The sequence below is a fragment of the Rhamphochromis sp. 'chilingali' genome (assembly GCF_963969265.1).
Source record: "Rhamphochromis sp. 'chilingali' genome assembly, chromosome: 10".
Taxonomy (NCBI): Eukaryota; Metazoa; Chordata; class Actinopteri; order Cichliformes; family Cichlidae; genus Rhamphochromis; species Rhamphochromis sp. 'chilingali'.
In genome coordinates, this window is record NC_137937.1 from 22,599,617 (window position 1) to 23,026,545 (window position 426,929).

Below are 426,929 nucleotides of genomic sequence, written 5' to 3' on the forward strand. Positions count from 1 at the left end.
GCCGTCTTTAATACTTTTTAACGAAATAAAAATCTGCGAATCATAGAACTTTTTTTTTTTATTGGCACTTCTTAGCAGGCTGTGTCAAAGCTTTTTGGTTCGGTTATAAAATTCCTCACAGTGTGGATTCTGCAATCAAGCTGGACCACCTACTGATCCATGCTAGGGGAGTACATTCAGATCTGAGAGTAGATGCAGATGGTGACAAACTGGCATCATCTTGCATGAAAGAGCTGGATCTGTCAAATGGTTGAGGTGTGATGGAAAACATTGTTTGGCTATGATTCCATTGTGTCTTCTAATGAGATTTCAAAAACTTCCAAGCACAAACAGAATCCCTTTTTTGCTTCGTCTTCTTGTTTCTTTTGATAAAGGAAACCAAAGGAACAAGATCAAGCCTTTGGTGGTACTGATGTTACTAAGGAGTTGATTTGTATATCAAAACTGCCAATTTGGCTGATCCTTGAAGTATTCCTTAAGCTGAAATGGGTTTTTTTTAATTTCTCAAAGATTTTGCAGCTTGGTAAATGCACTTTAGTTAGTATGTATCATTTTTCCACTACAACTGAGCACTCAAAGCACCACAAGCCTCATTTATCCATTCACACACATTCAATTCCCACTTAGTAGGAAAACATGCTCTGCCTGCACAACCACCCAAATATGTAATGATGATATCAAAATACATGAGGAAAATATACACATATATAAACATGCAAGCTCATATTCCCAGATCCACTGGGAAATTGATGCTTTCTGCGCCACTTGTTTTGTGGGGCGTTTAAAGTCTTTGTTCTCAGCTTTGAAGCAACCACTGTAAATGACTTTGAGATTTAAAATGTGTTTGTGGAGTTAATCAGTGTATCAGCCCTCATTTAAGCCTAAACAACACTCACTATCTATACACAAACGTTTAAGTAAAGTAGTAATCAAATCCAGCACGGACTACCAACATTGTAGCTTCTCGCAAACAAAACTGGCATCTCCCATTGTTCCATTAGTAATTGCAGTATGGGCAATTTAATTTCAGTCTGAATTATATACGGCTAAAGATATTGGAAACAAAATTCCTAAGCACAAAATATTTTTGTGTAGTAGCTGGCACATTGTTCATAGAGGAAATCTGTGATCTTGTCCGTGTCCTTGGTAGCTTCCCCATTCTATTCAGCTGTGAAGAAGGATTTTCTTATTTTTATTTATTCTTATTTCTTTATTTTTTGCTTTCACAATTTGTTACTTTAAGAAAGTCCATGAATACTGTGTGTACACATGAGCCTGAAATAAAATTCACACACCAATGAATGTCCAGTTAGATTACACACTAAAGGGATGTTTATACATGTTCATTTGTACATTAATGAAATCAGCAGCAGTTACCTACACTGCTACGCACGTGCATTCCTGTGTGTTCATGCTACACATATATGGTCAATTATTCCTAGTATTACTGCTGGTCAAAAACTTGGATAAAGCAGTAAATAATCAATTTGGACATACAACTCAATAATATCCATCTAAATTCCTTCTGCGTCATCTTAATCAACGTGTAGATGTGTCGTAATCCAGCAGAAGCCAAGTGTAGGGCACAGAGATAATATTTTAAAAAAGAATTACAAAAGTGCACATAACCGCCAAACAAAGTAGTTAAAAAAAATCAGGCACAAGAAGCGCGCCACGAGAACACAGGGGATGTAAGCACTGTCTGGCAAAGGCAAGGGGGAACGTAGGATTAGATATAGCTTGCTAGGATTGGGTTGTACTTCTCTTTGCCTTCAGAACTGCCTTGAGGCTTCATGGCATAGATTCAACAACATTCTGCAAACATTCCTCAGAGATTTTAGTCCATATTGACGTATTGATAGCATCACACAGTTGCTGCAGATTTGTTGGCTGCACATCCATGATGCGACTCTTCTGTTCTTCCACATCCCAAAGGTGCTCTATTGGATAAAGATCCGATGACTGTAGGGACTGTTTAAGTATAGTGAGCTTATTGTCATGTTCAAAAAGAACAGTTTGAGATGGTCTGAGTTTTGTGACATGGGACACTATCCTGCTGGAAGCAGCCATCAGAAGATGGGTACACTGTGTTTATAAAGGCATGAGCATGGACACCAACAATATTCAGGTAGACTGTGGTGCTTAAATGATGCTTGGTTAGGGGCACACAGTGTTCTAAGAAAATATCCCCTACATCATTACACCACCACTATCAGCCTGAACTGATGGCAGGCAGAATGCATCTATGCTGCCATGTTGTTTGTGCCAGATTCAGCAGCCTTGCCATCCTACTCTGACATTTGGCATCAACAAGGCATTATCACCCAGAGAACTGCTGCTCACTGGATATTTACTTTTCTAGACCATTATCTATAAACCCTAGACATGGTTGTGTAGGGAAACCCCAGCAGATCAGCAGTTTCTGAAACACTCAGACCGAACTGTGTACTTTGAATCATGCCACGTTCAAAGTCACTTCGTCACTTCTCTTTCCTATTCTGATGCTCGGTTTGAGCTTCAACATTTGAAAAATGCCACGAAAAAGCAAAACGAATAAGTGGACCATGACCCGATGCGTAGACTATAAAGTCTAAAAAAGTCTAAACAAAAGACATGCATTAACATTACTACACAAACTTTGCCTTTTCTTTCTTTCCTGTCTTTTCCAGCATTACTTTCTTTCCCATTTAATAAAACATTTTTTCCTTCTTAGCGCTCTCTTTCTTTCATATACAAGCCTGCTTTCAAAGTGGATCGACCCTTTGACTTCCTCTTGCTGAGCTGGAAGACTTGTATTGGCCATCGTGTTTAATTACAACAAAAGAAATAAGATGCATTGGGCTCATGTCACAGCATGATGAAGATGAAAAGAACATGACTTTCAATCAGGAAATGAACATCGCATTGGCTTTCTCGCCGTGCTTTGTTCAGTAATGACTCTTCTTTGAGATTGCGGCCATGTAAACAAACATAACTACAAACAGCAGCATTTACATGATAAATGTGTTATACACCGTTTACTGCCTATGAGGTCACATGCCGAATGGGATTTTCAATTTCATTTATTGTAGCCACAGTATCTGGTATTTTGGGACTGATGCACTGTCTGTGTATCTAACCATCTGTCTGTCTGGAAGGACTTCTTCATTCACTTTTGTAAATTCCTACGGTGATGTTGCACCCAGTGTTTGGGGCACACAGAGCCATCTAGGCGATGAGACTGTCAGTACGCATCACCAAGCAACCTGCCAAAAAACAACTGAAATCAAAAGCGATCCGAAAGGTCTGATATTACGGTCACTGTGTTTTGCTAGTGACAGTTGGAGAATACACATAAGCAATTTCTCAATCTAATTTTCTCTTTATCCAAATAACACAAAACATAAATCCTCCTGCAAACACTCACATCTAGGTGTGCCACCTGCACTCCTCCTTTCCCTTGCCGCTCTTCTCTAATCCACTTGAATTTAGCTGGATATTAGATTAGAAAGTTATAGATGTGATTATTCATCCCTGGGCGCAGCCATCTATTCGCTGATTAAAACATGAACTGGGGGCCATTATGTAACTGCTTAAAGAGATTATACAGAGTCACCCTCATGGGGGCTTGCTCTCAATTGTAACATACAATTGAAACAGCACAGGCTACGGCACTCATGAGAGCATGTTTGCTATACCTCTATAGCTATAGAGATGAAGTGCAAGAGTCGCACGGAGCTTATTGCAATTTTAAGTTTTTTCAAGGAATTGAGTTTCTCCTCCAGTGTCTTCAATTAATGAGGTAGAAACTGTCAAGCAGTTGCCATGGGTTGGTTTTTGGAAAAGGATTTTTATAAAAGACACCCCCTTGTTTTCTGTAGCCTATTATATTATGACAGAAAACAAGTGAACACCATGCTCTACCTGGGAAAAACTAGACTGGTTGAAAGATGAAAGTCCACAGTCAATATTACCACTCAAACTGAAATGTTCACAAGCTGCATGCTGGCTGTTGGCTGCTCATCACGAAACCTTTGCACCTGGTGAAAAGAGAAGAACCTCAAATTTTATTTTTCTAAATCCCAACCATCACTTTCTGTTTGCACATTTACCATGAATACAAATTTACCATAAACCTTCATGCAAACACTCTCACGCACACGATATGTAAACCGGCACAGAGGATCAAAGATTGGGCTCTTATTCTGCATGTATATGGAGTAAAAACTTTTGCATGCTACTTCATGCTCATTAATAGCATGAAGCATGAAGTGAGCTCAAAGAATTGTCAATTTCATAAATTTTCAAAAGACCAAGACAGAGATAAAGAATCTCATCACCTCTACCCCAATTCAAATGTCAGGAAAGTTTTGGGGGAGGGATTTTGAATGTTAAGCCACAAGATGTCTGTGAAGGTTCTCAGTCATCCAGGTCATCGTAGTCAAAGGAGCTTGCAAAGAAAAGCGTCTGGACTTCTTTAAGTTGCTTGAAGACGTTTCACTTCTCATCCGAGAAGCTTCTTCAGTTCTAAGGTCAAATGGCAGAGAGTCCCAGATTTAAACCCAGTGGGAGTTTCCCCCCACAGAGGGACAAAAGGACCCCCTGATGATCCTCTAATCACATGAGCCAAGGTGTGAAAACGGGTGTGGGTCCCAATCAGCCAGGGTTTCGGGTGAGCTCATTGTGAAATCTGGCCCCACCTTATCATGCGATTTCCAGAGGTCAGATGGTCCTCCTTCGAGGATGCCAATGTTCACATTTTGGACAGAGAGGACAGATGGTTTCAAAGAGGAGTGAAAGAAGCCATCTATGTCCACTGTGAGCGACCATCTTTGAACAGAGGCGGTGGTTTACGACACCAACTGTCTGCAGTCAATCCAGTTTTGAGTTCCCTCCCCAGACGCCTTAACGTACACTCACATCCTGGGCCATCTGACCTCTGGAAATCGCATGATAAGGTGGGGCCAGATTTCACAATGAGCTCACCCGAAACCCTGGCTGATTGGGACCCACACCCGTTTTCACACCTTGGCTCATGTGATTAGAGGATCATCAGGGGGTCCTTTTCTCCCTCTGTGGGGGGATATTCCCACTGGGTTTAAATCTGGGACTCTCCGCCATTTGACCTCAGAACTGAAAAAGCTTCTCAGATGAGAGGTGAAACGTCTTCAAGCAACTTAAAGAAGTCCAGACGCTTTTCTTTGCAAGCTCCATTAAGCCACAAGACGACCAATCACTTTCACTCTACATGAAACTGCAGCCAGTAGCTCGCAATGGAGACTAGAAACCACCTACTATGAAAAAGTAACACTGACTAAACACCAGTAGCATTTGTTGATTGTTTTCTCTGTGCACAAATATAAAGACCTCAAGTTGTTGTTTTACAGGGACCATTTTGTAGTCTTCTTTAGTTGCCAGGCAACCTTTATAGGGACAACAAGACACTAAGGAGTTACTGCATTTGGCCAGATATGAGTCTTATCAATCTGTTCATCTAACTCTCAGCAGCAAAAGCAATTAAGTAGCCGCTAAAAGGGGAACCTTTCTTCTTTAAGAACCATGAAAAAATATAGACTGAAAATGCCTGGTACTAATTAGAAAGTCGCACATATCAGTATACAACACTAAAAGCAGTACTGATGTTAAAAACAGATTGTTTTTTAAGGCTCTACGTGGTAAAGCACCTTTCTTTGAGCCTCTTCTCTGGATTATCAAGATATCATCTCCAGTCTTCCTCAGCGCTGTCTCCCGCTCTCATTATCGGAGCCGCTTTGATGCTGTGGGTTACAGGCGCAGGCAACCAATGGGAAATGTCTTCAACTTTCTAGACACAGTGTCGTTAGTTCAGTAATGATGAAAAACATGAATATAGTGATGTTGGATTGTCTTTGATGATCCTCTCATTCAAAGAAAAAAAAAAGAGACAGGGACAATGCGACAAAGTCCTGTAGGAGCTACAGATTTAGGCCCTGAGGTTGACAGGGCGTGCACGCACACACACACACACACACACACACACACACACACACACACACACACACACACACACACACACACACACACACACACACGCACACATGCATGCACACATACAGTCTTAATTCTTACATCTTAAGTGGAAGAGTTATTCACAAAGTGAAATAACAGTCACAAAATTTAGTACAAGCAGCAATCTGGGACATTTGTTATATCAGTTGCATCTAATTAAGTTAAAAGTAAAAGTGGCTGCAACAAATTAAATCAGGTTTTTCATTTAAAAAAACTGAAACCTTCAGTATGGTCCAAATATTCACAGCCTGTAAGACAAGCTGACATGATTGAGCCTTGTTTAAATCAAACACGGTTGTTGCTGCGCCCCCTATTGGAGAAATACTAACTGCAAATTATAATTATTATTATTTGTTTGTGCTTCCTGAAAATGGGGTCCTGAGTCAATTTGTCTTGTCTGTGACAGACTAAAACTTAAAATCAGAAATCCATATGAGTTTGAGAAAACCTCATCTCAATAGGATTATATTTGTTTTTTGGTTTTTTTGGAAAGTATGGGGAAAAAAGAGGGCTGTATCAATTCTTAAACTTTGTCGTTAAAGCCAAAATGATTAAATATCCAGTATGGGCAAGGCTGACATCACAATGCTTTCAACTTGACTTGAAGGAATCCAATAATACCTCTTTTTTTTAAAAACAAAAACCACTTGGATTTATGGTACACGCACCTTCATCTTCACGCAGTGGTGGCACTAGAGGGGCAGAAATGTGGTCAAAAGAATGAGGGAAATCAAAACATATACTGCTGGTGGCCTCCATGTTTTCATGAATAAATCTGAGAGAACGTAGCTCCAAAGGAAATTTTGAGGAAGAGGCAAATGTTACCAGATTTACTGAGATGCTGCCAAAACTGCCGTAATACTCTCCTTACACATTTAAGCCACTGGCAGACTATGAGTATACAAAATATGAATGTGTTGTACGGCCACATGGAACTGTGAGAATCCCTTTCCCATTGACTGTTGCTGGGGTAAGTCCCGATCCATATCTAAGTGTGCCATATGTTTCTTGGGTAACTTATTGCTTTCCCATTCCCAATAAAGTGGCAGAATAAAAAGGCTTTTACAGGTCCCTGTGGGTAGCAGCTACTTCCACTGGTAGTCACTGAGCTGCAGGGCTGCTGTGGTGACAAATGGCACCAAGCGCATATTTTACTATTGCCATTTACAATGCATGATCCAGGCTGTGCTGCTCAAATGACTGCACAGCAACACTGTCGAGAGTTATGGTAGCTGTAAGTGTGTGTGTGTGTGCGTGCTGGAAACACACATACTGATATGTGTGTAGAGTTTATTTTGAGTCTGTTAGTGACTTAAGCATTTTTCCTCCTTATTATTCAGCTACTTTAAGGTGACACTGGTTACATATAGTGCTTAAAGATGCACATGATACCTGGTTGTACTTTTGACAAAATGGAATAAGAATCTAGATGTAGCCTTGTAAAAAGTTTTGACACTTAAGTCCGCAAATGTAGAACTATTAAAGGATTGCAGTGCAAAATTCAAGTGGTTATTGCTACTGCATAATTTTATTTGAAAGTTCATTATTCTCTAGCACATCTATGGGAAGTGGCACTGAAGGAGTTCTCCTTTTAAGGTGAACGGTCTCTCATTTTGCTTTTAATAAAATCTTACATTCAGGCATTCATTTTTGAATAAATTCCTGTGCTCGTCTCTATGGCAAGTGATCACTTATTTCTAGTAGTCTGCTTTAAGATGATGCACATCACGAAGAAGTGGATGTCCAGTAGTTCAAAGAGCAACTGAGTCCGAGGGTCACAACAACACTTGGATTTATGGTACACGCACCTGGCACTAGAGGGGCAGAAATGTGGTCAAAAGAATGAGGGAAAAGCGAACAGTCACAGGCACAATCAGTTATTCCTTGCGAATATCAAATAATCCATCTATTCTGTTTAACCCAATAGCAATAAAAGAAGCTGTTGTTGAATTATACCTCTCACTGATATGTCTTCATGCAGGTCCAACGGACGTGGCCGTCAGGGGGCAGGCATTAGTCGGTAAACTAAGCTCTCGAGAAACCCTATCCTTGCTTTGCTCCACACTGAGAGATTTTGAAGGCGCACAAACTCGTACACGTGCAATCATTAGATGGTCAATAAAAAAATCCAAGAAAGTAAAGAAAAAAGTTAAACTACTCCCTCTCTCCTAAATTTTAGCATCTAGGAGGAAATACAAGGTTCTTTAAAGTCTGTTCACTGTCTTTAGAGTGAAAGAACGCACCTGCCACGAGCACAACGCTGTTCAGACGTGTCATTAAAAGTGAAACGCGTGAGCTGAGATTTTATCTGCATTTCGTATTTTCGTGTGTACGTTCACGAAAGACAGGGAAAGGGAAGCAAAGAAGAGAAGAGAGGGAGAAACATGGTCTCGCATGGTAGCCAGAGGGCGGTGGCATTTCTCTCTGCGTAAACAGAGACGGTGGAGAAGGAGAGAACGCACGGAGAGAGCTTAGTGGCAAGGCAGCAGTGCCGCTGACACGAGTGAAGGGAGCCCGTGGCTGTTTCCACCTCTGCTATCACAGCTCGCCCCGCGCCTTTTGAGACGGACTTAGACATCGGGACTAGAAGTTACACACCAGCCGCTTTGGTCTTGGACACGTCTGATCAACCAGCAGATCCTGTTGTGGAGGACGTGTTGGGGGGTGGGTTCTCGTTTCACCCACCGTGGACGGAGGAGTTTATGTGTATTACGCGTTGCCTGTAATGGGTAAAAGTGGACAGAGAAGTGGAATAGTACTCGGGAGCTCCAGCCTGGTGAGAATGAGCGCCACGCCGAGGATCCTGATTGTCCTGGTGCTAATACACGTAGGAGTCGCTCAAGGTAAGGCGTGAGAGCGCGTCTTCTGTCAAGCGCTTTAATTACACCTTGCACGTTTGAAAGTGATGGGTCTTCTCCTTCACTGCCGAGGTGCGTTTAAGTGGTATGGGCGGCATGTCAATTAGTAGACCCAGAGAAGTATCCCCTCAACAAGGAGATATACTTTTTTTTGGCCATATTTCCATTTAAATTGACTTAGAGTAGAAGACTAGCTTAGTATATGGTCAGCATCTTAATGTGTAAACTGTGTATGCGCATTTTCTTGGCCGCTTGAAGTGTGCTGAAAAGCAGCTAAACTCACAGCCCACTTTTTTTTCTTCCCAGGGAAATACGACTAATAGGCTAATTAATCCGGGAAGACCGAAAACGATAGCCTGCTGTGTAGAAAAACGACTTAAAATTAGACTTAATACACAGAGAAACGTGCACTTGACCCACTATTGAGAACCAGATAAATAGGAATATAATTGCAAAACTCGCGAGCAGTATCGTGGGACCTCGCGGGCAGAACAGAATATTGCGGGGATTTTCTGCCAGTTCTGTTTCAGTTCTGAGCGGACAAATGAACTATGCGCAGATGCAGTTACATTAATGTGAAAACACCGTGAAGGGCAGGCAGGGCTGGAGAATCTCTGATTGGGCGACTAGTGCATTAATTGCGCAGTACTTCGTTAAAATTAACGAAGGTCCATTGCTCCGATTGAAAGACCGATCAGAAGTCACGAACACTGCGCCGCCAGAAGGTTAAAGGCAATTACAGTCTTATGGATCTCATAACGCAATCGGAAGGAGGCAGAAGGAATGGGCTGAAAGTGAGGACTGTAATACAGCCCAGCAGGATTAAGCAGAATCCAAAGATAGCGCAAACACATAATGTAAAGATGTTTCGGTGCTGAGTATTAGAGCCGTTACTTACTATACGCCCTAGTGAAGCATAACGGGGATATTAAAGTGATATTTCTGAAGAGTGAGAAGCAACCACCCACTATGGCCGGTGTTTGTGGGGAATGTCGCGGGTCATACACTGCAAGCAGCCCAACTTTTAACCGGATGCTCTCCTGGATAGGATTTTTTTTTTAAATTTATCATGAACCATGTGGGATTCGTGAAAATGCTGAAACCAGACGCATCTTTCCAGCTTTCACATTCTTATTGACCTTCTCAGGGAGAACTTGTGCCCTGTTAATGTTCCTCCAAAAGAATTAATGCCCAGCCCCGGTGCTGTTTTACGACACAGCTTTATTCACCACCACCTTTTTAAAAGCTGACCTTCTTAAAGCCACTCTTGCTCGATGTTTGTCTTCTATTTAGCTATGACCCTATAGTTTCTTATAAAGAATTCACGCAAAGCTTCAGCCTCTGCCATAAAACTAATAATTCCACTTGAAAAACTTCTAGAGTATTCCCTAGAGTAACTGTCATATGCTACACAAGGATGTAGTGCATACATTAGTATTGACATTACAGATTAGCCTCAGGTTTTTGTGCCGAATCTGGGTAGTAATTGGACATGATGTTGCTGCCGCCTTTCTCTCATTGCCCTGGGGAACAGCTTTTCAGTAACTGCCGCTAACATTCATTATAACCGTTCTCCATTGGTTTACTGTTAAATCGATACATTTCAATTTAGGGGACACGATTTGAGCAGGGTTTCACCAACCTTTGATAAATTGCACATCGGTGCCAATACGCGGCTCAATTTAACTTTCATTGTAAAATCTGATAATTGGAAGCTTAAACTGTTGATGCGTTTTAAGGGAGAAGAAACTTGTATATTTTCACAGTCCTGAAAAGTGTCGTTTTTCTCGCATTCTGCCCTCATTTAAAAGAAAAAAATCTTTTGAATCCTCTGCTTCTCCTCTTCCGCATCCATTTGGCGTAGCTGTTATGTGTGTGTTTTTTCTGTCACTGTTCACAACCAACTTGGCTCGTGTCTCTGAAGTCGTTTCCTTGTGTGAGAGGAGTCACTTCATTAGCTGTTCTATTGAATGGGGTAAAACACACAAACACAACTTAACTGAAGGGGGGGGGGGGGGTCTTTGTGTACCTAGCTGATCCTGTCTGTGGATCAGTGGGAGAGAACCTCCTTCAAATCCCAAAGATCGTTCCGTGTACATGGAACACGAAAATACATCCAGTTGTTCTAACCAGATTATTCTTCCGTCCATTGCAGCTCATGCATCATTGAATGTCTTAGGGCCAGCTGTTGGCCTCTAGTTTGTACTCCACAGTGGAATATGTGGTTTTTGGCGAGTTTAATAGCAGTTTGTTTTTGAAGTCATGACTAACGATGTTCAGGATGATGGTGTTTGTGGGAATGATGCTGGCGCTGCTTTTGATTCAAATCTGATCGTAATGAATCACAAAGGTTTCTCAAATAGAGGGAAGCTGTTTTGTTTTCTTTTTTCTTTTTTTAAATCCATTTTGAGTACACTTATTTCACACAAAGGGTTCAAGCCAAGTTATTTTACTTCACATTTAGTTCTCCCTTAAGCTTTTAATTATGAACCTTTGATTTATTCATTCATTTTTTAGCTCTCAGTCATTTAATCTGGCCTGCAGACGTCTCTCCTAGCTGTGCAGCACGGTAGAAAGTGTATTGGGCTGTGGAGAAGTCTCTCATACACAAAGGCGCTTGTGCACACACTGACATGTGCACATACAGTACAATCAGAGGAGAGTGTTAGTTGAAATCCTCTCATGCCAGCTTGAGTGCAAGTAGTTGTGCCTTTTAAAGCCATTAGCTAAGCCCCCTTACATTTTGATCTGGAATGAATGGATGTCAAGATTGCTGCACAAAGTCTCAGAAGTCCACTTTTAAAAAAAACCCACGATGACTCAGGTGCTGTGTAGCTAGGTTCTACAATTCAACTTTTCGTGCATTTGTGTGGCAGCTTGTTGTGTTACAGCTTACACGTTTCTTTAAACTGAACATTCAGATCTATTTCAGGATGCTTTCTCACTTCGTTTAAAGCTGTGCTCTATAGCTACAGAGAACTGTTGGTGTGTAGTTGCATATGTATGTGAATGTGTTGGTACAGAACTGTAAAGTTGTGCATTCATAAACTTGGCAGGTTGGGGACGGTTTCAGAGAACTCCTGTGGAGTGTGTGTGTGTTTGCGCGTTTGTGCGAACTTGGCACTGTCATAGAGTTCCGAGCTCATGTGGCGTTTCATTGCATGTGTGTGTGCACATTCGGCATTATAATATTGCCAGGGCTCCCATGCTGTCTCCCATTATGCTATGTCCCTGTCCTATGGTGTAGTGCCGCCATCCAGGGTTCAGTGCTTGTAGGGGGGCAGCTGGGAATTATTGGAACTAAATAGGCCACTTTGATTGGCTGTGCTGCTCAAGCCAGCGCTGTGCAATTGGTTGAGCAGATTCTGCGTGGTAAATATGATGGCGTTTCTGCATCAGAGGGTGTGAGAGAGAGATGGAGGGAGATAAAGTGAGAAAGCGAAAGGATGAATGGATGAGGAAGGGAGATCTCTCTGGGTGGTTTGTACTAGCTTTGATCACTCCACTAGGACTGGACAAGCTCACTGACTGTCACACTTACTGCCATATGCACACACACACACACACACACACACACAGAGAAAGATTTTTTTTTTCAGTCAGACAGTGCAGCATTCTGTTTGCTTTCTGTGTGTGTTGTGTGTGTGAGCATACTCTATGTGCATGGCTTGTGTGCGCGGACAGGCGTTCATGGGAGTGTGTGAAAGGAAGTCTTTGACTGTGTCTGGGGTTGTTTTGTATCGAAGACCCTCCTGCTGCTAGCAGTAGCCTAGTGATGGCAGATTTCCCTTGCTCTCTCTGCCTTTTTCTTTAAAAAAAAAAAAAAAAAATCTTATCCTTGCTTACTCATCCGTGTGTTTCATAGACTCTCTCTTTAAGTGTGACCAGTGATGAGACTTTTTTTTTTTTTTACCACCCACCTTTTCTCTATCTCTATCCTTTCAGTCAGTGTCTTCTGTTAGTTGCTGAATGGGTTTTCCTCACCTTTTTTTCCCTGCTTGCCTGTGGGCCATGGCTGCTCATCTATTCACTGAGTACATTTTATGTTGCACTGTGAAAATGCCGTCCACCTTCAGTACATCAACACATAGCAATTACAGCTCAACCTATTTCGAGAATCAAGAGCCCGAACTCGAGTTGTTTGCGTAGCAGCAGAGAACTTTGCAGGCGTGTTTTTCTTTGAGGAAAGAAGACAAGAAATCCTTCTTTGTGCGGTTTTCAAAAGGCTGTGTCGACAAACTGCGTCACGCCAGACACCACTTGCACCATTTAGTATCTTACTCTCCGCAGGGGAAAACCCAGGATGGAACATAAGAATGCATCCCTGTGTGTGCGCGCTTGTGTTCTGCTGTGTGCATTTGTGTCTCTGTGAACGTGCATGTTTACTAGCGAGAGAGAGAGCCTGAGCTAGAGAAAAGACGAAAAAGAGAAAGCAAAATATTCTGAAACCGATTCCCAGCGTCTCCCGCTGTTAGGCCTAATTCCTTCTAGAGTTTCATGTAAAGATCTGGAATTATGAATTTTTCATGGTCTGAGAAACCTAAGGCCTCATTTGGTGCTCTCATTTCCAGGCTTTTTGTTTTTGTTAGCTGCGTCTGTGCCCGTGTGCGTGTCTCTGTGTGTAGGGTGGTTGTACTGAGAAAACGCCGTTTGTTCTCAATCAATGGCCTACTATATAGTTCCCGTTGGTCCCATGGAATCCTGCACTCAGGAAAATGATAACCCTGTTTGACTGTTTTATCTTTAAAATTTGTTAATTATGCTCCACCAGCAAGGGAAAAAATGCATTCAGAAACGGTATGAAAATTAGCTGCACATGGGCAGATCGGGTTGAGTTGTAAAAAAACAACAAAAAAGCGAATGACCTTTTGTAAAGAAACATCCAATAGAATTTGTTTTCTAAGGCTAAAAAAAGGTCATTTGTGATTAAGTTGCTGCTTATGAAACTCTGCATTTCTGATCCCAGTAGTAAACAGTTGGACTTGGTGAATCCCTGCCACTCAGTGCCGGGCCACAGATTTTTGTGCTGTTGTCCATGTCTCGGCTCTTCCCTCTTGTCATATGTCCCCATTTCTCCTATTCTCTGTCCTGTTTTTCTTCTTTCCCATCTGCTACCTCTGACATGCTGTTTGCCTTGTAAATCTTTGTCATTTTTTATTATTTTGTTCCCCTGCTGCTGCCGTCTCTCACCACTCAGCGTCTTTCTCTACTTAGATTTACGCTGTTTAATTAGAGTGTAGCCAAAACACTGGACATATTGTTGTGCTTCCGAACGGGGCCCACAAGCAGCAGGACATTTTGTATTTTTTGTGTGTGTGTGGTCACAGAAACTCATCTATCTGGCAGAGAGAGGGAGAGAGAGTTTGCCTACACATTGAGACACACACACACACACACACACACACACACACACACACACACACACACACACACACACACACACACACACACACACACACACACAAACGCCTTCTCCTACGGGTCCAGTACAGATAAATGGAATTGAAAGGAAGGAACGAGACAGGTAGAGAAATGGAGCTCCACACTATGCCAGCTGCTCTTCATTGAAATCTCACCCTGAATCTCTTTGTTTTAAGGCCTTGCCTGTGTCTGCAGCCGCCAGCCGAGGCTTTTCATGGTCTATATATTCTTTTTATTTGATACTGTAAAACCTCCAGTAAATAGCACGGGTTGGTTTATTTGCTTCAGAAACAACAAGCAGCAAGCTTCACTTATTGGAGACAAGCGATTATAGGACACCTTTGTTTCATCTTCCTGTGGGGGGGCTGGACCCAACAACTTCTGCCTCTTCAGCTTAATCCCTCGCCCCCTCCCGTGTCTGTCTTTGACACTTTGTTTGGATTCATGCCAAAGCTACAGTCTGCTCCGTCTCCAGATTTTATTTTTTATTTTTTGCTTGCTTGGTGCACATATTAAAGACAGGCTGCACATTTAAAATGTGTGTATCTTATTATTATTATTTTTTTGAACAATATCACAGATGTTTGCAGCGCTTAAACTTTTGTGTGGCTGCATTACACAAGTGTCCCTCCTTCAAACAGGCGAATATGAGGCGAGACACTTCCACATATGTGTTGCTCTCTTTTGGAAGAACAGTTTCTCGAGGGCAGACACACGACCAGCAGATGGATGTTGGGTGTTTTGGCCGAGTGGCGTGTTTGTGTGTTGGAGCAAGAGTGTCTTATTTGTGTTTCCATGAATATGTAATTAAGCTGCCATTGAGAAAAGACGACATGCCGCGACAGGGGGTCCACGAGGCTGGGTCCCGGGTCCTTTTTGTCTCTGCTGAAAGCTTGTTATGAGCTTTGCCCTATACTGAGAGCGTGAGAGTGAGGGAGCAGAGAAGAAAGGACAAACATAGGGAAACACAGGGAAATGGAGGCACGATGAAAGAGAGTGTGTTGGATTAGAGAAGGGAAGTGAAAGAACAGCATAAGAAGGTGTTCTCTTTCTTTCTTTCTTTCTTTCTTTCTTTCTTTTCTTTTTTGAGAATTTGACATTCATGCTCCTTTTTGACGGGAAACAAAGCTGCACTGTAAAAGTCCATTCAACTCTTGGTCGAGAGCGGAGAGGGAGATGGGGGGAGGAGAACAGGGAGGAGGAGGGAGCGAGTGAGCAGGCTGAGTAGTGTTTGGAAGCTGCCTGAAGGATTAGTCTCTCTCGTCTTCCTATCTTTCGCCACTACATTCTCTCTTCTCCCTTTTTGTTGCTCTCTCTCCTTCTTTCTTGCGCTCCTTCTCCCTGTCTTCTGAAAGTTTTCCTCTCTCCCTTGCTCCCTCAGTCCACCCCTTCCCCAACAGTAACTCTTTTCTTTTCCCCACTCTCCCTCTTTCTTTGCCAAAACTGCCTGGTAATCTAGTGGTCCATCTAAAGGAATATCCAAAAAACCTGAAACCATAATTACTATAATCGCCACTGCAAATTTTTACCTCCTAGGCTTACGCTTGCATTTTGCACATATCCGTGTACACAAACAAACGCGCATAGAAGCCTTTCTTGAAAGCGTACATTGTAATTCAGTAGGATGCAGTGAAAAAAAGAAAAAAGGATTTAGTGTGTGTTGTAAAACCCCCCCAAAAACCACCACTTTTGGTCGGCCATTGCTCGCTATAGATATGATGTAATTCACTGTGTTATTCCCCTTGTAGGCTTATGAAAAACAAATACATAACACACATGCACAGATAATAATGTGCACAAATGACAGCAGCTTATTCTGTTAGCATTTATTGCAGTAGGTAGAAACTTGTACACACACAAATATACTCTGTACACTAGACACCCATATGGTACTGCAAGGCCATTGACTCATTTTGGCTCCACACCAATGTAATAACAGACGTGGTATATTTTACTCTGCGGGTGACAAGATTACGTGTAAGCAGTTTACTTTGATTCATTTGAACACAGCATTCTAAGTGGCTAATGAATATGGGCAGTACTTCGCTGACAAGGCACGTTTTCTGTGTCCGGCGAGTGTGTTTGTGTGCGCGTGCAGATGAAATATCACATTGTTATATTCCAGAATTATCCATGCACACAGCATTTTTTTTCCCACCAACACCTCCCCCAGAGGAACACAGGTAGGAAGGTACTTGTAGGTGGAGAGTGGAGACAAAGGAGAGAGAATAATGACTTTACATTGTGGAAAAAAAAGAAAGTCTTGCTTTGTGAAATCTTTTGTTCATCAGGGAAAAAGGTGATCATAGAAGAGTGAGACGGGCTAGGGATTGAGGGGGGTGGGGGGGAGGCGATAGAAGGGATCACCTTTCTGACAGTTCTCTGAGAGAAACGTAATTTGATTTAACAAAACACTAAAAGTTGAAGGTCACTCTATGAAGTCTGCGTTACTTGGCTTGTTTTGAGGTTATGACTGGAGCGGCAGCTGCCACTTGGGGCTGTAGCCAATGTGGAAATAAAGTCTAGTGCCAAAATATACTGAAACATTCAAGTCTGATGACAAATATCCTAGAACAGTGCGTTGCACTTTAGCTGTTTTTAAAGTAACACAAAGAAAGGCCTTATGTCTCATATGAATAGTTTGGAAAGCCTAACTCACAGCTGAGGCCGTTAAAGATGAACAAAAATAGCCTCATTTGTATTTAATCAAATATGGAGTCAGTTGACTTTTTTGTTTGTTTGTTTGTTTGTTTGTTCATAGGTAAATTTGTGTAGTTATGAAAATTATTTAATAAAGGATAAAAGCTTTGATGTCTTTCACGTGACTGTTGATTGACAGCTGTCAGTTGCATCTCCTCATGGCTCCTAGACTAACCACATCTTGGACTTGGAGCTTCTGAATTGGAGACATGTATTCGTGCAGTGTTTAAAAAGTTAATGTTTTCACTTGATTATACAAGACTACCAGTTACCATGTAGTTAAAGTACCCTATTCACCAGTCTATTTGTAGATTGTCACTGATTAATGTTTCTAGTGAGCTAATGTTTGATTTGGTCTGAGGAAGATGGGAGTCTGAAAAGCAACAACCCTTGGTTGTTCCTGGCTCCAAACAGAAAAGGCAGCACTGATTTGTATCAAAATTAGCTGCAGTTTAGACCAGTCAGTGATTCACTAGCTTTATGTGCAGGCTAAAGATATCAGAAATTAAGATGTAACCTACTCAGGTAGTCTAAAGAACATCTAGAGCAGGAAAATTAGAGCAAGATCAAGCAACGTCTCAGATAATGAGGCAAAATGTAACTGAAAGTTATGCTAAAGTAAGGCAACACTTCAAAGGACATAAGTGGGTGGTTTACAGTGCTGGTCTAAAATATTCCATCTTTGTGTGCCTTTTATTTCGCAATGTTAAAACTGAACAGCTAACAGTCAAACAAAATTCTGTTACCCTGCAACAGTAAATATAGTTTTTTGTTAACCAGTCTGCAATGGAACCAGCAAAGGACACACGGGTACAGGCGTGCTAGTCAAAAAGTGGCTTTTATTTTACTTTAAAAATAGATTAAAAATATATCAAAAGTTAAAAACCCAACAAAAAAAGCTACTTTAAGAAATAGGTGGGCCTGTGAAGGAAGGCATTCAAACACAACACTACTCAAAAATACTTCTGACAAATCACGACTCTAGCTTAGCAAACTCACCTTTCTGAATGAAGAGTAGGATTTTAAATTTGTTGACTTTATCAAAGTTATTTCTGTTTATTTTTTCACTTTTACTTATCGCACCAATAGCCTTTATGCTTAAAAAGCTTAAAAAAGATTCAAGGGTCAACCGTTTGCTGCCAGCCATTGAGTCAGCAGCTGGCGGAGATAATCAGATATTACTTTTTAGGAAAGGCTCTTTCCAAAGAGGCTTAAAATTAAGTGGGGTGCTGATGAGGTCAATGGGTGACGGCTTTAGTTGTTTTGAATGACTGAGAGATTAAAGATGGTGTCTCGTACAGTGTCTCAGCAACCTCAGTTGGTTTTTATTGTGGGTGCTTCACATTGTGACTCAGCAGTGCAGCTATAAAAGTAAAGACCTACTGACTTGCTTTTTGCTGTTGTTTATAGCACATTTCAGCAATGCTTTGTTTTCATTGATTTCTTCCCACACAGGCTTTGAGTGTATGTGTTCATGCATGTGTGTATGTGTCATAACTTGATGCTTGTCTACTTGTTTTTTTTAAACTCTCAGGCTTGCTGGGGTCCATTACAAGATTTAGTGATTTTTATTAACAACACAACAATCCTCTCCTTGGGTTGACCTTGAAATGTCTCATTCTCTCAATTTTATGCCCACACCCTGTGCTTAATATCGTATGCACTTTACTTGATGGCATTTCATAATTTTTATCCTCAAGTATTTCTGTAGTTCTATGATACAATTTCTGAAAAATACCCTTAAGACACACATTGTGCTGTCACTTACTGTCTTGAAATTTCAGTTCTAATATGAGGACACAAAACTGGCAACTCAAAGTGATGATATAACACAATTCTGGTCCTGACTAAATATTAATATTTAACTAATTTTGACAGGCTTTTTGGAGATACTGCACTGTATATTTCTGAAACTGGACAACATTTAAAAAGTCAGTGTTTTATTGTTTTAGTCAAAGATTCAGTGTTTTATTTTTTAATTGTCATTTTAGATGCTTAAAAATAATCAAAACATACGTTTTAATTAAAGGTGGGGAACATTTGGTCATGAAACAGTGCAGTGTCGCATCATTATCTGTGATCTGCGTCAAGTAGGATGAACACTGGGGCTCTCTGCCGTCATCTGACAGCTGATGTAATCTAGATGTAATTGTACACGGTCGCAGCCACCTACGCATGCTTTAGTTGAGAAAAGCTAAAATAGCTCCGCATGGAAAAAAGTCAAAAACAAATTGAACATCAGTCAATTATTTCAGTATTAAATAACACTGACGTTTACTATAGAAAGTTGCCTTTCTATAGTAAATAACTCAGTCTGAACTCTAGTTCTTCAGAACTACTTTTAACCACAAATCTATAAAAGAAATCTAATAAAAAAGTTTGTGGATTTAATGAATGACTACTGATTAATCATAAAAGGATCCAACAGCCACGATAAAGGTTTCTATTAAAATTAAAAGTATTGTTTTGAGCTGCACATCTTTTCAGTAGGCTCTTGATTTTATAATTGCTATCTTTTTTCCTTTTTCACCACTTACCAGCTCCAGTTCTTTGCTTTTATATTTGGACATTTTAGGTCAAGGAGCTGTTTATTTTTCATGCGTGGCAGATTGTTACTGTGGCTTTAGAGTCTTCATGAAGTTTGGGGGGGGCCCACACAGTCTTTGTTTCATTCTGAGCTTGCAACAAAGGCACAGATTAGCTCTCTTTTCACAGTGATAGTAGAATGGACTCTTTGGAGAACTGGCTCATATGAGCAGAAGCCACGATTTTATGAAGACTATTAAAAGGCCACAATGCGAGACAGGTGTTTCAAATCAAAGACTGCGATCCAACAAATTTGATTTGAGATAGTCCCATCCAGTCACCTCAGGCATATTTCTGCTTTTTCTTTTTTCTTTGCTCTTTTTCTTTTTCGGTTGCCATCATCATCTCATCCCCGAGGCACAGCTGGTGTAGTTGTGCAGTAACGGTTTTTCCGAACACAAACTGGCTCAGTGTCCAATGACATGTGGCTAAATCAGAGCGCCAATAATAGGAGAAAGACACAGACACAGTACACTAAGGGACAAGTGTCTCTACCCTGTTCAACACTAGCATACAAGGGGGTGTGAATGCAGGGCAGCCAACACACACACACACACACACACTCACAGGCTCTGAACGGTTAATTTGGCAGTTAAAGTAGGAGCGTGGATAGAAACTGTGTCTCCATATGCAGTAGCAGTTGTGCTTCTGGCAGTTTTTTTACTTCCCATCACTGTCTTGGACCATGTCTGATATTTTGGCAGTTGGAGTTTGAGGAAGGCGGGAAAAGCCACCTGTACAGTTGTAACAATTCATTATATCCCCATTATCCTCACAAAATGCTCATCTCTCAGCCTAATCATCTTTGTACCAAATTGGTTGTAACTCAATGAGTTGGCTGGGGATGTATTTGGAAAACGATTTAATGTTTTGTATTTTTGTTCTCAGAATATGGCTATGCATTTTAAAAGCGCTCTTTTCTGAGTTATTGCATTAATTGCACAGTAAAAACCAAAACACGGGAGCACACATGATTATATGATGCCACAATTATTGTTGTTTCTATGTGCATCTTTTTTTTTTTTCAAGTTTTGCTGTTTTATTGCCATCAGTTACACCATCATCGCCTGCTGTTGAAATATACTGTGCATTATGGTATGTTCTGTAATCTATATATGTTGCATTTGTGCCAAAAGCGTGCATATGGGTTACTTTATCTGAGTGCATGAATGAATGTGAGGCTTATGTCATAGTGTCACAGCAGGGTTATTTCACCACATGAAAAGAACCTCCTTTTTCCTCAGCGCTCTCGTGTGTCCGTGCGTGTTCTTCTTTTACGTTGTCTTGCATCTGTCACTTCCTCACCCTCTCTCATCTTTCTCCTCTTTGGTCTGAGCCTTTTCCCTCCTCTCCTTTCTTTCTTCCTTCCTTCCTTCCTTCCTTCCTTCCTTCCTTCCTTCCTTCCTTCCTTCCTTCCTTCTTTTCTTCCTTCCTTCCTAGGGGAAGAGGAGATTTAAACTTTGAACAAAAGGCAGAAGAAGGAAAACTTTGTGGAAACATTTGAAGTGTTTTTCCCCCTTCTCTGTTCTGAGAAATGTCATCCACACCCAAGGAACAGTTTCAAAAGAAGCAGAAAGTAGCTGACTAAAGCCAGACAATGCCCACGGCTCCCTCTAGCTCATCCAAATCCTTGTATTGTAACTGTAGTTATTTGTGTTGCTTCCTCCTCTGGGTCCCTCCAGGGTTTTGGTTTATCTCCGCTCAGTGCTGAGGTCTTGTCAGAAAATGAGGACAGGGCTGCCGTTTTGGCCTCAGGTCAACTTGCAACTCGCGAAAGTTTAATTTTAGTTTGGAAATGAACTGAAACTTGCAGCTAATGACAAACTTGCCTGTTCTGAGTTGACATTTTCTTTTTCTGACTTTGTGCTGCTACCTGCAGTATTTTACAGAACTGGCTCACTAGGTTGAACAGGAAGCAGTACATGGTACAGCTCAACAGGCAGAAAGTCTTCACCTGCACTTCACAAAACACAGAACCCACAGTAGGCAGTTATGTATGTGATTATGAATAAAATGATGCTCATTTAAGTTTAATTTTCTTTAAGCAAGCACACTAGTGACTGAGGACACAGACCTTTGAGGTTTTAGATTTTTTTTGCTGTGATATTTGCCATTCAATTCTCAGCTGACAGACATTTCTGTTCCAGGATTAAAGGGGATGAGATGTACCCGCCTTCCAAAAATAGTTTCTTCCTCATGATGCTCTGCTACCATTTAGCCCTTTTAAGGTTTTAGTTTTAACGCTTTTTGTGTTCAAGAGGGGGTGTGTGTCTGATGAATTATTTAATGAGCACAGAGTTAAGATCACAAAATGCTGCTGAGTTTCAGACAGACTGGTGCCGTCAGGGTTTTGCAGACTATGTAGTGACCTGAGCATCAGAGAACTAGAGTTAGAATAACCTGATGCCCTAAATTAGGCCTTATTAGAGCGTGTTATATGAAATGATGTTAAGTTTCTCATGCTGTCATGCAGACATTTCCCACTTAATTAAGATAGAGCAATAGCATCAGAAGCATTAACGAGCCAACATTTATTGTTCTGAAAAAACTCCAAACTTTAACAGTGTCTGGCTGAGGTCAGCACTCTAAACCTTAGACTCTCTAATCTGTGGAAATAAACAGGTTATATTCAGCCTTTGTAGACCAAATGTTGTAACCATTTTGCCTATAGATAATCAATCAAGGCAGATTTACCATCTCCCCTTTGTCGAATCTTTTAGAATACGTTAACGCACACATGCACAAGCACACATCTCCACATTTGCGAAGACTGCTTAAGTGGACGTTTAATCATCAAAGACCTTTTCCTGTCGCTGATCCATTGAGTGGATTAAACACACACACACATCGTTCCTTGGTGTTATAAAACACACACTCTGTTGCGTGGTAGGGTATTGATTCTCAGTGTTGTTCTTGTGCTGTTGGTTAAACAAGACAGTAATAATTGAGCAACACTGTTTAGTCTGCTTATTGAACTGTGACGCGCTGACATTGATTGTTGTTTTCTACTTTAGGAATGCATTTGTGTCTCTGAGTGTTTGTATATGTGATTGTGACTTTGTGACAAGTGTAGCTGTGGATGTTAAGGTGTGTGTTTGTAGTTGGCCTAGACAAAGGGAAGGATGAACTGTTTCTTTCTGAAGACTTAATGTTTAAATTTCCTTCACTAATTAGTTTTTTCTCAGTAGGTGAAAGGAAAGAGGAGGCTCGGTAAGGAGTTCAAAACAGGACAGCACAATGAATCATTTTGGCTTCACACAATTAACTGAACATGATATTGGAAATACATCCTCTGCCAATAGAATACAAAGCATATCATCACCTGTGTGTGCTGATCACGTAATCTGGATGAGTATTAATATGTTGAAAGATAAATATGCAACAGATAACAGACCATTACAGCAAAAATAAAACGCCAGGCACAGCAGAGGGCGAAGAGCTTGTCTCTGAAAGCAGATCAACTTCATCTGCTGGTTGGAAATTCTGTGGAAATACTTCATATTTAGTAATAACTAGGTATTATCTAAGAGCAAATGGGACTGAATCATATGCAAAGAGTTTATGTGGAATTGTCTCCACCGCAAAGAAACTCAAGTAACTTATTCAACAGTCTGAAAACGCACCACAAACTGCAGTACACTGAGTGCACGAAGGCCAAGAAATACAATGCAGTTGCTCACGTGAGTTGTCCGACAGCACGTCAGTGTATCCATCCTGTTGGCCAAGAGGCAGTGAAATCACCAGTCACATTCCAGTTGACCAAAGAATAATGAAGTAATGAATGCTTCAGGACAAAAACTGGACAAAAGATATTTTATCCTCTCACTGTTTTTCTTCCCCAAAGTGGGAATACTGCACTGTATGTAAAATGTCGCAGGGGAAGTAGAGGAGTATCTCCCTCTACTTAATATTTTGCCTCTAGGAGCACTTAGATTAGTTGAATAAACATATTCCTGTTTTAATTAACAGCAGTGTAGCACAATGCAAAGTGTCCTGTTGATTTTAGTTTTGTGTTAAGTGTTGGTACTTTTTTTTTTTAAATTTGAATGAATGTAAATTGAATTGTCCAATTTTGTCACTAATATCGACAATAATTCTCTTATTATTTTGATCAGTACTGAGATCAGAATAATGCGAAAATGCAGTGGGTAAAACAAGTAATAAAATGTAAATAGTTACTGAAGGCACCGACTGGATTTAGGACTAAAAAGACTGACGATGGTAAGAGAAAAGCAACAAAATCCAGAGACACACATGATAGGTTAACTGGTGTTTCCAAACTGGCCAAAGGTGTGTGCCTGTCTGGGTTAGCCTGCGATAGCTTGCCGACCTGTCCAGCGTGTACCCCGCCTCTCACCCTATGACACGTGGGACCAACCACAACTCTGAATTGAATAAGTGAAAGCAGGTGGAGGGATGGATCGCTGTTTTCACTGCTGTTGTATCGTGTTGTGGCTTACGGCAGAACAACATGTAGCGCTGATGAAAAGTACCTGAATGAAGCTTAAATCTTGTCATGTGATTAATTTTAAGTTCTATCCTTTAGGCTTCAAAAGAATTAATTGAGGTCTGTGCATTTCTGTTTATCACGAGAGGTTTTGATATTACACAAGGTAATGCTCTCAAATTTCAATGCCTAAAGGCCCACAATCATCCATGAATAATTCATGACAGTTCAATATTGAAATTGGTCATTTGTTTCCATGCCAAAGCTCTTTTGAAAGGCGAATTACAGAATTCTTTGGCACTCAATAATGAATCATCAAGATATTTTGATTTGACACTGAGAGCATCTAGTATTTGGTGTGTTTATCATAATGAACTGAGGCTCCGCAGCACCTCAGACATTTCAGCGCTTTCCACATCTCGGGTTCAGTAGCTGAATTGGTCCCTCTCTGAGACTCACAAAGGGAGATGCTTGGTCTGCATTTTCTGGTCTATCATTAAAGCTCTTCCTGGTTTTCTGAAAACACACATACACAGTCACATACATGCACATACACATTCAGGAGACTAATCCAACAATGTATGCTGCGTGTTTGCACACACTTTATCTGTCGAAGATTACGAACATACGTCTTAAATCACTGATAAGTCAATTGTTATCTTTTAAAATGAAATCCAAAATGCAAAGGATTGAAAATAAGTCGCTGTATGAAAGCTACGACTTATAAGTCCCACATGAGCATCGCACTCGTACATAATCTGGGAACGCCTTAATGTTTCAGATTTTAAATCTTAAAATCAGATCCACAGTAGCCAAAGTTAACTTTGTGGCTTGAAGCTGTAACTGGTTAACTGTGAACTGTTTGGGATGCTGCTCCAGTCTCTCGCTTCCTCATTCTCCGTCTCGTTTTCACTTTCTTTATTTCCACCATTTCAGCATTTTTTTTTCCCCTTCTCTTGCCGTAAAGGCCAGAGGCAGTGTCCCAAGGGGGAGCAGAGTATGTTTGTGCATGTGTGTGTGAGACAGCGTTCAAGAGATAGTGAATATGCAGAAGTGTCTGAGAGAGAAAGATAGTGAGACGTAGAGATGAGAAAGGGATTGTGGACCCTCTTGTCTGTGCGTGTGTGCTTGTGCGTGTACTGCCATTCCTCAGGCTCGCTAATTGGGACATCGGCCCTGTCTGTGCTTTGCACCAGCCATTTTGATATAAGTCCCACATGAGCATCGCTGTAAATCTTGATAATGGTATTAAGCTTGTCGAGCTGTTCTGGGACTCTGGCCTGCAGTGCGTGCATGCATGCATACACACACTCAAAGCCACATACACTAGCAGAGGGTGGTGTGGGCACTGCTTATTTATGTAGGGAAAACCCACATGTGCATATACGCTGTAGCTGAAGCTCTGCCCGTTACTGTAGCAAAGACAGACCTCTGTGGCACTTAAAACTGCTTATTACCCCTCCCATAAATATATTTCAGAGATCTTTGGGGAGACAAAGGCTCTATGCACAATCAAAGTGACAGTGCTTTATGCTATAGTGCTGGTTAGACACGTTACTTTGTGAAATGTGTCACAGCTGTAGCTATCATCTTGTCAGGATACATAGAGGGCAGCGTAGAGAAATTACTGCATGGCGTGTTTTGTGTTATTGTAAATATACAGTGGGAACACTGAAATGTCAGCTGGTTTCTGATATATTAAGGCTATCTATAGATATATCTAAGCTACTGCCTTCCTCCTTGTTTGTAATCTTTTGGGAGACATTTGGTCTGTAATATCTTAATAACACTTCTGTTCCGAGTAGTGTCCGAATAGTGTCCATAAGTCCTAAAAAACACGAGATGTTGCCATGAAATACAGTGAAATTATTCCAGTTATTTTAGGCATTTGATGATTTTATGATATCAGAGCATTACATATAGTTAAACTATCTAAATTAAGCTTGCACTAGTAAGCAAATTGGTTGGTGCAGTACTTTGAAGTTAATGCTAATGTTTCTATCTTGGTCACTTTAAGGCGATGAAAATATGACAAAATCCGTGATTTGATTTGAAACAAACCAAGCAGTAATAGGTGATTTCAGCAATATTGTGCTCCACCACAGCAGCATAATTTGCTTTGATATTGTGAGCTACGCATCATTAGCCTGTGCAAACCACATAAACAAACCTTATTTTGCTGTGCATTTCAAAAAGCATGTTGACTGTATTGCTAAAACTGTACCAGCAGTCCATCCACTTGTCTCCCTGCAAATGCAAATGCTCTACTAGCCAAGTGCTGTAAAAGCTAATGAGAGTAATGAGGTCTAGTGTACTCGGTGATAGGCTCGACATAAAGGGTTAGGCGCACTGTGATATATGGATGGCTGCAGCTGTTCCTGGTGGTTCGGGCTCAGTTTATGTTTTCATCTCACAAAGCAGCTGGAAAATATTATGATGCTGATGATGCGACAGAGGCATAAGCGACACATGCATAAAAAGACAGAGTGTTCGATTAAGAGACTTTTAAAGGAGTCAATATTTTGCATGACTTTCAGGGATAATCTCTAAAGTCATTGTAAAAAGCCCTTTTTATTTGTAGTTTCAAAAGTAATGAATTCTCTCCTTGGGATTTTTAAAGGATCATGGCAATAACAGTGCCTTTTTAGTGTTGTGAACATTTTTGATAAAATATGGGAGGTTTTCCTACAATTATACCCACCGACAAATCCACACAAGAGCACGGTGCTCTTGCAGTTCTATGTAATCCCTCTCTTTAGAAAACTGTCAGAGAGTTTAGAGTTTGTTAGGGGAAACAAGGGGGAATTTAATCGGCATGACACCAGCAGGGGAATCTAATAAGGGAGACACCAGTGGGACTTGTTTAATGATTTTCTCCTTTCGCCTTTTTCAATTAGAGTACCTTGCTGTGATCTCTGCTGAGTCTGTCATTTTTTTGTAGCTCTTTCCATTTCAGACCATTTTTAAGTCTTTTTACCTGTCTGGCTCCCTGCACGGCTGCTCACTCCCTGGTTTTTCCCGGGTTTCTCATTCTCTTGGTGCAGAAAACCTATAATAAGAGATTACAATCGGTGTACTATAGTCCCATTGTATAAAGAGAATGTTGAATTACTCTAATACATTACTGAGTTTGTAAACTCCTACAATGAGGTTAACGTCAGCACAGTGAACTGCTGACTAGGTTGAAATGTACCTTTGCTTGTATTCACACCAAAAGTAATAGGAGGTGCACTGACATAGGCGTTCACATGAATTCCTTAGATAAAATACAACTCAGCAAGGCCAGTCGTGATCATTACACATGACACTGAAGGTTTCCTTTTTTGATTCCATGAGACATGGTGGACCGGATCAGTTGTATCCGATTGTTTTTTGTGTCTGATTCTGATTAAATCCTATGTAATTATGACACAAAGCCTTCTCAGTAACAGTTTATTAATTGTTATTATGTTATATAACTAAAATCTTACTTAATTCTGATCATTTAATTGCTATACAGATTCTAAATGAAGGAAAGATTACCCTAGGAGAGAAAACCCCAAACTTCTGCGTCTCTTTTTGATAAATGTTTGATATATTTTTCTCCTCTCATCATCTTCATCATGAAGGACGAATGTGCATTTGTTTGAATTTTTTCAATTAGTCAAAGGAGTATTTCTGGAAAAAGTTGAAGAGGGTTAAACTTTTATTGCAAGAGAACCCTGAATGTCTGAAAAGACTAATTAGAGGCTAAACAAAGATTTTTTTATTTTTTATTATTTTTCCCCCCGGTGACCAAGGTCTTGGGAGTGGGATGGACTACAAAGGACGAAGAAAGTGAGCGGAGACCTGCTATAGTTACCAGCTGTAACCATGGCTGTAATAGTGCCTCTCCTCTTGCCTTTGTAGATTCATAGCTTTATCAGTCATCATAAGACAATGCTAGTTCTATCTGTTAAGTACAATTACACGTTTATTGTGCCACTGACCTGAATGTTCATTAGTAAACTACATTAACAATTGGCAGTTTTTTAAAGAACTGTTATACAGAGTCTGCGCAACAACGTTTCTTTTTTAAATCTAATCCATCCCTATTAGATATACCTATACATAACATGTTTTGGGTTAACAGCAGATTAGGGGTTATGGAGAGAGATACGGGGCCATGCTGTATACCTCCATGAATATGTTCGGATATTAGAAGTGCCCAATCAGCTATTGGAAGCTGTGCTTACATCCTGGATCACTGTGTCCCTCAACATTTCTGCTTATGTTTACTTTGGCTTTGGAGTTTTTCAGGCTAATGTAAGCACAATGCTGATCTGTGATAAGAGAGAAAGATTGTGAGAGAATGAGTAGGAGTATGAAGTTCCTTCACCCCTATATATGTTATGCTGTACATGCATTTTGTTTAGACACATTTACAGATACAGTGCCCCAGAAGAAGAGCATACTTCTCTTATAGTACTTTGACTTGCATAGCTAATTGTGTTACAGCAATGTGACAGTAATTAAAAGAGAAACATGAATTTAGGTTGAGCTTTTCTGACCTTATGAGAGTCAGTAGGTCACATTACTTCTGAGCCATTAGTCAACTGGTTCTCCTTCTCTGATCTACCCTAGAAACATGCTCCCCCACCCCCTCTTACCCGTCCACAATCTCTTTCTGTCACTTTCTTTATACCTCGCTCTCCATATGTACCTCATGTCCTGAAGATGCATCATACCTCCATGTCCGGACTGTCTGGGAGGTTTATGTCTTCATTCTGTTGATTTGGGTGACAAGGCAGTCCATTACCTCCGGTGACAGAACATTCCCTTGCCCACAGTGACAGGACTGGGAATCATCAGGCTTCAAGCAGGAGCGTAGAGCTACTGTGGAAGAGAGGAGACACTGGAATGCCAGGGGTGACTTTCAATGTGTGTTCGTGTGCGATAACGCTTGTATGCTACTGGGCGTAAGTGGGTGAAATGTGTGACTGCGTTAAATTTGAAATGCCGGAGGTCCTAACTAGTGTGTACAAAAAGTCCAAAAAGTTTGGCAGCAAGAGTAAAGGTTAAATCAAAAGGCACAAAATTAATACAAGTTACCCAGTGTGTGCTTTTGAATGTGTGCTTGTGTTTTAAGAAAAGCAGGGAGTAAAGGGCAACCGGGAAGAGTAGCTCTGGGGAAAAAAAGAGTAAAAGGGCAGTGAAGGGTGAAGAAGGATGCACTTCGCAGAGGAGACCAGCGCAGCATGACTGTGCACTGCCTTAAATCTCAAACCATTTCCCTAATTTATTCCCTTTACCAGCTGTTTTTTGTCTTGTCTTGACACAAAAATGTCAGGCAGAAAAGAAGCAAAGTTCTTCAGTTCTGCTAAATTAGCTTACAATAGGTAGTTGGATTCAAATAGATATGGACAAACAGGGAAAAAGAGTGACACATTTAAAACTGCAAAGCTTTAAAACAATTGCTGGTAGAGATGACAGGGAGTTTGTTCCAGAGTTTGCAGATAGCTGTACGCTGTTGCCTGGCTCGCAGTGGGAGAGAAGCTATAAATCAGAAATTAGATCCTGGGACCCTAGCTAGCATAGATTCACACACGTCCCATTTCTACCATCCTCCTCTTCAACTAACAAGTCACTCCTGAACATGAACATCAACAGACAGGTTGCTTCCTATTATACTATTTAATTATTCATTTATCTTTACATTTATGGCCACAATTTTTTTTCAGGGCTGTAAAACAGGTATGGCATCAGAACTAATACTTATGATACTTTTTACTGAACTTCTGAAAATGTGAATGCACCTTTTTAGTTATTGGAGTTTTTAATTTTTTTTTAACCATTTTCTACTACTGTAATCAGTGTACATCCTGATGCTGCAATTCTTTTTTTTTTAATTAACATATATTTATCCTGAAATGCATGTTTTTGTTTTTTCTTTTCTTTTATTCTTTAAGACATTGAGACAGCTAGCTTTGCCGTTGTAAAATCATGGCTAATGTTATATAAATGCTTAAATTAGCATGACACAGCTAACAGTAAGAAACGTAGTAACGTTGTAAAAACATTAGCAGGATAGTCTGCAACCATCTTAACCTTACACTCAGAGTCCTGTCAACAAAATGTTTACATTTTAAGTAAACTATCTCACCACTGTGTCAGTATTTAAAAATAACTTTTTAATAAAGGAATTTATGTTTCAAGTACATTGGTATCAAATTCAGTACTGAGAATTGTGTAATTCTACTGGTATTCCTGACATCCCTTATGTGTAATGTTCCAACTATTATTGTAAAATAATTTTCTAATGCTTTGACTGCTGGTTCAGATGTAAAACTCACTATACATTCTCCACTTCTTGTATTCTGCTTGAAAAATTATGTTATTATTACTCCCTGCCTTCATGAGACAGGTCCTAAGAATTAATTTCACTCTCGATCATTTCCAATGTGTTTTTTCCCCCTTATTGATTTCCTAAATGTAATTTTATGAGATCACATCGCTTTGTATAATCCACAGGCTTTTCACATGTGGTCTCTGGCTGTATTTGTGTCACTGTTCATATTTATAAAATTGAAGCATATGCTTTATTTCTTAACACATGCATATTGTGCACATGAGTATGCATAGGCATGCAGTATTATGAGTTTGTTTCAAGTTAATCATATTTCTCCATGATCTGGTTTATCTACACACTAGATTTGGATTTACAAACTACTGTTAATTAGTCTTGCACGTCTTGCTTATAAGACACAAAAAATGAAAGGCCGACAGAGGCATAGAGCAAAGAAGCCAGTCAGAGCTCATCATACAGAAAGACAGATTGAAAAATGTACTAAGAACCTGCTCACTGCATCCTACATTTTCAGAGGAAGGCAATAAAACTAGAAACCATTAGGTTGGTGTCAGTCAGCAGCAGAATAACAACCGAGCAGTTAGCAGGCAAATGGTCTGGATGGTTGAAAGAAATGTAACTTTCAGCTGACTGAGGTACAATCCCCCAAAGTATACCCCCCCCCCCCCCCCCCCAAAAAAAAAAACAACAACAAAAAAACGAAAAACAAAAACAAAACAAAAAGAAAAACGGTGCACATTCTACAAATTTTATTTGTGTCTGTTTTCTTCACTTCACTGTTTTCTGCACTTATAGGAACTCTGGCCTGTGTTGGATACATTCAGCAAATTCTTATTTTAGCTTTAACAGTTAAGCAGGAATAAAACTGATCCATTCTACCAGATGTAGATTACCTTCATCTTGTTATTACAAGAGGAAGCAATTTGTGTGTATTAAAATATACACACTCACTGACATATGAACACACAAACAGAAATGAGATTCATTTCATTTTGTGTTATAGCAAAAAAAAAAAAAAGCTCAATTTGTTTCCTGGGCATAAGTCATGCATTCAGCAATGGAGGAAGAGGTATCATTTTACAGGAGACATGGTCACAGATGCTTAAACACATGTACACACACGTATACACACAGACACACACACGCACAGTTTTACTGTCAATCCTCTGGTTAGAATTACTGGCTTTAGAAATGGATTCCCTCTGTGTTCCCATATACCGAGTATTTAGTTTTAAGTACAGTCTTAACATGTAATTCATTTTCCACGTAGAACAAAAGGTCCCATTCATTTGTGTGTCTGTAAGGGATTCTTTGGGAAAATGACACCTCATCTGAGAGGGTAGTAATTTTGGCAGTATTAATCAATCTGACGGCTCACCCTCTATAGCTTACTTTGTCCGGCCCTTACGCCTCATCTGCTTCCCAAAAAGTAAAACAGTTTGGTAAAACAAGTCAATCTGCAGCCTTTTCTTCATCTTTTTCCCCCTCTATCCCGCTCCCTCTACCGTTTCCCCTCCCTGCTTCCCTCCATGTAAAGGAAACAGTTTAGGGAACAGTTAGTCAATCGGACCGCTCCGTCCCGCAGAGGGAGTGCAGAATAACGAGCACTGCCGGTGGATAATGGTCATGATTTAGCTCCCTAGTCAAAAGGTTACACTGCTCTTGCTCCAGAATGAATGGACGTAATAAGATATCCCTTGGATAAGTAAGTCTCACATGAACTGCAGTGCTGTAGAACCCCCAAAGCCTACTTGTTACAGTTATTTTCAGTTTTAAAGGGGAAGTTCAGTTCTTTCTGGTAAAGAATATGTTTTATTGAAAGAAATTCACTTATTGAGAGATGGTACAAGGAGTACGATAGGGTGATGGATGCAGAAATTAAAGGGAAAATCACAGGTGCTATTCCCATTATCTTGACGCACATTGGAGATAGGGAACCATTGGCCTGATATAATGTCCGCCCCGGGAAGCATAGAGGAGGTCAGGGGAAGAAAATGGATTGATTTCTATCTCACAGCTGCTGTTAAAAATTCTGCACATGAAGCCATTTCTTTAGTCATCGAGTCAGTCAGTAAGTCTTACAAGTACCATGTGGAAGAAAGTTCTTATGTGAAACATCCTCGCACTTAAACACACAATTATAAACATGAATACATGCACGCACACGTCAGTGCAGTAAATAGGAGCAGCAGTAATCAAGGATTCATTCCACAACTGCCAAACTCTTAGCTGCATTTTGCAAGTATTTGCAAGTTTGTACTCTACAATTTGATTTGATTACTTGCGTGTGTTCCTGCTTGTGTATTTTACTTGTAGTGTCTTTTCATGCACTGTGTGTGTTTGTGTAGCTGCTGACATGCGGTAGTGATTACATGTGCATTTCCAGTGCTTGAGTGCTGGAGTTGGCTATTTGAAACACATGTTTTCTTTGTTTCTCTGTTGGCTACTGTGGAAGCTGAGAGGGTGGTATACACCCACACACAAACACTAAGGCAGGGTGGTAACTTGCTACTGAGTCAACACTAATTAATGCCATATTGTATGTTTACAAGACAACTTTTTCCATTCTGTTTTTTTTTTCCCTCTAGTAGTCATGAAGCAGCTACCTGACTAGATGTCACTGATTCTTAGAAAAACACAGACAAAATGTAATGAGACAGAAAAGGTCAATCTTTCATTTGGATAATAATTCACAATTTAGCAGAAAACAAGACAGTTGAATAGTTGTTGTTGTATATATCTGCGAGTTGTTTACTTGCAGATATTTGCAGTGTCACTTGTTATTTAGCCAATAATTTTAATGCCAAAATTCTGAAAATGCAAAGTGTAAAAAAATATGTATTTATTTATTTATTTCAATCCTGTAGGTACCATATTGGAATAGGGTTGCCAAAAAATATAGGCTGGTGCTAATGCATCCCAAAAACTATTAAAGGATTACATATTAACTTGCAAAAGTGCCATCTTCACCTGCTCCAGATGACACACAACTTTACAAATGCATACAGCCCCCCCCCCCCCACTAGCAGCTGAATGCATGAACAGTAGCAAATGTCGCAAAGGATCTTAACGACTGACATAACAGCTTTTTATGAAGAATTTCTTGAGGTTAGAAAAGCTACCATTTCAGCAACATTGACACCATGACAGTCATCATTAACGTTTACCGTGCCAGTGCACTATTTAACATTAGCCATGTAACTAATTACACACATTAGCTGCTGTTAAGTTATCATGAAGATAGTGGCTTACTTGGGGTCAGAATTAAAAATAGTTGTTAAGCAGAAATAATGTTCTGTCCGTGTTTTACAATTTTATGTCATGTTTTTGGAGTAATGCATTTGCTGCATTAATATGCACTATATGTTGGATTTTACAGCATATAGCGGAAGTTTATGGTTGATTTGATTTCAATTATTTTAAATTGTTGGATAGGTCAGTGTACACAAATTAATCAGTTTGTTTGAGATCATATGCATCAGTAAAACATCACATTTCATTTCAGCTTTGTCATCACAGACACAACATCTTGCTGTTTTTTGTGGGTTTTTTTTTTTTTTTTTTTTTACCAAAGCTGAGCTTGAAATGAAAGAGCTACACAGATTGACTTGTGTGCTGTGATTCTGTTGGAATTACCCACTTTTGCCACAAAAAGTTGTTTTAAGTGCGTGTTTGACTGCTTTAACAAGCAGTTAGATTGTGCTTTTTCACCCACTTGTCACTCTCTCTTTTTTTTTCTTTAGCATTAATATTTCTACCATTTGCTATAGTTACATCTTTGTGAGTGTCTTTTATTTTATTTGAGAATCTGAGTGGATAATTGTTTGTAAGATGGAAGCAAAGAGTGCCTAGAGTTTGACTGTTTCCACAGCATGGAAGCAATTATGACTCCTCTTTCCTTACATCTCTATGTCTCGCCTTTATTTGTTGCACTTCATTTTGTCTCTTGGCCTTTCTATGTCTCTCTCTCATGTGTTCTTTCGCCCCCACACTGTGACGGGAAGAGACCTTCCTCGTCTTTTCCTTTATGCTGACAAAATGAGATGGCCACCATTTGGAAAAAAAAAATACGCCTACTCTCATAAAGTGATTCATAACAAAGGGAACTCAAATGGTACTTCTGAGGAACAGAAGCCCTTCAGAATCCATAGTTGACCAAATGACAGCACTTGTTGAGAAGAGTTCCTCTATATTTTGTACATCCTAATTCATGAACTTCATGCATTGATTTTTTTTCTTTTTCTTTTTGAGTGGAATTGGATGTTTTCCGTATGTCAAGGTTCACCTTTTCTTTGTTTTGTGTGTATTATAAAGCCATGAAGTAAAAAAAAAAAAAGTCATATATAATAGACAGAATATATAAGGGGCTGCTTACAGGTGTTTCTGTGTGCACGTGACATTGCCAAATCAATGTCTGGTTTAGCAGTAGGAGGTAGGTCAAACTGTGCAAAGAGACACTGTATTATTTTTGTTTTTTTTACTTTTGTTTTTGCATCCAGTTAAACATTTCCTTTTGTCATATTAAAGAATTCATGTGTTGTATGTACATCCATTTGATTTTTAGGTGTTTGTTCAAAGTCAGCACCTTGAATTTGCATCTAAACACAACAATACCCACTCACAGACACTTACTGTGTTATCTATTTTATACCCTCTTCATCAAATGTTAATACGTCTCTGACATCCAGCTGGCACCACATGTTTGACTGACATGCGAGACAGCCAATTATAAAAGTCGTGGAAATGAACGAAACATATAGCTGTGGGATGCCCCTGTTGGCTCATGAATAAAACATAAAACCGGCTTATGGTTTGATTTGGATTCTGTTTCTCAGTTGTTTGTTGTTGCATGTTGTTGGCTGGGTGACAGTATTGAAGGAAAGTGTCAGGTAATGGTGTGTTTTTTGTGTGTTTACAGGAAATGCCACAGATTGACACATGGTAAAAACCAATGTCAGAATGTCACAATAATTCTCCTTACAAAACTCCTGAAGGGTTCTTTTTTTTTTTTTTCATGATTCTGACATTTTTGTTTTCAAAATTACAAAAAGTTTAATCTATGTGTTGTTGTCACAAATTTGGCTACCTGCAGGCTGTGTTAGGATCAATTTTGAACAAGCTGTTTTTGCTAATTATTGAGCTCTGATGACACGATCAATCTGGGAAAGTCGAACCACTGTTGGGGCATTTGAAGCAAGAAGAAATAATGTGGTGTAGGAATGTAAGTCAGCCTGGGAGCGCTGAGCCACAAACCACACGGTGACCAAAGGATGGCAAACTCTCTCTCTCTTTCTCTCTCCCACGACCTTCTCAGCTTCCCTAACTACTGAAAGATGGAACTCAGGACACACACCAGTGCTCAGATGGCAGCACTTAGTCGATGGTTGCCCATTTGAAAGTGTAACTCCACCCTACAGGCAGATCCAGAGTGGAGTGCCCACACAGAATGGACTTTAACAATTTTATGTAAAGTTTTTGCCCTCGAGGTGCTTTTAAAAAGGACAAATCCTGCTGTCTGAGACCCATATAATTCATGGTCAACCTTTACAGAGGACAAAGACTCAGGCATAGGCAGGCTTGAATAGATACTCCTACGTATGTGCTAGGACGGAAGCCTGCTTAATTTGGGGCAACAGAAGCCTCAAGGGCTTTTATTTTTTATGTGGAAAAGCACTGATTGAACCGATATGTATGTGTGCTTGTGCACAAGATGCAGGGCAAAGACATTTCTCGTAAGTAGTCTTTTAATAGAAAGTTGCTAATATAGTTTTTTGTTTTTAATCAGACATCAAATGTTGTCAGTAACAGCTCAGCAACTATAGAACATGATTGGGTTCATGGGGGGGTTAGACTGATTCAGAAACACTGGAGTCATAGTAAGTCATATAATAGCAAGTCAGTAAACAACATGCTATTGAACCTGTTCTCCTCCACCAAATATGATGCAGCAAAGCCAGAGAAATACAGTATTTTAACTCAAACAAGAATGGTGTACTAAAAATGTTGTCAACATGTAACGACATCACATGACGGCAGTCCATGGATGGTCTCATTGGTGTCATTATGGCTGGTCACACATTTCTCAGTTTTTGTAATTTGCCAGATGTGGAGCCTCTTTGCCATCAGATGCTTTTTCATAACAGTCTCAAAACTATTTCTCTTTCGATCAACAGCTTGTAAGGTTAAATAAAGCTGGATTGTAAAACACGGCAAGCTAATGGACAATGATAGCTTCTTCTGCTGTGGACGTTAAATATCATGGCTTCCTCAGAAGTCATCACTTTTGTGTCAACTTCCTGTTGGTCACCATTTCAGATTGATAGGTTGTTTTTTTTGGTGTGTCAGACCAGTAAAGCAACAGAGAAATCATTTGTGGCTTCAGGCTATTGGCAATAATGTGGTACGTTGTCATTAGACTTCTTATATTCCCCTCATACAGTAAAGGAAGAACGTCCCCCACTCTGTTTTGCACTCTGCTTCTTTTTGAATGCATTTATTATTTTTTTCATTGGCTCGACTTCTTGTCTCGTCCCCATTTACTCCCCTTCCTGCTCCTGCTGGGCTTGAATTCTCTCAGTCTGTCTTTTAGCTATATTTCCAGGGCATTGTGTCATTTTGACTTTGCTGTAGTCTAAACAGCGACTTTCCAATGCACCATGGGAGATAAAAGCAATAAGTGGGTGGCTTATCTGTATTTTATTAGTTTCTGTCATTGCTACATCTCCTGCATTTTTGTGCATCACTCATGGCAATGACAGCGTGGCAGGTGTGATTGTCTGTCCTGTGCTGGCTGTCATTCCTCAGACTTGTGTTTTCCTTAATGCCATTTTAAAATTGTGCATATTATTTTAAAATGATGAAACAAAAAAACAGCATATGCACACTGCAAATGCACTGTATGTAATCGAATATGCAAATATGTGTTCATGTTGTTCATTGACATAGTTTAATCATTAACACAGAAGTTTTAGTTGCAAGTACAGAATCATCACACATACACATGCAGACTTGTGGCTTTCGTAAGCTGAAAGCAGGTTTTTTTTCTCAAGCACCTCTGGAATTGTGTCACATTAGTAAGTCATTGTAAATGCCTAAGCATGTGTTGATGTCCACATGTATGTGTTAATACTTTCCTGTGTGCATGCAAATTTTTGCCAGTTGATTGGTTTTCAGTGCCAGTGGCAGCTTGGTTGCGTTTGCTGTCCTCTCACATTGCCACAGCTGTTTTTAGTGTGCCAGTGGTGGGGTGAAGGGTAAGGGGGTTTGCTACAACATTGCAAATGTCTGATTTTATTCATGCCTTAGTGTACGAGTGCCCTAAGCACTCATTATGTGCTCTGACGCTGTAAATGTCTCTCCAGTGGACACTTACCAAATGGGGGGGAAAAAGACACGGAGAATGCAGGAAAAAGAGGTCAAGAAAAGAACGCAGAAGGGAGAAAGAGTGTTAAAAGAAATGGCAATTAAAAGAAAAAAAGAGTGGTGGGGGGAAAAAGAGAGAAATTTGGTATGATTGTACAAGAATACATGAAAAACAGAGGACCGGAAGAGTGAAATAAAAAGGCACGCTGATTTAAAATCCCTTCTTCAATAGGGTTTTTAATCCTGATGGGCAATTTATTACAACACACAAACACACATGTTTGTACAGTACACTATTAATGACTGAAATTACTTTTCAGTCCATGTGAGGTACATAGGCCTCACAAACAGTTTGCTCTCTGGGCCCTTGACTGTGGAGCCATAGAGAACACTCCTTCTTTGTGTGTGTGCAAGTGTGCATGTGTGTGTTTGGGGAAATTATAAATTCTCTCCCACATAAATTAAACAAGGCTCAGACAGAGAAGCAAATGGATGCCTTCCCTTTTGATTTCCCTTCTGGAGCTCAGCTTTCACCACTCTCTCTCTCTTTCTGTCTTGCTTTCTCCCTAACAAACATTCACAAACACAGAATTTTTATGCGGCTCTGTGGTTCTTCCTAGTTCTCGCAGGAAAGCCACTCAGGAGACCAATAATAATCTGTCTACTGATCAGCACTAACAATTTCCAACCAATCAGAGTGATAGGTCACTAAATATTGTTGATTTAATTTTTTTTCCTCCTCTCTGGCTTTCTGCAGGACTTCAGGGTCTTATGGAGCAACTGAGATTTTGAAGGTTTTTGACATTTTCCCACATATTGGCTGCTTCCTCTCTCTCCCGTTCTTCTTTCTCTCTCTGTCACATATCCACACAGGCACTTAAAAATGAGGACACACATGGGGATTTTGGAAAGTGGTTTAGGACATTTGCTCTCCTTCAAAGCACTTAAAGGGGATTTCAACAGGAGAAAATAGGTGGAAAGAAATGGTGTGAGGGATGGAGGAGCAAAGGAGGGAGGAAGGGAAGTGTAAACAGGATAAGGGAAGAGTGGTTCCTTCTTTAGAGCTACCTATAGCTTGGTTTGCTGTGGTCAGCTGTGCTTTCATTGCTTCTTGACTTGTCAAATATTTTCCTTCTTGATCTACTCTTAATTTAGTCTGTTATTAGGAAACAAATGCTTACTTATTTACCACATTGCATCTCATTTGGCTTAATGACTTCAAGACTTTTGTAAACATTTTTTTTCAGCATTACTAATAACAGACCAGCAATGGCGGACACCGCTGGCTAAGCACACAGACATAAGCCAGTAAATGAGCTCGTCTTAAAGCCATTTTCTCCTCAATTTCCCCCCCTTACTTACTTCACACTGTGACCCACTCCAAATATTATGGCCTTACACTCTAAAGGAAATTAAGAAAAAAACACAACATGGAGAACTGGTAAATGGGATTGGGAGAGGTTAATGTGACATCTGTATGGCCTTAAGTGCACATAATCGGCCTTTTCAAGCCCTGTGCATACCTAATCGGGAAAGGGAGATTTCTGCTGTTTGATGGGCTTTTCTGGAAGCTTCTCTTTCCATATGTCCATATTAATTGTCACGTCAGTCTTTAAACATCTACATTTCCAGAAATTTGAAATATCTCGCTTGGTTTTAGCATGAAATCTCCCCACCAGTCAGCCAGTTCTCCCTATACCACATTTCCCCCTCCTCTAGTCTTACAAAGGTATTTTTTTGCTCTTTATCGCTATGCTTTCACTGTCTTTTGTCTCTTTCAAAGTCTTCTCTCTGTTGCTCTCACGCTGTCTGCCCTCTTCCTTTAGGCAGATGACACCAACTACTTATTGTGTGTAAGCAAAAAATCCTTCTATCGCCTTATCCCATTTATCTTTTTTTCTCTTCCTACACACTTAACCCTATTAGTTACCCTCCGGTTAACTTGTCATTTCAAGTTAGTGTGCCTGCACATCCACACACACGCACACACACACACACACACACACACACACACACACACACACACACACACACACACACACACACACACACAGACAACACCAGTTTCATTTTGCAGGTTTGTGTGCCTGCATATACATGCTACCTACCTAGTGCAACAGTGTACACGTGAGCTGCAGAATAACTGAAAACGAGAGAAAAGGAGATGGTGACAGTTTGTTTATCTCACTAAATCAAGTGGTGTGTATAGTGTTGCACAGCAGACTGGTCTTTTTACAGCCCTTAGGTAAGTGAGATCATCCTAATTTCAAAAGCAAAGTTACATAAAGTATTATAATATTTTTTATTTATTTTTTGGTTGCATGTTTATGTTTTTCTGTTTCCACTTACTTGTTGCAGTTGTTGTATGTAGGCGCACATTATTACTTCATGGTAACAGTGTCCAGAAGCTCTTAATGAGCATCTCTAACAGGGGAAGTTTTTCACATTCTGTTTTTCTTTCGGTTGACCATTATTCTTTGAACCGTTGCTGACAGGTTCATATTTTCATTTGATGTGGAATACAGCAGAAAGGATACTGACAGCAGCACAAACAAATCTCTGAAAGAAGATGGAGAATTAAAAATTGCCAGCAGAAGTACATCACAGGCCTCTTTATCTTGCACCTTCATCAATTTATGTATATATATATATATATATATATATATATATATATATATATATATAATCTCGTCATTAAACGCAATCATTACACTCGTACTGTATCATTTATAATTATGCAGATAAGTGCTGATCGTACTTAAGGGGTTAGCAGAAACATTACATTCCTGAGTATCTTGATTTGTAAGAATTTCAAATCATTATTCATACTTGTGCGTTTTTATTTGTTTATTTAGTTTTAAAAGCAAATTCAGAGGCACGGTCATGTAAAATTGATCTGCTTGAGGTAAGGTGGTTTGTTGCTTGCAATAAAAGAGAGTGGTAGTTTGCAGCTATGTGATATCTAGAGGCCAGAAAATGATATGCTGAGTGCGATATGTATGTATTTCTCACTGTGCTTCCCGTAAGTATCTAAATTGCCTCAGTGTAGACATAACTCCGGTGCTCCATCTCCAAACTGTTTTATTGACAATGACTGCTTGCCTTAAATATGATATATATACATTTATTGCACAGACCCCATTACAGGTTGAAATGATAACCAGTTCAGTAGACCAAACTATGGTGAGAATGCGCACAAGGCTATAAAAGTGTAGTGAGGATTTAATATGTACCACACTGAAGAGGAAAACAAACACACACACAGAGTCCCTCACTCACACACAAGCACGCATTTACACACCCAGTCATAGCCTTGGACACACATCAGAATTGACAGGGTAATGGATTCTTATATTTAGTGACCAAGAAATGCATTTTGACCTCAGTAAACCTCCTACCACTGGCTCCAAGTGATGCCAAAATATCGTGGACAGAGACACAAACCCATAAAACGCTTGGCCGTGGTAGCCCCTTCAAAGCACATTCTCACCCACCGTTACTGCCTTTCCATAAAATCTGAACATGGGGGAGAGCTTTAAAACGTCTTCATAGAGAAATCGCCAAATACAGATGCTGTTTTGTGAGGGGGGGGGAACCCAATGTTTGTCATTTCTCAGCCATTCTTCTGGCTAAACAGTGAGCTGACAAACATACAGAACAAATGTGGGTATGAGTTAACCAGATGACATATTTGTGGTATTACGTTTTATGGGGTTGTTTAGCTTAGTTAGATATTTTCCAGTCTTGAGTTAAAACCTCACTGGGTATTTGAATTAAGACTGTTCATTTCTCTTTATGAGCTAAGCAATTTAGTGTTTTACACACCTACTTGGAATGCAGGAAAGTAAAAAGGTAATATGCAGTTAACTAAGAGGGAGAGCGAGAAGAATGAGTTTATTGTCTTCTTATTTCCAGCATGTTTGGAGCACTGAAGTATGCATCTTAATTTTAGTTTGACATTGCGGTTTGAGGCTACAGTTTAGCAGAGTCCTCATATTTTCCTTGTTAAATTTGCTCTTGGTATGCGCAGTAAGTTACTTTAACGTTGAAGACTAAAGCCATCACTGTCTGTGCAACATACCAAAAACTCTACAGTCACTTCAAGTTCATTTGAATCATTATGTGTTATGCTCGTATGCACAAGCAAGAATTGGCTTCTGATTTTAAATATAACTTAACCAGAAATTGATGTATCAATGTTCACGTTATTGTTTTCAGATTTAAAGCCATTTTTGTCATTTGAAAGCACAACAAAATTTGACTCGTGTCACCAGGGTGCCGACCAAACACACACACGTGTCTCACATGTTAGCAATGTGAACAAATAAATAAATAAAGTGTAATAAAGGGATGCATTGAAGTGTACACTGTAATAAATACTATATAAATATAAATAAAACTAGAAATAGTTTTAAAAATCTGACAATCTGATGAAAAATCTGATGACACAGTGAAGTAATTACACGTTGCAGTAAACTTTGCTGTTAGGTCTTGCAAACCTAAAAACGGTGAGCACAGGGAGAGCATGCAAATTTCACACAGAAAAACTCCAGCTGACAGCTTTGCTGTAAGGGGACAGTGCTTAGCATTGTGACACCATGCCATGTGGGCAGATAGGTGTCTCTTGAAGCAGAAGACCACCTGCTGGTATATGTTTTTTGTCATATGGCCAAAACTTAAATCCTATCATTGCATACTTCCCTTTTTGTATATGCCTGCATCTTAACTGGTCTGAGCTCCTCACTGTTTCCGTGTATGGTGTCAGAGAAGCCCTCATTAATGCAGAGCTGAGTTTCAGACGTCGATGTTTGTTGTGCATAATCACTTATTGATCTTCGGGTTTCAGTAGTATGACAGTTGGAGGATAAGAGCTGGAGTTGTTCTTGATCTATGGGCTGGTTCTGTCAGCTGGTTCCACTTGTACAGTCAGTGAGTGCAAGGAGAATGTATCAACTATTGCTTGGTCTATTCTTGGATCTCCCTTTCCTTGAGAGGTATTGCAATGATGAGAACATTGTAAACCCAATCCAGGCAGACAAATGGTCAAGTTTGCTATTTGGTTTTTCATAATGGCAGGGCCATTGTCTGTAGTATCCAAGTAAATCCAAGTATATTATACTTGGATTTGCTGTCCTAGCAGCTGCACATCACACACACTTATGAGATCTCCTGCAGACTTTTCTTGTGTCTTGCTTTTTGTGTATCTTACCACATTTATGTTTTCCAGATGCTTCCAATGCAAACTTGAGTACAGCATTTGAGGCACCGCAGTAAACAACTGCAAATGTTTTGCAGTTGTTACTTTGGACAACATTTTAGGTCACTGTATTATTTTGGCAGTATCAGACATTGGGGCAGGTATGTCAGAATTATATATTTTGGTGCAGCATTAACTCAGTGCTTATATTCACAGTTCCGCTTCTGGGGCTTCACATTTACTCTCTATATATCTTAACACAGACACGCACATACATATACTTAGCCCTGCCTCAGGACTGAGGGCTGCCAAAGCAGCTGGCCAAATTGATAAGGCAATTCATCAGACTGAGTTACACACAGAAACACACACTCGCACATATGCACTGACTTTATAGAGGAAAGGATTAAGACAGAAACAGGTTAAAGACTCGACACCGACGGAAATTATGCTGAAGGAATTTTGGATAGAATGTTACATTTCTGTAAAAGTAAATACCGGTAAATGAGAAAATTATAGAAGGGATAAAAGAGGATATAAGAGACTACAGCTTGATAGAGTTCTCATCATAAAAATAACTTTTTCCTCTACCTATTCTTTCTGCACATAAAAGTAAGAAATACACATGCAGACACACACAGGCTTTGATGCCATATCTTCATGTTTGTTTCTTGTTATCTCGTCATGATTTTAATCTCCATTTGTGTCCTTTATTCTCCATTACATGGCTCATTACAAATGGCTTTGTTAACGGTGCTTTGTCTGTAACTACACCTTATTGCTTTGACAGTGTAGCTGTGTGAGTTTCAAAATCACTCTAGATAGAAGACAGGGAGGTTAATTTTGGTCTAATGAGGATTTTGACTGGTCTTGACCTCAATTTAAGTGCCTTGTTCGATTTTGGAGGATCCTGCTCGTTGAAGTGTTCTTGGTAGAAACTACTGAACTTGAATGTTTTTTTCTGTGACTCCACCATTGATTAGATTAAAGAGTAATAGGCCGTATAATCCTTGCTATATGCCTATCACCCCCTTCATTGGCTGGTATGAGTTCTGCTTAGTGGATCGTGAATCATATCAGACAACCTCAGGCAACTTCGCTGCTGAATCATCTGAAAACGTTGGAGAATTGATGCGTTATTTTTTCTTCTGGGCAGCACGGTGTTTAGCACTGTTGCCGCACAGCAAGAAGGTCCTGAGTTCAATTCCACCATCAGGCCGGGGTCTTTCTGTGTGGAGTTTGCATGTTCACCCTGTGTTTGTGTGGGCTCCCTCCGGGTACTCCGGCTTCCTCCCACCGTCCAGAGACATGCAACTTGTGGGGATAGGTTAATTGGATAATCCAAATTGCCACTAGGTGTGAATGTGAGTGCGAATGGTTGTCTGTCCCTGTGTGTTGGCCCTGCGACAGACTGGCGACCTGTCCAGGGTGTACCCCGCCTATCGCCCTATGACAGCTCGGATAGGCTCCAGCACCCCCCGCGACCCTGAAAAGGATAAGTGGAAGTGAATGGATGGATGGATAATTTGCATTTGCATTTGAAATAATAGCGTTACCCTTTATTTTGCTACCGAAACTTTTTCTTTTTCCTGAGTAAAAGTTAAAGTTGCATGTAGAGTGAATTGAATTGAGCCGTGCCCTCTGTGACCTGTGACTACCACACTGCTAAATCCTTTGCAATGGTTAGAAATGGAATGAAATTTCTCTTGTAACACAGAATTAGGTTTTCGGGCCTCTCTTCACTCACACTGGGAAATGTGTTGGATTCTTAATAGAGTTCAGAGTAGACCTCCACAGTGTGGAAATCTGCACATTATCCAGTCCTTGCCATTTAAATTAATATTGGAACAGAATTTTTATTTTCATTGTGATTTAACGGAACATTCATTTTTACATGTTACAGCTTTTAGCACCTCTAATGGTATAAACTCATCCTGACCATATTTGATTGATTGAATGATTGTGAGTTCTTATATTCTCATTAACACCACATATTTTTAAACTGTATTTTTACACCTACTTTGGGTTGGGTGTGAAAATATTCATTTATAGTTGGATTCAGATGAACTAGAGAGTCAGGTTTTTTGTCATTTATAATGTTTTGTAATGAATAAAATCCAAGGTCCAAGACAGCCAGCAGTATACAAGCCACTTTAGTTACCACTGCATGTTAAATTCTGTTTCCAGGAAATCATGTGCCGATGCCTGTTTCCCAGTGATACATATGTTAAGTTTGCAAGTGAATCTGTATATAGTGTCAAAAAGCAATATTTTAAAACTCCTAATTGCCTAATCCAATGAAATGAACATCATAATAGATAAAAATGCCACGTAAACTGAACCTGACATAAATGATTCAAGTTAAAGGTACACTTAATAGCATGTCATTGTGCTTTAAATAAATGTATAAGTGTTAAGTTTTGGTCAAAATGTTTGATGGATGAAAACATAAACGCATTGCTTGTTAATAGAAATTTCCATGGCAACTGAATAATCTCAGTCTGTTTCTCGTCACTGTTTGATAACCGAGTGCTCAGAAAAAAACAAGACAGACTTCACAGCAACTCTGGGAATTTTATCTGAATAAGTTAGGGGTATGTAGGTTTTATTAGTTTTTAAATATTAATACTCTGATATTAATCTGTACTAAAGATTACTATCAGTAGATACTCATTTATAACAGAATCAATACCAACAGTGCCGTCTTTGCCTTCTCCAGCTGTCACTCAGCTTCACACAGCACAGCTACAGACAGGCAAGCCAAAGAGCCCCGACCTCACTAGCAGCTGAAATAGCTGACATTTATAACTCTGAAAAAACTTTGAGGAATTTTGAGAGGTCAGTAAAGCTTCACAAGTTAAGCATTAAACAGTTTTCATAAGTGTTAATCTGACCTTTGTATTTGTTAACTGTATATATGTTTAACTATTAGCAAGTGCCCAATAGGTACATTAGCCATCTGTTATCATTAAAGTAGCAGCTAGCGGTTATGGCTAACAAAAACATCGCTAAAATTAACATTGGAGCTAGGCAGCAAGTGTTGTCATTCCTGCGTTTGATGTTAGCACAGTGTTAATTTAACTACACAGCAAATCCAGCATGTCCAAATTAACACTGTCGGATTTGATTTCAACACTATTAAAGTGTCTATATGGGTCCACACCAGAGTGTTAATTTAACTCTTTTTGGAGAGTTGGTACGTTAACTCTGATTTAGTGTTAAACACCAAATCTGTCTGGAGTTGATAATTTAACACTTGGTGTTAAGAGTTTATATATTAACTCTCAAAGAGTATTTTAGTTTAACTACGTAAGAGTTATCTTCTAATTAATTCTAAAAAGCGGGAATTTTACTGTTCTGAACTTCTAGAAATTTCTTTTGGAAATAAACATTTACTAAAAAGATGCAATGGTTTTTGAAAAACATTTATTCTGAACTGTGCACCACAATTTCAAAACATTTTCTGAAAGATGTAACAGTATACATGTTCTCACTTTCATTAGAGTTTTGTTTATCAAAAGGTCTGACATAGTAAATGCAAATAACAGCATTCTCAACACTTATTTCTTCAATACAATATGCATGTCCTTCATTCATCACTTTGTGGAACTGCAACGGACTTCTGCTCTCCCCCATATTCCATCTTCACAAGCATATCCTGTGCGGAGATTGAATAAAAATTAGTTGACACTAATTAATGGCACAAATAATCCAGTAAACAATTGCAGCACAGTAAAAAAAAAAAGGAATCCTCTTTGAGCCATTACTTGTGTAAAGTATTTTCCCAAAAGACAAAGACACAGGCAACAGGTAATACTGAACTAAATGTAAAACCTCAACCGTTTTAATTTTTACCTAAACCGTGTGCACAAAACTCTGGAGGGATCTATGCTAACGTAGAATCCAGTCAGGACGTCTGCTACTGCTGTTTGCTCGTTTTTTTTATGGGCGATCGTTTTCAGGCTTCAAGTAGCACCATTATACCAACATTTCACATTCTAGACATTGTTTTAGGTGTATTTGACCAAAAGTTTGACTGAAAATTCACATGCAAGCTTTTTTTCAAGGCTGTGGTATTTGCCCGCAAACAATACCTTTCAGCTAGCTAAAACAGAATATTATGCTATCACTGAGCAACATGGCTAATGCCTTTCACACAGCTTTGTCTCAACTCCAAAGAGCCACAGAAGTAAAAGCTAATAATAATTGAAACAATCTTTGAAAAAATGACTTACCAAGCATGGCAAACAACTCAAATATGTAGAGCAAAATGTTCTGAAACGGCTTCACTTCAGCTTCGATTGGAGCCGTGCTGGGGGCGGAGTCTGTGAATTTACTCTGTTGGTGTCATAGCCCCTGTAGGAGTTCAGAGTTAAGAGGTCAAGAGTTAATGTTTCCATTGTAACACCTCCAGATTTGACAGAGAAACACTAATTTTTAACACTCGATTTTAACTACTATCATTTTACACCTCAGAGTTACATTAAAAGAATGTGACTCTGCTTAGAGTAAAATTAACTCTACTTTTGCAAGAAGACTATTAACACCAAAACATTTAACACTTTTGAATTTGCTGTGTAGAAAGGCAACTATTTGTGATAGTTTTTTTTAATTTTTGAATTGAGGAAACGTGCACTACCAATAAGTTAGAAACAGTGACAGCCTACCTTGTCAGGTCTATTTGATTAGCAACAAAAACGGAGCAGTTGTCAGCCACCTCCTGTACATGGATGACATCAAGCTGTATGCCAAGAGTGAATGAGAGATCGATTCACTGATCCACACTACCAGGCTATACAGCAATGACATTGGAATGTCATTCGGACTGGAGAAGTGTAGTCGGATGGTAACAAAGAGAGGGAAGGTAGTCAGAACTGAGGGGATTGAACTACCAGAAGGCAACATTGCAGACATAGAGGACAGTTACAAGTACCTGGGGATCCCGCAGGCGAATGGGAACCATGAAGAGGCCGCTAGAAAAGCTGCAACCACCAAGTACCTGCAGAGGGTCAGGCAAGTCCTGAGGAGTCAGCTGAATGGTAAGAACAAGATCTGGGCCGTCAACACGTACGCCCTGCCCGTGATCAGGTACCCTGCTGGGGTAATAGGCTGGCCAAAGGAGGCGATAGAAGCCACTGACATAAAGACAAGAAAGCTCCTTACCATGCATGGAGGGTTTCACCCCAAGTCCAGCACCCTGAGGCTGTACGCTAAGCGGAAGGAAGGGGGCCGGAGACTGGTGAGTGTCAGCACCACAGTCCAGGATGAGACAACAAACATCCAAGAATACATTGGGAAGATGGCCCCAACTGACCAAGTGCTCAGTGAATACCTCAGGCAGCAGAAACTCAAGAAAGAGGAGGAAGACGAGGAACCATCATGGAAGGACAGGCCCCTGCACGGTATGTACCACCGGCAGATAGAGGGGGTGGCTGATATCCAGAAATCCTACCAGTGGCTGGACAAAGCTGGACTGAAAGACAGCACAGAGGCACTAATCATGGCAGCACAAGAACAAGCTCTGAGCACAAGATCCATAGAGGCTGGGGTCTATCACACCAGGCAAGACCCCAGGTGCAGGCTGTGTAAAGATGCCCCAGAGACAATCCAGCACATAACAGCAGGGTGCAAAATGCTAGCAGGCAAGGCATACATGGAACGCCATAACCAAGTGGCCGGCATAGTGTACAGGAACATCTGTGCCGAGTATAATCTGGAAGTCCCGAGGTCAAAATGGGAGATGCCCCCAAGGGTGGCGGAGAATGACCGAGCTAAGATCCTGTGGGACTTCCAGATACAGACGGACAAAATGGTGGTGGCTAACCAACCGGACATAGTGGTGGTAGACAAACAGAAGAAGACGGCCGTAGTGATCGATGTAGCGGTTCCGAATGACAGCAGTATCAGGAAGAAGGAACACGAGAAGCTGGAGAAATACCAAGGGCTCAGAGAAGAGCTCGAGAGGATGTGGAGGGCGAAGGTAATAAATATATATATATATATATATATATATATATATATATAAAGTATTTCGTGACCACGTTATACCCATTTTGTGCCCACGACGTAGTATTTTGTGGCCACAATTGATTTATTTTTTGGACCATGTCATCAGAGGGGCTCCGTATAATAGTATGCCCCCCACAACAGATATAATACCAGCATGAAGTATCTCAGACAACTATTCCACTTTTTTCACTCACTGAGTTTATGCTACAGTATTATCGTTTGGTATTACATGACTGAGACACTTGGGAAACAATAGGAATGAAGGGAAAACAGAAACTACTACTACTGTATTTTAGGAGTGTCGTGGGAATACAGACAGCCTGAGCAATACAGCAGGAGACGGAGTACAGCAGAACAAACGAACGAGTGAGTGAATAATAGAACAAGAGGACAAGCAAAAAAGAAAAGAGTGCTCTTTTGAGTTTGTTTAAAAAATAAAAAACCTACCGTGCCTTCGGAAAATGCAGCAGATCTTTTCTTTTTTTTCCAACAGCAAATCAAGTACTTTTTTTCTTTGGCTTGTTTCCAACAATGGAGTAACTCTCCCTTTCTTCTCTTGCTGAGATTTACATCACCCATAAGATGTTCGGTGATGGAGAGACAGAGGCTGCTTAAATGTTGATTCATACGGATTAATTAGCAGTTTCAAATTTTTTTGTTTTGTTTAAATTTTCTTACTTCCTTGGTGGATAACACTTTCATAATGAGATAAAAGCCACCTGTAATTTTAACATTTGCAGTGGTTACAGATTACTTAATTGTAAAATTATTTATTAACTCATTCACTGCCAGCCATTGGCAGTGAATGAGTTAAACCCATTGACTCATTCACTGCCATTGACGGCTATAGACGTCAATGGCAGTGAATGAGTTAACTATTGTATTTAAAGATGTTTTATTTTTCAGTCTTGTTTTTGTTTTGCTTAAAATAAGAAAGAAAAGGCAACATTCACTGCTGAACGTTCGTCAAAAATCTAATATTTCCCTGTGGTATTTATAACTTTTTTCTTATTCTCATCTTCATCCCCCCCCCCCCCCCCCCCCCCCCCCCATTTTCTTCCCTCTCTTTCCCACTCCACACTCTTGGGAGTCAAGAAATAATTCTCAGTAAATTACTTTGTATTTTTTTTTTTTTGGTCTAGTGGTTTGAGGTTTCCCTGTATTCTCCCAGAGACAAACATCAAAGATATTCCAAGCCACTTTACAATTAGAAACGAGAAAAGAAGCTTAAAACAAAGATCCATGATTCCACTTTGAAGACAGTAGTGTGTTCCATAAAAACTCCGACAGAAAAACAGAGCTTTTCAGAAAATTGTGGCGTTTTTCTTTTGAAGAAGTTAATTATGTGTTATTACTTATTACCTGAGTATTTAATTTGGATAGCATTTGGGAATAATTGAATCACTGGTCTGTTTTCATTCGATAATGTGTAGGTTTTCTAGGTGATTTTTCTAGTTTCTGAACACTCCGAGGTTGAAATTCCCTAGAGATGTCATCTGTTGAGAAGGAAAGTCTAAATGGCAGCATCTAAAATGGACACACACAAAAAGTCATCTAATAGAAAATAATAATACTGGCAAGAATAGTGCTATGATTTTACAAAATAAAGTGTTGAAATAATTGAAATTAGATAAAGTCTTCAACACAAACCTCTCTGATGAATTCCATCATAGTTTTGGCTAACCAACTTACCAGCTGTCATTGTGATCGCAGACTAAGAATGCATTTTCCTACTACTTTATTATGGAATACTTGTCTATTAACCTCTTAAGCCCCAACGCCCCCTGATACGGGGGCAAAAGGCAGGAGATCAGTTAGGCTTGGGGCTTAAGAGGTTAAAGTTATGCCATGAAGACTACTTTTAGAAACTTTTTCACTATTTTTAGCATCAAAAATACGATACATGTATGTATTTATTTTTAATGGAGGTCTCACATCCATATTATAGTTGATCAACTGCTTGAAGTTAGTTTTTCAGTAAGTTAAACTCTCCTAGATATGTATTCAATTCTATGATGATTCTTGTTATCTTTTGGTGCATTTGCCATGTAAACCCTGTGTCCACGCCAGTCTGTTGCAAATCAGTCTTTTATGGCAGATGGAAATGTTGGACATCCTGGTACCCGCGAAGAACTATGAAATGCAGACAAGAGGAAAATTGGGAAAGACAATTGTGAAGAGAGAAGGACGATTTGTAAAGGTCCAGCCACACTAACGGTATAAAAGGCTGGCAGATTTAGAGTGACCGTAAACCCATTTACTATAATCCATGAGATAGCTCCACAAACTGTAACTTTACAATTTCATTTTATTCAACGATACATTGTTTGACAAATGTACGTTTTATCACCATGGATTAGACAGTTACACCCATACAATACAAAGCAATGCATTGGGTGTATCATGCCATTAATTACAGTTTTTCTTATCCATTCATCAGAGTCAAAGCTGTAACCAAACTGGCAGATTAACTGCAGAGATAAGCACTGTCATGGGCATGCTGGTGCCTGCTTAAATGTAATGATAGCTGTGTTGTTGATTGCTCTGAAGCCAATTATGGTGCTAGGTAATTGGGGTTGATTGCTTTGAGGCCAATTACGTACGTTTGCAAACCCGGTGACTTTATTATTTGGTGGTGGCACATGAGGTGCCATTATTCTGTGTGGTCAAACCCAGTGTGGTCTTTAAATGATAACATCAAGTGCCTGTTGTATAGAGACCTTTTACTTCAGTTTTATTTTTGTAAAGCCTCTGACTGCTTTTTAACTTGAACTACAAATTTTAGTGCTTTCTTTGCACACTGACTTGTGTTGCAGTCTCCCACTGAAAGCCCAATTAGAGCACTGTTCTTTCAGCGTTCGCAGTAGTTGTATATAAATGTGCTCATTATCTTGCGTGTTCATACAGGAGGCGTCATTACCATCCATTCTCACTGAGCTGAAGGGACGGCAGTGGGTTTGCAGACTTGGGGCCGGGTGGCTCAATTGAGATTCTGTTCAGTTTGCACTGGAAAGAGTTGTAGCTGAACAGAGTAGTTTTGAACTTGAAACTGACGGAGTCTCTCTTAGACTTGTAGCAGTCCAAATCGAGCTTTGAAGTCAGTATGTTTTTTTGTTTTGTTTTTTTTACTGAAACACTATTAATTAAAAAAAAAAAAGTGGCTAAAGCCAGGTCTCTGTTCTGAAATTGCCATGAAAGAACACACTTTTTACTTATATTAATGCAGCCTTCACCACGTGTGAGATTGCACAACAGCTGCTTTCAGCTGAACTGAAGAGCTTTGTGGAATTATTTACCAAATGCAATGCAGGTCCTGCAAATGTGAAAATAGTCTCTGAATACTAATAGTTACAGGTTAAATGTTAACTTTGCTTCATGCCTCAACTACTCAGATTTTATCTGGTTAAGTTTGTTGTGGATGAAAATGCTCCAAAGTGAGACGGCGTTTCTGAGAGTGCTTTCAGGATGCTTCAAAGCATTTAGCGTACAGTCACTGCTTTGATCTGCTTGCCAAAACAAGATGACATATTGGCAACATAGTTACCAACTGTTTCCAGTAATTCAAAGAGGATGATGGTAAAATTTATTTAATTTTCAGGTACTTCCAATATATTCAACACTTTTTCCTTTTTTTTGTTTAAAAAAACTTCAACTAACTGGATGCGATGTTTCTAGTTACCTGTGGGAACGGTCATGTGGGAGGTTTTGATGATTAAAAAAATACATTGCAAAGATAGTCGGGAGAGTGATGAGTTAATGCAGAGGGATAAATAGAATATGCCCGAGAGAAAGCAGCAAGAGGGAAGAAAGTAAGACATAAATAGCACTGCTAAAGCACTCTCAAAGATGTTTCCCACAGGCATGAGGCTGATGTAATATTTAGAGGTACAAGGGGCAGTGGTGTCACCTCTACTAGCTTTTAGACCTCTCTGAATAGCAGTCAAACACTGCCAACTCCCTTGGTGCAAAATGGCTGCACACAAGTGAAGTGACATCTAACAAAACCAAAGCATAGGTTACAGACTGTTTTCTACATACATGCAGCCTCTTAGCTAGTGTACGTTTAGCTCTACAACAGCACATCCACCTGTTCAGAAATGCCTGTGTGCTTCAGTGGTACCTGATCACCTTCAGCGTCCACTTAAGCAAAATGCTCAATTTAACACATCAAAACTTGTTTGTGAGTGGGTTTTATGTACCTCTCCAGAGCACAGTTTTAATATATCCTGCCATGTTTAGTCAATTCTGTGTATATATGGACATGTATTTTCAGCGCTATTTTTGTAGTTGGTTCACATTTTCCATTTTAAAACTTTGATTCTGTCTGACGCACTAACAGTATGTTCACCTGACTGTGTTGTTCCGTTTAAGATCTGTTGTTTGTTGGAAGAAGTCAGCCTTTTAAAGAGGCTTACTTCTGACTAATATTTTATGAGAAAAACATCTAGTGTGAGACGGTTATGTAAAGTAAGAGTTTCTGCTGTGAATGCTGCTGAATGAATCAAGGAATTGTCTTTATGTGCTTTTTGCTTCTTTATAAACTGAAGTTTTAAACACATGCACACTTTGCCAAAAGCTACAAAACTGTCTCAGTTCCACAAGAGATGATTTTAAACTGAAACTCTTAAATTTGCTCTGAATGACTTTACACTCAAGCTAATTCACATAAAATTGTGCTTTTTGTGTCACCCGTGTAAAGTTGGGTTTGCAGTCTGGTGCAAGACACTTTGAATTATTGATACGGCAGTTGAACTGGAGTATTAGAAATACACGCACACACGCAGAGGCACACACAAATATACCAAGACAGATTACATGAACTTTCAAGCCCCTGGCCCTTGGGACCTTTCAGCACCTCCCTCTAATGTCTAAAAAGTTCAGTGTGTGTCTGTATGTGTGCGCATGTGCGTGCATGAGCATGACAACAGGCCCTTTCATAAAGGTCTTGGCCCTTCATCGACCTTGAGGCACAGAACGCGTGCTGGTTGCCCCTGGAAAGAACTACTGACTCTTTCCCCTTTTTTTCACCCTCTTTAAATCTCTCTCATTTCTCTTTCCCAGTCTCTGTAGTCCTTTGCTGTCAGCACAATTAATTTCAACAGACTTTATTGGCATATTTTGACCTACATCTCCTACCGTTTGTTGGCCTTGTCCTTGCTGATTTGGTCTTTTTCATTCTACAAAGCTACTCTTCATGTAAAATTTTTACCTGAAAAACAAAAAAACCCCATGTTTTCATTTCCCTATTGTCTCCCTTTGCAGTCCCTCACATGAATCACATATGAATCACGCTAACCTTGTCCTTATGTCTTTCTCATTGCTTTTCATGATTTCATTCATAGACACACTCATACATATTCTCTCTCTAAAATGATCTCCTTCACACTTCCACCCATAAAATGCACTTGCTCTCACAACCGTGCACACAATCTGGCCCCTTGTAAAATCTTTCAGCAATTATTTACATCTCATGTTAAATGGATGAGCTGAGGGAAGGTGTCCTGTTTTGCCTCTAGCGTTGGTTGTCATGAGATAGAGGACAGCTTTTGAGACTACTTCTCTATCAAATCCCTGTCTTGTATTTGCAGCTGTTCATGTGACATATTGCATCATAAGCATGTTGTTGTACTGACTTTGTCAAAGTGATTTTACATTACCGCCTGGGTAGTTTGGCAACTGCATAGTGCGATTTAAACACTTCTGAACGCAGTTAAAATTCCTTAGGAAAAATATCCTTTTGAGCAGTATGTAAGCTGAATGTACAAATGGACCTTTACTATGCACACTCATTTTCAGCAGCAAAAAATGACTGATTTGTCCCTTGAGGCATACAAACACAAATCACATATGTTGTGTGTGTCTCCAGGAGAAAACCCTTTCTGTATTTCTTTCACCCCCTTACCTCTTAGTGATACGTATTTTGCGAATGCGGTGGTAACAGTGTGCCCTTCCATGACATGGAAAATTGCACACGATCTGTCAAGTCGGCCTGAAATTATGAAGATGATGTTTTGAAATAGACAGCCATTTATAGACATTTCTTTTGCAGCTTCTGTGGATAAACAAGGTGAAAGTCTGGAAAGTAGGTTAGAGAATGTCAAAGTGATGTCAAATGTGTACTCAAAGTGCTGTTTGAAGTGACCTGAATCTTTTGGGGGGGGAAGTAAGCTGCAAATCACATCATGACGAAATGGGTTCGGACTAATTTCAGCGAAGACTGTCATGTCCCAACTCAGGTCACTTTTGCCATTTTTAAAAACAGGTTATTTCATTAAACCTACTGAAAATCCAGTGAGAGTGTAAATACTGGTGAAAAAGCCACAATGTAAATATAGATGTGTACATCTACAATAACATATATTGATATTCTGCTCATATTTATGTTAATAGGTCTATGTTCCATAACATAGAGACAGAAAGTCAAAATTTGTGCTTGTGCTTTGAAATGGGCTCTTGTAGAGAATGAGGTTCATGTTTTAAAGCATTTGTAGCTAAACTGGGAGAGTTCTTAGAAGCAGTGACTCATTGACTGTAACTCTCACCTAACTTTAAGGTGTTGTTGTGTACTTATCGTAGTGGGTTTAATGGAGGCAGCTGTAACTGCACTGGAGAACTGTTGTAGGGCATGGGTAGTGATCATGCATGAAGGGGAGTCCGACTGAACCATACAGTAACCATGCCAGGACACAACATGCACTGATCACACTTGTCAGACAAATTGGTCTTCTCAGGTAGGGAGGTGCCTCCATGCAAATAAGTGCAACTCGACAGGAAAACATTATATGATATTGTTATATATAACTTATTAAGAGCCTTGAATTAATTATCACATCACTGATTATAAAGTTATTTTAAAAAAAAATCATTTAAAAACTTAAAATGACCTCTTGACCTCTGTTTAATTTCAGAAAATGTATTTATCTTAGCATCTTTGTTTCTTTAAAAGATAAAATACCATTACCATAATTTATTCAAAGACTTGAAAGCAAGTAGGCATGCTCCTAGTTAAGAAGATAATAAAGGCTCTAGTGATAAACAAAAGGCAGTCGACATCCAAAGAAGAGCTTTGAATGCTCTTCAAGAAGTCTGGAGAACTAATCATGAAGACTTCAAAATGACCAGAAATCTTACCTAACAGTGTTCAGTCTTTTTTGAAGAGTAAAGTATGACTTTCAAGCCTTCTGGAATTGTAAAAGCTTTGTTTTTGCTTCATATATTGTATATTTATATATTGCTTTATATACTATATTTCAGTTTATATTTGCACATGGTCTTGGCCTCTGTCTTAACCTTTTTCCTCCACATTAAATCTTCTGCGATTGCTCAGCAGTATACATTTCTGTCAAAACATGTCTGTTATTTAGACGCATGTAACGGTCCTGTATCAGGACCGTCAAAAACTCACTTTGTTAGTCAGAGCCGAACACGGACTATAGATTTAAATGAATGAATGTGAACTGTTGATTCTCAATTGATTCTTGGTATATAGATTAATTCATGTGAAAATATCTCTAAATGAAACTGAGTGTGAATGCGGTAGCAACATGATCCTACTTTATTGAACTTTTAGTTCAACTTTTAGTTTAAGTACTTAAACGCCACAGTGAGTCACGGCAACAGTGGAAGCTGACATGATAATTATAGGATGGAAATGCACTTTTCCAGTTAGATGTTCGAGTTGTGTGCATTATTTAGGGTGCTCAGTTAATCTTTCTTTCTCTTTTTCTCTCCCCGTCTCTCTCTCTGGCTTTCTTCAAACATCCATCCCTCTCTGTTTATGTCTGCCTGGTTGTTGACTTCTCCATCTTTGCTATATTTCTCTGTTGCTCCGACTCCTTGTCTCTCTTGGTCACCTTGAGATTCTGAGTGCCCATTAAGGCTTTCAACTTCTTCGATGCACAGTGCTTTCAAAGCTTTTCTGGGTTTACATTCTTTTCACCCTTGACTGGATAACAGCATCCCTACATAAAAACACATCAGCAAATATGTACACGAGGCTGCCAGTGATAAGTTTCAAACTGAAAGGGTAATATTACTGTCTTTTGTATGTCCACTTTGAGTGATTGAATGTTGCCTTTTTGTTTTTACTTCTGCTTTTTTGTGCTTTTGGTTAGTTTTTCTTTCTTAGATATGCCATCAGTCATCCTTTAGGTCCAATAGATTTACCCTGGGAGTGAGTTCTATCATTGATCACTGTATGCCATCGTGCATCAAAGTGTGAATAAAAAATTCTTCTTGAAATTGAGTTCTTTCAAAGCCATGCTTTGTGTAGGGACAGCATGGGTATGCATTCATAACCACAAACAGATCAGGAACAATGGAAAGTCAAAAGTGTGTGTGTGTGTGTGTGTGTGTGTGTGTGTGTGTGTGTGTGTGTGTGTGTGGTCCTGTCAGCTTTTCAAAGCAGCACCAGTAGATTGGTTTGTCATGTTGCTGACTGGGTACTTCAGTTTTTATCCAGGCCAAAGCCCTTTTTGTTTGAAACACACACTCACAATAACAGTGGGTTTGTCTATGTTCTGGCTCAAGCTGCTGTCCTGGTTTTGCCATTTGTCAAAGTCACCATCTTTATGTGTTGGAAAGTTGTGTATTTTGTTTTTTGGGGGTTTTTGCTGAATATTTTAGTGTTTGTTTGTGTGTCTGCCTTTCAAATGTCTCTTGATGTTGTTTTCCCAGGCAGCTCTCTTATTATACTTGTGTGAGGATTTTATATGTTAACCAACAAGATTACAACGACTATGTTTTCATTAGCATAAGAATACATTTGCATAATCAGAGGTGGAACTGTTGCTGTTTAACATGGCAGAGGTACAGCTTCAGGTCAATGAACTGACCTCATCATGAAATGCTACTATAACACTCAGTAAAGTTTTCTCTTAGCTGGCCATGCATCATTAAAGGTGCATAAGACCTGAGCTCTTTTTGTCTTTGTGGAGATGATTTAAATGCCACTGTAAAACATAGCCGAGTGTGTAGAGAAGAGCAATTTCTTTTTTTCCTTTTTCTGAGGTGTTCATTTTTTTTGAATATATGAATTTATTCACTTATGTGTGTCTATGTGTGGGTGTGCAAAACCACAGAATTAACATAATCTTAGTATATTTTAACTTTATGAAATGAGAGCCAAAGAGTCTTGCATAGCTGTGAGTATTTCAGTTTTAAGAGCTACAGCCATGTTTACTGAGGATAAAGGTGAGATGAAGAGTGAAAACAACTATGTAGAGAGAGTAAAATGCAGCTATAAGGAAATAAATGTATTCTATTACCTCTATAGATAATCATGTTATTCTGTGGGGCAGTATTAAGTCTCTTTTAATCATTGTTAGTGCTTCATTAGCAAGAACAGTGCAGAGATTTGCATGAAGACTCATCAAGCAAAGTAGTTTTTTTTTTTTTTAAAGAAATTGAATGAAGAGTGATACACATACTATATGGAGACAGAAAAGCAGATGAGCTTACTGCTGCCATAACGGCTCCTCTGCTATTATTTTACTGTCAGTAGTGAGCAATATAAGGACACAGTGTGTCCACATAGTATAGCTGTCAGCCAGCTGCTCACCAATTATACAAATGAAGCTCTGAACAGGTGGAGGATGGAGGAGGATTTTAATCGAGCATGTATGCCTTACACAAACATACAAAGGGTATATTCAGTATATGCTCTATACAGTACACAGTAAACAGACAGTACCACCCAGAAAGTGCAGTATCCATGTGTGTGTTTGTGCATTATGCATTCATTTGTACTTTCAAAGATATTTGCAGCCTAGATACATATCATTTGATTATATTTGCAGCCCACATGCAGATTTCACATAAAAACTCGAAGTCTAGATGTCAACTTGTTTATATTTTAGTTATTGATGTTATTTTATATTATCTTTTGATTTTTGAGCACACCTTGCTGTGAAGGCTCCTTTGGGTGTATCTGCCTAAGAATTTGCTGGTGTGCGTTTTGGCAGAGTTCAATTGCTGTGCACAAACAACCCTCTGTGTAAATAGCTCATTAGTGGTGGGAGGGATATACCCCTGTGTGCGTTTCTATGTATGTGTTGATTGATGGGGTCACAGCAGGGTGCCGGGCCTTCTTACAACCTCCTGCTTCCCTCTCCCCTCTGCTCCCGTTCCATCCTCCCATTGCTCTATGCCAGCCTCGTTTAATCTGGCAGTAAAGGCGAAGGAGAACAGGAGCAAGAGTCACCAAGGGACACTGCTCTTCTTCAAAGATCACGCTTATGCCCCCCCCAATCCCCCGTCACCTCGTGTCTTTACTTTGCCCTCACCCTTCTCCCCTCCCTGTCTTGCAATTCTTCCTCCCTGCAGCCTTCATTTTAACTTCTCCTGTATCCCTCGCCGTGCTCACGCTCTGAACTGAAAGCAATGAAAGACAGAAAAGAACGGTGATGATGCAAAACACCTTGTATTGTTGTATTGTATTGTATCTTTATTTGTTTCAGACATATAAAACAAAAAACAATATATACACACTACATATATTTTCATTTACAGATACGAATATATATGTAGATATACACACACACACGTATGTGTTCAGATAAACAAAAAATATATAATGAAATAAAACAAAATCGTCTGACATAATGTAACAATGTTTGGTCTGAAAAGGAGTAGGAAGAAGTATGAACATACTTATTAATTCCTACCCCTGCTCAACATCTTATTGATCCCACATAATTCACCTAATTCCCATCATCACATACTCCACACGATACACGAGGAGAACCTATATAAACTTGGCTACCGTGACTGATATAATTTGGATATAATTTGATATTTTTATACATACAATGGGTGATCATCTTTATCGGTATCATATTCTTCCAAAATCAGTTTTCGAAGTTTTTTCATGAACTTACTAATTCCTGAGCATTGCTGTAGATCTATAGTAAAACTATTCCACAGTTTTACCCCATAAATAGTGACACAAAAGGTTTTAACCTTTGACCGTGCTTTAAGAATCCTTAGATTCAATTTCCCCCTCAATTCATAGTCTCCTTCTCTGTCATAGAACATCCTCTGTATATTTCCTGGTAACGTATTGTATCTGGCCTTGTACATAATTTTTGCAGTTTTATATTTTATAAGATCCATAAACTTCAGTATTTTTAATTTCAAAAACATGATGTTAGTATGGTCTCTAAATCCTGCTTTATTAATCATCCTGATTGCTTTTTTTTGAATTTTACATATTGGTTGAAGTGCAGTTTTATATGTGTTTCCCCAAATTTCCACACAGTATTCCAAATATGGCAATATAAGTGAACAATAAAGTACCCGGAGTGATTTGGAAGGCAAAAAATATTTAACTTTACTTAGTACGGAGATGCTTCTTGACAGTTTGGCTTGTATATGCTTTATGTGAGGTTTCCAGCAGATTTTGTTATCTATTATCACACCCAGAAATTTTGTATCCGAAACTTGCTCTATTTCAACATTGTTTACTAATAATTTTGCTCCTGCATCTTTTTTACAATTTCCGAATAACATAAATGTAGTTTTTTCCAAATTTAATGATAGCTTATTTCTATCAAACCATGTTTTCAGTTTAATCATTTCTTGTGTGACAATTTCCAAAAGCTGATGTAAGTTCTCTCCAGCACAAAAAATATTTGTATCATCTGCAAATAGAATAAACTGTAGTATATCTGATGTTCTGCATATATCATTGATATAGAGGATAAACAGCTTTGGTCCCAATACTGACCCCTGCGGAACTCCACAAACAATGTCCATACACTCTGATTGATATTCCCCAATTTTCACAAATTGCTGCCTGTCTCTCAAATAACTCTTTACCCATTCTAACACCACTCCTCTAATGCCGTAGTACTCCAGTTTATCAAGTAATATGTCATGATTAATTGTGTCAAAAGCTTTTTTTAGGTCAATGAATACACTAACTATACATTGTCTTTTATCTATATTGTTGGTGATATTTTCGATCAGTTCCATTAATGCCAATGATGTTGATCTATTTGATCTGAAACCATACTGACTATCCGTTATTATTTTGTGTTTATCTATAAATTTGTCAAGTCTATTACTAAAGACTTTTTCCAGTATTTTTGAAAATTGAGAAAGTAGAGAGACAGGTCTATAATTTGTGAATTGGTGTCTGTCACCATTTTTAAACAGTGGTGTTACTTTAGCTGTTTTCATTTGTTTTGGGAATGTACCAGTTTGTAAGGACAAATTGCAAATGTGTGTTAAGGGTTTGGAAATGCCCTCTATCACTCTCTTAACGATTTCCATATCAATGTCGTCAGAGTCTGTAGAGTTTTTTGTTTGTGATTTCCCAACAATATCAATGATTTCCATTTCTTCCACCACCGTTAAGAACATTGAATGAGGATTGCGGTCAATGAGTCTAGTTTCTTTCTCTACAGAATCTGTTATATCAGGAATTGTTTCAGCCAAGTCTGGCCCAACACTTACAAAGAATTTATTGAACTCATTTACCACATCTCTCATATTAGTAATATTTCTATCATTATTTGCGAAATACGAAGGATAGTCTGCCTGCCCCGAGCCCTTTTTGATGATGGTATTTAATGTTTTCCAGATCCCTTTAATATTATTTTTATTCATAATCAGTAATTTTTCATAGTATTCCTTTTTACATGACCTTAAAATACTCGTTAATTTATTTTTATATTTCTTGTATTTATTTTCAGCTTCTGTGCTTCTGTTCATTATAAATTCTCTGTATAAGGTATTTTTCTTCTTACATGCATTTTGCAATCCTTTTGTAATCCATGGGCACTCTGCATATTTTTGTTTTTTACTATATTTCTTTACTGGGCAATGACTATTATATAACAGTTTAAATTTTCCTAAAAAAATCTCATAAGCTTTATCAATATTTTTTTCCTTATACAGCATCTCCCATTCTTGCTTGAGTAAATCACTTTTGAATGCGTTTATTGACTCTTCTGTTCTCACTCGTTTGTATTTTATTGTGTTTTGCTGTTTAACCTTCCTGTAATTGCTGTTATACACTATAAAAACAGGTAGATGATCACTGATGTCATTAATTAGGAGACCACTTATGGTTCTATTTTCTATTTCATTAGTAAATATATTGTCTATTAGGGTTGCCGACTGTGCTGTAATCCTGCTGGGCTTAGTGATCACTGGAAAAAGTCCCAAGCTATACATTGTATTAATAAATTCCTCTGTCGCTCTCTGCTTGTTTGGATTTAGTAGATCTATGTTAAAATCCCCACAAATGAACATGACTTTTTGATTTGTCCTAATGAATGTTTTATCTACCCACTCCTTAAAAATTTCAATATTAGAACCTGGTGTTCTATATATACAGCTTACAATGACATTTTTCTCTTTTCCCATACTAATTTCTATTGTTACACACTCTAATATATTATCTACCGCCACCGTCATTTTTTCTACCATCTTGTATTTTAAATTTTTATCCACAAACAAGGCCACACCACCGCCATTCTTATTCTTTCTATTTGTAAGATTTAATTCATATCCATCTATTACAAAGTCCTCTCCTTTCTGTTTATTAATCCATGTTTCAGATACTGCAATCACACTGAATGGATGTGTAAATTTGCTTAAATATTCCCTTATTTTGTGAAAATTTGCATATAAACTTCTACTATTAAAGTGGATTATAGATATTTTGCCGTCGACCTTGACAGTTTTGTTGAATTGTTCTTCAGTATGATAGTAGCAGGTATTTTTGATGTTAAAAAAGTTCAGTTCTGGATCAATGTCCTGCTCTGTGAAGTGTGTTTTGTATTCCGTGTTTACTGGTGAATTTATCTCCTGATTAGCAATCCTTTGTGGTAGCAATGTATAATTCCCAGATAATGAATTAATTGATTGTCATTTTATTTGTGCTACCCAGTTTTTCGTCTGGATCGAATTGAAACAGTTTTTTTTTTCTCTTTCTCTTTTGCAGCATTTGAACTTATTTGAAATTTTAAATACTATTGGGAATACTCCCAAGACAAACCAAGCTTATGGGTGTCTGTTATTCGACTTATATTCTTTTTCTTTTGTCTGGATATCCCCCCTGATGTTTAATACCCTTCAACCTCTTCCACTCTCGTATTCTCGTTTCGGTTGTGTTTCAAGTCTTCTTACACCTGAACTTGTCAACTCCCGTTTTCCTAAAGTCTGACAGGGAAGAGAAAATAACTAGAAATCTAAAAACTGTATCTTTGAATACCAGGAAAGTGGGTTAGTGTTTAAAAACAAAGAAGAAAACTAAACTGCACAACTGTATAACGCTGAAAGAAAATCATAAAAATACAGTGCAATGTGCTGTTTTTGTATTCACTTTTTATGGGTGAGTGGAACGGTGGTGCGATGATTAGCGCTGTCACATCACAGCAAGAAGGTCCAATGTTTGAATCTAACCTAAAGGCCTTTCTGTGTGAAACTGGCATGTTCTCCCTGTGTCCATGTGGCTATTCCAGCTTCCTCCTACAGTCCAAATACATGCATGAGGTTAGGTTACCTGGTGAATTTAAATTGACCTTAGCTGTGAGTGTGAATGGTTGTCTGTCTGTCGACAGGTCAGCTGCCTCTTGCCCTATGGGACAGGCTCCAACCACTCATTGAATTTGACCATTTATCATTAAACAGGAACACAGAAATATTGATGGGAGAGAAGAAAATATGAACTAAAAACACATTGCTTTTGTAACTTTAGAAAGTGTGATTACATGTGCAACTGAATTTTTTAAATTAAAAGAAAACAGCTATTAAAAGTCATTTTAATAACAGTTAACGTTATTTTTATGTTCCATTTTATACTTGTGACCTGGTTTTGTTTTGTTTTTTGCACTTGTTCACTTTGTATTACATACAACTGCCTGCAATTTTCACTAGATAGCTATTCATTCGGCTTACTCATATCTGTGCAATGTTTTTTAATCAGCTGTGTGGCTGAAAGGTAATTTTACTCTTCAGTTGTTTTCTTTCCTAAAAGATTAGAAAAACAATTTCCCGCTTACTGTATTAGCTTAAAGGGATAGTTGGATGCTTTATTGTGGTATTGTGAGAGGTTCCATTGGTGGTGTATTACCAACATTAGACCCCACTGCACACTCCAAAGTGTGAAAGTTGAACAATTTACTGCAATTTACTGAAAGAGTAACATTTATATTAACGGTCTTGAAATAGGCCCAACTCAACATATTCTTATTGGTTTAATTGTGTGGGTTATTTAGAATATTTTCACAACTTTAAATTTGCCAAAATTGCTGCCGATGCCTAAAATATAACTGTGCATCCCATTTGAACAATAATGTATTCAAGAATTCACTTTTTTAATTTCAGTCTATTTGCTTTGCTTCATAATAATCGCTCCAGGCTTTATAGATGGCATTCATTTGATTAGTGTGTATCTTCTCTCTGTGTGAATGGATGAGCTTTACTGTGCAGAACATTTCTTGTGGGTCGAGTGGCTTCCGTGGAGCATTTGAGCCAATCCGTCTTATTTATTGCATGGCTAATTTCTGCAATAGCTCTTAAAAATATTTTTGTTTACTTTAAATTTTATAGCTCCTTGCAGTTTTTTAGACATGCAGCCTTGGTCTTGAGAGCAGCCCGAGAGAGCACTTGGGAGATGGCGGTAGCGAGTAAAGAAGAGAAAGCAGTGATTCGGTGGAATAAAGCCTCATTTTCTCATCGTTTCACAGCTGTTATATTCTGCATGTGTGTATATTCCACAAATGAAAATGAATGAGGCCTGCTGAAAGGTATTATGTAGAGTGAATGACTACTTAAAGACCACCACCACAGCTGACGGACACTCGCATATACACATCAGACACTCTCTCTCTGAAAAACCACTGAAACACTTGACCTTTCACCCCACCTCCTCTGGAGCCAAGTCATTTTATTGACTCTCCATCTTTTTGCCCCGGCCAGTCCAAACAAACGGGCTCTTTGTTTATGAACTCTGGCTTTGTTACTATGTCCATCTACTGCTGGCTGGCATGACTGCAAGTGTGCGTGAACACACATCCTGGTATGCATGTTTTTGTGGGACTTTATGTGTGTTTATGTTGGTTTCATGACAAAGAGAAAGTGGTTTTTGATTGTCTTCCTGTGCTAATGTTAAACAAAAGCTTAACTAAAGCCAGCAGTAGCAAGACAGCGTCTGACTCAGAGACATTGTAAACAGCAGTTGGGAGGGGGACAGGTGGACTGTGAGGCCAGCAGACAGACAGGCAGGCAACAGTCAAACATCCAGACAGTCAAGGAAGCAGAGAAGCAGGGGAGTAAACATGATAAGAATGTGTGTTTGTGGAGGAGATTTACAATCAAATAGTGCTAGTTAAACACTCTTCTTTCTTTGGAGGAATATAGAGAGTAAAATAAGTAAGACATGTATCTCAGAGACACAGAGGCACAAATAGGAGTTGTGGGAGGAATGGATGAACAATAATGAAAGATGAACAGGGGCGTATTGGAAATAATCAAACTTTATATTGTTTCTATGGGAACAATAGCAATGATGGAGCTTGTAGGAGAAAAGGTACGGTAGACTTGGGTAATTACAGTGTGTACTTGCACCCACATGAGCGCATGTGAGAACAGATTTTGCCTGAATTAATTTCTTTTTTGTGCTTATGTGGAATGTGGTGATTCTGTCTATATATCTGCACTCATGTATAGGAATTGAAGTGTGTGGTATGTCAAATAATTATGGAAGTTTGACTTTGAATATGCATGTTTGTCTGTAAGAAACCAGATCTGTGTTCGTGTGAGTGTGTGCGTAGTCATCTTCCTACCTCCAGCCCAAGCACCATCTCCTCAGGTGATTATTCTAATAAAAAATGGAAAAGGTAATTTGATGAATGAGAGAAAATGAGCAAGGGAGTCTCTCTTATCAGAAGGATGAAAGGGAAGGGAAAGCTGAGATCTATATTTAGCCAATCATTGTTAAGAGAACAATGCGTAAACAGATTGTAGTTCAAGGATACCTTTTCACACTTGGGACTCCATGCTTTTTTTCTTCCAAATTAAATGAGAATGGAAAGACAGGCTATCAGGGAAATAATTTCAGTGCTGTGCTGATAAAATTCAGAATCAAAACAATTTAAACAATTCTACTGCAGTGCCGGTTCTCTCTGTTTTGTCTATTTATTGTTTAAAAAAAAGTCGTTTTCTTTTGCCTTTCCTATTTTAAAGGAAAAGTTTTGGCATTCAATTAATAATCACAACCTTATCACGAACATAAGGGAGCTAAATTGCTTAAATGTGTTTATTTTCCATGTAAATAGTGTTTGAGGAATAAAGTCATATTTCTAACCTCTAATGAGGAAATATAAAGTAAATAAAAGAAAATCTGTAGGTGGGAGCAGATCCTGTATAAGTCAGTAACTTATAACACATTTTTATCCGACCTCATCGCAGTTTAATTTGGATTGCAAGTGTAAGTGGCATTTGAAAGGATGAAATGGTCCCTGCAGCTCATTTCTGCTATTTTTTCTTTATTTCTTTAAACTTTATATTTGCTGTGGAACAAAAGAACTGTGTCATCACTATTTACATTGCTTCTTTTACATCTTTCCATTTCCTTTGTTTCCCCCTTTTTGGCCTCCGCCTCTTAACAGTTGCATTTCTGTGGATGATTTGTTATAGCTCTGACAGCCTGAAAATTGATTGGAATGGAAAGCAACATTTGAAAGGCTTCATAGATGGAGATGGCGTGTGAGTGTGGGGAGGGGGGAATGGCATGTTTTTGTTCTTTTTCAAACCACTTGTCACTCAGCGTACAGTGCGCACATTTGTATTCCTTTGTTGGCATATGAAACATTTCCATAGTACTTATATTGCATCGTATTAGAAAGCAATGCACTGGGCACAACAATGAATTACCATTTAAAGATTAACTTTGTTCTTTGCCGGAAGAGGACATTACAACGACAGAGTGCTCTGTAGCAGCAGCACATGATTGTTTCTGCATTGGAAAAAAACGTGGAGTATTTATAATTTTATAGAGTATAGCCCAACTGTTGTATCAGCAGGGTCGATATGATCAATAGATATTAGCTATTTGCCGCAATAACCACAGAACTATCGTTGATGTTTTGTAGTTTTTCTGCCAAAGGGCACTCAGTGACTTCCCTATTGGCAACACATGTTTGAAGTTCCACAAACACAAAGACAAGCTGATCAGAGCAGAGTCAGGCTGAGCGTAAATGAGTAATCTATGCCACTTAAACAAGACTATTTTTAAACTAAATTAGAGCTTATCTTAGCAAAGACTCATAAATAACTCCATAACAAATGTTAGGGATATCTGTTTACCTTTCGTGTGTCTGGGGGGAAATCATATGTTGGATTTTTGGGCTCTGTATCTATTGGGCTCTATCGTAAACCTTCCCTGGCAATTTGAAAACACTTGCACAAAGTCTTTAATGCAAAATGCTGAAAAACCTCTTACAGGACCCCGTTTCTGTCAAATATTTGTAAAGCAGATAAACATGTTTTCTGTGCAGTTAGAATTTAGAAGACAGATATTTGTTTGCTCTTGTGGGTATAAAGAAAACTTCATCTTTGCCACAGTGGGGGGGGAAAGGAAACAAATCTTCCCTCTGTGATTAAATTATAATTTGTGGTAACCTGTGGCTTACTTTCATGAATTAGTTGGCGTTCACGTCAAACGATTTATACACCAAAAAATGTTGTAAAAGTACAACAAAAACCTGCTGCTTTTTGTGTTGAATTGGTAATTTTTTTTTGTTCATCATTCCACCCAGCTAGGGATTTATTCATTTATTCAGTCATTCCTCAGTACGATAAGTCAGTCAGCAAACCATGCTCCAAATTGTCTGCTGTGTAGTGAATACCTCACAGACAATCAATAAGGCCTCAATTCATCGCTCAAGATAATTTCATGCTCTCAGAAGCCCATTGGTTATATTAATACATCTATTAAGGCACTGGGCTATGAACTTAATATTACTCTCCCTCAGAGGGAGTGGAAGGAGGAGAGTGAGAGCAAAGTGAAGAGAGTGCCATGACCAGGGCTATCTCTGTGTGTTAAATGAGAGTTTAAACTGTTAATCATCTTGGTTAGCTTCCCGCTCAGATGAAGTCCAGCACTCTAATGGCTAATAAGACTCTCAAACACTCTCCGCACTGCTAGAGGAAAGCAGCCGACCTGAGTGCAGGCAGCGCTTCCTTTTGAAGTTTTAGCTGCAAGTAAAGCACAGCAACAATTTGTGCACTGTTGCTCGTGGCAGGATACTACAAATACTGAAACTTGCCTACTCAGTTATTTGGAGAAAAATGTAGGTTGTTTATTTCAACAATCAAACAATCATTCTAAAGCCACCCAGACTGTTTAACCATGCCTGACCAAAAATGAACAAAAGAAGTAGAAAAAGAATGCATAATGCAGGGAAAGTGAGAGATTGCTGTGCCTCACTTTCTGTTGCAGTAAGCAGTGGCTCCATGTCTGATTACAATGCCATTCTTAGAAGAGACAGATACAAATTGTGGTATAAACATAAATGTGAACAAAGAAAAAAATAAATAAAATAAAAAAAAGCTTTATCAGAGACAAAAAGAGCTTGATGAAAAGAGATGTGGGAGGAACAAGCATGAACAATAATAAATGATGAAAATCTTGATGATTGATGCGTCATCTCCCGCAGCAGATAATGACAGCTATCACTCTTTTGACTTGCGCTTCCAGGCACATTTTTTTCTTCTATGTCTGTATTTTGGTGTTTAAATCAAGTCTCTGTAAAAAAAAAAATGCTCTGGCAAACATCTGTTTGGGAAATGGCTTAACTGAAGGATCTGTGATGTATTTTTGCTGGCTTCTATCACTATAGGATTTTGATATTGAGTTGTGGTAGCTACATGATGTTGCTCAGGTTACAGTTTTGTGTTCATTTTTCTGGTGAAAAATGGGATTAACTTTTTCGGTATATGAACTTTATTTCCATGTTTCATTTGATATAAAGGTTTATATAAAGATTATGTGTTGTTTGAAAGGTTGTGTGGTCCTTTTGTCTGAGGTCTTCAAACGGTTTTTGTGAGGGTTAGCTGAGTTACACTGAAAGTGGGGGAAAAAAATGGGCCACCTTGTGTGTTCGTGCGTGCTTCTATGTATGTCCTGACCTGTTAGAGACAGAACAAAGTTCTGGCAACAGGGGGCCTTCCTCACTATTACAAAGCCCCACACCTGGCTTCCATTACACACAATCGCACTGTCACACACTCTCACAGGCAGTCACAGTAGCTGTCTCTCTCTCTCTCAACCCATCATGCCCTGTAGAGTGCAGTTGGAGCTATCAGACACCTTAATGGAAGCACTTTCCCATTCACTTTAAGGCATTGTTGACCACTTACAAGCACACACATACACACAAAGAAACACACAATAAAAGAGGAAGCACATACACACAGCGCCAGGATATTAAATCTAGACATTTATGAAATTACAGGCATTTTAACTCTTTTGTTTTTTTGTTTTTTGGAGTGACAATGGGCTGTGTGCTGTAATAAGTGAGCTTTTCTAACGTCATGTTACACACACACACAGACACAAATCTGATCAGTGTTTGCCTTTTAGCTTTCTAGTAAAGTCTTAGCGGAAACAGTCATTGAGGAATACACACACACACACACACAGACACACACCATGCTACTGTATAAAAAAAAAAGTTGGTGAGGGAGGCTTCATAAATATGTAATATGCTCAGGCAGTAGAGGCAGGCAGGTCTAGACAGAGAGATAAGTGAGTAAAAACGGGAGGCATACAGATCCCTGTGTAAAGGTATACCTTAGATGGCCGTGAACAGCAGGTGATGTTGACACAGATCCTGACCCACTGCCTGCTGCACACAGAAAACACATGCTTTCACACAGTGGCAGCAACACCCAAGATTCCTTACAGATCAGTTACCCACACACACACAGGCATAGATAGGTATGTGTCAAAGGCATGCATTCATCCTACCGGACTGTGCAGAGCAGAGCATGGTGGTTTCTATCAGAGTTAAATTCACCACACGCACACAGGCTCGCACACTGATGGAGGAACACACAAGGGGGCATACCAGTGCACTTTGTGATTGGGCGTAATTACCATAGGAACAACAAAAGAGCTTTTGGGTTTCTTGTTTAGCTGTCATTTACTGCATTGCTCATTAACTCCCACAGGAAGTCGTTAAAGGCAAAAATCTTTTCTGATAGGTCAACAGCAGCTGAAAAGGTTTCCAAAGCCAGGAAGCAATCAGTTTTTGATTATCAACATGATGCCAAGTGTAATTATGTTTTGTGTGTGTGTTTTACTGTGTTAGTGATTTTTACCTTGCTTTTTGCAGTTGTGCAAAGAATGAGAACACTGTGCACAAAAGAAACATTTTAATTAGTGATGTGACTGTTTTTAACTTTATATGTTTGTTTGAAGCCGGAGCTTCGAACAACAAAAATCAAAACAGCATTACATTAGAAGAAAAAAAGACACATGCTTTTTTTTTCTTCTAATATAATGCTTTTCTTTTCTTTTTCTTTTTTTCTTTTTTTTTTTTGAGCCAGCGTATTCCTGTACACACACAGTTTGTACATCTGCACTCGTTTTTGGGATTCAGGCTGCAATGGAACTTTGCACGAATGAAATTTTAAAGCAGTGGGTTAGAAAGAAAAAAAATGGTTTTATAGCATTTTAGATTTTCTTCGCAAACCTGTCCTTCCAGCAAAAGATAAGGTGAACCCGCTAAATCCTTTTCACACTTCTAAACATATGTTGCAAAACACTGCAAACACTTGCAGACCTGTCTGCAAACAGGTTTGACCACCAACCAGTAATCAAACTGAAATGATGCCCACAGTAAAGGGAAAATGTTTGCCTTCCGAGTAAAAGTTGTGCCTTACTGCTGAAACCAACACATTTCAAAAGGGTTTGCTTTGAAGTCAAGCAGTCTTTGTTTCTGGTTTGCATCGCACAGTTTCACTCCCGCTTAGTGAGTATTTAGCACATGTTTTCAGACAAGTCGGCATCTTCCATGCAAACTGTGGGCAACTTGCAGTAATTGGGTAATAATCAAAGCAAAGAGGTTTTTTGCACAGCACAAAATACCTCTCTTGTGACTAGTTTCACCTAGCAACAATACGAAACCTCAATTAGCCATTCGCCAACCAGATGTGGAATACATATTTTTCCCTAGTAACCGGTGGTTACCAGGGTATCATTCACTACTTTAGGCCTCCATGAATGGGGCTTTGAAAATCAATTTCACAGCTATTGCCAGTAACTTCCAGCAGCGACTCACTATCGGTGGAGAAATACTTATTTTTCGCTTAGCGACCGGTGGTTGCCAGGCAATTGCCAGTAGGTCTCTAGGCCTGTGAGACTGGAGTCTTAGTGACTCTCTGATTACAGCCAATTTTTCTGTTTCTCAGCTAAGTTTGGACACCAGTGTTGATCAAGTGTTTTCAGTAGTATGTTTAACCCAGACACTGACAACAGTAAGCACATACACAGTACACAGCAATCCTGACATGCACAAGAAATCATAAAGACAGGCAAAAACTAAAATATAGAAGCTGATTTTCGATGCTAAGAAAAAAAACTGTATAATTCCCAGCATCTTAGAACTGTGCTCATAAAGAACATAGTAAGTACTTAGATGCCATTAAATACACTATTTTTCACTGGCCTGATCGGCTCAAACAAGCACAGGGTTGTTAAAATTTCTGGACTGCAGAGACCCATGAGAGATGATAGTGATAAGGCATCCACAACACATACACACACAAGCTTGGCGGAATGATAAGGCATCTTGCACATGCACACACACACTCACGTTCTCACATGCACACAAGTACACATAAAAGACTGTAATGATAAGGCTTTGCAAGACTTTTTGAACAAACTCAAGCAGGGCCAGAATCGATAAGCGGTGCTATCCTGGGGGAAATGTAAATAATTCTATGCTGCACTTGGAGCTACCACAAGTTTTTAGGAATGTAGATTACTATTTGAATGAGTACCTAAAAGACACAGACAGTGAGTCACAGAGAGAAGTGAGCGTTGTAGTAAACTGAGAGACGAAGAATAAGCTGAAACAAAAGCGGGACTGAAAGTGAATGCCAAGAGAGGTATGAAGAGTGGGAGAGGGCGCAATGACATTAAGTGTGAAATATTTTGAAAAGATGGAAAAAGTAAATATTCAGGATGAGGGAAGGCAAGTACATTTCTCAGTCCACTGTGAGTTTCTGGTTTGGATATATAACCCATTTGTCTCACTTCAGACACTAAAAAAAATCTCTTTGTGTGTGTTTCTTTGTCACTTCAGTCCTCCACATTTCTCTTTGTCACTTTGCTTTTTAACATTGTGTTTTTCAATGCATTTATCTCTCACTCCTTTATCATTTCCTTCCATACAGCACTCTTATCTCACATGCAGACAAGCAGAAACAAATGCACACACAAACATGTTTCAGTCTGACACAAGCCAGACGGAGCAATTATGGTCTATTCTAGTGCTCCTGTGTCTCATCACCCCTGATTGGTTCAAACAAGAAATTGCCTCATAGGGTCATTCCCCATCATGGTGAACATAAAACAGTGAGCAAATTTAGCCTTTGCTTCCAGGTCATACCTATAAATGTAGCTATCTTTGAATTTCCAATTTCGTCTATACAGTACATATTCTTGGTATACAGCAGTATTTTGCAAATCCAGAAATCGTAATGTCCTGAGAAATAAAATATATAACGAATAAGGAAATAAAATCAACCTGTATGGAATACAGTATTTGATACATGTAATCTAACAAAATGCCATCTTGTCTCTCTCTCTCTGTTCTTCTCCTGCACTTGCTGGTTCCGGATTTGCCTCGCGTTTCTTCCTCCACTCCTGAAATCATCCTCAGGTGAGAGAATTTTCTGTTGTCAGTTGTCACGTCACTGTAGTCTCATTTTGGAATCTCCCACTTTGCAAAAGACACTGCACAGGTGCTGCTTTATAGATCTCAAAATTGAGATGGATTTTATTTAGAAATCTAGCAGCACTGTTAAAGCACAGACTTATTCTGGGTAGCCTCTACAGAGCTGCAGGTCTTTAATGCAATATTTCATCGTTATACTTCTTATAGGTGTCGAGGTATAGTTCTTCAGGTATAGCTCCTCATCCAAAGCACATGGCTCTGTATGCAGAATCAGCAGCATGGCTGATTCTGCATCGGCTCAAATTGCTAAAGTGCTTCGCAAGGTTAATTGAAGTCAGGATTGTTTTTCTTCATAATTAAGATAAGATAAGATAAGATAAGATAACCTTTATTAGTCCCACATGTGGGAAATTTGTTTTGTCACAGCAGGAAGTGGACAGTGCAAAAGTTATGAGGCAAAATTATCATATTATGTAGTGCATGTGTGTATATATAGCATAATCTATGAGACTACATGACCTGAACACATAAAAGTTATTTCCACCCATGACTTTTTTTTCCATCTACTATAAGAAAATAAAAGTGAAACAGAATCTATAGCAGTGAATGTTATGAACATGATTTAAGCAGATTTAAGCCACTGAACAATTAATGTTTGTATGGAATTACATATTCTGGTTATTTGATCATGCAAAATAGATCTTTGAAAATTAATTTAGGATACATTGTGAGGAAGAGGGTCTTATTACTTTAGTGAAAGATATTCATGCATACCGAATTGATGAAATGCACGTAGCAAACACTGGAAACACCTGACTGTGCACATCTTTACTGTGTAATATTTCCATTTTTATTGAACACCATAGGATTCCTTTTAAAGAAAAACTTTACAGTGTACCATGCACGGTATAGGCCACTATGTGATTTTGCTGAACTTTGTCCTTCATGTCTCAAGCCTCAGGAAATCCAAAGTCCTATTAACTCTGGGTGATATAGTAGCACAGTACTGAATCTTGTTAGATGACAGCAACTGCGAGATACAGTTTTCTGATTCTCAGAGAAATGGCTTCGGACAGGAACAGTGGTTCTCGATCTCCAATTCCCCTCAGGGTGCGTTAAGTTTTTGTTCCAGCTTATCCCTCCATCTAGTCGACTCAATTGTGCTGTTCAGTGAACAGTGAAATGGACTTAGCAGCTTCTCAGTACTGTCAGGTGTGTTTGTTCTCTGAAATAAATGAACAGATGGCTCACAAACCAGCAACGGGTCGAGGAAGCTTGGGGTGTGTGTGTATGTGTTTGTGTCTGTTTGCTCATATGCATGAAAATCTGTGAACCTGCTTGTGTATGTATGTGTGTGCCCACGCATGTTAGGGGTGTGTACATTTATGTGTATGTAGATTTGTTTGTATTTAGGCCAGTGCAGTAGGTATTTTGGCAGATCGGTCCTTGGCTAAACTTTCAGTTTTGGACTATGAGGTCTGGCAAAGACGAGGAAAATGGAGAGGATGATGAAACGGGGGATGAAGGGAAAGAATGAAAAGACACTCTGGGGATACTGTAGCTGAAAAAAAATGGGATAATTAAAAGAAAAAGCAGAGGAGAGAAATTAAATGAAAAGTTGGAAGGGATGTAGGCAATGTAAGCTGAAGGCAGAGAATTGGAAGAAAATGGGTGGAATTCATTGAGGTGATGATAAAGAAAAAGCACACAAGGACAGGAAAAACACAGGCTGTCGATATGACAGCCAAACAAAGAGGTGAATGGTTACATAATCAAGAGAAAACAAATTAAAAAGAGCGAGGAGAGAAATGAACATGAACCAAGAAGCAAACATAGCATGGTGATGCTTGTAGAAAATGAATAAAAACCAGATGGATGTGGATATAAGATGAAAGTTGCGTAGACGTGAGAGTATTACAGAATGGAACACAGCCATTTGAGGACACGAAGAATGAAAAAAGAGAGAAGAAAGTGAGGCACAAAATGGTAATCGTAGATAAACGATGAAATTGGGGGATAGATGAGGAAGTTAAGGCGGATAATAAAGAATGGCAGCATTAGAATCAGACGCACAGTAGGGGGACGATGATTATAGGAAAGGAGAGACCGAGAGAAGCACGCGAGGGTTACTTCAAACAAAAAAAGAATTATAGGACACATTTCCTACTCTGACAACAGCGTGTGAGCTTAGAGGATAAAAGGCTGAACCGTGGAAGGATGGATAGATGCAGAAAGCGGTTTTTTGGTCCTACAGAAGGTGTTGAGGGACCCCTGACATAAAGATCATGTGACCTAAACTGAAGTTTAATTAGCATATGTAAATTACAGCTGCTTCTCATGCGCCAGCTCTCTGGTTTCTCCAGCTTCCTCAAGCTCTGTCTCTCACCTTTTTTTTTCCATTATTTTTTCTTTCATCACCTACTTGTCTGCTTTTTTTTACTCTGTCCTATTCACTCCGTCACTTTTTTCCCCTCACATAGTCCATTTTATTTACTATTTTCTTTTTTTGTGACTGTCACCTTTTGATTCAGTTCCCCAAACCTTTTATTCCCCCACATCTCAACTCTCTGCACACCTCCTCACTCCCTCTTCTTTATGCATCTCTCTCTTCCTTCTTCTCCTGGTTGCTTGGCAGATAATGTTGGCATTTCGCTAAGCAATTGTTGACAGTATTATGGCACAATTTCACTGGGATATTTATGTGCTCTCTTATCTAAGTCTGTGAATAAACCAGCCAAACGGTGAGCTAGCAGCATGATAGCCAGCCAAACAGAGCAGTCAGCTTTGCAGCCGCTCCACTGAACTACAGGGAAAACCTGATCACCTTGAGCTCATCAAATGTAACCCACACATACACACTGGAGTACACACACAGTGCACATCTGACTCTGTACTGATACAATGACCCTTGTAATTATGCTGAACCATCTCTCTTTTTCTTTCACTCTTTTTTTTTTTTATTATTTCTCCCTCCCTCTCCCGTCTCCAGTGTTCACACCATGTGCGACACTCACAAACACATCCATCTGCAGTCTTCAGATCCTGTTTCCTTCCTTCCTAACTACTTGGCTCACTGCCTGAACACACCTCTCTTCTTCAATTTGAATTGATTTTGTTGCTGTGTCTGAATCACAGTAACATTTAGGTTACTGTCAGCCTTGCCTCGTCTCGGTCATTCTTAAATTGCTGCTGTCCACAATGCGTTGAGGTTTGCAATAAAGAACTGTTTTCATAGATTTATAACAAGCAGATTTAAAATGCGATGAGATGAGAGCTAACTGAAGCAATCCTAGGGATCCTGAAGCGATCCCTATTATTTTATTAGAGGGAGCAAATATGGACTTGCTGACCCAATTTTTGTATTGAAATGTTTCATTGTACCGTCTATGCAGTCACGTGATCGTATTTCAACAGCCTGCTTCAATGAGCATTTCACTGCTTTCAGTAACTGATAAAAGCAAAACAAAAATGCGCACACACACACACACAAACACTTGTCAAGTTTGACACACTTGACTCTGGCTACACTGTTGCCAAAATGCTGTGCTGATTTGTGAGTCAGAGCTATCGTAAGCTTTGACAGCTCACCCAGTAAATGTGAAGATGGAACGTTTCACATGTACCGCGCCTTTTACAGGGCTGCCAAGTCTCATGCACAGAACCTAAACCTCACACAACTAAAACTTTCCATATGCCGTCACACCAAATGTCCACATGCAGCAAGAAGCCATATTCATAACCAGTGATGTCACCGAAAGAAAGGCCCACGAGTCATCCTATCTTAGCTCACAGAAACCTTAGAAGCAACTTCCTGCCTTAATAGGTCACCAGCCTATTACAGACTGATGGACATTTGTTAATAAACAGTTAAGCCGACCCCAGCATTTCTTTGGGAAAGCTGGAATACCTTGAGATAACCAAGACAAACATGGGGAGAATACGGAAACCCGACACAGAAAGCCTCCAGCATGGATTTAAACCCATGAGTTTCTTGTTGTAAGGCAACAGTGTCAACCACTGCACCACCATGCTGGCCTTACTATTCAAAATCATAAGGCATTTTACCTAAATAAATTGTTTTCTAAAACCCAGGACACTGTAACGGAGAACCATTTCAGATGTTTTTTTTTTTTTTAAATACATATCATATAAAATCAATCTGCATGTCGAGAAAATATAACTTTTTGGTTTTCAACCACTGAGGACTGCTGCCGTAGCAGCTTCTTTCACCCTATGCCTGAAAAATATTTTTCTTTAGGCACAGGACGTGCATCTCTGTACCATCTCCCACAATTGCGTCTCACTTAATGTTTACAGTTTTTCTCGATTGCTAAAACACATTTCTTGAAACTACGCCTCATATCCTCACAACAGTAAACACAAATCCATAACATCTCACTCAATTTCCCAAACATCCTATTTCCAGGTCAAAATGAAGCTCCACACCCAAAACTATTCACTCCTGCTGAAAAACCAAACTTTGCCCTCAGACATCAAACACAAGCCCTCAAAAACACACACACTACAACAGAGTTTTGCACACTGGTACAATTAATTCAAAACAATAGTTCCAAAACAAATAGGTTGCTTATGGTTCTCCCCTTCAAAACCCTTGTCACATGATAAACACAAAAGACGCAACCAATGTATGTACAGTGGCACATTGTCATTCATGTACTATACAGTACAACACACACCAGAAACATTATCCCACCTCAGCATCTTGTCTTTGGTCTGGGTCAGGCCAGAGAATCTCATCCACATTCACTTTTTACTCTTCAAAAGAAAGCAATTCGAATCATCCACAATGCAGGTTATAGGGAACATACAAACTCACTATTTTTGCAGTCTGAAATATTGAAAATTGACGATATAGTGAAATTCCAAACAGCACAAATTCTATTCAAAGCAAAAAATAAAGAACTGCCAGGTAATATTCAGAGTATGTTTTTTTTTGAAAGAAGGAAGTTATAATTTAAGGGGTTTTTGTAACTTCAAAACAATGAAGGTACGTACTACAAGAAAAGGCTTTTGTGTTTCTGTTCAAGGAGTGAAACTATGGAACAAACTGAATATGGAATTAAAGCAATGTCCAAACATAAAACTGTTCAAAAAGAGTTATAAAAATATGATCTTCTCGATCTATAAAGAAAAGGAAAATATTTAAATTAAGTGAATGTCTCTATTTAAAAACAAACAAACAAAAAATTCATGATGTGATATTATAGTATATAGTATATCAGAAATCTGTTCACTATTTTTATTACAAATTATATCAGTAAGGAAGCTGACTAAATATTCACTGATAATTTATGGGACAGGGGTGGGATTACAGTTTTTCTCAAATGTTAAAACACAAAAGCCAATCCTGTAACCCAAATGACCAGTAGTCTAAACACATTTACTAAATGTAGCCACCATATTCCAGTACCATAAACACATGTCACATGAAGACACAATTCACAAAACACAACCCTCTGTACTCATAAATCTAAACACATTTTTCCTTGCTAAAACACATGTTGCAAAACAACTCTGCTCATATCCTCAAATGAAAGCCCATGTGATGCAAAATGCTTGCCACAGTCACCAATCTTTGAACACAGGGAACACACCTGGCGTCATTCACTACACACAATGACTCAAAATTGAAGACACTTGTTGCTAATGCTGTACCCACATGTAAAAGCAAGTTCAGAGTGCACAGTATGCTGAAGGTTCCAAACAAACACAATGGATGAAGGCAGAGTCAGGGGAAGAGGAATTTGATGCAGAGGAGGGAGAAGAGCTGGCCCTGGAAGAAGAGGAGCAGGCCAATGAGGAAGAGGAGTTCAAATGAGAGGAGGAAGAGGAGCGACCAACGAGGAAGAGGAGAAGGCCAACATGGGAGAGGAGAAGGTCCAGGAGGGAGAGCAAGACAACCTCGTACCATCATTACGGACGAGATGCGAGCAACAGCTCAGCGACATGATGCCGCACAGTGATTGTGGTGTGTGTGTGGTGTGAATAACGTAAATAAAAAAACTTCACACCCTGTTCATGTTTTCAAGATTACTGTTGTGTGCAATAGATTCTGTTTTTGCATTGAGTTGTGTTACAGTAGTGTACGTACATGCAGGATTTTCTATAGATTTATACTACTCATATGAAACTCACAAATCTAAATGCCTAATCCTCTGCAGGGATCTACGACGATCCGTTACTGTATAGTTTCTAAAATATGCATTGGCAGTTATGAAACAAAGAACCTTCTCACAAATTGAGCATTGTGTTTTCAATTGTTTTGCTGTAGTGTGTAATGCTGTGTATAGTGTTTATAGTTTTGACAGCTTCGAGCTGCTCTCTTGGTGTGGGAGTTTGAGTTTTGCAGTGGGAAGGTGTGGTTGTGTTTATGTAGCTTTAGAGAAGGGTGTTGTGTTTGGACATTGGGGGACCTGGTGGTAACGTTTGTGACATGTGTTTTAGCATTTGAGAAAAACTGTAAATAAGTGTATACTTCTTCCCACTCCCTTTCAACATGTAAATCAATCAGAATGTTTTTTTGTATGTAATTTGTATAGTATATTTTTTTTCTCTCATTTCTTTTCTAAATGTACTTGTATATTGTTCACATGTTGAAATAAATTACCAATCAATCAATCAATCAATCCACATCACAGGCTATATTGGCCCCAGCCAGGCAGTGGGGGTAAAATCCTCTTGCATGCCTGATCCACCCCTGGCATGCATCTACTGATATGTCTAGGCAGGCCTCTTCCATGGCCTGAAGGAGGTGAACACGGACATAAGGTTCTCGGTCATACACTTTCCACCGCCATGCCGAAAATAACTCCTCTATCGGGTTTAGAAAGGGAGAGTATGCAGGCAGAAAGATATTAGAAAACCTTGGGTTATTGGTAAACCAGTCACGAACCAGAGCAGCGCGATGGAAGCTGACGTTATCCCACACAACAACGTAGTGAGGCTGCTCTGGCTGTGCTGGTTCCCTGTAGTCCAGCTGGAACATATGTTGTCTTAAACCATCAAGAAAAGCAAGGAGAAGCATAGTGTTATAGGGTCCTAGTACGGCATGGCGGTGGAGTACCCCTCGTTGGCTGATGGCTGCGCACATAGTGACATTCCCCCCACGCTGACCAGGGACATTTACAATAGCCCGATGGCCAATTATGTTCCTCCCCCTTTTCCTTCTTTTGGTCAGGTTAAAACTTGCCTCATCCACAAAGATTATTTCATGGGGAACAGGCCGTCCTTCAATCTCAAAGATCCTCTGCAAAACACATAACACAGTAGAGTCAATCGGTACCCTGAACCACAGTTCAAGAGTGCTGAAATGGCAGCATAAACTGCCATGCTGTGATGGTACACAATACTTTATACAGTATCAAAACTCATACCTGAACATATTCCACACGTTGGTTTTTCACTCTGTCAGAGTTTCGTTCGAAAGGGACTCGGTATGCCTGTTTCATCCGGAATTGATTCTTTCGGAGGATGCGGTCAATTGTGGAGAGGCTGATGGCATTTATGCCTCGAAAAAGATGATCATCCTCAATCACTCTCCTTTGCATCTCTTTGGATCCATTGTTTCAAACCTGAATGAGCTGACTTTGGCCCTTTTATCTATCCATCGCAGGTTCTGATTGGTGTGTGCTAAATTTTGACTCCTAGTGTTTCCACCTGGTTAATTGTGTGCTAATTGAGCTCAAGCTATGCTGACTTAAGTTAACATTATTGCATGCTAGTGCTTTCTAAATGACTACATGGTGTACGCACTGTAAAATGTAGGGATTTGTGTGTAGAGTTTTGCAGTAACAGTTCACCAAATTTGAGTCATGTGTCAAAGCAGGGAATAGTGTTTATAGTTCAGGGAAATGGGTGAGCTTTTTGAACAATAGCGTTACGGTTTTGAAATTTTAGTTTAGAGGCCTGGTTATAGTGTTTAAGCAATCGAGAAAAACTGTAATGTACTTTTTTTGTTCAATAAACACTTGCTTATTCCAGGCTATTTGTTAAAAAGCATCTCTTTTTCCATCTCATCGCAGACATCAAACGTCTGTGGAAACCCTTGGGTTCTTTGCATGCTAAAAACCTTAACAAGGTATAAAGCCAAGGGAGGGGTCTTGATAAACACCCCTTTGATGTCTGTGTGCTTAAGTTCACTAAGGCAGCATTATAACGTTCTACATTTTTATGAGATTTGTTGTGTGAAAATGAATACAGCTTGTGCGTTTCGCTGAACTCGCACACTTGAGCTTGCTTTTCCCTCACCATTATGCTTTGTTCTCTTAACTTCTCATTACGATCTACAATCAAAGAACGACAGACGTAAGAGTGCTTTGATTTACCATAAACAGTGTGTTTTACTGCTGCTGAACTGAACGGACCAAAGATCAGAGATCTTCTGGTTTCATGCTGCTGTGTGCTTTATTGTAGACTGAAGCACAGAATCTCGCTGCTTTTATGTGCACTGTTTAGCATGTATTTCGAATCCAATAAAGAGAATACTTTTTCAATCAAATGGTTATTAACAAAATAACATTATTTCTTTAATTAATTTAATGACTTTTTAATTGAAAGTTTGCTATTTAACATGTATTTTTTTAATTTTCTGTCTATTCAACTCTTCTCCTTCAGTCAGTTGAGTAGATGTCAGCTAAAACTGACGTATGCTTTAATGGCACGGCACAAGTGCAGCATCTTTTTTAAGGCTTCTGTAAAAAGAAGTCAAAATCAAAATGCTGAAAATTAAGGTATTTGTTTTGCTTTTGCTTTCTTAATTGCATTTTGAGTTTCCAAACAAATGCTTTCTTTTTAAAATGAGGGGATGTTTTGCTGTCTTTCTTTCTTTTCTTTTTTTTTTTTTGTGCCAAATACTGTATTGCTTTGCCGTCTTCTCTGTACATCAGTGCTTTGCTTAAATATTCATAAAATTGCAGCAGCGACTTTGTCACAGCTGATTTATGCCGACGGTCTGAATTCACAACATGCAGATATTTATTTATCCTTTAAATGTCTTCATTTGTTTTTGTACTTCTGAATGCGCACAATCACTTGAAATATTTCCCATCTGTTGGAAAATCGTCCCCTTAAAGGATAATAGAATTTCAAAGATGCAACATAAATCAGGGCAAGCAGTTGAGCCCGTCTATATCTTTCCAAAGTACTTTGAGTTCTAAATAAATAATTTTAAACTGTAATTTGTAATATATAAGCATCCACCTGAAATGGCCATTTTAGGTATCGGCATCTATATATGGGCAGAGACAACATACCCGCAGGTCAAAATAACTGATATGACACCGCTCTGAATCATTACAAATATGGCTAACTATTCAGCATAGATGTGGTCTTTTCTCTCAGCTGTGTTGTCATTTCAGCATTATGAGTAAATCACAATAGACATGTTTGTGGAAAATACCAGTGCTCACATATTATGAAGCACAGGGAAAAGGGAAAACTTTTCCCTGTCCTTCATACTTTGAGTTCTAAAAGTATGTGATTCATTTCCACAGTGCTTTAAAAGGCTTGTATTTGTAAATAGAATATGAGAAGGGACTGTGTACCATAGCTGTTTACTCTTCTTATGTTTCTTTGTTTTTTTATTTGCGGTTGCTTCATTCTTTTACCTCTCAGTTCCTCTCCAATAACTCAGAACTCTAAATCTTAGTCTATTTCCCTTGTTCCTCATTCAGCAATCTTTCTTTTTCTTTTTTTTCCCCGTTTCCTCTGTTATGGTCCCTGCTGTCTGTTCCTCTCTCATCTGTGCCTCCCTTTCTCCTCCCCTATGTTCTGCTCTGCAGGGCCCCGAGGGCGGATTTAGTTAGAAATAGTGTGAGGATGACAGAGAGCATGAAGAGGAGAAAGGCAAGAGGAAGAGATCAACAGATAGCCATAACTTAGTGTCTTGTCAAGCTTGTGACGCTGATCCAGTACAGAATCTGATCCAGTGTCATCCATTATTCTGCACCATGAGAGACCAGAATAATAAGATGGCTTGCAATGGAAATATTCTCTGCATCCCACAGGACTCTGGTTGCAGGACCCCAGGGTCATTATTCTTCAGTCTTACCATAAGTAAAGAGTCAATTCCACAATTTCATTGCACATGTACAATGACAATAAATGGCTATTCTATTCTATTTCATCAACCCAGTAGAGTATTTTGTTTAAGTTTAGGAAAATATTGTCTTACTGATGAATTTATACATTTATGACTTGTCAAAAAAAATTGAGCACAGTTGCAATCTTGGCATATAATTCTATTCCAGACTCAGTCCACATAACAGCTCAGCTGATACCCTATAAAAGTGAAATTTAGACAGGGCGCTTTTTTCATTGTTATTTATATTGTGGCACATTCATCGTGAACTTTTTCTGGATTTTGAACTGAGACATGTCCCCAAAATTTGACAACCACTTGGTTTTTGAATCCCGATCATGATATAGGATAAGGACCATGTGTATGTTTTTAATGATATGATGTGTGGAATTTTATTGTTCTTCTCGTAACCATGTTTCAAGAGACCTTGTGTTCTCAGCTGGTCAGAGAAGACTGATACACAGAGCACATATACAGATACCCATGTGTGCACACATTCTGCACACTAATTATCATATATAATATGGTCATTATCATATTCCTAATTTCCACCGAAATGGTGAAAGACCACAAAAGGGACGTCAGGGACACAAAACAACATTCCATAGCAGGGTCATAAATCTCCTGTCCTTATTGCCCCCCACCACTCATCCCCTTTCCCAACACACACATACACAGAGCGGCCTGCACGCACACGTCTGTCAGATGTGCACTGCGGTAATTAGGTCTTTCAGGTTATGATAATGTTTGTACTATTTTCTGGTTCATCTCCTCACTGGTGCACAGAATGCCATTAATCACACCAGTCCAAATCACATGCTGAATCCAGAGCAGACTTCCAGTGTGTATATGAGTTTGTGCATGCCTCATTTGATAGTGTGTGTTTCTGTGTCTATACTGACGGAGGTGTGATATATGACGAGACAGGGAAAGAGCCCAAAAACGTATAAGGGGGGTGAAAAATTGAGAAGTAATGAAGGCGTTTTAATAATGTGCAACAGACAGACTTCCGCCCAGCTCCGTCTTTAATCTGATTTTCTTTTCTCTTGCTGCTCTCCTCCTGTTTAACTTTCCATTGATCTCTCATTGTTTTGTTGGTACCTTACAGAGGATTTATACTTCTGTGTTAAATCTATGGTATAGGTACTTTGTAACAAAAAGACCCGTCTGAAAAACTACGACGTAACCCATCGAACCCAAGTATCCTTGATGTGTCCTTGAGCAAAAGCCAAAATCCAACTCTGTCACTCTAGGAAGGCTCATCCCAGACTTGTCTACAGAGGCATGTGAAAATAGAGATTTCCCTCAAAGTGTCAAAGTAAAATTTCTTGAAATTTTTACCACAGTGCTAACTCTGGCTAACCCTTCATTATCACCCAAGACCAAAATCAGATATCATCATGGAATAAACCAGTTAAATCCCAAATCTCACATACATGCAAATACAGTAATACAAAGTGTTACTGATTAAATCTATTCACACTTTCTTAGTTTCTTAGTTTTAGTAGCACATCATGTAACTGGTTAGTCAGAGCAACCTTTCAAGCATAACACAAACACACACAGTTTTTATGTAGGATGAAGAGTGTTACATAAAACACCTTTTAAAGCCCCAAGGACTCAGAGACGCACAATAAAACTTCCAAATTTAAAAATGATATGTATATTTATCTGTCTGCACTTAGCTCCGTAAGTATTTTTTTACAGTAGTCTATTGTGTCTTTTCAATGACACAGTCAAGACAACTGAAGTGCATGCATTCAGCTTTACTTCAAGAGGTTGAACAAAAGTATTGGATTAACTGTTACTATTTATTGAAATCTCAGCATTTTTCACATTCATTACATAGTGTTGAGGATATTGTTCATCATACAAACAACATAATAGCAGTGCTCATTATTTTAATTTCTTGTTTAGTCTCTAGTGTACTCATTTGTATAAAGAATGGGGAGAGTAAAGCAGGAATACAGCAAGTATGTGTACAGAGATCAATAACCAAAGTGGAAACAAAACAAAAAGAGCATCTTCAAGGACACAAGATCACAACCGGTCACTTTTTTCTCTCTTTTGGTTCTCTAACATCGGATGGCTCTGCCACCTTTCGTTTCTTATTTTCATCCTCCTACTCCAACTTTCCTCCTTTGCTCTTTAGCTCTGTTAGCTTGCACCCCCACACATCACAAAGGCACAGTGCATACAAACTGATGACATGTAGACATGATGTTGCATGTTGTGAAATATGCCTGGTGTTTCAAAGGAAACATTAAAAAAAACCCATTGATTTTCTGTGTATTCCTGGTGTGTGTGTGTGTGTGTGTGTGTGTGTGTGTGTGTGTGTGTGTGTGTGTGTGTGTGTGTGTGTGTGTGTGTGTGTGTGTGTGTGTGTGAGAAAGAAAGAGAAGGAGAGAAGAGGTAAAGGAGGAATAAAATGAAATATCTTCTTGTTAAACTGACTTCAGACTGTGGCTGATAAAATGTCACCATATCTCTGCTTTCTACACAATGCACTGTGGCCTTGTGAGACACCTGTTATAACAAGAATGCATCTTTGTGGTTTTGCTTTTAAAAGTAATTAAACTGATACAAAATTACCCCCAAAAGGAAAATACAAACTAACAAATTCAGACTGAGTGTAGCAATTTGCTGTAATGTAAGGTAATGAAGGTCAATATTTGGTATTACCATGTTTATTCTTCACCACAGTCAGAACTCTTAGGCTTTCTTTTCATTTTTTACTTTAAGCTGTCTTCAGGACTAGGTCTTTAGGCTTCTTGAATGACATTCAAAGCTCTTCTTTGGATGTTAGCTGCCTTTTGTTATGGTCTCTGTTAAGAATCCTACATTGCTTCAATAATGTTGATGCCCGGGCTCTGGGGAGGCCAATCCACGACTAATAATGTTCCATTGTGTGTGTTTTCTGTCCATATATGCTTTTACTACTGTAGCATACAAAGTACACGATGCACACGGTGTTGCAAGACCAAATGATGCTTACTGGCAATTGTTCAAACACCTTTGCTTTGCACAGCTATTCAGCTGCCTCCTTCAGATTTACACACCACACAGGTCTCCCGTCAGCTCCCAGCATCCTACTAAAATAAGGAAGGCATGACCAGGTGATGGAGAACAGCGTTGTGAGTCAGCCTCCCCTGACACCACACCCTGAGCCCACTGCTCCACCACTCCCCTGCAACTGAGCCACAAACCACAACGCCGCCACAGCTGCACTGAGAGTGTATTTCATGCTGGAAACTGAAGTAGATGCCATTCAGATGCTTTTCAGATGATCAAAATCTGCCTGTGCATTTCTATATTCATAATTCCATCAACTTCCATCAAATGCAGCCTTAAACCATGACACGGCCTCCACTGTGTTTTAGAGATGGTAGCAGAAGACACACTGCTGCTTCTCTCCTGATCCCTTCTCTACATACCGACGGTGATTTGAACCACAAATTTACGTTTGGATTCATCACTCCACAAGACCTCCTGTCACTAATTTTCAGTCCGGGTCTTGTGTCATTTATACTACATACCTCAGCCTCTTCTTGTTGATTCCTTTCCTGTCAAGAATGGCTTCTTGACAGCCATTCATCCACTGAGACCAGGCTTCTGCAGAGAGTAGATGGCTCAACTGAGAGGTTGATCTTGCCTTAAAGGAGAAACCCTTCAAGAAACCTTTTGCTGCATTTGTGTCCTGATAACGCAGAAAAGCATTTTAGGCTAAAATACTGTTCCAAAGCTTTAGGGGAACTTAATTATGATATACACCTTTGAACATGCACACTGTCAAAACAGCAATAATAAAAGTCCAAAGCATTTCTGCACATTTGATGGATTAATATTTGTTTGACAGCACACCATATAGCAGAATATAGTTTTCACCTGCCAGCTCTCTGAAAACATTAGTATTGGCTCACTCAGCTGTAGTTCATTACCTTTGAGCTTACAAGGCTGAAACACTTAAAACCCATTCATCAGCTTTCTGACAGGGCAAACTGCTGCAAACAGATTCAGTCATGCATTGAATCCTCTCCGTTAGCCCCGCACAACATTTCAACTTCTGACCTCAACGTCCACCTGCACAGAGGCTCTTTCATCATACAACACATCTTCTTTATGACTCACTTACTCGCCCGCTTTCTCTCCCATGCACACATTGCATGTGTGCGTGGGCGCACGCATATACACGCACAAGCACAAAAAATGTACCAACAGTTGAAAGCTTCATCCCCTTTGGCCTTTTGACCCCAGTTAACTAACTAACCTCTTGTTATTTCCCCTGTTCATTTCACCTCTTTGTGTGGGGCCTCGTTTAAGAGGCCCACTCATGCAGTGCTCATAGCCCCCGGGCAACTTCAGCTTTCAGTCTATCAACATATCTATCTTTCTAGTAGATCGATTCACATAAATAGAGTGACTCGGTCACTTGTTCAATTGAAGATTTGAACTTCTAACCCTTGCCTTGCTTAGGCATGACCAGTGTCTTGGAACTAGTATTTCAGGTGCTCTTTGTACGACTGCTTTTTATGCTAATGTGAAGCAGAAACAGAAGGTGCTGAAGCAACAAGCAGAGCACTTAGCATTTTTCCATTTTGACCTTGGTCTTGCTGTTTACATGCAGATGTGTTATGTATAATAAAATCAGCATATGCAGAAGTTGGCAGAAGCAGTATCAAAACAGCACAGACCATATCCTCTAATACAAAATGTTCCAGAATAATATGTCATTGCTCTTGTCTTGTGCCTCTGTGATATCTTAATAAAATGTATTCTACTGTTTCCACATTTGAACTCTTAATCTTCTTACTTATATGTGGCCGTGTGTTGTAATTACAGAGCATCCTTTAACACCATGACTGGACTGGAAGTTCCGAAAGTGGTCAAGTAAAAGTTAATGATGCATACAGGCAATTCCTTCTCCATATGAACTGAATATGAACCTTATACTTTCCTGTGTAACGCTGTCATGCATTTTCTAACCAGCAAATTTGTGAATACATAATTAACCGCAGAGTGACTCTGTGTTTAATGGAATTAAATTATGTTTTGAAATGGAAATGAACATTAAAATTGAATCACCTGTGGCATAAAACCCACAAACCTTTACCCATGTTTCCACACAGCCATTTTCCTAATGTTCAGTCCCCTATTAAAACCCTTTCCTTAAAATCCTACTTTAATAGTATTTTGATTGACAATCGTTTAATTGGTTTATCTGCAATAAGTGAAATAAACCTTTTTCCAGATTAATATTATCTTTTGATCTGCACCATACTAGCGGGAAATCACAAAGGATAATCTGCTTAAGAGTAGTGTTTGAGCTAGAATGCACAATCTTTCTGAGAATTTAGACAGTAAATACACAGAGCCATGAAGCTTTAACTTTTCTTCGTCTTAAAGATGATGTGCTGACTCGTGACACTCTTCTGCTGCCTTAAGCTCTTAGAAAAGGGTGAAGAAAAGAAATATTTCAGTATAAAGTAAAGACATCTTTTCAAGGTAGGAAGACTTTACTGGCAGAAGGTACTTTTTATTCCACTTGCCCCTTTTAAAACATTTTGTAGTTTTACTGCCTGCTGCCATTTGAGCTTGTGAAGTTTCTCACAGCTTTGAACTGTTTAACCCATGCCTTCGGTCTTCACTATTTCTGTGCTCACCAGCATGGGTTACATCTGGGCCACATGTCAGAATGGTTAGCAATCAAGTGCTTCTCAACAAACTGATGACACAACAGAGCAACTCTGGCATTCCTATAGCCAGCACCATCTAAGCACCAAGCCACTGTTGGGTGAAATGCTCCATGTTTATTCTCACCAGTAGTATTTTTAACACCAATGACAGAAAGAGGGCATGATGGAGTTAGTTAAAAATGAATTTTTAGTACTTTTAGTACTTGTCATAGCTGTGTGAAGGTAGGCAGGAATGGTGGATCCAAGAGCTGGACTCGTGGAGGCAAAGTTAACTCGAAATAAACGGCTTGTGGGTTTGCAGACAGAACCGAAAACTAGCTAAACTGGGAAAGCAAAACTAACAGGCAGGCAAGTTGGCAAACAGAACACACAGTGAAGAATGTGGGACGACACAACGACGAGCGGGGGAAGACGCAGACACTAAATACAAGAGGTGAACAAGACTGAGAGGAAACAGCTGGGAGACACGGCTGACATTGATTACACTGACGAGACAGGGAGAGCACAAAACTGAACACACTGACATAAGACACAGACCTTCAAAGTAAAACAGGAAATGCACAGACTGGATTCAGAGACACGGTACAGACGGAGAACAGAGGGAACACATGGGCGGACACTAAAAAGAGGGAGCACGGAACCCTAAAAAGTATAAACACAACATCAGAATAAACTGGTACACAAGATTATCATCATGATAATAATAATAAACTCAAAACGCTGGGTCAAGCAACCCAGGACCATGACAGTACTAGTAAACACAGAGATCTTTTGTTGAGTCATGTATGTTGTGTGGTACACAGTAAATCTTATTCATCCATCCATGATATAATCATCATGTCATCTATTAGTGGGTGGGCTATATTAGGAAGCAAGTGAACATTTGGTCCTCGGAGTTGTGTTTATATCATGCGGATAGCTTACCTCTGAAACCCCCTGCACCAGGATGCATGGTGGGAAGAAAGCATCCAGCAGAGGAAACACAATGCTTTTACCAATACAATGAAGCCATTGTGTTCATTTACACTGAAATGGTTATTAATAGCTTATTTCATTGTAACATTCAACAAATCTTGGTAGTATTTACAGTATGTTCTAGCTCTGACCTTGCCCCAAATATGTCAATTACTTCAGGTCTCTCAGCTCAGAACTAGATGTCTAGAGTATATGTCTTTTTATAGGTTTCATTCAGGCCCACTATGAATTTTCTTTTCCTTCTGGTCACTTGAATTTATCTGCGATTCAGCCTTGTATGGGTTGGCAATGTTCTTCGCCCCAGGGGCTGATGAAACCCATTCAAAAACCCATTGTGTAATTTTAAAAGTCTTCGGATTTCACCAAAATAGAGCTGAAAATAGAATAAGCCTGTTTCTTTCCTGCTCCTCCTCCAGTTTTCTCCATCTCGCTCACACAACACGCTCACAGAGGCTTACTGTTTAGATGCCCGTGCTTGTGTGCTGTAACCATTGCTTTACTTCCAATAAGCTCAAGTGAACCTTGATCCAGAAAGTAGTGCTGTACGAAATAAAAGGTAATTAGGACACTTCCTAATCTTTTCTTCCTCATCTTGCTCTCACCATAATGGAACAAAATTCCTTGGCGCTTTTTATGGCACATTAGTAATCCTGCCATTTATTTTTATAGCTATAAGGTGTGAGCTCTAACCCAAAGATGTTGCTTTCAAAGAAATCTTAATTTGATGCATTTTAAAACAGTGTAAACAATCCCAGACAAAAAGAAAAAATACAAATCAAAGACAATTTAAAAAAAAGATTAAACCTAAAGGAGAGGAAAAACTAATGAGAAGGATAATAAATAGGGAAAAAGTGTTGATGAAGAAATAGCTTTACCATCTTTAGTCAGGCCAGTGACCTAGTTTAAAAGTCAGAGAAGGTGTATGCATTACTGAGCTAAAATAGAGACGAGAGAAACTGTTGTTTACTGTGTGTGCATGACAAAAGAAAGCAAGAGCGAAAAGTATGGTCAGTAATGTCTCTGTAATAGGGTCAGATACAGGAGTCCATTATGAAACCCCCTGGAGGCTCTATTTATAGTGGCTCTATTTATAGTGACCAAACCGGGGGGAGGGTAGGTAGGATATATAGAGTAAGAGAGGTTGTGAAAAATGTGGAGAGTTTGAGATGAAGTGGTAACGGAGAAAGAGAAGAATGAGCGAAGGAGGATGGAAGGAGGTGGTGTGTGGAAAGATGCCAGAGAGCAAAGCAAGGAGATGAAGCATTGGGGAAGTGTGTGTGTAGATGGATAAAGGCGTGAAATGGGGATTGAAGATGAGAGCAGGAAGTGCGGAAATATGCCAGAAAGAAAAAGGAAAGGATGGAGGGAAGATTGAGAAGGAGGAGAGAGACACAGCGGGTGGGGGGCTGGGGGGGAGACGAGCGATTGTGGCTAGGCGTGAGAGAGACCAAGTGTTGAAGTTGGGAGAGAGATGAGGGCGGCAGAGAGAGAGAAAAGGGATAAGAAGGGAAGAGAGAAGTGGTGAGCCTGCAGATGGTGAAAGGCATGAGCAGTGAAATGACGGATCCAATTTTATCTACAGCTCTGAATAAGATCACCAAAATATGGGGAAATCTTCAAATGAAATAAGCCTGTAAGCTGTTTTTATCATTTGATTTTATTATTCCTGTGTGTTTGTGTCTGTGTGTATGTTTGCGTGTGTGTGTGTGTGTGTGTATGTTTGTGTGTGTGAACATATTGTGCTGCTTTGTCCTCAATAAATCTTCAAAACTGGGAAAAGCATTGAGTTTTAATTCCTTTTTAAGGCAAATGAGTAGAGCAGTATGAAGCAATTTGGATAAGGAGACAGGATGGAAGACACGGAAACACTAATGCATCTGAAGAACAGAAAGAAAAGAGTGGGGGGAAAAAAAAGAGTATGAAAAAGCCACAAGGCACAGGAGATCGGGTCCTGCACAAAGTGGCTGGGTGGGTAGAGTACTGTGTGAAATGTGCCTCTGGGGAACTGACCTAAGAAAGACGGATGGCTAAATCTATGTCATTACTCCACTGCAAAAGGAGAACGAGGCTGCAAGCAATAAGAAGAAAAGAAGGGTAAGGTATGCATTATATGTGAATATGCATAGGTTGTCTAAGGAAACCAGGGAAGACATCACAAACCGAGATGAAAAGGAAGAGAGAGACTCAAACAGATAGGAGGAGGGGAAAAAATCATAAAGACACATAAGCCTGCACGGAAAGATTCTGACAGGTGGAAAATTATGCAAGTGCACATGATGAACAGAGTGAAACCTATTTGGAGAATGAGATGTTGATCATACAGCCCAGACATGCACACCACCAGTTGGCCATTCTATTAGTTGTCTGCCTCACAGAAAAAACATTACCCTATCTCCCTGAAAATAGAAGTCCTTCCCCAGCCAGTGTTTTGATATTCTAATGCACTGCCCTGTGCTGGCTGCTTGTATTAATAGCGATACTGAGCTGTGATAGTATAACATGAATGAAAGCAAAGCCTCGCTTTTCCCTCAGGCCTGGGATAAGGGAGACAGAATCCATCTGGAAGATAACATTACACAGCAACTCACACAAGTTTGTACCCCCACAAGCTTACATAAGACTATGCATATAAATGAGGTATTCCGTCTGCATGTGGCTGTCTGTGATGTGAGTACAGTTGAGCCTGTGCGTAATGCCAAATTAAAGTTGTGCATTACAGAGCTGATAACTGTCCATGATTGTGAAATTACTATAATTATTCTTCTTCTGACTGTCCATGTGCTTCCCTGTTTCTCCTTGTGCACTGCTCTGTTTTTTTCTGCTTAAACGTTTGGTTTCTTACTACAGTATTACTGCATTATTCAATTTCTGAGAGACCCTGTGATTAATCAGTTTTGCAAATTACTCTTTTGGTGATTTGTAAGCTCCAGTTCTTTACACTTTGCCAGAAAACTGCATCATATTGTGAATCTGGGCAAAACAGATATATGTGAGAAAATATAAATGAAAATGATGTGTTGGTTGCATGACATCCATAGCTAGAGAGGAGGAGTAGAGAGATGAGAGACTTGCAGAAAATGGCCTGTCCTTACTGGTTCTCACACCTGACCTAGATCAGAAAGAAGACTCACATTATGGCCAAAGACTCGAACAGGTCTCCTCACCATGATCGTGTCAGCTGATAGTGTGCTTTCAGGAGTCACAAAGATGTACACAAAAAAACTACAACCAAAGCCTCATTGCTTGTTACCTACCTAGAAAGAGGAGAATTGGATGTAAGCACCCTCTACAGACCAGCCTGTGCTGTCCACTGAGGTGTATCAGTACACCTAAGCTGACTTGCACTGCAGAAACTGGAGATAAGCCCTGGCTTATGAGACATTTAAAGAGAAATGAGGCGTGCTTGATCACAGGTTCTTCATATGTGGCAGAATACTCTATACTTTCCCCTTTTTTTTTCTTTTTGCCCCTCCATGGCTGAGCCAGATTACTTTACAGGAAATAGCTGAAGACGTGATCAGTAGAGAAATGGAATGACAGCCACAAAGTAAAGGAAAGGCAATAATGTGAGAACAAAAGATGCACCATGATAAGAAAAGTAACACCCAAGTCCTGTGAAGTATCTTTCTGTGTGTGTCTCATGTACATGTAATGCTTGGCAAAGACAGCTATATATAAAAAAAAAAAAAAATGGATGCAGAATTTTTTCACACTGCCTACCTGCAAACACCCACGCATCAGCTGCTCCTGTGCGGCATGTGTCCCTGTTTAAAATGCGCCTGTGCCCAATTTTATATATGTGTGATGTATGTCCAACTGTGACTGTGCGAGTCATTTTCTCAATGTGACTTTTTACCAAACATGACTCAGGCGACACCTGAAGGGATTTCTATATCTCTGTTATTTTCCCTTTCATTACCTCCCTTCTTGTATTAATCACTTTGCTTTTATCTTAATTTTTTTGACCTCAATATAGCAGTGGTATCAGCGATCTTTGCAGTTTAAATTTGCTTTGGGATGAAAGCTTCTGTTGACTTTTCATTTTATTAAATTGTTGAAGAAACTGATCTTATTGAATTTTTTAAAAATATTTGGCGAAGTATCCTGGCAAGTAATTTGTATGCTAAATTGGAATTTGTTCTAAAAACTGGTAAAAAAGTCAGGTCTGAAAAGTTGGCAGGCACACCCTGTGTGAATGTGACTTTCATGGTCAAATTCCTTCAGTGGTTGTTGGCATATGTAAGTCAAATGATAGCTAACCAACTCTATAGTTATTGTACTAGTGCCGCAGATGACTGAAATAAACTGTATTAAATAAATGCTAACTGAACAATTTAGAGCATTTAGTATCTGCTTTTATTCATACTTCTTTAAATGTGCAAGCACAGTATAATAACATTCATCTCAACACACATCATCCACATAAATACAGATGCAAACACAAATGCATGCACATGTATGACTGCATAATATTAGCACATATTGCAGCATGTGCATTGATTTTTAAAATGCACATGCTGCAATATGTGCTTACTATTCTCCGAACTGATTACTAATAATATGGAACTAAATAAAATGAACATGATCTGTTTGTGGAGATTTGGAGTCAAGTATGTGAGTTTGTATCTGGAGCTGTAAAATAGATATTTAAGCTGTGAATTTTGTAGACTATGTGAAGGTGTGCATGTGCTTTTAACACAGAGTGACACTTCTAACAAAGGAAAACATCAGAAAGTTAAAAAAGCATATTGCATAAGTTATTGACAAAAAGCATTTAGCTCCTTCATGTTTTTACATTTTTTTTGTTTTCCATTGCTAACTTGAATGAATTCTTCAGACCGCGTAGGCTCTATTACAGTATATGCTATAGGTTTCAACAAAAAGGCTGCAGGATACGTTAGATTTATACTTTTTTTAATCCTTCAGACAGGGGCTCTCTTTTTGGGTCTCTCAAATGAGGCAAGTTGTAGCCTGACTTGAGTCAGCCCTCTTCAGGCAGAACTGTAAATCTAATTCCAGGCTTAGCTGGGGCCTTACATGTCATACACTAAAAGCTGGAGGACGCCAGCCAGCTGTCACTGTCTGCTCCATTCCTAAACAGTCTAACGTTCACCTATCCCCTGCCTTTATGCATCACCTGGCATGGCTCTTGGCTATAACAAAAAGTGTCTTGTGTATATTATATCCATCAGGTAGACATGATTCATCAACCAGTCTCGCAGCACTTTTTGCCACACAAAATAACACAGTAGGTTTTTTTTTCTTGTTTGAGATTCCATGTAAAACTGCAACCAGCAATCAAGAGTCCTCATACTGATAATGATATAATCCTGTGTGTTTTCACGGATTTACACTGGTATATACTTCTCCTAAAGTTTATAATTAAAATATAGTTATGTTTAATTGAACAAAGTTAGTAGAATGCTGATGTGTCTACCCATAATTTACATAATCTTTCTGCTTGGAGAGTTCAGACTGAGGATAAAATTAAGTTTCAAACAGATGCAGAAAAAAATGTGAGATCACTTACTGCGTTGTTTACAAAGCAATGGGACATTCATGTCAAGTAGTTCAACAAACTTAGTCACTTGATCCCCTTTTTATAACAGATTTTTCTGTAAGAACAGCTCACACTGTTACACTTGCACACAGATAGTGTTGTTTTATCATGACATTTGTGAACCACCATAGCTTTTCTGGTATTTGGTCATTCTGCCTCTCACGAGAACCACTTACAACCTGAAAATAACTCTCATAAATGTGATTAAAAAAATCTAAAATACTTGACATTCAAAAGATAATATGTCAAGATTTTAACTGTGTGATTCCTAGAATACCATGACTACTTTTTCAATGTTGTGTCCACTAGTAAAGGCATCGTGAATAGCCTTTACCCATCAGACTGTGTAAGGAGTGCTTCGGTTTGTGAGTAAAAACAGGTTTTGACCACCAAGCTTTTTGTTTGTTTTGTTTTTTTAAAGGAAGCTAGAATGAAAATCTGTCTTAATGACACTTTTTAACAAAAGATGAAATTAGTTGGAGAAACATACCCTACTATAATAACAATATACAGTATATAAATCTTTAATAATGGTTTTATTAATAATGAAATTGCTCTGTTATTCTGCTCAGTTGTCCTGGCTTACAGGTATACCTTCAGGCAAAAGTGGGTAAATGGATCCTTACCCACACATATAGCTATTTCAAAGGATGAATAATTTAACAGGAGATGGGTAAACACTTAAGAAATTTGAGTACTGAATACGCAGTGGGAGATTGAAAAGAAAAAAAAATTCAAAAGAGAATATTAAAATCTGTCTGCAATGACAGCAAATCCTGAAAGCAGCTGAACGAGAGAAAGAGAAGGAAGACACAGGAAATCAGAAATGCTCAACTGCTGCTCTATAGACATGGCTGATATTATTATGTTCTTTAGAGCAGAGGTCCCCAACCTTTTTTGCGCCACGGACCGGTTTATGCCCGACCTTTACGGCTTTTAAGGTGTCTCGGATAAATACAACAAAATAAAACTAGTACCGGTACCGAAAAAAGATTTATTCATAACACACGTGAAAAGACCCAGGAAAACCAAGTTAACGATAAAAACGATAACAAAATAACCCTGAAAACTGATAAAAACCCTGAAAACCATACATTTCACACCTGAGCCTCAACTCTTGCAGCCCGGTATCAAACAACTCACGGACCGGTACCGGTCCGAGGCCCGGGGGTTCGGACCGCTGCTTTAGAGTACTGTCTATCTGTGCGTGTGTGTGCGCACGAGCTTGCATGAACAGATGCTTTGGGCGGGTGTGGTTGCATGTTTGTGGACCTGCTGCTTGTCTTTTTGTTTTGCGTGTGTGTGTGTGTGTGTGTGTGTGTGTGTGTGTGTGTGTGTGTGTGTGTGTGTGTGAGAGAGAGAGAGAGAGCGAGCAAGAGAGAGAATGGTTGACATCATATATCCAATACCACGGCAATGATACATTAGCCCTCTGCTGGGCCATCATCTCTCAGTCTTCTCAGTTTTCATCTTTCTCTTCACCTCCCTATACTCCCTGAATCACCTCCCTAAACCTTTCAAGATTCAAATAGGTCATTTTAAGTTGAATCTGTTAAAGTGTAAAGGATGTGTTTTTGTCCATATGTGTGTGCAGGAAAAAATGAGTGTAAGTAATGGGAAAATTGTATTTGTTGTGTTCATAAAACAATGTGTGTTTGTGAGAGACACAACCAGAGAGGAAGAGCGAGAGCTAGAGAACAGAGAAATATGGGAATCCTTTGGTGCATAAAAACACTTTTGCACCTTTACGTTTGTGCAAGTGTGTGCATTTTCCTTTGTTTTTGTATGTGTGAGTTGTGTAATTTGGCTGTAAAGATATGGATTGTTTTAGGTTTGTTTGGTTGTCTGTGGTTGTGTGTATGCTGTCAGTAGTGGTTGGATTAGGGGTAAAGGGGTGGGGGTGGGTGGCTACCATTTTATGTCTATTTACGGTGTGTGTGTGTGTGTGTGTGTGTGTGTGTGTGTGTGTGTGTGTGTGTGTGTGTGAGTTAGAGCATAGCCGTTTCTCAGAAAGTGAATGTTTTTGCAGCTGCTACAGATTGAAACTAACCGATAAGACATTAAGAAGTATGATTTCATGATTTCCACGGCTACTGCACTGATAGGCATCGCATGCTACTTGCAGCGCCAACAAAACAAGACCCAGGCACACATACATGCTCCTACTCAAGAGGCATTTTGACCTTATATGGCACTAAGTTTGGCTTTGTTTGGCATTAGGTTGGAGGAATGAATGCATTTTTTTTGCACTCTCCAGCATCAGCTTTTCAAATTGTTTACATATTTGTTTGTTACTCCTGTAACTAACAGGAAGATTTAAAAAGTATCAAATACTGCTCATATTGCACTTTTTCATGTAAAATTAACCTTGTTTTATGGAAACCATTCAAACCCAAAAATGTATTACTGACGCAAACCATTAAGTCATGCAAAGTCTGTGAGTAGCCTGTTGTTTTTACTGTACAAATATTGTAGTATTTGTCTTGTCAACAGGGGGTTGCTGCATACCATGTTAAATTATTTCAGCATTGTTTGCTTTTTTTTTGCTCAATCTGTCAGTAACCTATTGACTTCTATACTGATTCCAGTGGTCATAATATTGTCTGACGTTCAGAGATGATTAGTTGCCTCTGATGATATATGTTTTTAGCAGATTTACAGATATTTATTGGTTTGGTTTGTAGGTATTCTAAGGTGGGCTTCCCTACTGACTTCAAGGAGGGAATAAATGGGGTTTTAGCCAGTGGCACATATTTACAACATACTGTAAATCGCACCTGGACATTGTTCTGCTACAGCCATCCATTAGTGGTGACAGCATTCAGGCAAGACGTTTATGAGCTGGGCTGTTAGGATCTTTAAGTCACCCTGTCAGGAGATCGGGGGGAGAGGGGTAGGTGGGTGTGTAAGGAGGTGGTGAAACAAGAAAGAGGGATAAGGTTTAGAAGAGGAAAACAGATGGAAAAGGCAAAAGTGATGCGCTGTGAGAGGAGACGAAGGCACAGGGAAGATGCAGAAGTGGAAGGAAACAGTAAGCATTTGGGAAACAAAGCTTTTATTCATAGAGATTTTTCCCCCCTCCATCCTTCCCATTTTCTCATTCCACCAACACTCTTTTCTAGCTATCATGTTTCTTGTGCCAATCAATAATTTATAGCTGTCACTCCAGAGCCATGAACCCCTTCAGCTCTCTGAATGACAGATGAGGGTGAGAATGATTATTGGGGCGAAGTGAAAAGCAGTAGGGGCGTAAAAGCAAAAGCAGGTTCATGAAGGGGGAAAAAGGAGCAAAAAATAGCTATACAGAGAAGGCGGTGCAGCAAGTGAGAAACTAACAGAGAAATGGCTGAATATGACACTGGATAAATAACCAAGTGTTGGAGAAAATTTCCCACAGATAATGAAATTATACAGTGAAAATGTCTACCAATTTCCATACTCTCAGAGAACTAATTACAGAACTAAGAGAGAAAATGTCAGCTTCGTGACATCAAAGTGGGGACGCTGCCTACTCATTTTCCCCCTATTTGTGTCTTGATGTTTTACCTAAGCTGCTTTTAGCTTCTAGCCCCACAGCACATTTCTATTCTCCAAGATAAGGGCCACAATTACACATGCGCACAAATGGATATGGTTGAGGAATGGAAGATTGTGTATGCATGTGCATAAGCACATAAACACATTTATGTGTCGTTTTTTTGGATGCTGCTTTTGTGTGTATTCACAGCACAGTTTATGTGCAATTGGAGAATTGAAAAATTTGGCCTGAAAAACCATGACGTTGTGTCAGTAGCATTCTGTATTTAAATTTTCCGATGAGTCACAGATCTCCAGGTGAGGCAGTCACACACAGAGGCGCACACATACATACAGAGGTCTAGACAGTCCACAAGGTCCAAATGAAACTGGAAGGTGATGGAGTGGAGGAAACTTATACGTTAAAAACATTTGTTTGTGTGCGAGAGCAAGTGTGTGTTTGTATGAACTTTCGGAAAATAAGTGTATTGTGTCTGCCTCTGTGTGTGTATGTGTCTGTGAGAGAGAGAGAGAATGAGACCCTAGCTCTTCTCCCTCCCACCGGCTCTTGTAATCCTCTGTGTTTTGGCGACCTTGGCAACCTGGTGACAAAACATTCCAGGTGTCGCTTTGATTGAGGTCATGGGTGGGCGAGAAGTGAAAAGATGTTGGAGGTAAGGGAGCAGGATGGACTGAGAGGAGGATAAAGTTCCTGATGGCCTCGGGGTCAGCCATTCAGTTTATTCAGTCATTTCCTGCCTGTGTGTATATATTTTCCCTGCCCATTTCTTTATTTGCTCTTCTTCATGTTTTCCAAAAACATATAAAGGAAAAGTTGTAGATTTAAAATCTGAATAAAATGGATGGAGGTTATAATTATGTTATTGATAATTAGTTTTTTGTTTGTTTGTTTAGAAAATTTATGGTTTTGGCTCACTGTTGTGTACATTGATTCATATTTTGTTTACATTTACTCTCAATCAGGGGTAAATATGGCTGCTGAAGGTGGGATATGGCAAGTCAAACTAAAGAGCATTATTAGTTTAAATTTAAACTTATGACTGACCCAATGTAATGGTGACACTAAAGGCTACACCAGTCCAATAAGGTCCATTACCTTAAACCTTACCACACTGTCTAGCGTGGTAATACATTCCCCTTTTTAAATTCATAACATATTACCATTTTGTTAATTTCTGGGCGATAAAGCCTCTGTGTCTTTGACTGACATACAGAATCAGGCACACAACCTCTTTTGTACATCTGAAATTAAATGCCACTTTAAAAAAAAGTTTTTGATTGCTCACTTCTGTTGTGTACAACTGGCCAGATGCTGTGCCATGATCACAACTTTATTGATATCTATAACATGAACACATTATAGCAATGAGAAGGGAAAAAAGGAGGCATAAGTGTGACCATCTGCTTTAAGTGAGCAACTCCATGGCATTAACTGGTAGCAATACCAGACTTCCGCACAAAAAAATATAAACTGACTTTATATTATAAAATCTTCACCTGAATATGATTTGGTTTCTGTAAATTGGAGATGCCAGTATGCTGCTCCAGATTATTCCATGCATTTTAAACCCTGGTGTTGACCCTACCTGTACAGCTTTGACTCTGCATGAGAGAGGTAGTGCTGTAAGTTACAGGCATGTAAATGTATATTTGATTAGTTTGTGATTTAAGATGGACAAATACTGCAGGTTTTTTTTTTTCTGACAGCAACTCACACTGCAAATCTTCATGGGTATTTCTCCAAATCCAGAACTTGTATGTGCTCCCACTGAAAATGAACAAAAGCCCCTGATTAGTCTTGTCAACTGGCAACCAATTCAGGCTAAATCAGTGTACTTTGTCTACTTGGCTTACTGCTGTGAGTAATCTCATAAAGAATAGCTCCAGTGACTAGCTCCCAAGTTTTTGTTGTATGCTTGTTCAGGAGCTTTACTCTTTTTGCCCTCTTTCAATCAGTTTTCCTTCATTGTACAGTCTTAATTTTATTAACTTATAAAGTTAAGACACATACAAAGCCAAGAACGTCTTTTTCTTATGGCTCTAATGGCTAACAGAGTGCTATAACTGGACTCCATAAGCAGGTGTACTGTATAATGATGAGGGGGGGAAAGCATAGTAGTTTGGATAAAACAGATATTACTGATGAAATCAAAGCAATTGAATGAATACAAGATTCACAGTTCCGGCTTCTCTCTTAAAACAGACTAATGAACAGGGGAAATACATTTGAACACTTAAATTTTCCTTCTCTTTGCAGTGAGAGATGACGAAGATTTCCTGAGTCTGAGTGAGCTCCCAGAAACCTTCCCTTCTGACCCACCGGAACCCTTACCTCACTTCCTGTTTGAACCTGAGGAAGGCTACATTGTCAAGAATAAGCCCGTCAATCTCTACTGCAAAGCAACGCCTGCCACACAGATTTACTTCAAGTGCAACAGCGAGTGGGTCCATCAGAAAGACCACACTGTGGAGGAAAGGGTTGACGAAAACTCAGGTAAGCAAAAGCTAGCACACACATCTAAATAGAGATTTACTTGGACTTTAGCAGAAAGTGGCTGTAAGGCAACTGTCAAACTTTTTGAGAGAGATTTTTTTGGATGAAAAAACAAAACCCAACTGTACTTTTACGTCGAAACAGCTGGAAAATAAATTGCTTTTTAAAAAACAAACAAACTAGAAAATAGCAAAAATGCTCAACATATTTAGACTTAACTCATTAAAATCTAAGAATTATGTATTGGTGGAGGAGCTTTCTGGTGTATGTGTACGATTTTGCAAAATCTGTTTCTAACTGGCTTGTAGTGACTAAGGTAGGCAAGGCATTATAAGTGTAGAATCTGTCCATCTTAGTCCTGTAACCACAACATAGACTTCATAGAATACATAGTTAAAATTTTTCTGCCACTCTATTCATAGAAAAACTCATCTTCAATTAATTGTGATCTCGATGTTTTGTTTTGTTTTTTGTTTTTTTATTTAATTGTAAGTGTGTGAAAGTGTAGTTCATGATTATAGTTATAAACAGTATCCTTCAAAATATGGGGCAAATGACATGTCTTTTGATTCAGTGATTCAGTTTTGGGGGTCATGACTATCCTTATAATGACAGGTGACAAAAATGTAATGTATTTAAATTAATTCATTTACTGATACCAAAACAAAATAATAATAATTTTTAAACACTGTGAAAACAGAAAATGAGCTGTAAGCATGCAGCTTTGAACAAGAGGTGTATTCATCATTTACACATATATTTGACACAGATGTTACTTGCCATACATCATACAGAGGTTGTTTGTATTACATGTTATTTAAAATCAGACCATTAAAATGGGCTTTTAACATGCCTACACTGCATAGTCAATTAAGTCCCCCTTTCCCTTTTGATTTATCTGGGCATTTGTCAGTGTCTGGCCCTGTTGATATTTTGCTCTTTGTGATGTGTCCAAATTTTTTGTCTCACTGGTACACTGGAAGCTCACAGGTTAAATCCATTATTCAGATGTTTTATTTGTCCAGAAAGGTAGGTCACATGTCAGATGTGTGTACACAGCTGTCCCACTGCCAGTGCTGTACTGCGATGTTCAGAGGACAGTTTAATGGGATCCACAACGATGTACTGGATCGCAGCCAAAGTTCCACACTTGTCGCTTGACAGCACATGGTATTACTCTGCAGGCTAGGTAATGATGAATCATGCTGTTGCTTTGGCAGGAATACAAAGATATACACAACCTGGTTTCTTAGACTTAAGGTTGACGTGAGCTCAGCTTATGGGTTTCCACCTGCTTGATAATAAGCTTCGGTCCCCAGAGCAAGCAAAACTGAAACACATGCTTGGCTGGAAAAAACAATTGGGTCAACAACCAGCAGCATAAATCAGAATTGTTATTTTGGCTTATGCATATCTCTCTCTCTCTCTCCCCATATATATATATATATATATTAGGGGTGCAACAATACACAAAATTCACGGTTCGGTTTGATACTTTGGTGTCACGGTTCGATATTTTTTCGATACAAACAAATGTTCATGTTTTTTTAATTTGTCATTTATTAAAATTATAAATATATATTTTAACTAAAAAGTACAGTTTTTAAATTTAATGTCGCTGAAACAACAAAGTAATAAAAAAATAAATCTATCTGATCAAGAAATCACTCATCTTTGGAAAAGAGAGTTTATTACAGAGAAATGTCTCTTTCCAAAATAAAAGCTATACTATACCCTTCTTCTGGGCTGTATTCTCAGCAGCATATTAAACATATCAGGTCCCCATAAGGCGAACAATGTGCTAACGGCTGTCTAAATGACTCGGGTAAAGTTTGTAGCATGCATGCTTGTTGCTTTTGTCTGCTTCCACTTGTCTTTGCACTAGGATGATGTCGGCATAAATGTGCAGTCATATTCGTTGTGTTCCCACTAGTGCTGTCAGCGTTAATCTGAAATGACCTTAACGCCACAACACGGCAAATCTCCGTTAACGAGCTACCGCGGATCGCCCCGTGCATGGGGCTAGACAGCCAACACGTTAACGAGCTAACTGCGCTAACGCACTAGTTCCCACCAATGTAACTGAGCATTGCGTGGCACATCCGACACACTGTTTTACTTTTGTTCCATGACGTGCTTACCTTCAGGGTCATACGTCACATGAAAACCAAAATAATTCCAAACGCCAGATCTGAATGAGGGTGGGGGAGGTTCAATTTGCCATGTTGCAACGAGAGCTTAACTTCTGTCTCGCTAGCTTGCCCTGCGCTCAGTGGATCTGCGTTCGACTACTCCGCCTAAGCTGCACTGTCGAGCGCAGATCCACTGAGCGCTCCACACAGACAGCATCGTCAGAAGGAAAGTTGATAAAATAAATTAAAAATTTTGTATTGTTCGATACATATGCGTACCGAACCGAAAGCACTGTATCGAACGGTTCAATATCGATACGAGTATCGTTGCACCCCTAATAAATAAATATATTTTGTTGCAAAGAACATCCCGGAAGCAGAAATTGTGCTGTATGTATACGTTCTTTCTTTGATGTTCTAGTTGGTGTCTGCTTCAGTTCTTAACCAAATCAGACACAGAAACAAAGGTTCGTATGCATATAGTGTTAAATACTATTTTCATAGAAGGTAAATTAAAATAGTAGTAATTTCTCTTCAACTATAGCATCATATCCCCATTGTGTTGCTTGTATTTGATTTCTTAAACATACTTTAAAAAAATGTTTTCCCTTTTCATCTGTCTTACTGCTTTCTAATATTTGAGTACTAACTTTTTTGCTGAGAGCACAAACACAAAACAAAACTGTTAATAAGATGGTAAGTTGGCGTGCTGTCATCAGTTTTGTTTATTCATGAGTTTATGCTCACAGTCTTGCCCTCAGATCTTCCCTCTTTCTTTCCTCCTCTGTCTCTCAGTGCTCAGTACTGACTTCATGTGCAGCTGCTAGTCATTTATTAGTCTTCCATCAGCTGTTTGCTAGCTGCTGAGTTTTGAGTTATATGTTACTGAGAGGATTTTTCTGTTTAATTAATGAACCATGGCTTTAAACTGTCCTCTTGTCTAGTAATTGACACTTAGTTATTAACATAATTTCGATCACCCAGTCTAAGATAACCCCCCCACATACATCAAGTTCTTTTTATTATGTTTCTACAGTAGATTTGTAATTGTGTATAAAGCTCATTTTATATATTAATATCAAATATCATATTTCCGAGTTCTACTGTCTGTCCTGTCTGTTGAAATTGTCCTCTCTTCCTCCCCTCACATCCAACCTGTCGACCAGATGGCCGCCCCTCCCTCAGGCTGTCTCTGTCAGAGGTTTCTTTCTGTTAAAAGCGAGTTTTTCCTTCCCACTGTCACCAAAGTGCTTGCTCATAGGTGTTCATGTGGTTGTTGGGGTTTTCTTTGTATTATTGTAGGGCCTTTACCTTACAATATCAAGTGCTTCGAGGAATCTGTTATTATGATTTGGTGTTATATAAATAGAAAAGAGTAATCCTCGGGTCTTGGTCAAACATGGATTAAGTTTTGGAAGTTTTGGATTTTGGAACTGCTCAAGATGTGTTTTAGTTTGCATAATTTGCTGCTCTAGGAAATTTCATCTCAAGCACACAATAATCAGTATACACATACAAAATATGGCAACTGAATAATTAAATAGAGCTGGTGATATCGAAGATTGCGTTAAGTCATTGTTGTTGTTGTTGTTGTTTGATAACAGCAATTTGATTACAATAATGGGCAATAATTTCTCTGCTCTAAATAAACAGATGAAAAGTGCAAACAACACAGTCGAAATGATGAGAGAACGCCTTTTTTGGTGTCAGACAAAGCTTTTAGTTCACTTTGAAAATATAGGCAATGAAATTAGAAAACTAATTACAAATGCTAGATATATGTATATATCTGTATAGATAGATACAGTATTATAGTACACAGTTTTAGTTAATCGCTTAGAAATCTATTGTAGGGTCTCTGAATTTACTGTGTGTGCACTGTTTATCTGTTTGTCTTTGGTAAAACCTATACTCTGTAAGCTGTTTACTTCTCTTTGTTTCCTGCTGTTTCAGCAGCACAGCTAGAAGCTTTGACCCCCATACTGCTTTTATTATCTGTTTTCTTTCTCCCTCTCTTCCCCACTGTCCCATCTCCTTACTTGCCGTTCTCCTTTCTTTTCTTTTCCTTTCTCTCTGCCTCATGCTGTTTTGTGCTCTACTCTAATTTCCACTGCCTGAAACTGGAGTGAGCAAAGTCAGATAAAAACCTGAGCTTGAGGAAACAGGGGAGAGAAGTAGGGGCTGAAGGAGAGATGTTGATGGAGGGTATCTTTAAGAGGACTGAAAAGGCCAACAGCTATCAGGGAGTCACACTGAGGAGAAAGACGATATGGATCCTGTTGTGCCTCCTGTCCACCTCTCTCTGCCTGTCTTGTCATATTTTAGCAGAAAATGTAAAGTCAGCTTAAGTGTTGAAACACAGAGAAATTTGATTCTGGGGATAGAATGAAATAGATAAACAAACACAGCAAATGTAAAACAACCAAAAGTTGTGTTAAAAAGCTCTGTGTGCCCTGTTTCATTTTACTGCTCGTATAAGTAGAGTAACAGAAATGCAGACATTAAGTGTGGAAAATCAGAGAAAAAACAAAACAAAATCGTAATCAGTGATGATTTACTGTCTTGAAAGATTAAATATTGAGGACTGAATAATGGAGCAATGTTGAATTTTTAAAAAAAGTATGTTTATTGCAATTTTTGTGATTACATAAAGCTCAGTAATAGAAATCAAGCTTTTTTTTATATAACAAAGTTTAAAAAGATAAGTAAAATATGAATGCATGCTTAGTGATGCACTGATTTTACAATGGACTGCCTGCTTCCACAGTGTCTTCTGTCAGTGCAGAAGCTACTGTCGCCAGCTCCCTTATTCACCAGGGGTTGCCACAGTGGGTAGCTTCACGTGTTTGACTTGGCAGAGTTTTGATGCTAGATGCCCTTCCTGATGCAACCCCCAAAGGGATTTGTGTGTCCTATAGAGACGCTGTCTGTTGCATGGGCTTGCATACATTTCCCAAGGTGAAATCTGTATATTTTTTAAATTTCAATAAAAAGTCCTTAGAAGGTGTTGTAAACTTTACTTTCTGGATAAGTTGCAATTATGCAGAAAATTATTTATTTATATATATATATAAAGCTAGCTAACTTGATACTGTTGGGCTTTCAGTCAAAGCCGCACATAAAAGAAACAAAAAGTTACCCGTTATTGCGAAGGGCATTTCTCCAGTGTTTGCTTAAGCCATATGCGTACAACCACAGTATATCTCCATTAGCCTTGAAGTGTGCTAATGACATGTTGTGTACCAGGTTACTTACTTTGTCTCCATTAGCCAAAGTGTGAGTGGTTATTAGTCTGGTAGCAATGACCCGTGACTCCACATCTACACATGCACAAACACGCACACATACATTATTGGCACACAAAGTATTGGCTCTGGTGATTTGTGACCTCTTTCCCTCCATTGCTGCCATCTCACTTGTATTGATTTTTTTCTCGTCTTTGTCTCTCCCTCTTTCTGTTTCTCCTAATGTTTCTCCTTTCCTCTGTCTTTTTTGCCCTCTTTCTGGCTTCACTCCCATTTTTCTCTGTGGCCATTTGTTTAGTTCTTTTTTTAAATGTTGCTACAATGTCTGCAAATGTACAATATCTCTCCTTCTTGAATACAGAAAAGGTACATACCTGTGTCTATCTGTGCGTCTGTCTGTCTGTCACAAGAGAGAGAGAAAATGTGTGATTGATAATGCTTATCTGAGTGTTTTTGGTATAGTTCCCTTTAGGTTTTCTTTTGGTTCATTGCCTCTGTGGAACTCTGGAACTGCTAAAGGACTCAAATGTGCACACTCAGCAACATTTACATGCAGACAAGCATGCACAGACACATACATTGTAATCAGTCACTATCACAGTGGAAACCTTTGAGCGAGTATACCCATGCACTTGCATGTATGCGTACATGCACGCGGTCTACACATTTTGAGTGTTCAGTTGGTTACAGACCGCTGATTCTGTTCTGTCAGTGTCCTCCATGATTTTTCCCTCCAAAGAACTCTGTCAGGCCTTGTTCTCTTCCTTTCTCACCATGCTTCACAGCCTGTTGTGATCTCACTTTAAATACCCCCTTTGGCTCTTCCGTCTTCATCTTTTAAACCCCCCCTTCATCGTAATGCTTATTTAAAAACGTAACATTTAACCTAGCCCTCAGCATTTAAACTGTGCAATTTTGGTTTTTAATGCATAAATAATAATGATCTAATACATTAAATTATTAGCATAATATATGTGTTCTACATAAGGCATAATCTATTTTGCATAATGTCTTATGTAGAACAACCTTCTTGAAAAGAGCTAATTTGCGACAAATGCTGGCCACACAAACATTTATATCTGCTCAGTTTTTTTTATTTTTTATGATGATATCTAGTTCTGGTTAGAAGTTATTGTAATTCGAAATGAAAGTTGAACTAATGTCGGAGACATCAATCATAAAACTGGTATTTCAGCATTGTCGTTGGGACAACTTCCTGTGCGTTTCTTGGCTACTCTTTTGCTACAGATTTTGATTTGTCAGAGAATAACAATCACCATCTCCATATTAGGGATAATAATCATAACATCAATATAAGGAGGGACATTGCTGAAACTATTGGAATAGATCTGAGGAAATGTACAAAGAAGTGGAAACGGCAAGGTAAAAAAAGTCCTAGCGCTTTATTTATTTCTGCCATCTGTCACCACAAAAAAAACCGCCAGTATGTGACGACAAGGTATGATGTTGGTATACCCATTGAGTTTCATCCTAGGTGCTGCAAAGATTTACCACAGATGTCTAAATCAGGTTTGAGTAACCCCAACTGTGAGATGACACTAAAGATTTAGACTCAATCATGCAATGTTTGTTCTACCTAGGTTCTATTTGTATGCTATAATATGATAAATTATTCCATGTTCCTTAATCATCTGTAGATAAAATAGACTTTTAACCATAATTAGCTTTAGCATCAAATATTCTTCTTTCCAACATTGGTCAAACAGCAGGTTTTGAAAGTACAGACTATGGTTAGGCAGCAGCAAACATAAAGTGTTTTTGTTGAAGCTGCAATATCTCAGTCCCTTTGGGGAACTTTTGTTTCACTTGCCGCGGCTGCACAGTGTCAATCAGAGTGTTGGGTCACTTTCCTGACAACTCACCTTGATCTATGCGCACCACTCAGTGAGCTGCTCTCACAAAATGGGGCAAATATTTGCAAAATCAGGGACTCTGTCTGACTTCTTCAGATGTCTCTCTATGTGGAACTGATGAAATAATAATAGTGAGTGTTGACTTTTTCTGCAGCTTCCCCCCCCGCTATCCCTAAAGAACCATCTGGTTGACCTGTCACTGATCACACCATAAACAATTTGAGTGCTTTGCCCCTTTTTCCACCATCTCTTTCATGTTGTATACCTTTTGACCTCAAAATACCCCGTCTTTGTTTTATGTTTGCCATCTTTATTCCAGATTTTTATATCCATCTAGACTTTTTTGAGCTTTTGTTCATTTAATCCTAATTGGTACAGTTTTCTTCTGCATTCGCTTTAGCTTCCTGTTGAAACACAGCGGGACACCGAGAGACACAGGTTAATGGAACAAAGTGAAACTGGATATAGGATATAGAAAGAAATGTGTTTAACAGGTATATACATTTTTGGCACATAAAAGACAAGTGAGGCAGTTTATTTCCAACGCAATATCAAAAAAAGGTTTTAAAATTAACCATTTGTTTGATTGTATGGGTATTTTTACAATTTTAAAAACACAATTTCTAAAAACTTTAAGTGAAATTAATTGCCATAATGCCAAGAGCACAGCAATAATATTTTTGAGGACTACGTCAACATTTTACATTACCTCCATATATTGTTTGCATTTCATCTTACACATGGAGAAAGGTTTGAAGGGAGCTGAATTATAATACTCATGTATTATATTGGACCACTGCTGGCCATGAGTGCAGTAAAAGTGAGTTTCCCTCGTCTTAAATTTAGTAAAAGAAGCCAGAGGAGGTGGTTCATCAGCCCTTTTACTTATTGTGGTTTTAGCCATTGCTGTTATTTTATTATGATTAGGGCTGTGGTATATTTTATTGGGTGTAACAGTGACCACATGCAGCCATCAAGTGTGTGTGTGCGCGTGCGTGCGTGCGTGCGTGCGTGTGTGTGCACATGTGTGCAGTAGTGCACAGCAAATCCAGCATGTCCAAATTAACACTGTCGGATTTGATTTCAACACTATTAAAGTGTCTATATGGGTCCACACCAGAGAGTGTTAATTTAACTCTTTTTGGAGAGTTGGTACTTTAACTCTGATTTAGTGTTAAACACCAAATCTGTCTGGAGTTGATAATTTAACACTTGGTGTTAAGAGTTTATATATTAACTCTCAAAGAGTATTTTAGTTTAACTACGTAAGAGTTATCTTCTAATTCATTCTAAAAAGCGGGAATTTTACTGTTCTGAACTTCTAGAAATTTCTTTTGGAAATAAACATTTACTAAAAAGATGCAATGGTTTTTGAAAAACATTTATTCTGAACTGTGCACCACAATTTCAAAACATTTTCTGAAAGATGTAACAGTATACATGTTCTCACTTCATTAGAATTTTGTTTATCAAAAGGTCTGACATGGTAAATGCAAATAACAGCATTCTCATCACTTATTTCTTCAATACAATATGCATGTCCTTCATTCATCCCTTTGTGGAACTTCAACGCACTTCTGCTCTCCCCCATATTCCATCTTCACAAGCATATCCTGTGCGGAGATTGAATAAAAATTAGTTGACACTAATTAATGGCACAAATAATCCAGTAAACAATTGCAGCACAGTGAAAAAAAAAAAGGAATCCTCTTTGAGCCATTACTTGTGTAAAGTATTTTCCCAAAAGACAAGGACACAGGCAACAGGTATACTGAACTAAATGTAAAACCGCAACCTTTTTCATTTTTACCTAAACCGTGTGCACAAAACTCTGGAGGGATCTATGCTAACGTAGAATCCAGTCAGGACGCCTGCTACTGCTGTTTGCTCGTTTTTTTTATGGGCGATCGTTTTCAGGCTTCAAGTAGCACCATTATACCAACATTTCACATTCTAGACATTGCTTTAGGTGTATTTGACCAAAAGTTTGACTGAAAATTCACATGCAAGCTTTTTTTCAAGGCTGTGGTATTTGCCTGCAAACAATACCTTTCAGCTAGCTAAAGCAGAATGTTATGCTATCACCGAGCAACATGGCTAATGCCTTTCACACAGCTTTGTCTCAACTCCAAAGAGCCACAGAAGTAAAAGCTCATAATAATAATTGAAACAATCTTTGAAAAAATGACTTACCAAGCATGGCAAACAACTCAAATATGTAGAGCAAAATGTTCTGAAACGGCTTCACTTCAGCTTCGATTGGAGCCGTGCTGGGGGCGGAGTCTGTGAATTTACTCTGTTGGTGTCATAGCCCCTGTAGGAGTTCAGAGTTAAGAGGTCAGGAGTTAATGTTTCCATTGTAACACCTCCAGATTTGACAGAGAAACACTCATTTTTAACACTCGATTTTAACTACTATCATTTTACACCTCAGAGTTACATTAAAAGAATGTGACTCTACTTAGAGTAAAATTAACTCTACTTTTGCAAGAAGACTATTAACACCAAAACATTTAACACTTTTGAATTTGCTGTGTGATTATGAAGCTGACCTTTGTATGCTGGTAGTACATTTATCATAGGAATACTGCAGACTTTAATATTGGGCTGACTAGCTGGAAAAAGAACAGAGCACAATGTGTTCCTATGGATCTGAAATCATCTAAATCCTACTGCAAGGGCAAGCAAAACATATTGCGAGATGACATGGCAAACATTCCCCTGGCCAAACTTTAAAAACAAGTGTGGGTGTTGTGATTATACATTTTTCAAATAACAGTAAAATCAGCCAGTTTTATGTTTCCGTTGTACTATGTAAACATTTATTTATTTATTGTTTTAGTTCTATAATAAGCAGTGTTGGGAAGGTTACTTTTAAAATGTATTCCGTTACAGAATACAGAATACATGCCCCAAAATGTATTCTGTAACGTATTCCGTTACGTTACTCAATGACAGTAACGTATTCTGAATACTTTGGATTACTTAATATATTATCATGCTTTTTACAACAACGTGAATGTACTATTGCTGTGTGATTTATTACTATTACTGAAGGTCCGCAACTCCGAACTGTAGTAAAGGGACCTCTGACTAATACGGCGGGGTCCCTGTCGGCTCATAGCCGAAAAATAGCTTTACTTTGTTGTGTGGGTCAACTTTTCTTGCGAGAGACAGAGAGAGGCGTTGAAAGGCTGCTCCAACGGAACTTATTGTTTTCGGAGGAAAACACGAACACGGTGTACAGTCGAGTCTTAATAGCTTACTTACAACTGGGCTCGTCAGGCACTCTTCTTGGCTGAAGTGGTTATTATTATATTTACATGCTTCCAGCTCCCGTTTTTCCTCGATGACAACTCGTACCTTTCCACTCCCCTTTTTCTCCCTCCTCGCGCTCACAGACCCATAACGTGTATGGCAGTCCATTCTCCCTGCAACACGGACTACACTGCCCATGATGCTACATTCTTTAGAGCTATGCTTGTAGCATTCTGCCTGTTAGCTTAGCACAACAACAACAACAACGAAAAGGCGCTCTCTCACCCAGGAAACACACAGTCCCAGAGAGAGAGAGAGAGCGTCGCCCTGTAACCATGGCAACCGTAAAGCTGCCGCCTGGAACAACAGAACGTAGCTGTCAAACAAAACCCAAACAGTCCTGACCCGCGACAATATGAAACAGGAAAGTACCGCAGTGTAATCCATTTATTTCAACAAAGTAACTGTATTCTGAATACCACCTGTTTAAGCGGTAACTGTAACGGAATACAGTTACTCATATTTTGTATTTTAAATACGTAACGGCGGTACATGTATTCCGTTACTCCCCAACACTGTGTATAAGATAAGGTAACCTTTATTAGGCCCACACGTGGGAAATTTGTTTTGTTACAGCAGAAAGTGGACAGTGAGGTTACAGCAATTACAAATTAGTTACAAAGTTACACAGATTAAGAAAAAAACACTGGAATAGGATAAGAGAATAAGAATGAGATACTGTACACAATAGAATACAGTTAAATAAAATATTATGTACAACAGAATAAAATATAATGCTGTCAGAAAAAAAGAATTGCACTCAGTGTTATTGAACAGAAAAAGAGAATGAGGATATTGGTCATAAATGTGGCACTATGACACAAAGTTAAAGCAAGAGGGTTCTCGGTTTGAATCCACCAGCTAGCTGGTACCTTTCTCTTCAGTTTCCATACTCAATGGCAGGGGTGTCCAAGTCCAGGCCTCAAGGGCTGGTGTCCTGCAGGTTTTAGATCACTATTTCATTCCCAGGCCTCTGGAGAACTTCAAGACAAGTTGAGGAGGTAATTTAGCCATTTAAATAAGCTGGGTTGGATCAAGGACACATCTAAAACCTGCAGGACACCAGCCCTTGACGCCTGTAGTTGCTCTATGGGTTCTCTGGCCGTTTCCCAGTTCAGTGATAATTACGTTAGATTAACTGGTGGTTCTCAATTGGCTTTAGGTGTAAATGAATGATTGTCTGTCCCTCTGTGTTAGCCCTGCAACAAACTGGTGACCTGTCCAGGCTTTGGCCCGTCTCTCATCTAATGACAGCTGGGGTATAGATGGATATTCATTTTACACTTTTAGCAGTGGATTTCTACAGATCACAAGCTTAAGGAAAAGCCCAATCATAGAGACAAAACGAAGAGTTATGACCTCGGTGATGATGAGTGTGTTATGCTGTTTTCCAGATCTTCTTTATTATGGACTTTTTTGAGGTGGGCGGGGGTATGAGTTTTTTGTGAAACTAATACATACAATATGTCTAAGCTGGACTTTAAGCATTACATCCTAAGTGCAAAAAAAAAAAAAAAAAAAAAAAAAGAACATCCTAAGTGCAGCAAGCAGAGATGAAATTATTTGCATGTGTCATGTCTCCATTAAGAAAAAAGAAGTTCTGGAGTGACAAAACACATTCATGCAGTATTGTACTTCCATTCCCCGGGTGACAAGTAAACTTAGTTATATGAATCAACGCTATACGACTAACAGAAATATTTTGGGGTTTGTGCAGTTTTGTGATTGATAGAAATGTTTGTGACAGTATCCACTTGTCTTGATGCTTTTCTTCCATTTTTCATCTACTTCTTTCCCTTCACCTCCCTCAGCTGACAGCAGTGGTTTTGTTGATGTGATGTTCTGTCATGCTACAGAGACCCAGAATCCCATGCTTGTCTCCTCATAACAGATTGATGTGAATTCTTTGAGCACAGTATTGAAACAAAGTAAGGCACTGAGTGATCTGGGACTTTTTAAGCCTCAGGTAGTTCCGTCAGATTTTGCCCAGCAACTCTTGCTTTGTGAGTTTTGCATTGTCAAACACTGGAAACAACCAGGGCTGTCTCAACAGCACAACTCTGGACCTAGTGACGTCTGTCTTTATCTTATATATCCATGTGATGTACTATAAACCTTGAAAATCCGTTTTCATGCAGAATGTCACCGGTAAAAACTTGTGAACAGCTGCATAATCGTCATGTCAAAAACATTGCATACTTAGGCCACAGCTGTTCTTCCTGCATAGCCTAAAGCCATTATTTAAGAGATACATTCATTCAAATCAATAACTTCTGTTTTCGGCTTTGAAACCATAATTTTCTAATATATTTCAATCAGAGGGTTGATGTTTGAAATGTGTAAAACCATAGATTGTTGATAAAATTTGCATCTAGGACTCATAACTTTGAGCAAATGTATTACATATCCAAACTGACAGAATGAGCAAACATCCCTCCGGGGCTAGAGGTAGATACTGAGGTGGTAGATGGGTTCAAACATCAGGCAGATGAACTGAATATTTTGCAGCTTAATATACAACAAAATCAAACCAGAAATGTTTGGTAGAAGGCACGAGGAATATAATGCAGTGCAACTTGAGTTGTCTGTCTGAACTAGCCTGCAGGCTTTGTTTTATTTAGATAGATTTCATGTGATTTCTTTGCATGACTTTCAGAGCAAACCCTATCTCACGAAAGTCAGATTATTGATTTTGAAAGTGAGAATTAGTTAGCATTAGCACGATGAAGACTTCATCTCTTCAGTTTTGACCTTTAGTCTTTACTACATTAACAAGGATTAAGTGCAGTGGCGGTCCTAACCTGTTTGGCGCCCTGGGCGCCCAACTCCCAGCAAATGGGCGATAGAAAACCGATCGGTGCCTATGCCATTCCCAATATGCGCTGGCATGATGTCGGGGCAGCAGGAGTACAAGCATTTTTTTATTTTTTTTTTGGCCGATGCCCGTGATGCCGCCCCGGGCAACCGCCCGTGTCGCCCGTATCAGAAACCGCTACTGATTAAGTGGTGTATTTTCTTCAACATATTTTCATAGGAACAGCCATGTTTTTAATCTACTGTGAAGTTCTTAGCCCTTCACAGCGTGGTTTTTCACTGTATATGACCTGTTCCTAGTTTGTTTTGCTTTTTTGTCTGTTTTCTTTGTTGTTTCCTACCTTGTAAAACACATTGTTATCCTTCACTGCTGATCCCTGCCTCTTATCTAGCAGTTTAGGTGTTCTAGTAACTTTGCACTGAACCATAATTAACTGAAGTTTATAACTGAGAGTTCTGCACTTATGCTTCAGAGTATAGAGATGGTTAATTAGCTAGCCACTGCACAACCATTTAAAAATTTAATAATACATCTCTGGAAACTTTAAAATTCTTTTTTTCTGTTGGGTTGCTTTTTTATTAGCTGCAAGCTACAAGTTCAAAAAACTTTGAGGTTTAAAACCTTCAGCCTTCTGCTTGGAGAAAATATCTTATTATCCAGTGTTAGTCAGCTGCAGCTTCTCAGTCAGAATATCTGAGGTGCGCCAGCGTCCCACACGCTTTAGTTTTATTCTCCAAGCAGTAAAGGCAGGAGAGAGACCAATATTTGTAGTTTACAGAAACAGTTGTGAGTGTGCTCTCTTTTTTTTTCTTCTTTCGTGCTGCCACCCCCCCCCCCCCCCCCCCCCCCTTCCGCCAGTTTGCCATTACCTTATTTTATGGTGGAAAGTGCACATTTAATTCTGAGTGTTAAATTTTTCCCTGTTTTGTTTTACAAATTCTTAGCGTTCCTGCACACGTGTCTCAGTGTATCCCAGTGCAGCCACTGGCTTTGCTTGAAACGCTCCACTAATTGAATAATATTTAGCTTCTAATGATTTTTGATATTCAACCTAATAAGTCATGTACACAGTGTTGCAAAAGCTTTAAATATGTATATGTTTCCCATTTATTTGTCTTCATCAGAAGCCTGCTTCCACCCTCTCATTGAGTCACCAAAGCCCGTGGTGTCTTTCATGTACCATCCCATATGCTTCTTTGCATATGCTGAGTCCCTTTTTCACATCTAGCTGTCTGACTCTTTTGAACAATTCCCTTTAATTGCTCATTACTTTGGCAGTAGCATTCTCACTGGTCTCCACCTTCTTCCTATCGTTCTTGCCCTTCTTGTGCTCACACTTTTGTTTTTTTTTTTGTCTCATTGCTATTGCTTGCCCACTCGTTGTCTCAGCTTTAGTCCTGGTTTCCTTGCCTGTTATAATTGTCTCTTTAGCTGCCGTTTTTTTTGCCTCTGTTGCAGTGCTCCTTTGCTCTCTCATTTCATGCTGTGAAGCCATATCAATCTCCTTTGTTTGCATGTTTTCTCAAACATCAGTATGCACAACAGTTTTACAAGCTTTGCTCTTTACAGTGCTCTTCCCATCAATGGCTTTTAGCCCCTTTTTTGCCTCCTACTAGATTTTTATTTTTGGACTTACTCTACACTTTTCTCCCTGTGCCATCAGTCAATTTGAATTTCTGTATTATCTAAGGTCCCTGTTTACTTTCCACACACTCCATCTTATTGAGGTTTATTTATTTATTTCTAACTGAAAAGCCATACCGATCTTCCAGCTATCTTACTTGAAAGCTTATGTTGCCTTTCTTACACTTTGCCCTTATGGGTTACTTATTAATTCTCCCACCAGCCATTAATGGCCTTAAGTTTGCCTCAGTCTCGTTCACTGTATTTCACTTTGTTTCCTCTTAGTCCCCTTTGCCTCAGTCCTGGCTTTGCTGCTATAACTGTCTCTCTTATGGCAAGAACTTGCCGAGAGTCTTCATAAGTAATAGGCCCAAGTCAGATTTGTGGAGCCCCGTAGAGACGGTTTCTGGGGTCTCTGTAACTCAACTGAACCTGAAATAAACTGCCAAGATCTCTTCTCATGGCATTTTGCCCATCTACTCCCCAATCCCCACGTACTCCTACTTGAATACATTTTTATCTCTGTTCCCTCCCTCTTTCCTTTTCACATTTTATCGACCTCTTCCACCTCTTAACCTGTCATCCTCCTCTCCCTGCAACTCTGTCATGTTGCTCTTCATTACATCTACCTGTCTACCATTTCTCTCATTGCCCTCTCCCCTTCCTTTCCAGTCTGTAACCTAAAGTTTTTACTTTAATTAATCGCTTCTTGATAGTTCTGTTTATTTTCTCTCGAATATTACTTTCCTTGGTCACAGAGTTTCTCAATTTTCTGTATCCTGTATGTAGATTTTTTTTAAATGTAGATTTTCTGCGTCTCATCGTGAGTTTTTCCCTTAGACTTCATTTCCTTTTTTCTCTTTCAGTACCCCTCTATCTGTGCTCCCTTGTAGTGCTATCAGTAGGGTGCAGCTACTCAAATCTTACACTTATTCTTTACATAGGAGCTGCTTTCAAAACTCCAGAGAAAAGAGGGAATTGGGGGTGGACTGAGATAAAGAGTAAAAGCGCAAAGGAACAATCTCACAAATGTGATATTAAATCCAGAGTGGATCTACTCTGTAAAGTGACCTGGCTTTGTAAACACCAGCAGCTACTGAATGATTATCCTCAACTTTAATTTACTAGCTGAGATATTTATTATGGATTGTTCTTACTTTTTCTTTTTAAGCTAACATGTAAGCCATATCAGGCAAATAGAAGCTTATTTAAGTTTCACATTTTCTGGAGAATCAGCACGTGAGTAAGACAAGTAAATAAAAAAAATAACTTATTTATGACTTACCATTTGTTAGCGCTTGCATTTTTGCTCGATTCTTATTCCCAGTTGAAATTGTAAACAATACAATGGTGTTTTTCCCTTTTGCTGCAGGTCTGGTGGTGAGAGAAGCCAGCATAGAAATAACACGGCAGCAAGTGGAGGAGCTGTTTGGCCCTGAAGATTACTGGTGTCAGTGCGTGGCCTGGAGCTCTGCTGGAACCACCAAAAGCCGCAAGGCACATGTCCGGATTGCATGTGAGTTAGCTACTCTAAGCATCCATACAAGATATAAAAGTTGGAAAATACTGCTTATGGGAGTGGATTGTCCACATTTTATATTTAAAGTTTTCTATCTGATAAACAAAACAAAACATTTTCTCTTATCTCAGTAAAAATGTGTATGTTTGCAATCTTGTGCACACAGATACACTAAACAGTTATCATGGGTTGATTCAGTCTCATGAAAGCCTTTTGTAAAACACAGTAGTCTAAAACTGAAAGCAAACAGGGAAAACTGATTACCTTATTCAATGCAAATAGAGGCATCACAACTGACTTAACCCCCTGGTGTGTGTAGTTTATTATTACTCTGTAGTAATATGAACACAAGTGCAGGGATGTTATACCGCCTATTTTTCTTTTACAAATAAAAACGCAAAAAAAAAACATCCAAGTAGTCTAGATTTTTTCTTTATCATCTCATCACTTGCACCAGTGATTTTATGCTGCACATACCTGCTGTGGATTTCCACAGAACAGCTGGACACGATAAAGTGAGTTTGTTACCTTGCTTTGAAGTTTAGGTGTGCAGTCGGCTGTATTACTTTATGCAATATTTGTAACGGATGAAAAGAATCGTCTTGTTTCATGCATGTGATTTTACTAAAAGCCCATTACAGTTGGTTACATTTTAAGCAGGAAAAACTGGAGAGTCAGATTTTTTTTTAAAACCGAATTAACTAAAAAAAAACCTTTGAAGAAAATGTACCCACCGTATATAATGCAGTGTAACTTTTCTAAGCAGAGAGTTAGCTCTATAACTTTGGTCGACCATCAGTAGCTTCCTGTTATGGTCTGGTGAAGAATTTAATAAGACAACTGGGAGTCTGACTATAAGGTCACCAAAAGAACACAGCACAGATTAGACCCGGCCAGACTTCATATCATTCTAACAGACAGTACTACTATGTAATACTGCATACACAGTTAACACATGGGGAAATCATTTCAGGAGTCCCCCAGCAACAGCTCAGGGAAAGGAAAAAAGCTAAATCCTGTCACGAGTGATGGTCATTTGACAGCTGTACAACATCTGAGGAGCAAGGGAATTGAGATGTTTGATAAAAAAAAATAATCTAAAACAGTGGTTCTTAACCTTGTTGGAGGTACCGAACCCCACCAGTTTCATATGCGCATTCACCGAACCCCTCTTTAGTAAAATTTTTTTTTTTTTTTTCAAATTCAAGACATAGATATGTTTTTTTACTGGTGCACAAAATGAGCCGTACATGAACATCACCTTGTTCAAAGAACAAAACCAACACAATGCATGAACTTACAACAAATTACATACCTGCAAATCAGTGTGACTTCTGCTGTTGCCTTTGAGAGACCAGTTCAGATATGCGTGGCTTCACCTTGGCAAGTGCCAGTCTCATGTCATTTTCACAGAAAAGTCTGTTCCTTTCTTCGTTTTTATGTCCAGCATCGTCGAAAAGGATTGCTCGCAAAGATATGTTGTAACAAATGGTATAAAAAAATCCAGGGCTTTCTTAGCAATAATTGGATACTTGTCCATTTGTCGACACCAAAACGTTGAGAGTGTTGTTGTTCTGAAGAGTTGCTGTTGAACCTGGCTCTGCTGAATTTCAATGATTTCGTCAAGGTATTCATCATTGACATCTGCTGTCTCAACAGCAAACGTGAACGGCTGTCTCACCCATGCTGGATATGACTCTCTTGTAGGGAAATATCTGTCGAGAGACTTTGCAAGCTCATCTAAGTGCGTTGCAATTGTTTGCTTCAGTTCCGTGGATACAGAAACATCTCCGATTCCAGACACATCTTCGACCTTACTTACACAGTTGTCCAGAAGGGGGAAGTTTGCAAAGTTGTTGTTCTCTGTTCGTCGTTTCCATAACGTTAGCTTTTTTTGAAAAGCCTTCAGGTGTTCTTCCGCTTCTATGATATTGACTCCACCACCCTGCATCTGCTGATTGAGATGATTGAGAGCTGCGAATATATCAGCCATGTACGCTAAAATGAGAATGAACTCAGGATTTTTGAAGCAATCTGCATGACAGTGTTGGTGCTCTTGCAAAAACAGGGCTAATTCCACACGCATGGCAAAAACACGATTCAGCACCTGTCCCCGGGATAACCACCGAACATTAGAATGGTACAGAAGTACCTCGAATTCAGAGCCCATTTCTTTACACAGCTCACTGAAGATGCGGTGCCTCAGAGCACTATTTCGCACATAGTTCACACATTCCACCACGGTTTTTAATACTTCTGCCATTTTTGGAGGCAAGGTTTTTGTTGCCAATGCATGCCTGTGCAAAATACAATGAGTCACAATGATGTGTGGTGCATCGGCTTTTACTAGCGCACCAAAACCAGAGTTTCTTCCCAGCATGACGGGAGCTCCGTCTGTACAAACTGCAGAAACCATGTCCCATGAAAGATTGTTGTCTCCGAAGAAGTCATCCACAAGCTTCTTCACATCGGCTGCCTTAGTTGTTGTTGTAAGAGGCTTACAAAATAAAAAATCTTCTTTTATCATGTCATCTTTCACATAGCGCACAAAAACAGTAAGCTGGCTTAGATTAGCAACGTCTGTGCTCTCATCGAGCTGAAGGCTGAATTTTGCCGGGCTTGAAATCAGATCGGCGACTACTTGAGCCAAGATGTCTTTACTCATGTCTTCTATTCTGTCGCTGACGGTGTCATTTGAAAGAGGAATTTGTGATAATTTACCTTCGGCCGCTGTTCCGAGTATCAGATTTGCCATCTTTAACGCGGCTGGTTTCACGAGTGTTTCACCAATGGTGTGTGGCTTGCCCTGCTTTGCGATCAGGTAAGCAACTTCGTACGATGCTGTGAGGATCGGTTTGTTAACGGGTACAAATCCAAGAGCAGGCAGAGTGGGCCTTTCATCGAATCTGGCTCTCTTCACCTTGAATTCAGCAAGTGTTGTGTTCCTGTATTCCCCGTCTCCATGCAGCTTCAAGAAGTGTTCCTTTAGTTTTGCCGGTGCGAGACTAGAGTTGCTCAACTTGGCGTTGCAAATCATGCAGATAGGACGCTCACTCCCATCACGTTCCGTGATACATGTAAATCCATATTGTACATATTCGTCCAACCACTTTCTTTTTTTGCCCGACATAGTTAGTATGGATTAAAATGTTAAAAAAAAAATCACGCGAAGTACTACCACGACATTCACATGTTGACTACTGCGCGCGCTACATTCCCCGCAGCCCTGATTGGCCAAGCAGTGTAGCATGATCGTCTGCAGCCAGTGATGGCCAGAAGGGGGCGTGTCATCACAAATTTACACGATAATTCGGGCATGGCTGGACCTCTGCGACCTCCGCAGTGGAGGCTCTGCCGAACCCCTGAGACCGACTCACCGAACCCCTAGGGTTCGATCGAACCCAGGTTAAGAACCACTGATCTAAAAGAAGTCGTTTGGTCTTTCAACATAATCCTCATATAAAACAATGGATTGTTCCTTGAGAGCTTCTTTCACTGAGATTTGAAGCCACAACAGTAGTTTTCCAAGCGTCATTGCTCTGGTCAATTCAGCCATATAAGACAACTGGGACTTGTCTGAGTGCTCAGGTTATAGAAAGGTCAAGCAGAAAAGAAATACCAATAACAAAATCGACCCCACCTCTCCAGTTTACCAGGCTTATACTGACAGTTATGCTCTGCTTCAGTGCTCTCTCAAAAGAACAACTGGGGAATTTGACAGAGTCCATTCAGCATGCACACTGGATAAACTGCACACATCCCCATATGTAGGACTTTAACAGACAGTATCACTCTAGCAGACATGCACCCTGAAAGTCTTATTCTCCCAGGTTGGTCTTATTCTTTCTGCAGAAGGAAATCCATCATGCAGACCCTTGTGTTTTATTGCCACTTTTATTTGGCCTTAACTATGTATCACATTTTCACTTTTGCAGAACTTGATACCTGTGTTTATGTATTCACTCTCCAGTTATCTTGGAAGTATTCAGTATATTAATTTGGCAACAAAGGTCCATGAGTTTTTTCACAGTGAACTTTAATTTGTATTTTTGCCTCTACACCACCTCTAATCAAATAAAATAAAAAACATATCATAGCATTAACTTTTAACTTAATAACGGCCATTATTATGCTGTGTTACCAATTTTTAGAAGCTCAAAAGTAATGTTAGGCCTGTTCTCTCATTTTCTGTGACACAGATAAAAGATCTCGAGTTAAATCTAAGTGTGGAATTTGAATTTGGTAGCTGTTTACTGGAACTGTCAATGTGAGGTCCAGTGAGATGTTGATGCAAAAGAAAGAAGGAATGTACTGGCCGGCTCAGCAACAGCCGAAATCTGGAAAACCAAGGAACGCAGCTACATCTGATGATCATAGGAATTATTAACCAGATTATTTGGACAGATGAAACCAAAATTAACTTGTACCAGAATGATGGGATGAGAAAAGTATGGAAAAGGAAAGAAACGGCTCATGGTCTGTTGCATACCACATCATCTGTCAAACATAGAAGAGGCAAGGCTATGGCATGGGCATGTATGGCTGCCAACGGAACTGGGTCACACGTGTTTATTGATGATGTGACTGCTGATAGAAGCAGCAGGATGAATTCTGGAGGGTACACAGCTATACTCTCAGCTCAGATTCAGCCAAATGCTGCAGAACTGATCAGACAGCGCTTCAACTGTGCAAATGGATAATGACCCAAAATCAAACTGCAAAAGCAACCCAAGAGTTTCTCAAGGGGAGAAAAATGGAATACGCTCTTCAATGACCAAGTCAGTCACTTGATCTCAACCCAGAAGAGAATTGCTTTTCAGTTACTGAAGATGGAAGTGAAGACTGAGAGATCCACACCACAGGTGGAGCTACAGCTGAAGGTGGCTGCAGTAAAGGCCTGGCAGAGAAAGCACAGTGTTTGATGTCCATGTGTTCTAGACTTCAGGCACTCATTGACTGCAAACCATTCGAGTCCCAGTATTGAAAACTGTCCTTATATTTAAAATTATTACTTTGCCCAAATAGGTTTGAGCTTCTAAAAAGCTGAAAGTCTGCACTTCAGTCACATCTTGATTGTTTGATTTGAAATCCAGTTCAGTGGTGTACAGAGACCAAAGTATAAATCCTGTAATTTTCTGAAAACCTATGGACCTAATTCTATTAATAACCGAATAATACATCGACATAAATCCATTTTGTTGTGTAGATCACATTTAAATCCAACCTTACATTCAATTATTCAATATGGTAAACAGAATTTGAAGAACTATTTTCTGTACTGAAACTCTGACCAGTATACTGTATGAATGGAGTGAGTACAAACATCTGCAGCATCATTTAAATGTCAAACCATTTAAAATTCTATCACCTTTCAAAAATTTTCTTTGATGAGCCATGCAAAATAAATGACTGAAAAATATATTTCAAAGTAAACTAATTGACCCAAACCTGAAACTCTGTTTAGCAGAGGTAGATACACCTGTGATTACTGACACTCAAGTTTCAATCGGGTGATCATTTGAATAAAATCGAGTACACCTGTGATTTACAATTAGCTTAATTGCATTAAAAATTACTTTCAGAAACCGTGCTTCAACAGCGTAGCAGTGAAAACCAGCCAGGTGAGTGCTTCAGACTTGGCACAGTAGATTATCAGTGGAAATGAGAATTTCTGTAAGAGCTCAAAGAGAATGAAGGGCATGCTCTCATATAAACATCAGCATCTATGCACAGCTTGGAATTAATGAGAAAATTCTATCTTCAAGAAAGTCCAAGGGGAAAAAAATCATATATAAAACTAACACTTGCATAAGAACATGGGGGGAAAAAAAGGCTGGTGATTAGTGGGAGCACATCCTTCGGGATAAGACTAAGATAAATTGTTCAGGTCAGAAGGGGTCCAACATGACGGGTATGAATCTGGCCTGGTATAACACAGTGAACGCATACTCTAACTAAAATTTATAATACTAGCTGACAAGACAGCTCCCACTCTCCAAAAGCTCAGGTGAACTGGAATATCCCAGTGTGATAATAATGCAAAAGCCCATTCATTTTCTTAACCACTTATTCGAGGTTGTAGAGGGCTGACACGGTACCAAAAAGAGCTTCTGAAAAGGAATAAAAAATGAAAACTATGACCAGGCAAGGTAGGGTCCTTAACCTGAATCTAATGTAACACCTTTGGGGTATTTCAAAGATAAAGGTGGACCAATATAACCCCTCCAGCAAAGAGAAGCTTAAAAAGAACATTTACAATGTCAGAACTCCTCTCCAGAAATCTGTGCAAAAGGGGCATGAAGTCCACGCTGAGAAGGATTCTAGTTTTTAAGTAAATACTTTAATGGTTTTTTTTTTTTTACTAGAACTCTTAAGGTTGTGTTTTTGAATTTTACATAAGAGCAAATACTCTGCAGTTCAACAGTGTATGATCACACAGTATTGTGGCAGCAGTACATTCCTTCGTTAATTTGGCTTGTCAGTTGTTCCTGTTTTAATTCATAACAGCATCACTACTCTCTGCAATGTTTCATCAGATGAGGATTTTTTTTCTCTCAGCAGAGAGTTAGTGACACAGTCAGAAATATCCTTCTAAGCTCTGCTAATAACATTCTCGAATGGAGTGGGCCCTCCTTGGGGTGCAGTGAAATCTGGGTAATGTGCCGTTTTTGGCTCATGTTTGGGCTGATACATACTAAGAGACAGATGAATACAAGTTTATGTTTACAGGCTTCTGAGACTCGCAGAGGAAAACACATAACTGCAGACACTGCTGTATTGCTGAGTGACTTAGCTTATCAACAAGGTACTTGGCATCGATTTTACATGCATAAATGTGCCTATGTACGCAAGAATGAGAATGCATCACAACCCATTTACAGTATTGTTTATCATGCAGTAGCATCATTTAGCATGCACTGTGACATTATCACATCTCTTGATTTGAGTTTTTCATCCAACTTCTTTTGGGTTCAGATTCATTAATTAATTATTAATGCTGTAAAAAAGTGGCACAAAGTAGTTTCTGAAATTACATTATATCACATCATAGTTAAAATAAATAAATAAAACAACAGAAAAGTTACCAATATTTGCTATATTTAACATACAATGTTTTATATTGTCTAACCAGTCCTTTCGTGGCTGTCAGCTATCTGCGCTAAATCATAAATCTTCACGCTAATTTAGCAAAAGCAAACTAGCTCTTTCCAGATCTTTTCTTTCGACATTTTGTCAGCCAACTTTTTCAAAGTAGGTAAAACTTTATAACTGCTCGACTGTGAGACTTGCTGGAGGTTAGGCGGGATGGTGAGGGATGATGCCTTTAAAACGCTTAAAACGCTTTGAAGGTTCAACAAATATCAAAGAAGAAAAAAATAATCTTCTATACTAAATCCTGGTAGTCTTTCATTTTATTAATTTCTCTTCATATCTCTTTTTTATGCATTTATTTTCTCCACGTACTGGCATATTTTCCTTCTGACTTTATCTGTCCCACCGTCCTTCACTTTCTCTCTCTCAGTTATAACAGTGACTTTTCCCTTAACCAGATCTGATTACACTGAGCCCCCTTTTGTGATAACCTTTTACTTCAAATCGACCCAACCTCCTGACCTACCCTGCTTTTCGGCTCCTATTTGGATCTACTGTTGTGATTAAAATGCTTCCTGGCAGCTAGAGCTTGCTGAGCAAAGTGTCTTTTTTTCCACTGCACCATGCAAAAGCAATTCAGCATTTCTCTCCTGCTTTCACCTTCCTACTCATTTTCTTCCCCATTGTTTTCTCCCCTGTTATTTCTTATTGCTTATTGAGAGTGCGCTCTTCATGAGCTTATTGTTTAATTCTGTCATCAGCGCTCTCTCTCTCTCCTTCTCTTGCTTTAAACTGTGTCATTCTCCAGCATCTCCAAGCTTTTTAATAAGTACAGATGTAACACTCCGAGGCACTAACAAAATATGCAGTTTGTAGCAGGATAATGGCAATAAGTGTTGTGACTCTAAATCTGACACACACATACAGTGATATTTAATATCTGACAGTTTTATTGGACTTTTGTAGCAGACCACTTTAGCCCCTTTTGTGGTTTATAAAGCACATAGAGGCAAACACAGATATATTCACATAGTAAATGAGTCATTCACAGCATCGCAGCCAGGTACACGGGGGTAAGGGGAATGTAGACACATACATGCGCATAAATGTGCATGCAATGGCAGTCATGATCTCTGGCCCTGTGGCTATCAGGTCAAGCCTTTCTCCTTCAATATCTTAGCAATATGTCAAGGTCACACACATGCGACACGTACACACAGCCCTGCACACAGCTGCATGCGCACACAAATTTCAGATGATGGCAATTTGTTCTGCCACCTTCCACGGAGACAAGGGTTTGCATAGCAATCAGGAGTCCAGACACTCAGAGGCACAGGAGCACAGGCAGCTACTTGTGTCAACTGGAAAATGCCTATTAGTGAATTTCGTCTGTTTTGCTTATGATGCAAATGTCTCAGCTGCATGTATTTAGGTTTTCCTTCAATCATGGTTAAATTGGACTAAGAAAAAACAAGTCTCAACAGTGATATATATATTTTTTTGGTTTTTCTTTTTGTGTGCAGGCATTTTTTCATAGTTTCTACACTCACATAGGCTTAAACCTGTCTTTACTGTAGCTTATAGCATTAGACACAATCATTCCCCACCTCAGCAAAGGGAAATCACTGCAGTGGTTTGGATGTATGCGCTCAGCAGCAGCAGCCACAGTTGCAGTTTCACATTTGACCTTTTTGAGTATAAAATGGCATGCTTACAGTAGCAGTTCGAGTAATGCATATAGCAAAAACACACTGTCTTATACATATTTCTGCTATACATCCATCCACAGTCACCCTGAATTAACTTTCCAGTGGAAAACCCTCAGTGCTCTGTTCCTCGGTGCTCTCTTGGTGATATCATCGGGAGGATATTGGTTGCTGGCTCTGAAAGTGACTTCATGATGTTTGCAAACACTGAATAAACATTTTTGTACTAGGAATCCACAGGGTGTGCGTGTGTGTGTAGGAGTGTGGTTATGGTGTTTCACCACCGCTCTAAGCCACAGAGCTTTTTCCCAGATGTCAAATACTGCTCCAGGGTGCGCTTATGTGTTATAATGGTAAGCCGTGGTGTTGATTTACTTGCAACAGAACTCACTCATTCACTCAAGTCACCTTTTAAAGTTTCATTTATGGGGAAAATTACATATGTGTCACGCAACGTAATACTATATAGTTACTGTTTTGTTTTGTCATATTCGCCAACAACATTTCTTTTTAGAAGGGGAAAAAGGGGACAATTTAAAGGGAGGCAGGAAGTTTCACATAGGTCTCACAAACAACAAAAGTCAAAGGTTAAAGCAAAACAAAATGTGTTGTAAAAATAAACTCTTATAAAACCTGAACTTAAAAAAAAGTTTAAAGTTCAAAGTACATTACAATACCATTCAGTTCACTGCCACTTCCATGTACTTTATATTGTAGGCTACATACGAAACAACAGCTGAACCCTTATGTGTGTGAAAAGTGAACTGATTCTTAGAATGATGCAGATTTTTAATGTATGTTAAAAAAAATATCTTCACAATATATTTCACTTAATATAAAAATATAAAACTTAAAAAATCCCAACCACAGAACAGATGAACGGTTACACTCAGTTTGTCCCCAGAACATATTGTCTCTTACCAGAGGTAGCACTCAACCTTTGATCTTGTTTTTTGTGTTAATGAGTCATTATACAAAATGGAAACACAGAGGAAATGCTGTTGCTATGTCAGCGAGCTGAGTTGTTTACTTGTTCGAAACCTGACTGTGGATGGAAAGACCTTGTCTGGTGTCTGGAGCTGATCACAAGTTGTGAAGTGTCGAAATGACAGGGTGGGGCATTGAGTGAAAGAACTGGTCTGAGTGGAAAGAGACTCTCTAAAGTCACTTAGAGAAAATGACTCCCTATATAACCACTCTGAAAATGACTGTGCCACTCAAGGTCACATGTCTTTCACTTCTAAAATATTTTTGAGTTTTATTGGTTTATCAGGACTTTTGTATAAGAGATCAGAGTTTTAAGGAGTCTTTGACTTTATCAAATGCTTGAAGAACCAATGATGAAAACTGCTCTTATAAAAACGCAGACAACTTCAGCATGGCCATATATCAGATTAAATCTGACAAACATGTATTCATCTTTATCAGTCTTGTACAAATTAACTAGTATTTATAATATTAGCAATGACTGTAATGTTAAAAACAATACTCAGCAGTGGCATCACCCCAAACGTGCAGTCCTACTGTATATTGTTGAATGGCAAGATGGCGATTTGTGTATTTCAATCAGTAATGCAAATTTAATTTTGCTCACCTGTCTGAGCAATAGTTGATTTTTCCACCACATAGTCCTTTTTAATCTGCTCTCGGGTCGTTCTTAGTTCACTCAATCACAATGAAATTATAATCAATTTGTTTCTCTGTCTAACTGCACTGTTTTTTTTTAAAGCAGAAAGATTTTTTACAATCAGAACAATAACAGAGATTAACAGGAGAAAATGCAGAAAAGTGCTGCTCCATTAAAGCATGATCGCAAAAGAATTAATCCTGACAAACTTTAAGCTATGCGTGTGTACATTTAAGACCAATCAGCATTCTATTAGAAACTACTGGCCAATTATGCTGCTGCTGCTGCTGTGTGTGTGTGTGTGTGTGTGTGTGTGTGTGTGTGTGTGTGTGTGTGTGTGTGTGTGTGTGTGTGTGTGTGTGTGTGTGTGTGTGTTTTGGGTATGAAAATAGTTTTAATCGTTTGATTTAATGACCTGCCAAGAATTTTTTTAATTGACTCCATGCCAAGACAGAATAATCTAATGACATGGTAACTGTATAGTGAGTTACAATGATTGCTTGCTATAGCTTTCAAAGCTCTGCAGGCTGTGGCTTGTTCTTCCTCTTTGGCACTCTTCTTTGTGTCCTGTGGTTCACTGATCTGTTTGAAGTTAGCCCATGTTAGACAGTGATAGATGGCTTTTGTTATCAACTGTTAAGTATTTTTTGGAAGTCTCTGCTCTTGTCTACACACGATACATGAACTACAGTACTTCTGAGGTTAGATTGGAAATTTACAGTGTTTTGGACTTGTGTTTGTCAAATACTGTTTTCAGCAAAACCATTATTTCAGAGTCGATTTACACAGAATGTAGCATTTAACCCTAATATTAATATTTAGAGGGTAACAAAGATATTCGAATAAATTGATAAAATGGATTACGTGGATAGGCAGTTAAGTGGGTGGATATGTGGATGGATCACTTTGCCCTCTTGACTCTAAGCTGGATGAGCAGCTAAGGAAACTGACTGATGGAGGGATGAATTACTTTGCCATAAGCCACTGGTCCCTCCTGCTTCCCACATTACAGTCATTACAAATGCAAAATAATTGAACTGAGTATATCTATAATTATATTTTAACTAGGCAGAATGAAAATTGGGCTGCCTGCATCACAAAAGATGTGTAAAAAGCACGATGTGGATATCATAAACTTGAAATAATTTGCATTGCAGTTATCTGCAACTGAAATGTAGATAAGACTTTAAAAGTACAAATCCACAAAAAAAACATCTTTGTAATGTAATTTCTTTCCACCATAGCCATGGCTTAAGTGGATGGTTATCATTTAACGTTTTAATTTCAGATCCATTTATATCCCATTTTTCTGATGTTTATTAAATGATATCTTCTTCTTGTATCACCTGCATCAATTTGCTTTTCTTCTAAGCCGCAGGTCTTCTTTCTTCTTTTTTTAATTACAATCAATTGTGAAGGACGTGGATGCACAAATTATCCTCTGTGAAAGCGAAGGAGACTCCTTTCCTCCTTTTTTCCCAAGAATCTCACATTGCTCTTTATTGCTTGAGCAGCTGCATGAGGGGAAACCAATATGATTTGGCATTGGTAGTATACAGGCAAAGACACCCATTCTAGATAATTGCTCTGAATGTGCTTATGTAGAGGTGCCTGAGGCAACAAACTAACCACAAACATAATAACAGTCTTACTTGAGCAATGGAAGAAGAAGTTTCAGAGGGAGAGGAAAAGAGGGGGCGATGATGGACTCAAGGAGAGGGAGATGAGGAGAAAGGCAACGAGGAGTTTATGCATGAAGAGGTCATTTTTGAATAAATGCTGACACTCTTTTACTGTACATATGAGAGCGTTCCCAATGAAGAACAGTGCATAAGGTCTCTGCTTCTCAACTCTGCTGTAAATCTAAAAAGGTCTCTCAAGAATGTAGCCATGGTTTTGTTATATTTATGAATGAGTGAACTGGGTTCAGTGAAATGATTCGGCTATACCTCCTGTTTTGTGCATGCAGTAATTTTCCTTGGGCACATGTGTGCACAGCAACACACATCTGTGGCCCCCAGTGTCACAGACACAATGTCACAGACACTTAAACCAAAAGCAAAAAAAATAATTAAATTAAAAAAAACACACAAACAAAGAAAAATCCCACCTTTCAAATAAACATGTGCTCTTGCTACCAAACTGGTGACAATTTGTCAGCCATAAGTTATCAACGTGTGTAAATGTGTGTGTGTGTGTCTATTCATCCCCCCAAGCAGTTTGCTTTAATCTGCTTTAATTTCATTCTCAAGCTTTATGGAAATCAACTCACAGCCAACTCCTCATTTCACCATCTCCCTTACTAATTAAGACTAGGAAATTGTTCCTGGAATTGCCTGGCATAAAAGAAGTGTCTCATGCCTCAATCACTTCCCCTTTTTTCTTCTTATGTCTACAGTAGTTTTATTTATTAATTTATTTATTTGCACATTTGAAGGCACGTATGAAAGTCTATTTATTTGCACCACTGTGAACATCATACCATGTGTGCTGTTGTCCTGTCTGCATGTGTGCTGTGCCAGCTTGTTTGTCCTTGTCTCCAGTGTCTATTATTTGCCATAGTATCTCTGTGCCTCTGTCTTTCTTTGTCTTTCACTATTTGTTCCTCTACGTGTGTGTCTGTGTTGTGTGGGTAGCCATGTGGTGGATTTAGGGCTAAAGCTTTGGGTGATTACTCCCATAATGAACCATCATGCTCTGTTCAGGCTGTCATCCCCCACAGGGACTTGACTGTATTGTGAAGTTATCATTCAGCCCCAACAATACTCTGTGTCCTCACATAACTCTCTTCACTGATATGACTCTAAGCATGAAATCTGATTTGATTCATATCACATGAAAGTAAACCTCACTGTGTGGTTGGGATAAAATCACATAGTTATAGGTTACTACCTATATTAGTGTACATCGGAGTAATAGCATGTTCACCGCTAATGCCTTGTTCATATATTTGGACTTGAATGACTGACCTGCCACAGGACCTGGGCGATGTATCTGACCCTTCCGTTGTGTTGATCTAGTATTTGCTGAAGGCTCATCAGAATTGGAAGGGTGGGGTTCAAGAAGAGAAACAAAAAAAAAGGCTGAAGAACTGCACTGAAAATCAGTCGTACTGGGGGTCTTGTCCAAATTGGTGGAACTTTAAACACAAAAAAGTTTGGTTAGATTTTGATCCACCATGCAGTACCATCTGGAAAGTGTCTGATTGGCAACAGCTCCATTTTTCAGCATGACAATGATCTCAAAACACAGTGCCACTGCAGTGAAAGCATACCTGGATAGAAAAGCACACAGTGGAATAGAGTCAGTCATGAATTGGCTTCCCCAGAGCCCAGACCTCAACATTATTGAAGCAGTGTGTGATCATCTTGACAGAGAATTGAACAAAAGGCATCCAACATCTAAAAAAGAGCTTTTAATGTCATTCAAGAAGCCTGGAGAACTATTCCTGAAGACTGTACTTAAATAAATTACACGAAAGCTTTCCTCAGGCTCAGTTGAAGAATAAAAGTGGTCATACCAAATGTGGACGTTCAAGTTCGTTAGAATTGTACAAAGTCTTTTTCTGCATTATATACTGTATTTCTATTTATTTTTTCATATCAAAAAAAGGTGTATGTGTTTGTGAGAGAGAAAGTGTGAGAACAGCATATGAAACTTGTCCTTTCATTCCTCACGTAACTAATGGGCTAAACACAGTTTGATCAGCACCCTGGTCTCATGCTCAAACACTTGGCTTTATATGAATACAGACGAGAAGGATTAATGATTCTGAATTCAAGAGATCAAAAATGATAAACAAGTACTTTAACTCTTAGAGGGGACATTTTGTGCCATTTCGGTTTTTTGTATTTTTTATTTTCATGCTTTGGCCGCGGAATGAATATAGCTTATATTTGCCAGAGGACATTAATAAAAAAAAAAAAATTCACAACTGTTTTGTCTGTTCCTTAAATTAGCTTAAAATGGCTGTACAAAAACAGCCACATTTTATCCTGAGGCCAAAAAATGCCCCATTGAAAATCATTACAAGTCATGCAATTTTTGATCCCACATCTTGACATGATTGTTGATGGTATTATTGCTCAGGTGATTTATGCAGCCATGGTTAGAAGTATGAGTTTTTTTGGGATTTGGTAAAAACACTGGAGGCTCTGGACATGAGACGCCATCTTTACACTATGTAAAGATGGCGAGGAGGTCTCAGAGGTAGAATCAGACCAGCCGGAGTCCAACTCTGACTCATCTGATGCTGAGAGTGGAGAGGAGATGGTTGAAGTAGTGACAGAGCGGACTTCTCCTTCTCCATTTTTTTTGTCATCCCCATATTTTGGTCTCCCACAAAGACTGGAATGCACTGTTATGTCCCAGCAGCCAGAGGTTTGATCCCAGGACTTGCGCACCATGCCACCAGCTATGTGCTGGTGCTGATAGATGTATCAATGTATATTTCAGGCTGAAGCAGTTTTAAAAGACTGAGTCATTTAAAGTGAAAAAAATATGACTATATAATATGTTTAAAGAAGTCTTTGAAAAGTTGGCATTTTTCGTTCTTAGGGTTAAAAGAGTTGAGATTTTTAAGGCTCACCTAAGAGTTAAAAAGGCTTGCTCCCATTCATTTTCTTTTAAAGACATGTTTGAGTCATGAGAACAGAGACATAGTCAACGTTGGACTGATGATAAGGAGGTTTGGTGGATTACTGATTTTGTGAGAAATAAAGGACACAAATGAAGACTATACAGGGTGGTTTCATTTTTATTGGATGAGTTAATTAAGGCAACGTGGACATGAAAAAGACTTCAGACCAAGCAGATGGTTTTGGTGTTTAAAAAAAGGGACAGTCTTGCTATTGCTGCCAACTTTTTTGGCTCTCATCTTTCAGCTCCCACCTGCCATCCCAACTTCCACCTTCTCTTTCTCCCCCTCCCATTTTGCCTTCTCTTTCACTCCTCCACCTTCCATGTCTTTTTAGCCACTGTAAGGTGAATGCTCTGATGAAATACCCAGAGAGTGACTCAGAGTCGATTGGTTCAGCATTAAAAAAATGTCCTGTCTAGTGTGTGGCTGTGTGTGTCCACAAATGGTGTACCACTGCTGACGGATAAGGTGATTAAGAGTACACCTGGGAACCAGGAAAGCAAAAGTATTCAAGGTTAACACACATAGACGTACATACAACATGGACACACACGCACGCACACACACACACACACACACACACACACACTGCTCCGTCCTATCAAAGTTCTCTGTATGGTTTTAAAAAACTAAGGGCAGAGGACATATTAACTGCAAGTCTTTTTCCCCCAACCAACAAAGTGACTCTCAAACTTTTGAAAGTTAAAGAAAAGGTTTTTACCAGCTTGCCACAGCTAAATGAAGCCATGTTAGTAGTATTTAAAATATTATTAAAACACCAACATTACATTTCTCACTCCATTTTCTTAAGGTATGCAACAAAATAATCCATCACTCTGACTTGCTGAAATTATTTCAATTATTTAGACTATCATCCAGTTACAAATCTTGCTTTTATTTGCACTAAAGAGATGTGAATGTAAGTACTTTATTTAAAAAGTAATTTGCAGGAGAAAAAAAGCACATTGATGTTGCCATATTACACACTTTAGAAGTTACTGCACATCCAAAAGACTAGATGGAAAGATTAGTGGTCTCTTGCCTCATACTCCCACACCAACTCCATACATTCGTATGGAGAAATCCACTGCATTTGATCAGCACCATAAATAAAGTGACCTGCTAAGTCCTGCAATGCTGCCATCTATCTCGTGTTACAGCGTGCCTTTATGAGCCGTTTTCTGTGGCAGGCTAATTATTTTTACATGTGTTGAGCTCAACTTCGGGAAAGGGATACACGATTGCAGTATATCATAAGGCAGCAGACTAGGGAGGTGAGCAGAAAGGCAAACTGTACTTCCAATACATGAAACGAATCAGAGGGCAATGTTCAATTAAAAAAAAAAACACACACACGCACAGACCAATATAGAAAAACTAGTGTTGGGTTTCCCAGAGCAGTGAGATTGTCTGAAAGTTCATAAAATTGTGTAACTCACTGTAAGAAATACGAGACCATAAAAAAGATCAAACATAAACTTTTAGTGTTTTTAATGTTTAATGTAAAGGATGCATTTTCTCTACCGTCCCCTTTGCCACAGTTCTGTTGTCCTGGTTCGTTGTCCTAAAGTCATCTACTCTGAGCTTTTTGGGTTTTTTTCCTTCTTCAAAATGAAAACGGCACAGTCCTTTCTGAAACATTCAGTGAAAGAACCAGCAGCACATTCCATGCTGCTTTGTAATGCTGTCATTTATAATGGCATGTGAACCATTAGCTTGAATCATTTATTGTCTTTGGCCTGTTGGAGATTCCTCAGCTTTCAGAAATCTGTATGGGAGGAAAGCAAGGTTAAACATTGTGCATTGCAGACTGGGTTTAATGTGTGAAGCTAAAGCGTTTGAAAGTATTCGGACCAGTGACTGTACTTGTTGCGTGTGTAAGTGTGTGGTTAGCTTTGTGCATCCTTGTGCAAACTAAGGTAACTAAGTGTTTTTTTCTTGTTGTGGACTGAAGAGTGTGAGAAGTCAGCTGATGTTTGCTGTCTTCAAACACCCCCACCTTCATAATTACTGTGTCATTATTAAGTCAAAATTAAGTAATGTCCCTGCTTTACACTGACAGAGCATTATCGCTAAAATGGTCTCCCTAACTGCTGAATCAGAGGAGGCTTTTTTGCCAGATGGCCTCGCATGATGTCTGGTTGACATTATAATTTGCCCCTAGGCATTAAGTTTCTTGTTTCTCTCCCCAGACCTGAAGAAGTCATTTGAACAAGAACCCCTGGGAAAAGAAGTATCTCTGGAGCAGGAAGTTCTGTTACAGTGTCGCCCTCCAGAGGGCATCCCAGCTGCTGAGGTATGTGCAGCGTAATCGCTAACTTCCACCTGAAGTGAATGTTAAGTAAGATGTGAGATTAGGAGGACTGCTAGAGCAGAACAAGGAAGTGACTGAAGAGAGGGGATGACAGAATGAAGACAACAATAGATGTAAAAAGGTATAAAAATAGAAATCATCAAGTGGAAATAACTTTAAAGTGCCACTGAAAAGTCAGTTATTACTTACGTGACACTTCTTGAAATTGCCTGGAACTTTGAATGACAGACAGCAGAACTGAGTGGTTTGATGGGTGCGCGTGCTCCTTCACAGTCTGCAGTCGGTGGTTGAAGGCTGTGCTGAATAAAAATTTCTTGTGCCTTTTTGGCACATTTTGTTAAATTGATATTTTTTTACTATTACGAAGCCTAAATTTATAAGATTCAATATCTCCAAAACACAGCAGGGGTCAAGATAGCTTTCATTTGTAAATGTCTTCCATTGCAACTGGCATGGTGAATAAGCAGCGTTTAGTATTAAATGATTTGGTGTTTGTCATCCAACATGTTTGTATAAGATATTTTTTTGCGTTATCATGTCGAACTGCCACAGGGGAAATCAGGAGAACGGCCTAAATCCTAGTTTAACTGACAAGTTTCCGGTACGCCAAGGTAACAATAATCCCAAAACCTAAAGTTTAAGCTGAGAGTTAAGTGTCCCCAGAGAGCCAATTTGAGTACAGGATGTGAAAAAACTCCAGTGAATACAGAGGTTTAGTCTGTATTCCTGTACATTAGCATTTTTATTGCACGTTCTTTTACTGTACTTGAGTTCTGCGGGGGAAAAAAAGACTGAAAAATGGCCTGAATTCCTTTATTTGCACAGATGCAATACAGGTGTTTTTTTTAGCAGTAGTTTTCTTGGCTTTCTGAAGGTCTTTTAAAGATTTTTCTTTGGACGTTAGCTGTTTTGTCACTCAAAGCCTGGACCTCGACATTACTGAAGCAGTGTAGGACAGCCAGCAAACAAAACACTGCCAACACCCAACGAAAAGCTTTTGAATGTCCTTCATGAATTCCAGAGAAATATTCCTGAAGTTCCCAACTTTCAATGGAGGATGACTCATGACTTTTGCACAGTTCTGTATAATGTATATAGCAGTGAAACCTGGACCAAAGTAAATTCGGATTCAGTAAACAACAAATAAATTAGACGATCTTTAACACTTGCCGTGCCCAAGACCAGCTATTCTATGAATACGTGTATTGCTAACACACACACATACTCTTACTTGCCTTTACTATGTGAGATAATATTGTGAGACTCGAGGATATTGTCAGCACATGTGTAATTTATTCACTCATCAAACGTGTCACACAGTAAACACCCACTTTGGAAGAGCCACACATGTCACTTCCACTACCGTAGCGTTGTAACTACAGTGGAGAACACCATTTACAATTCACATCATTCTTTGCTTCCCTGGTTTCATCTGGCTGTGTTCCCACCTCAATGGATAAATACATAATTTCATTTAGTTGGTCACTGGGGAAGAGGAGCACGGCACTCGGAGAAGGCTGTTGTACAGGATAAGGAGTGTCTGAATCAGGTTTCAATCCTTGGGGTTTGATAGTCGTTTTCAATTGCAGCTAAGTACACAGCTCCCCTGAGAGAGAAACTGAAGGAGAGGGAGTGAGGGAGGCACTTAGACAGACCAGCATACAAAGTGAGGGCGAGTGTGGCAGAAAGGCAGAGATGAAGGACGGGTGTCAAGAGAGATAATGATAGAGAAATGAGTGGTATGGAAGAAAGAAAAAAACAGAGTGATCGTATTCTTCTGCTCCTAGAAATGAGTAATTCTTCTTTTGAGGGAAATCAAGAAAATAAATTTGTTGAGTTGTCACTTTAACAGTAGGAACCACAAAGGACATTTAAACATGAAGGCCCTTTCCACTCATTGTAGCTGACAGCAACACCAGCACATTAACATTGACAACTTTCTTCTTGGTAACCAATCTCATCTCTAATGACACACGAGTACCCCTACCTTATCTGCATGTCATAGCACATTTTATCTTTTGACACCTAACACAACACATTCATGCACAGAGGCATACACTCATAAATCTCATGGCCACACACACAATACACACACGTGGACTCTTGAAGCAATTTTTCCACTGTGTTCAATTTGCTACCTTTTCCCATTCTTTTTTCTGCTGTCATAATGGGATCTTGGAGCAAATGGATTGGTCTGTCTCCCCTGTCTGCTGAAGCTGATTAGAAGGATTTAGGTTTAAAACCTGCTGATGACCTCAGGTTGTAGCCCTGACTTTCTTTTTTTATCTTTTTTATCTGTTCTGACTTTCTATTCGTCTTTGTTCGTATCCTCTTTGCCATTCACATTCGCCATGTCCTCTTTTGCCTGTCAAATTCTTATATACATACATCCACAATTTTTTCCCTTTAAGTGACAGTTCTTGTTACTGATGTCCTGTGACCTCTCTAAAAATGTTTTAATATAAGTTGACAACTGCTGTAAAGTTGTCAGTGCGACGGGGTTACGTGATAGCCACATTTTAACGCCCAGCTGGTATTGCATGGCTGTCAACATGCAGGACCCGACTCCTTGACCTTCCCCCGCTCAAAATAAACTCAAATTTAACATTAATATTCATCAAGTCAGTACATGATTATATAGAGAGTCACCTAAACATTAGGACAAATATGTGTGCAGATACAGCATTGGAATGCACACACACAAAGTATTATGGGACATATACGAAGAAAGAGATTAGCCAGTGATCATTTTAACTGCTGCCTGACGGCTAGCCTTGAGAGGTCAGGGTCAACCTAATCCGAGAGTGGAAAGAAAATGTCTGTACACCGCTGCGCTATTACAACCTTTTCACATTTCTCTGACAGTACTGCTCTTGTCAACAGTTAGTCTCCTCTACATGTTTTTTTCTCCTCTCTTTCACTCTAAAGCTCCCATTTGAAGCATTGTGAATTCCTTGAGACACATCTAAATCTCTTTAGACTGTGATAGAAAGCCTTTAAAAGCTGATGGAAAGCTACTGGAATCAGCGAGGAGGGTTCAGCAGTTCAACAGGAAAGGCTTTACGGACACAGACAGTAAATTCAGGAAAATCGTAACAGGTGCAGCACAAGGTTCAATGAAAAGCACTTCCAGTGTAATTCACATTTTTCTGTATCTAAAACTAGAGCGTGGAGTCATCAGCAAAGTTTCTTGCTGGTGAAATTAAGCAGCTATTTCAAATAAAAACCTGAGGCACTGAGTGGTTCATACAAAGGTTTTTCGCAGAGGTCGTTGTCTTGAAACATGAAAGGGTTGGAGTGACCCCAAAGGCCAGGCAAAGCCAGTTGACTGCACATAGCAGGTGGGGATATGAATTAGTGTGTGTGTGTGTGTGTGAATATTTGTGTGTTTGCCTGTCTGCGTCTGTCTCAGTGTGAGTGATTACCCCAGCTGCAGTGAAATAAACACATCAGTGTGTGGTGACAGGCCCTCCATGTGTCCATCCCTAACACACACACACACACACACATACATATGTGCACACAAACACACACACACACGTCAGACAGTAACTGTATATGCTTTTGGAGCATTGTCAAATTCCCATCACATTCTTAACCACTCAATCTGCACCCTAAATAAGTCAGAGCTATTCACAGGGATAATAGCTTACCACCTACCTCTGCATTTGTGGGTGTAACTTTTTACCTTGCAGAAAATAATTTATGAATAAAGTTGTCAATTTAAATTTTCACTGAGATTTTATTAAATAAAATATTGTGCTGCATTTACATCAACCATATATTCCATTACCTTGTTTATTTATTTACTGTTCACTATGGCATCGTGGGGCATTATTTACCCTCTTCCATGACATTTGAATTCAAGCTCCATATCATGCCAAAGTTCTCCCTACTAAAGTGTCCTTGAGCAAAATACACAGACAGCTGGCATCACCCAGGTTGTTGTTTTAGCTTATCACAGCCAGCAACAGAAAGGAGACGTTTTACCTTCAGGCATAACCTACTCCTTCCCGAGAGGTAGCTGGGACATTCGTGGTATACAGATGTGTTTGTGTGAAACCAGGAGGCAAAGCTTTCACACACATATATGCATACACACACACACGACGCACACAAACACACAGGCATCTGGTTCCTAACTTCTTTTGCAATGACCGTCAATGTCGTTTTTTTGGGGGGGGGGGTTTGTGAAGGACTTGCTGCGTTAACCAATGTGGAATAACTCTAGACATGCATTTGTGCAATAACCCATCTGTGTGTGTGTGTGTGTGTGTGTGTGTGTGTGTGTGTGTGTGTGTGTGTGTGTGTGTGTGTGTGTGTGTATGCGTGCACGGTGTGTAACTTTGTGACATAAATCACAGCAGACTTTTCTGTCAGAAGGCATCAGTGGCGTGGTGTGGCCAAAATGCTTATGGCTACCTCATTCTCACACTCGTACTGTACACAGACACAAGTCCATTTCGGGCCCCGCAGTGGCCATTTGTTAACGTGTCACATGATGACGTTTACTAGCAGAATCTTTCCCGAGGTTATAGCTGTGGTGTTGGTGGAGTGCTTTTAAATGGACAGAGAAGGTGACAGTGTGAAATAAGACATGCTCTTATCCTGTCCAGAGGTGGAAGATCTCTTTTCCTTTTGCTTTCTTGATGTCATTCTGGGGCCTTTTTTTTACCTAAATGGTGCAAGATCAACTCTTTGTAAGCTATGACTAAGTCTAAAAATGAATTTATCAGTAAAATATCCCTGCTTCTTGCATCAGATTGTCCATGAAAATGAATTTATACAGCGATTCATGCTGTAATATGTAATAGAGAAATAAAAGCAGACATGACTGGCACTTTTTACTTGTGTATTTTTTGATTAATAGCATTGGATGAACATGACATTTCCTTACATTAAAAAAAAAAAGAAGAAGAAAAAATGACCTGACCACTATACCAGAACAATGAAAGTCATTTTCATTGTGGCTGTTCTCTGGGGAAACACGTGTGCATGACAGACTGTGTGCGTGCCTCTGTGTGCGTGTTTTGTTGTGCACAAAAACAATTTATGTAATGCTGCCTCCCCAATAGATCCTTACCTTAATCCTCTTTGAGCTAGAATAGTAAGTCCCATGGCTCATCTCCCATCACATTTTACCTTGATCCTCAACCTCTGTCAGAAATCATCACCGTAATCCTCAGATTAGTCAGCAATCGTTTTTTTTTTTTTATTCTGACGACCTAGGTGAATTATTGAAATGGTGTTAAGATTATTAAAATGCTGCTGTGATGATCTATCATTGCGCAGTAATATCTAAATGGGGAAAATGAGCAAGAGCACCATTCGTCTTGTTTTGGCGGTCCATGTAATGTAGTTGGATGTTGGTAATGCCGAGAGGGATTATGATCATCATCTAATGATGTATGGATTCTTACACGTGAATGGACAAATGGAAGAAGATACACATAGACATACATAATATGCTTTATCTGTTATGCTCCTTAACTGAATGTATAGCACAATAAGTCTATATAGGTCTACAAGTCTTTTATAATCATTTTGTATTTTATTTTTTAAAAAATGTCACAACTGAATACACATCCACACTCACAGAAAAGAGAATATATACATCCAGTGTAAGCTGTGATTCGGAGCCTTGGGAGGCTGCTCATCCAGTGATAAGCTGTGTCAGTAAATGCAGGCGTTAGTCAGATCCCACTCCAAAGGCAGCAGACTGTGCAGAACTGAGGAAAAATGTGACTTTTCCATTGCTAAACCTCAGCATCGCTTATCAGACTCCCTCTGTGCTATTCTGTTGACTACTCTCTGCTTTTATGCAGTTTTAAAATTAGTTTATCTCTGGCTTGTTTTCTCAGTTCATTTCCATTTGGTTCCAATCGCTGGTTCTAACTAGACCTTGAGATGCTAATATACAGCATTTTCTTCACAAAATATACTGCAAACAAATTGTTTTGGTTTTTTTTTTAAAACATTCTTTCAGCTTTTCTTCCTTTTCCTGCATTTGAGTTCATTTCGGCGCGCACGGACTGTCGCCAGATTGTGACTGGAACTGTTTTATAAAAATACGAAACCACAATGTTTATCTTGGCTTTTTTCGCACAACGTTTAGACTTGTGCTCTTTCAGCTCTCAGAGTGACTGTACTGTAACTATAAGCATTTACAGTATATTTGTCCGTCATCTGGGCCATTTACGGAAACTATCAATCAACATTCAAATAGTCAAGCTTCTCATTAGGTACAGCAACTCTATATTTTGCTTTTGACAACTTAACCTGCATCTTTTTCTCCCCCCTTAGTGAGTACAGGAAGTATGCGGGCCAGCAATGTAGTTATAGCTCCATGTGGTCTGAGGTTTGAGTCTTTTTGAATCTGGGACTTGTATGTATGGTACCAAAGGTTGAGGAGAGGACATAATGAAGGCTTTTGTGTAGATCCCTATATCTCAGAATAGGAAAACCACCTCTCTTATTTCTTTACCTCTCCAAACGCTTTAGCTAACAGTAAACTCATTTAAAAAACAACAACAATTGACTATTTTCGATTCATTTACTCTATTTCTTAGAAAATCTCTAAGATTTTCCCATCTCTGGTTTCTCATCTCTGTTATTTTGCTATTATGCCTTGCTGTTTTGTCAGTGTCTGCCACTTTTGTTATTCTGTCTGAATTTCTGTTTTTGTCTCTTTAATGCTTCCAACAGCTTTTGTTGACTCTCTTGTACTCTCTTTTCACTTTGTCTCTCTCTGTCACTATCACAGTCTCTCAGTCTTCCTCATGCACCCTGTCTTTCTTGACATAGTTCGAGACAAAGCTGTGGATTGATGGTAGCATGACAGTCTAGAGTGTACTGCATTGTCAGACAGCTACCCATGCTGCCCTCGGCAATCCTTGACAGTGTTGTCATGGATGAATGAACACACAGTTTTGACACGGGGTGCAACGGTGTCAAGTAACAAAACTCTCTTCTGTTCTGTCAAGTTTTATAAGTTGTTAGACCTTGTAAGTTTTCAAGACCACAGAAAACTTTTACACTTGTAAAGTTGCTCACATGAATCCATAACATCTACAAAAGGGTTCTAGTCATTGCCATAAATATTTAATGAACATGAAATCATTTAGGACCTAAAAATACTTCTCAGTCTTGCTGCTTGGAAAAGTTGTCAGATAATTTTATGTACTTAACTACAAGAGCAATTGGGATGGTAAATTCCTCAGTTGGGACTTAAGCTGGAAAACACTTAATAAGCCACGGCTTTAAATAATTGCTACCAATTAATTGCTTTTTACTTGCATAACTATTCAGTTAAGTAGTCTTGTGAGTTACTAAAGGGGGTCATTGTCAGTGCACTTCATATGTTTTCCTTTTTTTTATGTATTATAAATTCATCTTCTCATGAAATAGCAATTATCATTAGATGATGACTGTGTAATCATTATAAGAAAATATCATTTGCAAAGATTCATGATCTGAAGCTGCCTGATTGTCTAAAACTGCAGTGACCCTTTAATACTATTTGTATGTTTAATGGTGTTAAATCGAATATAAATACATTTTTTCTCAACTTTATTAACATGACACTTCTCACACATTAACTAATCAAACACTATGCCAAGATGCTTGTGGCATAATCCATGGTTTCCTGGTGTCAGAAGAAGGTGCCAGATTACTGCCCTTAGAGAAAGAGTGCTTCTATGCTTCTTCAGGATCCCATAAAGAAAAAAACTGTAGCCCATAACAACATCTGCTCCTTGTTTTTAGATTAAAATCACTGCTTCATTTTGAATGGCAGCTTTTGGAAAAATGTACCTTCAAAGACGGAGTATTGACAAACCTTATTATTCTTCTAAAATGTTCTTTTCAATGGCTAGACTCACTTGTTTTCATAGGAACAATATTATATCCATCTGTTCTTATAACTTTGGCAAACGTGCATGGAATGAGTCATGACTTTGCTAAGTCAATTATGTGTTCATGTATTATCAATTAAAAGGTAACATTCTAGTGGCTGTTTGTAGAAAAAAATATTGTCAAGCCTTTTAGAAAGCCAACATTAGTCATTGCAAACTGAGAGAAATGATGATAAATCTCTGGCATTGAAGTCAAATACATTCATTACCTCTATTAAACTGTGTATGTATGAAATCTGTATGTAATTAAAAACGGTTATTGTATTTAATATCGAATTTTTTCCAGACAAAGGCAGCCAGGCAAATACGCCATTTTCCTACTCTACGCATCCATCAACAAAATCCAACACAAATAACGGAAAGGCCTCTAATTGCTCAGCTGACCAGGCTAATAAAACAAAGCTGATTTTGTTACTTGGTGGTTTTAATAACACTGGAGAGCTGGAGAGTCAATTAAAAAGGATTAGCATGCCCCCAATCAGCTCAGAGCCTCTTCATGCTTTAATGATTATAGAGTGTCATCAGTACTCCTACACTGCACAGTGAATCAGCTTTGACATCCGCATACAAACACTTTGCTGTAAAAGTTTGAAAAGTGTTAGCTTCCCACTTGTAACATGTACTGCCCATGTACACATCCACACACATTTCTTTTTTATATATCTACACAGACTCCCTTTGTTAGGTACCTGCTTTCGGTATGCGCAACTATTAAAAGCCAAACGATACAATGGTAAGAGTTAAAAAAAACCTCGGTTTTCCTAATTAAATACATCTTCAGCTTTTAGTTTGTCACTTTTAAACACTACCTTAACCATGCAGCCATCCACCTTCTAAGACTATGAACTGCTCACTCGCCTGAGTATAAAAGAGCTTGAGGAGTTAACTTCTGAGTCAGACACTACAGGTGTACACTAAAGTGCATAAATAAGTTTGGAATGTACATTTCCCCTAGTATTTATGTCATCTATATTTCTTTCTCCATGTCTCTCCCTCTCTGCATCTTGCTTCCTTTCACCTTCCTTTGCATTCCCCACTCTTTCGTCTTCTGTTGTTCCCATTAGTGATGCTGAAGTACTTAGTAAAGGGGGGGGAGAAGCAAAATACATCACTGTCCAGAGATATAAAGCAGTAGAGACACAGCTACAGAGAGCTTCGACACTTTTGCTGCACTGACCCATAACCATGCACGGGGCTGTTCTATAATTTAGCAACCTGTCAATCAGTTGAGCAGTGACTCACAGCAACCAGAATAGTCGGTTAGATGCTACACTGCCTTTAAAGACTTGAGAAACCTCTGTAATCTCACCTAATGCAACTGCTCTTCTGTGAAACGTTTGTTGTGGTAAACAAAATGTATCTATTTTTTTCCATTTTATCAACGTATGCGTGCGACTATCTGTTTTTCTATTTAAATAATTGTTTGAAATATGAATGAGAATCCATCAATCTGTGAGGAACACCCAGCTGTTTAAATAAATAAATGAAGGCGTCGACCATGCGACTGCGGTCAAGCAGTCAGGCAGTTGTGTTCTTGCATATTATGACAGCTTGAATCTGTGTCACCATATTTCATATAGCTGCTATAAAAGTGTGTGCTGCAGAGTCGCTCTAGAATTATATTTCCTTGTGGCATTCTGGTTTTGCAGATGAGACAGGAACAAAAAGTACAGCATCTGGTATTGAAACGCAGGAGAGAACGACTCTAATCTTTTTTAATTTCCTAACTCTCAGTTCCTCTATGGCAAGTTAAATTGTTACCTTTTGAACTTTAGATTTTTGGAGGTTTTGATTCTGATTCCAGCTGTTACTAGGTCAGCATCTGTTTGGGGAAATGTTCCCTTGACTGTGTCTGAGCTGTTGAGTAGATTTGGATGTTTTTCGTCTTGCCTCTTCGTCTAATGATTTGAGCCCAGGGTCTCATTTCAGCTTTCCATCCCCTAACACTCTCACCCAAAACTGTCATCTCTGAATTTCCGCCTTGCCTTCAACTGCTATTACTGCTATCACAGGTCCCATACATTTTCTTTTCCTAAGAGGTCTTGGAGTAGTTTTCTCCTGATTCGGCTGTGTAATATTTTTGAATTCTTTTTTCTTTTGTTTGTTTCAATTGCAGCTACTAGATATAGTACTTTTTCCACTAATGGCCTACCTGTGTTTGCAAAATTCAAAGTTCAAGCTTTGCACACTCACATTCCTGGTGGATATATATATATTTTTGGCTTCCAAAATAGTTGTAATGTTACAAATTCTATGTCCTTATGTGCTTCTCCTTCATTTTTGAACTGCACTTTCAAGTCAAGTCAAGTCAAGTTTATTTATAGAGCACATTTAAAAACAACCAAGGCTGACCAAAGTGCTGTACAGTAAATACAGATAAAAATACAATAGAACACAATTTCATAAAAACACCTCGCTGATCAAATAAAAAATAAATAAACAAATAAATTAAACCTTTCTAAAAGCCAATGAAAAGAGGTGAGTTTTAAGAGCAGTTTTAAAAGTTTCTAGGCTTTTGGAGAATCTGACGTGAGGAGGTAAACTGTTCCACAGTCTGGGTGCAGCCACAACAAACGCCCTCTCTCCCTTTGTCTTTAATTTATACCTGGGAACATCTAAAAGCATCAGATCGGCTGACCTCAAAGATCTCCTGGGGCGATAAGTACTAAGGAGTTCTGACAGGTAAGAAGGTGCAGTGCCATTTAAAACCTTAAAAGCCAGCAGTAAGATTTTAAAATCAATCCTAAAAGCAACTGGGAGCCAGTGGAGAGAGCAGAGAACCGGAGTGATGTGGTCTCTTTTTTTTGAACCGGTCAACAGGCGAGCGGCAGCGTTCTGCACCAGTTGAAGGCGATGTAGACAGGAACGATCTAGGCCAGCATAGAGGGAATTACAGTAGTCCAGCCGTGAAGTAATAAAAGCATGGACCACTCTTTCTAGATCGTTCCTGCAAAGGTAAGACTTGAGTCACTGACCTTCTCTTCTGCTTCCTTCACTTTTTGCACATCTTTTTCCCATTTATTCGCCAACCACCTGGACCGAGTCTCAAAAGAGCAACCCATCCATCAATCCTCCATTGTGGTAGTCTATCCACTGTATGTAATGTCTGTTTCTTCTTTTGCTTAGAGAGATAGGTTAGGAAAGCTAGCGCTGAGAGGAATTACTGGTGGATTTTATACACTCATGCACATTTAAATACCTTTGTTTTTCTTTTTCTTTTTTGTTGTCAGTTTTTGATTTAAGGAGAAATATGCTTTTGCTTTTACCCTTTTTCTCTTTGCCTCGTCTCTTCCCATGCATTCCTCTCATGATTTTTATTTCTCTTATGTTCTCCAAATTGTTGGGCCTAATGGATTACCACTGTATATCTTCACCAACTGGTCCTCCACTCCCTTTTCTACTCATTTACCACCCAGTCTCTTTCTTCTCCCCCTCATCTTTCTTTCCCTAATTGTGGCCAGACCATATAAAATTCTAAATCACACTGTCCCTCTCGTAGCCTCCCTTACCTCCTCATCACCTTTTTGTTTTTTCTTTTCATTCCATTCTCCTCCACGGGCGCCCTTTCTTCCTTCCTCTCTCGCTGCCTCTCCCTATTTGTTGACAGTGCCGGTTTAGCTTTAATGGATCACCCATAGGTATCTCCTCTTAGCCTGCTTTCCCCATTTCCTCCTCCTCCACCAGCATAATCACGGCCTCCCCTAACTCTCTATCTTTTCCTCCCTCACCGTTGCCGTGGAAATACCTTTTCTTTATCCGGCCCTCTCTTGAGATTGTTCCCCATCCATCTTTTCCTCCCTCTGTCTCTCTCCACACTTGAATGTTGACATGAGAGGGTGAGTCTAATAGATCACTGTGAAGCATCTGCACCTGTGTTAAATCTCAGCGGTAACACATAATGTGTGTGCAGGTGTGTGTGTGTGCATGTGTGCGCTCTGGAGAAGCCGATGCAAGCTTTTTGTTCAGCACATCTGTGACCTCCTTTAGTGCTGAGCAACTTCCTTTTTTGCCTCTCCTACATATCACCTGCTTCTACCTGCTTCCCCCTATTGTCCTGTTCTTTCTGCCACTCATAAGGTTACGTGTCTGAATGTGAACAGATTAGTTGCATTACTTCAGTTTTGAGGGATAACGCAGTAGTAAAAAGCACATGTATTAAATATTGCTAATAGACAAATAATTGTGAATTTATTCAAAGTACAATAATTAGAGAAATACTGGTAACATGCAAAATTCTGATGTATGATTTGCACGTCAAGCATCGTTTACTGAGTGTGTACCATTTTGCACAAGAGCATTAGTTCATAGAGTGGCCTCTGTAGGCCTGTCCCAGTCACACTGGGTGTCCGCCTGTGTCCCAATTCTGTCTGTGAGGGACACCTTGGAGAGTACTCAGCTATTCCTCACACTAATGCACATGGAGTTATTTTTTTCCTCTCCTATATGTACTTTTCCTCAAAGCCCAAGTCCATGTATTTTCTAGTCTTAGAGCTCTTTTAAAAATGTAAACCAAGTTGTCTCTTTTTATGTACAATGCTTTGTAGAATTCTCAGACTGTGTATGATGTGATCACAAAATGATTGATGTGTGACTTTGACTAAAAAACAAAAAACAGGTTTAAATTTGGCTACAACCACTTTTGTCATAATCACCTTATGCAAACACCTCTCCCAGCACTCCTTTCATTGTTGTTAGTCTTTGTCACAGCAGCGACTGTTCAACTAGAAAAAACAAAGTATAAAAACAAAATCATGGTAGATGTGTTTAAATGCAGTTGCATATTTTTGCTGGACTGATGTTAAAAAACAAACATTTTTTACACGTTGACTATTAAAACAATTGATCAAAACACTGTAGAAATCTATCATATCAAGTCTTTGCAGTAACCTTAAGGGTAAACCTGTGTAAACTGCCTTATTCATATATATATATATACCCCTAATTAATGTGTCTTTTGCTTACAGCATAGTAGAAAAATTACCAGGAGATAGAAATGTGTTCCTGTTTAATTTTTTTAACAGATTAAACAGAAACACAAAAACAAACAACAAAATAAACACAAATAATTTAAAACTGAATTTTATCAAAGGTGTCTTTCAGATCATCATGTGTGATGATCGCTGATGGCGACCCAGTTATGTCACTTTGGTTAATTGGGTCTTTGTGTCACTTGCCTGCATCTTCTTAATTAAGCTGTCAGAGCCTCTGAAATTCCATGTTGGCATGCATGTATACAGTACACGCCCACACACACACAGAGACACACACAAACATTTCACTTGCTTGCATGCCATGTAGCAATATAGTGACCTAATATTAACCTGCGCAATCTGGCCATTCCTGGCATGTATTGCACTGGTTTGTGACTGTAGTTAATTCCCCACAGAAGAACTGGACAGCAGGATTTTCCTAATCACCTCCCAAGTGTAGTTGGGATGTAGACACAACTACCAGGACACGTGGCCAATTATAACAATAACATGAAATAGGGCAGATATTCTGTAGGCGACAGATTGTAATATAATCAACATAATTCAGTGACAGTCACTGTCACTACAACATTTCTGGTATTGTGTTTGGCATCTTTATCTAGCACATTGTCTTTGACTGTTGGTGGGTTTGGTTATGTCTGCTTACTACACTTTTTTTCTCAAAAACAAAGTCTATATTTAAAAAACAAAACCTTAAAATTCATGTTTATTGGCATGTGTTGGTTATATATACATAGTATTATAGATTTGGCATGTCATTTTTATACTGTTAAAAAGAAAAAGGTTTAAATTATTAGAAAACCATTGCATTCATTTTTATTTTCATTGGAAACAGAATTTGTTTCCTTTTTTTTCATAAGTATTTGGCTTAAAGTATCATATAAGATCTTTAGTTAATATTTGAAACCAAGATTAGCTTGTATGTTGAATTCTGAATGAATGAATGAACAGACCAACCAAGTGTGCTTTGTATCGACTGGAGACAAAACTGAAGACAGAGATGGTCCAGCAGAGTGCCCTTTTCAACAGAGTATTACAAACAATTGTTATATTTAAAGCTACAATTGTTATATTTAAAGCTACATTCGTGTGTCCAATTACTTTTGGATATCTGAAAGTAGGTAATGTGTATAAAAATGGTTAGCGGCATAATTACAAAAAGCAGTCATTCTTCAGATACTTAAGGACTTAACTGCAGTGGAGATGGGAGCGAGGTCAGTTTGTCCAGACTTTTTATTGGCACCAAAATGTGGCCATTTGTATTTGTTAGAAAGTTACAAATTATCAGATAAAGCAAAGCCAATAAATTAAACAACAGAAGGAAAATGAACACACTCAGACACACACACTGTCTGCTCTGTGCAAATTTGCTTAACCTTGATTGTCCAAATCAATGGCTACTACTTTTACACTTAAGTGGTAAAGTTAGAACGCTTAGATATATAACAGGTCGATTGCAAAGACTACTTAGATGTTCAGGAAGGAAAAAACAGTTTAATGTGAAAGCTTTCAAATGGAGAGCATAAAGCAAATGCATAGACTGAGTACTATATATATATATATATGCAAACATATATGTTTGCACAAATGCCTGGTGTACCATTATCAAACAATTTGTAGTGTTACTGTAAGCAGTGATCTCCAAATCAATTTGCAGATGTTCACATGCTGAATGATGGCCATGGATAGCAGCTTCAGCTATTGTCTACCTATGAGCACAGTGAGTGAACGCAAACTCCCAGGTGCATCATGGTAGTTTCATTTAATCCATTTAGACAGTGATTTCACTTGAAGTGCCATCTTTATTTGATTCTAAAGAAAACATTCCAGGACAAATTATTTTAGTCTTTTTTCCACTCCATGACTGTTACGCTTTTGTAATTGTTTGAAACAACAAAGTCTTTTTCTTCATCTTAACACAATGAGTTAATTGTTTTGTCTAATATCAAAACACACACCCACACACACACACACACTTAGACTCACACTCACAGACAGTCTTCACCATATTCAAGCGCGCTGTTGGATTAAATTTCTATTAGCTTTCCTCGATTGAGTTTGAAGATTGTTGATTAGCCAGTAATAGCCTTTGTTACTGCACTAATGAATAGCTTGATTACTATTCTACTAAGCTACACATCAGGACCCAGGTTGGCGCTTGTGTAGGTGTGTGTGGCATCTGCTGGTATTATCGTCTGATAAACACACACAGACAGTTATAGCCAATTGTCTGGGTTTGTGTCAAGAAAGCTTATGGCAGCAGGAGAGAAAGATAGATGGTCTGCTTTGCCAGCACACATCTCTCATTGTCTCTCTCTCTGCTGTATCCCTCACTTCATCTGTGTCTTTGCCTCTCAATATGTGTCGTCACACCTGCTCTTTTTTTCTCCTTCCTACTGTCACTCTGTTGTCTTATTCTTCATTCCTGCTTCCCTTCCCTCCACCTCTGTCTTCCCTGACCCTCTTTCATTTGCACTCTTTTTCTTTCTTTCCTTCGTTCTTAGATGTCCTCCTTTCCTCTCTTGTTTATTTCCACTGATTAGAGCGACTGGGCTCTTGAGGACTAAGTTGGCGTGCGTGTGGCTTTGTTAAATGTCTGTGAGAGCATATGGGCATATGTGAGTGTTTGATAATGGAAACAGGCATGGTAATTACAGAGATGGCTCTATAGATGCCAAACAGAGCCAGTAATAATGAGTGTGGCACATCTGGTTGTAATGTGTCAGTGTGTCTATCTGAGTGTGTGTACTGGCTGGGGGTTGAGTGGGAAAGGGCAGTCAGACAGCTGGAGTTATATATGCTTCACCAAAGATACAAATAAGCATTTTTTGCGACAGGCATACCTTTCAAATGTCACCAAGGCATCGCGCAGACATGCCTTGATGACATTTGAAAGAGAGAGAGAGAGTGATTAAAGGTCATACAAGTTCCTTATAAAAGCAGCAAGTACTCAGCATCTATAGGAACTGGGTATGTTAGTGTACTTTCAGATTCCAGCCTTGGACACGAAGTCATACCAGTATTTATGTCACATCAAATCCTATTCTGAAATTACACATACCACATACAATACAAAACTTAACATAGCTTCTGGCTCTGTAAAGTGTAGCGAATGCGTACCTTAAACTTGCATTCTTGTTAAAGGTCATCGGAGGGGCATAGCTGTGGTTGCCAAAAATATTTTAAAAGTCTTGTACAAGCTAATTGGAAAACGGCCCTTGCTCTACCTTTATAAGTGCATTGTTGCCTAGTTTATGGTCTCTTTCACGATGTTGGGGCATATATTTTGATTGTTCCGAATGTCAGTTCAGTTCGATTTGATTTATTTATAAAGCATCAAATCACAACAATAGTCACCTCAAGGCAATTTATATTGTAAGGTAAAGTCTTCACAATAATGGAGAGGAAACCCCAACAATCAGATGGCCCTTATGGGCAAGCACTTGGCGACAGTAGAAAGGAAAAACTCCCTTTTAACAGGAAAGAACCTCCAGCAGAACCAGGGTCATGAAGGGGCGACCATGTGCTATGAACCACTGGGAGGGAGTGGAGGGAGACGGGACAAAAGACACACCGTGGACAAATTTAATAATGTCTAATGATTAAATGCAGCGTGATGTATAAACACATAGTGAGCTGGAAAAATAAATGAGTGAAGAAGAAATACTCATTGCATCATGGGAAGCCCCCCAGCACTCTAGGCCTATTGTAGAATATCTAAAGGAGGATTCAGCTGATCCAGACTATCTAGAAAGTAGAAGCCAAACTGGGAGCTTTGTCCACAGAAGATTGGCCTGACAGCTGAAGGCTCTGCCTCCCATTTTACTTTTAAGTACTCAAATAAACCAGCAGTCTAAGAGTGAAGTGCTCTGTTGGGGTGATGTAGTACTATGAGGTCTTTAAGATTAGATGGAGCCTAATTATTTAAAGCCTTTTATGTGAGTAAAAAGATTATAAATTCAATTCTGGATTTAACAGGGAGCCAGTCAAGAGAAGCAAGTATGGGAGAAATCTGCTGTCTCTTTGTAGTCCCTGTCAGTACTCTCGCTGCAGCATTTTTGGATCAACTTAAGGCTTTTCAGGGAGTTTTTAGAACAAACTGGTAATAATGAATTACAGTAGTCCAGCCTAGAAGTAATAAATGCATAAACTATTTTTTCATCATCACTCCGAGACGTGATGTTCCTAATTTTAGAGATATTGTGCCAAAGTATTATCCGTGATATGCTCTTTAGCTAATGACTTGAGATTGTCAGGAACGTGCAGTTTCACTTTCATACGGATATGTTAATACATGGTAATGCAAATGCACAGCAAAGACACTGTGGATAATGTCTACAGAAACCAAGAAATAAAGCTATTTCAGGCCATTCACCAATAGACTGTTTTTGGCAGCATTTTTTTTCACTTACAAATATCACTTACCTTTAGTAGAAAATAAATCATCCCTTGTGTTTTTGATTAAGTACAAACTGGAGGCACTTGGTTAATATCAAAATCATCTGACCATAACTAAAATTATCATCTTTCCTAGACTAAAGTAATTTAGTCCACACATAGTATACAGTTTCCAAATCACATACATCTGTGTCCTGCACTTAAATAGACAAAACCAAAGCACAACATATGATATCAAATGTTCTCACTTGAAATAATCCTGCCTGGAATCCACTGTGAATATCGTTGCTGTGTGGGAAGAAACTGGAACAACTGAAGGAAACTCTTGCAGATGCGGGGAGAACATGTAAGCTTGAGGTGACAGGGCTAAACTCTGAAGAGCAATCTTCATGAATGTCTCTTTACTGTCTCTTTCCACTGACACCCAACACCCCAGTGGAAATGAAGCCTCCTGGAACAGGTGTAGTGTGGGTTTGGATTGTTAAAACATGGAAATCGAATGCATATTTAGTTCCCACCCACACATAGGTAGGGTAATCACTATTAGAGCTCTTTAACCCACTCACATAAGGACCCAGATAATATAAGTAATCAAGGGGATAATCCTCAGCGATGAACATACATATTAACACTTCGGCATTTCACAGACACATCCAAACACACACACACACACACGGGCTCACACATGCACGGCGTACAGCTTGATTTCCGTGATTTGACTGCAGAATCAGGTTGTAATTTAACTAGCCAATTTTGTATTCTGTCATACTCTCATTGTGCTTATTGTGCATAGATGTGTTTTTGGCTGCTCCTATTTTGAAAAATTAATGTTGTGATTCAGTGGCAGATTCTACCCATAGACCTTGTATCACTAAGCTGTTATCAGCTCCCTTATGAGACTCTTTGTAGTGGCTCTACAAAGCATGTCATATTTTAGCATTTGCCATAGATACTCTTTGTTTTGTTATCTTACTTCTTGCTCTGTGGTCTGCCATTTATTTTGCTTTTGCAAGATTTATACTGTTTCTTTTTGTGACACAATATGACTATGATGTTCCTGCTTTGCTTTTCAAAACATGCTGCACTACAGTGTAACAAAAGGCAATATATATCTCTCTCCCTTTATGCCTTGGCCTACTTTTATCTTTCATAGCATACAGGCACGTCTTTGTTCCACTGCCAAAGAAAGATGCATATCTTAATAGATTGTCATTAAATGCAATGCATTTACCTTTTCTCCTGTTTTGATTTGTTTTTAAGTTAGAAAACAGCTGAAAGTATTTGCATATTTAGATATGCTCACTCCCCAGTACAGCAATATCTATCACCACAAGTGGGTGCGTTAGTGAGAGCCAGGGAAATGCAAACCTGCTTTTATCTGGTAGTCTTGCTCACAGTGTATACCTGTAGCCAAACCAATGTCAGTCTTTAGCTCCAAACGGCAAGAAAACAGGAACAAAGTGAGTGTGTAATTGTTCAGACAAAGCCTTTATCCTTTCAACGAAGAAGCCCTTTTGATTTCTTTGTCTAAAGAAAAAAGAATGGACTCTTGCTGAACTTTTTTTTCTTTTAATCCTGTTACAGTTGAAACGGAGGGCATTGTTACAGCTTGTGTTTGCAAGCGTATCAAACGGTGCCTTCTGACACACTCAGGTTGTGTTTGTGATCACACTCAGAAACACTGGAAATATTTTCACACTTGCATGTATAATCACACATTTCATGTTTATGCTGATAAAAAAAACTTGTGTAAAAAAAGCCAAAATGTAACTCACAGGTAACTTTGCAGCTGGGCTTATTACATATGTATTTTGTAGGAGTTTCACTTTATGACCATAAAAATATGGGACAAAACCACTTAAAAGAACCAGAGAAAAGTGATTTTACTAAGCTTTGCAGCAAACACTTTATTGAACTGAATTTTTAAAAAAAAAGAAAAATCTTATTTTGCGCCTGAAATGGTTATAATAGCTGTCACTAGGCAGGTTCATTTATTTGGAATAAGAAGGGGAGAGTTTTATCAGTGTGAGTGCATACTTGGTGTGACTGGTTTTCTCAAAGCTGTAAACAAGGTGCCAAAACATTGGTTGTATCCTGTTAGTCTTACTGGTGCTCAGTAATACTGTTTTTTGTTTTGTTGTTTTTTGGGGGGTTTTTTGAGGGCAAAATCTAGATGAACTCCAGCTGGAGCATCGGGGAGAGAAGAATCTCAATATAAAACACATTCAAGGATGCATATTTTTTGTCCCTTTTTACAGTGGGCTGATTGATTTGCTAGTTTTTAGTCACACTTCTACACAGAAAGGTGCCTCAAGGGTTGTTTGAACCTTTTCTCTGCAGTGACCACACAGACCACTTTAATTTCCTTCTCTAGTGTCGGGCCAGTAACATCATACTGAAATGTTTGTCAAAATGCAGCTATTGCTATGACTGAGTGTCTAAAGTGTTGCATGAGTGCATGAATCTTACAATGTTGACTTGCATATCTCCAGCCTCACACTGTACATCGCAGTAACATTAACGCATGGGCGTGCGAGCTTAGAGCTAAATAATGTTTTTGTATTCTTCTACACATCAGTATTGATCCCACAGATTTATAGACACACCATCCAGCAGAATTCCTAACAGAAGACTTTGTCTATAAATAAAATAAATGTATCAATTCTCATTTATTTAAATTGCCATGCTCTTAAAGCCTGCACTGTAACATTTTTGTTAGTAGATTACTCGCTCTCTCACCTTGTCTGCTCTTTCAAATTAGTATATGTATATGTTAGGGGTGCAACGATACACAAAATTCACGGTTCGGTTCGGTTCGATACTTTGGTGTCACGGTTCGATATTTTTTCGATACAAAATAAAATGTTAATGCCTTTTTAATTTGTCATTTATTAAAATTATAAATATATATTTTAACTCAAAAGTACAGTTTTTAAATTTAACCCTAACCCTAACCCTTGTGCGTGTTTTTTATTTTGACAGCGAATGCGCACCTGCGGACCACTTATGTGCAGCCCTGGTTATTTAGCTCGTCATATTGCAGCCACAGAAATTATTTTGGCCATGAAACCATAAAGCTGCACTTTCTTTTTGCCTTATAGTCTGATTTGTCATAACTTCTCCGTTTTTTGGTAAGCTTTTCTTTGGCTGTCACTTCTTCACCCTGACCTGTCTTATTTGGCTCAGCAGAACTAAAATATATATACTGCTGCTTTTACACACGCACTCACATAAGCTCAGCGATTCTCTGCGCGATCAACCTCTCACATGTTTAAGCTTGCTGCGGGAGATTTCACTTGTCATGTTTGCATAGTAAGCTAACGATTAATAAGACAATGTCAGAGGAATTGGTGCGCAAATTATCATCACTCACAGATCAGTGCTGTCGCTCTCTATACACAGTTCACGCGATTGCAAAGTGAAAGCAAAAAAACAAGCGCAAATTCAAACGCGATTTCAATATGTCACATATTGACAGTGGCTCACCGATGCCAATGACATAATTACCCAGCTACATTTCCGAAAGAATGCAAAAGCATTGACATATATTTTTCCTTCCTACAATAGCCGGACGGGCAGGGCAGAGATAAATTTTGGTAGCCCGACTGGAAAAATCGCTAGCCCCAGGACATCGGGCTAGCGATTTTGCGAGCCCTGTATCTGATTGAGGAATCACTCATCTTTGGAAAAGAGAGTTTATTACAGAGAAATGGCTCTTTCCAAAATAAAAGCTATACTATCCGCTTCTTCTGGGCTATATTCTCAGCAGCATATTAAACATATCAGGTCCCCATAAGGAGAATCATGTGCTAACGGCTGTCTAAATGACTCGGGTAAAGTTTGTAGCATGCATGCTTGTTGTTTTTGTCTTTGCACTAGGATGATGTCGGCGTAAATGTGCAGTCATATTCGTTGTGTTCCCACTAGTGCTTTCAGGTTAACCTCGTTAAAATGACCTTAACCCCACAACATGGCAAATCTCCGTTAACGAGCTACCCCTGATAGCCCCGTGCATGGGGCTAGACGGCCAACACGTTAACGAGCTAACTGCGCTAACACACTAGCTCCCACCCATGTAATTGAGCATTGCGTGGCACATCCAACATACTGTTTTACTTTAGTCCATGACGCGCTTACCTTCAGGGTCATACGTCACATGAAAACCAAAATAATTCCAAATGCCAGATCTGAATGAGGGTGGGAGAGGTTCAATTTGCCATGTTGCAAGGAGAGCTTAACTTCTGTCTCGCTAGCTTGCCCTGCGCTCTTCCTTCTGACGATGCTGTCTGTGTGGAGCGCTCAGTGGATCTGCGCTCGACAGTGCAGCCTAGGCGGAGTAGTCGAACACAGATTCACTGAGCACTCCACACAGACAGCATCGTCAGAAGAAAAGTTGATAAAATAAATTACAAATGTTGTATTGTTCGATACATATGCGTACCGAACCGAAAGCACTGTATCGAACGGTTCAATATCGATACGAATATCGTTGCACCCCTAGTATATGTATATGTAAGCTAATTTGCACTCTTCTTGGCAGAATGCTGGTCATCACTGGAACAAACTATCTGCGTCTTTGTTTATAAATCAGTGCGCTGTGCACTCCCATCAGCGCTTTTTTGTGATCTCATCACACCAATCTGCCTCATTTAGTGAATTTGGCCATAATAGTTGGGATTAGGTAAGTAGCATTCATGGTTAGAGTAGGAAATAATCAATGTAAGTCAATACAATGCCCTCTCATGTGACAGAAACACCACTTTGTGTGCATGTGCACGCATGCGATTGTGTGGGAGAGAGATGAGGGTCTTTAAAGTTTTGCTCGATTGGATGTGTGCGCGGGGGAGCGGGGGGGCTGGGGGGGACGAGATAAGAAGAGAAGGCTTGAGTGAAAATTGGGGAAAAAGAAAGTTTAAAAATGAGGTGTCAATTCTAGTGTTTCATCTGGGCAAGATAAAAGAACAAAGAGAAATCAGTTTAATGTTAACTTTGACGCTCGGAACCTTTGATTCACTCACAATAATTACACTGAGACAGGTAAGCGTGCATAAACACATACTTGCACAGGCCTTGAGATTTTGCTAATCTATTTAAACACTTCGGCGTACACTATTCAGTTCAATTCATAAAATTGAGATATTAACTCAGTCTTGCAGCCACATACATTATAGAACACTTTGTGCACAAATGTAGCTGTGCTCACAGTATGAGGTCAGGAACCAAAGAGCTGCATTTACTTCTCTGCACATTAGCATAATGAACATCCGTTAAGAGATTTTGTTGAACACTAGACAGCCCTGCTAAAATATGATTACAATGTTGTGCAACAACAGATGTCAGATTATAAAACATGATAAAATAAAAAAAAATATGACCGAGGAAAAACACAATATTTTTTTTTCCCCCTAACTACTTGTGGTGTCGTTGCTAAAATATTCATGACATTTAAAACATTGTCAGGTACTTAACAACAGTGGCTGTGCAAGGAGGGCTAAAAATGTATTTAAAATGTGAGAGAAATTAGCAGGCAGTTTTGACATCCTGTTTTATACTGGCTTAACAACACAAGAATGATTAAATGCCACAAACGCGTCTAGGTTGTCCATCCATGTATAAAAAAATTGCTTGGTCTTTCAGACCATCCAAAGAAAAATTAACATTAGACATGAATTCTGCCAGGCATCAGTTCATGCCCTAAGGATGAAGCCCACTTGGGTCATGCAGCAAGACAGTGATCCTAAACACACCAGCAAGTCCACCTCTGAACAACTCAAAAACTCTCCAGTCTGACCAAATTAAAGCAATTCCTGCACAGAGAAGGAGTAAAAGACTATCAGCTATCACAAAGACTTAATTGCAGTTGTTGTTGCCATTACTTTTTCACGCATGACTAGGAAGGTTTGAACAGCATTTTGCATTTACTCGGCGTTTCCTCATCTGATATTAAAGTTTGCTTTTTGACTGAAAACTTTTAATTAATACCAATATGGAAAAACTAAGAATCGGGAAAGGAACAAATACGTTTTCTCAGAACTATATCCATATATTTGAATTGTTCTACCACTCTTCTTCCAGTAACTTAAGCTCCACATTCAGTTAACCTGGGCGACCTTCTATTTGTAACTTGTTAGTTCTGGAGTTCTGTGCATGATGAGTAAAAACAAGAAAACCTTATTGTTAATAGTACGTGTTTTCTGGCATTGCACCGTTTGCCTTAAAGCTGAGGAGATGTTAGCATTTTTATTAAGCATCTATATTTGTTATCCTCTGATATACTCTGTATACATCTCCCTGTCCATAGATGCAGAGTGCTCGCTTACTCAGTGCAAAGTTTAATGGAACACAATCACCAAAAACCTCTGCAGGTCTAGCTGTCACTGTACTGTTGCCTTAAATGTTTTATTTCATTATGAATTTCCTCTACTTGTATTTTATATAAATATAACTTAATGTAAAAGAAAAGGTCACTATAAACAGCATTCAGCATTCCACTGCTTTTTTTCTGTCTATATTTAATTTGTCCATTTCTCTTGTTTTACCGGCTGCACTGAAATTGTAGCAAGCTAGAGTGAGAGAGCCTGTTTGTACGGGTTGTGAGCTTTAGTGTTACAATGCACTGAAAGCCACCGTGGACTTTGACGACGCCTGAAGACTGACGCGTGTTAGACTGATGTGTGCTCTGTTGGCTTCAGACAAAGAGACCACATGTGGTGGCTATTCTACCACTGCCACTGCATCATTAGCCACAGCTGGTGTAAGACTGTGTGCATGTGTGTGAATTGCAAAGGGTGGCTGATTGGATCAAACCAACCTCAAGGGAGAATGTGTATTTGTTATTTTAACTCTCGCCCCCACGTCACCTGTCTCTCTTGGTTTACCCACACGCATTCACATGCTTCCGCTCCTATTCTGTTTCTTTTCTATAAAGTGTGTGCATGTTAGATTAACATGAATGCAAGAGGAAAAAAGAAAAATTAAATTAAAAAAAAACATTCCATTGGATCATCTGGGAAATTTCAGCGTAGCAGTAAATTATAAGTATTACATGAGCATCCAAAGCACCACGAGAGACTATTTTTGTAATACAGTGAACAAGAGACTAGTTTTACCAAAAACAGTGTTACATTTGTTTGCTTAATGCCATATTTTATTCATTTTAAGCGTCCACGCTGTCTAATGGCATGTGTTGGTGATGGCTAATTTGTTGATCCAGGTTTTCAAACTCATTTCCACACACAACCCAGTATGATCTCAAGTGGGCCAGACCAGCAAAATCACTGCATAATATCCTACAAAAAGAAATGCTTCCCTTTCTTTTACTGTGCAGAAAACATTGATGAACAGCTTGACATGTCTTGAGAAAATAAATGTCTTTCAGACAATTTATTTTTCCCCACGTTTAATAAATCTGTCATTATAAAGAAACGCTGCTGTCTTAACTTAAAAAAACACATTAGTGGGACTTTTGGCACCGCTGTCTTACTTCAGTGTGGTATGGCAGGGCACGGGCAATTTCTTTGTCAGGAAAAAACTGACACTGATTCAAAACTGTGGCTCAGATGAAATTACCACTGTCACAGCACGCTCCATTCATAATGGCATTACAACAGAATTTTTCCTAGTGCAGGATACAAAGAAAATATAAATATATAAAAGAATTCGTGTTTGGACCATTTACTGGAATAGTTCTGCATATTATACACATGTATGTATATGTATATACATGTTCTACAGTAGATCATAACTATTTAACTTAACTATTTCATGATTTGGTTTGTATTGCATTACATTAAGTCTATTGAATAATTTGCATTTCTTGTGGCAATGCTTCAAAATAAGTCATAGTCAAATCATTGCTTCCTGTGACCACAGCACTTCTTATATCATAAATAAAAAGAGATCCAAATAGTCTGTTTTATGCTGCAAATGTAATTTCTATTGGTTTTTTCCTTTGCGCAGAAAAGAACACATTGTTTTATACCTTTACAGTATGAGGATAAGCTTATCGTCTGACTGTAAATAAATGTTTTTGTTCCTTTGGCTTAGTCTTTTTCTCTGTATAACCTTTATGTTGTAATGGAAGCTGAAAGGTCACACAGCATCTCACTTAAGATTGAGAATTCACAGCTACATTGCACCCCATGACCAAAGAGTACTACTGAATCTGATTCAGAACTGGGTGGAAAAACTGAGAATAACAGTGGAGAGTGAGTAAACGGCAAACTGAAGAATAACAATGAATTTCCTCTTTTCTGCATCTGAGATATCCATTTCCTAATGAGAAGGGAGGAGGAAATTAAACAACATGAATTAAACAACACAGCTTGGACATTTATGTGCCTGCCATAAAGCTTGGACAGGCTGAATTTATGAGGGTTTGGTCCAGTAAATACAGCACTCGGGAAATCTGATTAGGCTCATAAATAGAATAGTTTCCCGCTGTCCTACCCTTCACCCAAAGTACCTTTCGAAAGCATATGTTTGGGCATTTTCCTTTCCTTTACAGCCACCCAAGGGTTCCTTGTTGTCAAGGGCCCACTGTAAGTGAGGGTCATTCAGATTTCAAGTGTTTAATTCCTGTGACTTGGTGCGTGAGCAGCTTCCTGGTATTTCATTATGCACAATCAGTCTTATTATTGTTTCCTGCCTCATAAAACACATTAATTTGCTTGTAAATTTGTAATCTGTAATCTCAAGGATTTATTCATGAGAGCGGTTTGGGTTACTTACAGTACAAGATGAAGCATGAGAGATCATAAGACAGATTAGGGAGCCGCTAACGGGCGTCCTGTCCTTCAGCTGCTTATTTATTTATTTATTTCCTTTGACTATTGAATATGGCATGTTCTCAAAGCTTTTCCTCATTGAACCATCAAAAAAGATGACAGCAGCACGCTTTCTAAGTCCTACATCACTCCTAAAAGTTTCTAAAAACAAGATTAAACCCAAGAAAGCTTTAATATTTGTATTCTTATTTTATCCTCTGGATCAGTTATGAAAAGAAGATTTGAACCTAATATTATAATTTCCTCTACAGGGAGTATGTGTTGCAAAAAAGGCGTCGCTATAACTTACTAGATATCTTGTCAAATTTAAATTGTTTCACTTCATGGCAGTAATAAACTAGTCCTCTGTAAAACGTCTCTTTGCCTATCATTGGTGTAGAAAAGACATTGTCCTCACCTCCATTTACCCTCTGAATGTCCCCTAGGTGGAGTGGTTAAAGAATGAAGAGGTAATCGACCCGGCGGAGGACAGAAACTTCTATATCACTATTGACCACAACCTGATCATCAAGCAGGCGCGTCTCTCTGACACAGCCAACTACACGTGTGTGGCCAAGAATATAGTGGCCAAAAGACGAAGCACTACAGCCACCGTTATTGTTTATGGTAAGTTTGTCGGTATGTCTTTCTGTGTGTGTAGGTGTGTGTGTGTGTGTGTGTGTGTGGCTACAAAAGCTGTAACAATAGGATTTGGCTTATACATATTTTTAATGTGTGCTCTAAACTTTTTCATTTCTGATGTTAGAAATATAATGATATGACACCTTTTTTAATGCTTTCTTCAGTTATATCGAGTCTCTGATCAGCGAAGCCAGCCCCCATCTGCCATGTGAAATTAGCTCTACTGCCGTGCCAACACTTCCTCTTCGCGATTGTCTTGATATTCTCACCTCACCCTTGACCTCACCCAATTAAAGCCCTCCAATCCTGCCTTTAGTTCTAAATTAGAACATGTGGGCTTTCCACATGTTCCCACTTTCTGCCAAGATTCCCAGCTCTGCATAGATAAAGCAGCATATGGCATAATAATAGCTGTGAAAATCAACAACAAAAAACATCTTTAAATAGCTCGCTAAACTTCTGGTTCTCTTCTAGTGTTGCTTTGTCTAGAATCTGAGAGGAAAGAGTTTGTTTGGTGGAGGCCCATGCCTCATACAACTTAATTTTTCTCCCCCTCTCCCCCCCCCCCCCCCCCCCCCCCACACACACACACTCTCTCTCTCTCTCTCGCTCTCTCTCACACACACACACACACACACACACACACACACACACACACACACACACACGCAGTGTCTCTCTCAAAATATAACACTGACTCCATTCACCAGCAGGACTGTTTCAATCAAAATAACTGAGCGTGTGTGCCTGTTCGATACAGACAGCAAGAGATGGAGTGGTTTGACACTGATGTATCCTTACAAAAATAGATTGTTCAATCTGTGGTTCAATCTTCTCGGCTCCACTAGGGCCTGGCTGACACTGTTGACAAGGTGAAACAGTAGTGGAAAAAACACAGGAGGGGGGAAAAAATGAAGCAACTATAGAAAGAAGGGCGAGAGGTAAGGTGAGGTAGGGGAGAACAGCGGAAGACAACAACTGAGTGAGGAAGAAAAAAGCCTAAAAGCTGAAGGAAATGCATGACAAAAGTGTCTGTGTGTGAATTTACTGGTTACTTTCTGATGATACATTTCTAATTAGGTCTTAGGCAAGGAGTGGGCACTGTCCACTGGGCTGAGACAGAGCTGTCGAGATGCAGCAGTGGAATTTCTACCCACTCCACCCCTCCAGATGCCAACTCTCTCTCATTCTAACTTTATAGCTGATTTCTCTCCTGCTGCCTGTCTAGTCTGCTCTTATCTTTGTCTGCACTGTCCTGCCACATTTTCTCTTGAAACACAGAAACAATAATGCTAAACAACAAAGAAACAGCTAGGTCTAATTACAGGAGGATGCAGATGCATTTTACAGCAGCACAAATGAAAGACATGAGGCAAAAAGAAAGAGACAAAGGAGGTGAAGAGTTTCAAAGAAACCATGGAAAACAAACCGCAGGATTCATCCAGCAGCAGTTCACCTCTCTCTCTCTCTCTCCCCTACACCGGGTTAAGCAATTTCCGAGCCCCATGATAACTGGTCATTTAACATGTGTTTAGCCAGCTACACAGCTTAATGTGTTTGCATATTTGTGTCAGTCTGTGCCCTTCAGTGGGAATATTTCTGAATGTAAGCACAGCAGTGGAAAATCATGCTGCAGTAGCTGCAGGCTACTTGAAGGGATGCAGATTGTCTGTGTAGTTTTGATGTTCAGGAAAATCCAGCTCTTTTGCTTAAATTTCAACTCAGCTTCCAGACACATGCAGCCTTCTCTAAGATAATTATTTCAGTTCAATAAAACGGCATTTTAAAATCACGGATTGCATCATCATCATTTTTTTTTAATTATCTCAGACAATCTACAACATATTCACTGATTCAAGTAGTCATAAAGATTGAGTTCAACTTATTTTATTGACTGTATCTGCATACAGTATTAAGCTATAGAAATCTTCAGTCACTAAGGAAAATGTGCATTCCCCAGCTGGTTGGAGAGTGTATTTTCTCGAGGTTGCTGCACCACCTTAGCAACCAGTGGTTGCCAGCTAATCTCTAGGCCTGTGTGACTAGGCCCTTAGATTCCTATCGTTCCAAATCATGGTCAATATAATAGCGCCAAGCTCTGGGACACATGGATGAGTGGACCACAGATACCCAGAAACCCTTGCTAATATGGTATCTTCAAGAGGGTGGGCGTTACATAGTTAAGAAGTGGATAAAACACTGTATTCATTAAGGGACTGATCTCTGTTTCCGCAGTGAATGGGGGCTGGTCGACATGGACAGAGTGGTCTCCGTGTAACAGCCGTTGTGGAAGAGGTTTCCAGAAAAGAACCAGGAGCTGCACTAACCCTGCCCCTCTCAATGGAGGACTGCCTTGTGACGGACAGGCTATACACAAACTGCCCTGCACCACACTGTGCACTGGTATTCTGTTCTATTCAAGACTGTTTCATTTAGAATACTTCTTTCCATAATACATCCTGGCATATTGTATCTGTATACATTTGGCAATTTTTTGTCCTGTGCTCAGCTTCTGCATTCAATTTCTGTCTTTTTATGTGTGTACTCTCCCATGCCACATTTTACAGTGTTTAGGAAATAATTGAATCCGTTATCTTCAGTCTCCTCCTTCTAAACCCTCTTTTTTTCCGTCTCTCATTCCCGTGGTCCCCATCCGTTCCCTCTAGTGGATGGTGTCTGGACAGATTGGAGCAAGTGGTCAGCCTGTGGAACAGAGTGTACACAGTGGAGGAGGAGGGAGTGCAACAATCCAGCTCCCAAGAATGGTGGAAAGGACTGCGAGGGTCTCGTCCTCCAGTCTCAAAACTGCACTGATGGACTCTGTATGCAAAGTAGGTGGATAAATAAGGTTCAGAAGCACTGACATATCTCTTCTAAATGCATTGTGTATCATATATTAAATATAGCTATGAACAATCAATAGGCCAAAATAAACAAATGTCTAGCAGTGTCTGGTTCAAATAACAATTGAATGTGCAGGAATCGACCCTAATTAGGCAGACCAATGAATGTTGACACATGGTCAGATTTTTAGCCTAAGGCAGAAGTCTTGGTGAGTGAAGTGTAACGTGACCATTACTGGGTTCATTTTGAAAATCATATCCATCCATTAAAAAAAAAAAATCATAGTTCCATATTTTATAGGTAAAATTAAGAATAGAAATACAATTGCAATATTCAACATAACTGCCTCTTTATTGTAGAAACTATAAACTGCAATTTATCAGGTATACTAGCACATTATATGTGCAAAGCTAAGTTAATGAAATTGATTCTCGAAGAACACTGAGAGATCTATGCTTGTTGTCACATATCACATCTTGCAATGAGCAATGAGTATGCCGATTCTAGCCAATGTCTTACAGTGTCTGTTTTTGAGACGAATTGATTTTACGGAGAGCTGACCTTTAATAAGCCAGGCCATTTGTTGTTGACAATGTGTTCAAAAACCTTTGCCCATGAACAGAAGCCAGAGTGAGTGAAGCTTAGGAAGACAATTAATGGCTTCATTTAAACCAGTCAAAATACCTGCTCTGTATACTGTTTTTAAGGCACATATTAACACCAATATTTGGAGATTAAAAAAGATGACATAATGGGCAAATTTTTTATTTTTTTTTATTTTTTTATTTTTTTATCTGCAGTCTCCTCAAAAAATTGATTCCTGATTTGGTTTAAACATATGTGGAAAAACTGTTTCTTACCTGTGCAGTTGGGCAGCTTCTCTTCATCAGTATTCTTTTTCCTTTTTCTTCATTACTTTCATCGCTTCCTTCATTTCACCATTCATCCTCCTATTCCTTACATTTATGTCAACATTTTAAGCCTTTTCCTCTCTGCCCCTCTAGTTTTATACCTTTGTCTGCTAGCTAGTGATTTGCTCCTTCTCAGCCCTCCACTTTCTGCCTTTGTGTGGAGATTTATGAGAGGGTTTTGAATGACTTTATTAACCTTCCACTTACCACTTTCATGTCCATTACCTCAGTCAAAAACACTTGCTTCACAAGGAAAGTAATGATAAATAATGATGTGGAACAATCATTGAAATCCCCCCCTCCCCCCCAACACTTCTGACATCATAAATCACAAATCTTAAAATTACATGAAAAACGTGGGCTGAGTCATAATCTTACAAGCAGCAGCAGCTTTTTTCCAAGATGGAGGCAATTTTGTTTGTTGATTTGTTAGAATGGCGTTTTTTACTCCATGTGCTCAGAGTAACTGGCAGACATGCATGTAACATACTACAGAGTGAGAGAGGGGCATGACAGTGTATAAATGTTCTGGAAAGGCAGACATACAGACTCATTTTCACATTTCAGTTCTCAGTTTTCTCAGCTGTGAAAATTATTTGTGGCTTATCGATAAAAATAGGGAGAATTATTCTGCTCGTCTTGAGTTGATTCACAAAAACGAAGTACTCTAAGAAACTTTAGAATTAACCTGATGATAAATACTGTAGATTGACAATGATATTGGACCAAACCAGCAGGTCATGGGGCCACTCAGCGACATGTGCATTTGAACACCAGAACTTTTCCTTCAAGTTTTTTTCTTAATTGTTTTCTTTTTAAGGAGAAAAGAGCCTCACCTGTTCAAAGCATGGTCTCAGCCCAGCGTACCATAGGTGTCCCAGGATACATCTAACTGTGATCGAGACAAGAGTTGCAAAAAAGGTTTAATTAAACTGTAGATTATAATCTGACTGTATGGGTTATGAACATACAAAATATCTGTTTGTAGCTTACTGCTGGGTAATTGGCTTAGGCTACTGTTACAGCTGGCTACGGTTCAGGAAATAGACTACCAATCAGAAAGTCAATGGTTCGATCCCTGGCTTCTTCAGTCCACATTTCAAAGCGTCCTTGGTTGGAGTACTGAACCCAAAATGAGCCCTAATGTCTCCGTCAGAGTGTGACTGTGTGCATGATAGTTAGAAAAGCACTTTAAAGCAGCATGGAATAAAGCACAGAGTGAATGTGACTTGTAGTAAAAACTGCCTTGAGTGCTCAGTTAGTGGAGAAATGTGCTATATTCAGCAAGTAGCAGTCCATTTACAGTCTGAGATAACACATATCTGGATTGCTAAACAGCAGTTCAGATGTGCCGTATTTACAGAAATTATACCTCAACTTTTATTCTTTTTTTCCCTGAATCACTTGGTTATGTTATGCATGTTCATGTTAACATAATGTCATCATCTTGCTGAATTTTATCATCAAAGTGTTTTTTAAACAAGTGAGCTTTTTATTGCAGGTTTTGATCATTTTAAATGTACTTAAATTTACTCTCACTGAAGCATTTCTGATTCTTTTCAGGGAAAATATATGTACTTTATCACTGAACACAAAAGCCTCCAGCTGGAGTTGTTACTTGCGCGAGCATCTTCTTTCAACAGCAAGAATGGAGGGAATAGTAGTGATGATTCAATAGATGGGCTATGCCATGAGCAATGGAATAATATGATATGATTCCCTAAAAAAAGCTTTGCAGTAGGCATAGTATTGACAAATCTTACTCTAGCTGCACCATGGTGCATTGTATACCCAACTCCAATCCATCTAAGAGATTCCCTGCAGCCTATAAGGTATGGCCCCAGAATATGGGATAAAACCAAGGGAAGTATAAGCTTAGGTTCATTTCCTGTAATTGATTTCCTGTCTTTAAAACGGCTGCTCAAAGATGGGTTTATGCCAGCACTAATGTTTCTACTGTTTTCTATGCATGAACGTGTATTAGAAGGAGATTCTGTATGCAAAGCATTTTTCAGATACTATATTTGTGGTATATTTGAAAGGCGTGGAGTGATTCCTGCTGGTTTATGAACGACAGCTCTTTTAAAATGTGGCCTTTAAGCAGCAGTTCATTAGTATGGCAGGGCAGTTCTTATTTGCTGCCTTTAAAGACTTCAAATTGTAACTCGGAGGTTTTCAGGTCTGATAATTTATTCTCAGTGATTGTGCTGGGGGTGCAGTATTTTAGATAGTGGTCTGTAATTGACTTGGTGCTCAACCATACTTTACTCTACACTCCCTCTTTTTCTCTTTCTCGGTCGCGTCTACCATCTCTTGCTTTCTTTTTTTTTATAAAGTTATTCAACCCTGAGAGGCATAAATCCATTTGACCTTACTTCTTTGCAGCATGGAGTGACTTCTCTTTGTTTTTGTTTGTTTCATTTTCTTTATCTCTAAGTTAGACGCATGCATGCCTGAGTGTTTGAGTCTTTCAGGGGTTTTGGAGCCGTTTGTGTTGTTTTATATGTTCTGGCCGTTTGACATTTCTCTGACACATTGATCAGGATTCTTGGAACGGATTCACTCAGACCTCCACTGTGCCATCCTTGAGTGCATAATATTTTACTCGCTGCCTGCTCTGTGAGCACACACATGTGTATGAATGCAGATGCTACTGTACTTAAAAGTACCCGGAGGCTCTGGCAGTTATGTAATCTAGTGTTTGGATAAAACACTCAGGTGTGGGTTGTATCACACAAAATGATGAGCAGTGTCAGCAAGTACAACACAGCATCAAACAACCCATCTCCCCATTGAGAGCCCTGTTCTTCCCCTTTGTGTTCCTTCTTATTGTGGCTACATTGTCTTATTGTTTCTAACCCAGCATGCTAGCTGTTTGCCGCTCCTTGTCTAAAAGCTTTGCCCTCATCCACTGTGCTGTTTTTTCTCTCCATCGTGCTCGTGTTGGGTCTTTCTGAATCATTTTAAGCTTCATTTTACACCCACCATATTTTCATTGTTATTATTTGTTTGAACAATTGCTTTATAATTGAAGTATGATACATTTTTTATCACAGTGTGCTGCTGCTACTATAATCACTGATTCAGATGTTAATCATTGTGACATTTTGTTGCAGTCAACCAAATGCAGCCAGTTGCTTGTTGTCTTACGCCCATGCAAATTCAAGTATGAAACCTAAATTCCTGGGCTATGTAGCCCAGCCCACCTGTACAGCTAAAGCAAAACACCACATTAAGCCTGTCATTTGTCTTGCTGTTTGTTTATATGTGCTTGTCACCCCACTTAACCTCGCCAATGTTTCTCGCTTTTTAGTGCTGAATCAGTGTTCCACGATCAGCTGGTCTGGCAAGAACCTTTTAAGCACACCATGTAGCTATGTTGGCTTTATCAATTATACACCAGCGCTTCAATTATACATCAGTACATGAGTGGTTTATCTGTGTCATAGACCTTCTGTCTGCCACAACTAAGTGAACCACTCAGAATGACACAGCAGTAACTGAATGCATCCAGGCTTCTTCATGATAAGATAAGAAAGATAAGATTTATTTTTTTAATCCCAAAAGTTTCAAAATTGTTGTGTTGCAGGAGACAGACACAGGGAAACAGTGTAACTTCTTATGAAATAAAAATGAAGACCTTATCGAGAAAAAATGCCACAGAAAGTTTTAAAAAAATGTACAGAAGGAGCTTAAAAAAGTAGAAAATACAAAAAAGTTAAGAGCAAATTAAATTAAAACCTATATATAATGTAATATGTAAAACATCTGTTCTTGTCGCAACAGAGCTGAAACAGATGTCAGACTAAAAGTGCTGCTGCCATTCAGCAAGCAATGCTGGTCACCCTGTTATAATCCATAGCATTCACCATAAGCACAAATATCTACGAATTCAAAGTAAATTCAAAGAGGAACATCAACAGAGGGGAACAAAATTCTCTTGATTGACGATAGCTAGCAGTTCCGTCTTTAGGCCACTTACATGTACCATAGCTCAGAGTACACCGATTTTCACAGCCGGTGCAGTCTTTCCACATTTCGTCTTACTGCTCAGATTTGTGTGAAGATCCTGATGCACAATGAAAGTCTCAATGTGGTCTGTATGTTTTCATTCAACCTCGATTTTAAAGAAAGAGCAAAAAAAAAGTCTAGCTCAAGGTCTGTGTCCTGTGATGTTGGTCTTATTTTGTTTTGTTTTTCTTTTCCCTTCATCCATCATTCCACCATCCCTTTTCTTTTTCCCATCCCAAGGTTCATTGTTTCAGAAGTCCACTGAGTCCAAAGAAAAGAATGAATTGGGAATTCCATGTAAGTCAATGTTTTCTGTTTTACCACCATCCATTTTTCTTTTGTCTTACTCATCTCAGTGTTTCTTTGATTGAGCATTGACCTTTGGCTCATGCTTTCTCTTTTATTGTTTCATGTCATTTTATATTACCGGATAAGAGCTCTGCTGATGTCTTACATCTGTTGCCTTGATGTACAATCAACTTGCTGTGCTTATCAAGGAAGTCTGAAAGCACAGTAAAGTCTACAGACAGCAGCATTAGCAGTTCTGAAATGTAACCCTGCTCTTAGACAAAGGAAATAGTGGTGGTATCTTTGTTTTGTTGCATACTGATCCCTATACAGATTTTACTTTACAGGTTTTAACTTACAGTTGTGTCCTCTACATTTCTTTCTGGGTGTGCATGTCAGTGTGTTTCCATCCTTTAAATTACAAGCAAATGCTGCAAAACTGTACTGATGTATAATTAAAATCTATCCTCGAAGGATGAGCAGTTCTAGCTATGGGCAGAGTTTTGATGCCATTGCAGTACATTTGAACTGAACCAGAAACAGTGGACAGATTCTACATACAACATCATACAAAAAAGTTAACCCACAGACTTAAGGTTATGGAATTATGCGTTGAAACATGGTGTCATCCTTTTATTTTGTGTAGCTTTACATTGTATTTGTCTTGTAATGGACATCTAGTTAGACATAACCAGCCTTCCACGATTGCAGGAGGTACCTCTTGCAAAGTCTACCCCATAACAGTGACAGTTTCCGTTCATTAACTCGATTCTTTCCTTTGTTTTGTCTTATAGCAGTGAATCGATTCAGCATCAGTTTACTTGACTCACAATTTGTGAGTTTGTTGCAGCGGTTGCCGTTTGGAGAGTAGCCAGCCAGCTTTGAATCATTGCCAAAGTAGGCAATTTGCCTTCGTTCTGAACACTTACTTTGTGTTTACAAGCTTATTGGCTCTCATAGAGCTCAGTGCGCTTCAGCTATGGACCCCGAACTAGTTCAGATTTTCAATCAGTTCTACTGAATTGACCCCTTCTCCTTTAGTGGTAATTTACAGGAGGGCACAAGATTACCTGGCAAGGGTATTACTATTTCAAGAGGTATGGGTGCTTCTTAATGAGTAATGAAAAGAATGAATAATGAATGAAAGGATTTAATAAATATATTAATCAGTTTTACTTGCTATCCTACTTCTTTATTCCACACTGCTTTTGATTTTCCGCCACCCTTTTCTTTCCATCTCACTTACTATTACTTATAGAACAACAGAATTTACTACACGATAATGAAGGAGACAGAAATTGAGAGGTGCAAGAGGCAAAAGGACCTCTGCCACTTGTTATTACTCTGCTTTTTACTTCTCATTGCAGGGGCTCTCGTTTTATCTTCAAAGCGATCTATGTGTTTCTCTTATGTGTTCTAATGACTCTCGTTCAGGCTCTGCTGCAGCAGTTTTATCCTACGGTGCTTTGTTAGATGACTAGTCCTAGATGGATCAAGACATGGAGAGAGCTAAAAATGAGACAAAAACAGTCATACCTCATTTAACAGATTGCTAAAGTGTTTCATTCAAAAATGCAGGCAGGAACGTAAGCTGTGGGAAGCTTTGAGAGCCACTAATCACCAAACTGATCCTGCTTTCCCCGAGTATCCCCATATGGAAAAGAAATAGTAAAAACTTATATGTGATTACTCATGAAAGTGGCCACTTTCTCATTACTTTCATACATTGTTTTAGTAAGTATCCAAAACATACAAGTTTCATTATATAATTTTTCATGGGCTCTTATATCTGTTTTCACTGTTATATGCTTTTCATACAAGTTTCACACAAGACAGATACAAACTTTATAAGATTTATATATATCTTTTCCATATGGGTCATTCCAGTTGCAGCTTGATCATTTAATTTAATTTTTGACAGTTTTTTTTAATCCAGTTTATATTTCATAAGTATAGTTGTGCTGATACTGATGTGTCCTATTGCCCACAGTATATGAGTAATTTCTTTTTTGTTTTCTTTTTTATTCTTTTTTTGGGTTATTATCATTTTAGTTTCCCCTTCATAGTTATTTTAACTTGCCATAGCATCCAAGCCAAATAAGAGACTAAATAATTATGAACAGGTGCTGACATTTCTCTTTTCAAAACATCCTTCTCAGCCATTTTTCTCTGATTAGAAATCCAGTCCCAATAAAGCTGCTTTTCTCTGCTCTCTTATTAACAGGGTGTCACCACAACAGGTAGCTCTACTCTGTTTAATTTGGCTGATTTTTACGCTGGTCGCCCTTCCTGATGCAACTCCAAAAGAATCTCAGACTCCTCCTTGGTGAAACCTGGGCTTTTTTCCTTGTTAGGTGAATACATAAACCACTATACCAAGAAGCCATGGTTTAATAACTTACAGAGTAGATTTACCTTAACAACATCCGTCAGTCACACCTATGATAGGTTTCACAATGAAATCCCTTGTCATTCCTTATGGTTGCATTGCATTCACTGTTGACAGCTTCACAAGGGAGGACAGCTGATGGCTGATCAGCTCTTATCTCAGGGTGGTTCATAAATAGAGGCTGAAAAGCTCAAAAAGCAAATGTCAGCAAAATTATTATAATTTGAACGGCTTCATTATGCATTTGTATTGTACCTTGTTTGTTTTGTGAAAATGTGATTTAGCCATCGTGTGAAAAGAGAGATTGGTAGTATTTTATTATTCATAACTGTGGCCAGGATACACTGAGAGAGGTCATAATGTCCCATTCAGTTACACTTCATTAAATATCAGCAATTACACTGTGTTACAGGGTTAAAGAATGCATGAGCTCTAATGACTTTCCTTGCAAACTTTGTTGTAGTCATAGAATTACACCTTCTGGCTTTATTGCCTTTCAAGTGATTCCATATTTTATTTCTTGACACTTTTAACCATTAAGTTTTTTTCCCCAACCATTCTTGAAGCACAGACACATTTAGAAATGACTGCTCACTCTCTCTCACCCCCCCTTTCAATCACCCCTGACAGTTACTTAGAACAGATGCATCTGCCAGGAGTTGGTGTTGGTGTCCGCATGTTTGTGCCAAGCAAGATCAAAAAGGCAGTTGAATGAGTTTCAAGTAGTGATTGTCCACAGTTCTGCTTTGGATGCAGATCACAGAAAAGATAGAGATGACTTAATCTGAGTTATCCTTGTTTCCCCCTTCTTTAAATCCTCGCTGTGGCAGATTGGACAGACTCCGAGAATGACAAAAAGCTGGGCCAATTGATAGACAGTGATCCGTGCTGAGTGATGGTGGACCGGGGCTTCGTTCCGCTAGCCCATGTGTGTTATTGACTGCATGTAAAACTGAGTGTGTGTATAATTGCTCCAAATTCCTGGGTCTTCAGGTTTGTTCACATGTAAGCACGTGTAGTGTACAGTGCCAACACTGGCTGATGCATTTGGTTCCACACTACATGTCACTAAATCCTCAGAGATAAAGTCAGTTCAGCTGCAGCAGCTATGATGCAATGAGTCGCTCAAATCTTGTTCCCAAAACAAAAAAGCAACGTTGGCAAAATCACCTTGGCTTTGCAGCTAAGCCGCATTTGACATTACACACATACTGTGAGCACAAAACAAACATGTACAATTTAAGGTATAACTATTGTGCAAAACAACTACATAAGAGTAAAATATTTTACATTTTGTGCCATTCTTTAATAAAATCTAACATCAGAATCAAATACCGAGGTCCACCAAAGCATTACCAATTGGAAATACATTTGCAAAATGACACTTTTAGACCCCAAATGGGAGTTATGTCTCCACAATTCAACTGTATGAGCACACTAATGCCTCCTAAATTTGTACAAACCAAGCATTCCCACACCACTGTCAAATCTTTAACCACTTGCATGTATATCTGTTGTGTGTGCGTGTGTGTGGCCTATATATTATTATTAGTGTGTGCATGTGTGTGTCTCCTGACCTTTAGAAGATTCTGTCTTCTATAGAGAGGCTGTCAGGTAGCACTTGCCGGAACATCACAGATGAGGTGTTTAAATGTTTGTCTTCCTTCCCAGGTGATTTAGTCATTATTTAAGTCATTTCAGGTCTTTTTGTTGAAAGGTACATATTTTTAATCTAAATCCAATTTAGCTAGCCGTGCTGGTGATTGTGTTGAACATGAAACTGCTTGTCAGGTGCAGGGGAGGGGGTATCAGGTAAGGGAGAAAAGGCGCAGGAAATAGACATGTCCGTTTGTGCGTATCTGTCTATCCATTCACTGTGACCCATAAAAGTGAATATCGGTGTGCATCTATCAGTCCTTAGTCAGACTGCACTCTGTTCAGTTCCTTTTTTTAGTCACAATCATGTCAGAAAAGTGTGGCCTATTATGCAGTTAGTCAGACAACAAAAGAGCATCAGAATTACAGAAAAGGCAGTTTTCAGCCCAAGCAGCACTTTGTGTTTTATGTGAAAGCACAATGAAAATGAAAGATTAAAGAAAGAGATGCATACAGAGAGCTTAGACAACTTGAGTGCCCAAGAAAAGATACTGTGCATTAGTGCTTTTTTTCACATTTCTAAAATTGTCATTGTCACTGGGAGAGAACATGGGACACAATATGTATTTTATTACTTAGCTCAAATTTTTAAAAAGGTCTCATTTTTGATAAAGGTGTATTTTCACTCTTTTAAATGTCTTTTTTCATAAAAAAAAAAAAAAGACACACTGGGGTTTTGAATAGTCTATGAAATAAGTGACAACTTTGGAATCAGTTCTGTTCATTTACTTTAAAAACGGTCGTCTTTGTATGAGTCTCACTAAGCACCATTTATAAGTGCAAGTTTGTCATATTGTGATGGTTATGTGTAAGTAGAAATAAAAAGACAAATCTAGGACAAAAAAGGGAACGAATAAAAAAAAAACCATTTGGTATCAAGCAGTTGTATGTAGGTTACTCAGGCAGGTGGAAGCTCTAATGGGACATGTTGTTTCATTCATCTACAAATCAAACAGATGGAAACAGAGGGAGTCAGAGAGAGGTGTGAGTTACTGAGGGAGCGAAAGATGTAAAGGGGACGGGATATAAACTGATAGAGAGTGAAGAAAGGCTTTTAAGTCCACTGAGATAAAACAAGTTACAGTAAGTGCATACACACAAACACACAGATGCACTCAAACATACATTTATATTTTGAGAACAGGGCTATAGCCTAGTTAAAGTGTCCCAAACCACTGTAGGAGACTGGGATAAGTGAGCTGAGAAGTGATGCTTCTTGAGGCTTTCTGACTTTGCATGTGCTGTGAAGTTCTAGACCTTCAACTTAAAGTAGACACAAGATAAAGTTTCTTTTAATAGATGGGGATGATGATGATCATAATTAAGATCAGGGAATTGGTACTTAAGAGGATTATCCAATTCTATTCCCCTTTGGCAATTGCAAGGACCTTGATAACAGGGCATCTTTACACAGCAAGGAAGTTGGGGCATCGGGGAATTTTCGACAGGCAACATCAGAATGAAAACTGGTAACTGCATGTCACAAAGCCTATTTGAGGTAGACTTTGAAGATTTAAAGGTGGTGCTCTGCGTCTGTGCTAAATCTGAAGAGCAGATATTTGGCAGCTATAGCAAACAGCCACAGTGCTGTAAATCTTGTCGTTAAACACAGATCGGAGGTTGTAAACGCAAATTATAGGAATGATTTTTTTCCCCTCTGCCACAGTGTGGCTTGTGTGACACACGAGGCGCGGTCTTTCCGAAGTCGATCTAGACAGCGGCATTCAGTCAGTGAGACCGTTCGTGTGGAGGCAGGAACGATGCTTTAGTCCACGGCAATATTGACTGATCTGCAGAAGGTTGTCTCTGTTAACTGATTCGTTGTGTTCTCTATAAATGGCAGGAGAAGGAAAAATAGCTACAAGTGACATATTCACGCTATAGGCTCACACCTAATGATGCAGTTTACTGTTATGTGAGGCAAAGTGAACGTCTCTACGTTCTGTTGTGAAATATTTTGTTTTAAAAATGATCAAAAGCATTACACTGCTTCTAGTGGGATGGTCAACATTGTGGTGTTTGCCAAAAAGGTCAGAATCATTTTTTTGTAATGAACAAAGTGCCCAGAGAGACCTTGTTCACATCTCTCTCGAACTTAACTTTTAAAAAAGGGGGAAAGCCTGACCCTCGTGTTCGGTTCTCGAGGGACACTAAAAGTGGCTCATAGCTCCCTCAAGTGGCAAGTGAGTAACCAGCAGCGTCACAGATGACCTCTCCTCTGTGAATATGTGCATCGTGTGTTAGCATGTGTAAGCGTGAATGTTTGTGTGCCACATTCTTTCATGCATAATCAAGTTCGTGCTTTATGAACTTGTTCTGATGCGACAACAGCAAATCCTTTAGCAAATGACTCAGGCTGTTTGTAGCTAAAAGCCTGTTATCTGCCTCTCAACTTTAAGGGTGGATTAAAAGCAGGATTCCTATACTTTTCAGTCTTCTTAATAGCTGCAGACAAATCCCCTCCCACCCGCTACACAGGACATGATTATGAGCAGTTCTTTAACAGTGAGAGTACACTAAGAGTTTCTCAGGCACTTTCATATTAAATATGTAGGCTTGTTTGTTTTGCTGCTTTGAAGTTCAAGTGCATTCCTACTTCCTTTGCCTGCTTTGCTGTTATCTCCTCTCCTCTGCTTCTTTCCTTTCCTCGCCATTTCACTGTCTTCTCTCTTCGCTCTCCTTTGACTTTATCAGCCAACCTCTTACTCTCCTTTCAGTTCATTTCTATTCACTTGCACTCTCCATATGTGTGTTCTGTCCACAGATTGCCTTTCCTTCCAATTACATCCTCATCTTCATCCCCAGCGATCTCGTTTCCTTTCATCCTTTTCTCATTTCTTCTCCTCTTAAGTGTGTCACATACCTTTTACCATCTGCATCAACCATCAGTTAAAAATTTAGATCCGTCTTCTGCTTCAAGATGTGCCTCATGAATGACAGTTTAACCATTGTTCCAGCCAGAGTACAACTGAAAATGGCTGTTAGGACCCCCCTGTAAAATAATTAACAGCCTTATTAAGTTTCAAGAGTTGGTAATTTTCTTTTTTTTTTTATGAAAGGTGTCTTTGTCTGTGTAGACAAATTATTATATTACACGAGCTGGAGGGCTGTTTGAAAGGTTCAGTTGAAATGAAACCCATAGTACTTGTCCTTTGAGTCTGAATTGAAGTATGAGGTAAAAGTGAAACTGTCAAACACAAATTACGAATGACAGACTCATAAAAGTATTTTATTCCCTGTTAGCACCCTACTGCCCCAAAAGTATTATCTAAGTTGTTTATAGCCACTTACATTTCTGATGTACAGTTTCTCCTAAGAAGGTATTTAAAGTATGAATGGGTCTTGATTCATCAGTACGTGTCTAACATGGTCTTCTTCTCTCTCGTCCCCCTCCAGCTGCCCCGAGCACAGATGATGTGGCGCTCTATGTGGGGATAGTGATCGCAGTGATTATGTGCCTGGTCATCTCCGTCATCGTGGCGCTCTTTGTCTATCGCAAGACGCACCGCGACTTTGACTCTGACATCATTGACACATCGGCACTAAATGGAGGCTTCCAGTCTGTTAATATCAAGACAGCCAGATCAGGTAATGAGCGTTTGACATTTGATTCTGAGGGGAAATACAGAAACTCTATACAGAATGTTTACAGTATATCTATCTATATATATTTATATGCATCCAACACAAGTTTAAAAGCAATTTTGTTCTTCTTCTCCGACGCAATCGTGTCTTTCTAAAGAAAAAAATGTATTACAATAAAGACAGTACAGCAAGTTCAATCATTTTCTTTATAAACCACCTTGAAGTGGTATTTAAATGCAGTGAAATTATTTAGCCTGTGCAGCTGCCTCAATGGTCCATCAATATTGGTATGACAGCAAAACAGAAACACTACAATGGTTGGAGACAGAATCAGGGTCAGCTGGAACTCTTTCAAGTTGACTTATGTGATGTACTTATTTATATTCACTGTATTACCCTTATAGATGGCAATCAGCACACCCTCAATGTCAAAACAAAAAGTTTTTCTATGTAAAGCTACAGATTTTGTCAAAGAAGGCTGGTGGCTTTGAAGAGAACTTTAGTTCCTCTCTAGACAGAGCTGTCTGTTTGGCAGGATAAAGAGGAAAAATCTATCTTGGTTGCTCCAAAATCCTGTTTCAGTCAGACTACATACAACCTTACTTCAAAATATCCCTGCTATGCTCACTTTAAACCGATTCTGAAGGCTACTCAGGCTAGTCGGATAATTGCTGTTAAGTAGGAACTTGACAGCAAGGGTCTGCCTACCTTGTGCTCTCTCAAAGAGAGCACTAGAAGTTGTCCTAGAGTATCACTATAGCCAATGATTGATACAATAGAGAGATAAATACACAGAGAGACTGATAGAAAACAACAGATATGACCATTTGTCAATTGAAATATTGTTGTGTGTCCCATCCACTTTAGAGCTTTGACACTAGTATTATTTTGTTTCATTTCTCTGCTTCCTCTGATGGTTTGGATTAATCTCTTTACACCTGACACTGCTCTCCTCCATCAAAGAGTCTCTCTCTGTCACTCTCATTCTGCTCTTCACTTTTTCCCCCTCGACCTTCATATCTGCACATTCAGTTCAATCATATTTCCTGTTTATCAGCATCCTCCTCCCTTCATCCCAGTCTCCATGTCTCTGTCTTCCCATAGCTATGTGACTCCAGCCACAACAGACACTCCCTCATGTTTATCTTCCTTTTAAAATGGAGCTATATTTCACTGTCTGCTGTCTGTATTGTCATTTCTTCCTCTCTGCACACGTCCACAGAGTTAAAAGCTTACTGGAAAAGCCAGGAAGAGGAAGGGAATTTGTATTAATCAGGTGTCAGTCCAAAGATGCCATTAGGTCGGGTTATTCTTGTAGAAAGAAATGACATAAACACCTTGATTTAAAATCTCTTAACACAGACCTGCACAAACGCAGTAAAAGTTCGCCTACGTGAAGCGAGTAGATCCTACAGCCAAACATGTATTCATACATTTCCACAACTTTGAATGACACACTCTAAAAGAAACTAAGCAAACGCTCAGTCTGTGTTCATCATAGTCAGCTGCACTTTATGGTCTCCATATGAAAAGCATTTTTGAAAAGGGTTACATTTGCAAATATTTCAGGGTGTTCTTTAACGGTGTGTTCATTTGTGGCCGAACATTAACATTGAAACCATAGTGTGCATGATGAGTGAGCTAAAATGGTTGTGCATGACTGCGCATGTGTGTGTGGGCAGGAGAGGAGTAAACTTGTTCCTATGTGTAGAGACAGTGTGACATTTTATCAGTAAAACATTAGGATGCATGTCACTCTGTGTTGAGGGACCATTTCCGATTACAATTAATGAAGAATTATGTCCCAGCGTGTTTCTCTCTCTCTCTCTGACTCTCTCTCTCTCTCGCTCTCTCTCTCTGGCTTTCTGTTAGTTGTTAATTAAATTTCAGCAGGGATGATTTGGCAGGAATACCCGCTGGCTTTAAGGGTAAACAGCCTGGTGATAGAGAAAGGAAGAGAGTGATAGGCAACAGATGTGTGTGTGTGTGTGTGTGTGCGCGTGTGTGTTCGTGCATACATGTTAGTGGTGGTGGTGGGGGGTGACAATGAAGGAAATTTAAAATTAGAATGGATGGACTCTTAGAGAGAACAACAGGTTTTCAGAGTCTGAGCCCAAAAAAATAATCGGGATTTGTTCCTTAATAGGTAACTGGTCTTCTTGTGATCTCAGTCCCAATTAAATCTTGAATATTTGCAGAATTTTCTGAGAGGGGTTTGTGTAGAAGTAAGCTCTGTTATGCTTCTGCCCTTAGGGTAGCTTCTGTGCTTCTAACGTGGTTATAGCAAGATGGTTCTACAGAACTGTTACAGGGCTGCTCGAAGCACATTCACTTGAATGGCTTTGATGAAGTTTAAGTAAATGTCCGTCAGCAGAACTATCTAAAAGCACTGAGGCTAACATTCTAGCAGACAAAACATTGCTGTTACTGTGAGTGATATCAAAGCATTTGTAATTACTTAACTATTTATTTTATGATTAAAAAACAATAGGTCAGTACTGTATGGATCCTAAAGAAGCCATGCGTGAACCTGCTGTTGCTGTGGTGGTTATAGCTATAATTCAGTGTCTCATGCACTTTTATTACCATACAGTATTGATGTAGTGTGCATGAACCTTTTCACAATAAGCACAACAGGAAATCAACAGGAGAGCCTTACCTATCCTTCCCATGTATAGTGCATGTGGCACATGTTTATGGTGTGTGTATCAGTATGTGCTTTATAGTGTTCGTGTTGTTGGTACACAAGGCACATTTGCATGTGCGAGTGCTTTTGTAGTACCAACCTGTGACAATGCACTAGTGTTTTGTTTATGACAGTGCTTCTGTGTGTAAGTGGGCTGCTTGTTTGCTTGCAATACATCAAAAGAGTCAAGATTCCTCCATTAGCATACGTCAGCTGTGCCAGCTTAAGAAAGAGCAGGGTAAAAACTTCAGGATATACAAAGACTCTAACACGTTTTGCAGCCTCAGATCAAACTATACAAGTCAAAGGATAGGGGTTTTTTTTTATTCATTTGAATTTTACTGATTAGAAGTGACAGACTTCTAATTTTTTAAATATAGTGTGTTAAACAGTTACTTTGTTTATGGGAGACTTTGTAACTTACTACATCTACAATGAAAGATGTAGTAAATCAGAAGCGTGTGATGACTAATGACATGAAAAACAAATGAGAGGCTCTGAATGTTATTTAAAGATCAAAGTGCCTTTGGCCTGAATTATGATTGAAATGACAGCATTCAGTGTATTTTCAAAAGTAACATAGTCTGATGATTTTAATAATGTCATAAAAAATTGTTCATATAGTGTATCATCACATAAATGTATATTATGTATTATACCTATTCCAAATAGTGGAAAATAGATACATGGATGAGTATTAACACAAGTTGAATGTCACTCTGTACGCACTAATGTTATTTCGGTTTGGAAGAAAGTAGACTCTGATGAGAGTTTTAAGAGCTTATAGCACAGCTTGAAACTGAACTGTTGTGTTGTGAGATAGTTTTGATAATACACATGTTTAACTCCTGGAGATTTGAGTGTTTTTTGAGGTGAAGTAGAAGTCTCTTGCTCTCTCTGTCTCTCTGTTCAGCAGCCATGACTAGTCCTTCATGCAGCCAGGTCATGCCCCCGTGTACAGCAATGTATTATCCCAGACACTGATAGCTTATCAGCAGCCTTGACTGACTCTTCTGCCTCCCCCTTTTTCCTTCTCACTGATCTTGCTACAACTTCTACACATCTGTCCCCAGCTTCACGCACGCACGCACACACACACACACACACACACACTGCACTATACAACACCATAGATTTACTTTATCTGGTCTGTCTTTTCCCTGAACTGCTCTGATATCATGTTGTAAATTCTCTCGTGCTTCTGTCTCTCTTCTTGTGTCAATTTTACCCCTCTAGCTGATTTACTGACTGCTCCGCCAGACTTAACAAATGCAGCTGCCATGTATCGGGGTCCAGTCTATGCTCTTCATGATGTTTCAGACAAAATTCCAATGACCAACTCTCCTCTCCTGGATCCTCTTCCCAACTTGAAGATCAAAGTGTACAACTCTTCTGGACTGGTCACACCTCAGGATGACCTCGGAGGAGACTTTACGTCTAAATTGTCTCCTAAGGTAGTGTTGCCCAACACTAATATCCTAGAGCTTGTATCTTTTTTTCTGCTTGAAAGCATTTTGTGTGATCACAGTAGGCTATTTCCTCCTGTCTGTATTTAATCTGCAAGAGCAGTGTGAGAGATTCTACAGCACAGCACAGCTGCGCATGTCTTCCCAGTCACATGAAGACACTACACACCATTAGTATACATGCGGCTAAGTGCCCCACTTTCCCTCCCTGCTCTGTCAAATACATGGCATGCATACTAGAGTCAGTTGTCACAAATACAGATGAAACCGCTCAGTTTCATCACAGCACCTGTCCTCAGGTAGTACGAGGGCTGAACTCTCCATCTTTGAACTCTACAGATCAGTTGCCACCTTTTGATGATTTTATCTGTTTCTTTTTTTTTTGTTTTTTTATAATTGATCACATGCTGTGTCTAATGACTGACCTTGCCAAGGTAATTTGTGGATTTTTTTATTATTTATTTTCTTTGTTTATAGTCTGATGTGTTCATCCTTAGTTTAGCGACGTTAGTTCTTCTCAACTTTGTGTGATGCTGGAGTAAAACAGTGAATATCAAATCCTTCATTTACATTTCACCCTGAGGTGATCATGCATCACCCCCGTCCCCAGGCAGATGGAGGTCTTACCTGTGGCATCATAATGAACAGAAAAGGAACTTATGCAAGTAAAAAGCATAATTGATCAATAAAGTCAAATTTTAGAAGAAAAGGGACCGATTACAGTTCCATTGTAATTCTTGTCCTGACAAAAATAAAAATGAGATTGACACAGTGAAACTTCTCTGGACTTTCATGAGATTTTTGCTTTTGCTTTTTCTTTGTTTTGTTTTTGCTTTAGGCTACATATTTAATGTGATCCGACGCGAAGTCTTTCAGAGGAATTCAATCCTTTAAACCGCATTGCATTCTTTTTCTCCTTATGCATTTTTGAACCTCATTCACCCTTATCGCTTTAAGCTTTTGCATATTGCTTTTATGCATAACGGTGGACAATGCCTGCCCACATAAAAGGTCTATTAAAAAAAGATACTTATTACATGGTTACTCTAACATTGTTTGCAGAAAGAGTCACGCATCTATTCATGTTCTTCTTGTTTAAAAGACGTGTAACAGAGCTTTCAAAAAGTAGTGTTTTCAAATGTGAATGTAGCTCTGCTGATTTGTAAGTGTGTACAGTGTGTATCTTCTTCCTGTGCTGCTGTGGGTTTTCTCTGGGAGCTTTGGTTTCCATCTACAGGCCTAGGACACGCATGTTAGCTTGAGCTCTTGGGTATGAGATAAACAAAACACTTAAAGTGCACAGGATAAAGCACTGTAAATGTTGCTGGTACTATAAAGTGCTTTGAGTGGCTGGTAAGACTAGAAGATAGTATATAAATGCCAGGCCAATTTGAATAGCATGTGTCATATACAATACTGTAATGTTTTGTTAATATCACTGTTACTGTTCTTTTATCAACATAGGTAACTCAGTCCCTGTTGGATAACAGTGACACCATGAACCTTCGCAATCAGAGCTTGGCCCGAACACGAGATCCTTCCTGTACTGCTCATGGATCCTTCAACAACCAAGGAGGACACCTCATTGTACCCAACTCTGGTAAACGTCCCACAAGTGTTTAACAGCAAAAATGGTTCCTGTGCAGTGACAAGACCGCAAACAGGGAGAGTTGTATCATTTTTCTTGCTGATTAGTAACAGTAATCAGTAACAGCGATCACAGTAAAGTTAAGAATATGTGGCAATGTTTGTTTTAGTGATTTATTCAGATATATTTCCTCTACTGGCCTCTGACTTCATTAGATACTTAAGCGTGTAAGTACCTTTGTTGATACTGTTGCGGTCAGATTCATATGATTTAGTGATGAACCAAGATTTCAAAGGAAAAAAAGAATAAAGGAAAGCAGCAGCTGTATTAAGGTAAAGATGTGTTGTGTGACCTGTTGATGAAAAGCAGCTTTCAAAGGCTGTGAAATATTGCATTGTAATGGAGTATTTAAGACAAGGTTTTACATGGGTTGCCTTTAAAAAGATTATCATTATGATTCATTACTTAATAAAGTGATGATGGGTTTCACATTCAGTAATTCAGTTGTGCATGGTGAAATTGATAAATCCAGTGATGAAACTCATTCATTCTGCTTCCTCTGTCCTTCCTCCTGCAGGAGTCAGTTTGTTGGTTCCAGCGGGTGCTGTTCCTCATGGCAGGGTGTATGAAATGTATGTGACTGTGCACAGGAAGGATAGCTTGAGGTAGGTTTTGTCTCTCTTTCCCCATTTTCTTTTCTTTTATGTGGCTGTTTCCTTTCAATTGTTCGCTGCTGTCCTTATTTTTCTCTTCATCTCTGCATCTCCCTCTGTGTCCTTTTTTTGTTGGTTTGTTTGTTTGTTTCCTTTGTCTGTACTTCTCTGCCTCTGCCCAGATCAGTGGCTTCTTGTAGCTGTTTGTATGGCGGTGTGAGGAAGCTTTCATAGTGTGACACAGACTTACAATCTATAAGAAAGAGGTCAGTTGGTGGCACAATGCATATTATAATACCAGAATTAGAGTTAAGTTAAGCAGCTTAAAATGGAATATTTGACACATTAATTACTACCGACTTAACATCCTAATCTGTACACTAATCCATTAAATTTACATTGTTAATCAGGTTTTGATTCAGGACTATATTTAAATGTAAGGCTCTTAAGATTCATTACTTTGAAATATGCCAAACTACAGCAGACCGTTGTGCGACCAACTGATTGGTTTTAACTTCATGCTACATTATAAAGCCAAAGAACAGAGCTTTTGAAACCGTATGTAGAGAGATCACTGCAACGACTGTAACTAACAGATTAGTGGTTATTTTTGAGAATGCTTTAATCTTGTTACATGTTCTATAACCCTCCCCCCTCCCAAAAAAGTACATACATCATGTAGGTCGCTCTCTCTTTGTTAAAGTGACAAGGCACACTGATTTTGATTCGGTTAAAAATTGATGTTCACCTTGGAATCAATACGGAGCAAAATCCATTCATATTTACTTGAAGGGGTTTTTAAAATGGGAATCTTAAAACCTGGATAAATACAACCAAGAGGGTCCAAATGACTATGGACAATGGAGAGACACAGTTTGAGTCATGTATGTTGTTCCATGCACTCATTTTACACTCTCTTCAATCAGCAGCAGTCAATAGGAATTAGGCCCCGTGCAACATGCTGCAGTATTTCTAAGAGTCGAACATGTTTTCAGCCCGCTGTGTTTACACAGAACATCACATAGCTACGTTTACTTACCTCAGCAACCCTTGCCTAAGGTGTCAGATTAACAACAAACAAAAGTCAAAGCATCTCTTGTTGTATTTGCAAGATAAAGGATACAGAACATCATAAATCAATAAAGCTGTAATTCATTAAGGGGTGACCTCAGCATTAGGTAGTTAAAAGGGTGCTATAGTTTCACTCCCACTGTTTTTATCTTTGTTTTTTCTACCCATGTGAACCCTTTATGAGTCAATAATGAGCCCCAGCAGCTGAATCGATAACACTGCTAAGGATTAGCTCTCCCTTGACACAAGGTGGGCTGAAAAAAAAAAAAAACAACAGAAGAAAAACATTGTTAATATTTAGATCTATCTCCTCTATCTGTATGGCCTCATTCACAGTCAATATATGGCTTCGGGAAGATGAGGGATAATGGATCGTACTGGCATTTGACTTGTATATTTTTTGTGTTTACTGCGAGTGTTGTTTAAGTATCTGGTTTCAATTTTCAGTTTACAAATGAGACTGCTATGTATGATCTTTTGGATGTTGAAGTTTTCTGCTGCAGTACTGAGTCATACATTAGTTAGTGAGTGCTTGAGGTTCCAACATTTAGATGTATAAAAAGCACAAGAGTGTATGATTAGTAGCCTTTTATTTTCTGCCCCGTGAGCTGCAAGCTATTGAATCCAACTGAGGCTGACTATACAAATCATTCTCCAATAGAGTTTGTTCTTGCTCTGTTTTTCTTCTGTTCTCTACGTTGCAAAGGTAATCTATTCCTCACACGTAAATGTCCAGCTTTGTACTAGTGCATCTCAAAAAATTAGAATATTGTGGGAAACTTGTTTTTTTCTTTTTTCCTAATTCAGCTGAAAAGGTAAACAGACGTTTTTAATGATAATGATGGCTTATAGCATGAAAATCAGAAACCTGGTATCTAATATTATTAGATTATTTTCTATGATCAATCAAAAAAGCATTTACAATACACACATGTCCAATTCTGAAAAGTATTTTAGTCTGCACTGCTTTAACACAAATTACTGCATTACTGCTTGTGGCATGTAGGCAGTCAGTTTGTGGCCCTGCTGAAGTGTCATTGAGGGTGCTTTGATAGTAACCTTTCACTTATCTGTGTTTTTTATTTAAGTGGATTGTCATCGTTTTGACAATACTCCATAGATTATTTATGGAGTTCAGGTCAGGTGTGTCGGCTGGCCAATCAAGCACTGTAATAATACGGTGAGTTGGTAGTAGTTTTGACAGTGTGTGCAGGTGCCAAGTCATGCTGCAAAAGGAAATCGGCTAAGCTTGTCAGCAGATGGCAGCATGAAGTGCTCTAAAGCCTCTGAGTAGATGCCTCAGTCCTCTCCTTGTGAAGCTCTCCCAAGTTCTCGAATTGACTTTTCTTGACAATCCTCTCAAGACTACGGTGATCCCTGTTGCTTGTGCACCTTTTCCTTCCAGTCAACTTTCCATTAATACACTTCGATGCAGCGCTCTGCAAACGGACAGCCTTTTCAGCAGTGACCCTCCTTATGGACAGTGTCGATAATCACCTTCGGGAGAATTGTCAAGTCAGCAAGCTTCCCCAGAATTATGGTTGTGAGTACGCAGTTAGACAGAGAGATGCACGGTGTTTAAACTGACTGAATAGTAATTTACTCAAAATTACGTAATCCAAAATTTTGAGATACTAGTTTTCCGATTTTTGTGAGCAAAAAAAGCTTAAAATATTTCTCTTTATCCACAATGAATGTGGACTATTTAAGGGTATCAATATATTAAGATTAGAATAGAATTAGAGTATATGAAGATTCTTTAGTTGTCCAAAATATTAACAAGGTAAAAACAAAACACAGACCTGAAGTGAACCAATTTAGCTTCGTGCGATTGAAGCTCGCAGTAGCTGGGATCCGACAGCGCAGCCCTCCTGTTGCTCTTTTCTGTCGTGTCACCTCAGTGTTATCTGTGTTTCCCAGACCCCCAGTAGAGGACATCCAGACAGTTCTTAGCCCAGTGGTGAGCTGTGGACCTCCAGGAGCCCTGCTGACCAGACCAGTGATTCTCACCATCCACCACTGCGCTGACAATGTCCAGGAAGACTGGCTCATACAGCTGAAGAATCAGCTGGCCATGGGAGAATGGGAGGTGAGCGTTCAGCTTTGTGTCCTTTTTGTTTGTGTGCACTATTTATGTTCCACTGTTTTTAGAGAGAGGCAACATACAGCTTTTGAAAAGAAAAGCTGTCGCTGTGTTGCCAGCTAATGAGAAATTGAAATTTCTGACGGATGTGAATACACAGAGATGCACGTGTACAGTAAAATTTTCTAAATGTGAAAAAGTCTGCAAATAATTGTTTACACAAAGTAATGGCAAACCTGCCCACAGCCATAACCAAGTAAGTGATATGCAGTCATTTGCACGGTACACACACAGCATATAGAGGAATAACCTGAATTACACATACACTCTGTGTATTCATTGAGCGAGAGAGAGGAAGAGATGGAGAGAAGGAGAGAAAATTTGGTAAACAGAAATTGCCTACAGGCTAGTAGACAAGCAGGGGGTTGAAGACTCCTATCAGAAGCAATTTGCTATGCTTCTGCCATCCTCCTCTTCTCTCATCTTTCTTCTTATGCTTCTATCTCTCCTTTTTTTCTATCCTTCTCTTCCTCTCTCCTCCCGTGTCTCTCAGCATGAAGTCTCTACCTCAGCAATCTACTGCGTGTGTCTGTGTGTGTGCGCATGTGTGCATCCTTGTGTGTGGGTGTGGGTGATAAGACTGTCTTGCAGCATCACTGTGTCTACAAGGCGCCCGTATGCTGTCTTCTGTTGCTTATCACAGCTCAACACAATGTCTTTGCACAATTAGCCATGCATAAGACTGTGTGTGTGTGTGTGTGTGTGTGTGTGTGTGTGTGTGTGTGTGTGTGTGTGTGTGTGTGTGTGTGTGTGTGTGTGTGTGTGTGTGTGTGTGTGTGTACACGTTTGTGGGTGTGAGAGTGAGAGAGATTCAGAGGAGAGGCTCGGTGCAGAGTGGTTAAAAAAAAAAAACAAGAAAAATGAAAAGTGGAATTTCATCAGGAAGTCGATTTGTTTTTCTTTTATTGCAGTAGAACATCCATTTCCCATCACAAAGTTTTCCCCAAAAGAGTGAGAGGAAAGGTAATTGAATTCCCCTCATATCAGGGGGGAGCAGCCACAGTTGTGATTACCAGTAATAACAGATTCCTACCATACTGCTTCCTGACCTCTTTGTATTGATTCAGCTCATCTGTAGGAACACAACCCCGCATGAACTGTGATTCAATACTCAATATTTGTATCACACGTTAACGGAGTCACACAAGCAAACATGGATATCTGCACAACTAATTGCGGATCCAGTGGTCACATAATAAGAACACAGATAGCCTGTGCATCCTCCGTTAACCAAGAGAAACGCATGGGTTTACCATAACTCAGACTGCGACAGGGAACTGTAGAAACGATATGAGCTACAGCCAGCAGATATCCCACAGCGGGATTGGACACACTTCACAGACAACCTCTTTAACCAAGTCTCATCATTCTCCCGAAGTACACACTGATGTACTTCTATAAGTATATACAGCAAATACACTTACAGTGTGCTAAAAAAGATTTATATTCCGTATTATATTCATGCGTGTTGGAAAAACCTTCTTTTTTTGTTGTTAAACTACAAGCAGTGCATCACATACTGTCTTTTTGCAAGTAACAACTCAACAATAATAACTGTGCTTTTTTTACCTTTTAAAAATCCTCTAGAGTTAAGAAAACCTCTTAACTCAATTTGCATAAAAACAAAAACGGCAAACAAACCTGTTTATAGGAGCGGAATGCATTTGAAATAAACCGCAACCTTGCTTACTTATGGGCTGTTTGCATTAGTGGAAAAGCTTCCAAATGCAGGTGCTGTCAGGTTATGTTAACAGACAGGATGTGGCTTAATGCCCGTAAATTCTCAAATAAAGCCTGTACTCAAATAACAGCCAGCTTTTAACAATAGTGGTCTGTATGACCAAACGAAGGACAGCCCTAAAAAACAAAAAAAAAAGGTGGGAAAACAAGATTAACCAGATCATGGCTCACTTTGTAAATTCACTTTGCAAATAATCTACATTTTCATGGTCTCTTTAATAATACTCTGCTCTATATTGATCACATATGTTGTTTTAAGCCAAACACTGTTGTCACGCAGTTTTGCTCAACGTGATCCTACTGTGACATTTATCTCAGGTTTAATGCTGATTAAATCTACCGTTTTGCTAAGAAAATTTTTAAAAAAGCTCTTCAGATGAGAAAGGAAATTATGGCTATGAATGTCTGGAGCAGTTTTAATATGAAACAGATTGAGCAAGTGTTAAGTTTAATTTGACAACAGCACCTATCGTGGATTTAATTTAAAAGGTGGCCTTTCTTAAATGAAAGAACTTTTTGATTGAGATGAGTAAAGGCTCACATGGTATTTCAACAGTACTGTGTTAAAGAACTTCCAACATTGCATTCACAGTCACCCGTCATAGGCACAAAATGGTACTGTGTATAAAAAACATTTTCTCCTTTTTTTTGTATCTGGTTCCTGAAGGATGTGGTTGTAGTGGGAGAGGAAAACTTCACCACCCCCTGCTATGTGCAGATGGACTCAGAGGCATGCCACATTCTGACAGAGACACTGGGGACGTACTGCCTGGTGGGCCAGTCAATTGGCAAAGCAGCTGCCAAGAGGCTCAAGCTGGCTGTTTTTGGGCCCGTTTCCTGCACAACTTTGGACTATCACATCAGGGTCTATTGTCTGGATGATACGCAAGATGCACTCAAGGTAAAGAATTGAAGCTAAATAAATCCCAAGCCAAGTAGTATTTTTTCCACTTGTGTTTTAATAGACATATTAGATAAATAGAGTATGTATTCACCCCCAGTGCCTTGAATAACACCGAAGGCATTTGATACTATCGGCTAAAAGTGTTGCTGCATTTATTAGTGCTGTGAGAGATTTAGCTCTCTCTTGGACTACCCATACTAAAATGCTTTCATGATAATTTACATTTGAAAAGAAATGTATATATAAGCATTTGAACAGAAAGGGCTTCACAGAGTCGTAAATAGAAGCTTCTGCACCTCTTGTCTTCTGGAAATGAGCTAAGAAGGAGTAAACAACACAGGGTCAAGCAATGTCAAAGCAGCAGTGCTGCTGAATTCAAACAAATCCAAAGCACTGGAGGGACCATCTGATATGGGAGATTAACAGTGGTAATTTATGCATGCAATGTTAAGTCAAGTGTCAGTGGCACACAGCCATGCACACTCTTGCACAAACATAAAAAAACACTTAGTTTTACCAGTTCAAACAAGCAATTGTAGCTCTAATTGAGAGTTCAGGGGTGTGCTTTTCTTTTCCAATGATGAGGACTTTGTTTAGTATAATTGATAGGCTGGCTAGAGGAATTGATTATTTTGAAAAGGTTGTAGGAGGCATCAAAATTCAAACGGATAACTTAGTATAAACGAGTGCTTCTGTGTGTATTTTCAAGAGCCAATTAATATGGCTCAGATATAATTCTGTAGTATTCTCTTGGTGTGAACTTACCCAAAAATACATACAGATGTCTTTTTTATTAGGGTCAGTAAAAATCCCCACAAAATAAAAAATAACTTTGGTACTTTCGTAGTGTTTTCTTCCCTGCACAATTGGCTAAACAATGAATGGAGTGTGTCATTTTTATATTGAAATCAAACACAGTGCGTTGCAACAAACAATCCACAATAAGTACTTTGCTTCACCTTTAGATCTGGAGTGAGGTTGTCCTTTCTCATCCTTTGAAGCTAGACAGGCTTTATTGCTGAATTTAAAACTAGATGCAACAACCATCATAAAAGACGAAAATGTAATCATTTGTAATAGGTTTATTCTTTTAGTGTATTAAAGCCCAGAGTGTAAGCAATATGATACATTGAAGTCATCTTTTAATGCCAATAGAAGTAATTTAATTTTACCATATTGCATTAAAGATATGCTTCATTTCCTCATATCTCAAAACAGCAGTACATTGACTGGTGGGGCATTATTAATCAAGGGTTTTATTGAGCCTCTTAATGTGTCTTTTCAGTTCAGTGCGTTTAGCAAAGCAAAGCTTTGCTTAAAATCAGGACATACAAGCATGGAGATGTGTGATGATATCTCATTAAATCTTTAATGCATTTTAGATGTTTTATGGTGCCTTATGTGCAGTAATTTTGCAAATTAAATCAAAGGTCTTATACATTCTCTAATGTATGAAAATGGTCCAGTGAGTGAGATGAAGCAGAGGGAAACCTGGAGAGTAAATATAAAGTTGTTATTTCTTTATGTGGGGTTTTGTGTAGGAGGTTCTTCAGATGGAGACCCAGATGGGAGGAAAGCTTCTGGATGAGCCAAAGACGCTGAACTTTAAGGACAGCACACATAATCTGAGGCTGTCCATCCATGACGTGCCAAGCGCACATTGGAAGAGCAAACTCATTGCAAAATATCAGGTAAGAAGGATGCACATGTAGATGCACTTTGAAATGTAACAATTCTATACAGGCACCAAAATCATTTCTGACCTCAAATGGTCACAAAATTTACAAATGTGGAGAAAAGTCCACATTTCAGATGCTAAAGTTATGTTTTTATTGTTAAATTCTGGAAAACAGTAGTACTGGTGCATTTACCTGGAAAAAAGATTTTTGAAAAAACGTGTATTTATTTTCTACGTTTGTGCATGTTGTAGGAGATCCCGTTCTACCAGGTTTGGAGTGGCAGTCAGAGAACTCTTCACTGTACCTTCACCCTGGAGAGATTAAGTCCAGCCACCACAGAAATCAGCTGCAAACTGTGTGTACGGCAGGTAGAAGGAGAAGGACAGATCTTTCAGCTCAGCAACACATTGGAGGAGGTAAGCTTGTAGAAATTTACATATATATTGGGGGCGACTGTGTGCTGTCCACTAATCAGAATGTTGTTGGTTCGATCCCCATTTTCTACAATCTGCATGCCGCAGGGTAGGCTACCTGGGCAAGATACTAAACCTTAAAATTGCCCCGGATGTATCATGGGTTTACGTTGTAGTGTGTCTGTGTGTGCATCGCTTGAAGAAAGTGCTTCATTTAATTTAACATTTACATACATCAAAAGCGCTATAACACAGTTTATACTGCTTGCATGTGCAAGATAGCTGCAGACAGCAACATTAACTCCCACTGGCCAGGGATGGAATAAACTAATACATGCTGAAACATGCTGAATGAGTAATACAGAGAGAGAGACATTTCTTTCTACATCCTTGCTTTCTAACTTCTACATTCTTGTACAAAAGGTCCTAAAGTCACTAAGTTTTTTCACTGTCTGTCAGACAGTCAGGGTTTCTGCTATGGTTCTGTGACTCTGTTCAATCATTCATACTAGGGTTAGAGGTCACACAACACAAGTTGAATAGCTCCTCTTTGATTTTGCTAGGCCATTTTACCATGAAGTCACTGAATGTATGCGTGTCTGTGTGTGAATGGCTTTGGTTGGAGGTCAGTCCATTCTTTTTAAATGTAACGGCTTCAAATTCTCCCATGGTGGTCAGGGTAATAGCACTGTACTTTAAAAAAAATTTTCTCTTTTTTTGTAGGTAAGGTAAAGTGGCTTAGAAGAATGGATGTTTCTCTTATTTTTCTTTTACTATTTGCTAAAGTACTTTGGAATAGCGGGAAGAGTTCCACATGTTCAGTGTTCCTCAGCAGTACTTGCTGAGCACAACATTGTAAATGAGTGTAACCCAGAAAAGACATTTCTTTGAGGTTAATGAAAATGACACCATAGTGTAAAGAATATTTAAACATCAAATGATGAAAGAATAGTCATATTTCTCCATTTATAAAGGCAATACTGCCTAGATTCGCAGAAGCAGCCACACATCTATCAACCACCCTTGCATCACTTTTAAATCATCCAGTCCATACTATACCCAGCTGATAGCTGACTTCTAGAGCAATACTGAAATGAATACTTGACAGTTTCTTTTTTAAAAATCATTAAAAATATATAATTATAATCAACTTTGTGATCTAATTTGAAAAGTCTAAAAGTCACAGTTTCTGCTTGGCAGTTCTGTGCTTTAGTTTTGCAAGAAAACTAATTGATAAATTTAGGTCTGCAAGTATTTGGACAATGACACTGTTTATGTAAATTTGCACAGTGGATTTGATTTTGTGGCAACTGTGTGCTATTGCAACAGATTTAAAATTTTAGGTTGCGGTCCATTTGAAATAAGCCATTACATAACTGCTTTGATCTAACCTGGGTCACATTTGACAGCTTGAGCTAAACATCTAAGTACTTTAACTCCATGTCTGTTTGTGTGTGCTGCACATTAAGCAAAATGTTGTAGATCCTCAACAATGTTAAACAATGAAAAGCAAAGCAGATTTAAAGCATTATTTCAACAGAGATGTCCCGTTGCATCAGTCATTCAGTCTCCAGCAGCAGAGAGCTTTCTGCCATAAATTGAGGCTAAGTAGATGCAGTAAATAGTAATCATTCACATCAACAGTGGCTGTTGTTGTTTCCCTCTGCCAAGCAACATTCATTAGGCTGCTGCCTCCTTTCAACCCAGGAGTGGCAGATTAATGGGATGAAGGTTTAGAAAAGAGACAGGGATTGACATTGAGAGGAGAGAGTGCTCGGGAGCAGATTTTTGTGTTTGTTACACTCTTGCATTACTTAGGAGACACCAAATGTAATTGGTTACACCAAAGGCAAGCAGCAAATAGAGACAGCCAGGCAGAGATGTGGGTGAACTAGAAATATGATGGTTCTTACATAAATGCACATTTTCGTCTATAGAACCATCCCCATCCTGTGTCGCTATTGCAAAAGATGTACTGTATGAGTCTGGGGATACAACAACATTTCTCTTAATGAATAATTTTTGTGCAAAAGTCTTGAGCCACCATTTTTTTTCTGTTTGCTTCCAAGGAGGCAGAGCAACATCTCCAGGCTTTATTCAAGCCCAAACAGGCATCAGGGGAAGAAGCAGTGTTGTGACTAGACATAACAGACAAATTAGTAAAAAACAATTTTGAATTGTATCTTTAGGCACTTTGTCACTATCAGCCTGTCACAAAAACTCATTTCCCTCATTTCATTTGTTTAAACTCTGAAAAATGCCAACCAGTTTAACAGGCAGAAAATGGTATTTATGCACCAATAAGGTGATTCGCAAAAAAACTATTACCTGAAAATTTGGTGTGACTCGATGATGTACAGTTTGTCCTAAAAAAAACTGAGGAAAGTAAAGAACAAAAGAAGTGGTAGGCCAAAAAAAAACAACAACAAATAGGACACACAGGACCTGAGAGATGCATCTGTCTTCCCAGTTGATTCCCCTGCTCTTCACTGAAACAGTCTCATCATGGGTTTTATGTAGTGGTGAAAGCAAATTTTAAATCTTTGCTTCAGATCATCATCAGCATGTGCAACTAGTGCTACAACTAGCAATGTCGGGGATCTTATCAAAACTGAAAACAGAAGAGTACCATCAGACATTGATTGACCCTCTATGCAGTATCAAGTGGAAAGCATCTGATTGGCTTCATTTTTCAGCATGAGATTGATCCCAAATGCCCTGCCAATACACTGAAAGCATACCTGGATAGAGACTCTGTCACTTATGGACTGGCCTCTTCAGAGCTCGGACCTCAACATTATTGAAGCAGCATGGCTAAAACATCTTGACTGGAACAAAAGACAGCCAACATCCAAAGAAGAGCTTTGAATCTTCTTCAGAATGCCAGGAAAACTATTCTTGAAGACTACTTAAAGAAATTACAAGAAAGCTTGCATAAGAGACTTCAAAATCTGTTGAAGAATAACGGTGGCCATACCAAACATTGACTTTCAAGCTTGCTGGAATTACACAAACAAAGAGAGAGAGTGAGCCTTTAAAATAACAACTGACCAGTTTCTTTCTGTCTTTTCAGGAGGTCCACTGTATAGACACATCCCTGATGGACCCTGCCAGTAACATTACAACTTTAGTGGGGCCCAACGCCTTTCGGATTCCTTTATCCATCAGACAGAAGTTGTGTGGAAGCCTGGATGCACCACAGACCAGAGGCAATGACTGGAGGATGCTGGCCCACAAACTCAACCTTGACAGGTGACACTTGGCATTTGTTTTATGGATGCTTCTCTTAGTTGTTTTACTTGATTTGAGTCCTCATTCAGGCTTAATAATAGCCTGTTTCATCTCTTCACCAGAAGAAAATCACAGAGAATCACTTGTTGCACTTCAGTAGAAATTAACTGATCAAGTCCTTGAACACCTTTCAGTATTTTGAAACTGCATCTCTTCAGAATCTCTCTTGGGCAAAGCAGCACTGCTGGACTCCTGATTAGTAAATTAAAAGGACATTTCCTCTTTGGATTTAACTCACAGGTAACATCCGCAGAAACTCTGTGTGCAGATGTGTGTCCTAATGATTTAGACTGGAGGTTCGTTTACCAGCAGCTACCGAAGCATAGCCAGATATTGAGAGGATAATTGGGCACAAGTGCACATCATTGTCCCAGCAGGCAGCCAGCTCATGAAGCAGTGTGTTGATGTGGGCACCAAATATTCCTCATCAGTGGGCGAAAAAGCTAGCCAAATTGTTGTTTACTTCCACATTTCCACTTAAAAAGGTACTCTTCAAAAGGACCACGATGAAAAGGTCTAACAAAGGGGGTATCATCTTCTCTCCCCTCTGCTCTAGTGGCTGCTACGTCATTTCCATTTTACTTCTTAGTGTTACTCACGATCTGCGGTCACAGTCCTTATTCCTTACATAACCTTTTCATGTATATATAAATGATGAGACCTCAAATGTACCCACTCTGGCACACGCAGAAACACTCAGAAAGTTTAGGAGTTTTGATCCAATGCAGTGAAATGGCTTTAAAACAAATGCTGGAAACTCACACAAAAAAGAAAAGGCCAATCTTAGCTGTCGAGTTCATTTAACAGCAGGATACTCCTTATCGCATACTGCAGGCAGATGGAGTCTGACGCAGAACATGAAACAAAGGGAAACAAAGTTGGAGAGAAAGTAATAGGAATTTATTTATTAGATTAGGATTTACAGAAGAACAAAAAGCTTCGGTTTTACCCCGTGAAGCTCAATCTCTGGCTTTTGCACTTTAAAGAAGAAATTGAGATTTTTGTCACAGATGTCTCAGACTTTTCCTCTGCAGCCACTGTGTACTTTGACTCGCCACGGTTTAGTTCTAATGCAATAACATTTTCTTCCCCCACATTTGTCTAAAATATTTTGAAGTGAACATAGGTAATAAAAATGTCCAAAAAAAAGGAAATTAACCTGTCAAATTTCATTTATGCTTCCTTACACCACAGCTAATAGCAAATGGTATACTATAGAGGACCCGATAAAGTGTATTTCTTTATAGTAAGTTCTTCTGTCTGTGCTGCTTTATTGTGCGATAGTCTCAAGTCTTGAAGAGGGAAATAATTCATCACCTTGTTAAATAGAAGTTTCAGAATGTTTTATATTATATGTTATGCACTTAGAATTTCACATTCAAAAGCTTTTTTTTTCATCACACATCCCACATGGGCGGATAAAATAATCAGCATCAATCATTACATATTATGCATTCACAATGTGAATCATGGAAAATGGTTCAGCTAGAGAAAAATGGTCGTTCCATATTTTATTTATTTATTTATTTTACCTCTGTCTAAATATCAAAATTCATAATGACATTAACATCACATTAGATAACATAGGCTTGTTTTACTTTCTCCACATCTTATGTGTGCTTTCTCAATGAGGAGGGTCAAACTGTCTGTACTGAGTGTCCAGCAAGTGTATTTGAAACCCTCCCTGACACATCTTTTAAAGTTTTGGATGAAATCTGTCTTAGCGATTAGACAATAAAGCCATTCACGTCACACTGCTGAGTCATTCACTGCCCATGCTTTTCAGAGAGCAAATTTCAAATATTCCAATTTAATCTTTTAAAAATAATTTGGAATCGGAATTCATCTTTGTCTGTTGCATAATATTGACTTATCTATGCTTTGTCACTCACCCCCTCACTCCTTAATGTTCATTTCAGATACCTGAACTACTTTGCCACCAAGTCCAGTCCAACAGGCGTAATCCTGGATCTCTGGGAGGCCCAACATTTCCCTGATGGAGACCTAAATGAACTGGCCACTGTGCTGGAAGAAATGGGTCGCCACGACAGTAGCCTTGCCTCCATGACAGCGGAACATTGACGAAACACTGCAGTTACCATGACAATGGTAGAGGTCTGGAGATGATTACGCGTGAAGTGTCGATGGTTGATCCTGCAGCGAGGGCAACAAACCAATTAGCAACAGAAAAGTTGCCACTGTGGTGACTGAGCACCGATTAAATACCATGGTAATCATGCCGACATGGTAACAGATAGGTGAGGCACCTTAACTGCTGTGTGCTGGAACTATCTATGTATCTTTGTATGTGTATTTGCGAAATGTTGCAGTGTCGTATGTGACTGAAAGAGAGATAACCCTACCTATCTATCAGGAACACAGAAAAACATACACACGCCTAAAAAAAAAAAAAAAAAAAAAAAAAAGCTTGTCCATAGTAACACCGGTTGTTCTCTTGTTGTTACTTTAATATTGAACAAGGAGAAGCAAAGAACAAGAAGCAGCAGAGAGGTACTGACCTTGGAAACCTCTGTAGGAATGGAACAGAATCATAAGGGGAAAGAAGGTAAACTGATTACAGAAGAGTGGGAGAAGGTAGAGTGAGGAAACGGAGAGAGTGAGTTAGAGACTCTTAAGAAAGATGGGCGCAAACACAGAGCGAAGCTAAACTGATTACAAAAGAGAGGGAGGACATAAACATAAAATGATGGAAGCGATGGCAGGTGATCATCTGAACGGAAAACAGATAATGAGAGAGGGGGATAAAGAAGTGAGTCCTCTCTTGTGAGCCTCGGCTGTACGTGTTTGCCAGTACAGTTTGTCGTCTTTATATCGTTTCTTAGGGAACGCTCTATGAATTCTGCTGTCCATATGTGTGGATCATTTCCTGATACAAGAATGAGTACAAAGTGACTGTCAATCAAGGGTCCTGACCAGAAACAAGCCCGAGACAACAACAACTGTCCCCTTTGGGTTATTATCATAAAGATGGTTCCAATTGGATGTTGATTAAGATTAAGGCTTTTTTCAAAAATACCATCAAAATCTTTCAGGTCAGAGAAAAATGAACACAAAAGCAATTTGACTTGCTTCCAATGCCTCTAATGTTCTTTTCTTCTTTTTTTAATTCAAAAAGCCAGTCCAAAGATAATTATGCTGCTGAAGGATGCAAGAATAACTTATTTTTTTTAATAATCTTTTTTATGGTAAGATTTCAAGATTTCATGTATGATAATCATATAATGATTATTAGGTAAAGCTCATCATCATGCACAGTACATTGCAGTAAAGCATCTAAGACTTTTATTTTGTTTTTATTTTATCATTGCTTTTTCACATTTTTAAAATAAATAAATAAATACATTAAAAAAAACACGATCCAGACAGGAAAAACAGGAACGGCAAACTCAAAACTACAAGTGCATCTCAAACCACTGAGAGTCTCAACATAATCTGCACTAATGCTGCTTCTCTATTACTTAACAACCAGCAGTTGACCACAACCTCCAACCCAGAAGTGTCTATTTTAGACTGTTGGGGCTTCTTTCTGGACAGACGGACAAAGCAAAAAAATAAATTAAAAAATGGGGGGGTGGAAAACATAACTTGATTTGATTGCAGGAATTATATGACAGTGAATTAAATGCAGCTCATCTACTACTAATATACCGATTTTAATCAATTATATTCAAGTTTCCTTCAGTTGTGTTATCTGCCATCAGGCCACATGTGGCATTTCATTTGTGATCGTCGCCATGACTTTGCTGGTCACTAGCACCATCCAGTGGCCTTTGATAAATAAGAGCATTTTAAGTGTTTTCATTTTTATTTTATTTTGATTGTGTAAATACATGCTTATCATTATGTTCATTCTAAAGAGCTTTTATTACCACGTATTTTTGTTCATTGTTCATTATTATTTACATAAACTTTTTTTTGCCAGCTTTATTGTGTTTATATGTGTGACATTTATGAGGGGAATCTGCATCAGTTACTTAGCAGCTAACATTCCAGTCATGGTGTATCTATGACAAAGTTACAATTTACAGGTAAAAATCATATAAAGGGAGTTATGTAACATGAAGTGTAATATATTTGTGTTTGCAGAACAACTTGCATAATTACAATTGGCCCTGAGAGGGGAAAAATTCAAAAACTGGAGTTAGGTATTTCCGTTTTGAATTATGGAGAGACGCCATATGAAACTGAACATCAGGTATGTAGAGGAGACAAAAAGGGAGGCAGAGGTCAAGTTTAACACTGGTACAAAAGGTCAAGTATTTACCTTGGGTCATGAGAGATTTTATCTTATAGCTGCCCGCTCAGGAGGAAACCTTGAGATATTGATTTTTCACAAAGATTTTCCTTTCTTTGTACAGTTGTTCAAATATGTGCGACTTTAAGATTCAGACCTCTTGTATCAGTGTAAAACCAGCTGTAAAAGTACGCGCGGTTTGATTTTGCGTAGCTCACAGCAGGAAAGGTGTACGGTTAACTGACAGAGTGGATGTTTTCAAATGTAATTGGTGATGTCATATGTGAGGAAGTAAAAGGGATGGGAAACCTTATGAGGATAAAAGCCTAAAATATTTTAGTCATCAGCTGAAACAAACATGAACCCAAAGGTCATGACAATGCCTCTTTTATACAATTTGATCATCGACATCACTGACAACTTTAAAGGCTGAATTCAGTCATACAACATCTATTTTTTTGAACTACGACATTAGGAATTGTTTAAAAAAAAAAATGAAAATAGCATAGCTCCACCTCAGATTTGAAGTGTACAGTTTACCAGAAGAATCGATTTTCTGTTAAAAAAGCAAAAGCGAGACAAGGGAGGTTTTCATGAGGAGAGCACGTGTAGGCCTCCAGGAGATGATCCTTCATGATGTGAAAATGAAGAAAGTAGTATTAAGATATCTAAGTATGTAAAAAAAAAATATAATATTTTCTATTTCCAGTGTGTACAGTTGTGTACTGTCAGCTATATTTGGCAAATTTCTGAAAATGAAAAAGCAGTACAGTTAATAGTTTGTATGTTTGATTTTTTTTAATTTAAGTTTTTCTTTTGTTCCTTTTTGTAAAAGCAGTGTCTACTATGCAAACTTGGCATTGGTTATCATGATAGAAGTCTTTATCTAGAGCTGTCCTTGTACGTGCACTCCTGGTTTTACTATCGGGAGTGATTTGATTTGATTAGTGTGGGATAGTGTTGGTCCATTTTAGCTAGTTCTGGCACGCTTCATGAGTCTTGCTCAATCTTGCTGAATGCTTGCCTCTCTATCTCCTCTAATTGTTCTCTGTACAAAGTGTAAGAAAGAATTTTTAAGACAATTAATAAATTATATTTATAAGCAATGCTGAAAACCTGTGCTGCATTTGGTGGCTTATTTCAACACAACTTTTACTTGCGTGTAATATCCCAACTTGGTCAGAAATCCGATTTGTAGCGCATGAAAAAAGATATTTTTCATTTCCGATACTTATTTTTCTTATGATTTCTGTGAAATTCACATTTACATGCTCCAGACTCAATAATTTGTGGGATAAAGAAGCCTGAAGGGGAGGAAATTGAAACGGAAAATCCTTATGGTGTCACTATTTAACATGCTGTGTGCTCAGCAGCACCAGTGGGTTGTAATGAGGCATGCTGCTTTTTTCTTTTTTTTTTCCAACAAAGAAAATATGGAGCGCGTGTCTTAACAGTAAGAGGCAATGACTTGTTAGTATTCACCTCATTCAGTTATCAGAAATTGAACATCAGCCATTTGGATGAGTGAAACACTTTATTGGGGGGGGAATGTTCAACCTTTTACTGAATAAAAACACGACTTTCTCTCACGGACAACTACAGCAGATACAGATCAAATAAGGCACAACACCCAAGAGGAAAGAAAGGGCATTTACTGTATATCACAACAAATCTGCCACACCAAAACCTCCATCCACAAGAAAAACGCTGTCGTTTTGTTGACAAGAGCAAGATTGAAATTCAGTGACCTCTGAAGGAAATGGAAATGGAAACTGAGGAATTATGAAAGCTAAAAAATAAAATAAAATAAGCCAGTCAGAGAAATCACTGATGTCGTGACAGCACACCACTGTGGATGATCTAACAAGGCCCCTAACTGTGATAACTTTTTACCTGGAGAAATATGTCATCATGAAGTTTCCCAACAGTGGAATGTTTCTATGTGAGAGTTTGAGTTAATGGAGGAACTTGCCTAATAGAAACTGACTTGATCAGTGCCAAAGTGCCATTTGCGTTCAACAGAACTGGTTTATTATACTGAAATAGTTTAACACTAATGTACATGTATAAGGGCGGCTTGTAAGTAGGAACTAAAAATTTCATAAAGTCAACAAGTTAACTTCTTGTGGTTTAAGTGCGCCCCAGGGTGGCTGTGGCTACAATGTAGCTTGCCATCACCAGTGTGTGAATGTGTGTGTGAATGGGTGGATGACTGGATATGTAAAGCGCTTTGGGGTCCTTAGGGACTAGTAAAGCGCTATATAAATACAGGCCATTTACCATTTAATATTTTGGGTGAGGCTTGGGTGCTTTCTTGAACCAGCCAACTTCTTAGTGCACTCTTTCACTATAAGGGCATACTGCTAAACCCACTGCTTTAAATACACTCCATCTTTTTGTTACGGGAGCCACAGTCATTGGGAATTAGTGAATAATAACAATGAGCCGTGACATGGCAACTTTTGGCACCCCTAAACTAACAAAAATCCACACATTTATAATGGATCACTAGATAATCAAGCAAAACTTCACGTTACAGTTTGTGTGAAGCAGTTCCAGATTGTGTGATAGGCCTTCCTTCCTGTACTTGCTCTACAGTGGCTATGGGGGGCACTGCTCTGCTTTAACCATTCCACTGGTGAAACGCCGCCTCTTCCGAGGCAGGTTTTATTTTTAATACATGTCCCAAAGAAGCCTAAAGAAACACAGAGGTCATTAGAGCCCCAATCTAGATTTATTTATACATATTAACTTATTTATTATTATTACGTTGTTTTTTTTGTTTTTACAAATTACCTTAAAGTTGTACATGGAAAACGTTTGGTATTCTCATTAGCTCACAAAACAAATTTACCTTTTCTTCAGTGTCTACAAATGGTATCACCACAATCGAAACGTGTACACCTTCAAAATATGTTTATTTCTGTCACAGTGTCACTTGTCATAACAAAGAGCAATTTAAAGCTATTTAAAAGTGACAAAAGTGTATTCAATCCAAGGAAGTGTTTAGAAAGGAGGTGTAATGCTGCAATAACAGATTGCCTTGACGCACATCCCTTCGGTTCTTTTAATCAGACCTTCATCTACGGGTAAGGTAGCTTTCACAGAAAGCAATCATATAGTCTTCCACTCTCTGGTCAGTAGCCTGTTTGTGTATCTCAGCATGTACAGTGCCAAGTCAAACTCAAGTCTCTTTCTCCAAGGCCTTTGGAGCATGTGAACAGGAACCTATATCTGGCTTTAGAGTCTTCACACTAGTCGGAAATGTAATTGTCTCATCTTCTTTGAAGAACAGAAGAGGACCATGCACAGTTAGTTCTGATTGTTTTTGAGGGGACTTTGCAGATTTCTCAGCATTTGAACTCAAAGTATGTCATCATGGGATCCCCCAAGTGATCTTCTGCTTCATGTTCCCCCTCCTTTCCCCCCCAAAAAACAAACAAACAAACAAAAAAAACCCCCAGCTTGTACGGCCTGGAATAGAGCCAGTGTTAGTACCTGCCTTTTGTATGCGTGTAAACACACACCAGGCAGTGCTTTCTCACAGCTTGATATCCTGTGATTCTGACATTTTGGCAAGTGTCTTTTTGACCCGTAGGGCTGTGAGGCGGCAGGCTGGATTGTGGGCCCAGCATTCTGTCATCAGCTTTCCCATCTGTCTCAAACACTGAGGAAACACAAACTTATGTTACAGAGATTGCCGATTTGTTCGTTTCTGCAAGAGTAATGTAGAATATTTTTCCATGTTTTACCTCATCGCTGGTCCATCGATTAGGAAAGGATGGTCGTAGCTTCTTGATGCAGACCACCTCTCTCATGTCTTCATATGAAGGGTCTGTTGGAACCAGCTCATGGTACGGTAACTGGTACTCTTCAAGGATTCCTACAATAAACACGTTACAGAAGAGTCACATTCCTCTCTGACGCCGTTTAGCTTTTAGAAGGTGCTACAACTATTTATTCACTCCATTTACCTCCTGAGATGCAGCGACGTGCAATCTCCCAGAGAATGAGCCCAAAACTGTACATGTCAGCCATGATGTAAGACTGAAAGTGACTTCTGTTCAAAGTCTCTTCCAGAACCTCTGGAGGCATGTAGCGCTTTGTACCGACTCTTGTATTGGGGGGAATATCTACTTCATTTGTGTCACTAAAGAGTCAGACATCAAAGTAATAAGGACAAAAATTACTTTAAATACATGAATTCCAATATTTCTCATCATTCATCCTAAATAGAACACATTCATGAGAAATTCACCTGATAAACTTGACAGCCAGTCCTAGGTCAGCTATACAGCAGGTCCCATTTCTTTTCACAAGTATGTTCTTACTCTTCAGATCCCTGTGAGCAATGGCAGGTTTGCCCTGGGTGCCAAAGATCTCTGTGTGGAGGTGACAGAGTCCTGACACAGAGGAGTAGGCCAGTCGCAGCATAGCTTTATTGTCTAGAGTGGTCGATTTGAGGTAGTCATACAATGATCCATTTTCATGGTAGTCAGTTATTAAGTAGAGTTGGGTCCAAGAGCCAGTTCCTTTAATATCTGCAGCTATAAAACCTGTGAACGGGGGGGGGGGGATGTATGGAACACAAAGAAAGATGGACCTTAACATTCAGCAGTTTCCCCTTAGGACTGGTTAGTATGGTGCTATTATATTACTTATACAATTTTTTTTTTTTTAATTTGCCCCTTTACATCTCCTTTCTCGGCACCTTTTTTGATTTAGCTGAAGTCAAAGAGCAACACAAAGCACTGAGAAACAAAGAAATTCTCACATAGGTGCAGAGACAAGGTAGTAAGTACTAGACAAACAGACTCACCCAGTATGTTCTCATGTCTCATTAAGACAGTCTGGTAGATTTCAGTCTCTCTGAACCAACTCGCTTCCTCAGTGGTGAAGAAAACTTTAACAGCTACCTTTTCTCCCCTCCACCTGCCCATCCACACCTCTCCGTATCTCCCCTTGCCTATCTGCTTCACCATCTGAATCTGCTTGGCTATCGTTCTCTGGACCTGAGGAGAAGCAAAAAAAAAAAAGAAGGAAATGCTTAGATAAAATCTGACCCATGTGTTTCACCACATCTGTCATATTTCTTCAGAATTAAAACTCCAGTTTAAGGTTAAGTGAACGTCAGATGTGGGAGCTATGAAGTAAAATCAGGAATGGTACTGTTTTATTGTGTCTTGGCACATTTCTCAAGGTTTACCCAAGATTAAAAGAAGTCCCCCAAAACAAATACTTGTAACTTGTAGCTATAACAGTGTATTAATTACACACAGAAATTAAATACCGATATTCTGTCAATGATGCACACATTATTTGCAGACTGTCGACACATTTGCCAAAAAGGTCAAACACCCAATAAATGCATTTTCTAAAAACATTGCAATAATGCCAAAATTTGATATCATGATGGGCATATAAGTATCAAATGTACAACTATTACACACCCTGATGTTAGAAAAAAACAAAATGAATTTGGACCAAAGTACCAGGATGTTCACGTCCATGAAGCATCTTTTTGATTTAACTGTCACTTAGATGTAGTGAGTGTGTCTCACCAATAGAGGGAGCCCTGAGCCTGAGCCAGAGCTTTGTGATTGCTCTATCAAGTCTTTCAGAGATTCTCCAGGGGGGATGTATGTCTCATCCTGTTCTAGACCAATGCTGTAGCGAGGACGAGACTCCTGTCGTTTATACCTGTAAAATATCACAATATGTCAGTTTTAATTATTCACTAAAGAGAGGTTTCAATAAACCCTAATGAAGTTTGTTTTACTGTTTCATTGTAAGATGTAATTACCTGATGTAGCAGAAAATAATAATGACAGCCAATATAAGGGTGCATACAGTGACTGAAATCAACAAGGCCACATGGTGGATCTTCCCATCTACGTAGACTAGAGGGGGAGGATGAAAGAGACATTGAAAAAAGCATCAGAAATGTTTAAAGTCATGAAAAGTCATTTATCAAATTCCTCATCTAAGTTAAATGCAAAAAAATTCTTGCATGTCAAAATGCAATAACTCTCTTTATACTCCAGAAACGTCACATTAAAACACAGGAAAAAACAAAGAATTTGAAATTTCCAAAGTGCCTCATGTAAAGGAAACAAAAAGGACTAAAGTACAGTAAACTGTGTACAAATCATATTTCACTCATCAATTTTTCATTTTCTTCTGGCACACACTTTCTTCCCTCAAGGCCCCAGTCAACAGCGAGAGGAAGCCCTCGACCAAGTCGATGAATTCCCCTCCTGATCCCCTATGATAGGGTTTCAGATTGATTGTGTCTGCTGGGGCCTGTGATTTCCCTGGGAATCTAGGCTTACTTTCTCTCAAACACACGGAAAGGCTCTCTCTCCCTCTCTCACACACACACACACACACACACACACACACACACACACACACACACACACACACACACACACACACACACACACACACACACACACACACACACACACACACACACACACACACACAGGCAGTCTAATTCTGAACACGATGAGACACCAGTTTGCTCTTGACACGCCAGGACGGTTTGACACCGTCTCCTTCACTTGAGCCTCCTTTGACTCAATGAAAATGTCATGTCTCTGTCTTTTATCTCGTGTCTTGTCACACCATCAGCCACAGTTCAGGATCTTGTATCTATCATTGTAACTGCCGCTGCCAAACTGGAGAACTACTGGTGTTTTTGTGCATTTCATCTGCAACGAGGGAAAAAGCAGAAATTGGATAAATTAACTCACGAGGAGGTTTGAGTGGTGGCAGCGTAGGATGCAGATTTTTGTTACAGTAATCTTCATCTGTACAGCATTCTAGTGACCGCCTTTGACGTGAGTTCCCCGCGTCCTGAAAGACGGAAAAGTCATGTGAGGTACTTGGCTAGCATCTACAGTTAGGTTACAATTTCCTGCTTTATTAACTTAACCTCTTGTAATGCTTACCACCTAAATTAATTTTGGAAGGATTTGTGCCAGATGATGAAAAGAAAATGGCAGCAAGAGGAAGAAATTATGTGGATTATAATGTTACTTTCATCAACTTACTCTGCACTGAAATTCAGATCCGACCAGCCCAAGGCAACCTGCCGTCTGGACCGGCACCCCTCCCTCATCCTCCACCATTGTAAAACAGTAGCCATCCGTCCTGCAGAGGCAGATTTAGCGACAGTAGGTAAGGCGACCAGAAACATGACATGTTATGAAATAAATACTTGCTTTTGTTGGTGTTTCTCTTTACCTGCATGTGTTATTGGTTGAATCTTCTGGGCAGTGGTGATAACAGTGACACCACAGTAGTCTTTGGGAGGAGGAAGCAGGAGCTGTGCTGCCAAAAGTCTCCTTCCCACTCTCTGCTGCCTCCTTACTGGATGCTTTTAGCAGCATACTGTCCAATATGTTGCCTATACAACAGAGAAAAGAAGAAAATTACAAAAAATTAAATGGGAGAAAAACAAAATGATGAAGATCCACATCTCAACTTTCAGAAAGAGAACATTGCTAGAGAGTAGGCTTGCAGAATTTGGACATGTGCTATTAAATAACACAACAAGTATTTGCAGTAGCATAGCCAGACTTGGAGGTTGAATAGTCTGCTGAAGTGGGAAACAAGTTGTACTGCAATTGTGGAATAATATGTAAAATCCACAGGCTTTAACATAGTCACTAATAGGACTACAACAGATACCCAAACAGTCACAAAATTTGTATTCAGATGGCATTTCTAAGTCAGAATTACGACTACCTCATGTCCCAACACAAGTCCTTACATCTGTTCATGTAGAGTAGGCTGTGACGAATAAGCTGCTTTGTAATATGTTGATAAAACTGTTTCATGGGAGTTGCTGTATTGACTGTTCTTGTTTTTTCAGTGTCTGACAAAACTGTGAAAATAATTATCTGCTTCCTTTGCTTTCAGACGTCTCTTGCTTTTCAGTTGTATTAATTTAGTTCTCCGATATGTTCGTTACATTAGTAACATTTTGTAAGTGGTTTTGTTCTGTGACTCGGACTCTGCTGTTCATGGAGCATTTCATGAACCTTCAGTGCACCTGTAGCTTTTTAATCTCCCCTGCGGGAGAAGCTTAATATCTGCTCAGCGAAGCACTGAGCGAATAGATCCCAGCCAAGATGACAAATATCAACCCTACGTACTCAGTATTCACATCATAAATCCAGTTCACATGAGTGAACCGACTCAAATGAAATATAATCGTACCTACTCTAATGAAACAAAATCTACTAAGATGCAAATAAAGATAAAATGTGCAAGAAAAACTTGACAACATTCCAGATACGGGAAAAAAACCCAAAAAACTTTGAGCTCAAACACCTGCTATGAAACACGCTCTCTCTCACAGTCCCCTTACAAATGCTTCAGCTCCCGAAGCTGTTGTATTCCCTCGTTATCCTATTTCAAAAGGGCACCTGTTTGTCACTTGAGGGGAAAAAAGGGATCACGGAAGTGTCTCTCCTTCATGGCTTTTAAGATATTCATTCATCTGAGCATGCTCATTGGGACCAGATGCTTACAGCTGCAAGCACAGATGGTCCAAAACAAGCATGACTCTTTCTTCGCTGAAATAAACTATGAGCAGATACAGAATCTGCTCTCCTGCTCCTATTTCAGCCTCTTGAGAAGGAAGTGTGTGCAGGGTTTGAATGTGATAGTGTTTTCATGAGCAGCCTTTTCTTATTTCGGGACAGATTTTTTTAAAAACAGTTATAGACATTTGTCATCTAGCACTTCCCTTTCTAAATGCCCCTCTTGTACACACAGATAATTATGTTGATGATACTGCAAAAGAGGGATGGTGGGGTTTAAAGGGGTCACATTAACAATTGACCAATTTGAGAGAAAGGGAGCGAGGAAGACTAGGAGGGGGAGAAGAATGGGGGATTAGCAAACAAGAAGTGACAGAGCTGCGGGGAACTGGTGGGCAGTTTAGCAGCACACAGAGGGGACAGAGCAGAGGCCACTGGCCTTTTCCACCCTTTCTCTCACTCTGCCCTCCACCCCATCACTCCATAATGCTCACTCTCTTTGTGTTTCATTTTGCTGCAGACCTCAAACTCCCCCTTTCTTCTTCAGGCCATATCTCTTCTCGAGCGCCTCCCTGCTTCTTTCCTACATGCGTTCCTTCGTTTCTCCATTCAGACTTGCTTGTGTACTTTTCTCCAACCCTTTCTTCTTCTTCTTTTCCTTTTTTTTTTTGGTTCTCACCCACATGACCTGCCTATCTTTCCCTACTGCGTTGTTTTCCTCTTCTTATCTTCCACTTTCTTTGCCCCGTCTTCCCTGCGTGAGCCCACTGGATTGTCATGTGAGGTGCTGTTGCGCTGTTGACAAAACACAAAGCCCTTCACATCCATCCTGCACCTGGGATCTTTGGCTACTGCTCTGTCGTCGGCGTGAGCATGTGAGAAAGACAGTGGGAGGCAGACAAACAAGGAAAGAAGCAAAACGAAGGAAAAAAATGTAGAATGCCATTCATCCACCAAAACTGGAGCCAGGTGGCCAACTTAATGTTCTTGAACTTTTTGTGACTGTATAAAAAGGAAAGGAACTACATTATCCTCGAACTGTAACACTGGTACACTGTGACACTTTTTTGGTCTTAGTTTTCCACCTCTTACAAAAAAAATGCCTTTTATCTTTACAGAGATCCTGGGGTATTGAGTCATTTCTCTATAAGCCTGTGCCATCTGTTTATAAGGAGGAAGAGTGACCAAGGTGAAAAATGCAGTTGGTTGACAAAGTGCAAAGCTCTCACTCTACAATCTTATCTTCATGGAAAAGAAAAACATAGCCTTGAGTGAATTTAAGACATTCAAGTCATTTATTTATTTTTGTGTAAAACTGGACGTTAACTGATTGTGGCTGGTGAGAAAAATGTGCTGAACGTCTATCAATCAGCTCATTTGCCGGCCTCTCATCAGAGATCCTGGTGGTTGTTCCCTAATGAAAATGTAAATACATTTCAGCATGCACGGTTTGGTCTCAATTAGTGACCAATGGTGATGCTAAAATCTTACCAACTACCACTAACCTCACATAAGGCCATTGTCAACACTCAATTAACAACCATGTCCATACCCCCCACTCGGTCCTTGAAAAAAACCAAATAAAAAACCCAAAAGCTGAATGCATCTTTTCAACAAATGTCATTTTATGCAGCGTGTTTCTTTAAAAAGGTGAAAGAATGAAAAACTAAATATATTTACAGAAGACAAAAACAATGACAGAAGTGATGCTGTGCATGAGAGAGCAAGATGAAGAGAAGCGATGTGGACTAAGATAGACAGAGAGGAACAGTAAGAGAAAGAGCGCGCATATTCATTAGTTATCCTGGCCATGTCAAACAAGGTCTACCAGAAAAGCTCTTTCACCAAAGTCCATGTAAACACTACCCCCTCCCCTTTTCCACTTACGACACACTCATTTGACAACACGGCTCCCCTTCTCCTCTCAAAGTAGCAGTTCATCTTTTTGGTGTTTGACAGTCGAGTCTGTACACTAAAAGAAACGCACAAGGTAAAAGCCCCCCCCCTCCCGTGCTCTCACTCCCACTCTTAAGATTGTGTCTCTCTGTCTCTCTCCACCTTGATGTACATTCAGTTCCAGGTCTTATCTCCACGTTCTTGTTCCTGTCAGTGTTGAGATGAGCCGAGCCATCCCACATGTGCAGGAATGCGTTAATGAACCCCACTTTGCGATCTGAAGGCTGGATGCTTGGAAGTGAAGGTTGTCTGTCCTGGTGTTTTGGCTAAATTTGCTTTGAAATTCAAATGTGCTTTGCTTTTATCTGTGTCTCAAAGTGCTCTCTCCCCAACTGTGTGGTTGACCATGTTAACGAGGCACCATATAGAACACCAATTAACAATAAAAATAATCTTGAGTGTTTGGGCCTTGCTATTTGTTTTTTTAACGTTTTTTTTAAGATCTTAAGGAGAAATATCCGTCTGCAATTCATTTCTTTGGAGTTTAACGTCATGAATAAATATTTATGGAACATAATATTCTGATCATTTGTTTATAGCCGATGGTAAGTTTAGAATAATATACTGGGGATAAAGTGTTAATCACCTATATCTCCACTTCTAAATCTTAAACACTTCAAGCATAAGTAAAAAAAAGTTGGAATACTACTTTAATAGAGGGAGAAATAATGCAATTAATAGCAGAAAGACAGAGAATGAATCACATTTTTGATGGAAACTTCTCCAACCAGAAGTTTTGATTTACTGTCAGTTCATGTTTCTGCTTTTTTTCCACTGGGGCGAATGTCACCATGACCATTTTTTTCAAATGTCAGTCCTGCTTTTATGTGTTCGACCGGTCAACCCATGCTTATGTCTGGACAAATCACATTACAGCTATCTCTACTGTTTAATAGGAGCTCCAAAAACAGAGTTGTAAGAACTATGATGGTCCTCCGACACAGATAAATGGGGGTGTTTCCAGCAACAGTTGCTGTAGAACCACGAGACATTTCCTGTGGTCTGAGAGTGCCCGGTGTTGTATGGCTCAGACTACAATCAGCTTTTAAAAGATTTGCTTCAGCAAAAACAGCACCATAAAAGTGAGAGCAAGGGAAGCTGTTGCATTCAGGCTTTTTATCCTCCAACACAACAACATAATCATCAGCCCTTCAGACATCCTTCATTATGCCACACTGATGAAGCATTGAGCCACTCTCTGCTTATACAGCTGTCAGCAGCTGCCAGCTTTATGCTGTGTGTGTCTCTGTTTCTCTTCTTTCATGGGAATTCCTGACAAGGGCCAACGGATGCTGGAACTCTGACTTAGGCTACGTCCACACTAATGCGTTTTCGTTTGAAGACACATCGTTTTCTCTCCATTTTGGCCTCCCGTCCACACTGAGACGGCGGTTTCGCTGATGGAAAACGCAGCATTTTGAAAAACGCTCTCGAAAATGCATACATTTGGAAACAGTGCTTTCACGTCACAGTGTGGAGAGTAAAAACGCAGACTTTCTAAAATGATGACGCATTTTAGGCATGTGATGCAGTCATGTGACGCAGTCATGTGACCAATTACACTAAGATAGCGGAGGGCATTATACAGCAGTTGTTTTGTTTTCTCTGAATTTTGACAGCCCTACTAAAGATATCAGTCTGTACATGATCCAGATAGCTTTTCTTCAAATTCTTTAACTCTCACTCGCTTTTGAAACTTTGTACTTTTGTGTTACTCGCAGCAACAACTCCACCTCATTGTTAGTCCATTTAAAAAACTCGGTGGTTTTCCTCAACATTCTGCCGTGACGTTTCAAAGAGCTGGAAAGTAAATAAGCGGCAGACAGAAATGAGGCAGGTCAAATCTTCTTGCGCTTCATGAATGCACAGTACTGGAACATAAGCGTTTTTGGCCGTTTCAACGTGGACGCACAACTCTGTGAAAACGACTGAAAACGCTACTGTGAACGCGGAGCGTTTTCAGACGAAAATGCCGTTTTCAAATCTATCCGTAGCCTTAATTCCAGAAGGCCTTCAGCATTCCCGTCAGAATGCAGGGAGATGATAAAACAGTCCTTGATGGAGGTGTGACAAAGCAAAGCAAAAGGAAAAGACAGAAAGGTGACCAGCTGATCTATTCATGAAAGGCTTCTTTCCTTCTTATTCTCATGACGTCTGTGGGCCCACATCAGTTCACAGAGAGCAGGCATCTGGCTGGATCGGTGAGTCTGATGCCACTGGTTGAAATCTGACTCAAACATTGTGTCCTAATTTAACTACATGCTACCACCTGAAACTAATTTTTTATTAAGATGGAATACACAAGTGAGTCAATAAGGATTAATGTTGAGGTAATACAACAACTTGACTTGCAACAATGTCTTCAGTGTTGAATAACTTCTTATATGAAACACTCCTACTTATCTATTGAAATGGCCACTGTAGGAGATAAATTAAGCTACAAAAAGCTTTGGTGAACTCCAACAGATGCACAGAAGCATCTGCTCTTTTATACAAAAGAATGCTTGTTTGAGAAATACAGCATGTACAGTGACTGAAACATTATGAATTTTTATATTCAAAAGCCTAAACCCCAGTTGGAGGTAACAGGTGTCACAATGGTGGCTATCAACTTTCTCTGTTAAGCCAGGTTTTCTGCTTCAAGCTCTGTGCGTGTGTTTGATGGATCATATTATTTCAATTCAATTTCAAAAAAATGATCCCTGTGAGTGTTGCCTACTCAAGAAATGTTATCAGATATGGATAGTACAGGTTGCTCCCTTGCCACAAGGGGTCACCACAGCTGGTATCTGCACATGTTTGATTTAGCGGTTTTACGCTGGATGCGCTTCCTGATGGAACCTTGAGGGGATTTGTGTTTTCAGCTGGAATTGAACAGGCGACCTTTTGTTTGCCAAGAAAATATGTTAACCACTACATAATGATGATAAATTGGTGATTAAAGCAGTAGTTTTTCATATGGGGGGGCACTAAAAATATTTGGGTGGCACACCAAAAGCAGAACAGTCTCACGGATGCTACAGAAAATTTATAATCTAGGGATTTTAGAGCTGGAAAGATTCAACCTCAACACTAAGAAAATATAGATTAGAAATGGCTTTAGTTTGTCAGCAGATCACAGTGAAATTAATTTTATTGATTAAACAGATATTCTTGGGAGTGTGTCCTGTAGCTGAAATTCCACCAGTGTAAAAGACAACACAACCTGCTCCCGACCACGTTCAGAATAGGTAATCATGGGGATTTAGCCAGGTAAGAAGAAAGCCTCTTTCATGACGCAACTCTGACTTTAAGGTCACAATGGGCTGCTTATAAAATCATTTTGCTTAGCAGTATATCCATCTGACCACTGTTTGTTTTCTTGCTCTTGAATGATGCTGTTTTCAGACATCAGTCCCTTCACCCTACATGTTTTTAATATTCCAAAATACTTTTTAAGTAAGTAGTAGGGATGGGTACCGGTATCCGGTGCCATCATGGCATAACCAGACCGAAAAGCAGCGCACATTTCGGTGCTTTATTTCGGTGCTTCTTTTTCCTGAGCTATGATACACTTTAGATTCTAGCCAATCATTTTACGTTTCCGAGGATAGTAGGCGGGTCCAGGTACATATGTTCTTTTAGAGCAGAGCTACAGATTAAAAATGCACAAGGCGAAGCGGTCAAAAGTCTGGCTGTACTTCACAGCAAAATATGCAAACTCAGCAGCCTGCAACAAGTGCTTTAAGCTGATACTGTGATACTGTCAAAGGAGGTAACACCTCAAATCCAACGGAACACCTGGCGACGCATAGCGTTTTTTTAAAAGCCGAGAAATGCGCCGTATTTGATAGCTTGCTGCAAGACCTCACACCGTGCACATCTACTGCGGGTGGGTTGCCAGTTATCGGACCTGGAGTTAGCAACATCCCCCAAAAACCCGAAGATTAGAGTCCTGGCCCCTAGCCCTGCCAGTGTAGCAGAAATGATGACGGATGATGATGGCAGCAGCAGCCGTTCTTCTCTGCGTGAGTAGCTTAATGTTGTTCGTGTGTAATTTACGTTGAGTAGGCTAACCACGTTATTAAATTAATGCATGTAAGGTGAACTAGCAAACATCATCATAGCTACATGCGGCTGTCTTCTTGTTTGATGGCAGATACTCCCTTCACCCTGGACAAAAAGGCTAAAATGACCAAAGAAAAAGTGGAAAACAGTTAAACATGAGAAGTTTTTGGATAAAGTTTGTGTTTTTTTCCATTGTTTAAGCACTGCTTCCAGCCAAGAGTGATACCATATATGCCCCATAGCTGCAGAAAAGGCTAATATTGTTATCTTTTTACAAAAAAACAGCTGAACATGAGAGGTTTTTGGACCAATTTTGTGTTCTCCATTCTTTAAGCACCGGCACCGTTTCAAAAGTACCGGTTTGGCACCGGTATCGGATAAAACCTAAACAACACCCATCCCTAGTAAGTAGGCACATTCACTGGCACAAATGTGTAACCTATAAAATACAGGTGTATATTAATATACAAACGATCCCAGCAAAATGTCTGACCACCTTGTGTGTTCAAAATATATGATTATACTATCATTTACCTCACACTCTAAAAAAAGGCTTAAAACTAAAACATTACATGCTCAGACTATGATGCACACTCATTAATAAGCAGCATTAGGTTACAATATGCACACCCTTTCAGTAAATTCAAGCTTGGCAGCTATTTTTATCATATTGGATGTGCTATTCCCATGATATCATCATGTGACTCATTGTTCCATCATGGTGGTATGCAAAAACCATGCCTATAAACTGATAAACAATGGCCTCACACCTGCCAAGCTGATAGCTGGCCATAGCAAATGTAACAACTCAAGCCTAAAATTTCACCCAGAAACACACACTGTCTGATAATAACAGAGAAATAAAAACACAAAATCATTTCACAAGCTAACACTGCATCTAGAAATGGAGAACCACGTTTGCACAGTGAGGATACTTTGCATTGTCAATCCTTTATGTGTGAATCAAAATTGCATGATTTTGTGCATTTGCATCACAAAATATATCCATCTATCCATCCGATACAAGTTCTGAACATACAATAAAATTACTGAGCAGCTGGAAGTGTTTAAGTGTGCAAAGTGTCTAAAGGTTGCAAACAAAAAGCAAACTTTTTAGAATTGCTTCCAACTGCGGTGACTTTGCACTGTTTCCCTTTCTGTCTCAGAAAGTTACAACTCAAGAAAAAATATACATGCATTGTACAAGATAACCATCTCAAATTGATACCTTCATTTAAATGAAGCTTGCTTTCTTTGCTCAGATGGAAATATGTGGGGGTTTTTCCTCTCCTGACAGAAAGAAAAAAAATGGAGCCACTTTAAACACACATCAGCTACATGAGTTCTTTAAATAAATACTCAGAGTGACACAAACTTTAAATACAAAGCACTGCACTCATATAGGCCTCACAAATCTCAATGTGCATGTATTCCTTGAGGCAACACTGACTGAAAAATCAAAGTTCAAATGTAAGTCTGGCATTTGTAAAACCCTTAATGGCTCAGTGGGAAAACTGCTGGCTCCAAATGATCAAGACCAAACGTCTACCTTTACTCAACTGTAATGCACACAAATAGCTTGATTACAGTTAATGTTCAGATTAAGATAAAAGTTTGATTAAGTAGTTTACATGAGTCACAGTAACCCAGCAAAGAGAGAAACACTGGGGTCACTCTGTTATTAATGTCTGGATTTGAGACGGGACAAGAGAAGGGAACTGCTTTGACTTTGCGAGTGGCTGGAGGTTGATTCCCATCCACAGGACACTGGGACTGGAACTAAAAAGTAGAAAATTTAAAAACTATCAAAATATAAAAATGCAATATGGGTTTGTTTCTGAGACACCAACTGCCCGTGAACTTGTGAACTGGGCAGTTGGATGGTCTTTCCAACTTGGGTAATTTATAAGAATAAGCTGCTTTTCAAACCATCATTTGATACTATCTTTATCTAATAAGTTGGAGTTTCATTTCCTCTGATGCTGAACTCCTGTGACCTGATTTGATTCTACATATGAAGCCACTTTTTTCCATACCTATTAGTGTCAAGTTGCTCTTTTGGTTTGTAAGGTGAAATAATCAAATAAAAAAATGAATGCATATGCACATTTAAACTACTTGAGATATTTATTTCCATCAAAAGGTAAAAGAAAGAAAAACAAAATTAAAAATTCAGATCCCCACCAGCTTATGTTTAGATCTAATTGTAGGCTTACTATAGTAACATTAAAACATGTACATAATACAAGCACATAAATGCATGATAATATATTTTAAATAATATTCTTCCATACCACTGATTGCTTCCAAGTGATCCCAACACCATCATCAAGTGCTGGAATTTAAATATATAAAAATGTATGCATCTCTGTAACTGCAGGTTTGCCTAATATCTATGAATTTTCATTTTAAAGTTCTGAATCAGCTTCGCCAGTTAGTTTATGAGTACAGTGGGTTGTTTGGGTTGTGGGTTGTTTGTGGAGCATCACAGGTGCAAAAAAAGTGCCAAACACAGATATGTGTTATAATTTCTCTAAACGAGTTAAAATCTTGATGAGACCATTTAGATTTATTTCATATAATGGAAGTGCATTCACTCTGTAAATCACTATAATGTCGACTAAAACTCCATTTAATACACACATGCACACACAGAGACACAAACACCTACTTATTGCTGTAATAGGAGACCATAAATTACTGTGCAATTCCTCTCTCTGGAATAATGTAGCATTCAATAGGGGCAATCAAAACACCTCACGTCAGTAAACCAAACCTCACACCTAACGTACTGACACACACACACACACACACACACACACAGCAGTTGTCGTGCAGAACTCTAAGCCAAAGACAGCGTCTGCTTATACTAAATGATAACGTAACGGAATGTAAATCAGAGATGTTCAGCGGTGAGAATGAGAACAGGAAAATATGTGTGTAGGTGAGTGTCTTTTTTTGGCAGCTTTGGGAGCAGAGGGTGTGCATGAGGTTTATGTGTGTGTGGAGGGAGGGCTGATGGTGTTAACATTACAGCTGCCATGTGTTTATTTCCAGGAGTTCTGGTCTATGCTGTCTCCGTCATCTCCACATGCTTAAACTGTTACTTTCCATCCATCTACACCCTGCATGTCTGCAGAGTATGTGTGCATGTACGTATGTGTGCTTCGTGGGAGGATATTAATGTATTTCCTACTTGCATGTGAATAATGCGGGGGATGTGGACATCCATGTGCACGCACGGGTGTGAGTACAGTTGCATAAGTCTACATATGTTTACAGCTGCACGCGTCCCACAGTCTCCTCTGCGTGATTAGCTTCCCATTAACTAAGTCGCATATCACCCATCAGCACATCAGTGGCTCCAGGCCTTCTCTGCACCATCTAACTGGCCAAACAAGCTGTTGTCTAGACCCTTAAAGCACACAGACTCTCACACACACACACACACACACACACACACCATCTGGACACCGATTAGGTACCTATCAAAGCATACAATGACTCTATTGCAAAGCCATTTGGTTACAAGTCAACACATGACCTCAAGTTAAGTAGTGAATTTATTCATTTTCTCTGCCTCATTCTGTCTTTTATTTTTTCACCAAAGCCTGAAACTGAAGAATATCTAATGGCCAATATGTTTTAGAATTAAAGCACAGATTGTGGTGTCGTCCTTAAAGGTTCGAGATACTTGACTCAAACAAGTAAACCTGTAGATGAGGTTATAAGGCTACAGATAGGAACACGAGATTCAAAAAGTGATCGAGTTAGAAATAGCTCAACAATTGTTTGGTATACAGGGTTCAGACAAAATGTTTAGTTTTTAAACAGAAAAAGGAGAGATTGAAGTATACAGTTAACTTTGTGAAAACGCTTGCTATGTCTTAAAATATAAGACGGGCACTGATTTCCTATCGAGACTGACATTGACATGGATCACTATTTTCTCTCTGCGTGTCCTTACGTTCATTTACCCTCTTCTTCATGTTAAACAATACCAAATCTTCTATACTGAATATCTCTAAGAAGCCTGAACTCAAGTAACGGGCCCCAAACAACGATCAATTACCCTCTCCACTCCCTGCTCGCCCTCCCCAATCCAAAAAATAGTTCCAGGTGGTGAGACTGGGAGGGCAGGATATCATGGAGGGAGTGCGAGTGCATGGAAAACCCTAAGCCCTCATAGTCCCAGTGCACTAAGGTTGTCACAGCCAGCTTTCCTTTGCTCCACTCCCCTTCACCTGTTATCTGTCTATCACTTTATTGTGTTAGACCATGTTGGGCAGAGAGTGATCAACTCACACAATCAGAGTATAAAGACGTTTTTCTCGCATAATCGCAGCAAATTTGATTTCCAAGATAGAAGTTTTGTAATTTGATGCCTAGCTGTCATCCACATGCTGAATTTACTAACAGCCACCCATTGAAATTTATATTAATAAGCAAAATATATATAGCACAAGTGATTATATGTCTTTGGACTATTAATACAAATTTCTGTTCTAATCATTCCGGCAATAGTTTGTAGGATTTTGCTGAAACTCGCATAATATCAGTGCTTATTATTGTATAAAAATTATCCTTTCTTTCTACACTGCCTCTCTCTCTTTCTCACACACACACACACACACACACACACACACACACACACACACACACACACACACACAGCTTCCCCTGCTCCAGCTGTGTCTTAAGAAGTCAGCGCCAGACCGGTAATCTGACTGGGATAGAAGTTACTGGATCTGTATCCATTACAGGATGTAATACCCCTCTATCCCAAACTCTCAACACTTCCCCTTTCTGCACCTTTCAGAGGTCATTCTAAGATGACTGTTTCCTCCATTTTTCTCAGCGCTATAGCCCCATCCAAATATAATGCAATTTGCTTATTGCACATTGCTTTGTAGCTGATGGTTACCCACTATAACAGCCATTCCAGGTGGTGAGAGTAACCCTCTAATGCATTTTACCACAATCAAGTTTCAACCCATGTTGTGCATTACACCACTGGTAGTTGCTTCACCTGAGAAAAGTTTCGCTTTTTTACTTTGAAGTTGCTGATTTTTATTGGTATTACATGGTTTCTAGTCACAATATCATCACAAACCGAATACACAGAACTTCTGGGTAACCGACACACTACAGCTACAGGAGCTGCTCAGCCAGGGTAACCCATGCTATGAAGCTCCCAGCACACAATTTCTGTGCTGATGATGCTGCTGGTTTGAAACTCCTGAGTCAGCAGAGCATTACCACCATGAACCTGAGCACTCAGCAACCCTCAGCACTCAGTAACAAGTTGCTGGAGTTTTTAAATGCTTAAATTCGCCAATAATACCAATTAGAGTTGATCGTAGAATATCTACAAGAGAAGAACTTTCATAAACTGGCTTGTTGCAGTAGTGACAATCTATTTGCAGTATCACACTCCAATTCAGTGAGATCTATAGAATGTCCCAGTATTTTACAAATGTTTGTAAAGGCAGACTGCATGGCTAGGAGCTTGGTTTTATACATCTATGACAATGTAACTGAAAACACCTGAATTCAAAGATTAAAAGGAGTAGCCCAACACTTACAGGCCCCTTAAGTGTCAGTATCAAAAATGGTGTATTTGAGACTCATATCTGTGTCATTACTTTTATAGTAGAACAATAAATTCTCAAATGTCACCACATTAGTCTTCTGGGTACCAGGTTGTTAAGCCTGGTCAGGCCATGGTTTTTGGTGCAAGCTGAAGAAGAAAAAGAAGGGAAAAAAAAAATCACATAGAAAATTGACAAAGGGAAAACAAATACTAATAGAAAACCAATAACAAGCACTAAAATGTTCCCCCTCTGGCTCAACGTTACAGTCAGGACATCAGTAGTTCTAATGAGGTATCAGTTTTCTGCATGTGAACAGAACACATCCTGTCAGAAAGCTTTAAGGGTGAGGAATGGAAAGCACAACTAACGGCACGGTACACTGAGTCACATCTCAAGTGCTTCTTTTCTTATTTTTTTAAAGCTGTGTTTTATTCCAAAATGCCTAATGACTTCCTCAGAGCAGAGTATCTTCAGAGACCCTCTCTGCATCCCTAAATGCAATTGAATGAATTCACTTGGAGTTGATGGGAATCATCTCTTTCACTGCTTTTGATTTTCTCAAAAACTAACAGCCAGGGCAATCCGTAAGTATGAAGTATGTTACTTTTACAATAAACTCAAAGAACTATGGCAAATTCTTAGGAGCTCGAGAACACAGGCAGCAAGTGTGATGTGTATATCTTGGCCAAAAACCAGGTAAATGTTTTATTCAGATAAAATAACACCTGAAATTCCACAGAGAGCAACAGTCTCATTAGAGAGCAGTGACAAAAGCAAAGCAACTGGCGGAGCTTTGACTGTGAAAACTGATACAGCCGTGCTTATTTCCACCAAGGACAATGAAATGTAAGCTATCACGCTCGCTCCTCACTTCCCAGAACTCACATTGAAGGCTGCAGCGTGGTGTAGGTGGAAGGTCACAAAAGATTTGTGTGTATGAGATTCATAAAGTGTGCATAAGAGTGTGATTTCCCTATACTGCCTATGCCCACTATGCGACAATAAGGAATACAATGTTACCTATTTGTTTACCGCACAGACAATGGCGTATAAATGCCAGAGGGCAAAATGTGACTTTTATGCAGACACAACAGAGTAGGCATTTTACTGGCTGTTTAGAAAATTAACTACTCCATTTAACTATTTAACTACTCACCTGTGGCAACATGAACAAGGAATCCCAGGTATAGACATCTATTCAGTCTACCAAGTTATTTGTGAGTTGTTACGGAACAAAGACAATACACCGAGGAAATTAAGATACAGAAAGAGAAAAGGAGACGGAGACAGTCTTGTACATAACAACCACCTCGCTCCGTCTCACAACTTCTTTTAATTGACAAATGTTTGCCTGTTGAGTCACGGCTGAATTTATTGACAATCAATCATCTGTATGTCAGCCGATGAATAGGCCTGTTGCTGGTCCAATCAGTCATCTACGCGTAAGCCAATAAATGCGACTAACAGGCCTCAGGAGAAATGCTTTCTGAATACAGTTTGGACAGTTTGGATCAGCACAGTCCCTTTTTTGTTTTTCTGTTTATTATGTGAATTTTGCTGATGCCAGCAAATAAAATAAGACAATGAATTAAATCCTAGCATCTCAAATTCACACGCTAAGAATTTAAAGGCTATTCAGCACAGAGCAGTGTTCTAACGCTTACATATAAATAGTCATTTTTCATTCTTTTAGCTTCTAAATACTGGCAATGCCGGGAAGGATTTATGAAAACTGGACTGAAGATTTTCTCAGCAAATGCCTTACAAATAGAAAAAACACACACTGTGAATGACTAACTAGGAGCATAACACAAACAAGAAATCTTGGGTGAGGTCCAACATTGTGTCAGATTTAACAGTTCTTCTTTGCTGGCAGCTGTTCTGCGGCATCTTGGACGGAGCAGTCGGCGTTACCGTGCATCTAAAACATGTCGACACTTTGTCAGTTTGCACCCCTGTGCACTCAGGTGTGCAGTTTCATGCTTAAAAGCACATAATATTTAAAATAACTGTTATTCCTTCCAAAGCTCCAGTTATAAATTATGAAGCAGCACCTGAAAACAAAGCGAGTAAATCAGAAGGAGGGAGCTCGGCACAGACTGCTTCTGGAAAACCACCCAGTGACAATGACAGGAAAGATATACAAGACAGAGGAGATGACTTGCTGCCAGAGGTCGCAGGAAGACCTCGGCACATAACATACTGAGCATGAGGTATGAGCGTTTGCTGGCTTAACTTCAGGGCTCCCAGCTGAAATAGCCTACAATGACTTTAAATAGATCAACGATAAAGAAAGAGATAGATAAATAAACGCAGACACCATCATTAATTAGAAACACTGTCCAAATCTACACTCTGTGTTTAACTGAACAGTGGAAAGACTAACATTTAAACTCTTGAAAACCAAACTTTGTTTTTAAATTACTGATTGGGAGGAAAATCTACAAAATGCTCTTGTTACAGTTAACCCTAGAAGAGGGCATGAAAAATAACAGAGGCTGCGAGTTAACCCTTAAAGCTGAGCTAGGGAGCACCTTTTTATTGTCGCTGGAAAAAAAATTCAATATAACATTTGAGGATGTTGTAATTGAAGTAGAATTAGACGAACCATAGCTTCTTGACCTTCCCCGAGGCTTTAGAAAATCTGGCTCACGTCCACAGATTTGAGTTAACTGCACTTCTTTTCAGTCTGGCATGTAGAGGGTCAAGTGAAGTATAAATGCGGTAATATAAAGCCTGAAAATGTAACCATTTGTGGTAATCCCATCAGTTAAGCATAAGACTTTCACTTAGGAGATTGGGGTTCAAATTCGATTTGAAGATGAAACTCAGGCACTGTTTAATAAGACGAATGAACCGTCTCCTGTCAGACTCTTTATTTCTACTTACTGCAGCTTTAAAAACAAGTGTGATGGCACTAAACGCAACAGAGTTTTGAATCTGACACGTTCTCCCTCCAACACATAACAAATCACAGTTGAGATACCAAACATGGTCACAGACAAAGCGGCCGGCGCGTGTGACATCAGTGTCAGTCTGTGAGGATGCACCTCTCAGTGTGCTTGAAGAAAATGACAAATATATTGTAAATGAACTGACATATGACTCAGTTATTATTGCAGCATAGAGTGCTTTGAAAGGGGTGTGATAATTCATGAAATGGGAACATCTTTCTTCTTTTTGCATCACAAGCCGCTGGTTGAATATTAGCTTCAGCAGCATTCATGTGCATGTGTTAAATACGCAAATTTAAAAATCATAGACTTGCTTGAAAATGTGTCGAATCAAATTTCTCATTTCAAAATCACAGCCCAAAGGAAGAGACAAAACACTGCCCTGTGCTTATTAAAAACCTTTTCATAATGACATGAAAATCAGTTATAACGCACAGAAAAAACAGCAACATACTATAGATATTTGGGATCATGTCCACTTCATTTGCATTTAACGTTTAAAACAGATTGTCATCATGGATTGCTTTCACAAAATGAAGGGCAAGGTATAGCACAGATTTAAGACGCAAGACTTAATGAGTTAAAAACTGGTAAACAACAAAAAAAACTCTAAAGCAATGCTTCACAGTGTTAATGGGAGTAAGAGACGTAATGAGCTGTTGTGGAGCAACTTCAGCACGCAGCTACTTAAAAAAGTTCAGGGGAGCAGTCAGCAGAGAAAGTTTGCAGTAACTCACCGTGTCCTTGCGCATGCAGAGAGAACAGTCCAAGCAATAGTAGAGAACTCCAGCTCCAGAAACAGAGAGACAAACAGCGCTTCAGCCTTTCTCCCTGCACTGGCATGGTAAGAGTGTGCCGCCGCTCCTCTCTTCTCTGGTCTCCTCTCTTCTCTGGTCTCCTCTCTTCAGCGCTCTCCGCACGATGGGATCCGCTCACACGCCGTCGCTCCTTCTCAGTGTGTATGTATGCACCAGAGAGAGAGAGTGGGTAGCAAGAGAGGCGGGGGTAGTATCAGGCATGCGAGCTCCTGAATCTGCGAGTGCGAATGTGTGTGTGTCTGTGTGGGTCCACCGAAACGTGAGAAAGTCCACACCACACAGAACACACCGGCAACAGCAGCAGCAGTTGGAGATGATTGTCCCCCCAACCCTGTCTGACAGTAGCAGCCCAGCTGAGAGAGAGAGGGAGAGAGACAGACAAAAAGGGGGAGTTTACTTCACTTGCCTTGTAGGGAGGGCTAGCCCTCTCTCTCTCCACACACACACACACACACACACACACACACACACACACACACACACACACACACACACACACACACACACACACACACAGGGAGGGAGGACATGGGTGGAAAGAAAACAGGGGCAGAGAGCAGACAGGAGCAAGATGGGGTTTTAGAAAAAAAAAAGTAGGAGGAGGGTGAGGAGGACATTGAAAACAAGCAGCACTATCTGTGGGATTCTGCACCTTTAACAACTTATAGATATCTGTTTACACTTTGTTTTGGAAATAAGACTGTTAATCGGGTGAGATTGACATAAAGTGTTGACCTAACAATAAAGCAGTGCTACAATTGATCATACAATACATTTCAGATTACTGCAGGAACTAAAAGAAAATCATATAACATCCACATGTACTTCCTTTCATGTGATTGCAGCGGATCCTAACTGTTGTGCGTTTGCATGGCCTAAATGGGAAAATTGGACCAATGTATGTTCAGTAAATATATCAGAATAGCTGAATATCAGAGTAACTGCCAACACTGGAGGTACTGGATAAATCTGTGTAGTACTTCAAGTATAATTAAGGGAAAAAATATACTGTATATGGAAGAGGCCCTACTTTAGGTGTGGTTTAATAGAGTGGATTTGAATTGTTCATGTTAACACGTAGGCAGGCTAACCTGTAGTGTACTTAGACACCCTTTATGCATATGGTTTTGAGCCTAAGGCATTGACCTTTAGCTTTGGTCTTCAGCAGGCTGGAACGAGCATATGCAAAACAACATTTGAATAAAACTGCACTCAGGTTTGTGTCACCGACGACTCCACAGTCTGCACGGCTGGAGTCGGGTTTATCATTCCGAAGAATTCTGCTTTACAATCCCAGATTTACGAAAAGCTACTCAAAACACCTCTTCACACAGTGGCGTGCTATTCAAGTAGCTGGCCTAGACACTTTGAAGGAGCTGTTAGAGATTACATCACCCAAGCCTGGAGCTTTTATACTAATAAATAAATGGGTTGAGACACTCTAATAGACCATTTCCTTTCCAGAACTATCCTCTTGCCTGTAAGGCATGCTTTCGACAAAACCGCGTGTGTGTGTTTGTGAGAGCGCACGTGCGTGTGTGCTGGTAACACTTTGCTTTTAGCTGAAAATATGACAGACCTGAAACACCACAGAATGGGCAGCTTTTTTTTTTTTTTCCCTCCTCAAAACACAAAATGCTGAACATTGAAGTTTCGAGGTTAAATAGATGGGGGTTTTGTTTTCATGTTAATCTGCCTCTTTGTTGCTGCCGCTGTTCTTTGCACTTCTTTTCTTTCTCACACTTGTTCATGTTGGTCATTAAAGGCAAACAATAGGCTGCCTGGCTCCCTCGCTCTTCGATGAGAGCAAAATATCACTTCACAAATAAACCGTCCTGCCCTGCCGCTGCCCTATCGTCTTTCTGTCTGCCCTCATCATTGCCTCTCTCAAGCCCTGTTCCCATACAAACAGTAATAAATGTTCTTGTCAATTTTCCTCTCCTGTGAAAGAGAAGATCCAGTCTCAGTTTTTGAAGCAGGATGCCGAGCTGGGGATGTTTAGCAAATAAGAAGCGGCCACTTGTGTAACTTGATATTTCAATTAGTACTTTGACAATTAATTAACCAAATACATCTATTTGGTGTCTTTCTTGCTACAAGATTACAGTGATCTGATTTTTGAATAAAATCCTTTTTTTTTTGCCCTTTCTGAACTTCTGAAATCCTGGATTCGGTTATAAAGTCAAAATTTTGAAGTGACCATTCCAGATAGGAACGTTTTCCGTTTTGGAAAACCACAGCAAAGTTTCTCCTGTTTCATGCCTTCCTAAATGACACACAGCTTTCTTTATTACCATTTCTACTCTTTCCAAGATTTATTTTATTTTTTTTTTAACTAACAAACTTAGCTGCCCTCCCCCTCCACTTCTGTGTTTTTCTTCTCCACTCCTTTTCCCACTCCCCTCCTCCAGTGAACCAGAATGTCATTTCAAGCATGTCTAACCACGGGAAGCCTTTTAAAAAACTGTGACAGCATTTGCCCCCAATCCCCAATAGCTGTGAAGCCCTGTGTGTGTAAGCAAGTAATGAATGTCTGTGGTGATTTGCCTGAGAACAGAATATCATATGCAGATTGAGGTATGATCCCTTTAAAAGCTGTTACTTTAAAGGTACTGTAGACCAGTGCTCCATGACACACACACACACACACACACACACACACACACACACACACACACACACACACACAGGCTATTCTTCACTGGTGTCACCCTCATGCTGGGTCTATGATGAATGGCTGAGACTGTCATGAGCGAAGGATGAGCAGTAAGAAAAAAGGGAGAGAGAAAAAAGCACAGAAAGGCCTCTGACAAGTAAAACAAAGGGGAGAAGAGGGAAGAATAATAGATGTCTGAAGCCTTTTAGAGGAAAGCTTTTTTGAAGAATTTAGATAACAGAAGGAGGAAGTTGACCTTTAAGGGATATTTAGAGGAATTCAAATTTAAGAGCAAAAAAAAGCTTATACTGATAACAGGAGGTCAAAGACATAAAAATACAAGCAACACTTCTACTTTACGTCACAAATGAGTTGCTCAGAAGTCTTTAAATCTGATGCAGAGACCACTGTTTATTCTGACTGCTTGTATGCTAATAGTGTTCAGGCCCCTTTACACATTCAGATTATAAGTCTCAGCAAGTGCTTGGGGTCAGTAGTTTATTCAGCATCCACTCTTTCATCATTTTTGACAAGCTGTCATAACACAACAACTTCACTTGTCAGTAGCTCTCAGTGTCAACACTTCAAAGGAGGTGGACTGAAAGTTGCCAGTAAACACATTTAATTTCTGATCTCGGAAATTAGAAACAAATAATACATCTAATGAGTTGTTAGGTACAATTCAGAAGTTTCCTCCTCTATATATATCGCACTGCACAATCTTAATTAGCAATCCTGAACTATCGCCTCTCCAGAACTGCAAACTATTAACTGCCGTGTCACCCGTGGTTTTATAATACCTTGGAGATAAATGAGAAAGGGTTCTTTCTATTAAGATCAATGACAGTGAATGGGAATGTAAAGATATGCTAAAATCACTTTCAGTTTGTAATCATGCCAAAGCAATACAGTTCAAGATTTAACACAGATCTCCCAATCTTAAAACAGTTTCGACCCAGCAATGTGCTAGATAGAGATTGGTACCCTAACTCATTGCCGTTGCTAATGTCATAAGCTGCAAAGATACCGATATTATTATGGAGATGGACCCAAAGTTTCTTATTTGAGGTCTCTCTGATAGAGTACATTTTTCAATAGGTCTATTACTTACTTGCACTGCAGTGAAGAACATCTTACTAAAGTGGATTAATGTAAAAGAACCAAGTGTTAAACGCTAGTGTAGAGTGCTGTTTTTTGGTACTCTTGTTTTACATTTTTTGCCTTTTTGTCTTTGTTTGTTTGTCTAAAAGTGTGTGCTTAAAGATTTCAGAATGGATCCATCCTTTGCTTGTAAAACTGGAGAACAATAAATATATTTGGAAGAAAAAAAAACTGTCATGTGGACTGATGTGGATTAAGGATGAAAATAAAAATCTGGTATTACTTATATTGCTAAGGTACAATTATATTAACTAGGAGAGCTGCAGAAGCTTTCATTATATGTAGACAACAGCTTTATAATTTGAGTGAAGTTAACTAGATCTCTGTAGCGTGTTGCTAATCTTATAGAAAGTCTATAGCACTGAGACTCTTCTCAATCCTCGCCATTCTGTCATCAGATCATGAGTACTCCCATCATCTATAACTAGGGATCTACAAATATTGTGGTACCATGGAATTGCGTGCCATTGACCTTGACTATCACTGGCCTTTTGGCAAATACTATGACGAAATGACTGCTGAGGGTGATAAAGATGACATATGACATCCTCTGCCTCTCTGATTGCATCCTGTGAGATGGACCTCATTGTAGTTGATCAGAAAGTATCAGCTTTGTATGTAGCTTTGTTGCCTCACAGCTAGAAGGTTGTGGGTTTGAATCCACCATCAGGCCGAGGCCTTTTTGCATGGAGTTTGCACGTTCTCCGTGTGGGTTCTCTCTGGGTACTCTGGCTTCCTCCCACAGTCCGAAGACATGCATTTAGTAGCATTAGGTTAATTGGTGATTCTAAATTGCCTATAACTGATGTGAGTGTGAATGGATGTGTATGTCTGTGTTAGCCCTGCGACAGACCGGCAACCTGTTTGGGGTGTACCCTGCCTCTCACCGTTTGTGAGCTGGGATAGGCTCAAGGCCCCACACGACCCTGAGCTGGATAAGCGGAAGAGAGCGGATGATAAATAGACAGAGCATCCAGGAACTACTTCTGATAAAGTGCAGTCCTAACATGCAAAAAAAAACCCTATCCATAGCGATTTTGAATAGAGGGTAAAGTAGATACGCAATTTTAACTAGATAAAGGAATAAAAATTACACATTATTTATACAGATTGTTGTTCTTTGTTTTTCGAAACAGTTGAATGTGTAGCAGTGCAGCAGTGTTAGGAGAGTCAATTTCTGATTACCAGAGTACTTTTTTTTTTTTTTTTTAAAGTAGGTGTTAAGACTTGAAGGTTTTCACAGGCCACTTACTGTAATTTCTGTCTGGGCTCAAATTCCAAATATATAAATGGACTTGGGATACTTGCGACTCTGCATATACCTATTCAAGCACATTGTCTCCACATTCGGATTTCTTTGGGATTTAAAAACCACCTTACCTTTTCCTGGCTCACTTTTAGAAGCATTTATCCCTTTATTTGATGTGTGAACTGACTAAAAGACAGGGGATTAAATCCATTTTAGTGAAACACCTCCGTGGCACAGCAGCACATCTGCTAATCCCCCCACCCATTCACTTCAGCATGTCTTTAAACTAACAAGAGGTTTAACATAATCTGCTTTAAGTCTGTCCATTCACTCCTATTCACTGGTGCATTTACATAGCAATCCTTTGTAGATGTGGGAGAGCTGTGTGTGAGAGTTGCGGTAGTACTTCCTCTTCCTCCAGTCCATTTGTACCCTCAGCTCCTTCGCCTGAGGGAAACCTAAATGGTGGTTTAGTTGAGTTCATTTGTTGTTTTAGTTTTAAAATGTTCAAACAAAGCACTGCAGTTAGCAACAATTTAGATCAAGACAAGTAGGGAAGACATGATTAAAGTGGTCTCTAAGGAATGTATGAAGTGCTGTGTGCAAAATGGGATAGGAAGGTAATGATTAAGGATGGAGCAACAGGGCTGCAAATTACAGGTGATGCTAAGCCTTTTCACCCTGACTTAAACGACACAAACTCACCAGAGAAATACGATTTCCTCCTTCTGTCGCAAACACAGCCAACAAAAGTCAACCTAGGGCCAAGGAATTGGTGAGAGGAATAAGGACACGAGGAGTAACGCAGAGTTCAGGGAGATGTTGATGAAGCAGTGAAAGAAACTAAAGCCTGTCAGGTCCTCCTCTGTCCTCAACACTAATTTGTACTTGTTTGACCTTTCACCTTTATGAGAAAATACCTCTGCAACACTGAAGAACCCCTTTTTACCCACAAATATGGAAAGATAAAATAAATAATATATTATTTTATATTATTTAGTAAGCAGTTACAGAGTGATGTTTAGATCACTTCAGAGAATGTTAAATTAACTCAATGTATTACCACTTGATCAAATCATAACCATAACCAGTATTTGTCCAACCACAAATAAGATATTTATTCCCTCCCTGAACTGCATGTCGGATGCTAGTAGGAATTTTTTCCATTTAGTGAGATCCTGCCAGACAGGATTTTTTTTTATAAGCATTTATTTTCCTTTACACTCACTGGCCAATTTTTTAGATATGCTGGGCAAGATTTATCCAACTTTCTGTACCCTAAATTCCCTGATCTTAGCCAAAGGGAGTGGCACCCAGTGTGGTCTTCTGCTGCTGTAGCCCATCTACTTCAAGGTTCACAATGTTGTGTATTCAGAGATGCTCATCTGCACACCTTGGTAGTAACAAGTAGTTATTTGAGTTGCTGTTGCCATCAGTTCAAAGCAGTCTGGCTATTCCTCTCTGACCTTTGACATCAACAAGACCTTTTCACCCAGAGAACTACTCACTGGGTTTCTGTCCATTTTTCAGAGACTTCTCAACCCCGGTTCTGTGGTAAAATCTCAGTAGATAAGCCTGTCTGGCACCAACAACCAAGCCATATTCAAAGTCACTGAAAACACCTTTCATCCCCATTCAGTTTAAACTATAGGAGGTCATTTTGACAATGTCTGCATGCTTGAATGTGCAAATGAATTGCTACCGTTTGATTGGCTGATTAGATATATGCATTATCAAGCACTTAAACAGGTCTAACTAATTATATGGCAAGGAAGTGTATATTATTTTCCATTTCCTGTCTAGCACGGTTAGGTTTAGTCAGCAGCACAGGAGCACCACAGGGAACTGTGCTGTCCCCACTTCTCTTTACCCTGTACACCTCTGACTTCTGCTATAACTCTGAATTATGCCACATTCAGAAGTTTGCAGACGACACGGCCATCATGGGGTGTATCTGGGATGACCAGGAAGAGGAGTACAGGAGCCTGGTGAGGAACTTTGTCACATGGAGTCACACAAACCACCTGCAACTCAACACTTCAAAGACCAAGGAACTGGTTGTGGATTTCGGGAGGTCCAGACCAGGTCCACTGCCAGTTCAGATAGAGGGAGAGGAGGTGGAGGTGGTCAACACATACAAGTACCTCGGGCTGTGGGTGGACAACAAACTGGACTGGTCATGCAACACGCAGAACCTGTATAAAAAAGGACAAAGCCGACTGTACTTCCTCAGGAGGCTGAGGTCTTTCAACATCTGCAGGAAGCTCCTGAGGATGTTTTACCAGTCAGTGGTCGCAGGAGTCCTTTTCTATGGCGTGGTGTGCTGGGGGAGCAGCACAGCAAAGAAGGACTCATCCAGACTGGAGAAACTAATCAGGAAGGCTAGCTCTGTGGTCGGCATGAAGCTGGACACTCTGGTGACAGTGGCAGAGAAGAGGACCTTAAAGAAACTGATGGACATTATGAACAATGCCGGGCATCCTCTGCACACGGTCGTAAACAATCAGAGGAGCCTATTCAGCGACAGGCAGCTTCTCCCAAAGTCAAAAACCAACAGACTTAAAAACTCCTTTGTCCCACACGCCATCAGACTGTTTAACTCCTCACTGGAGGGGAGAGGGAGGAGAAACAGGAGGACAAGGGAGGGCGGGAGCAACTGAGTTGTAGGTGCTTTTCTACACGGTGCAATATTTGCAATATTTGTTTTTTGTTTTTTGTCTCTTTCTTATATTTGACTGTGCAATAATCACTGTGCAATATACTCACTCAAATGAGCAATCCTATTTATCCATATTGTATATTCTGTATCTATATATGTGTATATGTGTATATATGGTGTATTTATGCTTATATCCTTACTCTCATTCCCCTTAATGTATCTGTAACATGCAACTTCTTTCGGTGCTTTGCTACTGGAAACTGAATTTCCCGGAGGAACCCACCCGAGGGATTAATAAAGTTTCATCTAATCTAATCTAATCTAAACTAATTGGGTAACTTTAGAAAAAGATCCTCATAAAATACACCACTCCAAGATTGTCGTCTGTGTCTCATGTTTTCTGCTAGAAATCTGGTCATGTGGGTTTTGGATGGTCAGCAGGGTGTCTGTGCCAAACTATGCTTAACCTAAACCTTATTATGAGCCTTTGCTTTTTTTTTCTCCAAAAGGAAGTCAAGTCCCCTAAGGTGACTGCGTAAACAAGTTTATACCCTCACAGCACAAGTAACACAAAACACATTCACACATCACAGAGAGTTAGGTGTTGGGCCACTTAAACTTAATGAAAGCCTAATGATAGACTGGGAATTGGGTTTTACAGCATGTTATTGTCATTGTGAAACCACTCACTGTATCACTTTACAACCGCCATAAAATCACTGAAAGGGATATGTGATTAGGGCGAGGTAGAAGAAAACTGAGACGGAGTATTAGGTATCCACAACTGTAATCATGATATCATAAATGTTTCTATTATTTTCTGAATTTCTTTTGCATATATCCATGATGAATGCCCACGTGTACCATCAAGCTATGTAGCAAACACAATGTTTTTCTAGATCATTTCAGAAAGATTAATGTCCTGTTATTTTGCACTTAGGCACACAGCACGCAAAGAGAGAATGAAAGCCTCGAATATTACTTTGATGTTAAATGTTAGTGAAGACGCTTTTGATTAATAGGAAACAGCTAAATAAGCAAAATAGGAATCATAGGATGTCGTTTTTAAGAGAAGATGAAACACACACACACACACACACACACACACACACACACAAACTGTGAGTCTAGAATAAGCAATCCCCCACCTTCCACCTCCCTCGCACACATACCATCACCCCCCAGACCCCCACAATCCCTTGAGGAATAGGAAAGGGTGCTGGGAGGAGGAACCAACTGGCCAAAAGGGTGGAATGTTAAATTTGTCTTGCTAAGGTAGACATGCACACAGAAAACAGAAGACCTACTTCCTGAGTGGGAGCAAAAAGGAGAGTTGAGTTTTCCCACCTGCTTCGTGGGATCGTTTTTGCTGCCTACTTTTTCTGATTCATAAATGAGACAGCTTGCTAAATACTGCAAAACACAATCTGCAGCCACCCACCAACACTTTTTTTTGTTCCCCACAATGACTGGCCTCTGCTTGTTTATCCATCTGTCACATAAAATATCTGATACAGCTCTAGCTGGAAATGTGATCAGACTTTGAAGAATTTTCTTCATCTGGTTGGCACTGCTAACTTGGATTGTTAACATTAATTATGCAACGAGTGCATCTCAGCTCTCAGTGCAACACTGCAGAAAGTCAAACTCTGATGACTACTACCTTACAGCAGGGAAAGCCTCTGTGATTCTGTTTAGATGCAGTCAAGCACCTGCTTCCTCTGGTTACACTTGAATTGAGGCATTTGTTGTTGTTTTTTCTTTATCCTCAGCTTAGCTTCTGTTTGCATCTCTTTGGTTTTCGGTTTAAAAGTGCAGATGTCTCCCAGTTACTGTGTGTCACGCTAGAGCATTTTATCCAAAACAACAAGCATGCCGGCAACAACTCCACACTCTCCTCACATTTTAGTTACAGCTTAATTATTGTAGTGAAACAGCAATCCTTGTCAGCAGTACAAACATGTTAACCTATTTTATATAAGGCACTGTGCACGTGTCTTGTGCCATTTTTCTTTTTCTTTCTCTTACTGCCAAGGAGGCAGATTTCACAATTGGTCTTCAGCAGTACTTTTCTCTTTCACATTTTTCTTTTGGACATTGACTGCTTTTTCACTTATTTTCAGTGTATGTCTAACCCGAGGGATAAATCAGTATTGTGCCTAATAGCCAAAGTTGTTGTTAACTTGTAAATGTTTAGCTTCTTTGTTATTGGTAACATGTTACTAGGAATCTTTAAAAAATGCCAAACAATACTGTTTGGCAGCCATAAAAGATGATTTTTGTGCCAACAAAGTACTATTAGCTGAGAACTAGGCACATCTAGGCATACCACAGTGTGCAGTGTGTCTTTAAAAAAAAAATTTGGAGGAAAAAAATTGGAGGACAAAAGAAGCCATATGTAAAACAATGGTGGAGGCTCCATCATGGTCTGGAGCCGTTTTTAACATCTTGTCAAATTCAATCATAAATGCAGGAAAGTACCATCTGATTTTTGATCTGGAAAGCATCTGTTTGGCAATGGCTTTATTTTTCAGCATAACAATGATCGCAAACATACTGCCAATGCAGAGAAAAGGCAAAATGGCTTCCCCAGACCCCGGGACTAAACATCACTGAAGCGCTGTGGGATTGTTTTGACAAAACGCGTAACAAAAGGCATCACAAATCTAAAGAAAAGATTGGGAAGACTTGGTGCTGCTGCCTCATATATTGTATTTTCATGTGTGTTTGCACATGGTTCAATAAATCACTGCACCTGTTTCCAGTTTTCCAAATAAACTAAAACAAATAATGCTATTCCAAGACTTTTGCACAGTACACTAAATTCAAAAGCCTTTATGAGAGAGAGGCATAGCATGGAAACTTTCAACAGCAGTTCAATCAGCTATAGAGAACACATGTGCCTGTTGCTATTGCAACTACATTGCAATAGCTATCAACCAAGGGAAGATAGCGTCTTCGGGTATGTATGACATAATCTAAATTCTTTAACTTTCTTAGTTTTATTTCCCTTTGTCATAAATATAGTAATACTTTCCATGATTCCAAAAACACTCATTTAAAAACACAGGGATCTAGTGTTTATAATTACCCTGTAGAACTAACCTGGTTTTGCCCAGATTATGTAGGAGTTTAGGCTAATAAAAGAGCTACACGTGGTTCTTTGGCTAACGACAACTGTTTTCTCCAGCCAAGAATAGCATAGCCCAATAAAACCTTTCAGCCTCTGTGGCTGGTCCTATTCACCGTTGTTTTCTCCTACTCCCCCTCTCTTCCAGCCTTGCATATACTTATACCTGCCAGAAGAGAAGAGAAGAGAAGAGTCCCATATTAGTGGTTGTTTAGGGCCAAACAGAGCATAGTGACACCAGGGGCAGGGGGCTAACCTACAAACTGCCTGTGACCCCGACACCTGCACGAACACAGGGACACATACTGATATAAAAGCACGTACACCGGTCCAGACACACACACACAAACGCACTTATTCACAGATCACTGCTTATGACACCCGCTTCTCTAGGCCTGCCAAAAGGCCACCATTTGACCACCTGATAATACCGTCTGCTAGGCAAAGCACTAATGCTGTGTAATCACTCTTCCTCACAGACTTTACCAAACAATTAGATACATGCTGCCAGCGATTCAAAATAGTTTTTTTTACTGAAGACTTCAAAGGAAAGCAATGAGAGCAAGTTCAGAGGTCAGGGCTAGAATGTAGGGAGAAAAGACTTTTGATTAAAGACTCTTTTTGATTAAAAGAGGCACTGAATAGAGAAAGCAGGATAAAAGAAGAAAGATAAAGAAAAAGAACATGGAAGCAGCTAATGATGTTATGAATGAATGGGAATTTATTGCCAAAGCATTCAGTGGCAAACCTTGAACCAGCTTTAAACTTTTATGATTTTCTCTTATCTGTTAAGTGTGATTAATCGACCAAATTATGATTGAATTTAGCAATCTAAATCGAGCATGACCAATTCATTTGAATCCAGTAAAAATCTAATAGAAACAATGCTGGCAGTTACTCGGGCAACTAGCAACACTTTTGTTTTTAAGGGATTTTAAACTAAGTATTCTGGAGTTATTTTGGTTAGAGATTATTGTTATTTTATACCAGCACTTGGAGCTCATTCACAGCATTGGTATTGATATATCAATACCAATGCTGTGAATGTCAGCTTACTACTAAAAATTGGTTTGGCAAATGTACTTTAAAAGTAGGATGGCCCTTTTTTCAAATGCTATATGCTGCGTATATGCAGTGGCTTTGCTGATATTATGAACAGGCACATACTGGTGTCCTATGCCTGCTGAGGTTAAGGTGTGTGTGCAGTGAGCTCAGTGAAGCAAATTGCTTGAAGATCAAAAATTCCCTGCAACAGTTGCAGGGCTACCCATCTTATATTCTGTTTCTAAATACCAAAAGGTATAAAAATTAGATGCCGACTTCTTTGACAGAGCTGGTCTGAGCAACTGAAGTAAACTCAACCGATTTTGATTTACAGTTTGCAAGAATAAGGTGCCAGGCAGTATTTTTCTGTGAATCCTGGCTTATCTCTCACAGAACGTATGGCTTATGATTTGAATGCTAACGAAGTTAGACAGGAAGCAAGGACAAGGGGACACAGTGTTGGGCAGGGGTTGAGTCAGATGATGGAGGTGGTGGGAGCAAAGCTGGTGTCGGAAGGGTGGTGGTGGGGCATGAGGGTCTGCTTGGGGTGAGAGGCGCAGTGGGATAAGAGCGTGGGGAGTTCATGCCCCTGAAAGGCCCTTTTCGCACTGCATAAACAAAGAGATTACAGTGAGAAGGGGCTCAGTGCCGCTAACAAGCAGTGCTGCCACACACACTCGTTTAAACTCGTGCACACACAGTCACATCCTCATAGGAATCATACACGCATGCATGCACACACACACACACACACACACACACACACGCACACACACGCAAACTAATGTGCACTCACAAACACAGCATCAACTCAATAAACCTACGCACACAAATAACAAGAAGCATCACAACATAGTGGCGCCACCTGTCTCCTCTTCACCAATTAATGAGCTCCCAGCTCCCGGGATGCTACAACGGGGTGGCAATTAGCAGCAAAAAAAAAAAAAAAAAAAAAAAGGAAGGAAGAAGGAGAAGAAGAAGGGGGGAGTCATAAATGAGGGAGACAAACAGACGATGGGGAAAGGGGTTGAGAGGGTAAGGGAGGAAGGGGCTGAATCAGCTAGAAACAGTCAAAGTAAAGAAAAGGGACAGAGTGAGAAACACAGAGGACAGGTGATGTGTCCATGTAACTACTTGCATTCATGATAGTTTATTTTAAACCCACATTTTTAAACTGTCTGTTTTTTTCAGTCTTAGGTGATAAGGCAGGATTACAGACTTTTAACATGTTGAACTCACGGTTGTCCATTCTATATTGCTGTCGCTTATTTCAGATATTTCTCTGATTTATGCTATGCACTGTCAATATAATACACTTTAAAATAATGTAGAAAAACTGCATTTAACTTGACAACATCCAGGGAACTGAAAAAGATGGAAACATTCGGAAAAACTCAGCTCATTGATGCTGCTCACCTGCATGTTTCCATCTCTTACTTGCGTTTCCTTTTTTTTGCCTCATTCCTTCTGTCATTCAGTCACGCTTTGTTTCCCATTACTCTCTCTTAAATGCATGCACACATACACATTCTTTGTTCGCTACTGCCTGATAACAGGCAGTCATTCATACTAACTCATGACCTCTGACCCTTGAACCTTTAGGTCTAAATACAGAACTGAGGGACCCGTCACGCATTTGCTGACGGTGACATCTGATACAGAAATGCACACACATAAATCAACAAAAGTTACGGTAAAAAATGTACAAATTTAAAATTCCATTGGAACAGTCTTATATGCAGCATCAATGATTAAATGAACTAGTGAATGATTGAATCATTAGATCATATGTAGATACAGAAATGACTTTAACGCTATAGGGCTAATTGGATATCCTGCATTATACTGCGTGACTTCGCTTTCAATTTATCAAATTTGCAAGTTAAAATAATAAAATGGATGTCAGCTAGAAGACACATTTTTTTCCAGTTTTTAGAGACACAGATGGCTAGAACTCTATATGTAAAATATCAAATTATATCAGTATTAAAAACTTACACTTCGCCTGCTAATAATACTACCATCCCTACTATTATAGCTACAAACAACAATAACAGCAACAGCTACTTTTACTTTCTTTAAAAAAAATTTGCGTTTGATATTTCAGTGTGTGAAGAAGTGTGGATTATTAAAATGGTGACTTTACCATATGTTGAGAAACTTTGTAAATTAAAAAATCCAAATCTAGTGGCCAATTTCGCAGTAAACTAATACACCCTGGCAGCTGCCAAAGCATTGATCATTTACACGTTTGTCTTTGAAACACACATACGTCGATGATCTACAACATAAGCGTGACAAGCAATTACTTACTTCCATACAAAACTTAAAATTTACTGAGTTCATTTTTATTTGTGAAATATTTTGCATCCGAATGTTAGTTACATTCAAAATCCATTATGCGCTACACAAAAGGGAAGCAGACACACAAAGCACAGAGACAAACATTCATTTGCATCTCCCCCATCTCTATCCATCTCCAGCCATGTCCACTGGCACACATATTAGGCAGGTGTGGGGTCAGTGTTAGGGTCAGAAACCTCGGTCCAGCTCCCAAATATAGTGCTTCCACTATTCAAGGATCCGTAAGTTCAGCGCAGCTTCTCGTATGACCACCATGGGCCCTTTATGTGTGGGAAAAAAGCAAAAATACCTAACACACAAAACAAGCATTCATCAATTCAGCACAAGTATTTACGCTCATGGACTACATTTATACATGTAGGTCAATCAGTGGTCATGGACGAAGTACAAAGAACATTATGACAACAGTGTGTGTTACACAGTCTGCCCCATCTACCTGCCAGCTATCAGAAAACATGAATGCTAATGTCTGCTAGCCTCTGTTCCCCAAACCTTGACCCACACCTACTTTTCTTCATGTTTCTGTTCTTCTTTCTCCCTCGCCTTTGCTGACCTCTACCCCATAGTTTGTAAAAGAGGACCTATTCTGTGAATGAAACATAACACTGCCACTCTGACCTCCAAGAATGGCCTTTGCACTCCAAACTAGTGACTTTAACACATAGAAACATGCTCATCACGAGTGGGGGTCTATTTGTTGCACACAGAGCCTGTAAAATATTTGTTTTTGCCTTTGGTGGCTGTGCAGTGAGAGTATGCGTTTCCACATATGTCACGCATACTAGAGAGAGAATTCACCACTTTGACACAATGAAAAACACTTAGCTTGATTTGTTGCCATAGTGAAGTGAACAGCTTTTGACTAAAGGTGATCTAATGTTATTAGTATTACTATCCGTTTGCTCAAATCAGTTTTGTAACTGATTGACAGTGCTGCATGGGTGAAAGACATTGAAAGGGAGCACAAAATCCTAAATATTACTGCAGAAAAGAATCTGATCTGAAGATCAATCACACATCTGTTCAGCAAATGGCAGAGACAGCTTCTCTTGTTATGTGCTTATAAATAACAGAGCTTTTCAGCTACAGATAAGTAACGCATGTGTTTAAAGAGGGTACAGCTGGAGAGGCCTTTTAGAAACCTAGACTTGAGTTTATGATGAAGTCAGACTAAAGTGTATTTATGTTATTAGAAAATCTACAATCCCATATCCAATCAAGTTGGGACAATGTGTAAAATGTAAATAAAAGAAGAGTGCAATGAGTTATGAGTATGAGTAATAACCACAAAATATATCAAATGTTTAAATTGAGAAATTCTACTATTTTATGAAAAATATTTTATTATTTTAATTTAAATGGCAGTAGCACCTCTCACAACAACATGGCTTTGCAGTAAAAGCATCGATGTGCTGAACTGGTCTGCCAGCACTTCAGGCCTTTCACAAACTGAAAACCTTTGGTGCATCATGAAACATGAATATAACCATGACCAAATAGAAATGATGTATAGCTCGAATCCTATATCGGTCAGGAATGGGACAGGCTACGCAGTGGTAAGCATGGCCCGGCCCCAAATTTCTTAGGATGTGTTGTTGCATCAAATTCAAATTCATTTTCTCAGTTTTCCCATGTGCTGCTTTGTACAGATGTAAATTAACTTTTTAACCTAGTTTAGTACTTTTGTGGGGGGGGTTTGATATGTTTTCTGTGATGATTGGTCCGCCAGCACCTCCGCACCTGGCACACAATGCAGCCAACCCCTACAGCTCCTCCTGCAGGTGGTGGGCCTGCAGGACGATGGGCCCATTTCCCTTTTTCGGGCTGTGCCCGTCTGGGCACCATGGACTAAGGCATCCCCAGGCCTGGCTCCTGAGTGGGGCCCTGGGAACCATATTCTGGGCAGGGTGAACTGTACCCTTGATGTTCTACTCATAGGGGTCTTCTGAATCACTCTTTGTCTGCTCCTTCACCCAAGACCAATTTGACATGGGAGACCCTACCAGGGGGCAAAAGCCCGCAGACAACATAGCCCCTGGGGTGCCTTGAACACACAGACCCCTCCACCATGATAAGATAGCGATTCACAGAGGTGTTTCTGTGTTCTATTGGGGAAAAAATATGGATTTCATGACCTTTGCAAATCATTTAATTGTGTTTTTTACCATTTTGCAAATGCCGTTATATAATATTGTATAACTTAAAGGTCGGAACCCTGTCTGCGGAAGTGGATACATGAGTTCAATAACAGAATCACTACTGTATAGTATTATATAGCTTATAGTATTGATGACTGTGGAGGCCATCTGAGTCAAGTGAAATCACCATCATGAGTCAAGAAACTAGTCTGATATGATGCTCTGTTTGAACTTCAGCAGGTTGTCGTCACCGTGTCTACAGGTCCAATTGCATTAAGTGGTTGTCATGGAACCGGCTGACTAGATGTTTGCATTAACAAGCAGTTGAACAAGTGTGCCTAACAAAGTTTGTAGTGAGTGTAAGTTGTACCATGCTCTGGCATGTGCGTGCATATACCAACATATGGGTGAATGTGTTGTCTGCATGTTACACTAAATCAGGTGTAGAGCACAATCAGTTCACAAACCTAATCACTTTGTGTTTACGCCATGACAATGAGGTGTCAAGCGTTCAGCCAACTCAGATCAAATTCCTCACTAGGTTTAGAGTCACCACCTCTTACGGCATTACATTGTTGTAGTTCTTGCTGCTGTGGTCTGTCTTAATCATTTTCCCTTGTACGTTAAAAAAGATATCTATGTGTAGTGTGTGTGTGTGTGAGTAGGTGAGCTGTTGCAACATTATTGGTTATTCTAGAAGATCGGCCTGTGACATTTAATAACAAGCTGCTGTCTTTTCATCTAAAATACCAAGTGATCCAGCTCAGTATCAGGTGCAGGGAATAGATGAAGCCCTGAACTAGCCCGACTTCACATACACAACCACACATGAACATAATGGCTCTACTTTGGTCTTCAACAATGCCACATTTGTCTAACAGCTGATCTCCACATGATAAGACAATATATTAGGCAGAACATCCCCCGACACACACACACACACACACACACACACACACACACACACACACACACACACACACACACACACACACACACACACACACACACAGTCTACAGATGGCTATCATATTTACATAATCATCAGTTGTGGGTGAGACTGTCACGATCTGTGTGGTGTTCCCAGTGGTATTTGAAGCAATTATTCTTTGATGGGCCTGTGTACACAAACACACAAACACAGTGTATATAAATACACTAAAAGACAGTTAAGAAAATGGGGTGGAAACAAGCACAAACACAAACTGAAATCACCTCTCACAGACTGATCCCCCGGTGACAAAGCAGTCACACGCACACACGTAAAACACACGCACAACCTGACCCCACTACCCCTCCCTACGGTGTAGAGAAATTACTGCCACCTGAAGCGGAACCCCCCGTCCATCATGGGAGGCCCACAAAGCCCCACAGGTGTCCTTTAACATGTCCAACAGTCCCCTCCTCCCCCCCAGCTCTCCATGTGTCCATTCATCTGGCTGCAGTGGAAGACATCAAAACAAAACATCCCTGGGGGGAAAACCTCAAAGCTAAACATGCACATGAATTGCTCTCTGGTGAATGCACAGCTTGGTGCTTCCAACACTGTGACAAGACAATCAGTCTATTAAATGTAGATCTCGCAAGTAGAATGTTTAGGCTACGCCCACACTAATGCGTTTTCGTTTGAAATCACTGAAATCAGACGAAAACGCCGTTTAAAAATCTATCCGGGCTAGTGTGGACGTAGCCTTAGTCAGAACAGCAGTTTCCCTGTCAGATCTTTTCTTTTGCACCTTTTTTTTTTTTAAATGATATGCTGCACAGTTTAACTACAGTATTCTTACTTTGTTTACTTCTAATCTCTAATCATCTCTGGTGTCTGTGTGTATTTGATCTGTAGCCAGTAACCAAAGCACAAAACCCCACATCTTGACCAGATTTGTAGCGTGAAGATGAACACGGCGAGTTATAAGCAACAGGTGGAAATCACTCCAAACCACAATGTGTTTCTGAACATTTCGTCTGGCTGTGGTTTAAAGAAATGTCACTAAATAAAACTAAATTTGCTTAAAATGGAGTTAAATAGAGCAATCACCATTTTGCGCTAAATAGCATTGAAGTGAAAAGTACAGAAGAACCGGCCAGGTCCAGTCACTCTACATTACCAGGCAGCGGGCTGACGATACGCATGGCACCAAACAAATGTTAAATCATTGTCAAAGCTTTCTCTGCACTAAAGTTGTGTGTGGGTATCTACTGCCAAAAGCTAAAAGAAATAATAATAATATTTAAAAGAAAAAAAACTCCATGGGAACATACAGTCTTAAGACAACAGCTGTGCAGATATTGTGCACAGGTAATGAGACAGGCAGGCAGGGATGAAGCAGCGATTGCCAGAGACAGAAACACAGACAGGGAGGCAGTCAGTTTTAGAATAAACACCGGAGCTCTCAGTGTCGCCCAGGAAGAAATTCTTTTCTTTGATGTCAAGCCACGTGACCTTGCAGCAGTCTGAGGAATTGAAGCACTGTCCAAACAAATGTCAACACAGCTAACACCCTCAAGGTCAACGTGCGTGTGCCTTCAGTCTAAATTTTTGGTGTGTGCATGCTGAGAAGATGGTGGGGGAGGGACATGTACCCAAAGGCTTGTGGACTTGGACTTATTGATCTATATGTTTAAAATTTACAGATGGTATTTTAGAGAAATAAGGCTTTTACTTTACTTTTAGTTTACTTACATTATGCTTTTAGTTGTATTTATTTGTGTCCACTCACTCTTCTTTTTTTCTTGTGCATCCTTTTTTATAGCTCCAGCAAACTGCTTTTATGAATTATCAGTTGGTTTTGAAGCCAAGAATCTATAGCTGGAAATAATGTTGAGTTTCTATGTATTCAGTAAATGCTAGACTACAACAAGCTAGCTACTACTAGCATAAAACACCAAACTGCCTACTGAGATGTCAGTGATTGAGCTGTATTAGTTATTGTGCACGTCCAAAGTGTAGGTTGGGTTTTTAGATGGAATAAGAATTTTAAAAAGCAATATCTGCATCTGTTTTTATGTTTTTATCTTCACTGCTTACACTTTTCTGTTACTTACATTTATTAAATGTTGATGGCAATTTAAAAGTAGGGGTTTTTTTTGAGTATAAAGTGAATGGCAATGTATTATACTATAATTTTAAATAAATCTGAGTATTTCCACATTCTGTGACATGCATGTAATACCACTGTGTCGCTATATATGTTAATAATTTAAAATGCATTAAAACATTAAGCATTTAGTGATAGATTTTATTTATATATTTTGCTTTTATTTTGTCAGATCAGGTCAGGCCATAATTTAAATAATCACACATTTTTGCACTAAAAACTCATTATAGTATTAGACTAGCTTATTACCTTAAATGAGTGATATAACTAACTTATGCTTACAAATGCTTTAAGAAAAACAGAAACACCTTCTTTTGTCACCGGAGAACACGATACATGTAAGTGTGCTTTCTGTTTTGGCTCATCACAGATGAATGACTCCAGAAACCACAATGGTACTGCTACACTTTGAATACAATCCTCTCACTGCTAGTAAACAGTGGTGTCCCATTGCAGTAGTTTATTTAGGAGTCTGTTCTAACCCAAACAGGATTATGTCAAAATCCACTGCTCCCTCTTTTAGATCACTAAGTACTTTCTGCTGCCGCTATTGAACACTGTGCTGATGGAGCAAATGAACACCTGTTTGTGGAAAATAAAGCAACAGGGAAGCAAAGAGAATGAAAAGGGAAAAGTGTGGCAGTCAGAAAAACATTTCCAGAAACCTTTCAAGAAAAGCACTTAAGATCTGTCAGATAAAACTTAGGTTGAGCCTGTGAAACCTTAAAATATTTACTGAACACTTGAAACTTTAGAATGCACATTCGCCATCTTTAACATGGGAGAACTTGGTTTTGCTTTGTTTTTGGTGAATGCAAGATTTAGTCAGTTATACTAAGGGAAACAGAAGAATTTCAGCTGAATAGAAATGCTTCCTGGGTCTTGTTATAAGCCACTATATCATGACTTGAAATACACACTAGTACATTCTTCCCAGTGGCTGCACGTTGGGAACCCTGGAGCTATACTCAGAAAATACAGGCAATCTAAAGGCCCCAGTGTTACAAATCACTATTAACACTCACATACGAGGCAATTTGCTTCTAACATTCAGTTTCATCTGCTAAGGTCACCAATGTCAGCTCACTATTTTTATAGTTACCATTCTAGAGAAATAATTGGAACAAAAGTATTTATCAGTTGAAGAGCTTATTGCACACAGTCTGGCTGGTATCTACAACAAAAGCACAACAGACGCCATTGGAGTGAGATGTAATGGAAAAGCACCAGGAAGCTTTTTTTTCTTCATCTAGAAGTTCATGACCTCACCAATGGTTATTTCCCTCTTCATTTACACTTATGTACTTCACACACACACACACACACACACACACACACACACACACACACACACACACACACACTTACTTGCTGGTGTCTCCAATCTGCAGCGTGTACCTCAGGGTAGAGCCCTGCTATGGTGTAAGATACTGTTGCCAGCACACCTGTGTGTATATGTGGGTTCACTTTTCTGTCCCTGCAGTTGTGAGTGTGTCAGGTTGTAGGTGTGCACATGAAAACATCTCCTCATGTTACAGCAGTAATGGCTCTGCTAAAACATGTGTCTCCCACTCAGTGGTTCCAGGCTGCTGTGTAATACAGGCCCTGCAACTGACTCCACTGAAGGCTCGACACCTTCCTTAAAAAGGAGCTAACCTACTAATCAAATGAGTTTGAGCACTCTGGTTAGACATTTAACATTTAAATACTGCATGACATGGATTTGGAAACATGACATCTACAGCATTAGACATCAGTCATAACCACTAGAGTCAAAAGCCTTCAGTTGTTTTGTTTATATTCATCCTCACATGTCTACTAATTCAGTTAGACTAAATCATCATTTCCATCTACAACAGTTCATATTTGGCAGCATGGAATTGTTCTGGTCCCCCTCTGCTCTTCCAAACACATGCAAGAGAAGGCAACAGTAAGATACCTCCCGCAGAACACAACAAGCATCACTGGCAACGGATATGTCACTAATAACCCAGGGTTGCAAAAAGGCTTGCACATGTGCGGCAACTGTAGGCAGGATTAAGCGACATACATAGTCTGCCTTTTGTACGCAAGATTTGCACAGAAGGGTATAAGCTAAGCGGCCACTTGATGTGGGTTTGCAATGACATCAGATGCTATCAGCTGATCTACCAGGACAGTGGCAGACTGCCTTTGAGTTTGTAGTCTATCTATAACAGAATGTTCATTTTTGTCAGTCTGGGTCCATGATTAATATAATTCATAAAAACAAGAAGCTAACAGAGGTCAACGGCAGAGACTTCAGATGAGAATTTCATTTCACTGTATATACATAACCAGGACTACCGTGTTTTGTTGCATTACCAGCTGCTTCTAATTTAGGTCTGTATTTTTATATATCAACTCAGTCATGTATATGTTGATAGCATAAAGTATCAGTAACAATCAACTATGTACATGGTCTCCTTATCCTTTGTTGCACACTTTCACACCATCTTGTGTGATAGATAAGTCATCTGTATCTTGTAGTGTGGCCAGAACAACACAAAAAAAAAAAAAAGGTTTTGACTTAATACCATTTTGCCTTCAGTTGTTTAGTGTTTATATTCATCCTCACATATCTACTAATTCAGTTAGACTAAATCATTCCTCCTTGTATGTGGCCAGGACAGCCTATAGACGCACTCGTATCTCTCTCCATTTTTACCAGCAGCAGTTTGTAGGTCTGCCTGCCACATTCACCAAAACAGAAATCTGAATGTATCTGAACCTCAGGGGCCACCTGACAGAAAGCTTTTTTGATAGCAACCTTGCTGAGGTTACCACTGCACTGGATATTTGGTTTGATTCAATTTCCTAATAGACTAGCAAGTGATTATGTAAACAAGAGGGGAGCTTGTGAACCTTGAGTAAGATGTTTTGGGTCAAGCTTAATGTAGAGCTATTTATGAAGGACATGTTATCACTATCTTTGTGTTGCCCTAGGCAAACTTTGAATTTCAGACAAACATGAAACCGTGTCCATTTACTGCCGTCCTTTTTAGGCATGTCCACTAGATACATTGTGGGTTATTTTAGTCAGAACAGTTTACTCCAGTTTTAAATCTTTGTATTTCCAGAAAAATCCTAGTGATATGAATGATTTTTCTCTTACCAGCACTTGTAAGCCAACTTTTGTTGGTAGGGAGGGCTGATCACACTTCTACAATCCCTGTGTGCACACAAACGAAACACAAATAAATCAGTCTTCACTTTACAAAAGCATATTTAAAGGCACTTAAAATTTTAGCATTTAGTTTTTTGTAATCCAGACAGCCAAATATGCCAAGGACAGCACCATTTTAAGACATCTAGGAACTGAAGGGTGTGGATGTACAGAATCTCACCTGTAAAGATGGAAAATTAAGCTCAAATAAAAATCCTTTATATAAACATAACACATGGGTGTTTCTATTTCTTCATCTCTAAGAAAAACACAGCCTCAAAAAACGGTAATTTAAACTGGATTCATTTCACACGGCGTCCATTTTTATTACCCCCCTATAAACCATTCCAGCCTTATGGTTACAGAGAGAAACAGGGTGTGCACGTGTGTGTGTGCAGAGAGAGACAGTATACAGCTTACTCTGTGCATCTGTGGCCTTTTCTACATACGGTATCCCCCACAGTCAGAACAACCACTTGACAAAGAGGTCACTTCACGTTAGGTGTTAAAAAGGCCAGACTGCTCATAAATCAAAGCTTCTACAAACTTAAATGCATTTCTCAAGCAAGCAGTGGAAAAAGTTTGAAATTCATTCCAATAAAGGTTAATGACAAAGATAAAGATGCAGGTATTTGCTGTGGGTCAAAAATATTAAGAATGAAGATAAAGTCTACCTTTAAGCTTTCTAGCCTTGTCATGGCTTAAGCCTTATCCAGATTAAAATAAAGTGTATTTTCAAATATACCTTTAAAGATGCCACACCAAATTTCTTATTATAATTATTATTGTGACAAATAAACCATGTGTTTGTTTGCAGAGCCAAGAGACAGAAGATAACGAATAGTAATGATCACTGCATCGATAAAATATGACTACCGTAATTGTCGGGCTATAAGCCGCTACTTTTTGCACAAGCTTTGAACCCTGCAGCTTTTAGTCAGGTGCGGCTTTTCTATGGATTGTCCATGATTTTTGTCATATCGTAAGACGATTTGTTTTGTTTGTTCCGCTGTTGTACGGCACTACGTTGCCTGGCGGAAGGATCGGGGTTCAAGAGTGGTATGTTAGTCACATGTCCGTCCGCCAGGCAACGTAGTGCCGTACGAAGTAGCGCGAAAAACAAACTTCAAAGTAGTGCTACGCGTTCAGCGGGAGTCGTGGATGATGAGCGGCGATAAACTTGCGAAAAGCAAGTTATGCCCAACTCCACCGGTGGATTCTGACAGCGTGGAAAAGTGTGAAAACATCCATGATCACCAACGGATTTTGAAGGGCTGGACTGCTGCATGATGGAGAGGAGGACACCGCCACGGCCCTTCAGAGGGTGTTAGACTCTGACACTGACAATGAGGATTTCTTTGGTTTTGAAAGTGACAACGAAGGAGAGAAGCGGAGAGTGGATGACGAAGCCATCCTGAGCCTGTTTGTATCCGACACTGGAGGAGAGGACTTTGGTGGTTTTAGTGCGCAGGAAGAAGAGAAAGATGGTGGTGAATGACTGACTTTTCTTTTTGTCAAAGCTGTGTCACTGCACCTGAGCCTAAAAGGTAGTCCGAATCTATTTTTCTGGTGTGCTGTAGGCTACTGTTATGTACTACATGTACAGGATTTTCCCCTGATTTTAGCTTGTGCGGCTAATATTCAGGTGCGCTTTGTAGTCCGGGAAATACGGTACTTAACCCAAGCCCAGGCTCGACTTCAAGAGACGGAGATTTATGGAGTAAAAATTAATTGGGTAGACTCATATTTTGGCAGCTGTTCTCTCTAAAGACAGACAGCATTTGTTTAAAACAGGCTGAGCTGAGACTGGATATCGGCTTAGGGCAAAACCAAATAAAATGAGAATATCTGTACAAGTTGGACCAAGGACGTCTTTGTTTACACCATATTTTATCAAATAAAATAATTATATCTGTTTCGGCTTGACATGACCTGAACAGTGAAGGAAAATAACTCATAGCATGACATGGGCACTTTCCAACCTCTTGAAAAATGTCAGCATTAATATTACGATGTGAGGATCCAGTGTGAGGAAAATATCTTCAGAGAGCCTCTGATGTGAGGTATGTGAAAAGCAGAAAATGCCACTGTGGGTGTCAGTTTGCAGTTCAGCCTTCAGGTATCAAAAAGCAGGCGTGTTATGGCGAGGGCCAGGCTGTGTGCCAGACGGTTGTTTCTAAAAAGGATCAGTGAGGAGGATTACTGCTCAAATCCCTTCTTTCACTGAGTTCCTACAAACTGTTATTTCACTCTCTGCTTTACAATAGGCAATGAAAACACTGACAGGTAGGGTGACTTGAGAATGGCAGCACCAGAAACGCGCATGAATGCAGACAGATGGCATCTCAGCTGTTTACTTCACTTTTTTCCTAAAATGTTCCACAAAAGTTTTACTGAAAAGCATGTTTTCCCATCCACTTAAAACGTGAGACATAAGAAAAAGATGTGACTGTGTAACTGTGAACGTGGTGCAATCGAATTGCAGCATATTTATGTTGGAACTGATATAAAGCCATAAATAAAAAAGGGTGAGGTACATGCCTCATGTTCAGACAAATTCAGCTGACGTATATACCTCAGGTTTGCATGCCATGATAATCATCACAATATTCAGCATTTCAAAGAACTTTACTCATTAAAAAAGACTAAAGCAGTCGTGTGAAAAACTGAAACATTGTGTCTTATCATAATGCCACAATCTTCCCAGGAGTGGACGTCCCACCAAATTCGCCCCACCTTGAGATTATGAAATATTTAGACACATTAACAAAAAAAAAAATAACCAAAACGAACTCTTCAGACTTCAATTAGCATGCTAAGCATTAAAGTTCATTCAGTGTGGCTTGTTTGACAGGATAGCCAGAAGAAAGCTTCTTCTTTTTCTAAAAAAGAACAACACACTGGCTTAGGTTTGCAAAGTTGATTTTAAACAAACCATTTTTGCGCTGTCTGTTAAGTGGACAAAGGACAGATGACACCGAAGTGGAGATGTCTGACTATGCACAGTCCAATGTTTGACAAAAAACCCCAAACCAAAACAAAAACAACACAGTGTATCAGCACAAACATCTCATACCAACTCTCAAGCACAATGGAGGAACAGTGGAGATTTGGGTTTCTTTTGAAGCCACAGGACCTGGGCAACTTGCAGTTATCAGGCTGGTCACAAACTTCTCTAATATGAAAGTATTATCTATATTGTCTATACCAAAGAGGCCATCTGTCTAAAAGCAACAGCACAGCAGCAAATCTATGACAGAATGACTGAAAAAGAAAAGAATCAAGCTGCTGCGATGATCGAGTCAGAGTCCAGACCTCAATTTGACCTAAATGCTCATACTGGATGTGAAGGGAGCCTTGCCTGTCTGAAAACCTCAGTGAACTGAAACAATGATGTGGGTAAAGATTCCTCCACAATGATGTGACAGACTGAAAGTCCTACAAAAAAAAAAAGTTTATTTCAAGTTGTTGAGGATGTTTCTACAAGCTATTGTAAATCTTAGGGTGCACTTCATTTTTGAGTGCTCTGAAAACGTTATTTTCCATAGGACTGTATATAGACGTAAACTTCTCTGCAGACCTGCTGCTTATTTTTGAGTAAACTATAGCATTGATGCTGAAATAAATCAATTCTATTATGGAAAAAAATGCATTTATAGTATTGTGGCCAGTATCCAATTCTAAAATTGTCATAAAATCTATTCCAATCTGAAACCATTAAACATACCACCCACACTCCAACATCGGCAGAGCTTAACAGTGCGGCCACAGAGAATTTAGTAAAACCTAAAAAGCCATTAAAAGAAAACACATGATCAAATTTATGTGAGTCCATAAATAGTCAAATTTCTGAACAGAAGATTTATTCATACTTTTGGCTAATGTGGCAATCACTCAGCAAGCCTGGCCATTTAACCCTAAAGTCACACATTACTGCTGAGAGGCACTTCTGTTGGCTGGTTTCTTTCTCTCTCATATACAGACATTTACATTTTGCTCTGTATTTTCTGTAACCTAGCTAGTATGGAAACTATCAATTCATTTATTAGCCATAAAGGCATTAAAAAGCGACGCTTGGGAACGAGACAGAACTTATAAATGCCAATTTTTTTCAAGTAATTTTCAAACTAGACTCAGTGGAAAGTCGGAGATTTAGTGAGTAGGCGATCAAAGTGATACTATGGAGGACAGACTATTTTACCCAGCTAGAAAACAGATCTTACACACAGACAGATTTGCATGCCACTTTAAAGTTGCTCTGTATCAATGCACATAACTCTTTAAATCCAAAGAGTTATGTGAAGTGCAACACAATGTCAAGGATGTTCATATTTTTTGTTTCTTCTTCTTTTTTTTAAATTCTTTGATGAAAAGCATTCTCAAGATCCGTTTATGAGACAATAGCAATATCAGCGCCAAACATGGAGCTTTAATTTTCTTGGGCAAGCCAACTCCAATAAAATCCAGGCAGCCATATTTTGCAACTCGACCTCAGCTGAACTATCCCCCCTTCAAACAAAAATTTTAAAATGTACTGTTTCCATATCTCTATAACATGTTATTACTGAAAATATTTATACTTCTTCTGGCAGATGACAGTCTGACATTGACTGACAGGATTTACCTTTATTCTTCAATAAAGTGTAGACCACCTTGCTTGCAACACATGCCAGAAACTGTAGAGTGTGTTTGTATAAGTTTGACTGACACATTCACTATGGCAACTGACGTGATTTGTTTCCCCAGAAAACACCCCCAGAGGTGCGAAGTACAGTATAGAGCCGTGAACAGGTTAGACCTGTGTGTCTGCAGATGCATGCGTATGTGTGAGAAGGTCACTGCAAATTGAATTTTAGGAGGTGTCTGAGATACAGAACAGCAGTTTGAAGGATATGACTCATTACTGCCTCAATAGACCCCTCAGTGTTTAGCCGCAACTTGGAGAAGCAAGGGAAAAAAAAAATCTACTTACCAGCCAGGTTACCAAATCTTTCCCACCTGTTAGCTCTGAAACTTTTTAAAAAAAAATTTCATTTCAACATTGTGAGGCAAAAAGATGTCGTATGGAAAGGCAACTTTAAAAATAAAATGCATCAAATTCACTGTCTATTATGATTAAGTGCATTTTTTTTCAGTACATAACATGAACAGCTGAGTCTATTTGGATAATTAAATTGTCCCATTTATAGTTTTACAACCAGATTCGTGACTTTTTCCAGGACAGATGGTTTAAATGTCAGATGGGTTGTGCGCCATAGACTAACCAGTCTCTCTGTGGAAGTCTTTAAAACAATTAGGAACATTATTCCGAATCCATACCAAATCCCATGAGGGAGACATCTGTGTGATCACAAATGATTTTTGCAGCAGAACATAGAGCCAGAGTGAAAACAACTGTCTTCAGCAAGAAGAACAGCGCAACAACAGACTGTATGACACTGATCAACCTAATCAAGTCAGAATTCCAAAAAGGAAAATGACTTCAAATCTGTCCAGAGAGCCTGAGAACGGTTAAACTCAGACTTAACTTTTGTGATCTCATCTCATCTCATCTCTGATCTACTGTAGGCTGGATATATGATTACCTACATGGAAATTGCTTTTTTAGAAATAAAACCCAAAGCTTTGAAATATTTACAACAGCAAGCAGGTTAAAGTTGGAAAAAAAAAAAAACAGAGGCTGATATTCAGTATTGTCAGAAAAATCTTGATGTTTACAGATGTTTGCCTTTGAAAGTTAACTCACTGTTTAAAATCAACTTTGAGCATTTAGAGGTTTTTTTAGCTCTTGTACTCACACCCTGCTATTCTAACGTCATCTGACAAAGGAAAAAGATGAGAAATTATTTTCCAGTATCACAGAATGTTTTTCAGAGCTTTTATCCATTTCTCTCATTTTCCATGTGTTCTTCCATGGAAACCCTGTTTTTATTTTAAGCTGGTGCCTTGCTAAAAGAGCTGTGATGTGGGGCTTTTACTTGCAAAACAATGACTTAAAGATCCAAACTGTTAAAAATTCAGCAACAGCATCATCCTGCTGGTAAATCTTATCAGACGTCACTTCTCTTTTTGTCTTCCCTACGCCTCTTTAAACACAACAAAAACAACAACCACAGTGATATACAACACCACAGTGCACCCACTGCAAAATAAATACATTCACTGCTGAGTTCAAAATGCCCATAGTGACTCTAGGCTATGCCGACTGGGTCAATTCATTTTAAAAGAATTTTAAGCTCTAGAACCAAGTATTTTTAAGATTAGTTTAAAGAAAATGCCCTGCTTTACTCCTGCTACCAATGTTTTGGCTTATTTCCACATAATATAAAATAACTTGCTTTTCAATATCTCTGTTTGGATGTCTTACTGTAATATACAAACATCTTATGTGTGTCCCCAAACAGATTTTGAGCCACCAAATTTGGCACACACGCGCATCTTCAGCCCCTGGAGGTTCTTATCTATATCAAAAAATATAATGATGTCATCATTTAACCTAGCAACCACCAACCAATGGGCTATAGTGACCCACTTGTAACATTTACGCAGCTATAACACCCCATGAAAACATTGCATCTTTTTTTTTTATTTCACAGCATTAATGTCTAATTTACATCTCCACATCTCATATTATCATGTCATCACGTTCCCTACCAACATCCTTACAATTGAATAAAATTTAATTTAATTCATTTTGTTTTTTCAGATAGTGCCAAATAACAACAACAGTCGACCCAACGATTATAATAAAATGATATTGATAAAGACTGTAACATGGGAGTGTAGTACTTTATCCAATATGAGATCCATTCCCATAAAGCCATCGTGCTAGAATGTGAAAAAGAACAGACACACTGTGACAGTGTCTAATGCTTAACTTTGCTGTTTTTGCTGAACCTTCTACATATGTTTACAAGTATACAACAATGTGTTATGGGCAGGGTTAGAAGACGTACTAAGAAAAAACAGACACACAAGAAGACAGAAAAACAACACTGAGAGGTAAGAAGAGGGGCACAGTAAGCAGAAACACGCAAAACTAATTCATAAGGGATGAAAGCCAAGCTTGCAGGAGAGCCACTTTACCTTGAGAAGGCCTTGTGGCAACAAAGAGCACCCACAGCCTCCAGATTATCCTTAATTTCCTGCAGCAGAAGGCCTGGCTATGGCAAGTTTTCATTGCTTAATTACATACATTTGCACAGGGTCAGAGAAAGGTTTGGAATGAGTTCCTGGGACCCTGCATGGCACAGCAGCATCCCTGCCAAAAGGGATATGAAAAAGCCCAACAGAAATCTCTGTGAAAAACAATACAGTGCTGTTGATTTTCATACTGTACAAGTAAGATATGTAAAGTCATGTGTTAGCCTGATATATATTGACCACTTTGCATGTTTATATAGATTGTTATAGTGATGGAAGGTTTCTAAGAGAGAAAAATACAGACCAGCATAATGCAAAGCAGAGAAAATGATCCCAAATCTAGTCTACAAACTTCTTGGAAGTGCAACAAAGATTGTGGACATTTCTGAGTAACATGCTACTACGTAGGCATTTTAATTATTTAAGTCAGTCATTCAAAGCATTCATTGTTTTACCAGCTGTGTGTTACAGTTTCTATTTAGATTTTATTTGACATCCATCACCTGCCTCTGTTAAGTTTACATTCACCCAAAGGAACCTCTCACATTTGTATGTGCCAGTCTGAGCTTATTAAACCTTAAAACAGAAGTTTGGTCAAACTGATTGTTTTACTTTACATGTGTGCATTCCTTATTTCTAAACCATTTTTGTTCAGATGTCAAACAACATATGTAGCTAAGTCAAGTTCCTGGCACCGAAGCGTTTCTTATAGAACTAAATATCACTGACAAAGTAAACACTACACGAGTCAAGTATGAACAGGTGTCGCTCAAATAAACGACTTTATAAATGGCATATTGTACACAATAATGTAAAGTATCACTAGCATCTCGAGATTTTTTCAGTTCTAGTACTGACAGTGAAAGCAACTTCCTTAACACTGTTTTACATTTCAGAAAAACACACAAAGCAGGAAGAGCAGGTCTTTAAATCCACACTTTACAAGCACATTAACAAAGTAATACTCTTTTTTTAAATTACACTGGCAGAAGAGAGAATGATTCCTAATGTGTTGCATCAGCCAGAAAGGAGACTGTCTAATGTCTCTGTAATGTCTGAGTAAGAAACCATTCTAGCTGGCTGTCATGAGTCCGCTTACTTCTACATTTCTAAATCACAGGCCATGTTTGAGGTTGAGGAACGATTGGCAAATGTTTGCCTGAAAAGTTCTCACGCCAGTTTCTAAAAGTCATCCTTTAACCTCTCAAAATGATCTTAAGTTTCAGATTTCCTGCCCGTCATATCCTATTACAGTTTAATAACTGCAGGGAGCAGCCTTTGAAGAAAAAATATCTGACTCTGAGTTTCAGTATGAGTGACAACACTGTCATGATTTTTTTTTTGTCAATTGTTTGTTAACGAATTAAACTCAAATAGTAATCCAACACAAATATTTAAAATTTCACCTTCAAAAGAAAAAAACAACAACACTAATTTGTCATATGAAATTGCCCACTAATTCATACATATCATATTACTTGTGTTCCACATCAGACCTTCTTAGACAACAAAGGACAGTCATATTGGGTGGATTTTGCTGCCCTACCGCCACCTCGCATCCAGGTGGCCGCAGACCTTGTAAATGGCTCCAGACGCATGGACTCTGTCCACCATCTGAAAATGATTAGGACTTTGCTTCGCTGAATACTGCTACAGCCTGCGGACTCAATTGCTGCAACACATTTTCATATGCAAAGAAACCAAACATGCCACCCAAACATTCCTCCATCCTTGCCGGGGATGTAAATCAGGAGCAAGCAACAGCATTCAGTTGCGTTTCCGAGCAAGGACAGGGGCTTGCACTGTGCTACAGAGCAGATGACCATTAGACAAGCAGCCTAGAAAATTTAAAGTAGAAAGTCACACCAAATGATTTTAGTTTACTGACTTTTGATATTTGTGTTATACATAGTTAAGTTACAGCAATGTGTGTGTGCACAGTATAAAGTTAAAACATATATTGTATGCATATACTACGTTATTGTCCATTACCTTAGGAATTTTCTTGCTTTGCCATTTGTCTTCATCTTTATTTCTCTTTTTTCCTCTCTCACTCACACAGTCTCTTTCCTCCGTCCCTCTCCTCCACCCTGACATCTGATAGTGATTACAGCACAGCCTAAAAACACAACGCTCTAAACTCTCCATTATTGAGCGACTTTGTATCACTGACATAATTTGTTCATCTGCATGTACAATTAACGGACACATGCACAGGCCCCTTTAGGTTTATCCCCTACAAAAAGACGCTCAGGCACACGAACATGGTAACACGCACACACGCACACACCTTAATCATGCAATTGCATGCACTCTCTAACTCCTTCCACCCTTATAAACCCGTTTCAAGCACGACCCTCATCCTGTCCTACCCCATGTCCCCACCCCCCTCCATCCCTCAGCCAGTCCCCTGGAACAGAACAGTCACGGCTGTGTGCACTGTTGATTAGCTAGAACCTGAACCTGGGGGAAACACTGGAAAGCTCAGTGTGCTTTATTGTGTTTCTCTTTCGGACAAAGGCAGTCTCTGACAACTTGGCTTTCCCCCGTCCTATTACCTTATCTTTTACTAATGTAACCCTAACATTAAGGCAACTTTCATTCCTACTAAGAGTCCTTTTTCTTTAACACAGTGTGGCCAAGATTTAGTGGAGAAAGGTAGAGATGAACAGAGCTGAGCTTCCAAGATTTGAGCCCTGGTGGAACAAGTGTGGATGTGTACAGCGGTCTCGGGTTGTAATTTTGGAGTGTTATGTGGTGACTTTTGGGCACGCAGGCAAGGGTGTGTGCATGAGGTTATTTGTTATGGCTAATTCCTTAATCCCACAACATGTGCCTGAAACCTGCAACAGATGCCTCTAAGGCGAAACTTGCAAGCGCACACAAGCATGCACACACACTTGCCGCACACACACCCACACATGCACAGAGAAGAAAACACATTGCATTGCTATCATTACTAGAAGCCCTGTGCAGAATGTCTGTTGCGGCCAGTTTTGCAGAACCAGGAGATCTGCAGGAGCAAGGTTTAGAGAACAGGACGCCCTCCTAGCCAGTAAGCTTTCCAAAAAAAAAAGTAAAAAAAAAGTAAAGAAGTCTTCTCTACAGGACTTACAGGAACCACACAAACTTGCTTATGTCTGTCTGCCTCCTGATTTCTGTCACACTTCTGTCTGCTGCTTATTAAACTAAGTTTGTTGGCAGCAATACAGTGACTCCCAAAGCTATAATAGATACCAGTCATCTAGACGAAGCCAGGTGAACTGTGACTTTGTTTTTGTGAAATCTAGGATCTTTTAAAATTGTATAAAATAAGTTATGTGAGAACTGCTGGAACTTAATCATTTACAGTACTGTTGAATTTTGTAAAATTAGGTCATACAGTGGTTTAAAAGCTCTGAAGCATAAAGCTCATGGTGAAACAAGTGCTTGTTTTTGTTATTGTTGTAGAATATCATTTATTATTGTAATAAAACAGGTTAATTTTATATATATATATGATGTCCATCACCTTGCCTCTGCACAGGACATTTTAAGCCTCAACTGAATGTCATGCCACTACCAGGTCTTATGTCACCCATTACTAGAAACAGCATAAAGAAGCAGCAGAAAGCTGGCTGAGAACAAGTACGAACTGTGTGCCTTAAACGATATTGTATCACAGCAAGGTAGGACTGCAGGGTATGCAGTCCCCCCCTACAGGAAGCTCAATGGACATGGTTCAGGGGTTATGGCTTGTAAAAACACTGCTCCCAGCGTATTACTTTGAATATAAAATCAGTGAGCATGTGAAACAGATTAGTGCACATGCATGCACCCTGTTTGGTTCATCTAAAGATGTCAATGTATGCCTTTGTTTGAAAGAGAATCTACTATATGTGAGCAGAAAGAGCATCCTAAGAAAGACCAAGAATGGTGAGAGAGAGAGAAAAAACAGAGTATTCAGAAGATGACACTGTGCAGAAATAAAAAGGCAACAATATCAGAAAAAGAAATTCATGGGCACATGACTGATGTTTCCTGCACAAGGTCCTAATGCTATGCAGTCATCCTAATGCTGTGTAGTCATCTGCTTGATAGTTTGGTCTGCGACCTATAGAGGCCTGTTACGGACATCTGGTCTCTCTTGGACTCTCTTACTCCAAATTTCCTCAGCATTTTGGAGCTTGCTGCCTCTTAATCTGGCAGAGCTGGTTCAGTGTTGGCCATCTGGTCAGTTCTGTTTTTATATCACCTTATTAAATCTACAAACAACAGCAACCCAGCTACAGTGCTATCTGCTATATTACGATCTTTACGTTTTCCTCATATTTTTCATCCACTCACTTCCTGTTACTGACCTCTCACTAAACTCCCTGTAAGCCTCTAAAGACACCAAACAAAAGACTAGATAACAGAGTAAATATCTCGTTCATATTCAGCTCACCAGCAGATGTCAGTGAGCAACAGATTTCCCAGTGGCTGCTGTTATCAATGCATTGATTCAATAAGCATTACGCTGTTACACAGAACACAACACAAAGACTCCCATAGGCCTGCTTCATATTGTAATTGCCTTTTGAGGTGGATATGAATAAATCCACCGGACATGCAAGTGAAGAAACAGACCCCCATGAGATTTGATTTCACATGCATCAGATTCAATATCTCAGAGGTTTAATTCAATTCGGCATCAATCAAATTTAATTTCTCTGGAATAATGACTTTGGAAAACATATTGATGAGCCTATCATGAATTTATGTCTCATGGGGAGGCAGTGTCTGCACAGACAACATGGATGCAATTTCAGTCAGGAGGGTATCGATGATGCCACACAAAACAGTTCAGTGTGCAGCAGCACATTTTGCACTTATCTGTTGAGGCCAAAAACAGAGAAAGATAGCGGAAAAGACAGAAGAAGACATGGTGAAAAGAGAATAATAACAACTAGTGACTTCTGAGTTTGATTATACACATTATTGCCACTCCTTTGCCAAAGACACATCTGCACGAATCAAAGAAAACCATTTATCATTCCAGACCTAAATGCATTTGTGTGGAGGACTGGACAACACAGTGAAGACTAAGTGGGTTAAATAGGGGGAGAAAACAAAGAGAGACAAAGAGACAACTGCATACGGCCTTCTGCCTCAGTCACTTTCAGCTGTAACTCCCCGTCTGTCACTCTCTGCGAAACTAAAGTAACGTGAGATTCAAATCCTTCAGATTCTGTTCACTTTGTTATGTCTGAACATGTGGAAATAAACACAGTACGCAGAACTGCTCATGTGTTTTACATATCCTGCCTGGAATATAGGAAGTCAAAGTTTTTCCATCACTCGGCCTGACCTTTAACCTCTCTGGCATTTCTTAAAAAATTAACAGCACAGCCACAGCTTGAAGTAATTTCTCTCACTGAAAATATCTGAAACAACAACAACCACAAACTGACGCTTGATGCCACTGTCGATAAATTAACCCATTTTCACTCGAACTCCAAGAGAAATCGATATTCAGGACCAGGTTTGGGTCTTAATAACGGCTTCAGGAAATCTCAATAAAGGCATCTCCTAAAACTTAACAAAGATACTTGCTATCAGGCAAATATTTCTTTCACTGCGGATGGAATGGCACCTCAAAGGAGGTACCATGGAAATTGAGGTCTTAGGTTTTTGGGGGCAGGAGGGATGAAATTGTCCCAAAGTGAATCCAGATGTTTATCATTCTATCCTCAGACCTCTTTACCCCCTCCCAGTTCCCCACTCATCACTCCATCATTTCTCTCTTGTTTTTTTCCCTTCGAGTGAACTACAGGTCTAGTGATTACTTTGGTTAGAGCAGAGCCAAACCAAACACAAGAAGACAGTTGTGGTCTACAAAATAGAGAACAGCTTGAAAGTTCAAAGTAAAAAACTATATGATTTAAAGCATCCTCGGGGCTCAACCTGTTTACGTTTGGGATCAGGGCTTTTTTGCAAGAACAATATACTATTCTCACTTAGCAATTAAAAGAGGTCCTTGTACTTTTTCAGACAAGACTAGAAGTCACCAAACGTCATGTCTGTAAAGATTGCACATGCCAAAAAACAGAAAAGAAACTAGCGGAGTCGAGCTGTAGGACCTGCAGTGAAAGAAAATACCCAAATAATGAGATCAGAAGCTGGCTGGTAGTATGTTTTATCATACTCCCTGTGGGAAACAGGCCTAATAAATCATAATTTAAACATTTTCATACCGTCACTCTATGTGGCTGTGTTATATTGTCCACCGGCTTTATTTTAGCCACAAAGTCCATCGCACAGTGAATTGCTGATCTCGCCTTTGGGTCATGGAAATATCTCTTTAGTAAGCCCAAAGCTGGGGTATTATAGGTATTCCTTTTAAAAAGACTATACCAGGTCATCACATTAATCAAAGTAAAGAAAAAGGGCAACACCGGAGGAGAAGTGGCTGAATTCTGCGGCCTGTGTGAATTACAGAGCACAGGGGCAGAATGACTCCATCATGACATCAGGAGAGGTTATTTTTTTAAAAGGTCCACCCTGAGGGGCAGCAGAGTGGTAATGAAGATAATGATACTGTGCAGCTGAATGACCTTTTTGTTAAAACGATATCTCTGACATTAACACAAATTCACCCTATATTATATACAGTAGTCGAACACCCAATCTAACTACATTCTTCTAACACCTACTCATTCTCTTCTACCTGGAAAAACATGAAAATTCATTGTTCAGGGTTGTCCATGACAACTGGACGCCCACATGATTTACATGTAGACGTTTCAGTCTTCATAGAGCCCAACACAGAAGCTCAAACTTATCAGGTCATTGTCCCACTCTGTCCCAAACTTACACATGCTTACAAAGCATTCTTTTTGATACCTCTCTTTCACTCACTTGTACTCACACTCATGCACGCACACACTCGAGAATAGAGTTTGATGCCTGCTGGTTCGATCAGTGTCTACCTCATCTGTAATGCAATCATCTACATTTAACTCAGCGGGGAAATTTCCTGTCAGATCATATCTTGTTATCTGCAGTTCAAGACGAGCACTGACGAGGGAGGCATTCAGATGCAACATCTAGTCACTTCAGCTGAGAACAAATTTGAGCTTGCAATGGCCGCCTGGCGATTTCAGAGATGTGTGTTTTGTTTTGGGGGGTTTTAACCTGTAAAATAATAACTTCCTTCTCACTTGTCCTGCCAAAAGTTTTTATGACAGATTGAGATTGTGGCACTTCACTGTGTGTATTCTGTGGCAATGACAAACATAATAGAACAGTTTGGAAATAATAACATGTAATAGCATTGTCCAGTTCTTGAAACAAAACAAAATAAATCTACACACCTTCCTTTATTACTACTCACTACTTTATAACTTTATTTGCCTCCTGTGGATGACACACAACTTCACACAGCACTTTCACAAAGCTCTCACAACCTCTCCCCTCATTAGCAGCTGAATGCATGAACAGAAGTTGACATTCACACCTTTGAACAACACTTGAGGAGGAATTTCAAGACGTCAATAAAGATCCGGTTTCAACAACACTTAAGTATTAAACACATATCATAAATGTTAAACTGGTCAGCACGACGCTTGTTATCATCAAGGTAGCAGCTATGGCTAATAATAAAACAATGTTAATGCTGGAGTTAGACTCTCTTAAGGTTCCAGACAGAAGCAGAGAAAAGTTTAGCTTCAATCGTCAGAAACGGTGGCAGCCTGCCTTACTTAGAGCAACAAAATATGGTGCTTAGTCACCAGAAGCACAGCAAGACCTAAGATAAACATTTAGCACGGCCTAAGAGAGTTTTAAAATATATTTAAAAAATAAACTTTCAAGTTTTATTATTATTTCAGGATTTTTGCATCACATCAGACAGTTTGGATAGGACCTTGGCATTTTCCTTGCTAAAAGCACTATCTTAGTAAAATAGTAAATTTACCTGACCAAAAAATTATATAGATTACTTACACAGGATTCACAGTGTGCAGTCGCATGATCAAATTTTGCAAGGCACGCCTTGCATAAGACTTCTTAATGTGGGAAAGCTTTTTAGCAATTTTAATATCCTTGAAAGGAAATGAAGAAAATAAAAAACACACTCTTTTAAAACATTATTCAACTTTGTCAAATGTTCTGTGACATCAATAAACATCTTACGATAAGCTCCGTCTGGTGTGTTGCTAAATTATGCCTGCACCCAGTATGGACCACAGATGTTAAAGGAAAACTGATGAGGTTGTCTAAGTAAGCAGTTTTTGGTTAGATAACAGAATTAAAAAAAAAAAAAAATTTACATACACAGTGCACTGAGGTCTGCTGACATTCAGTGTTAGTATGGCTTGTGATGCTCTGTAAGAAAAAAAAACCAAAGTGTGATGTGTGTGTGTGTGTGGGGGGGGGGGGGGGGGGGGGGGGGTGAATATATCAAAGAAGCACAGGCAATAGATCACAGCCCTCATCTTTCAGTCAAGCATCAAATGTTTTAACTCATCCCAGCTTCAGGGAACAACAGAGAAAAACCTGATGGAATCCATGTGTATGAAGCCAAACGCACACACACAGACACACAGACACGCAGACACACAGACACGCAGACACACACTCTTACTTTCTAAATCAAATTTTAAGTTTAATAGTTTAAGTTTAATATCTGACTTAAGGAGGAAGAAAAACCCTTTAAGAGCAAAAAACATGTTAGATATATCCATATAAAGCATTTTAGAGTTCTGTGCACATGTCTTGATCCACTTATCATTTCTTTATATTTTTGCTTCCAGGAAGCCAGGCTGCCTTTAAAGTGGCCTTGGGCAATAGTTCTCCAGGCTTTCTGAAGGTCTTTTAGTGGGAACTGGCTACTGTTTCTCTTGGTTTCAGTCTGCTCACTGTATCCAACTATTTTCAGAGGAATGCATTTTTGTTTGTTTGTTAAACCACTAAACACTGAGCTATGAATCAGTCATTCATAAAAAAAAGGCACCCAACTCAAAGGAATGAGCCAGTGTTGTCTCTACACATACTGTAATGGACAACTTGCCAAAGAAACAATTTTAAGTTGGATTTTGATACTCATAAAAAATGGTCTCAGTGGAAGGTTGGCATTTAATAAGCTATTTTTAAGAAAAGGAAACAGTCTGAGTTGTAATAGATTACATAAGAACTCGACTGAAAATTTGTGCAAACAGGTCTTATGGGGTAATTAATCAATTTGGACATTTTTGATTCATTATCAGTGCGTGAGGAGAAGGTCCGGAGACAGGTACAACAGAGTGTTTACAGCCATGTGTAAAACTCAGTGGACACTCTGTCATGGGTAGTGGCTGCATTTCAGACAATGGTGTTTTGGATCTTCTCAAAATTGATGAAATTATGGATGCAGAAAAGTACATCTGAATTTTAATCCACGACGCAATATCATCAGAAAAGCATTTGATTGGCAACGGCTTTATTTATCAGCCTCACAAACATACAATGCAGTAAAACATACGTGGATAGAAACACAATTAATGGACACTAGTCATGGATTGGCCGTGTGGGATCATCTTGATATAGAACAGAAAAAAGGGCAGCTACCATCTAAAGAAGAGCTTTGAATGTCCTTCGAGAAGCCTGGAGAACTATTCCTGAAGCGTACTTAAAGAAACAAGCAAAAATCCACCTCACTGGTGGTTTCTGTCAGGCCTTGCTTGCCCTGCTCATTTATTAAAACACAGACATGTATGTTAATCTATGATGTTATTGTTTTTGTCTTCGTTATAACACTTTTACACATTCAGATGGCAAAAGCAGCTGTTCTTAAACACTGAACACTAACAAATAGACTTCTTCTTCTTTGCTAGCTAAACATTCATTATATTTCATTTGTTTTTTCCCCCCTGTGACTGACAGTTTTCATAAATGTGTCTGACCTTATAAGATATTTAACTACACCACCAGCCTAACTATTACTATGTGCTACTGTTTATGTCATATATAAAGAGTAAAATGGGTTCTAATCCTAATTTTAAATTCATGAATGCAAATGCTGTTAGATGCACCATTCCCACAGGTAAAGCAAACCCTGAGCAGATTAAACATGTTGTTCCACATCTGGCCAGGCGAGACGAGACGTCTGTAAGTAAAACTATCACACAAACAACATAATGCTCTACAGCTGAGAAAAAACACACTAAGAACAACAATTACAATTTACATTACAGACAAGCTGGTATTGTTATTGTTATATTTCTTGCTATTTTTCAAAACATTTACAAAATAGAGTTGTATAACCACGTAATTATTCTTGGTGATTTTTTTGTAAGAGGCGAATGCTTCTTTTTTTTCTTTTTTTTTTTTAAGAGTTGTTGGAGGGTAGCTGTTAAGTTGAAAATCAAATCTGTAATATAATCTAACATAATTAAGGTTAAGCAGTAGATGTTTCCAGTGTTTGCCACTCCAACCTTTTAGAACAGAGCCTCAGATTTGAGGCTATTTAAGGCAGGCTGGGCACAGTTCATTATCTCAACACTAGAACCAAAGAGGACTCTGAGAAAAAATCCAAAATTTAGAATGTTTCAGAATTTGAGTGGAGATAAATGCTCAAATGTTTCTATAAATCACACTGACACTGTAATTAAAGAGCGTAAGGTCTTGGGGGGGAAAAGGCCCCAGGCTAAGTTCTCTTATCTGTTTTTGAGTCTTATCAACTCCATCAAGTTGAGGAAATTAAATGTTAGAGAAACTAAACACTGCACTATGGTTCACTTAAATGATTGTTTACACTCTGATTAACCCTACTGTCATATGCATTCTTATTTAATGCATCGTAGGTAATCTGATTCTGGTGATTAGGAATCTGATATTGTTTTAAATCAAGACTGTCGTTAGCATAATAAAAGGAGAAAGATAAAAGCAGTGAGGTCTGGCAAGCAGCCACTGCAGAATGGAATGAACAGAAATATCAAGGACATGGCACATTTCTGTAAATCTGACCTCGTGCCATTTACCCATTTGCTCTCACTGAACACTTGAACAAATCAATTTTATGAGCTCCCACTATTGCATCATGGTTTTATCATTCCTTTCAATAACCCCTATTTCATCTGGTTTAGCTTCATTTTTTGATGCCTACACATAAAAACTACAAAGCAGTACTTCAGGTTTTACTTTGCCTGCTCGGTTATGGACATAACATCATCAAGAATCTTTAACACGAACGTTCGCTGAGTTTGGAATCTGGGATTTTTTGAGGCTTATGCTGAGTCTACCGTGTTCAGTGGGTGTCAAAAGCTACTTCACTTGACTGCATGGCATGACATGGATGAGTAATCATTTTGCATATAAAATCCTAAAACAGTCCCTGTCTCCAGTGTATGAATTGTAATTTTTTTATATGCCCATTTATAAAAAACTTTGTATTCAGATGTTTGACAATAGGAAAAAAATAGATCTTTAAATAAAAACTGCTTTGACAATTTACCTGCATTTAAACGTATCACACATTTAAGCACAAAATAAAAGATACAGGCTTACATCTATCGACTAACACAAAAACTATGCAATCTCACGAATATATTAAATAGGGCATTATGTCACACTTTTGAATAAGCTTTACTTTCCAGTGCAATTTTGCAGCACCTCGTCCTTCCTACATGTTGCACTTATCTTTTTTCTAGGCAAGCGCAAATTCAGTTTGTTTTAGGCAGATTTGGCATTCTTAGAATGTAGATTAACCTCAAGCAATGTGATCTAAATTTCCAGCAGTAAGCATGTCTCACATCATGAGGTGTCTAAAACTGTTAAGTGTCTGATATTTCTCTCTCTGATACACACACACACACACACACAAGGACAGAAAATTAAGGAAGCGTTCTGTTTACAGCTGCTGTGTAAAACTCAATTACACAGCCAATTGAGAATGTGGCTGTTTCTCAGATTTATTTGATGTGTTCCTGACCTAAATAAGATTGCTGTTCCAACTGAAGCCTCAACAACTGCAAACACTTACTAGTTTGACAGACAGGGAGAACAGTACCCTCACACTGACGCACAGAGGCGCACACACATACACATACACACACGCACACACATCTGGACCTCTGTTTCTCTCATTTATACTTGCTGAGTGCTTTCCTGCGCGGTTTCCCTGTGTTACCGGTCCCGGACCCCTCAGATGAGGTGAGGTAAGATTTGGAGTCACAGGATTATGCCATCTGGACAGACATTCACACAGGCTTGCTCATGTGAACACATGCACACATACAGATATAGCCTACTCTTGTCATAAGCTACACTGACAAACACCTGGACCTGGTTACTGGTCTCAAAGAGAGAGCTGAATACTATGTGCATGCCTATGTGTGTATAAGTGGGGTGTATGGGGAATACTGGGGCAGTGCTGGAGGCTGTGTTGAGGTTCATTTGATTTTTTTCCCCCCTGCTTTTTGAGCCCTTGAATAAGGGGGCCCACTCAGGCAAGTCTCGAAAATTCAAGTTGGGTCACTGCTACTACAAGTTGTAAGCCAATTCTATTAAAATATTCAATCGTCAGCTGTCATTATAATATATATATATATATGCTTTTCTTCACACAACTGAAATTTTCCCTCTTCTTGAGAAACTAATAACTTCTTTTTAATTAATAAAAAAAAAATCAGACCATCAAGCCACCATTCTGCCCAGCGCAGGGCATCCAGAAATTTCTTCAGGTTTTGTTTGAGGTTAAATTGAATTGTTTGCAGCTGACCATCATGCATAGCTATGTGAGCCATCCACTAAACAGTCTTTTACTTGTCCCTTTGCATCTGGGATCCTAAATATGTGGACAAGGCACAGCTGGCACAACACATTAAAGGAAAAGACAGACAACTTCCTAAGTTCCATACATTGCAAAAGGGACTTGCACCAAGCCTCTTACTAGATGTATCATTCCAAGGTGGGACCTGAAGATAGTTCCTCTCTTTAGAGTCATGAGTACAGATGGGACTGGAGAATGGCCTACTCCTTTCACTTGCCACAGCTAAAAGTCTTTGGTCTTGTCCTAGTATCTTTTGGTGAAATTAGCCAACAGTAAATCCTGGTACAAGGCTGTACATCAACTCATAGAACTAGAGTTACGTTAAGTAACTACCATTTGCACACTGTACAAATGAATATTAAAGTACAGAACAAGAAAAAGAGGAATAAGGTGTAAATCTAGAATCCATCATGCATTCCTCTGATAACAGCACATATTATTGATTGTTAAGAAAAAAGAAGTTGCGAGCTTGGCTGACCGCTACTGCGTGTTATTTAACATGTATCCTAATTTACTTTTCACTTTTGGAAAATATAGACCAAGCAACGCCACAGAAATCCCAATCACGTAAAGTGTAACGTAAACACCGCTAACAGAGACATGGGTAAACTATTAAAGCTCCTCCTAGCGCTTAAACTTCTCTCTCTTCCATCACATTGTGGCTCAGGAACAGCTACGCAGTGAGATAAGCCTTAAAAAACGCTCCACAAAAATAAGTCGATATGACGTGAATCTGACTGTAAACACCCCGAGAGAAACGACAAAAAACGCTCTGTCAAACTTCCCAAGGTGAATACAAACTGACTGAAAAAGATCTCCGACTCGCGTCTGCTTCGAGTTTACTCACCTTAGGATGCTTTCTGGCTTTCTTTTTGTCGACTGAAAGGAAAAGTTGCAGCCCACGATACTCAGGGTAGATACGCGAGTCACTCTGTTTCCAAGTGTAGCTTTTCTTTCTCTCGCGCTTTTCCCTCGCTCTCTTTACACTTAAACACACACACACACTGGTCTCACACACGACTGTGTTTCTGCAAAGGTCCCTCAGCTGCAGGAGGGTGATTAATGCCACAAGAGAAGGAGTGCATTAGCAGGAGAAAGGTGAGTGAAGACTCGCACTGAATGGGTTCCTTAAAACCACTCCAAAGGGCTAGTTGTTTAAGGAACACCTAAACACAAATGAACTCCAGTCTAATTACTAAGAAAAACACATCCAGGCTTTGTCGCACAACACAGTGTTTTTGTTGTTTTGCTTAGATTTTCCCTTAAGAACGTTTTAAATTTGGTGGACTTTAAAATGAGTCTTATGTGAAAAGACTATCAAATAGGCCTATATGCTAAGGATTATACATCATGCTACAATAACAAGTAAACATTAGCTCAGCAATGCTGAATCAAATAAGTAAGCTATGAGCTAACTCCTTAAACTATGTTACCATGTGACATCAACTATACTGGATAATTTTTCTGCCTGACTCATGCCCCATCAATTGAGACAGCGTGTAAGGGTCAGTGCTGGGTTTGTTAATGTGTCTTATATACACTCAATAAAAATCCCCCAACAGTTATCTCATTTTCGTTGTTTTCTACAATAACAGTAAAATCAGTTTGATTGTGCAAAGATTGGTTTGTATTAAAAATGCTGGTTGTATAGAGGACATGGGAATAATGTGTGGTGATGTGCCCTACATACCACCGTTTACTACCTCATTTTCACCTTTATTTCTCTGTCTGCCCATTTTAACATTTGTCAGCAGTGCAGATGTGTTAAAAATCCTCTTGACAGTGGCTATGACTTCTCTACAATTGTGTTAAAATAGTTTAATTTGGTTAGATATCATTACACTATAAAAAAAATAGCTGACATATTTGTTTGGGGCATTTAAAAGCACATAATTTATTTAAAAAACCAGATCAACTTTAAGAGTTCCAACAACAGTTTTCTACTTGAGAATTTAGAGACTGAACACTTAAATCATGCCCATTAGCCCCTTACAGTAAAAAACAAGATTTATAATTATAAGAAGTGAGTGAAAGAGTGGGTTGTCATTTGTAATAGCATTGGGAAAAAACTAAATAGGCTGGATGTATCCTGCACCAATAAGTAAGTAAATGTCCTCATGTTAAAGGTGTGTAGACAGTCAAAAAACAAGAAACTACCCTCCATCCATCCAATCCCCGCACCAGTTTCTAAAATAACAACATTCTCTACTTAATGTCATCTCAAACATGTTTTCCTCTTCTAACAAAATTTTAAAAAATGTACTTTCTAAACAGAGCTAAACATAAGGAGAAGTGTATGAAACAGATTTTAAAGCAAATATATTTTCTTTCTAAATCATGGCAGAAAATAAATAAAAATGGGAACAGGATTCATGAAACTATGTGAAATGTCAAGAAAGATATGTTGGTCCACATAGCAAGGAAGAAACAGGGACTTCTATATACATTCACCAGACACTTAAATATTCACTTTAATTTTTAACTGCTTGTTAATGCAAATGTTTCATCATACATTAAGATGCTAGAAATAGTCAAGGTAACTTGCTGAAGATCAGAATGGGGATGAAAGTTGATTTAAGTGACTTGAGAGCATCTCTGAACTTGCAACATGTCAAACCTTGAAGCAGATGGGCAACAGCCCAGTATGGATGTGCAGTCGACAAATCTGCAACTGTCGGATGTTGTCATGTCAATATGGACCGAAATCTCAGATTTATGTTTCCAGCAACTTGTTGAATCAATGCAATGAAGAATTAAGGCAGTTCTAAAGGCAAAAGGGGTCCAACCCTGTACTAGCAAACTAGCAAGAGGAAACTAATAAAAGCTGGTGAAAGTATCTATGAAAAACATTTGATCGTTTTTGGTGTTCAGGTTTGCTCAAGTGCCTTAATGTCGTAGCCAGCTTCACTCAACAAATAGAAAATGAAATCAAATTTCCTTAAATTACAACATTCAAATAACTGATTAAATCAAAGGCAGCAGCTTTAATTACAACTCAGACATTCACAGATGAACTGTATAAAGTAACTAACACAAGCATATCCTGCAGTATTTTAATGCATATACTGGGAATTTTTTTTATAATAGTTGCTTGTGAAACTGTAATGCAAAAAACAAAATAAAACGAAGTGTAACACAGGACGTTCTACAGTTTCATCTTTAAGTCTTTATAGGTTTTAGCCAGATTAATAAAATTGATTACAACTACACAAACACTAACAAATATCATAACTAACAATAAAAACTTGCCAGCATCCTTGAATACTTAAAATTATCAAACATTTCTGGTGGTGTCTAAAGATAATGAGCACTGTGCAAGCTTAATAATAAAAACAGAAAGTGTGATGATCTCACCACTCAAGACAAAAATCAGAAGAACAAAGTAAATGATAAAGTCACAGTCCTATGTGTGAGGAAATAAAAATGGCATTATGGTACATAAAATGTATCAGTTGGCAGTAAAACCTTGCTATTTGGGGATGATTGACAACATAACATTTAGTTTACAAAGATCAGTTATATTTGGTTGAAATGTGGTCAAAACTAAGATCCTTAAGCTTTATTGCTTTTTGTGCTAAGAGATAGCACCACTACAATAATGACTACTACTGTCATCATAAAAGGTGTCCCCAACCCTCCGTGAGACAACATGTGGCCAAGTGAATAGTTTAGGCTTCATATCTTCAGTGTGTGAGCATGCTTCTTGCAAAGAGGTTTGTCCTTTTTGGAGAAGAAGGTCTGGCCTTCCAGTGTGGTACAGCACACCTGTAAAAAGCCCAGCACACATGAATAATAAGAGGTTATATAACAAAAGTTAGCCAGCCTACACTAATATTCACAATGGATGTAAGTCAGTGTTTCATCTAAAATAAGCACTGCTGTCATATTATTGTGAAAAAATGACTTACGGTGAGCTTATGAGATTGCTACAAGTAAGCTGTTCTGCAAAAACCTCCATTATAAAGGATGGATAAAAATGAACATTGTTGTAGTACATTAACAATAACAAGAAAGAATGACAGAAAGGACTAAATAGGGCCAGTAGCAGAAAGTACCACTATGACCTCAAACTGCTTCCTAATTTTTTTTGTGTCCAAGTTAAATAGATAAAAGTTTCTTGATGGCTCAAAGTTGGAAATGGGAATATGAGTAAATGTGACAGTAGGTCATATGTGTTAGTCTGCTGATGCATGCAGTTTACTGTGATTCATGCCTAAGGCCTTCACTTACAGCACATACAAAGCAGGTATCATGCCAGGTGTAACCAAGGGCTTCCAGGAATTTGTCTCCAGCCTCGATGGGAAACTCACAGCCATGACAGCCAGTCCCAAACAAGCTGTAAAAGTCTGTTTAGTGACAAAGAGAAAAGTCATGTCACTATGGTATAAACAAAGGCTTTAAAGTCATAATGGCAAGACCCAAGCAAACTTTAGTACTCAACAAAGAGAGCTTGCAACTATTTGGGGTACAACAGGTTCACCCACACTCCAAATACACACATGTTAGGTAAACTGGTGATTCTGACTTCAATTCAATTCAGTTTTATTTATATAGCGCCAAATCACAACAACAGTCACCTCAAGGCGCTTTATATTGTAAGGTAGACCATGCAATAATACATACAGAGAAAAACCCAACAATCATATGACCCCCTATGAGCAAGCACTTTGGTGACAGTGGGAAGGAAAAACTCCCTTTTAACAGGAGGAAACCTCCAGCAGAACCAGGCTCAGGGAGGGGCGGCCATCTGGTTAATGTATAGGTGTTAATGTTTGCATGAATTGTTTGTTGTGTCTCTGTGTTTGACCTGCAATAGACTGAAAACCTGTCCAGGGTGTACTCTGGCTCTCACCCCGCGACAGCTGAAACTGGATATAAAACACATTGCGAGTGAGCAGCAATTCAACTGAAGCCCACTTTTATCTTTGATCTATTTACATACTGCTGGATTTTTTTTCTCTTTTATTCTAGCACAAAAACATTGTATACCGCTACAGGGAATTCCCACAAAACCTACATTTGGAGATGTAAAGTCTTTAGTGTGCAATGACAAGCACACTGGTAACAGGCAAACATGTCCTACATCAGGAAAATGCTGATATTCAGTACATTTAACACTCACTCATCACACACTGCTTACGAGTGATCCACTGGTGAATCAGCAGGTGTTTTTGTTTCCGATCCTGTTGTTATTGGTGACAATGAACATCAACACTTGACACTAATTTTAGGGGTTAAATAATTATGATCAATCCATCCATGCTTTAGTTATAACTAGCAGCTACAGCCTGCTGGGCTGAGTGAGCATCACCCAAGGTCACCAACGGTAACCACTGTACCACCATTTTTCTTTTCTTTTTTATATTTTATATTATTTTTGTGTTGTTAGTAAAACCTGAGAAGTGTTATAAATGTAGCTTACCATTGACCATACACTACCTACATGTTTTATAAAATATAGTTTAGATTTTTTCTTATTTCTTTTATTCGTTATAACAGATGCTTTGAGCTTGATTATACCATGTACAATGAGTACAGTGGCAATTACAGGAAGTACATCTGGATATTTTATCAACCCCATTATAACTCACCCGGTTCACAGTATGGTTCTCCATCCTCCAGGTGGAAGGTGTTGTTTCTGATTGGTTGCTGACAGTAAGCACACAGAAAGCAGTAGACATGCCAAGTCTGCTTGAGGGCATTTATCACCTCCTAAGGGAAAATGTAAACAATGTGGCTAGTAAGAGGCATAATATAGTTTTAGGTGCATTAGTGTATATAATAGCAACTGGAAAGCTATATCCACTTTAACAGGAAATGGAGGTGCAGCATCTTATGAAGGGATGTTATCATATTACATTGCTGCTTATGAAATTTTATGCATAGGTCACAAATTTTTACACAAATCTTTGTACAACTTTTACCAGAGTAGGTCATTTTATTTTTTCTTGAATATCACCGTTTTTTTTCTCCCCTTGGTCTCCATGACCTACACTGATTTCTTTCCCACCCTTAAACTGTGAGAGCAAGATAAGACAAAGAATCGATGGAAAGTTGGCGAGCTGAACTAAAATGAAGGATTATGAGCGAGGGAGTGAGAAAACAGGTTAATAAGAAACCATAAGCTGTTTGAAGATGTGTGAGAAATAGAGGGTTGAAAGGGATTTAGGCCACAGGGGTTAGAACACGTGAGGGATGAATGTCATAGTAGCAAGGAGAGCAGAAATTTCAGCGTCCTGACACTCTGGGTTCAGGCTACACCTACAGCCTCAAGGCCTCTAAGCCTAATTCTCCTAACACCCAAACGTCGACTGCATTCCTGAGTGTTACTGGTGGTCACCGACGATATCCCTCTGCACATTCAGGCTTCCTGCTCTGGTCTTTTATGTATTTAAAAACTGTCTTTGATGTTGTTCCATCTGTAAGCTTTTCTGCTAGTAGGGAAATAGGGAAATAATTACATTCCTGTTTTAAATGAATACTTCTGTTTGTCATGGTCCTGGGTCATTTTGACCCAGTGTTCTTAGTTTTTCTGTAGTTTTGTATTTTGTTTCTTATGTCCATTGGATTGTTTGGTTTGGTATTTGGATTCCCTCTGTGTCCATGTTTTTATTGTGGTGTTTGCTCTGGTACCATGTTCCCACCCTATGTGTTCTGTGTTCTCCTCATCCCCTCGTATTCATCCTTCTTCTCTGCCTCTCTCTCTCCGTGCTCATCTCTGTGTACTGTGTTGTGTTTAAGGTCCACATCTTGGTGTCAGTATCGTCAGTTTCGTGTCCTCCCTGCTCGGCCATGAGTAATTGTCTTCAGCTGTGTTCCCCGTGTGTTCCCACTCCCCTCGTTACCTTCTGTGTATTTATGTCAGAGTGTCCCTTTGTTCTGTGTTGCGTCGTCCCTCTAGGTTGTGTGCATTTTCCGTGTCTTCCCAGCGCCTCAGCTTTTAGTTGCTCCCAGTATAGTTTTATATGACTTCTTATGTTCCTGTTAATAAAGACCGGCCTTTGAGTTCATCCCCGTGTGTCTAGAGCCGTGCATTTGGGTCCTCTCTTGCCTTCACACAGCCGCCGCATGACACTGTTAGAAATATTAATCTAAACTCTAGACAAAGTGAGTGTAGTAGCTGCGACTCGGGAGGTAGAACAGGTCATTTACTAATCAAAGGGTCAAGTGGTTTGATCTCCGGCTCCTCCATTCCGCATGCCTAAGTGTCCTTGGGAAAAATACTATACCTATTGTCTGAGTATCAGCACAAGTGCATAGAATAAAACTTATGAATAGCCGAATGTAACTTGTAGAATAAAAAGTGCTATGGAGTAGTACTAAATATATACACCAGTGCATTTGATCATAAATAGATTTCATAATAAAGGAACCTCATGTCCCAACGAGCGGGAGGTTTACATTACACACAGTATCTACAGTAAATATCTGCATGAATATAGATTTCATGTTTTAGAGCTACTAACCATGTTTATACAGTGTTGGATGACAATTTCGTTACTGCAGACAGTAAACATTCTTTTGTCTTAGCAAAAAAATATATACATAAGAAAGTAACATAAAAACATATTTGAACAAAATGAAGATGAAATGTGTGACAAGCTTCCATGAAATGGATCAGGTGAGTGTTCTCTCCAAATATACACATCAAGACCAATGGACTCATTACTAACTTTATCTTAATGATTACAATAGTGTGCAAAAAACCCAACCCACGCATCATGTCTTTATGTTAGCTTAACAGGACCCAAACCTTGCAGTTATTTCAAATCTAAATACATAATAGTTCTCCAGGCTTTCTGAAAGTCTCTCAAAGGTTTCTGTTGAACATTGGCTGCTTTTTCACTTATTTTCAGCCCAGTCCTCAGATGTTACCATTTTCAGGGCAATGTTTCTGTCTATATTTGTGTCTTTTGTTTGTTGCTTGAACAACTTAACACCAAACAATGACTCCTTCAAACATACAAATGCCACCAAACTCTAGGAATGAGCCACAGGTATGTACATAATACATAATTTGCTTTGTAGTTGACTCTATGAAATATGATAATACAGTTTAACCGACACAAAATAAAAATTTTGTACCAACAAGGTGGTTCCTAAAATGTCTGGTTTATCTTGTATACCTTAATCTTTGACTTGACATATCTCAGTATGATGTGCAGTTTATCCTTAAAAAACAGAGGAAACTGGACAATGTGGAGAAAAAGAAAAAGTGGAGGCTCAGTCACAGTTGAGGCAGCATTTTACCCAGTAATGTTGGGCGGATTGGAAGATAATCTTATAAAAGGAGCTAACATCTAAAGCAGAGCCTTACAAGAAAAGCTGCCTAAAGAGATTTCAGACTGCGCTGAAGAATAAAGCTGGTCATACCAAATATTGATGTTCAAACCTATTGGAACTAAACTGTTGCGTCTTTACTGCTCCCTTCTTTTTTAAACTCACCCCTAGTATCTTAGACTGGCAGCGGCTGCATGTTGGAGCAAAGAAGTCTTCATAGCAGTGTTCACAGTAGACCGATCCCCGTTCTTCAACAAAGCCTATATCTGCCAGGGATGTTCGGCAGTGTGCACAGTTAAATTCTTCCTTATGCCATGATTTCCCCATTGCTACCAAAAAAGGTCCTCTGGGGAAAAAACACACACAAAAAACCCGCTGAAAAAATGTACAAAAAGTAAACCAATACTCAATTCAGCTTAATATTCTGATATACTCGTCATTTTACTTCCTTTTTTTATACTTTGATAGTTTTAGATGAATAGATGAATGTGCTATTTAATAAGAATTATTAGAATATTTGATGACTTCCAGTATAGTAATGCATTTACTAAAGTTGACTGCCTTTTTTGATCAATAATTACCCTAAAATAACTGAAAACATCTAAGCAATTAAAGGATAGTTAAAACTGATGATTGAATTTCTGTTGATCAACAAACTGATTTTCTGGTATTCAGTTCAAATCACAAAAAAATGCTGCAAAAATGAGAAACACATTAAAACATTTGAGAACTGCAGCTATTGCGCCTGCTTCCCTACTTTTGCTCCTTGGCTGTGTCCACTCTGATGATTAGTTAAAGTGGGAGGACAACAGAGGCTAATTTACTCCACACAATAGCTGGGCTTATCTGAGCTTATCGTGACAGTGGCCCTGGCTGGCAGTCATTAGCATGAGAGCAACCTTATCCTAATGATATGTTAGGTGGTACAATCTGGGAGATAACATGAGTCAGGGCAGTAAGCTACCGGACAAGAAGTGAGGTCGACAGGAGAAGAATTTCAGGAAATTATTCCTCAGTGATCTGCTCTTTTGTGCCATTCTGGCTGGACCTTAACAGCTTTTAATAACTTTTTATAGTTCAAATGCAAGTTTTCAGGCACTTTGTACAGCTGGAAAATCCAATTCATTTTCTTAATTACCTCATAAAAGCCATTCTGGCAGTTATGCTAGTTATGCTCCATTAATAAAATCTTACTCCTCTTCCAAGACATAACATCTTGATCTGATCTCTAAGTATAAGCAAAATATTTATCTAAGCACAGAAACATGTCCTAAACACACTTCTATGAGAAGTCATTGATTACATTCCCAGTTCTTAATATTAAACATAACTGAAACTGACAAACTGACACAACAGAGGGCAGATGTGGTGTAACTGCATGAGTTTTTAATGAGATTGTCTGCGTATAACATTATTCTGCTCTTTTATCAGCGGCAGGTGCAACTTAATTCTCCTATCCGTTATCCACGCCGCAATCAAATGTCGTTCTACAGTTTCATACACAGATTGTTTACTCGAGATGGTTTCAGGTTAATTATTTTAAGAGCCTAGCTGTGGTGCTGAATAATTAAGGAGCAGACACATTCTCATTTTTAATTTGAGTATAATTTGATGTGGGTGCAGCCAAGCTGAGATCAATTCTCTTTTGACTGTCCTTGTGCAAGAAGTATAAAGGCACGGCATGATGGAACCGAACACCTTTCTCTCACAGTTTTCATTATAAATGGCCATGACTGCCCCCTCCATACCTGATGACACTACAGACCACTACTAAGATAGTTGATATTACAAGGATTATGCGATTCAGTGTGTCAATGTGTGGCTTTTATTTAAACTGTGAAGCATTTTGTCTATTATTATTATTAGTAGTAGTAGTATATTAGAGCACGACTGATATAGGCATTTTAAGACAGATACCAATACTTGTCATTGAAAATGTTGATATTTTTTTCTTTCAGAGACATGAAACATAAGCACATTTACCTAACATTTGTTATGTGTCTATTTATGAGTCCTTACTAAGATATCACAATACAGTTTAAAAATAATCTTGTTTTAGTGTCACAGCAACCCAAGGCTTACTAGTTGACAGCAAGCCCACTCAGCTGGTTGGTGTGTTTGTGCCATTATTGGCTGATTTAAAAATCTAATATTCTGAAATACTGACTGCAATATACTTTTCTTTCAAAAACACAAACCATAAATATAACATTCGTTATGTGTAGTTATTTATTTACTTCTTCACATCCTGCAAAACGCTATTCGGATCAGCAGTTTGGACACTAGTGGACGTCATAAATGCTGATACTGCTAAATCGCTAAATATCAGTCCAGCCAAGCTCAAACAGATACATCTGTTAGGTTCCATACTGTGACTGGACAAAGTGAATGCCAATATTTTCAAATACATATCAAACATAACTTTACATATCTTGTGTAACTAGAGACCTACACTTTCTTATAAAATCAATGGTTTTTAGCTGATTTGATATTTTGACACAAGTATACTATTAAAAACAGATCTGAATGCTCGATTAAAAACAAAATGTCCAAATTACACGGGATGTTATAAAGCCTTTAAGGGGCTCTCTGAGGTGCCTGGTTAAAACAGGAAGAAAAACTGATCTATAAAAATACATTTTTTAAGTCTGATTTTAAGCTGATAGTTGATATCTAATATCAGCCATGTTGTTTGCCCCTCACCTGATCACCATGTTGCAGTGGGCACACATTGGCGTACGAGTGCCAGCAGGAATATGTTCTGCCATCTGTACCAGGGTGTCCTCATCTTTAGGGTGGGGCTGAGGAACAGGTCGGGCCGGAGCAGGACCCCGTGGGACACTGGCACTGCCGTTACCCTTCATACCAAAAGATGGGGTAATCAAAACAGTCTGTGGACCTACAGAAGGTGGAAGAAAAATAAAAGGATGTACCACTCACATTCTCCCAAAAGACCACTCACATTCTCACAGAGAGTGTTTGTATTTGTGTAACTATGTTTTCTTGCCACATTTGCTAGCCATTTGACCTCTACCCTCTATGACTATACACCCAGCAGGTGTCATGGTCATGCATGCAGCTGGCTGTCTGCTGTTGTCATAGCCAGGGATTTACCACATCAATCTTCAGCTGCACACTGAATTTTTCAGCTTGGAACACATTCCTATGTTGCATGTGTATTCATGCATATGACCAAACACACATAGACACATAAAGACCACCAAGACATACCCTCTACTAAAAACCCAGACACCTGACTAAACACATAGCCCATTCTTTGATCTCCACACTATGGAAAGGGTAGTGTTTTTGTGTGCTGGTGAAAGAAAGACTACATATGGCGATCGGCTTTACCATTGCATGCCATGTTTAAAGCTGTCATTAACTTTTAATAATGGTGTATGTGTAAGTTCATAGAAACAAACAAACAGTGGGCTTATGTTAAATGTGTTAACCTACAAAGCTAAAAGTTAGATATGAAAGCTTCCTCGATAGAATGCTGAGCGATCAAAAGGGCTCAAACAGTTTAGGGGAGGGTGGGCAGGTAAGCAGAGGATGCAGGCGACTGCATCATGTGTTTTCAAATTTTAACAGTGACAGCATTGTTTTACAAGGCCTGGTTTCTTTCACTGCAGCTCAGAAGTCAAAATGGGCCAGTGGCCAAATGCTGCTGGGAGTGCTGCTGGGAGTGCTGCTGGGAGTGCTATATGGCCAGCAGTATATTTTCATGATCCTGGGTTGTTGGGAAAATGACTGCATTTACAATTTTGGGGGCAGTTACATCAGATTGAGAAGCGGAGAGGACTTGTGTCAGATCAGAAGCTGCAGCCTGAAGAGTGGTTTGTGTTCAATGAGATTTGATAAGGTTTGTTTACAAACAAATAGATTAGCATATAAAAAAAAAGCTATGTGAATGTAGATAATAACCAATAATATATAAAACAGACATTCACTTTCAGAATGTATTAATGGAGTGCTGATTGGATATGGACATTATGCTGCAGCTCAGTGCCTCGCTTTTAAAGCTTTCCATCACTCCCGGCAGGTCTCTTCAATAAATATTATCTTTCTGACAGAGTAGAAATGCTACACATGTGACTAAGCAAGGCACCACATGCAGCACGGGCCTTCTCTCCTTCTTAATGGTGTTCCACAGAGCAATAACAGCTGAAAAGGAAAAGAAAGTCTGCACTGACCTATTTCACAACATATGTCATGCTTTAACCATGGAAAAGAAGTCTCTTTACCCTTTCTAACTGGCTGTAACAACATTTTATCCAACAGTCGTAAATCAGTTTCACACCAAGCCAGAATTGGGAACCTAACATTTTGGGGGTTTTTTGTATGTGAGGATAAATAACACCTTTTTTTTAACTGTGGGGGTGATATATGAATCAATCAAAATGCACACTTAAAAGAAGATTTAGCTTAATTCATAAATGCAAGTTTATTTTTAGAAGTCTGTGGAGGGAAGTCTACATTCTGGGTATGCTAAGAAAACAGCTTAGTTTCATTACACTTAGCTAGTTAATTCAGTGAGAAAATATAACTCGACAGAAACAACTCACACACATTCACACAATATATCCCTGTTTGAATTTGGCAGTGAGTTCATGCAGCCTTGGCAAGATGAGCAAAATTTAGCAAGATTTACGTACACAATATCATGTATATACTGTATGTGTTAATAGTTTAAGTCAGTAAACAAGAGCCTGCTGTGTCTTGGTCCAAGTGCATACATTGTATTCTTTTTAAAGGATGTAAAACTGATTTTAAGAAATTGTGACTGTGATTGTGATTGAGTGGAAAGTTAGGATTAGCTGCTATCATATGAATGCAAGCAAGAACACACACAGTGTTTACCATAGGTTGTTGCAGGTCCTTTGATCATAGTCTTAACAACTGCAGACTCATGGCTGTTGAGTTCGGGTTCCACATATTCCTCACTGTGCAGGACAACACAACAGAAACACAACATTAAAATCGCTTAATGAGATTTGTAATCAAATGTATGACTTAATGCTAGAATCCACTGTCCCCGATAAAGCTCAAACAATATATTGGCCAATTTCAGCCATTCATAACAGCTGATAGTAAAGAGGTGACAGGAGAAACACCTTTGCAAAATTTGTCCACAAGACAGCACTCTTTAACTTCTCTGTTGGCAACACGTTTGGAATACCACAAACTAAACAACCAGTTCATCCAAGCAGAGTGTGGCAGAGTGGAAATCAGTTATCCAAAGTTGTTTGCTTAGCTTTTGCAAATATGAAAGATTAAAATTCATATATGTAATTTTTTAACTAAAATGAGAAATATCGGTATCGTTATCAGTCTTAGAAATCCTTGATCAGGCTCTAGTCCCTACATATCAGATGTTCAGAAAACACATTGCCAAAATTACCTATGCCCAAATACAGATGTCAGTTTTTTAGTGAGCTCACCCCAAAAATAAAAAGCTGAATGTCATGAAATTTGTGCTATAAGTAGAGCATGGGCAAAGGATGAACTCATTAAATTTTGGTGTAGATCCAGCTAACCAGGCCTTCTACTGGTTTCTATTTTCATCCGTCTCACTCATCACTCAGGGTGATGGCTCATACGGCAGTAATGGTAGCAGATTCTGTTTACATATGTGCAGTATAGTATATATCTTAGTTATTATTTTATTATCTTCGCAAAATACCTTTCATAACTCATTTTAATCATATCCCACTAAGGAGGCAAGAAGGAAAACAGGGAAAAAAACACCAATTTTCTTAAGTTCTTCTCAAAATAGATACACTCCAGACTACCTACCTGCTGACAGATGGAGAGATGGTATGGTACCAACCAAAACACAGAATGCAACTATAGCCAAAACAGTGCAGTATGCACCTTCACTGTACACGTGCTCCTTGTGAATCCAGTACACACTAAAAGTTACCCATGTGCCACATTCATAGGAGAACACAGCCCAGGCTGCAGGAATGATGACAGAGAGGAGACAAGTAGGACTGAACAGCAGTAATATTACAGCACACCTAATCAAAGGTGATGCCAGAGGAAGAATTTCAGTGATTGAAGACACTTAACAGACTACAGCTGAGTAAAAAACATAATAATAAGATAATGTATTATAAAAAAGAGCTCATTTCACATCAACTGTGGATTGATGCCAGACTACATGAATTAAAGACCATATAGTGCCGAATGTGAACACATAAATTACACTATATTCACTGATTAATTTCTATATTATTCTAGCAAATGTACACAAAGGTGCATGTTACCACTGTTGCTTTTCTTCTATAATGGGTCAATAGTGGTTTCTTAATGGGTCTGGAAACTTCTTTGCAGTCATATAAAATCTAAGCCAACTAAAACTGCATTACTATGGATTCATTGGTCGATTCTCATGGTCTCCCAAGAAATACAACTACATTTTAAACGCAGGTCAAAGGATAAGTAACTTTACGAGATTCTGTACTAAGATTTAATGGTTATTGCGTCAAATGAAGCCCAACCACTAATTCATGTGATGAAATCATGGGTCATAGGATTTGAGGCACTTTACAGCTCATCACACAAGATGGATAAATTGACCTGAGCACATTATATGATTTCATATGGTTCTTCTTCCATATCTGATGAAGATGACTGTAGCACAGGGTGATGCATTTTATCTTTAAAGGAATCCAAATATATCTGACACTGATTTGAGTATTCAAGGTTTCAAAAGTAAAAATGTAAGGCTCCTATTTTCTGAGGGTAATAACTTCAATTCATCTCTCATGAGTTAAATGTTTTGATGTAATGCAGACCTGTAGGCAACACCTTCTTCTGTCTTCACCCTTGAGGTAAAGGAAATTTTCTTTTCTTTTTTAAATAGTTGTCTCTAGTTGTCTGTCAACTCTTTGAAGCATTCCTTCAAATCACATGCCATTTTAATTACACAAATGACCTTTAAACTATAAAAACAAGACAGGAAATCAACTTTGAAAAACCTTTAATGTTTTTACCTGATTTTGGCCAGCTATGAAATATTTTTGCCAGTTTGCATGTACCAGAGATTTGTCCAATTATCATGGTGGAAAAGCACAAAATATCTCCGTCCTTTAATTAAATGTAACCCCAAGGTCTCAAACTTTCCTCTGCAAAATGAATAACCTCTCTATAACATCAAGCGTGTGTGTGTGTGTGTGTGTGTGTGTGTGTGTGTGTGTGTGTGTGTGTGTGTGTGTGTGTGTGTGTGTGTGTTTAAGTATGCGCATACTCTTGAGCACCAACTGAGTAACCTGGGTGGGCCAACAATCTCTCCCCAGACATATTACAACCATAATGCATAGTTGCAGTTGATGCCAACAGTTGGATCACTGCTGTCTTCCCCTTGTGCCTGGCAGTTAGAGGACTCATGGGAGACACATGTTATGGCAACTGCAGTCATAGTTACGATAAGTTGTGCCTGTATGTTTTGTATGAACAAGAACTAGAGAATGAAAGAGAGGAAAGTACAGTGAGAATCAAAGAGACAGAAACTAGTGAAAGGACTGTGTAGCTTATTTAGAGCCATTCAAAGCATTACATTATATACAGATTGGGGATTTACCATAGCACTATTCAAACTTTCTAAATGAGTGCTTAACATAACTCTGGAATACAGTAGGTGTATTCTAGAAGGGCCTCCTCTTCAATGACACTCCTCGTGAGAAAAAAATAAAACAAATAAAAGTAATAATTACAGCTTAAAAATGGTATAACTGAAACAGAAGTTAAATGGCTGTCAAAAATGACAATCGACCTGTTACGTTTACAACAAACATGCTTCATTTGCTGTTGTAAAACTGTAAAAATGTACAATATGGAAATGTGAGTATTAAATTTGTTTCTTAAATATATCTTAAATACATTGTGTCTCAACCTGAAATGGGAATAATCATAGAGGCAACTGTGAGGCTTCTCTCCAGATCTTCTAAAACATCCTACGTGACACCAATGCTCTCCTATTTACACTGGCTCCCTATAAAATTTAGGGTTTAGTTTAAGCGTTTGGTGATCACTTTTAGAGCGTTTCATGGTCAGATGGCTCCCTGTATTAATGAAAATTCACATGTAAACACTGCGTGTCTGAAATCAACTGATGAATGCTTGCTTGTGGCATGTGCAGTGCTTTTGAGGTCTAGCTCCCAACTTGTGGTACTCGCTCCTAACTGATACTGTTAGGATGAAGCTTAACACACACCTGTAGAGGATTGCTTTTATTTAGATGTGTCCATTTGTAGCATTTTTATTGTTGTATTGTAAAGCACTTTGTCACTTTTGGCTTACTTAGTTACTGATTCATATATACATATATATACATACTGACAAAATCTACACACACAGTCTCCAATGTGTGATAAATACATCCAGTGGACTGTTGTGTTAGCATTGATTCCAGCCAATCAGCCTGCAGCCAGCACAGTCCTAATCTAAGTATTCTCTGTAAGAAAGAGACTGCAGGGCTACATACAATCTTTCTTCATTCTCATTATCAGCTTACCTTTTTGTATATCATATGTCTGACAGTAGGAGCCATGGCTATTCACACTAACTTCTTACATCTATAGGCAGAGACAAAACTGAAAGTATCCTGAAACTATCCATTGCAGACAAAGTGCTGACAGTGCCAACTAGCTGGATTTGTACTGCCATTTTTACTAAAGCAGGGGAACAAGTACACTAGAAAGCATCTTTGTGATCGGGTCACAGCAGCCACAATAGCAATGAGTTCTCAAACCACTCCTATCTTGGAACATATCATTTGCTGATGAACTGAATAATTATACCATACCTCATATAGGTAGTTTCCAACACCTTATTAATAAAAGAGAAATTTAGGACATCTGTAAAGTTCCTTCGAGCATCTTGTGCACATTTGTGCACTGTCTATTTTTCAGAAATAGATTTTTTTAAAACTACCAAAGTCCTGAGAACAGTTTTTGTAGTAGTTCCTTCTACAGTAGGTAGCAGTACAGTTAAAAAGCGTATTTCCCTGTGTTGCCATGATAACAATATTCACAGTCTTTCTCTCTGCATAGCAACAGAAACAAAAAGCATCAGCAGGCATCAGCTTATCAAGCAAGCAAGAAAAAAAAATTTCAGGAAAGACCTTTTCCTCATCATGCTATTAGGCTAATAAACTACGATTAAAGACCACAGTGCCATCTATTTAAATTATCTTGGCCAACAAGCTAACAACATTTATTCATATTAGCTACAGTAATTTGCTAACAACAGGTGACAAATAGAGCAGGAAATAAGATGCTCCCCAGCGTTTCATTCATTAGAACCAGTTACATTGAAGCTCATTAATATTCTCTACCAATCAGTCCAATTACATGTAACTTTATTGTATTTTGTAAGACTGTGATTAGTTTTATGGAGAGCTCTGCTGTTTGTTTCTGATTCGGCAGTAGCCACTTAGATTGCTGACCATCTGGACATACTTGGCCACATATGAACCTTGTCAATTGTCAGGGATAATTAAAGAAGCTCGGGCTTTTCATTCTATCATCTGATCTATTTTGTATTATACTCTTTATATACATTGATAAATATGTATTTATTTATGCCTTGTCAGTGGTCCTAATCTGTTTCACCGCTGCTGCTCCTGTGGTTGTCTTATCTGAAGTTTATTTTCTACCTAATAATGACATTTCTTGTTTGATGCTATTAAGAGATAATGAAAAAAATAGAGAAGATTTTACATATGTAAGGTAACCCCTTGTGTACTGTAGTGCCAACAAGAGTTTGTATTATGCATCGCATAAATGTGTTGGTTTAATTTAAATACTGAACAAATGGTCCATTTACATAGCTGACTGCTGTCCAGGAGCTCTCTCCACCACGCAACAGATGGTCTATAATTTAGCGCTGTTATATTCTTTGGATCAAATTTGATTTTCACGCACTGTTTCAACCATGCGCTTCTATTCACACTCACGCAGTGACAGAGACGTCCATCCATCGTAGGCACCCACTCAAGCTCCCTCGTGCAAATGCACACGCACCGTTCGTGCTTCACGGTTTTACTGTGTGCAGTTGTGTCCACCAACCAATGACTGATCTCTGTGAGATGCTGCCAAGCTATTTCATAGTGACCACAGAATGTCATAGTTGGTATGAACTGTCGCTGCACAGACATATGGACCATGTCCTTTGGCATGCTTTGAATAAACATGGCTTGTTCACTGTTGACAGCAGCTATTGAACCACATGGTCCGTGAATCCGAGGCCTTGCTTATGCTGTGAGTTGAAAATAACGAAACTATTTGTTATACTGGTGAAATGGTGTTATAATGAGCAATGCAATAACTAATAAAATGCAACCCATCCAAAAAACATCTTCCATACAGATGTACAGCTTTATATATGTATTTATTTACATGCTATTGTTGCAAAGTTGCAAGCATAATAAACATGTTGTAAGAGCATTCGCTCAAAGTTTTACTTACAGTCTGTTATGTCTACCTTTTGTTCTATAGCAGGTCCAACTCACGGACACGATAGCTTTTCTTCCTTAAGCATTTTGCAGTGAAACTAACATAAGAGCTGAGCAGGACATTAAATAAAGTACTGAGATGCTGCCTTCTCACAAGATACTTTGTTCTGCCCTGGTTGAAACAGGAAAGGCAAAGGACCAAAGGAAACAGAAAGAGACAAAAAACAAAGAGCGGAGCAAAGGAACAAATGAGAGGTTTCCATCATATAAATACATTGTAGTGCCCCTGTGTTGAGATGGAAGCAAGGTCAGACTGAGTTGAAGCAGTAGAGTTAAACAGTAGCAGGAATATTACTGTGCGCTTACTGGACAGCATTTTCTGAGTCAGTGCTTCCCTCTGGTGGCAACACAGGAAAAATGTTGGTCCAGATCCCAAAAAAAGTCCAGAGCTTACAGTCGATTTTTAGTATTTTATACACACACACACACACACACACACACACACAGAGAGAGAGAGAGAGAGAGAGAGAGAGAGAAATGTAAAATTCCTTAATGTGTGCAACAAAGCAGTGAGCAGGTGAAAGAGTCTTAAGTGGCAGGAGTATGAATAAAAACAGAGTTTTGAGAAAGGTGTTATTTGGCTCTTGTGCACTGGCAGATAAGAGATAGCAGAAAATAATGTGTTTGGGTTCAAGAGCTTTGGCATGCTCTAAATTACATGAAGTCAAGAGAACTGCAAAAAAAATTAACATAATGTGGTTATGTGGATTTGTATTACTGTGTTTATGTGTGTGAAATTATTGTGAGGACAGAAAATTGACATGCCACCATGCTTGTGGGGACCAACATTCACTTATGGGGACAAAATACCAGGGAAGCTATGGAAAGCATTATGTCAATTAGATGTCTTCACTAAAACATGAAAACAAGTGTGTGTGTGTGTGTGTGTGTGTGTGTGTGTGTGTGTGTGTGTGTGTGTGTGTGTGTGTGTGTGCGCGTGCAAGTTGTTTTCACTATTAAAAGTGGAAAGTTCTACATGAGCTTCCTGCCTCCCCACCACAAACAGATTCAATAAGACAGCTAGAACAGGAAAGAGCAACAGAATTCAGAATGGTGAGAACAAACAAAAAGACACCAGAAACAGAGAAACAGGAAACAAGAAAAAAACTCAACAAATTTATTAGCCTATTAGCTACAATGTAGAATTTTTAAACAACCTTCAAGCACAGAAAATAAATAGCAGACTTCAGCATTCTTCAAAATTGTGCTTTTCTACACAGGAAAAAAACTGATTACACTCAGAACTTGCACTAAGTAAACATAGGGATGAAATATGTTAAGGCACTGGAGGAATATGTCACATACAAAGGTCTTAAAATAGTATTTATAAAGTCACTTTGTACAACCTCATTCCTGGCCTGCTTCTTACTTGCTTGTACCTTAAAGAGAACAAATTTTTAAACCAGACTGAACTGTTTATTTTATACCAGCAGCATGACATGCACGGTTAAGTCTTAATTTGTTGGACAAAGACAGTTTTTCCTCTCTAAAACAACAATTGTGATTTTTAAATCAAACAATCAAGATGAAGATTGAGGTTGAGACTTTCAGCTTTAATTTGAGGGATTTACAAAATTATTTGAATGAAACGTTTAGTTAGTAGGATTACATAAACCCCTGTTTCCACCAACCAATTTCTCTGCCTTGAGAAATTCTTTGGTTGCTTTTGCAGTATTCTTTGGGTCATTATCCATTTGCACTGTGAAGCACCATCTGATCAGTTTTGCAGCATTTGTCTGAATCTGAGCAGAGTATAGCCATGTACACTTAACAATTCATCCTGCTACTTCTATCAGCACTCACAATAAAACATAGTGGACTGGTTTAACTGGCAGTCATACCTACCCATACCATACCATTGCATCCACCAATTCAATTCTTTGAATCTAATGAATATTTTGTCATGAACTAACACAGAAACAGGTTTCATAAGTCAGTCAACTGCCCAAATTCATTAGAGTCACTGAAAATGAAACTGTGTATAAGAAAACGTGTATTTCAGTTAAGTCAACACTTTTGTTAACCCTCTGATTTAAAACTTAATATCTGCACTTTGATTATATCCAGACTATTTGATTTTAAAATGCATTTTGGTGATGTGCAGTGACAAGAACCACAAAAACTTGCCTCTGCCTTTGTCCAGCAAATTCTGGACCTGACTGTAAGGTATTGGTTCATACTGTACATACATGCACTACAAGTTGAAATGTATTTTTTTCTGTTTATGAAATCATTCAGCAGACACAATAGATGTAAACAAGCTACTGACTCTTAAAGAAGTGTCCTCTGTAACATACATTTATGCAAAAAGTGACATACCTAATACAGTCTACACATACTCATCCAGACCTTATCCAGATTTATCCAGAAGTGATTTTTCAGCGATTTTTTTTTTTGTCTTTTATGTCTTAAAGTGAATGTAAACTAAAAGATTCATAAAGACTGTCTTTACAATTTTCAGTATGCAAACTCAGGATGCTTTCCTTGTCTCATAACCATGTGTTGCCTTTATCACAGCTAAAAGAGTATCGAGGGACAGCTGTATACACTTAATATGTTGAGATTGCTTGTATACACCTGTGTGCAGTATTTTAGTATTCATATTGGAAGTTCTGGATTTCTCAACTTTTATCTCTGCAACAATGGAAGATGACACCACACATTACCGCAAATGGGCTTAACTAAAATTGTATATACTCCTCCTCCAGGATTCTAGGTGTGCACTTACTGTAATTCATCCATCTATAACTACAGGGTTGGAATCAGTGGAGTGGGCTAAGCACATAAGCAACACGCAATAAACAGTCTAAAAGGGTCCAGCACATTGCAAACTGTAAAGGACAAGCCCACACACACACACTCAAACGCACACACTGACACACATACAGACACAATAAAACTCCCAATGTTCACGAGCATGCTCTCACTCCAGCATTATTTCCTTTACTTATTTTAATCTCACTGATCCACAATCATATATTCCTTCAGCACCTTAGCGATACATTTTGTACACAGTGAGACAGCCAATCACACACACAGGCACACAGACACATACACAAAGTCTACTGGACATTGAGGGTGCGAGCAGACACTCCGTGGTGCCAGTCTCTCAGCTCGTTGTACTTGGGGCCAATCACCAACCGAGTGGTCTTGTTCACTCTGCCATCCAGCACAAGTAAGAAGAAGAAAGAAGAAGAAGCAGAAAAGGACACCAGAAGAGACATAAAAGAATGATTTAGGAAGAATAGGAATGTTGCCCTACAATCTCCATTAAGATGTGGTAAAAGCAATTGTATAATTGATATGGGAAGTACTGATCTTTACCATGTCCACTGAATCATGGCCATTAGTATGAATTGAATGGATCAAACCACACAGCTACATTCACATTCAAAATTATCTGTATGTTAGCATGAGTGATGTCAGACACGCAGTAACTCCACAAACCACCAAGAGCAATAGACAACCAATGGACAACCAACGGCGAGAATAAGGCCACAATGCAGTCATGGTTGCAGCACATCATGCAGCACAGCAAACCCGTCACATCCACAAACGACAATGACTAATAGAAAAAAACAAACCAAAACACTCATTTACACCTTAACTGGTAAATACACAGAGCAAGACTCTTAACTGCTGACATGCTCCAAAACAGCCTTGAGTAGCATTAGAGAAGAATGTAATGAGAATGGCTTTCTGAGCTTTCGGAGCTCAGAAAGCCATTCAGAATTGTGAAGTGCAGTACTCAGAGGTCTGGCTTTTGACTTAATGAATAAAATGTGATCCTTCCTCTGCTGTCTAGACAGGAAGAACCCACACAGCATCAGTGTGATTGCCAGAACTGTGCCACAAAGATTCAGAGTGAGAATCCCTGTTTGCTCCATAAAAGTGACTTTTATGTTAGCGACATCCAGCTAACTCCACACAATCAATGACAATAAAAAGTCAAATTTGAGCATTTTCATTGCCATGCACTTACTTTGTCTTCTTGGCTGTGTCAGCTTCTTCATTTTGAACTGCAAGGGCAATAACATTAGACAAAGCATCACAATTATTAAGTTTGGTCAACAGTTTATATGCACTAATATTACTAATATTACTACTATACTGTAGTCAGGAGCATACCATTCTCAGTGCCAGTGATCTGAGCCAGAATCCTGAAAGATCTGGATTGGGTGGTGCCAGTACGTGGGCGCCAGTCCTCGGTGTCCTCCATTATGCGCTTTCTGCTGGCATCAGCGTGACTGGGAACATGGTAAAAATGGATGTCTGTATCCACAACATGTTTCCTAGGTACTCTGAGATAGGATAGGAAACAAGAGGATGCATGGGATCAGTAGATATACCTCCCATATAACTAAAGTAACAGAGATGGTGATTAATAACAGTGAGCTGGACACCACAACGTGTTATGATGTAAAAGCATGTTCGATTTTTTAGATTTTTAAGAGATTACCTAGATGACTTTAAATTAATATACAACGCACATTTTGAGGTTATTATACAAAATAATGAACAATCAAACTGTTAGATAATTAGAGGTATGTGAAATGAAAGTGTGCCACACTGTAAATATGTAAATGGGCGCTAATTAGGCAAGGGCGAAGAGATCACACCGCAATCTGTTAAATGAATTTGGTGGCAAAGACACCAATAAAATACCTTGGTGGCAGGGGTTTTCTTTTAAACAAACAAGACAGAATAGAAATGAAAATAAACAAAATAAACACACTATAATATAAAATATCTGTGCTGAGAATGAATGGATTTGTGAAAAGACTTACTTCAAAATACTTTGAGGTCCACTATAGTGGAAGTAAAGAAAGAAGACAGAGACAGAAATTGATTTACTCGTGATGAAAACTTTTATGGAAATCTTAGTGACTGGAGTGGAAAAAAAAAAAAAAAAAAAAAAAAAAAGATTCATAGACCACATCTACCAGTGCACGTACAACACAAAGCCAACAGAAGGAATTAACCAAAACAGGCTGGGTCTCTTTTCAGCCACATGGTGGTGTCACTGAACCGCATACAAAACAGTAGAGCAACACTTAATTTAAAACAGTTTGAAAAGTTGTGGTTTTATTCAAATCAAAGTGAGGAACATGCATATTTGAAACATAAAACTCATGAAGACTAAATTACTTTTGATCTTTACGTGTCTGTATGAACAGTACATGCATGCACAGCCACAACACACACACACACACACACACACACGCACACACGCACACAGACACACACACATGGAAACAACGATTTTTTTCAGGCTCTGCTGTCAATAAATCACCTATAAATCCACTTCCACTAACAAACTCACCTAGCACATTCAATACAGACTGATTTATGAGTCTCTCAACACACTCTTGTTAAAGCAGCAGCTATGTGGGTGTGGCAGTGTTGACAGCTATGTGTTAGCCTGGTCACACACTTCCAGTACTGGGAGCATTTCATATTATATTCCCTGTGTGTGTGAGAGAATGTGTTTTGGATGCCACTCTGTCAGAATCAATAGTAGAGATTCATACTTCAGGGAAAATATAGTGTTGCCCCAGGAAAGTGCACCATAGTAAGTCTGATTTTAATTAGCTAAAGCATGTAGACCGCAGTGCTGCAGTTCTTGATTAATGTAAACCTGAAATTAGCCAAACTGAACAATAAACCATTTTTATTAGTAATCTTGGTAAAATACTATAAAAATGTCTTACTACTTACACATGGCTTTAATAATAAATAAGGAAAACGATTTATACTGTAAGATCTTAAATAAAATGTAAACAGTGAACTATTACAACATTTTCACATTGCATTATTAAAATGTAATGATAATAATGATGATATATTGTTATAATAATAATGAATAAAAATAATAAATAAAATGTAAATTAAAAACAGAATGCAATAATTAAAAAATCCGCAGGTGAACCGCTGAATACAGAAAGAAACAATAAAAAAAGACATATATCTCGTAGATATCTCGTTGATACTGATATCTTGTTGTTTTGTATATGCAGTATTTTGCAGACTTTTAAGTTTTCTATGTCATGTCTAAGCATTTTCAAGATGTAATAAGTGTAAAATGATACACAAAATGCAAAAAGCCTTTTATAATAAATACACAATGATTGAAGGAAATTTGGGGTCTGGGAAACCTGTGCACTATTAATGCATGGCAATATACAGTTACACAGGTTTTTAGGCAATATATGCTGCAATTCATTCGTCTTTTAAAGAGAAGACCTTGCTTATTTCTGCAAGACAGCGCCAAACCACACTGTTTATGTTCTAACATGGTTCAATACTAATGGAATAAGGGTGCTAAATGTCTAAGCCTGTCAATAACTCTACACTTTTGGTGCATTATGAAAAAAAAGTGAAGGCTATGACTTCTGTCCTTTTCAACTTTTGTGTTGTCATTAATAAATAAATAAAGTGCGTTCTTTTCTTCATTAGGTTTGGTACATTGCCAGAATGTTTTTTGGAAATTAGATTGCAGGTAAGTAAACCCACATGGAAAAGATCTATATAAATCTAATAAAGTTTGTATCTGTCTTGTGTGAAACTTGTATGAAAAGCATACAAGTGAAAACAGATATAATATACTTACTGAAACAATATATGAAAGTGGCCACTTTCATGAGTAAATGCAACTGATTCACTATATGAAGTAGGCCACATCTGATGCAAGTCTTTTATATGTTTTTTCTATTTCTTTTCCATATGGGAATGCATGCACAGAGAAGTCTGAACAGGTAACAAAGAAAAGTGGCCAGTTAATCATGTGACATGCTTCAGAGACTAACTTTGTCACTTGACGAGATGCTGCCGTCTGGAAAGCAGAGAAAAAAGGATTGAAAGGGACTGACAGTGACACACACACATGTAAGATATATATATATATATATATATGTATATATATATATATATATATATATATATATATATATATATATATATATATATATATATATATATATATATATATATATATATATATATATATATATATATATATATCTTACAGTAATATACACTGAAAGATATAATTCATAAATCCCCTGTGAAACAAACCGCACAAATTATTTGCAACATGCAGCATGCAAACAAGCAAGATGCAAAGCTGTATACATGCATGTAGTGCCAGGCTGTATGCATATCAGCAACAGTAGAAAATAAATAGAATAGATACACCTGCTATTAAGCATACATGGAAATATAGATCAAATCATAGTTTGGTCTGTGTAATTATGTAGACATAACGGTGACTATGTTTTCAATGTGTATATAATTTCTACACATTTCATATACAGCTGTGAAAGTAAATCTTTTAGATGGATTGTGAATGATTAAAATGATGTAATATGTGAATCTATTAGTGAAAACAGGAGCAAAGGAGTAACTTCAGTAACTAAAGTTAAAAAGAATGTTGAGATATGTTTGCTAATGAGATTAGCTATCGATAAAAAACTACAATTCTAAAGAAATATCAATTTCAAGATTTAATAAAGTAGTTTAATTACCTGAGGTGGTATTAAATGTTAACTCTGATACATGAGATAGGCCATGTATGTGACTAAAATGCATCACTAGTCTCTAGTGTGTACGTGCGCACGTCTGCACGGTGTAAGATTATATTGTGCAGATCACTAGTGACTGCTGAGTCTTACAGAAAGAGAGACCACTGACTAGTTTCAAAAGCGCTCAGAGAGAAAATGTAATTGGAACGAACTGATAAATTATGAGTCAGAGAAGGAGCGGTCCACTTGGCACCTCCTATTTTCAAAACTATTTAATTAAAAAAATGAACAAGTTAAGGACACTAAAAATTGCCAGTGTAGGCATTTGCACATGTTTAAATTTATATGATTCCAGACTGAACACTTTACGGACTAATTCTTTCTTAAAATAAGAGCAAAGAGAATACCAAACTACTAAAGTTACCAATGGAGGATATATATTTAGACAGAATACTAACAGCATCATAGCTTAGTTATACTCACTATGGCTCTAGAAAGGTTGAAAGACGAGTTGAGACAGAAAAGGAGGAAGAGTATATGATGGCAGATATGTTGGTGAAGACAGTTCCATGCAGCTATGATGTGAAAGATGGTGATTGATTTAAAAGAGAAATAGAGTTTTAAAAAATATGACAGAGAACACGAACATGATGAGAATAGTTATTGACTCCATCTTTCTCTTCATCCTTCCAATACGCTTATAAAGGTCAACAGTGGAGAGGTTCTCCTTAGTGATTCGTGATAAAATGAAGACCTATGAGCGCGATGTGCTCACAAGCACAAAAAATAGAAGTGAGACTGCACCTGCATTTAAACAAGTTAAAATGAGGTGATATCCTAGCACAGCAAGCGTCATGGCATGTTTTATTTACTATTTTAAGAAAACTCTGGAAGCTATTTACTATGTTTAAGAAAGCACGCCTAACTGTTTGTCTTTTCTTATTTTCACTGAATTTCAGAATTGAAATGATCCTGATCAGGGGGAATTGATTTTCATGTTTCTTTGGTCTGGCACCTAGAAAATTTTCCCAGATGTTTGCAAACTTGCGCTTTCTTTTAGGAATGTTGGCAAAGGATAACTGAAATATATATTTGGATATTATGTGCTGTAAGAAGTAATGCATTGGACTTAAAGTTAACTATAACCTTGTAAACATGTCCTAGAGAAACACCACGGGTTACTACAGGTTACTGCATAAATTGGTATTTCAACTGGTGTTTGAATTTGAACCTGGTAATCATCCAGCAGGCACGGTAGTAAAAATGTACAATAATACCCATAAGGAGAGCAAACAGACGGTCTCAGTGGATAAAACTGAGGAATGTGAAAGAGCCGAGAACGGTTAATTGTTTGAACCAGTTTACAAAGCCACCACTCACCCATTAAACTGCAGTGGTAAGGCTCCACCCTGACTCTCCAACAGGCCCCGCCTCTGCCCCATGGCCACCTTACACGCATTCTCAGTGGAGTACAGGTTGATTGGTGTGTTATACACCGAAGGCTGAGGCGGGACGAGGACAGGGGGGGAGGAGGAGGCAGAGGATGGATAAGAGACAGGAGGTGGAGAAAGAGAAGGAGGACGAGGACTAGTATGGAAGGATGCAGGTGTAAAGGCAGAGGACGGAGAGGGGATGGAAGTGGCAAAAGGGGACTGTAAAGGAGGGTGTTCACTCTCTGATTTGCAGTCCCCGTAAGGTCTGGGGGCCTTGTTGTTGGACACAGCAGAGTGGCTGAATGAATAATCATGAGGATGGGGTGGAAGAGGAGGATGGGCAATGGCTACCGGTTTTATGATGTCTGATCTGTTGCCCTACCGATACGAGAGAAAAGCATGCAAATACAAACACAGATAAATCACATCAAATCACACACTATGCTGATGTTTCCCAGGTTACATATTCATGTCTATATGTTTGTCTAGTATAAGTAGTTCAGTTAACACAGTTTAAAATAAACTTCAATCATAATTTCTTTATTTTAAAAAAAACTAGGGAAACACCAGTATACCTGACTGTAATTCATGGTAACCATAAAACATAGCAAATGAATCAAGACAAAAGTGGTGGTCATGCAACAAAACAACTTCTAACCGCTAAAAAGAAGTCACTAGAGAACAAGGAACCCCAGGTGACAGCTTTTTAATTACTTTACTTTTACTTACTTTTACTTTAATGAATTCATTTGTTTATTTTACTCTTTTCTGGAAAAAGGAGTTTTGGCCACATGTTTCACTTTGCACATGACTACACAGACAAACACAAATATGCAGCTACTCTAAATCCAATTATTCACCTGGGATGCCTTGCTTTAATTAATGAGTGATTAGTATTTGCACTTTGAGCTGAGTTTCATATTTTTACAGTACCTTTGGTGCAACAGGAGGAGGTTTAGAAACACTGGGGGCCCTGAAAGGAAGAAAGAAAAAGGGAAAGGAAAACTTTATGAGTTATGATGGCACACCACTCTTTTTTTTTTATTTTTTTTTTTATTTTATTATTTCCTTTCAAACATTGTGACTTTAAGCCAGCACCATGCGGCTAAAATTACACCAGCTCTTCCACACTGTTTGCTAATGTTTATAGAAATATTAAAAGTGCTAATACCATACTGTCATTTTTTAGGTTTTGCTGAGGTTTATTTAAAAAAAAAACAAAAAAAACAAGCGGTTACAGTGAATTACAACTAAACCCTTGAGCTTTCAGCATAGAAACCAAGACTGAGAAACGTTTCTGTCATCATTTATGAGAGCACCAAAAGAGGCCTGGTGTGTGTCTATGCATGAAACAAATAAATTCTAGTTACTGGAGCTGAAAATTGTGGCTTCTTTCAATCTGTCTAAACTAAAGGCAGCTGTTTTTAGTTCATAAAGACCTCTATTAATCTGATACAGTTGGTGTTTGATACTCTTGATGTCACTTTAAGCTCTGATCTCCCCTAAAGGTCATCTGAGGAGCATGTCTGGAACTCCCTACACTCTTAACTTTGCCCAGAAGTAATTCTGGCTTAGCACTTCATAGCAATACTAATTTTACTGAGATCCTTTTTCATCTGTTGACAATATTCTTTGCTGACTTGTGTGGTTTAAAATGACATCAATGCAACAGCACCTAATTAATGCAAATAAGTGAATCAAATCAGCAACAGTAAACACTTGAGATCAACTTTTGTGACACTACCAACAAACAGGTACACATGGAACAAATGACAAACGGTTGTGCAGTGCTACACGGCTTGATTGAGGATGTAAAAAAGGGGGGTCATATGTAAGTTAACATAAATTAAAGGTTAAGCAAACTGCACAGTAACTGCAGACATGTAAATATCAGCTGCTTTGCATTCCTTTCAGAGCAATCCTTCATGAAACTTCCTCAGGGAGGTTCATGTCCTTCATCTCTGTAAATCTGAACCGGCACCCTTGTAGTAGCTAGAATCTCATCAGTCTCCAGACACAGATACGGACTTGGCTTTTTCTCTTTTTCTCTTGTTCCACACTAGTTTTGTTTTGCCAGAACTGAGATAATCACAAATCATATTTGCAGCAGGAACAGTTTATGGGCAAATGTTGTGTTGAACAGTTACACAACAGATTTTATCGTGGCTGTAACTTTCGTAGATTTTGAACACAGGAATTTATGCAGATCCCACACTCAAACAACACATTTTTACTTTTAGGAAAAGGAAATAAGAGAAAATAACTGGCCTAAGCAAAGTATCTGTAACAGGCTTTTCGGCACTCCAGGCTGTATTTTGACCCCAGGAACCTTTACTGATAAAATTCTTTGTGCATAGACATCCTGATTGTGGTTATTGCACTTATCTATCACAATAGGTTGATTGTAGTGTCAATTACATTCCTGTTTGCAACAATTCAGCTCATCTTTCCTTTTTGTGTGTCAGTAAGTCACCTGTATCCTCTCATCTCCTGACGGTTTGGGTTCGTTTCCATGGACACACTAAACCATAAACAGTCCAGCATATCCCCACGGCTAATCTGGGGACAGCCATGATCTCATGAGCACAACCAATACCATGGAAATATGTGTGGCACATCGGGGTAGTAAGGGGAACACTGGGTTAGTCAGAAAGGTATTTCAAATCTGATACCGTCATCTCTGTGAGCCACTGCCTTGATTACACCGCACCTATAACTGGAAAACACTAGCATGGAAATGGTTACAGTCACATGTTAGGAGGAAAAGATGGCTGTTAGAAAGTGAAAATAAACAGCAGTCTAATTTAACTCACAGAGGTTCAGATCTGTCCTCACAGTCAAATTGAATTTTAGGTTTCAAACAAGAAACCTACAGTTTTAATAAGATGTGTCCTCTGACTTGGCTCAACCTTGGCAGAACTCATGAGAGCATCAAGGTTAATCTTCCTGAAACTTAAGTAGCTGTTAATAACAACTCAGAACTGGAGAAAGTGTGTGTAAAAATGTCCTTGCACTTGGTAAAAGTTACACACACAATCAGCAGTCACTAAATAAACAAATAACAGTTTTATTTTTCTTTAATTTTGATAAATTGCCACAACATAACAGCGATATGATGGGTTATAAGAGAAGATGTAAAACCTTAATGTTTCTTCATAAGTGAAAAGTGAGGCTCCTAAATTGAACTGCTGCTATAGACACTGATAGTGTGACAGCGACAAACATAGCAGTTCATCTGTCCTGGACACCAAATTGGAAACACTGTGTGTGCATCCGTGTGTTCTTTGTCTTAATGTAGCGATCCATTTAGGGGTTAAGTTCACAGCAGCTGCTATAAAATCGGTTTCTGCTCCCTGCCTGATGCATTTTTTATCTGTCCATGTTTCGTGTTAACTGTCAGGCTCTACATGCCTGTCTCTGCTTTGCTCTGTTTAATGTTCATGGACATTTTATTACATAACAGTGTGATTGCTAAGGATAAAAAGAATATAATATAAACTGTGTTTTTCTTTGTATGCTGGTAATCAGTAGTTGAGCTTGTATCAAATTGTCTACATTTTCATCATTAGATTTTTCACTGTTTGCGGAGGATAATGTAAAAATTAGATTCTGTGGTTTGGGTGGGTGTTGGTGCAGCATCATGTTAATATTAAATTTAATCTTGTGTGTTATTTCACTAATTACATAGCTCCAATGTGTATCTTTTAATTTGTTTTATAGCAGACTTGATAGATTAATTGACCTCATCATGAAGAGCAGGTATCTCTTTTTCGTCTCCTCTCAAATCACCCACATCATACAATCGCGGCTGTTCCATGTTCTCAGTTGTGCATTTGTTTCTAATCTCTTTGGTCTATTCTTGCTCAAATGACATCATTGAGTGATGTTTCCAGGGCTGTGCCCTGACATGCCATCAACTTCACCGGCAAGGAACTAACACTACTGAATCAGTAGGAGATTGTTGCCCGTATGTGTGTCTGTGTGTGCGAGTTAGGAGCCGTTAGCAGGCAAAATACGTGTAGATTATACTACACAAGCACAATATACACAGAGATGCACAAATACCCACATTCACGTGTAAGAATTTTAAAATTCTTTAAGTAAGTGTTTTGCCATATGGATGACACAATCGCTAGAGGTGGCGAAACAACAAAGATCCAGTTGTTCACAAAAACGTCACATGCACACGCAGAGAGGGTGGGGTGACAGTGATTTCAGACAGGACAGGTTGGTCCTGGAAATGTTGCTGGGAAAATGCAATAACACAGACCACAAGGGCCAGTTTATACACTCCATGGGACATGCTCCTTCAAATAAGCGTTCATGAATGCAAACACACACATGGAGGCACAAAGTGCGTCTGTCCAAGTTTATTTTTAGATTTAGTACACCCTAGCATTTCTTTCTTTCTTTCTTTTTTTTGCTCACATGTTTTTAACAACCATGAACACTGATTTGCATACAATTTGTCTTTTTTGGGCAACTCTTTTGCAGGATAGAAATATTTGGGATTACACAACTGGAATCAAAACACTTTGAACCAAGTAGATCCAAAGATAAAAATATGACAACATTCTACTGAATTATTGAAATTGATTAATTGACTCCTAGTCCATAACACAGCTAAAATAGTAGAGTGAGGAAAGAATACACATTTTATCAAGTGTCAAAATGATACTAGGAAAAACTTTGATAAATTTTTCACACTATATAGGAACTTATTCAGCTAGTCTGAGAGGACACATCCTTTTTTACTGTGAAGATTTAAGGGTTTTAGAAGCTCCTTAATTTACATACAAACATAACTGTGCCTTTTTTTAGGCAGTACTTTACAAAGCAACAACAAAAAAACATTTCCTCTTAGCGCTTCCCAGTTTTTTCTTCTTCTTTATTATTTCAGCTCTCACCATTTGTATCTGTCTCTGTTCTAATCATCTTGCCTTTCTTTCTAACTTGCCTTCCTGCCTTTCATGTAGATTCTTTTTCCTCTGGACCCCTAGAGTGAGGTCACCCTTTTTAAACAAAAGAGATAATGACTTAGAGAATAAACAAAGACATCTAAAATGTATGCAGTCATCATTCCCGAAGGTGGGACACATACTCTTAGCCTTTGTGTATTTATTTCTTGTTCTGTACCTTATTAGGAAAAAAGGGAGATGAAGAGGATGGTTTGGTTTCAATCTTTTCCCAGTTCTACCTTAAACTGGAGCAGACAGACACACGTGTGCAGGAGAAAATGCCGGGGAACCACTAAAAATAGAGCGATTGGCAGGATTATTGCCACATGTGGTTCACCATTTGGGTGTTTGATAATCAATTTCTGTGTGCAGTGATTAGAGAGGACTTGGTCAGTGTTGTTATGATGTGATCAAATCCAACAACATCTGCATTTGCTACTATTTCCATACCAATACTATTTACTAGAAATGGTCCTTAAATATCTGGAAGCCGACTCTGACTGTCATTATCGGCCCTCACGTTAGGCAAGGCCATATGAGAAACATCTCCTAATGTAGCATTACAAGGCTGTGCGTGTGTGTGTGTGTGTGTGTGTGTGTGTGTGTGTGTGTGCGCGCGCGCATGTGCATGTGACAGAACTTGGATGCAAGCTCTTAAGATACAACAATAATCTAGGCCTGCTTATCTGATGGGCCACAAAAGCTTGCATGTAACGCTGACACAACCTACTGCTAATGCAGCTAGATTACATTCAGTTTAATACTTCTTAGTATACAGTTGATTTTAAAATCGCTACATTTAGGTAAATACACATTGCATTTTATAGATCTTGCAGATCTTCCTCAGTAATCTTTCTGTCTGTAGTTTACTTCTAGAAACTTGGGGTTAATAGTGGGAAAGTAATAAAGAGGCAACACAAGCCTGAACATATCACAACTGTATTTACTCTGGTGACATGGCAACAAATATTTTTTTATAGTAATTCACTTTCTAACAAAAACACAGCAGTTGACTGGTACCCTAAGGAGTCTTAAAGCAAATCATGAGAGGAAACAGACCCATTAAGTTAAACCCCATCAGCGCAGGAGAAAGGAGGTAGTGTTAGAGTCTGCTGGTCAACAGTACTAAAGGCAGTACCTCTATAACCATAATGTGTATTTCTCCACAGTAAGTGGGAAAAAATTGTGTGATAAAAACTGTGAATAAAAATCCAAAACATGAGTCACAAAACCTAGAGTCTACTGCCAATACACATAGTTTATAGAGTCAGTATATTAAGTACATTAAACAGTAAATCAATGAAAAACCATTTAAAATCTCATGCTCTATTATAAACTACTGCTGAAGCACAGATGAAATAATTTAGGGTAATAAAACAGATGCAGTCGTTTACAGTATTAAATTTTTTTTTAGATGTTTTCCAATTTTATGAAACACTAAAGTCTTGTAATATATATCTTTTAGAGGCAGAGGGCAGATGGTTTGTTTTTACATGAAACTTTAATGCAACTGCTGAGTGGTTGTGTAACGGCACAGAGTTGATCTGAATGCTTGCATTGTTTCTAGACTAGCAAGGCAGTAAATAGCAGAGCTAGAATCCTGAGTTGTCTTTTTAAATCTAATTTAAACTTTTACAGCCTTCTTTCACAGGAGACTGACCGAGAAGTAAAACTTTGGATCGTGGTTTGAGGAAGGCATCCATCTCAGTCAAGTCGAGCAGCCGCCTCTACTTTTTTTGATATACTGAAAAAAAGTAAATTGGGTGGTTGTTACATTTAAAAAAAGTCGACCGTGTAATTTGAACACAAAAATGTAATGTTGCTATCTTGAACGTAATTAAATCATGTAGGATCTGTACGAAATTTAACAACTTAATTTGTTCTTGTTGAGATGACCTGATACAATCTAGTAAGAGTGGTTAGTGTCTTTAAGACTGATCACAAGATCACACGAGATTTTAAACCACAGGAAAATCACTGGAGGCAGACAACTTCACCCACACCCCGTGCATGCTAGCACTATTTATTGTGGTTTAACCTGTCAAGGACAAAAACATAAAGAAGATTCTGCATCAAGCCTTGAAATCATAACTTTCCTACTTTTGATAAGCCAGGATTGGTGGCGTGGTGGTTAGTGCTGTAAGAAGGTTCTGGGTTCAAATCCAGAGTCTGATGCAAATGGATGTTTGTCTCTATGTGACAGACTGGTGAGCTATCCAGGGTGTACCCTGCCTTGTAACCTATCACTCCAGGGTTATAACCCTGCAACCAGGCTAAAGATAGGAGGATGGTAGTTGCTGTAGATCCATTAAATTTTTATGGTAACCAGACTCTAGACTTTGTTAAACATTATGTAATATGAAGACAACATGTAGTATTTAAGTGACGAAGTAGTACTGGGGTAAAAGTTATTGAATAGTGTTGACATAAAATGATAAAATTGTAAAGGATTGAAATATTCCAAGAGCTCAACTTACTTCATCTAAACAGTTTCAATCGCGTTTTCTGAACACAAAATGCACAGGTTTGTTGAATATGAATAAGTTGTGTTGATTTAACTCGTTTGTTTAAGTTTCTGCCAAAGCAAAACATTTGTGTGCAACCAATGTCCACTATTGAATTAAGTAAATCCAACATGGCCTTTTTTTCAGTGTAGGGGGTCATGTAATTGTTGGCGCTTTGTAAATAAAATAAAATTGAACTGAACTAAAACTTCTCATTACAGCTATCTGTGGTTGCAAGAGCATTACACCAGCCAACTTTGACCTTCTGTCTTTGTGTTACACAGACAACTGTTCGGCAGCAGAGATTAAGGGTCACCAGGATCTATTCATGTCTGTCATCAGGACCCATCAACAAGGTAACACACAGATGGCAGATGGCAGTAGTATCCAATTGTTTGAATGTTATAAATAAATTAATAAATGAACAATTAAAAAATAAATAAAGTTAGATTATAGAATTTTGAAATATTAAGCCTTTTTTTGCAAGACCGTATTAAGGCCTTAAATACTCTTGCGCTGCTGGAGTCTGATAGCTATGCAAAAGATGGGGGAAGGTTGTGCTGTTTTTTTAATATATAGTCATGTGGATGCTAACCTGCAAGGAGAGAAGACTACTGATGCTTACTTTATCTACACTTGAAATGTCTGCTTACTTTTAAGCAAGGTCATTAATCTATATTTAAATTTCTGTTTAATTCACTAGAGCATTAGTTGGAGGAACATCCATAACTGTAGCATGTATGTATATACAATAATAAGCACCCTCCCTTCCCAGAGAATAAGTTGACTGTTATTTATTTACACGGGGCGACCGTGGCTCAGGGGTTTGGGAATCGCATCTGTAACCGGAAGGTCGCCGGTTCGATCCCCGGGCTCTCTGTCCTGGTCGTTGTGTCCTTGGGCTAGACACTTTACCCTACTTGTTGGCCAGAGGGGCCGATAGCGCGATATGGCAGCCTCACTTCTGTCAGTCTGCCCCAGGGCAGCTGTGGCTACAACTGTAGCTGCCTCCACCAGTGTATGAATGTGAGAGTGAATGAATAGTGGTATTGTAAAGCGCTTTGGGTGCCTTGAAGAGCGCTATATAAATCCAATCCATTATATATTTTTTTTTTTTTTTTGTGTGTCCCGTTTGGATCTTTAGCCATCAGAATTGTTGTCTTAAGGCCAAGAAAGATGCCAAGCGGATTTATTTTACCAAGTGGATCATCATGGCCTTGCCATATTGGTCCATTTGATTGACCTTTATTATAATTATGAATTTATTTTATTTTCAGTTGCTACAAACGGGACAGACATGACTGGAGGATAGGACAGGGAGAAAGAATGAAAGAAAGAGAGGGAGAGAGAGAAAACCAAAGGGGAGAAGAGACGGTGAGAAGGGGGGGCAGAAAAAAAAAAAAAAAGAAAAACAAACAAAACACCTGGGTCACCTGTATGGAGGAAAAAAAACAGAAGAGAAAGCAAACAACAAAGAGCAACATAATAAAAAAAACAGCACCATCACAATAAACTAGCTAGCAGTAGATAACAGTAGATACTAAATAATAAACGATATTGTGCAGCACGCAAGATAGACAGCGCACAATGTGCTTTGAGGCAGCAGCCAAGAAAGCTGTAGTCCGCGTCTGTGAATACCCGTGTGTACACCTGTGTGCATACCTGTGTGGATCAGCATGCTTGTATTCCAAAGGTTTCTCCATGTAACGATCTGCTAGGGAGTGTGGGGAGCCATAGCCCCGTCCACCAGGGTATGAAGCAGGTATGGAGGAGATCCAGGCCCCAGATATCCAGAGGCCCCAGAGTTCAAGGACACGAGGAAGACCACCAAAGGGGGGGAACCGTGCCACCCTCCTGGGAAGAGCTGAGTAGAGCCCCAAAGGAGAGGTCACCTCGCAGCTACAGAGCAGAGGCCAGAGGGGGTTGCAGTGGCGTGCCCGCGGGCTCTGCCGGCAGCCAGCGGTGCCAGAGAGGACCGAGCTTCAGGCCCAGAGGCCAGAGGCCTGAGGGCATCCCACCCCCCGGAAGGAGCCCAGCCGGGCCACAAGCGCCCGGCCCCGCTAATTGGCCACCAGGAGTGAGCCGGTACATACATGATCGCCCAGCCCCAGACGACAAGGACCACCAACACACCAACGTCTGAGGGGATCAGCCACCGGCAGAGAGTGTGGTGAGGGGAGATAGGCCTCCGTACTTTAGAGGGCCTGAGATGTACCCAGAGAGGTTGAGTCTAAGACCCAACCTGACATATAGACACAGACGAACAGGCACACGCGGACACAGACGTGCATTCCCACCCCATATGCACAACCAAATACTCGGCACTCACCCAACGTGTAGACAGACACAAATAGACACTGCACAGACAGTCGCACTCCCCAAACATACTCTATATCCCAGGTCCAGGTACCCCCGCCATCAGAGGGGCAAGACGCACCTAGACCCAGGAGATGTAACCCTTCTCTCTGGGGTGGAGGCAAGCGGACCACCTCCTTATCTGCTGTTGACTGTTATTTCTAAAATCAGGCAATGACAACACCTGGTGACACATCGGTCAGCTGAACTTTCTTGAGGCAAATACTGCACACAGCTTCGCCTCTAGTAGCTGGATCAGTTATCATCTGAGTCCCGAAATAGTCCTGTAAAATTGTTCGCACAACTCGCAGTCACCATCTTTTCAGCACCCCCCTTTTCCAACTTCTTCTAACTATAAATGTCATCATAGTATCACTTTAATAGAAAGATGAGCACCTGTATTTATGATGGTAGAAATACTTTTCTAAATGCTGGAATTATGGTAATGTAATACTGTAATACTAACAGGTAGGGCTGGGCTATATCATACCGTTCATGATGATACCGGTGTAATGTTGGGCAACGATAGGAAAATGAAATATCGCGATAGAATATGGGTAAAACGCGCATGCGCAGAGCCTTTGTTTACATACGCACATGGCGGCGACGCAGAATGAGAAGAGTGAAAGTGGATCGTTAAATGAAACGGATGAACCAGAATTGGTTTGTATAAATGCTGCAACTTCAGTGGTGTGGCACTGGTTTAGCTTTCATCCGTCAGATACACAACAAAGCACTATTTTTGGTAGAGCATGCTAGCGGGCCGTCGTTATTACCGTGTTGTTTGGAAAATACGGCACACTTAAAATCAATCCTTTGATTTTTTTTTTTTTTAAGTGAAAATACATTGATGGGTTTTTTTTGCACTAATAAAGTTGTGGTGTTGTAAAGTATTTTGTCTAGTGTCAATTATATCATCAGTTATATCGTTATCGCAGATAACGATATAACTGACGTGATAAATATTTTTGGTCATATTGCCCTGCTCTACTAACAGGTCTATTTAACATTTATCATTGTGTCTATGTAGCTGACAGTCTTAATAAGAACCACACAAAGCAAAAAGCAGTGAGAGACTTTAGACCAGTATCCAAAGGAAACATGAGTTTATTCAAATCAAACTGTCAAACCTACTTATAGAGTAAAAGTGCACCCTGAGCCGTCTTTGCATTATACATCACACCCAGTCAAAGATTGATTTGATTGGGTGTGATGTGATTTCATAATAGACAGAAGAAGAATGTATTGTTTCAAGTAGGGGTTCTGTTCAGAAGTACTTGAGTACTTTTTTTCTTCATAAGAGAGATCAATGTTACAGGGCTCAAGCTGTATGAGGACACACGATTCTATGGGATCTAAAACAGGTTGAACTGATGCTGCATTCTTTAGCAATGTAGTCTTGCAAGACCTATCCAGTACTGAACTATAGTCTCAATGTATTTATAACATGTACTAGTCCATCAACTCCAAGTGCTTTCATCAGAAGAATAAACAGCGCAACAGTGATAGGCAGGCTGCAAAAGTGCCAACAACAAACTGTTAATGTCAGCAAGACAGGGAAAAAGTCGATGTTTTTGTCTTTTGATTTTAGTGCTTTGCAGTTCCCAGTTTCTTTTCTTCTGTTTGGCAGCTCACAAGTATTTTTAAGGCAGCAACATCAGGAATAATACATAAAATAGAAGAAAGAAAGACAGGCTAAAGAGACAGGGCTCAGGCTATGAACATTATTCAGAACTGTCTGCTCATCAAAATGATCCACAGCTGGACCAGGAAGTGTTTTCCATATTCCACATCTGGCCTTAGGTCTGTTGAAAGGGTTATGGATATCAATGTGCATCAAAATCACTTTGAAACATTAATTCACAGAGATTCAGGAATTACTAGATTGGTTCTAGTTTCCTTGAATTGTTTCCGTCTTGTTTTGGATACTCTGTATCTGTTTACCTGGCCTGGTTCTTGCTTTTTCTCTCTTTGGCTGTTTACCTAAAATACACAAACTCTTCCATTGTTCTCGGAGTGATGTAAGGTCAATGCCTCAAAATCGTGCAGGGCTATAGTAGTATGCCTCATTTCTTTATATTTGCCTTCCAAGGAGCCAGACTTTCTTGTAATTTTTTAAAGTCCTAACATTGGCTATTTTTTCACTCATTTATAGTCCAGCTCTTGTACCTGACCATTATCAGACGAATGGCTTCTGGTAAGCCACTTAACACTTATCTATGACTCATTTAAACACAAAAAGGCACCTATCTCAAAGGATGAGCCGGTGTCGTGACTACTCAACATATCAGACAATTTAACGACGAAACATGTTCCAATAATACATAAAATGCCAGCAATGTCTTTAAGAAATAGGAAAAAATCCAGCAAAGACCTGACACAAGACCTGAAAGATACATCTGGCCCTTTGGTTGATCCCTGTACTATTTGCCGAGGATAATCAGAAATGGTCTCAGTGGAAGGGTGGCTGTCAAGGAGCCATTCCTAAGTAAGGGAAACAGGGAAAAAGGCTGGGTTCTGCCAAACAACACAAGAACTGCACTGTAAATCAGTGGCAGCAGGTCTTACAGAGTGAAGAATCGAAATTGTCATTAATCAGAAAGAGGCCAGAAAACAGTTACAACAGTGAGTGTCTGCACCAATCTATAAAACACGGTGGAGGCTGTGTCATTTAGGTCGCATTTAGGTTTAGGTCGCATTTCAGCAAGAGGTCTTGGAGATCTGGTTAAAATTGAGGGAATTATGAATACAGAAATGTATCATCAGACTTTGATGCACATCTGGAGAGCGTCTTATACGAATTGGTGTCATTTTTCAGCATGACAATGATCCCAAACACAATACACAGTGCAAATCAAGAATTTGTCTCGACAGAACCCGGAACTTAACATTATTGAGGCACTGTGGGATCATGTTCACAGAACAAAAGGCAGCTTTGAATGTCCTTCAAGAAGTCTGGAGAACTATTCCTGAAGAATACTTACAGAAATGACAAGAAAGCTCGCCTAAGAGAGCTCATGCTGTGTTGAAGAATAAATGTGGTCATACCAAATACTGACTTTGAAGCTCATTAGAACTTTTACCTTATATACTGTATTACCATATGTGTCTGTTATAAATCACTGCTGTTATTTCCCATTTTCCTAGGAAAATATGAAGAAATGAAGGGTGGTTCAAGATTTTTGCACAGTACTGTCCATGACAGTGAATCTAATATGATCCTGGCTCTCACTGAACAAATACCTGAGTCTCTTTCAGCTTCTTTCCACTATAAAATCGGATCAATTTCAACACATGTGCCTAAACACTTAGTAGAATTTTTGAGCATACTTTATCTGATCATGTAATAAAATGAGCATAAACATACAGATTACATAATGAGAATTTTGCCTGAAAATGAATTTATATTGCCTAGTCTAGACTGAAAACAGTACCTAGACCTAAAGCTTAATGTGAGAACTGAAGGAAAACATAACAAATCATGTCTGGGAAAAGTGTGTATTATGTTACAAAACATGTTAATTGCAATTTATTATAGAGTCATTTGTAACTATAATTACAAGTTTATTTTATTTGGAACAAAGCTGCCGATTGTACCGTTTATGTTCTCATGGTGTCTTGCAGCCTGAGATGCACTTATAGTAATTACTCAGCACATACAATATGTAGCTTCTTATTTTTCTCTTTCTGTCAGTCCAGATGATTTTTCACACTGTTCCAGCTGCCTGCCTGGGTATTATTCAACAGTGCTGGCTCGCCTAAGGATGAGTGCTCTTGGCTTACACTAAGATATTTTTGGCAAATAGCAAAGAATAGTAAAAAAAAAGATGAAAAAAGAGACAGAGTGAAAAAAAAGCAGAGACAGATGAGCATAACGCAGTGTTCTTGGCTTGAGAATATCTAGGGGCTAGATTCACAGACCCCTAATATTTTGGGGGGGATTTTTTTTGGCAAAAATAAGAGGATATAAAAAAAAAGACGTACAGAGACAGGTGCATGAAGCTGGTATTAGGATATGAACAGTGAATACGACAAGCCAAGGATGACGGCCATCAGCTTTAGCTGATCTTTGGCAAATAGTACAGACCGTGAAAGACAGAGACAGGTGAGCCTAGTTTAGCACTCGTAGCTTTGGCAAATGATCAAAGGCATATAAGTGGCAATGGCAGCTGCACAGAGAAAATCTATTAGTACACAGGGTTTGTAAAGAGCTGTGAATTTCTGTAGCTACGGTGCAAGTCTTATAAGTTCTAACACACGGTAATGTGCCATATTTTCACTGTTTTCAGTAGACCTCCAATTTATTTTTTCCTATACATTTTTACTAAACTCTCCCTCTTATTTATATTTGCATTTGAGTTTAAATTGGTGCAACATATAGAATACCTAGCTCTACGTTCATGAATTAGGCTGTTAGGTGTTCATGTCTACCATCACCAGAAGCTGCTTAGCATCACCCAACAACCACCGTCCACTGGATTATTTGCACTCTCTCGCCCACATTTCTTGTTATGTCTTCACTATGTGCTTGATTTCAATTTCATTTCCATCTGACTTAAAAAGCTAGAACTTGGATTAATTGTTTCAGTCTTCTGACTTCAAACTGAGAGTTTATATATTCACATGTTTTTAATCTGTTCAATATGAAACTTCGATGATGCCTTATTTTCCTGACATTCGCACACAAACACATCATCCGTGCCCCCTTTTTTTGGCTCCAAAACATCTTAGCAATCCAAATGTCAGCATTGCTGCATTAACCGCCGTATTTTTTGTACCTCCCACCCAATGACAGCTGGGATAGGCTCCAGCACTCCTGTGACACTGAACTGGTTAAGTGGTTAAGAAAATGTATGGATGGAATTTCTAAAACCATGCAATGTTTTTGTAAACAAGGAATCTGATTTTGTCTTTGGGTTTCAAACACAGAGTCATTCAAACATGTTGTTCTTGTTACGTGGCGGTTCGTTCCAAGTAAGTATGCCATCCATACTGGGTTTCAAGTGTAAGCTAAAAACAGGCAGCGCATCATTATATTAAAGTATCAGTGTTGCCCACAAACAGGTAACTGACACGTACTCCCCCAATTATGTAACTCATGCTCTCTCATGTTTCTCATATTTCTTAGATTTAAGATTACATTGAGATATATAAGTGGTCTGTTGGGAAATGTATTTCTGTTCATTTTAAAGCAATTAAAACTAATCAATTTCACTCCTAGAAGTCACAATTAACTTCTCTTCACACATCACTGTTCTCTGTGCACATGTGCTTGCTTGTGTTTTCTGGACAGACACGTGGCCGTGCACAAGCATCGGCATATCTGGTACAACGCAGGGATTGTGTCTCTGCTTTTCGGAGAACACAACATAAACAAAATGAAAACGTATACCCCATCTCTACTTAAACTTCCCTCACACAACCCCTTCCCTGAGCACAGGCCAAACTTCCAGGCTCAAAATAAATCAGGCAGCTGCTTGAGTTTTATTTTATGTGAGCTCTGTGCATGTATGTGTGCTCGAGTGTGTGTGACTCTGTCTGCAGGGTTTCTGTGCATGGAAGGAGTAGACAATTAGGTGTGCAGACCACTGCTGTTCTCTGTCAATGGAGAATGAGTGTGAATTTATTATAGGGTGTTCAGGTGAGCTAAACATCCCCTTCTGACTTATGTGCATGCTTGTGCATTGTGGGGGAAGGGGTCAGTCCCACTGTAGTAAAACATCAACAGCACATCTGCAGCAATATCTTGAGACATACACGAAATCTCATATCTGATTTTGTTTATCTATCCCTTATTAAGGTCTTTTTGTGTGGCCTCCTACATTCATGCATAAGAGCTTTTAGAAAAGTTATGTCATGACCCCACCACTATTTAGAAACTCTGCAACAAAGAAAAGGCTTGTCAAACACTGCAATTATCCTGTTTGAGGCGCTTTCAACAGTTGGAGATCTCCATGCTGATTAAAGAAGAAAACAAAATTAACTTAGCACAACACAAAAGCTGCTTTAAATCCTGTCTTCTTTGCATGATCTAAATAATGCAATCATTTGCTGCGTGTTCCTGTGTTGGTGTAGGTACATCAGGTCAACTGTGTTTCATTTTCTCCCCCCTAACAATCTCATCGGGGCCTTGACACTGTGCCATTACTAGAGAAAAACACTCAAACACACACATGAACGTGGGTCCATTAAATAGTCAAATGGGCTTCGAAAGGACTTTACTGTGGGGAATAAACCATTTAGCCAGACACTGGCAGTCGAAGTGCATAACAGTGAAATACAAAGGTGGTTTTGTTGAGGCACGGGGTAATTGGTTGAAATGAAGAGTTTAATCCTTTGGTGTTCCTTTGCAGAAAATAATGATATCGCTAAAGAGGTGAATTTAAGTGCTGAAACGTATTACACTTCACCAGTGGGACCCCTTTAGGACAAAGCCATCACGCAAGAAGGAAATGTCCTTCTGCCTTAGTCATTTCTAAAACAACAAAGTATAACTACATTGTCTTACCTTTTCCTTCCACCCTGCATTCAAACCTCTAGTTCAGAACTACTGTTCATTCTTTAAACCTTCCTCAACTTACTCTACTTTATCCTATCCACATATCTTCCCTCTTTAATGCCTTTCTCTGGCACCTATCCCTGCTTTTAAAGAAGGACTCATGAATGAAGCTGCCACAAATTAGTCAGCTGAGAGAAAAATAAGCTACACCTATTGTAAGTGCTTAAGTCACTTTGAATGCAAAAGCTACGTTACACAACCACATATGGCTTCTATCATTTGTAATTCTAAATGTTTAGAAATATTAGTAAATGTTTCCGCTTTGGACTGATGGTCAAACACAACAAGGAGTTTAAAGATGTCAGTTAGGATTCGGCGAAGTTGTGTTGCGTCCACAACCAATAGACTCCGTGATTAATCGAGAAACTATTTTACAGATTGCAACCCTGCAAATTGAAAGGAGTGTACCAAAACCTAACCAACCATTTCTCTGAAAGTCTATTTGCATTCATGCGTGGTATGTGTGTGAGTGTGCTATGCACACATGTGCGCCACATGTCTTCCCCACAATAAAACAGCCCATTTAGCAAACAAGATATTGGGTGTTTTTATTGGTCTCATCAACCGGGATTCAGTTTGACGCTGAAGATAAGAACGGAAAAAACGATTCATTGAAAAAAAAGAAAAGAAAAGACAAAACAAACTCCCAGAAACTTGGCTGCATTTTTTTCCACAGCTGTGCGTATCAAATCCTAGTATAGTTTTATAGAGATATATGAATCTAAACAAGGAGTAGTGACGTTTCAACATTCTCGCCTGGTGACATTATTGCAAGGTGAATTATGTCTTAAGTTGCAAGCAAAGATCTCAGGTAAACAGTGATGACGAATCTGTCTCCATCTCTGTTTAAGTGTTGTGTTTTCTCATTTTCAGCCTTTTCTCTTTCTTTTCAGTGTCTCTACCAAGCTTTCTCAGCAGGAGTGCAACAAAAACACTGGTTCTGTTTAACAAAAGGCCATCAAGGCCCCAAAGCTCGAGAACCAAAAGTGTGTTTTGAAAGCTATTATTCATATAACAATACAAAGTGCATTCCTAGACCAGAAAAACAAATCAGGCAAAGACTGAAGCTTTAAACAAACAAACACTAGATTTATACTCACTTTTGTCAGCATTCACTAACTCAGGGAAATTTATTTTTTCAGTCTGTCATGAAAATATAAAAGGATAAACAAAATCCTTCTTAAGGATTGGATTAAAGATTTAAGTGATGCTTAAAAGTCTGCAGAACTGATCACCCACCTTGTGATAAGGTAGCAGACCCACAGCAACGTAACTGAATTCAAACTGAGGGAGATATGCACAGCTGCAGTTGAATATAAAAGTATGACTTAATTTACATTTACAATAAAACATCAAACTTCAGTACGTCAAGACTTGACAAAAGTACTAGTAGTTAATCCCTTACTTAAGAACTTAGCAGTAGTCAGTTTCTTTCTACAAAGTACAAAGTCACTACGTTATAAAATATTTAGCAAGAAAAACTGATCAAAAAGTGCCGATAATACTAATCTTTCACCTGTTGCTCATTCTAAAGATTTTGTTTTTACTTTATGCACAGGGTTATTCATTTGAACTTTTCCAGCTGGCTCAACTTTTTCTTGCTCTGATCAGTTTAAAGTGATTGATCTGAGCTGGGATAGACGGAACAGCAAGAAATTTCCACTGATGTTGTTTTGGCACCTGCTGCTTGCCATTTTGGCAATGCTTGCTTCACTGTAATGTTTTCCCCCCAAGAAATAAAGAAACTCTCACAGACAACTAAATGAATGTTCGTGTGTGATGATTTCCCTGGTAACCATGGTATTTGCATTCATGCATTTACAGTTAATAAATCCCAGTTCTGTTCCAGCTTTTTACTGGATGAAGAGGTCAGTCAGTGCCAGGATAATTTGGCTCTTTATATTTGCCATCCTTAAAAAAAAATTTGTAGCCTGGACATATTTAGCTTCATGTCAATTTAACAGCCTTGTAGAGACAACTTTACTTTTACAGCTTTTCTTTTCTTGTTCTTCACACATCTGCTGTCCATCTCTTCTCCACATCCACCTCTTTATTTGGAAAACGAATAACAACCAGTCTCCCATTCAAAATACACACATACAGACACCACATGCATTGTTGTATCGCCGCACTGCTCTCATTCGTTTTGCTCTTTGACCCAGTGACAAAGCCAATCAAAATGTGTGGTCAAACAGGAAGAAAAGGAACGACGAATGGGCGATAACCTATAAACGCTAACAGAAACAAGGGACTAGACTGGTTCTTTCCATTATTCATGCAAACCCATTAAAGATGGACCACATGTTGACCCAGGGATGAAACATTTTGAACACAGACTACGTCAATCAAAGTGCCAGTTAATGTCAGCCATCAAACACAGAGAAACCCAGACACTCTGATTTTATTTCTCATTGTAAACGGTGTTTGGAGAAGGGACACAAATTGCTGTCAATCTCAAATAAACTGTCCCCAAAGATGTCCTCTAATTGCGCAGCTTTCATAATAAAATACGGCCACATGTTTTTTACCACTGATAAAATGAATGATACTCGATATCATCCAGCTGTGTGGTAGTTAATAGCTGAATGGTGTGTTTTAACATGCTCTCTAACAACAACAACTTGTGGTCCCATAAAAATGTCATATGCTGGAAGATCTCTTAACCTCGGGTGCAGTAACTTCTTGATTGCTTGCTGCTATGAGCGTTGGTTATACAAAACCAGTCTGACAGTATCCTGACTAATCTGTATGTAACTGTCAGGGAAATCAGTCAGTGAGAAACCTATCGTGGTGTTTTATCAGTTTGCTGAGAGATTGGAGGATATATTCTAAACAAATTTTAAGGCAAGGATAGAATGACAGCTACCGCTTCCTGCAAAATGATTTTGGTTTCAGCTTCAGTGGCTTCCATATCGTTGTCAGCAAAACTTTGCGACTTGCCCCAGGCCATCCATCTTAGCCAAGTGTTATTCTAAGACCTGTTTCTCTCATCATAAAATAGAACTAGATCGTGAATATCTGTTGCTCACACTGACACACATGCACACTCACTAGCCCACACTCTGTCCTTGAGAAGCGGAAAGCCTTATAATATTAGTGTGTGTGCTCTCCACCACTCAACCAAAAGTAAACATCTATGGTCTGTCGTCATTTGGACACAAATTAGAGGCTCACATAAAGTGAGGGGTGAAAAAAAGGAAAATGACCAAGAGAGGACAGAATGTAAAATCTGAATTGAGTGAGAGGGAGAGATGCAGAGGCACAAATAAACATGCAAACAAACAAACAAAAACAGATGAGCATTTCTCTCTTCACCCTTAATCCGAAAGTACAAGTGTAAAAGCCCTGAATATCTTACTGGGCTTAAATAAAAACACACATATGCCTACAAGTGCCGCCAAAAAACAGACAATTTGAACCACATGAGATCCACTATGATCTAGACGCACTGATACACACACACTACAACAGAAATTCTTGAGATAATTCAGCTCCGATGTACAGGATTCCACCAGACAGTGAGGAGTAAGCCTTGGGGGAAGAGGTGATGGGCCACATGTTGATGCTCTCCATGTGATTTTAGCTCTCCCGCTTCCCTTCAGGGGACAAGCGATCAGGCAGAACTAATGGCGTTGCTGTGTGTTAGAGGTAAGATTATCTCCTACGACAACAGTGAAAATCTGCCTGGATGCAGGATGTCTGGGGTTGAAAGGGGAAGCATGAACCTTAAATCTGATGCACAACTGGGTTGTTTGGGACCAACTGAAAGGGAGTGCACGGATCCTGTGTTGTCATGGTGATAAATGTATACCCACTCAGGTTCACGCATTAAATCATTTCAAGGTGATGTGGCTAGGGTTTGGCTTAACAACTTCAGACACACAGAGCGTGAGGTCATGGCTTACTTCTGCAGAGTGAGGCTGAGGTTGCCAGTGCAGCTCTTGATTTTGTTCTGGGCCTCCAGGTGGTTCATGCTGTCCGTGGAGATGCCATCAATGGAAAGAACCATGTCTCCAACAGCAATACCACCTTTCGCTGCCTTTCCGCCATCCGTCAGCTGCAGAAACACAAAAACCACAAACAGCATGAATTGCTGGAAATATCGGGATTACTGAGCTGGCCGGTGGGTCAAGGTGATGTCGGATGTCCACATTCAGCCTGTGTTTATCAGAGGATTTATGGATCTCTTCTATTGCATGAGTATTTAGAGAAAAATAATGAAAGACCTAGGTTCTGCACCACATGATGGAGGGTCTACTTTAGGCTCACTGACGTGTTTTTAATAGCAGGAGCCTGCAGGATTAAATTACTTTTGTGTGTTCTTTATTGTGTGCTGTCTTAATGGCCTTGCAGCTTGTTAGAGAAAAGAGTTCAAAGGTTCTCAACCACAGTGTATCTGAGAAAAAGAAAGAATGAACATGGCTGTTTATCATTTAAAGATATTTATTCTTATTCATTTTTTAATGCCTGCTCTATACATTACAGTAGCTATGCGAGTTGGGAACATGCCACGAATTGATAATGCAAGAAGGTATTTACAGCTTAGAGCAAACAGAATCAGTGTAACACAAAGGTTTGTGGTATGATATTGTGATATCTGCCTCTTTGAGCAAAAAAGAAGCTAAATTTTACACTTTCTTAAGCACTACTGTGCAATAAAGATGAAGTAAAGTGAATTTAGTGTCAGTAAAAAGCAATAACGCAATTATCCCCCATGCAAAATGTTGTTAAAAAGGTGACAAACAGATAATGGGACGCTCCGTGGTGTAGACACATACCTTTTTTATGGGCTTTGAGGAAACAGTAATTATTAGCCAGACATTTCTCACTTTACACACATCATAAAATTTACATACACGTTTCTTGTCTCCATGTTTCAGTGTATTCCTTCATCTTCAAGCTAAACCTTAAATATGTAAACAGTCTTTAATCACTCCGCTCTGGAGGAAGTTGGTTATTTGAAACAGATTCAAGCAAAAAAACCAAAAAACCAACGATCTGGTACTGAATACCGGTTCTGCTGTTCAAATGGGCTTCAACATACACAGGTGCATATTTTGTAAACAAGCTAAGCATTTAGCATGCGAGTAAATGAGCTTAACGCCACATGAAAATATAATCAGATCATTTGGTTGAGCGTCTAATTACACATTCTTGATTTTTCATGGACTGCGCACAGAGCTGCCTGTTCCTTTCTGATACATTTCAAATTATGTGTTATGTGCTGTTATGTAAGAGAGTGTACATACTTTACTAGGAGGGACAGATTAACTTAAATGTGCTTTTACACACTCGTGGAAAATGAACAATCTAATATTTTTATTAGCAGTGAAATATTGAAATAATTTTTTCTATCTTTTCTGACCAAAACATTTTCTAAAAACGACCTTCTGAGCATGAAGGTACTTAAAAATATTCAATTCACAATCTACATAAAAATATTGATGAAATGTTTATTTCTAAGCAACTAAATTAAGCGACTAGCTTTTTGTAAGTTCTGTTGTTAATTATATGGGACTGAATAGTGTTAGCAACGCCTTGCAGATGTAGTTCTGTCCATTCTTGGTCACACAGAGGCTCTAAGTGTGTCCAAAGTGGAGTGAGGTCATTTGTTTCTTTTGACACCACACAGACCACTTCCCTAACAGCACACACAAAAAAGCATACTTTTGTAGAAGATTCTTAAAAACAAATGCGTCTCCTGCTCCCTGACTATAGATCACTTCAAGTATAGAAAGACAGTCAAGGATGGGACAGTGTAATATGGGGTTAACTGTGTTTCCTTTGCCTTTATCTTTGTCTCTCGCTCTCTCACAGACACACAAGCACACACAAATACAGACAGACACAAGCAGGGCTAATAAAAGAGGCTCTGCACCCGGATTAGCGTTAAGGCTCTGCGGCCCCAACCTTTTATAGTCATATTAGCTCAACACACGCAACATCACTCAGCACCGCTCACTAGCACAGAGGGCAGGAAGAAGAGCAGAATGAGAGATTGACATAACGTTGATTAAACTGGTATGGATGGCGAGGAAGGGAGAAAAGAGAAGGAAAAGAAGAAAATGCCACCGAGTAGATATTATGCTGCATGTTTTGACCCATTTCCAGGGGTGTATTCCAGCTAACCACTCTGGCACTGTTATGGCCCAAATGCTCACCACAAAATGTGCTATTATATGTTTTCCCCAATTAGTGCTAAGGTCCTCCCCCCCTACCCACATAAATTCCCTCTCCACATACAGACACAAAACACGGCTCTGTTTCTTTCAGAGTAAAAGTAACCTGTTTCCATACAACCGCCTTGAATTGATTTTAAAGCTACTCCATAAACAGTAAAGATTTTTGTGAAGATTATTTATTTTGTTTGTATGAATTTATCGTGTATGTCTTAAATCCACATGTCTGAAGCAATTATTCGTACTGGTAAGAAATCCTCTTGCAAAGGCAAACATTTGTTCGAAATTAATACGAAGAAAATCTTTCAAAGCTCAAAGTCGTCTCAATGTTTATATCAAAGAAAGTGAAACGCATCCAAGAAAATCAGACACAGAAATCCAAATAATCTATCTATGCAACAAGTCAAGTACTTGGAGACTGCCAGGTTATTTGATTTATGGCTCTGTTGCTTTGGTCATGACAGAAAACAGCAGCTGTAACACTTCAGATCTAACACAAATATGACACACACATGCATTACACCAATGTCAAACGCAAACGGAACAATACTTCAGTTGACAGGGAATGCTGAAAACTTGAAATGTGTTTTCTATAATCTTTTCTATGAGAAACCAGTACAAAAGCCTTATCCACCATAAAAACTGCAAAACAGCTGGCAACAGCAGTGCCAGTGACTTTTCTTTTCTGTTTGGCCCAAAGATTGAGCCACTGATGTCAGCGGCTATGGGAGAGGCTGTTACAGAACTGTAAAAGTTCTCTAACACTTACCTGTATTTTATATTATTTATAAACATATTTGCTTTTTAACTCCATGTCTACATATTTAGGGTGGTGTGGAAACCCTCGTAGTTCAAGTGGCAAAAAGAATTTGCCTTTAAGTGGGGTTTTTTTCTTCAACAAATCAACAGACACTATTGTGCAAAAGTCACCCCTCATTACTTGTTGCTTCCAAGGAGCCAGACTTTCTTGTATTTTTAAAAAAAAATTGGTCTTGAGCAATAGTTCTCCAGACTTATTTAAGGTCTTAAGGTTTTTCTTTGGACGTTGGCTAATTTTTTCACTCAATTTCAGCCCTACCTTGTTCCTGTTTTTCAGAGGGTTTTTTTCTTTAGCTTTGTTAGATTTAACACTGACCTATGAATCATTCAAGCATTCAGGGACCAACTCAAGGAATGAACCAGTCTTGTGTCTACTCATAATAGACAACTTAGGAAACAACCACTTTTAAATGATATCTTCAGGAAATTTGTTAATCGCAGCCTGTTTTAAAAACACACAATTTGTTGGAATTTCTTTATTTGAATCTATGGAAAAATGTCAAGACAACACAGACAGATATAAAACAACTATTAGCACAAAACTTCAAACTTCCATGTGTTTCTTGGCATGGTGTGCAGTCTGTCCTTAAAAAAACTGAAGAAACTGTGGTGGTGGACAAGTGGAGAACAAAAGAATTGACAGGTCTAAAAACAGCCATCTACAAGAGATAAAGAGTACCGTATTATTCAGACTGTAAGGCGCGCCGGATTGAAAGATTTGAGAATTTGAGAAAATTAAAGGATTTTAAGTGCGCCCTATAGTCAGAGAAATACGGTGTGTGAAAAAAATATGGAAAATGCAGCAATGACCTGACAGGACCTGAGAGATGTGTCTGCATGAAACCATCATCAGTGAAAACACACAATGGAACACTGTCAGTGATGGATCAAGGTGACTGTTGTCTTGGTTTGGCACTATATAAATACAACTGAACTGAATTGGACTGGCCTCCCCAGAGCCCAACCTGAACAATAATGAAGCAGTGTGGGGTCATCTTGATAGAGAAAGTAACAAAAGGCAGCCAATAGTTATTTGAATGTCCTTCAATAACACTGGAAAACTATGAGTAAAATCAGAAGAGCCTTTAGCTTCCAGGCCACCTTCTGTGGAAGCAGCTGCCAATTCAGGACACAGACACACTCTCTACTTTCAAGATTAGGCTTAAAACTTTCCTTTTTGATAAAGCATATAGCTAGGGCTGGATCAGGTGGCCTACACTGCTGGGATCCTCTCATAATGAGTGTTTGCTTCTTCACTCATCTTTTTTCACTCATGTATTCATACATCACTTTACATTTAATTAGTTATTATTCATTTCTGGCTCCCTTCCACAGTGTACCTTTGTCCTGTCTTCTTCTCCTCACCCCCAACCAGTCACAGCAGTTAGCAGCCCCTCCTTGAGCCTGGTTCTGCCAGAGGTTTCTTCCTTTTAAAAGGGAGCTTTTCCTTCCCACTGTCGCTAAAGTGCTTATTTGTAGGGCTCATCTGACTGTTGGGTTTTCTCTGTTAAACATTGTTATTTTTGAACATGATTCAATAAGCTGCTGTTGTTATTTTCCTAGCAAAATATAAAGAAATGAGAAGCAGCTCAAGACTTTGCACTCTGTGTGTGAAATCCAGCTGCCTTACTAAATATTCATGCAAAAGTAAAGGGGTCAGTACTTGTGTCATCACTGTTCCAAAACAATGAGAAACACACATGCCGTGTCTAAAAGCCATCTCCTACGAACTTGCTCTTATGCTTCCAGCGATGTCAGGTTTCAACACATATGCTGTCTGATTTAAGTGCTTAAAAAAATCTGGTTTCAACACATAGCAATAAGAGCTTACTGGAGTGCCGCAACATTGTCTGCTTTGAGCACACACTGAACATTTTGAGTGCTTTGAACAATGCCTGCTTTCAGCACAAGTAGTGACAAAGATGACAGGCAGATGGTTCGCATCGCACTCTCTGAGAGCTTGAGACACAAATACTCTGTAACTCGAACATACACAAAGCTGCTTCCATATGGAAGCCTTCAGTACTGACCTATTTTCCTTCAATTTTGCTGTTTCAGTACTGGAACTTATGTTATCTTTTAGTAATGTCATGACAAGAAATTACCCTTCACTCTATATATTGTTTTACTGAAGGGTTTTTAAAAATTATTTATTTTATTGATGTCCACTTATTTATAATCAATATTTATTACCATATGTTGAGACAGTATGTTTGGTTTTTTTAATATATTTTTGTGCATAAAGTCCACTTAGCAGCAAGTTTGGCATATCCTCCAACAAAAGTATAAGGGCAACAAGAGTTTGATGAGTTGTATTACCACATCAACAAGATCTTTTCCTTTACACTGCCTGTTTATATCAGACTTCTGCATGAAAACAAAAAGAGTCAATGCTTAATATTCACTCGACTCACTGCTATTACTTAGCAGCACAGCTTAAAATCCCAGTTTTTCTATTATTTTACAGCCAGTTATTTTCTATTAAATGCCACTGTACCAACATTTGCAGAAATCTACTTAGGCACTACTACCAAGGTATTTCCAATTCTCCAATTTTCTCAATAAATGCTAACATTCAGCTACTGTTTGCTCTTTCTTTCGTTAATTGTTTTAATTCACTTGGAACAGGATATCCTCAGCTTATGGCACCCAGTCAAATCATAAACTTGCATGTGTTGCATTGCTAATAATGTTTCCTGCTGGATTTTTTCCTAAAATTAAATATATAAAAATTATTTGATTAATGTATTTGTTACACTGCAGTGAATGAGGACTGGAAAAATTGTACCCTTCGAAAAATATGAATCTAACAACACAGAAAACAGGAAAGATAATAATGAAAACGTTTGTTAAGCACAAGAAAAGTGAAGAGCAGTCAGAGTCAGAGTAATAGCAACAGATATCTCCATGAGAGATTCACATAAACAGAAACAGAGAGAGGTTTAAACAAAGAAAGAGGAAGATTAATAAAGTGCAAGGTCAGCCATCACGTCAGCCTACTTGTATGGCCCAATCAGTAACACGTAGTAAACTGTGAGGGAATGTTTCATTCGCAGTTTATGGCCCTGAATAAAGTAAATCATGCAGGTTTGTCAGCAGGATCTTGAAATTTTATGAAAAGGAATCTGGTATTCATCTGACAAAATCCACTGGTCTTCGTCAGCTGTTACGAGTATTAGATTCGACTTGATTTGGCTTCAGACTGGTGCTGGCAAACTCACTCACTGGGGTTAGAAGTCGAGTCACTGAAAATTGCAACGGATAAAAGAATCTAAAGCCACAACATCACTGAAGTATAGAAATATACACGTTACTACACATAAACATCAACATAACCCCCTGAAAATGAATTAAGTATGAATATTTCACACAAATATTAGACTATATGTCATGGTCCGGGTGAGCACGGGGTTTTTCCACTCCGCTGGGTTCTACCTTCAGGCAGAGACTCCAATCAGCTTCCACACCTGGTTCCAATCAAGTCACCTGCATATAAGACCAGCATTCACAACAGACCTCTGCCAGATCTTCTGCTAACCCATGTCAGTGCTAGGCTGCGAACCCCTTGTGAGAACCCTCAACTACTGCTTTTCCCTCACCGTGTTTTTCTTTGTCATAGGACCCACCTGGCAGTCACGTTTCCCGAACTACTCTCATCTCCGCCTGGACGCTGGTTCTGTCATCTGGTTTCTTCCTCTCCACCATCGGACTACACCTGCCTGCCTCCCTGCCAAGTCCCTCACTCCACGCATATTCTGGATCCTCTCTGGACACTCCTCACCCGGAACCCCCTGGACACCCCTTCCTCGAATGACACTTTAAACCTGCAACGCGTAAGCCCTAACCTCCATAGCCTAATCCTGCAGCTGTGATTCACTGGACTGCCACTGACTACTTGTCTCTTCTCATTATAGTGACTGCGTACCTCCATCCAAGCCGCTGCCCCTTTTTTCCATCCGTGAAATCCAGCACCTAGCCATAGCACTCAGTTTCATGTTCACAGTTTGGCCTCACAGTTCACAGTTCATAGCATTTCATAATTCATAGCATTCTTAGTTTCCTGTTGTGTAATTTCACTAGACACTTGTAAATAAAGCACTGTGTTCACGCCCGTTTGCCTCCCTCTGTGTCTGCATTTGAGTCCACACCCACAGCCGGGCCCTCTCGGCCGTAACACTATAAAATTGCAAGTAGAAGTAGAATAGACAAGGTTATATCAGATTGAGTTCCCACAGAACTGTAGTGCAGTCACACTGGCAAAACCCACAAAACACATTATACATAAAAAAAATATCAAGCTTTGGACATTAGGTCTGTCGTGCTTGCAATTAAGCAGCGTCCCTAGTTAGCACAAGCTGACTGATGTGGGTTCATGAGTATTATTAAAATTCAGCTGTGCTCTTTTGATTTGGTTGCGTACAGAAAAGTGGAAGCCAAGTTATTAATCTGTTATAGGTTTTTATCATAATTACAACTGTAGCATGACTTTGCTCGTAAAAGAATGCAAAAGTTGGTTTGCTTTACATTGGTGCTTTAGTGCCATCTGTAGATCCCCAAAATTTGTAATGGCCCAGTGGCTCTAAGAGTTCAGAGAGACTGGAACTGAAGAAAAGCAAATAGAAAAATGTGTGTTTGACCTCTCAGGCCCACCGTACCAATTATTCACATGAAGAAAATACCAGCTATGTTGATGCAGCATCAACATAGTTTAATAGATCAATCCAACATATGACAGATCAACAGCTTCAAATGATATATCTTTTTAAGTAAACTGGGTGAAAAAATTAGTAGAAGTAGACGAGTAAGGATAAAAAAAAACTGTACACACCAGGAAAACCCAGACAGTGGGACACAATATTCTTCCTGGAAAGCATTAAATATGTCATATTTATCAGTTTCATTGTAAATATTAGGGGACATTTACATGGAATGAAGTGAGGATTTATAAACCCATGAAAACCATATAATATAAAGCTGCACTTTGCTAAACCAATCATGAATAAGTTAGCTTTCACATCCAGCCTCATTAGGAAGACTGTCATGGCAGAAAGGACATTGAAAGGGCAGGAACTGAGCTATATGAACCCAGGACCGGATTTATTTAGTCCCATATGATTTTAATATTTAAGTGGCCCTTCTTTAGCTATTTTGCAATTAATCTAATAACCTTGATTTGGGATAACATATATAATTTGTTTAATATGTTTGCTACAGTCAACATCTGATAAAATCTGGGAAAACATTTATTGTTGTGTGCATCAACTGGGTTCTGGGAATAGAGACTTCTTATTTGTAACCCATGAGCTTCAAGAATCACAGCCGCACATGTCATTAAGAGGGAATCAGGCATTAGGAAGAAACATGAATCACAAAGAGAGACAGAGTTGGTGCTTTGGGACATAACTCTTTTCTTAGAAAAACATCAGATCAGCTTAGTGTATAATATACTAACCTTTAGATTGTGTTTGTACACTAAGACATGCAGAACAAGTCTATAAATCTATGTAGGAAAAGACTAAGGGTCTAGGTTCCCAGTACATTGTCCAAGCAAAGCTTAACAAAAGCCAAAGAGAACAGACAGATACTGCTGTTACACCAGATGTTTTCTTGTGCTTCTGTCAATCTTTACAGTCAACCAATATTAATCTGAATAAACATGATCCAGTCAGGTGGCCAGCATCCTGAGAGGAAGGCAAAAATGGCATGATGGGTTTAGCAGCTACTGTGGAAAACACATTATAGCCACAATGGGTTATTCTAGTCTCTTCATTGTGTGAATTCACTGCAGTGTGTTATGATTTGGCTGTGCTGTTCTAAGGGCTCATAAAAGTCTTCTTTTAGTCTATTAAACAGTCTATTGTTTGCAATATTAACGTGTTTTGAAAAAAAAATTGTAATACATTACCACTTCATGGCAAAGAAATAAGTTAATCCGTTACTGGTGAAGTCAGAAATGTTATTGTAAGGTCAGCAATAGATTCAAATATCCTAACACAGAAGAACGATGAGCATATTTTCTAAACATGACATGAAACGCATATAAGCATGTGGTACAAGTGACATCATAACTGGTGACATCATAAAAAGCCACGATAAGCAAATGCCAAATATTGACAGGAAACATAAAATTTCACAGATTTTAATGAGAGTAAGATTAATTCTCACACTGCTGGGACTACAGAAAAATCAAATGTGTAACAGTTTTCAAATATAGCATTTTCCAACTCACACCCAAACACATACATACTGACAGATTGATTTATGGAGGGCAAATGATAAGTTGTTGATTCTGGCTCTGGGACTATTTAGCTAAGATACTCAGAGGGAAGCATGGGAATTGTTTTGATTAAGACAGATTTAAGCATTATTAAGTCATTTGGAGGAGCTGTCAACAGGCTCGTGAAGTTTGGTATGAAAGATTAAGATGAGAAATCTCAGCATTACAGGGTTAAGACCAGAGGCTTGCAAGGCTTGGAAAGACCGAGGTAACTTCAGCTTCAACCTTGGGTTTTTCAAAGCTTACCTCATTGTTCTATGCTGGCTCCTGGGAGTTTTTAACACTGCCAAGGCTGGAGCTACAAGGATGAAGCTAAAATTGTCTTACACTGTCTTTTACTTCTAATACCACAAAAAAAAAATACTAAATAACATTTTATTTATTGATGGTTGCAGCTTGCACACAGCTGTCTTTCTAAGTAAGTAAATGAAGATTCCTTCCCAGTCTTCTTTACCAATGAGCTACAGACTATCTAATTGTGACTCTACTGCTACAAGATGCTAGTAGCACCATTATATTGACCTAGCATAAGTCAAATGTAAGCAAAAAAGTAGCCTAGGTGGTGCTTCCCTTGGAAATTTTAAGCTAACATAACATAACTGCTTATTATTATTATTAATATTAATATTAAGAAGAAGAAGAAGAAGAAGAAGAAGAAGAAGAATGATGGCTCTTCATGAGCCTGAATAATACTGTCACTTAATAAAACTGAAATTGAAAAATATTTTCCACCTGGGATGTCGTGTCTTGGGTGTTTTTTTCCCCACCAACTGCTTAAATCTTTTATTTACCGTCATGTAAAGGAATCTGTAATTTCTGTCCATTGTTTTGTTTTTCCTATCATTTTAGAGTCTAACTAGCAAGTGCTCCATTGATGCTCAATTGAGTCATTTGTTTACTTTTAGGTCACATATCACAAACTGCCACCTTGCATAGCTTGGTTGTTCTCAACTGTGTGTTTTTTTTAGACAAGTGGTCATACACAATTTTCCTGCATTTGTTGCAAATTCTCTGCTTTATTGGAAATTGTTTAAGTAGCTCACTTTTTACTAAGTCATCACTGAGGTGTGCAAAACCATATGTGTACTTCATATAACATTGATATTGTGACATTGCACTTTTATATCACATAAAAATACTGGTTTTATTGTGATTAACTGACAGGTTTCTCGATAATGCTGTCTTAAGTGTTTACACAATCAGCATCTTTTTGCCAACTTTCCATCTTGGCTTCTACTCCAACATTTGTGTTGTTTACATCTTTTTGTAGTTACCATTTATCACATTTGCTTAGAATAATAGAGAATTTTTTGGTTCAGTTTGACTTTCATGTTAATGGGTAGATAAATATGCTCATATATAGATTTGCAGCTCTGCTTTATCAGCCAGGGCAGTTTGGTTTGGTAACAAAAATACATCTTGGGTATGTTGAACTTTCTCCATAGTGCAGGCCCCTGGTGATGATGTGAGTTTAAGAACAAGTTCTGTAGGAGGAAGACATTAAATCAGGAATAGGAGGAAGGGAAGAAAGACAGAAACTATGTATAGAACTAAAACGTCTTTGAAATAGACCCATCCCTGTGGTCAGTTGTTATCATCGCCTGTTGAAAAGCATCTCTAGGGAAGCAGGAGGCGGCCATCACTGATTCAATTCCAGGAACTGCATTCTTCCATGAAAAGGTTTTATTATAGATTGGCTGTCTACTCATTTTGATGTACTCACTGTACAACTAGAATCCCGCTATTTAAGCATTATGATAGAAGGATGCACTCTGTTAGACCAAGCATATACAGTTACATATTTCTAACATACATACATATATATATTTGGCACAAATGGTGATAAATAAACCAAGTTTATTATACCTTGTAGAGTTTTGCCAGTACTATAGACTCTTCAGATTGCTATGTTTATCTAGTGCATATACACAAAGATGGCATACACACACTGCCAGTCATTTCACACCATTATTATAGTAATGTGCAGGAAAGAAGAAGACTTCTACTAAAGAAATACAATATAAAAATGAGATAATCGACACACAATACACTGCTGTATAAATTTTGTTCACAAAAAAGGAGGGAAAATCTATCCTAGCATTGCTTTTGTATTTGTTGTGTCTTTGTGATACCACAAATGCAGTAAGTACAGCTTAAAATAGGGGTACAGCTCTGTGACCAGTCTTCCTGTTAAGTGGGTGTGTTTGTGAGGGCAGACCTGTGAGATGATGTATCTATTCTTAGAGGCTTAATGCATCTCCTCCCCTGGGTTGCTTTCCCTTAAATTATTTTAGCAGTGGATTCTGTAAATGGACTACCCTCGGAAAGGTTTAAATATTTATTCACTGAGTTGTAAATTTAACTGAGAATAGTACCATTGGTGGGTATTTCTGTCTCTTCGCATCAATAAAAGAAGTAAATGGATTTCCCAGTAAATGGGTTTAATTGGGTTTGCTTGAGATTTTCCACAAGCTATTTTCTCCAAAATCCTTTCAGCGAGATATCTATTAGATATCTGAATCCAAATGTTTGCTATACAAAAGAGCAAGGTAGTCCAGTTCTTATATAAACAGGCATGTAACCATAATGATACAGCTTCCATTACTCTCTTTAAGCATATAAACAGACACTCGTTGGGCTCAACCATTCACTCTTACTGTAAATAAGGCTTATACTGCCCAGTTGTGCATTACAGTGTATGACAATTATTTAGAAAATAAGTAATATTGGAAAGGTGCAGCAAGCTACACATAAATGTACTTGAGGAATATGCTGCAACCCATGTTTTTCACACTTTCTGCATGTATCTAAACCTCCTTCTCGCAATCTCCAGACATGTCAAAAAGGGAAGCCATTGTAAAGTGTTTTACTGGTCTTTAGCAGAGCAGCACCATCAGTCTCAGCCCCTTATAAAACTGTTTTTAAACACTAGAAAAGAAAAAAAAGGTATAAGAAGATGTGAAGACAAGTTGCATATACAATAGCTAATGGGCAGAAACCTCAAGACATACATGCCATGATGCAATGGTGGTACTATTGAACACTGGTACTTTTTACATCTACAGAGTGCCATAAATTAAACAAACTGTATATTCACATGCTTATAGAGCTTAGCAACAGCAGCTGCAAGAGTAACTGTGGTCTGGCAGTTGTGCAGGATTCTCTAATAACCCATACTCTGTGGTCTCCTCTCAGAACCAGCTCTATGGTTAGACTGGCAGAGAGTAGTATGTGTGTGCACTGGTATACATGTTTATGTGTCAGTAATAGGCGGTCAGAAGCACTGCCCTTATCGTCATAGACCCAGTTTAACAGAGCTGATTAGATTAAGAGTTGCATGGATTCTAAAACGAATGACTACAAACTGTACGTCCACGTCGAGTCAGATAAGTGTTACATAAGAACATCTGACAAAGTGAATTAGGAAGCGCATAGATTTAAATAACAAGAGAGAAAAACAAACAGGAAGTTATAGAGAGGTATGATACAAATCAAAGGGTCAGACAAGCACATGTAGATAGATGACCTGCTGAGTGACGTGTTTGACTGCCTGCCATCACTTCTTCAAGTTCAGCCTGTGTAAACTGTGCGCAGCATTATTTACGTGCACTGAATACCACCTCCCATACCCCACCCCCCATCTCCACCTCATCTCTGCTAATCTGCATTTATCTGCTTTTAGAGACACAAAGCTAAATAAGGAGCCCACTTGAGTCAGTTTGAGTATTCCCAAATCTTTTACAATTTATTGGTATTTGTAGGATTCAGACAATAGTTGTTTCACACCTTTTTAAGAATCTCTCAACATCAAAGCAATCTCAAGAGAAGGAAAATAACAAAACAAGCTCGCAAGGCATCTTAAATTGTTAAATCACACAACTTTCACTGTGATGTTGGAGTAACGGTCAAACGGGATCGTCAATTATTGCTTGCATATTTTCAAGTCTTCAATAATCAATGTCAGCATCAGAGTTTCTTCATCTTTTCTTTCAGTTTCTTTGGAATGCAGCATTTGCAATGCATTATGCATTATTTTTTAACTCCAACTCTACACAAAAGAACTAATTTCATACAAGATTAGTTCTTGTAGCATTTTGCAATTTAAAATGCTGCTATTTTACAAGATGTCTGTTTCTATTTGTATGTCCTATTTCTGGATTCTTTCAGTTTTTTCCTTTCAGTTACATACAGTGTCTTCCAACATTTTGTGTCCATGCCTGCACTCTCAGACACACACACACACACACACACACACACACACACACACACACACACACACACACACACACACACACACACACACACACACACAAACCCGTGGTTAAAAAATTCACATGGCTTCAGTTAGTGGGAAAAGTATCACATCCAAAGTAATAACACAAACATGGCAACCCAGAATGGCCCCAAAGGGGATTGGCACAGAACCTAGTAAGCCATTCATCATCAGGCTCATGTTGCTATAAGTCTGTACCGTGCCAGTTTTGGTGACTTTTGTGTGACTTTTGTGTGCGTAAATGCATTACATGTGTGTGTTTGAGGGCACTGCACAGTGCAGCAGAGCAGAACAGAAGCTTGAACAACATTAGGAAGGATTTGCATCTTTTAAGATCACAATCCAGTTACAGTAATGAGCAAAGCATACTCTGTGAATATGTGGATGTGACCATGCGGTAACGCTGATGTGTGAATGAACAGAAGAGACGGGAGGGAGGCAATAAGAGGTAATATTACGAGTAGACACTGAAAGGCAGGGAAACCAAGGGACCATCAAGTTACTTGTTCACGCAGAGGGATTGATGCCAAGACTTGTGTGCCAGAACTTTGATTGCTGCAATTTCAATACAGACACTCAAAGTGAAGTGGAATGTAAAGAAAGCGAGAAAAGGTTTCATGTGTGGTCGATACATGACAGATGGCATATGATTTAGCTGAGCTGTCTTGGGTGTGGCTGAGGGGTTCAGTCAAGAGGGGTACAGAAATGAAGAAAGGTAGTAAAGACATGTTGATAGTACAAATAGCACAAGGGTTCTGAGAAGAATGACTGTATGTGGTTGTGTTGTCACAAAATAAATATATGCTGTTTTATCACCCTGAAGACAATGCTGGTTATCCACATTTAAGTGTATGCATGTGTGTATGGGCACTTTAATCTTACCCTCGAGATGGTGAGGGGCATGTTGAAGTCTTTTCCTCCCTGCAGCCTGAAGCCCCAGGGGGCAGGACCTATGAGAGTGACATTGTAGTTGCTGGTCATGGTTTCCTTGTTCAGTGTTGATCTGGCTCACAAGTGATGCTGATGGCCGGAATATATTATGCAGATCAAGTGACAATAAAAATATCACTAGCTTTTGATGAGGGGTAAGATTTTGATCCAAGATCTAGGAAAAGACAAGACATGAAAGACAAGCAAAAAGATTTGTTATTGTGCAGCAATGATAGATAGATAGATAGATAGATAGATAGATAGATAGATAGATAGATAGATAGATAGATAGATAGATAGATAGATAGATAGATAGATAGATAGATAGATAGATAGATAGATAGATAGATAGATAGATAGATAGATAGATAGATAGATAGATAGATAGATAGATAGATAGATAGATGGATGCAGGTAGAGAATCATTAGGGGGTCCACTGTCCCTCGTGGGGGAAACTCCCACAGGGCTTAAATCTGGGACTCTCCACCATTTGACCCTAGAACTGAAGAAGCTTCTCGTTGAGAGGTGAAACGTCAGCAACTTATATAAGTCCAGATGCTTTTCTTTCCAAGCTCCTAAGACTATGATGACCTGGATGACTGAGAACCTTCACAGACATCATACGCAACTGTAAAATCTCTGCTTACAGGCCATTTAGGGCAGCACAACGCCCCAAATCCATGATGTTCCCTCTACCATGCCTCACAGCTATGATGTTTTATTATTGGTGCAGAAACATTTGCACATTACACATTTGCCAAACATTAAATAAATAAAGATAAAGAAAATACATAAAACTGTTTATCAAACTGTTCATACAATAGTTTCAAACAGTTCACAACTAAATTCATAACTATGTATTTGAATAAGTCCCAAAATTACCTTTTTAGACTTATTCGGTATAAAAAAAATAAACACATTTTAAGTAAAAATAAACAAATAAGACATCAAACATTTTACAATCAAAATAGAGTTAAATGCTTCACTGAATGTTATTTTAAACCACCATACACTGGAGAATGCTGCAGTTGTTCAGTAGCTTAAAATATGTAAATTACCCTTCAGGAAACACTACCAGAAGACCTTCACACACCTAAATGTTAGTAATAGCATATTTCCTGCTGAAATTAAATGAAGGTAAATGCTGTACCTCTTTAATGGAAATTCCAGAAAGGAAAATAATTCCTTCACGGGCAGGTGGACTGTGCAATTCCTAGTTTCCCCTGAAATATTCCCTTCCCAGCAAACACACTGTGTGTGTGAGAGAGGTACAGAGGGATGTGATGCTCTTATATACTAGTTAATGACAGATGGGAGGGGAAAGGTGGAGGAGGGGAAAGAGGGAGGCGAGAGGGAGAACCGGTATAGGTTAGGATGAGAGGGAAGAGGGAGGAGAAAGAGGAGGGGAAATCACCCATGGGTGGAGTGAGACGAACACAGAAGAGGGGTGAACGAGTGGAGATAACATGAAGGGTGAGATTGGGGTATGGAAGGAGACAACAGAAGAAAAAAAATCAGGTGGCGGGGGATGTCGGGGGGGCAACAAGAGGGGAGAAGAAGGGAGCAAAGTGGAGGATTAAGGAAAAGACAGTGGGAGCATTGCGCACACAGAGAAAATGATCAGGGGAGGAAGAAGAGGCACAGGAGAGGGGACAGTTTATCTTTCATCCAGATATTTTGGGAACATGGACTCAGTCCTGCAGGCAGCTTCGTTTAAGGTGGAACCAGTGTAACCATATCATGACTAGGGAATTCATTCCAAAGGCATCAATGCAAAGGTCGCTCAGGGGTCATTTAATAATGGCGACTGTATAAGGTCAAGATTGCCTTAAGTCAGTGTGTGATGGTTGTTTAACAACTGCAACACTGTTGTTTCATTAGAAACAATCTAAGAGAAGTAGATATTCATCCATGGCTTTAAATCTGTAAATCTACTGTGTTTTCTGTGACCTGCATCAACTTCCCCCGCTCTAATAATTAGGCAAACAAGCTTTACCAAACTGAGCACTAAATTACATAATCTATAGTATAATCTCAGCACATTTTGGAAAATAGTTATAAATATTTTTCTTTTATACTTAAGGGATAGAACTCCTAAGTGCAGCACACTCATTCCCACTTATTTATTTATCAGTACCTCCATTATTTATGTCCAGACAGCAGCAATTCGTCTCATTCTGAGCTGGCTTTTGTCCGTGCCCCCTTATTTTACCCCAGACAGATCAATATTGACTTTATATTTATACTGACATAGTAGTGGCTCAATTAAATACTCATCCCATTCCTTTCTTGGCCTTGACCAAATACACAGTCAGCACATCTTGCCAAGTCATAACTCTGGTTGTGGCAGTGGTAGATACAGCAACCATAGGCCACAATCAAAAAATGACTTCTCAAAAATCAACAAACATCAAAGCAGAGGAGGGAAGCTGAAGTGTGAGAAAAAGTCTTAAGTCTGTTGGATATAAAATGGGCATGGAAAAGTGTAGGCGTAAAGGGTCTAAAAGACTGAAAAAGAAAAGAGTGTAGATATCTCAGATGAAAAGACCAAAGGATGGAGTAAACAGGCTAACATTTCACATATAGTATGCCGTTAAACACATACGACGCACTCGCACATAAAAACAAGATGCTTTTCATTATCCTGCTAATAAACATTCCCACATTGACAGCGCATACCTCTACAGTACAGCTAGGAAACAAAAGAGCAGCTTTTCCTGGGAGGACCAAAGATGGAAGAGTCATTAACTTTGTTTCCACTGCTGAGCTGAAGCTTCTTGATAGGGTTAGACCTATCCTAAGTTTTACAGTAAATCTAAAGGCACTGTGTTTACTTTAGGCTTTATTGCAGATGGCTGATCAGGCATTATGTGAAAACAATAATATAATAGCATCCTTATGAGTAAGATGATCAGATAATCAGGAAGTCCTTGTTTGCCTTCTATAAAGTTTTCCCAGACCTAAAGTAGTGCAAACTGCCAAATAGCCAGTGTTATATCCTAAAACAATCAGCCACAGAAACACTAACAAACACATTTTGTTTTTTTCCTTCTATCAACATATTTAACATGAAAGTTCATTCATGAAGGAAAAGGCTAGAGATTTTTTGCCCACAGATGAAGGCATGGTGTGTTTTGGGCATTAAAGTAGGCAACAAATCAGCGCCGTGACAGATTGATTATGACTGCAAGCTAAGCATCAACCACAACAATGAGCAACAACCAGTGTCTTCATGCAAGGCTCAAAACCATTTGTGCAGGAGCTTTTTAAAATCTCTTTATGGCTTGACTGTGGACTGCTTCCTGTAAGGTAATAGTATTCAGCAGGCTTACAGCCACTATAGGAACTAATGCTTAAGAATTACTGTACTGCTCATTTTACTAGTTTTAATCTACTTTTTAAAGAAATCTGTTTTCTCATTAAAAACCCTCAGATCACATATGCACTTTACAGCATGACAACACAAAAGTGTGTTTTAGGGTAGCCATTTTAATCTCTTTACTACCAAATAAAGAAATATAAATGAAAAAATCAGTTTATCTCACTGGCTTTGTACCACTGTCCCATTCTCATGTAACAGGACGACTGGTATTGAGTCCCAGGGAGATATGCTTTCTAAAATCTAGACCCATCGGTCTAACTCACTGTTTAAAGACATAAGATCAATTGCTTATGCTGTCAAAAACTGTAACACAGAGAACAAAGGGGATTTGTGAGCTAGAGAATAATAATATTAAACACTAACAATGGTGAGTGGTCTAAAGCACGAAACCTCAGACACCCTGCCAGTCTTTTGTTCTGTCAAATGGTCTATTCCAGTCTCCATATGCTCACCTCTCCACATGCTTAATGATCACAGCTTAGCAGCCTGCAGTCAAACACACATGCTCACACCGAGACAAGCTCCACCCTTTAATGCTATCATAATCTGCCCTTCTAAATAACATTTAATGCATCATCCATGTGAATAAAAGAGGGACACCAACCCCATAGTCTGCCAGCTGCTGCCCACACCCACCCACCCACACACACATGCACACAACCCCAAGGGACACAACATACATAAAATCTCTATTGTGTGTAAACCTAATGATTCTCATCCAAACTGGGGTCAGCAGAGGTCTGAATACCATTAATTATAAATTAGTGTGTAGCTTTTTTTTGTCAAATATACAACACCCAGATTTACAGTGAACACACTATAAAAACTCTATATACTGAACTGTAATACTATTCTATAAAAATGGGTGAACTGAAAAAATACACAAATAACACTCTTGTGGCAGCTTTGTTTAGAGTAATTTTTTATTTTTATTTTTCGTTCACTTTTATATTTCTGAGGGCACTTGTAGCTCGAAATCCAGGAAGGAACGGTTACACTGATTACTCCATATGCAGATTTTTCACTCAGAGGTGTGTGCATGATGACACTATTGACATTTTTTCTAATATGAACAGTATTTGTCTCTCAACAATCTAATCACTCTGACCCTTCCAGACTGCTATAAGCCTAACTAATCCCCTCAACCCATTTCTGTACTGTCATGCACAGTTAGGGTTAGAGTTGCATTTTGTATAAAAAAAACAGAGAAGTAGAGAGCAGCCTGAACTCTTATGAGCTTATTGTGAAAAGCCTGTATCATCGGTCTAAAGCGAGTCACTGTTTAGAACTGATTACATTCACAGTGGAAAATATTCCTCCCTTCTGACCAGACAGACAGAAATAGACAAACAAACGCACTGGGATTCAGAAAGCTCAGCCAAAATGATTGTCCACCCGAGGAAAGATAAACTGAGAGGAATCAGGCATGAACACACAGGTCCACGCACACACTTTCCCTCTCTCGCTCTCTCAGACCGCAAATGTGCACGCAGAACTCCTTAATGCCTGGGTCAAGTCTGGGTCAATAAAAGAGAGGCATTTAAAAGCCAAGTGTAATGTTGCCTCAGGGACACCAATACACCAATTTCAAACAGACCACGCACCACTTAAGATTTTTGGGATCAGCTGCTCTTGATTACTCTGGCCACCTCCTGTTCTGAGGTAGAGTGATGGACACTACGATTTGTGCCGCATCACGCTCGGGCATACATTTCCATTTTTGCACATGAATCAAACATAATGGCCAGTTTCATATGACGTTTAATGAGGACGTTTATGCGCCTCTGAAAATAAACCTTCAGCTTTCCTTCAAGCTGATGATACCCTCACAGCTGGTAAGACTGTCAGCTGAACCAAATCAAGTAGGGTTTTTTTTCTTTTCTTCAAATACTGTTCTAAATAAAAACAGCTTACCTTTACAGAAATAAGTTTCTTTAAACTGGAAAAACATATGGGAACATCTCAGAAAATAAAGAAAGAATAATACAACTTTTAAGCGATACTATTTCCACATTTGTAATTGAAATTAGCTTTAAAGTATAATTAATGTCTGCCAACACATATTTTTTTAATAATTTCCTCTTATTTAGACATATCAGATACTTCATGGCAGTATTTACAATAAGCACAAAGAAATACGAAAGGTCATCACAGCTTGAACCATTGCAGTATCTCCTCTAATATGTGTGAATTGTAATAGAGAAATACTTGAGCATGATATTTCCATCCCACGGTGTCAAAGGTTTTGTGATTTGACAGCTCGTCAGTCTTTCATGATGGAGTTGTCTTGTTCAGACAGCCTTCATGATATCATGACCTCAATGTCATGACACAGGTCTTGGTGGATAAAATGAATTATGGATGAGTGATGCGCTTTCTACCACATTTAGGCAGCTATGCATCCATAACTCCAGAAGCACACACAAGACCCAGAAATGCACATACACACACATACACACACACACACACACACGCACGCATGCACTGCATATTTGGTGCACTGAGTAGACTTTCCAGTGCTTTACTTCCTTCCTCTCTAGTAGACAGCAGCTGTTCTGTGTTGACTGCAGTGAAAGAGGGAAGAAATAAACACAGGATACAAAGAAAAAGAAGCAAAGGAGGGCAGATAAGGTTACATGGAGATGGCAAAAGCTGAAGAACTTAAAGCCACACTATCGTTTAAATGAATCAAAACCCGTATTTAATATTCAGGATGTAGTTGTTTGTAACTTTGCAATGATCCCTCAGACTTTTACACTATGGAAGTGAAGACATTTGTGGAAAATGAAGACATATTTGGCTGGACCTGACTTTAGGTAATTCCTGCCAAGGGTTAAGATTGGTTAAGGTTGGGATGTGCTTTCTGTTAGAGCAGACCTTCACAATAAGAGAAGTAAATATTAGTCTGTGCAGCTTTAGGCTTGCCATCCCTGCCCATATATCTGTGACCAGAGGCAGAGCTTTAGAAGGAGCAAGGAGCAGGGTCTCTAGGGAAGATCAAAGCATCTGCTCCATTCAGCACACACCAAAGCACCACCAAACATCAATACTGCATCCCCCCTCCCCTAGCCAGCATATACATACTACACCTTCCTCCTTATGTTTCTTGCAATCATGCCCGGGATTCACTTTCTGGTATTCTTAGGACAGCACAAATTAAACAGCTATAGTGTGCCATTTTAAAAATACATCACATAAGCAAATTACCACAACACCATGGAGACAGAAAAACAGTGCGTGGCCACCTCATCTCATGTCCTGAAACGTGACACAACTGAAAATATGTTATTTTCAGTTGTGTCATATTTTCCTCAATATGTGTCCAGCAAATAAGAACAACAAAACTTAGGATTCAATAAAACTAAATAGGCCTCATATACAAAGATAAATAAATAAATACCATCAGCACAAAAGGCATTCACAGTTTACTAAACAGGTGTTCATGGCTCACCCTGTGGCTGGAAAGTCTTTCGCCCCTGCTGGAAGTCTGTGCTCCGTCCAGTGTGCTGCTGCAGGCCAGTTTTCCGTGTGTTTGACATCTCATTGTGTGAGGTAGGTCCCAATGGAGCGACGTCATGACGCAGTCAGCCGGACAGTTGGTTCAGGAGGCGTGAAATTCATGCCTCCTAATTGCAAAGCTCGTTTTCACACGCACACATGCTTTTACTCGGTCACACTTGTTCACTTATTTAAGAAGCAACTAGCAAGACTGCGTTAAGCTCCGTTTTAATAGAAACTTTAGACACATGAAGATAAATTGATTATTGTGGTAAATTAATCATTCATTACCTTAATTATGTGAACCACAATGAGGGGTAAAAAAAAAAAAAAAACCTGCCAGTTCGTACTCGTTCGTACTCGCGTGCAACCACACTCTGTCAGTGACTTGGGTTTGTGGTAGAGGCTAAAGGAAGTGCGCATCCACACTCCTAAAGGTATGACATAAACCAGAGACCACTTGTGCTTGTTAACCAGTTATATTGTCGCTGTCTTCTCGCACTGTACGCGCTTACGTTTTTTTTCCATGATGATGTCATCTTTCTGTGTGTCTTTCTCTGAAATATGAACACAGTCACACACAGGCCGAGACACACCTGTCAGCAGGTATGATGATAAAACACATTTACAGTCACACAGTTTGACTGGGTCCTTCCCTACAATTAAATCTCTTGGAAACAGTATCAGTATGTAGGATGGCATGGTAACAGGCTAATCAAACTCAGGTGTCCTACCCTTTGGGATGACAGGTATACTTGAAGCAGTTAACACATTTTATTTGTGACTGAGTTAATAACAAGTCTTGCATTTGTTTTATGCTTCTTTCTAAGGATGTGGAAAAATGAAAACTCCGAACCAAAAGCCAACATAGATTATTTGTCTGCTTCCCTCCGGTGGTTGTGTGCTGTCATTACACATAATTCATGTAACAGAAACATTGTTTTTTTGTACTGATGAACACTCAGCAAAATATGAACACACTATGTACAGTACTGTTTGTTGAGTGATCCACCCTCCATTTCTTTATATTCTGCTTCCAAGGAGCCAGACTTTTCCATATTTTATGTGATCTTAAGTAATAGTCCTCTTACAATTCTGAAGGCTTTTAAAATTTCTCCTAGCTCCTTTTGCATTCATTGTCAGGAATCCATTTTTAAGGAAATAAAAGGTCAATAAAAGGCTGAAGTATGCCTAACTGTAACAGATCCATTTATTCTATTACACTCTGTCTTAAAACCTCCACAACAATCAGGATATTTTATTTAGTTTTCCACTGTACACATTCACAGGTCAGTGTGCAAGCTGTAGACTCTGTGTAATCATTACATGTTGTGTCAGTAAGAGCCCAGTATACCCTGGTTGGGTTACATACAACAGACGGTGAAGTGTTTTGTCACAAAAAAGCAGTTTAAGTAGAGGTTCAACACAGGTTTAATAACTTTATCTACGTGATTTGGTGAATCCAAACACTTTACGAACCGTAAAAGTGCCATAACACTCCCTACCACGACTCTCTTTAACTGTTCACAAATAATAAGACAATAAATACAAATTTTGCAGATGTTATTACAGTAGCACAAAATTAATAGAAAGTGGTAAATAAAATAGCTGAGTTGAGGCATGAAACACACATTATATTATAGTGTTAATAGTTCAAAATACATATTCAACGTTATTGTGGGTAAATAAAAAAAGAAGAAGTAATGCTAAAAAGTAAACAAACGCTACTCATTAGAGGGTGTGGTGATGATGCTTTGTTTGCATGATTTCATTTAATTTTGTGTGATTTTTGTCACCACTGGCATAAAAACTGGCACAAAAATTCAAGCGTATTTTAACACATACAATACATTTTGTGGTTCCAAACCAGGCTGAAAAAATACTTTCTTCTTAAAAGCTCAAGGGCATTAAGAGTGCGGTGGATGGGGATCGCTTTCTGTTGTTAGCTGTCAAACTAATATGATAGGAAGTGACACACAGACACATGGAAAAGAATCTCTGAAAATTCAGAGATGTTAGGAATGGTCAGCCTGAGTGTCTGTGTCAGATATAACTCTCAATGCTTAATGAATGCTTAATAACAGTGTAGTTAACAACATGTACAATACTTCCCTTCATGTCATCTGGCACTTTCATTTGTTTCAAATCATTTTTAAAGGTAGAACTGTACATATTAGCAGAGCAGAAATAAATTCTGCATTTATTATTATGGTGTAATGTAAAAAAGAAAAAAAACCCACAATAACACAATAACACAAGTGACCTTCAGTGAGATATTGGTGCAGGTGTTTATCTGCGTTTTTCTGCTTGTCCAGATGAGAGCTGCAGCACAAACGTCAGTGTACATTCAGGCTCAACATCAGAACATTTTTTTTACCTTCCTACCGCCACACACTCCTTCTCTAATGAAATGTTAAACTCTGTGGACTTTATAGGCAAACTAAAAGAGATTAAAGTGTTTCATTGATTCAAGTGTTTCTTTCTTGTGTTTCTTTCTTCCTGTCAGACACTGGCAATCAATGATAGTTTATTTGCCATTAAACCTGCTGAAGAAGAAGAAATTTGTCCTTCAAAGGTGTCTTAAAGGGCTGTCATTGAAAGTAGTTTATGATTTGGATGGTCGTCAATATTAGTTTTCTGCCTACTAATTCAGGTGTTTTGACTAACACTAAGCTTAGACCAGCTGTTACAGATAATCATCATCACCAGATGCATCAGCTTAAATATATACTCTTTTTATATTGATTCAAATATAAGTGCTTCTCCAGCATGTCCTCATTTTTTTCAAAACAGTTCTATAATTACAAAACCAAAAGATGCACAAGCATCAAATGGCAAAATATACATAAAGCAGCCGTCATATACTTACGTCACATAAATCATGTACTCTCTCTGAGAAATGACGTGTGCCTAAATACTGTATTTAAACATGTATAGAAATATTGCGCCGACAAAATGTTAAAAATGTCATTGTTGTATGAGACACATTTGACCCAGTTTCAGTATTTGAATAATAAAAATGACCTCATTTCACTCTGTTCCAGTGAAAAAGCTCAAGCGGTCCATATGACCTAACGGATTAGTGTTACAACACAAGATGTTGTGCTGTTAAATTCTTTGTGGTAATAAAAGCCAAAAAGAAAACCTACTAAAAACGACTTATTTTGTTCACGTGTGCTGCTTTTCCAAAGCGGACATATAATCAGTGCTCTTGATTTGCTGCCTTGTTGGTTTACATTTTTACACATATTGCCTCGTCCTGAGGAAAGAGGAGGAGGGAACTATTCCTAACGCTTCTCTTCAGTGGCCAGAAGAGAATCAATGATGTTGGCGTAAAGAATGAATTCTGTTTCAGTTCAAAAGTTTGCATCACAGCTGCATGGACCTTTGCTTCAATAGATAAACTTAAATTCAGCCTGTCAAGCTTTAGCCCCAAGCTCTTGAAAATATGTAGTTGCACTTGTCATTTTTGAAAAATCTAATAAAAGCTTGCTGCCCCTTAGGGGTCCTTTGTCCGTGCCAAACTCTGACGAACACTGCACACTGCATACCAGAATCAGCTTATTGTTTCATTTGCCATACAAGTTTTCCTTGTAGAGTCAATTAGTCAATAGAGGGGAGTAGAGGGGCACGCATACATGTAAGAGCTGAATAACTTCTTATGTCTATAGCCAATATGAATGTTGGCCTGTAGCAAAAAGTTTGATGTATATTTTTTTTATTAATCCGGAAACATCCAGTGGAAGTGTAATCAGTAGTCCAGTTGGTCAAGAAAGTAGTTCAAGTGCCTCAAAAACTTCTGATGAAAAGTTTAGGGTGACAAAAACATTGTTCTCCATTGACTCAATGCTGTCTTCTAAGGAGACACTGTCTTGGTTAATGAGGCTGCTTTCAGTGGTGGGACTGATGACGATGATGCGAGGAACACCCTGGGGTGATCTGGGGCCTGTGGGTGGCATTTTTCCAAAATTCAGGCAATCAAAAGAATCGCTCTTGTGGCTGTTCATCCTATCGCAGATTCTTCCTTTCTCGCCACAGGCATCTGAAATCGCACTGGTCAGACTGTGGCTGCGCCTCCTGGTAAGAACTAGGAGGGGGAGAGCGGCGATGGTCAGAGAACTGGAAACCAGCTCGTGATCACAGGCCCTTGATGGTTCACTCATGACAGACGGATGCTGGGAGTGTCAAAAAGTAAACACATACGTGAGAAAATCACCTTCAGATCATGGATGTGTGATGTTTTACTACATGCGGGCAAGTAGTGTAAATCGTAGATGAATAAAAGATAACATTGTGAGTTTTCAGATTCACACTTTCACATTTTTCTGCAGTGTTTCCTCACCTTCTCTGCTGTGTGGGTTTTGGTTGTCTTCCGGTCTAACTGTTTTTTACAGGACCTCTTACAGGACTGACTGCGTGATGATATGCTTCTGAAGGAATCGCCTGACCTCCTGCCCAGAGGCTCCATCTCCACATCCCTCAATAACTGCAAGCAAAAAATAATAATAATTAAACTGAGGAAGTTTAGTAGATGCCAAACATTATTCAAAGCTAATATTAGTGCAATTTCCACCTGCATCTTGCTAAGATTATTAATACTTCAAATTTATTAGAATTCATTTTAGATAAGCAGAGAGAGAGATTCAACATAAGAGAAATCTTGTTTGTTTGGGCATTTTAAACAACAGCCAGATAAAATCTACTCTAACCTAACTTACCACGTCAGAGAGGTTGGAGGAGGCAGTAATAAAGTGGGTCCTTGATGCTGACGACTGTCTGCTGATGATTGAGTCTCTGAAAGAGGACTCGCTGATGGAGGATGAGATGCATTCTTTTCGAGGAGTGGGAGACAGAAACCACAGGCAGGGAAATTTCTCTACCAGTGCCATCCTGTACAGTGCAGAACAATGCACTCATTTAGACTCCAGCTTGCTACATGTTGGTAGCATTTCTTCCAAAATAATACATTGGCACTGCACAACACAAGGGGCTTATATGAAACTTTAAAATGAAATTACCGAATCATTATTTACCTGTATTTGTTGTGTATGATAGCATAGATGATAGGATTGTAGATAGTGGAGGCTTTTGCTATTATTGCAGGGACTGTCTTGGAGTATGGCGACAAGATGTTGGCATGGCTGGTTCAGACAAAACAGCAGCGTTTTAAAAAGATGGTTTCGTTTGTTGCATGACATCACAGAATCAGAAATGACCGCTGCAAAGATCCAGTTTCTCTTTCGTGTTTTGTAACATAATTAAGGGACATATTTGGTTAGAGATTAACGAACATGTGCCAGCTGCTAAAGAGGGTCGCTTAAGTCCATCTGATCATCTTTGCTTGCGCGCGTGCATGTGTGTGTGCACAAGTGTGACTACCTTTCCACTGAATGAGCAGAATGTGATTTCAAAGTTACATAACTAATTGTATGTCCCAGGGTAGACATGTGGTTTACTGAATGTTGTGATAAGCACAGGGCATATGAGCAACTTCACCGTCTGTTGTATGTAACCCAACCAGGAAATACTGGCCTCTTATTGACACAACATTATGTAATGATAAAAATCCAACCACAGAATATAATGAGGCAAACATCATTGAATTATACTGAAGCTTTGTTTGTGATTGCTTATGTGAAGAAATGCCTGAACGTTATATATGGAGAAGATTAATAATTCAGAATAATATTTGCCCAGTTATTAAAATCTTGTGCTTAAAACTGCTCCCATATAGCACACCACCACTGCGTCTCTAGTGAAGTGTTACTTGTTCCCGTTCACCATGTTGTAGATAAGTACATCTGATGGTGAGAGCAGTGAATGTGCCCAATATCATTTTCTCACCAACCATTTTTTACATTATGATGAAGGCCATAACAAAAACAGGCAGTTGTAAACCTGACTTTTTCTGATTTTTCTGACAGGTATGCTTTCAAATGAACAATCTACAAATGCATGAATCTGTTATGTACATTACCAAGGGATAAAAGTACACAATCATCAATATTAACAGATAAAATAATCTTACCCAGACCAAGAAATTAGTGTGACGCAGGCATATGGAGACCAGGAGAGGACGTAGACCACAATTACGACAAAGGCAATTTTTGCCATTTTCCACTCGCTCCTAATAGATTTCTGCTGGATGAGAGTGGATTTTCTCACCTGAGTCCCCAAACGTTCTAGTTCCCTGTAAATAGAGCAGGATGGACAGCGTGGTAAATATATTCATACTATATAGTTCTTCTTTTTAACTTTACATGGCTACTGCTCCATGCTCAATATTATTGCAGAAGATCTTTTAGGAATATCTGCACTGAGGAAAAGACTACAGTATCACATAAATAACCTCAGTTTTCTTTGGGGATGTAACTCTCTCTTTAAGTATTACTACAGTCATCTGAAAGTGCTATTGTTACCACAAATTATAAGTAATAAGCATTTTTTTAAAACCTTCTGATTAATTTCTGAACACAAAATACCTATTTTCTACATTTGTGTTGATAGTGTCTTTAAAAAAATTGCCCACTCAATACACATGCCTTTCTCCCTGAAGCATGAAGTTCACTGCACCTGCTGCTTAGATGGAAATAGCCCTTGGTCATTCCAGGTCAATAACACAAGCAATTGTTATGTTTAAAAACACAATGGATGCCTCTTTTGAACTAAAAGGAGGTAGATAATGAGGTAAAACATGTGTTTTGAATCCAAATTAACTGTCCTCCAACACTACAGTGTGTAAGACTGAGGTTATCTTGAAGTATTTCCACATTTTATTGAAAACACGGTTGTATCTTATCATAAATTCCTTTTCTGAGTATCTTTCCAGCTTAGGTGGAGGAGCAGTGCACTATATGCTTTAGGAATAGGCTTGTGCATTTACAAACACAAGATATAATAATAAGATACAAAATACTAAGTGTATCAGGAGCACACGCAACATCAGAATTCACCAAAGAACTCATAAGAACATAATAATTAAACTAAAAGAAGTAAGTAGTTCATGCACAGTTAGTCCCTGCATTGTTTTTTCTCTGTAAGACTGGATGTTGCACAGAATCTAATATTATAAATATACAAGCACGCAGCATATTAAACACACAAGATCTGTAATACCTCCCAGTTTTCCTTATAGACAGAAACATTAGAAGATAGCAGTAAAGGATGATTCCCAGTGGGATAAAGAAGACAAAACAGCACAGCATCATTGTGTAGCTCCTACTGGCTGTCGTGTACGTAACATAATCCCACGTACAAGATGTCATGAGGCCCTCTGGGATATAGGAGCCTAGAAGTGAAAATAAAATATGTCAAAATCACAGAAAGCAGTAGTTTTCAGTAATCATAATAAAATAGTTAAACACTAGTCTGGACTTGTGTTTACTAGAAGTAAAAAGACATGCAGTTTGAGGAGACTCACTCCAGCCAACTAGAGGCGCTAGACTCCATGCCAAAGAGTAAAGCCAGACCACGAGAATGGCAAGAGTGGTTCTTCTTTTCGAGCTCCAGTGGATGGCCCTCAGAGGCTTGGTGATAACTAGATAGCGTTCAATCGAGATGGCCAGCAGGTTTATCATTGAGGAAATGCCAAACAGGGCACCACAGAATGCATACATCTTACATCCTGCAAGAAACAGCACATCGACAACCTGAATGTAAAAATTTGTAAACAAAAATATGACTTTAACACACACACACACACACACACACACTTCACTTTGTATCAGAACACAAAGGAGACAATTACCCATCTCTCCAAATACCCATTCCTTGTAGAGGCAGTTGATGAAGAAGATGGGGGACTGCGTAAAAGCCATGAGGAAGTCGCTGACTGCCAAGTTCATGATTAAGTAGTTTGGCAAGTTACGAAGTTTCTTGCTGCTGCAAAGCACACAAACATACAGAATGTATGGAAAATCGTATGTTATACAGCACAGTGGCATTAAAAATGACAACATTAATCATTCTGAGGCTTTCTCGCAGTGATCAGAAAGCTAAAATAAAGTCCTCAAATACAGCAGTCATCTTTGAGACTGTTTAATGTGTTTTGATTAGTATAATCCCTCAGATGACTAAAATGACAATAATTTTGTAATTTCATTGTCTAATTATTATACATATATACTCATTTTTGAAAAACACTGTTTGAGTCATACTTAAAATTAAATCAATGCAGATTCTTTTGGTTCAAATGGTATTTGAATCCAATTTCTGCAACTGCAAGTCCACATTTTAACTGGTTAAATTCTCTTTCAAAGGTCAACTTAGAAGAGGTGCAGGATGAGGATCTCACCAAACCATAGGAAATTCAATATCCTGAATTATTTTTGTTTATTTATTTATATTTTTGGCAGGTCCAAAACACTGAAAACATTTGCCTACTCCACATGTATTTCCTTTGCATGTAAAGCTCAATATAATATAATTAAATAATTTTACGGTTTAATGGTCAATATTGATCAGAGACAAGCTCTTTGTTAAACTATTCGACCATGTGTGAACTGGTATACTTGTATTCAAGCTTGATTACCCAGGATATTGACCTGCTGTCTTCTTCCGTCACAGCTTTTTGTTCCTGTTTATCCTGAATTTAACTTTTTTCCTGCAGTTTTAATGAAACGTATTCCACCCAATTTGTTTGAGTCGATGCCTTTGCAAACAATACTGTATTATTGAAGAATATTGAACGTGTGCGTGAATATTATAAAGCATTTCCCCAAAAATCAGCATATTGATTGCGATTTCATTCAAGCTCTAGGTGTGTGTTTGTGTGTGTGGGTGTGCGAGTTGTGTGTTTCCTGGAACCCATAACATCATGCGCATTTCTGATTCACTAAACACAAATTATGAGAGCAACACAATGGAAAATCCATCTAATCTGTCTGTGATGATGGACAGAGGAGTATGAAAGCTTGTGACAATCCCCAGAACAGCAGCACCACTCACACACACTGACCCAGTTTTTGAGTACCATTTAACTTAAATGGTACTCTGAATTACACAACACATAACACATTCTTCCATCCTTGACTTCTAAAAGAAAGTTTACAGTTGTGATGTTACGAGACTGATCCATCAGTGGCATGCAACCTTAACAGGTGTCATTTACTTTTGACTTGTTGCATTACATGGCAGTAAATGGTATTACATAGCAGTGTGGATTTCATGGTTGACTTGAACTCCATGGTACATTGGATTCTAATTTCAATGCCATGTATATTTATGCAACCATTAATCTATTTTCAGGTATTTGTGCACGCAGCATTTAATTATTGATTTTTCAAAAAACATTTTTTAATTTGATGCTACTTAGCTAAGATTACCTTCTGGACACTGTGATGCAAAGATTACTTTTACTTGTAATCACTAACTTGTTTGATGCACTGTCAAAACCCCTTAACCTTTATTGTTTTGCTTCATAAGTACAGATAAAGAAACAAAGAGTATAGTATAATAGAGTTCATACGAGAGATCATCACATCTTGCACACTGTAAATGGTAAAAGCTCAGATTATCTACAAAAAAAGGGATATGCACAATTATTAAAAACAAAAATCTAAATAAACAAGCCAGTTTTATACCTACCTGTAGAAGGCAAACATAACCAGAGAGTTTCCAGTGATGCCCAGTGCCCCAATGATGAAGACAAATGAAGCCACAATGTAGTGAACATGATCAGGCACGTCCACCTTGTTGAAGAAGCTTCTCTGGCTGTGTGCTTTCTCTGGCTCCATGCTCTCAGTGGACCACATGGTTCAAACACCTCATCAGAACTGTCAGTCTGGCGGGCTGGGCTACATCTACTAGTTTGTAACTAACTTGACTTTGCTCATGCTGAACATCCATAGTTGTAGCATGTGCACAAAATGAAACACCGGAGAAGTATACAGAGGTTTGATTAATTTTAACTTTGCTGCATGTTTTCAACACCTCCCATTGTATACGAAGCACTAAATCAGAGGAAGTAGGTGATCCCCACTTTGTGAAATGCTGAATCTAACTAAGTGCATATGATTCGTTTAGGAGAGAAAGCTGGAAGAGCTGCACAGTATGATACAGTTACACTACCAATCTGGAAAGATTTACAAAAAAATATCTGCAATAAAATATAAAGCACTGAAAATATAACACCTCCTCTTCTACTTCTTTGTCCAGTGGTATATGATGCAAGGTGTCCATATCCTTTCAGATGTTGTCTCCAAATGTACTTTCTGTTATTTACTGCAGGTCTGCTTCAAAATTGTGTCTTTCACCTGTTGTATCCAAGTATTTCCTGTTGTTGTAGCAAGCTGCCGATATTCTTGTTAAATCCCACAGTTGTTTTGCTTTCAGTGTTAGCCTGCAGCGTCTTCAGCCTTCGCACCAGCTGTCCACCAAGATCTGAATCAGTAGCCTGTCTCTCATTATCTTGTGAACTAGTGACTTCTAACCTCTCATCTCTCTCTAAATGTGCCTCTCCCTCACTGTCCCATGGAGCTTTGTGTTGCTCTCTCAACCTTTCCCTTGTCATACTCTCTCTCTCTCTCTCTCTCTCTCTCTCTCTCTCTCTGCTCTTTCTCACATGCCCTACCCGTCCTGAATGTAATATGGCCCAGCCCTGAGCGCTATCCCTTTAACCACCAGCTTCTTACATAACAAACATATCGAATACTTGCACCAAAAGCCATTTGAGCTCGGAAATGCATCGGACATTGCAAACTAGATGAGAGCACAGTGCATGTAACATTTCACAACCATTGATTCCAGCTAGTACTGCAAGTCATTAGAAACCATTACTATGCAGAATAGTCTATCCGTATTTAAATGCATGCGAGTAGTCACGCAAGCTCAATACTGACGTGCGTGTGTTTATCCAAATGATGCATGCTCTGCAGTGACCTCGTTGTGTGATTTTACAGAGTCTGGCATGCACAGGCTCTGTAGGATCACTCACAGAATTAAACTAATCTCCCTTGACCAATGAGCACAACATGAAGGCTATTGAAGACAAAATCACAGACCTTCAAATATTTATACCTCCAGTTAAGCTCTACAGGTTACTAATTTGAAGAAATGTTGGCAATTCATTCCAGTCATTAAACAAGGTACACTGCTACTGCTCAGTTATTGCGTATCACTGAGAAAGACTGCAGATTGTCAGCGAGAAAGTCTTAACTTCACATGGTGTTCAGTTCATCAGATCAGTTTGATGGAGCAAATAGGGACTGTGCATTCTTGAGTGCCAGAAGTACACAGGTATGAAGAGACCATCAGATGGTTATTGCTTTTTATGGTGCTGAACGTACTGCTAAAAGAAGAGGAAGGGCAAAGAGGGAGGTGAAGAATGTAGAGCTTAGACAGAGATGTCAACTAAGCCCTTACGGCAAGGGGTAGTCTTAATCTGCACTCTGTGCATGCATGTGGATCAGTGTTTGATCTGCATACAATAGGAACTTATATGTGTGTGTCTGTTGTTGTTGCGCATGCCCATGTGCCTGCATTCATATCTGGCTATATAGGCATCTATATGTATTTGTGAATACATATACTGCATGCCATGACCTAAACATGGCAGAGGTTATCAGCACGTACCGTTGTCTGCCCTCTTGACTCCACTGCTATAACATAATTGTTTGCACATCAACACAATACGGACACGCAGTTTAAAATATCTCTTACTACTACTACAATTTACTATTACTTTAGATTTACATATATTTTGTATATACTGGGTTTTGGGATTTCTGACCCCAAATAATCTGTAAACAAATACAAATAGAGACAAAATACTGGATTTTAACTGTAGATGAATAAACCTGCATACCAAACCTGCAATAAAACTGCACGTTGTGCTATTTTGAAAAGCGAAAAACTTGTTAAAAAATAAAGAAATGCTGTACAAGATACTGTACAATAAAAAGAGTAAATAGATATTTAATTAGTGGAGTGGTCTGTTAAATACACATTGAGGAGAACAAGAGAGAGAGTGAGTGAGTGAGAGAGAGAGAGAGAGAGAGAGAGAGAGAGAGAGAGAGAGATTCAGAACAACTATTTCAGGGCAGTTTTGGAAGATGATCTTCATAATGGCTGCTGTATATGGAGAATCTCTGTTTCAAAATACCATTTGGACAAATGACCTTGTCGTGATTGAATAATGATCAGTGGTGTGGACTATTTAGAGTGTGATCTGGACAATGGAAGACTATTGAACCAGCTGGTAGCACTGGTGCTTAATTCCTAAGCTTGTATCTCCTGTTAAAGATATAGCCGGTTTTTGGCTCAGAGGGGAAGAGACTAATTATTATTGAGTTGTGCTGACGCTCTGATCACGGCTCCAACCTCAGGCACATGAGTCAGCTGGAGTTCAATACTTCACGACATAAAGGCAAATAGGTTATGGTAGAGAGTAAAAAAGAAAAAAGCATCAGGAACAGGGTAACCATCAGGTCTATTACTCTGTCCCAGTTTTCCTGCTTAAAACATGGATACTGGAACGATCTTAATCAGCTGGGAGCTTTGACCTATTACATGATTACATACTTTTTTCTTATCTATTTATTAATTTATGTTTTTGCTGCTGGTTTCTACATCTGAATATTAAGGATTTTTCTTCTCTACAAAGACAACTCATTTAAATGCTAATTATGTTCTAAACATAAACACAGTGCTAAACATTGTTTTTTAAATATGCATGTGATTAATCAACAGCAATATTAGAATTGTAAATGCTGATAGTGAGATGTGTGCTTCCATAGATATTATATTCAAACAGTAAATGTTATTTAACATTTAACATTTATTCACCCCAACACAGGACGGGTTCAAGTACACAAATAGGAATCAATGATATCATATAAGGCTTGACATGTGAGCCGTGTGTAATGCATGTCTTAAGCCCCTTTAGTGTGCTAGCTAGCTGCTGCAGTACTGGAAATCTAAGTTATAGATCAAACCATGTGAAAAAAGCAGGTCATAACAAGCTCTTCAATGAGTGGAATGAATTTCGATCAATAACAAACCACAACAGCTGAACTCTATGCCGCTCTCTCTCTCACTCTCTCTAACACTCTGTCTTTTCCTCTTTTCATCACTCTGCTTGTATTTTTTTTCTTGCAATAAAAATAACACAACACACTTTAATGTAGCATTTTATTATCTGTAATGGGTGGTTCGGTAAATATGTATACATGCAATTAGGATACACAAGATATGGGAAGAGAATCAAAGTCTAGTGACAGAAAACAAAAGCAATGACAGAGTGAGCAACAAACATATATATATATATATAGACGTGTTCGTTGAGTACAATGAGGGAATAGGCGTGAATTATACTTGCTTTAAAATTCCTTATTCAATAATAAAGTATTAATAGAAGAGGGACTGACTCAGTACAGTCATATCTTGGCATATTCATACCTTAGTCTTGAAACCCTTTAATGCATTTTTGGAGGGGTGACTTTTCTTTTATAGATTTATATTAAATGTGACAGAACACACCGAATAAAAGCTGGGAACGAGATGAAACAAGGCATTTGCAATGAAGGTATATCTATCATTTATGTCTATGACAGATAAGCCCTGTAGATATAGGTCAGTTGATATATGATCAAGCGTGGGGGCTGCATTAATATATATGAGCTACATAGCTAAAGAAAAATTCACTGAGATGTGATATGTAGCTATAGGACTGCAAAATGCTTTATTATATACATATAACAAGAAGACTGCAGTACATATTTTATATTCATGCCAGTATGTTTAAAATCAGAAAACATATCACTAAGGGAAGCAGAGGTTTGCCTTCAGCCATTCCAGCGCTGGCACCTACTGCCAGATCAAGACCGCCTGTTTTTCCTGAGAAGCAGAAGACCGATAAGGAACGAGTATCACAAACATTTGTCTCTTTGCATTTATTTTGATTTGTCACCAGGCTGTACCTACCTCTGGTCAGATCCATGGACCTTATGTTAACCCAGAAAACTGTGCGTTGCTGAGCTACGGTGGCCCTGCAAAACCACAGAAGTAACACTGCAGTTGGTTTATTTCAAAAGCTTCAGTTTCTAAAGACAAACCAATACTGAACAGCCTAATATGTATATATATATATATATATATATATATATATATATATATATATATATATATATATATATATATATATATATATATATATATATGTATATATATATATATATATATATATATATATATATATATATATATATATATGTATATATATATGTGTCAGTAATTTGCACCAGAGGTACACTTCAACTGTGAGAGACAGAATGTGAAAAAAAAAATCCATGAATCCACATGGTAGGATTTGTAAAGAATTTATTCGTAAATCAGGGTGGAAAATAAGTATTTGGTCAATAACAAAAATACAACTCAATACTTTGTAACATAACCTTTGTTGGCAATAACAGAGGTCAAACGTTTACTATAGGTCTTTACCAGGTTTGCACACACAGTAGCTGGTATTTTGGCCCATTCCTCCATGCAGATCTTCTCGAGAGCAGTGATGTTTTGGGGCTGTCGCCGAGCAACACGGACTTTCAACTCCCGCCACAGATTTTCTATGGGGTTGAGGTCTGGAGACTGGCTAGGCCACTCCAGGACTTTCAAATGCTTCTTACGGAGCCACTCCTTTGTTGCCCGGGCGGTGTGTTTTGGATCATTGTCATGTTGGAAGACCCAGCCTCGTTTCATCTTCAAAGTTCTCACTGATGGAAGGAGGTTTTGGCTCAAAATCTCACGATACATGGCCCCATTCATTCTGTCCTTAACACGGATCAGTCGTCCTGTCCCCTTGGCAGAAAAACAGCCCCATAGCATGAGGTTTCCACCCCCATGCTTCACAGTAGGTATGGTGTTCTTGGGATGCAACTCAGTATTCTTCTTCCTCCAAACACGACCAGTTGAGTTTATACCAAAAAGTTCTACTTTGGTTTCATCTGACCACATGACATTCTCCCAATCCTCTGCTGTATCATCCATGTGCTCTCTGGCAAACTTCAGACGGGCCTGGACATGCACTGGCTTCAGCAGCGGAACACGTCTGGCACTGCGGGATTTGATTCCCTGCCGTTGTAGTGTGTTACTGATGGTGACCTTTGTTACTTTGGTCCCAGCTCTCTGCAGGTCATTCACCAGGTCCCCCCGTGTGGTTCTGGGATCTTTGCTTACCGTTCTCATGATCATTTTTGACCCCACGGGATGAGATCTTGCGTGGAGCCCCAGATCGAGGGGCTACAGGTCTGTGAGAGCCAGAGATTTTCCTTGTTTGAGGTGACCAAATACTTATTTTCCACCCTAATTTACGAATAAATTCTTTACAAATCCTACCATGTGGATTCATGGATTTTTTTTTCACATTCTGTCTCTCACAGTTGAAGTGTACCTCTGGTGCAAATTACTGACCTCTGTCATCATTTTAAGTGGGGGAACTTGCACAATCGGTGGCTGACTAAATACTTTTTTGCCCCACTGTATGTATATATATATATATATATATATATATATATATAGCACAATTTGGATCTACACAGAAAACCTAACAAAGTATATTTGTCTTACATGAAGTAGACAGGACCTTCACAGTTAGGCGGTATCCAGCTGTACACAGTGCTGTTGCCCTTGAGATTGGTGTTGGAGTGAGTGACAGCACCTCGAGGATTATGCGCGCACTGTGAACAATAATCGGAAATTGCTGTTAATTCTACTCTGCTGATTTATATCCATATATTCTCTTCTAATCAAATGCAGTGTTATGTCCCCAGTCACCAGTCTATCATGGGGCGAGCAGAAAAGGAGAAACAGACAACCATTCATGCTCACAATCCCATTCAATCCAATCCAGTCATCCCACAGTCCAATGTTTTTGGACTATGGGAGGACCCACACAGGCATGGGGAGAAACTCCACAGAGAAAGGCCCCAGTTGGCCAGTAGATTCAAACCTAGAACCTATCCACTGTTTCTTGGGAACAATCTTATTTATTGTACTTTTGGCATCTTTAACAACATTATGACCATTTGCAGCTCAGGTTTCAACATAGGCTTAACTGAAAAATGCACCTGAAGGAATTTAGTGTCTGGAGGAGGGCGCTGCCACGTCCCCACAGCGTTGAGGCCTCCACCTATTCGAGCTTCCAGAAGCACTCCTCTGTATTTTGGTCCAACGATGGTCACTGCAGTTAGCACAACAAAGACCTCAGTGTTTATATATATAAAATAAACAGTAGTTTATCATTTCAAATGTAATATTTAGATCAATAATGGATAATGGATAAACTCTTTATATATGTATATATAAAAAAAAAAACATCCAGCACGCCCCTGCGGGCGGTTTATCCTTCAAGCTCGGGTCCTCTACCAGAGGCCTGGGAGCTTGAGGGTCCTGCGCAGTATCTTAGCTGTTCCCAGGACTGCGCTCTTCTGGACAGAGATCTCCGATGTTATTCCCGGGATGTGCTGGAGCCACTCGCCTAGCTTGGGCGTCACCGCACCTAGTGCTCCGATTACCACGGGGACCACCGTTACCTTCACCTTCCACATCCTCTCGAGCTCTTCTCTGAGCCCTTGGTATTTCTCCAGCTTCTCGTGTTGCTTCAGACTTATACAAAAAAAAAGTATGTTCATCTGTAGAAGAAGTGAAGAGCATCTTACCTGTAATGGGCTTCCCTGGCTGAAACACCCTGGCATTGGTGAGAATAGTGTAGGGTGCTGGTGAAGGCTGAGGCAGCACCCCAGAGTGACGAGGTAACATATCCTCACAGGCACCGGAGGGAGCACCGTTGGGATAGCCGTTAATAAAACAGAACATCTGGAGTATGAGCAACCCAGGCCAAAGGAGCTCCATCAGGCTGAATGAGGAGCAATCACTGTGCAAGCAAAACTATGAAGCAAGCGGTGTGTGATTATACCCTGGAAGGAGTCAGGGGATGGAGTCAGAAATACTCCCGCTGAGTCACGCAACCGAAAAAATTACATTTTCTGCAGCTATTACTTACTTAATCATGCTCTCTCTCACAAAGCTCACATGATTTCTTGAAAAGATCTTGCGATATTTCTGCAATTAAAGGCAGAAAAAATTTTCTGCTCTCAAATACACAAAACTTTTGAGTGCTTTTTTCTCTCTTTTTATCTCTGTCATTTTTATTTATATATATATATATATATATACATATATATATAATTGAAATAATAATAAAGTTTGGTGGTTTATAAATAACAGTGGCACACTACTGCGCTGGTTAGTACTTAATACTTATGACAGTAGGAGAAGAGTGAAAGAGGCAAACAAGAGCATGTATGTTGATACTCTGCAGTTAGAAACCTCGTCCTACTTAGGAAACATGCCCCATACTTATTTATTTTTTTGAGGTGAGCGATTCAGAAGAAAACGGGCTAAAAGTCAAAAAACAAACAAACTCGCTCCCCAAACCCCTCAAAGCTTCACAAAGACAGCAACAGTCATGGATTTCCTTGCTTGAATTAAACCCCAATGAATATTTATAACATTTATGAGGGCCAATATTCTACCACTCAAACTGGGATAGTTTTTCATTTGTAATAATAAAAGTTTAATGTACTCTTCTATGTGTACATAAAAAAAGCGCTTTGGGTTTCACACTTTCCTGAGAACATCTTATTCCACTATATGTGCTCACTGACCTTCTCACCTGCTTAAATTTACATTTTACTTGGTCAAGATGAGCTTGTTTAACATTAATAATGAGATTAAACATTTAAAAATGTATTAATTTAAGAAGTGTTTTAGTCTAATCTCTCTTTTTTTGGCTGACTCACTTCTTGTTTAATGATAATGTTTTTTTGTTTTTTCATTTTTCACCCGACTAATGCATTGCTGATGTGTGTGTAATAAGGTATTAATGTCAAATGCAACGTTGTGCTGCAGTAGTTTAGTTAATCTTTTACCTAAACTATATAACTATTAACTATATAAATGAAATAAAATGTAAAATAAAGTTGAGTTTAATTGAATTGAATGGGTTTATAATGCTTCTAGGGTGTGATATAACTTGTTATGGTATATTCAAGTCAGTGAAATACATTCGGGTAAGGTGACCATTGTAATTACAGCATCAATAAAAAGTGATGTGCAGTGTAATCAGATAAAACCAAATTACAGCCCATCATTTATCATTCCTGTTCTCAGAACTGAATTGAATTTGGCAGCTTTAAGCTAATCGTCCACTGGTTACCTTTGACCGCACATTGTGATAAGATGCCTGAATATGATGTGGTGTCTAATGGCTTTATCTAAATTAAAGGCCTCTCTGGATACACTACAGGGTTTTATGTAAGTTTCATAAAAGAATATTGCCCTGGAAAGATTGAAGTTACAGACCTTTGACATAAAATGAGGCCAGAAGAACGGCAGTAAAAGAAAAGCAGTAAAATGCAACCTAAAATAATTTGGTACTTATGTGTCTTCTGATTTCCACCAGCGTAAAATAAATAATAATAATAATAATGGATTGCATTTTATATAGCTCTTTTTCGGGACCCCTCAAAGCGCTTTACAATACCACTATTCATTCACTCTCACAGTCATACACTGGTGAAGCCACATGCATGAAGGAAAGTCAGCTGTTGGTAAGCTTACATCCCACAGAATTTAAGCAAGAAAATGCCCCTCAGTTAGTGAGTCGAAATAAACAATGATAAGGAGACGGTCATTACAAAATCTGGATACAGCTGAGTCTATGGTAGATGCATCTAATTCTGCCATATGGGGTGTTCTAACTTTAGGCAAACCAAAACAGACAAACATATGTTGTGTTTAGCTTGTTGTATTACAGCTTAGAAAAATGGTCCAAACTGCCGTATTTTCAAAGCACAATAGAACCACATCATGGCCACACGGACATCACATAATGGGTTGAATGTCCTGAAATGTAACGTCAAACACTGTAGTGTTGCTTGTGATTGAAAAGAACCTCCAGAAAAGGGCAATAATCACATGCTTTGAAAATACAAAAACATATTTTCTTGTGTGCACCACTCGTCTACCAAGCGTTGTGTGTATTTCTCACAGTCTTTGTTGTGGCTTCACAAGCTTTCCGCATAGATAGAGTGCGTCTAAAATTACCCATGAATAGTTTGGTCACAGAAGTATGGTTACAACCAAGCAAGACTGTCTCTGTATGTGTGTGTGTGTATATATATATATATATATATATATATATATATATATATATATATATATATATATATATATATATATATATATATATATATATATATATATATATATATATATATATATATAAATCCTAATTGTTGTTGTTTTAATGTACTTTATACTAGAAACCAAATGGCAATGAAATGTTTATCTTAGAATAAGCCTCCCTTAACGTAGCAGGTGAGGCATTCTCTCCTCTAAAAAAAACCACACAGCATGTTTAACTGAACTTTTATTTACAAGGCTAGATGACACAGATCATATGAAAAACAAAAACTGAAAAGCTGCCGATTCACCTCCGTGCTCGCTGTACACATCTGTGAGCAGACTGCAGTCTGATTTCTTTCAAGACATTAAAACGATTTATTTCCCCACGTTTGAAACAGAATTGCTTCGTTGCACAGTGTAGAAGTGCTATTTTTCCCTCTTACTTTAATACTGGATCTTGACCTGATTAGACTTTTAAGTGGTACAGGAAAAAAAAGCAACATATCAATCCTGTTTGGATGTTACCTTTTGTTTTTAAAGGGTTAAATGGATTAGCAACTCAATATTTTAAGGATTTGTTTAACTATACAGCTCTCTTCTAGGTCTCTGAGGTCATTCTTTCAGCAGCTTCTCTTTAGGACATCCCGAGTGCCTACAGTGGTGATTCAAGTGTTCATTGGGGCCCTAGTCAAAAATGAACAGAAGTCCCTCCAACCAGCATTAATCACCATTATGTTATAAAATAATTTGGTACCACCAACCACAATGATTGTTCTATAAAATGAGAGTTAAAACATTATAAAACTAGCTAATTAATGTTAAATGTCAGAGTAAACAAAATAAAAAAAATGTGATGGAATTCCTAATGGAAGATTAATTATTCAAGTGGCTCTGACTATTTCAGACCAGAGTTGCAGCATTTAGTTTTTTAAGCATTGTATATTATCTGCTCCACTTAACATTGTCTCGCTTTTTTTTTTATAATCCACTTAGTTTTATTTTCTTCTTTTCACTTCCAGAATAATAACACATTTTAATCAGGTTTGTTTAAACAGAATCTTGCACCACTTGCAAGGGGAGTGAGTGGAATTTGATGGGAGCACCTTACAGAGATCAGGTCACTCCCGCTGTCAGTGCAACCCACTGCTGCAGTCTTACCTTTGTCAGTGGCTTACTGGAAGCTCAGGATCCTCCAAGCAGTTGCCTACCTTCCCTGGTGGCAGGTCTTTTGCTCTTCCTGTGCAGTACTGTCTCTATTTGTAACACATATTATTGTTTTTTAGGTCAAATAGTAATTGAAGCTGACTGCAGGTCAGCTTCAATTACTGCAGAAAACAGTCAATTCTACAGTCATTGGTCAGCTTGTATTTTTTGTTAATGTGATAAGTTATTCATCAAGAATGTTTAAGAATGTGAAACTGAGGAGGGGGTTGTAATATACGAATTATGAATATTGAATTGTACTGAAGGAATGGTTTGAATTGCCATGGGTTTTTTTAGGTTTCTGTGTGCACAAAGTTAAATTGAAAGCTTTTTCTCACTTTTTTGTACAATAGCTTCTGGTACTGTTTCTCGGTTTCTGGACTTCTCTTGAAAATGAGTAGCACCCTAAACCATGTTTATATGAATCGGTGGTGTCTTGGAAGTCTATGTAGGCTGGGAACAACTGTGGATATGGCACACATAATAATGAATGAAAGACTTAAGTTATTCATTCATCCGTGTTTTCAATCATATAAATGCAGACTAATGAAGTACACGTACAACGCGATCAAATAACAAGCACAGTAGCCAGCACAAGATGGTTTGTACAGTGTATCATTATAAAAAGAAGTCCATTTCCCAAATAAAATGTCAAGGGCACCAACAAGTCATTATCAACCATGACAAAAAGTTAGTGGCTAGAAAGTTGTTTAATCTGTTTGACTGGACTTTATTTAGAGGGTGTCACAATATACCAAAACATATACAGGCTTACTTTACGTAATTCATCATCTTGTAATAGGACAAGTCTACAAGCCCGAATAAGCATACTTTCCAAAGCGCCAACAATCAGTTTCTAGTCACATAACAAAGGATGACCTCTTGACACACCTCTTTGATGCACTTAATTGTCTGCTTTCATTTTCAGGAGTACATAATTAGGGAGACATTAAGGCTTGAGTAGTACGTTTTCTTTGTGTGCACATTCATTCGCAATGTCCGTCTTACTTCTCTCATTTTGGCTATGCACAGGTCAGGCCTAAAGACTGATTTTACATTTCCTGCCCTCACTATCTGACTAGTACGGCAGCATCAATTTAAAGTTAAAGCTTTAAATGGACATTTAGACACAGCATCCGGGATCATACACATTAATATTTTTCAACGATCTATGGTTATTTAGCTTTTAAAGTCAGCCGGTACATACTACATGTTCTGTACAGTCAAACTATTGTAATTATTCTGAGGCTGAAGTCAGCTGATGCCGCTGACATTCACAGTCACATGGTGATTTCATTAGTTTTGCTTCTTTTGAAACACTTTTCATAACGCCAGGATTAGAATCACAGACTTTCTTTGAAACAAGGGGATATCTCTCGTGGGAAAACCAGTGTTTTTTGACAACAGTGTCTTGGTTTTGTGGGAGTGACCATCACAAGAATAGATCATAAGATGCAAATGGAGTATTCCCAGAATGCCCCTTTTAAAGGATAAAGTTCAGGCATGAAGAATAAGGAGATCAATCATTTTGATAATATAATCAAGAGTTACAAGCAACAATTCAAAGGCTGATGTCCACAGCACTGTGGTTTGTGTCAGATGACAGCAACAGTATGTCACACATAATTTACTGAGGATTTGATCTGCCTCACCATATCAACGTTAGACTTTCATGTTACTAACGTCTGGGAGATCAAAATGAAAGACCAAGTGAACTAAAAGAAGAAAGTTAAAACCAACATTTTGTGTAGCTGACGTATTTACCCTCCAAAACTAGAAACGTTGTTAAAAACTGACATCCATCAGATTTTAGAAAATATCTGTCTACAGACTGATAAGACATCACGAACAAGAATACAAATGCCACAACAACAAAGACAACAGAAATCCCCTAGAACCAAAACCAAAATCCTCTAAAAGAAGTTTATCTCTGCTCGCTGTTCTAGGTCAGGTTCATGATGACTTTTGATCCCTTGGATCACTTGGTTCTTCCAGCAATCAAATAAGGATTTACAGTAGAAAAAAAGAAAAGAAATAAAGATACAAATAGAGTCATCCAATGAAAAAGTCCTTCAAAGGGTTGTTTTTTTTTAAAGATCCTCATCAAACATAACACTTTGCTTTTTTCTCCCTCTTTTCACAAAGTACTTGTGCTTTCTAAAAATCCTCTCAGGGTCATCAGATCTGAATTGGTACAAAAACAAAAACACAACCACATATTATAATTTAAGTTTTTACTGATTTGTTGCTGGTAAGTGAGCTTTAAGATGACAAATCAGATGATTCGGTTGGAAAATCTTATCTTAATCTCAATCTGCCGAAGTCATTCACTAGTTGGAACAGGTATTGATGTTCTTGCCGTCAGCAGCGTCCTCCACCAGCGCTAAGTGATAGTCCGTGGACAGTGTGAAGTGGGACACGCAGCCCACCAAGCCTCCAATGTACTGTCTGTTTGTGTGAAGCGCTATCTCCTTCATGCCACCTTAAGACGAAGAACAGAGAGAGCGCAAACATACAGATGTGAAAATGATCTCTTAATCTTTATCATTTTACGGGTTTAGAGATTTGAGGTTTCACTTACCAACATATAAGGGTCCATTGATATTAAGTTGTCTCATTTTACCAGGCGCCCTGCCTGTCTTTGCCCCGTAGTCATCTACAGTCAGCTTTCCTGACTGGCCATCCCTGAATACAGTAAATCAGTTAGTCAAACTGAGAAACTGAACTTTTAATTTGTGCATAACATTTTTGTTATATATAAAAATAAAATATTGACCTTAGATTTTATATTTAACACAGGGATTGAAAGGTGATTTGCGGTAGCAAAAGACTGTAAAGAATGACCTACAACTGCTACTTCTACCGGATCTGTTGGTTTATAAATGGTATAATAAGGCTATAATGCAATATGTTATTATAAAGGCTAAGAGAGGCAATTTAAAGTAAAGAGCCACAGTGGAATGTGATCAACATACTGGATATCCACTTGACAGGATTTCATGAGCTTACCTCACAGCTTTGACTCTGTGCCACTTTCCATCGCTAAAGGTCCCGTTGATGACAATGTTGGCTACACCACTGCCCAGGTTGTAACTACAACAACATGGAAATGCATACACGTACAGCAGACTGCAGTGGAATTACATTTTTATGGTACAAGCCTGATTAATCCTGATTCTCTTAGTTATCATGGTCCTCACACAGACCTTTTTTTTGTTTTTAGCTCTACCTCTGCTGAGCACGTACAGTGGGGCAAAAAAGTATTTAGTCAGCCACCGATTGTGCAAGTTCCCCCACTTAAAATGATGACAGAGGTCAGTAATTTGCACCAGAGGTACACTTCAACTGTGAGAGACAGAATGTGAAAAAAAATCCATGAATCCACATGGTAGGATTTGTAAAGAATTTATTCGTAAATCAGGGTGGAAAATAAGTATTTGGTCAATAACAAAAATACAACTCAATACTTTGTAACATAACCTTTGTTGGCAATAACAGAGGTCAAACGTTTACTATAGGTCTTTACCAGGTTTGCACACACAGTAGCTGGTATTTTGGCCCATTCCTCCATGCAGATCTTCTCGAGAGCAGTGATGTTTTGGGGCTGTCGCCGAGCAACACGGACTTTCAACTCCCGCCACAGATTTTCTATGGGGTTGAGGTCTGGAGACTGGCTAGGCCACTCCAGGACTTTCAAATGCTTCTTACGGAGCCACTCCTTTGTTGCCCAGGCGGTGTGTTTTGGATCATTGTCATGTTGGAAGACCCAGCCTCGTTTCATCTTCAAAGTTCTCACTGATGGAAGGAGGTTTTGGCTCAAAATCTCACGATACATGGCCCCATTCATTCTGTCCTTAACACGGATCAGTCGTCCTGTCCCCTTGGCAGAAAAACAGCCCCATAGCATGAGGTTTCCACCCCCATGCTTCACAGTAGGTATGGTGTTCTTGGGATGCAACTCAGTATTCTTCTTCCTCCAAACACGACGAGTTGAGTTTATACCAAAAAGTTCTACTTTGGTTTCATCTGACCACATGACATTCTCCCAATCCTCTGCTGTATCATCCATGTGCTCTCTGGCAAACTTCAGACGGGCCTGGACGTGCACTGGCTTCAGCAGCGGAACACGTCTGGCACTGCGGGATTTGATTCCCTGCCGTTGTAGTGTGTTACTGATGGTGACCTTTGTTACTTTGGTCCCAGCTCTCTGCAGGTCATTCACCAGGTCCCCCCGTGTGGTTCTGGGATCTTTGCTCACCGTTCTCATGATCATTTTGACCCCACGGGATGAGATCTTGCGTGGAGCCCCAGATCGAGGGAGATTATCAGTGGTCTTGTATGTCTTCCATTTTCTGATGATTGCTCCCACAGTTGATTTTTTCACACCAAGCTGCTTGCCTATTGTAGATTCACTCTTCCCAGTCTGGTGCAGGTCTACAATACTTTTCCTGGTGTCCTTCGAAAGCTCTTTGGTCTTGGCCATGGCGGAGTTTGGAGTCTGACTGTTTGAGGCTGTGGACAGGTGTCTTTTATACAGATGATGAGTTCAAACAGGTGCCATTCATACAGGTAACGAGTGGGGGACAGAAACGCTTCTTACAGAAGACGTTACAGGTCTGTGAGAGCCAGAGATTTTCCTTGTTTGAGGTGACCAAATACTTATTTTCCACCCTAATTTACGAATAAATTCTTTACAAATCCTACCATGTGAATTCATGGATTTTTTTTTTCACATTCTGTCTCTCACAGTTGAAGTGTACCTCTGGTGCAAATTACTGACCTCTGTCATCATTTTAAGTGGGGGAACTTGCACAATCGGTGGCTGACTAAATACTTTTTTGCCCCACTGTAGCTCACTACCCCTTGATGGCATCGGCAGTCATACTCGATTATTACTGTCCTTCTTGTGCACAATTTTTTTTTTCCATTTGTGTTTTATGACGTTTTTTGCCCAGCGCGAGAACACAGAAAGGGCAAACACATGGCATCTAGAATTTACACTTTAACTAAAAACATTTCTTTACAATCCAGTTACATTTGATTAAGAATTATAAGACATCATAACATATTTTACTGTTTTTATAGTGCCGTTCATGTTTTACAGTGATAAATACCTGAAGATGAGAGCGCCATCTTGAAGACCCATAGAGAGGAAGTCACTGTTGGGTCTCATTGGACTGTCTCCTCGCCAGAGCAACAATCCGTCTTTAGCTGTGCTCTTAAAGCGCATGAAAAGGCTGGATCTGGACCCAGATACTCTGTAGAAAGATTGTAGAATGCACTTCATGAAAAAGCTAGAAATTAAAAAAAACACACACACACACAGGAATTTCCCCACCAACCTTTTAAGGATATCTCTGTTGTCATAGGTCAGGTAACTTCTTCCGATGAACTGTGGAATCTCTATGGCTTCAGTAACAGCTGGGAAGAGAACAAGAACTCCTTTCATATCATCACAAGGTGGCAGCATCAGCACGTGTCAACTTATGTCTACAGCTAAGAGAAAAGACCAAATCTGATCCTGCGGTGGAAAATGTGTGAAGGGAAAGAAATCTTACGTGTTTTCCAAACAAGGAAAGAAAATTTAAAAAATATCTACTTTTTGAGATCAGAGAAGAAGACTTACTGTTCAAACAGTAATTCCCACACTCTGTTCCATGAAAGCATTAAAGAGAAAAAGTAAACTTAAGGGACTAAGTTTCCTTGAGAAAAAACTGTCATATTGGTGGATTTAAAACAGAAAGCATTATAAAAAATAAAACTAAGCACAAAATATTTCATGTAGCATGTAAAAACATCAGCATATTTTATTCTTAGCACCGTGTGAACAGCCTGCTGATTTCTGTGACGTGCACCAAATTGCACATCAACCGAGTTCATCTGTCGATGAGAACAATTCCACATGCAACAGACCTTTCTGGCAATGCCTGCCGTCGTACCCTAGAGGGCAGTCACACTCATATTCATCCCACTTTGGCCTGCAGGATCCTCCATTGGCACATGGACTTTTCACACATGGGTGTGCAGAATTGGCTACATTAACTCCACCAGCAGTTGCAGTTGTTATAGGGATGGTGCGATCATTGAGTATTAGCTGAGGGGGTGAAAAGAAAAGAGCACAGAGAGGAAAAGGACAAAATGAAAGAGCGCGACTGTAAAAAAAAAAAAACCAAACTAAAATCAGACACCTGCCACAGTAGCTTGGAGATTGTACGCAGTATACATCATATATAATGTAATGCTGCTGTGTCACTCTTGATGGATTGGAAATGACTGAGTAACAATCTAGCAAATATAACTGTGTTGCAGATCACTGATGTTGGCATATCTAAAAAAAGCAATCACCTTCTGAATAATGCCAGTGAAGGGTTTTATTACACCTGCTGTCCGCTTGGTTTTATCGTACTCTGGCACGCCGCCAATATAGAGAGGTGAGCTGCAGTTGATCTGAGTGAAAGCTCCCTGAAACATAAATACAGCAGAGAAACAGGTGAGTCATGTCAAACCATTCATCCGCACGTCCGCTTAAATAAATACATGTTTTAAAAATCTATAACTCTGGATGTGTTTCGCTTGGTCAAAAAGAGCCTGATATTTTTCTCAGGAGTTTAAGAACCAAACCACGGCTAAAAGGTGATTAAGTGTTGCACATTCAAGAGTTGACTTTGACAGGTGATTGTTCTAATACAAATGTCACTTAAACATGCTTTAGAGACTAATAAGGTGTGTGCGTATCATGCATTGAGGTTTCTAATGTCATTAATTCCTGTTTTATTTTGAAATTCCCCAATTCTGTGTATTTCAGTCAGTTTTACTTATTGTATCTGGTTAGTTTCCCACCAGCTGTGTGCATTTTTGGCCACTTGTCACTTGCCTCTCATGTATGAAGTCTACCCTGACTATAAAGACCTCGTACTTATACTTGCTTCTAGTATCTTGTGGTTTGATTCTTTCTCCCGTTAAACTATAAAGTTGAGTTTTTTGTGAAGTATATTTTCTATAAATATATTTATTTTCTAATAATAACATAACATAGTTTTTGCAGATGGTTCTAATGGACTTTAATGTACCTCAGCAATCCCCTCCATAGGTCTTTGGCTGTCCACCTGGAGGATACCACTCTTTGCTGTACGTGATACTCTTAGCTCATGCCATGAGTCCAAACTGATCTGCTCCTCACTCCTGAAACACACAGTAACACACATTTAGTAAATCTAGTTAGATAATGTAAAACCAATGTGAAAAGAAGATTCGAAACTTGGCTCTATCCAGCACCTTATGACAGCTCCTCCAGAGCCACAGTCAAATCTGAACTCTACATATCTGTCCACCAGGTTTATAGCAAGGAAGTCCCCGCTCCCTGCGTCATCACTGTACAGCAGCACTCCATCAGGGGCTGACGGCTGAAACGTCACCTCAAACTCAGTGAAGGACAGGTAACTCTGTGAGGACTGAGGCCATGGGATGACGGCATATGAAAACACTGTTTCATTGAAGAGCGGCGAGGACAGTGAGAAACCTGAGGAAAAGGAGAAAAGACACAAGAAAATAAGTAAATGTAAAGAAGAGGAAAACAGTTGCTAACAACACAATGAGATTGTAGGAAGAGATATATCAAGGAGAGGAAAAAGTGAAAGGCTATTTTGTGTGAAAGGTGATCTGACATGCAATCAATCCTTCTACCGCCATATGAGAAATATTTCTTACTTCAATCGATTTTCTTGGCATTTTCTTCAACTGCTGAGTAATTACCTTGAAAGGTTTATGTGACAATACGTGGAAGTCAGCAGGTAAGAAGAAACGGCAGGGATTTTATTTTTCCTTTTTTCACAGCTGTTCAAAACTCTCCTTGTAAACTGGATGCTTATGTGCGCGCTTTTGCAGGTGTGAGGGGGGGAAAAAGGGGAAATGGTTGACTCACTCTCTTCACAAAGTGCTCCTCTGAAGCCAAGTGGGCACAGACAGATGTAGCCATCAGCACGATTTGCAAAGCAGACTCCGCCATTGGCACAGCTGACCAGGTCACACACATTGTCACTGCACTCACCTGGTACATTAGGACAAAGCCAGCATATGTACTCTGCATATGTTTGTACACACTTACAACATAAATACAGTTTCCATGACTGCATTGTTCCTATAAACAGTCCTGCTCCAACTACAGAAAAGTGAGCAGGAGTACAACACTCACACAACACGCACAATCAAAATATATGAGGTTTTTTTTTTTTTGTTTGCTTGCTTGTTTTGTATGAATGGGGTATATTTATAAATAAAAAAAACTTTCAGTGATTTTTAATTTCTTGCAAAATTTATTTAATATTCTTACCTCATTCATAAAATCATGTTGTGAAAAAGTCCTTTGTGTTCCATAATTTGCCAAAAACAATCTGCTTCTTGCTTCAGTGACATATTGGCTAAAACCCTGTTATTAAAAAGCTATTTTTGTCTGTCGCTGTGACAGAAAATTATCTAAAATGGCAACAATTCCTTTCTTATATCACTGGATTTGTCTTTTTTGATAATGTCAGATATTTTAATGCTCTCATTATACACCACGACATGGTCTGCTTTCATTTTTTCTTTTAAGCAAAGTGAAATAACACTAACACCGGGTGGTGTGATGAATAAACACTGTCATCCATATTCAAATTATGCCCACTAATGATTATAGTTATTTACTGTATGCATGAAAACCAAACAGCCAAACTCTAGAATTACTGTTCAGCTACTCAACCGAGCACCAAAACTTCAGGAGACCTAGTGCACTGTGGGTAATATGGATAAGAGCCAGGTGCCACTGGCAGCGGCCACATTAAAATAACATTCATCACTCAAATTCTCTCACATCCTGTGTGCTTCCTTACCTATATCAGCTCCACTCAGAGCACTGCCCAGGGGCCATGGCCTGATGTCTGTAGCCTTATTGTTGATAGTCAGACTCTGCATGCAGCCAACAAAGCCACGATTTGTCCCTGTCGCTTTGACCAGCCAGTAAGCGCTTGGAGATCCACCGACATGCAATGGGGAGCGGAAGGTGATCTTACTATACTGACCCTAAGAGGACAAGATGAAGAAATTAAAACCTCTTTATTTATATTTTAAGGATAGTCTGACCCCTTGTAAGACAATATTTGACAATATGCACCAACAGTTTTGGTGCAAGTAGTTACAGGAACCAACTGGTTATCCAGATGATGAAAGTGTAGCACCTTTAAACCTCTGGGCAATCACTTTTATTCGCACGGTGACTTTACAGGTTGCCTGGTAGGAGTTTGACTCGGACATATTGCCAACATGTTGCAATCAACATTAGTCAGTCTGTGCTAATGACTGCAACTCATCTGGGGCAAGTCTCTTTGCAATGGTGGACTCAACTGTCTCCAAACTGGTTGTATTTTGGTTATATTTCTATATAAAAGCAAACCTGCAGAGCACTTGTGTCAATTTACCATCCAATTTACCAAGAATGCAAGCAGTTAATTTGAGTTTCTGTGCATCTAGATGGAAAACACAAACAGAGTGCGTGTAATAGCCGACTTGATCCCATTCGATAGCCGACTGAGCAGACTGATCGCCGTCTCTATACACCAAAATCACTTAACAACTGACTGCAAAAGGTTGCAGACCTGGTCCCTGTCTTCAAAGCAACCATTGCAAAGACAACAAGACTGCAAGTTCACTGCACACAACTGCACTAATTTTAGTAGAGTTGCAGTCTCCAGCCACTGACTGACTGTAGCATTACACCTGACTGATGAGACATCTTGTATCAGTATGCTTTAAATCACTGTTTAACTTAAAATATGTTTTTAAAAAACAAAAAAACAATTTGACATTTTTCATTTTCTTTGTATTATAACCTGTGATCGTCCGGATATGGGTGTGTCGTTGTCCATACGGAGCCAGCCACTCATGCCATCTCTGAAGACAGTTACTGTGTGCCACTGACCGAGAACAATGCGGCTCTCACTGACTATCTGAGCTGCTCCTGTACCACAGTTAAACCTGCAGAGACAAGAATCTAGCAGGTAAGCATCATAGCTACAGACAAGGAAAAATCCCATCTCTAAATCTTATGCACCCTACAGTGCACATTTATTTCTTTTGATAAACAGTACATGATAGCTAATGTTATTCTGACATGTTCCTCACCTGTAATGAAGCTTCCCCCGAACCAAAGCCAAAGAAGTAAAGTCTCCACGGCCATGTTCATTCTCTCCACAGTACAGCAGCAACCCATCCTCAGAGTCTGCCTGCACCAAAGAGAAACCGTCTGAAATCTATTTTAATCACTGATAGAAAAAAAAAAGATATGAAACGTGATATCTTACCTTAAACTCCAAAGTAATCTGAAAGGTTTGATAAGAGTTTTTTAAGGGTTCAAAGGTCATGTGAGAGTGGCCATGGAATCTGGGAAACTTCACTGATAACGCTGAAGGAGGACAAATGAAAAGAAAAATCATGACAAATGAGAAGTAAGAGCACCCATGGGTTGGAAGAAGAAAGGGCCACTTCTTGCAACCTTGACAAAATAGCCACTACACTATCAGAGCACAGCTGACATAAAATGTTTTAAAAAAAAGAGATTCAGAAATCTTTCTTACCCTCAGAGCACGTGTCCCCTCTTCGTCCAAGGTTGCAGTGGCAGCGCGAACCACCGCTTTCGTAATCAGTGAGACAGAAGCTGTCGGGCGGACACACAGTATCATCACAGCTCAGGTCGTACACACGAGGTACCTCGCCTTTCCAGGGGGACGTGGTCGTAGTAGAAGTGGTGGTCGACAAAGGGATGCTTTGGAGGATAAAAAGAGAAAGAAAGATAAGGAACTTTAGTAATCTGTTGCTAGTTGGGGTTACAGTAACCTAAGAGGCAATGTTTTGTCGTGTATTTACACCTTCATCAGGTATGTCTTCTAAAGGTGGCATTTGATTGTAAATTGTTCCTTTTTTGCTTGAAGGAAAGGAACAAACAGCAAAAAGCCCAAAGTGCTCACCCAAAATCAACAGAACAGGGGCCAAGCCACCATATATAGCTGCAGATAATGACATACAGTACATCACAACCAGACATGTGTGACATTTCACTGCTCCATTCGCTATCTTTATCAAATAATTAAGTATAAGAGCACAAAAAGACGTGTTCTAGGTAGCTAGTAAGGGGGGAAAGCAGAAAGCCAGGAGAGATGGAAATATAATAATCACAATCACAGACTAAGGAGAAAAACTGTGAGCATAAGAGCAGTAAAAGATTTATTTTCTGTTCACGAGGAACAATCTATAAGTGGCTAATTTTGCCTTTAAAAGGTTTTGAAATCTCATCAACAACAAGAAATTGCAAAAAAAATCCTTGATGGAAAACAGATATTAAATTAAATAATCATTTTAACATCAGTCTTACCTGGTAGGGGTGAGTGGGGCAGTAGTTTTGGTCTCAAGAGTGCTACTGGGCTGTGAAGTGACTGGGAAAAGCAGATCTGTAAACTCTGAAAAGATGGATGATGTGGTGGTGGAAACTGGTGCAGCTGTAACATTTGGAGGAGTCATGGTGTTCATACGGTAAACAACATTTCGACCAGATGGGGGACCAGAGTGTGAACGCAGTTGGGACTTCCTGTTGTCCTGACTTATACCCGGAAATGGCTTCAACTAGGAGAGAAAAGAGAAAAAATCAGCGAAAAAAAAGTGAAGTGAGTGATAATCCAACAGAAAATAGGGTTGCAGTTTAGCTCTGGACTGTAAAAAACACACCTCTTCAATGAAGATATCATAATCAGAGTCATCAATGTCAAAGCCATCTTCATCTTTGACCCGAGGATCTGTGATGTAACTCCCATAATCACCGCTGCCAACATCTGATGCACCTGTTACAGACACCACAGAGGAATATGACTTGATAATTATTACAAAAGAGAGCAATGAGTACAAAAGGACAACAACAGGTTATTAGGTAAAACACAAATCATGAATTCCATGCAGTGAACGCAGGTCAGAGAATCAATGAGCTGGAAAAGCTGAAGACATGAAAGCGGGATTGCAAATATACAGTAAAGCTCAACTTCAATCTTTATTTTTTGTACAACAGATAATTTGACTCTTGGAGAAAAGCTCAATATTTTCCATCAGTAATATGAGAAAGTGAAATGAAATATATTCTAGACTCAGACACAGTTTAAAGCATTTTTCTGCTTTTATTCTGATAGTTATGGACGGTAATCCATCCATTATTAGTAAAGTATAATAAATACAATGCATCTCTTGGCCTAGTTCAGTCCAACCACAATCACTGCTTGACTTTCCATTTTGTGCTCATTGACATAGATTTTCTGACTTTCATGAGCTATAAACCATGTAATAAAAATTTCAAAAAGAAATGCTTGAAATCTTTTTCTTTATATGCAATGAAAAAGAAGCATATGAAAGTGAATATTTTTCATTTCTTTTCGCTTTTTTTATTATTTGTTATAAACACGTTCTCCATTTTGCTCTTTCATTGGCTTCTTTTTGAATACGGCAAGTTGGTGTTCATAAAATCACTGAGTCTCCATTATAAAATGTGTCAGTCATTTTGCATGAACACAGAGGGCCACCAGTGGTTTCTTTCATTATATATTTGCAGGATCCAGGGGTGCCTATTTAGCTCAGTGGGTTGAGCAACAAATAGCCTTAAAGGCAACTTCAGGTGCCTGGGTTTTATTTCACTCTCTGTCCATCTTCTCCTGTTTGCTCTACTGTCCCGTCATAAAAAAAATAAAATAAAATAAAATAATAAATATGTATATTTGCAGTCTCTTTCCCATGTATGACAGTGATGGTACAGTTAGTTGGTAGCAACAGTGAATAAGATCAAAATGACAAACAATAACGGCGGTTTCACGGCAGAAGAAGCTCTGGTCTTTGGTTATGACTGTGACAAAGGGGCAAATGTGATCATACTTCTCATATTATGATGATGATAATGGTGACAATAGTAATCCAGCTGATGCTAGCCCAGTAAGTCTACCTGTTAGTCTGTACCGAGGCTGCTGCACCACATACTGAAAAGTGTCTCCTCCGTTCAGAAGTCTGCCATAAGAAGCTCACAGTGTGCAAAGACAAAGCCAGACAGTAAATACCTGGATTCCAATAAAACCTGGGAATTGTTACAAATTTATTTCACAATAGCAATAAAATACATGTAAACTTGAGGTGGAATATAAATCAGCTTTTAAGATAATCAATATGCATTTTTATATTCGTATAGAGCTTCATGATGTCTTTTGTACACACTAGAATGGAAAAGCAAACAAAAACAATATGTGCATGTTCAACATAGCACACACACACACACACACCCATCCCTCTTACTCTGAGAAAGCTTAATCTTAGCTTACATAACCACTGCTCCCCCTTCTTCTTGCCCTTCTCCCCCCTCATTCCTCTTAACTGTGTAAATGTAGAAAATGCTGGAATCTGAGGGATAAAATCATAAACCTTTGTGTATTGCTGTGGAGTGATTATGCACAATTGAAAAAAAAAAAAAAAATATATATATATATATATATATATATATATATAATTTATTGACTATATCGTTCACGAAACTAAACAGAAAGAAAACTTGACTTTTAAGTGTGAAACAGTGCCAAGATTTAAACTGTGATTAGCACAGCCTAATGACATTAAATCCACTGAATAGCAAGTGCTGGCACAGAGGCAGGGGGGATGCCCAAAAAAACCTCTCATCAAACTAATCTGCTGTTGTGTAACAGTCCCCCTCAAACCATACCACCCTGTTTCTAACCACTCTGACCACACAAACAAGAACTGCTGCAGAAAGAGCGGCAAAAAAAGTATGTCAGTCAGTCAAGCCCACGCCTTCTGCTCACTGGAGCAGTGGTGCATTGTGTGCATGTGTGTGTGCATCCATTAGGCATGTGCATGGGCAGAGAAGGGGTCTGGCATCCCATCCTTAATCCTGTCTGATGAGACTCGGACGTAACCCGCTTTTATCCCCTGCTGAGAAGCCACGCTTCTCTAGACCCGCAATTTCTGTCGGTCTGCCTCTGCAATTCACCCACAGCATGGTGTTCGTGTAACTTTCCTTCGCATCATTCTTAACAATGTCTTTTTAACTGAATCTGTCTCCCTGTCTGCCGCTCCTGCACTGTCTCTCTGAGGACTTAAGGCTCTTGTTTCAATCAGAGCAGTTTACAACAATCAGACAGCTAACACAGCGTTGGAAGCGGTGTCGCCCGCAGGTCACAGAAGAGAAACCTGGATAATGTGATTGTGTTTACATGGCTGTTTAATTTCAGTAGTTATAGATGTAAAAAGCTGAAGCCCGACATGGACTGCAGCTCACACTCACCCATACAAGCGTAACGCTATGCCCATTAATCTCTAGGTGAATTCATCCTCGATACGTTTGACATTATTATTGCACATTTTTGTGTGTCTAGCACATACACACCTGTATGAATGCGTGTGCGTTTTAATATCAATCAGCTCCTTCCATCCCCCCAACCCTATCTTGCCCCCAGCAGGAGGCTACATCAAAAATAGTAATGTAAATGACTTTGTTGCGGCGTATCTCCATTATCCAAGGCTTTGGTCACAATACCCACTGACACACTGCCAGGTGCTGTCCTACATTCAACCTGCACACAGTGTTTCCATGCCAAAGCCTTACCAGAGGTAAATCATTTTTACGTCACATGAGGTTTGAGGAGGTTTTGGCCTCCAAAAAAAAAGCTACAAACAAAAAAAAGCTAAATTTTTAAGAGATTTGAAAAATATTTGCGAATATAATATATTGGCCAGTTTCATTCAGATCCGTAGACTCACGCACCGTTGGTCAGGAGATAGAGTATGTTAATAATAATGTGTTTAACAGTCATCTGTAATGTTTTGGTCCTTTGTTACATGATTTACTATTGCTGCACACCGCTGAGAGAATTTCACTGACTCCACAGGAACACTGGGGTGTTTTGTAAATCATGAGGATTAGTTTGGTAATGCAATAGTATGCACAGTCTGTTTTATTTAGCGTGGGTGTATTGTTTAAACTATACTGAAAGAGAGCTTGTTTCAAAATGTGGTTTTAAAAAGAGTAATGAGGGCGCTTGGCCACCACGACATAAAACTCTGGCTCAGATATCAACATTCGGCCTTACCGAGCGTGCGCACGGGATTGTTGATAGGACTGGGTGGGCTAACTCCGTGTTTGTTGACCGCCCTGACAACAAACTGGTACTCTGTTTCTGGAAGTAACCCTTTCAGAACCATGGAGTTAGTCTCAATGGGCTCACGAATGTATGTCCACTCTGTGTCCATTTCAGGCCTGAGAAAAGAAAAGACAGGCATAAAGATACAAATATAAGAAGATTAATTTGACACACATTTGATGTTTGATAGTTTCGAAGACATCAATTATCTTTTTTTTTTTTACTCCTCAGTTATTTTGTCTTTTAGAAATCAATGAAAAAAATGGTGATTACACTCAAAATCTCTCCAAAGTAATTGTTTTTAGAATGACAGTATGTTTTTGTGAGGGGTCAAAACTGTGATGTAATCTTCCACTTGATTGTGTTGCCCCTAATGAAAAAAAACATCTATAAGCAGCGGCATGGAGTACAGTGTCAAGATTGAATCTGAATAACTAAAGTTGTAAAAAGAGTTTCCAAAGAATAAAAAAAGAGATTATTTAACTGATTATTTGTTTCATTGTTGTTTTTGTTCTTGTTGTACTACCACTCTGGACATCCTTACATTACAACATTTTTGATTATCGTAAAAGTCATGAAAAAACTAAAACAATGAAGTCCTGAACTTTTCCTTAATCTCCAGCTTCCTTTCTTTGCCTGACTCAGGCAGCCTGGGGCCATAACTCTCTCTTGAACAGAGGCATCTTCAACAGCAGCTTCCACTCTCTTCAGTGAGGCCTCGTTTGATGTAAGGGGGGAGAAAGATTTGCTTCTGAGATGATCCTTCTGTGTTGAAAATCTCCCCGCATGCAAACACAGACACTTATTCTTGTCTGCTTGCTCACAGTAAGTGTTTTTCAGCCCGCCCATCTCTCCTCTCTTTGCTCATTCGCGGGGTGTTAATTCTGCACCATGAAGGGCGACACTGCTGTGTTTTTTAAAGTTTGCTTCCTTTTATAGCTTTTAAACTCTTCTTTCTTTTATGACTTGCTTTTAAACATGTCTTTTAAATACCATCTGATATTTCACAGGAAAAAAAATATCTGGCAAATCATCAGACAATTCGAGACAAATTATTTCTGACCTCAACTTTTTTGGAAGAACACTTGTCTAGACATGGGAGGTTCTTTATCTGAGTGCCTCTATGTGTGCGTGCGTGTGTGTGCGTGTGCCTGAACATTACTAAACAAAGAATGAAACTCATTCTTTCACATGTCACAACTGACCCTTATGTCAAAACACAAAAGCTTACACTGAACAGACAGGAAAAGCCTCATGAAAGTCACTGTGAAAGAGAGCTGTGTGTGCCCTGTTTAGTTATTTGAATCTGAGTAGGTGCAGATCTCTACATCCGTTAATGCAAACCAACTGAATTTTGTTTGAAATATGGTTTCTTTTAAGATAGTGCATTATTAGCACTCTGCTAGCTTTCAAAACTGTTACTGATTAACAGTGTATATTATTGATCTATTTCTAGAAGTTAATAACTTCTAATAATGAAAACATAGTCCAATTATTTACTATTTTAAAAAGTGTACAGATGTTGTCCTGTGTCCAGCGTCTGCTTGTTCCTTGTTGAGAGCCTCAAAAGACTGAGGGCTGAGGAGTTGAGCAACTTCAGGAAGCAAATCAAAAAAACTGAAAGCTGGGGAAACCACTGTCCTAAAAAAACAAGTGCAAGCAACAAAATTTGATTTTACTGAGAATCACTTCAGGTTGCTTTGCAGCACTGTAGTGGCAGTGACTCTTTCAAAATCAACTCAAGGTATCTGATTAATTAAATCTGCAATCAGAAGCTGCCGTTTTTACATTTCAGCCCATAGAAGGATAAAACACACGGGGAAAGAATGAGAGGTTGTGGTAGCTATGTTTTGAACCTTTTAAGCAGTGTTTTTTAACTTTAGGGTGGACACCCTGAGGTGTTGTAAGATAACTTCATGTAACTGGTGTGAAGTAAAAGCATACAGCTGGGTAGCAGGGAAAGTGCCTGGCTAAATGTTAGATATCAGCGCAACAGGGTTTGTCATTGCTGGTGTACCTGAAAATCAAAAACACATTTCACATTTGGTTTATAGACATGAAAGTCAAGTTGATCTTCTAACACTCCTAGCAAAATGGAAAATAAGAAGATTTTGCAGAACTGTTCTTTTAGGTCTGCTATTTTCCTCCATGATGACAACACTCAGTCTTAACTTGTTAAGTGCATATGTGAGCTGATTTTTAAGTGCTTGCATAAATTGTTTTTGCACCAATTCCACTCAAAAAAGACCTTCTAGTGCTGAAGTCGACAGCTGTACAGCACCGTAAAATTACTATTCCTAAAGTTGGAACTGCTGATGTTATGGAGGATGCAGTTTGCACAGTCCGTTTGCCACTATTTTTATTTTATGTAATGTTCAGCTCTCAAAACTGTCAGAAAAAATTGGCTGGTTTTCAAAAGCGAGCAAGCCAGAACTAGCTCCAAACCAGCTCTGGTGTTGTGTTGATGTAAAAGAGTTGACTGGTGTTTGTGCTGTTGCGTGTGTCCTATGTATTAACATCAAGTCAGCAGTGATGAAACCGGTCAGTTCTGACTGACCTGATGTAAGCCACCAGGAAGTGAAGAACAGGTGCGCTTCCATCGCTCTCGCCTTGCTGCCACGATAGCGCCAGCTCTGTGTCGGATACGGCCATGACAGTGGGCTTGGAGGGGGGTGAAGGGGGCATGCACATTTCTAATGCCAGGGGAAAAAACTGTAGTCAGCGAATGGTGTAAACGAATTACTGTAAAGCTACTGGCATCGACTGTAAAATGATCTCCGTCTACTCACATATTCTTACCCTGTGAAGCAGTGCCGATGTCTCTGGGCATGCTGGGTCTTCCCTCCCCTGCCCAGCCATATGCTCCAACACTGACTCTGTAGTTAGTGTTCACCTTCAGGTTACTGATGTCCACATCCTAGAAGGTGAATGTAGGAAACCGTTAAGAAGCAAGGCGAGGATGATTAGAAAGAGAGAGGGATGAAATAGAAGAAAAGAAAGCAGGGATGACATTATTAATTAGGGATTTTCTCAGCATCAGAGCGGAAATAATATCAGGTTCACAAATAAATGTCAGTCGTGACAATAAAGCAGGAGAAGCGTATAATTTTATAGAGAAAATGCATAATGTGGAAAGCAGTGGCTAGCACGGTACTTACAAAGCTTGCTTGTCCATCAAATTGTCCCTTTGAAAAAGAAAAAAACAGATGTTTGCATAAAATCACGGTGTTATGACTTTAATAACAAGTTCAAACTGCAACATCCATTCAGGTTTCCTCTAAGCAAATTCCACATTGTCTACAAGTGACTGCTAAAAATGCAACGCCTATTACAGGTGAATGTATCTTTGGATACTAACAGTAGTCAGCATGTCCAAGCTGAGCGGCACCTCCATTATAGACGCGGTCCCTACTGTACGGCCATTCTTCATCTCTGTGTAGAAAACCTGGATGATACAAACATTCATAAAATGAAATGAGTTTTTGGTTTCTTTGGTTTTTGCCTTTCCGTTTTAAAGACATAGCAACAACAATGTCAAAAGAGGGATCGCTAGAAAAAATTTATGAGGAAACTGAGAAGACTGTTTGTAAACTTAAAACAATTGGCCACCCCGCATGTTTATGGGGTAGCTCTGTAGTTGACTAATCCTCTTAGTGAAGACATATGGTCAAAAGCAGAGCACACGCAGTCATACTGATCCACAAATTGCTAATGGGCGACTCAAAACAAAAACAAGGGAAGAAGGAAGGAAGCAAGGGTTTGGGTTGTCTTAGAGTATACCACATTCAAAGAGAGGAAAAACTAAAATTATGACTTGTGTTACAAAAGAATCTCTATCTGTTTATTTGTTGATGACTTCCTATCAGGAGCTGAGCAACCAAAAAGCAGCACAGGTACATCTCAGTCCCCTGAAGGTCTACATCAGATGTTACCATGTTATCATGTTGCCTAGAAACCATCTACAAATGGGCTAAAACGAAAGATTTTATATGAGTTATCTATATATATATATATATATATATATATATATATATATATATATATATATATATATATATATATATATATATACACCTTATAACAGCATTGTTTCATTGTAATTTTATGACATTTTACATACTCAAAATGTAAAATATTACCTTTTTTTATCTAAATCAGATATTACAATGTCGTATTCCCCAACAAGCACAGACCAATGGGCTGAGAATGACCTACTCTTAGTATTGATGCACCTGCAGTGCCTTATAAAAGTAGCGTATTGTTTTAATTTCACAACCTTAAAATCTCATTTAAATCAACACAAACTGGATATTGTGATATAAAATGATATCACTTCCTTCCTAAAATTACTTAACAATGATATAAAACAACATGTATATAATATGTATATATAATATAACAGGACATGGATACAGGCATGTACTGGTCGCTCAATAATAAATAAAATTTGCAGTCAGTCGATTTTATGTTAAAACTTCCCTGCAACTTTTTTTTGTTCATTACTGAACGGAAACTGAAAGAAGCCAGGCCGACTTTAGTGTTTAAAGTGCAGCTTGTATAGAGTGGAGCAGACAATAAATAAAGATTTGTGACCACATCTTCCACAGCTACACTGTCCCTGTAAAAAGTCATATCGTGGAAAGGGTTCCACCCCAAAACCAGAACTTTCAAATATCAATCTAGTGCTCAAGGCTCTCTTAGTGGGCAGTGAGATGACAGCACTTTAGAAGCAGAAAAAAGAAAGTGGGGGACACTCATGCCAGTGGTGTGCAGAAGGAAATGGAAAAAATTTTCAAAGGAAAAAGAGAGACAATTTGATTTGTGACATATCAGAGAATTTGTTCTTTATGTTTGCCAGTTTGAAAAACCTTTCTATGCATTTTGAAAGGGCTCTTGAAAGAGTTATGTAAGTCCACTTCTCTTGGTTTTAAACAATTTTTTTTCTGGGACACTTGGACTCAAAAAATAAAAAATGGTTCAAACTAGAAAGAAGTCCTCTACAATGAAACATCCATATTCCAATCAAACATAACAGGATTTCAATTTTTATAAATAAGGTAGCTAACATCTGGCTTAAGACTTTGCTATGAAAGATATGTAAAATGTTTCATTTCACCAACATTAAATATCTAGCTACTCTAAACTTGTGATGCAACTTTGTTGTATGACTCATTTCATAAAAACATTCACCACCTTCTACTCTTAAAAATCAAAAGTTCAGCAGAACATGAGAATCATTTGCTATTGGATGCTAATGGAGCAGAGCAAACAGAGCAAAATGAAGCAGCTGAGAGTTTAATAAAACACTAAGACTATGCTGAAAGATAAAATGTGCAGATGTAGTCTATCTGATTAAAAAAGTAACAAAGTCTTTCAGCTGCTTCTCCTGCCCCATTCAGACATGTACGCCTTTCCTTTAATCTGACAGCTTCCCCCTTTATGTATGAACTTTTCCATATGTATGTCATTTTTCCAATAAAATTGTGACTCCTATCTAACACGGTTGAACCTAGTGACATTAACGGACAGGAACGCGCAAGATTGCATTTGAGTTGTTGTTATTTGGCCCAATTTATAAATAATAAAGTTTACAAATAACATGTATGTCCTAGAAATAAGACAATTTCATGTTGATTAGCTACTGATTGGATGTGATGTTAGAAAACAACAAAGTGATACAAGGGTGTGAAAGCTCCATTCACATGGTCTATAGGCTGGTTGGTGACCATCTAGATACCACTGGTAGCAAGTGACTGTTGAAGGGTGATGACTGTCGCTATCTACTTGATGTCTAAAGCTGCAGCCATGCAAGCCAGGAGAATCACTTGTTTCTACGGTGCTAAATGTGTATTCTGCAACTGATTGGCAAGTAGTTGCTGCAGGTTGTTGTCGGTTGTTAGTGTGAAATCAGTTGCAAAGAAGTGTATGGTGCTGCACCAAAACTTCCATGCTATTGCTTTACAAACACTTGCAAACTACTCTTTAAGTCGTAGTTAAACTGTGAAAAGTGCAGCGCAAACGAGAAACGCTCTTCTTCTACACTCCCTATTTTTTATTTGTTGTTGTTTTATTTAACCTTTAATTAACCAGGAAAAATAAACTTTTGAGATTAATAGCATGTCCTGGCCAAGAAGGACAGTAGTCAAACATAAGTTGGATAAATTATTAGCACATATCCATATATATATACATCCAAATCTACACACTGGTTAAATACAGGCAAAAAATAGAAATAAAATACAGAAACAACCAAATTTTATAAACTTCAGATTCAATAAAAAAATGTATAACTTGGAAAAAGTAATTTTCTAATGCCAGAAATAAAGGTAATAATATTAAATCAAAAGATTTATACCCTGAAATAACTGCCACCAAGTCATTTGAAATTGCTCTAAATCCATAATGTGAGACCAGTTTCTTAAGTTTTATTTGATTCGGCGGCTCATTTCTGGAGGAACGAACTTGAATACAATCTGAATGGTTTTTGCTGTTGTTTTTTTAATTCAGTGTGACTCTATGGGAAAGACAAGGAGAATCTTTCCCATTTCCTATTTGCATCGCATTTTCTTCAAGTCTTCCTGCATCTCTAAAAATAAAGGGGAAATCGCCATCATCTATGCAAACTACTGGCAACTGCAGCAGCAATCCGTTAGGGAGCAAACTAGTCACAAGGGGGTTCTTTACAACTGATTTCAACCAGTGACACCTCCACGTCTCAGCTGCTCAGAGAACACACATCTTTTGCCTGGGATCAGGCAGGTTACTCAGGCCTTGGTTTTTCAGTAGTTTGCCATCTTTTGGTGTAAGAATTACTAATTCTATGCAATAATATATGTTAGTATATCAATTTAGGTAAACTTCCATATTAGTACTTCAGGTTGATAACTGGTTCCAAATCTGTCCTCTCTATTGGTTTGGCACTACCACCAGTTCCTTTCATCATTGCTGATATTTTTCTGGCAGTTGTGCATTACAAAACAATTATGTGTAACCGGTGGAAGTTTAACTTTTGCCCCCTCTCCCCGCAGAGTAAAAGTACAATGCAAATGCTAAAATTGCGTAAACTGTATATTTGTAATGTGGGACTTGATAGAAGAATCCGACCTATAAGCAGGAAGAATGCTGATACGAATATTTAAAAAATAAAATAAAATAAAAAACCCTTACCAACATACCTAGTGACATAATGTAATATAAAAACTGAAATATTGCTTCAGTTGTTAAATTACATTATGTGTCTCTAATTACCTTATATCCAGTGATGGTGCTAACATGTCTCCGGGGCATCTTCCATCGTACACTGAAGGCAGTGCAGTTGATTGTCTCCAGCTGGATGTCTAATGGAGGACTCAGGCGATCTGGTTAAACAGAGACGACACACTTAGTGACAGATATAATCAGTAAGGGAAAGAGGAGATATACAAGGGAGGAAAGTACAAGTTTGGTTGTATTAGAAAGCTGTGACCACCTAGTTTTGGACTTAAATAATGTTATACCAGATACATTATGGAATTATTTTGGATTTCATTACAAAGAATCTTGATGTCCTGCTATCAGCACGGTTCAGTAAGTGATGAAATGTAATTTACAACATAAACCTAAAGCTGCTGAAATAAAAATTTTCATATTAAGCATAATTCCAAAATTCACTTTTCTGTTAAATGTATAAACAAACAAATCGATGAAGAAATATCATCATCAGTGTGTTATTGTACAGTACCCTCCCTGTAGGTGTGATTTGATGGGCTTAGCAGCCAATCAGGCAGATATTTTCATCAGGAATTGTTATAGACCAAAACTCAATAAACTTAAATGTAACTATTTCAGTTACAGTTACACTGTGGCCAGAAGCAACACTTCAGATGAACATGAATGCTGCTTCGTGTCTGCTAAATCATTAGCTGTTTAGCTAACATGCTCACCACAAAATATCAGTGTTGTGTTCTGAGGCTGTTTCCCAGTCTTCAAGTCTACAAAAATGTTGTAATGCGGATTTCAAATGTGATATTTTAAATCTTTACTTAGTACTTTCTACATGTTGACAATGCACACCATATTTTTAAGAATCATAATTACAATGCTTGTTATAATTTTTTCAATAAATCATTAAGGTAAGCTTGAAGACCTTGGTAAAAAGCCAGGATTTCATGGATTGTTATAATAAAATAATAACAATAAAGTGGTACAGAAATGTTTTTTCTGTGTTACTATTCAAGCACTTGTTTGTTGTTTTTGTTTTTTGGAAAAAAAAATACAGAGGATTTCTTGCAAAGTGTGCACCATTGCCTAACCTCTGGATTGGTGCTTTGCTGCCAGTTTTGAACAAAATAAAGTCTCTTGCAACATATTTCCCAACATTTAGTCTGGAAAGAAATTACACTCTTTTCCACTTGAGTGCATTTGAGTGGTGAAAAAATGGACCACTTCTAGCTTATAATATCAACTGACTCTGACTTCACATGTCATTTTTTCATGGTTCTAGATACTACAAAGGCATGTAATTGCCTTCCCAGTGTTCAGCTATGGCCTTAAAACACAGTACTTAGAAAAGTTCTTAAAAGAGCAAGAAAGAGCAGCTACGCAGCTGTCGATCATTAGGACTTCTACTGGCTTCTAATGTCCTGTGACGTGACGTGGAGAAGCATGAGAAGACAGCAATGTTTACAGATTCATATTCGGACACTTTTTTGTCAAAATATTTGTATATAGTGAATATTTGCCATAAAAATGCTAAATATTGCTGTACAGCACCTCAATATTTTATGATGTATTTTAGTGTGCTTGCAGATAGATTTCCCTCATTAAAAAATATGAAATGCGAGCGTTTGGTTCAAAATCTCAAATATTAAAAATATTAGCCACAATTTTTCTGTCTGACTGACAGTTTGTGCTGGCTTTTACAGCTATAAACTGGTACTGAAATCAAAGAAACATAAATATAGCAAAGCAGAGTGCTGTAAATTGAAATCCCATGTAGAAACTCTTTTCCACTGTTCCTGTATTTTCTTTCCCGTGACTACCCTTTTCTCCCTCTCAGGATGACCTTACTCCTACCCACTTCGACCCTCTTCTTCCGTCATCTCTTTTCCTTTCTCGCACCCTTGTCTCTGCTCTTTCACCTGAGTGGATAATGAAACATGTCAGGTGAATTCCCTGATCATTTATCTCTCCCCAGGGGTGTGTTCCAAGCAAACACATGGGTGCGCTGAACTCACAGATTTCAGATAGAGATAGAGAGAGGGGTCTCTGTGAATCATTAACTGTATGTCTGAAAACTTACAACAAACTACATGATGGATCGATGTGACTTTTAATACCTTTGAATGAACTGCTATGAAACTGTTATTGCACTTAATTGTGTGTCGAGAAAAGCTTGATATAGCCACCTGACACTCATGGTGTTTATAGCAGTTACTATTTGTCTTCCATGCAACACTAGCCTGATTTTTTTCCCTTTCAAACACATAGAGGTTTGGACTTTTTAAAAAAAAAAATGAAACACTATTACGGTTAATATTTAAAACCTTGCTGTGAAGCAACCTGCAGAGCCTTTCTGTAAGATGCCATTCAGAAGTGCTCTGCAGCATGTGTAAGTCTTCATCTCTGGGCACATTCACGGCTACTCAAGGTGCCTGATTCAGCACAGAGAAGCTGTGTTAAAAACACTCAGCACCGACTCACACAAACCTTGACAGTTGATTTAGCCAAAATAACCACTCTGCAGTTCAAGTGGCCGAATCGTTACTGTGCCACTTGTGAAAGAGGATTTATGGGTGTCTGGCGTGTGGTCCTCTCTGAAACTAATGTTAACAAAACAAATATTGATCAATCATATCTATATCGGAGATCACATTCGAGTATGGCCAAACGTTAAAGACCTCAATGCCTACAAACTGCACACTCTCACTGTCTCTTGATAAAGTAACAGACTTGCTTCTTATTAACATATTTTTTAATGAATATGCATAATAGTAAAATTTCCATTTGAAAAGCCAAACTGTTGCTTTCAACCTGAAGACATGGTGAAGTTCAAAACGAGCATCAGAATGGGGAAGAAATGTGTTTTAAGTAATTTTCTGCAAAACTGTTGATATACGGGGATTCTTTCCTGCAGAACCGTCTTTAGTGTTTACAGAAAATGATACAAAAAAAGAGAAAACATTATGTGTGCAGCAGTTCCCTGGGTAGAAATCCCTTGTTGATACCAGAAGTCGAAGAAGAATGGCCTGACTGCTTTGAGCTGATAGGAAGGCAACACTAACTTAAATAACCACTCGATTCAATCAAGACTGAATGGACAACATGAACAATGAACAAGCCTGAAGTAGATGGTCTACAGAAGCAGAAGACCACACCAGGTCCCACTCGGCTTTGATTCTCACGACCTTACCAAAATGGGTCAATATAAGATTTGGAAAACTGGTTGCTTGGTGTTATGAGTTTCAATTTCTGCTTTTACATTTGGATGGCAGGGCCAGAATTTGGTGTAAACCATGGGTAGGCAACTCCAGGCCTCAAGTGTCGGTGTCCAGCAGGTTTTAGATGTTACCCTTGGTCTACACACCTGAATCAAATGATTAGTTCATTACCGTCCTCTGGAGAACTTCAACATATGTTGAGGAGGTAATTTAGCCATTTAAATCAGCTGTGTTGGATCAAGGACACATCTAAAACCTGCAGGACACTGGCACTTGAGGCCTGGAGTTGCCTACCCCTGGTGTAAACAACATGGAAACATGGATACAGCCTGCCTGGTTGGCTGGTAGCAGTGGTGAACTAGCCATCTGGTGGCAGCATCCCTTCATGACCACAGACATAATGGGATGTATTTTCTTATGGCTGCTTCCAGTGGGTTAGCACGCCAAGTCACAAAGCTCAGATCATCTCAAACTGGTTTCTCAATCATGACAGTTACTTCAGTGTGCTCAAATTACCTCCGTAGTCACCAGACCTCAGCCCAGTAGAGCACCTTTGGGATGTGGTGGATCAGGAGATTTGCATCATGGATGCAGTCGACAAATCTGCAGTAACTGCTATAACATGCCAATATGGACCAAAATCTCTGAGGAATGTTTCCAATACCATGATGCATCTATCCAGTGAAGAATTAAACCAATTCTGAAGGCAATAAGCTCCAATCAGGTACTAGCAAAGTGTAAATTGGCTGGTAAGTGTACGATATCAAAGTTTCCATCTGTCGCATACAGTTAAACCAGCATATCCAGCATAAGTTAACACTGTTTATTTTAAGTCCAAACTGTACCATGCATCACAGCAACATGTGACTTTCCTCAGTTTCAAATGTGTGAATATAAAGTCTTTTTTTCATGTGCTACAAGATCTAGTGCACTTTCAAAAAGCTGCTTTCATAATATTTACTCTCACTCAGTCAGCAATTATCAAATCTTATATTCAGATATTTTCTTTCTGAATAAGCCACCTATTCCCTCACTAACACATGACCCTACGCTGTGTCACTGCATCATTTCATGTTTGGCACTGATCACCACCTGCACTCATGTATATATCTTTCTACGTAGCACTCATAATTCTTATTCTCATGTATATATCTCATGTATATCTCATGCACATATCTTTCTTTCTACATAGCACTTTAATTCTTATTGTCTGCACTGAAGCACCGCAGCAATTTCCTAATGTTGTAAACCTCAACATCTGGCAATAAACCCATTCTGATTCTGATTCTGATTCTGATTCTGATTATCATCCAATTATGAAGAAATGCAGCTCTTTTCAGGTATGAGCCATTCAGAGATCATTTTTAGTAAGACACAGGCTTTTATGGTTCTCTTCAACAAATCTAAGGGATAATTACACAAATCTTTTTCCAATTACTAAAAAAATCAAATCAAATCTAATGCATGTGTAAGGTGATGGAAGATGTTGGAAAAAAAAATGGGGAAAATGAAAAAACAAACATTTTCACTTGTTCTGTTACTAATGTGTATTTTAAGAGGGGGCAAAAACTGTCAAAATCCTGAAAAAGAAAGACCACCTGGATGTCATTCATTGTGGACCCTTGCTTTATTTTTAAGCTTGAATTTAAGTGTTTTCATTAAAGACAGATGTGACTCATGTGGACACCGAGTCCTGTTGACATTCCCCCCTCCCTGAGAATGAGGTCTGAAAGACCTCAGAACAAAAACAAGTACAATTGTCACTAGCAGTGATGAAGACAGAAGTAAAATCATTCTGTTTTTGGCAGTCTAAACTGTGGTGAGTTTATTGTGCTGACAGACAGATGTGAAAGTCAGTCTGCAGTGGCCTGTGGGCCCGTAAGAGTGAGGGCGGGAGAAATACAAGAGTCAGACAGAGTGACAGTGAGAGAAAAAGGAAGTGATGGAAAGAAAAAGAAAAGGAAAGAAAGGGGACCAAAGCAAGGAAAGGAAAAAGAAGGACAAAGAGTGAGGGAGTGGAGGCTGTGCGCATATCATGAAATCAACATCCAGGGATTTCTGTCCAAAGGACACATTGGCAAGTTTAATGATGGCTGCTCCAGTAAAGCTGAAGATTTCATTTTCTTTCATTCTATCCAGCTGACATATTCTGTAAAACTTGTAGCCAGCTTTTATCATCATAAAGTATGCCTTGAGAGGAGAAATTTCCATTTTATCTGGTTTTACAGTCCACACCATAAATATTTACTTATTTCTTGCTCTTCAGGCACTGTTCTTAAGCATGTGTCATTTGAAATTAAATAGCAGATAATAAATTCAAGTAACATTTATCTTTTGTAATGAAACTAGGTTTTTTATGAGTATGGAAAAATATGAAAGGGATAGGTCTCTTAGGGACATTAAAGTAATACTAAGATATTATGTGTGATGGAAAAAACTTTGCATAAAATTGTGTAAGGTTAAAGCAGACTTAACGTTACTGGTGTAGTGCAGCAAACATGATGAGCACATACAAATACTGTGATTACATCCACAAGGCTTCACTATAAAGACCAACTTAAAATAAAATCAATAATGATTAGGCTATTGTTATAACCGTAACACCTTGTCGGAGCTGGTTTTAGCTGCAGAACTTACCAGACCTTCGAGCATTTGATCTTCTTGCACAAAAGCAAACGTTGGCTATGCAAATTGCAAAGAAAAGTAGATACAAAAGACTTCTTTGTTTGCACTTAGATTCCATGTCTTGTTTTGGTCGAGATTTTCAAAACCAGTGACCAATGTTCATTTTATCACACATTCAAACGCACATGTAAATGCAGCTAATCCCGTCGCTGATAAAAGTTTTCTTAAAAACAAACGTTTTTCATCCAAATTTTGGGGACGAACGCCATCCAAAGACGTGCAGGGTATGTCCGAGAGGAGAGGGCATCTACGGTTTGACACTGATAAGATTACAATCTGCAAAAGATCAGTGGGAGGGACACATTAGCGGACGGACGGGCAGCCACGGTGCTCTGACAGGCGCTCTGACAGACGATGGAGAGGGCTGTTCCGACAATTCACGCGTAATGCGCACAACTGAACGGTGGCCACGGTGATTCTTTTTTACTGGTGGAGATCCATTTCCTTTCGCTCCAGTCCAAGTAGTAGACAACAAATAAGATGGACAGCGAAGTGCAAGAACGTAGGGCCATTTAGAGCTAAGAGGATAATAAGCGTCTAATCCGCACACTGGACACAGATGGAGAGCGTGTCTTTACGCAAAAGCAGGGGAGCCGCTCAAGCAACAGACACTCAATATGAATAACGTGTGTGTGCGTTTGTAATTGAGTGGCTGTGTGTACAACAAAACCCAAAGAGAATAAATTAACTGATTAATAATGTTAGCGAGAGAGACGGTTAGTTAGCCATTAATGTGTGACTAAATTACCGAGAGAATACCCATTCATTATGTTCTTCATAGGAGTCTCAGCCCGAAAGAAGTAAAATCTAATCAAGAGGAAGGGTCTCTGTATGATTTAAAGAGAGAGAGCGGTGGAGAGAGGTAGAGTGAGAGTGAGAGAGAATGAGTTAAACCCTGGTGGTGGAGGCAGGCAAGAAGGGCTAAAAAAGAAATAAGTATAGAACACATAATACAAGGCACTTTTTGGTGCTGATAAAGTGCATTACCTACAGACTTGGTGAAAATGTAGTTTCATCCATTACATGTCCTACACATATTAGTGTCAGCGCAGCAGCAGTGGGCCTATTAACCCGAACTATCCACCTGGAGGAACACATTTTGTAACTTGATTCCATTTTGGTGTCCATTTTTGTTATATTAGTTAGGCTAGATAAAAATCTAACCCACAGCTAGGAACCACTCTGATTTGTTAGGCTATTTTCATTTTCACTGCTGCTCATCTACTTCAGCTTAATTTTCTCTGCCAGCCATATTCCACCTCCAGAAAAGGTATGAAAAATTCAATGATCCCTCAAGCCATGCGAGGTAATTTGAAAATAATTTTGTCTCATTTTGATCTAGTATTTTATTCCTGACACACACACGCAAAATGTATCCTGTGGGAAATAGGAAATGCATATTTGAGGCATAAAATAAATTCCTACAGAGACATAGTTTTACCTATAAACTACACTTAGTTGTGGTCAGAAGTATACATACAATCATCATAGGTATGACTGTCATGGTAATTTTATTTTTATTTTTTGCTCTTAATGATTTCTTTGAACAGTTCTTCTACCAAGCTGGAATAACTGCACAACAAACATCTTTAATGACTTTAGAAAAACAAGACCTGGTGTGCAAGTTTGAATTTATTTGGGATTTTCTCTGATCCGCACAGGGTCAAAGCATAATATCAGGTTAAAATATACAAGTGTTGCCGAAGGTTCTACAATGCCTTTTAACTATACAAGGCCAAGACCTGTTAACTTCCCATTATCATGACTGACCACAACTGGTAGTTTATCTTTGCCAGCATAAAAATGGTTTGTTTTACTGTATTCATCAATACTCAAAATAATAGTAAAGTCCAACGAATGGAGCCTCCTGGAGCCATTTCTAAACAACTGCAAATTCCAAGATCATCAGTTCAAAGAATTAAGTACAAATTATTTTGGATATGTCACCATGTTGGCAAGGTCTGGAAGAAGCCCAAACTGTCACCCTCAAATAAGAGGAAATTAGTTAGGCTCAAGCCTCCCATGAACTGGAAACTGCTGACAAACTAGCATCACCGTCTACAGTGAAGTCCGTCACCATGAACTGAAAGGGTGTTGACCAAGAAAGAAGCCCCTGAGCCAAATGACCTTCAAGGTTTAATGAAATTTGCAGTTGTCCACATGGACAAGCTAGGTGCCTTCTGGATAAAGGTTATGTGTTCAGACAAGACAAAGACTGAGTTGTTTGGCCTCAGTGACAAACGGGATGTTTGGAGTATTGAAGGAGAGGCTTTTAAACCTCAGAACATTGCACCAGCTGTCAAGCACGTCGGTGGTAGCATCGTGATGTTGGGCTGTTTTGCTGCCATTGGTACAACGCTCCCAACACACATCAAAACTGGCTTTGGAAAGGATAAAGCAGGCGAACACTAAGCTTCATCCCAAAGCTCCAACCTCAACCCTGTTGAAAATTTAGGGACTATGCTTAAAAACTGGGTCCATGTCAAGAAAGCCATAAATTTACATAAACTCTACTAATTCTGCCAAGAAGTGCCATCAAATGCCAGAATTATATTACAAAGGTAGTTGGCCAAGATGCAACTTAACGTATATTTAACCAAATATTAGTGGGGGTGTATGCATATATTTGAGCTTGCAGGTATACCGTATGTCAATTAGAGAAAATCCAACATAAATTCAAAGTTGCGTGCACCTAGTTCCTGTTTTTTAAAGTTATTAAAGATGTATGGCGTACAGTCATTCCACCCTGGAGAAACAACAGTTCAAAGAAATCATTAGAAGCCCCAAATTACCCTGACATTCATACCATGATGAGCATATATACATTTCTGACCTGATATAATTCCACACACAGTTCATCATTTTAAAAGGAGTCCCAGACACCTGGAATTGTAGAAGCAATATTACAGTAATAGCCAAGACTCATTAAGGGTTAGTAACCTGCAGACACAGGATTTTTTCATCTACGTTGGTTGGCTGCTGACTGACTGTTGGGAGCAACCTGGGGTTCGGTGTATTGCCCAAGGGCAATTTAACATGAAAAGAAACCAAAACAAAAAATCTGAGAATATCAAGCCACAGCTGCCCACAGTTGTTTTAGTAGAAGTTCAAAAAGAGCAAGCAGTTCTTATTCACTCAGTCAGTATGGGAATATTGATTGTATGCTCTCAGCAACAAGGTAGAGCTCAGTTCAGACTTTGGTAGATGGAATTTTAACTGTTTGTCATCAAAAATGAAAATTACTGCACTGCACCCAAGTGTTAACTTTCTGACCGGTTTTATAACACAATGTACAACAGAAGTGAGGTCCCTGTGTATTAAATGTCACATAATTAAAAACTATACCACCTTGTAGTAATTTTGTTACATCTAGGTTTATTTTTGTGCTATTGCAACAATACAAATGCACCTTTATATCTTTTGTTTTTATCTAATACTTCATATAGCTATGTTTATTTGTCATGAAGGTTCAGTCTTCTTTGGGAAGGAGGATACCAGCCTTGCGCAGGTTTTAGGAAAGATGCTTTACAAATATTTTCAGCTGCCCCTTTCTGTAGGGGATATGCCACTCTACATTTATCTTCAAAATGCCAGAAATATGTTCCATTAGATTCAAGTCAGGTAGTATACTTGCTCAGCTTACAGTTTTGGGTGAAATCTGGGTTTCAGTGTATTGCCAAAGGGCCTTTTTTTTTTCAGTTTTTAGATTTTTTTCCCCTTTTAAAATGCTAATATATATTTGCCAAAGTGCTTTGGGTCATTATCATGCTGTAATCCTCCTCTTCTGGTGAGCTTCTGGAGACTAATCTGGTCAGCTGGTATTTTGGTAAGGCCACAGGCACTCATGGTGCAATCTATAAATGCCATCTATTCAACACCACTACCACCTCTATACTATGACTACATTTGTTATGGCTGTGTTGATTTGTGGCACACACACTGGAACCCATTTGAGATGAATAAGTGCTCTTATTTTCCCAAAATATATCTTTTTATATTTATGTGTTCTTGCTCTTGCAAGCAAGTGTATCTGTAACTTGGATAATCTTCAGAAGTTGTCCAAAATCTCACATAAACTCTTGTGCTAAGTGTGAATCACTTGCCCGTCTGTGTTTTTGTCAGCGGTGTCATTTTGTGGCTATGGCTTTGATGGCTTGTTCTACACCTCCTGATTACCGCTGAGACCGTCTTTCTAATGACTTTCAGCTGGTCACCAATCTTCACTCAGCTTTTTCCATTTTTGTGAGGTCTCACGATCAGATTTAACAGTTGCCCTGAAAATGGTTCTGTGTGAAGCCGTGATGTAAACATGCAGGCAGACACAGCCTATGGGTCTAGAACTGAGGAATTTTATAACCGTGTTCATGCAAAAGGGGACCTGTAAATGATAAATGGACTGTGACTTATATGAGACATATGCTTTTCTGCTCAAAGTGCTTTTAGACTAACAGCTACCCTCTCCCATTTATGCACATCCATGCAGTTCTTTATTGCCTTAAATCCTTTCTACCTATCATGCATCAACTCACACGGTATCTTTCCCACAGACACTTCAACATGCGGACAAAACAACAAGTTGACAACCTACTTTACTGCTCAGTTTTAATTCAGTGATTGAATTTTTAATTAATTTGTTTGTGTTTTGATTGTGCATAAGAGAAAATACACCACTCTGCCAACTTAGAAAATAATGCAGTTATGGAGAGGTGACACAGTTTTAAATTATTTGACATTTACGTCGTATGTTACTTACTTCCAGCCCACACTTTATGTAACAAAGAGGGCTGTCAAAGATGGAAGAAATGACCTTTTTACATTTTACATTTCTGACAACGTCAAAGCGAGCTCACGCTGGACCAGGTATGCATGCCGACAAAAAGAAATGATGACAAAGAGGCAAATTTTGCACCGATATACCACTGCAAAGCCTATACCTCTCTCATATCTCACTCAAAGAGGACAGCTGACTAAGTCTTGCATGCAGTTAGCAGTGGCAGTCCTTTTAAAGGAATGTCTTTGTAGGGTCTCAGTCATCCAGGTGATGGTAATCTAAGGAGCTCAGAGAGAAAAGCAACTGGACTTCCTCTCATCTCAGAAGCTTCTTCAGTTCTAATGAGCGAAGTTGTGGCTCTGTAACACAATCAGAACAACATATACACTCTGACGAGTTAACGGGTCTTTATTCTGTGCATATTTCCCTTCATAATATGTAGTTTATCACTGATTATGCTTCGAGTCTGAATCACAGGCCTCCAAATAATACACACTCTAATAATCCATAATCTAAGCTGAGTTAATGCCTTTTCTTTTAAGTTGTCCACATGTGTCTTCTAAAGCAGTCTGACCGTTCCCCTGTAACCTCTGACATCAACAAGGTTTTGCCCATAGAACTGTAGATTTTCTCTGTTTTGGGCAATTCTTTGTGAACCCTATGGTTGTGTGGGAATATTATCAATGAAATCTTAATTCTCTGCACTATATTTCCATTGTGACATAATAAAAAAAAATAGTTTGATTTAGATGATTCAAAAGCTTCTTTTCAAACCTAACCAGTGTCAGGGTTGGCAGTTGGGATAAGTAGAGCTTGTAAACAGCAAAAAATAAGCTGAACTGCAATAAAGTCTGGTGTCTGCATAATGAGGCTCAAGGATCACAATTTAGTTCAGTCCTGAAAGAAGTGAAATTATAGGCAAAATCCAAAGGAGGTTTCGAGTTGTGACATTATAAATCAGTATAAAAGTTTCAAACTACTTGATAGTTATACTGTACATTGCCACTAAAGCCTAAAACGCCTATCACCAAGCTTGGGGAGGATAGTGAGGTTTCACTTTGTTTGGCCCAGTGAGGAACTCAATGGTTCCATCTCCTGGACAAATGCAAATACACAGGAAAACACCGAGTTAGAGAGACAGAAATGAGAATAAAACAGCAGCAGCCACTAACAAAGCCATAGATTTTTCAGTACTGTCATCAATTAATGTTTTGTTAATAACCTAATGAATATATTAACTAATCAACAAGGTAAGTTTTCTCTTTCTCACCAGGCTGACTCAGACTATGACAGACAAGAGACGAGATAGCCTTAACATTAGCCTTGTTCCAAGAAATTATTTTTCGTACTCTTCATTTTAATCTGTAGAAGCAAATCAACCAGACTGGTGGTTTAGAAAATTGCGGAGCTTAATGAGAAAAACAGTAGGCTGCCCTGAAGTCAAAAGACCGTGACGTGTTTTAGAGGAACTAATTGGTTCTTTCTCACCACACCATGAAGATCATTAAAATGTCAATACAAATTAATTTCAGTTTGGTTTTGAATAGAAACAAAGTTTTAAGTTCCCCAACACCTCTGGGTGCTGTCATCATCCACCTTTACATATTTATATCAGTTACACTTGTTGAAGCATTGTTTTATTGCCATGTTTTATTAAAAATGTGTAGGAAAATTAATCAGGCATATACTTTTGATTTTTTTTTTTTTTTGGTGAACTATATTACACTACTTGTATTTTTACAACAACAGAATATGATTTTTGCTTGTTTGTTTGTGTTTCAGAAAAGGAGATCATTCAGGAGTCTGCGAGATGTTTCAGGAAATCATAATTAAAAAACAAAGAAAAGAAGAGAATACTCAAAGTGTGGGTTTTACAAATATGCTGTAAACTTGCACATTGTGTACCATATTTAATGTGGATAGCAGTGATTTACAGTGTCCACTAGTGGCAGGATCAGACTCCTGCATGCAAGTGTGTAAAGAACCAGAACATCTGGGTTCATTGTTCCACCGGTTCATATCTGTACTTGAAATTCCAACTTCCAAAATGCAGTCAGACGTTTGGGTTTTGCAGCAAACAACAATTTCACAATAACTCACAGTCACAAAACTGGAGACAATTACAGAGTAAATGGTTTATTTGCTTAAGCATAATAACTGTTACTGACCTTACTTTAACATTTCTGAGCCAAGTCCCTGTGGTTCAGCTCAGCAGACAGCATCCACATTCACAGCTCCCGTAGTCTGATCGCTCGCAGCCCGAGGCTGCAGCAGCACCGAACTACATATGGTGTAGATTACTCTCTAAACACTGCAATGGCTCACCAAGGGGGTGCTTCTTACAACCTATTCAATGATTTACACACCACACAAATGTACAAGTAGATGTAACATCACCAGCAGGGAAAATTTTTTTGTTTGTTTGTATTTCGGATGGGGCAACAAGCTCTAATGTAGCACGTCCTTTGAAATATTAAAGTCCTCTATAATCTTCCTATAAGTGCAAGATAATTATGGGCTACATTCATTCACGGGCTATTTTGTGAAAAAATAAAGGTTTAATTCAGCAGACTGAATTAACTTTGACGTGGTTGTTGTGTCTGATGTTTGTTCATCAGTGTGCAGAAGTGTGTTCAGTGTGAAAATTGAAGTGTTTTTAGCTTTTCCTTCTCTGTGCTGACCTGAAATCTAAACATTTAACAGAACTGGTGAGCTGGTTTTGAAGAACAAAAGTGTGTAGTTTAACTTGAAATATATTTGCATAATACTCGATCAATGAAATGTCTGATGTATGGTTTTATTGATTTATTTATTCATTTTTTTATTTCTGGAAATGTCTAATGGTGATCTCCAAAATAAAGAGAACGAAAAGTGAAGTGGTCGTCTCTCATTTATTGAGTTTAAAGGATGCTCATGAATACATTAGCAATAAGAAACTACACAACCTGCCCCATCAGTGTATATCTACCTTACATATATAAAACATGAGTGTTGGCAACTATGTGAGTCTAAACTTTAACTTTAAATAGCACGTTAAACCCATAGGTAATGTAAGCATGCTAACATTGTTACACAAGCAGAGCAAGATGCTGATATTTAGCATGTAAGACATCATCTTAGTGTGCTAGCATGCTAACATTAACTACAAACACAAAATGCTGATGCTGGAGATGTTAGGGAAAAAAATGTTTTAGCTAGATGAAATATGGGGCTCACCAACAGCACAAGTCAATATTATCTGGTCCTCGTGGGTATGTTTACCAAAATTCATTAAATAGCTAATGAAATATTTCAGTCACAGTGTGTCCGATACAGCTGTTCTGTCAGATGCTGTTGGTGTCACAATGATACACACAGGGTGTCCTTTGGTTCTGATGCCACTGGCTGCACCTAGAGTGACAGCAGAGCTCCTTCAAATATCTAAAAAGTCAGTGTCAGGAGATCTTAGAGGTCCTAGTAGAGTTTGTTTGTCAGCTGTTTTGGGGGCATTGTGCTTTTTTTGCTTTTCACTTTTCACTTTTTTTAATTTGTTTTTTACGCATTGCTTGTTTAGGTCTAGGCACTAAAAACGATTTGGTTATGTTTACACATAACCAAATAGTATCTTGTATTTGTTACAAGATACAGAACTCTGCTATAGCAAAAAAAAAACAACAACAACTTTTGTTTAAGTGGGAGAATAAACTACTTGTAAATGCATAAAAACAGATTGAAGGACAACTTCCTGTCCACCTCCTGTCAATCTTAGAGATAGTAATTCTCTAATTAAATAATGATTCTGCACCAGCATGTATCCTAAATCAGTAAAGTAAATTGCCTAAAAAAGAAAGTAGAGTTAGGGATCTCAGTTTCAATTTACTCACTCAATTCTTGAGAAAATGACCCAAAATTAAGAAAATAACTTGAAATTTTAAGACAACGCGAAATTTTGACTTATGCATGGCCTGTTTTCTTCTTTTGAGACAGTATCTCCAAATATCTATATTTGGAGATACGTGGACAAGGCATTCGACCGTGTCCCTCTGGGTGTCCTGACAGAGGAGTTGGGGTGTCTGGCCTGTTGCTACGGGCCATACAATCCTCATACAACCTTTGCAAGAGCTTAGTCCACAGGGCAATAACTCATTTCTGATAGGTGTTGGACTCCGCCAGGGCTGCCTTTTGTCACCAATCTCTTCATAATTTTTATCGTAGCCAATTGGCAGAAGGCTTTCACTTAGGTGGTCTCAGACACTCATCTCTGGCTTCATCTGGTGACAGCCTCCTCCTCACACTGGAGCAGTTCACAGCCGAGTGTAAAGCAGCAGGAATGACAATCAGCACCTCCAAGTCTGAGGCCGTCAGCTGGAAAAGGTGGAGTGCCCACTCCGTATCAGTGACAAGTTCCTGCCCCAAGTGGAGAAGTTTAAATAGCTCGGGGTCTTGTTCACAAACAGACAGATTGGTGCAGTAGCTGCAGTGATGTGGACGCTATAGTGGTTCATCGTGGTGAAGAGAGAGCTGAGTGTAAAAGCAAAGCTCTTAATTTACTGGTCAGTCTACATCCCCACTTTCAGCGTTGGTCAGGAACTTTGGGCAGAAGAGATTGCGGATACAAGCAGTGAAAATGAGCTTTTCCCGAAGTTTGACTGCTTTCTCCCTTAGAGATAGGGTGAGGAGTTTAGCCATCTGGGGCTCAGAGTTGAGCCGCTGCTCATCCACATCAAAAGGAGCCAGGTGAGGTGGTTCAGGCATCTGATCAGGATGCCTCCTTGGTGAGGTGTTCAGGGTATGTCCCACCCGGAGGAGGATATTTATCAGCTAATGCCTTGGTGTTCCACCGGAAAGGCTGGAGGAGGTGGCAGGGGAGAGGGAGGTCTGGGCTTCTTTGCTTACGCTGCTGCCCCTGTGACCCAGCCCTGGTTAAGCAGAAGAAGATGATGGATGGATGGATGGATGGATGGATGGATGGATGGATGGATGGATGGATGGATGGATGGATGGATTACATTAAATGGGATGTAAGTCAATATTGTTTTCAATTCAATTTCATTTCTATAGCAAAAAATCACAACTGTCAGCTCAGAGTGCTTTATATTGTAAGGTAAAGAGGAAACCCCCACAATCAGATGACTCCTATGAGCAAGGACTTGGTGGCAGTGGGAAAGAAAAACACCCTTTAAACAGGAAGAAACAGGAAGAAACCTCCAGCAGATTGAGGGGAGAGAGACAGAATAAAAGACCTATTGTGTTAGAAAGTCATCTGATCCGGCCCGAACTATATGCTTTATCTGTGTTTTAAGTCTAATCTTAAAAGCAGAGAGGTGTCCATCTCCCAGTTCCAAACTGGGAGCTGGTTCCACGGAAGAGGGGCCTGAAACCTGAAGGCTCTACCTCCTATTGTACTTTGAAATATCAAAGGAACCACAAGCAAGCTGCAGGCTCTCTTAGGGCGATATGATACTATTTAAGATAAGATAAGATAAGATAGAACTTTATTAATCCCTCGGGTGGGTTCCTCTGGGAAATTCGACTTCCAAAAAGCACAGCAACGACCGAAGTTACAGTTACAGAATTGTTATATATATATATATATATATATATATACACACACACACACATATATAAATACAGAGACAAATATAAATAAAATATACAAAGGGGATAAATAGAATAAATAGGAATAAAAAATAAAAATACAAGTGAATTGCACATTTCAAGTATTGAGTCTATTGCACTGTTGACTATTTACAAAAAGTATTGCACAAGGTATTGTACAGTGAGGTGAAGAGGCACTACAGCTTAGTTGTTCCCCCCTCCTTTGTCCTCCTGTTTCCCCTCCCTCTCCCCTCCAGAGAGGAGTTAAACAGTCTGATGGCATGTGGGACAAAGGAGTTTTTAAGTCTGTTAGTTCTTGTCTTGGGGAGAAGCAACCTGTCACTGAACAGACTCTTCTGATTGTTTATGGCCGTGTGCAGAGGATGCCCAGCATTGTTCATAATGTCCAGCAGTTTCTTTAATGTCCTTTTCTCTGCCACTGTCACCAGAGTGTCCAGCTTCATGCCGACCACAGAGCTAGCCTTCCTGATCAGTTTCTCCAGTCTGGATGAGTCCCTCTTTGCTGTGCTGCTCCCCCAGCACACCACAGCATAGAAAAGTACTCCAGCAACCACCGACTGGTAAAACATCCTCAGGAGCTTCCTGCAGATGTTAAAAGACCTCAGCCTCCTGAGGAAGTACAGTCGGCTTTGGGCTTTTTTATACAGGTGCTCTGTGTTGCATGACCAGTCCAGTTTATTGTCCACCCACAGCCCGAGGTACTTGTACTTGTTGACCACCTCCACCTCCTCCCCCTCTATCTGAACCGGCAGTGGACCTTCTCTGGACCTCCCGAAGTCCACAACCAGTTCCTTAGTCTTTGAGGTGTTGAGTTGCAGGTGGTTTGTGTGACTCCATGCGACAAAGTTCCTCACCAGACTTCTGTACTCCTCTTCCTGATCATCCCAGATACACCCCATGATGGCCGTGTCATCTGCAAACTTCTGAATATGGCATAATTCATAATTTGATTTGTATGTGATTTGTATGTGAAGAGAAGGATTTTAAATTCAATTCTGGATTCAACAGGGAACCTATGAAGAGAAACTGATATAGGAGACATGAATTAGTTCAACTTATACAACTAAACTGAGCTGAAAACAATGGTCATTAAGACAGCAACACATGCCTTTATCCAGTATATTACTCAGTCTTTTCTTAAAATTTTAAATCTAAGTACATTAATATAATATCTTCTTACTTAAAACAAGTTTTGCTATCACGAGCCATTTTGGGGCCTCAGTTTCACCTCGGCCAGCAATGATGGGTGGAATAACACGGCACAATTAGCTTATTGTATGTGAGTCGAACTAAACTCTCAAAATGGCTGACAGATTTGAGTACAGAGCAGCCCCCATGCCTTTCAAGAAGGGAAATGAACATCTGTTTGATGTATTTGTTGCTTGGCACGAGCGTAATTGCTTGAGGACAGGGTATTTAAGTGAGCAAGTCAGTGGAAAGGGAAGCCTCTTCTGAGTAATTAGTAGGCTAACTTCTAAAAACACGAGTGGAAGAAGATTGTTATTGTGCATGACTTTACAGTTACTGCATACTCAGATGCTCAAATCGCTTTTGCATGTTCACTGTAGTCCAGTGATTACAATACAATGTGGCTGTCGCAGGCATACACTGACACAGACATGATTCATCATGAAACACTACAGTTCAAGGGTGCATGGACCCGTACGCATGTTTACACATCTGCATATGCTGCTTCGGATAAGTGTATTTCACATCAGCCTTGTTCATGGGCCGCTGTAAACTATAAGGCCTACCTGGGATGGAGGAAATGGAAAGATGTTCTTTTGGAAAAACCTTGTGTGTACCAAACCAGGGGATTACAATTTATCTGCAATGATTATTTTTTAAAAAAACCTGAGAAACTGAACAATAAGGCTGCAATTTATATTCTAAGCATCATGTTCTTATGCATGATAGTGAAGAAACAAAGCAGATTTGCTTTAAAATGTAAGCCCTGACAATAAAACACACACCCTCTAAGGTTACTTGAGCCAAAGGATTGCTGTTTGAATCCAACTAAAGCATTTATTGACCCCATTATAATTTTTAAAAAAAAATTTTTCAATCTGGACTTTGAATCATATAAGAAAATGCAGTTTACGTTATACATTTATCCTTACTAAAGAGCTTTTAAGCATCACAGCTGTCTGAGTGCTTCACTGAGTGTTTCACGTCACATATAAAGCTCTCAGATCAAGTCACTGGATATCATTCTGATTTTCATCAACTCCCTGTTCCTCATGCACTTAATAATAATGTTCAAAAGGATAAGCTAACAAACGAACAGATATGAAAACCGACTTTCTCTTATCCGCATTTTCACTGAAGTGTGGAGGAGGCAACCTGACCCACTTACTCCACTCACTTAGCTTATCCACATATGTCTGCATTAATTATAAACAAAATTACTAATCATACATGTTTGACAATTTGTTTTTAACTGTTCTTTTGGACTACTGGACCATTAGTTCTTAATATCTGCCTCAAACAAACCAACAAAGGAACAAATGGGAAGAGAAATCTACAGTTTTCCTCGGACATAACGTGATTAAAAATGACATATTTTAGCTCTTAATGTGGGAGAGAAAAGGGTTTACACAAGAAATTACTGGCGCAGTTATGCTTGGTCTAAGGGTTGTCACATCAACTTCTAGAAGTTAAATAGCACTGAAGTACATTAAGTGGAGAACTGTGGGATTTCAAGCACATGGTCTTCATCAGGAGCGACACAATCTATTCGATCTGTTTTGACTGGCTAATTGGAAAAATGTTTTCCGTCCAATATCAACCCAAGTCGAAAAGCAGGATGGGGATTCTGGTTCGGAAAGAATGGAACTTCTCCCGCCCATCTGAGGCACATTTCTGGATTTCCTTGGTGATATAACTCTTTAACTCTCACCAACTCCACACTTCAGCTTCTGTCTTGTCTGTGGCCTCCATCCTTCTGCATAGTTCCCATGCATGGGGTGGAGACAGGAAGAAGCAGAGGATGGACCGTCGCACGTCACCAGCACTCCCCAGCTCTCTCGCTTTTCCTCGCAGCTCAGTCAGGATTGATGGTGAGAGAGATGGCCCGAAGTCAGCAGCAGGAACTGTGTTGAATGAAAACAGTGAAGGACTGAAAAAAAAAGGTTTTCATCGTTAAAGTGTTGTTGGACCCGTTTTGGAGTCAACTTCAGAGAGGCGCCGCTGATTTGCATTTGCGCGTCTGTGCCCTGAATGTTGCGCCACATTGCGTTTCGCTGTCCAGCTGGCATGTGAGTGATTGCGTGCAGTTTGCAGTGCGCACGGTCGATTACCACCATTTGGACTGGCAGTAGCTCTGATGAGTCTAACTATTACACGTCCGTGGAGCGCTTTTGCCAGATGATACCTGTTGATTTTGCATCGCGCCATGTCCTACTGTCGGACTGAAGTGGACAATGAAGTTATGGGATAGTCTAACCACTTGTTTGATACTGCTGAGTGCCGTTTACGCCAGCCCGCTGCTCCAGAGCCCGCAGCAGCCCACGTCCACCAAGAGGAGAGGGCGCGTCGCCGAGAGTCCCCCCGAGCTCCCGCCCGTTCAGATCGGCCTGTCTGTTTCTTCCACGAGCATGAGCCGCGCGGATACCGCAAACAGGGACGAAACGCTGGCTGGAGGAGACAAATGTGAGAGTAGCGAAAGTGCGCAAACCCGATATGTCATTTGCAATGAGATTTGTGTGAATTGCTTAAAGACGTGATGGTGATGTGTCCACCAGAAAGAGAAAAAAAAAAAAAAATCAAAAATTGGCAAACCTAACAACAAATAGAAAACATGTGTAAGTGGTCACCAGTTAAGTTGCTTATACTTAAAATTTCTTTTATTTTATGCTGAACGAATATTTGATTCAGATTGATCATGGTCTTAAAACCTTTGCAGTTACACGTCTCATCATACTCAGTTTATTGGCAGATGAATGCCTCTTTTTTTCCCCTCAGAAGAATAACTTCAAGTGGTAATAATTAGGAATTCATTTTCCATCAAGTAACTTGTGCCACGAGGCTACATAGTAGCTGTGTTGTCTTCATTGTTTAATCCCACTTAAACGTAAAAGCGTCTGGTGACAATGGGACTCATTCGTAAGACACCTAAATCCACCCCATCAGTATTGCCTCCACAGAAGAGACCTCTGTATCATTTAAAGATGTGCATGTGTAGTTTAGTGACACAGCACTGCATGTGTTCAATAGCCAGTGGGGTGTGTAGAAGTGAAACAGTGTGTTCTGTCCAGCCTTATGCATGTCTCTTAATTGGTTTCAGACACCACTGAGGAGCCCCTCCCAAATGAGTTTGAAGATGTGGTGAACTTCATCAAAGTAACCATCAGTAGAATGCGTCGCTCCTCCTCGCTCACTGTGTCCTCATCTACCTCCACCACCAGCACCACCGCCGCTGCCGTCCCCATCTCTTCCCCCTCCAAAGATAACTTTGACAGCAGGACCCGACATAGAAGGAGAAAGAGAAAAAGGACAAGCCAGCGAAACAGTAACAGAAGAGAAGGGGGATCTAGAGGTGCTGGCGCAGGTGGGAAGATTAGAGGCGGTGGTAGAGGACAGGGCTGCGTGCTAAAGCAGATCCACCTCAACGTGTCTGACCTCGGTCTGGGCTACCGCTCCAGTGAGGAAATGATATTCAGGTACTGCTCAGGACCGTGCAGAAAGTCAGAGACAAACTACGACAAAATCCTTTACAACCTCATTCACAACAGGAGGCTTCCCGCCAAAGACGTTCCCCCTCAGGCTTGCTGTCGGCCAATAGCGTTCGACGACGATCTCTCGTTTCTGGACGACAGCCTGGTTTACCACACCGTGAGGAAGCACTCCGCCAGAAGATGTGGCTGCGTGTAGGGAGTGCAACTTGTCAGGCTTTGTGTAATTTAAACTTTTTATACTCCCACTCTATAGTGGTATAATGTTAAGTGTTTTTTCTTTTGTTTTGATTTCACTCACAGAAGCTTTTTTGGCATGTGGTGATTTATGACTTGGATTTAGCAGTATAGGAGTAAATAAACAGGAAGTGGCATTACACAAGTTTTCACCCCAGAGAAATTACTTTTAAGAGTTACCTCGGCACGGTTACAGCTTCTATGACTTCCTTTACAGCCTACAGCTTGGCTATGTGGGATTTGATATTCCCATCTATACTCAGTCACAGTCACACATTCAGCAAACTCACTCTGTCTACTGTACAGCACATAAGTTACACAAAACATCACGCATATGAGATGTATTTATGAAATCTTGAATATATTAAGTTATTGATATTTATTTGTTTTTTGTAATGAATAAATGTTATTTATTACTGTGATCAGATCTATGGGAGTGTGCCAAAGATTTAAATCAAATATGATTTATTTTGATATAAAAGCAGTACACTGCAATACCATCTTTTACGCATCAGTATCTAATCTTAAAGGTACCCCGTTGAGTTGTCTTGACAATGTTAAGAGTGCATCCAGGGTTTCTCACCACAACACAGTGTGGGTGCCTTTGAGGTCTCGCAAATGAGCCAGCACACATTTCGAGTCTAACATTGTTTACATCCATGTTCACTAGCTTCTAGGCTTATTTGTCTTCGTCCTTTCTACTCCTGCTTCTTTACTTCTGTTACTCCCACTGATCAGCAGAGCATCTTAAATATGTAGGAAGCTGTGCGGCATCTGTCTGTGCCGTGCGTGTGTGCACGACACAAACAGAATGCAGACCTGTTCTCATAAACATCACGCTGTTGTGTTTTCAATTCATCAAAAACTCCCCAAGGAAAGCTTTAAAGGTTTTTCTGCCTTTGTACAAGTAGCTCATTAGACTGTTTCCTGATTGAAAGCATTTTCTTGTCATGGTTAGAGCTCGTTCCTCCTCTCAGCTGAATTAAACCAAAATTGCTCACCTCAAAAACAAACATGCAGCTATACGTTCTAGAGTATGTGTGCTCAAATTGTCTTATTTTTAATGTTAATAAATGCATTTTTACAGTGTACTGTATTCTGTAATGAAAAAAGGAGAAAAATGACCCCATTCCTTTGTTAATGAGCTTAGAAGACAACAGCATACTGTTTTAAGTCTGTCCAACCTTCAGAAAGTTTAGAAAAACATTCTGATTTGCAATTTGATCCCAGAATGCTTTCATATAAATCTTGTTTTAGTCCCTTTTTACCTAAGACACGAGTAATTGAGCATTGGGCCTTGGTTCTTAAAGAAATAATAAAAGATGAACAGAATCTGATGTTATCAAATGACGAGAAGAAACAATAAACACAAGAGAGACAAGATAGTACAATACCTATAGTACAGGGATAAAAGGAAGGTGGGACTGACAGGGAGTGATGAAAAGAAGATGGATCAAAGTGGCGGGGGGTGTCAAAAGATCTTACAACACGAGCAAAATAGCATGGAAGAATAAGCAGCGAGCTTAGAGCTGAAGTGTATGTTGGAAAAGAAAGGAAAGACTATTAAAAATTTGGGAAATATCCAGAGAAGACAGTAATGAGGACGAGGATGTGGGGATTGGAGAACATGAGAAGGGAGATGTTTAACTAATGTGTGTGGCCGCTATCTGATCCACTCCTCTTATCTCACATTTCACAGCCCTTCCTCTCCTGAACTTTGGGTCAGTGCAACCTCGTTCAAAAGCTACAGGGCATACGCCAGCTTACAGATTCAGTTTTTTCATTTTTTAAGTGTCGTATTCATCCATAAATACCATTATGTGATTCTGTGTGAAAAATCATGCCCTACAGCAGAAATGCTCAGAGCTGCTTTGATTAGAATTTTAGAGGCAGACATGTGTAGCTCCACTGTTTTGCTTTGGAGACAAGATGTCAAAGAGATGTCCTTTATAATGGTTATAGGTCTCGCTGTGAACTGCACCTGTCTACTGTTCAAACATTCTGTTTGCAAGAGGCATCCAATCAGAAACAAAGTTGGGTTAAAGTAGAGGTGCCCTTTAAGCAAGACGAGCTAAAATAGCTTGTTTCAGACAGGATGAACTGATAGTCTGCACCGAGGCCCAGTATAGAAGAAGTAAGGATTACTTAAATGTGAATTAACCAAAGCTACTGTAACAGAGTACAAAAATAAGACTATGGAGCCCAAAATGAGGACGACAGGTCAAATCGTGAAGTAATGAAGGCGTTTTTGTCCCCTCCATTTGTCCTTTGAACTAACAAATGTATACAAATCACCATATATTTAAAAAACTGGCAACTAGTAATTTTTCTACTAAGCCAGTTATGCAATATTAAGATCTGATGAGTAAACAGAATGAGTCACTTTCCAGTCATTATGTCTACTTTGAATTATTTTAGTGTCCAAGCCACACATGAACAAGTTGCACTCAAAAAGCCTTGTGTATAAATATTTGTAGTAGTTACCATTCGGGTTGCCAAACACTATAATAAAATATAGTCTGATGGACAATATGAAGAAAATGTGCACAATTAAATGTAACCCTGAAAGATGGCAACAGCAACCTGTTCTAGCTGCACTATGGAAAGTATAAATAACAAGTGCTATAGTCGTAGACAACAGAGGAAACCATTAGAGCCAAATGACACCTAGCAGGCAGTGTCATTACAGTCAGGCCAGTGTTCTGTTCTTTTGTTCACGGTGTTAGAGGAGCTTGTAATGAGGGATAATGTTCCGCTCGAGTGTAATACAACACAAGTGTTAATGCTTAAAGGGGCGGTGTTCCAAACAGGTGCTAAATGCTGGCAGAGCTACAAGTGTTGACATAGTTTTCATACATGAGACCTCTTTTCTGTACTGTTCACCCATTTGTTCACTGCTGTAAAAAACATTAAAATATCCTGGCTCATGGGAAACCTGGCATATCCAAATGTGAAGTTTTTCTCCAGACTACTTCTGTTGACAAAAAGCAAAAGACCCAGTCACTGGGTGAGTGCGAGCGAAATCCCCGAGGCTCTGAGCTTGAAAATTTGGACAAATAAGACCATTTTTGTAATTTAGAAATTCTTTTTATTTTTATATTTGGGTTAGCTTCCACTTTTCAAAGCAAATTTCGACCATCCAACCTCCTAATGATGTCTTAAAACATGACTGCAAAATAATATATTGTGGGGTTTTGAAGATGCATATATATTTTTGAAAAATTAAAAGACGGATTTATAAATTAATATCCTATAAGCCTATAATCCTATAGCAGTCTATGCTGGGAAGAATTAAAGCAGCTCTGGAGGCAAAAGGAGGTCCAACCCAGTACTAACAAGCTGTAACTTAAGAAGTGATAACTAACTATAAACTAAGGCACCACTTATTTCCTACTTGATCACTGTTCTCTGGTCTGGAAAACTTCTTATCTTCTAAGAAAAATCCTGGTGATTTTAGATGTCTGGGAACTTACCAGTCAGGGTGGGTCACTTAAAGATTAGCTTATAGGAAGAGTGTCAAACCCTGTACCAGCATTATATCATTTTATACCTAATGAAATGACCAGTGAATATATTAAAACACTGTGATACACAATGGTGGATGTAAAATAGAGCAGTCAGCAGCAAAATTGGGCCTGGGTCATTGTTTCCTCTTCCAACAAGACGCTGGTGAAGAATTACCTTCAGAAGACCAGAGTGAACGTTACTGATTGGCCTGCACAAAGCCTTGAATTAACTCCCACTGAAAATCTGTTGGATGAACTAAAGACAAAGGTCCGTGTCAGAAGACCATTACATCTGGAGGAGAATAGAAGAATGGCCTGGGATTATTCAGGAGATGTGTGTGAGACTCGTTGAAACCATAGCAAACAACTGCAGGCTGTTATCCAGTAAAAAGGGTATGCAACAGACTATTAGCATCAGGCGGGCTAATAATTTTCACCCCGGTAGTTTTTGATTTTTTTGAAATTGCTTTTTTCTGTAAATAAACCAAAAAACATCTTGCATCTCAGCCTCAAACCTTCCAATTTCCTTAAAGATTTACTTTATAAGAAATTGGAAGCACATATTCCCTCCTCATCTTGTTTATTGTTGTTTACAAGAGGAAGCAATTGTGGGCAGTCTTGTTAGTCAGTATTGGGCTAGCTGGCATGAGAAAAGATACAGATGATAACCTGAATGTAATCATGGTTCGATGAAGCATGTCTGGGGTCTTCATGAGAAATCTGTCAAACTAAAAGAAGCTCTTTGTGCCACCGCTCTGGAATCTGTCAGAATGACTCAGGCTACGTGACAAGACAATTGCAAAGACAACCACAGAAAGAGAAAGGCGAGTCATCATAGATGAAAATAATACAGCTACCAATTCAGGATGTATTATGACAACACAATACTGATGCTGTCTCACCCTGTTGTTTTAGATCAAAAGAAGCTCCAAGATTTCTTTTTTTTTACTCGCCACTGAAGACTCATGAAAGTAGCTTTCATGAGTCTTTTAATGAGAAGTTCTTGCTTCACAAGTGAAAACACAAAGGGAGGAAGAGAGGGCTGGAGTTTTGGTGCCAAAGTTCTGCTATATCAAAATAGACAGTACAAAGTATATCAAAAAACTAAATCACTCGTATTTTTTTCTGATACAAGAAACAGGCCTGCCACCCAGTCAGTGCTGTTTAAACACTGCTGTGCATCACTGGATTGGCTGAAACACAAAGCAGAGGCGCAGGGAATTAACTTGGAGCTGTAACCGGACTGCACCGATCATCAGTTGGCTTATCATCAAACCTACAGTCTGGACCACCAACCACAGACTCCCCACTCATCACTGTTACCACACACACTGAGACACGTGTTATCAGTCATCACTGCAGTGAACTGCAGATGGAACATGCACTGTTTCAGCCAATTGCCAACAAGAGGGAGACAGCACCAGCTTCTAACTCTGTAACGTCAGTGGCACAATGCATTAAAAAAACAGATATTAATTTCATTTAATAGTCTTTATACGTCTGAATCATTTGATCTTAAGCAAATATTATAGCTTTAAACATGACTTGATGCCCTGCAATATGAAGTGATGAGAGGTGTGAATGCAACACTATCACCTGCGTGTTGCTGTGTGAGAATGTGTTAGTTCAGATAGTTAAATATTCAGGTGTAACCAGAGAATGTCCTTTACACCTGCTCTGTGTGTGCATGCATCTATGCCTCAAAGTGCATGTGTCTACATCTCTGGCATATTAGTTAAATAATTTTGCTCTCTTTTTTTTTTAAGTACCATTTGTAATATTTTTAAAGGGAAAATTGGATCATTAAACAGGAAAACATGCTCTCCTTAGGTTTTTCATGCATCATATTTTATTGAGCAATTCATATTTGGTCAGTTAGGCGCTACTGATGGGGTGATGGCATTTACACATACTTATCTGTGGACTATACGAGGAAACCACAAAAATAAAGAAAGAAATCAATTACATTTGTGATCAAAGACCATAAATCATTAAGCCCTCTGAGCTATTGTGTTCTCCAGCTTAACAGTCTTTTTCTAAAGACATTTCAGCAAATCCTTTACAACATTTTACCTTCTCCGTTTTGCTTTCACTGAAGTGCTTTCGGGATCTCATGTGCGCAAACCCTTTTCTGAATGAACGCTGTCACCTCGAGAAGGCACAGCTGAAGATTTGTAGACAGGCTGTTTAATGACGTGATTCTCTTGTCGGCCTCTGTATTTGTTAGAGTGTAAGGGTAAGAAACAGCTCACAGGCAGAGCAAACAGTAGCCCTGCTGGAGTGGAAACTGTCTGCTCCGATGTGACACACTACATCAAGCAAAGAGGCAGCTGCTGAGCTGATGTGACAGACAGACCACTGCCAAAGATACACACCAGCAAAGATGTTACATTTGATTTTTTTTTTTTTTTGACCAGCTCGAAATTACTTACAGTGAAATGTGTATTCTTAATCAGGAGTGGGAAATTAATTTTCCCAAGGGGTCACATGAGTAACTGGGACTGTTGTGGAGGGCCGCACTAATAAGCTGAAATCTATTCTGGTCAGTATTAATTTAATTTCTTTATAAAATGCTATAAACTCCTCAAAAGATTAGATGTAACACAATTAATTAATCACCGACCCCTGTTCTAAAACTGGAATTTTTTGGGAAGACAACACAGAGACAGACATGTCCATTTTTCAGCAAGAAGGTAGAGCTCGGATCTACATTCATTTTAGCTTGCCTGGGTTAACAAAGTGTAGCAATAATTTAGCACTGTACCAAATCAGTAGAAGCTAGTGGAAAACCACGTGGTCAGGTCCCGAGCACCATCTAAATGAGTGAGTTGTGTATCTAAAATCACAAAGCTATTAAGACCAAAACCAATTATTTCACCAGGCAAAAAACATGTTTACAGCTGCCGTTAAGTTGGGCGTTTTAACATCGGGGCCTTTTGAATCTCTGCTTTACTGTTCCACGATGAATACATGACAATTAAAGAAATTAGTTTCAGCAATATAGAAGGACAAGTTTCTATTTTTAACATTTTGACGACATGCTTAAAGAAACCATTAGAAGTTGACCCCAAAGACTGTAAATAAAAGACGGAGGTGGACTTAAGCCATGCTTTAAGTGCCTCACACGTGTAGTTTTTAAATGGTCACCAGGTTTCTGTACCTGTTAGTGCAAAAATATTTCAGGTCTTATAGAAGTCTATGAGACGACGGTTCTCTGGCTTAGACTCTAAAAACACATTCCTACAGCAATTTTTGGCTCCGCCCCTAATTTCCGGTCATACTGAATAAAATGTTACATCTATTTTTTAAATTGGTCATACTATGTTTTAGAAAGGATCATTATCTGGGTTATAATGACTTAGCAGTCACAAGTTAATGAGCATGCGATTTCAAGGTCAGACTTCATGAAGTTGGCGCTGATAAGGCTCTTCTTGAGACTTCAAAAACCAACGGTATCTACATCCGTCTTTTCAGCTGTCTGTGCTTCTGCATCTGAAAAGTGGCACTCATTTGAAAGTACCTTAAAACCTCCATTCTTTTTAATGGGCAGAAGGGGGCACTGCAAAAAGACTTCCAGTTATATCGAAGTTCATGGGAAAACAGTGCTCAGCTCTAGTTCTCTGTGACCTCAATAAACACTTTCATGATGACCCCATGGGCTCAGTTGCTAGTAGGAAGTCACGCTGAATGCAAGATGAAGTTTATTTTGCAAGTTTTGGTCATTATTAGGGTCAGATAGGGCATGCCCATTGGCTAGTGACCTGTCAATCATAAGTCATTAGCCAATGCAGATGGAGCGCTTCTTAGTTTCATAGACAGATCCAATCTTGACCATCATGTCCGGTTGCAAAACTGCAGAAAATTTTGTAAATAGTAGTAAGTAAAATTTATTTATATAGCACTTTTTAAAACAGGAAGTTATTTCAAAGTGCTTCACATGGGAATAAAAGCATATCAACCACAGACTCCCCACACTGTCACGAAATGTTCAGCGTGCCTTCAAATGGGGCGGGTGCTTGATGTCACAATAGCTATTTCCCTCTTTGATATACAGTCTACAGTTCAGTCTTAACCCTTGACCTTGACTGTGTTCAGTATATTAAACATATATTTTCAAGTACATCTGTTTCTTTCATTAGAAAGTTTTGATTCTTCAGAAGATCACATGATATTATATAAAAAAGTCAACTGCTGTTTCTAAGGTTCAGAAAGTGAACTCCTTCCCAACTTATACAGTGTTTTTAGATTTGGATTTATTGTTCAAGATTGACAAATAACATATTCATAACTTCTTTATCTGATTTTGCGGTTGGCTCAAAACCGTTTAAATCTGTAAAGATGAGAATCACGAAAAACAACATCAAACGCTAACTTTAAACAACCATGATATACATGTGTATATTTTTTACAAAATAATTAAATTTGCAGGCCTTTAATGTTGTTTCCTCCATCCACGAGGCGCCCTGTGTCACATAAAATAAAACATGAACTTAGACGTCACATGACAACATGCTACAGCTGTTCCCTTCAGGGTCATAAAGGTTATGAATGTTACAAAATGTCCATAACACACAATGTCAATACATCAGCGGTGCATTCCTCTCATCGTTTACACATGTGGCCCTGGAGCACCTAAGCTACACTGAGGTACAGAGTGGAACCGTTATACTCTCCTTTCTAAACACACTAGTGTGTGTGTGTGTGTGTGTGTGTGTGTGTGTGTGTGTGTGTGTGTGTGTGTGTGTGTGTGTGTGTGTGTGCGTGTCTAAAAACCCAGGAGGCAAACCAGACCCCCAACTTACCATTCATCCTCCCTCATGAGGAAGCAGCAGACCTCCCTTTATCCCTTCCCCACTTCTCACTATCCCTCCATCCTTCCATCCTTCACGACCTCCCACATGTCTGCTTACCCTCCCAGTTCTTCTCTCTGTTCCTCTGTTTTCTGGTACTTTTTATTGCCCTGAGAATAGATGCAAAACCTGGCCTGGTGTCTTCGCTGCCTCCTGTGTATGTGAGTGTAAATCCACATTACACTTCTCTCCGTGTCTGTATATCCCTGATGTTAAAGGGAGGAACCTCTCGTTTCCTCCATAAACACCTCAGTGGTATGCAAAAGATCTGCAGTGAGGATGTATGATTTTTTCAGCCTTTGTAACTCAGGTATAATTTCTAAATAAGAATAATAAGTTGTTGCAATTTGTTAAATGGGCATTAAGGAAAAATTATTTAATTTTTTGTTCAGCTTAAAAAGAAAGAACTAGAGATGAATCCATTTAGCCACTGAAGTCAGTCTATTTGTGTCTGTAATGGGTGATGGATTGTTCATTTCATTAATCTTGGATTAACCTTTATGAAAGCAATCCACTCTACTTCAGTAAAATAATGTAATACACTAACACAGAATAAGAACTGCTAAATATTTTTGTCAAAGCATCATACTTAATAGGAAACTGATTTGACACAATTAATGAGTGTTAAAACAAATGTAACAATCTAAGTTACTGTGTTTTCTTTCTGGATATTTCTTGAACTATTTTAATTTTTTCTAGGTTAGCCTTTTATTGTAGTTTGTACAGCATCTGGACACAAGATCAAGCACTGCTTGTGACTACTATCAGCGAATTCTGTTACACAATGCTGCATGACAAATTGCTGATCTGCTGAATCTCAGCTTACCGCTGGGACCAGGCTTTGAGTCCTCAGTGAGCAACCAAGCTGAAGCATCGCAACAGGACAATGCTGGGATGAAACAAACTCCAGCTCGTGGATTTTCTTGTTAACCATGTTTCTTTTTTAAAACTTCAGTTTTTAGTCAGTGACCTCCTGTCTTTGAGTGAAGTTTGAATCATGGTAGAAAAATTTGCTCTGGACAGCTACACTTCTTCCGACAATAATGGCTTTAAGTCACATCTTCAGGTAACCTAAACTGGTACACGTGGACCCTAAATGGCTAATGTGTCAAATTCAGTAGAGATTTACCAAACATAAAAATGCATTGGTGTCTTTGATGATTTGTTAAAAATGATTGTAATATTTTAAACTAAAAATCTTACAAACGCCTTTAATTGTTAACCAAATCATTGTCCAAACCACAACCCTAACCCTAACCCCAGGAGACTCAGACAATAATACACTCAAGACAAGGAGCGGAAGGGAAACAGGTGAGAAGACAGCAGAAGACAATTAACCTAATAAATCGACTGCTTTCAAAATAAAACAGGAAACAACTAAACAAGGAATCACAAAGAGACATATAGACTTAACATGACACAGGTGGATACAAAGATGGTTAAATTAATTAACAGATCCAGATAAAAACTATACTAACATTAACGGAAACCAGAAAACAAAAGCAGAAAGAACTAAAGATGAAACACGCTGTCAATACCATAACAAGGAGCTCCAAAAAATACAAAACCTTGGGTATAAAGCCCAGAGCTAACATAAATATATTGCATGTAAATAACAAGAAAAGTTGATTATTTCAAAAAATTTGCAAATTTGCATCAGTCACATTGAAAAGTCCCCAGCTTGCTCAAAGTTATTGGAAACATGTAAAGGAAAATTACAAAATGCAACGGTAGGAAGGGGAAGTTTCCTTCTAAATCAATGCAACATGTGTTTGATTGCTTTGTAGAGACATTGTCATATTAAACAGGTTGCATTTAATATTTAACAGAAAGATTTATACATACATACACTTGTAAATACACATTTTTGTTGCTATAATTGGGAAGAAATTAATTGGTCTAATGCATTCCTTTTCCCCTTATGTCAGCCTTAGACTGGCCTAGACATAACCTTAACCCTAAAACCAAGTCAGGGCCGAAACAGCACTCTTATTAGGTGCAGAAATGTCCTCCCACTGATCTTCTTAAACTGCTCATCACTAAGATAATGGATGGCTAACATACTAATACAGACATGTATGAGCTGTACTCTTGTCTTCTAACAAAAGCCACAACCACACTCTAAGCTTGAAGCACATGGAAAAAACAACAGCAGAGCATGCCAAAAGTTGACATACAGTACCACTGGACCATATGTGCCTACATAAATCTACTGCTCATCACGATGCTAAAACAATATGTGCTTCCCAACCAAGCAAGCATTCTTCCGCCATTGCACAAGTGTGTCCTCATTTTGTCCTTTATCAGGGAAAGAGAAAACGATATGGACTGCATTTGCATTCATTTTTAAATGAAATTTAAAATGAAGTACATATTACATATATATTCATATATATTTGACCTAATGGTCACCCTTTTATGACAATGTTAACCTCTACTAAACTGACTAGTAGCAGAAAGTTTGCAGACAAGGATAGTTTCAAATATCTTCACAATATTATGATCACATGTTCACATCACCCTATTTGCACATTTGAATGCTGTGCATACATTTCATGTTAAACACAAGTGCTTGTGCAGAGCACAAACTGCACTTTAGCACGTGAATGGAGAGTAGACTTTTTTTTAAAATACCAAAAATACTACTGTTAATAACAGAACTTGTGATCAAATCCAAACCAAACATTAGTGTGTGAGATCCCAAAAATACCTACACAAGTATTTATAAGCCTCTGATCCCCTAACAGACATCTGTTTCCCCCCTGAGGTGAGCGGACCCTGAAATGTATCCCACTAAGCCAGAAAATGACTCACAGAGAGCCAGCAGTTCAAACCTCTGACTCACAGCCCCTTTACAACCTTTCATAGCCTCAAATGACCTTCTTGTGACCCCTCACAATGCCTTAATAACCCCCATTCAGGCCTGAGTGAGTCAGACAAAACTGATGGAAATTTGATCTGTCATGCCCCCCTCGCTCTGTAATTCACTCACACTGTCAACTTCTGACATGAAAATCTACATGCAAGCGCTCAGACATTCATCATGGGCACGCGCACAAACGGAGACACACGCTGACTGATGACTAACTGTCTGTATGAGCGATACATTTCTCTATATGAATATAACAGATGACATGATTATTCATGCTTTGATTTGCTTTGGTTGCATGATACAGTAATGGCAATGGTAAAATGGCTTTATTTTGAGAATGCCAATTCAACAACAACTTCCTAAATCCTTACAAATCCTTCCTTACAATTTGTTGTACTTGGTTGTATAATCCCAGTAACACACCAAGAGATATATTTACAGATATATATACATATACACACACATAGTGTGTAAATAGTGGATGAAAAGATGCAGTAAAAGCCCTTTTTTATCCCTGTACCTTGAAGTAAAGTGGTTTACGTCACTACGACGCAGGCAAATATTCAGATGATAGTACAAGAAGAGAAAACAAAACATTGATTCTGGCATACAGAACAGCAGCGAGGGTCTAAAAAACAACTCCATCACACACTGACAGGAAAAAACCACTGGCTTCTTCAAGTAAAGCCAAAAAATAATTTTAATTCCTGTTTTTTACCGTAGTTGAGAAGAGACTGTCCAAATTCTGATTTTATGGAAGGCTTTTTTGAGTTTTTGCATTCATGCTTCTGAGCGAGAGGTATTCACTTTGTTGAAAATGACCAATATCACATAACCAACTAGTTATTCCTGTTGTAGTTTTCTATAAAAATGCAAATTAAGAAGGATATAGCCTCACTTAAGATGACATTTGTGTCACTCAGACCTAAGCAGACCCAGTAGACCCACAGAAATCACAGAATATCATTGACCACCAGAGTCAGAATATCTAAGTGTCACCTGCTCTTCTTTGATTTTTTTTGTTTAATCTCTAGAAGCTTTATGTATGCCTTATGCTTTGACTAAAAACATCCAGACCTACAGTCAGAAAAAGTTGAAAACACACACATGATGTTGTATCCTATCATGTTTAGTACACGACCTAACATCCTGATACGCAGAACAGCACTTGGTGTGAAGTTCACGAAGGTTTGCAGCTGTTCTTCTCTTTCCTCTGCATGACTCTGGCATCACTGTGGGAAACATTTTCTGTCTTATTTTTGTAGATAAATCTGCGGTGGAGCTTCCATACTGTGGACACTGTAGATAAATGGCTGTGACACGAAAGGAAAACATTTGAGGACCGGCTACGTCGAATAATGAGCGAGCTTAAATGGAAAAACCTGCTGCGTCTAAGCTGGTCACTCACTGAATCTATTATACAACGAAAGATATCCTGATTGTAGCACTTCACACTGAGGCTGAACACACGGGGATCTGTCGTCACACAGTCAAGTCACACAGGAAGCTGCCGTATTGTCGCCACGCTGTCGTCAAGAGAACCGTAACAAGAAGGAAGCGCCCTCACACGTGCACATGGAGCCGTCTCCTCCTATCATGACAGGCTGAGTGAAGCCCTGCTGCTCTACACAGCTCTCTCACCACCCACCATTCACCCAACTATAAAAGACTTCGTCACTGTTGAAGAGCAAGCTTAGTTAAAGGTTTTGTTAATCAGGTACAGCAGCAAGATTGCGTCGCATTTCCATAAATGTAGTTGAATCACAAAACTGTTTTAATCCATACAATGACTCATCCTACAAAAACACTGGATCTACGGTTCCCATCATCTTTTTAATAGATCCACCCTGACTGGTAAATTCCCATATCTTCCAAACTCAACGCTTTACTGTGTAATACATGATATCACCAGGGTCATTTTCTCTGACTTGCCAAAGTCCTCCAGCACAACAGCAGAGAGCAATTATGTAACAGTTTTCACTGTTTGAGAAGCAGAGCTAAACTCAACAAGTATGAAACATTCCTCAGAGATATTAATATGATGGCATCACGCATCACACATCCGTGATGTTAATCTCCCACTCCACCGCATCCCAAAATGAATCTTTTGGACTGATATGATGGATCCTATTGCCATTCTCTCACTGTCATGCTCAAGATTTGAGGTTTGTGATGTGTTTAACTGGTACACTATCCCAGAAAGGGCGTAGGAAAAGTTGTACGCACATTTTCTAGAGCCGTCCACTGGACCAGATTGGAGTGTTTGTTGGGCCAATTCTGGCCCCTGGACCTTCTGTTTGACATCCCTGCTTTAGACTATTCTGGTCGATACTTTGTATACTTGCGATACCCTTATGGGGACAAAATGCCTGCCGCCACGAGTTTGAAAACATTTTTGAGACTCAAAATGTGGTTTTAGTGTCAGGGTTACAATTAGGTTATGGTTAGGTTTAGACTAAGGGTCGGGGTTAGGCATTCATTTTTGATTTTTAGGGTTAGGGTAAGCAGATAGGGAAAGCATTACGTCAATTAGACAATTACATGTCCCCACTAAGATATGAAAACATGACAGCGCGTGTATGTGTGCGTGTGTGTGTCTGTGCTTTGATGGAAATAATTTTCATCCCTGTGATTACTTGCAATAAGGATACAAGTCAATAGAAACTACAATATGAAAAAAATCTTGTTAAAAACCACAGACAAATTAGGAGCAGCACAGTGAAATACTTCAAATAAAAATTGGCCAGAGGTTTTCCAGAGTTGGAAAACTACACTCCAGATGAAAATGCAGCACACCTGTCCGCCCAAAAACATTTTGTACGCAAAGCAGCATAATCTACATTACTTCTGTGTCTGCCAGTAAGTTCCCATCTATAATTAATTTCAAATTCACGTAGACAAGACATTAATCATTCTCCAGGATGCTAAGAATAAACTAACCTTAACCACGGCCCTCCTGCTTTATATCTTTCAGCATTTCAAGCACATTACAAAACTGCTCAAAGAAGCAGTTTGTAAAAGGAAAATATCTCACGCACTACACTTCACACCAACAAAAGCTCATGTAATTATTTCTGAAACTGGTTGTGTTATTGTTATTAGAAACTGAAGATAGAAGGTAAAGTTTGTCTTCCCCCTCTGCATCACTACTGCATGCGTCTGCCACACATATATAGCAGAAGTTGATTTGTCTACTAAATCTGGAGACAATTAGCCGCTGGAACAGAAATCAAAATGCCAGAGCTAGTCATAATATAGGTCTAAGGAAGACAGATTTCAGCTACAACAATGGTGTTTTAACAGGGAGCAGGGAGAAAGAAAAGAAGGGCGAGCTTGCCTGCGTTTTAAGGCAGAGCATGCTTCTTTCTTTCTTTTCCCCTTTTCTCAGCACCCATTTCCCCACATCTGTAGAACAGATCATACTAGTGGCGGATGGATGAGAGTAACCCCTAATAACACTCCACATTAACACCTCAGTGCTCTGCTCCATCTCCAAGTCTCTGGTATGATGAATTACCTGCTGGAAGTCTTGTACGACTTGCGAAGTAACAACACACACCTTCTATAGGAAACACCAGGATAACCTTTGTATTTCCACACCATCGTATGCAATCCTTCTAACATGTCTCCCAAAATCACAGGCCCTGTGAGCTAGACACAAACACACTCTCACTGAGACACACACACACACACGCTCAGTTTGGGATTGTTTCTGCAAGCAGTGGAAGTTATCCATCACATTTTTCATTCCCTCTCTCCATGGAGCCCCTCACAATCACCTCATCTCTTCTTATCACATCTGCCAAAACATTTCTCTCACGCTTGCTGTGCTGAAGGTTTTCAAACGTTCCCTTCTACAAAAACCCCACCTCTGACTTTACTGTATTGACACGATGTGGAGTTTCAGGGTTCGGCGTCACCCCAAATTCCGTGGATGATACTTCAGACATCTGTGCTGTTAAAGGGTGGCGAATTTTTGGGCGATTGCAACAAACCATTGTTTTAATTTGTGATTTTTTTTTAATGAACTAGCCATCACTCAGAATTAGAGCAACAAGTCCAAAAGTAACACACACAGATGCCACCTCCTTTTTTCAGCAGCTACAGAACCATTAAAGTTTTTCACTAAAACACCCACAAACCAGGAACAACACATGCAGCTTCGGTTTCACAACAACATGAGAACTGGAAAAAGATGTGCGTGTGTGAAATCATAAATCAACACCAACATGTGCAGCAAGGGAGAGTGAATCAGAAAAACAGACATCTTTATTTTAGAAGGATCCTTTGAGTCTGTAAACGCTAAAGCTTTGAGACAGTTTGACAAATCCTGGATCGCGATATTACACCATAGAAAAAGATTTTAAGCTCCTCAGAATGTGTTTTCAAAACCTAAAGTAAACCAGAATTGCAGTTTGAAGTATGCAGATTGCCACAGGGTATCTGGATTTAATATCTGGACTAAGTATCGATGCAAAAAAAATAAAAGTAATATTTGGATGCCAAGTATGTAGTTAATTGGAAACAGGTACATTAAGCTATGCTGACCATTTCTGGAGAAAGCAGTGAAGAGAGATATGTACCACTTCCTGTTTGTGTCCTCACTGCCAACTTTGCTTCAGCATTTGCAATAAATGCTTCTGCCAGAAGAGCAGAAAATGTTCACTTCAATAACAAACGTTTCATTAACTAATGATTCAGTCAGTTTTGGCTTTGGCTGATAATGTGGAACCTAAATACATTAATGTGCTCGGTAAAAAATAGAATAAATGAGTCTGACACAAATGGAAACTATTCCTGATGTTTGTCCATTAACTAATTATTTCCTGATCCGATATCTGACTGGAAATTCACCGCTTTAAAAGGTTTGTAAAATAGAAATGTATCCAAATAAACAGAGTACGCATGCTCATTTCCTTATCTTATCCATATTAACCAAAAAAATCGATAAAGACTTAACATTACTTAGATTTGTATTGAAGAAATTGCCTTTACACAGTGTCAGTGTTTCTGAAGCGCACTAGAATATGGAGGTAAGAAATTCAGTTTTTCCACCATTATATAAAATCATCATTGTTTTAGTGATCTCCTTTTTCAGTCAGGCGAGAAGCAACTTGAAACATTTGAGCAGCTGGTGTGTGCTGCCATCTAGTGGCTTCAATACAACATAAGTTCTGAGGTACATGATCGCAATGAGGACTAAATTCTACATGTCGATTACAGATTCAGCACAGGACAAGCGCTACATTTCTTTTCAATTTTCATCTTTTATTATATCAAATATAACTTAAGAGCTAAAAGTTTATTTGCAGTATCGCAAATCTATGTAACCCCCCGCCCGATCCCAACTATTTAAAAATGTCAATTGTTATTTTAACTGCTGCTCTGTAGTTTCAGCAGGGATGCATTCACAAATCATCACATCTCTTGAGCTACAACTTTGTTGTGGGACTCAAGCAGGTTGTCTTTGATAAATTATAGCCAATCATAACACAGGACATTATCTCAATGTGCGAGACCGGAAACAACGCGATGCAGTCACACATGAAGCGAGACAACTGATCAGTCTGGAATGCTGATCAGGCTGTGTTACAAGTGAGATGGAAGACATTTTTCTCCTTTTGGTAGGTTCTACGATAATTATCTAAAAATAGTCAATTACTGTTTTAAAAAAAAAAAAAAAAAAAAAAAAAAAAAAAACCCTCAACAAACTACAATAATAAAAAAAGTTAGGGGTTTCAATTAAGCTTGACTGTGTACATAACATTTATATAGAAAGACAGAACACGCAAACATATGGTAATACACAAACATGGATAACTACTGAGAGAAAAAAAAAAAGAAAAAAAAAACACAATAACTTGGAATCTTTTTTTAATCATTCAGATTTGTAAAAATGTGTTAACCCATTTTATATTCTTTGTCAAGTTCGTCAAGTCCAAATGAATAACTCCATTTCTCTGTTGTCCTAAGATCTGAACACTCTGAAAATACAAATAACAGGAAATCCAAACACTTATAATCATCTCTGCTTGCCATCTTCATGCCACCTTTATACATTTTTTGCCTTGGACATGAAGTCCTTAAGAGTTTCCTGGAGCTTCTGAATGGCAGCCTCGTCTTCTTCAACAGCCTTTGAGCAGATCCGCTGCACTCTGCTGTGCAGATCCTCCAGGCATTTCTGTTGTAGAGGAAGCACAGGAGACAGCGTTGAGGGTACAAAGTAATATGCAGCATAAATATTGCTGCATTTTTTTTTACAGATTCACATTAAGGCCTCAGCCATACAGGCCTAGAAACTGGTCGGCAACCCTGGCAACCCCCCCGTTGCCATAGAAAAATGTGTTTTCGACGATGCCTGCAAGTGGCCATTTCCAGAAATCTGTTGCAAAGAAGGTGCTGCACTACAAACCTGCTTTTTTCCCCCCAGTGGATTGCTGTGACTGCCTGTAGTTTGCATGGAAGATGCCAATTTATACACAAAAACTTGTTATTTACGCTCCAAGCTGTAATAAAATCTAAAAAAAAAAAAAAAAAAAAAAAAAAAAAAAAAAAAAAAAAAGTGATGCAAACTGAAAAATGAAGAATTTAATCTTCAAAGCAAAAGCTGTGCATTACAGCTGAAAGCAACACATTTCTCGATGTGCAGCTTCTTCTACATTCACCATTGCCAGTTTGCACTTTTCAGTTTCATTACAATTTGGCAAATAATGTAAGTGTTTCCACACAAGTCAGCATTTTTTGCTGGGTACCAGGGGGTCACTGATCACACAGATCTCTAGGCTTGTGTGACTGGGACTTGGGACAGCCATTAAACTCCAGCAATCACTGGCAACCTGCTATGGAACACACATTTTCCCTTTCTAGCCATATGTTGCCAGATGTTCACTGACTGGTCTCTCTAGAATTGTGTGATTGGGGTCTACAGCTTTAGACTTCTGCCAGAAATGCACATCCTAACTTGCGTGGTAACCGGAAACTTATATACCCACACCTAAACCTTCCACACCATTGCAGTGGTTGAGGTATGCGTTGACCCAACATGTAGTTGCATTTTTCAGGAGGTGCACATCAGGTTATGTAGCAGGACTAAAATGGGGTTCCGGTTATGCCGAGAGTTATGATGTAGATCTGATGCAGAAGTATAATTCACGTGTAAGATATAAAAGTATTACAAAAATACAAATTCAGAAACACAGATTTAGATAGTTCAGTTATTCTATACAGATTCTTTGTAGTTGTACATTTTTTTGTTATGCATTTAGTACAAATCAAATTGAAGTTCAGTATTAGTATTATCCATTGTTATAAATTTAAGGCACAAACACTTCAAGTATAATCTAATCTGTCCTATAGCTGTGATGTTTCTGGGGAAGAACGGCAGGGAAACCTAAAATCAGAGTGCTTTTGCCTTTTACTTTGATGTAAAATGAATGTTTTGTACTGTCAGAAACTCACAGCTTTGTGTAAATTTAAGCTCATGTCCTGAGACACTCTCTTGTGGAGAACAAGAGAGAGGTGTAGGAACGTTACCTCTGTAATTGACAAGTGGTTGGCAGCTGTGGTAAAAACAGACGCCAGGTTGTTAGCGACTGTTCGCCTCTCTTCATTGGTCTCCTGCAGCACGAGGTGGTACCTTGTGACAGAAACAAGTCTTAAATCTCATCAACTGGAATAAACAGACACATCATTCACAATAAAGTTCACCTTTGTTTCATTAAATGATGAATCTGTATTTTCAGGACTACTTGTGATGATTTTGAATATATAGAGATATAAAATGTGACGTCATTCAGGGGTAAAGCGGCAAAGGATTGGGAGCGAGTGGCAAGCGGTACTAGCGCACGCAGGCTTTCACATGAAAACAGTCACACAGCCATAAAAAGAAACACAAAAAAAAAAAAAAAAGGCAAGAAGCTGTTGTATTATTAACTACAATAGCCGGTCGCATGACAGCCACAGGAAGCCGACGGATAAAGAGATCGGTTGTTATCGGATTACATCGTGGAAGAGAAATTGTTTAAGCCACGTTTCCGAAGTAACAAAGAGCCGACGGATGGCCTGGATTGCAGCCATTCAAAGACCAAATATAACGTCCCAGAACACTCCAGCTCACATGTTAGTCTGCTCCAAGCATGTTTTGTAGTAGTTATTACACAATTTATCATAACATAATTGTCGATGTAGGTTACAAATAAGTCTTATATTGATTTGAATTTGTTGTGCTATACTGCTTTGTTTACTGTGGCTTTGTGATCCAGAGTGGGCCCCCTCTATCAACCTGGGTCAGACGGAGTGTAAAGCTGCTACCACAGTGAGATTTGATCGGAGGGGGGGGGGGAGAGAGAGAGAGAGAGAGAGAGAGAGAGAGAGAGAGAGAGAGAGAAAGCCCCACATATATGTGCCCAAGTGTTGTATTGAAGCAATCAAGTGATGAATAACTGTTTTCCAGTATGTTGTTTTGCATTGTTTGTTGTTGTTTGTTGTTGTTTTTTTGCATTGTTGATTAGTTTTTTTACCGAAGCAGCTAATAAAGCACAATGAAATACAATGCCTCTTTCTTGTAAGATTCTATAATAGAATGAAACAATAATGCCAGTTATAAATAAAGACAATAAATTGAATGAATTACAAAACACTCATTTTATTTCTATTAGATCTGAAAATGTTGTGTAATACTACAACCTGAAAAGACAAATAGATTGCATTTGCCTGGACAGGAGATAAAGGGAAAAAAATTAACAACAGCTGTGAAATGGAATAGTCCAAATCACCTTGCAACCTGCTTGTTGCAGGGGTCTGAAGTTACTAAACATTTTGTGAGTGTATGCACTAAAACTTAGGACCATATAATAATAAATATGTGTGTGATGAAAGTTGGGCAGCACGCTAACATCCTTACTCCACTCTGTATGCTCGTATGGGTCTGACCCTTTCACTCCTTTGATTTTTTTCCCTCATACTTTTTTTTTGCCTTTTCGTCAAGTCTGTCTTTGTATGGACCTGCCGTGTTCTCTGTCGTTTTGTAGATAACTGTTTTGGGGCCAAATAAAATGCAAGTAGGGATTAAAACCGCAGAATTAATGATTACCGGTGCTGGAAATACTAGCGCTTGATGCAGTGTTTTGATTTTGTTGCCACGGGTACCCACAAAGCAATGCGCGAAAGTCACGTGGTCTGTCAATCTCTATAGCAAGAAGAATCTTGAAGAAATAGAAATATGGTACATATATTGTTGTTGCTTACTGTTGCTGTGCTGCTTTCAGCTGCTGCACAGACTCGTCATAACCATAATTAACTTTCTTCTCGAGAAGTTTACGGTGGTTTTCCACAGACTCCATCTCTGCCGCCCATTCCTGTTCTTCTCGGGCCAGCTCCTATACAAACATACAACACGGCAACATGTTTATGAAAAACTACTGTGCATTTTCTTCTTAGGTTGTTGCCCAGGAGAAGAAAAAAATATTTCCTCCCTCTCCTAGGAGAAAGTGTCTTTTTTCCACTATGAATGGGTTTATTAGTTTGAAGCGTTGATAGCTCTTTGGGAGTTACAAAGCTATATTTTATTAACGTGGGTATAATTTTGTTCAGTGGAAACTTTCACTGTCGTGTTGCAGAATACGGGACAATACCTGCTTTTCTCCCTCCAATCGTTCGTCTAGCTTGCGGATCTGCTCTCTCAGCTGCTTCAGATCATTGGTCTTATCCGTGATGATAGAATTTACCTAACAGACAAAAATAACACAAATTATAAGTGCTGCCGTGCAAACAGGTTAATATGTGACTACTTCACAAATACCAGAAACAGATATGATACAGCACTATCAAATTTTTGTTACCTGTTCACAAGACTCCTCCAAACTGAGTTTCATGTTGGTTAATCGACTGTTCTCCTCCTCAACATCTCCAACCAACTTTCTTAGTTGCATCTGATCAGAACAATTACACAGAAACACCATCATGTAAAGCTACAACCTGAATATGGAAGTATATTTAATTAGAGGGAAGCAAGTTGTGTCTGGTGAATTTCTTAAGATTTGCTCTTGTAAAAAGCTGCGTAAACAGAATTTTAACTGGAGTCACCTGTATCTGTGTTTTACACTGAACCATGCTGCCGGCTCCGCATTCAAAAGGCCGGATCTCGAAATCGTGACCACAGGCGTTCTCTGCAGAAATCGGTATCAGCTTCAGTTTACGTGCCAGCTTGTGGTACTCTGCCAGCTTCAACTCTGCCTGGAACACAGACGATTGGTGTTGATGGAAAAGAAAAGGAAGAGAAAAAAAAAAAGTAAAAAACACAGATACTGTTTTTAAAATGATGATGAATGTTTGATGTCAACAGTCTACCCAGACTATAAAATGGGTAGAACACTGACACAGATGCACTAAATAATATTTTCCTAAAATGTAAACATTTACTCAAAACCAGCTAACCAAACAGGACTACAGCTGCCCCTCTTTGCACATATACAAGATGTAAATAGTACCTTCTCTTTCACTTTGGCCAGTGCAATCTCTTCATTCCACTTATGCTGCTCAGCGTTCTCCAGAGACTTGGTGAGACTGGAGATGGTCTGCTGAAGTTCCCTCTTCTCTCTGTTGATCCTCTCAACATCAGCTGGAGTAAACTTCTGATTTTGCAGGAGGTGCTGCAGTTCATTCCTCTCATGTTTCAGAGTTTCCAGGTGGCTGACTAAAAACAATACCCATAAAATGTTCACTATATGTTTAATATTCAGGAGTCAGTAACTCCCACTGACCACACCACTCTTATCTTACCTTCAATAACCATCTACCACTTTGAACCTGAATACTGTGCAGTCTTTGCTTAATTTAAGTAACTCTAAAGACAAACATTGTTAAGTTGACTAATCCAGATATAATCGCATAATCACAGAATCCAGTGCTTTTTGCCAAAGACGTGGCTTGCTAACATGGTTAGATCAAATGTGTTATTTACTAGAAATCTCCAGCTCAGCATTCAGTTCTGAGTCTTTTTTCTCCAGGTTGTCTTTAAAAGAATCCAAGCTGGCACGATAGCTCTGGAGTTTCTTGAGATCTGCCTGCAGCTTCATCTTTTCCATCCTCTTCGTCATAAGACGGTCCTGCTCAGGAGGACACAGAACACGTCAACACAACTGGGTACACAATTCATTCCAGCCTAAAGACAAAATACTGGGAAAAAAAGGAAAAATTATTACAGTCTGACTCTCCTTCTCCAGTTTTTCAACCTCATCAGTAAGGATTCTGTGTTTCTCCTCCATCGTGACCAGCAGGGCCTCGTCAACGTTGTAAAGCTTCTCTGTGAACACAAGCAAACACTATCCTCGTTAAAAGCCTTTCAGACAGCACTTGGTGCAGTGCATTAAAGGGGATAACAGGCAAATTAAATCAGACACAGTTTTTGCCTTTTTGTAGGTGCAGTCTAGACAAATGTCACTGAATTAAGAATACCACCTGGGTTAACAGGAAAATCAAGGCCAAATGCTTAGCTAACCTGAGTACTCATGTCCCCCAAGGCCAAGTATACTGTTGTGAAGTTTAAAGAAGATCCATAAAGAATGGTTAATATAACATTTTTACCAATTTTCACATCATTTAGTGTGACCTTTATCCAATTTTCACTCAAATAAAAGAGCTCAAGCTATTATTGGTATCTACAAAATCTAAAAATAATATCTTGACGACTGTGGACACCAGACTGCTAAAAAACAGACAGAAAAACAACCACAGACAATTACATATTCCCTCCTTTTGTATGGAGAATAATTTTACACAGAGATGTTGTTCTTACTCAGTTTAACGAGGAATGCTTCATCTTCTTCCTCAAATGTGTCATCACCTTGCATGAACTTGGAATATGTCTCAGCTGTGTAGTCCAGGAAGAGCTACATATGAAGAAAGAACATTAAGACAAACTTACAATATAATAATCACACTAGCTTTGCTGAACAACACAGACACGACACATGATTGCCTACAAAATGTACAGTGCCAGTAACTATATAAAGTGGGCTTACACCACTTTCTTAACCTGTCAGTATACATTATTTTATTTTTCATAGTTTTCACACTGTAAAGTTCCTGTACCTTGTTAAACTCAGAACCTTCTTCAATATTTTCGCCTTCATTGAAGTCACTGAACAGCAGCTCCTGTTTGCTCAAACTCCAGTTGATCTGATGCAGAAACACATTAAAAATAAAGAAAACATGCTGACCTTTAGCTTCCACATTTTCTTGTGGGGCATTTGATATTTAGTGCATGTGAACTTTGTTTTAAACGATAACGATCCAATGTACTTGGAGATTTAATGTCATTTCTCACCTTGACATTATCAATAAGCCACATGAGAGCCCCCAGAGCCTGAGGCCAGGTATGGGGAGCTCCAACAGAATACATGGAACACTTGGAGAGAACGAATGGGTACCTTAAACAAGATGCCAAAACAGAGCAAGTCAGGAAAGTTTCTTAAACTACAGAAAATGAGACAAGATATTTCATAATATATCCTTTAACTTTTTCTTTTAAGTGTGGGGAGGGGGTTTAACAACAACAACAACAACAACAGCTGTTAACAGTACACATTTTACCCCAAGGTTTTAAAGAGAGCAGGAACCTCCTCTTCAACTTTTGAGTTTGGCATCTCAAAGGTTGGGTCTAGCTGGCAGTAGATGAATTCAAACATCTTCACAAACTCCTTGGTGGATGGAGACTGGAGGGTCTTGGATGACAAAGTGCCCGGGTAACCCTGCTCTGTCAAGAACTAGATCATATGAAAGAAATACACTGTTAAAATACAAACTAAAATTTATTCTGCAATCATTTAAGACCCCTTGTGTGGTAAAGTTATCCATCAGAGGTGTGGTAAAAATGCTAAGCAGCTAAATGAAATAAGGTGCATGTTGCAGTCCCTTATTTCACAGTCCACTTTACACAGACACAGTTTATGTTTTTACCTCGTGCAGCTGCCTGATGCATTGCTGAACATAAGACTTATCGTGTAGAGGTCGAGCATCTTTTATCTTCTCAGTTCCTCCAAACCCTGACATGGTGCTGTTGCGAGGCATGCCGACTCCACTAGTCCTATTAAAATGTCAAAGAGCAGTTTTATTTTTTAATTTACAAAGGGAGTTACAATATATTCACACTTAAATCAAGGCATTGCAGAGAATTGTTTTTGTTTTTTTAATGAAAAAGCATAAATATATTTTTTAAATTTAAGATACGTCAGTCATTTTACCCTGAGTGGGTTAATTAACTTATTCCACTTTTTACTTGTTTTAGGAACGTTTGTAATCTTCATTTTATTTTCAAATTTCTAATATCTAAGCTAATATCTAAGCCCAATCACCTGAGGATTTTACAAAAGTAGTCATTTTGTAGCAACAGTGTAACCGAGTTTTGGAAAATTCAGATATACCTCGGACCAAAGAAACTGGTCCGTCTTTCAGAGGTCCCAGACTGCGGTTTTGGTATGTTGAGCTTTCCAAATGAAGGCTGTTTACTGAGAAGAAAAAAAACAAAAAAAAAAAACTTGAATAATTAATTTGCTAATACCTAGTGAGCCATCTTTCGTCATGAGTTAATAAATATAACTTCCCCATCCCTGCTTTACCCCATGTATACAATATCACAATATCAATATTATATCATATAACCCAAACCAGTAAGTCCCAGTCTGTCACAACGCATTTCTAAACAGACTGTGTGGTCCAAATTAAGCCATGTTAATTGAATGTTGTGGAGACAACCCCTTATTAAAAGCATTGGGTTACAACAATCAGCTGTTTATCAAATAGATGAGTGAACTAAGTAGTGTAATTGTAGAGCTGAATTTATTACAGGTCAAGTTTCTTTAAACAAACCTCTGAGGCGTCGTATACATCAAGCTCATCCTGTTGCTGTCTTGCACTCGCAGCGACTGCTCCGATGGTCTGCTACCTTTGACTCGACTCAGCCTTACACTGGAGAAAGTATCACAAAATGGGAACATGTTTTATGAAAGACACTCCAGTGATTCACAACTGTTCGCCGAGTACACAACACCGCCCATTAAGGAGAGGATGTTGGCCACATTTGTAAATGAATGACAACTCTCCGTTAAGGTTGACATACACTTCAGGAACGTAATGAAGTAGCATTGTTTGCTAACTAGCGCCGTAACTTCTGTAATATTTCAGATAGTCGAAGTTCACTAGACCTAACCCAATACCACGAATACGTCGTGTTTTACTCGATAAATAGTGTTATAGTTGTGAACATTGTTGAATTAACCGCTGCGACAACGTTTAAACTAACGGTCGCTAACGTCCGCAAACAATGACAGCAAATGAATTTGAACTTCGTTAGCTTAGGTGCCCAGAAACATTATATTTTGTCAGAATGTTGTTTGGCACTTATTTTCTTGGCCAAAGTTTAACTTACCGCTCCATTTTTTGTCACTTGTGTTTACAAAATGAACAGAACTTCCGAGCAGATTTGCTCACCCCGCCAAAAAACCATATAAATACTGGAGGGTGGTGACATCACAGCAGTACGGAGAGCCATTTAGTCCAAGAAAGTTCCGCTCGGATTGATGCCGCGTCTATGGATTCGATCGGATTGGGGAACTCCAGGCCTGTCCTGCAGGTTTTAGATATTTTAGATGTAGACACGCTCAAGGTGACATACTATAGTTGAAAGTAAGCATCAGAATGGGAAAGAAAGGTGCTTTAAGTGACTCCGAACGGCATGATTGATAGTGCCAGAAACGGTGCTCCGTGTTTCAGAAACAGCTGATCTGCTGGGATTTTCCCGCAAAACCATCTGTAGGGTTTACAGAGAATGATCCAAAAAAGAGAAAATATCCAGTGAGCAGCAGAGAAAATGCCTAGTTCATTTCAGGTCAAAGAATGGTCAGACTGCTTTGGCATGATATGAAGGCAACAGTAACTCAAATAATGCCTTGTTACAAGAAATGTATGCAGAAGAGCAACTTTACCAAGAAGCCACACAAAAACCGGAACTGTTGTGGATCGCGGCAAACGGAACTCAGTTCAACTCAATATTATTTTTTTCTATTTACAAGCTTGTTGGTATAGACAGTCTATACAGCATAGGTTACACACTACAGCAGAAGACAACACCAGGTACCACTGCTATCAGTTAAGAACAGGATACTAAGGGGGTTACAGTTCCCAAGGGCACAAAATTGGACAACAGAAGATTGGAAAGGGCCTAGGCTTCCCCTGATGCATCGAGTGTTTCTTCTTTACTCGCTGCATTTCACTTTCTGCGTTTATTTAAAAAACGTAGTTATTATAGATTACAACACGACTTGACCCTCTTCCATAGCGTGCCGTTTCTCGTGTCCCCTCCACTCATCCCCAAGTGGTCTGGCAGACAGCTGCACCTCCTTGAGCCTGGTTCTGCCAAAGGTTTCTTCCCATTAAAAGGTAGTTTTTCCTTCCCACCATTGCCAAGTGCTTGCTCATAGGTGGGGTCATCTGATTGTTGAAGTTTTGTCCATGTTATTGTAGGGTACTTTCCTTACAATATAAAGTGCATTGAGGTGACTGTTGTTGTGATTTGGCACTATATACCGGTAGATAAAGTTGGTTGTCAGAATTTCTGATAAAAAAAACCCCATGAAAGCATGGAGCTGTCCTGTCTTTTATCAAGTGTTCAGGATGCTGGTAATGTAATAGTGTATAGTATATTTTCTTGTCACCCTTTGAGCCAGTTTTTACCACCATGGTTTAAACACCACAGCCTACATGAGTACCGCTGCAGACCATGTCCATCCCTTCATGACCAGTTTACCACTTTCAGCAAAATAATGCACCAAGTCACAAACCCAAATCATCTCGAACTGCTTTCTTGAACATGAGTTCATTGCACTCAAATGACCCCTACAGTTAGAAAATCTTAATCCACAGAGTACCTTTGGGATGTGGTGGAATAGTGTATATATGCTTATCAAATGTAAGGACAGCAGCACTCTCATATGCATGTAAAAATGCTTCATTTGTACATGAGGATGAGATCTAAAAAATATAAGAAAAGTCCTCTGACAACTTTCGACTCTAATACTTAAGTTGCCTGACAGGTTTGTATAATATGATTCAGCAAAATCAAAAACTATACTATAAATCACCTTATGCACACTTTAGGAAAAACTGTGATAAAATGATCATCCTTTGGACAAAAATCCTATAATCTGACATCATGTAAAGACTCTCTCAGTCATATCCGTCCAATGATTTTCTTCACTTTGGCAAGATGAACAGATTGGATCAACAGTTTGAGCAGACAAGTGACAAAGAGAAGTAGAAAATTTATTGCAGTA

General features: G+C 39.1%; 8 protein-coding genes and 1 long non-coding RNA gene across 17 annotated transcripts; 2 read left to right on the forward strand and 7 right to left on the reverse strand.

The window, feature by feature from the left end:
- The first annotated feature begins 8,443 nt into the window (after positions 1-8,443).
- On the forward strand, positions 8,444-200,803 carry LOC308403754 (netrin receptor UNC5C-like). Of its 2 annotated transcripts, XM_080893459.1 has the most exons (18): positions 8,444-8,870; positions 100,972-101,208; positions 117,588-117,731; positions 134,991-135,094; positions 161,626-161,806; positions 164,057-164,224; positions 164,488-164,652; positions 169,828-169,884; positions 177,317-177,508; positions 181,428-181,645; positions 183,122-183,257; positions 183,823-183,910; positions 186,890-187,058; positions 189,520-189,753; positions 191,298-191,447; positions 191,687-191,851; positions 194,922-195,100; positions 197,059-200,803. In XM_080893459.1, exons 1-18 carry the CDS (start codon positions 8,753-8,755, stop codon positions 197,219-197,221), a joined length of 2,868 nt encoding a protein of 955 aa, XP_080749585.1. In that variant the 5' UTR covers positions 8,444-8,752; the 3' UTR covers positions 197,222-200,803. The 2 variants fall into 2 exon arrangements, with proteins under 2 accessions (XP_080749585.1, XP_080749586.1); XM_080893460.1 differs by lacking the exon at positions 169,828-169,884.
- On the reverse strand, positions 109,825-110,779 carry LOC308403758. The gene is made up of 2 exons (XR_013972968.1): positions 110,653-110,779; positions 109,825-110,072 (listed from the first exon to the last, which is right to left on the reverse strand). It is a non-coding gene; the product is annotated as an uncharacterized lncRNA (long non-coding RNA).
- Positions 200,804-200,909: 106 nt separating the features above from the next.
- Positions 200,910-266,916, reverse strand: bmpr1ba (bone morphogenetic protein receptor, type IBa). Of its 3 annotated transcripts, XM_080893470.1 has the most exons (14): positions 266,761-266,916; positions 245,951-246,007; positions 223,238-223,671; positions 206,646-206,808; positions 206,453-206,552; positions 206,153-206,255; positions 205,198-205,294; positions 204,956-205,094; positions 204,214-204,406; positions 203,653-203,950; positions 203,369-203,544; positions 203,147-203,277; positions 202,897-203,061; positions 200,910-202,089 (listed from the first exon to the last, which is right to left on the reverse strand). In XM_080893470.1, the coding sequence occupies exons 3-13, from the start codon at positions 223,341-223,343 to the stop codon at positions 202,936-202,938; spliced, it is 1,632 nt and encodes a 543-aa protein (XP_080749596.1). In that variant the 5' UTR covers positions 223,344-223,671; positions 245,951-246,007; positions 266,761-266,916; the 3' UTR covers positions 200,910-202,089; positions 202,897-202,935. The 3 variants fall into 3 exon arrangements, with proteins under 3 accessions (XP_080749596.1, XP_080749594.1, XP_080749595.1); XM_080893468.1 differs by having other exon boundaries at positions 200,910-203,061; positions 266,761-266,915; XM_080893469.1 differs by lacking the exon at positions 245,951-246,007 and having other exon boundaries at positions 200,910-203,061; positions 266,761-266,913.
- An 895-nt stretch (positions 266,917-267,811) lies between these two features.
- pdlim5a (PDZ and LIM domain 5a) lies at positions 267,812-335,516 on the reverse strand. 6 transcript variants are annotated; one of them, XM_080893462.1, is made up of 15 exons: positions 335,357-335,516; positions 328,475-328,697; positions 313,950-314,101; positions 294,602-294,641; positions 293,616-294,046; positions 289,503-289,523; positions 289,381-289,398; positions 288,844-289,016; positions 288,698-288,734; positions 279,057-279,139; positions 276,897-277,092; positions 274,359-274,539; positions 271,505-271,625; positions 270,144-270,259; positions 267,812-269,678 (listed from the first exon to the last, which is right to left on the reverse strand). In XM_080893462.1, exons 2-15 carry the CDS (start codon positions 328,571-328,573, stop codon positions 269,589-269,591), a joined length of 1,758 nt encoding a protein of 585 aa, XP_080749588.1. In that variant the 5' UTR covers positions 328,574-328,697; positions 335,357-335,516; the 3' UTR covers positions 267,812-269,588. The 6 variants fall into 6 exon arrangements, with proteins under 6 accessions (XP_080749588.1, XP_080749591.1, XP_080749587.1 ...); XM_080893465.1 differs by lacking the exon at positions 335,357-335,516 and adding an exon at positions 329,674-329,789 and having other exon boundaries at positions 293,616-293,737; XM_080893461.1 differs by lacking the exon at positions 335,357-335,516 and adding an exon at positions 329,674-329,789.
- A 1,141-nt stretch (positions 335,517-336,657) lies between these two features.
- On the reverse strand, positions 336,658-345,850 carry LOC308403756 (melanopsin-A-like). The gene is made up of 9 exons (XM_080893467.1): positions 344,989-345,850; positions 343,151-343,284; positions 342,824-343,027; positions 342,520-342,691; positions 341,432-341,593; positions 340,437-340,544; positions 340,122-340,293; positions 339,746-339,889; positions 336,658-339,578 (listed from the first exon to the last, which is right to left on the reverse strand). The coding sequence occupies exons 1-9, from the start codon at positions 345,153-345,155 to the stop codon at positions 339,171-339,173; spliced, it is 1,671 nt and encodes a 556-aa protein (XP_080749593.1). The 5' UTR covers positions 345,156-345,850; the 3' UTR covers positions 336,658-339,170.
- A 3,276-nt stretch (positions 345,851-349,126) lies between these two features.
- On the reverse strand, positions 349,127-352,245 carry LOC308404901 (putative defense protein Hdd11; the record flags this gene model as incomplete). The annotated part of the gene is made up of 5 exons (XM_080895180.1): positions 349,127-349,236; positions 349,324-349,388; positions 350,962-351,071; positions 351,462-351,574; positions 352,053-352,245. The coding sequence occupies 5 exons, from the start codon at positions 352,243-352,245 to the stop codon at positions 349,127-349,129; spliced, it is 591 nt and encodes a 196-aa protein (XP_080751306.1).
- A 4,269-nt stretch (positions 352,246-356,514) lies between these two features.
- On the reverse strand, positions 356,515-384,435 carry egflam (EGF-like, fibronectin type III and laminin G domains). Its single transcript, XM_080893308.1, has 24 exons — positions 384,047-384,435; positions 378,240-378,349; positions 374,350-374,436; positions 374,150-374,176; positions 373,791-373,908; positions 373,549-373,684; positions 370,941-371,107; positions 367,537-367,649; positions 367,187-367,434; positions 366,393-366,580; positions 366,120-366,220; positions 365,941-366,041; positions 365,649-365,793; positions 364,653-364,842; positions 363,707-363,832; positions 363,061-363,304; positions 362,856-362,967; positions 362,131-362,247; positions 361,699-361,879; positions 361,128-361,206; positions 360,900-361,043; positions 358,795-358,878; positions 358,367-358,470; positions 356,515-358,267 (listed from the first exon to the last, which is right to left on the reverse strand). The coding sequence occupies exons 1-24, from the start codon at positions 384,150-384,152 to the stop codon at positions 358,116-358,118; spliced, it is 3,180 nt and encodes a 1,059-aa protein (XP_080749434.1). The 5' UTR covers positions 384,153-384,435; the 3' UTR covers positions 356,515-358,115.
- Positions 384,436-397,364: 12,929 nt separating this feature from the next.
- On the forward strand, positions 397,365-400,674 carry LOC308404477 (glial cell line-derived neurotrophic factor-like). Its single transcript, XM_080894547.1, has 2 exons — positions 397,365-398,114; positions 398,749-400,674. The coding sequence occupies exons 1-2, from the start codon at positions 397,886-397,888 to the stop codon at positions 399,333-399,335; spliced, it is 816 nt and encodes a 271-aa protein (XP_080750673.1). The 5' UTR covers positions 397,365-397,885; the 3' UTR covers positions 399,336-400,674.
- A 15,174-nt stretch (positions 400,675-415,848) lies between these two features.
- Positions 415,849-425,184, reverse strand: ndc80 (NDC80 kinetochore complex component). The gene is made up of 17 exons (XM_080895272.1): positions 425,027-425,184; positions 424,468-424,566; positions 424,023-424,106; positions 423,559-423,685; positions 423,193-423,365; positions 422,927-423,029; positions 422,692-422,778; positions 422,396-422,489; positions 421,803-421,903; positions 421,562-421,706; positions 421,089-421,294; positions 420,685-420,834; positions 420,441-420,530; positions 420,234-420,326; positions 419,848-419,978; positions 418,135-418,237; positions 415,849-416,782 (listed from the first exon to the last, which is right to left on the reverse strand). The coding sequence occupies exons 1-17, from the start codon at positions 425,032-425,034 to the stop codon at positions 416,654-416,656; spliced, it is 1,923 nt and encodes a 640-aa protein (XP_080751398.1). The 5' UTR covers positions 425,035-425,184; the 3' UTR covers positions 415,849-416,653.
- Positions 425,185-426,929: the final 1,745 nt, after the last annotated feature.

Bases quoted from the DNA above. Each gene is read 5' to 3' on its own strand.
- egflam (XM_080893308.1), bottom strand. From the start codon at position 384,152: ATGGAATCTAAGTGCAAACAAAGAAGTCTTTTGTATCTACTTTTCTTT. The intron at 367,650-370,940 runs GTAAGGCCGAAT...TGTCTGTAACAG, and splicing joins CAATCCCGTGCGCACGCTCG to GTGCATCAGATGTTGGCAGC. The intron at 362,968-363,060 runs GTGCTGGATAGA...TGTGTGTTTCAG, and splicing joins TCTGGAGGAGCTGTCATAAG to GAGTGAGGAGCAGATCAGTT.
- LOC308403754 (XM_080893459.1), top strand. From the start codon at position 8,753: ATGGGTAAAAGTGGACAGAGAAGTGGAATAGTACTCGGGAGCTCCAGC. The intron at 8,871-100,971 runs GTAAGGCGTGAG...TTCTCTTTGCAG, and splicing joins ACACGTAGGAGTCGCTCAAG to TGAGAGATGACGAAGATTTC. The intron at 135,095-161,625 runs GTATGTGCAGCG...AATGTCCCCTAG, and splicing joins AGGGCATCCCAGCTGCTGAG to GTGGAGTGGTTAAAGAATGA.
- bmpr1ba (XM_080893470.1), bottom strand. From the start codon at position 223,343: ATGCCAGTGCAGGGAGAAAGGCTGAAGCGCTGTTTGTCTCTCTGTTTC. The intron at 206,553-206,645 runs GTAAAGAGAAAC...CTGCCTCTGCAG, and splicing joins TCAACCAATAACACATGCAG to GACGGATGGCTACTGTTTTA. The intron at 203,951-204,213 runs GTGAGTCTGTTT...CCCCGTTCACAG, and splicing joins GAGACATGAGAACATACTGG to GTTTTATAGCTGCAGATATT.
- LOC308403756 (XM_080893467.1), bottom strand. From the start codon at position 345,155: ATGTGGTCCACTGAGAGCATGGAGCCAGAGAAAGCACACAGCCAGAGA. The intron at 343,285-344,988 runs GTAGGTATAAAA...TGTGCTTTGCAG, and splicing joins GTTATGTTTGCCTTCTACAG to CAGCAAGAAACTTCGTAACT. The intron at 340,294-340,436 runs GTAAATAATGAT...TGCACTGTACAG, and splicing joins ATCATACACAACAAATACAG to GATGGCACTGGTAGAGAAAT.
- ndc80 (XM_080895272.1), bottom strand. The intron at 420,327-420,440 runs GTAACAAAAATT...TTTGTCTGTTAG, and splicing joins TGGAGGAGTCTTGTGAACAG to GTAAATTCTATCATCACGGA. The intron at 419,979-420,233 runs GTATTGTCCCGT...ATGTTTGTATAG, and splicing joins GATTGGAGGGAGAAAAGCAG to GAGCTGGCCCGAGAAGAACA.
- pdlim5a (XM_080893462.1), bottom strand. From the start codon at position 328,573: ATGACCAGCAACTACAATGTCACTCTCATAGGTCCTGCCCCCTGGGGC. The intron at 294,642-313,949 runs GTAAGCCATGAC...TCTTCCTTTCAG, and splicing joins CTCAGCCTCACTCTGCAGAA to GGCCCCCAGTGTTTCTAAAC. The intron at 289,524-293,615 runs GTGAGTGGTGGC...CTTCCACTATAG, and splicing joins TTACCACTGCAGTTTAATGG to TGGACCTCAAAGTATTTTGA.
- LOC308404477 (XM_080894547.1), top strand. From the start codon at position 397,886: ATGAAGTTATGGGATAGTCTAACCACTTGTTTGATACTGCTGAGTGCC. The intron at 398,115-398,748 runs GTGAGAGTAGCG...AATTGGTTTCAG, and splicing joins GCTGGCTGGAGGAGACAAAT to ACACCACTGAGGAGCCCCTC.